The sequence below is a fragment of the Tympanuchus pallidicinctus genome, unplaced genomic scaffold, assembly GCF_026119805.1.
Source record: "Tympanuchus pallidicinctus isolate F22 unplaced genomic scaffold, pur_lepc_1.0 scaffold22, whole genome shotgun sequence".
Classification (NCBI taxonomy): Eukaryota; Metazoa; Chordata; class Aves; order Galliformes; family Phasianidae; genus Tympanuchus; species Tympanuchus pallidicinctus.
The window spans coordinates 26,755,389-27,331,761 of record NW_026294739.1 but is presented as its reverse complement, the minus strand read 5'-3'; the positions used below and the strand labels follow the sequence as shown (position 1 = coordinate 27,331,761).

The 576,373-nt window shown below is 38.1% G+C and overlaps 1 protein-coding gene and 2 long non-coding RNA genes across 5 annotated transcripts; 1 reads left to right on the top strand and 2 right to left on the bottom strand.

The window, feature by feature from the left end:
- Positions 1–21,358: 21,358 nt before the first annotated feature.
- On the bottom strand, positions 21,359–25,293 carry LOC128082069 (uncharacterized). Its single transcript, XR_008207534.1, has 3 exons — positions 25,149–25,293; positions 22,876–23,060; positions 21,359–21,456 (listed from the first exon to the last, which is right to left on the bottom strand). It is a non-coding gene; the product is annotated as an uncharacterized LOC128082069 (long non-coding RNA).
- An 88,687-nt stretch (positions 25,294–113,980) lies between these two features.
- Positions 113,981–547,066, top strand: CDH13 (cadherin 13). Of its 3 annotated transcripts, XM_052685882.1 has the most exons (14): positions 113,982–114,138; positions 202,366–202,477; positions 262,067–262,275; positions 292,606–292,722; positions 320,279–320,431; positions 363,120–363,264; positions 411,125–411,303; positions 461,584–461,724; positions 490,394–490,576; positions 491,730–491,983; positions 515,707–515,849; positions 527,095–527,328; positions 527,855–528,070; positions 541,390–547,066. In XM_052685882.1, exons 1-14 carry the CDS (start codon positions 114,094–114,096, stop codon positions 541,395–541,397), a joined length of 2,139 nt encoding a protein of 712 aa, XP_052541842.1. In that variant the 5' UTR covers positions 113,982–114,093; the 3' UTR covers positions 541,398–547,066. The 3 variants fall into 3 exon arrangements, with proteins under 3 accessions (XP_052541841.1, XP_052541842.1, XP_052541843.1); XM_052685881.1 differs by lacking the exon at positions 541,390–547,066 and having other exon boundaries at positions 113,981–114,138; positions 527,855–530,142; XM_052685883.1 differs by lacking the exons at positions 113,982–114,138; positions 202,366–202,477; positions 262,067–262,275; positions 292,606–292,722; positions 320,279–320,431 and adding an exon at positions 359,856–360,319.
- On the bottom strand, positions 515,856–536,553 carry LOC128082071 (uncharacterized). The gene is made up of 3 exons (XR_008207537.1): positions 536,483–536,553; positions 536,054–536,175; positions 515,856–515,981 (listed from the first exon to the last, which is right to left on the bottom strand). It is a non-coding gene; the product is annotated as an uncharacterized LOC128082071 (long non-coding RNA).
- Positions 547,067–576,373: the final 29,307 nt, after the last annotated feature.

Sequence of the window (576,373 nt, the reverse complement as noted above, 5' to 3'; positions counted from 1 at the left end):
GGGGTTCTCTAATTTTGGTACACTGGGAAAATAAAGCAGCGCCTTTGTCCAGAACTAATACTTCCTCTCCAAGGGCCAACTCCATCTCAGTGCTGCTGCCTCTCTGATGCAGCCCAGGTGTGAAGGCCAGCTCTTGTTATTTGGGCTGTTCAAGAAAATGCAATAGGGATATTCACCCAAGGCTTAAGTGAAGGCCTCAGCCCATTCCATCTCTGTTGCTTCATTTACCTGACTTCTGTTAATTGTCCCAGGGCTTACAATTTAGCATATATTTTACAATGTAAACAGATCTTCCAGGCTGGTGGCTTGGAGCCCAGGGACTCTTCTGAATTACAAACAACAGAGCTGGTGAAGCTTTGATGCTTGATGTTTGCTGAGAGAGCAGATGAAAAACCCTCCTGGGATGCCCGGAGCTTTGGCCCTGATTCGGGGCCAGCGTGGCTTGTAGCTATGTTTGCTTGGGAGCGGCCATCCTGCAAGGGTTTGCAGCACAGATTCATGGAGGACGAAGCCCCAGTCGCTCACCCAGGCACTCCATCGCACTGAGAGTTACAGAGCTGCCGTGTGCCTGGAGCAGCAGGTTAGGACTTCTGCTCGACAGCTTGTAGATCGCTGCCCTGCTACTACTAAAGCTGCTACTGGAGCTAGCATTGATTTGAAAGGCCGCAGCACAGCGCATTACAAGATCATCCCATTTTTATGGCTGAAATTACGCTATCTACAGCCATTAAGTACCTTTTTTTCCTCATTAAATTTTGATCATTTTCTCTGATAATATATAGCCTTGGAAGATTGCTGTTCCAAGTTCCAGCTTTTGCCTTGCTCCCAAGGTTAGGGCTTTAAAAGTGTGATCCTGCAAATTACTCCCCAAGTAAGGATCTTTATGCAAATAATCCCGTTAACTTTACATGAGAAAAGGTTTGCCAGATCGGCGCTGTTATCCCTGAGCTTACAATGGAAACACAACTGACCTTTAGCTGTAATGAGTGCTAGTAAAAAAATAAGTGTGACAAAATTGCCTGGATCTCTGCAAGCTGCCATAAGCTGAGCGGTGCTCTTGTTGGGGACAGATCACATAGCATGCTGAAAGAGTTAAGTCATTTCATGGTGTTAGATAACAGCTAATTGACAACAGATATAATGCATGTTGATAACCAAATGCAATTCGACAGCTAAGAATGAAAGAGCCCAAATATCTACTAAACCAAGCTGGAAGGGTGGTATTGTAGGAATGTTCCCTAAGCTTTTGCAGCTGAAGGAAAAAAAAAATAGAAAAGAAAAAAGAAAGAAAGAAAGAAAACGTGATGTTGTGATGTAATACAAAAGAAAGAGGAATCCAAACAGATGGTGCAGCTGGTATGTAAGACACCAGTGAGACTGCACCTACAGCATGGCACGTTGAGTGCTGTGCAGCGTAAATATGCATCAGCTGTGAGAAATGCAGCTGAGTGGAAGTGTTATGGCACTGTGCTTATGGGATTCCAAGCAGGACAAAATATCTTGGTGAGCTTGAAAGCCAGGGCAGAAAGATCTCCTGTATCACATCAAATCAAACTCAGCCATCAGGAGGAACAGGGCAATAAGGCAAATACCTTCTAGAAAAGGTTTTTTTTCAAGAAAAGGGTAAATCTGGCACTGAGGGATATGGTTTAGTGGGCGTGGTGATGATCGGTTGCTGGTAGGGCTGGATGATCTTAGTGGTCTCTTCCAACCTTAATGACTGTTCTATATATGATTCTGGCAGGTTGGCAGGTTATCAGCACTAAAAGAAACAGGGCAGGCATGTTGGCACCCTATAGGTCTTTCCTCCCACCTTGTCTCCCTCTACCTCTTGGTGCCTTCCCCTCCCTTCAGTCCAAGAAGCCACAGCACAGCCCGTTGTGCTGATTGAACGACATCCCTGGCACCTGCCAGCCCTGCTCCGCCTGCCCCCAGGCAGCCAGCCCTTAGCATTATTAACACAAGCACTTGCCATCACTCTGCAGCTAAAAGCAAACAGGTCAGCAGCGCTGCCACCTTTGCTTTGCTTCCTTTTGCTTCCCTTTGCTTCCTTTCCACTCCATTTCTCCTCCCTGCCTGTGCCTGCCCCTGACCCTGCTCCATCACTCACTGCGTGCCTCTCCTCCAGCTTTCTTCCCGCCCTGCCTTCCCTTCCTCCCCTTCTTGTCCTTCGTCACCCCATTATGCAAGTGCCTATTTTCTCTTCATTTCCTCGCTTTTACCATTTTCCTTGCCTTGTTTCCTCCCTTCCACTCTCTGGTGGTGTTTTTGATGCCTCTCTTTTTATTGCCCGGCTGCATTTTCTATTGTATTACCCGCCATTATCTCCAAATACATTTTTATATATTTTCCCCCTTTTTCCAGTCTGACGTTTTGTTCCCTGTAAGGCACCAGAAAGCACTAAAGGTTAGAGAGGGAAACTGAAAAGCATTCCAGTAGTTTTCCATCAGACTGCATAAAGCACTTCTTCCACTTGATGAGAAAGCAGCGAGCAGTTCCTCCCCGCATCAGGCTCTTTTACAAAAGAGATTTCTGCAAAAAGAAACCAAGCAGATTGCAACCCAGCCTCTCCTTATCTTGACGGACCCACTGCTTTTCTGTGCACTGTGATGCTGATGCCACATGAAGCCTTGGAGAGAGGAGCTGGCTGCCAGCATCACTCTCTGTGGGTTCCATGGCCGTACATCCCACCTGGAGAACATACCAGGAAAAGAGATCTCCAACTTTGCTCATCCTGAAGTGGCAGCAAAATGGGAGATAGAGGAAGAGATGCCTTGCTACAGCCCCTGGAAAGCAGTAATGCTTTTAGCACAAAGCACCCACATGTATGAGGAGGTGCTGCAGCGGCACCGCATCCGTGCTGTAAGCATTGCTGCACGATTAGAAGCGGATGAGACGAAATGCAATCTTGAAATGATGCCTAATAAGGCACAGGGAAAATGAGAACATACAGCCAGAAGGTGAAACCTCAGTTATGAAAAATTTGGTCTCCTGTTTTTCTTTAAAATATAATTTCAGTCAAACAGATCTTATTTGCACACTTGCATTTGTCATGCTGTCTCTTTTCTGCAACCACACAATACTTCTATCTCTGATGAGGAAATATTGTAAATGCTTTTGTCTCATTCTCCACCTTTGCTACGGTTCTCCGCTTTTTTCCCCAGCATGAAATGGGAAAAAAAAGTGCCCCTCATCTAAGGCACAGTACCGGAGGTTTAATGTTGACAGTGTGCTTTGTCACTTTGGCTCTGGAAAAGGCTTACAAAAGCTTTATTAACAGGCTCATTAGCAAGGCCTGATTTACTTCTGCAGACTTTACTCTTTTACTAGTTTCCAGGAGCATCAGCATCAGTTGCAGGGCTAATGAATTCGCTCAGATTTGCATGCTAATGAAGCTCCCATGACTCTCTGTTCTCTCTACTTCAAATCAATCTTTGCTGTTGCTTGAGGAATATTAATAGAAATAAAAGTAAAGGGGACCACCAGACATTCAGCTGGACTTGCTGTAATCCAAGGCTGCTGTGCCATTCGTATTTCATACATTACACTGTTTCACATCTTATTTCTTTCATGCCTTACTGACTGCAGCTGTGCAGGAGGCATCACCCTTAGGAGATTCCAGGAGTGGTGTTGGCCAGGAGCTTGAGGGACCGCTCACATCTGAGCTCTCAGTTGATAGGTCAGCCACCTGGAAGCAGTTCTGTGCACCCATACAGCTCTAGGTATTTTTTCCCAAACACACAGATTTCAATTCCCTGCAGCTGAAACAGAAAACCCTTCAGTTCCGGTTCTCTTCATTTTCTCTACTGCCCGGCCATGAAGCTTATCCACAAAAATGGGGTGAGGCATCTGTTCAAGGTTCTGGGGCCCAGTAGAGGGGGTCTCTGGCTTTGAGCAATTGTTGCCTTGTGGACTGGTTTGCTGAAAAATCACTTTGTGCCAGAACACCTTTTGTTTTGAACTATTGTGACAGAAGAAAAATGAATTTGGAATTGCAAGAAAGAGTTCAGAGCCCCAAATCCTCTGCTCTGGTAGGTCTGTAGGTTTCCTACCCCACAGGATCAAACCAGCAGACAGAACCAAAGCCAACTGTTAGCTGGAGATATTACTCTTTCACCCCTTTTCATTTTAGCAATGATGAATGCTGGTATAGAACCATAGAACTATCCAGGTTGGAAAAGACCTCCAAGATCACCAAGTCCAACCTCAGCTCACGCAGCCATGCCCACTGACCATGTCCCTCAGTGCCACATGTCCATGGATCTTGAACACCTCCAGGGATGGTGACTCCCTGGAGATGACTGTTGCTCTAGGAAGAAATCCCATTGCACAATCTTATTTTTACAAGAATATTTCTGGCTTCTGAAAGCGCGCTTAACACATCCAAATTAACAGAAAAGCGGATTCTTCATCGGGCAGCTTCCCATGCCTGCTCTTCATAATTTGACACAATAACAAAGCATACATGGAGATTAAAATGTGCTTTTTGGATGTCCAATTGCAAGAAATCATTCAGCAAAATACATGGTACCATTTTCATGATATCTCTTGTGAGCGAGCATAAATCAAACAGCTTCATTTTGCTCATTGCAAAAATAACACAATCCCTATGTATATTTTTTTCCTTTTTTTCTCTCCCCCAAACAGAAGTAAAGAAAATTAAATAAAATGAAAAGCAAGCTGTGGACTAATTATCCTTTCCTAAATGACTTCATATTGTAAAATAGCCTATTGAATGCGTAATGAACATCATTACCACCAACTGTTTGCAAGTGGAGAAGAGTTGAGCGGTCATCCCATCATTATCAGCACTTGTATCCCACGTGCTCAGTGCCATGGTGAGAGGGATGCCTCCTGCCCCAGCTGCTGGAGCAGCAAGCCAGGCTAACAGCCTGCAACTTTTATTTATGCTCAGTAGCACCTCACCCTGCCTCCAGCTCCAGTCTTACACTGTCCTTTTGCTGATGGATGTGTGCTGGGGACTGGCAGCTCTACCCAGCAGTGGGGAGCTGTATACGTGGGGAGGGGATGGGTCTGCTGCTGTGGGAGCTTGGGAGAAGTAATGGTTGTCAGGGCCCTCTCCTGGATGGGGTGTCCCCATAACACAGTGAACATTTTTTGGCATTTATACCAGAGAGTCCCTTTAAATCTGTTTGGTGCTCTGAAGCGAAGAGGTCATTTGTAACAGTTTGGCCTGGATCACCCTGAATGAAAACATCCAGTCAACCCCTAATTGTGACAAATTATATTAGTCTGTGTTTGTGCAACTCACATTGCAGCAACTTAATTCAGTCTGCGCTTGGGTTGAGGAACCAGGCTGGAGCACAGGACCTGCACAGCTCCCCTTGCATCTTGGGCAGCCCAACGTTGCAAAGTGCTTCTGACACAGGTTAGTCCCACTCCATGTCCAGTGCTAGGAGGCAGGGCATCTGGCTGAGATGCAGCACAATGTCAAAATGTATGCAGGAAAGCAATGCCATGGGTTCGTGTGTTGGTGCCCCATATACACCCTCCCTCTGGGAGAAGTTCCCTGCACCTTCCGCTGCTTCGCTCTTGCCTGAGATGTGACAGTGAAATTAAAAAAAAAAAATTCTAAAATTAATTTTCCTACATGACATATCTTAAAGGGCACTGTCAATTGGCTTTATAATTACATTTCTAAGTCACTGGAAGATTACACTGAAGGCTGAACTTTACAAAACCTGAATGTTTCTATTTTTTTTTTTTTTTTTTAAATAGAAAACCTTTTGGGGGATTTAAATACAATCCTTCAGTGCTGTAACCCCATGTAACAGCAACTGCAAGGAAATGGCTGGAGTATGCTACCCTTGTTCCTCCTGCTGTGCAGCTCTGATTTCCCACTGACACTCCTAAACCTTACAGGATTCAGCTGCTCCTTCTCCAGGGATGAGCAGTGTGGTTAATCACAAGTGCTCCGGTCTCCCCAAAATCGTGACAGCACCCTCACTCCTCAGGATTGGGAGAAAAGGCTTCAAGTGTTAATATTGGAGACTAGAGGTTTATTTTGCTATCTGGCTGTTGAGCCTCCCAGATATCCCCACTTCATGCCTCCAGGCTTTTTTCTGCAATGAGAAAAGCCAGAAGCATCTTAGCGGAGAGCTGAGCTTCTCACCTTATCAAATTGCTCCAGGTCTGAGTGAGAAACTGAGAGTCAGGAGAGTGAGCAGGGATATCTGCAGGTCTGCCTATGGGGAAGATTTTGTTCCGGAAACATTGAAATGAGGGGAAATGATGAGCTGTGGCATGGGTGGGCATCTCCCAGGGCCCTCAGCTTAATTTCCAGCTCTCATCCCATGCCTTGTGTTTGCTGCTGAATTAGAGAAAACACAGCAAATTTGGGCAACATTTGTCCCGTCTCCTCAGGGGCACTCAGGAAAGGTGTTAAACAGAGATGTGATTTAAAAGCCCACTAGCTAAACTACATTAAATTTTTACATTGCTGTTCTACATTGAAATCAGGCTGCTTTCCTCGCAGCTCCCTTTGCTTTGAGGTGAAACACAGCTTAACGAGTTAACTTTTCCATGTGAGATGACTCAACTTGTAGTAAGGCAGGAAAATAAAAGCAAAAAGAATCCAGACTCTATAGCGGTCGGGCTTGCCAAATGTGCATAGGAAATGATGGAGCTCCCTGTGCTCATCCACGACAGGAATCTGTATTAGGTTTTTTCAAAGTCTTACAAGCGCAATAAGCTAATGCAGTCTCTTGGCGCAGGTAAGATTTATTCCTCTCCTTCTCTAATATATTTGGACCCAGATTCTCTGCTTGTATAATCCATTGGCTTACACGGACTTACACCAGATATTGCCATTTGATCTGTGACTGGTCTTGGTTTTCTGGCTCTAGTTTGAGTGAAAGATTGGAGTTCAAAGGACAGTTAATAGAAAAAGAAATCTTACATGTCTTGAAGGCAACAAAGTTGCAGTCTGGTGTCTAAATAAATAACTCTGATAAAACCAATTAGACTCTTTAGCAGGGCCTGTTGTGATAGGACAAGGGGAAATGGTTCCAAACTAAAAGAGGGGAGGTTTAGATTGGATATAAAGAAGAAGTTCTTTACAATAAGGGCAGTGAGGCACTGGCACAGGTTGCCCATAGAGGCGATGAGTGCCCCATCCCTGGAGACAGTCAAGGTCAGGCTGGACGGGGGATGGAACTCCTGATAGAGCTATGTGTCCCTGTTCACAGCAGGGAAATTGGACCATATGGTCTTTAAGGGTCCCTCCCAACTCAAACGATTCTATGATTCTATGTTTCTATGATTCTGCTTGCCTATGGGAACGCAGTTGGCAGATGTGAGTATACTCCTCCAGCGTCATAGCAAAAAGGCAATGTTCAGGTAAAAAATGGATACCTGGTTAGCGAAGTAGCATAGCACTGCACTGAATATAGTTCAAAAAGATAGATCTCAGTACTCAAGATAGTCCTTCAGGTGATCAAAAGCTGCATCAGCAGCACGTGCTTGCGGCCTGCCATGCTGCTCCATGTAGGTGGCCAATAGGGCTCCAAGAGAGCACCTCACACAAGCTATGCAAATGCACGTGTGTGTACCACGCTTAAATTAATTGTTGGGCTTCATTGAAAATTTGGGTTTTGTGGCTCTGACTACAGACAAATTACATGGAATGATTTTGCTCCTAATGTGAGAGTGTTGGCGATTTTAACAGCATTTGGTCTACTGAAAGAAGGGATGGCCTGGAATAATAAGCAGCAATTCAAAGATTTATCTAAATAGATTTGGCAGTTCCCTCGCCCTTTGCTTGCAATGTGTACATATCACAATTGAGACCATCCCTTGTAAATTACCACCCTCCATGGGGTTCTCATGTTAAATTATTTCAAATAAGCAAGACCAAATGCTCTCAACTTAGCCAGAGATAATCAACTAATGTAAAGCAATTTCCAACAGTTATATTTTTCTGCTTCAGGCTCTTTAAAAACAAACAAACAAACAAAAAAACCCCCCACACACACAAAAACACACAGAAAATTGGAGTGGAAAGAAATAAAAAATGTAATTGATTGTTTGCTAGAGCTGGGCTAGCTATCATGCGTGAGCCTAAATATTAAAGTTAGCAGCACTGGATTCCAAGCCCAAACTATTCCTCTGTAACTCAACAGCAGCAAGACTGGGCCATACACTCTCCATTGCTATGGAGACCATGTGGATGAGATGTTTTTCATTAGTCAGGAGATCCATCTCCTCATATAAAGCTGCAGGTATTAGTTTCTCTTCCAGGGCTTTTTAATTATGTTCGAATATAAGTGCATCAGTCAGACAAAGAAGTTGCATTACCTCCTAAATTTCAGATCATGACACTCTCTCCTTCAGGCGTTATGTTTGCTGTTTGCATTGGCTTTCAATTTACAATAGCCATTTCTTGTTGTAGCATAAAAGAACAAATTTCAGTGCAAATTCAGAGACTCAATGCGATAGAGATGGAACTTCGTAATTTACATAATCAGAAATGTAGCGAGCAATAGCTGAAAGTTCTGATTTCAGACTTACCCCTGAAATAGAATGGGTTTTTCTTTTATTTTCTTGTGTTTCGTAAGATATGACCCATCATTTTTAAAATAATTGTAGGATTCTGCGTTAGCATCGCCAGTGTGCCCCATTATCACTCAAACTAATCGGCCTGGAGAATGAAACCCCCAAAAGAAATCCTACAAATTAGTGAAATAAATACAGTTAATGATGATAATTAAGTCACTAGGGATAATTGAGAGATTATCCAATTACTATCTATAATTCTTTGACTTGCAAATAAGAGTATGTAGAGATAATCCATTCTAATAATCATTAAAAAAACAAAAAAACAGGGAAGAAGCATAAAAAGCCCCCAACTCGAGAATCATTAGATTTCTCCATGACTGGAGGTACATTGCCAATTTAATTGTTTAATTTGAGTTTTTCTCATCTGCAATAATTTTTCAGGCAGCTGTTATAAGACTATGCTCTTGAGGAGGTGGAGATATTGTGGGTCTAAACTCAACCCCCTTTGTAGGTCCTGGGGAACGCTGCTTTTCCTTGGGATCCAGACCAAGACAGGTGCTTCTGTTACAATCATTTATAGGGCTCTGTTTGGCACAAGTGACTTAAGGAGATCTGAATGCAGCCCCTAGCAAGTCAATTAAGGATGTGTTTCATTTTTATCATGTGCATAGTTCCTTTGGATCTCATCCATGGAAATCAGTAGCAAGGCTGCTGATGGTTTGATTGGCTTCGGATCAGAGCCAGCAATTTTGATTGTGGAGATCAAATACTTCAAATTAAACATATGACTAATGCTTCACAGGATTAGGGAACCAATTAATGGAAGTGGGGTGCTTGTTATAAGATTTCTATTAACTTTCATGCAGATATTTTTCCTAAACACAAAGTGCATATTCATTACACTTGAATGCATCTCAGTAACTTGGAAAAAAAAAAGGAGAGAGTTAATTCAACCAGCATCTCCTAATGAGTCTATTGCAAGGAGTATGTGGTTCTGCACAGGAAATTAAATCTGTGCGTTGAAAGACCTCATGCCAAGACCTTGTACCAAAAGCCTAGAATCATTAAGGTTGGAAAAGACCAAGAAGATCATCCAGTCCAATTGTCAACTCATCACCATCACACCCACTAAACCAACTTTATAGTGGTGTATTTATTTCCTTGGCCACAGAGGGAGCCCTGGGAGGCCAGTTCAGTTTTGGGGCAGTTCTGTTCCTAATGGTGCCCAAATGCCATCCTGGAGCCAATGGAGGGCAGCGCCCTTCGGCCCCCACGTCTGGGTGCGTACAGACACTTGTAACATCAGGGCAGCATAATAAGCCACAAAATGTTCCTGTAAATACTGCTTCACACTTGGGTGAGCAAAGCATGCTTTTATCAGAGAAACAGTACGGGGTGTAAATTACATTTTAATTGAGAAATTGCAAATGCCAGCTTTTGTTGTTTTTTTTTTTATGTATTTTGCTACTGAAAAAGCTTGAGCGATGCCCCCTGCAAAGAGCTCACTCTCCTTTTCTCAAGCTTTCCTTCCCCCTTCTGGCTTCATTTGCCACGCTTCTCCTCCTCACTCCTAGCAGAGCTGCCTCTAGGCCTTGCTTGTTCACAGTTTGCCAATTTTCCCTGCAGCATTCATTGGCTGGGAGTGGGCAGCCTGGCTTTCCCTTTGCCCTGCTGAAATACAGCCACGTCACTGTGGGGTGGAAAGCAGAAAGAAAAAGTTCCTGTTGGGAGCCTGGGCATGGGATTGCTTTTGCTGTGTACTGTAAGCTTGCTTTGTCCCTTCCCAGAGCAGCCTAAGATGTAGTGGCCACTGTGAGGCTCACAGGAACATGTCTCAGGTTGACATGGCTTAAAGGGACATGGTAGTAATGGGCTGATGGTTGGAGTAGATGATCTTAGTAGTCTTTTCCAACCTTGGTGATTCTATTATTGTATGACACCTGTTCACATTCATCCATTTAGGGCACACTGTGGTGTAAATATTCTTTCTCCTCCACCTGAAAATACCATTCCTGGAAAGCAGATGTTGCAACACCAGGAGCATCTTAGGTAATCTTAGGAGGTCTCTGTATTATCTTCATTTCTGAAACCTTGCTGATGTACCCTAAAGGCCTACCATTTGTTACAAATCAGAGAATCTTAGAGTCATTAAGGCTGGAAAGGATCACTAAGGTCATGTAGTCCAACTGTCAGATCATCTAGTCCAACCCATCAGATTTTGCAGGAGCATGGGATCTGTTTTCCCCGATGATGGAAAAAGTCAAGAGTTTGTAACCCAATAAGAGAGCATTCTGGGCTCTCACATTCCTTTTTCTTGAAAAACTTTCCCAGAGCCCTGTGAGAAAGGGGAGAGGAGCAGCACCTCATTCTGTAGGGCAGCTGGTGAGCCATTGAGCAAAGGAGCTGGATATGGTCAGGCAGAGGGAGAGGACAGGCAGGGGAGGGAGGACAGAGCCAGCTGTACCAACTGGTGGGGCTGACAGGGCTCCAAGAGCCCAGGCAGGAGTCCTGGAGCTGTGTCCCTGCTGAGAGATGTGCGGGAGCATCAAGCACTCCCAGCTGGGAACGCAGAGCTGCAATTGCAAATTGCACCCTTGGTGCTCGGGGGGCTAAGCTGAGCCCATTAGCCAGCTAATCCTCACAACAGGCTTTTGTGAGGCTACTATTTTGTTCTGGGGAAATGTATGATCTACTGATTACACAGTATCCCAACATGCCAAATGTATGCTTGAAACCAGCAAACAATAAATATTTAATTAGCCGGTCATTTTGACAATAACAACAGGCAACAATTAGGCTGGCTTTTCATTTCCCGTTCATTTAGTTGTCAGTCTTGTATAGCTAGAGTTAGAAGCCAGAAGCCAGCTCCTGCCTTGACCACAATCTTTATTAGGATTATGAAGACAGAGAATATGTAGGTTTGAGCTGAGGTTTTGATCTATGCCTCTGATTTCTCGTGCTGTTGTGCATGTTGTGAATATGACTCAAAATAACCATTAATATTATATGGGTTGAATTTGAAATTTTGACATGGTTTTTCTCTTTTTAGGCTAGCAGTGCCAGTGAAGGCTTCAGAGGTAATACAGTCACGTTGCAACCTGATGCTACTGCTCTGCTCTGTTCCCATCAAGGGATACCTCATCTGCCCATTCTCAGTCTTCTCCTCATCCAAGCCTTTCTCCATCCTCATCCCTTTGAGTATTCCTCTTTATTCCTCCTCTTCTGTTTGTCCATAGCCCTTACACTGAATCCCAAAGAGCCTTGCCAGTGGGAAGCCACATTTTAAAAGAAAAAGGGATGAAGAAAAGCATTTCTCATGCATCAAGTTCAATTTCTATGCCATTATGTTGGTGCCTACAGACTCCATGTCCCAGTTCACTTCTCTTGTCTTTGTGTAGATCGCCCGATTTCATGGGTGAACAGCATTCTGAGAAGGCTCACTGGGAAAGCCAGGGCTGGAAACCAAGCACTTCTTATATGCCAACCTGACCTCCTCCCCAGTCAAACACCTTGCTGCAGAGCAGACGCTTGGTGTGGGAGCAGGATCAAGTGGGACATTCTCCCACCAGCAACAAAGCCTCTCCTACCACTGACAGCAGGGCATTCTGTCTTACAAACTGAGCAGGGCTTTTCCTATGTGACTGTCAGCCAGGTTGTACAGGTAAGATAAGGAAAGGAAAGGGGATTTTTTCTGGTTGAATTCAGAGCACCAGACTGTAAATGAGGAGACTTGGTTGTAATCACAGTTCTCTCTCTGAACGGCTGTCTGACTGCAGACAAGTCATTTCACATCTGTTTCCCTTTCCATCCTTTTCTGTGTTGTCTATGATTGCAAGATCTTTACTGCGCATTAATGTCTCCCTGATGTACCCAAATGGCATTTAACACTGAGCAGTCACGGCCCTGTTTGAGACATGTAAGCACTATTGTAATGGATAGCATGCACCCTAGCCATGCATTCACTTACAAATATTGCCTCTTTTTACATATTTCCCTTTCACTACCACAATGCCACATCCTACTCAATATCTCCATGTAATGGCAGACTTTTAATTTAACAGTTTCACTGAGTCTTGTTAGATTTTACTGAATGTCAAAGTCAATTCCAATTTAATTTTGACTTTGATTGAAAATGGAGACTTGAGTCCTCCCTATATAATAGACAAAATGTCCTGCAAAATAAATGGAATTAATTGTGAAAGTCAGCTTTGAATCAGGTCCGTTGTGTTTAGACCTACTAATCAGGAAGCATTTACAAAGTCATGAGGAGCTGATAAAATGTGTACAGTTTTAAATATCCCATTGTAATGCATTGTAAACCTTAATTTAAAACAAGACAGCTTAAAAGCTTTATGGATTTGATTGATGATAAACCCTCCATATTGATGGCTGAACCCACCGTTCTGTTATTTCTGCTTTGTTTTGCTAACAACAAAGTTTAGAATGATAACATATTTTTATAAAAAGCTTTACTATTAGGCTGCTGCAAGAGTGACATTAAATAATGATAATAGTGCTGAACCACAACTTCACATGGAATCAGTTCTGAAGGCACAAATTTACATACTGCAGGCGCAGAAGCTGCTGGCAGTGCAGGGAGAAGGCTCTGGCTCTCCAAAGCTTGAGCTGGTGAGCATCCCACAAAGCCAAGAAGGAAAGAAAGGCAAATTGTAGTTGGTGAGTGGTTTAACTTCTCCATCTCCTGCTCATCTCCAGCCTCATCGCATGGGTCACCAGTAGAAATTGTATAACTGGTGCAGAACAGTGGCAGCAAATCACATTCAATTAGAAATGATTATGGTAGGAATAAAAATCCACCCTGAGAGACAACCAGGTTAAACAAGATCTTGCAATGGAGCATAACAGCAAAAAGCTTTTTTGCATTTAAAAAACTGGATGATTTATTCAGAGTTAAATGATGAATTGCAAATTTAGAAAAAACACAGGTTGGTATAAATTAATATTATGATTCCACGAGGCAACATAGTTCAAAAGTCGTCAAAGATTCTTGAAATATAGTTCAGAGACTTAGGTTTAAATTAAACAAAAAGAAAGCACCTTGACTCAGAAAGACCTAATCCAAGGTATACATTGTCCAACAGTCTCCAGGCTGGATGTGGCCCTAGGCAACCTGATCCAGAGTTCGATCTGGTGAGTGGCAACCCTGCCCATGGCACTGGCTTGGAACTAGATGATCTTTGATGTCCCTTCCAACCCAAACTGTTCTCTGATTCTATGAACTGAATAATATATGCATCCTCCAAACAGCCAACAATGTTAAATCCTCTCTTCTGCATTGCTTTTACAGTGGATCAATTCTATGCTGATGTTATCACTGAGAAATACATTGTGTAGCAACAACTACATTTTATCAACAGCAGCTCAAGTTTTCAGGCGGTGCGACTTCCCAAATCTGCCCCTTCAGTTTGTAAGTTAGGAAAATAAATGGCTATCTTTAAAGACCATGTAATGTTTACACATCTCTCCGTTTAAAATGTAAGCAACCATTCATATTCAAATTTAGCTTACATAACCTGTAATTATAATACTTGCATGTGTAAATGGAGTAGTTAGTAGTTTCACTATCTGGCACAATTTTATGTCAGTTTTTATGATCTCATGAACTTCTGCATTGTAGCCCAGATTCCCAGGTTAAAATGAAGTTGGAAGTATTCAGCACTATGAAATTATGCAGTATTTCATACACTTTTACGGATGTATTTTGTGGAGCTAATGACAAGATTGAGAGCTGAAAGAGGATCTACATTTCATATCCATATATGCATGGATGCAAAGAAATGCAGATTTTCTTTTTCAGTATATATATATACACATGGATGTACATGCATAGACAGCTAGATGACTACGAATACATAAAATGTATTTGCATGCAATGATACAGAAATTTTCCTTTGCATGGAAACGGGGTTTACTGAGATCTCACTTTCCTGGAAAAGGGCAGATTTGGGGTTCATACAGAGAAGAGCTAAAATCTGACCATGTTCATAAAAAAGTGGTGATGCATTACAGAAAGGCAAGCAGGAATGCATTACAGAAAGGCAAGCAAGAATGCCCCAGGATGAGGCATAAGGGAAGCAACCACAGATGCTGGGATTGGTCTGGACCCCAAAATGGAGGCTCTGAGGACATAGGCTGAGTCTCAGGGCAGAAATGCTGAGTTCCTGGTTTCTGATTTGGTGTTGGGTATAAACTGAGCATTTGGCTCAGTGCTGAGGGAGATCTGCATCTGGGATGGGGGTGCCATGCATCAGTTCCCTTCAGTTCCTTTCAGATCCTTCTCTGATCTGGAGGAAATGATCTTAACAGCCTCTTCCTGTATGAAAACCTCTGGATTTGTGAGAGCAGAGAGATTATAAGAATTTATGATTCAGATGGAGGGTTTTTGGTTTTACACATGCATGCAGACTCCTGGAAAGCTGTAATGCTGCTTTTTTAGCCTTCCTCAAATGGAAACTAAATATTCAGTTGCTGGAATTCATTATTATCTCCCATCTTGTGAGAAACTATTCCTACCTTCTGCATTAGGTTGTCCAGAGAAGCTGTCCTTCCTGGAGGCATTCAAGGCCAGGCTGGATGGTGATCTGAAAGGGGACAACAAGCCCATGGCAGGGGGTTGGACTGGATCGGTTTTAAGGTCCCCTCTAACCTGATCCATTCTATGATTCTCTTATGTGTCCCTTATTTGGGCACACAAGGCCTTGCAATATGGGGAAGATTTTCCTTTTTTTTCCTTTTTTTTTTCCTTTTTTCCTTCCTCCCCTCTGTTTCTTTTATTTATGAATCCTGGCAGTCTTGGGTTTTGCTCCATTTCCCCAAGTTATCCATCAGCCCCTTCTCTCTGTTGTCCCAGGACACGCTGCATTTAGAAAACTGATCATTAGCAAGTATTTCCCAAGCCCTTCCGTGTGCAGAACAGAAAGCCATTTTTCAGGTAGCAGCTGACAGATCTGTAGGCACCTCTGGATCGCTCCATTTTGCTAGATTCAATGAACCACTTGACAAAAGTTAATTAGAGCATTGCTGCCTGCGATGGGAAGGCCCGCTGGGAGATGAAGGAAGCATCCTGTTTCTCACAGCAGTTCAGCCAGAAAGCTCCCCACCACAACTTTTATTATTAATAAACACACCATACCATAATTATACCTTTTACAGGCAGCGTGGATTTGAATCCCATGTTGTCAAGCATCCTGCATTGCTCTGAAAATAAGTTGCACGGGGCCCTGACAGCTCAGCTGGGAAGTGTTGTATACATAAAACTGCCACTGGTGTCAATAATAACGCCAGCAATAAATAGAGATGTGAGCCCGATGCCAAAACTGCTTCATGCCAGGAAAACCTGGTGTGCTCCCACATGCACAGCTTTGTCACGCATCAGTTGCTTCATTTGGGAAGCAAAGAACAACAGGATGGGTTTTCCATCTCTCATGCTTTGTGAATTTTGTGGTATTTATTCCTTTCCTTCCCACTGTTGGAGTTAGCCCATAAGCTTAAATTTTTTTTCAGAAAAGCAGAGAAATAAAAATCAAAACCAACTCACAACTGCCCCAATAAATCCAGTTTTCTGGTGGTCACTTTTCCTGGATGTGGCTCCATCCCACAGAGTGGCCGTAATCAGCACAAAGCTCCTGGCCCCAGTTCCACCAATGGTTATGTCTAAGCAGATGCATCTTTTTAAGTGTGCTTAGTAGTTCATTTTGATTACAGCTTGTCCTCGTGATGTTCCTTTCAGTGTCTAAAGGGGCTTTAAGAAAGAAAGGGACAGGCTCTTTAGCAGGGTCTGTTGTAAACAGGACAAGGAGAAATAGTGTCAAACTAAAAGGGAGGAGATTTAGACTAGAGATAAGGAAAAAGCTTTTTATGATAAGACACTGGCATGGGTTGCTCAGAGAGGTGGTGGATGCCCCATCCCTGGAGACACTCAAGGTCAGGCTGGACCGGGCTCTGAGCACCTGACTTGGCTGTACTGTCCGTGTTCATAGCAAGGGAGTTGGACTGGATGACCTTTAAAGGTCCTTTCCAACTGAACAGTTCTGTGATTCTATGTTTTAGCTTTTGTGAGTATCACTGTTCTGACCATTAAAATTCCAGGTTTCTGCCCTGTGATAGATGGCCACAAGGTGACCCAAACTTTCTGCACTGTAAAGACCATTTGCAGCTCCCGTGTGCTCCCAAAGGTTTGGTTAGGACTTGCACTTTCAGGACTTTTCCCCCACACAGAGCAAGGATGAGGCAAAGCAACTACCCAATGCATGCCAGAGAAGGTTTGGATTTATCTGGGCATTTGTGACTTGTTCATAACCGGAATGTCCTCAGTGCCAAGGAGCTTTCCCCTTGTCTCTGCCCTGGCTCCAGACCTCCGGCTCCTGTGTTTTTTGGGGATGCTGAGGAGGCCTGCCTTGTTTTCAACTTGCACAGGTAAAACCTGGCTCTTCACTGATCCCTTTGTTAAAGGAACAGAACTGAGCTCTGCAAAGCAGCAGTCTGCTTAGCTGCAGAGTTCAACACAAACAGAAAGAGGGCCCCAGTCCAGAGGAGAATATTTTGCAGATGGAGCTAAAATTAGGATCTGGCCCTGGGAGTGCTTTAGCAGACATCTGGATATGATGCACAGCAGCAATGCGTCTGTGGATCAGCAGCATAATTGCAGTAAATAATTCAAGAAACAGCAAATGATGCTAAAAGTGAACCCTGCAGCTTTGCTGAACAGTTGATCATGCCTCTGCCTGCCAGGGTGGGCAGCACAGCAGGGCTGACAGTGATCCAGTGGGCTGTGGGCAGATGGACGGCCTTCACCACCCCAGCTCTGGTCTGTAACTGTGCTGCAATTGCACTTTTCAGGTCCCAGATGGGATCTTGGTCTGCCTGAAAACCCCTCGTTTTTTTTTTCCAAGCTGAGGAACATACAGAAGTACAGAGTTGCTCCTGCATCACCTCTACTTCTGCCCCTTCTTGATCACGGAGTCATAGAATCATTAAGGTTGGAAAAGACTTCTAAATCACCAAATCCAACTCAGCCCATCCCCATTGTGCCCAGTAACCACGTCCTTCTGTGCCACATCTCCACTTTTCTTGAATACCTCCTGGGTCAGTGACTCCCCCATCTCTCTGAGCAGCTCTGCCTGCGCCTCACCACTCTTCCAGAGAAGAAATTCTTCCAAACACCCCACATGAACCTCTCCTGGTGCAACTTGAATCAATTACCTATTATCCTATCACCCTTATCTGGGAGAAGAGGGTGCTGCACTGGGACCCAGCAAATTGCAAGTTTTAGCCCTGCTGAGTTGTGCGATCTTGGCAGATCCCCCTCACCTTTCCCTTTAGATGAAGTGTGTCTCATTTTTAGAAGATATCAGTTATGTGGCTGGAGCTCCAGGTGTGAAGGTGACAAAAGTGGCAGCAGTGGTAATTATCCTGAGGAGGAGGTTGGGAGTAAGAGGGCTTCACTGCCTTATAGAACTGAATTGTCTGGGATTAAGAAGTGAATTTAAGTAGTGTATTAAGCATTGTCCTTACTTCTCTTCTACATGAAATGGGTGGATGTTTTGAATAGCCAACTTCAAGATCCTGGGGAGAAGCTGGATTTCCCATACATCCATTACTTTTTTCTCAGGCAATCAAGACCTTGGCCGTGAAAATATGCAATAACTCATAGACACAAGGTATAAATGCAAAGGGAGTGGAGAGCAGAATTTCTCTCTGTGCAGATGACACTCTGCTATACATCACAAACTGGCATGTCAGCATGAGAAGCCACTGAGCGGGTAGAGAAAAGCGGCTTTGCTGCTGGTTACAAAATAAGTCCTAACACAAGGCTTCAGGGAAGAGACTTCTTCCTAGGGGAATGCAAGACCTTCAGTCATGCAAATGGCTCCTACTTGCTTGGAATTCAAACAAGCCGAAAGTTCTTTACTAGTTTAAATGAGGTCTTGGAGACCCTCTTCCATTTCCTACAGAGCACAGCAGACCGTGAGCAGAATGCACCACCTCAGGCTCTATCCTTTTTTAACAATTATCAGATTAACATAAAATCATTTGTCCCACTTCTGCATTGCAATCTCAGTCTCATAAAAGTCTGTAACTGTGGTTGTTCCTTAGAGCATTCAAAATTCTGACTCATTTGAATTATACTTTTGCAGATTCCAGATACTTAAGAGGGGCAAAACCAAATCTTCTCCCTCTTCTCCCTACCGTCCTCACAGTGCAGAAGATTAAAAATCTGTATGCAAAATGCAATGGGTGAGGCACAATCATAGTGAAGCGTAATTATATCCAGGATAATGAAGATATGCACAGCATTGCTCCTTGATCTGGTGCCTCCTTTTTGTGAAGCTCTGAGTCCTGTTGGTCTCACTTTCTTCAGTGCTTTTTTTTTTTTTTTAATTATTATTATTATTGCTGGTGCTGTTGGCAATGATAATGTGGAAGAAAGGTTGGGTTTTACTTTGCAGCCCTTGTTATCTCCTGGCACATCATCAGCTCATCTGCTCTGGGCAATGCCCAACTTCATGAAAAAGGAAAGCAAGGTGCTCTCTTGGATCTCTGGTTGAATTTGTTATGATTTGCTCCTGTAAACATCGTATTTGTCTTGTAATAGGATGCAACTTTATCCTCAAGCCATTTACAGACAGATCAGACAACGTTTTCTTAGAAAAATACTCCACAGCACATATATGTGACACCTCTGATATTGTTACTACTGGGCATAACCTTTCTCCTCAAACAGTGCTCATTCCAGCAACTGTGATCTTCTCCTGAAACCCTACCCTTGTTATGACACTTCTTCCAAGAACACGCAGAGGAAATGCAGTGGCAATTTCAGCAAACGAATCACAGAGGAGCAGCGGACAGAAATATTACTGATCAATGGCAAAAAAGATTAAAGGTAGTACCATCTTTATGGCACTCTGCCGAGCAATGAGTGAAGAAGATCAAAGGGATTATCAAGTGCAAAGAGAGAGCTTGTGGCTATTAAGCTGCTAAAAAAAAAAAGTCCTGTGGGAAATAGGAACAAAACTCTTAGCAAAAGATAAGAATCGGATTTTCTTGTTTCACAAAAGTGAAGATGTTGGAGGGATAGGTATCAGGAACCACACAGCCTTCTAACAATGATGTGAGGGCAGGGAGCTGGCCCTTAAGGAGCGAAGAGAAAGAGATGTGAATCACAGAGGATATGTCAAGGAGAACGGGTGGAAGAACTGCAGGCACCAGGATGGGAAGGTCTCAGTGAGGAGCACAGTTCAGGCATGCAGAGGAGGAGGAGTGCAACTGAGATGCAGACAGATTTTAGTGCTTAAATTGTATTTTGCACGGTTAGATCTGACCTGACTAAGAAAGGCCACAACAGTCTCTATGTATGTTTAAGGTCTTTTTGCTGAAGAGGATTTAGCAGGTTTAAAGTTCAATGTATTTTAAATGTTTTTGTGGAAGAATAAAGGGTGAGCTGGATTAGGAATCTTCTTACACTCTTTTACAGCATTTATCATTAACTCTAAGGTTTTTTTGTTGTTGTTGTTGGTTTTTTTTGCTACTCCTACTTTAATCTCCTAATTAATTAATGGCTCAATAAATCACAAGATCTTTTGTCCACAAACCTACACTTACTGTCAGAAATACTGCACTCTAAAACTGGAACTAGACTACTGGCCACTTATATCATCCTGCTCTGACTTTTTTTTTTTTTTTTTTATTTATACTTAATTTGAAAATGTATTGGATATAATGCCATTTAAAACCTCCGTGCAAACCCTCCTTGGCACTGAAGAACTCTGGCTGGGATGGTTTGGCATTCCCAGCAGCAGCACAGCAGTACCTATGGCAGATCCCATTCCTGGGATCTGGGACTGGGAGGCCCTGGGAGGACATTCCCACAGCACATGGCTATGTGGGGACTGTTGGGCTGCATTCAGAGCAGAAATGCAAGAAAAAATCCTTGGAAAAATACAGGCATTGCCATAGAGCTTTGCTACACCCCATTGGATAGAGTTGGCCATTTGATGCACCATCATCAACAAAACATTTAGAAGGACATTCCTAGACAGTGTGTCTCAGCCATCATCTCCCTAGTGCAATGTGTTGCTGGAGGAAGAGCTTGCTCCTATGGAACATGGGCAGAGGTGCAGGAGACTGGGCTTTGCCCTTGTACCATCTCATCTGTCACCTCATTCTCCTTGGCTTTTCATCTCTTGCTCAGGTGCACAGAAAGCTCTTTCAGGCCTGGACCACCTCTTTCTCTGTGCTTGCAAACCTCAACTTACTGTAACACAAAATAAAGTAGCAATAGTATTTCCCATGGAGCAGCAGAGGCTGACAGTGACCTGGACTTTGGCATTCATTAGGTGGACTTGAAGCGGCACTTTCCTCCTGTCACCACCTCCAGTCTGTTTTCTTCCTCCCTAGCAACATTATAATAAATATTTACAATTCTGTGTTCCCTGGGCTTGACACATAAACACCTCTCACTGTTCTGTCCAGAGGGAATTGAGGATTCTTATCTTCATTTTCTGAGTGTGGATGTGAAAGCAAAGACAGGTAGGGCAAGACTTTGCTGCTAAAAGCATGCATCCTGCATTAATCTTGGCAATGTCTGTGACTTGGCAACCCAGTGGCATATCAGGACATGTAAAGCAGCCCAGCATTTAGTGGTCAACATGAGGGCCAACCTGCTTGCAACCCTTACTCCTGCATTTCTGCACAGGGAACCACAGCACAGGGCAAAGCTCAGTGGTTTGCCTCTGACAAACCAGTAACTGCTATCAGACCATGAGGATGATGGGGAAGAACAGCTTCTTGGAGATGGGCTACAGCGGTACACATCTGGAGGGCTCACAGCATCACCTGGTGCTGACTGCTGCTGGAGCAGGTAATGGATGGGATGGACCCACAGCTGTCCCCACGTGGTGGTTTCTTACATTTTACCATCTAGAAAAAGAGAAATCTTTATTATGAATGGTGTAGACTGGGTTTTCCATCACAGCTCTGAAAGCTGCAGCTGCTGCTGTTGGCTGTTCCTCCTAAGGAAGGCTGTTACAGTGCCCATGGAGATGGGAGGGTGTGCAAGGCAAGGCAGAAAACCCGTTTTTGTTGTGCAAAATAAAATGCCTCTCAGAAAAGTTGCTGTGTTGAGAAAATGTTAGCACTGCATTTAAGACAGCCCCTAAATGTCCAGAGAGCATCAATCATTCCGTTTATTTACACTAGTAAAAGACACAGCCTCCTATATAAGTGCTGATAAAAAAAAAAACCACAAGATGTGCAACTACTTTTCTGTGAATTCTTACTTATACCAGAAATATTTCAACTGAAGCTCATCAGCTGAATATAAACAGTGTTGTAGCTGCACACATAGGCGTGAAAAGGAAAGAATTCCTATTATCAAATAATCCGTAGCTCTGAAGACTACAGTTCCCTGCACCAGCACATTTCTAACCAGCACATTTCTAACCGTTCCTAGTGACTGATGTGAGCAATAGTTTTGGGAAGAGGGTGAGTTCCTAATGGAGGATGTAAGGTATTCATCAGATATCAGATAAAAGAACATTAATCTATCTTTCAAAGCATATCAGGACACAAATAAGGAAATGAAATCATTAGCATGCACACATTGCCTCTGCTGGATCAAGTCAGCTGAGCTCAGTTGTGCCTCCTAATGCTTGCACTGCAAATCACTGCTTGATAGTCCTAACATTTAATTAATAATAATAATAATGGCAATAATATTTGCTGATGGGAAAAGGCAGGATGTGATTCACTGTGAGCAGAATTCTTGGGTTTTCTATCTAGCTTGCGCACAGGATCACAGCACTTCTACAAATGAAGCCCTTAACTCCTTTTGTCAACCACAGCCAGCAGAAAAACAGGTAAACCAACAGCAAGATCTGCCTAAGAACAGCTCAGGGAGCCTTAACACATCATTACTGCACAAAGCAGGAAAGCAGTGGAATACAGAGGAATAAAGACAGGGAATAAACTCTTGCTCAGTGTATACAGGAGACGAATAAACTGTTCTACCTCAAATAAAAGCGAGGACACTTGCTATTATCTGTAAAGCTCTACCCTGGGCTCCAGCCCTTCTTTGGGAACCCTACAGGGAGAACCCTCCCTTGGCCCCTTATCCCCTGTGGACAGTGATAAATCACTGCTCCGAGTGATAAACTCTGCTCTGGGGTCTCCAAACACAGGGAAAGCTCATTCTTCAGGCATTGTCCTGATGCAGGAGTAGCGCAAGCATCGCCAGAAGATGAAACAATACCTCAGTGCTGTTTGATCTGGATATTGACATGCAGGAAGCCGTGTCCCATGTCAGAAACGCTGCCGTTGGAAGGGCTGGGTGGTAATTACCTGAAGGTGCTTTAAAGTGAAGTTTCCTGCTGAGATTAAGCAAAGGAATGCAACAATGTATGCATATTTTGATCCAGAGAAGAATAATCAGGAGACGTGAGGAAGTGAAGAAGTGCGATCCCAGTCCACCGAGCCTCAGCACGCAGAGTATGACTTTTCAAATAAGTTACTTCAAAGGTAAAATTCTGGAGAACAGAAGGCAGAGGCATCAGTGTGAATCAGACAATATCGAGGAACCAGGCTTTAACAGCTAATTAATCAAGAGCATTCCTTGCAGTATTTCCAGCACTGCACTCACAAGGACATTCAGCTTCGTGGCAGAGGATGGAAGCAGCTCTATGGCTGGATGCCCCCATGCCTCTTCCCAGTCCAGCAGCCACTCTACACCCCATTAAGAGCCCAGCTCCCTGCAGGGAACACATCAGCACCGAGCAGCCCTCCTGCTTTGCATCACTTGCAATCTTGAATATTCGAATGTGGCCGAACACTGAAACTTTTTAAGGAGGCTTTGGGATTTTCAAGATCAAAATACAACATTCAGAGAGGGTCAAATCAAGGAGATTGCTCCTGATCAGGGCAGACTGCGAGCCAGGTGAAAGCATGGTTCAATTCATTCAGTGCTGGTTTATCAAGGATTTGTCATAAATTGAGGAACACTCAGATGGAACCCAATAAATACGAGTTTTAATCAAGATTTGATTGCAGAGGATATAAACCAGCACAAATGTCAGAGCACAGTTACTCCACCAGGAGATCAGGATGAGCAAACTGAAGCCATGGCCCAGAATGACCCCTCTCCTGAGCAGAGCTCTCCAGCCTGGAAACTGCAGGGCAGGATGGACAACAGCCCAAGAGAGAGCAGCCTCCTGGGGCTGGGGATGGAGCAGCAATAAAAGTGTACTCTGATGTGATCCAAAGGCACAGCCCAAGTTATCACAACAACATTAACTTGCCATTAGGGCTTGAAGGAATCAAAGAGGAAGATTTTGATTTCTAAAAGCAGAGTCAAAGGAAAACACAAGTGGGAAAAAATATATTCAATCCTCTTAAAGCCTGACCTAAAAAACCTTGCAGTGTAAAATACGCACTGAAATATTTATGTCAGGTTTCTATGGCTGAACACGTGTGTGTGTACACGACACATGGCCTGTGTTTCCAGAGGCTAAAGCTGATTTGCTGATATTCAACTTTGAAACAATGCTGTTCTTGCACCAAAATGTATCTTTTGGGTGCTCCTGGTGTGGAGGTGACTCATCTCCCCCAGCACATCAGTGCAGAGAATCAGTCATAGAATCACAGAATCATTAAGGTTGGAAAGACCAATAAGATCATCAAGTCCAATCATAAACTCATGCCTGTGTAGGCAATGCAGAAAGGATGGAGCTAGTGGCTGGAACTTTCACAAAGGCAAGGAAGTTTCTTCCCTTTGTACCAGCAGCAAAAAGTGAGCCCCTGTGCAGAGACAGCCAACGCTGAGGGAAATAAGGGATGAATTCAGATCTCATCCATGGCATGATGATGGGGAAAAGGCAGAGCAAAGCCTCACTGGGGATGAGTTGCTTCACATTTTAAGAGCGTAACAGAGCTGAGTCTCTAAGGATGTGCCTGCTGGTTTCTAAGGAACCGGCTGCTATTTATGCAGTCTGTTTACACATTCTCTTGGCTCTTTACGCAGAGGTAACACTTTATAATGTGAGCTCCCTCTCTCTTTTCCCTCATATTCACAGACATCCACTACGAGCAGAGAAGGCAAAGATTTCTGAAAGAATCCCACATAGGTATGTCTTAAAGAAAGATATTTCAGGTTGTCAGTGTGAAACTGTCATAAAATGTACAGAATTATTATTGTCTGTGCATTTCTCTCTCCTAAGAGGATTGTGTTAATTAAACAAGAAGAGATTATCAAACTTTGTCTACAGCTGATAAAATCCAACTACAAATTAAAATGCATGTTAAAGCTAATCCATCACAAACTGAAAAATTAAGCTAGCTCATTTGTAATGTTTTTAACATCCTTTGTCCTTCAGACAGTGCCTGAATACTGGAATCTGGTTTAGTATTTTGCATTTTAGTAGATGTAGAATTGAATATCCAATTAGTTTCTAAAAGCTCGTCCTCTTTGCACATTTAAGACTATGTCAGTAATTTACATTATGTTTTACAAATGGAATTGTAAAAGAGAGGGGAAAATGTAAGCAAGCTGGGTTAAAATAAACACTTGCCTCCTTCCAGTGCCAATGAGTTTTGAAAAGTTTCCTCTCGTTACTACATACCTCTCCATGATTCACTGCAGCAGAAAGCCAAAATGCCACCAAAGAAAGGCCTTTTCCTTTGTTATTGTTGGAACAAGCAGGAACAAGGAGTTCTAGAAATTCAGAGGGAGATCCGATGGTTCCCAGCCCTGCTTGCACGTATGAGCATGAGTCATTCCAGCTGCGATTAGCCACATCAAAATGAGGAGGGAGCTGGTCCAAAGTGGCACACCCCAACCAAGGCCCTGCTAAAGAAGGACTTGAAACTCAGGAGTGCTAAACTAAAGCACTGCATCTTCAGAAATTCCTCTGATGCTAATAACTAAAGAGCGCTTTCTTCTGGCACAAGGCCAGCACAGTCAGAAATGGTGTTGGGTCTGAGGGTGACAATAGCTAAAGGGCAACGAAACTGATCTGAAAAGATAACAGAGAGGCTGTGCAATCTGGAAGAAAAATCACAGCTCTCAGCTGCAGGACGCCGGGTCTCTTCCTCGGTCTGCTGCTCGCTCACGTTGAAACCCTCAGACAATCACAGCCCCTTTTTCCTGCAGGTCCTTTTTCTATTCTCATTACTTGACATTTTGAACCTGTCTTGAATAGGGTCTTGGCTTCACTACGGCTTGGTGATGTTGAATGTTAATCTCGGTAGTGACCTTTAGGGCTTATGATGATTCAAATAATAATAAAGCGAGGGGGAAAAAAAAGTACATAGTGTCTTTCAATATAACATTCTCATACCTTTTAAAGCAACTGTTTAAAGGACTTGCTCATTGCTGAGGTATTTATTGCTTTAGTTTCTGTTTTTGAAGGAAATCACAACTCTGCTGAGTCACAATTACCAAAAGCACAGCTTTCTCCTCCCAAATTGAGAACACAGAAAGCAGACGCCTTAGAAAATCCAAGTCTGGCAGAAAGAAGGAATCATGGGTATAACATATTTGCCCATAAGTCACAATCTTCATTCACCACGTAACAATCAAGCACTGCTTTTGTTCTTTCCCCCTCCTCTCCTGACCTGAGTATGTTCTGTAGTCACATCCTCTCCCAGCAGGCTCCAACCTGCAAATGTGAGGTCTGGAGATGCCTTCACTCTGCACCTTTGCTGCTGCAGTCCCTTCACCTCTGCCTTCACCTCTGGACCTGGGACACTCCTGCTTCAGAAACACCCACTAAGTCATGCATCTAACAAACCAAGGCAGGTTTGTTCCAAAAGCTTGGGCCAGGTTTGAGCTCTGTTTACACAGGAATCTTTTTAGACCGTCTCTGTTCATCCTACATCGGGGGGAACTGTGCCATTGGCCATACACAGGGAGCCAACCTCTCCCACTACAGCCATGCGTTGACCCAGCATGACCAAAGCACAGCTGGCTGATGTCTTGTCTCAAAAACTCACAGCTTGAGTTCAGCTGATTTGTTAAGACCTGCTCTATGTCCCTCCAGGCAAAAATTAAGCTCCTGTTGAATGTGGAGAAGAATAGATGCATGCCTCTGGCTTTGCTCCAGCTTAAAGCGAGTTAATTCCTCATAGTTCTAAGAATCAGAATAGCAAATTCTACACACCACTGCAATTGCTTTGACCTTGCATTATGATTTGTGCTGGAGTAAGGTCCATTTAGAGTACAAAGCACAAGGGTAGTATTTATTTAACTGATTATGCTGCATTCTTGTCTTATGAATCACCCTCCACAGATGGTACTTATGCTATGTCCTACTTTCTCATTTGACAAACGACTGCTCTAAGACTCTCATATATTGGCTCTAGCACGAATGTAACTGCGTTGAATGCAACAGATTTATTTTTTATTTATATTGGTGTCAACAAAGTTGGACACAGAGCCTGTAAAAGTAAAAAAGTGCCCCAAATATCAGTAGAATTCAATATAGCACATTCATTATTTATAAAATGATTGTTTCTGTTAAAGAATATTATTGATATTGTTATTTTGTGAGTTTTCTACATGTACAACTGGTACATGCAACTGTACATAGTCAATACTGCTTGAGATTAATAAGACTGGTAGAATGCTTTTCAATCAATATATTCTCTCCAAAGAATATGCAACAGTGCGTATGGAGGAATTGATTCTGTTTTCACAGAGGTGTAAATAAAAAACAGTTCTTATGAGTGGAAGGAATTGTAAACGCAGGAAACAAGAAGGCCGTATGTGATGTAAAGATTAACATATATTTAAAATGCAACTTCGTGGCACTTTGGAGGCCATTTCTGGATTGTAGTAATTATATATTCAATAAAAAGCAGCTTTCAGATATAGAACCATGAATTGCTTCTAGTGAAAAAGGAAAAAAGATTTCTTTTACCCAGAGATGGGTTTGTCAGCTTACTCTTGCAAACCCTTTCTCTCTCAGGGAGAGCCAGTGAATAGCACAACCAGGAGCAGAATCCAGTGAGAACTAGCTGTTCCCATCCCATGGAAAAAAAGAGGCTTTAGAACTCATCACATGTATCATGTGAATTTAAGGATGTCATCTATTCCTCCAGCCACACAGTTTTGGGGAGCTATTGCAAGGTAATAAGTTGAGGCTTAGGCAACTTTGGAGAAGGAAACTGTTAAGTGAAATGGAAAGTATATTGCAGTCCTTCAGTGGAGGAGGTGCCATCTCTGGATGGGCTGCTGGATCCATGTCCTGGACACTGAAGGGAATCGACAGCCTGGTGGCACTTTATCCCAGGTATTAGTGGCATCCTGGCCAAGCTACAATTTGAATAATTGCATCCTTCCCACCTCGGCTGTTGTTATATTTTCAATCAGATTTAATATTCTTCATATCCTGTCCAAAACAACTCTGTGCCATAAAAATAGCTATATAGTTTTGTTTTTTTTTTTTTAACACAAGTGGCTGTTTTTCAGCTGCAGCCCAGGGCTTCTTGCAGATGCAAAAAATATACAAGTAGGGCCTCCTAGCTATATTCTCTTTTCACATCACCTGTAACACCCAATCTTCATGCATTAACTCAGGACATCATTAGTTTTTCCTATTGCGTGACCAGAACCAAAATAACTCAGGGCCTTCTTGCTTGGCACCTTGTGAATGCATGGTGACAGTCCTAGCTGGGAAGTATTTGCACCCTAACTGCCCAGCACAGTCCACATACAACCAATGCCCAACAGCAGCAGAGACTCTTGGCCAAGGCCATTCACAGCTTCCCATCATGAGGCAGCCTGCAGACCTCCCTGCTGCTCAAGTTCCTGTAACAGAGACCAAGTGGGGATCTGTTCGTGTAACTTTTCCCTTTGACTGGTTAATATCTCCATAAGATGAATTTGAATTTTGAATTAAAATTGTTTGAGTTGGAAGGGAGACCTAAATGTCATCCAGTCCAACTCCCTGCAGTGAACAGGGACACCTACAGCTCCATCAGGTGCTCAGAGTCCCTCCCAGTCTAATTTTGAATGAGATGGGGCATTTACCACTTCTCTGGGAAACCTGAGCCAGTGCCTCACTACCTTTATTGTAAAAACCTTTTTCCTTATATCCAAAGTTTAGTTCATCTTTCTTTAACAAGTCACTGAAGCCCTTTTTTTTTTTGTTAATACTTATGTATTTTTAAAGTACATTTTATTTGAAATGATGCAGAGCAACTGCTATAATAGCATGGCTGTTTAAAGCTGGATTGCTCTGCGCCTTCTCTTGGTGCTTGCCTGGAATGAGCTCCTTTGTCAGGGGTTAAGGCTGCAGTGAATTTGGCAATGAACTGAAAGCCTTGGGAGTCCCTCCAGAGACAGGATGCCATTTAGAATTTGGATTCCTGTCATTGTGAGTCTGCCTGCTGGGATGGAGTCTGAGTCCCTGCCCAGAGCGTCTTTCAGCAAAGGGAGACAAGCATCACAGCAGAGGCAAAAAGCCCTAGGACTTCCAGTGATCACACCATACATAGCTTTGCTTTGTGTCCTTTCCCTTCCCTCATTTTTTTTCCCTTCAAGGATGGGTCAGAGCAGATGAGCTTCCCAGCAGCAGCGTGAGCTGAGAAGGAATTTTGAAGGAGAGGAGGATGGCAAACTTGCAGGGAGAGCAACTCCCAGCCTGGGGTGTAGAGAGGGGCATGGGAAAACTCGGGCTGTTGCAAGGGCAGATGAAGGAGAGTAATAGAAAATCCTTATAAGCAGACCCTGCAGTCTGGAGAACGCTCTAGAAGCACTCAGAATGAGCTTTGCTTGACTTGAGACAACACAACTCATACTAAGAGTGCTACGCAATTAAGATTAAGTTTCTGACTCCACCAGAAGCATATTTACCCTATGTATCACACATCAGTATGGAATACGATACAGCAATAAAGTATAAGGCTCACTTTTAGGATGGAAAGTATTATTATTTACACCAAAATATAATAATAATCACCTGGTTGAATTCAAATACATGACAGTATCTTCTTGAGTGGTGACCTTCAAAAACAAAGGAAAAATGCGATGGGCATTCAGGATTAAGAATCTAACCAGTTCCAGTTAGCAAATAGGAGAGCATAGCTCATGTAAGCCACAGCTCCAGAAGAGGAGCAGTGATAGCTCGGGGGAAAGACATTTCCTGCTTGAGGACTTGACTCTAGAAACTGTCACAAGATCATTTCTTGATGCATTTCACAAACCTTGATGCATACAGAGAGACAAAATTCCCACTCTAAAGACTGCTGGCTGCAGTACAGCACTAACACTGCTGTAACCATGCTGCAATGACTGGTATTCAAATAAATTGTCAGCTCCTTTCTGCAGCCACTATTACCCTTTCTGTGCATGAAAAGTTAATGGATGTTTCATTTCATCTGCTGCTTGCGGAAGTGAAGTGATCTTCAATGTGCCATACTCACAGCTTGAGGAGTAATGGTAAAATACAACTTGCATGCTTAAGCTTGGTCTATATTTGAATTTTTGCTAGCCCAGCTCTGCCACTTAAGAGCATGAGAGAAAAAAATATCACACCTTCTAGCTAATGTAACAGCGATGTATGAAAGTCCTCATATATATTTTGCCAAAACCTCTTGAAAATCTGGTTTAATTTATCAGCAAAGAACTTTATTTTTGATGGAATCTATTTTTTGCTACAGAAGATTGACGTTGGAACTCTATCAACATGACTATGAAGACAACCTTAAGTAGTCAGCAGCTCTGCAGCACTGCAGAAACCTATGAGCTATGCTCCCATCTTTGCTGTCTCCTTGCCAGTCCTTTTCCCCAAATCTTAGTTTGCCTTCCACAGATGCATCTCACTTTCTTTAATTTGTTTTGCAGAGCAGCCCCACGGCTTGAAGATGGGCTTGTTGTTAGATGAAGCTATACTGGGAGATGCAAGCTTAATGTATTCAAAATGCTACTGGGTGTTGTGTCCACAGGAACAAAGCAGAGCTTACCCAATAGGACTTGCTAATGAGATGTAAGTGGAAAGCCCAGCAGAGTGCTCCCTAAGCAAACTGCAAAAAATAGAAATCATGATGACATCTCTGCCTTTCCTCCAAACAAAAGAATTTGTCAGATTAAAAATACATATAGCTTTCATCTTTAAAAGGTGAATGAAGAATAAGATTGACACAGAGCCAGTGGTGAAAAGAGCAGGGTTTGGTGTATGCCAGTGATTTGTGTATGTGTAAAAATAAATGTTGAATCTAAGTGTGTTGTGAGTGTCTGAAAGTGAGAGAAAGCAAAATAAATCAGTGTAGTTCTGAAAAGCTGAGGCTGGTTCTCACCCATTCTGGGGTAATTTCCAGCAGCTGAAGGCTCCTGAGAAGGGCACTCAGGGGCTTTTCCAGGCATTTCTGATATCTGCTTGGCAGCTGCCTCCCTTCAGAAAAAAGCATCTGTGACAGCAAAGGGGAAGGACATCTTCCAGGCAAGTAGAAGTCCACTTTGCAGCACAGCTTAGAATGACAGCTGGGAGATTTTGAACTCGGTGTACTTGGTGAGAAACCAAAACAAAGGAGATGAGGGCAGAGAGCTGCTTCTCAAGGAGATCTGCCCTTGTCTGTACAAAATGCTGCTGTCCAAGACAGCGTGATCTGCCTTGGTCATACCCAGTCACCAATGATGAATGCATGTTTGTAGGTGGATGGGTTAAAGTTATCTTCCTTTATGTCATTCATCTATTGCTGCTGTGATCATAGGAGACATCATGGCTTGTGCATCTGGTGTGTCTTTGCAGCTCTACCACTGTCAGTGTTCATGTGTTTCCACCCAGAGCAGAAGATTCACTTTTGGGCTGTTGCTGTAGTGCATCAGCTGAGGTGCACAAGAAAGGGGGACACATGCAGAAAAAAGGCTGATGAAGGCAAGAAATGATCACAGAATCAGAATGTCTTTGATTGGAGGGGACATCAAAGATCATCTAATTCCAACCGCCGGCCGCGGGCTGGTTGCCACCCACTGTTGGTACAACCCATTTTTGGTGATGCCCACCAACCAATGCCCACTTCCAGTTCACAAAACAAAAACCAGAAAGAAGTCTGTTCCTTTCCATAATTCCATTTAACTAAAGTTCAATTGTCTAGAGGGGAAATCTCCTGGTCTTTTGTTCTCTGGTCCAATTATTTTAATAAACAAATCCTCTGGAGCAAATTCATAAACATAAATAGATAAAAAATACTCTTTGGTGAGTAGATGAAATGACAGTCAAAGTGAGGAAACAACAAGAGAGCCACAGAAGAGCAACGCAAACATTATCAGGGAGAAACCGATCAAACAAGGTTCCCAAGGGATTTTAAATGCCACGCTCCACTTTGAATGCACATGTCTCACCAATAAAGCCCTATCACACTCCCTTCTCACAGCATGAGGAAGGCAAAGGTCTAGTTAAATCTCTGCTCAAATAGGAATTTTAAAGATAAAGACCTACTCCCATTAAATATCCACGTAAAAGCACGCAGATTCATGCACATACTGAATACTTCCCAGCCTTACTAGCATTCTCCTTTCTTTTTAGGATAACGGAACACTAATTGAAGGCTTGACTTATAACTAGACTTTGATGAATTTTGGTTCCCTCACCACTGACAATGTGACCTCGAGTCTGACAAATCTGTCTCTGCAAGCAGCTTCTGGAATTTTATACGTAAAAAATGTTAAGCTCATTTGAACTGCTGCCTTTCATAATGCATTTTATTTAAAGATGTTTTTAAGTTCTTGAGGAATTTTCTTTGCAGATAGGGAAAGAAACCTTTTTGAGCTGAAATGAATTTTCTTTTTTTTTTACCTTTCTGCTTGCAAAAAACCACAAAACCCACTGAAAACAAGCAAAAAACAAAAATGCACAATGCAAATCAAATTGTATATATATGTATATTCACTTGGGCTATTCAGGAATACTCAATTGCAAGAAAATCAATAATAAATGGTTGTTTTTATTTTATTAATGATGCCTGTCATTTCTAAGATCACATCTGAGCAAGACAGTAGGGACTTCTCCCTGCTGAGTTTCCTTTCTGCCCTTTCTCTCCAGCAACCGCTTGCCCTCTCCTGTATGTAAATAATGGGACCAGCTTTCCTGCTGCTCTGATGAATTAGCCCTCTGTCACACATTGGGTAGTATCACATGCAGGATGGAACCAGTTAGGACATTAATTACTGATGTCAGATCTGTAATTATCAGTGGTGCTTGCCGGTGTACTGCAATGCACAGCATACAATTATCTTTGAGAGGAAGAAAATAAAGGCAGAACTAGAATTCTAGAACAGCCAAATTTCAATTGAAATTAAAATTTATACTTTAGCCAACTGTTCTAGTCCTTCTTCTCACATGAAGTGTCCTGGGGGTGATGACAGGATCTCTTCCCAGTGCTTCCCTTCTCACTTCCTTCTGTTCATTTCTAAGCTAGGTCACTCTTTTCAGCTTGAGAAAAACCCCAAGGCCATGGCAATTTCCCTTGGCTCCTGATCTGCTGGGCTGTGGGAGCAAGCCAAGGAGGCTCATGCAGAATTTTTGGTGAGAAAATCTCCCCATTCCCTTCCCCCCTGGTACTTCCTCATGGAGAGAACTGCAGAGCTGAAGGCAGAGGGAGCCTTTGCTACAATGATTAATTCAGGTTTAGAGACTCCTTTTTTTCTCAGTGCTGTCACAGACAGTCCCGCAGGCCAGCGTGCATCACACCAAGCAGTGGGAGAGGCCAGCAGAAGGGAAACCTCTGGCACTGTGTGCACAGCTCAGCACATCTTGGCCACCCGAAAGCAATGGGATGGCACGGGATGCTTCACAGCAGTGAGCATTTAGAGCAGTGGGCAGACAGAGGAATATTATAATCCCAGAGAAACCTCCAGTCCTGAGGAAGTCGCAGTACATGTGCCAAAAAGTTTTGCACCAGTGTTGCTGAAGGTTCAGAAATGTTGGATCAATGCTAAGGATTGTGCTAAGGATAATGCACAAGGAATCACAGAATCATTTGAGTTGGAAAGGACTCTTAAATGTCATTTAGCCCAGCTCCCCTGCCATTAACAGGGACACCTATGGTCAGGTGCTCAGAGTGCCATCCAGCCTGACCTGGAGTGTGTCCAGGAAGGAGGTTTCTACCACCTCTCCTCTCTTTTTCTTTGAAACCATTTCTCCTTGTCCTATCAAAACAAACTTTGCTAAAGAGTCTGTCCCCTTCTTCCTTAAAGCCCTCCTTCCAGTACTGAAAGGTCACTCCTAATTCCACATGATTTTTAATCCATTAAGCACTCACATCATCTTTAAGTATACTTGAAAAACACGCTTTGCATGAACATTGATGGCAAGCTGCTACATCTATTTTAAAGCTAGACAAAGTGATCAGAACAATTTTTGCAAGGTACAATAAAATACTTGGTCAATTGATAATCCATGGATGTGTCAAACGTAGCATTTATAAAGAAGGCAAAATAAGAGCTTATATATAAATTAAAAAAAATATTTAAAATGATACATACGAACAATGAAACTGTGTTTTGAACAGCACCTCCCTTTGTGCTTTTTTGAAGCTCAAGAATAACAAGAGCAACCAAAGTCTAAAAAAATAGAAGAATTTGTTCTGAGTGAATAACTATTTGCTGCAGAATTATTTTTGCTTAGTCTTTCGGTGGAAAATTTTTACACCCTGCCCATGTAGCATGTCCCTCCCCTCTCTGAGCCTTATTCTCCTTCCCATTTTTCAGGTGAACCTGTGATTCAAAACATGAAAAAAAAAATAATAAAAAAATCAATTATCCATTTTTTCCCCACTTCTCTAACAAGAATCACTTGTGTGACAAAATACCTGCAAAGCGTAACTGTGAATTTTGTCGTGTACCACACACACTTGGTCGATTGAGTAACAACTACGTGCTCTTAAAAATCAATCTATATTTATCACGTTCTCTAACCATTCTGAACAAAAAATGGGACATTTTTATAATTTGTTATGATCCAGAATGTGTGTGTATGTGTGTGTGTGTGTGTGTGTGTGCCGGAAAACATTTTGACCACAAATGGAGCTGATTATCGATATAATTATGCTGCAATCACACCGGAGAAAAGTATCCAGTAAATCAAATCCGACTGTCCGCCCACTTGCAGTGAAGAGACTAAAACCTGTCAAATCAGGAAAGGAGGAACAGGTGGCCTCATTTGCAAAAAAAGGCTGTGCCTCGCACCATCGAGTGCCGTACATCAATACTCACAGTCATACACACATTTATTAAATACAGAATATCACTGCTTTGTGTGCAGCACATTAAATATGCTTCTGGTTCTCACAACAATATAAAATCTGACACGCGGGTCTCTTAATACACCAAGCAAATAACCTGGGACTTCCTAAGTGCTGCCATAAGTTTTTGGCTTTTTAATTTTTTAAATTGGGTCTGACAGGAGCGGGCGGCCTGCTGCAATGGCTCTGCCTTGGCTGCATCTGGTCTGTCAGTGCATGGGAGGCTCCTCCAGTGGTGACACAGCCTCAAGTTGTGTCAGGGGATGTTCAAGTTGGATATTAGGAAAGAATTCTTCTCAAAAAGAGAAGTGGTTGGGCAATGGGCACTGCCCAGGGAGGTGGTGGAATCACTGATTCTGGAGCTGTTCAAGAACCGTGCAGATGTGGTACTAAGGGATATGGTTTAGTGGGCAATTTTGGTGGTAGGTGGACAGTTGGACTAGATGAACTTAGAGGTCTGTTCCAACCTTAATGATTTTATTCTATTTTATTCTATTCTTTCTTCCCAACCAGGGGAACAGCTCCATTTTTAGATACTACCATCCAGTTAGACCTCATACATGCTAGGTCTCAAGAAAGCTCTGTTGTCTCTCCTTCCCTCCCAGGTGGCCTTGATCTTTTGGAAATTTTGAATATACGAGTTCCCTTCATCCTCTCTGATCTTCTGACATAGTGGGCATCAGATGGTATTGGTGAGTAGGGAGAAATATCAGATTCCTTAGAGCAGGCCATTAAGGACAGAAGTTATAGGATGTATTTTTATCCAGTTCTGTGGCTCTTTTTATGTAAGGATCCAGAGCCACTGAGTGATCTAACCACAGTTCTTTATCTCCCTGTGGTCATAGTACAGCCAATCACCCAAGAAAGACTGAAAGAGTAGCCAGCATCACAAAGCAGAGGGCACTAATTAAGCCTAAATCTCGTGAAAGCTACCATCAGTTGCAGGTTGGATATTAGGAAAAAATTATTATCTGAAAGAGTGGTGGGGTATTGGAGCAGCCTGTGTAGGAAGGGGACTGTCCCTGGATACTTTCTTGCAAAGGGTAGATGTGCCACTGAGGGACATGGGTTAGTGAGCATGGTAGGGATGGGTTGGTGGTTGGACTCGATGATCTTAGAGGCTTTTTCCAACCTTAGTGATTCTGTGACTCTATGAATTCAGGCCTTATATCGGAAGGAGAAAGCAGATAGGGCATATGTCAATCAACCTATTTTGGCGAGAAACAAATAATCAGTGGTGACAGGTGAAGGAAAACACTGTCATGAATTGAGATGCGAGGAGCTGCATTCACCTGCTCACACAAGACTGATCCCTAAGCAGTGGGTATTGTAATGACCAAACTATGAATCTTCAAACTCAAGGTTAATTCCCATTTTCAGTAATGGATGGGAAAAGCCAAAAATCCATCAAAACCACAAATAGGAATAAAATACCTCTGAAAGCAAATGTCTCAAGAAAGTACTAGGTATTACATTAAATGCAGGTGTGACAAATGCTGTGAGCTCTCAAGATTCAAGTATGCTCTTTCCAGAGGAAAAGATGAAAATAGCTGAGATGTGTTAGAAGAGAGGTTACGGCAGCTGCCCTCTGACAGAAGCTTCTGAAAGACTCCAGTCACAGAGATGTCCCTTATTGCGTGGTATCTGAAGGGGGAAAAGTTTAGGATTTAATAGTACAGAGCGTACAACACAGTCTAGGATACATAGGAAATGAAGTTCTGAACCCAAGCACTAAATAATAAGATGGAATTTTAAATGCTATTTAAAGTCACTAACTCCCTGGTGGTTGTTGATCTTGTCTTTGGATTTGTTTCACCAGAATAAAACAACTGTGTTCATGTCTTGGTACCCAGGTTGTAACCCCAGAGACCTATAGAGACATGGCAAATCTGGTATGGCTGCATATTCCTTATATCCAGGGCTGAAAGAACACTTTTCCTTCCAAGGTGGAAAACTCCAGGGGAAAATTCTCTATAAAAAGGTTTAAAAAACTATTTGAAGGGGAAAGAAAATATTTGCCTTGACAATTATTTTTAATTGATTTGTGTGTTTTCAGTGGACACAAGCTGATTTGGGAGAGAGACAACTTGCAAAATATTCTTGGTTAGTAGCAACATACACTTCACAGTTTAATCTGTAAACTGCTTCTCATAATATCCTGTAATGGCTTTCTCCTCTCACTAACATAGCAGGCAGTTGCCCGCGTAAATCCCACATGAGATAGGTGACCCCTTTATGACACAGCACATACAGAAGATGAGAGGGATCCTGCTTCACTCATAAAATGATTCTCCCCTAATAGCCTACAATTTGTAGCTCTCATAAAAACACCTTAACCATATTTTGTAGGCAGCGGCGCAATTCTGAGCTTGAAGGTTGAAGAGCTGCACGCATCCATTCCTGCAGCTGGACTGCCAACAGAAGTCGGTAACTCACAGCACACTACCACCAAATGGCACTGAGAAATAAGAAGCCCGAGCACGAAGGCAGGGGCCTCCTGGATCCCGTAGAATTATGTGCCACAGGCCTTTGCAGCACTGGGGGATGTCGATAAACTTTGCAGACAATACCCAGGAGCATCAGTAGGAGCATTTTCTTTCTGCAGTAGCCAGTGAGATCTTTAGCACAGAATAAAACATTTTCAGCCAAATCAACAACTCGCCACTTTCTTCTCCAAGGCAAGTCCTACTGATGACATCTTCCTTATCGTCAATAAAAGTGATGTACAGCAGACTGCGGAGTTATTCAACAAACAATTTCCAAAGATCACCTTTACTACAGCGTATAAAACAGATCTAGGACTCTCTTTCCAGCATGTCAGAATTTTATGAAGCATCAACTCTACACTTGCAGCTACCTGGTATGAAAAGAATGGCGCTTTGGTAGATATACAGTGTTTTGCTTGTCTCAGCACATTCCCATGACCGTGTAAAAAGGTTGCCTTGATGCACCTGGTGATTAAAAGCACCATGCAGGTGATGCAGGAGATGGAAAACCATTTGCAAAAAGCACCTTGAGCAGATATTTCTTCCTACCTTCCCATCCTGTCCAAAACTAAAGACTACTCTCTGCGTGAATGGCCCCACCAAGTAACGAGAATGCAGATAAGCTGTATTACGGATGTACTTTTTCCTAATTAATGTTGTCGAAACTGAAAAGATGGCCTCAGGAATTGATTATGCAAATCCCCCAAACGGGAAGAAGTTTTTGCCAACAAAACGGAGCATTGCAGAATGATTATTTCTTCCATCAGTCAAAGTGCTTAAGAAGGTGGCTTGCCATGATCCCAGCAGCAGTTAGGGCAAGCTTGGAGCTAAGCACATGCTTATTGCTAAGCCCAGGCTGTGAAAGGCATTTCTGAATCAAGGACCAAATCTCTTTGCAAGGACATAATGTTTACTTCTAATTGTAGAGGTTTCTCAGGAAGAGTCGAAAAAACATATCAGAAACCCATTTGTTATTCTGAAGAGGAAATATTTCTCCCATCTTCATATTTTCATCCATTTTCACCTTTTCCTATCAGCACCTACCCTCCCATAGCTATGTTTTCAAATCCAGGGACATAATCATCATGCAGGAATGGGCCCTCGAGCAAAGATGAAATGAAAGCAAAATTACCAGCGTGGCACTGACCAAGCACATTAAATCATACCCTACCTGGAACAAAAGCCTGCCTTTGGGTGATTTCTGTATCCTGCAATTTACATTTCCTTTGGAAACAGTAAATATGAGAAAGTTAATGCAAAGAAGTTAACGTTGAATTAAAAAGTAAAGTACCATAACAGTTATCTTCTGCATTTTAGAGTGTGAGTAGCAGGATATACTGCATGGAAAAAAAGGTAAATGGATTTGCATTTAAGTTTCATCACTGTTAAGGTCCCCAGTATCCAAGCCTCCCTTTAAAGGAGCCCTTGTGGACAATAAACTCTTTTAGAAAATACACGGCAAAGAAGCAGCATCTGATAAACAGACATAAAATTAGACTGCTGTAATGTTTCAGCTGCTTGTGTCTTTTGATGCAGGCAGCTGGCAGCAAGACATTTGAAAAGACAGAAGAACAAGTAACTTCTAATAGATAAATATATATTTTTTCCAACACATATGTATTTTAAACACATAACTGCAAGCACACACGCACATACTAACAGGATAAATTTACAGGGCAAACAGAAGTGAGCAGTCACCAATGTAGACACTGAGCTACCATTAAACATTTAAAATAATTACAGGTTTTTAACCATGGAAACAAGAACTGCACAAGTATATTTTTGGTATCTTTTGCTTCCGAGCGAAAATTTGTCAGCCGTTTCCGCCTGAGCAAAGCCCGAATTTCACTGCTGGAAAATCAGGAGCTCTGTGAAAAATCCATTGACATGAAGAGCCATGAGCTCCAGCTCCTTTCCTTGGCGAGAGCCAAGGGCTCCAACATCTTTCTGCTGGAGTTTTGTAGCAGCATCCCCAAATTAAGCTCCCAGAAACATCTCCAGAAAATGATTTCTCAGTACACTATTTGACTTTGTATTTCTGTGTGGATTCATGGAAGAGCAGCCCTGTTTTAATTCCTTTATCCTCCAGCTGCCCCCTCCCTCTGTACCTTCTGTTTCTTATGCAGAAGTGTGCCTCCAGGTACAAGTCACTCTGAAACTTCACTGGCTTCAAAGGGAAAAAATGGGATGCACGGCTCTGCACAATGAATTTCTCAGTAAGATACTCACACAGGAATCAAAGGATGTTCATTCTCCAGGAAAGCCAATTTCCCATTGTGTTTCACTCAGCAAACCAAACTGACCTGTCTTTATGTAATACGCTCAACCAGTGAGTCACTAAAGAATAAAGAAAACCTCCCAGAAATAAATTGGAAAAGAAATCATTAATTTATTTGATTTAAAAAACAGTATTCACCATGAGAAGCCAAAAATCCATCATGATTTTTGCTTTCCTGAGGCTCCCCACAGCCCCAGCACAGGGTTTGGGAGACTGGCCCACGTGATGGATGGCACTTTGGGCAGTATCTGTACTAAATAATTTTTTTTCCATCTGAAAATATCAGTCTGTAGGATGAGCAGACTTGTATTCAGAAGGACAGCGAGGCACAAACCAACACGTGCTGATGTCTCACTGGTGGATAGGAGGGACTGCAGGACTTTGAGGAATGAGCCCCCTCTCTGTTTCAGGAGGTGCTGTGAGCCCAGAAAGAAACTCAAAAATTTTGAGAATGGTGATTACTGAATTAGCTGATCCTGATTGCTAGTGGCATAACATGATATTGAAACTGCTTTTCAAATTTCCTGGCTCTAAGACATGATGTGCCCCCAGCTGCCTTTGGTGGTAGGACAAGTCTGGGGCATGAACCAAATACACACAGTGTGTCTGCAAGAACCATAACTATGAAAAGCATATGATAAAATTATAAAATCAGGCAGACTAAAACAAGAGATGCTCTGCATGGCTTCTTAACTTGACTTGTTTCATTTTTATTTGACAAGTGTTCCTCTCATAGTGCCTAACATTTTACTGCTGTGTGTGAACACAAGCTCTGGTTCAAAAGAGTGAAATGCTTTGAGGCCTGTGCTGCCCCAGAGGATCGTAGAATCATTAAGGTGGGAAAGAACTCTAAGACCATGGAGTCCAACCACCAACCCATGCCTGTGGCTGCTCTTGATCATGTCAGTCAGTGCCAAATCTCCCCTCTTCTTGAATAGCTCCAGGCACAGTGACTCTCCCACTTCCTTGGGCAGCCTGTTCTAATGCCAGACCATTCTTTTTGAGACGAGAATTTTCCTAATATCCAATGGCCATTATGTGCATCCCTGGATTTTGATGAGGATCTGAGACGCCAGGTAGCTCCACAACAGGAGGGAAAACACTGCCCAAGAGGGGATTTGAGGACATTTCATGTAGACCTGGAAGTTAGCCAAGACTTGAGATGCTTTTCTGCACATTCTGAAAAGGCTCAGGACAGTACTGCTGCTTCCTATGAGGACTCTGCACTTCCCTTTCGGGTGCTGTTGCAATTACATCTTCCTTAGTCACATAGAATTATCAATCTTGGAAAAAAATACCAAGCCCAAACTTACTCCACCCCACCTGCCCACTGCCCACCTTCCTCAGTGCCACATCCCCACAGCTCTTGAACATCTGTAGGGACAGTGACTCCTCCACCTCCCTGGGCAGCTGTGCCACTGCATCACATTATGCAAATACTGTGAGAGAGAAGGATGGAGAGGAAGCAGACAAACTGTGGAGGAGAGGGTAATACTTTCAGATGGTTACAAACTTTGCTCCCTGATTGAAATTCCTGGAATTCTCAGTTGTTTCTCATCAAAAGCCTTAAAAAGAAAGATTTTTCTTTTAATAAAAATAAATGAAGAAAAATTGATCTCTCATTTCCAAGAGATACAATGGAGATCACCTTGTAGTCTGGCAGCAGAATTGATATGATTTGCATTACCAAGGATGACTAAATGGAGTGTTAAATTATCTCAAGAAAAAAAAAAAAGGAAGGGGGGAGAAGTAAATTGATATTCATGACATCAACAAGGTTAGAAAAGAAAAAAAAAAAAGATAGTGAGTCTTTACATGTATTTTTGTTCTATACAAGCATTAATCTTACATTCCATGGGCACTACGCTACTCCAAAAGGCATCTTCTGCTTTTGCATGACACCACTAGGAAATTATTTGCAATTATATACACCAGTGCAATGCTGCAGCAAACAATGTTGTCTATAACAGCATTAATTATTTCTGATGAATTCATTCTCTGGATGCATTCTGAACACACAAAGAAAGTTTAACAAGCTGCGAGCTTGGTTCTGGAATACATATATTGCATTATAAAGCTTTTAGTGGGGAAAGCGTATGGGAGGAGACCTGGAGCTGCCTCTGGCAATGTGCACTGGAACCTCTCCAAAAATATCTGAGCAATATCTAAACAGTTTAATTATTGTAACATGATTCAATGTCAATTATTAGGCTCACAATAATTTAAGGCTCTTTTATTAAATCATTACTTAATGAAGTCTTTACTCTTGGAGTCATGGGAATAAGGTTAAATCCTGCCAGTTTGGGAGTTTAGAGCTGTGTAGGAACGACTGATCTGTAATAGTTCAGATGAAACTGTTCAGAATTACATTAATGTTAAAAGTTATTGTTTCTGCAGACTCGTGTGGCCCAGTGGGGTGCAGTGGGGGTTGCACCCAGAGCAAATAAACCTTCTCTTCCCAACATCACAAAGCAGTTTGCTTGGTATCTCCATGGTCCAAGCTCTGTCCCCGCTCCCTTCTCTCCTGCTCTGTGAATTGTTTCTCCTTGGTCTCAATTTCCACATTTTCCTGTCAGTCTTCCATTTTGTCAGCTTTCCAGCAGTAGTATAGCACTCACAGTGTTTGAGATTTTTCCTTATCGGTGTCAATACTGAGAAAAATAGGAAAGCACCTCAGGATTAGGAAAAATGTTAGTGCTTCCTTAGATACACAGAAAAATGATCAATGCTGTTGAATGCCACCCTGAAATCTCAGAACCCTCTAAGTAAATAACATTGTCTAATACTATTTATTTATTTCTGAAAAGAGAAATTGCGAACAAATAAACTGTAGATTTAAAATGTTTTGTTCATTTTAGAGTGGAATCAAAATCTTTGTAGTACTTGAAGGGGGAAACACTGAATCTTTGACTCAGATTCCCTCTCCTTCATTCCCAAACTTGCTGCATTTCCACCGAATTACAGCAATGCATTCAATCTACTGCTCACCTCACTGCCAAAAAATGTGTTTATAAGAGCTGATTGAAAAATGTTTTTTTTTTTTATAAATTCAGAATATCAGTGAAAAGATTTATTTCACCTCTTTATCCTCCAATATCTCTATGTAGTTGTTTATTATACTTTATGTAGATGCTACCTTCAGATTTGCAGACACACATTTATGAATAAAATATTTCACAGACAAGATCATAGATTAGGGCTAACAAATGCAGTAGTTATTTTTTCATTTGTAGTAACACAGTGACCTTCTTTGCATTGCAAATTTCCCTGTATTTGGGTTGGGGTGAGGATATGAAATATGTAACATCAAATAATGATATATAATAAACTGAAAGTTATTCGAGGAACAAGGCAACTAAAATTCCCCTTGACTTGGATTTAAGTATTTTCAATGTCTTAGTGTCATGCTATCCTCGCGTGGTTCTTAATGAAACCCAGGAAATTACTCTATGATGTCTTCAGATAACCTTTGCATGATGGGTTTGATGAAAGCAGTATCTGACACAGCTTTGCACCATTTATCATGTGTCACCAAGAGCATCAGGGCTGCAGAGCCCTTCCATATGACTTGGCATTAATGACAGCCAGTTCCAAGACGTTTTCAGCAGTGTGGCACAGTTTGCAGGCAGACGTAAAATGCCATATTTAACCATGAGCCTGTTAGCACATCCCCAAATGAAAGCTAACTTAAAACACCTACATTCAGATTTTCCTAAACAGCATTTCCAGCTGTACTGACAAATAACACCTAGTTATTTCCCACGAGGGGTGATGTCCCTTTAGAGGAAATCTGTCAGGGAGAGATCAGACCCGAATTCTCAAAACCTTGGGGGACATCTTTGCACATTCCCACCTCCAAATGTCTTCACTTCACAAAAGAAACAGCCTCTGAAGTCCTCTGTCCTTCTCACTAAAATAAAACAGCAATGATTCAGAAAGATGTGAGAAATGTGAAGTTATTCCTTTTTTTTTTGGTCTTGAGTCAACAAAAATACATTCTAATGCCTGCTCCCAAATCCATTTCCAATTAATTTCTGTAGAATAATTGAGACTAGAGTCCACTTAGGCACCATCATAATTTCCCATGCACTGTGTTCACTGAATTTTGAATCTTCTCTCTCCTTTTTGAAGAATATTCCTCTGTTGACCTTCATCCTGGGATTTCAACCTTTATTTCACCTAGTTGTCTTTTACTCTAAAGCCCTCTCCTCCCTCTTTAGACTTTCCTGAGCTGGGTTTAATGCTGCAATTGGACTTGATGATCCTTGTGGGTCCTTTCCAACAAGGGATATTCTATGTTTAAATGTTTTTGGATGTCTCAGGCTTTTCTTTCCTATATGTACCTAAGGTTTTGGTGCTACCCACAGATAACTGATGCTTAGGCAATTATCCGGCGAAACATCCATGCAGCCAACATCAAGTCAATTATTTTAATATTGTCTTTTAAATAAATTGCTCTAATCATTCTGGCTGCCTGTCTCTGAAACCAAATTAACTTGTCAATGTGTTTTGTATTTTAAGGGTCAATTTTAGAAAGGTCTCTGTGATGGCCCTAATATAATTCCATTGAACTCAATGACAAAGCTCCTTGCTGGTAGCCGGCTTTGGCAACTACAGAGTATAGATGAAAATTCCAGTCTCCCAGACAAAATGTCCTAAATATTTTAATGGTGGGCTCCTTTGTGGCACTGAAGTATCATCTACATGTGATGATTCAGACACTTGCATCTACAAAACTATTGTGGGCTGGCCTTCTGTGCTCCCACTGTGCATGGCAATATTGTACTTTCCAGGACTGCCCGAGGTCATTGGTACTTTTTAGGTCCCCTTTCCCCCCTGACCCACTGGTTATTTACCTCTCAGATTACTTTATTTGCAATTGTTTTAACTACATATTAAGAGGACCTGAATTTTACCTTGTTGCCCAGTCTTCTCCTTTCCCTCTTTTTATTTATCATTTATTCTGCTTTTCACAGTGATACACCCTTCATAATTTAGAAAAACCTTGCATTTAATCTCCTGTTTACTCTATCTTCCAGTTCATTAAATAGAATGAGGCTTAACAACAATCCCCAAAGTGGCCCTAATGAATATTTCTCTCCAAATTGATACACCACTGTTTGTCCTTCAGCCAGCACAGGCTCCATGTGATCACGCTCAGAGTCAGCTTCCTTTGCTCATCTTTTCCAAGCAGGATTTTGAAAAGCTCTGGAGTCAGCCTGTTATAAAATGTAGATGGATTATAAGCAGTGCCTTTTCTCTAATGACCAGTTTTGTAATTTTAATAAAGAGGCAATCAAGCTAACAATGGTTTGGCAAACCTTCTCTCTGAGGGATCCAGATTTCAACCTTGGGTGCACAAGCCTTGAAGAAAATATCTACATAGAGAAGCAGAGAATTCATTTCAGCCACCTATTACCTTCTTTTATACATTTTGCTTCAGCAGATTTAGGATCCCCAAACTGAAATACAGTGCTATTTGCTTGAACTAAGAAAAGAGATCTTGTCAAACGGTAATTTTAATAAATTACTTAGAAGTCTAAATTAAATACAGGGTCACACAAACCAAAGGCAAGAACTGCCTTTACCTATAAAAGAAAAAAAATTGGAATGCTTACCCCACTGTACGACTTATTATGGAAGGTTCTATTAAACTGTAGTGCTTGCAACAGAAACAGTAAATTCAGATTATGGACAGATGCGACGACAAAGTGGAAAAGCTGTTCCTGAGCAAATCCTCAGCTGTGCATGTTCCAAGTTTTGATTTCTTTTTTCCTGAATTAACTCTGACTTTCTTAGCTTACTCTAGAAACATATCAAGCTAAACAAAATGGAGAGGTGCTCAGCACAGAAGAAACATCCACAGAGAACGTGACAGCAGAACATTAAAATGCCGCCTGGTATCTCAAGTGCCCTACAATGTAGTCGAGCAGAAAGATGGCAAACATAGAAATTCAGGCTCTGCTCTGATACTTGTAAAAGCTATCCTAAATATGAGAGCTTAGGTCTTTTACCCTTTATATGGGTTTCAAGGTACTTACAGATTTTATCATCTCAGTATTTCTTACGTTACTTCCTCAGGGACTAGAGGTGCAGGATTACTGGTTTCTGTTATCTACTCATTCAGAACATTATTACCTCATTTTTCCTCATATTTCCCATTCTTCTTGAACCAAGATAATAGATAGTTGTGGGCACGTCAGCCTTTATGGGGCTTTTGCAGCAGCTGACACCTTCATTTGCACACATTGTTCTGCATGCATCTGCTCAGCAGTATTCAGCAATGTCATCACCTCGCATTGCTTCCAATAGGAGAATGTGAGGTGGAAACTGCTGCCTGGGGCAGCCCCTTGCCTTTCACCATGACCACCTCTATTGGAAGCAGCAGTAATTTCCTCTGCCCTGGCTCTGGAGCTGAGACCAGCATCCTGTGGTTCTCCACCAGCTCTGGAAGATCTGGTTCTCACCCAGCACCTGTAATATGCAACCTCAGGACCACCTCTCAGTTTTCTTGATGGAAACCTTCTTTGAGGGCCTTTCAAGGCATTTTCACCCCACAGATACCTGAACTGGGAGATTCCTTTCCTAACCTCAAGAGCACAGAATCTCCTAGTTTCCAGTTTTTCCATAGCAGCTCTATGAATGTCTCCTCCTTGCACTGCCATGAATACCAGAAGGACTGCACTTCACAATGCAGCTGACACTACTTAAATCCATGTGTTGAACAACCCTGAGGTAGTCTGCCTTCACCAAAGAACTGGAATAGCCAGGAAGCACAGAGCAGAAATGCCACACTGATTAAAAATAAACAAGATCTTCATCATTTTTCATTTTCCTTCTATTTAATCAAAATGTGGCAATCATCAGTTAATTCATGTTTTTTTCCTTACAAACACCTCCGCCCTCTCACATGGAGAAAACACAAGTGATTTCTTTTATAGCATATTTTTCCTGAACTGACCATGACCTCACCGGGTGTATATTTCTCTCCACTTGACATTATCACAGAGTGAAAGAGTAGTTTTACCTTGCACGTAAGACTTAGAAAGAGTAAGTCATTGATCTTGGTTTTCATTTCTGCCACAGAGGGAACGCACAGGCATTTTTTCTTTCACAAATGTGGATTTGGGTACAAGCCAGCTGCACTTCCCCGGTAATATACACCACCAGTTTGTGTGACTGGCAACTGATGCTCCTGCCTATGAAACAGGAAAGCAGTGACATTTGTCATGACATGCCTGTGACATTTTCCACAGCAAGGGGCAGATAATATCAAACCCTTGCTCATACATTCAACTTCCTGGGGAGAAACAGACTTCAAAAAATAAACCCAAGGAAAAATAGGCTGTTAGATACTTGTCCTAAACGTGGCAAGAAAAAGAAGTGTTTGTAAGTGCACCAAGCTGCAAGATGAGAATTTATCTTTGAATTGCCCTTGTCAGCTCCTGTCTATGCAATTACATCCCACGCTCTGCTGGGGCAAGGCTTGGCCCCCAGGGTCCCAATGGAGCAACAGGTTTGGGTCTGAGCCCTCCAGCAGACACCTCCAACAGAATCTCCATGGTGCGAATGAGATGCTACATCTGAAAGCTTTAATATGTCACCCATCTGCAGTGAAGAGAAGCACCAGCATAAGCAAGGCTAAGCTCCTCACACAGTATAAGGCACCGACGAAAAACACTTTTTGATTTTCTGTGGTTATGCTTGGATGCATGCTCCATCTATTACCAAATCCCAACAACTGGAAGAGGCAGAGGTTTCACTACAACTCAAGACATACAAGAGCACACACAGTGTTCTGTAGCAAATGCTATCAATGTTGACTTGTTTAACCAAGCACTGGCTGGGTTGCAGATTGGTCTCTGAGCTGCAGCTCCTGCCGAGGAGGGAAGCGAGCCAAAGTCTGGGGATGCCAATGGATGGCTCAGCATGCCTTGGGTTGGGTTCACCATGACAGCAGGGTCTGTCTGGTTCTCACTTGCTCATTCACATACTTGGTGTTTCTTTCCTTTCCTAAAACATGACACTTTAAAGCAATTATATAGTACCAATGAGCAACAGAAAAGTCTTTTATAGCTAGGGTTCCATTATTTTTATTAAATCCTCTACAGTCCATTTTCTAATAAAGAGCATCACACTCTGGGTTGTTTTAGTGAATTTGTATGCTGGGCAATTCTCAACAGTTGCAATCTGAAGCCATAATTTAGCCATACAAATGCATATTAAAATCTTAAATCCAGATTTTCTCAATATTTGCCCTAACCTTCTATGAGTTCAGAATATATTTTTGTTCCATCATCATGATCTCCTTCACTTAGCACATCTAGTCTTTAGGCTGCAGCCCCATATATGTTCCCATGCACGCTGTTGTTCACTGTGCACGCTGACGTCTATAGTGTACAACACTAAATATGCATAGCCTTTATGAGCTCTTTGCAGTGGAAAACAATTTTCTGTGTATTTGGACAGTCTTGTATATATGGTTCTTCATGCCTATAATGAAATAATGTAAAAATAAGTAAATAAGAGCAATATTGCCACATAATCTGCACGTTAAGGACATACTCAAATATAGAACATATGTGCCTTATTTGCAGTTTCCGAAGAGGAGAGTCCAAGATTTACACAGGAATCTAAAACTAGAGATAGCTGTTAAGAAAAGGGAGAAGCAGAAAACAGCCCAAGGCTGAACCTCAGTGACCTCCAATCTATCAATATAAGCATTAGAAAACCCAGTGCCAGACTTTCTGCAGAACAAGAACAACAAAATGCCACAATAACAGGAAAATAATACAGCGCTAAAGCATGGTAAATCAAATTAAGCCTTCACCACTTGAATGTTTTGAATGAATGTGTTTTGCAGGTAGTTACTTTACTTAGCATTCCAAATTTAAGTTGGAGCATGTTGCATATAAACACATCCATATTTCATGAACCTCTATGAAGCTCCATAGTGTTATCATATAAGTGGTATAGATTCCTTTCCTGGCTGTAATGGAGGAGTGTTTTCATTTTAATGATCCTTAACATTATGCAGAGTACAAGAATTCACAAGATTGTCAGGTCTTGTACCGGAGAGATTTCCTTCCTGTAACTTTTTTTCCTCACTAGATGTTCTGTGTTATTTTACCTTGATTTTTTTTTCCCACAGGTCATATCCCACAGCCAAACTCTGATGCAGGCCGTGCCTCTTGAGGAATGCGAAATGCAGGTAGGTGGGATGTCATGGGACAGCACTGAGATTTGGATGACCTATGCCAGCAGCCTTCAGCCACTAGGTACCCCAGTCTGGTTGTCAGACATCTAAGCTCTCATTAACAGGAACCTTGGCTGAATGTAAATGATGTTTTTGTATGGTAATATATTGCTTGGTTTGGGCTGAGCATACTGTGGCACAAGGTTTGTTTCAGACATGAAAGAAAACAAAGATCCTTGCACTGAAGAATTTATAGCTTAGCAGAATGAGACCCTGGATTCTCTCCAAGGGAAAAAAAAAAATAATCCACAGTCCTGCAAGAGAAAAGAGAAAAATATGCAAGAGAATTTTTCAGGATATTCTATCCCATAACAGTAACTTCTAGGAAACTCCCAAGCTCCCATTATGGCCAAAGTCCTCCTAGTGATAGTTCTAGATGGGGCCCTTATGGCTTTGTCAATAAGGAACAGCAGCAAATGTGCAGGGCTGACAGGCACCCACCCTGCACTTCCTCCAGCTCTTCTAGCTCCCTCTGTGTGAGCAGAATGCTCAATGAACACCTCTATTCCCCTCACACGTGAGAAGGAGGAAGGTACTGTTAGTTCACTTATATTGATGAGATCACCTGCCCTGGGTCCTTGGAGGGGCTGAGCTCCTGATGTATGAAGGGAAGATGCACTGCAGCACCCATGAGCTCTGGATTGATGCTGGGTGCAGGGTTTTTCTTTTTTCTTCCCAGTAAAGTGTGGAGCAGAGGGAGACTCCAAAACACTTTACATATTGGCTCACAGCAGTGGCTCAGTACAGATGCTGAAGCTGTTGCTAGCAGCAAAAAAATAAACAAATCCCCAAAAAACCTCTCCTTTGCTTCCAGACCCTCTAAATCAATGCAATATTTGGCCTTTGTGCTGCAGCCTCTTGAGGGCCAACCTGTCTGCATCCATGTTCCTGAAGCAATTTGCTTCATGCTGGGCGTTTGTTTTGCTCAAAAGCAAAAAGCAGTTTTGCTCAGAGCCTTCATCATGCCACTGTTTTACATGTGGCTTTGCCTGCAGTGGGGTTCACATGTCTTCTGGGAATCACCACTGCTGTGTGTCCCACTTCCACAGCCCAGATCCAGCACAGAGCATTGCTGTGTTTAATAGTAGCACCAGGGCTATTCTTTTTGGCCAAAATACCTATAGCACTGGATATAACCTGTGTTGAAAATGAATCCAGCTCAGCGGAGCATGCATTATTAGCTAATGGGATATTACATCCCATCTATTTGCTTTTACCATCTTTTAAAATAACATGATTATGCCAAATGCATAGTTAGGGTGGGATTTACAGGGACGCTCAGCCTAATGCCTCCCTGTGAGAAAAATCCCTACCTGCAACATTTCTGTGCAAAGAGCACTGAAGGATTACAAAAAAAGGCAAGCTGTTTAAGGCATGTTGAGTATGTGTTGATAGTGTTTTGTATGTGACTCCATTGGTTTAAACAAACACGAACCTGGAGTGAAGAGGTGACAGAAAGAAGGATCTAAGATGAACCATCTTTTAGCAACCACTTAAGGGCTGTTAGGAGACAAGGTCCGGGTAATTGGGTGAGAGACCCCTCCTCAAGCAGCAGAACCAGCTCAAAGCCAGGAAAGGCAGAAAAACAACAGGAAGCTTAACAGGACATGGGTGGCCCCAGCACTCAAGTTGGATCTGAGCACAACATATCAGAGACCAAGAGAAGGATTTAAGCAGCACAGATGTGTGTAGGCTATGCGTTCTTTTAAAAGCACTTTCTTTGCTTTGTTCTCACTACAAAATAGAGAGGCTGCCTCTGTGCTAGTGTTTTATGGCAGATCAGCAGTGCTCTGTTGAACTGCACTACTCAGTAATTCAGACTGGGATTTGGTTCACATCATGGAGTGGCCCCAGGTTTTTAACAGCAGGATGAAACCACCCCAGATGTGCTCCAGGGACAGACAGCATGCTCCCATCACTAACAAACATTCAGTCAACAGGGTTAAACGAGAGATAACTGGGAGCAAAATTAGTGCAGTGTGGATGGCAGATCCACAGCAGTAACTGCTTTACTCCCAATGGGCTAAACTACTCAGATGTAAGCAAGCCAGAGGGATGGTGCACGTGTCTGGTTATCATGGATGTCCCGAAAATGGGCGGCTGAAAGGAAGCAGCTCTCTTGCCCAGTGCCAGTTAGACATGGGCATCACAGAAGGGGCCGCATTAATTCGAACATCATCCTTGTTTTACCAAGTGGTAAATAATCAGAGAGCTGGTAGAAGTGTCATCTCTTTAATCCTTTTAGGAACAGCTTATCCAGATGCAGAGCTACTCCTGCTGAGCTTCCTTTGAAAGACGCACTGATCCCTGCATAATCTGGCTCGATTCCATGCAAAAGTGCTGGATGCTGCCTCCTGGGCTCAACCATATCCTTCCAGCAAGGCTACTGAGAGCCCAGAGAGTCCTTTCAGCAACCACGGTCTTCACATCAGCCTACAGTTATTTGTCTCCGCTATGACAGCTATTTAGCCTTCACAGTAGAAGTACCTTTCTGATATAAATGAGCATATTGTTTGGTCAACAGTGAAATTGTTTGGTAGAAAGCAACCAATTCCAGTAAAGGAGTGCTGCCAACGCTGCCTGCCCCATGGCACAGAAGCCAAAAAGGTTGTCTAGTGAAAGCTAAAAATTCTAAAAGTGAAAATAATGGAATGCAACTACACTTGATATGAGCTTAGTAACTGTAAAAAGGAGACGTTTCTAAGTAAATAGCTAAAAATTATTCACATGCACTTTCTAAGAAGTCTGCACTGATCACTCACTGGATGTAATCAGTAATAAAGCTGCATTAACTGACCCTACTGTCCAGCATGCAGACTCAGGGGTGTATCCCCAAAACAGACATGAAAATTCTGTTAGTTGCAAAGCAGGATATTCTTGAATTAGGCTATCTTAATTAAGCATCTGTCCTCTAACAATAAACAAGTGTCAAACATGTAGCGTTACAGATCAGAAAATAATTAAGTAGATCAGAAATTCCACTCCAATTGGAGGAGAGCTTCAGCAAAACCAAAAGTGTTCTGGTTTTCTCAAGAGAAATGAGTGCTTTCCAATAATACATATGTATATATATATATATAAACTTTTGAAAATACCTGCCAAAACTAGTTATTTTTCATCTGTTTTCATTTTCTTCTTTTCTTTATTCTCTGAAGAGCTTAGTCATGTAGCACGCAGTGTTAAATGGAGAATCACTGCTCTGCAAAAGCACTATGGGTGGACTCCATTCCTCACTGACCCAAGGGCAGGAACCCAGCACTCACTCCTGGGACACCATTCTTAGCTTATTATGGCCATTTGAGCCCAAAGCTGTGATGAACATACGGCCCTATGTTCTGTAAAACCTCCCCTGAATCATCAGATGTCATAAAGAGGAACAAATATCAAATGATAAAACCTCTGATGACACACACACATGTACCCTGCTGGATTTAACCTCTGTACCTGGAAGATGGTATTTGAAGTCTGCAGAAATGGAAATTCAAGTAAGCTCTAAGTCAATCAGAAGTGACTGAAAAATGCTTTGGTCCAAATATGTGTTCAAAAAGGTCACAGCTGGTGTAATTATCCTTGCTAGACTTAGCATGCATTCAGCTGTATGCTTCAGGCTGCCAAGAATTGAAGTACATTCAGAATGCTGAAGAGTCACCTTTTTTAAAAAAAGGTTCTTTAAATCCAGTGACGGTCATCAAAAAAAGTTAGCATGCAGGAACTAATTTATTTGGGAAAGCCATTGAAAGATTTGTCAAAAACAAACTGTTCCCCCCATGGAAGTTCCTATCCACGGAGACAAACCCGATCAGAAAGACAAACAAGAATTCTCGTTGGAAGGAATCACGTGCGAATGACAACATGATGGAAAGGTAATAGGAAACCTAAGCCTTGGAAATGTTAATTATATCTCACAGGGAAAGTAAAATCAATAAATGCTATTTCTAAAAAACTGGTTCATAGCAGCAAAAATATGTGAAATGAGCGAGCAAAAATATTGTGTTATAAGAATGGTAATTCCAGAGTAGTTTTGCTTATGTTATGGGAATGGGTTCCTTTTATTTATTGTCACCACCACGGCAGTCTTTGCCTCTTTCTTTGCAACAGTAAGTATTATGATAGTCTTCCCCAGTTACGTCCTGTGCTAGGGACGTGCAGCAGAGCAAACTGCAGTGATGTGACTGTGTGTGACACTAAAGGCAGAATCATAAAGATTTTAATGGTGACCTCCAGTACTCCTAAAGTGGACGGTAATGAACTCAGAATCTATAGGGGTACGGATTACTTTGGACAGAGTAAAAGGCAAGGGGAGAGGTTAGTCTGAAATGTCAGAAATATTAGCTGCAGAGAAATATAGTAAATGAATCAATGAGAATAGAGCTAGTGGGTAAAAAGATTAAATGGCTAATAAAAGGGATATGCTACTGACCTCCAACATAGGAAGGAGTTGATAATGAGATAAGTAAAGCTTTTGAAGATAATCAGGGTGTAATTATGGTCAAGTTCAAACTACTAAGTGTATATTAGGAAACCCCCAAGATATATATAGATATAAAATTCTGGATAGCCAGTAGTAAATGATTACCTTAGTCCAAAGTATAAGAGGCTCTAACAATACAAAAAATACATCTGGGTTTGAGCTTAACTTCTAACCCAACATTGGGACTACACAAGACATTTCACACATTTTAAGAAACACACTCACAAAGGTACAGAGGTTGTGCAGTGACTTACAATTCTTTGCAACCCTACTACAGTTTCTGTTGCCTCTTCTCCACACCAAGATGGAGACAATTCATGTACAGATATGTAACAGGAGGAAGCCTGAAGATCAGAAGCTAGAGGTGCAAGCATGCTAAGGAAAGGAGGGGAAATTGAACAGTGCATTTCTTGCCCAGTTCTTGTTGCCACGAGTTTACTCTTGTAACTGAGGTTCACCTTAGAAATTGACAACAACATACAAGGAGTCGAACATGGCATCCCTTAGCTTGCTGTTGGCAAGTTCTTTGCATCCCCACATCCTTATGCTTTGTGTTTCTAGTTTTTTAATTTTTAATTACAAGGTATACTGAAGATGCCAAATGAGACATAATCAAACTATATACAACGAGTCCCATGTTGGAAAATGCACAACAGGGTCTTGAAGGGTCGCATTTCTAGAGAGACTCCATCTCAGGCTCCCACATCAATCCTGCAATCAACTGAGAGCGTGGATAGGAGGCTTTGATTTCTTATCATCTAATTTGTGGGTGCAAACAACAGCTTTACACTGCGAAGCTTTGAGCACTTACAGTTTCCATCGACTTCATTTATACTTGCTATTTGTGCTTACAAATCAGGGAGATGCTTGATCTTTAAGTTCTATAATTTCCTCCTGCAATTGGTTGTACTCACAAAATTGCACCTGCGGTTGATTGCTGGAGCAGATTTAAGGGCTGGTTCTGGAGGTGCAGTCTGTGATTTCAGAAAAGCTAGCTTTCAAGGCATTTTGGAAGAGAGAAAAAACAGTCCATATAAAAATGAGAGTCATGTTTTAGCAAAACCGACAGGTACATGATTGAATAAAATGGAAGTGACAGACAATACAAGGTCTTAATAGATACAATATCTGGAAAATACAAACAAACGTAGCCCAAAGAAATATGTTTCTGAATAGCTGTCGATCAGAAAGTGACAAAAAAAGTTAAAAAAAAAATAAAAATGCAGACCACAAACTTTAATATCGAGACCTTATTTTTCCTAGCTAGAGCATAAACAACTGCAGTATATTTATTGCATATGTGCCACTGTGCATGGAAGTGAGAAACTTGTGTGGACAATTGACTACTTCATTGCAGAAGCCTGTAATTGTGCCATTTTTGCATACAGTCTCTATATTACTGAGCACAAGGTTCTGTATCTATACTGGTAAAAATATATCCATCTTCCCTTTGTTTGATGTTACTATAAAATGCTAGGACATGTATAACTAAAAGATTGTGATTTTTTTTCCGAAGGACTTTCTTGGATCACAAAACCTATAAAAAATAAAAGAGAGTTGGCAGTACAATGAGTTAATAAATACCTAATTTATTAATAAGGTACAGGTGCGTGCTGTAAGAGGTAGAGGTAGGAACTGACTGGGAACAGAGGGCAGTGAATTATTTAAGTGAAGTGTATTTTAGGACCATTTAAACTGTGGTTCTTAGGCCACTTTGTCCATACTTTGCCTCTAATCCAACCAAAACCATTAGTGCTGAACCAGATCATGCATTTTTAATACTTTTTCCACTGTTCTTAAATGCTCCAAACAAAACAGCTCTTCACACTTTGGGAGGCAATTCTACTTCCCAAGACAAAGAAAAAAAAAGCCAAGAAAAAGCACTTTAACAAATCAAATCTCTTCTGCCAGCAACTCATGGCTGCTCTTCGGTTCCTTTGGAAACGCCACACTATGGAGAGGCCTTCAGAAGGGCATGGCGAGGAGCTACAACAAACTGTAAGAAAACTTTGTACCGAAGAACAGCCCCCCAGCTCATCTTTCATGTAACTTATTTTTGCAGGTAGATGTAAGAAGAGAGAAGAAAGCTGGAAGGAAAAAACTTCAGGGAAGAGGAACTCCCAACTTAGCACAAAACATGAAGGTAATGCTGATCTCCTGTGTGTCACTTTTAACTTCCTCAAACCTTGATATCAGATGTGCCCCATTTCCAACTCAAAGCATCTTTGTGTGCCAGTTCTATGGACTTCACTTTGGATCCAAAGCTCACACGGATTTCTTCTCCCATTTTCTTTTCACACTTACAAATAGCAAAGGAATTTTAGGTTAAACAAGGCTCCCTGATCACTGATTGACTGTTTTTAGCAGAATCGAACAACTTTAACTCATTTGAGCTTGTGTTATTGAGAGAGACAAGGCTGAAAGCTCAGGCCTCTGCTTGTGATTGGTTTTCTTCAGTGACTGCTCAATATAAGGTGAAAATAGAGTTTGTTGCTGGCATGGACAGACAGACCCCAGAGTTCAAAGAAGCTGACCTTTTGCAAAGAGTTTGACTTTGATAGCAAGTATCTTAAATAAGAACATCAGTGAGAAAAAAATTTCACTACGCAAAGGCCTATTGGGTCAGTAAATAAGGATGGGCTGAATTTATGCAGTCTATCTTATATGAGAAGTCAGAGAAGTTGATCCAGTGGCCCATCTGGTTTTAGAAATCTGATGAATTGCTTTTGTCCTTGTGCACAAGGACTGCCTTGATTTCCACTGGAGTTGTCTCTCACAGATCTTGCTGCCTCTCTGTTCAGATGGGTATGGGACAAACTTTGCCAGGTGGGACTTAACTACATCTGGCTAGGAAACCAAATGAAAAGAGACTACAGAAATACCTAAGCTATTCGAGAACGTTTTTACATTCATGATTTCATAAATTAATAATTAAGTAGCTGAAAGAACTCAGATACAAACTGCATTATTTTTAGTTTTTCAATTGGCTTCTATGCTGAGGTAGCTCGTCAAATAACACCAGGGAGACAAGCACAGCCAAAGCTCTTCTGGGCCTTCATGCCATTTACACAGCTTTGCCTGCTTATTTCAAGAGGGAAGCAAGCCAGCAAGCAGAGCTCTTGACCCTTTAAGTGTCTAGTCCTGAGGTTGAGAGCAAGAAGGGCCCTTAAGCTCCTGGCTACAAGCACCTGGGTTCAAAATGTGTTCTTAAATAGTCAGGCTTAGAAGCTCCTTACTTTTTTACTATCAATTTACTAAAGACAAACAGAAAAACCCACGGATTTGGATTTTTCTTTAAAACTGTTCTACACATCCCTTGACGGGCATGAAAGGAGAAACAAGCTTCTTACTCTTCACTTCTCTTCACATTTCGTATTGCACTTCTGAACACTGAGCAGCAACCCCCAGGGCTGAATTTTCTTTGCTCTGTGTGATGGATCATCAGACATACAATTCCCATTATTGTTAATGGCAGTTGTGTGTCAAATTACCACATAAGGTATTTAGACACTGCTCCTTGGAGCTACCTACTTTCCTCTTGCAGTACAAGCACACAGAATAATACACTGGGATACTGCTGCTTTTGGAGATGGTTAGCTGTGCAAGTTTGTGAAATAGAAAGTTTGCCAGAAGTTGTCATTAACTTCATACCAAAACCTGCACTTTCACTTTTTCTGTGAACTGCAAAAACTGCATTTTCACTTTTACTACAAAGCCACGAGCACTTCATACTGTGGGAAGTCCAAAGGGAACAAAATTTAGAGTTAATCCATTGGCCACCATCAGTGATAATTCTGGGGAGCTCTGCTAGAGATTAACACCTGTATATGAGATGTAAAATGCTACAAAGAAGCACCTTGAAACTGCTGAATAAAAGAAACAGCAAGAGTCATAGAAAGGCCAGTTGCTGTTACAAACATGCACGCTACTGTTGCCTTTGGCATGATGGAATAAAAGCTGCATGTTGGTACATCACAACCAGTGCATGAGGACAGACCTTCTACACAACTGTGCAGCTGCAGTGCATCCCACACACTGCAGGATCAGTCCCACTGCTGCACCACATCTTACTGCCACACCAGCACGCCCAGGTGCAAGGCACTGATAGTGGATAAGGTTTGTTATCTGTTCTTTGATTGTGTGCTTTCATATATTTTGGCTGAAGTATGCAAAAATTGCTGTTAAACTCCTAAGGTCTGTTCTTTGCCCCTTTTCTTTACACTGCACACCATTTTCCCATTCTGCCCATGCAATTTTGGCAAGCTTACTGATGTACAAAGGAAAATTTAAACAAGGGTACATTAGCTTATAGCTGCACTCTGCATTTTGTTTAAAGTGTAAGTATCTGCAATGGGAATAGACAGATTGCTACTCTAAGGTATGAAATATTCATAAAAACACCAGTGCAGTGCCCCACCTTTGCCCCTTCAAGTAGATGACACTGACTACCTCCCCAGAGCCAAGTTCTAGTGTCAGAGAGACAGTAAATAGCTTACTGATGTTAATTTATGATGATGTCATCTCTCTCAGCTCTCTCCCATTAAAGAGGCCAAAGCCTACACATGTGCGAAAACCCTGAACTTGGAATGAAGTGGGGGGATTTCTTGTAAAGTAGCTCAGTTGTGAGATGAAATGAATGGAAATTCACAGGGAAAAGGTTCTGTAGCTCTTTTTCAGGAATCCTGTTTAGAAGGCATCAGAACAGGAATTTTTCATTTATCTTCCTGCAGAAGCAGGGAAGAGAACCCATTTCTGCTGGGACTCTCCTCTTGATCTACAGGAAGACAATGCTTTAGGAAATATATGGGAAGCTCAGCGCTTCCCTCAGTGAAGTTTCACTGAGGAATGTACCTGAACGAGCCCCAACACCCCTCCAGTATGGCCTATGAAACACAAAACATGGCCTCATCTGTCTTAAAAGGGAAAAGCTTGGTTTCTTCGACAGCATATCAATAACACCTCTGCTGAATCTTTCTGTTCACTCATCCAGAGTCAACTCCTGTTACTGCCATTTGAGTAGTACCTTCTGAGGCTCACTGGTCTTGCAGTATCTCCCCGCAGCAATAACTAGTCAGATATGGGGCTTCCAGAGGCTGTAGATCACATAGGCTTCTCAAGAGGATGGTTGAGCTCATTGTTTGCAGCCCAAAAGTCCTTGGGAGTTTACGGTGCTATGTTAAAACTTAAATCTTTTCATTTGAAATGATACTTCATGATGGATAGTGTAAATTAGTTTATAGTAAGATTTTGTCGGCCAGAATTTATGACGTAGATAAAGTTAAGCAATGCCTTTCTAAGTGCCTCTGTGAATTAACATTTTCATAGTTCTCCCCTGGAACCTGGGGAAAATAAAGGCCTACTGGTGATTATTTTCTCACTTTTCATTGTCCTAGGTGGACTTTTTTATTATTATTATTAAGATCTTTTCTAGAAGCCTTCTGATTTATCTAGATGACATGTTAATGGCCACTGACCTAAGACCATTTTTCTTGTTTTACAAAATAGATTTTCTGAAATCTGCCAACTCTTATTTTAGGAACAGACTGAAAGAAAAATCTTTAAATATTTTTAAAGTTAAGGAACTGTGGATGTGAGGAAGACCAGAACAGAGAGACTTCTGTCTCACAGTTCTGGCCTTGAATATTGGCTCTCGCATGAAGCCATCAAGTCCTTTTGGCTGTCTGGTGCTTCACATAGGTTTTCTTGGGTTATACTATTCTTAAGAATAGCCAACATCAAACATCAACAAAGCAGTACTCAATAAATTGTTGGCCACTGTTAATCTCCTCTATTTCAGGTGAGTCATTTTTGACTTTTATTAGGAGGTGGGAAAATTTAAACATCTTTCATTTAATTCCCGGCATCTTCATTCATGCGTGACAACTTGTCTCCACTCTCCGCCTCTGCAGTGTGTGTGAAACAAGATGTCTCAAAGTCTAATTCAAGAATTTAAGTACTGAGCTGAGAAAATTGCTGAAGTTTCTTATATTTCTGTAGCACAAGCTAGAATTATTAATAAACATAAAATACAGGCCTTTTTGCCGACAGCTGCTCTGCAGGTGGAGAAACAGTGAACCTGACAAGAAATTTGGCATCCAGCTAGTCTATTTTGAAATGCTAGAGAAGAATAAGGGGACTAATCCTTCAAGGACATACGTAACTTAAACCTTACACTGTCAACTGACTTCAATAGGCCAAGTTAGCATGATAGGTATAATTGCATGCCTGGGACATCGCAGAATCAAGGCCTGGGACTCCAGTGGTTGATTGATAATCTAAATTGCATGAGTTCACAGAACTTGATAAACAGCTCTTCCCAAATGTATCTTGACTCCTGCCTTGTGAGATTATAATGGCAGTGTCTGCTAGCATTCATGTGCCTACAAAAGAGAATTGAAAAGGAAAAGGGTTGAGCAGAAAAGAAAATTCACTGCATTGGAAGGTACTACCAAAGCTGAGGATGATTTCCCTGCCAGATCTGACTGCCTGTACACTTTGGAATGCCCAGGTCAAGCTCAGATACCTGCCTAGGCCAATCAGTCTTGGGAAGAACAAGCAGAGCTCAAAGGCATATTAGAGGTGTTCTGGAGGCTTCAGAATGTAGGTAAACTAGTTCAATTAAATGCTCATTGAAGATGACTGAGGATATTTGATGGAGCATTTTCCCTGTTCAGAAATATCAGTATGCCATTAAAAAAAAAAGAAAAATACACCTTTCAGTATATTCATCAAAATGTTTGTATGAAAACGTTTCTAACTTCCAAGATGAAGCATCCCAAAAGAAAGGGGGAAATATTTAATTGGACCCCTCAGCTAAGAACTATGAAGCAGACCCTCCCATGATCCTGGGAAGACAAAGTTGTGGTGTTAGAAAATTTGCTCAAGTTGTAGAAAACCTCCACAGTTCAGATAAGCCCACAGTTGTTCTCCTGGGGGAAGTTTCTGTTAAATGACACACCTTCATTCACCTCAGAGTTTCTAAGAATAGGATTAATTAGTTCTAGACATCCAACTATCAGAAAGGTTAAGCTCTTCTTCATTAGGAACGACCTCATCTTGTCTCCAATCTCACACTGCTATCATCTGTAACGATGCACCGGAGAGACATCAGTCGCTCCACAACTGAAAAGGCTGTTGGATGACTTGTTTATAACTAAAGCTTTAATTCACTAAATAATGGAGAAAACAACTTTTTAATGTGAGTAGTGTTATTGCTTCGTAGACTGAGTGCTTGTCTCATTGCTGCTGTCACATCTGGGGCTAATTTAATGAATAATTAAATAATTTAGCTTTTAACTAAATTAATCATTTAGTTAATTCATTAATAATAATCCATTGCACTTCTATGGTGCCTTCCAGGCTAAGATATCAAAGTGTTTTGTGAGCATTATGGGGAAGTTCACCCTTCTTCCTCCCGCATGTAGCCTGAGTTAATGGGTTTTATATGATAAACTACATTAGCCAGCTTCAAAGAGAGAAGGAATCCAGCTCTGATTATGTGGGAGAGGGGTGAAGGATGGCTCACACTGCCAGTCTGTCATTTTCAACAGTTGCAGAATTTCTTCTCCAAGACCCTCTCCCTTTGCTCAGACAGCATGCGTGGTGGGAAGCAAGATGTTATACCACTGAGATATTAACAGGAGTTCAGCTCCTTGTTCTTCTAAACACTTTTTGTCCATCAGCACACTAGGGGAGATGGAAATAGCTGCTCATCTGGGGAAAAACGCACTTAAGGTTGTGAGGTTTTTATGGGCAATGGTAAAATATGTCACATGCAGCCAGGTATGCACAAACATTTGCAATGAAGCTGCGAATGTGCGTATGGCAAATGGCATATGGATTAATCATTGTGGAGATGATCCTTAATCATCCCCATAAAACCGGGGGGCTGTGACTCATCTTCATGTCCAAAGAAAAGCCAAGACAAAGGGCTGCTGAACTCAGAGAGCAGGCTGGTGACAGAGGCTGGCACAAAACTCACCCTGCTGGTCATTTGTGAGCCCAATGGAGACCCATTCAGCTCCTGAATCAACACCTGAGCTGAATCAACACTGCCATATTTCAAGCCAAGCTCTACCTGGAGACAATTAAACTCTCAAGTCATTAGTAATAATTTCCTCATCAATACTCCATTGTTCCTCTTATTTTTCTCTTCTTGGTACCTGAATAGCCTCTGAAGGTGGTTTCCAGACATTTAATATTATCATCCATTTATAACAATTTTACTTTCTCAATTTGGTTCAATGAGGTGTATTTAAGGCAGAATGGAAATTAATTTTTCATACATATCGAAAAAGGCTGATTATGTAGAATGCTGTGGCCTGTTGTGAGCAAGCATAATCATGAATCACTTTGCACTTCTTTTTTAAAGGGGTTTAAGCAATGCTGAAATTCTTGATGATGCTCCACAGTGACTGTCTAAAGGAAAAAAGAAATCTTTCAATATTCAAGCAGAGTAAACTGACAAGAAGCTAAATGGATGTAACCATGTAATTCTGAAGGAGAAGGAAATAGAAAAGCTTAAAGGGCCATCATGCTCTTCAGGGAAGACATAGTGATGCAATGTTTAGCGAGAGGAGAGCAGAGACTGAACTGATACACAAAGGGGGAGGTAACGTGGTACCCCACGAAGCCTCGTGAGAGACAGAATGAAAAGCCTGTCCCTACCTTCCTGAGCAATGTGACGGTCAAGTACATGATTCAAGTTCTCCAAGGGAACAGTGTTGTAGAAAAAAATGTGATGGAGCACTTATGATAGCTTCGAGAAGATGATAGAGGAGGAAAAAAACTCAGAAGCAGACAGCTTCAGTGCTGTTGAACAGCCCAATTGCTTATAAAGAGAAGCATTGCACGAACACTTGTGATGATGCAAAAGCTAACTTTCAGATAGTTCAGAACGACCTGTGGACTTCCATGGCTGTCATTGCTATGCATACTGAAAATATCCATTTTGGGATGTTGGATGGGAGCAGTGGCCAAATAACTAGAGAGGAAGGCACCTCAGGAACATCCTGGATGAATCCTCACGGGATTCAGTAATGGAATAAATACTTGAAGATCTTGCAACAGGCTAAAGCGATCCTGATCCCAATTGTGATGGAAGCACAGCAAGAGTTGGGTGATCTGCAACTGGTAGCCAGAGGAAATATCGACAAAGAAATGTTGGCCTGCTTCTTTAAATGCAAGAACTTACTTCCTGCAAGACTGCTGTTAACCTGAAGTTTAAGCATTTGCTTAAGTGCTTTGCAGGACAGGAACGTTATTATCCTGAAGCTTAAGCCTAAGCATTTTAAAAGTGAACATGCTGAACAGAAGCAAGGCTTACAGGAAACCTCAACCTTAGAGAGCACCCAGCCTACCTATGTCGGAGCCTGAATACATCAACCCGTGTGTTTCCTTAAGCCCAAACTGTCAAACATAAGAGCTCTATATAAATAGCTAAATTTTACAAAAGGGTGATTATGCAGGAATGCTCTCTGCGTGCTCAGCCTACATAATCAGTGGGCACATCCATTGCTAGTATGAATTCCTGGCCAAAGAAACCAGCGGTCCAGTAATAGCTTATAAGAGATAAGGATCCATTTCCCAAACATTTGTTTAGGATTCTCAAAATATGCTTGTATTTTTCCTGGATGTTGCAAATGAAGATAATATTAATTTGACAGCTATTCAGCTAGCCACAACCAGTGGCTTGCTCCCTCCCTGATAATAATTAGGTGAATCAGAAGCAGAGTGAAAAGAAAATCAAGTTAAAAGAACCTTTTTGAAGACACATCACTGTACTGTCTTGCCCAAAAGATGAGTTTATCCTTAATTAGGCCAGAAATAAAGAAAAGGCTTCTATGGCATATTAGCATGCTTTTATCACTGAACTCAAAGTTACAAATAATTAACAAAGTGAACCTCATGGAATCTGATTGGTCCTATGAAACATCCCTTGTTAGTTTTTCTCCAAGAACTGCCACCAGGGCCTGTCAATTTTTTGCTAATGTGCATATTAATGGATTTTTAGTAGCACCATTTGCTACTTCAAAGATCATGTATGTTGTCTATTTAACCTTGAAAAGCCCAATGGCTAAAAGTATTTAGGAATATGAAGTACTTTTCTGCCTAATTTGCTCCATAAGCATCAAACGGAAGATGTGTCATTTGGCAATGTAATTTAGCATGACAGCTCGTGTGACATGGAGCACAGGGCTTTTCTAAGTATTGTTTATTTATCAGCCATCTTATTTATTGACCATCCCATACAGAAATTAAAGATAAAGAAGCACACAATTCTTGATTTTGAAACACTCTGAGGGTTGTTGTTTTTTTGCTGCAGTAACATTTGCAACTAAGAGTTGAAAAGATAAGTGCATGCAGGAGCTAGTGTAGCTGCTCAGATAATTAACCAACAGTATTAGAAAAACAAAGAAATGAAAATCCTGAGCCACAGAAGACCAATCATAATACAGGGAGGCCTGCATTTAAACTATTTGCACTTGAATATACATCATTTATTAAATTAAATCAACTAATATTTGTTTAGCTATTTGAAGATTAAAAGCATTCAGAATGTTGTGTTATTTTTCTCACCACCATGTATTCTAATTTTCAATGTTTTTGCACACAAAATGCATTTCATACGGATATGGAGGATGCTTAAAATCAGCTTGTTTATGCATTTTGAGGATACACTTAATTTACGTAGGTTAATGACTCCTGAGGCACAGTGAGGGTGGTGCACAGTGAATAAATGAGTTTGTAACTTGGATGAAACAAACGGAGACCTCAGGATTTTATAGTCAGTGACAGTAAAAGTCTCGAATGAAATCCTACTCCTTTGGAAAAACAGTGGCAAACTTCCTTTTGGTATAGCAACACCTTCTCCCCCTTTTCAGGTTGGACATCTGCACGTTTTCCAGAAAAGGAGCCATTGTTATTAAAGCAGATTCCCTATCACAGCAAGGGAGAGCACCAAAACCCAACTATCATCTCCTGCCCCCACCCAGCAGGGTTAACAGTACCCAATACTTATGTCCCAAAGGTGGCTCAGAGGACATCTCCACCCACCTCAGCCCCAGAGTTTCACTTGGCCTCTGGGATAAGAACAGGATGGACACAAAGGTCCCTGTTCTCAAACGACTGTAGAGGAGAGAGAAAAAGAACCATGATTAAAGGAAGATTGCTCTGCTTCCTCAAGATTAAGAGTGAGAAGGCAAACACCTTGAAAAAGTGGTTAGGAGATGCTTGTCAGAACAATGAATTGCTTCAATTCCCTTTGATGGGGAAGAATCAATGTTTAAGTAGATTTACCAGGATCAACACAGACATTCCCATTTGTTCATGAACAGAGGAGAAATAACATGCTCCTTTCTTATTTCCTTCCCTGTACTCAAATATTTAGATTATCCCTAGGTGGTTACACATCCTTCTCTGGACTTTCACAGACCCTCTTTCCTCACCAGGCTCACTGGGTATGTCTTCAGTGTGTTTTGAGTCCTGAAAGCATTTCAATGTCTCATTGCTTGGCTTGTATGCCAGTGTGAGAGGTTTGTTTTGGGCTCAGACAGAATATCTGACAGAATATCTGCTGGCACATCAGGAACCTCCAGGACAAACAGGCATGTCACACATGAGAAGTACCAGCAGTGCACTGTCACCACATAAGGATTTCTTGGATGGTGATTTTGGATTTAGGAGTCCCAAGTAACTGATTTTGTTGCACAAATCTTATAAATCCAATGTATTGGTTAAACTAAGTTTGTTAGTAAATTTGCAACTACATTTGTGCTAAATTATTGGATTTACTGCAGTAGTTTACTTAAAAAAGAAAGAGCGCAGAGACTGATGGATATTGGTAAAGAAAGGTTGGCGGGGAGAAATCTTTAATTAAACCAATGGATAGATTATTTTTATAGCTCAGGTTTGCTGGTAGTGGTTGATCTTTCACACATACTGTGTTTCTCCTGCCAAACATCCCCATTTCCTCACTCCTATAATATTTCCTTAAGCTTCTGCAATGCATAACACGCTGACAAACTTAATTAAAAGTACAATTCGTTTCCAGTATGCGCTTTACCCAACTTAAAATTAAATCTTTTCTCCTTCACCTTCTGTGGCAACTGACAATTCTGATTTTTCTCCACTCTTGAACTTCTTCTATGTTGGATAACTTCAAGATGAATTGTTGTTAACAGAAGTGCACCCTCATCTGTGTTTTCATACCTTTAAACAGGGACGTGCTTGGCAGCAGGGAAAACATCACCAGCTTGCACAGAGGATGGATGCAGCACTAAAGTTTTAACCAGCCTGAAAATAAAGAACGAAGAAATAACCCTTGTAAGGCCATGTTTGGAAAAGACCATGAATACAATTAACTTCTGAAGTGCTGTGCTTGTTGGCTTGCCCGCTTTAGCTCTTCCTCACAAAAGGAGAGCATAAACATCATGTAGCAATGACTTTATCAATGCTGCTTTAACTGAACAGTGTCCCCAGAGTCATTTAAGGGTTAATCCTTTACATCACATGAAAGGTAATGGATTTTGATTAAAGGGAGCACATTAGCAGCTTGCAGGCCTAAAGCAGATGCACATATCCCAGCTCTATATTTAATTTAAAACCAGCACCCTCACAGATGAGTGTAAGCCATTTATACCAATAGCAACCAATCCAAAAAATGTAGCACAACTGACCTCAGTGAAATGGAAATAATGACCGTGGCTTAGCTGTAATAATTATTTGCATAAGGTTTTAGTGGCAAGTACATTTAGAGAGTAGCACGTGGGTTCTTAATGAAAACCAGCTCAACTTCTGGAAGAAAAGCTCAGCATGCTTTTTACAGATATGTCTGGAAATGACAGATGCTGTCTAGCAGGAATTAGCCCTTGTATCTGTATGGAGAAAGGAGGCAAGGAACTTGAGTACCCATGGGTAAAGCAGGTGAGTGGAACCATAACCATTTTGCTGCTCCCCAGGCTGCCGCTTTGTCCGCTGCCTTAAACTGGCCTTGGGTCCACAGCTGCAAGCAGCAACTGAATTAGTCTTTGCTCAGTGTCTGTTTGTTGGGAATAGGATTTTTCACCTTCAGTTTTTCTTCTCAGTGACTACTGACGTCACTGGAAAGACATTCAAGTTATTACCATGTGGTAGCTTACTGCTGGGTGGTGCAGAATGGCTCAGTAGCTCAGTGAGGGGACAGATGAGCCCAGTGCACAGAGACCTCCTGCATGATGGGTGGTCAGCAAAAGTGCAGGAGATGAACCAAAGTGGGATAAGACAAACATATCAGGACCTCCTTGCTTCCACAGCGCAGGTTTAATGCAGAGCCAAGAAAAAAAAGTTTGCATGGGTTTTCATGCCAGGATAATCCTGGGGAACTCCTGCACATAAGAGATCTCACCTTTGGGACTACGCCTGATATCAATTTGCAGTGCACTGGCCTTACAAACAAGAACAAACTGTCTTCATGCAGACAGGGTGTATCTGGCCCTTTCATTGAAACCCTTCTGAAGTTCAGATAAATTACTGTAGGTCATCACTGATAACAGACTGCGAAGGAAGAAAATATCCAGCCTGAATCAGTGCCCAAAACAAAGCCAACTGAGCCAACCACAGGAGAAGGAAATAAAGCAGATGTGAAATACGTGGTCGGCAAGCAAAAGGCCATTCTTGTTTTAGATTTTTATTATGAAAATTTTTCTCTTCTGACAAGTGAAATGAATTTAGTCACTCATGCATGTTGTGAAAGTTGAATTGTCTGAAAATTAAATCAAAATAAAAAATGAAAACTACAAATGGGGCTTTCACTTCTACCAACAAGGGAGCCATCTTTTAGAGGTGACATTTCACAGCAGTCCATGAGAAATGTGATTGTTCATAGCATTAAGTAAATTATGGTCCCCAAACAGTGTGGAAATAATGAAAATGTTTGCTGTTTTTAAATAAATGCTATAAATCCCAGAAGGCTGTTTGAGCCTTGAAGAGAATAAAATATTTCATGCAGGAAAGCATATGGGTAAAACACCTGATGGTTGGGCTGGCAGTCATAAAGTTTCACCCTGGTATCAGCTGCTAATAGTTTTCCCTATTCTACTAATGGGCTCACTTTTAGAAAGTTTTCTTTTCCAGCTGACACTCGTACACCAAGTGTCCATACTTCACTAGAAAGTGGAATGTCAGCACATAAGCCCAAACGTACTGCAAATAAAGCCCACACTCCATGTAATGTCACCTGTGTCAAAATAGCAGAAAACACGAGTCTGGCAGCTGCTCATGACCCTGGTGCTTCTCCACTTCAGGTGTGAGCTCTGCATAAGGTTTGCTGATGCTTTGTTTGGAAAGAGCTTATACCTTTGACAATGGGATTCTGCTGTAATCCCGAGGCAGCTTTGTTTATACGTAACCTGCCTCTTCTCATTGCTAATCAGCATCTTCTGATATTTTTGCAATGCTTTCTCACCCCCACCATCCCGTATCTGCCACTTCTTCAAATTCCCATGTTAACGTGAAGAACAAAAATATTGCTTTTACATTTTTGTTGAAAATCTGTAGAATTGTTGCTCAGTGTACGTTCGTCATTTTGCCTCATCACAACAGTGTAAGACTCCAGCTTCAACACAGATATATTTAATGCATGCAGACTGTGACACATTCTTAGCAAGAAGTCTCTAACACATCCACCCCGCACTTCTCCCAACGCAGTGCTAACCAAGCTGGCTGCTACACTCCCGCCACACTCTACAATCGTGTATTTAACGAACCATTCTTAGAAAGCCAGGCTACCACTCCCTGGTGCTAAATGCAGGTGTGCCCCAGCAAATGTGCTTTGCTCCTTCTTATGTGCAGCCTGCTCCTGGACTCTTCCCAAGAAGCAGCAACAGAAGAAGGAGAATTTGTAGGGTTGGCTCAGCACCAGCCCTGACCCCACCTGCATGGAGCAGCTGCAAGACACGGCATTAGCTCCTGACAAGTGGATTACTCACAGCAAGGAGACAATTCTATTACTCAGAGGAAGGAACAAAATATGTCACGGAAAGGTTTAAGGGCTATGGAGCAAACATATAAACATTGTTTAGGCACCTATTTATGCACACATGAGCCTAGTGGGACTTGGAAAAGCACCTGCAGAAGTTAGTCACCTAATTTGCACCAGCCGTAAAGGTATTCAGAGCCTAATTGCTTAAGTGGTTTTGAAACTCCCGGTAGACAACAGAAGACCTTTGTAAATCTGCTCCCCTATGCAACCAGGATTTTTATGGACACAGACTATTATCACCAATGTACAAATGCCTACTCGTGCAATGTGATCGGTTGGCTCCTTGTAGACTTACGTGGTCCTTGCCCCACAGCTGTTTCAATGAGTCACGTCCAGTTTGCAAATTCATTACTAATCTGCATGTATAACTCAGCTGTGTGTGTTGTAGTTGTGCCTAGTTATGGTTTAAGCTTTGGATGAGCAGAAATATTATTGCATTCTTAACTGCAACTGTGGATGTTTTCATGACGACCATACGATTGCTCCCAACAAAATCATATTTGAGTTCTGATTTAAAAAGCTGGCTTTCCTCTTCAGTAGTTACAGTTTTTTATCCCTTACGTGAACTAAATTCCTTTACAAAGAGCATACATCTTGCACACAATTCAGTGAAGAAAGAATCTCTCCTTTTCCATTGCAAAGATTTGTGTGGATAGCCTGACTCCATTAATTTCAACTGGATTGACTCTGTGCCATCTGTTTTCCGTGCAGCTGCGATATTACGAGGAGAGAGGAAGACAAAAAGTACCCTTCTAAGCTCTACAGATGACATCTAGAAATAAGACTATAATTGGTGGAAAACCTTCTGAAGTCTGTTGTAATCATAACAGCAAAGGGATTAGAGCACGATCTAAAAGAAGAGATGCAGATTAGTTTTTTTCCGAGAGGGTTTGAAACTTGCCCACATATGGGTTTCTGACCCTCATTCTTAAGAAATAAAATAAAGCAAAACTACCAGCATGAGAAATAATTTGACTGAAATTTGAGCAAATCTGTGTTGCTTGCTGCTCTGCAGCACAGAGTAGACAGGTAATAACCCATCAAACAGTGACCACAATGCTTGTAACAGGAAGGTGAGATACGGGCATATGCTCACTGCATGCAATCATTACAAGAACAGTACATTAATCTTAAAAGAATACCATCCTGGCTTTGAGTAATCCTAATCTCCGCTCTTGTATCAGCAACCTTAATGATTTGCCTGCTCAGAAGCAAGCAGACTTAGTTCCCTGAAATCACCCACAGAAGAGAATGCAAACTCCTAATTTCAAGAGGATGAATCATTTCCAAATAGGAGCTGGGAAAACATCTCCCCTAGAGCAGCAAGCATTGCACAGCTGCAGTGCAAAAGATTCATTCAACTCATTGCATGCAATATGTCACCAGTAGGCAATGCAAAATTCGATCTGGTTTTAATTTGTTGCTTTGCATGAAGTCCATGCCATGATACAGCTGTTAAGCACTCTCAGCTACAACAGTAAGAGTGCCCATTTCAAGACTATCCTCTATCCTCTAAGCATCACTATTTCACAATCTAAAAAACACTGCATCTCCATCTTAAGCAGTTCCAGCCACTGCTGGTAGCTCAGTCACATTTGTAAATGTGTTCCTGGGCTCAGAAGCAATTTATTTGTCGTTGAACTTTTTGTGATAAGAGCATTGCCTTTGGAGGACTGAACAATGTTACCCACATATTTGTGACTTGGGTAACTTGTTTTTCCCAGCTTTAATAAGTTATGAAGTCAAGATGGCTTTGCAATTGGATTCATGCCCTTCTGGAGCACCGTCATGAGTTGGAACAGAGAACCGAGGCCAGTAGGAGGCAAGAGCTCATTCCTCCACCACAGTAATTCTCAGCAGGATGTGAACCACCACATCACAAGGACAGCTATAAGCACAGCAACCCAGTAAGGAATGGATGGGAAATGCAGGCTGTGGTTTGTCATCTCCCAGAATACCCAGAGCCTTGCTTGCAGGCTCTGGCTCCCCCAGAGTGCTAAGCACCTTCTGCTTCTGCCTATGTCAAACGTTGCCCGGAAAGCAAGCTGAGACCAGCAAGTGAAACAGAGCTAGGCGTATAGATAATACCTTAATAATCCAGACAACAGCAATTAACTAAGGACACACCCCTCCCATCTGAGGCTTTCATGCCCGCTGCATGCAGAGACATTGTGGATGGTTTTACTGCTGTCAGGAAGCAATGATTACAACCTTTATCCAACGTGAGTTGCAAGGGAACAATCCCTTTCTTAAGAGCAGGGTGGCCATTGTGACTTCCATCAACAGATCGATAGGGAGGTGGGAAACATCCTCCAAGAACCTGAGCATTCACAAAGACATTTCCAAAGGGTTTTGAGTTGCAGACATACATCTGTGCTTATTGTCTCTCCAGCCCCGTGGTCAATAAGCTGACACTGGTGCTGGTCTAACAAGCAGCCAGCTCCCCCCAGGACTGCCGGCTGTGCAGCACTGCTGGAGCTCTTTAAACAATTTTGTTTGCATTTCAGCCACCGAGACTGCTGATAAAAACCTGAAACTCTGTTCTGAAACTTCATCCCCAAGGTGCACGGAGTCCTGCGTGACCCTGTCACACTCATTCAGCGTAATGCCTCCCACCTCTCTGTGGGCTGCACTGGCAAGTGATGAGCGGAGCAGCGCACACCTCCACCAACACCACCCTGCTGCCTTCGATTTGAGGCTTTCACAGCTTTCAGCACCTTTATCTCAACTTTCCTCAGCAGTGGTGAAGTTCTTTTGGCTGAACTGAGGCACACCGGGAATTAAAGCAGATTGTAGCAGAGCAAAGAATTTGACCCCACAATCCTGAGCCTCCAGCTCGCCCCATGCCCAACAAATCCCCAGCACAGCCTCCAACCAGCACACATGGGCAGAGGTCCACCTGGTTGCATGGGGGAGAGCATGTCTAATTTTCTCTGTTCATTTGTGCAGCTTTTTTGTAGTTAGTCCTCTTCTACTGAAAGCAACACATTCGGGACTTCAGATCAGACAACTTAAAATGCTCACGGTGTAGATATTTACATGTTGTACACGGCAGAGTAATATTGTATTTACTTCAAACATTAAAAATCCAGAATGTTTCAGATGCTTAAATATATGCCTTTAAGCGAACACCGTAAACACCTTGTAAAAGCAAAATTCCCAAGTGTTGGCAAATAAACAAGCTGCAGAGAGAAAACAAAGAAAACACAAAAAAGAATCATTGCAAGATAACAGCAAATGAATAAAACACAGCCACAGGAATGCAGTTGCCTCATTTAATGGATCGTGTCTTCCTATCCCACTTAACCATAGTGAACCATGCACCGTTCTTAATTACACTGGTATAAATCCAGTGAAATTCTATCTAAAGCCCGAGTTATTCTGGGCTCACAAACCACTCTCGGATACAGCACAACTGATCTTTCCATCCACCTCCTCCTTTTTCTGCTTCCTTATAGCACAGATATCAGTAACTTAGGCTCAAGCTTTCAAAAATCCATGGGACAACTTTACTCCAGAAGGAACAGAGGAAGCTGCAGGGAAGGAGATGCTCCCAGCAAACCAGGGGCCAAGGCACAGCTGGGAACACAGCTGGGGATACGGCACAGCCCACAGCAGTCACACACCTCGGAGCCTCTTCCAAAGTACAAGACTGACTTCAGCCCAAATAGCAGCAAAACTTCGCTGAGGGAACACAGATGGGTTTACGAACCTCTTTCATGTTCTGTGCTGGCTCCTTCAGAAGCTTTTGCTCCATCCATTGAGGATGTTTTGGTGTCCACAGTGCTCTGTGAGCAGACAGATACTCTCAGAAATGGGGCCAGCTTAAGGAGCCCTCACAGTTTAGAAGGTGAATTACTACCATTGAATACCTACTAAAATATGTATGTATTTATATCTATTCATGAACTATATACCTTTGTATGATAATAATCTGCACTTTCCCTAAAGCCTTGATCCAGCAGAGCTGCTAAGCGGAGGGAAATAATCCTGGAGTTTATGCTGCAGATACACACATCTTGACTCTTTGCAAACCATTTTAAATTAGAGGAAAAATGCTTGTTGCAACACGGTTAGTAACACCACCACCAAAGTGCTCTCCCTGTGCTACAAGGCCTATCTGTGTCAGACATGGGGCAGCACTTCCATCTGATTTCCTACCTCCTGGGAGCTGCTCAGGAGAGAGGTTCCCATTTAGAGACTTCAGTCTCTGTCTGCGCAGAACTGACTTGATGCAAAATGTTTACTTAGTATGTACATCTTTGGAGTTCCTACTGTGCATGTAAAAAAGCTTGCTTGATTATTACAGTGGCAATAAAAGCAACGAAGAGACTTTACAAGCACAAAGAAATATGTAAAGACGGGGTGCATCTGGACCTTGAATAATGTATGAAATCCAAATTTTAAGGCTGGTTTGTGAGATAAATGCAGTCCCCAAAAGCAGCTGGAACTGTCTGATCACTATGGCTCATTGATCTTCAAGGGTTTTAGTGCAAATATTGTGGTCCAAGATACGCCTTTCTCTGTCAAACCTCCTCTGAAAGAGTCAATATTTAGAAGAATTTCAAGCTAGAGTGAGAATATCACAGGCTACTCAGGCAGCTCTAAACCCTTCTGCACAGCTCTCAGGGAGTGAAACATGAGCAAAGTGAGAAGCCATCTTCTGGTCATGCAGCTAAGGAGCAGATCTGTGATGCTTGCCCAGTCCTGCAGGCAGAAGGATCAAGGACAGAAGTGTTTGGCTCAGCTCCAGATGTATTCTTCAATTGGGACGTCCTGCTCTTACCCACTTTGAATTCTTAATTCTATTGGGAAAGAAGATGGATCCCTGTCAGTCCAGGGCAGAGCTGCAGCTTGGGGCTCCACAAATAACCACTGTTCTCCCTTCTTACCAGCTCTGCTCTTGTGACCACTGTGTTGAGAGATAACACAGAATCTCCTACAGCTGATAAATTCACACATCTCTACATCAGTGATGTAAGAAAAGTTAGATATAGCTACCAGAGAAGCTGTGGATACCCCATCCCTGGAGGCATTCAAGGCTAGGCTGGATGGGCCCTGGGCAGCCTGATCTGGTGGATGGCAACCAGCCCATGGTAGGGAGTTGAAACATGATGGTCTTTAAGGTCACTTCCAACCTAAGCCATTCTATGGACAAAAATTCAGTGTTCAGGGGCTTCCTTGCAGTTCCCATTGGACCTTAAACAAAGAGTACAGACTGGGCTTGACCTCAACCTTTACACAGGGCACTGGTAAAGCCTTCAACTCTGAATGCTTTCTGTGTTGCTGGATGCTCTGTGTCAGCTTTTTGGATCTGTTGACTCAACAATTTACTCATGGTGCTGCTGGGGAGTACAACAGCATTTCTCTGGCATCAGTGCTGGGTTAGGCTGCCTAACTTGCATTTGCTGATATAACTGCTTAGCTGCAAACCGCATGTTTTCTAGGATTAGTCATCCATTCATATTCATTCCTTGGGCTTTCATAAGTGATATTCTAAATGTTTAGATCCACGTTGAAAAATTTTAAAAAACAGTAATTAATGGGAAAAAAATGTGTAGAATTCTTATTCAAGATGGTGAAAGAATGAAGATTATAAATTTTCTTTAAAGTCAAGTATTTAACATGAAGAAGCTTCCCAACTGGCAAATGCCAAATGCAATCTCTTCATCCTCTAACCTGTGCTGCTTGCTGAATGCAAAGAACCATGTGATTGCTGCAGTAATGGGCAATCAAGCTGTAATCAGACACTAAAAACAAAACAGCTATGGACTTTATAAACAGTTGGTCATAAATATAAAAACCAGAACCCCATGGATCACCAAGGATGCAAGCAGAGTTGATGTGCTGAGAGGTTTTTTCTTCTAATAAGAGAGTAAGGGGTGTGTAGTAAAGCAGGGCACATGATGGACAGGACTGTTTCACTCCAGCCAGATAGGATGGATGAAAACAGTCATTAATTATCTCTACCCTCCCTGTTACCAGTGTGTTACCAGCTGGGAGCTGCATGTTTCAGACAGCACCTGATGCCTTTTGGGCAGATACACTGATTAATCCATCAGCTCTGTGAAACTGACATCTGGTGGGCAGGACAGCCCAAGGGACACCAAGATTCTGCTCAATGCAGTGTCAACATCTGGGGAAAAGGGGTGGAGAGGTACAGAATGGTAAGATTATTTTATAAATTATTGCTTGTGTTCAGCAATTTGAAGTTCAGAAGAGGCATAAGCACTACTCATGAGTTTAAACTGTAAATCCTTTAGAAAGAAAACCCACATCTTGAAAAACAAAGACAATACGAAATCTTCCCTTATTTCATTTATGGGTTAGGATAGTTCAGCTTGTCAGTAGGACATAATTTGTGGTCTCCACTCAGAATATGCTCAGAACTGCCACAAAACTGCCAAAAAACACCAACTTTTGTTTTATTCTACCCTTGCTGCTCTATAACTTTAGTATGAACCAATGATAAACTACATTTAATGTAAAGTATTAAAAGCAAAGTTATTCCTGGGCTGAAACCTGGTCTTCATGATCATGTTCTAAATCAACTATGAATTAAAACTATCAAAACCTGGGATAAAATGATTCTTTGGTTGCCACTATTGTTACAGATTGTATAATATACCATGACTGGTTTCAGAATCGAATTTCCTGCATTGCTAACAACTGTGTTTCCCATTTGAGAATGATGCCCATTAACAGAGATACAGTTATATAACATATCAAGCAAAGATCTGACTGCTTTGTTGTTTACAGTTTAATAGGTTTACAGATTTTGGGTTCATTAGATCACTGTTGCTGATTTCCTCTGTGGTACACATCTTAGAGTCACTCCAAAGAATTGGCTCTTTGTAGCTGTGCGGTTGTGAATGCTGGCTGAATTTTATGTGCCTTACATTTACTCACACACACATACACAAGGAAATAAAAGATATAATTGGGTAGGGGTTCAAAAGAAGATGGCAGGGGAACATCAAAGTTTCTCTGCGTACTTGTGTACTGCTGCCAGTACTGTGGGAATGGTCCATGTGGGACATGTTGCTGTGTGTCTGCTCTGACACATTTAAGAGACACATTTGCTACTTGGTTGCTCATACTTTTGCTGAAACTAACTGAGGCCAAGTCTCCTCAAAAATCCAAGTGAAAAAATATGAGGAAAACTGCATTTTGATATGGAAATAATGTTTTCTTTTGTAACTACTGCCATCTCCTCTTCACATCAAAGGTTACATTTTGCAAAACGGATGCGTAACATCTACCTGCAAAACATGCATATGCAGATAAGTACAAATAGATTTAATTACCCAGCTGCAAATATTCTCTATTCACAAGCCAAAATGCTGATCAAAATGCAGGTGGCCAGATTTGGCTCAGAAACCGCATATGAAAACAGCAGTCCGGAGTGTTGCTGCCTACCTGGGTTCTGCTCTTCTCCCTCTGCTGTGGCTCAACACGCTGCGATGTGCTGCAGAAGGCAGGGCATCCAGGACAGCAAAATTAAACCTGAGCTAAGGGAAAGAGCTTTTCAGTGTGTTTGCTCTCTATGAAGCTGAGTGTATAACCTCAGTTCTGATTGGTGAGGACCAGCAAGTGAGTATCCCCCAGTATCAATGGGAAATGGTATAAATTGAATTGTTGCTTTAATTTGTGTTTTGGAGCTTTTAACTCAGATGTCTTGCACATGAATAGCTACTACTTCCATATGGGTATCAAAGACCATACGCAGGCATTTGTTCATGCAGATGGAGAGGCAAATTAAGCTTCTATCTTTGACAACTGCCCCCTTGGTATAACAAAATTCTTCCAGATCACAGATACACACAGCTTACAACAAAGATGCCTGAGTCTTGGGTCTGTAATAAACACATTCCCTACTCCTTGACGTTTTGAGCTCAGAATTCACAAATGCCAATTATCTTTTCTCAGCATAGGAAAGTGAAGCAAAATAATTGTCATGGTCTGGAGATGATGATGAGCAGCCACACATTTCACCATTATGATTCTCACCTTCCTGCTTCTTCCTGCTCTAGTCATGATAAGTAAGATTTATGATGCAAATTAATCAGACTTTTTTCTTTTTCTTTTTCTTTTTTTCCATCAAAAAAGGCTCATTTGCCCAAATGAAGAAAGTTTCATATAAATGCATGTGGGTTTTGTTCCTGTCTGCCTGAGCACAGATGTGTTTCCGCAGGCTCCTGGCAGCTCCTGGCTTCTCAATACCCCTTTGGCAGTGTGGGAGCAGCTCCCCACAAGCAGAAGCCCTGGCCTGGGCTGGAGGCTTTGGATCAGCAGCATACCTGTAGCACAGGTGCTCTGGGAGCCTGATATATTGAGAGACTTGTGTCTCTTCACATTTAACCATGTCTGTCTTTTGTTTTATTGCACTCTCATTTTCTGTTTTTTTTCCTTCTTTCAATTATCATTTAATGTAAGCTCAAAAATATCCTAAACACAAAGATTTTTCTTTCCCTCTATGACTCCTCTCACTTCTCTCCAGCTCCTTTCCTTCTCTCTGCTTCTAGCTTCTCTTTTCCTTCTTTAGTTGCAAAATAGGAGCTTCAGAAATTGGTCTGCAGCTGAAGTTCACTTCTTTCAAATAAGTCTCCTCTGATCTGGGGACTCTTGGATCCCCTACTTTCCTCTTGGTCCAAACCCTTTCTGGTTCCTCCATACATTCTCTTGAGCATTTATTTCTTATGGTGAGAAAGAAAGTCAACCAAAGGAACATGTTATTGAGCAGGTCATTCTGCTAGCAGAAACTGATAGTAAGAATAAAAATAAATCACAGAGCTCTGACACTCACTCATTTTAAAAGAACTGATGGGAGACAAGCATAAAAAACAAAAGCCCCAAAGCAGATTTGAACAAGAGGGCAAACAGCATAGATCTAAAAGCCTAATAAAGCCTCAGCCAAAACAATCTCAGAGAGAAGAGAGTTCCAGGAGAAGGGAGCATGAAGAGCGTATGCTTGACTCAGTCTGATTAGAGGAAATAAATAGGGATGCAGCCAGCCTGAGAAAGGAGAAGATTCTGAGTCAGCATATGCAGACCAACCCAGGGACAAAGCTATGATGGAAGTACAAGACTTCCAGTGACCTTGTGTATGTCATGTGTTTAATTTTGGCATTCTTGTTTCAAAAAAGAAACTGCAAAAATAGACAGGATCCAGGGAAAGGCCAAAAAAAAAAAATAAATAAAGATAAAAATAGTTGAAGCTTCAATAAAAGAAGACGTTTGAGAATTCTTCATTTTTATAACAAATAAAAAAAAAGAGAGAATTTACCATATTGAATAAAGTGTACTAGCCTAGAGACCAATCAGATTATCCCATTCAATATTTCCTGTAATAAGAACAAGGTGATACTGAATATAATGAAAAAATAACACAGTATACAATGTGTAATTAGTATGTAGCATATTCTACCTGACTTAAGGTGAGATGCATATTGGCATTATCAGCAGTTATGTGTACACATCAATTTCTCTGCCTTAAAAAGTGAGCATTAATGCAAATTTTCAGGCTTTTTTTTCTTGTTTGCCAACATGACCTGGATGACCATTAAGATGTTAATGAGTTGCTGAGTAAAACAGTGGATTTATCCAGAGGGAATGTTGTTAAAACACAACCCCTTTGAGTGCATATGAAATACATGACCAAAAAGAGAGTTTAAAATGGGCAACTTTCCAAGAGCTGGAGTGACATTCATTGAATCCGGAAGAAAGATTTCCATTGACTTAATGGATATTGGATCGGGCCTTCAGGAGGAAACATAATGATCACAGTTAATGCCAATCATCAACCAGCAGGGAGGGATGAGGTGTGGGCAAGCACTCTGTTCAGGTGGGCTGCCAAGTTCGGTGTGTCCCTGCATGGCCACCTCTCTGTGATCCTGACTGCATTCAAGTCCATCAGAAGTGGTAGAGCCCCAGGACAAGCTGATGTTTCACTGTAAAAGGAAACACAAGATGGACGAGTGGTTCTGCAGGGGGCATTTTTTGTGTGTGGGATCAATGGCTTGAGGCAATCCAGCAATGGCTCTCTACAAAGCAAAACTGTTTGTTTGTGTTTTTTTAATTCTGTGAATGTTTTGAGCTTTCCAAACATACACTCAGAACCTCCCTAATTTCTGCCTTAAATTCCTGCAAGACAGAACTGATTGATGTGAACATAAATTTACATTGATGTTAAATTGATACAAGCAGAAGGGCAGATAATTCCTAACAAATTGGATGGGAGTCGCAGAGAATGATGAGTCCAACACCAGTTCTGCTTCATGTCTCATTGTCTTCCATGGTTTACACGTGTCTGCAGGCATTATAAATCATACAAATGAACAATTATAGAACATCCATATCTCTCTGTCTGTATGAAGTCTGGCACTGGGATTAGTTAACCAAATTTTTGAAGGGATTTAGTTAAAAACTGTTTTATGTGTATATGTGTATTTGATATTTAAACAAAGAACCAAAAGTTATTCAATATAAAAATCATCTTAAAGGAAGTCTATGAAGAGTATAACACATGTATACAGCTGGATAAACAAACAGTGTAATAACTGTAGGAGACTCATTTGCAGCTAAAGCACCACCTAAAGATGTAATTCTCTATTCTTTTTTAAGTCAGATTGAGCTAGCCCCTAAGTTTCTGTAAAGCACAATTCATAATTCAAGGTTTTGCTGAGATGTTAAATTATACTTTCAAAATATTTAAGATTCATTTCTCACTAAGTGCCAAACTATATTTCAGGAAAAAAAAGAAGGATGTAAATTCATAGTGAGAATTTAAGTAATGTATTCCGTGAGAGAACAGCAAAGTGCTGCATTTCTTTTATAGTGACACATTAACCTCCTCATATCAGAACGCTGAAAGGAAAGAAAGTTCCTTCTATTCAAGAAACTGAAAAATTGTACTTTTCTCCATTGCTGTTTGTTTGCATTTTTAAGATTCCTTTAAAGTAAAAAAGCTTAGTGCATCCCTGGAATGGGGACTAGATAATTTCCATCCCAGGCTTCCAAAGGGAATGGCAGAACAGACTGCAGGTCCTGCAGTGTGCTGCTTGAACTGACACAGGTGCGATTGGGAAACAGCAAAAACAGCATTACTTTGGCAAGAGTGGGCATCTTGATTTAATCCATTTTATTTAACCTAGTGGCAAACCACTGGTTGTAGAGTTGAGTTTGGCACGGAGAGAGATTTGGGATGCCACCAGCTAGAGGGCATCAATGTGTTTAAAAACATGTGGTTGCCACAGTGCACCAAAAAGATCCATCACTGCTGGTAAACCCTCTGTTCAAGGTGGAAAAAAACACATTCTGATGAGCGGAGAACAAAAACTGCAGCTAAGATTTTCTAAAAATAGCTCATGCCAAAATATCCTGATGTTTTATTTGACCAAATCCCAAAAGCAATAGATTAAGCAAACAGAGGAACTGCAGTTGAGCTTATTTATCTCAGCATCTATAAAGCAGGCAGGATAAATTGTTCTGGATGCTAGAGAAAGAGGGGAGCTTTGAAGTCCCACTCATGTGCCTGACAAAAGGCAGTTAGTTGTGAGAGATAGGTGGGAGACTGAAAATCACACATGCTAAATGTTGCCATTAATGATGCAGATAGGAGGAGGAGAAGGGTGGATTATATCCCCTACTGACACACACTGGGAAGCATTGTGGAGCACTAAGGAAAGATCAGGATGTTCATTTCTCCTTGCCACTCCTGGCCTTGTTTCCCTTTTCCCCATCTCTGGCCCCAGGAATCCCACAGCACTCGCTGTACTGTTATTCCCATAGAAGAAAGGGAAAACAGCCCCAGAGGTGAATGCACCCCATCTTGTAGAGGGAAAGATACATTTTTACCTCTGTAGAACTGAGAAGAAAATCGGATACAGGTTCCCAGCTTCCCAGAGATATGATTTAGCTGCTAAGGGTGGCTGTGGTTAGTGCCTCCACTTCCCACTCTGTCTGGATCCCAACCCTGCCATCAGCAGCAAGCAGAAGTCTTTTACTCAAAGTGACAAATTAATTCTGGAAAGGGGTTATGGGCTCTGAATCCCATTTTCGCAGCGTCTCCTATCTCACGGATGTGGGTCAATGCTAAACCTAGGATATATGGAGGATTTCAGCTATACCCTTCTCTTTAGTATTTCCTAAGGCAGGCTTAAGTGTTCCCTGCTTTACTCGCTGCCTGCTTTGAATCTCATTCTGACGCACTTAATCCTCTCCATTGGCCCCAGAGGGAATTCAGGCATCTCGCTCAGCTCTGCGCACTCCTGGAAGAAGGCCCGCCACCGCTCCGCTTGGAAATGCCAATTTCTATTTATGAGGCTGTTTTGGGTCCTAACAGCAGTAATCATCCGAGAGGGCATGTACCAACCACTTACATGACAGAACTCAACGGTTGCCTTGGAACCTCACATTCAGCTCTTGATGCAGAACGCTGGGACAAGTACTTTTCTCTGTCAGAAGCTTCTCATCAAACCATTTAACCCAAGAGAGGTTCCACAGAGGCAGGGGAGGAATAGGAGAGATTATCTACTGTACAAACTCTTTGCAGTCCTGGAAAGATGTGGGGTTTTGTTTATTTGTTTGTTCGCTTTTTTCCCCAGAGGGGAATTTTAAGCCTAACTCCTGTGTAAGCAAGGGATCTCTAGAAAATAAAGCTAAGGACAGCAGTTCTTTCTGAGACAGAATTGTCCCTAAACCAGAAAAGAAGGTTGTTTCCCTTCAGATTACTTGGATCCTGGCATGGTTTTGGAATTGAGGCAGACAGGACAACAGTTACAGCAATACTTCAACTAGTCCTTCCCCACGGGAAGGCAAGCATATATTTTTCAGTGAGCATAAAAGTTAGAGTGGAATCCCATCACCAGCCTTGGAGAGGCATCCCAGAGGAGCCCACACCATCACACTACCCTACTGAAATATTGCTCAAAATGTATGGCTTAGTCTATAGCGACTAAAGCCCAAGTTTTCTGCATCTGAGGCCTAGTAGTAGGACTACAAAGTGCCCTTGCCCGTCCCCCCATCTTCCTTGCAGTAGGTCTCAGGACAAAGTGGGCAACTCCAAATGGCAATCAAATGAAGGAGGTAGGAAATATTGCAAAATATTAATATCCACGTAATAGAAATAATAATCAACAATTCCACTTTTAGCTAAAGTCAACATAAAGTGCTCTTACACAATAAACAGTTATTTCACTCTCTCTACTTCACCTGTTGCCACGCTTTCCCCCGTATCATCTCCTAGGAGCCTGCCATCCTCTTCTACCCTTGCAATAATGACTGAAAAACAGCACGAGGCTCAGGAGTGTGTCACATTTTCAGAAGATACTTTCAAAAACTCATCAGCTGCTGAAATGTTTTAGCTTTTTATTGTAATAAAGATTAAAACCAGACTGTGTAGCACCCTGGATGGGGCCATACAAAGTCAAATCTAAGTGGCCAGGGGTTCTTGAGTTCTCAGCTTTTTCTCTCCTCATAAGGAAATATTTCTCTTCATATTGATTTGCTGTTCTTTTTCAAAGCTTTTTTTCTATTGCCATCTTATCTTCTGGTATCTTTCATCTGTCATGAAAGCTTAGCTGCTCCTATATTGCTAGAACTGCTGCTCAACAAGTACTTGCATTCATATGGTGCTGATGCCCTACACCTATGAGAAGGGGAGCATCACTCATCCCATCAGTGCCTTTGGACCACATCTGCATGCAGCTTCTTTTTTGGCAGCACACACGATTCTATCCGCTATCTAATAGCCTCAAAGAATCCTCCCCTTTCCATGGCTTCTGAATGCTTTTAAAGTTACTTTCCCACCTTTCACTGCATTTCCTTGTGCATTAGATGAGGGGGCAAAGTGTGAGCACCAAGAACAGAGCAGGACTGAGACTGAATGGAGAAAACAGTGGGAGTTATCAATCCAGGTGATCTCCCAACACATTTCAACATGCAGCTATTTAACACCACCAGGAATATGAAGTCTGACTTGAATGGCCAATGAAATGCAGCACTGAAGTTTTGAAAGAGTTTATTTAAATGTATTTTCCTCAGCATTTTCCTTATAAGATATGAAAAGCCTCTCTTCTGCTTCAGTAGTTACAACACATATATTCTCTTGGACCTACAAACTCATTCTCTCTTGTTTGGATGCCAAACACATTCAAATTTATCTCCAGCTACTTCAAAAAGGTGTGGGTTTTTTTTGTTTGCTACTGTTATGTCTGCTGTACATACCAACATTGTAAAAGCTTATCAAGTGTTAACAGTGTTTATCTCTAAATTTTGCAATTGTTTTCAGATACATTGTAATGTGTTTTTCTCATGTTCAGCTATATTTCATTAAGAGAATGTTATAGCTTTTATAATCTTTGAGTGTTAGTTTTAAGATAGATGTACGCGAGTATCTGTCACATTTAATTATCTCCTCCATCAAATTCACTAAGTGGCCTATTAAGAGCAAAATGACTGGTTCATATACTCATTAGAAAAGGGAGATTTCATGGTACAACAAAAAGGAAAGAATTTTTTAAATTTCTGATTCTACAAGAGAGAAAGAAAAAATAACAATGCTTAAATAGGAATGTTTAATCACTTGTGTGAGCTGAAACAGCCCAGTATATTTTTTTTATGCTATTGGTATAAATCCTTTGATCAGTGGTTCAAATCCAGCCTTGTAGGTGGAGAATGTAATCCATTATAATTAGATAGTTGTATGCCTACATAAATGAGTTGTTTTCAGTTTAGTCTTCAACGGATAAGACACAAAAATCCACTCAGGCTCACTCCTCACCAACAAACCAGACATAATTTTACACTAAGATTACTTTTTGGAAATGACTGAACTCTGTGACATTACCAAAGTAATTTTTCCTTCTCAGTACAGTCAAGGGCAGTGTTATATTCCCTATTTGGACTTGACCTTGAGTAGCTGAGAAAACTAGCTGGCTTTCCCTCCGCTAAGAAGTTATTCCTTGACAGATACCTTTGCACCAGAAACAAGGCTTTTCCTTATCGCAGAGGCATGCTCTCAATGGTCATTTTGCCCTTGATGCTGACATCTGAAGGGGATTTGAGGGAGACCATGGAGATGGCTTGGGAAGAGATGCTTGGTGAGATGAGAAGCTCAAGGAAGCCAACCATTGTAACTGTATTTATTGCAATGACTCTCCTCCCTTCTACCTTTGCCTTTACCTTAAGTTCTCTAAAAGTATAATTGTAAAACTTCCATTATGGTCTGCCTGGCACCAAAAATGTCGGGAATGATTTTGTAGATGCGTATCCTTCTTTTTATATCTCAATTGTCCCCTCTTCCTCCTGATCTCTACAGTCCGGTATCTCCATTTGGCCTTCTATTCAACCCCTTGGCATTGTAGCAGAGGCATTTCTTCAGACAAATACTCTCACTTTATGGTTTAGGTATCTAGGTAAAGTGGATCAAGAAGTCTGTTCTGCTGCTGAAACCAGTGAATAGTACTTTTCATCATCATCAACAGTAAAGTGTGTTTTCAAGTACCAGATTTGCTGCTGTGCTTCTGAGTATTGGATTTATAACCTTAGAAAATCAGGATCTGAGGATGTACATATATTAGCTACAAAGAGCATAGCTATATGTAGTAATAGGGAGATTTTCCTACAGATAGCTCGTAGTGTGAGACTAATAAAGGTTTCATATAACAAAGCTACCCAAGGCTTTAGAGCCAGATTTCAATACAAGTCCTAATTTATATTTCACATTTAAATAAATGGCCAGATTTTCTGAAGTGCTAACAAAAAAGTTTGGCTCTTTTGGGTTCATGAGCTGTGTTCAGAAGTGAGAATATGAAAGAGAAGCACATTGCCAAAGAGATGGAAGCTGCAACAAGTGAACATTTCTTCCTCTTCCCCTCCATTCCTCACTCCCAAATCCTCTCCTGAGCTGCCCGGTCTATAGCAGATGCTAAGTGAGGGTGAGGCAGACTCCAGTCGAGTTTAATCCAAATTTCTTCCCTTTACAGACCACTGTCATTCACCAGGGGCATGCTGACTGTTTAAGAAAAGGAGAGTTCACAGCCTTTTCCCATCTTCCCTCAGTGCTCCCATTTGTACCCAAAACCCAACTTTGTGGGTTCACAAAATAATAGGTACCAAGGTTTTAAGAAATACTTTCCACAGCCTACCTTATTATTTTTGTGAAAAACAACTGCAAGCTGTCAGATGTCTTTAGTTTGTTTTTTTTATTGTTGGTTTTTTTTTTTTTTTTTCCCCTAAATGCAATTCTAACTGTTTAAAAGGAATTAAACATAATGGTTTATATAGAAAATACACCTAATGCTCACTCTGATAAAACAATACCTACATGTTTGCAGGTGTTCCACAATCTGCTTGGAAAGTCTGTGAGAAAAAAAGCATCCTGTGCTATATTTAGCTAATAAGAGAGCGGGAGAAACTGCTACAATCTTTCATTTCTTCATTGTTTGATCATTTGATTGTTTTGCAAGCCTTACACCATATGCTGCTAATTGACATACAAAGGATGTGTGCTCTGTTGTCCTCATTAATTTGTAGAAACTAAATATTTTGTCTTCCACTTAAACTTGCTAAGATCCACTCTGAAAAAGTCTATAATTAGGCTCAAACTGTTTGTGAAGTGCAATGAGGGTGTCCTGGCTCTGACAGCTGAGGAGGAGGAGGAAGAGAAGAATGAAACAGCATGAATGAAATCTGTGGGCAAAAGAGACATCAGCTTGAGAAATTAATTTTTGCAGAGTCCATGTCCCAGTAGCGTGGGAAAAGAGAAAACCAGGCTTGCTGTTTTGGTATGCATTAATTGTGGAAATGGTCCTACTGGTGCTGAGCACAGCTTATGTGCCATAGAGCACTGCTACCCATCCCATGGTATGGATCCATCCGCGAGTCCCTCTGCAAGATTAGAGGGAAGTGGAACAGACGCAGTCACTTCCTCACTTTGGCTGTTTTTGTGTATATCTCACTGCACCTGGGAGGTGGGCACAGAGCCTTGGGAAGTCACAGAATCATTAAGGTTGGAAAGATTAAGAAGATCATCCAGTCCCACCATCAACCTGTGCCTGTGCCCGCTCTAGACCGCATCAGCCAGTGCCACATCTGCCCTTTTCCTGAACACCTCCAGGGACACGGACTCCACCACTTCCCTGGGCAGCCTGTTCCAATGCCTCACCACTCTTTCTGAGAAGAATTTTTTCCTAATACCCAACCTGAAAATCTCTCATTTTTTTCCCTCTTAAGTCATGATGTTTCAATGGTTGGCTAAAGGACCACAGTTTCTGGACTGCTAAGCCGCTCCCCAAACTCCACTTTTGCCATCAGCACTGTGACTTTATGCCACGCATCTCTGGAAAGACTGAATTTACCCTCGTTAAGAAATTCAATATCACTATTTTGTTATAAGGCCTCATTAACATGAGTAAAATCCTCTCGTGAAAGGTACCATAGAGCGACAGAATTTTATCTTTTCCCCTTCCTTATAGTGATTACTTTTCCATTCCTGTCATTCAGTGGAATGAACTTCATATTTATTTAGAGCCTGAAAATTCAGATTTACTATGCAGAAAAGTCTGTACAGTTGGCAGCCTGCTTTTCTTCTAGGTGAGCTGAAATGGATGTACAGAGGCACTCCACTGTCTTCTCCAGTACAAATTCTGGATAGTGGCCAGTGTCCTTGTACATTATCATAATCTTTTTATGCCTTAAGAGCAGGAAGTAATCCGTGCTCTAAAAAAGGGGAAAAAATTGACCACCTATCGTGCTGACTATATATCTAGAAAAAGAACCAAACACAGCAGAGCAGAAACTGAAGTTGATCAATTCTATATGCCACAGCACTTGCAGATATATCCTCCCAAAGATGAATTTTCTGTCACAAGTCCAAACCTCTAGAGCATAAGAAATAGCAGTAGTAGATACAGTGACTATAAGAAGCAGAAATCTCTGATAGTTCTCTAAATACCTAATCAAAAATCATTATTTTCTGTCTCTAGGCTTGCCTTCCAGGTAGAAATGGAATATTGCCTCTAAACTTTGTTAAGGAACAGATGGGCCTCTGCTCCAGATCAGCTTTCCTTCCAGCTGCAGCAATGCTCTTCATCGTAGAAACACTGAATATTTGCCCGAAACTCATGAATTACTAAACAGCACTGTGCTGGTTTGTCAGTAATTCTCTGAGAAATAAAACAAAAAACAAATGAGAAGCCCCACAGCCAAACTTTTGGACTGAAGCATCAATAAAGGAGAACCACAACAGCTGAAGGTTGTGAAACCTAAAACTTAAAGAGCAACAACTGCTGTGGTTGGCACTTCTCAGAGCTCCACCTGCGGCTCTGTGGTAGGACTGGCATGCCTGTGGGGATTGCCCTGGTCCCCGAGAAGGCTGATTTGGCCTTGCATTACCTACAGCTGGTTATAGTTGGGATGCTGAAACAAGACAGCAAGTACCTACATATCCTAGACCATGGCTGCTTTGCTGGAACAACATGACTTAGAACATTGTCAAGGCTACCACAAGCTGTGCTGCGTCAGCATTAATCAATACCAAAATCAGATTGTGTGATGTCTCCAGGATGTCAGGTATCCAAAAATTCTTACGGCTTCAAAAATGACTAAAGTCTCTGCAGTGAAATATGCCAAATGGTGCCCTTTGAGGTAGAAGGGTTTATACCTGCTTCAGAGAAGGCAGTGCAGAAGCACACTTACCTCCTGGCTGAAGTTTAATGGAGAAACTCCAGCTGGAATAAGAAGGTGTCACTTAGCAAGAAACACCTTTTCTCTGTATTATGAGCTTTCCATTAGCCCATTCTAAATCATAGATGCTGAATTGGGTTTTTAACAATTCACATAATGAATGGATCTCCTCTGTTATTAAATACAACAGGTCAGTTCTCAGAAACTATTCTCATTTAATGAAGAAAACAGAATTTGATCCATTGTAACAAAATGTGGCAATATTTTAATACCAATTTTTATTTCAATGACAACTTTTCCCTATTTTTTTCCACTCTCTGTGTAGCCAACAATTTACTTTCTTTGAAGCAGCATGCAGTAGAACATTAGAAAAATCATTGCCCTCTGGATGAGAAAGAATCTCACTGCTTAGTGCTATCAGGGCACCCCAGTTTGTTCAGAAGGAATCCCTGCTAGATGTGTCAAAGTCTGTTCAGCTTTTTGACCTCTCAAGTGGTTTATTTAAAAATGGTGCGTTTTAAAAATGTATTTGTATAGCTTTCCATTCCCCTTCATAAATATCAGTGAAATCAAAAGGTTACATCACTCCATATGCTTTGAAATTTCATTTTGAACTCAATGGGATAATTGATTTAAAATTTAGGTTGAGAGCAAAGTCTTGAAAGTACTCAAAAGCCTGGCAGCATTTCAGCTTAAGCCATGATGTTTTAAGGGCCTCATTCATCCCATGGACATTTTGTGCTGGACAATCCATTAAAATTTTTGCTGTTCTGTTCTTCTCATAAAGACATCAGGACTGCCTCCTTCTGCCTATCTTAAAAGAAAGCAAAAAATCCAATTCCTCCAGTTAAGTCATTCTTTGGCACTGGGAACACAAGAAGTAATTTCTCACTGCCAGCTGGGAAACCATAAAGTCTGACTAGGTCAAGCCCTTAATCCTTCTTCAGCATCACTGATCACATTATCATCATTATAGCAGTACTATATATAGGGAGAGAACAGGAAAGATGGTGCTAACACAGTCTTTCTCTCCTGACAAAGCAGCCTTAGGCAACTGTGCTTTGAGCTCTTGGAACTGAAAGCAAGAATACACCTTTTTGTGCCCACAGAGTTAGAAAAAAGATATCAGGTAAGAAGAGGTTGGGAGAGAAAAAAATCAGTTTTGAAGTCCTAAGTCCAAATATTGTTTACTGAGGTACTGTGTCACCTAAATAAATGAGGTATCCAGTCCGCAGTGTAGACAAATAAAGCTGAAAAGTTGGAAAAAAAGAGAAAATTTTGACTGGTAGGATCCATTTCAGATCGAGCAATTCCTGTTGTTCCTTCTCCAGAAACACAGATTCCAGCAGCTGAGACTGACAGCCAGTGTTTTACACTCCACAGATTTTAAATATCAAAATGACAGTTTCTCACATGTTGTTGTCCATCAGGAGGAGCCATGATTGCTGTTTGGAGAAGATGTGATTGCCAACCTGTGGCTGGTATGATTGCTCTTTGCAATTTGCTGTTCCCAAATGTGATGCTGGGGGTGGGGTGGGAGGGAGGCAAGCGGCTGAGCTGCAGTGCACTTCCCATATAAATGTGCTGTCCTGGTTTCTCACTATAGTGCTTATGCAATTATAGTCTATATGTTTCAATTTACTGGTCTCTTTTAAACATTTTTTTCATACCCATCCTATACCCACTGGCTACTTCGACAGTAATTAAAGTCCTATAGGTTTTCCACAGTTAAACAGGGACATTATAGAGACTTCTAATATTCTCACTGAGATCGGGGTTACTGCATCTGACCAGTGCCCAGGAACAATTTTCTTGGATGCTTAGCTCTTGGAAGGAGAAAAACAGGAGGAAATCCTTTTGTACCAGATGAGAAAAGTGGCATTATTAAAAAAGAATTCACAGCAGCTCTGATTTAAGACAGCTGCACACAGCATCATTGGTTCCACTGTACACAGAGCAATTCATTTCCAGACATTGTCTTGTATACTGAGTATATATGCAAACTTTGTTCCATCCTCAGCACAACTATATATCTACAGTGAAAAGCATTGCTGTAATTGCTGGAAGAACACAGGAGTTATTGGCTCTTTAGTCTGCCTAGTCCAGAGGAAAATGATCCTAGGGAAAGTTCTTCTAAACCTTATTAGTGGCAGTTGACTTATAACCTGTATCACAGTAATTTTTACTTCATGTGAATAAAATCAATTGTAGTGCTCTGTAGTGTAACTATCCACATTCACATTATTTGCATATCTAATCTGGTTTTGGATTGATCTTTCATTTTGGTTAGTACTGCAGTGGATCATGCTGTTTTCTTTTAATTTTTTATCAGCTGTTAGTTTGTTGCCTTTCGGATCAATTGATTGTGACTTCATTAAGTGAGAGGATAAATAGTAGTACAGATGTATTTTTCCTATCCCACAGAACATATCTCACTGCCTCCCTTCCATGGGGTTTCTCTTGCTTCTAGATTAAATGGTCTATTCTTTTTTTCAGTCTCCCTTTCTGGGAAGACTGGACTGCTAATCACTTTTACTGCCTCTATCTGCACATAGAGCCTTCGCCATGATAGGGTGGTCAAGTTCATAAAATTTTGCAGAGGGGAGGAAGAAAAGATGTTGAACTGACGTTAATGAAGAATCTCATAGGCCAGTGGTTCCAATTCAAGCTACAACATCACAGCTGAAACAATGTCAGGACCCATTTCACAACCTATTAGAAAAGAAAAACCACCCCACAACAGAAGCTCATAACCCTTTGGATGTCTCCCTGAGAGCCATTCACATAGACAAGTTCTGCAGGATATTGTGTGTTCTCATCTTACCAAGCAGAAAGCATACAGCATTTTGCAGGGAATGCTGGACTTCTGGTAAATTTGAGCCCCTCTCTGCTGCAGTAAAAACAATCTGAATATCCTAAGTATTGGATGAGTGCCATATAATAGAATGGAAAAAAAACAAAAGGAGATATAAAAATTACTGCATCCAAAAAGCAGATTTGAGCCCATGCCAGGACAAAGAAAGTCAATACACACGTACAGAAAGGAAACAATATTTTATAACATTTTAGAGTATCGTTTATCAGATGTTTTGTTTTACCACTGAAGAATAATAGATACACGAATAGCAAAGACCTTTCTCTTTCAAGAGAGTGAAAGAGAGTCTTAATTGCATTGAATTTATGACATCTCTCCTCCATTTGGTGGCGGATCACTCATCCAGGAAGCAGGCGCTAGCTTCACCAGTTGCTTTGCTGTGCACATTCACATATTGATTAATGTCTATCTTGATTTATTTACAGAGGGCATAGGCAACGTCCTGTAACACACACTTGCACTAAGTAACTGTTGATTCATTTTGGACATATGATCAAAACCATTCTGAGGCTTCAAAGCACTTTCGCGTATATTTTTACGCTTTTTATTCCCCTCATTTTGTCCTTGGGGGGAAAAAAAAAGCAGCAAAGGCATGCAAATGTAATCACACAAGCCTCAGATGATGAATATTAAAACTTTGAAAGGTTGCAGCTTTTTTCTGCTTTATGTTGATATATGTTTGTTGCCATGGGTATGTGTGGGCAATGTGTAGGTGGTTGTATTAATGCTTTGCAGCTCATCAAAAAGTTTATCTGTTTGAAGCCAACAATGATTATTGTGCTTGTCCATGTGATATTTACCCTTATATATTATGTTGTACACTAATTAAACTGATGTAAAAGTGAATAGGTCGACGCCGTAAAAGCTAATGGCCCACTGCTTTAGAACTCCAGGCATTTGTAGGGTCATATTTATGGTATTAATTTTGAATGTCGAGCTGTTTGAACTCTGCTGAGTGCACTATTCAGGGATATGTCAAAGCAGCATCTTAACTGTGAATTTAGCACTTGAATACATCCCCTCTAGTCTACAGAGAATATCTACCACACAAAGCAGGGTAAGTTAGGATAGAGTTAATTCCTGAGATTCTCCCTACGACTCTGATGTTCTGAACTGAAATCAGTATCTGTACAACGTTAATGCTGTAATTACTTTTCATTAGACTTAAAGCTCAACCTTTTCACGGTGCGTTAAAGAATACTCCTATATTGTTTTACTGATCATCATGGCAAATTGCTTGAGAAATGAAGGCTTGAAGGCCAAGACCAGAAACCGGCCCTGGAAGGATTGAGGTGGTTGGGTTAAAGACTGCAGGTCCCCAGTCTCCTTCCTCTCTCCTCAAGTGCACAAAGACTGAGGTGTGTGAGAAGAGGGCTCACGTCTGCATCTCCTCTCAGCATTACCACATGAGAATGGCTTAGAGTTACTCTAACTCCTTGTGTGCTGGGGTTTGTGGCATGGAGTGCTCATGCACTCACGGCTGGAGTGCAGCTCAGGACCTTCCAACCCCACTTCTAATTTGACAGGGAATATTGCTGCATTAGCACAGAGCTGCACACAGCTCCTATTACTGGCAGCCTCTAACCAGACTGTGGATTCCTGAGGGTCCCAAAAGCCAGTCTATGTGTTAATGTCACAGTGCCTATGTCCTTTTCCCTCTCCTGCACTCTGTTAACTGCTATTAGACCCTCACTGTCAGTTGACACTGATTGTCTCACCAGCTATTAGCCTGTCTCTAACCTTTGTGTTTATTGGAAAAATTATTGAGACAAAGGTAGCAAAGCAATTTGGGCATCATCTGAGAGCTTCTGATTTCCATCATCTCCTATGGGCAAAATGACAGTGGCTACTCCAGTGTAACCCAAACAGCGAGCAGAGGTTAGAATCCACACTGATCCAATTATGGCTATCTGCACTGCCCTCAAAGGCTTGAGGTAACTTGCAGATCAGAAAGAAAGATGAGCTTGTAACTAGCTCAGTCCAAAGGCTTCTGAAGTCATGAGAAATCTTTTCATCAACTTCAGTGAGTTTTGGATCAGGGCCACTAAGAGAGTTTTGACAAGTGGGCACAGAGGAACATTAGAGATTTTTTTGCCCACCAGGTATTAAAAAGAGATGGAAGCAAGGAACTAAACACAGAATCACCTCACCAGTGTAGCACATGCTGTATTTCTGACTAAAGAAAGCAGGTTATTTCTGTGTTCAAGCTGCTGGCCTTGCCAGCTGAATCCTGCAGCTTTCCCTTGCACTCTGTAGTATTCTACGGTACATTGTAAGGTGATTTCTCAGAAAGAAAATACTGTAATTGCAATTAATCAATCGTGCTGTGTTGTAATTAAATGACTATATCAAAGAGGAAGAAATTAAAACTGGAATTCTTAAAACAACCATTCAGTGATATAATTACAGCATACCATACAGAAGCAAATTAGCTTCTGCCCATGTGAGTTCTGACAAACTAATAAACACCTTGCTGTGTAAATGGAGACTAGGTATATTTTCAGACTCTTAATTGCTGCAGCTTACAAGGAAGCAAAATGGCAAATCATTTCTTTTACTGCTTTGTGATTGAAACACATTCAGTGTTAGTCTTACCTCTTCGTGTACCCGCAACTGGATTTTCCCGTATGTCTTCCTGAGATGCTCTGTTCTTTCTTTTTGTCACCAGGATGTTTTCCACCAGAAGGAATTGTCTAGTTCATTTATTCCCTGCTTTGTAGCAAGCAGGATTCATCAGTGTACAAAATTGCACTCGGCAACAAGGAAGGGTTATGAATCCGTTGGTCTTATAATCCCTTATCGTTTCTGTTTGGAAAAGAAGTACATTCAAATTTCAGTGATTGCATCAGAAATCTTAATGATTAATAATATGCACAAAGCAAAGAATGTTCAACAGGTAACCTTACGTTTTTTTTCTTAATATAATATCAAAGAACTTAATATATGTGAATCATCTTACTACAAGAAAAATATCCAATGAAATGTTGAAAAGCAATTATGTTAGGAACAGAATACAAAAAGAGAAAATCAGAGTTCATTGAATCATTTTAATTTACTGTCACAAGAGATGTAAAGCTAACAAATGAGAAGACACCATATTCATGCTGAAATGTGCCATAAATATGACAGAGCATCATAAGAAATGCTCTGATATAATTCACTTAAAGCTTGTTCAAATTAATATACTGCTTGTTGAAAATGTGTAGGAGCTGTTAAGTTTATTTTAAGGAAATATATTGGCTTTAAGGAAGGAACAGTCACTGTGACAGACATTAAAACATTTGACAGAATTAAGGAATATGATAGGAGATGTGTACCAAATGAACGCACAATATCTCTGGCAGGTTTTCCAGTTTAAGAAACTCTTAATGAGGCATTTGAACTGCATGGGAGAACGGCTCTCATGGCCTTTGGAACATGACTACAAAGGAGATATTGATCTGTAGATGTTATCCGATTGCATTCCAGATTAAAAGATGACAAAATCTTTGGGAGGTAGTTGAGAAGATTAACCTGTCAAGGAGATTCCTCGTAATGAGATTATCCTGAAGTAAGACTTTTCACAAAGGTGGAGAGATTATTAAGATGGAGAAACAGCATTAAAAGGGATTTATTTTGTGTGTGAGCTGCTTTTTGTTTGTTTGTGTACGTGGGAGCATGTGTATGTACCTCATTTTGACAGCTGGGGTTGGAATGCACAAAGGGACAACACAGATCTGTGTGACAGGATGTACAGAGATGAAGCTCTGAGAAGGTCTGCCTTTTTAAAGTTCATTACAAAGCCCACTGCTTACTTTCCCCACGACTCTAAGATCCACCACTGCTGTATTAAACCAAGTACTTGTTACAGCCCCAGAGAACATTGCTGAAAAATAATCACCTCTTCCCTTTGGTGACTAGCTGCAGGGGCTGTGGGTCAGTAGCATTCGATTGACTACCTGTACATGACTGCTTTTCCAGATGCAGTCATGGGAACAACACTGTGCATTTAATTCATTCCACATATTTATCTATGTAAGTACACATCCGGATCTCTACGTAGCCATATAGCTATATATCTGTGGATCTGTATATCTATATATCAGTACACATAATTGCTCTGATCTTGCAGACTGCTGGGCAGATGTTTACCTAGCATTAGCTTTTGGAGATTTTCAGACTGCTAGCAAATACAGCTCCTATATCTTCTGTTGTTCCAGGCAGGAAGAACTACACCTACCTAGCTGCACTTTAATGGTTCCCATTAAAAAGTTATCAGTCACTAAACACAGAGAAAAGGTTGTGCTTCGTGCTATGGTCTAGCATCATATAAGTTTATTGATACAGGGCGATGAACTGATTAGGTAACTGCATTGTCCTCATGTACTAGGACATTCTGTCATCTTGACTCATTGCTTTCTAAGGATGAGCTTATAATATAGATCACTTGGCTTTTCTGCCGTGTGCTCTCGTAGCTATTCAGATGCATATTTTTGAAGCTGTATGAAGGTGCTAGAGAAAGTCAGCATGTTTTAGCAACCAGGGCATGTCAAGGAAGTTACATCAAGGATTAATCAGATCTCCTTGCTGATTTGTTGCTCTGTAATGAAGCAATATAGTACTGAGTTAACTTTGAAGTTGGAATGATTACCACTCCATTTGCCCTCTTGTTCTCGACCATCATTTATACTCTCAAGGCTGAAGTCTATAATTCACATGCTGAACAATCTTGTGCTGTCTGGGGAATCCTGACTGCTTGTAGATGGCTGTGCTTCTAAAGATGCTGCTGCAAAGCTAGGGCTGGAGCAAATCCAGTTTATTAATTGATTCTTTCTTTTCCTAAGATTACTTCCTATCTTTGTTGCAGTTTCCTCTTGTGAAAACTTCAGCTGGAAGAAGCTCACAGGGCCAGAACTGATAGCGCTGAAGAATAAAGACTCTCCAGCTTAATTCTATAGATGCAAAGAAGGCCCGTCAATCTACGAGAGATACCTGATGAGCTTGTGAGATATCAGGTCTTTCTAGCTGAGATCTCTTGGGCAGCAAGGGAAGGTCAACCTGCTGTGGTATTTTGACAAGTGTTCAGCTCATGCGATGATGAAATTCCCTTCAAAATACCTTTCAAATCCTCCACTTGAAAGTGTTCTCAGCATTAGAGCATAGTGTCATGTCTTGCTTTATTTAATTCATCACAGCACTGTTAATCCTCCCTTCTTTTCTCCTAGGAAAAATAAGGTAAAGCAAACCCTTCTCTAAACCTCAGGAAGCCGTATTCCGGATAGGTTTTTTTTTCCTTTGCCTTCTCTTACATCTGCCATTTTCAGGAGAAATCAAAGGCCACCCCACTGGATGATGAGGGGCCATGAACTCAGCACACATGGCAGCCTTCTCCCTTGTTCCTGAGAGGGATGTGTGAAATTGCTGGGTATATTAGCAACATAGTGGACAGAGGTGAAGTAAATGATATCAATTATGCAAATTTAAAAGCCATACCCACAGAAGGTTAATTTACAGAGCCGGTTTACCTGGTAAGTGGGGAGACCACTGCTTGTTTGGCTCCAAAAAAGGCTGCTGATTGACAAGAAATAAGTCACAGGCGATGTTTTAAAAGGGTAAGTGAGGCAATAGGATTGGTCCCATTAAAGATGATTTAGGGACTACTCCTTGTATTACATATGTAAACTTGGCAGCAGGTGTATTTTCAAAAGAGAATTAATTTATTGGTATCAGGGAAGAAGGGCAACAAATGCAATGGAACAAAGCCAACAAATTAAAAATAATTTGAGGAAATTAATTAGGCTTATGTGCAAGCAAATGCATGATATACTTTCCCACTGGAAAGTATAAGGTAATGCAGCAGGGGACAGAAAATAATTCTAAGGCTGTGGTCTCAGGAAACACTGATCATGAAGGAGACTTCCAGATGATTGTAGAAGATATAGTAAAATACTCTGTTATTTATCAGAGTGGAGAAAGTCCAGCAACAATTTCAAGAGCATATTGACTGAAACATGTGAAATGTAAAAGGTGAAAAGGAAAGGAGGTTGATGCTCATTTATTATTATTGATTTGCATTACAGTAGCAACTTTATATACCAGCAGAGTGCAGGATCTCATTCTGCCAGGCTCTGCATCAACACACAGTAAGAGGCATTTTATAATCTAAACAGACAGGGGAAACAAAAAGATAGAAAAGAATTATAATCCCCAATGACAGACAGAAAACTGAGGCATGGAGATGGTAAAGCTTGAGCTGTTAGGAAAAATGTGACCTTTTAATTAAAAATAGAGCTGAAAATGAAAAATATTTAAATTTTGTCACAGTTCTCATGGGAAATTTTGAGTTGCAGCTAAAACCTCTGTGTTTTGGGTTACAACAAGAAAACAATGAAAATATTCTTGCATGTCTTTTCCTATCGTGCACTCTCAAGAAAAGCCTTTTCAAAAGAAGCACAAGCATGAATTCATTAATATGCACACTATTTCTCTGCAAACCAGGCTTCCAATTTAAGGAAACTCTAATTTGAAAGTAAATTTTCAACCAGCTTATAAGAAGTTATTTGGTGTCCACCCAACAGCAGGTGCGTGGAAGACTTGGACAAAGCCCTCTTCCACACTACTGCAAACAGAGGAAAATCCTTCTTAGAGACAGGGAAGGAGTGCCTAAAAATACAGGGCTTCTCTACCACGGGAGGTAGTGAACTGTTATGGATTTGCTCTGCCCTAATTACCACTTTCCAAAGCTCCACGCACATTTAAGTTCACGGTGGCTTACTCCACTTTGTATAGTGGAACAAGTCATCCGCTACTCAGTATGCCCTTAAAATGTCTATGTGTAAAGTGTGGAGCTATAAATTCAAAGCTTGCTTTGCTGTGCACTAGTTCTTCTGGGTAGACAAGCCCACAGAACATTACCGTTATTTTAGCATTACGGGGAAACAAGATAGACACCATTAACATTTTATGAGCAATTTTGGTCTTTGAAACATAAGACACTCTCAGCAGAGATTGAATTGGTGGAGCTGTAGCAACAACAAAAAATAAGGGTTCAGGGGTTCAGGGAACATGAGTCAAAAGGAAAGATAAGCTAGCCATGGGGGATTATCATAGGGAAGAGGTAGATAAACTCTTGGTGAAGGTGACAGATTCATGCCAATAAGTTATCTACACTGCTAAATAATTCAAAAGAAAGAGGGCAGGGACTAAAGCTAAGGGGGATACTCATGCAAAAGCAGTTTCAGAACAGTCTTGTACAAAAGTTTAGCAGCAAAGAGTCATCAGCAGGACTGAATTAGAAATAATGAAGCTACACAAAGACAAAAAAGAGACCCAATATTTTAGTTAATAGCTTTCCATGAGTAAAAAAACTATGTAAAAAGTGCATCTCAGGCAGAACCCGTCTGTCTTCTGCCTTGTTGTGACAACTTGACTGAAGAGCAATTGAACTGGGCTTGTAGCTGAAGAGCAGGTAAGATATTCCCCCAGCTCCAGTTTATTTATTTGATTTTGCCACAACCAGGAGTTTGACTCCTCTAGCTGGATTTTTCCCATTTCCAAAGGCACCCCAAATGGCCTTACCGTGGCCATTTCAATTGGCAAGAAACTGTTATTACAGAACGAGTCAAGATTAGATTCATACTTTACTGTATTCAGAGTTTGCAACCTGCTAAGTTATTTACCTTCTCTGTTCCTCCCAACAAAGAAATGTTAAAGGTCATCCTGTAAAATTTTTAAAGGCACTTGGAGATATAAGATTGAAAATGTGTCACAAAAATTCCAAGCAAACATGACAGCACCCTGTATAATTGCAAGAAGAAAGAAGAAAGGTCTGAAAGTTTCATAGAACTACAGTAATACCAGTAAATTGGATGCCACCATAGGTTTCAAGTCATCCGGTAACTGTTGCCTATTTGTAATAATTAAATCCAGATAATTGTTTTCTTGCATCCCAGAGCATAGAGCTTTTTCTTCTTACAAGCTCTTAATCAATGAAGAAATACTGCAGGAAATATTTTCCTCCTGTTTCTTGGATACACAGTACTCTATTCTGGAAAAAATCCATCAAAGGGATATTATTTTTATATGGGTATATATATGAGAGTGAAATCAGGGGAACAGTTGGCTGAATTATTCCATTGCCTTTCAAAGATGTTTTAATAACATCTACCATTGTCCACCAAATACTAATAATGCTTTATAGGAAACAACTTCAAATTGCACCTACCCTTCAATACACATTTTACTTTCAGTAAATGGCTTATAAGCCTGAGAAACTCCTTTTGTAATACATTTCTATCTCTGGCCGCAGTGAAACTTTCATTTTTAAGGGTTTAGAACATGACAAGAAAACTATACCAAGAATAAATTGATCTCTGCTCCTTCACCGTTTCCCCCAATATCTAAAATTCTGTTCTTTAAAAAACATCGGGCAGAAATGATTTACTATTTGAAGATTGCAAAAGTTGGAACATAAAGTAATTGGGGGCCCTATTTTCAAATGTAACAGACTGAATTCCTAAACAGTTCTCTTCCCATGCAAGCAGCACTTTGCCAACTTTGTCACTAGGTGTGGAAAGTGATGTATAAAGAGGAAAGTCTGACTAACAGAATGAGGAGTATAATACTGAAACACCAGTGTTAAGTGATTATAGAAATGAATGGGGGTTACATTAACACTCCCTGCGAGACACAGTGGTTGTTAACACCTCCCATGAATCACCCGAGCAAGGCACTGACATGCCTGTGTGCTTTTGAGGGCATGGCACAGCCTGTGCTGCAGAGCAGCTGCATGCCAATGCAGGAGCTTGTCAGAGCCCTGTCTGAGCAACTTGCTGGGCACAACTTTCCTGGTGTTCAAAGCAGAAATCACAGAATCAGAATCACAGAACAGAGAAATACCGATGAGGTTGCTTTTCTTTTCAATAATAAGCCTGGTCGAGATTTCTGAGGCTATCAAAATGCCACTTAAAAATGACAGAAAATACAGTGACTTTCACAAGTAGAGAGAACGAAACCCTCTCGGTACCTGGTCCTGTATCTGTTTAAATATTTAAATAACTAAAGATGCAGGCTGATTCAGGAAGGGATTTTCAAAGGAGTTCTAAGGGAAGGAATGCATCAAAATGCCAGCAGAAATAACCAGTGCAGCAGTGCCAGGACTGTCTTGCTCTCCAGATGTGAGGAGCAGCAATTTGCTGGCTGTGCACCTCTCTTCCAGCATCCCAATGCTGACATGACACAGTGAATGTGCACTGAGGGAGCTAGGCAATATGAGTGGCAGTGTTGTATTCATAAGTACTTTCTCCCCAAATCCTGCAGTTTGTTAAGGAGAACTAAATAATACTTATTCTTACACTGCATGCATTCCCTACAGTAAGATGTGGGAAATGCTGCAGATCGTCTTTGTGTCAGACCTCACTCTCAGCTCAAGAAATAAATAATACATATTTACACCTACGCACTCATTCCCCTGTGTATTTAGCAAAGGATCAGGAGGGATAGGAGCACACATGGGACCAGCAAATAAGTGGTAACCAGAATACATTCCTCTGCTTGTGCCAATTGTTTTGATGCAATATATCATCCTGAAACAGTTCTCTGTATTCAGAACAATATTTCATAGATTCCAAACAAGAAGTCAAGAGCTCACCAGAGGATGATGTTGCAGAACAAGAGCAAAGTTCTGTCTCCTTGAAGAAATCTTTGTCTGCACAAGTTTTCTTATCTGCCTTTCTCTGCAAAGGGAGGAATTTGCACAGCCCCAAAGATCTGGATGGCTCAAGCCCTCAGAAGACGTAATGATGTGCAAAGCTTCTCTCACCCACATGCACATCCATCAGTCGTACAGAGTGCACCAAGACCCAGTTAAGACCCTGTATTTCAGACAGTAAACAATGTGGAAGAGGCTCTAGAAATGGAAAAATCAGGAGGAAAGGCCAATCACAAGTGGAATGCTATAAGTTCCATAGTGTGCTACAGCCAATTTGTGAAACTGCTTGTTTATTTTTATTATCATATCATTAGCTTGGCCACAGCTGACAAGCACAACAAGGATTATTAGTTCTTTTTTCTTTTGATTTGAGGCATGACATTCAGACAATAGTTTCCTAGCCCACTCTGGACATTTCCAATTTATATACTTGTTAAAAAAATGTACATGCACATACAGTGAGAGAGTGGATTGTTCCCTCTTCATGAATAAATAAAAGTAGTGTATGATATGTGACAGAAGAAGTCTCAGCTCTGTAGGCTGCAGGTCATTTCAATATTAGGTATGCATACAACAAATCAAAAGGACAATAATTTATTCTTAACCGCATAAGACAGCTCAAAATGGTTTCTTTACAGTTTCAAGACATGCATAAATGGAAAATACTCTGCAGAAAGATTGTTCCTTCATATGCATCCTTCAACAAGACCAAATACAGAAAAACAGATATGGAGAGACAGTTTCTAGCCAAGGTAAAACAGTGCAGCGCTTTCAGTGAGGAATTCAAGGCACAGAACCAGATTCACATCCAAGCTGAACTGAATGGAGAAATGGAAACCATTTGGGATCCATGTGCAGTAGAAAAATGCATTAAAGGTATCAGCTGGACACATAAAACATATAGTGACCTTATAATTACTGGCTTACTCTCCTGTGACATCTCATAAGCTCCAGGACTGCTATTCAAGTTCCCAAGTCTTCTCCTTTGACTTCAGCTCTGCAGAAATTTTTATTGTGCTTGGCTATTCCAGATACTCGTTGGAAAAAATAAACACAGCTGCAGTCATGGGAAGTTGAAACTTTATCTTCAGCATTTCTCCTGCAAATCCATTTTTAATGATAACCAACTACACATAACTATGCAAAGAAGCACCCTGGCTTGTTCATGCTTCTCAACTTATTGCTTAGATACTGTCTCTAGTCACATGCAGCCTGAAGTCACATAGCATGTCTCTAATCAGATAGCAGAAAACTGGAATGTGGGTAGTATAGCAACTACAGAATTCAGCTCACAGACTGGGCTAGGCTAGCAAGGAAGGAAATTAAAGAATTTGGAAGATCTATTAAACCCATTAGGATATCTTTACTGGTGATGCTCAGAAGGAATTAGCTTTGTAATTATTTCACCAATATTTGTGATTGAATCACTGTCTCCCAGAGACTCCACAAAACAACACTCTTGTATCTGCCTTTTCCACCCAGATGCAGGATAGTAACCATAGGGGATAATTTTTGACCCAAATTAGTTGTAAGGAAATTATGAACATGATCCAATTCATTTGAATTGTGTAGGTGTGGACTTGGTTACTAAATATTAGTCAAGTATTTTTCTCTAGGAGCTTGGGTCAACTTTTTAATATTTTGTTAAATTTAATATCTACTAGATTAAGAATGGAAAATTACACAGTGTTTTAATAAGAACAGATTCCTTTAATCCACTAGGAAGCGTCTTCCTCACTGTTGTCTTTGCATACAATATGAGAACTGACCACATATGAAGGTGATGTGCTGGCTCCACCTTAAAACAATTTCGTATTGCATTCTGCTCCTATTTAGAAATATGTGTGCTTTATTTTTCCTTCTTTTTGTTACAGATCCATTCGCTATGAATTGGGGGCAACACTATGATTACAGGGAGTCACCAGATGGTGCTATTGTACATTGTCTGCCTTGCTCTGTTCATCTGGATATCCAAGGAGTCTCCTCTCATGAAATGCAAAGCATCAGCTGTGATGTGGTTCCTACCAAAATCACTCATAAAGCTTGCCCCTTGACTGAACCTCCCCGATAAAGAATGATAGGTATGAAATCCATGACCCTTTTCAGTTTACGTATGAAAGGAGACAAAATATTCTGTGAAACCCTCAGGTCTGCATTACTCACACATGTAATGGTCAGTGCTACACGTTGACCAATTCTGCCAAAGTTATGAATTGCCTCAGCAAACACAGATAGTAAGAAACAACTCCTTTAGGTGATTTAGCCATAGACAAACAGCACCTGCTTGAGTTCTCTGATGGGGACTAAAAATATTTTTGCTTACTTGACCAGCATGGAGATAAAGATGTGATGTTTGGGTGCTTTATAATACTTGGATAGTTCTGTCAACCAAAGCAGCTGTGTATATATTGTAAAAGGCCTGAGAAATGTATCAACCTAAATGTGTTTTCAGGCTACTCGTTTCGTTGCAAAGAGTAAGGAACGATGCAACCTGTCATCTCTGGCAGAATTGTACTTGCTGACTAAGGTTAATGCATTTCTTGGTGTGGAAGAAATGGTATGGGATAAATTCCCTACAAACTGTCAGAGCAAGGAGCTAAGCTTCACTGAACTCACTGCTGCAAAAACCCGTGAAACCACATGAACCCAGGCAAAATTTGTGTTCAGCAATAGGTATTCGAAGCGGCAGTGTCTCACCAGGCTTTTGTGGAACCTGAGGAACACAAGAGGTAGGCAACAAATGAAATCCAGCATAAATATGTGACAGCACTGATTTCTTTAATCAATGCCCTCAGGATGTATCAGCTCCTCCTGACTCCTCTATGGTTAACCAACAGAAACAATTTCCAGTTAGGGCTCTGTTGCCAGCAGGCTCAGGGCTTTTTCCTCAGGGAGTTTTGCCTATTCTTGTTATTAGTTTTACAGTATGCTTAATACAGGTTTACAATATGCAGAATTTTGCATAAAAGCAGTGGCAGGCAGTCTGAAGGCAGTTCTCTTTCTGCTGCAGCCTTGGATTACGTTGGGGAGAGAAGGAAGCAGTGGCTGTGCATGCTGGTGCAGCAGCTTACAAGCAATTGGAAGATTACTCCAACACTCTGTTGGAAAATTCACCAGTCCAAGCCCCAGTATTTTATAAATGATCAATACATCAGCAATAGTAGGTCAGAACTGAATGCTGTAGTTTGAAAGAGACCGATATTACGTTATGCATTTTCTGCTTCTGTCTTCCATCTGCTTCCAAATAATGACACTGTTCAGACGAGTTCATAGTGAGGCAGAAAGAAATTATACTCTTTTTCCACCGCTTGGAGAAACAGCTCTTAAGGAACTCAATTGGTTCATTGGGCTCAATTCTACTACAGCGCTGATCAGTGCACAGTTTTCTCTCTTCCACATCAGTTCAAAGCTACAAAACACTTGGATCACTCCCATATTACCTGGCTGCATAGTGGCAGAACCCCCCCACCCTTCTCCCCACCACCATCTGAAGTTGCTTGAAAGCTACTGATAAAGAAATGCCCCTCTATTTACATCTGTTTATTACATAGAAAATGTTATTAATATTTTCTTTTCCTGTGTTACTGACCCTATATCTTGCCATGGCAGAATAGGCCTCTTAATTTATGAGCTGACACATTTTGAGTAGAGTATAAAGCGTTGTCTGCAGCTATTCTTTGCAACTTAAAGTATTGAAGAAGCATTCTGTCTACACTGGCATGCTGTTTCATTATTTTTTTTCCTTCTCAACTTGATCTATGATTAAACCCAGATCTTCACACCTTTCCATGCTTAAAAGCTGTTTTTGAGGAAGTTCTTCAACAACTATTGTTTTTTTACTTTCAGGCTGATGGCACCCTGGCAACGTTATAACTATGTGCTTTGAAAAAGTGTTATGTAGATATATAATGATGTTTCCCAAAGAGTGTGCGATCTGATTGTTCACTTCAGAAAGCTGCTTTTATCACTTTTTAGTCAGCTGATTCACTTCTTCAGTAAATTCCATTAGATCTTGGTATAAACAGATACCCTGAAGTTTTTTTTATGCTGAGTTTGCAATCCCGCTTTTCATCTGCTTTGACTGCTTTGACTTGGATGTAATCATAGGTAAATTTTATTTCTTATTATTGGAGCTTGATTGTATATGATTATCTGTTAAAGTACTCAGCACGTTTGATAACATTTGATTGCTATTATTTTGTATCCCTAGTTTTCAGGATTCGATAAACTGAAAGGGTTAATTACCTTATTAGCTCCCATGGGACCATTGGTGCAGCCTTTAGCCACTGCCTAGAAAATCATCTGTGCCCACACATCCGTATGTGTAGCTCATTTAACTATTTCAATCTGGTCTCAGTGTGAAGGAAAGAGGGGAGGCACTGACTCTAATAGCTGAGTCAGCATTCCCACAAGCTTTCTTCCAAAAATAGTGCAATATTTCAAGTTTGTACATTCTGGCCTGGAGTTTTATTTTAATCTTTCTTTACTTAAAAGGAAGAAGTCCAAATAAGATATAAAAAGACACATAGAACTTGAAAAAATAACTTCTCCTTTGCTGTAGCACAAAATCTTAGCATCTCTCGTGAGTAGGCTGGGTTTTTAGGCGTGGAGCCAGTACCTTAAGCTATAAGTTTTATAATGAAATGTTGTTTTTGCAGCATTCCGCATCTGCTGGACTGCCAAGAATGGTGGGACACAAACATTTTATTCCCAGAGAAGTTTAGACCAAAGGAAGAGACCTGGCAACTGTTCCCACTCTGTGCCATCTATCTGAGCTGTTCCAGGATGTGCACTTACGATGGTTTCTCACCTCAGCTTTCCAGTAAGAGCTCTTACTGCCTGGATACCACTGCAACTTTCTGAGATTCTCTGAGAAGTGAAAAACTGCCATCTCTCAGTATCTCACCTTTGCGACGTCCCCAAACCGTGATGCAGAGAAGTTGCTTTCCCTAGAGCTGAAGCTAGAAAATCTGACCACACAGGATGTGGTGCATGGGTTTCGAGAGCTAATGCTGACCATTTTTTGGAGCCAGACATTGATCCCTGTGAGGAAGCACTCAGGAAGTGATTTTGGTTTCACTAAAATGCAACTGCTGTCAGAAAGATATTTATTTCCTACATGAAGGAAAAAAATGCTTCTTAGAAAATACTTCTATTCCTACAGAATACTTCTAATATTCTGCAGTAGATCCTTTTTCTTTCATCTTTTCTTGCTTCCTCTTTGTTTGTTTTGGTTATTTTTCCTTACTTGAATCTATTCAGTACCTAACATGAGAACAGCTGTCCTGGCTCCATCCATCTGCCTGTGTCATCTTTCCCTTGGTGAAAAACTGTTCTTGCCTTGCAGCTGCACAGACCCTTCACCTTATGCAGATTTAAAAAGCTTCTGGGAATGCAGTTATGCTTGTGTCTTGGAGGGGACCAAGGGAAACAGTAACCACAAACAAACTCCTAAGAAGGAGCAAGAATGTCACTCTCATACAGTTTTTCCCTTGAGTGCTTTTCCAGCTTCCAAATACTTGCAGCTCAGGGAATTTCCTGCTCTGATGGCCTTAACCACAACATGAGGACAAAAGGTATTGTGGAGCTGGCTGTGGCTTCTTAGATCTACTGACTTGCCTGTACTGGGTTCAACTTTTAAGCAGAACATGCCTAGAACTGCTGTAATTTGTGCCAGTTGATTGCAGCTCCCAGGAGGCCACTGACTTGCTGATACTGCCTGGATGGCATGCAAGAGAATGTGCAGCACAACTTTTTCTCAAGTACACCCAGGAGGTTTTCTTAGATTTACCAAAGTCTTTCTTTGACTGAAAACATAGTTTAAAATAAGGAATTAAATACCTGGATGTAGGCTGTTCATAGAATTCTAGAATCATAAAATGGCCTGGGTTGAAAAGGAGCACAATGCTCATCCAGTTCCAACCCCCTGCTGTGTGCAGGTCACCAACCAGCAGACCAGGCTGCCCAGAGCCACAGCCAGCCTGGCTTTGAATGCCTGCAGGGATGTGGCACCCACAGCCTCCTTGGGCAACCTGTTCCAGTGTGTCATCACACTCTGAGTGAAAAACTTCCTCCTGCATTCCATTCCTCTAAGCTAAGTAAGTGCTTTCTTCCTCTGCCAATGGAAGCAAAATTCCAAAATGTTCTAGTACACGAGCAGTTGACAAGAGACTTCAGTGCATGAGCTGTGTGATACCTCAGAGGTCCAGAATGACCCAGAGCAACCTGATTTTACCTCCTCCAAGGAGCCTATATAGCAAAAAGATGGAATTTTCTGGATACAACTACTAATGCAAGACAATATGATTCAGTTCTGTTCTAGCATAAAGGGCCATTAAGTCAAAGGAAACAATTTATTTAACTTGGGGGCTGGACCTAGCAAAACACTGTGAGTTGCCCCTTTTTGAAGTCACAAACTAAAAATTAAGTATTAAAAACTACGCCCAGGAGAGAGATAATATCTGCACACAAAACAAGGTAACCTTCCAGAATCCCAAGGGGAAAAGCAAAAGGAACAGTTTTTCCTCATATTTACAAAAGCTTAATGAATTTTACATAAGAAAGATACAAAATTGAAGACAAACAACAAAATACAAAGAGATCTCAAGATACATGATGAACTGAGAATTAATGCATAATATTCAAAGGCTTGTAAAAAAGCTGCTTAGGAATCAGATGTTTTTGGTGTATACAGAATAGTCTGGCTGGGAGGTATTCCTTCTTACAGAGCTGAAGCTGCATCAGGCACAGTGCACCTCCAGGATGCAAGAGGACAGAAGGGATCCTGTGATTTGAGTTCTGGATCAATGTGCATTCCTGTAGATCATTTTAGTATGCTCAGTAATAAGAAATACTTGTGTACATTGTTACAGTGGAATACCCAGGTAATGTAATGGCAGTTAGTGACTTATTAAAACCGGGCCTAGCTGATTTCAGTTGTTCTTTGAGATGCCACTAGCTTAGGTCTAAAGGAATTGCACAGTGATATAGTCCTACTTTTTATCCAACTTGATCACCAGGCCTTCTTAGAATTGAATAAAATACCAGTTTATTTTCTCAGTATCTTTCTGCATATTCAAAGACCACCAAATTTTAACAACAAATTTTAATTGCTTTTTCCTTCTCCATCAAAAGGAATTTCTTTCTTGGCACGTCTAGATCTGCAGAGACAAATTTCCTTTAAGGCTACATAATGTCAGCCAGCTTTGTCACAAAAGGATAGATGATCTAGAAATCTCCAAGAGGAAGGGAAATCCAGACAACTTCCCAGTGTAATTCCTACACTTCAAGACTAAATAAATTTATTATTGAAGGGGATATCATTATTTCAAATTGGCAAATCTACCAATAATATGGAGACACATCCTGAAATCAATTTTCAAAGTCAAACATGTAAGACTAATCACTTTACTTCCACGCTTATACCAGAAGGAAAATACTAAATAGCATGTGATACCCATGAGAAGCATGGAAGATATTTATCTGCCTAGAAGTCATGACACTTGCATAAAAAAAGAAAAGGTAGTGAATATAAATGGGAAAGGAAGAGTTTAAGGAGGGAGGGTAAAATCTTGATGCATTTGGAGTCCAGTGGGACAAGGATATCCCTTGGCATACCCTAAGCTTTCTCATGCTGCTCACTCTGTTCTTCCAGGTCAGGGTACTCAAAAATGTCCATTTAAAAACAATGTTATAAAGGAATTTTGGCTCACATCACTTTCATACCTTCTTGTCTTTCTTCTGGGGCAGATGTTAGGACACACAACCGTTCAATCTGAGCCCATTTTTGACTCAAGCCATGCCCAAGGCAGCTCAAATTGTGGTTCTGATGGAGAGGCTTTGCAGTCATGTTATTATAAGTACAGTGTGTGAAATGCAGAGCTGCACCGGACAGTGAAAGAGAACATCTGAAAAAGTCACAGAACAGAGCTGTGCCCAACACTTCTCAATGAAAGCCCAAAGTTTAACAGCTCTAGGCCTATCTATCAGCTGTAGCTCTGTGCACAGAGATATTCAAAGGCTGACACATTCTCCCTCTCACTCACAACTATTTTATTCCCCCTAAAATATACTTATGCATCTGCTGTTCCCTGTTAAAAGATGAAAGATTAAGCTGGCTTCTGGCTGAATGAGAATGGTGAAATGTGCTACCCATAAGTAAGCCATACATTCATGTTAGAATATTTGAAATGACCCTTATATCATAAGAAGGGATTTTTAAAAGAAATCTGTGACTGTAGGAATTAAGAGCATATCTCTCACATTTGAATTTCCTAGCTGCTATTTGGTTGGGCTTTAGAAACTGTCACACAATAAAGCCATTAAGATTCTGTGGTTAATTTATTCCTACAGCATCAACTTTCCCATAACTCACGATGAGTATCTTGAGTTTGGATACGTCTTAGGGGAACCTCTGACAGTGATAACTTGCTTTTTTTTTCCTGTTTTTCCTGTGGAATTTTTTTATTTTTTCATAATATTTAAAAGAAAGAATAACTTTTCTAATAAATTTGCATAGTGGATTTTTATACAGTGACTTTGACTTTGTATAGTTACTACCAAAATAGGGAATAAAATAGGGAATGATAAGCTCCTTTGTGCTTTTTTTCTTTTTTCTTTTTTTTTTTTTGGTGCTGTTAATTATTCTGATTTATATTTCTGGGCAGATTTCAGTATAACAGAGGCTTGGAAAATACAGATCCCATTGCCAAAACAAATTTTCTCACTCCTATGTCCATTCATTTCCTAAACAATAGGTGAGGTCAGAAAGGAAACAAGGAAACAAGGAGTCATTCCCTTAATGAAGGGAAAACACTGATGAGATGCTGTGCATCATATTCTGTTCCAGCAGAGCTGTAATTGCTTCCAGAACACCTGTATTTAGGCCAGAAACAAGCATGCTTATAGAGGGAGGGTAAAGGAGTGGTGGTGGTGAAATGAGGGAGGGGCACATGTGGGGAATGGAAACAGCTCAATTAATGGTTATTTTTACATTAAACTGTATTTTAGCTTTAGTTTTGTTCAATAACAAAGGAAGCTCCCAGGTCCTCCAGGGAAGGCTGACTGGCTCTTTCAATAGAGGGAAGGAGCAGTGCCAAAGGCATTTAGCATGTGGCCCAGTTTTGATCACCCTTATGATCTTAATCAGGTCCCTTTGCATTGCATGTCTCAGTTTTCCTTCAGTAGCATTGCAGGATTAAGTTGCTACATGCCTATGTTTTGGAGAGGACAAATAAAATGTGTGAGGTATCCTTGTATTAGAGAAAAGTAGGTAAATATGGGGTTGGAATTGAAATATTTGTCCATGGATAAGGCTATAGGACTGAAAGTAACAGAGTTGCTGCAGAAAACCACTAAGCAAAAGTGCTTTGGAGCTTTATGGCTGGGGCAAGGTTAGAGAGCAAGCTCAGTTGCAATTATTCATCTGCTAGGTACAGGTCTATAACTGAGTTGAGAAAATACCTGCCAACACTCCAGAAAGCTGTTAGATGCTGGAAGTCAGTGGAAGAGCAGGGCCCACAGGGGCCAACTGAGAGAAAGGGATAGAAACAAAGTCATTTCCATGAAACAGACCCTGTGAGACATCCTACCCAATGCATACATAAAGTTCTTCTCACTCCATCCCCAGTTTAGTTCAGATGAAGGGTGGATTAAAGAATGATTTGCTTCTTAAGTAAGGATTAGAAGATTACATGATTCTTTGTTTATTTAAAATAACAGTTAGTTCCAATATGTATTTATTTATTTTGCCTGGGATAGAGAAGAAGAAGGCAATCTTGAAGGATGTTAACTTGAAGGCTCTACAGTTATAAGTAAATAATAATCACGTTCACATAGTAGTTTTATAAAGTGCAAAACTGTGTCTCCATTCCTTATCTGCTCAAAACATGAGGCATTTTACTAGCAGATCATGATTAGAACCGTATTAGCTGGGTAAGTAGCAGCATAGGTAGTTCTAATACCTAATTCTAGTTCTGGAAAAAAAGATTAACACAGGAAAACATAAAGTCTGCAAGCAGATGTAGCATTACAGCACAGTATTGTAAACTGTTACTCTAGAATATTTTACAGCAACTCAATTTTAGAAGTTGAACGTGCACGTTGCTTGTATTTAAAGGACTCAGAATGAAAAACCAAAAAGTAATTGGTCTTTCTGCTTTAAGAGTTGAAGAAATAGATCTTGTGGTAATAAACATGGACTATTTTTCTGTTTTGGAAAGAAAAGTGCACTGGTCTCTTAAGGGTTTATTCTAAAGTGTAAGATTCCTGTCTGACTCACCGTTTTTATCCCTCTCCTGACAATGAAACACACCCTATTTCTTCTCACTGCAGTATCAGGCTGTTCTAGTTGCCTGTAACTTTCCTGTTTGCATGTGTGAAAACAAAACCCATTTACTATTCTGGACCGTGGGGTGGGATGTAGAGAAATAACAGTAGACAATGCATTCAGCAGTCCCACAGGTTTTATAGAAAGCTGCATTAATGCCAAGTTTTCTGTTGCTAATGAGCATAAGAAATACTTGTAGGAGAGGTACTATGGAGGTACTGGGTAAGGTACATAACAAAAAGCTGTGGACTCACCTTCCAACTGCAAAATTCCTATTTTCATGTTTTCGTGATGCCTTCTCAAAGATAATTCAGCTGCATTAAGGCTGAAAATCCCTATCCAAACATATTTTGGCAGAAAACCACAGTGATTTAAAACACATTCCTTAACTGCTCAGCTAATTTAACTCCAGTGCAGTCTTCTGAATTTCGGTCCTCCGGAACAAAACATTACTGCAGCTGGTTACTTCATTTCTTCCTGCTTGAGAACCTCAGGCACAAGATGAGATTTCACTCTTGCTATAGATTCCAGCTCTAGTCAGGTATATTTACTAGAACTCCTTGGCCTCAGGAAGTGGTGGTGGCTCTGTAGGCATAGCAGTGCCAAGTTCGATGGATACAGCAGGTCAGGCTTGTTTTCTTCTCTTCCCTGGCAGTTCTTGGAGTGAACTCAGCAGGATTTCAGAAAGCCCTAACAAGCGTGTTTTTCCTAATAATAAGGTCAATGTCAAATATGCTGCAGCTAAACTCACTCTCAAATTAGTTTGCTTAAATGCACTTCTGTTCCACTCTACACATGCCCTATCTTTCCTAAAATAAATCTGACCATACCTATTCTGAGGGCCAGCCACTGTTCAGAAAAGGATTGAGTTGTCTTGGACTCATTGTGCTTCCACATTGGAGATGTGCTCTTTTTGTTCCTTCTGTCCTTGAGACATGCTTACAAACTCCCAGTTGCTGCCCTGTGCTATAGTCTTTTTCCATACTTGAAGGAGTCAGAAACTGCAGTATGGTGTTGCAGCCAGGAGCATATAGATTGCCAGTGCTTCAGCAGAGGAAATTAGTCCCTCTCTCTTGCGTCCAGGCTTCATACGTGAGTCACTTTAACACAAAAGTGAACTTCCCTTCCCTTGTTCTTCTGATAGATTCATGGTAGTTAATCGCCAGCTTTTACAGACAGAGTCAGGGCACTCATCTTCCAAAGGTCAAAAGGCATTTCTGGCAGCACAGAGGTGTTTTGCTCCATAAAGTCCCTCCCTCATCCACTAATGGGTCTATCTCTGGCAATACCCTATGTGCTGCAGGCAATTAGAACTGTCCCTATTAGCACCAGCTCAGCATTAGCCTCTACTGCCAGAGCACACCGAGGAAAAAGGAGTGAGCTGCAGTGTCAAATTGCCTAAATTTTTGTAAGTGAAAAGGGTGGCATCTCATATCTAAAGACTACAGTGCATGTTACAGCCATCAGTTAATTTAGGCTTGGATCCAGAAAAGGTATCAGCAGGAACCTTCTTCCTTCACAAACCAAAACCCATTTCAGTCATTGCTTAAAATTGCCTCACAATTTACATCAGCAGCCAGTGGGCAAGAGAAGCACAGCTCACCATAAAAGCCTTTAAAAGCAAAGGGCTGAACCCCAGAGTTTCTCTCTCTCGACTAGACCCTAAATCCTGCACTGCAGGGGATTCACTTTCTGAATTAAACTCCACCAGCTTTTCATTAACAGTGTAATTAGCAGAGATGACCCTGCTCCTTCTGGGAGCCTACCTGTAACAAGCTGTTGCCTTGTGCTGGCTCTCGGGGCTGATTTCTGCCTGCTGGAGGTTCCTGCTGACCCAAGCTCAGCTGCAGTCAGTGCCCAGGGCTGCCATCACGCAGCACAGAGGCCTTTCCCTGGAGGCGCTCGGACCCTGCAGCCATAGCTCTGAGGCAGGCCATGCGCTCCGCCATATTGGACCTGGCAGCTTCTTGCAAAGGCCTGCAGCTGGAGGACCAGTTGAGGAGAACTGGAGGTAAGAAGTTAGCAAATTATTTTTCTAATAGCATGCTGGCTTTCCAGTGGAAGGTCAGGGGCTGGCCCCAAGTCCCCTGGGGCTGTACTGTAACGTCCTGTTACAGAGGCTGGAGGCAGCAGGTCCAGCATGGCTTCTCGCGGCTGTGGCAGCACAGGAACAGCTCAAACCTGCCTTTCCTTTCCCGCCCTCCTTCGCGGGGTGGTCCTTTCACTGTGTGGTATCTCACATTGAAGCTAACTGCTAACAGCTGCTCAAATCTTGCGTTGCCACAAGCATTACTCTGGAGTGAATCACTACAGTGCAGCTTTGTATTTTTTTATACCTGTGTATTAATTAATGACTCTTTTTCCTGCGAAACAAGATGGCGATCTTTTGTTTCTCTCAGCCGCCACCTACTTCTGGTTGGTCTGGAAACTCACTCAGCTGTTTGGCTGCAGTTGTGGGGTTCCATAAACTGTCCAAATCCCAGTGGTCCCATCGAGGCTGTGTGGTTTGTGATCCACAGCCCTGGGAAGGCTGAGCCCTGCAGGGATCCCAAGGCTGCTTGGTAAACTTCTAGGGTGCTTCTCCTAAGGCTGGGGTTTATGCTATGAGGGAAAGCTGAGACTTTAAAGGAGCAATGGGAAATGGTTGGTCACTTTTTTTAGTCATAATTTTTTTTAAATTTTGCTCTTTTTACCAAGCAAAGCCTGGTAAAGCTTTCCTTAGCCAACTACAAAAGAGGAAAAAATAAAACAAACCCCCCCCCCCCAAAAAAAAAAAAACAACCGAAAAACAAACCTGCTTTGATGTATGTGTCTGAATAGTGATCTGTCTTGAGTGTTTATTGATCCTCAGCTGTGATTAAGATACTGGAAGAGAGTGCTGCATGTGAGGACCTAGATGTGAAAGACAGTATTTACCTTCATTTTTTGTCCAGTTCGTAAGTAAAATACGTGAGCCGTGAGCAGTAGACTAACAGTAGTTTTGGAAGCTATCAACTTACATTATTCACTGCAGGGAGCTCCTGCTGATGCTGAGGAACTCAAAGTGGCTGGCAGCTTCTCTGAATGCATGTACTTTCCCATCTGGCTGCCTGTCCTCTGCTCCCTGTATCTCTGCTCATCTTCATGGGTTCAGCAATCACCCGTGGTGGGGCAGAACAGGGTGTGATGGCAGCCAAGTCTGCCAGATGAGCAAGCAAGGGAAAAGTGTAAAGTCAGAAGAAAAGAGGAGGGTTGAGATAATACTGAAGGTGGGGGAAGGGTACTGCTAAATAACCCCGGTGACTTCAAGAAGACAGAAAAGGGCAGGTGCTGTCCTTTTTTGTGTTGTGACAATGGGGAGTGGCAGGAGAGGAGGAGCTGAAAATGTTCGAGTTGGGGGAATTAAACTGCAGTCTGTGGTCGATCTGTTGGTGCTACTTGGTTGCAACGCAACCAATCCAGGCAAAGCTTGTTCTTGAGACACCAGGTTCCCTCTTTCAAACAAGAAAAGTTTTTGTAATTGAAGGATATGCACCTTAGAAACTTTGTCCTAGATTCAAGTACATTTAATCAAAAGCCAGTCCTGCCATTACCTGAGCAGTTAATAAAATCTATTGCTATATGATGGATTTTTTCTGCAGGTTAGAATTGATCTGTCTTCATTGTGATTTGTGAGATTGAGGGGAAAACATAAAATACAATCTGTATTTCTGCTCCTGAGGCTTAGAAGTAACTAAAACTGCAGTGGTCTTTTTTTTTTTTTTTTTTTTTTTTTTTTTTTTTTTTTTTTTTTTTTTTTTTTTATTTATTGAAAATAAAGCACACCTTATTAACATTTTAATAAAGAGAACATCTTGGCAGCACTGCTCAGAGTTCCTCTTATTCCTCTCTGCAATTCAATTCTCTAAAAGGGAAAATAGTGTTGAGATCTGCAAGGTGTGATTTGTTAGACTGAAACTAAACACAAATACACCAAAGCAAAATGCTTTCTAAAGGTGCTGTGTTTGTGAGAGGTGCTTGCCCAATGTGTGTGATGCAAAATGGGGATGCTTTGTGAAGAAATCATCCTTGTAAAGCCATTGGTTCTGGTCATCAGACTCTATCCAATGCTTTAGTGATGATGCTGCTGATCTATTTGGGAAGTTGGCTGGCTCTCAAGGCAGAGTCTCTTCTCAAAGGCTGTTTCACAGTGAAAATATGCTCAGTGCAGCCGAGTGCATGAATGAAAAAGCCTCTGGTACGTTCTAGTCTGGCAAAATGCAGCACAAAACTCAACTTACTCTGTCCTTTCTGCTGTCCCAGGTAAGAAATGTGGGTTTTTTTGTTCCTCTTCTTTCTCTTGTGCATTTGGATTTGAAAGTATTTGTAATTCACGTCTGATTTGTGTAATTATATATTGCTTGAATTACTGTTGAAAGATGCAGGATCTCTGCTACAAGCCAGTTGCTAGGAATGTAGTATCTCATAGTTGCCTGATTTACAATTACAAGAAATTTGCTGTATGATATACAGCATTTTTTTGTTTCCTTTCAGAGAGGGGGGGGGTGGGGGGGGGAATCTTTCAAGTGTCTCGGTAGCAGCTGCAGCAGCAATATTTTCTGTCATATCAAATGCTGCAACTTTGATTTGCCTCTTTCCTCTGTGGCTTTTGCCGGGTAGTAGGCAGATAGGCTGTTATAGGCAGCCCACTTTATTTATTGCTTTTTAAAAACGGGAGGGGAGAATGCAGAGGAAAAATAAAATCAGACCTTGCAAAAGGCTCCCTTCCCGTACTCTCTCCTGATAGATGTGTATTACTGTTAATGACTTACTATGTAGCCTTTCTCTTATTAAATGTAACAGATCCCCCTCTGCCAGAAAGCAGAGGAAAAAACACCCAGCCTTAAAAACACAGAGCTGCTAAAGCCCCGCTGCTGCTGTCTGTCAAAGCAAAGGGTCTCGCAGGGCTTTGACTTCTCAACACCTTCTGGTTGCTCTCTTTTCTTCTTGCTGCTGTTTCAGGGCTTACTTTTTGGAAGCTCTGGGGAGGTTTGCGAATCCTTTGTTGTCCAGCATAAATGCCTCTTTCTTTCTTTTGTCTTAGGAGCTTTGTAAACTCTTGCATTTAGTGATGGTGGCACTGGCACCCTGTGCTCTGAGTGGAGATAAAAGTTAATTCCTTTTTGACTGGTGACCGAGTGGTTTTGTTAACCCTTAGGGATTTGGTAGATTTTAGTGTCAAAGTAGTGCTGGGATTCCTGAGTCTGTGCACTGGTGCTTGTGCAACTGCAATCTCCAGAAAGAATTTAATTTGCTTTTCCAAAATAGAAGAAAGAGCAGAGAATGGTGAATGTTGGAAGAGCTCTGCTGCTGAGAGGAGGCACACCAAGGGTGCTTGTGTAAGTGAGCAGCAGTCATGTGAACTATAACAGACAAGCTGTGGGTCTGGGTGGGCATACTTGAGTCCTGGCTGAGCCTGATTTGGAGGACAGGCACTGGTGGGTGGTTGAAGCTGCAAGGCAGTGAGGCACTCCGTGATCGGAGCTCATGTGAGCAAGCACAGAGGCATTTGGGTGGGCTCAGGGTTACAGTCCTGCTTCAGTGAGTGCAGTAAATGAAAGCAACTGCTTTTGGGCTGTAGGCACGGTGCCTGAATGTACTGGAGAAGGATGAGTTTGAGGTCCCAGAGCAGCATGTATGCGGAGTTTCTTGCAGGGCCACCCCAGCAGCTGGGGCCGGGGCTGTGTGTGTATGTAAGGGGGATCCCCAGCATGCAAGCTACCACCCAGGGAAGGCTGAGAGCCTCTGGGATGAGCTAGGGGTGTGCAAAAGGCTTCTGCAGAGAAGTTGTTAATGTGGGCTGACACCCAGGCTGGGCAGACAGCAGGGCTGGCCATGGGAGGCAATATGTTTAGGGAGAGGGGGCACCTGGTAGTGGGGTAACCAGGGGGTACACCAAGCTGGTGCCCCTGACCTTGGGCTTGAGCCCCCCTTGATGAACTGCAGTTTGGTTGGTATTCTCCGAGACTTGTCTTTTCTTGTTCTTATTTTTCTTTTCCTTTCAGTTTTCTTCAGCTTGAGTTTGGATTTTTTTTTTTTTAAGGTCCCTTGTAGGAAAATGTTTATGATAGAGGGGGGGACAGACTTCTAAGACCTAGTAAACCACATAGCCCGTGTTTTTATTTTTTATTTTTAGTTTTAATACCAGTAATCACTTAAAATTTGACGAAGTGCAGAACCCTGGATTCTGCAAACTGTTTATCTCTGCAGTCCATTGATAACTTTCAGCAGTACTTCAGAGTTGCTGTTCTTGCTAGGCTGAGGCAAGTCTGAGTACCCGCAGGGCTCAGCTTGTGGAGCTTTAGCATTGCTCTGTATTTATGTGTTTAAACCACACCCCACTTTATTAGCATGTGCAGATTCATTTATCAATGCCTAGACATGGTAATTTAACACAGTTCCAAGTTCACTTTATGTATTGTGTCTAAGAGTAAATGAGTTGAGGAATGAATTAGTTGTAATAAGCAAATGTACATAAATGTGTCTTCAGGAGTGAGGATGCTGAGTGTTGACAGGTTACAGTACGAAGTGAAAATGATGACATTTTAGATAAAGAAAAAAGGGAATTACTGAAATGCTGCTCAGCTTTTCTCTTTGACACACCACATGCACAACTTGCATGTGACAGGAAAAGTAAACAGAAGAATGTGAGAAACAACATACTAAACAAATGCAGCCATCTGGCTGCATAGTAGTTGTAACACATTTTGGGATTTCTCATAAGTTTTCTTTTTTATTTTTTTTTCCTCAGTAGTAGCAATAATGATTGCTATAATACAGTGCTAGTGGAACAAGAAAAGCTCAATTTTGATAAAATGATTTCTGAGCAATAGCAATCTAGTAATGCAATACTTTCTGTGGAAGCAGAGGATAGGAAGAACTTCATCTCAGAGTAATGATGACAAAGTTTACAGTGTACGAAAAAGTCTCAGAGATATCTGGTGAGATTTTGAGAGCATGAACTGAAAGTAATGGAGCATGAACTGAAAATAATGGAATGTTTATGTGTTTCTGTTCTTCTGATATATATATTTTTTTAAATTGAGGATGTAAAACTTGTAACTTCTGGTCTGTGTGTTTTTAATCTGCATTTAATTCAGCTGTATTTGTTAAATCTAGAAAACTCGTCTTTCAAAGCCATGAAAGGATAAAGATATTAATGGGGCATCAGTTTTTCATGTACACATGCTCAATGGGATGCATTGTTGATTAAAAATTGTATTAAACAGGTGGTTGATAAATATTTTTATTTATCAGAGGCTTAGCCAGCACTATTACTGACAGTTTGTCTGCGTTCACCAAGAGGAAAACTGAGCGTTAACTGAAGTAGTGGTGTAAGATATGTTTCACACCCTTAATTCATGATCACCAGTAAAACTACAAAGCTTATCTACAATATGCAGCTTTATTGATCTGAAGTTGACAATCAAACAGAGTATCCTCTGGTAGTTTGTGCATATCTCTATAAAACGTGCAGTTAACAGTAAATACCTACAGATTTGTGAATCTGTTGAGTCAGGTTTGTTTTCTGTGTGTTTTCCCAAGGAATATTTCCTAAGGCCCATGTAGAATGTTTTTATTTTTCTAAAATGAAACTTGTTCCGAGCTTTGTATGCTTTGTGTTTCATGCAGGCAGATGAATTCAACACAACATTTTTGAGTGAAGCTTGGACGAGGGGAGGAAAAGCAATTTTTGATGGCCTTAACTGTAACTGTGATGTTCTGCTGGGTTGTAATTAAGTGAATTGGGTAAAATGTGTAGATTTTACAAGCTTGTCTTTATAGTGAATAGAGAAGATTAGTCCTAAAACTGTCCACAAATGCATAGACCACACTGCTGCATTCTTAAGCTTTCATTTTTTCAAATTTCTCCAGAAGAGGGCTCCATGCACAGCCTGAAAGCTGACACAAAGGTACTGAAAGCAAGAGGAATTTACCAGCTTCATGAAAAAGGAAAATTCTTGCTCACAGTGTCTCTTGGAATAACGTTAATGATTATGCTGAAATTCAGACCAAATGTTTCCCCTTTGTATCTTATTGGTACTTACTTTAAGATTACTTATGATTGCAGAATTCCAGAGGAAAAGCATCCTGTTTCTGTTGTGCTGTATCTGAGTTGTTAGAAGGATGATTTTAGAAGCATTAGTGAAATTCCATTGCCGATTGTTATGTAAAATGCTTCGGTATTGTCGAGAATTCTGTGAACAGGCCATCTCTTATTGGGTTGTGTAGTCAAAGATTTTCTTCTGCAGTATCTCATTCAAAAGATGATGTCTCCCAAGCACAGAACCATTCCAGCAGTTGTGCTCTACCATTTGTCACATGGTGCCTTGGAGGGAAGGTTGGCCCCTGCTGAGTTCGTCTCCTGATGGGCAACAGCTCTAACCATTGAAAGCTGTTCTTATCCAGATATGACCAGACTCCTTACTGCCAAACAAGGGGGATGTGCTATGATAGATGAGTGAAACTACTCATGAAATTCTGTGAGTTATGGCATTACAATTAAACCTGCATTTCTACGTACTACTTGAGATGCTATTTTTCTATTCAAGAGGGAGTTCAGACAATGTATTTTGTTACTGATAGTCAAAAATAGAAAAAATGTAATTCTGTTGTATGCGATGTGTGCCCTAATCCATTGGAGGGTGTTGACTTGATCCTTAGTCATTTGTCAACTAAGAAATGAGCATTTCTAAAAGGTATCTCAGTAGTCTAGTGCAACAGGAGATATTAAATCTATGTAGATAGCAACTGTGGTGACTATTCAAGAAGATATTAAGCTCTGTCTTTCATTTTCTTCCTGTTAGTGACTAGATAAGTAGGCTTTTAACATTTTATTAATATGTAGAGACAAGCTAGAAAACAGAGTTACTAATGTTGAACTCTTCCTGCATTACTGTGTGGAGGAACATCTCTTGCCTTTAGCTGCTGGGATGTACTTGCATGCGTGTGAAAGTTATGGACTCAGACATCTGAGTCCCTAAACCAGCATAAAACTATTGGGAAGGAGAAGAGCCCTGAGACTTGAGACTGAAATATGAGGTTAGTGAGTGGTGGTGGGGCTTCAGTCATTTCATAGAAATCCCTTCTTCCTTCCCTCTTTGACAGACACCAGCACCAAATCCACTTTCTTAGTGTATCTCTAGTATTCTAACCAATGTGAAGAAAAAAAGACAATCTACCATGCATGCTGGAGAGGAGACAGAAAGGAGGATAGGCCATGCTCAGAAGACTAAGTGGGACATGCATGGTATTTGGTAACTCTGGGTGATGCCAGATTTCTTGGTCACAGTTACACGGTCACACTGTGCCCTGCCCTGATCGCTAGATGAATGGCACTGTTCTCCTGATGGGAGGCTGCTTTTCTGTTACTTTGTGTGTCCTGCAGCTAGTAGATACAAATCAGTAGGATATTAAAAACTAAAGAGGAGTGGAAAAATAAGATTTGCTTTATTAACCACTGTTTCATTATTCAAAGGTCTTGGAAATTTGCCTCCTGCTTGTTTCAGTGTGGAGTTATGATGTGAACTGTATTCTCTATCAGGTGGAAACATCAGATTCTTTAAAATCCTTACTGTTTTCTATGTAAGGTAGTCATTCCAGTGCTAACTTATTCAATATTCTACTATGTTTTGCATCATTAATTTTCCTTGCTTGAAAAAAAAGGGGGAAGGGGGAATTTCAGATTTGGTTTGATGGAGCTGGTTGGAACAGACTAAAATAAGTATGTGCTATTAAGAGTGGGGAGGAGTGAATCTTTTCAGCACACAGCAGTCTATCAGTATCTCTAACCACTTGGAAAAGCTGATTAAAGTATTTAAATAACTACTGATATCTGTGAACATCCATGTACGGATGTCTATTTTGATATCTGTAAGGTGTTCTGCTTTTTAGGGAGCTGAACATCCACTCTCAAGCTTTTAAAGAGCTCAAATTTCAGCACTCAGATGCAGCTCTCTGGAATTCACAGGTTTCTAGAAAAGCTAATGTTTAATTTCCTGTTGGTAGTACAAGTATATATTTCCAAAAGCCAATGTCTGTGAGTAGTCAGGGCAGATGAACTTTGTGCATAATAAGGACTTAAAATGCTGAAAACCACAGGTTCTAGGCCATTAAGCTGTCACAGCACTTTTAATATGGTATGCAAAGAAATACTTAGAAAGATGGAGCAAATTACAGGTTTACATCTTCAGTTCAGGATATAAGATATGCCCACTTACAAATATTTATGTTATACCTGTGAGATGTTTTCAGCTATTATTATTTGTGTCCTGAAAACTACTGTTGAAGGTTAGCCCTTGTTTCTCCTCTTGAGTTTTGTAGTGAGTGCTCCCTATCTGCTCCAATGCAAAGTCAGCAAGCTAAGCTGGAAACACAGGTGGAGGAGTATTGATGCTGTGCATTAATGGCAGTCTGCCACATGACTGAAAGAACAAATATCCGTGCCACAGATAGAGGGACGATGAATAACTTCAGTTTCAGTTCAATCCACAAAATCGTTGTTAGCACGTTAAGATTTGTTTCAATCACTACGGAGGAAAAGGTATTTTAGAGCATACTTAACACACTGATAATTGGCTCATCTGCTTTATAGTCAATCAATTTCTTTACATTATCTTGGCGTAAGTTGGAATTGTAAGAAGGGTTTCTGCTCAAAGAGTTTTTAAGTAAGGTCTCTCTGAGCAGAGTCAAATGTAGGGGATTTTGAACCCGTTTTGAATTGAATAAATGCTGGTGGCTTTCCCTATAGCCTCCATAAAAAGGAAGAAATGAACTGCTATAAATTAATTTTCTTTATTTAAGATGGTCGTTAAAATGTAATAGGCGCACTTCAACTTTGAGCCAATTAGTGGTATAGTGAGGAACAGAGGAAGTCCTGGGAGCAGTGTTCCAAAAATCTGGAATTATTCCTAGAAAAACTCACAGGCTTTGAGTTCTACTTCCAAATAAGGTACTGGCCATTTCTCTAGAGACACTCCTATGTTTTCCCTGGGGAACCACCTTTTATCAAGCAACAAACAGCTATATCAGAATGTGAGAGCTGAACAGAATACTCCTCTACAGTTGACAAAGCAGGAAATCTAGAGCATCTGGTACTTTGCTCTCAGTGAAAGGAAACAGAATTAGCAATTAGAATTGGATGGGTATTTCCCTCCCCATTAAATCCATTGTTTCTGAGCTTTGTTGGAGGAAGCTGAGCAACTCCAACCATGCTACGTGGCAGGAATGGCACTCAGCTCCAGGTTTGTGTCATTCTGTAGCTAGATAACTGGCCAAATTAAAAGGTGTTCAGTTTGACCTTCTGCCAACATATGATAACTGGCTTTGCATGTGCCAGGAAGTCCTGGATATTATCTGTCATTCTTACCTAAGTGAAATGCAAAATGAAAAACCTGTGAGTGTATAGAAAAATGAGAATGAAATTAAAATAGAACTATATATAAAACTCAGTTTCTGGGTATTTATATTAGTCTACTATTTGAAGATGGTATTTGGTGTCAGGCTAAGTGGTTTTATTCTCTTTGAAAATGTCTTGTTGTCATAATTCATGATCTGATTGAACTAACCAGACTATGAACTCCATTAATCTTGGCTTATGAATATCGATAATCCTGTTAATTTACTAACACAGAACTCTGATCTGAATACCAAAGCAGTTAGAACACACTCAATCACCAGAATACCACTGCAGGAGATATTATGCAGTGGGTCAAAGATGTAAGATGGTCCTTAAAGCCCAGCAGTAATGGGATGTACACCTTTATACACCCATGCACTGGGTGTAACTGTTGTTCTGAAATAGATTAGGGCCTGACATTTGCTTCTATTTATGGAACCATTATTTTTTTCTGATCTTTTAAATTAAAAGATGTCATTTAGAAATGATCATGCAGAATGCAGTCTCCAGTTTTAAATGTCATTAGTAGTAGTTCCTAATTGTCGTATCTATGAAGTTTGGTTATCGCTGCAGAAATGCATCATTCTGTGCGTTGGGAATACTGATTACTGCAATCTGGCAAACAGCTTTTTAGATGATGATTTCAGACACAACACGCTACTGGAAAATAAGGTTGCTAGGAATAAAGCATGGAATACTGCATCGTGTGGGAATTACTTCTCTTGCACATCCCTTCAGCATTGAGTTTGCAATGGCAGATTACTGTTGTGCACACTAACACAGGAAAAGGTCTTTGGCAGGCATGGATTGATTGCATTGCCCTGCTTTGTGTCATCCAGGTGAAGGATGGTTAGTATTGATACCATGTGCATTTCTACTGTCTTTGTATTGGTAGCTTACATGGCTCCTATTACTGTTATATCTGAGCACCCTGCAAATAGTAATGAATTTATCCTTGCTTCCCTAAAATAAATGTTGAGTTATGACAGGAACATTATTCTGAAATGGGAGACATCCTCCAACATCTGCCTGTTCCAATGACTTTAGTTCTATTATCTTAGTTGAGTAATGATGCAGGCTGCTGTCATTTTTGCTGCTGGTGTTGATTCAGAAGTGACAGTTCATTGTGCTATCGAAAGATTAATTCTGATTGGAGGGAGCCCAGAATAAATTCAGTCTTTAGGCCAATCAGCAACTGGTGTTCATGATATTATTTTAATAACCCTGCTCAACTCTCAAGAATATAATTAGTTATGATTTGCCAAAGAACTGTCTATCTCTATACAGCTTATATTTTTGCATACAGAGGAGCTATAAAAAGAAAGTGTTTAGCTAACCATAACTGCACAGAGTTGTCCTAAGCGTAAGGAAAATATGTACTTGCTTATCAGTAGAGCTTACATGATGGCTGCTGGCAAAACCCTCCATTGGAACAGGAGGGGATGGGGCCGGCAGTGGGTTTGGGTAGATGTCAGACAATGTACATACAGCTGTGCTTCTAATGCTTGGGTACAGGAAAAGTGTCAGATATTTCCACCCCAATGTGAGACATCGTCTCAAAGGTGGAGTATTTTCCACCTCAGCCGTGTCTGTTCCAGTCTGTTATGGTATCAACATGATATCACTGTGATATCATGGGAACACTGTCTTTCCGTCCTTCCACATACCGGAGTGGCAGAGCTGCCAGAAGCCTATGTTGCTCTTGTTGGCGATGAGCTGCATTGTCATGGCTGTTCCAATTCTATGCCTACCTGCTGGAAGCATGATGTTGCTGTCCTAAAATCTCACTGGGTTTTTTTGGATCGAGGGGAGACACTCTTTCTTGCAAGCCCAAAATATGAGAAACTGTAGACTTGTTTGGACTATTAAAAGCTGTTCTCTGACTGTGGAACAACCGCCTCCTCCTGTTTGATAATGTTCCTCTGAAATAAGGATGCAATCTTTTCACATTGGCTTCGAAGAATGTAATTTTCAAAGCATTTGTTCTTTCACAAGCATAAAAGCAGAGAACCTGTTTCTTATTTACTGTGTGTGGGTACTAAACATTGATTATGGGTGGCTGAAGGAATATGGCTCAAATAGAAACCGACTGGGTTGTCTGCCAGAACTCAAACTTGAACAAAGCTGCTTTTCAAACTTGTTCTTGACTTCTGGTTTCTGTATGAGAAAGAAAAAAGTGATCACGCACAGCATGAGCAGTTCTCACTGCCTTACCTCCAGGCTGGCTGGAAGCATCAGCACACCTGTAATTTCCTTCTTTGATTACTTTTCTCTGTTCTACTTTGTCTGTTCACAAAAAAAAAAAAAAAAAATTAAAATAAAATAAAAAATCAGGTAGTCTGAGTGCTTTTAGTTTTTGTTCTTTTTTTTTTTTTCTTCTAGAACTTCTGGTGATGGAAGCATTTAAAGGATGAATAATTCACACAACATTGTTTTAACTTGTTGCCTAGATGAGCATCAGCAGGCTCTTTTTGGAAACTTACTCCCTGTTCTTTCTTTCTTCTTTTTTTAATCTTTATGCTTATAGAACTCACCTATAGATGAGATTTTTTCTTTAGTGGCAGTTCAGAAGATGATGGGTTTCTCTGCAGCATGAGGAAAAACAGATGCACCTAAGCAAAGTCACGTTCCTTTAGCATCTTAAATAGGTTCTGCTTTTTTTTTTTTTTTTTTTTCCACTGGGTAAACTTCAGATTGCCTAGAGATAGTGCAGCATTTAACTGCAATCTTTCACTGATGTAGGTAGATAGGCAACTGTACGCATTATACTATCAATAGTTGTGTACTAACCTCTCACATTTCTTGGTAAGTTCAGATGCACCAAGCAAATAAACAAAAAGTCCCATAATATTCTGCCACTGAAGCATTGCCTGGGCCACAGACCTCTTAAACCTCTCCTCCTTTCTGTAAGGCATTCTAGTTCTAGCTGCACTTGGCGGTTGGAGGGAAGTATTGAATTTACCTGGTAATGGTTTTAAGCTGCTGGTCTCTTGAAGAGCCCGAAGTGCTGGGTTGTTATGTAGTAATAAATTTGCTGATATAGCTGCTGAATTTCTTGCCCCATTCCTTGGAATATGAGAACAAGGATCAAACCTTACCAATCCAGCTGGAAGGGAAAACAAAAGAAGGATAAAGGGGGGATGGGGAGGAAAGAATGTAATGTCCTGTAATTTGTTCACAGCTGTTAGCATTTAGAAAATATGTTTGTCATGCAGTTAACAGACATACACTGGAATAGAGAGTGACTCCGTGTTTAAATGAAGATATGGAAATTCAGTAATCCTACATGTTAGTTTAGGCTGACACTTGTATCCAGTGCTTTTGCTTCTATCTGTTGTCAGCAACAAGAAACAGTGGTGCTGGTGCTTTCTTTTATGCACTTTTGTCGTACGTATTACATACTAATTTACAGGAGGCAGGAAATCTAATCTCTTGATAACTCTGTATCTTTTCCCTGGCTCTAAGCATTCATTAGCTGCCAGGCCACAGAATTCGTCTCTTCTACATTTTATGTTTTGGTGGGACTTCTTTATTTTTGTTTGCTGCATGCTTTGTCTTAATGGACAATATTTTTGTCTGCTTGTTTAGTGTTGTTGTGCTCACAGTCATTAAATCCATTCTACTGATTCTCTGAGAAACTTTTTACAAGTGTAGGTGAAATAAAACCTAGGCAATGTGTTTCCTTTAATTGACTACTTGGATGGGGAGAGAGTGGGAAAGGAGAGAACAGCAAGCTGAATGGGGATGAGATGTGAGGCTAAAGCAGCCTTCATTGCAGGACAGCACCTTGGAGTTTCTCCTTAAACTGTTTGCATATCACTTCTTTTAGAGTCTGAAAAGATTTTATGCATACTAGGTCACTTCCCAGGTGTCACATGTAACACAAGCATACTTTTTAACTGAATACCAGTAGAAATAAATGTGTTCTAGAGAGGCTTGGGAGAGTTCAGCTCTTATGGTTTCTGGCATTATAAGGAGAGCCAATTCCCAGAACAAGCTAAGAGTAGGCAGTGCCTTGCTGAAATGAGTATTACGGACCAGCAATTATAAGAGAAGTACTCTGATGTTTTGTGAGACAGGCTTGGATATTATGGCATTTTTATCCTTCTCCACCATTCCTTCACCTCTGTTAATACCATTTTGCAGATCCATGCCATTTTATGTATCTTCTGACATCTTTTGGAGGTCAGCTGCAGAGTAAAGATTAAAGAGAAAAGAGCACGACTTTTGGCATGTTTGCTAACTAGCCATAACGTTTCTGCAGGTTGTTTTGTCCTTAAAATGGAACAACTCTCCCCTGACAACTGAACGTACAATTCATGTACAATAGGTCTGTTTCTGACACTGTATTTCTGTGGTGTATGCATGACTCATGATTCATGTGAAGTGCAAGAGAACACAGTGTAAATACATTTGACATTTTAAAATACTCGAAATTATAGGGAGAAAAAAGTTACTCAAAACATGTGCAAGAAAAACTGCAAAGATTGTGAGCAAACTAACATTCTTACTCCTGCTTGGCAGCCTTGGTAGCACAGGGGCTTCTGAAACTGAGGCCTATTGTACAGGATGATGTGAGTTGACGTGGGAACCTACTGGAGTACAGGTTCAAGTCAGCTCTGATTTTCTCTGGGTCAGTGACTGTAGCTCAGGTCTGCTGCATCCGAAAAATCTTTACTGTTTGATGCCTGTGTAACCAGTATGCTGGTCTTGATTTGCTTGCCTGATGGGAAGGAGGCTGTCTTCAAGTGTAGGTATCACTGCAACTGTCACTTAATATCAGTGGTACTAATACAGAAGTAAGACCCATGGAAAGGTTCCTCCACAATCTCTAGACTGAAGTTGTGTGTGTTGCACAGGGGTGGTGCGGGGCCCTGACTTGTTGAGCTGTGGCTGGGAGCTCTGTCTTGCTCCCAAGCTAGCTGACAGTCTTGCTTAGCTTGGGTGCCGCCTCCCCTTCATACTGCTCTGTATGCAGTAATTCCGTGGGCTCTGTATGGTGTCAATGTCTCTGCCCAGCCAGTGGTGCAGAGGATCCCCAGCGGGGCGCTGCCTTGCCCTGAGCTAACCCGTCCTGGAAGGGCTGGGTTTTTTAAAATAGCATAGTGGCTGAGTCAGGGGCATGCCAGGCCTGTTATGCTGCTGCTCCTCATGCCGTGACTGCTGCTGAGGAATGTGTGGGGTTCTCAGTATGGCTCAAAATATGATGGGAACAGAAGATTCTCCCTCCTCTTCCTCGTAAAACTGTTTCTGATTTATGAGCACATTCCTTTGTTTTAGAAGCAGAGGAAGTACACACAGTACATCTTTTGCAGCCTGTAAGCAAGAGGCGTACACAGTGTGCAGAGCTTTGTGCCAGGCTCTGGGGGTGGGGACAGGTTTTAGACTGAGAAGGGTACATTTTTTTCTTAAGCCTCTTCGAGGGAGGGAGAGAAGGCCATGCAGCAACTGGGGTAGAGGATACATCTCCAGTATGGCATTTCTATGCCTACTTTTGTGACCTGTGTACTGGAATTAGGATATCTTTCTAGGGTCAGAAGCTGATAAAATGAAAACAGCGTTCCTTCTTGATTTATTTGTAGTACCCTTCTGCCTCACATATACTGGTCAAGCTCAGTGCAGCAGGGAGAAAAATTTTTTGCTTTTCATCCCACTTTCTTATTTCTTGGTTCACTGTGGGTATGGTTACATTAAATTTTTTAATAGCAGATCTTCAACAATCCACTTATATAATAACCAAGTCGCCTTTTAATTTGCACTTCTTCCATATATTGTTGTGAATCAGTGAACTACCTGATCAGCTGTGTTTGTACCTGTATACAAATCTCTGCTTTTGTTCAGTGCTATTGGCAACACTTCTTGCTGAAAGGGAGGCAAGAGAGTGTGACTGCAGTGGGTATCCTTCAAGCAAGGAGTCTCTTGGTATTTATTCATAGTAACTCTTTGTTGCAAATATTTAATTATACTCTGGATAACCAGTACAACATCAAACTTGCCATCTTTTGCAGATGAGATTTTAACTGCTGCTTTCAGAGCTGCACTTCTCTTTGCTTAGTCTCTTCCTAGCTCAAGGCAACTTATCTGTGTAACAGCCCAACTTTGACTGGACAAATGTAGGGCAGGGAGCTTTCTTAACAAACAGCTGTGGCTTAGATTGGGAGCTGCAAGCTTTGCCTTTTCCCTTGCCCAGCAATTGTCCCTGTGAACTTTGTTTTTTAGAGCTTCTCCAGTCTGTGCTGCTTCACCAGGAATCTGGACTGCAAAACAGTGCCTTTTCCCACCAGCTGTGAGCACAAGGCTGCCCCTTGGCTTGAGTAGAAGTTTGGGGCTAGCCTTGTCCCATTACCAAATATAGCATAAGTCTTGCTGACAAGGTTTCCAGGCAGCTGTGGTCGCGGTTGCGGTGTCTAAGCTGTGAATGTGGCTGTGTGACAGAAGTGATTTCTGATTGTGGTGCTTATCCCTGAAGCACAAACACAAGCAGATCCGGAGGAGGGCTCGTTCTTGCTCCGTCCCTAGCTGTGTTTCCATATGGATCAAGGTGCTGCTTGACGTGTGGTGCTGGTTGGTAACCCTGGAGGGTTAGAACACACTTCTGGAACCAAAGGTGGCTGCTGGCCATGGAAGAGGTAACTGTGCTCACAGCACTTGAAACTTTGGGTTTTTTTCCTCTTAACAGCCTCATCCTTCTTGAGCATCTTGATTTCAAGTGTCTGTTGAAGCACTGTAAACAGATTTCCTTCAGTTCTGCTGCACTACATGCTGTGTTGCAATACATTTTGTCTACTTTAAAGCTGTTAGTGATTCATTAGTTTACAGTTCCAAAAACCAATTCCAAAGGGATCACTCATCTCCCAAGAGCGGTGAAGATATTTTCAGGCTGGCTACACAGTGCTATGGCAATGTTTTTGAATTTTGCCTGGTTCAAATCATGTGGCAGTGATACCACCAAAGGCTGCCAATTCAATGGAGGATTGCACACAGATTCCATGGGTGGGAAACTGCAATATTATTAGACACGGCTAAGAATAGTTCCTCTTAACTTTTGAAATGTCAGAACAGTCTTGTAAGTGCACTTTGGAAAGTGTTAACCCTTTGCTTGCTGCCTGTAACATTCCCTAATGTGTCCAACATTAAACCGTGTCAGTAATACAAAAAGGAAGCACACTGCAAACTAAAAGTGTCCACATATATCTCTCTGCGAATGGACTTGTGTGGAGATCTCAGGGTTGCAGCATCAGCCTGGGGACCTGTGGCTGTTGTGTGTTTGTATAATGATTAAAAAGATAATGCTCCTATCCAGGGGTTTGTGAGGCCTAATTAGCATGCCTCTGCCTAGTTTTCTCTATTTGCAAAGGGCTTTGATTCCTAATAGTAAGAAGCCCCTCTAGAGTAGAATTTAAAATAAAGAGTGTGCCAAGATGGCCAGCTACCATCTGTCAGACCCTCCTGGAATGAGATCTGCAGGGCTGCCAGAGGTTGAGTAAACTTGCCAGGCTGATTGCACTGCTGCTTGGCCTGATGGCAGGGAGCAACAACTCTGCTTTGCAGGGAACTTCACAAGTTTTCACAAGTTGCTTTATAAACCATGGGAAACCAAAAGTAATCGAAGACTCTAAATGCTCTGTGAAACTAAGTTAATGCTATTTCTTACAGCGGACATTTATTTCATTTTGCTCTCTAGCACATCCAGCCAGTACCAGCAGTGTGTCTCCAGCTGCAGGATTTACTGTAAGATTTTTATGGACTGCTGGAGGCCAATCAGAAAGGGATTTTAATATCTTGGCTCCAGAGAGACAGAAGCAGATAAATGAGAAACTGCAAAAACAAGTCCTTAGTCAAAAGGTGCTAGCATTTGGAAGAGTTAGAAATTAAGCCATGAGCTTTTCTGTCCTTTCGAGGATATAACTGAGAGCACAGCTCAGAGTTGGATGAGCTGAGATTCAAAGAGTTGCTGGACACTGTTCTCCTCTGGTGGCTGGCTTAATGGTGAGGTGCTTGCATCTTGCAAAATCCAAGCTGGATAGGATTTGCATGAAGACAGGCCCTGGGGTGGATTGCAGTGCAAAAGCAGGGAAAGACAGGGACTTATTCTGGGACTGCCTCTTCTAAATTGCATTTTATAGCTATTTCTTATAGTTAAGTGTACCTAGTGGATGAATTTTCCAAGGCAGAACTGCACTGCTGGCTGTTAGGAAAACTATAAGGAAGGGACCTTCCTTTCTTTAGGCTACTGAATCACTGACTTTTGTTTTCTCAACTTCTTTGTGAAGTTAGTTATCAAAAGGGAAGGTTACTCCTTCCCTATCATGGAAGGGATAAACTTCAAGTATAAAGCAACAGAAGTAGCTCATGCAGTCCTATGGGAAGCCTTTAGCAAAAGAGGCAGTTGCAGCTTGGGAGCCCCAAATCACCTGTCAGTGCTTACTGTCCCTCATGCTGAGAGCCCTGAGCAGCATGCTTTGTTGGGGGGGAAAGCCTTGCAAAGAGTCTTGCACTGTTTCTGTGCATTAGAACAACTAAAACTTTAATTGCAGTAAATAGATTGATTTTATTTTATTTATTTTTTTTTAGAATTAAGATACATCTACTTCATTTCTGCAGCCTATCTTACTGCTGACATTTAATCCTTGCCTTAAAGATAGGTTGCAGTCATCTTGTGACAATGAAGATGTATTTTTAGCATGCTTGGGGAATTATAGTTAACAGAATGACTTCACCCGAAGGGGAAGCTTTGCTTTTATCATTTTGTTCTTGTTCAATAATCTGAAATACATTGTTGACATCCATGCTGTACTGAAAGTAAAATAACACGGAGATCAATGTGTTTTGAAGAATATTTTCCTTCTTCCTGTCTAGTTTTGTCTTGTCTTTTTCTTTTATTTCTTTGGGAATGCTCAATCATTTTCTTTGCTTGACAACTTAAATTAAGAGCTTGTAAGCTTTTAAAGTGAGTTGCATGATTACAAATCTGAGAATAAAAGCAGAAAAGATTTCTCATGTTACCAGTCCCCTTGTTTCTCCTACACTTACTCTATACCCTCTGCTCACCAAATTATGATCATCAGAAACTCAAAAATATTTTATGTGGTCATCAGTGTGAGACCTGCAGATGGGCTGCTGGCTTCTGTCTGAGCTGCTCTTTATCGTTGCTGGATAGGCCTCATCTTGCACAGGCTTACTAAAGTCATCAGGCTGTGCTCCCTTTTAAGGTCACCCTCCTTTGTTACCTTCATAGGTACTTATGAGCAAAGATATTTGGGAATCATAGAACGAAAATGTAGGCATTCTTAGCAATACATTGTGGAACCACTCAGTAGCACATGTGGCAATTGCTGGATACATGTTTCTGTCATGTTTTAAACTTCTAAAGAATGAGGTCCCCGTGTCTCCATGTGCTGCCTGCAGGAGAGATGTGATCAAAGGAAGGAGTGGAGGTGGTCTGCTAGAAATGCTTCTTTCTCTCCTTCTACAAGAAAAAACAAATTACTACAGTTTTCTCTTTCTCCAGAACATGTTCACCTACCTGCTTTTAAGCTCAGACAACAACTCAGTGAAGTGGTGGGGCAGAGACTACATTCTTTTCTCTCTTGCAGCTCAAGGTGCTTTCCAAGGCACTCTTGGCTGCAGTTTGCTGTTTCCCCTGATGTGGTCCAAAGGAGGAATGAGTGGGAAGTGTTGGCTGCCCAGACTTCCCTGCATGAACACGTTGGTGGTCGTCTGCCTGTCTATAGCGTCCTGTGCAGCCTTGAAATATACAATAATTTAGGGTTTGGAGGGAAATACGAACTAGAAATCATGCATCAAATAATTTGCTGCTGAATACTGCAAATGGATTTTGTTTATAGCAAGCTTTGAAGCAGAGCTTAAAGCTAACAGCTAAGAATTAGTTATTTGGGTTATCTATCAGGCTTCAGTATGTGAAACACTCAGTAAGAAACAGTAATAATGGCCTATATGGGGGTTAAATATTTAAGTAGGAATTTACATTTATGGCAGTCATATGCATATATTAGTTTAATACTAACATTTTTTACTTAGACTTCTTTGTATTTGGAGGAATGCAGCATTTCAATTGCAAGACTAAAAATCAAGCATTGCTTTACAAAATTGTCATCTTTTTGGCATTATACTTGAGAGTGATAATTCTGATGTTTCCAAAAATTCCAGATATGTATCTGTCATGTATCAGTAACAGATAAGGATTTTATTTTCTGCTTTTAATATTTATGGTATCAACAGAAGATAGAAATCAGATTTGCTTTCTCTGAGGAGTCTTTACAATTCAATTAAGCTGGCATTTTGTATACAAAACTGATTTGGAAGAGGGTAAGCCTCCCGGGCTTTTAGGGAATATACATGTCTAAATGTCCTTGCTATTCTCATAACTAATTGTTGAAAGCTATAAACCTATTCAAAATATCTGAGCACTAAAAACCTTCTCAGCATTAGTAAAATGCATTCAAAAGAAATAAATAAAGAGCACTTTTTGTGCAGTGTCTGCTTTCAAGGACAAACAACCTCATTAGCTGCCCTGCCTGAAATGTACACGATTGCATTTCTGCTTACTAAGGCACGGCAAATTGCAGAATTCCTGTTTGAGTTTTGGAATCTGAAAGATGAGGGTGGTGGAGCATTTTATGGTTGAGAGGTGAAATGAAATGTGAAGGTACTCCAATTATGTGAATGCTGTGTGTGGGTATGTATGTGTGTTCGTGTAGAGATGTGCATGTGAAGGTGTACCTGAATATTGCCTGTAGGATCATACCCACAGTGTAGATCAGGAAAAATGAAAGGTGAATTTCATGGCTTTTGTCACACTGCGGTGGCTTTTCTTCATCCCAACACTAATAGTTGTAGCTTTTTTTTCCCCCTCTTAACTTATGCCTTAAGATTGGGGTTTCACTTCAAGTTCCACTAAATGAAGTCTTAGATCTTTGTATAAAACCCAGTCAGATCATGGGATGACTTTGTTCTTACGTTTTGAATTTGTCTATTCTTGAACACAAACTCTCATCCCCGGTATGAAAGCAAGTGCTCAAATGAGTCCTTTTGAAGAGCAGGGATGGTGTCTTTCTGAGCCTTCAGGGCAGCATAAGCCAGCCATGTAGCAGACTTGTATGAAATTAACTAACTTAAACTCACAATGGAAGTATTTGGAAGGAAAAGGCAACAGCAAGGCAGGTATGTGTGCATAGCAGTTTGTAGATCTATGAGGGGTACAAATGAAGACTCACCATGCTGGGTAGCCTTTAAAGTGCTTCACTGTTGTCTTAACAGAGCACTGTTTTGGTCCATGCAGGTTCCTCCCTTCCTGTACAGTTCTAGCAGATTGTAGCTGATATTCCTCTGCATGAGTGTTCCCTGCTTGCACATGCAGGGTTACAGAGGGAGTTCTTGTTTGAACAAGCACAAATCATGGAAATGAGAGTCAGCAGTATTTGGGCCCACACAAACCAAAGCGAGTGACACTTCAAGATTTTTTGGAAATATTTGCACCAAGGGAGTATGGATCAGAAATGCGAAAAAGAGACCAAAATGGAAGTGTTAAAATATTTGCAGACCTTAGAGATGCATCAGAACAACTATATGCAGAGCAGCTTAGAGCAGATCACAAAGTGCTGTTTTCGTTTCCCCTGTGGTGAGATGTTATAACAGAGACTGGCATATAGAGGAGGAAACAGAACGTAGTTCCTTTTCCTCCTGTTTAAATACAGTGACATGTCCTAATTTAGACCTAATTTTCATTCCTGTAACATTACTTGTAATAACGTCTAAAGTCCTCAGAATTAATTCGGCTGGAAAAATTCCAGAAGGACTTTCAATTTTTCTCATTAAAAACATTATAGATGTCTTAATTAGGCTCTGTTATTAATGGTAATATTACTCAATTTAGAACTACACACTTAAGACGTGGTTACCTCTAGCGTGATTAGTCAGAGAAGCTCTGCTACGCAAGGATGCACACTGGAATTTTGAACAGTGAAGTATTTAGAGCCAGATGCTCAGCTGTGTAAATTGTGTGGCTATTGCGACTTCAGAGAGGCGAGGCTGGGATGCTTTAACTCGGAGTTAGATATCTGTTTATAAATAATGGTTTCTGGCTGATCTCCCTTCTCTTTTCTCCTTTTCCTTTCTAGTGTTTGTTCTTTTTTTCTCTCCAGATTATGTGCTTTGGGTACAATTTATGCAGTAGTGCATGCACACTTAAGTATAAACTGTTTAACTGCTGGAGTTAAATTTCTTTTTCCTCATGTTGTTCCATGGGTGCTCTCATAAGCGTTGAGTTGATTTGCTTTACTTGATGAGAACCTTCTGCTGCTATGTGCTAGGGTAACATTAGGTGGGCTATTTAATTTCCTAGCCAAGGTGCAGCTTGATACAAACCCCTAGAGTAATCTGTGGATCAGCTAACGTGCATATTTTCCTGTTAGAAGATTGGAAGGAGCTATTTAGATTTTCTATATTTGTGCGTGGCTTCATTGATACAGAAGAATCCACAACAATTTTTCAGTTCCATAATTACTGGCTGTCACTCCTATTTGACGTTACTTCTGTTTATTGCAGTGGTGGATGGGGAGGGATGTTGGCTGCACTGGCTGTCGTGTGCTGCCCTGTGACTTCAGCTTGGGGAGCCTGCACAAAATCAAGTGTGTGGTTTCTGTTCACCATCAGGGTACAGCACTTCATATATTAAAAACAAACAAAAAACGGAACCAAATGATGACAACAAAAATCCCGCTCCCCTGCTCCTCCCATCAGCACCAAGCAAACAAAAACCCACCCCATGGCAACAAACATTGCAGCCTTTTAAGTGATTTGGAAATCGAGGTCTAAATGCAATTGAATGCAATACTTCAAATTGTTGTATGCTCTGTTAGTTAATCATTCCAACCTTTAGATTCAGAGTGCTTTCAGTGCACAAAATGTCCTTATCTGTGTGCAAGTTCATCTGTGTGGCAGAAAAAGATGATCCTGATGTGGGTTTGGATTCGAGGCTTGTGTCCTCTTGCAGGCAGTTTAACCATGAAATGAATGCTTACCATGCATTTAGGTTAAGATGGACAGATGTGTTTGAGGCTGTTAGAGCAAAAGGCATCTGGATATATAATTATTGTATGGGATAATACTGAAATCTCAGAATGGTACAGACATTTGCATCTGTTCACTGATGTATACAGTGACGAGCTATTTGGGGTAGTGGGGTGGTGAAGCTTAAAAGGAATTTAATGGCTTTTCCTTTAATAAATCATTTGACTATAGCAGTGTCACCTTTTATTAGCTTGTAATTTTGTAAAAGTTAAAATTGAGCATAATGTTGCATATAATTCTAGAACATCTGGTAGCAATATCTAGTAGCATCTGCTTAGTACCTGAAATATAAACAAAACATGATTTTACCCATAGTTGTCAGAATTAATTTTCCTGGAAGTACTGGCTTTGTAGGTGCACCAGGAAACAGGCCTGGTCAGAAGAAAGGGTGAGTTGAAGACAAGCTACTGTTCAAAATGTACATAGATCAAAGGAGTGAGTGAAATCTTTTGGATTAGGAAAAGTGGTGTATTTATATTAAAAAACAAACAAAAAACTACACTGAAATAAAATGAGAAGTTTAAAAGAATTCCTAAAATGAATCATAGTCCTTCAATACACCAATGTTTTGGTTCGGATATGCATGTTGTTAGCACAGCCTTAACAAATCACAGAACTTCTTGTCATTCCCTACTCCTATATGGGAAATTTTCCAGCACTTTGAGTGCACTGATGTGCATATAATTACATTTCTGTTCTTTGAGCACCAGAAGAAAAACAATAAACAAAAAATTGAAAATGAGATAAAACTGAGGTGACAACAGTATTTTTCTTCTCAGCAGTACGCTTCTTTTACTGACCTGTTCTAATTTGACGATGCAGCCTACACGTTTCCTTTGAATCTCACGTGGGCTGCAGAGCAAACACTGTTGGGTTGTACGGTTTGCCTTGCAACCTGTAATACCACCCAGATGCCCTCAGTTCTCAAGTCTCACATCTCAGGCTTTCTCTTTCTGTCCCAGGGCACCAGATACATTTTTTCACTGAGGATGAGATGAGGTACCTGCTCAGGCTTCCCTTGACATGGAGAATGTCACTGTTTATGACAGGGGTATTACTCATTCTAGGGTATTGCGGACATCCCTAGCAATAGGAACAATCATGTGTGGCAGAGCTGGATGCACACAGTGAAGTATCAGTTCATTTGATATGTCTTTATAAACTGTTCCTTTTAAATTTGCTCCTGTGAGTAGAATTGTTAGTGAAAATAACCTGACTTGTAGCAGATCCTGATCATTCCAAAGTCAATGATGGAATTTATACAGCTGCAGACTCGGATCTCAGAAGCATTGCAGAGCACTGAAGAGCTACACGTGGCATTCACATCTTTTCAGTCTCTTCTTCACCTCCTCACTGATTCCTCCGGGGTGCGAATTCCATTTAAGGCACCAATATTCTAGCAATCCATTTATCCACTGGTGTTTAAGCTGTGCCTGTACTGAATGATATCACTTCAAGGATAGAATAATGTTGAAGATATCTGACACATGAATAGATTTTCTCACTCTGTATTCACAATAAGGATTCCTGACGAGGGCAAACAGTTAACTGTGATGCTGGCTGGCTGTTTTTTCATTTCACTTCCTAGTAAGGACACAAGAGGACTCTTTAAGAACACGAGCACAATGAAGTTTATTTCTGTCTGGAGCATTGGTTTTCTTTTGATGTTTGTTTATTTCCTGCAGTGATTAAAAGTCACCCTTCCGGCAACTTCATCTGTGCCTACCATGAGTCCAAATATATTTGTTGCAGCATAAGATGATCTGTGGCTGTGTAGACACATTTAGGCACGTTCAACCAGAAAAATTCCTTCTTATTTTCTCTTAAAGTGACAATTTTGATGGTTGATTCAGGAGCTTTTTACCTGTAAATTTCCATCAGAATAAGGAAGTTCAAGTGGAAATAGCTTATAATTATAGCCCCATGCTGTAGGGGGATGCTAAATATCAGCAATTTTGAATGGTATTTCATTATGGATGACATTCTAATTCCCTGTAGGATGATTGTTAAACTCCCTTGGCCTCACTATGCCAGGATTTCACCTTAAGCCTATTACCTAAAAACAAAATGATGATACTTGAATTCTTATTTAATCTAATTCATCTTAATCTAATCAATTGCTTAACAATTCTGTATGACATCTTGTTCTAAAGACTAGGAAGTTCACCACAACTATGACCTAAATCTTGTCATTTTGAATGCATGTGTAAAATACACAAGCTCTTGTATTGTTCTTGTGTTCATTTCAAGGTGTTTGCAGGGTCTCAAGCAAGAGGATTCTCTTGCTATGGGATCTTAGTGGTTTGGTATACAATGCTCTTTCAAATAGCAAATGCAACAACACCATCACCAGGACAGAGCTGCTGCAGCTTGAACAGGAGTTTTTCGTCCACACTGACAAATTAGAGTCCTCTCTTGAGAAGGAGAAAAGCATGGATTTGAGCCTCCTTTAGATGGAAGATGAAACAGATTGTGAATAAATTCTCTTGGTGTTAGACAAGGAAAATAAAGAGGACATGAAAACATTACCTTGTTATCTTCCTGTGTCACTTGAAAAGGCTGATCCTCTGTCAGAGAAGGGCTGGGTTATAATAAAAGGAGAAATTAATTTGTGGGTATTAAGTCTACTAAGACTCCCCAGATAAAAGTTACGTCTTCCAGCAACTCTTAAGCTGTCATTAGCTATTCACATACATGCTTAGGACTGTGTCACAAATCAACTACCTTGCTGTTGTGTGTGTCTACAGTATTAAATCCTCTTACTCTGCGTGAAGAATGCCTGTTGGGAATAGTTCCTGTCCAGTGCTAATTCCTAAACGTGCCAAGGAGCAGTCAGGGGTAGGAGCTGGGATAATCTGAGAGCTCTTGCAGAGCACCAGCTGTCTGCAAGCATTTGTCCACTGTGGTTTTTTATTCCCTTTTTTTTTATGTACTGGGTCTTCTGGACTGCAGTTGTCCCTGACATTCCCCATGTGGGGAACAGCACAAATGCCTTGGAGACTCCCACGTTCTGGGGTGGTGAATCTGGAACTCATAAGGCTGTAACCTTTCCAGTTCTTTGTAACCAATAACCCTGTGAAAAGGCAATGGTTGTTTCTGCATGGGCTGTTTAACCTCAAGCCTGCAAGAGAAACAGGTTAAGATGGCAAAGATTTATTTCACCTAGGGCATGCATGCCAAGTGTCATCATGTCAAATTTTTTCTTTTTTATGGCTGCTTTCCTAATCTATTTCAGCCAAAGAAAGCAAAGCTCCTCCTTGTAAGATTCTAATTCACCTAAATCAGGAGAGCTCTGCTGAAGGTAGTACAGTGGTTCTCTGTTGGAACTGGGGAGATTATGGAGATTTTTCAAATCCCAAGTGGATGAAGCCCTGAGCAATGTGGGCTGGCTTTGAAGCTGGCCCTGCTTTGAGCAGGAGGTTGCGATACCAGCCTCTTCCAACTCTGAGCAGCCTGCAACTCTGCTTATCTCACTATCTGTAGTACTCTTCTTCAAAATATTCCTTGCTCCTCATGGGTGCATTTATCTCACAAACTGATATTGGATTGTGGCTTTATTGTACCTTTTAAAAATGGGAAGGATATAAACTATATATTGCAAGGGAAGAGACTCCCTGGTATGATTGTGAACTGAAAGTAGTTTTTTGATGACCAGAAAAGAAAACCTAATTGTCAGCATTTCTGCTTATGTCTTTCATTTCCTATATTTCATTCTCGTTCTTTGATGACAAATTGCATCAACTGCAATTTCAATAATTTCCTAAGTGCTGCTGTAGCTTGTGTTGTGGTGTAATAGCATCTCACATTTAATAGGGCTTGAATTTGGCTTTCTTTTCTGAGCAAGGTAATGCAGGCTTCCAACTTTACAGCATCTGTGCTCCTGTAAGAGGGCTGCTATTGTGGAGGCCATTCTACTCTACCGATGTATGTTATGATGTTTTCATTTAGAAAGGAATCAGCAAGTTCTCCGAGTGTTTGTAGCAGTGAATAAGGCCTATTCAATCTCATTAGTAAATTTAGACTTAAAGGCTGCTCTAGCAATTGATACAAATACTTTCTCCAGTGCTGCTGTTTTGGCCTGGGAGGTGCTATTTGCAAGACTGCTTTATAATCTTTGCTTCACTATTCTTTACAATTCTCTTCTATTGTAATGCATCAAATAAATAAATCAGTGATTGCTCTGAGTTATCTGCAGGTAACACAAATCAGTGCTATCTTATTATACGCCTGGTCCAATGACCTCTTGTATCCTAGACTTGAAGCCAAGGCACATGTTTTCCTTCTGTGTCAGAGTATGGACATGCCCCAACCCAGGAACTGAACTACCACACATCCAAGTAATGGATATTAAGTCAAATCCCAGGGTGTTCCTTGAGGCAGTAGATCAATCTGAGCAAATTTAGTAGGAAATATTCATGATATTGACTCTGCAGCTGATTCTCTTGTGCATGCTCATGACACTTCCTGTATTAACTCACAGGCAGGTTTTCTAACAGGGTTTTCTGTTTTTCTTCATTCTGACACTTACCAATTAGTGAATAGAAGACAACTTGGAGAGCAAGATAGGAGAAAGGGATGTGTTCAGATTTAAGAGCCTAAGTTAGATACCTATGGCTTTCTGATGGCTGTATGAACTGTCAGAGAGGAGAGAAAGAAAGCAAAATTAACACTTTCTCCTCCTTGCTGTGATTCTTGTTAAATGTCCTATGTGGTTTGTGACTTCAGTACATAGGATTTTTCAGCTCTTTGTTGTTAGATGTTCACAGAATCACAGAATCACAGAATTGTAGGAGTTGGAAGGGACCTCCAGAGATCATCGAGTCCAACCCCCCTGCCAAAGCAGGTTCCCTACAGCAGGTCGCACAGGTCGGCATCCAGGCAGGTCTTGAACATCTCCAGAGAAGGAGACTCCACCACCTCCCTGGGCAGCCTGTTCCAGTGCTCCGTCACCTCACTGTAAAGAAGTTCTTGCGCACATTTGTGCGGAACTTCCTATGCTGCAGTTTCCAGCCGTTTCCCCTTGTCCTGTCTCCACTCACCACTGAAAACAGTCTGGCCTCGCCATTCTGCCCCCCACACCTTAGATATTTATAGACCTGGATCAGGTCCCCTCTCAGTCTTCTTTTCTCAAGGCTGAATGTTGTGTCACTTATTTCACAGCTCAGATAAAATGTTACTATCAAAGGCCTGTTTAAATCTGGTGTAAAAAAATACGTTGTTTTCCCTGTTTTTGTGTTCTGCTGTGGCACTTAAAGGCATGACCCTTTATTCTATTTTATGATGTGAGATGCATCTCCAGCTAATATACCAGAGGTCAGCCTGCCTTTTAGTGCTGTCAGCCTCCATTAGCTTGTAATCTGAATGAATACAGCTAACGTGGAGACATCATATAAAGAAAGAACACTTTTAGGAAGCAAAGCACCATTGAATTCCACAAGCTGTGGTTATTTATAAACAATTAGATCCAGATTTCTTATTCAGAATGAACAATATGCTTTGTGAACTGGAAGTGGAGAAAACTGTTTATTGTTCTTTGCTGAAGAGTTTATCTTGCAGATGAAAAGTATTTGTTTTCTTAAGGATAACTCCTGCAGAAACTCCTATACTTGAGTTCAGGTGCTGCTCACTGGGAAGGAGCTGCTGAAATACACATGTGAAGCACAAGCAGATGTTGAGCTGGTAGAGGTCTGAATTGGTGGCAGTAGATGTGTTGGTACGTTTCTCAGTTCAGTGGCCTGTAAACTGGAAGAGACTTCTTGGGCTAAAATCTTTATTGGTCTGCATTTCTCTAGTGAGGCATCTCTTACAGCAGCAGGAAGGTAACTAATGTAGCACCTGGAAAATAACGGGCTGGGTCAGAGTCACAGGACCCTTGGGATGCTGAGCATTGGCTGAGATACTTCAGGGAGCTTTGATGTCAAATACTAACCTGTATGAGAAAGTATATATTAACGAGGGGAAACACAATATTTAGGAGATACTGCAGTGTATTATGGTACCCAGTTGGTTGTGACAGGTGCTGCATTGGTCTAGGAAGAGCTTTAGGAGTGCTCTAAGTTAGTTCAATGTGATCTATTCCTGTTTCCCTCTGTAAATGGATTTCTTCCAAAAGACAATAGTTATGTCTGCATTGGGGTACAATATCTTTTGCCCATTTAATGCCACAGTTGAGCACTGTAGCTGCAATACAACATGTTGTTAGAGAAAAGTGATGCTGTGTTCAGGAACGTGAACAATGGTGATGATTCACAGCAATAAACAGCACCTGTAAATAAGCACATACAGAAATAAACAATTACATATTTGTTCCAGTTGTCCCAAAAGCTACTTGTGAAAGAAAATATGCCCCATACATGTGATTGGCAGAAACAAATTGAACTGAAGTTCAATCTTTAGCAGTATTGATTGCAGTGTCTCCTCTACTGCACAGTGTAGCTGCTAGATGAGAAAAGATCAGTGGTTATGCACTCTGCGAACTGATTTGTTTTACTGAGCCTTTGGAGCATCCTGCAGCGCTGAGAGACCTGGCCTTCATAGCCCTGTTACTCCAGGGGTACCACCTGCTTCTTCACTTGGGATCTTGTAGTCCTTGGTCCATCTTCTCTTGATTACTTGGTTAAAAGAAGTTATTGAGACAAGATGCTTAAAATTTGTCCTGCTGTAAGGCAGGTCCTCTTGCCCTTGTATCTCTTAGTGTTGAGCTAGAGGTACATTTGGACAAAAGTTGTCTGAATGTCAGCAATTAATGTGAAAGAGATTAGAATGTAGGAAAAAGGAGCAGGGGATGAGGACAAGTATGTAATAAAAATGCTATTAATTTTTGTTAAAAAAAATTAAAAACAAAGCAAACTTTGCAACAGAGGATGCTGGCAAAGCGTATAAATATTCAGAGACAGATCTCCATCATTGTCTCTCCCAGTGCTTGCTTACAGCATGGAGGTTAATGCCCTGCAGCTGGTCTCATCCATCTCTACTCAATGTGCTAGTTTGCACACTGAGATAGAGGAAAAAGCCAGTTCTGTTTGTATATCACCCACTTGTTCCAATAGAAGTGATGATTTCTGTCCCCCAGGACGAGCTCTGAGCATCTGAGGCACAGGTGAATTCCTGCACTGAGCACAGGGCATAACCTCATCACGGCATGGCTGTGAGCCTGTGCCGCAGCATATGGTGTGCCTAGCTCTGGTGCTAACAGTATGGCATCTATTAACAAATGTTGACAAACCTCATGCTTCGCAAATACTTTTACAGGCTTGCTTCTGATGCTCACACTAGGAATACTCAGCTCTGCTGTGCTCTCACCAGCAATAACTTTAATAGGCTTTTTTCCCCTTGCAACTGCTCATTTGACAATTTATCTCAATGGTTTCTTGGCATCTTCACTCAGTGTTTGTTCACATGCCAAATCGACTAATACCTGCTCAAACTTGACTTTTGGCCTTGTCTGCCACAAATTCAGCATCTATGAATGACTAATTGAGTGCTGCATACCAGGTGTGACATGTCAGTGTATGCTACAGTGAATCTATGGCAGTCAAGCTGCTATAATTTTGCTTGTCATGGATGGAAAGGTAGGGGGGCTCAGCAGCTAGGGAGGATAGGTTGCTGTTCTCAGCCAAGCAAACAAAACTAAAATGGAGCACAGTGTTGCTGATATAAGTCAAATCAGTTGGTTAAAATCCTGAAGTCTGCACTGAAACAGCAGCAAACAGTGTTTGCTGTTGTAAGGGCTTGGAGAGGTTTTCTTGAAATGCTCTGAAGGGAGAGGGTGCTCTTCTATTCGCTTTTAACATGTAGTAACATTAAACCAGCTTTAGAAAGTGATATAACCTGGTGCAGAGTGCTGCACTAGGAATTAGGAGTGATTGTCTCTGGTGTTTGATTGCTTGCCCATGTTCCACTTCTCAAAATGTGGAAAACGATGATAGCATCTTTTCTAAATCACATCAAGCTCCAGCAATGCACTATTAAAGCTTTGTATAAGAGCAAGCTATTACTGTTTTATATTCTAAACAGTAAAAATAAACATCTGGGATACTCTGCTACGGCGGAGTGGGTGACAGGAAAATAGTTACTCTCAAACTAGTTAACTATTTACACTGCTTTGCTGTAAAAGGTTTCTACAAATGGGCATACCATCCCATTTCTACCTGGGAACATCTAGTCATGGCTATTATAAATGAGAAAAGTGAAATTCTATTAGCTTCAGAGCTCCTGCGTATGATAGAGAAGTGGGAAATATTCCAGCCTTCCATGAGGCTGGAAGTTCCTCCACTTCAGTCTGGATAAATCCATGGGAAATGTATTTCTGAAGGAGTTCAGATGTTTGTTCTTTGTTCTGAGCTTACCTGTGGTGTCACCAAGGAATAGTTAATTTGGATATAGATTCTAAAGGATGTGAACTACTGGAATCAGCATAGCACAGGATCTGTCTTAATTTTGTCATTTAACGTGGTGAATTTTGTCACTGTAACAAGGTTACTGCCTGTTTCTTTGTTGTCTCTGTGCAAGAGAGAGACATCATTTGTTACCTGTTTCAGTGTTGCTTTGCCCACTGAAAAATGTTTCATTATATATAAGATTTTGTTTTAATGAGAAAAAGAGAGTCTGGAGGATAGAAAAAGATCAGTAGTCACTCTCCCAGTGACTAACATGGCTGTTGAAAGCCTTGACAGCAGCATTCTTTGATCCAGTTATCTGAGTTTTCTTTCTTCAGTGCTGAGCACATTAATGTGACTTGGCTGCTCCTGATTCATACCATTTGTACTCGTTCCATTATCTTATTCCTTTAGAACTTCTTCATGCTTTATAGAAACTGTAATTTGTTTCTTCTTAAAAACTGTACATACATATATATATATATATATATCCCCAGTATTTTTTGCAGCTTGGAAGGATATCTCTTTTCAGCTTTTGTTTAAAGCTGTTTTAAATCTGTGCACTTAGCTTTAAGTCATTAGTAGATTTTTTTTTCTTTTTTTTCTTTTTTCTTTTTTTTTCTCTAATTATCTATACTTGTCAAGTTGTAAGACTTTGTCAAGGAATCCAGAAATACAGGTGTGCCATGTTACAGCTGGGAATGTTAAACTGGAAGTCTGTTCAGAGATGGGAACAGCAATGGAAGTAGAGCTCCACTACCTACTCAGTGAGCTCTAAAAGCCATCTTCTACTGGTAACATAAGCAATGAGGAATGGGGGATCTGAAAAACTTTCCACGCTGATCTAAGAACCTTATTCCACTCTTTCCATGTAGTTTCTTACTGTGGGAGAGTCAGGGCTTTACTACTTGCTGACTTCCCTTATTCTCACGAGGAAATATTGGGCAAATTGACCCTTTCCTGTCATGGGCACACCTTGTGTCAGTAATGCAAAGCTGACTGTAAGAATAGGAGGGCTGCTTTCCATCCTCCATAATGTTTGTAGTAACTGAGTCTCTAATTGCAGCAGTTCCTTGAAGCTTATATCAATTCACCAAGAAAGCCTCGTTGTCAGATTTCATAATGTGATCTACAGATTTAGATGAGAAGGTGAAGAAATTTATTTGCACGTGGAGGACGTGGGGGCCTGGGCAGCTTGATCTAATGGATGGCAACCAGCCCACAGCATAGAGACTGCAGCTAAGGTGATCGTTAAGGTCCCCTTCAACCCAAATCATTCTATGATCCCATGTAGGAAAAGCGTGTAAAGCCACAGATGAGTGTATGTGGGCATTCCTAAATCCTAATCCTCTCACACTAACAACTTGAGGGGATTATGCTGAAAAACTGGTTAAAAAACAAAACAAACAACTGCAAAGGATGTAAAGCTATTCAGGAGCCATTTTTTTTGTGTGTGTGGTAACTATTCATGTATTCACAATAGATTCAGGCAATCCCAGAATCCAGTATTAGGTGTTGTACTAGCTGTAGGTTAATATTTTGCATGGCATATTGAAAGGAGATGGTCAGAATGTACTTGCATGAAATGAAGAAGTAATAAAAATACACGGAATGTGCTAAAGGATTGTTTGATAAATAATGTAGAAGCTAAACATAAACCAAGTACGGAAGCTCTCTAACAAGCAGAATTCTTTTCCAAACAGTTCATGAGAGATTTTACAAACAGAAAATCAAATTCCCTTGGACTGTGCAAGCAGTTGGGAGGGGCAGCTGGGGAGTTCTGAAAGAATGATTCAAAGAGAAGAATCCTGGGTTTTTGAGTCTGTTTTTAATTTGGTAAGTGAAGTGTTTAGGGAATATTGAACCTCATCCTTACTTTGCATGAGTCAGTAGCTCCACTGATACTGGTGAGAATTGAGAGCTGCTGATTTTAGATGAAATGAGGAAAGATGGATAGAATACTGTATGGAAAGGCTGCCCAACTTTATCTTCTTCAAGAATCTTCTATTTTCAGAGGGGATAAGCCTGTCCTCTGTCTTTTTTTTTATTTTATTTTCCTTTTCCTTGCTTACTCGATATCATTATTTCCATCCTGCTCTGCTATATGCAGAGCACCTGGTTGTTTGTTGGAAAAAGCTGCTCCCCTCTGTGGCATGAAAACAATTTCAATTTCTGCTACAGTGAAATGCAATATTATTCCTTCAGCTGTGTACTCAATACCAATGTAACTGAAGTGAAAAAGCACCATTGGAATGAAGGTGATGAGCTGTTCTTCACTTGAAATTTACTCAGACCATCAGATGTAATTATTAAAATGTTTCCTTTTCCTCCAAAAAGATATAAATATATTTTGTACAATCCACACAGTGCTCTTGTATTTCCTGTACAATTGAGATGTGTTGAGATATTCATATAAAAGCTTAAAGATGTTAAGATAGGAAATTTATGAAGAGTCTAGTAATAATGTGAAATGAAGTTTTTCAGGGCAATAGGGAAGTATTAAGTGTCAGAGATTGAAAGACCAGGCCAAACTGCTCTCTGGCTGAAATTAAAGCTAAATGTAATCTCATAACTCATCAACCATGGTAAATTAACATCTACTTTTGACAAGACAAAAGGAAAAACTGTAATATAACAGCTTTGAAATAATCAAAAGTACTAGAGATGATTTGTTTTGATGATTTGAGTCTTACCAACGCCATTCTGAAGCTGCAGGAAGACAAAGTAGTGTGAATAAATGAATGTGGGGTGGGCTATGGGATGAATAAAAGTCTGTAGGATTGTCAGGGCACTGCAGTGCAAATCATACAGCTGTACATCTTGCTTTATTGTAGTATGTGCATGGAAAAGTTTATTGAAAGATTTATTATGCAAATAAAATGTCATAAGTGTTGGCACTTCAAAGGCTTGTGGATTCATTTGCCATACAATTGCCTGAAGATAGAGGCTGTTTTGGATGTCTAGACTTTTCTTTTTTTTTTTTTTTTTTGGCATTTGGAGGATTAGCAAACTGTTTATTTTAGTACCCTTAGCCTTTAAGTGCACTTAGCTATTTTCCCCAACAGAGATGAATTTATTCATTGCTAACTTCCTGATTGACATAGCAAGAAGAGCATATCAATAAAATGTACAGGACCTTACAGCAGACAGCCTGTTTCATTTGTGACCTTTTTAATGGGAGCTGGTAGATTGGAATTTAAGAAAAATACAGGTTGCAGCAAGTTTCAGATTTTGCGAGGGAAAAAAATCCCATACATTGATGAAGATAAAGATCAGAGCTGACAGAATAACACTTTTTTTTTTTTCCAGTTAATTTCATAATATCTTACAAATATTCAATGCACATAATTTATTTTCGTTTTCATTATCTTTTCAACTTAAGTGGCAGGGCCTGATTCCAGAGAAGTTAATGGAAATCTCTGTATTGACTTTAGAGGATTTTAGATCAGGCTCTAAATGGAAAAGAATAAGCCCCAAATATTTATGCATATTTATGAACTGAGTGAAAATTTGTTAATGAAATGTTCACACACGATTCATTCCAGACTGGCTGTGCTTTCATCAAAAAGCCCATAAGCTTCTATCTTCTAGCGTTCTGTTGTTAAATGTTGACCAAAAAGTCAATGGGATTCTGCCTGAATGGAGCACTGGGGATTTGGTCAGTATTCACATACGTTAATCTTTAACATTTATTGCTCAGATTGGTGTTACATGGTTTCTTACATTACTTTCTGCATGGAAGGAAGATGTTTAACATGCAGCTTGATGAAAGCAATGCTCTTTGTTTCCACCATCATTAACCCTGAGTGATGCTGTCTGTGGCCCTGTACAGGATCTGAAGGATGTCCTTCGTTTCTTCATCTGCCAATATTTCCTGTGAAATTCAAATAAAAAGGAGGTATTTGATGTTGTCAGTTTAACAACACATTGGTTTACTTGTGTTAATTCAAACTAATGCGTGAGAATGAAGCGTGGTAGCTGGTAGAAAGACTAAAATCTTTGGATTTGAGGAAGCCAAGTCTTCCAAGTGAGCAACAGCTGCTGCAGTGTATCGATCTTTGTGCCAAAATGCCTTGACAGTGCCCTCTTGACTTGGATTAGATGTGATAAACGGATCTTTTCTGTGGAAAGAATAGTATGCATTAGCCCATGTAAGTGCAGTTTCTCTGTCCATTGTTTATTCTGATGACAAAGGATAATGAAATGGGTGTTTTCTTTCTTGTCCCTCTGGAGTTATTCACCGAACATGCAATCAAACTATTTATGTTTGCATCTTTGCACTTCTAAATCTGATACTCTGTTCTGAGTTGTCCTTTGCCTCGATTCCACAGTATCTCTGGGCTTTTTTATTCTACACCTACTTTGGATTTTATAGTGAACGCTGCAAAAATGAATGCATTCTTATTTCAGTAGATGAGAAAGCATCCAACACAATGGCTAATTGGGGCTGACTGGGATAGATGAGGTCACTTGCCAGCCTTGCTATTGCCTGAGGTAGAATATATCCAAATCATCGGAGAACCTGACTGTGCAACTCACTATAGCATTAGCCAATTACATTTAAAAATAGAGACAAGCAAAGTTCTCAGATTCTGTAGCTTGGTTCCCTCTGTGTGCATATTTCACCATACCTGGGCCACGTACTGATGCTGTGTTAATTTGGGCCCTGTTTAAAAGCCAGGCAACATGATCAGAGCAACTGTGCTGAGGATTAGGGCCAGCTGTGGTGAAGTTATGAGTTGGATCCATTCGGGCTTCATAGCAGGGCGCTCACCTGAGGAATGGCAACTACTCATTTTTTCCCTTTTCAATATGGATCTTTATTACATTAGTTAATTGGTTGCAGTTAATTTTTTTATCTGAGAGACTACTCTCTGCCAATCTTCAATTATATGCATTCTATCTAAAAATTAAAATGTTCCTCACTACTGACCCGAAAGAAAAAAGCCCAAAGCAGTCTTGGATTGAGCTTGTGGGACAGAAGAGTTCTGTTTGAAATGCCAGCACTGTAATATGACTGCAGCATAACCGTGTCCTGGTCATAACCTCTTCTGATGTTTAGTGTGAATGTTGGTGATACTAGCAGCTTGTGTTTGTAGTATTGTGCCTTCAGCAGAAGGATTGGTGGGGTTAGTTGACTTCTCTGATAGCTACTGAACTAATTTAATGGGTTCCAGATAGATGAAGCAGCTGCTTGTTTATGCATCAAATCTGTATTTTTTACCAGTCATTAAGCAGGCAATTAGGAGCATGAGTTTGGAAAGACTGGTGAGATATCGTTGTCTTTGCCTTGGTAGACCCTGAACACCTCACAGCAGATGTTTATTGCCTAATGGGAGAGGATGTTTTGTTTAAATACAAGCAGAAATTGTTGCAAGTGGAACAGATCTGAGGAATGGAAAAGTGTTACTAGCTCTTAGAGAAGCCTTTCATGATCCTGCAGTCCAAGAGGAAAGTGCTCTGAAGAAGGTAACAGGCTTTATGGCCTCATGTTTTCCCGCTGTGGTTCTTCTGGGCAGATAAACGACTTCTGCTTTGGGCCCATAAGAATTGCATTTTGTACATGCAGATTACTGGTCCTTTCCACATTAGCAGCTGCTGTCCTCTAGGAATTTCATGGAAATCTTGTGTAAAAATATAATGCAAAGGCAGAGGGAATGTGCCCAAAGGGGTAAACCTAAAGCTGTTCTGGTTGTGGTTACAACTGGTGTATGTTCTTTCTAGCACAGGAAGACGAAGCTTGTGTAGATTTAAAAGGCTGAGTATCTCACCTGAATTGAAATACTGCAGTCCAATAGCAATTGCAGTAGCCAATCTTCAAATTCTAAATGGGATTCACCTCTATCTGGAAGGTGATAGAGCGTCCTGATCACTGTTCCCGAGGGCTGAATGCAAAAAATTACTTTCATCTTTTCAATTCAATGAGCCAGGAGTTGCTTTTGATCTGACCATTGTTATCATCTGTACTCTGCTTTGGGCATGTTATTAAAGTGTATATTCAGCAGTTATCACACCCTGACCAAGAGTACATAGAACAAAGTGTTTGTCACTTTGGCAGCCTACTGCATCTCTTACAAACACAGAGGCACAGTCATTTGTAGAAGGTTATCCCTGCCATTACAACAGGCAAAGTAGGACACCAGGACACGTTCTGTGAGATGATTAATAGATATGTGAATACCAACATATGATTTATTATGACATCTACATTATCTTGACTGAAAATTGCCTTTCTTGATGTAGAAGGGTGATGTTTTCCCCACGTAGTTTATAGCTATTATAAACAACTTCTACTGGCATCTTTGCTATCACGTCTTCCTGTCTCTCGCCTTCTGTTCATCCCTTTTGTAATGGGTAATATGGAACTGTTTTTGTAAAGTCTCCATTTGGACTAGCTTGCAAAATCTCAGGGCCTTACAAAGAAAGCACAGATCTTCTGCTGCGTCATCAGTAATGACAGACACTGGAGTTTTACAGAGACGCAGAATCACTTCTGCTGACTTATTCTAATTTTGGTTTGGCTGATTTTTATTTGTTCTGGTCACTCTCACTCAAGGTGCTAATAGTTCTTGGGTGTGAAGGGAAACAACAGCCAGAGCAACTCTGCAGGCTTAATCTCAATAAAAGATAGCAAAGGTGAACATCAGAGAAATGCGTAACATTGACTTACCTACACATGTTTTCACTTTGGAGCAACTGTGAATTTTATGTGCTTATGGTACTCAGTGATTTTAAACGTAATGCAATTTGTGCATGCATCACTGTGGTGCTTTGAGAATCAAAATGCAAATCCAGAGATTGATTGATTTCTTCTTGGAGTTGGAATAGATGGAGTTGTTTAGACCACTTGAAAATAAGGTTATGTAGCAGTGTTGTTTTCTCCATAGCTACACTTTCATCGATTCTTTTGTTTGTAATTACCCAACCTATTTCCAAGTTTCTCAAATAGTTGTGTAGGAAAACAGTTGAGATGTTACTTACTGATATGAAATGTCTGTTTTCTAAGCCTTTGTTCTCATTAGCTGCTTTTGTTTGGCAGATGCCTTTGGAGATGAGACAGGCTTTAAGTTTTGTCTTTGCTTCAGGTTTTTTCGACTCTCCACTTCATAGAATCTACTTGTCTGCCGGAGTCAGGGGATGACTTGTACTAATGGTGATGGGAGTTGGAATGTGCAAATTCAATTAATGCTAATGGGAGTTAGTCCTGTGAATTTCCTATGCATCAGTACACTTTTCAGGCCCCTCTGTGTAGTGTGTACCCTTTAGCTAGATCTCTTAATTCTTTTTTCATGATGTTTTGCTAAATTTTATTTATCTCTTTGTACTGCTTCAGTAGTCAATCAAGCAAAAATCTCAAGTTTACTTAGACTGTAAGAGCACTTTCTGACAATGGAAAACTTGTTTCATTAAATTAATTTAATCACTTGAAGTTAGCAACATGTGCCTTGGTCACCCACAGGCACAAAATCCTTGAAGCTTTGAGGAGGATGCAATTACAGCAGGCCTGTTTTAGACTATACTAAACATTTTTAGGGCTGCAACTGACTGAAAACTAAAAATAGTTACTATCTGATAAGTAGTCTTTCTAATTCTAGAAGCCTTTGTACCACATTGATTATACTTATTCTTTTCAATCAGAAATGGAGGAACTGAATCTTTAAAGGAATTTTTGTGTAATATCCATTGTGAAGTGCATTCTTAACATAGATTCAATTTTGTATATTCCTATTTTGGCAGCACTTTCTCCAGTATATCTCAGTGACAATTCAAGGCTTAGTCTGGAGTGGTCTTTTACAGCATGGGCAACTGTGAGGATTCTGAAGTGCATTTTGTGCACTATTACTTAGAAGAATCCATGGCTAATAGAATCTGCAAGAACTGTGATGACCGTTGCTGTTTTAAGTTGAGGGATGCATTGCTGAATATTAAAAAGTTCTGAAAAGTGAGAGACACCTTCAATAAAATGGTGATCTCTCTTCCAAGCACTTTGTCTCTTTCCATTGTGAATGAGCATGGCCTTTCTACGGATCAGAATTGAAGCAAGCCTGAAGAGTAGTCCAAGTAGGCAATCCTCTGCAATGTTAGAACACTGGTAGTAACAAAATGACGGCGCAAAGGGGTGATAGTAGCTCTGCTCCTGCTTTCTCTGAGCTACAGGATATGGGAACAGGTTCCTGTGCCTGGTGTGCTCTCTGAAGATCCCCGGTCTGCTTTTTGCTGAGCTGCTGATAGATTTCTGAGCTGCTGCCTGATAAGCAAACTATACTTAAAAGCAAATCATACACTCGCCAAATGGGAGAGAAGATTGTTCGCTGTTTGAATCATAAAATGGACAAAGCACAGTCTCAATTTTGTTCTTCAGGTGCGTACTGAGATAATTAAGCCAGCCTTTTTGAGTCTAGCAGCAATGAAAACCAGTGCTGATAATGCAACAGATTTTTTAAAAACCATAAATATTGTTTATCTACGTGGGAAGGGGAACACAGTTGTTATTAAGACAACCACGAGTATTTAATTTACTAAATGGAAACAATAGCAACCTTAATTTGGAGTCCTAATCTTCATTTTGTGTGTTCATGATGCAGTTTTATCCTTAAGGTTTAATAAAACAAGTATATTTTAAGATGATTTCATAATGGACAGGAGTGGGAAGTGTAACTTCTTACAGCAAAAAGTACTTGATCATAACTTATCAAGCTCAGGTTAAGGTAGTTTTAGTAAGTGTTTGGGTGGGAAATATTCTTATCTCATGAAAATGTTTGAGATTTTAATGGTTTTCCTTTGGCACACTGTTCACTTAAACTTACTGATTTTTTTTCTTAAACAATCGATAGAAGCATTCTTGAATAGCCAGTAGGAAAAGAAGTCTGGTAGAGCTTGAACTGATTTGCTGTAATCATTGATTTGTTGGCTGTCTGGGAGAGTGTTTATCTGTGCCTGCCTGAAGATGTGCTGCTAAAGAATGTTTTTTTCTGACAAAACTTTAATCAAATCAACGTATTCCCACAGAAAGGTCAGATCCTAACAACTCTAAATCATTCAAAAGCAAATGAAAACCTAATTCTAGTCTCATGCTATAGGAACGGTTGCTAAATGAGTATGACATAAATAAAGCATCTCCCATGGTTTTGCCTATAGGTTTGCTCTGTGTATTCCAAAACATTTCTTCCTTCAATTTGATTGTCACAGGAAAATGTTAATATTGTTTGGTTCACTGAGGAGTCAGAGCCAACTTGAGCTAATGTTGGTCCATCTTTCCTTCCTGCTGTAAGCCAATCAGTATCAGTAGAAATGCTGACAGACTTTTATCACAGAACCCTAGATAATCTCCTGTGGAAAGATTTCTATACAAGAAATAGAAGCTTAATGCTTGTATCACGTTTGTTTTCCTTGTTAGAGACTCCATCAGGTTCTCCACAGGTTTCTGTGTTTTATTGTTTTACTGACTACAGGCAAATATGCTGTGAAATGACAGAATGAAGTATAAAAATGTCCCATGGGAATGGACTGGACACTCATATGAAATGTACTTCCGTACTCTGTGTTCAATTAGTCAGTGTGATGGCATTAGCACCTAATGCCTGCTAATAAGCCAGTTTTAAATTTATCCTATTTCTCTATTTTAAGAGAGGAACAAAGTGATAACTGTAGCTAAAATCAAGTGGAGGATCTGTTCAACTGGTTCAACTTCTGACTTTTCTTAATAGTGGCTTCAAGTGGAGAATATTGCTCCAGGAATCATTCAACCATTACAAAATCTGGGTCTTGATTTAAGGGACATTAAAATTAGTATTGAGTTAAAGCTTTGGCAACACCAGTTTTTATGTTAGTCAGTACGAAACAGACGGTGTGGAATTTGAGTCCACTTTATGTATGACATCTCATTTATCACCAAGTCTTAGGTTAAGATTGAGACTGCACGGCAGGAGTTCTGATGTTTCCAGACAAGGACTTTGGATTTTCGCTCTCATGCAGTTCAGTGGCTCTCTGCAGTAGCCATGACCTTAATTCTGTAGTTAGAACCTGGCTCTGCTACAGAACACACGTTAACATATTTGTGACTTATTCCATTCCTGTTGAGAACTCAACTACTACAGACTGTTCTGAAAAGTTAGAAGTTCATTAAAATGCTAACACTCACCTTTTATGCATAGTATTTTGAAGTTCCTAATTCATATATTATAAAATACTGATTACAATGACTTCAGCATCCAACAAATCTCATGGAAGAGAGATCTTCAGCTAGTCCTTTTCTATGGATCCATGCAGAGACGATAATCTTAAAGCTTCCTTTGCTCTTCTGAATGTATGCTTTGGGAATAGAGCAGCTGATCATGGTCTGTGATATAGTCTGTTCTACGTACCAGCACTCTCAAAGGCTTTTTTTGTCACATTGCTTTAATAAAATGGTTATGAACAGGTCAGAACATGATTGAGAAGTAGTAAAATGCAGGAAAGGGAATATTAGGTGGGCTCCCTACAGTTCATAATTTAAATCCTAGGAAGAAAAAGCTATGAAGTGAGTAAAGAAAAGTAAAATAAAGGCAAGCAAACGTACATGTGATCCTAGAAAGCATAAAGGCAGACTGCTTCATTTGTAAGGTTTTCCATTTCAGGTTACCTTACTGCTGAAACCGCTTTCAGTTTGAGATGACAAGCAAAAGCCCAAAGGGATTCTTTTCCATTTTGGGGGAGATGAATTCTTCAGTGCTGATGCTTGGCATGTTTGTACTCTGCCCCGCTACTGAGCAGCTCTACTTTTTATACCTCACTGCTATTTTATGATACTTTCAGGGGATTGACTTGATAGAGTGAAAAACAGCAAGATGTATATTTGAGTAGAGATTAAAAATACAACATAGGGCATTCTATTCTCCTGTCAACAATTTCAAGGTGAAAAGCCCACCAACATGGCAAGAAATGAAAACTGTTTCACAAAGGTTAGCATAATGCAACACACGTGAAGAGTGAAACATTTTGGTGTTCTTGAAGCATCAGAGCACTTAACCATAGTCTGAAGAACAATAAAGCAGATCAGCCTTTTCATTATATATTAATACTCTATGAGCAGAAAGCACAGTAACTTAGGATCACATGACTGTCACATGTACACATTTTTCCAATTCATCAAGATGCACAGAATTAGAATTTCACTTCATCGGTTTGCTTGCAGTTAGAACCTTGAGGTCTGTAATGAATAACTTCATAGCAACATAGTAGAGAACAGAGCAGCTCATTGCATCCCTTCTTGTTCAAGAAACCAGCTGACATTCTTTCTAGTATATATAAATCTATGGGAGACTGATGATGAGATGCTATAGATTCATATGTAAAAGAGTTTCAGAAAACATTTAGAAGGAGAGAAGTTTCCAAAATTAAATGACTTGGAGAGTATCATATTTTCAGCTCTGTCAGGTTGCTGTCCTTTTTTTTCTTTTTTTCCCTCCTCCTTTCCTGATTGAGCTTTCATTTGAAGTCTTCTGGAGATGTTACAGTGTACTACATCTGCCCATGCTCAAGGGTTAAAGGTGCTTGAAGGCTCACTGGGGTCTTTTTTTCTTTTTCTTTTTTCTTTTTTTTCTTTTTTTTGAAGAATTGCACTATGCTGTAAATTTGAAGTAGATTAGAGCATGCTATTAAATTTGGTTGCTTCTCTCCCTTTCAGATTTCTTTTCTGCTTATTATATGAAAGCGAAGCTTTAGACACCTATTATTCATTATCAGTGACGAAAACAATTAGGCTATAAATTCTCTGAAGAAGTAAGAATCTTGCTTTTTTGTACATAAAAAAGTTGTACATTCATGCTTTAGTGCAGATATTCAAAAGCAGCATAGCAATGAGAATAAATCAATAAGAATATTATGTGCAGGGTTATTGAAAGCTAATATTGTGAATGTTCTTTCAAAAGCAGTTAACACCTCTGTGCTGGCTAAGCAGATCCCATTTGTAACAAACTGTGCAATTTCATATCACTAACACCTTTGTTTGAATTCCACTTGAGGGCCTTAACTTCAGCTATTGGTGGCTCTGTTTGGGTTACACAATCTCCTTAAAGAAACGCTTTGTCCTTGTCAATTAAATGTCTGACATATTCCTTTACAAATGCATACTAAGATGATTCTGCATATAAGAATGTTCATGGGCTTGACAGGTCCATTACAGCCAAAATTTGTTAGCTAAGGTTATGCAGCAAAAGATACCATAATTGCCAATTGCATCAGAGCTGTGAAAGAAATTGTTCCTCACATAGAAAAATACTGAAATAACTTTAAAGATAGACTGTTACCCGAGCATTTGGAAATGGTGATAAAGCTAATGTCCTGGGAAAGAAAACTTCCATGGAGGGCTTCATGCTAAACTGGAGCAAAAGGTTTTGAGGGTGATGTTGAAGAAAACATGCATTGTTTGTCTTCCTGCCTAACTGACTACGTCTACAATACAGCTCCTAAATGTTTCAATCACAGCAGAGTTAGGTTAATACTGTGTACAAAATCTAGACTGGTGCAGAGCTCTTAAAAGGCATTGCTTAATGAGTGGTTCCTTAATTTCTTGAAGGCTGCCACAAACCCTTTCACTTGAAACTGGATAATGTAGTATTCTATTAGGTACTTATCATAACTTCTACAGCACAAACAGTTGTAACTCTTTTATCATGTTTCCCCTGTCTGTAAGACACTCAAAGCCATCGTTTGTGCTCTGAGCTGTTTAAAAACTGATTAATTCATGTTTACGTTGCACTTGGAGATTATCAAAGGGAAGGTGCCACATAAGAAAAACACATTCGGTGTTATTTTAGACTTTTGGCATAGCTTCTAACATGTCTTTGTGATGAAGCTGTGGTGCTGTTTGTTTGGAGCATAATACTTCAGGTGTCATCCCGCATGCATAACCATAAGTACCTTCCCGTTGGTTTTCATGCAGTGCTCTCCCTTATGATTGAAATATTAATCTGTGCTCCCCTGCAGGAGCAATGATGACACTGGATGCCTATCAACAACGCTGATCTATTTGTCCTCTTTTCTTTTAACAGTTAACAGGGTTTTTTTTTGGAATATAACGAACTGTTCAACTTGAGGACCTGCTCCTTCCTGGTGTGTCCATAGTTCTGAATAATTCCTGTCTGAACCTTGTGTCTGAAATATCTTTTAAGTCAAGATTCAATGCCTTCCTAAAGACTCCATTGATAGGTCAATCCATTATACAACTTGGAAAGCTAGGGAGCAACTCATTTAAGAAACTGTGATCCCATTTCCAGTCAAGTATTTCCAACTTGAAATTGTAGCCTGTAGATCTTGTTAAGATTAAAGACTAAGGGCTTGCACCCTTAGCAGAGTGGAGTTGAGGGGAGTATTTCCATTGAGCCTGACAGGCTTTAAATTAGACCTGTCCAGAACATGACAGGTCGTTCTTCTAAATCTTTGTAGATCAGTATCAATCATTTCTTATCTCTTCTGAATGTCTCCCCATGATTTCCTTTGTAAAAATGTGAAATTTTTGATCACTTCTGTTTGCTTGGTCTGTGCTTTGGTAAAAGGTGTGAATTTATTAAACCCATATCTTTCTGATTTCAGATAGAGAAGTAAATACAGAGGGAAGCATAATGTGCCACACAAAGTATGAAATGTCAGGATATAGGATTCCTGTAAACTCTTGTTTATTTTGACAGTTATACTTTTCTTTGCAAGTGTAATAAATTCTTAGCATGATAGATCTCAGCACACTGAATTTGTGGGATAAAAGATATGTTCTCTGAAGAACGATTCATCTTTTAAGAAGACCAAAAGCCTTTAGATGATCTGTAAATGTCATTCATGCATTTGATAGCCAGTGTTGTACTGATTAGATCCAAAGATATTTTTTCCTCATCTCTAGCGCTAGCTTTTGTTTATTTGAAGCTGTTGTGTAAGTATAAACGTGTCAGGCAGACTTACAATAGGTTCTGCTTATTAGGTAAAAGCGAGGGCAAGATAAACTCCTGAATTTTAATGCATTAGCAAAGACGTAAGTTTGATGGGCTAAATGCATGCATACCTTGAACTTCTTGCAATGCCTTAAGTGTTGCTCCTGTATGTTGATGACTACTTTGTGCATTTGTGCATTAAGCACATATTCTCATCTGTAATTAACAGGCGCTCCTCACTTTTAGAAGCAAAGGTTGTGGCAGATTGTGTTGCCACTGGTTCTTTAGTCCTTGATGTTATGCTTTTGGTAATGAGCAGTCAGACTCTATGGGCAAGGGTGATGTTGAATAACTCCTATTCAGTCACAAATTCCTGTCTATCATCTGACACTCCAAGGGAATCCATGTGATGTGCAAGTTGTGTGGAGACAAGTCACGGTTTTGAAAAGTGGTTGCTTTGCTGGTGTGGCACTTACACCTCTCAGGACAGTGCTGGTAACCTTTACATTGTCTGGGAGGATGCAAAGATGTACAGAGTTACATATCCATTCCACAGCCTTTTTTCAGAGAAGAAAGGAAAAGCAGTCAATTCACTCTCCTTCCAAATAATAATGATGGAGCTAGCTGAAATCTTAATTATTCTATTGTGTGTGAAATGTTTGAAATTATTTTCAGCTTGGCTAAGGACTAGAATAAATCTATGTTAAGATAGCTTTAACTTCTTGTATGAAATTTTGAGGGTTTTATGAGAAATATCTCTATTGACATGGTTAACTCTGTCACTGAATAATTCCTTTTCCATTCATTGTTGAAAAAATTAATTCATTGAGATGCTGAAATAATTGAGACTTGAGAATTAATGCAGAAGTAATAATTAAAAAAAAAAGTGAAAATAGAACATTCCCTCTTAATTCTACGTGACAATTCTATAACTTCATTTGTGTAAATTTTACTTAATCTGCTTTTCTCTACTTTAAAAAATCTTCAAACCATACTGTTGAAACTGATAACAGCACAGTCACTATTTTGCAGTGGAAGATGTTTTGAATGCAAATATTTTTAACCTATTATAGGTGCCACGTTTCTAAGTTTCTAGCTAAATGTTTATTCTAACAAAAATATCTTCAAAAATCTGAAGAGGTAATAAGCCCTGGCCATAGCAAAATGGCTGCTGCTGAATTGTGATGGATCAGAGGGATGAGCAGCTATTGTACGGAATGCGTGCAGCCTGGCAGACACCAGCATGACTTCCAGCTCAGCATAGCAGGGCTGAGAAACGTTGCCAGGGATTTCTCCGTGGCTCTTCCAATCTATCAGAGTGCCAAAGAGACGGCTTGGGCTTGGAGGGCATTGTTCTGGGCTGGGTGCTGCTGTGCGGTACCGTTACTGCTGGTGATGTTACCACTGGGTCACGCTCTGTCCTTGTAGCTGATGTTGCCTTGGGCTGGACACCTTACTCTGTGTTTAAGGTGATGATTTAGAATGTGTGGAAACTCCCAAGAGCTGTACTGTTATGGCTTTCATAGTTCACTACACCACCTAATTTCTACTGAGTTATCGCAACGAGCTGAACTAAATAGATGGATTATTTTAGAATTTTAGCTCTGGTATTATACTGTAAGTCATATCTTTAATAAGGCAAGTATAGAATTAATTGTGCTTCACTTAGCAGCTTGTTAATAACCCTGGATACCTCTGTGTCTTATGTTTAATTCTCTTATTTCAAATATGCAACCCTACTTAACCTCAAACTCTTTTCACAGTATGTGTGTCAGGTTCACAGCTGGTGTAAATTGATATAACTGTCCTACTGGTGCTGTACCCATGTTTATTTACAATAGCTTTTCATTCCATCTCACAGCGTCTGGTGTCACAGAATAGATTTGAAATAGGAAAAAATGAAACTTCAATAGGCAGCCTTATGTTTTTTAAAGCAAATTTAAGAATGAAAGCAGCTGTGAAGGAAATACGTGGAAAACTTTTGGTTTTAAGAGTATAGGGAACAAGAGGGTGGATTTTTGGGGGGGGGAAGGGAGCAAGTTTTGGGGATAAATGTAACTACTTGAACTTTCATTATTCAGAACATGAATATGTCTAGCACATAGACGCTACCTCTTCAGAAATTCAAAACTAATTACATGTTAATTTGCATATCAAGGCAAATTACAACCTAATGAAACATTTGCCTGCCAAACATTTCTTTATCTTAATGAACAGAATAAGAATACCTATTACATCGTGATTAAAATGTCTTTGTACTCGTCCAACAGGTTACCCAGTGTATGTATAAAATATTGTTTCCCTGTATTACTGTCAGCAGGAACAAAACAGATTCTGATTTACAACATAACTTTTCACTGTGCATATCCATAGGTATAATAATAACTGATGGGGTGGTGAGAGAAGGGAGAAATTCCTTTTGGCTTGATGCTGAAAGTGGGAAGGTGACCATTTAGTTCTGAACGGATCTTCATGTGAGATTTGAAGTCTCATACAACAACATGAAATTGCCTTAAGTCTGAGAAACTTATCACTAGCCATAATATAGAAATACATATTTATGTCCATGAAATTCACATTGTGAAACTCTCATTAGCAAAACCTGTGAGAATTCAGGCAAAAAGCAACCTAATACTAACAGCTGATCCTTTAGTGAAAAACATCCATAACCTATGGTAGAACTAATTCATACAGTGCACAAAGATTACTACAACTTTAAGTGCAGTGCAATACATCTGTTGTACTGTACTTCTATTGGAGGAAATATGTTTTATTTACTTAATTAAAAAAGCTATATAACGTAGCCGTTTCAGGTTATTCTCAGTACTCTTCAGTAATTAAGCAAAAGGTAAAATAAATTTGCTGGACAGGAATGTTCTTAATACAAATGTTAAATCACTTTTTCCCCAACGTAATCATACCTGAATGGACACAACTGTAACAAGAGCCATAAAAGGAGATAAAGCAGCAACATATTGTACAATTTCTTGTGCATAATGGTAACTCTGAATAACACATGCTCTGGGAAGAAAAGTAATTTAAATTATATTACAAAAAATGTCATATTTTAAAATGGAAACTATCCATCATATGCTGAAAGAAAATGTTGGTGAACTACAGAAAGTCTAAAGAATGTACTTAAGAATTCTTTCAGGAGTCCATTAAAAATAATGTGTTTGACCTAATTTCAGGACATACTGTAATAAATTGTGAGCAACAATTACATGTGTACCCCTTCCCTGCTATGTGTGGAGGCAGTAATTGAAGACTTAGTGGACAGAGATCATACAGAATAGTCACAAGTGGTTCCTATTCTAACCAGCGCACAGCTTTCCTTTTAAGAAATGATTAGCACATTTATAAATCATGTTGGTAAAAATGCCTATTTAATTTAGATTTTTATTCACATGGGTGCCAGATTTATGGCAGCACAGTAAATTTTCACAGTGAAAGTTGAAGTGTGGAAAGTGGCAGTAGGGAACTGATGTGCACTGGGCTTTGCAGTGGTTTTCTAAAATAGAAACCAGATAGTACAGCTATTTAAACCTTTTCACTCATAGATAATTCAAAAACATACATGCGTATTTTATGGTTTTAAATGATGACCTTCTAAAGGGAAGGGAAATTTTTTTTGCTTTAAAAAAATATCATAATAATAAAATTGTGTGCTATTGCAGAGGAAAGGTGGTTGGCATCCTGCTGACATTAATTTGGGCTGAGGCACAGCACCAGAGGTGGTGAATGTTTTGGAGAGCTGCGGTATGCACAGGGTCCATTTCCATTAAGTTTTCCATTTAAAATAGGTTTGAACTACAGTTTCTCAACTGAAGGGCTCTCTGGTTTCCTAATGAAGTTGCTTGGGAACTTGGAGAGCTTTTGCACTTTATGGAAGGAAGTACTGGGGTGATTAAAAAGTGGTTACCTGGGCTTCGTGGGAAGTTTAGTTTTGTAATTGATGTAAATGAAATATTTTGGGATCTGGTTTGATTTTTTTTTTTTTAATTTTTTTTTCCCTCTTCTCTTTCCATGATTGAGAAAATTTTATTTGGCAGTGCTGGATTCCTCTCTTCATTTATAAACGTTAGTTTGTTGTCTTCCTGTTCTTGATAGATAAGTTTAAATATACAAATCTGGAAAGTTCTGTGCATTAGATGCCTCACCCAAAAAGTAAGAGGTTTCAATATGGCAATGGTGTTGTCAGCAAGCTTGTTATGATTTTTTAATTTAATTTAATTCTTTAAAAATCAAGAATCATAGAAAGTCTTAGGTTGGAAATGGCATCGTTCACTTCCATCATCCAGCTGTGCGCTGGTTGCCCCCCATCAGATCAGGCTGCCCAGGACCCCATCCAGCCTGGCCTTGAATGCCTCCAAAAGTGGGAGATTCACATCCTCTCTGGGCAGCTGTGCCAGCACCTCACTGCACTCTGAATAAAAAATTTCTTCCTAGTATCTAACCTAAATCTGCCTTCTTATAGTTTAAATCTGTTCTCCTTGTCCTATTGTGTGTGCCTCTCCCTTACTGTTTTTCTACATGGATATCTAGAATGTAGCCTCTAAATCCTGGAATAAGATTGGTGTATTTTAAGAAACAATCTTGAGCCAAGCTCTCAGTTGGTCCCCATTAATATAGCTCTCCATCTTCTTGTGACTGAATTCTCATGTTTTCCTGGAATCTGTTTCTGATTCTGTTACACTGGCTGAGATTCTGTGAAGGAGAGCCTTCTTTCTGATAGAAAGGGGACAAAAGCTCTGAAAACTAATGTAGTAATGAAGCATTCATTTTCTATTTTTCGCTGTGTTCTTTTCCTCTCCTGGTCTGTTTTATGTTATTTTTATTTTTTATAAGCTTATAAAGCCTTCTAAGCAAGTAAGTTGTGAGGTTTTAGGGGTGGTGGTGGTGATCACTTTCTGCTTTTTGCTAAGTGAGGATGTTGTTTTGTCAGCACAAAATTGCCAAATAGGTACTGGCAAGGTTGCTTGAGGGCATAGCAGTACAGATGGCCTGTGATCACGACTGTATAAATGTATAAATAAGGTATGTCTGGAGTAGCTGTCAATCATGGAACAAAAAAATGGGTTTGTATGGAAGGTGGGTGGTGGGGATAAGCTGAAATAGATTGTGGAGATTCTTATTCTTGTACTCTTATTAACAGAGGACATTTTCAAAAAGTGTGAGACTTGCTACAGAATTATATGCTGTGATCTAGAGAAGAATGTAAGGAGGAATTATTTCCCCTTAAACAGTTAGCAATATTTCTTTTGAATGGAATGCAGGCTGAAATATTTCAGTGGGGTGCAAAATATTTCAGTTGTCTCTAATACCTAAAAAGAAAGGGGAAAACTGAAACCTTCAAAAAACTCCAATGGAAAAACCTTACCCAAATGCAACTTGTCATTCTTAAAAGCTGGAAGGTATTGGAAAATTTGTTTCAGGGACTGCAGATGACTTGAGAGTTCTTCTTCAAGAAGTTACAGAATGTAGCTATAATCTTCAGGGGTGTCCACCCAACTCTATCAGTAACAGAAGCTTCTTGTATCCCTGGCATGCCTTGGATTTCCCGAAAAATAAAGAGGATTATTTATTCAGATGGTTATTAGTAACACCAGTGAAATGCATCAGCATGCCATGACTCAGTAGGAAAAAACTTGCAGTTAAAACAAGACTAAACAAAGCCTGAGAACTGTAAGAAATAGAGCAGAAAAAAAAAGGCAGAGTTTGGATGAGATAATTTCAAGTGCATGGGATAGTAGTTGAATAAGGAGTAAGAAGATCACTGAGATTAAAATGGAGTATCGTGTCTTTGAGTATCCCATATTTTTAGGCAGATGACTGTTAGAGCCTGAAATTTTGTTCAACTACCTGTGTGTAATATGGAAGGAAAAAAGATAGAATTACATCCCACATGAGAATTGGACTATAAAAAGATTACTTCAAAATTCATACACTGTGTAACATCTTTATACTTGCTTATGTTTCACTTAATTTCTGATAGAGCGTAGAAAAGAAGTGGAAGCAGTAGTTTACATCCAATAGTATTGTGGAAATCAAAGTTCCATCCTTTTCTTCTTCAAGAAAGAGTGTGCTGAGGCTATTTGGCTGGTGGGTGACATGAGTTCATTTGAACTGTTGCTAGAGACAGAAAAATATCACGTCTCAGGTGGACTTGCTCTGTCAGATGGAGCAGACTGAGAAGACCTGTGTCCTGGTTGTTGTTCTTGTTGGTTGGTTGGTTTGCTTTTGAACAGTGTCAGTTACTTTCCAGCTGCACTAAAGTGTCATAATAGTAAATATAAAAACTGCAGAAGACCTGCAGATTCTGCAGTGGTTTAGTCTGGGCAGAAAAATAAAGATCTCAACAAAAACCTACAGGATGGTCCTCATTTCAGACGTTGTTAACAAGGTGTTGCTGAGGCAGATGCTGTGGCTGGACCTAACTTCAGAGAGTGACTTGTTTCCCACTGGATCTCTGTATATATTCTTCCAAATACTCAAAAGGTTCTCAAGTTTGTGCACAATTCACATTGCATATTTTAATGGAATATATAAATACTGTGTAGTACTGAAGGGGAGAAGACCAAAGATTACTATGACAAATGAATACTACCTAAAAACTGCATTTAGGTAACAGATAGGGTTTATTCCTTCCCTCACTTCCTCCATTTGATGACTAATTCTCTTTTGCAATGTGCTGAAAGCTACATTTGAACATTTTGTTCTCATGTATATAAATGTCTTAATCATGGCTAGCTCCGTACGAAATAACAAGCCTTCTGTTTATTACCTGCAGATGCTTGGGGGGAAAAAAGAACTCCAAACCAAAGCCTTTTAATCTTGTGTGACTACAAGGTGGTCCTCAATTACTGCTTTATGGTTGGTTTCCAAATATTGATTTAAGAAATAGTCACTGGAGTATATGTGCTGATTCATTTTGGAATGCTAGTAAATAATATTTCAGTTACTCTTGCATTTCCTATTCCTTTAATCACAAAGGATAATTGAGTTGTTAGAAACTGTGGATGTTTTTTGGCTGCTGAGCTCTTAGCCAACGAAATGGATTCTTTCCTACCAGTGTAAAGAATGATCTTTTTTTTTTTTTTTCCAGCCCCTTCTGGCCATTTCTGTTCATCTTCTGTGCAGGAAATCTTTTTGAATTCAATTATTTTCTTTTCCAAGGTGCAGCGTATCTTAAAGCTAATTTTGCTTGATGAGGTATATCTTGATATCTGATCTTAAGGATGCTTCAGCTCATCACACTTACATACTACTGCTGCAGACTTCAAGCTCTAAGCTTTATTTCTTGGCTATCTCCTGACCTGAAGCCTTTTCTGCTCTGTGAGAGATCACCTCTGCATGTTTGGTCTTCAGCATAATGGAGATTCTCCAACATGGATCATTTTAGCCAGGGAGAGTAACTTTGCTTTGTGGTGTTCCTGATTGCTTTTTCATTGCTTCATCTTCTAGGATTTGTTTTACTTGCAGACCAGCGGATGAAATTTCACAGAGCTGTGGAGGATTTCACAGACTGATTTTTAACACCAGTGAATCATTCAGGTTGACTGCAAGCAATACTGTAGGGGTCTACAAAGTGAAAATGAGAAGCAACTCCTTTTGAAGTTCTAGTCATGCAATGTAATTTTGTTTTCTAGTATTTCTTAACTATACTTTTTAAAGTCAGGAGACATTTCTTCAGTAGAAGTGCTCTGTACCAAATGCAGGATACTTCTACTGCTTCAAGAGTCAGCAGAAATGGCCTCAAGTACTCTGACTGATTAGGAAGGACTGAAAACCAATGCCAAGTGCTTTGTTTATCAAATGAGTCTTTTTCTGCTCGTATTTGCATACACATAACGGTAAAATGTCATAATTCAAGTGGTAATTAAGGCAGCATGTGCAAATTGGGCGATTCTGCATGCAGCTGGCCAGTTGTGCATGCACAATTACCCAAATTACAAACGCAATCACAGTTCTTCCATGCACAAATAAGGGATACAAATGCACCCTGGCCATTTAAAAGCTCTCTTTTTATTTTCTACCACAAGATAATATCTGGATAAAGCTTTAACAAACCTGAAGTTGCTTTTTGGATCTTACAGTGTCCAGGAAGTTGTTTGGTAGAGAGGCTGTCATTTAAAATTGTTGGCTACTGGTTTGTTTTGTGTGTTTTGGAACAGGATGAGTTACGGTTATAAATCAGAACTTCCTTTTATAGTGCAATGTACTTTTCTGCTCTGTCAGCACAGCCAGTAACCTCTTTTATTTAAACAGTGATGGTAAGGGTTTAAGATACATTAAAGAGGTATTTTTCAAATTAATCTTTAACCTGTTCTTTCTGGATTTTGAGTAGCTGTACACATCATTTTATCTTCTGTTCGTAGCCTAGGGAAGGACACACTGAGTATGAGCATCCCGTGTGTTACTGAACTGATTTCTCCACTGTGCTATCTGGTTAGCTGAACTCTTTGAGATGATGACTGAAGTTGAACAAGGTTCTGGAACAGGACTTTTTGCTACAGTATTACAAATATACCATGAAAAACAAACAAAACCAGTAACGTTTTATTTTTATTTTGGAGACAGGGCAGGAAATAATAATTTTGACTACCATTTTATAAGTCAACATAGCACTTACAATTTTCCTGATTGAACTGTTTCAGATATGTAAGAAAAACGTGACTAAAATAATGAAGTGATAACTTATCCCATCTAAACTGATCTGGAGCTGAAGAAACTCCTGATGTACAATGGCAGCAGGCAGGCTATTGATACCTTTGGAAAGGAGATGTAAGGTGATAATCAAAGTGTGGGCCTAAGGGTGGGCGATGAGGTGCCTTAATGCTCTGAGATCAACAGCCTTGGAGGTGTGGAGAAGAAAGCTGGTGGAGATGTTTTCTTTGGGACAAGTGTTCTCAGAATAAATGAATCTGCTGGGGAAGTACATCCCGACTCACAGATGCACAGCTTTAGAAAGTGTCAGCTCAAGCGTCTCGGCTAAAATTAATTAGCCAAAATAATCATTGCTATCTGCACTAACATTTTCCCCTCTGACAGTCTGGAGAGGATCACATTGCTAATGAAGAAAGAATGTCTTGCAGTGTGTGCAGTCAGTAGTGCAGGCTTTCGTGAGCTCTTCTGGAGTGCCAAATGTAATCTCGAAGATCTGGGGCAGAAGCAAGCTGCCTCTTAAGGATACGATACCCACTTGGCAGGGCACATTTATATATAGGTCATTCAAACAGTTTGAGAAAAGGAAATGAAGTCAGCTAAAAACTGCTATTTCTTGCAGTTGTTGTTGTAACTGATTTGCATTTAGAGAAATTTTCCTTCAGCTCCACCTCAGGTCTCACTTTTAATTCTTCTATGCCAGGACTCAGACTAACACTACTTCAAAGCATTTACAATACAAATAGTCCTGACTGACTCGAATGGTAGCTTTTTATTTAAAAACATGAAGAAAACATTTCTATATGTGGGGGACTGAGTGCTGTGAAGGTGGGAAATCATAGCCTTAAGCCGTGTAATTAAGTATTGAGAGATTGGCCATCTACTCTCTCTCCTTTCAAATTTTTCTTACTACAGCTACGCACATCATCTTTCTTTTCCAAGCATTCAATTCTTGGTTGCCTGGAGACCCCTTATATATAATCCTGGCATTCCTAAGGACTTTGCACAAAGTCAGGGTCATTCGTGTAAACATAAGCAGGACAACAAATGCGTTTGGGGAGTAAAATTCATTATGAGAAATTCAGAAAGATGATCTCTGCCCTGAAGTCCAAACTGAGTGAGTTGATACGTGTGAGAAATGTACACTGACAACAATCTGGTATCTGAAGAGATTAATTTATTCATCAGAATGTTGATCTGAACCCATCTGTCTCATACACAGAGCGACATTTCCTATCCCAGACACAGTTACTCAAGATTTTGAGGGCTCAGTAGAACTAAAATTGATTGCCTGTAAATTGTTATCTTCTCTTAATAAAAAGGAAATTGCTTTATATCCTTCTTTTGGCACCAGATTTAACCTTGTTTCGCCTAAAATATGATCCCTTAATGCATGCCATTTTTAAGTAGTTGGGCTAACTATGAAATCTAGAAGTGTATATCAGTGGTAAATGTGATTGTAAAAGGTTCTTTAATAGACTCCAAACCACACTTTGTAATGGGCAGAAATCCTCTCCAGCTCAGAGCAGTTTGGGGCTGAGATTGCAGCTTTTACTCTCCACTCTTACAGTGCTGCCACAGCCTGATTTGTAACCCGCCCAAGTAGCTGCTGTCTCTGAAGGTTACAGAACGTGCTGATGTTTATTCCATCCATCTAGCTGATCTCTTCCAGGCTGGTTGGAACGATGGTGGTGCAGGCAGTGGCCTGGATCCTGGTAAAATTGTTAACCTGTCTGTGTTCCTTCCACTAAGAAAAATAGCTGATAGAACAGAGAGGGATGTAGTGTTGCTGATAAAGCAGCCAGTCTGACTTGGACGTACCAATATTGTACACTATAGACCTTCTCAATTAATTTGTCAGGTTAAAAAGCAAGCAGGGATGTTTTTTCTTCTTAATGATTTATCACTGTAGCACAGGTGGTGTTCCAACTGACAGCGGGTTCCTCTGAGACCAGCATGCTGTTCTTTTTCTCCCTTAGTAGGCTATTCCATTTAGAGCAATTTAAACACGATCTGAAAAGTAATACGAGTTTATTTCTTAAACTAGAACTTTTTGGCAATTTCCTTTAGCTGGGCAATTCTCTCTCAGTAGTCATTTTAAAATGGCAATTTACAGCACAATGGCTTTCAGATTATCACATCTCTGGCAGTGCATTTGCCGTTGGCTAATACTAACACTGCTTCAGGTACACGGCTTTGTCGCTCCTTCCACACAAAAAGCGAATGGTTCCTGTCTCACTGTGGACTCGTCCGTGTTCTGCCACGTCTCCAGTTCTGTGCAGGGGTTGATTTCTGAGAGTTGTCTGGGTACACGGCCCTGAGAAAGCTGTTACAGTGGCAAAATGTTAGCAGTTCTTCTTTATCCATCTGTCCTTAGTATTCTTATGTTGAGAAATGATGATGGATGATTACGAAAATCTCGAAACACTTCCCCAAGCTGAATATAGTTGTAAGAAATATGAAAGGACAGCTTGGTCTCTGGAAGTGAATAGGAAAAATAAATGAATTCCTGCAGATATCCTACAGTAGTAGAAAAAGTTTGCAATTGATTTAAAAACTCATTGTGGAGTCTGCTGAGTCTGCTCTGTTCTGGAGTGAGGTTTTCCACGTGTCTGAGACAGTGGTTGCATAGAAGGAGAGTGCCTGGCTGCATCCTGCTCCACAACTCCTCCCTGAGGGAATCTGGGCAAGTGTATAGGATGGAGTCCTTGCACACTTCTAGAGACCTGATAAGGGCTCTGGGAAGAAGGGGCTGCAGGGTATGTCATGGTACGGTCCTGTTGTGTGTTGTAGCTGTGATCAGGTCAGTAAATCAGAACCATAGAATCATTAAGGTAGGAGAAGACTGTCAAGATCATCTAGTCTAACAGTCATCCCATCCCTATCATTCCCACTAAACATGTTCCTCTGTGCTACACCTACACTCTCCTTGGAAACCTCTGGGGATGGAGGCCTAATTGGCCTCTTATCTGTTACTAAATGTACACAAGTCTGCTGGGGAAAAGGGCTTTTCTTTTCAGTGTGTGAAGCAGCATGTTTAGTAAACGTGGGTGAGAACCTGGCACTCAGAATTAATCAGAGGTGGGCTTCAATATCCCTATTCAAATGCAGCAAATAAAAGTTCCCCCTGGAAGTCAAAAAATAAATTATGTTAGTGCATGTATTGCTTTTCTGTGGTTTAAAGTAAGTGTTGCGAACGCAATTTCAAAGATAATTTCAGTTGGCTTATTGGATTTGTTTCTGAAGCAAAGTGCCATTGTGAAAACAAAACAAAAATCCAACAACATTACAGCTTCTTTAATCGTCTCTTAATGCGTAGCGCTACCAAAAGTAAAAACATGATTAAACAGAACCTGTTTCATCTTTTTTCATTAGCGTTATAATGCTCCCACGAATGATTTGATTCCTGCATTCAGCCAAACATGTAACTGGCTGTTGATGTAATCTCATTAGGATTCTAGTGACCTGTCATCTCGCAACAAACACCGTTATTTCCCAATTTAGTTGGCTTCTGAAGTGACCTCACATTCGCTTATGCCTGAAATTGTCTTGCAGGCTACAGATTGGAGTGTTCCTGGAGCGTTTCTAGCTGGAAGAATCAGAAATATGTTTGTGTAAATTCCAATGCAATATTAATTGTATTAATGGGATGCAAATGAGGACATGCAAAAAGAAACAGACAGATGGTTTCTCTTTACCTCTGCCATTGAGCTAGGAGATGTGATATGAAAGAACGATATAAAATACTCTTTAGACTGTAACAGCTCTGAAAATAACTTAAGCAATATCTGAGCTGTCACAGGTGTTCGAACACTGACACTTAATGACCTATAGGGATCCATGAAAAAGTTGCAGGTGCAATATAGATGCCTCCTGTTTTTATTATGAGCTTATTGAAATTGCAGCTCTTTGTCTACCTAAGGTTTCCAAACTTTCCAAGACTTGGGGCGAGGAAAGGGCTCTCTGTAGTCCTGCCATTCTTCTGTACCTTGTCTCTTCTGTGCCTCTGGAAGTTAAACCCCTCAGGGCAAGAGCAGCTCTCCTTGGATGTTTGTTTTCCTTAAAACAAAGCAGCAGTGATGACTATCTCAGGCCCAGAGGCATTACTGTGGAGCTGGCAATTGGGCAAATGACTGCACTGTAGGAAAGACTTCTGCATGGAATTTCACCTTCGCACCCCCTGCTGTAGTTGCCCGGGGCAGGTTTAATCCTTCAGGAGCATCTGCAGGGAAAGCACAGGCTGCATGTTTGCCTGCTGCTCATGTGACCTTGACTGAAGTCTCTCCTTTGACTAAATGTAAGCATTAATTTTTTGGTGTATGTTTAACCAGCATGATACCAGAGGGCTTATGTTATTTCTCATTCCTAGTGTACTTCAAAGGTATTCCAGTAACTTCTTTATTTCTCATGTTTTGATTAAGAATTATAATTAGACTTTTATGCAGCTGAATCTCATTTTTTGCTACTGATAATTATTGAAATGCAACATCTGTATATCCCAAACAAAACATCAGGATCCTCTTGTGTTATGCATGTCTGTATTGCTTTGATTACTTTAATCATTTCTGCGGTACAACTGCTAATATGTAATTTTTCATCCAAAATTAATCTCTGAGACCATTCACATTTACATACATTATACTCTCCTCCCCGTGTTGGTTAATTTACTTTTTCCTTGCATAAAATGATTTCCTTACCAGTAAATCTGTGCCTTCACTCTTATTGAATCAATACTTAAACGGATGACTACAGCTTTAGTGTTAATTGAAGGCTTTCATTTTATTTATTTTTTTTAGCAACAGAACACACATTTTCAAAGGAAGCCTCTAAAATGGGTGGCAAAAAACCTTGGATCCCTTCCATATATTTATTTTATTTCAACAGGCCAGTCAAGTCAGGAGGAAAAAACCCATTTTGTCCTGTGAATGGAAGTTACACTGTGTGAGCAGAGCACTGCTGGTTAAAGTGCAGCCAGAAAGGAGTATGCACAGTGCAGTGACTTGAGTTATGTACCTTAGGAGCTTGGAAATGTGTGGTACAGTGTTATTTAGGAGAAAGCCATCTAGATTTCACCCTTCAAACCAGAAAGGTGAAGTGCCTGCTTCAGTTTGAGAACTGCATTGTGTCTTTCACAGGCTGTTGCCTTTGGCCTTTTCTCAGCCATATAACATTCCTGCTTGTGATTAGATAATTAACCGAATGGGAAGATAACAAAAGGAAAAAAAAAAAGAAAGCCTAATGAATGCTTAGCTTTTTGTTTTAAAGAGCAAGAATCTGGGAGAGGAATACAGTAGTGGGGCCAGACAACAATTTCCATCAGGTCCCATCCTTATGCACATGACTCACAACAAGCACCTCTTCAGCTCATAGCATTGCCTGCTCAATGGATATTGGCTCATTCAGGAGATGTTTGTGCTCTCTGCCTGTAGATCTACAAGAAAATTCCATTCTCATCTTGTTTTCTCATTAGCTGTGCAGCATCTTTGACAATCATCGTCTTCCGTTTTTGTACTGCAGCTCTATTTTGGTAGAAGATGGCCTTTTCCTGCAGTAGGAGGTATGAGGGCTCTTGAGCTTTAAAAATAATTATTTAATTACACTGTGGTTCTGTCTTAATCTTTCCCTGAGACCTCATCATGCTAAATGTGATGCTAAGCAATGAGAATGCCTCCTTGGAGTATTTTCCAAGTTAATTGCTCATAGCCAGCCATACAGGAAATTTTCTCATGAAGTCCTTGCACAGACTGTTGTGAGAAGGTTTTCCTCTGATTTTGCTGCTCTAGTATTGATATAGGCATTTTTGAGCAGGGGTCCACTGCTTATATGCTAAAAGACCCTCTTAGAATTTCTCTGGAGGGAACAAGCACATGATTCTCAGTATGGTTTTCCTAATAAAAATAATAATAAAATCTCCAAATCTCAAAAGCTGAAGCTACACTACAAGCTCCCTTTGGCAAAGACCTTCAGATATGTCTTTATGTTGGACTTAGAGTGAATGCAAAAGTATAAAGAACTGGATAATTTAGACAAAAACATAAGTAATTCTGTGAATTATGGAGCACTTAGAAAAAGTAATGAGAATGTTTTGATGACAGTATTCTCTTCTCCTGGGAAATCAGCCTGCAGAGATGAAGAATGGATTCCACTATTAATGTTGAATGTTGGCTTCATTGTCTCCTGTTGCTTCAGCATTATTTAAATTCAGTAGGGAAAGGTTTTCATTTTTTGTGCCAAGACACAAATCGAGTGGTTAGACAAGTCTGGGGAAACGTGCATTTAATTGTGGAGACAAAAATGGAGACTGTGGATGAAGAGGGCGCCATGTAGGCACTTTGTGTGGTGTCTTCTGACTTCATTTCTGTAATGTCATTTACGTGCTTTACACAGCAGCAGATAAAATTTGTTTGGTTTGTTCATAGGAAACTCATTTGGTCCAGTTCTTTGGTGATGTTAACAATTTCCATTTAGGTGGAATGCTCTTGTTCTCCCCATCTGCTTGGCTACTTTCTTCTCTCTTCAGTCAGTTCAGATGTTTACTCTGGATTTGCCAGAGCAAACTTTTCCCATTTTGAATTGAACATCCACAGATGTTCACTTCCAGTGAACATCTTCCTTCCTCACCTTCCAGTGAGGTCTGAAACTGAACGTTCACTTGTGTGCATTGTGAAGGAATTAGCATTACTGTCTTGCTTTGCTTGAAACAGCCTTTTACCAAGTCTGATCAACTCCAGTTTTAAATAACATTCAGCAATTGCAATTTTAATTGTTTTACGTGCATGTCAGCTATTTCTGTAGTTCCTGCTATTGTGTTGGATGAAGTTGTTTCTCTTATGTCAGACTTCAGCATATGGAAATCTAATCTGTTAGTCAACAAGAAAATTCTCTGTATACTTATAACACATGGATCAGGAAAGGAGTTGTTTGAAGTCACAAGTCAGCATATAACTGGGTACAGATGCCTATGAGCAGTGTTTAGTGCATGTAATAGTGGCTTTTGCCCTTTGAATAAGTTGAAAACATGCACTTCTTATTTCTAGGCAGGACTCCATCCTTTCCAGATGAGTCACAGGAATTTGTGCCCAACCCCAGGGTGTTGGCAGAATTAGTTGCATTGTTGTGAATGGTGGGGGGGATATGTTTGCAGATTTTAAAGGATGAATGTTAACGTGCAGCCATTATCAGCTGATGCAAATTATTCAAAATCAGGCTGATTAATGGTTATATCACGATGGATTCTATTTGGGCACAAAACTGGATGTTAGAGTCTTGGCTGCTGAGCAAAGACTGTGTTTTGTGACTGCTCAGTTTAGTTCAGAAATCAGATGTTCCCTTCTGATCAGCTCCTGTAAAGATCTGACTTTGATTCCTAACTGCCTGAACTAGTGCACAAAATGCAAAGCAATCTCACTGATAATTCCGCAAGGATTGGTCATTCTTGGTGTTTATGCTGTTTTACCTCAATATTGTTCTTTTGGAATGGACATCTCCAGACACCAGTCCAAAATGGATGAATGAATATGCATTTATATGCAGTGTGGGCACTGCAGGCTGCCTAACTCATTTTCAATACATATGCAATTCAAGCTGAGTCCCCCAAGGGCTGGGAAGTTGATGAAGCAAAATTGAAAAGTAAAGCAACCCTCTGAACTTCTTTATTATGAAACAAGTAAAACTTTTCTGTACTCTTAGGTCATGAGCCAGAGTAAAGTGTATTTGCAAATCCAGTAGAATGAATTGTAGGTATTTGGGATGGGCTCATTTTACCTTTTGGTGTTTCTTTTGCTTCAGAGCTGGTGTCACAAAAAAAGGTGAATTTTTATTTATTTTAGTTTATACTCTGTTCAACTACATCTTCTGCATTGCAGCTTAGAATCTTTAATTGCTAGATGTTCATCAAAATGTCATGTTGTCATTTCTCGTCTTTCCCTTTTTAATGACCTGGTGGTTGGCAGCAGTTGAGCATCCAAGTAGAAGAGCCTATTTTTGGCATAAAGGTATCAAGCCAGATTCAGTGGCAATTTGAAGTCATAAAGCCAGTGAATCTGCAGAGCCTTTCCTGATGCCCTTTCTGCGTGTCTGGCAGTCGTTAAACATGCTGGCTCTTCTGTGAATTGAGCCCAGCACCCATCAGGCACAGTGGTCTTTGGTGAACCACAGCAGTTCTCCTGTAATTGGGGAACCTCGGGCTTAGGCAGCTGGGTGGTACAAGCAAAAACATGCTTTAGAGCATTCAAGGTTTCTTCCCCTCCTTCCCATATCTGTTCAGCTGATAGCTTCGTGTGATTTCAAGGCCTTATGGAAAAGTGATGTGTGTAATTCTCATGGACTCGTTTGCACAAAAGAATAATGACTGTATATTCCACACATATGTGGAACAAACCTGTGTTATCAAGTAAAACAAATTGGAGAGTAAAGGAGACATTTCCCCTGCCTTTTTTTTTCATTCACACCTGGGATTCTTTATTTTTTTGAATGCTTGTGGGGTAGGGGTGCTGCTGGCACACTGCAGGGCGCTCAGCTGTAAAGATCCTGCAGCATTGTGTGCACATCTGGATATCTGATGCGAGGAAGAACCTTCAGTTAAAGATGCTGCACATCTGAACCTCTTTCATGTTGTTTACTGCTGAGAATAACCACTAATTTATTACATTCTAAGATTTCCAGAAAACAGTGGGCATGCTTCCATTTGAATAAAAACAACACAGAAGAAGAAAAATCAAGCAGGCTCTTGCAGCAAATGGTTCCCTGCTTTGGTGATGGAATGAACTACACTTCTGTAATTACAAGATTACTCCACAGTAATGGTATAGTCAAGATTGAGGAAGCTTTGTGCTTTTATTTGGGATAGATAAATAGCCAATTGCTATAATAGTCCCTTTTGGGCTGAGATTTTTGGGCCCAGTTATTGAAGTGTATTCTTACGCTACAGAAAAGCATGGAGCTAGAGGATAAACAATCATCTAATTACAGACTTTGCTCTGTTGCTTTCCTATGTGATTTCCTCCAGATTTCTGAACTGGCAATAATCAGATGCACAGGTTTGACAGAGCATACATACACTTGTTCAGTGCATTTTACCAATTGAGTTTTAGTTTACCCATCCTGAGTTTAGGTCTATCCGCAGTTACCAGATCCTTCAACTGGAAATATTGGGAGCTCTGGTATTCCAGAGAGCTGCAGCAAGTCTTGAAGGCAATGTTTCATGAACAGCTCTAGAATCACATTAATATGTAAAAGAAGGTAATACAAATGTCCACTGCAGACATTTGCAACACAATTGGAGACAAGGCAGGATAAATCATTCACAGTAAGTGCCTAATTAATCATACTCCAAATTCCTATAACTGATTCTAGCTTTGCGGTAAATTCCTTGTCCTTAATTTCCCATTGTGCTCTAGGCTTTGGGTAATAAGAAGCATTCCATTGACTGTAGATTAATTAAAAAAAAAACAAAAAGTTTAAATCTTGTTAGAACACTTGATTACAGACAAATTTGCTCTGCATCTCTGACTTGGATCAATTCTAAGGAATGTGGGCAACTGTAAATTACCCCTTTCTCAACCAAAATATAGACTTGTATCTCCCATATATTTGAGTACCCAGTGATTAATGAACACTTTCACTCCATCAGTGATTTTATCTTGACTATATTGTTGTTTCTTAAATGCTTTATTTCTAACCACTTGAGTTTCATTATGACTGTTTTCAGTAAATAAGGAAGAGAAATACATACCTCTTAAAAAGCAGTTGAAAATAGTTTTGTGGCTCTACTGGGAACTGAGGTATCAGTTTTCCCTGCAGTAAATGAAGGTGGCTTTTTATCAACTACAGAAGCAGCTGGATCACAGTCAGCAATATATGCATGCACGTAGACAGAAAGATAACCAGATTCTCACAAGTTACCCTTCCCTTGTACTCTATTTTACACATCTCATCTTATTTTAGACTTCACCTGTGCGCATGTCTGTACCTGGCCTGATTCTCTTTAGGTTGGATATTAGGAGGAAGTTCTTTACACAGAGGGTGGTGAGGCACTGGAACAGGTTGTCCAAGGAGGCTGTGGATGCCTCATCCCTGCCGGCATTCAGGCCAGGCTGGATGTGGCTCTGGGCAGCCTGGTCTGCTGGTTGGTGACCCTGCACATAGCAGGGGGTTGAAACTAGGTGGTCATTTTCGTCCTTTTTAACCCAGGCCATTCTATGATCCTCTTGCTATTTTCAAGTTGAATGAAAAAGATTGGGCATGTTCTTTGGAATGTAGCTCTTGTTTACCTGATACGTACTCCTGAAACAGATCAGAGTAGTCAGATGAAAGAAAGAATTCTTTGTATGGCTTGGAAGACCAACAATGGGTGAATCCCATTTTTAGATGTATCTTTTTTTCTAAAAACCTGGAAAATAATCAAATTTCAAACTTATGCTTGACATTGGTTCAAATGTTCAGAACAGATGAACATAAAGCTCTAAAAAATGACGGTACTTTTACAGGAAGTATCCATCCCACTTCAGTTCTGGATCCCCTCAGAATTTCACCACGGTGGTTTATCTGTACAACTTCAACACTTTCGCACTCTATGGGACTGACCACAGTTGCAGGAGCACAACCTGCCTGACGAAAATCCACCAAACCAAAGAATGTTCTGAGCAACTTTAGGCTGTATTTGTATTTCTATTAAATCTGCTTGCTTTTTTTTCTTTCTTTTTTTAAGAAAGCAGATGATTTCTGTGAAGAACTACCTGTTGGATGTTGCCACTTAAATATTTACTTTTGAGGAATAAAAATGGTTATAAATCAGAGATCACTTATCACGAGCAGCTTTTTCTATATCAATTTAAGTCACAATCTTTCCTTCTTTCAGCCTCTACTTAAAGAAAAAAAAAAATCAGAAGTAAAAGTCTGTTTCTTTTCTTTGAAGAAAGGTCTGCTGATTGTGCTTATCTCATTACAGTTCTTCAATATATTTTATTCCTCTTTGGACAGATTGCAGTTTAGATTAAATTCTCTAATGAACTGTTCAGCTGTGCATGAGAGCACAGCTGTTAATCTAGAAATTTTCAGTGATTAATCAGGATTATTTCTGTTACATAAACGTGACTGTAAGGTGTACCCATCTCAGTGAGTGAAAGTGGCCTGTAGGAACATTCTCTATGGTATTTGGAAGGCTGAGCGAATATATTTATGTAACTTCCAATCACCTTGTGCACAGGGGTACTCTCACCTTTAAAAAATCTGTTCTTTTTAAAACATTTTCTGAGAAAATTAGATGCTATATGTTTGAAACAATCTCTTTCCCAAAGCAAGTTACGCCTACTTACATTAGTAAATGCATTTTTTTCCTCTTTTTTTTTTTTTTTCTTGAACGTACATCATTATCTGCTACACCAGGGAGTAAAAATAAGTTAAGTGAACGGAAATCATGGTTAAAATCAGAACTTAACAATTAGCTTTCACTTTGAGGGGACGGGGAGTATTACTGAGCATGCAGCAAAATATACTTTGGCGAACGAAATAATGAGAGACTTACTTAAGGAAAATACAATCATTTTAGAAAACCTCATATACAGTGAGCAATAATCAGTTCTCCACAGTAATAACCAGAAGGAGCACTTAAATTTTTTGACATCCCTAATCTTGGAGCCTGGGGAGTGCTGTAGAACATTTGCATTAAATTACTCCTCATTTTCGCAGCCCAGTCTGCCCATTCCATGGGTTTTTCTGCCAGTATTTATGAATTTGGCAGAAACCCGCGTACTTCATAGCTAATATTGTTGTCTCCTGCCAGAAACATCAGGGTAAGGTGGATTATATGCTGCATGACAATTAAGGGCTGAAGGAAATCATGCTGATTTTTAGATGTGGCACCCAGGTGTCATAGCTTGTATCAAATTAGTGAAATGGTGTTGGAGGAGATGCTCATACGCATCGCTTTTGTTCTATGTGTTTTTGTTAAGAGTTCAGGTGAACTCTTGCAGGAAGGAGGTGAGCCTGCAATTTTCCAAACTGCAGTGGCAGGAGGGCTGGAGTAGTTCTCCTGCCTTTGTATGACACGTGTGATTGTATGTCCGTTGTGCTGCTTTTCTTCTGATTATATGGTTCCCTGTATATGGCAAGGAAGGCTGGGTGATGTGTGCCACTTGTTTCTATTGTCGTCCTACATTAAATTTTCAAGTGCTATTGTTCGGGCTCCCACTCAAAATGAGAAGTAGAGTTTAGGAAGTGTTCGTTGTTGGCTTAATTCTGCTTTCATTTAATGCTTTGCCATGCAATCAAAGTTATGCCTATGTAGCTATATCAATGCAACCTCTCTCTCTTGAGTTAGATATAACCCTATAGGATTAAACTATACCAGTGCATGCTAACATTGCCTATTAAACGCAATCTGATCTTGCATGCATCTTTTTTAATCCATGCAACCATACTGAGCAGTAGTCAGTGTTGGAAAGCCCCTAGTTAATTTTATATTAATATTTTATATTAATATTTTATATTAATATTTTATATTAATATTTTATAATTTTATAAAAAGAAAGTAGTGTTCAAATGATGGGAAGATTGGTCAGCGCCTGTAATTCACAAACAAATAGAAAAGAAACCCATCTTAATAGTATTTATTCACAATATCATCATCCAGTATATAAAGAATACACATTTCATAATCAATTTAGTATATAGTGTCTTTAGAGGGATGAGATGGCTGCTCTTGAAAATCAGAATTGTGCAGCTTAGGTGAAAACCAATTCAGGTACAAGCAGTAGCTGATATTTAAGAGGTATCTACAAGGCTTGTCATCAGCCATGATGCTTACAAGCCGAGTAACCTTCCCCAGTTTAATGAATTAGCAGAGATAATGCTATGTTTCTTTTCAGGGTTGCAATTAGTGAGGATACCCTAGGAGGCAGTCAAGTTTAGATTGTCTAAGTTGGGATTTCTGAGATCGAGTGAAACCAAATTTCAGTTAAGTAGATTAGATTAGCTCTGGCTGGGAAGCGAAGCTGATATTCTCAGGGAAAGAAAAACACTTCAAAACTGTGCATTGAATTTTTTCCAATAAAAATTACTGCAGAATATAAACGCCAAAATGACCCTCTGGAATAATCCAAATGCTGTGTTTCAGTAATGTGAAAATGCTGTATTTTGATTTTAAATATTAAATACTTTGGCCTTATATATTACTTAATATTGTGCAAATCAAAGCACTATTAATTTCTTTTGACACCACTGAAATCAGGTTTAAGCAGAAAAAAATGCTCTCCTCTGAAATGTCTCTGTCTCAGTGAAACTTGCCTTTACTGATAGATGCAATTATGTTGAAAATTAATTGATTGACTCTGCATTTCAGCAAGGGTTATTCCGTTTGTGTATTATTAGCTCTCTTTCAAGCCTATTCTTCTACCAGACCCTCAACCTCTACTTTCTGAGACCCAGCATTGGGTAAAAGGTACTTTCGGGCATGCATGCATGCATGTTGCATAATAAACAGCTGCTATGGGGTGTGTTTGTTATTTCCTTCATTGGTGTAGATGTCATCAGCCTTCTGTAGGATAAGTTAATTGCTGAGATGATAAAGTTACCATACGGACCACTGTGGAGTTAGCGTGGGCCATTAGCTGAAGTCCCACACCAGCGAAAGCCCCTGGGCTGCGGTAGATGTCTCCTCTCCAGTGGGCAAGAAGATGGTGGAAATGCTTCAGCAGTTGCCTCTGGGTTTCAGATCTCTAACATTGGCTCGGGTCTGTATCAAGGGCTTCCATTGAATGAAGACATTTACAGTAATACTTTTACATCCCTTGTTGAAATTATCTCTAAGTAGGCTATTCAGCAAGCAAAAACATCTCATCCTTGGCACATAGCTCAGGACTTCAAGCCAGATGCAGGAATTACTAAGGAAAAATATTTGGCATTTGTTATGTAGCAGGTTGGACTTAGATGATCGCTTTATTTCACTTTGACTTTAAAATCTACAAACTCTTAGGAACTGTAGATTTACAATTGATTCTTTGGAAATATTTCCTATGATAGCTTATCTGTGTTATTAAAATGATCCAGAGTCGTCTGGGAAGTCACAAGCTTTACATATTGCACAGGACTGCAACCTACTGAAAATCTCACTATGGAGCAATCCTGAGGGGAGGGAAATTAAAAATGCAACCTGAAGCTTGGCTTTTCAGCCATAGTACTCTAGTGGTTTGCCACAGAGTTCACAAAAGCAACAGCACTTCTGATTTTACCTTCTTTTGCTACGTCTATTTTATCTCCTTCAAGCAGTTTCTCTTTAGTGCTGCCCAGTTCCCACCTCGCTATTATGTCTCCTTATTGTGAGCATGAATCCCAACTACAGAAGCCCTGTCAGATGGGATTCCCTTTTGAAAGGCTGAGGAAGCTGCCTCAGCAGTGAAGTTGTCAGTCTGAGAACTTCTTTCATCCACATTTCCCAGCTTCTTTCACCAAAATAAGGTAGGGCGATGGGATTGCTGTGGTACCCAATATATGAAAATAAAACCTCTGCTAACAAAGTCAGCTCTTTCCATTCTACAGATGGGTTTTGTTTGCTGGATAGATGCACTTAATATTGAAATGGGTTTATGAATGTGAGTGAGGAAAAGGAAGCTCTCTTGCTCTATAGTAAGTGGGCAACAGGGGAGAAGTCTTGAAGCAGCCTTGGTACCTCGCCCTGTAGCACAGAAAGCAGTGAATCTATTTGAAAGTGGTAAGCATGCACAATAAGCTTTCTTCCCAATGTGACTTCTGTGTCTATCCAAGGAATGTTTTTAACTGAACAGCGGAGAAAAAGGAAGGACAAGGACTAATGGCATTTGCACAATGAAGTTCTCAAAGCCTCAGAGGAAGAACATGGTGATATAAACTTTTAGGTGTAGTTTCTGACTCACTGGGATGAAAACCTGAGCTAGCAATGAAAGTTTTCTACAGGGCATATCAAAAAGCCACATAACCATTAGATAGTCTTTTCAGTGTTAAGATACATATGTAATCCATGAGTCACTTGAAGGCATTATGCCTTTGTTTCTGTTTGTAGGAAGTGAACATAGAAAATAATACAACCTTTTATCCTTTTCTATCCATTTATTCTGCCTGTTCTTCTGAGTATAAGGTATCATGAATCCAACTGGATCAGTGTAAAACAGAATACCCTCTGTTATGTATGTACTGTTATCCCCTGGCAAACACTATGACAGATATCAGGGTACTCATTACTCTCACTTCATGATCTTATAAATCTGATCTTTTTTTTTTTATTATGAGGAAATATTTCACTGTGTGACTGATCCAAATCCCGTTACTGTTTCTGGATGTATTCCCATTGATTTTCATAAGATTTTGAAAAGTTCTTGTGAGGTTTTCAGTACAAAAGCAGCTTGTGTTGATGTAGAGGGAGGAAAATTGTGAGGACCTTGGTGGCTTTTTTTTCCCTTGTATTCTCTCAGTTTGTCTCCTTTTCTGGAGTCAAGGCACAGCTGCCTTTGCTACTCCTGCCATGCAGAAGCACTTTCCTATAGCTCCCCGCCTCATTGATTCTCCATCTGTTTTAATTTGAACATCTTTCTGGTGACCTATGTTCACATCTGGTGTAAATATGCTACTATTCAAAGTGTTTTTACTCTGTCAGTTACCATTTCAGAGAATGATTTATTGCAAGAGGAGCAATGTGCTCTGTGATGTAGAAAAGGGGAGAAAATCTAGACATGGCCTCAAGGAATTCTCTTCTCACTTGACTGAGATTTGGGAAACATGAGGTTATATACTGCCAAGAGCCATCACTCTCATAAGCTGTCCCCCCAAATTACCTGGCAAGCAAGGAGGAAGGGGATCAGGCAGGCAGAGGAGGCAGCTGCTGTCCACATTTCCTTGAGGTTGTGAAGGACATGAGCCAAACCTCACAGACATCAGTCACAAGTCTGCTAACCCGTCCGAAAAAAATTTGATAGCACAAAGGAGTCAGCTGGAGACTTGACCCATTTTCTCAGAGCAGTGCCTTAATCATAAGCCAATTCTTCTATCTTTTTGTAGGTAGGAAAACAATGTACTTCATATAGATAAAGACCCAGATTACCACCTGATAATGATTATGTTCTAAGGCTGTGCAGATTTTCTTCTATTTCAGCACAGGAAGGAATTGCAAGAGAACTGATGTTTGAAAAGGAATTTGAATGTAGACCAGGTGGTTAATTTACTCACATTAGTTATCATGTGTAACAAGGGAGGTGCAGTTTGCAGTCAAGTCTCTGAAAGAACATCTCTATTGCTGCTCAGTGCACAGGTTTGCATTTTTGCTCACTTTACTTTTGTGCAATAGACTTGGTTTCTCCAAAACACTAGGTAAGGAAAATAGAATATGGATGAGAAACAGCATATCTCAGTGTCTATCTACCTCTGCTACATGAATTTTTACAGTAAAAGGATGCATCATCATACTTTGAGAACAAGCAAATCAGAAGCAATTTTTTCTTTCAGAAAAGAGAGGATCACTTACAGTAGTTTAAAATAAGACAGTTTTTCCAATGGCCTAAAGAAAAAGAATCTTTCTCTGCGTAAGCTGACACACTGCCATTCCTTCCCTTCTTGCTGAGTGTGAGCCCTTCGTGGAATATGACTGCATCTCTGCTCTTAGGAAATAGATTTCTGCAGTTGAATTGGATAAGCAGCAATGATGCCACTTCTTAAATACCAATGACTCCTCTTGTACTTAAATCAGATTTGGGTTTTGATCTTTATAAAGCATCCTTAACTTTGTAAAGGAGAAGATGAGAAGAGCAGATTATTTTCCCTAGGGTTTTAGCAACTAGAAAACATATAATAGATGCTGCTGCGTAGTGTTTGCTCATATGCCTAAGTAATTGTATGTAGAGTGAAACTCTGGACTGCCATGCTCAGTAGCTGCACTACCCTGTAACCGCACTACTACTGCAACTACACATCCCTTCACAGTTGTTCTGGGCAAAGCCCACTGTGCTTGGCACAGGCGGTAGACTTGTTCAGGTCCAGTTCTCTCATGTGTGAACACAGGAATCTCTTAGCCGTGGAAAATTACAGGGCACCTCCAGCCTCTATGACTGTAGACAGATTTGCAAACACTCTGCAGTCCTGTGGAGTGGCTTAATAGCTGCGCTACACGTTTGAAGGAAAGCTCTTTATTTCCTTCCAGAAGCTCCTAGTTTAAAACAAACAATCAACAACAGAAAAGCAGCAAAACAAAAACACATAATGTCTAGATAAATACCACGTATACATCACAAATGATAGGTAGTGGGAAGAAAGCATGTTGCTATTGGGCAATAAACAATATATGAAAAAAAAGTTTAAATTGGTATTTAGAAGCAAGGCCAAACATAGGTCTCAATTTGTTAAAAGTGTATCTATATGAAAACTTACTCTTGTGTTCTTCTTTTACTCTTCTTTCTTTTGCACAGCTTTATTTACTTCTGCTATTTTCAAATTACATTAACATAAAAAAATATATAGCTCCAAAAGTTTAATAACAAGGCTTATTTCTTTAATATTTGCAGAGGCTGCACGGAATAAAAAAAAGCATGCTATGCTGATTAGAAAAGAGCAATACATTATTAATGAAATAAATCCAGCTTATTTGCTAGCCAATGTTAACAAATGTGACAGGAAAAGTTAATGCCTGCTTTGTTATTAGGGTTTTTTCTTGTTTATTTTCCATCAGTTCTTAGCTTTACTGCAAACCAGAGGGCATCAGAGATGTGTGTATACCTTAGGCTGCTGCCAGAGCTTATTTGAGCCTCCTCCCAACTCTTCTCAGCTGGCTGTACCACTCACACCAGCTTGGCCACTCCAGCTCCTTATCTTTCTCAGTACCCTGATGTCCTCTGCAAAGGTTTTCCTGCAGGTTTGCTGCATCTCCAATCAGTATGAGAATGGCTAATCTATGATGCTGCAATTTGTGGTTTGCATCCAGAAACACAAATAGTCTGTAATTTTCTCCAGGTCTTGATTAATAGATTCAATCTTTGTTTTTCTTTCATCTGTTAAGCAGTCTTCCAATAGTTAGAATAGTTTAGTGTATCCAAAGTTTGCTACCTTGTTCAGTACAGTTGTTCTCTTTCAGTTGCTATTATGCAACAGACCTATAGAGAGATAGCATTATCCTGGTTTGGAATATACTATACCTATCAAAATTACAGGAATCAACAGGGCAGCTGTAAATCCTGCGCTAATAGGAAGCAATGGATGGGGGAAAAATGCTCGTCTCTTTTGGTGTCAGTCCTATAGTGCTTGTCTGCAAGGCACAATGGAACATCTGGAAGCAAGAGCCTTTCTATTCAGGTAGCTGAAATTGCATTAGCTGCTCTCACATAAAGAACAGGATTAGAATGACAGCCCTCCCCACTGACATATTTGTTTTTGAATAAACTCGTCAAACGCAACAAGGAGTGTCATGGCAAATCTTTCCTGCCTCCGCTGTGAGGAGAGCTTCTGTGTACATTATGACAAGAGGGTTGTGTTTAATTGAGTTGCATTTTGGTGCTGTCTGCTGTAGGTAGATACAATGAAAGAGGACAAAGGGCAAGTTGAATTCATCACTATCAAGCTTCCTTTTTTTTTTTTTTTAAAACTGGCAGGTAACAGCAAAATAATTACTGCATGTCTAAGCCAGGTGTGTTGTGGAGAGAATTTATGTGGGAAGAAAGAAACTTATGCAGTGGCTTCACATTAATTTATGCTCAAGGTAGATTCACCGCTCTTTATGGCACAATGGGGAACCCTAAATACAATGGGGAATACAAACAAAAGAGGATAATAGAAGGAAGGCATCTTGCACTACCTTGGAGTTATGCCTTATTCCTGCCTGCCAGAATCTGCTTTGGTGGGCATTTGCTTAAGCATAATGACAGCATAGCTTACAATATCACAGAAACTAGGTCAGGTGAACTGGAGTTGCTATTGTAGCTTCACGAATCTTATCTATAGATCTGAAATTCAAATACATTTTAAAGGGTAGTTTTCATTAATAGTGGTTCCTTTAATACCAAAACTCATGTGATTCAGTACACAGAAAACATGCAGAGATGACAAGTCTGGTTTCTTACTTCTTTGTAACTTATATGTAGGTAAGCTGGTTGAAATCTGAACTACTTTGGAAAGTAGTTCTTATTTTGGGAACATCACTCTTCAGTGCTTAACCCTACAACTTCATTTTTGACTTTTTCTTGTACTATAACCTCAGCTGGAGCATTAAAGAGTGTCTCCAGCTAGGCAGAGCTTGACTTTGTGTTACTCTGAGAGGTGTCAGCTGGGCACTCAAAACACTTCAGTTGCATTGCTGTGCTTACCCTTCTGGGCTAAAGCTGTGTCAGTCTGTGTTGGGATGCCTTTCTAATACCTTATACTGTTGGTTCTGCCATCTTGATGTGCCTATAGAACATTATGCTGGCAATAAAGGTGTTAAATATCACTATAATGGCATAATGAAATCACTTCAAACAGTTCCCAAAGTAAGGGAGAGCTGGTGGTTCAGCAAGCCAGAGAAGTCCAGCCATACAAGTGGTTCAAGATGTTCTGCCCGAAAATTCTTCCTGGTATTTTCTAAGTAATTTCACCTTTCTTTTCTCTTCCATTTGAAAATCAGCAATGAAATTTCTTTAATTTAGCTTGTGTCACCTCCAGTTTCAAAGCTGCAAAGCCTCCTAAGCTGCAGCTCAGTTGCCTTGTCCTGCAAGCCTGAATGGCAGAAGCATTCAGAAGGGGCAGAATTACTACTGGCTTTTAGGCCATACAGCAGCAGTGAAGATGCATAACGAACTAACGTGAATGAAACAATGAAGCACTCTGATTTGGGAGTCTTTAAACTTCTCATTTTGTTCAAAAATGGTCACAAAATGATCCAGCATTTCAAGACCATTTGTTGTTGATTTTTTTTTTTTCCTATGCACTTCTAAACTACAAAACTATTTTGTTGGTTTTTACCAGCGTACCCCCATTAGAACAGCAATATTGCCCAAGGGAGGGAAGATCACACTTGAATTATTCTTATGGAATATTTTATCTAAGCATGCATAACAGATCACAACAAATGCCATTAATATTAACTGAATTAGATAGTTTTATTTCTGTTTTTTGAAGTCTTATACATCTTCATTTCTGGTCCTAATTTAATCTTCGCTAGTCTCAGATGGTTTTCTGCTTTCCTATCGCAGTTCTTTAATATTGACCTACCCTGAAGATACTGACTTCGTTGTTTTTTCCCAAGGCTTTTCACCAGCAGAAAGATGTATATGTATTATTCAGTAGAAATCTTCTGCCTAAACTTCCCTTGATTTAACTGGAGAGAAACCTTACAGCAGAAGTTTATACTTCTACTTAATTAGCGATGCACATCTGCTACCAGATAATAATTTCTAGCTTTTCAGCTCTTAATGTGCTATAAAATGAGTTAACATTTTGTGGAGGTAAGGATTATGACATATGTTAGTCTTCTTGTAGTCTGTCAATCGTAGTTTCCAGTGGAAACTTGACTTGCACATGCAGTTGTATATATGCGTTTGTATGAATTCCTCTCTAAAACTCTTTCCTAAAAGCACACAGGCCACCTGCATTTTCATAGCTGGCAACTGAGCGCTACTTAGTGCAAAATAGATGCTCTTGTCTTTGTCATGGCTGTGAAGGGAATTCGTGCACATGTGGCCCTTTGAACTGTCCAATAATCCTGGCAGCCTCTGGGATATGGGATAGGGAACAGAAATGAAAGCCAAAAGAGGGAAACCAAATCTAGGCCATGAAAGGCAGCTAATGACAAGTGGTAAATTGCCAACTGAAAAGGCGCAGAGTTGAAATAAAAATAAGTGGGATGGGATTCTGGCAGATGAGATGTGCACGAGGGTTAGGATTTTGCCCTTGCAGTTTGGCAGGAGAATTCTCCATCCCCGAAGCTGGCTAGAGCAACCTATTTTTAAAAAAAAGAATAATTATTCCTTCTTTGCTATCCTCTTTCAACAATTTCTGGTGAGCATGGAAACAAAATTTACTAGCCTTAGTCAAACATACTACGTGCCAAGAAACACTGATGTGTTTATATTGGATAAAAAAGTATGCAGCCTGTGATTTTGATGGTGCTATTTGGTGGTGCTCAATGTAGATCCATCATGCATACAACACTGTTGTGTAGCATCCCCTGGGAATTTTCTAACCAAGCATTTTTGTCCCCTCTCCTTTTCTGCTTCAAGTCATCTCCATAGTTGCATGCTTCCCCCTTGGTGCTAATTGGCTTTCACTAATGAGTCTAGGTCCTTAATCAATTGGTTTGGAAAAAATAAAATCTCACTACATGAGAATAACATATTGTAGCAAACTCTTGCTCTTCAGGAATGTTTCTACTTTTGCCAAATCTTCTGGGCCTACCTATATGGATTTTGGTTACTGCTGAAAGAAAGTAATAGAATGAGTGGTTTCCCTGACATGTGACCAAATACTTTCTCATTCTCCATCTGTTCTGTACAATGTTTGTTCCTGCTACTACTTTGCTTTTATTTCTGTGGCCAATAGATGCAAGGGATTTGTAGTTTTATTTTTGGCAGAAACAAACTGTCTCATTTGCGTTATGGCTTTGTTTTTCAAATTTTCTGTTGTCTTCTACAGAGTAGATCACTCCTTTGTTTGAATGTTTAGATGTTCTTTGTCACTTAGTATCACACTGAGCACAAACTTCCTGCAGGAGTTTTACTTTTCAATTTTGCATATTAATATTGATTTTAAGCAAGTTATTAATGAAGCACTTGTCAAGGTGGAAACAAGAGCAAAAAGAGAGAAGTGGCGCTACTGTATCTATAAACTATTGAAATGACTTTTCTAATTGAGTTGCACTTCATTATGGAGGCTGTGGATGTTGCCTTTAGCTGGCTTTTTGTTTCCTCAGTAACAAACAAAGAACATCTATGAGTGCTGGGGTGTTTGGAGAACTGACGTTGGTCTTGATTATAATTTTAACAGTGCTGAAAATATCATAATAGCTGATGCTTGACTTGTATATCTACATATAAATGTACCTGTTGAAAAAATAATAAAAAAAATCTGACTTCCAAATTTTTAAGTCTTGGGCTTTATAGATCTCGTCTTCCTCCTCTCTTCTGAAGAAAACCTCTCTCCTAGTGCTAGTGAATACATGCAGGAGCAATATATAAGGAAGTTAATGGTTGTATTCTAGATATAGTAAATAGATATAGCTTAAATAAATTCTCAATTTTAAATCTATTTTTAACAGCTCAGATAACAATCTGTGATTTAAAATGCTGTTAAAAAGATAATTCTTCTGGACAGCAGTGGAAAAGTCGACCAGCACAGTTTATTGCTGCTGCTTGATCTACGTAGAGTAACTCAGAAGTGGAAAGGACAGATATTTGATTAACTGATCCATATACTTTGTTGCTTATAAACCACTGTATTACAGATTCTCCCCAGAATAAATCTGTAGTCTTGCACTATATTGCTTTACACCTATATTTAATAGGGTAACTTGGAAATAATTTCGTCATAAAAATAGCCATCTGACATTAAACGCCTGATACTTTCCTTTTGGATTCTATTCTGAATCTGATGGTATTTTCACACTGCAGAGAGAAATGTACTTAAAAGAAATAGCTCTATAATTGGTCTTGGCTATTGTTTTTTTTCCTACCAATGGGCAGAGAGATGGGGTAACACAGAAAGCTAATCTGGCCTAAGGTTTTAGAGACTTTGAGGCTTTTGACATGATCCTTTATCTCTTGCTTGCACAAAATTGTTACTGATGGTGCCTCAAGCAGCAATATATGTAGGTATTTATATAGTACTTCTTACTCACCTATCTCAAGTATTACTTTTCTTACTTCAGCAAATTGCAGAGGTTCCCTGCTATGTAGGTTGTTTTCATTTGCAGATAGGGAAACTTAGGGAGGTTGAGTAGGTTTATCCACAGCGTGCTTCAGTTCCTCCACTGCATTTCAAGCCAAAGACAATGGACATTCTTACTGAACTTCCAGGAGCACTGACACTAACAGGCAGGTCTAGGACCTGAGCCCAAATCCTTCCCACACATTCTCCATTAAAATGCAGTACATAAATAAGTAAACTACAGGTGAAAACATTCATGCTAAAACAAGGCACCAAATAAGCTGATTTGATATGCCTTCTGCCTTGCTTTTGGCTTCGTTCCTAATCCTGTTTCTCGCAAGAGAAGCACCTACTGTGAATAGCTGCTTCTTAATAATAGAATATTACTTTACTGATTAATATTTGTGGGACACTCAGTCTAATTACTGTTTCTCACAGCTTCTTTAATTACAGTAATGTGAGGTTTTACCTAAGCAAAAGATTTCAAATGAGTTTAGCAACGCTTTACAACTTAATTCCGTATGTGGAGCACAGCAGCTCACTAGTGGGAGAGAGGAAAACAGCCCTTGAACCCAGGGCACGTGTTTGTGAACGATAAGATACGCTGCTGCTTTTGTTCCTGAATCAGAAGACGTAATGCTGAGGATTTACAGAAGCGAGGAACTCTGGAACTTCAGCTTAGGGAATTGCTGTAGTGAACGTGATTAACTCTGGATAAAGGGGAGCTCTGTGTAGTGCAATTGAGGATGTCTGTGTTTACTTATAATTGAAACTGGAGAGACAAAATTGAATGTCCATGATTAGTAAGGCATGCCAATGAAATATCTTCAAGGACTAGCGGCTATCCTTTCAAATGAATGTGCAGAGGAATACCAAGTTATTTTTCTTGGTCAGAAATTACCCTATTTCTTCTTCATCATTTACTCTGAAAAGCAAAAGGTGAAATATAAAGACAAGCCTTTTGAAGAAACGAGTAGCTCATTTTTCCTTCCAGAATGCCACATTCTAAAATGGACGTTAAATCACATTCATATTAACTGAATACTTCTGTGGAAAGTACAAAAATACTCGCGTTGGACTTTTGCTATGTGTTCAGTAGGAGATGTAATCATATTAAATGTACAATATTAGAGAAGGACTCAAAGTCATAATAAAATGCAGGATTCACTAATAGTGTGATGTCTATCAGCTGTATAATTCAGTGCTCCATTTGTACGTCCCCAGTGCTATTTTCAAACATCACAGCTTAATTTCATCTCACAAAGGGCAAAGCTTAAGAGCACAGTGTGTTTTTGACTATTGAAAAAGGTAACTCCATTGGTCAGACAAATGGGGAAAACATCTAAACAGGCTTCTATGTACCAATCCTGCAAAAGGAAGAATAATGTTCTTAAAGTTGCAGACTGAACTAGAACCTGTTGAGCACACTGTATCTGTAGCACAAAGGACTTGAACGCTGCTTGACCTGAGGTTGGATTAGTGAAATTCTATGGGAATACATCTTCCTCAGCTTTGTAGAACTCAAAACATTTAAGAAACTGTTCTCATCCTTGGAATCTCTTTTTATTTACTGAAATATGTCTGTAGTTTCTGACATGCTTGTAGTTCACAGTTATGTTGTAAGGCATGGGAATTTGATTATGAAAGTCTCTATTTTAAAAAGAAATGATTAATATTTTATATAATGTTGATTTATTTTGAAATGTAATGTTTCATGGTTTTAGTCTTGCAAACTGAAATTTGTATTGAGGAGATGAAAAAATGCTAAAATGCTCCTGTAATTTAACTTTCCTTATGCTCCATTATAGTCTCCCAGAATTCAGTCACAAACATAAAGCACTGATTTAAAAAAAATCACATTTAAATAATTTAAAATTGTTCAATACTGAACATGATCAGAACCCCAATCATTTTCAAATAGAAGTTCCTATAAAAAGTGAAGCAGTTGAATAATTCTAAATTGCTTTATACTGTGCAAGCACAGAACCCCAATCACTTCCAGGCTGAAGCACTTATGAAAAAAAAAAAAAAAATTGAAGTGCTCCAGTAATTTTAAATTGCTATGTACAAGAAAAAAATGCCTTTAAATTATTGGATACTTAAATTTGTTCTTTAAGATTACTTATTTTTATGCACAAGCTGAACAGCTTTACTTTGTCAAAATGGACCAAAAAATCTGATTGTATATACGTGTAAACAAATTAAATTACTTGCTGTTGCAAATAGTAATGATAGGACATTCAATTATCAACCGCATGTATGATGCTGTCGGAATCCTCAGTACTTTTGTTATTATGAATAGCTCAAATTAATGAAAAAGTCTTTAGTCTGTATCTAAGAATGAAAAATAGGCCACTTTCAGATCCCTTCAAATAGGAACTATTAGATCGCTTTACCTGTTCAATGTAGGTGGATGCTAAAGCATACCTTTGTGTGCTTTCCATCCAGAAATTTGTTAAAAAAGATGTGAATCTGACCTCTCAACATTTTTAGTGATTATATTCATATCAGTATGGACATGGCTCTTGCAGCTTAAGGCAGAGATTCACATTTTTCCACAAACTTTCACGTTTTGTGTTTGTTGCTTTTCTTTTTCGCTTGTTGAATCTCCTGTAGAACAGATGTTAGACTTGGTAAATACAGATAACACAGAACCAATGAATACTAAAAGCGCTGTCTACAGCATTAAGTAGATGGGTCGCACTAACATACCGGGTTTCCATCCTAGCAAAAGCCTAAATAATTGCTTTCAAAAGCAAGTAGTTGCCTGTTATAGAGGTTTTGTCATGGAATTTGTGGGATGCAACCCCAACTGTGTCCTAATGCCTAGGGCATCACTTTGTATGAGAAAATCATGTTCACCTGAGTACACATCATTTATCCAATATTTTTGGTAGCAATTGGTTTTACAAAATGACCAACTACATCCATGAGATTTATAAGTTAACTTGCAATATTTTCCAGTATCATTCTCTCTTGAAAATTGAGATGAAGTTTTCCAATGAAGAACTAAAAGTAAATTAGTATTCAGTAGGGTGTTACTAAAGCATTCTTCAGGACACACCAGATTTCATTCTCATAGGATTTCCTTTGACTTTTGAATACATGGAGGGGAGGGTCAATAGCTGTATCTTTTGCATAAAAGATTTCATTCTGCTTTTAAATGGCAAGCAATTATATGAGAGAGGGTTATAGAACAAGGTCTTGGTTTCATATTATTTATGTTCTAATTAATTTACCAGATTGTAAAATTCTTTTATTTTTTTCCCTTTGACTACTAAGTGTTGATCTTTAAGAGTTGTCATGTTCCTAGCACTAATGGGTTTTATTTCTTTGGAAAGGTCATTCTCAATGTAATGTCACTGGTAACACAAGGGAGACCGTAAGTTTTGGAGACTTTGCTTTATTGTGATGTGCTCAGAAATGTTCAACTATTTGCTGTCTTTCCCCCGAGGCATCCTTTCTCTAGAGTCAGAAGAGTTGCTACAAATTCTTTTAAGTTCTTTGGCTGTATTTTGTGTTTCATTAAAAACACTCTTCAAGTAGCAGCTGATGCTTGCAAAAAGACCTGGATTTTTTTTTTTTTTTTAATTTCTGGATGACAAGTGGCTTGAAAATTAATGCCTGTTTTAACTAAACACAAGAGCCCTTGATTGATCAAATGAAGAGTGATGCAACAAATTGGACCATACAAGTGAAACAAATTAAAAATTTGCATGGTAGCTAGCTACCTATAATAAGGCAGAGGTAATGCTTTTCACAAACTAAATAAAATAACTTGAAAAACGAAGTGTTGCACAAAAAAGTTCAGAAGAGTGTAAGTAATTTTAGTAATCGGTTTAGGGAATGAATTCTAGGTTGAAATAATGTGAAATTATATGATCGCTATTCTGCTTCTGCTGAAACAATTTAAAATCTATATAAAAGCTCAGTGCATTATATGTGTACACATATCATATATAGATTTCATTTATTCACTTCAAGTGCTTTCCTTCTGCCGTGGCAATTGTTTTAACGCTGATCTGGTATTTTCTTTGTCCTAAACCAGATAACTCCTTGTAGTTCTACATCAGCCATCAGGGTTATCTGGGGACAGTGGTGTTTGATTTTGACAAGCGTACATCATGTGGGGGGGAAGGAGCACAAGAGGACAGCAATGGCTTCACTGCAGCGTAATGACATAACTCAGATCAATAGGTTGATCTTCTGTAACACATAGCAGCGTGTTCCTTCAGAAGCTTGACTCGGCAGGTAACAGCTGATCTTCAGTTTTCCTTTCTAGATTTTCTGCTCTCTAGGTTGTAAGATGATGATAAAATAGATGGTGTACCTAAGTGTTGTGTCCTGTGTGCAGTAACTGATTACAATTCCAATGATTTCAGTAAGTACATCCGATAAAGGTTTAAATTGTATATATTTTTTTGAGTCTGTTCAGAATACCTATCCAGTGTACATAAGATATTGTGCAGGTGAGCAGTCTCTGGTTTCTGTTTTGTCATAGTTCATTGAATCTCAATTTCCTCTCCTAAAGGTATATGTAACAATATTTGCTAAATATTGCATCCTGAAATGATTTATGTACCTAAGCTTTACCAGCTGGAATTGACATATACAGCAGGTTTTTGGTTTTTTTTTTCTTTGACTGGACAAATAGAAGCATGTATCACTTGCAAGATTTCTAGTCTGGTTGCCCAACGTTGAATAGGCCTTATTCTCTTATTTCTTGATCATATTTGTGGTGATCTTCATCTCATAGCACTTCAAACCACTGGGCAGTTTCAATCATATTTAGTAGGCATGAGTTTTATACTAGTTTTGTTAAATGGAGATAAGTGAGAACATAGAGGTCATATTGACATCTGACAGAAAGATTGACATGATTAACACGTCCTGTTCTTACCACCTAAAATCCACCTAACAGCTTGGTTTTGTAACACAAATATGAAGCTAGTTTAGAACTATCTGCTTTACTCCCATAAGGATAATACTGCTAGATTTTAGGTGGTAAAGAAAACAACAAGCATGTGATATGCAGGGAATATGATGCTGATTGTCTATAGCTTGTTGTTCTACAGAATTTTCTCTTCCTAGAATCATAGAATATCTAGAATTGGAAGGGACTACAGAGATCATCAAGTTGAATTCCTCTTTAACTCAAAGTCAGCACACAGATTTGCACTAGGACTCTTGCACTGCAGTCATTTTTCAGTTTTCATCAGGAGTGTCTAGATTTTGGACTTTTTTTGCTGCTCTCCAATGCCCTTGCTGGAATCAAGAGATTTACCTGAAAGTTTTCATCAAAAAAATGATAATAATAATAATCTTATGTTTGTGACTGTGTGGGAAAACATCAGAAAACGTTCAGCAAATGTTTTCTTGAAACTGAAAAACGGACATTTTCACTTTTTCCTCGTACTTTTTTTAAAGATAGGAGTTCTGAGGTTTGGATCCTGCTTTTGATATCAAGCTGGTTGCAATGTGCATGTGCTTAATGCACGAAACCATGCTACTCTTTGAAAGATAGTTTTCATCCAAGTACAATCTCAATTTTAGCTTACCAGTGCAGAAGACAGATATTCAGTGTTACACAAAATTCAGTTTTGTGGTGCAGTAATAATTGCTTTATTTTATAACTTTGCGGAATATAAAGAAAATGATAGGCGGGAGATTGGACCTTTTTTGATAATGATCAAACTGTTGGGAAATTAAACATAAATCATGTTGCTTAAAGGTTCTAGACATCAAGGCTGAAAAAACACTATCTCTGAGAAATGTATTGTTTCAATTTTTTCTCTAATGGCTTTTGCCACATCAGCATTCTCCAGTGTGGAATAATGACTTTGCTCCATGCAACTTCTTGTGAAGGGTCATAAACATGTTTAAAAAATCCTTAATTTATTTCCTTTTATAAGACAGAGATTCATGTTTTCACTCATCTAAGTGTTTTGTGAAGTCATTATTGTTGGAAAATAGGATCAACGTGTTTAGTTCATTAGGTGATAAATAACTAAAATAGTCAGCATAAACAAATCTGTGAACAGGTTATTGTTGTAGTGCAGTTTAGGTTTCAGTAATTCCATATCTTGCCATATAACCAGAACAGAACTCCGACTTTCAATGTTTCTTCTTTATGCCTCTTTCACTGGTACAGAAGTGCTACTGAATGGCTAATTTGCATTATTCTGTGCCCTGTAAAATGAATTTATTATGCGGCTTCTCTAAATAGGCTAACCAGTTGTAATCTCATTCCAGTGCTGTATGGGTTTCAGCAAAATGTGATTACAGTTTTCATAACGCTTAGAAATAAACAAAAAAATAACCTTGGGGCCCAACTCATCCTTTTGCTTGAGGAGTCCAATTTATTAAATGGGGTCATTAATCACGATGGGTAGGTATTTACTTGGTAAATAATTGAGTAATTTAACATGTTACTCCCTTTGAGCACAAGTAACACATTGTGGTCTCAGTTATTAATCATTAAAATATTTAATGAACTAGGATGATAGTTGTTGCCTGGCTTAGAACAATCCAAACAATGTTCAGATGCGTCTCGCAGATGAAAGAAGAGGCTCTGAGCCATGCAGGTTTGACTTGAAAGTTGTCTTCTATCAGCAAATTTTGAGTCTGAGCTAGTAAGCTCTACTGAGACAGAAAGTGAAGCTCCGTGCTGTGCAATGCCTGCCATTTGCAAGCAGAGCTGCTTCCCAGCAGAAAGGGCACAGGTTTAGCAATGCATGAGAGTTTGCACCTGTATTTGTATTTCATACAGATTAATCCTGACTGTTTGCAAAGGCTGCTTAACATTGTTGGAGTTAAATGGAAGCAGTATCTCCCCTGATGTCAATTTTTTCAGTTCTTTTAAGTGTTAGTTAATTTTAAAATGATTGTGATCCATCTATATGACAAGACTTTTAAAAGGAAAAGGAATGCTAGGAAGCATTAGGCAACTTACTTCGGGCCTAAGGAAATATGAATATCATTTACCAGGCCATGAAGAGTCCTCGTCTAGAATTGTTTGTGTACTTTGCACACATGCAAACTTTAGCAGCCACGGTGGAAAGTTACCAATATGATAAAAGGACTGGATACTATAGGAGAAGATTTGAAGAATTTGATTTGTTTAATTTAACAAATTGAAGACTTAGAGAGAAAAAAAGTTAATTAAGTTATGAGTCAGGACTGATACAAGAATATGAACAATTCTATTCTGGAATCTGGAAACCAAGAAATATCATCAGAATGAGAGTCTAGAACTGCGGAGCACAAGAAGAATATAGTGCTCAGAATTCAGTGATATGGCCAAGAGACTGCCTGCCTGTGACGTGTGTGTTAGTCTGCTGGAGATTAGAGATGGTTCTATCCAGGCCTAAATAATGTTTCATGTGGGATTCCCAAGTCAAAGCTTGCTTTAGCTAAGCTAGAAATTCTGATGCATGGAAGATGTGGTAGGAAGGATTTTGGTGTAAGAGACTATCCAGAGCCCTATAATGATTTCTGATATCTGAGCCCATTGGCTGCATTCACAGCATGGAGGAGGTATGCTCCAATCCAGCAGCTTGAATCTCAGAAGCAATTTAATAAAATAATTTTCTGCTCCTTCAACAAGACAAGATTACTAGGTGATGCATGTTTGAGTGCTAGGCACTTCTATGTTAATTCATTCACCCCAGCACCACACTGTGGTGGTATACCATTTTTCTCCTCATTCTGGTTCTACCTCAGCAATGTTGCATTTTGCAGTGTAGGTGATGCATCTTGATTGCATTGTTCAAATGGCAAGGCTAACTCAGGTAAATCAGAGCAGACATAACCTTTGATTACATCATGGCATAACCTCAGGGCCCAGTAACAGGGAAGAGCTTCTTCATTATGCCTCATTATCTCATGAATGCTTTGTTTCACATTGGCTTAAGTCATATTGATGGCTGTGGAAGCCGTTTGATGCCCAGTACTATGGAACATGATCCCAGCTGTTTATAGTACTGCAGTGTCTTGGCAACCTGACCAGATGAAGGGTAGGCTGTGATGATTTTGCACCCAGCTTCCTTTCTCCACTGAGCTTTCCTGCTTTCTCACAGCTCTCCAGTGTCTTGATTCAGTGAGCAGATGTGACTGGAAGGAAGCAGAAAAACGACTGATTTCCAGGCAGGTCAGAGACTGGGGAGAAATCAGCACAGCTAAACTTCAAATGGGGGTGACATGGAAATGCTCTCATACCTTCTAGTACACTTGTCATATCTTTCCTGGCCCTGAGCAGAATGGACTCCAGAGTACTTTGGGCTCTGTACAAATGGATGCTAAGGCTACATCTCAGCAAACTGAGTAGTTCCTCTTCCAGGGATCTTTAATTTGGGAAAGAAAGTATCTGTCTGTTCAGACAACAGTGCTGGCAAATTACTTCTTGAATAACTTAAATTAACAAGATTTCCAGTGTCATGGAAGATGCACACTTTTTATTGGATATGTGATAAAATGCTCGTAATAAACATATATTCACAAAGAAAGTGCTCATAAAAAGAAAGTTCCTGTTCTAGATAGTCTCACAAAAGAGTTCGTCATATTTTGTTTCCAGTTAATGGACGCCTACCACAGTCACACTGCTTAGTGACAAGAGAACTGAATTCATTTCAGCCAATAAAGCCATTCTAATTTGCATTTTCATAGCCCACCCTTCAGTACTTTGACTGTGACTTTCATTTTTAGGACAGAGCTATGCATTAAATGGATATGTAGGCCCTTTAAAAAGATATTTATCATCCTTGAAGAATCTTAGTGCCAAATCTTAATAGCATTTCTTACAAAAATGACTTGAATTCACTATCAGATGGAGAGGTACAACTGTAGAGATTGGGAATACTTTTTCTGAACTCCTTTAGTGATTAAAAAGAAGAGGTTAAAGCCTGAAACAATGAAAAGTTCCTCTCCAAAATGGAAGAAAAAAAAAAAAAAAGAATTAAAATATCACCAAACCATTGTGCCCTAGATATCAAACTATTGTCAAAAAGCAATGTATTTTACTTAGTCACTTTTGGAGATAAAAAGTTAATCATACCTTCATAAAATGTTTAGCACCTTTGATAATTATACAGATAAGAGGATAAATTATTTAGGCTTTGAGTAATTTGGTTTTTTTTTTTCTATGCTAATTGAAATTAAAAAGCATACAGAAGACAAACAGAACTTCATGTTCAGTCTGTATGTGATTGGATGAAATGATTGCCTCAGGACCTGCTGACTGGCGTTTGCATAATGCGGAATGAGAACCTTAAAGCAGTGCTCTCTTTATTCTGTTTAAGTCTCCCTCTGTTAATTTCCTTTAAATGGCTCCCTCATGTAAATCTTGAGTCAAATCCTGAAATCAATGAGTAGCTCTTACTGACTTCAGTAAGCGGGGTTTCATCATCTCTCTGCAAATCACGGTGACTACGTGCGCCTTTCATTACTTGATTTTCTTTTCTGATGGCTTCCTCATCATTTATTTCTTTTTGAGTCTAGTATAGCAGCACCTGAAGATAGAAAGGTTTTGAGATTCAGAATTCTCAATTTGCATGATAAAAATATTATGTCATGTGCAATTTAATTCAGTGTTGGTGGTTCTCATTATTCCGATTACTTTTCCCTTTTTCTTCATGGCTTTAGGATGGCTGCATTTTTTATGAAAATATCAGATTTTCATATGCAAAGAACAAATTTCTAGTTCTCGTGCTTCCAAAGAAAAGCTCAGAAGCAAAAATTGAATCAATTGAGTAAATGAGTCAAAATAATTCCACCATGCTGCTCTCTGCCAAATAAACACCTCCCAAAGCCATAAATATTTCTCATTTCTCAGGAAGTGAGTCATGTTTTTTGACCTTTTGGATTACATGTATTGTTAAAACTGGGTGTCATTTCTATTTTAAATCTTCTTTTATGGGTGTTTGTTTTTATTTATTTTGCATTTAACTTTACTCTCCTGAAGTGAAATGTAGAATGTATCTTACAGAACACTGCACTATGAAATGGGGCTTGTTTGCATTTATTGTTTGAAAAACTCATGCCTGGGCAGATGGCTTTCACAGGTGTCCACACCAGCCAAATCTCTATTTAAATAAAGCCTTACACAAGGATGAATTTAACACCATAAGAATATATGTGAGATGTAATTAGTATGCTTGTTCTTGCATTTTTGTAATAGAGAGTTTTGATCTCATATGAGTAGGACTAAGGGCATTTTGAGTGTTTAAAGTAGAAGGTGAGAAAATGCATTTCAAGAGTGAGGATGTGGCCGATCAAATCTGAATGGAGTTCCTTCATACATTGGAACTAGGAAAGTCGTAAAGTATACAGAGAATTCGAAATTCTCTGTAGGGTCACTGTAGGGTTCAACATTCTGTCACTATGGAAGTAAAGGAACTCCTGGTTTTCAGATACAGCATTGCAACTTTAACACCAAGGGCTTTATTCATTTCCATGGTAGCGTGGTATAAAACTGCAGTGCTCTTCTGCTTTCCAACCAAAGCTGGGAGCAGCTTTAGAGCAAATGTTGAGGTGGGTAAGGTCAGCAGCATATGCCTGCTGTTTTATTAACAACAAAAAAAGGTGTTTCTTAGGCTCAATATCTTATCAGATGCACAGTTCTAGACCAGTGGCTTTTGCAGGAGTTATCTGAACTAGTGACATTTCCTTATAGTGGCTGGTAATAAATTCAGAAAGACAAATTGTGAGGATATTAAAAATGAGTCTTTACTCTCTGCTGTTCTGAAAAGCATTAGGTTATGAAAAACTTTGATTCTGCCTGTTGTTGAATAGAGGAGCTTCAGGGCTGAGAATCACAACTGCTTGGTTTGCTTCCCAGGCTTCTAACCCCTCAGTATTATTGTGTGAATTGTCTGCTGCTCAGCTGTAATATAATTTCAAATATGATTTTTTTTTTCTTAGCAGTGGGTTAAAGATCTTTCTGTACTAATTGCCCACTTCATATTTAACTACATGTGTGATCAGTGTTTATGTACTCTGAATTCTACGTGTTTGACACTTTGCCTATTATTTTCAGTGTGTTTAGCTGAGGTCTTTCTTCAGATTGCTGTCAGCCCATAAGCACTGCTATTGTATTCAAAATATATGAAATCTATGGGGCAATAAATCCAGAATGTGCTCTGCTTTGAACAATGTTTTCTTTGTCTTCAACACAAATTTGTTCTCGTCTCGTTTTTTTTCCAAGATATTTTTAAAGACTTTTTCTCCGTAAGTGAAGGAGCTCAAAAGAAATTATTTTAACGTGATAGGCATTCAGGTCAATGGGAGAATTTCTTCATGAGAAAAATAAATTAAACAAATGCTTGTGCTTCTAAAAGATAATTAAAAACTCTCAGTGTGGTGACAAATCTTGTCTGACATGTGGAGATGTAGAAAGTACTTGGAGTTGCACAAGTAGAATAAAATGTTCCATCTCACAGCAAGGCCAAGCCTCAGTCTTGTAATTATTTCAAAGGGAGTAAAGGTCATTTTCTATTTCCTACAACTGTATTATGTGAGGCTTCTGTACCAGGCTAATAGAAGTTAACTCATGACCTATTCAGATTGAGCAGATTTCAACTTATTTGGTCACAAATCAGATAAAATAGACATATTCCCTTCTCTAAGAGCACTGTCACAGATGATGTCCAAAGCAGCCTTTTACATTTATAGCCCTGTAAGACAAGATTTTCAACTTTGAGATGTCAGAAACTGGGAGATGGCAACATAATTTGCCTCTTTCCTGCTGTGTTAGTCCCTTAGGAGAAGAGTTATGTTTGTAGTTAAATTTCAGCCTATTCTGCTTGGGCTATTTTTCTGCTGTGGACTTGTTAAATAATTTTGCTTGAATTATTGCTAGCATCTTGAGATCGGGAGAATTTTCCTTCTGCTGTGATTGCATTTTTGTGCATATTCATCCGGTAATACCATGAGTCAGAAAGACAGGTACTTTAAAAACGCACCTCTGTGCTGTGCAAATGTGTGCAGAAAATGCAAGTCTGACTTTCACAGCTCTGTGCACGTGACCACTGAAATGCACACCAGGCTATTTTTGATGGTCAGTAATCAGGTTTTGTGCACGATTTTATTGGCAGGCTCTGAGTATATGTCTGTTGATGTTTAACAGATGCTTTGTACTGGAGGACCAAAGGGGACACTGTCCAACACTCAACCTCTGCAGAGTCTCCAATGAAATCAATATCTCACTCTCAATAATTGAATGAGGGATTAGCCACTGTACTTTTTTAGGCCTTTGTAAGAATGGAAGCAGTTACAAGGGCGTACAGAAGTGAATAACAGTCAGGTGTATTGCATTCATGTATTACTGCAGTTCTTTCTTTGTTAATCCCTTGAAGGGATAAATGTAGCTCAGGCCAGTGAGGAAGGGGAAAGGTGTCCATCTACTGCTTCTGAAAACCGCCAGTTTGATTGTCACCGTTTCTTAGTCTGCAGCACTTATAGCCAAGCTTGTACAGCAACTGCCAGTGAAGTGAAACAAATGATCCAGCACCTGAATTCAGTAAGAGCTAATGCAGATGAGGTTGGGTACCTTTGGGTGCCTCTGGTTTTTATTAATGGGGTGATATGAAATTTTGTGAGTGTGAGTTGTGTGAATGGGGACAGCAGCAAATGCATCGCTGTGATTTAGCAAGTAGATCACAAGTGGTGGAAAGTGGAAAACAGATGTTAAAGCTTGGCAGGACATCTTTCTAGGATTAGGAAAAGTTTACCAAATGTTAATGTAGCGAGAGAATCGAGGAATGTGTGAGATGCTGCTGTTGGCTCGGTATAAAGGACTGTGCAGTTTGCTACCTAAGAGCTGGCTAAGGAGAAAACCTCCAACACTCACCTCTGTGGTCTGGTAGAAAAGCTGTCCTCATTTTACAGCAGAAGAGCTTTATTAGCAAACTTTTACGCTGTCGTGCTTGGCATGTCTTAACAGACCCATTTGTGCAAGGCCACTTTGGGTTTGACACTCACATCTTCCAGGGCCACCACGTTTGCCTTGATGGTTTTCTCCTTGGTTAGTGTGGGTGCCTCTTCTCTGAGTGCTGTCTGAATGTCCAGCAGGCAGCAGATTGACCGTAACACCTTTGATGAGAGCAGAGTGCTGTGATCACCAGGTTAATGCTCCTTTCTGAAAACCGCCTTCGGAGATTCTGAAGCAGAAAGCACTTTTGAAAATGCTGCTATGTTAGTTGAAAAATAAAGATTTGGGTTTTCCCACTCTCTTGAACTTTCCTCCTTTTGCCTCTCTCTTTAACCTCTTAACTTAGCAGCTTTTTCCTGCCGCCTCTTCTTCAGACATTCTTACCTCCATGCTCTATTTAAAAGCTGCCAATAAAAATAGCGCTTCAGATTGTTGTCTGTACTCAGGGATAGAACATAAACCTTCAGCAAGTGCAGCTGGCATTGTACCTATTTCCAACAAATTTTACTTTTCTTTTAAGCTCCCTCCTTTGTGAAGGTGTTCCTGTGGTGACAAAGAACTCTGACCGCACACTAACAATGATACAAAGTGTATTTACCTTTAACCTTCAGATCTACCTCCACTATGATGACTTAATTTTGTCTTCCCTTGGTGTAAATAAGTTTTTGATTACTGAGAAAATGACTGAACTGTGGCTCAGAGGTGAAAAAGGAAAAAATCAGTAGTTCGCATTTGGTAGCAAAAAAGGTGTTTTGTTGTTGGTGGTTTTTCTTTTCTTTCCTTTTACTGGCGTTGTTTTAAAGGAAATTTCTGTGATGTGAAATATCACCCTTAAATAAATAATTTCTTCTGTAACTTGGCGAATGACTTTTAAAAACTAGGCTTATGGACCCTAATTATCAGTTATTTCAGTCTTAACTTAATCATATATTTGAACTGAATTGGATTCAACTGTTGGTAGAAGCAACCTAAAAGCATCCTATGACTTCACAAAGACCAATAATATCCTGTATCCATCATCTGGACCGACAACTTAGCCCTCACAGTTATTTCTATATTTTGTGATCTCCATGTCAACCCACACATACATAAAAGCAAAATTTAACTTAAAATATGTTCAGCAGGATTTGAAAAGCAAATTATGATGAGATAGATTTTTTTTTTTAAGAACATGAAGCTTGATGTTTTGTTTAATGAGCACTGAGCCCAAATCCAGTATCATTCCCAGAAGCTTACGTGATGAATGAGTGAGTGGATATTCAAAGTCAATTTCCTTTGTTTCCTCAGGTTCTGTTGCTTGCGTGTGCAGAAGATTTAGAATGCACCCCTGGATTCCAGCAAAAGGTTTTTTATATTGAACAGCCATTTGAATTCACAGAGGACCAGCCAATTCTGAACCGTATGTTATTTTCATATATTAGTCTTCTGCAGAAATCAGAATCGCTTATATGTTCGTAACACTCCTGCCATTTATCAGAAAGCTTTTTATTGTACAGAGGAGTTGAATATTGCCACGATTCTGCCTGCATTCCCTGCAGTAGTGCTACGTCTCTAGACGCTTCATGTATTAGAGATGGCAAAATACCATATATACATGTATTTAGAACAATATGTATATTGTCAAAACTCTAAATCATCCACTTCTGAAAAAGTAAATTTCCTCTGAAATATTTATAGTATTTCCCATAATATTGGAAATTGCTTGGGCTTGTGTATGAACACTTCACTGTTCATTCAGCTCTACAAATCAGGTTTAGAAGCTTAATTCAAAGCTAGGGTAAGTCCAAGCCTCTACAAGAGGAGACTGAATCAAGCTTGTGATCATCAGAGACAGCAAACTGTAACATGCACTGTACACATAGAAATGCAGTAATATTTCCAAAGACCAAGTGTGACTTGATAAAATCCATGCTGGTGCTGTATGCTCAGAGTATTAACTAAAGGAAAATTAATTCTCTGTACTGGTGTTAGCTTATTCATGTGTTTTAATAAGCAACTGTTTGTTCATTTATTTCTGTGGCTTTGAGACTTCAGGAATACAAACTCGAAGTTTTTAGTACCTTGTTCAGTGGTCAGTGATCTTGAAAGAATTTTTTAAAAATAATTAAAAGAAAATAACTACTAAATGATGCAATTTTCTAACTTCCAAACATGTTGGTGTTAGCACATGACATATTTTACTAATGCTTTCTTAGTTATGCTTGGTTGCTTGCTGTTAAACCATGAATACTTCTAGATATGCAGCATGGCTGCTAGCATGTAAATGCAGTATCTGGATCCCACGTGGCAGTGCATGGTCTGGTAAAACAATATGCAAAGCAGTGTCACTCAGTAAATGCATGCATTTCTCATCTCAGTTACTTCCAGATATTTTCACAACATACTGATATATGTGCACTGTTATGCTTGTTTGGAGGAAGGTATAATATATTTGCAAAGAGGCTTTAAAATAGCACTTCCAAAAATAATAATAATAAAAAAGAAAATAAAAACTAACAAACAATGCTATTCAGAGGTATGGGATTATTCAGTTTAAAACACAGATTTCAAACTTCCAGTTTCTGTTGAGAATTTTGCTTCCTTTTAAATTCTGAATTTGATTCACAGGACAGTTTCCAGTCATTTATAAAGTCACCTTGATTGGATTGAAGCATTCCTTTGCTGTAAAAGTAGAAGTTTGTGGCATGCATTTGATAAGCATGCAGCACTGAAGGCCTATGCAAAGAAGGACAATACTAATTAGTTTAAGTTGAATAAAAATAGCTTTTGTTATATTGTTTGGGTACTTCTGAACTTTGAGAGTGTAGCACGTGGCCAGATCTGCTAATTTGTGCTTGTCTTTGCCAAGCATGTAAAGGACAAGTTGGTTAAACTGGTGTTGACTGGTGAGCTCTGTGATGACCCAGTAAACTGCACTGGTGTGAAAATGGTCCATAAGACACCATCATTAATGCAAAGAGGAAGGAGGAACAGGAAGAGATCTAGAAATGCCTGGAAATTATCTTGGGAATTAAATTATTTTAATAAGCAGACACTAAATTGGCCTAATACATAATGCTGAACAAAGGCAGACTGTCAATGCATGATTCTAGTTAATGCAATCACTTGTAAATAGTACGTCCTTCATGCAGCAGCATTAAACCTCTGCACAGTTTCTTCATTTTAGCTGTCAACAGAATTGATATTTTTAATTGTCTGTTTGAATACACTTTGCATGCTCTTGCATCTTTTTATACTCATTACCCAAGAGTGGTGTAATTTAGCAGTTGCATTGGAATGTGAGGCTTACCAGGGCTATGTAAATTAATAGACCGAATATGCAAAGCAGGTCTATAGCAGGGATTGCTTTTGTAGTCCTTGATAAGGCAAGGAGCTTCTTAATTCTTTTCTGAAGTGCTATAAAAGTCTTTCTCCTTTTTATTTTTCAATTTAAACAAGGACCTATTGTACATTCCATGGCTAGCATCATCTTAGCAATTAAATATTGGTTATGAGTCTTTCTTATGTATCCACTACTTACAAATATGATGGTGTTAATTATTTTATCCTCACTGGAAGAGAAACTCCAAGGCAGGGTACACAATTTTCTTATTCTCATTTGTACTGCTTCTTATCAAAACTTACATACGAGTTGACCATAACAAGTACAGCAGCCTGCTTGTGATGCTTGCCCTCCTTCCTATTAATTTCACTGAGATCAGGTTGCAATTTGTTATCTTTTATCTCATTGTGCTAAGACTAAACTACTTTTTATTGATTAATCATTGTGTCCCATTTAACAGCAATCTCCAGCCTTATCCACTCTTCAATTTTCTTAATTTCATTTGTTGAATTTTCTATGGATTTTTTTTTTCCTACATCAGACCTCCTTCTGTTATTATCCCTTGTGTCTTCTACGGCCACACACAACATGAGGCATTGCTCACCTCTTTGTGGTCTGCCCAGTTCTTTCCCCAATGCAATTTTCTTAAAACCAGGTGTTCCCTTGATATTCTTGGAGAGGATTTGTACAGGAGAGGATTTTCACTCTCTGGAAATACCATCACATCTGTCTACATAACTGCTGCTTTAGCAGGCAGTGACATCACCAGATTTTTCTTCTTTGTAGATCTGTAGTGTACACTTATGACCACCTTCTGTAATCACGTGGAGAAGATAGCAAAGATTCTTACTTTCTTGATAAGGCAGTAATTGACAGAATTTAACTGCAGGTTTTACCTATCAAAACCATCTGTGGTCATCACATTTTCTCATCAGCAAGCTTGTCTTTGGCAACACTGACAGGTCACTGGTAGCGACGGTGCTCCATCATGCCAGGTAGATAGAAAGTTTCTAATCAGACCCATCAAATGTGGAAATGTAATTGCATTGCATTAATCATGTTTATACTTAACATACATGAGTCTTGGCTTTTGGGGGTATTTTTAATTGACAATAAATCAAATAGTACACTTGAAAAATTGAGGCAATTAACATAAAGGCGTTAGGTGGTGTGCTGTGCATACTAAGCTGGGGAATACACTGTCAGTGATCTAAATGTCAAAACAAAGGAAGCTTTGACCCTTACTTGAAAAGCTTTAATTTGGATGTTAATTAATGGCTGACCTCTTCTGTCTCTTACATGATAGATTGCATGTTTCAGAGCTTGGACTGTTTCAAGATCAGAGCTTTGTCTGTTTGCATTTGGGTGCTTTTTTCATTCTGTAGATTTTAAAGAAGACTTTCCTACTCAACCATATTGAAACTTTTAGGTTTACTCATATGATGTGAAAGTTATTAGTCTGCTTATCATTAATACTTAAAGGTAATTCTGCTGTTAAGGAAGGTTGAAGCCTTCAGGATTTTCTTTGCTTCAGTAGAATAATGCTTGTGGAAAGATCAAAGTTACAGCATCAGGTGTGTACACAAATCATAGTGCTGATCACACTCACATCACAACATTTCCTGCTGGCTCTCAGACAGGTAGGTGAGGGCTGTGTGAGATCTGTGATTTATCACATCCACTATTCCCACTGATTACCATGCCCTTTGACTTTACAGATGGCCTCTTTTTGCAACTCGTTCATGCTACTGATATGACAGTGTTATTCTCTATTTACTCTTATCCATACAATTACCACATTTTTCATCTCTTCTGATTCAGATTTTCTGCAACTTGCATAGAGCCAATGTGGCAGACTAACCCAATATGCTGTAAAATGCCAAATTCTCCTTAATATTTTGGCTCTTCATGCTGAATATAGCAGGTTTTAGGTAATCACAGATAAAGGCATCAGATGTAGCCTGTAGATTCTGAGTTTAGGAGGGTAAAAGTAGCAGATTACTTCACTTGAGATTAAATTAATATTTTTTTTTTCTGGAGACTTTCCAGGAACAATAATGGTTTGCAGATAATTCTTTTTGAAATTATGTGTAGGCTTTGGTTGACTGAAGCATGCCAGCTGTTCTTCTAATAGTCCAAATCAGTGACCAACTGCTCATTATTAGCAGGATGGGTCTGTTGCTCAGTGCAGTGCAAAACCTGTATTAACAATGTCCCCAGGTGCTCTAATGGAAGACTTTTCACTTCATTTCCAGTCAGCATTTCCAAAACAAAAATCAGATTAACTAAACTATTCCTTCCTAATTGAAAAACAATGCAGGCCAAGAGGCCAAAACAATGCATTCTTCCAACACCTATATTAACGTGTTAGAAGGCTGAAATCTTTATCTTTTAGGGTAATGTAGGCTTCTTGGTATAGGACAAACTCAACAAGCAGAGAGGCTGATGCAAAATTGCTCATAAGTGACAAAATGTAACAGGGTGATCTTCCTGAGAATGTGGGTTAGGGGCAGGGTGTTGTCTGGTATTGCAGCCCTTTCCACGTCACTCCATCATGAGGAGGCTCTTTGGACTTGACAAACATAAGTAGCACACATCTCTGCATGCTGAGACCTTCCTGCCTCTCTGTTAGTGAGTAGCTTTGTATTGTCACAGATTGCATTTCTGACAGCTTTTAATTTGAGGATCTTGGAAAAGCACCATTCAAAAGACAGCTAACCATTTCTATTGCACTTCAAAGTTCGGTGGGGACATTTAGCAAGAATTAATGGAAGTAAGTGAGGTTGAATCTTTCTTTAAACATAGAATCTTTTCTAAGTTAATGATATCTTCAAGCACGCAAGTATTCTTGAAAATAATTGCAGATGTAGTTCACAGTTAATTTTTGGCTTTTAGGATTTATCTCCGAATCAAATCAAATTAGAACTTTTTAAATGGTTACACTCATGTTTCGACTCATAGTTTTCCTTTCCTTTTGCTTATTTAAAGCACTCTTTCCTGAACAGAGCAGTCTGTCTACGCAAGTTGCCTACTGTCTGCTTTAATGGATGCATTTCCTTTTCACATAGCTTTCTTGTGGCATCTGATCTCTCTGTCTCTCTCTGAGAATAAGTAACGCTGGCAGTAAACTCATGACGTCTTTCAGAAATGTTTTAGATTGAGTCCTTTTTTTCTAGCTGGAGACTAGTGTTTCTGATTTTTGTCTTCTGTCCCAGTTCAGCTCAACCATCTGAACTTTTTTCTCTAGAATAGAGAAGGTAGCTTTTTGTGGATTGATTTTGAAAACCCTGATCATTTTGGAATGTCTTCAGCACATTCGTATGCCTTGTACTGACCGTGTCTCAGTGAGCATACGAGTGCAGATATAGATAGTGAAGCAAGCTCATCCCATGTTCTGTAATGCATATTAAATCAAATGTTTGTGTTATTTTTTAACCCCTCTTGAAATATATCAAGGATGGAAAGTGGTGGAATGTGTTAAAAGAAGAAATTGGCTTAAGAAAGTCTGACCAAAAGGGATTAACTTCAACAAACAATCTTAAGAATCCTTTTTTAAAGTGGAAATAAAATCAGGAGAACAGGGAAATGACCTAAAAAATGATGCCTGTAGCAATCCGGGACGCTGCTGTCCATACTAGCTTGGATCATTTCCTCTCTGAAAGTTCTCTCTCTCAAGGCTGCAGAGAGAACTGAAGCAGAACTGAGGAGCTTTTAAAGAAAGCAGCACAAAGGAAGCAATACTGAAACAGCTCACAGGTACTGGATAGCAAAAGAAAAATCCTGCACTAAATTTGAGGTGAGCATCCGTACATCTTTGGTACAAGCAAGTTCTGAAACTAAAGGCATGTTGGACTGAAACAATTGCTGCTGTAATTGATGCATGGGACCATTCTGTTACCATGAGTTCAGGTTTACTGAAGAGCAAATTGCAATTCATTCTTACATTTCATCAGCTGTGGCGTGGACCTTCCAGCAGCATCTGAGTTTTATGTACAGAAGTTGTCCTGTCTTGCAATTTTTGCCAAAATACTGCAGAGATTTTTAAAAACTGGATGCGTTGTTTTTGTTTTTGTTACATTCTCTAACTAGAATTTATTCATTTTCTGCTTGTAGGCAATGCTTCTCATGTTCAGGCACATGGATTTCATTTTACTTTTGTGTGGCGGTGAAGTAGAGGCAACAGAAAATGTGTGCTGGTTTGCAAGAAAAATTGCTTGGTTTACATGTAGGACTCCTGCAGGCTTTATTTAGCTGGAATTTTAATTACAGTGCCAGCTCTCAACTCCTACAATAAAACAGTAGGGAGACCACTATAATTTGACCTCGATAAAACATTAACACCAACCTAGGCAAAAATATAGCTTCAACTTTAAAGAATAAATACAGTGGGAGGCAGAAATCAAAGAACTGTAAAGAAAAAAAACCATTAGAATGCACTCATGTGGACAGCAATGCAGTGTTGGTTTGTTTGCTTCCTTGCATGCTACTTCTGATCTTCATAAGAAAATGCTGCATAGTTGGCCAAAAAGTGTATTTGTAATTTTGCCATACCTTGGGATGGCAGTCCTGCAGCCAGGCTCAGAATGAAGCATCTTTTATACATCATATAAGGGGTAACTCAGTACTGGCCTCCACAAAAAAAGTCCAAGTGTATACAGCACCATAAATAGTCATTAATATGCATGTATTTCAGGTTAATTCAGGATGAAATAGCCCATGAGTTGTGGTGTGGCAGCTCACCATATTTTATAGCTTTGGCATGCTCAGGAATGTTTTCTGTCTCCCGTTGTCTTTAATAGTATTCAAAGCGTTGTTCAATTTCTTTTGCTGAAATTGAATTGAAACTGTAAATATAAGAATACTTGAAATTAGTAGGGTTTTTTTTAGGTTTTTTTTTTCAATTATAAACAACTGAAGATGCTTCAGTGCCAAGATTAGAACTTGCTTTTATGTGACCTAAAATATTATTTGCTTTCCCTGCCTTTGACACCTTTACTTTTGCTGTCTGCTTGACAGTCTGCTTCTTCTTTATGGAGAATCAAGTTAAGTGTTTTGTAGTCAGAAGAAAAGAGGAAATAACTATTTTACAATATTTTGATAAAAAGAAAAGAAAGCAGTAGTCTGGGAGCTAGAGTGTGTTACACAACCAAAGAGCTTACTACTTCTAATTCTTGAAAATCAGTTTTGTTTCATGGGAAATTCTCTACTATTATCATTAACAATGGAGCCAGCATGTTCTCTCCTGTGATTAATGAGAAAATGCAGTGCTCCAAATGTTCTGTAAGATTTGTGTTTCTTTTGAGAAGTATCTGAAATCCTATGCAGGTAGGCAGAGGCTTTATGGTAGGATAGAATAACAGCTTCTGTCAGTTGTAAATCAAAATAAGAAACTTTATTAAAAATGAGATTATTACTTCTGACATATTTATTCCTTGAGACGTTCTGTCCTTAATAGCTTCTCCAATACAGTTAGAAGAACTGAAATATAGAAGCTTTAACGCTTGCATAATAAATCTATTAATCTTAATGCTTCTGGAAATATTAGTCATTGACTACTTACTACTGTTTTTATACGTCAGCATCATTTCCCAGAATTGTATGATACTAACTACAGTTAGCACTGATAATTAATTGAAATGAAATTACTTGTAATTGAACAAGTGCTGGACACACTTGACTTAACTCTTACTGGTGCCATAGCTATGCTTTAGATCCTCAATAGCAAGGTATTTCAGCAAACTCCCCATGTGCTCTAGAGAGATTTATTTTGGAGTAATGATATACCTAAATTCCCTTAAGTTCAGCAGAAGATTTTGCTTACAAAAAGGTTTGTCCTTCCAGAAGAACTGTAAGGTGACAGTTACCTGGGCAGCCATGCAAAAGTGAAGGCACACATGTTTCCTAGTGTGTGTTTTCTGTGCTGAAGCAAATGACTTGGAGACTTATGATGAAAACCATATCTACAACAAGAAATCCAGTTTCCACAGAAGGGTACTGTTCTTGCTGAAGCTTGGTTTTTATGCATGAAACTGGTAAGGCTTGTATTCTTTCCATCTACGAGTGGTACTGAATTTCGGTAACTGAGCAAAGTACTCATCTAGTATTTCCTGAGGAGCAGAGCTTTTATTAGGATTGATATGTGCCACAGAACCAGGAGAATGAAACCTCCTAGCATATATGCCCTGCTTTACCCTTCTGTTGAGACTGTTATACTTTAAATGGATTAATTGTGTGTGGATTAAACGAAAGATTGACTCCATGGCATGATAGCTTGCCACATGAGGGAAGGCTGCTGTTTCAGTCCTTGCTTACCTGAGTGCTTATGCTTTTTTAATGCTTTTTAGAAAGAAAATATTAAAACCATGAGAAGCGTTAGTGATTTTAAAATTAGTATTTTAATAGATATTTTAATAAGTATTTGGGGGACTGGAACCTGCTTGTGTGCAGGAGAATATTCATGTGTAATGATTTCAAACAGTGGAAATATTTAAACATCAGTTTCAGCAAGGAAAGAAAAATCACCTTTGGATTTTCTCAGATTTTCCAGCCACATACTAGAGTATCATTGCTGTGATTTTGGATTTTTTTTTTCCTACAATGATTAACTAGATAGAACTGAGATGATTTGAACAAAATGGGCTGATGTAGATTGCTAGTTCGGAGAGTCTTGTGAAAGCATGCTCCAGTATCTTTGGATAAGGGGAGCAGCTGAACTGAGCCTATCCAGATCCTGGTGAACAGTGGAGCTACTGGGTGCATGGAGAATATCAGCCACTCTTTCACCTTGTAGTTTCATAGTTCCAGAACTCTTCTTCCTTATTTTTCCTTTCTTTTCCTTTCTTGTTTCCTTTTCTCTTTCCTTTCTTCTTCCTTTTTCTTTTTGGCAAGAAAAATGATTTTTCTTTTGAGTTCAGTTCTGGTGGAACACTCCCTCAATACCTCCTGCTTGGCAGCTGAATCAAAAATAAATTATTTGCATGGCTCTAATGGTGTCAGTAAATTGATTTCCACAGACAACAAGACTGCATTTCCTCACTGGAATGCCCTACAGTGATCATTATTAGTGACAAATGACAATAGGAATTTTGTGGAGAAATTAACAACTGGTTTTGCTGTGAAATGAGAAAAGCAACAAGGATGCCCTTGAAAGATTCTGAGCATCCCTTCCATTGTGCATCATCTGCTGTTTGTTCATTAATAGATCATAGGAAAGCCACCTGGCATATTGTGTTAAAAGCAGTTTTAGTCAGAGAAGCAAAGGAGGATCTGTAGGCCTACCATCTTGCAAGACAGCAAGACAAATGAATGGTTGGTATTTCACATGGTGACTTCCACGCAAAGTGATAATGGTCAATTTCCACGATATCAGGGAGTTTTGTAAGTGTGTGCTTCCTCAGCTGCACTTCAGAGACTTCATATGAGACAAGAATGGAAATATCTTCCCTAGAAACTTACTATAAACAGTTATCCAGCGTAATGTCGTATAACTAAAGTTTGCCTGGTGATACCATGCTGTTGAGATATTGATTAGTTGATGCATATTTATCAAAGGGTTACTTTGGCTTCCAATAATGACATGCCATTCTGGTAGGTCACCAGATGTGGTTGTGAGCTCCTTTTCCCTGACTAGTGTGTTGTGTAGTGAGATAGATGTAATAAGGTAATGTGGGTGTTATTTAAAATGTCACAAAACATTTTCTTTTATCAAGTATATCACTTCACTTGGGATTTTTTTGTAGGTTCTCTCTTATATTTTTTGTACTAAACAAATCATTTTCTAATCGTAGTAGTAGGACAAAGAAGTAATCTGTAAAGAAAACTTCCTGAATCTCAGAAACACATTTGTTTCTAATTAATTAAACTGAATTTAGAGTTCCTTTTCTACCAAGCTGAAACTAGAAATGACATTTGCCAGATCTTCTACAGTCAAAATTGAACTCTGCTTAATTCTAATTTTTGGTAATGAATGCAAATACACTGTTCTGTGTTCTTCTCTTCCAAATTTGTGTTAAAAGAAATCTAAGTAGAAAAATTACAGGATCTGAAAAATATATATATATTTTCCAAAGATAGAAATATATTTGGCTGTATTTTGATCTGAAGCATTCAATGGTTTAGTAGAAAGCTCCTATGGTATACTCATGAAATCTTGCAGGAATTACAAAAAGTGCTGAGCGCTGCTTTCAGTGCCATTTGTAGCTGACTGCATGCAGTTTTGTTTTACTCTGTGGAAAGTAGAATCAATTTCAGATTAACTTTGACAGAGAAGTGTTAAGGTGTGAGTTAGCACTTAGATATTTCTGCAAACCTCATGGGAAGATCAAGAGTTGCAGTGGATATTATCAGTAACAGTGCAAGTCTGTAAGCAAAACTGTCAGACTAGGTAAAAAAATACTTCTTTGCTTTGCATTGGAAAGCATCATGAAAAATTAAATTTTAAAGGAAAATTTATCTTGAGGAGTTTTAAGACCTTCTTCCCCTGACCCCTCTGTCAAATAGTGCTGTTAGTGCTCATACTGCATTAGAGATTCCATCCTGAAATCTGGAACAGTCTTTTTTTTTAATCTGAAACAGCGTTCATGTGCTTGGTGCAAGTCAGTAGGCACGTCTGAAGCAATGAGGGGTTTCTTTCTTATTATCCAAAATCTTTGAGCGATATTAATAATGCTTTATAATAATCTTTCCACTATATTGAATTATGTATTGATTCTCCTTTTCACAGTAGCTTCACTGCAGAAATCCAGAAGGAAAATAGGCTTGTAGATGCCATCCTGAAACTCTTTACAGTTTTGAATATACCATTACATATAATTCTGTGAGGACCTAATCACACATCGTTTCATTTCAATGAAACAACTGTCACTGACTTTACTGAGAGCTGGCTGAGACTCAGATTGAGCTATTGCCTTGTTATTGAAAGTGTAATAAGCATTTTGATTCAATTTTCAGTCTCTTTTGTGGGTTTATTTTAGCCCTGCTATGCTTACAGTCCTGCAGCATTACATGAGGAACTTGCATTCTCTGACTACAGCTTTTAGGGAGACAGTAATTTGAAACTATAAAATATTTTTAATTGAAAACTATGTTGACTTTCCTTATGAAAAGATAAAATGCTTAAGAGAAAAAAAAAAAAGAAGCACAAAACCAGCAAAAAAAACAAAACAAAACAACATGCTGAGTATGTCATTCATCTTTGTCACTGTCAGACTTAATCTGAGGCACTGCTTTTGGAGGAATGTGGAGTTACTGCAGGTGCTGTGCATTGCAGAGGAGGAATCTGCAAGGTGGGTTTGTGGCCATGCTGCATGGGCTCTTTTGGCTGAAGTTCCAGAGGTTAACAGCTCTGCTGCAAGCAGAGGTCTCCGATCATTGATTTTTAGTGGCTGCTCTTACAGAAAGTAAGAGTGACATTTAAGAGAGACAAAGCACCTTATTAAAGTTAATGTCTTTGATTTGTTTCAAATCATCTGTAATCCGTGTGGACCTGTCATAATTTATACCTTGCTTGGTCATGGCAGTAAGTTTAAAACTGTCATGTAATCTGCACTGATCCTTGTGCACAAGAGAAATTACACGTGAAGTTGGTGTTGTGGTATTTATTCCTTGTTGCTTAGAAGGTTACCCTCAGCTTAATTGGTGTGTCTTGTTATTTATATTGCTAGGAAAAAATAAGGATTAAATATCAGGAGAGAGAGATAAGAGGTTTTGTTTCATAAGATAAATACAAGTCAATTTCTGTTTGTTTCACATGATAAATGTGGCCAGGTTTTCCAGTCCTTCCCCCGCTCTCAACGTCTTGAGCCTCCTGAGGATAATCTTAATAGGATAAAGTGGCTTTTGAAAGGCAATTAGTAAGGTTCCTATGAACTGGTCCATGCACATGCCGTGCTCAACAACCTTCTGATTAATGCTCATCTTAATTCCATTTCTTGGGATTTATTTACTCATTTCACATTTAATGTATTTAATTCCTTTAATGGTGTTCTGTGATTTGAAAACACATTGCTGCATTCTGCTTCACGTAGAGCTGAACTTCTGCCTGGTTCTCTCCTCTTCTGGCCTGAAGCATATGAAAAAATGTTGGTCTAGTTATATAGCACCCTGGAAACAGAGCATCTGAAGACAGTTTGGGATGCCTAGTAATCAAACTGGTCATCTCAGTAGTTAATATTCAGTGTCACAAGAGCATGATGCAGCCATGTGTCGGCTGTGTCACAAGGCGATGGTAGCTTACATGGCAGTGCAGTGTCTAATGCAATAATTACCATTGTAATGATGCTTGTGAACATTTAGTTCAGTGAGGAGGACAGTGTGGTTTTCAGGACCAAAGTTAGCACGTTTTATCAGCTTGCTTGATTTGATTCTGGATTAAATGTGTTCTCTGGGAGGCATGCTACTGCCACTGTTGCTTAAAGCTTACTGGAAAGTTCTTTATTAATGTATGCTCTATGTTTTGTATCTATGATAATGAAACATAATTCCGTTTTTCCAGAGAAAGAAATTTCAGCATTTGTTGCTCCTTAACTGGTTCCCATTTGTGGCTTCATTTTGAGATTCAGGAGCAGCCAGGATCCCGTTCAGTCTCTTCCAACAGATACTATTACGATATATTTAATTAATAGTTCTCCTTTAGTGCTGTAGTTTCTCAGCTCAGGAAGACCATACCTCCGGGAGCCTTTTGAACTCATTTCATGTGCTGAAACACCTTCAGTGAGCTGCACTTCTTTTATGTTTATTTCAGTCTTTGGAAATGAGCGCAGCAGCGAAGTGCAGGTCCCTGCCACCCATCCACCTCCCCCAGCACAGGGGCTTCAGGCAGAGCCCACCTACAGCCCAGGAACCAGCAAACAAACAGAGCTGAGCAGAAGGCTTCGGCAAATAGTGCTTCCCTCTTTTAAAATCAAATGAGCTGCAGAACCTGCCTTAAAACAGCCTCTCTGAGGGGAATGGAGAAAGGAGGTCCATTACTGAAATTGCATCCTATTTACACCACAGATAGAAGCATTCTGTAACTGGTAAATACTCCTAGCTGCTAGAAGTAATATGACCTCTGGGGCAGGGAATATTCTCCTACATCTGTTTTCAGTTACTGAGAATCTTGGTAGATCACTGCTGGAGATTAATGGAGATTAGTACATTTTCCAGCCTTTATAGCATTTTATAAAATGTTTTAAATATTAAAATAATTCAATGCATTCTTGAAGGCTGCTGCTACAGAGGCAGAGAGCTGATGCTGAAGGTACTCTTGGGCTCAGACAGTGACTGTGAGTCGCTGGTGCTAAAACTGGCCCAAACAGTCATGGGTCAGAGCTGAGCTGCCTGGAGTTGTCACCACCTGCTATCCCATTCCTTTATGGGCTCTCTCAAGATCTTTGCGATGCTTTCCACCTGGATTTGCTTGTACTTAGCTGGTTTCTCTGTGTACTGATCTTTGGCTGTCAGCTAATTCACGGGTGGCCTTCAGGCAGCACAGTGTGTGCGCTGTGCGAGTGGGAGCCAACGATTCACAGCGCCTTGTCTGTGCTGCTCCTTAATGCTCTACAGCTACATCTTACAGCGGTACATGAATGTGCCTGGGACTGCTCAGTGGCACCACGGCCAGCTGGCACTGAGCTGCCTGCTTTTGTGCCATTAAGTTCTCTTACTTTGAAGACCAGGGGGCTGCGTGTGCTGTGATCCCTGACCCACCAAGCTCCCAAATCAGGCCTGAGTATATGTTGGAAGTGCATGTGATTCTGACAATAAGACCCTGGAAAAATCACTGCTTCTCCTTGTTGTTGCTCATTGCACGCTGCGTGTAAGCCCTTCCAGTTAAGGCAATGAGACTGCCGGCAAACTTCTGCAAGTGCTTATGAAGAAAACATTATGTGGAATGCTGACGGGGAGTTTAGCTAATGATCCATTCAGCTCTGGGTGTCACACGCAGATCATGAAACATTTACTTCCAATAATTAGCTGTTTTGTACTTGTGGAGATATATTTTTTTTCTCAGTTCCTTTTTCTTTTTTGTACTTGCTTAATCCGACTTAGACATCTTGATAAACATGGCTTTCTGCTCTGCTCTTTGGAAAGTTGCAGCTGCAAAGGTTCCTTGAGTTATGCCAATCATTTGCAGATGTTTCTTCTGAAAGCAAAAGTTAAATAGACTTTCTTGATGACAATAAATCGTAGAAAAATGCTACATACACTCTTATCTCTTAAAAAATGTCTGCTGTGGTCACAATGCATCAAATAATTCTAATACAATGATGACCTTTTAGAAGAAAGCACATTATGCTGTAGCTGTCTTCCTAATATAACTGTGCAATACCGGTATACAAAAGTCAAGTTATTAAATAGTTGGGAGAAATGGACTGAAAATAATGTTTGCTTTTGTTGGGTATTGCTGTTTTGATAAGTACATTATAATTTTTTTTCCTTTCTCCATATTGAGCCGTGCTCCTCTTGAAATCGTAAAACAAAGAGATCAAACATGAGGTAACATTTTGGAAAGTCAAGTTCTACTGAGTTTTGAAAAGTTGTATCAAAGTCTCATTGACCAGAAGCTGTTCCAGAGTAAAAATGAGCAGAACTGCAAAAGAAGATAAGCAAGATCCCTGTCCCAGCTCCTCATGGCCTGAGCTGAGTGTCAGTGTCTGTGACTTTCACCTTGATATGACTAGTTCTTCATGCAGTCCCAGTAAACCTTATTGCCAGGCCGGACCATAGCTATTACAGTGAGGATGAGGTGCACGTGGTTCTCTGTGCGTGGAAGCTGACCGGTTTCCATGCCTTGATGTGAATCCTGTTGAAAGCTTTTTGCAAAGCCAGCAAGAGGATTGCCTTCCTAGCTGTGAGCAGAACTTACTGTTTTCATGCCATTTGCAACACGGCTCTGAGGCTGAGTAGGTGATGTCCGACTGTGTTGTGTTTGTGTAGGGAGTTAAATAAACATTCCACACGTTGCCATAATCCTGATTTCCCACTGCATAAACAGCTTGTTGGGAGCCTGTCAATCAGCTTCTACTTTGGTGTTACTAATTACAAAGAATCATTAAAAGCTGATTCAAAAGAGGCTGGTATCAGAGAAGTCAAAAGGCTCTAAAGCATTTCTTGTCACCTCATGAGATAAAGGTTTCTCAGAAGGCCTTTCAATCTGGAGGATCAAAGAGCACTTTGTTTGTAACATGTACCCATCCATGCTCTGGTTCCTTTTAATTGCGATTATTGTTGGCTGTCTGTTAGGAGCAAAACCCACCAGTCCTTGCAGAAAGTATAATGTTGGTTTGTGAGTAATAGATGATACCATGTGAAATGTACTGCTGAATATAACTCAGTGTTCAAAGACTTTGGTGTAAGTCATGTTAAGACATTTTTTCTTTCCCTCCCTCCCAACACCCAGACAAAGAGCAGTGCTGTGATTGCAATCAGCAGGTGATGTTGGGTTGTCCTTTTTGAACCCCATTCTTGGGCTGCTCATATATAAATAAGGGCTTTTTTGACTAATTCTAATAGAAGCCTAGTTGGTTTATGCTTGCAGATAGACTAGTGGAATGTCTGGTGTTCTTTACCTCCATGTGATTGAAGGAACGAAGTCATCTTTCAAAGTGTCCATTTGTTTTATGACTTCTGCCAGATGTTTGCCACACTGGGAATCTGCAGAAGTGGAGATACAGACTCAAGGTCAGCAGAACTGAAGATGAAGATTTTGTAAGACTTTTCTGTGTAAATTGCTTCTATTTCAAATCGCGTAAGAAGCTGTTGATGTTGCTGCAATTTGTGGAAAATTTGGAGTCCTCAAGAATGTTTTTATCCATGTTGTTGTAATTATCTGTCAGGATAAATCTGAATTATATTCTAAAGCCTGATATTGAGAGTGCTGGCCATTTCCAGTGAGAAAAATTAGACTAAGCAGAGGCTTATAGATGTTTTTATAGTCCAGAGGGTTTCTCCTAACCATGCTGTCTCTCCTGTGCACCTACTTAATTACTTAGTCATTAATCCTCATTCAAAATACTCAGTTACAGAAGTTATTACTGCATATTAGGAAATATTATTTTTATGTATACTGTAAACCTTTCAAGAATTACTTTCCTCTCTAGAAGAACATCTGTCTTCCTTGTGTGGTGGGATGTTTATCACAATTATGAGAGTCCTGAACTGTATATCTTTAAATATGAGATTACAATCTGCTCCTGCTCCCAAAGAGCTTGTCAATAGTGTTAGTTTAAAAAATGAATTTAAAGAATAATGTGTAAGGTTTTATTGGTAAACAATTTCATGAAGTATTTCTAAACTACTTATGTCTGCCAGATTATAGCCTGTATTTATTAAAATTAATGTTCCTTAATGGGCTTATTATAGCTGGAAAAATGTGTATAGGTGCAGTTAAGGTTGCCTAAGCGTTTGTGTTCAACTTATTAGTTTTCTTAACTTCTCAAGTTTGAGACATTTATTTTTTACCCAGGTATTGTCTGTGGTTTGATTAAGTTTGCATTTTATTTTACCTTAAAAAAAAGAAAACGAAAAGGAGCAAAACACTCTTCAACTCTCAAAGGAAAACAGGTTGGTTTTTAGGGTTTGTTTTTTTTTTTCAGCAAAAATAAAAGTGCCCATTTTCTTTCTGTAAAAACAAATCTTCTGCAACATACAGTTCAACGAGCGTAGGAGGACAGCTGAAATTCAGTAACATGGTATTACTCATTGTTAAGAAATGTTTTTATTTGGGTGAAAGCTGGGTTTGATTTGGCAACTGTAGGAGACTTTGTTTAAATAAAACTGTATATTTTGTGTGTGGCTTGCTTTATTGTGCAGTGTAGATAGAGCCTTCTGTATACGTCCAGGCTTAGGTGTAGGCAGCTTGGTTTCTTTGCTTGTGGCATCAGGTAATGTCTGCCCCAAAATTGTTGGTTGTTAAATTCTTTTCTTTCAACAAAACATGATACCAAAACTAGAGAGCTCTGTGTATTAAATGAAGAGTAAACTCATGCAATTAGATACTCAAAATATGATAGGTAAATTTACATGAAAACTCAGCTATTTTCCTTGTAAAAATATTCTGTAATTGCATAGTTTCAGCCTATTTTTCAGTGCAGCATTCTTAGTTATATTTTACTTTGAGAGCTCAGTGAAATTAGCATCCATGAAATTAATTTATGTCTTAGAGGCCTTTCAGAAGGTTGTAGAAAAAATGTTGCCTTCATATTGCTGTGAAATCATTCTAAATAATTGTGCTAAATTGTATTAAAAAGCTCTGGGATAGATAAGACTGTGCAGAAGGATAAAGGTCATATATAATTTCTCCTCTGTGATTCAAGTGAGGCAATTTGACACTGCACAGTCAACTGAAAGGCATCTTTTTGCAATGGAATAGTTGGAGGCTAAATAGCATCTTCTTGACTGCTTTTTCTAAGTCATACTTAGAGTAATAGTTTGTCTGGAGAGACTTCTGTCCCTCCTTCTACTGATTTATCTAGGGCATGGAATGAAGGGTAATGAAATGCATTGCAACATACTGTAATCTATACTAATTAAGAGACAGAGAATACTTCTGAAATTGTTTCTGAAACAGATGCCAATGATTTGTTCCTGACTGGACCGCTGAGTCATGCACTACTATCATGCTGTTAGCTTTCTTGACGTATCACTGATGTGTTTGTAGCTTTTCCAGCACATTTTGAAATTTGTTGTGATGAGCGCTGTAGGCTTTCACCTGGACTAGTGTGAAAAATGGCACATGAAACCAGTGGAGCAACCCGCATGGAAATGTGGAAGGGGAAGAGAAAGTACAAAAGACTTTGGTGAAATAAATGAGAAATCAAGCTGAAAAGTGGCACCACATCGACTTATTCTCTTGATAAATCATTCTTGTAAGAAGCATGAAGCTGCCTGCCCATGCAGCCTGTCAAGCATAGTGGCAGAAATCACTCAAACATGATCCAGTGCCAAGAGGGAATGGGTTGAACATGCAAATAAATCAAAATCTCAAAGCAAAACAAACAAGCTGTGTGCTGACATAATGATCTTTGAGGTCGCTGGGTTGCAAAACAACTGACAAACTACAGCAGTGGTACTGCTGTGAGATCATGCAGCCATCACATTCTGGAAGGGAAAGAAGGGGACACAAATGGCATGTCCTTTTCCTTTGTCTCTGAAGGGAAGGAGTCAAGGAAACGACTTATATTTTCTGGAATAACCTCAGATCATTGTATTGGCTACCACGTTCTTAAGGTTATTTGCTTAGTGATTTTGGGAATAGATGAAAGCAGTTATGGCTTCTGCTATAGAGGAAGTCTACAGGCCAAATTGAAGAGAAGAAAGAAATATGAGAAATGGTACAGAGGAGAAATAAAAATGCTCAGTTCAGAGTGACCTTCTCAAGGGCCATAACAATTTCACCATTATAGAAAGAAAAACAGCTGGAACATGCAGTAATTGAAGAAAGAAGTTTCTGGTGGGGAAGAAAGTGAATATGGTTCTTTAATATCCCAGAAGTTCAAATGAACGTGTATTGTGAAAGGACGCCAAACTTCCATCTCTTGTTTCTGCAACCAGACCACTGGTTCCAAAACCAGTCTGCTGCCAGCCTGGGTTGCAATTGCAAGTGCAGCCCAGCAACATGTGGAGGCAGAATTACATTCAGAATGCATGGAAGAATCATTCCAAGACCGGCGTGTAGAAAAAATATTTACTTTGAAAAAGAAGGAAAGAAAGAAAAAGTGGAAAAAGTAAAAAGCCTAAGTGGTGCTCCAGGGCAAGGAAAGTCAGAAAATATCTAAGACTTAAATGAGAAATGCCTTGTATTTCAGAGTAACTATAAGAGTAGTCAGCTTTCTGGAGTGAAGAGCATGTGCTGACATATAAGGCATCCGATGCTCCTTAGACAGCATGTGATGATGAAGTCTTTAGTAAGATTTTCTAAGGTTTTAAGGAGGAGAAGTAAACGTGGTCTGGAGAAATTGTGGAACTGAGAACCAAGCTCATCACTTCCAGACTGGTATATCTCATCTCTCTTAACAGTCATGCCTGTCCTGATTTTACCCTTAGCCATTGTTTCCAGTGCAGACTTAAGGCAATTATTCACAGATTATTTTTTTCTATCCAAAAAAGAGTTTAAATTTATATTTGCATATTGAACAGTCACCAGAGTGTGTTCTTTTGTGGTCAAAACAGATGATAATGAACACAGTTAAACATGCTATTTAGCTCACTTGTGTTGGGTTAGGATTTTCATTTATTTCCATATGCATTTTAAGTTTTATTCTTTAATCCAATTTTCTTGGATATTTTTTTTTCTTCTTTTTTTCTTCTCTTTTCAGCTTTTTCTGCCTCCTTTGCCTGACATCTGTGCAGGAAATCTGCATCACACTTTTCATAGTTCTTCTTAGACTGACTCTTATTAGTTCAAAGCAGAGCTACATGTTTTTAATTGATCAAGGATTCTGAAGCAATTATAACAACTGCTCTTGGATGGCACAGTTGCAGTTTTCATTCTGATACTATCTGAAAGCACAAGTTTCTTCAAAGCTATGAATGTAAGCCAGTAATAGGCAGCTGGTAATTATTCTCTAATAAACATAGTAGGAAGTACATGAAAACCTTAGGGGACATAGATATTGCCTGCAGAGCGATTAATACAAATCTCAGGACACTTAAAAGAAAATTCAGCCAGAAAATAACTATTTTTATTTATATATTTGAGTCAATTTCAAATTAACAGGTTTGTTGTGATTAAAATTTCTATTTGCTAACAATCTTTGGTCATTATCTTTCAACAGACAATTACACTTTAAGAGAAAATAAGCCTCAAATATCTGCTTTTCAATCACTGGTAGTTAATTTTTTTGATATCTTAATTCTCTGCTTTTTATTTTGATTTACTTTGCTTGTAAACATTCAAACATATATAAAATTTAATGAATCTCCCTTGTGCAAGAACTCACGCACTCAGAAATAATTGGCCAAAATTCTGTCCTCATGAATGGCTTGTACAGCTTTATGCCTCTTAGTTTTCCCAGTATATTAGCTTTACTGAATGCATTTTCCTAAATCAAAGTTGTTTACTGAAGGCTGTGAGCAGAACAGACAGAAGTGTCACAGCTGGAATCCTCAAGAAAAGAGCAGTGAAAGTATTTTAGGAGAGCCATATTCATTGCTGCACTCAGGCTGCAAGTGGTATGCTCCTTGTAGGTCTGAGGCCAGGTTCAAAAGAGAGCATTGAGCCAAAAAAGAACCTTTTGAGGGGAGAGGGGGGGAAATGTGGGTGAGCTCAGTGCAGGAATTGTAGGAAACCTGATAAGCATTGCAGGGCACAGTGTTGAAGAAGCATGTAAACTATGGTTAGCAGTTTTGTAAGCCAGAGACAGAGATAATTGGATTAGGAGAAATTCTTTCCAAAATGCAAGGGAGGGAAAGTAGTGAAAGAAGGAAAAATATGAACTCAGACTTGTGTAAACTTCACTCTTCTGTCCAAATGGGAAACTAACTAGTTTGCTTCAGAGTATTAATTTCTGTGCCATCAAAGAATGCATGCTGTCATCACTTTCTGAATGGAGAACTGTTACGAATCTTCAAGTCAGTAGATCCTCCTGCTCAGGTACCAAACTCTGATGTATTTGCTTAAAAGGAATTCAAGATGTAAAAAATGCAGTTATATTCAGCCTCTGGAAATGAAAACTTCGGGTTGGTGCTTTTGTCATTTATCATGCTGTCCCTAAGACTGTAATAAAAGAAGTTACAATCTTTGGAAGACTGGCAGATGTCTTCCACTTGAGATGTAAGCTTTCCAGGCTGGACACTTTGGGTTTTGCTACTGATAAAACAGCAAAAAAAGTAAGCGTACAGATGCTAGAGAAAGGTGAGATGAATCAGTGTACTTACTTTGGATGCCAAAGTGAGATGTACCAGGAGTCAGGTAAGTGATTGTGTTATAAAAGGGAGAAAACAGGTAGCATCAATTCAACCTTCATGAGATCTACAGGACGATCACCTATGGAGGTGATCCATCCATTGACTGTGGAGGGACCTTATGGTGACTCAGCCCCTACTGCAGGTCTTTTATAAGTCTAGAATCCCTAGAATTGGGAAAGATTTACATTTCCATGCATTTACTTTGGTTGTTTACTTGTTTCTCATTAGGAGAGACTGGATTGCATCAGTTTTTTACAGGTATGATCACAGTAATTCCCTGCTGACTGCACCACTGCTTTGTGGGTGCTCTTTCATTGGCAAAAGGGATAGTTAAGGTTATTAAACACAGCTGGTACAGCTAGATATAAACCAGTGTCTGCTCGTATCCTATAAATCATACTGCTCCCCAGACAGTACAAACTGCATGCTATGGCCTACACCCCGCAAGCCTCTGTTGTTTTTCCTTTTTAATGCAAACCATTCCATTATGAAAACACATTGTAGTTCATCATGTACTGATGCTCTTACACCATGCCAAGTGTGCTGGCATGAAGATCAATGTAACAGGCACACCACAACCTTTAACACTGCTTTCTGTAGTTGCTCCATGAGTGAGCTGAAAAGTGCTGCATGCTCTCCTTATTTTTTCCTGATTTTATTTTTACAAACAACTAGCATTTTAAAATAAACTGATAAAAAAAGTCTGTTCCCCGCTGATACGGCAGTCACATTTGTTATTGTATTGTGTGCTAGGTGGGAGAGAGTGTTCTGTTACTAATGGTTTAAGTTATGACTAATGCTATGTGCCAACAACAGAGATACCAATTCAAATTTAAATAAACTACCCAGGCAGTGTTTTACAGGATGTGTTGCTTGTTGGCAATTTGTTGTTCTTGACAGCCTAGGATTGTGGGGCCATTGTTTGCCAGCCACTGGGATTAGAACACACACAGCCTGGGTTTATAAATGTTTCAAAACTGCTATGATGGACCAACGCAATTCTGAAATGTTGTTTTATTTCCCTCTTCTCTGTCAGGTAATCAGATCATCTTTTGGAACTGGTTAATGTGCAAGAAGCCAGATTTGGTGGAATTTGGTTTTATTTTTCCTACTGCATCAATGTTAATACTTTGGTATATAGAATTTGAACAGTAAGTGGCAGGGCAAAGTGAGCTTTGGTGTAATGAGAAACAAGGTTGTGCTGCCAGGGCAGGGTTCTGTGTTAAATCTGAAACATTTCATTCATCTGTGTACACAAACCTCTCCATTAGCAAAGGGTATTCTCAAACCACTCGGCACTCATGACCACTTTCTCGTCAAAAAAGCTATTCAGAGCAGTTCCAAAAGGTTACAGAGAGTTGCTTTTACATAGAAGTATTCTAATACATGTACTTTCATCTGAGTACTGCTTCAGTTAAGTCCCACTGGCTACATATCTTTCAGAGGTTTTATGAAGTCAGGTTGCTCTCAGAATATTTATAGGATGAAACTTTTAGGTGGAAGCATATTATAATAATTGATATAATTGGGAGAAAGATAAGCTTTTGGCTTCTAAAGCAGAGGGAGCAGAATTCCTCATCAAGATGGTCTTGAAACTGTTGTTTTCAAGTCAGCCTAGCTGCGTTACCTCTGTGAACAGCCATATAATTGCAAAATTTATCCATCTCTTGAACCCTCTATATTTACTGAGCTCTAGTGATGCAGTTTATGATTTGAGATGGTATGTGGTAATAATACACAGTAACAGCATAGAGGCTCAGTGTGCTGGATGTGATGTGAAGGGAACTGGAAGGGCCGTTCCAGGTGCAACAGCTTACAGCCAGCAGGCAGCACTCTGCCTTCCTTATTCTGTTCCCTACATACATCAACTTCTGCCTGCTGGGACAGGAAGCCTTCTGGTTTCCAGAAGGCTCTTCTACTTCTGTTCAGTAAGTCAGTATATATTTTGGGCTGAACTCTTCAAGGCAAATATACATCAGAGATGCCTCTACAGCAGGAGAGCACTTTACAGCTCTGCTTAACTATTGAGGACTTTCTTGATGAATGCATTATGGAAACATTCATTATTTCATGTTGAACATTTCCTAGTGACAGTGAAGCATATCTTCATTTCCGTTCTGTTTTTGGTCAGTCTGACTTATTAATTTACTTTAATTACATCAACTCTTTCTAATGGATTAGCATGGAACACGCCTGTTTGAGACGCACTCCACTGGGGCTCTCCCCTTTGTCACAGCAGTCCTTCAGAAATCCTCCTGGCAGATTCTCACAACATGTCATGTTTAGTTGTTTCACTGGAAACACTTCACAAGCATTTGTCCACGGACATTCACTTCCAAACTTGCAAATGAAAAAGAGTTCTAAAGAGATCTATGATAGATCAATGCATGTTTTTTGTATCTATATCCTTTCATGAAGTGAGATTAGATGAAAAGCGTTTTATACAAAATGGGGTCACAATTTTTTTAAATCTTTGTACTATTTAAAATGTCACATATATTTATCAGATGAAGATGGTAGTGTAACAAACAGCTTATCAATTTGTTTATGATGTACTAAATCCTTTGATATGCCTGGTAATGCTACTGTAAGACTTAAGATCACTCATACAAACTTCAGACATCCTGTATGTTAGACTTGGTGACTTGGTGCCTGGGAATGATAGCATGACATATTTTGTATTTCGTTATCATAGTTTTTTATGGCATATCCCTATCTTTTATAAATTGGTGAAATATTACTGAAAGCAGTGACTGACTTTGAATTGATTTATAAAAACGGAGGTGCTTATTCTCTCATTTTAGAACTCTGATAATTCTGGGACTATCACTAGAAATTGTGTTCATAAGTCACTAATCCTGCTCCTCTTGAAGCTATAGTCAATGTTCAGTGTGGTCAGAAGGAAGGTGACTGCATAGAATTGGGAAACAAGCATCTGTTGGATGTTTGTATCACAATTCCCTTCCTGCACTGATTCACACACAGTCTTCTTGGGAAAGGTAAACTAAAAGAAGTGCAAATTATTATTTTCCAGTTATTATTTCAAACTTGATCCATCTTAACACTTGTTTGGAAGGTCATTAAGTGTGCCTGACAATGTTGAAGACTTTGGTAGAAGTTTATTACTGTAATTTGGCAGCAAGTCTAACCTTGCTGACCCAGAGTGATATCCCACACGGCTTACTATCTGAGCAGCCCCCATGAAGCCAGAGGGAACAGCTGGCCTTTTGGAGAGAGCATTTCAATATGTTCAGAATTTCAGCAGTTCAGAATTAGCTTCCAATAAGCCCAGCTTGCAAGGGCTCTATTCTTAGCTTCTGTTGAGTGTGAAAGGTTTCACTCTTCCTAAGGCAGAATTAACCACTAAATATCTCTAGTATGGGATGGAGCAGGTGTTTTGAAATGAAGGCATGAATAAAAAGAAAGAAATACCCTGGCTATGTATAATTCTGCAGCTTTAAGCCTTTGGATCATGGGAAACTTGGATGTAAATATTTATGGCACTAGAATTATGATGATCCCTTAGACCTGGAAGGAATTCATTATCTAACCATGATTTAATTCATTACTGTCATTACAACAGAGGATAATATGCTTATTAGTTCTCACAGAAGCAACAACAGTCCTCACCTTTCTTCATTCCCAACAGAGGGAGAGTTGTGAGCCTGCTTTAAGTATTATACTTTATCTTAGCATACAGTATCTAACTCCTGCTGCTGCATAAGATATCTTTCCCATGTAGCTTTCAGTGATGAATGGAGGATTATTGTACAACATGCAAACCAGTGCTCTTTCACACACAGTTTTGATAGCCTGACACTCTCATGAATTTCATTTTATCAGGAAACAGTCAGTCATTCAATTATATTGCCTAACAATAATACAAGATAAAGCCAAAGTTGAATTAGCCTGGAACTACCTGAAATACTTATTTTCTTTGCATCTCAATGCAGAGTTCTATTTTTGTGCATGCCGAGCCCTAGATAGAATATTTATATTAATTAATTCCTCATATGAGAGAGATATATTAGTCAATAAACATTTTTTGTGGATAATTAAACTGAAAAATGAAGTTGAGGTGCTTAATAACACCTGGATAGAGGAAAATCTGTGAATTTATTACAAATTCTCACGTTTCCTTTCCACTGGGTGACAAGAAAAAGGGAATATTCACTCTATTACAAGGTAAAAATAATAGGGGAAAGGCTTGTTGACTATTACTCCAAAGCACTTGCTATTTGCCCAGTTTTTTCTGTTACAAGTTAGGTTGGCATCCAAAAGCATTTCAACTTTAGAGAAGTAAGACAGACCGCCACCCTCAAAACCGTCCAGTGAAGTAACAAGGAAGTAACCTTATGTATTTGTGGGTTTGGGAGTTAAACAGAACTATTTGTTTGGGGTATTTAAACAGATGCAACAGACAGGAGTCTGAGACAAATCACTTTCACCAAAGCTGTTTTTCACGGAATTCAGGCTGTTTTTGTTAACAGCTCTGCAATAATACCTACATTTAGTGCAATATTCAGGAAGAAGGCATAATTTGTAACAATCAGAAAGTAAAAAATAGGCAACCGCAGCTTGATGTCAACCAATCTTCCTGCATGTAATGCCTTCCTGTTTAGTGGTGATTCGAAGAAAATTTATGACTTCATTTAAGAAAAAGAAAAAAAAAAGTTGTACTTTACCCCTTCATTAGGCACTTCTCTAAGGATGCCTTATTATAACTTGGGCAGCACAGCAGGATTTATAATTCTGAATACATTGTGTCAGCTCTCTTGTTTGCAGGAGGATAAAGTTCCATTATTCAGAGCTTTGCTTCAAATCCTTCCATTGTTGCACAATTAAACCCAGTCCTTTTTTAGCGCTAAAACAAATACTTCAAGAAAATAAGCTTTCAAGACGAAGCACATTGGGTTTACGTATTGCAGGTAAAGTATTGCTCTTGTATGGAACACAGCAAGCCTGTGAGAACAGCACATGGCTGAAGAATTGAGGTTGAACGCAATTTCAGTTCATTTGGGCCCTTTACTCTTTGCGCTGGCCGAAGGCCATGCTCAGGTTGCAGAAAACCCATTGACTGTGTTGGAGGGACTTTCTTTTTCTGTTTTTAATCATCACATTGAAAACGACCTGAGCCAGATTTTATGATGTTAGTAAGTGTTAGTAAGGGGAATTACTCTTTGAATCTTTCTTTATTTCTTCTCATGATTTGAAAATAGGCAAGTTCTGAAATATTTCAGTAATAAGAAAGAGTATAAATGCCCATCTGACAAGTTTGTTGCTTAATGCAAGTCCAGAATCCATGTCTACAGTCCATTTTGCAGCTTTGTAGCTAAAAACAAGCTGGAAAACAAGTAGTCATTCACAGATATATAGGGAACTGGCTGGTTTTGTGTTGTGGTTCTTGTGGAATTCATTGTAGTGTTGCTCATATTTCATTCATATGACTTTTTTCTTTCTTTGCAATAACTTCTATCGTACAATTTGTTGTATTGTAACTTCATAAACATATTATTTAACATATTAAATGTTAATGAACACTGGCAAACTGAGCATATACTATTTAATATTGACACATTTTCATAACTTAGTTATGAAATGCAAAGAAAACTGTTGGTTTTCTGGAGAACTATTTATTGGGTGAACTTCTTTCTACTGCTTGTCTCCCACTGGTGTTCTCACTGTAAAGAAATTTACATAACTGGTGTTGTGTTTAGCTTTTGTGTGTAGTTTAGTTTGTGTGTAGCTACTTAGTAGAGTAATAAAACAGATGTTCACATAGATTCCAAAGTCTCCAAATTGCACTTCTCCCAAACTGGAACACTGGTATTACAGATGTGCTGTCAAGAGTTGTGCTCTGTGCAGCCCAAGCTCTGTTGCAGTTGCACTGCAGCCAGCCTAAAGCTATCAGATAAGTCAGTTGTTAACTAGCTTCTGCATTATTTATAACCAGAACATCAGCCGAGATAAAGACTCCACTATGCTGTGCCCTGCCCAGAACAGCATTCATCCTAATTACAGTCAAGTGCTTTTTGCAGACAAAACGGCCACAGGGCAACTCTGTGCAGCCCAGTTAGTTCCGAGTTACTTCTCACCTACTTCGATGTTTTTCCTATGGTTTCTGTGCACAGACTTCTACTAATAGCAGAAGACTAAATGTATTTTGGAAAGGAGTGTGACTGAAGGTGCTACCTCCCCCACACCCTTACTGCAACTGATTCTTCTGTGAAAGACCTAAACCTTTCTGGAGAGCTGCCCTTTCCATGTGTTCGTACAGTTATCAGACTCCAGCTTCTGTTTTCTCTTAGCTAAGCTTCACATATTTGGTTCTCTCAGTCATTACCTTAGATCAATATTTCTAGCCCCTTGATTATTTGTATTTCTCCTCAGTGACTTGTCAATATCTCCATGCTGGGGCATGCAATATTCCAGATGCCATCGCATCGGAGCTGTAAAAGTGTGATTACTGCCTTCCCACATCGAGAGTGATACTGCCGTAGTATCGCCTAAACGTGTGTAATCTTTCCTTTTGCCGTATGTCATAGAATGTGTGCTTTGCCCCTCTGTTGTCTGAATTCAGGATAATGTTCTCCTGCATCCCATGTGCACAGCGAGCAGCTGTACTGTGCAAGTATTTTATTTGTATTTATTATTCATGATTACAAAAGATGCCCAAACAGAATTCTTTAGGAAACAGAGAAAAGACTTGGCCCAAATTCTACTTCAGTGGAAGAAATTCCTTTGACTTCAGAGGATTCTGAGACCTTCACTGTAACATTTCAGATATTATTGACAAGGAATTGTTTTGTAAATAGGTCTTTTTCCTGGTAGCACTTGCTCTTTTATCTTGGATTAAGATGCACATGTTGGGTCTTAAGATGTGAAACTTGAGACTTACACAAAAGTTGCATCTATTGTTGACTTTTATTTGTACTACTGTATAGAATATAGTAAAAAAAAAAAAAATGAATTTACATTTTCTCCTTGGAGAAGAAATATTTCTAAAAAAAAAAAAACACACATTTTTTCAGAGCTCTTCAAAGATCAAAGACATGGAAAACTTTGAGGAAGACTGAAGGCTTTTTTTCAATCAAAAAGCGAATTTTCTTTTGAAAGATGGGGAGAGGAGAATTTCTGAAAGGTGATCTTAGGATATACCTCTAAGAGAAGGTTCAGTAGTGACTTTCAGGCCTAAGAATCACTTCATTTTGACTTTTATGGAGGAAAAATTCACTTGCTATGGCATACATTCCTCTCCCTTTTCTCCCCCCTCTTTTTTAAAAATTACTTTGCTGAAAGTAATTTCATAGGCAACTGTAGTCATGCTAAAGAAAACAGAATTTTAATTAAAGTAGTATATAATAGTGACTTAGTTACTATTGTTTATTATTGTGAAACCCAACAGAAAATTGGAAAGAGAGTTTTTAATTGAATGAATAAAACCAAATAATATTTCCAATGTGGAATCATCACATGCCAGAAGTACTACTTTTTAAATCAGAGAAAATATTGCTTGGAAAGTCAGCTAAACTTGATAGTAAACTTCAGCAAGACAAAATAGGTGCAACTGTACCTATGTTCTGTAAAAAGACAGGGACAATAAACTGGGAAGGCCAGATACTTGGCTAGGAATGAATGCCTAATTCAGTTTCCAAACAACTGAAGCTAACAAATTGTACTTTTTCAGATTCTGAGAGCCCATGTATTTGACGTTAAATATGTGCCCAGGTGCTTTGCTTGACATTAAATATTCAGTGCCCGGGTAGATCTTTTGATTTCAGAAGGATTATTAGTGTACTTATTTAATACATTTGAGTATCTATTAAATTGGGCAAATAATGCTTGATGGCATCTTATAGGATGAGGTCAGACCCAGCACTTCACTTGCTAAATATCATTTTTGCAAGTAGCACATGATAGATACTTCATTGAGCCTAGGATCCTTTGTTGCTTGTTGGTCAGGTTTGTATTCTGATGTTTTTAGTTAATGGAACTAATTCACTTCATGCTGGAGGACAATTTATTTAAAACATGGCTGTTATTTTTTTTTTCCAGCTGGAAATTGAGTTTTCTTATATTTTGCACACAAGGAAGGAGATGGGGCTTCCAGCTACCAGCATCCTTTGCACATCTTTGTATTGGAAAGAACACTTCTTGGGATATAATTTGTTTTGGAGCTGTAATTATTGTTCTCAATAAATAAAGCCATTTTAGAGTGACTAATGGTGGCACGTCGTGCATCAGATATACCTTGAGCAGGAGATAATGAGCTCATCTTAAATTCTATTATCCTTTATCTGCTTAGCTAGAGGAATGTCAAGAGATCATGGTTTTAGTAAATTGGTTCCAGAAAAACAGTATCACTGTGTATGCATTTGTGTTTCTGGAGACTCTGCTTAAGTAATCATTTCTATTATTTATATGACAGTGGTGTTGAGATATCTGAAAAAAACCCACCCTCTGTTTGTGTTCCAAGCAAAACTTGAAGTGGATTTGATCCCTTCCCAGATTAATTTGAAGTCAGAGTCCCAATTCAGTAATTGCTGGGACTTCTTGTCAATATGCTTTATGCTACATGTGTAAATATCTAGTTAAGTAGTGTAGATGCTGGATACAGCAAACTTATGGTAATAGACTGACAACATCATAATTGCAAAGATACAAAACGTCTTAATTGCCCTTTTTCCTTTTGATTTCTCATCTCTGATTCAGAAGCTTAGAAAGTCTACAATCTCAGTACAGATCTGAATCATCTCTTTGAATCAAAATATAAAAGGAACAGGGATATGCAACTATTGAATACTTTTTATATACTCTTATATTGAGTAATTATTTTTAAATTAAAATCTATTTTTGTATCTGAGATACGAAATTATGTAGGGCTGATAACCTTGTACAAGGATGAAATTTAACATTAAAATAAAAGAGAGATTTGAAATCTCTCAATGGTGAAGCAATGATCAATCAGCAACACTGCCTAATAAGATGCCAATCAGTTCTAATCACTGCACTGTGTAATGCACTGTAAAACCATTTAGCCTGGAAAATACACCAGTATCTCATTTGAACAGTAACCTGTAGTATTGCAGAATACATTTTAAAAGTGTTTTAAAATGCTGCTGGGACTACTGTAAGGTTTTCCTGGAGAAGTAAAATATTAATTATAGTGTTTTAATTGTAATTAATTTCCTAAATTATTCTAATGAGAATTCCAAATTTATTTTTTCTTTCACATAGAATCATAGAATCTTTAGAGTTGTAAAGGACCTCTGAAGGCCATCTAACCCAACTCCCTTGCAGTGAACAGGGACACCACAGCTAGATCCATTTGCCAGGGCTTTATCCATACATTTACCATCTTTAAAAACAAAACAAAAATCCCCTGCCCATTTACTTTAGTAACCTGCCCTTTCTTTTGCATCCATGTTCTCTTCCCATGTGTCTATAAGGTGCACTGTTGGAATCAAGTTGACTGCAAAATAAAAGCTAATATTGATTAAGCAGTTCTATCTCATTTTGTGTAAAATGACCATCTCTTCAGTTGGAGATTTAAACTTCTGTGGTACAATAGCATTCTCTTTATCTAATTCACCAGTATATGAGAAAGAATCTTAGAAGTTTTCAAACAGAATGGATAGTATGTTAAATATGTCCTACTTACTCAGCTTTGCTAAGTTAAGGTATAGAATAACTTGGTAAATTCTGGTAAAATACACTTTGAGGAGAATAAGATAAACATTATCGAATGTTTAGTACATATCTCAATTCCATTTTTTATTACATACATACATCCTTTATTTTTTTCTATATCTTAGCTCTAATGTTCAGAATCTCCTGACTTCAAGGGAATTATAATACAGGCCTTTGCTAAGATTGTGGAGATGGTTTTGAAAATGCTGTTGCATTGAACTCTGAATTAGTTGGTTCTGTTTCCTCCCTCAATCTGAAGCAACGTTGAGCCCTTGGCAAGAAGCTTAACCTCTGCCCACCCTTACAACTGACTTTAAGATTCCTTTAAACTGTGAAATCATTATGCTCATTAAGGTAGTTGAGTAGCAGATATTTAATTGCAGTGAGATTTAGGTCATCACTGTAGCAAAAATTTTACAATCTGGCTTGTGTTTCACCTTCTGTCTCAACTTCTCCTAGTCACTAAAGGTGAGTATCTTTTGTGCCATCTCCTCCTGCAATAAGTACAGCTATTGCCAAAGTCATAACAGGCAAGTCTATTAGAATTGTACAAGGAATTAGGTTCTTGATCAGAGATTAAAGGTTTTCTCTGTCTTTTTCACTTCAAAGCAGAAACCACTTACTTTCCAAGGTATGCATCTGTTCAGTTTATCAAAACCTGCTATGAAATAATAGTCTTTCTTTTTGCATTGAAGTGGCAGGGACTTATGGAGAGGGTGAGTGCTGATCAGAGAATAAGTATCTGGCTATTATAACTGAGATTTCAGTGAAGACCCAGAGAAATACTGTCCTTGGAGGGGAGGAAAATACTGCAATGAACTGCAGAATATAGCCATAGAAAACATATGTGAATCTTCTTAAGGTGTCTTTTCACACAGTGTATTTCTTACTGAGTTTCTATGAAATAGGAGCATTATTTATAACTTTACTGTTACAATTCTTGATGAAGCCAATGCTGGTTGGAGAGGTACTTTCTACCTCAACACACTCCTTGGGTAAAGGCAGTAAGTTATATTACAGTGGGAATTAATCCTAAATGTCATGTTTTGTTCTTAATGGTGTTTCTAAAATAAAATGTATTGATTATAATGCTTTTGCCTTTATTTGAGCAAGTGCTAAGTTGGAGGAAATAGATTTATTTCTTCAATTCTGCTTTTCTTCATATTTTAATGAGATCTGTATTTCTAATTTGTAATTAGAAAAGAATGTCTTTGATTATGTTGTAAGGTCAACAAACCTGTTTCTATTTTCTCTGATTAATATGTTGTTTTGGAGGAAACTCAAAATGCATTTTCTGTAGAAGACCTCCAGGATCATGCCATTGTATACTTTGTATACACAGATCAAGTGATTTCCCTGAATTAGTTTTTGTTTGACCCCGAGCACTTCTGTTAGGAAAAAAAAATATCTACAACTGTCAGTACTGGCAAGCTGAGAAGAAATTCAATTTCCACCTTTGCACATATCTTACTCTACTTTGTCTTCTAAAGAAAAGCGGAGTGTCCATCTTACTCTGCGTATTGCTGCTTACAGCTTGTGATCAAGTTGACCTGTAAACATTTCTTTGGCAAGAGCTATCAGCTAAACTGATTGCTCTTCTTGAGCCTGTCACTTCAAAAGGCATGCTTTGCAATCCTTTAGTCATTCCTTTGCTCCTCTCTGACTACTTCATTTTATCAATATCCTCCTGGAAGTTTAAATGGTCAAACAAGCATAAAGCTGAAGTGGAGTCTATGTGGGGGACGACCTCTTCAGAACTGTAGACTCTAATATGATACATACATCACCACCACATCTTTGTTCATCATTCACATTAGCTGTCCTTCAAAGCACATCTTCTTTTGCACTGAGGCCAAACAAAGCACTTCAGCATCATGTACATGTTCTGATAAAGAACAATTTTTTTGCAAAGCAGAACATAAATTAAGCCTAGTTTGTTCTACTTCAGTTAAATTCTGTTAAAGGTATTTGAGTTATATTCTTTTTCATCACTAGATTACCAGCAGATAAAGTTGAAAAATAGGAAATAGAACATATGTTCATCTGCTGTTCTGGTCACAGACTTGTAATATCATGTCATAAAGGATCAATATGTAGGCAAGTAGACGTGGTGACAGCAATATTTAAAGTTAAACTTTTTGAAAAGGTAGCTTTTTATTTGTTTTTAATTTAGCTTAGAAGAAAATTCCTTTCTACATCACTTCTACAGTGATGGCTTACCTGCCAACATATGAATAATGCAATCTCAGAGTTTTTCTGTTCTATATTATACTTCTGTAGCACATGCAAATGACTACCATCAGCTTTTAAAAGCTAAGTTTCAGCCGAAGCAAATCAGGATGTCTATTATAATCAATGTTGTTTGGATTTACATCAACTGGCCCTAAATATAGCAGTCATGCTGTAGACTTTTATTTTCAAGCAGAACTCCCCTGTTGGATCAAATGGAGACTTCCACTCAGAAAAATCAATGGCACAGCAGACCTCACTGACATTATTTTAAAACACAAATTATTTTTTACTTTTAAATCTATATACCAAAATAGATTTTTTTTTAGCATTTCTCCCCTCTTGCTCATAGCATTAGCATTGCTGTATTTATTTATGATGTATCACTGTGCATCTCCAATGCCATTTGCAAGAATTAAACTTGAGGTTTTGTAGCATGTTTTTGCTGCATCATGGCTGCTGTGAGAAGGACACAGTAACAGAGTTTTGATAGAACTGTGCAAGTTTTTTTCGGCTGTACTACAGTATATCACTATATCAGAATTTATGTTTAAACTCAATTCCTTTTGTTAACATAATGCTACAAATCCACATGCAATACACTTATATTTTTGGAGAATTCGAAGGTCATGTAGGTGCAACTTTATGGGACAGAAGATGATTTATCCTTCCCAAGATTGTTTTATATACTGGGCACACCAGAACATTTGAAAAGGCTTTTCTATTTAAGATAAAAGCATTTACATTAAGAAATATTACTATTCATTGATTGGCTTTAATTATGACATGCAAAAGTCCACTGATAAAAACTAAAGTTAATCACAGTTAATCACTGTGTCCCTCACAACAAAACAAAAAAAACATTTAAGGAAATACCCATCTGATATTCTTTGCATGTGGAAGTGCTTTGGATTCATTGGATTTACAGCAGAAAACTGGATATGTGCATTGAACTCATGACCAAGATGAAATAGGACAGCTGTTGAAGCTGAGTTGCTTTGATTAAACTAATCTAAAATAGACAGGATCAGCTAATGTCACAGGACACCTTTAGGGGAAAAAACAGATAGGATTCAATTTTTTGAGGACAGTCCTAAAATCCTGTGTAAACTTCCTCATATACCAATCAGATGAATTCAGTTGAACTTACATTGATTTATTGTAGCTGCATGTTCAGGAGGATTTTCCAGACTTCTCAATGGGAGTTTCTTTTACTTACTACCATTCAGAAACATTAAGATTTCAAGAATTTAATACAAAGAAGGTCTTTCTTCCTCGTTAGAGATTTATCACAGAATCATCTAGGTTGGAAAGCACGTTCAAGATCATAAAATCCAACCATCAACCTGGCCTATTGAATCCCACCACTAAATCACGCCTGCTGGGATCTAAAAAGACGGAGGCTCCTCATGTTCAAATATTGTCTGCTTTGTGGCTTGCATTGAGTGCTTGAGGACTTGAAGAAATAGTCATGCGTATGGGGACAACTGAAAGGTCAAGTATCTCTTTGTAACTTGAAGACAGAAAGAAAGGTCATCTTTTTCTTTCACCTATAGCAAAACTTGGGTGATTTTCACTTTGATTCTTTGAGCTACTCCTGCCATCCACATTGTGACAAATAAGCACTTCCGTGCCCAAAGACAGCAGCGCAGAGCTGAACAAAAAACCTGCCAATTTGTCATTTCCAGTCAGTCAGATTCCATTTACATGAAAGATAATGTCTTACAAGTTGATGTCATCACTTCTCTGGCATTCGGATAATTCATTTCTTTTGAATTGAGAAGAAATTATATTTAAGAGGATAAAGAGCACCAGGGCTTTTTGTGAATTACAGACAAATTAGGAAACTTTTAGAGGGATGATTCAGTCTGCTAATCTGTCTTTTTCCTCATTTAAAAATGAACTCTACAACAGTTTAAAGCCCAAATGGGCATTTTTAAATGCATGATTTTTCTCCCTAGAATTATATAACTAAAGCCAAAGAAAAGAGGTGCATGTTGTACATGACATTAAGGCTAATTTAATTTGCACTCCTTCTGAAATGGTGTTTTTCCAGTGTCACTACAAGTGTCATGTTTTGCAAACTTGCTCTAATTTCTAAATGACTTTTTTCCAGTGGTGATGTTTCACTGGTGTGTGTGTGTTAACTTGAGCGTAACTCTTTTCTTTCCCTTTAGCAAGTATCCTCTTAATTGAAAGAAGAAATATTGAAACATCCATGAGCTACATTTAATGCATATTTCAATGCAAACACAAAATTCCAAACTATGTATTTGCCATTTGCTGTCTCTAATTTCAGTTCCACAGTACATTCTTTGTATCTCACAACACATTCTGGGATTAAATAGTACAAGGGAAACCCACCATGATAGAAATTATGGGTTATTGTAATTTAAAGATATTCAGCAGTGAATGAATTGAAAAAGTCTGTCATTTGGCTAGTAACAGCAACAAGGAAGGCTTTAAAAGGAACTGAGAAAAGGACATTTTTAAAAAGAGTTTGAGTGGGTGGAAAGAATGCCTAATGCAAGAGAGAAAAAATAGTAAAGGATAAGAGTAAATCCAACTGGGAGAAACAAGGCTTTGGAACAAACGTTTCTGGGAGAAGTCACAGAGATGCAACATGAAACTGTCAGGTTTTTTCAGGTAGAAAAGAGCAAAAACAACGTCCACGGGATGAGATTTTTACCCACTGTCATGTGTGGGGTGCAAGAAAAACCTCTAAGGATCCTGAATTTTATGAGGAAAAAACATCATGCTATATCCTAATGTAGTTTGAAGCTCAAATATTAGTGCTCTTTGTTCCTTTCCTTCTGGGTGCTCTGTCTTTCAGTCTCTTTGTTAGTTCCTTTTTAATCACCAAAACAGATTAGGAAATGGGATCAAGCAGAAGGGGTGTGATTTTTTTTCACTTCAAAATGTAACAGAATGCACTGTAGTAAATAATGCCAAAGTAGTGAACTCCTCTGTGCAGAGTGTTCTTGTATTGTGCTTATGTTACTAATTATGGGACATATGTGAAAAAATAAAACCAGAAGCTTAGTGACACAAAATTCTTGCTACATAAACAGTGCTTTTGAGGTTTCCAGTTCTTAAGATATACTATAACATCTGCCAAGTGAGAGAGCTATTGAAAAGAACTTGTTTGTTTGCTGATGTTTGCTTTGCTGCTTATTAATTCTCAGAATCACAAATTATCAGTTTCTAAATGAGGGAGTTCTCTTGATAAATTAATCTAGGGCAATTCTGTCAAAAAATAGACAGTGCTGGTTGAAGCTCCATTTACTAGAGGTGGATGCTAAAAGATCCTGCTTTGCTTTCAGAAAAGAGAATTTGCTGGTGTCTCAGAGTAAGGCTGTTCTTTGGTGTATTGGCAGGAAATCATTTTAACAGCCTCACTGATAAAACATGTAAGGTCCATACAGCTTCCTTCAACCCAGTATGACAGCCCAGGAAAACTCTGGGGGCTTCAGATTCTTATGTTTGTCTCACATGACTTCCCAGTATTAAAAAGCTGTCCAATAACTGGCAAAATATAGTCCTTAACAGTGCTGATACCTACAATGTATTCAGTATCCTCTTGTGTGTCTTTGACTGTATATGTATTTTCATTCTGATTTAATCATGAAGCCTTAGAGAGGAATTGCAAGTCTAATCAGCTTTCTATACTTGTACAGTCTGATTAATGCCTACCCTGGCAGGTTGTTTGTAGTATAGTAAAGATCTTCATGCTATGATCTCAGCTGTGGTGTTTTTAGAGCGTTCCCTGCCTAGTGATAAAAGGGCCAACTGCCGAACAGCTGCATTAACCATAATTTCTGATAAATGCTGCTTCAGCTTGCTGTGGCAGAGCTTCAGGAAGCTGCTGCTGCCAGATCTGGATCTCCATTCAGGGCTGGGAGGAGGTCTGGAAGCTGAGATAGGCTCTCATCTATGGTGAGGTTGTGTTAGATGTTATGGATGCTGAAGGTACAACAGTGCCATAGACAATTTTTCTATTATATTCTTGATTTAATGGCAGTAATATGTTCCTCTTAGTGAATATTTCTTGATGAAAGGTTAGCAAGGACATCCTGGTTTCCTAGACAGGTAAGCAGTTGCAAGGAACTTTTGTGGGAAGGTACAGTTTAAGGCCATGTTAACATCAAAGGGCTTTGAAGATGTGACCTGAACCCCAGCAGTGGCTTTATAGCTTTTCTATTGCTTTTGCTTTTTGTTTCCAGCCTGTGTGATTAAATGGTACAGCTGCTATGCAAAATGTATGGGAAAAGTATAATGTCAGGCATCATTAAATCCGTGCTAACAGACTGCTTTTTTAAGGAAATCACTGTCAACCATGGCACTGCATCACTGCGTAGATCAGGTTAGTCAGCCTTGCAGCAAGGGGTAAGAATTTTTCCTGAAGTATAGCATATCTTTTGTGATCCAATTCCTAACCTACCTGGGGATGTAAAAATCATTTATTCAATGAGGAAACTATTAATCTAGTCTAACACTAGGCCACTACTTAGGACCTTACATGGTGAGCAGGGCAGAGAACATGCTTAATGGACCTTTGTGAATCGTCATCTTGGAGGCTGGATCTGTACAGAATTTCTTGTAATTATATTTTGCAGTCGATTTTGAAATGTCCTCAAGCATGTGGCAAATTGATATGCAGTTATCAATATTTCAAAGATTAACTGCCCTGATCTCTTGGAGAAAAAATACCTTTGCCTCAGTGAGCGCTGTAGTTCTGGCGTATCTTAGTTAAATTTTAAATAGCTCTAAAACTTTGAGCTAGCTATATCTTGTTCAACACAAATGTGGGAGGCTTTAATGATTGGCCACTGGAGCAATCTCATTTTGATAGAATACTTTCAATTTTTCAGCTCAGCACTGTCTGTTTTAGAATTGCAGCCCCGGGAGCTGTACTGAGCAAATTATGGATCAGGGTAATAGCAGCATTGCAATACTAATCCTTTCCAGCAGGTGGGATTTTTTTGAGGCTCTCAAACATTTGAAGACATTCATTGTTAATTTCTGTGGACTAAATTGCAAAACTGAGGCCATACCTCTGTGTAACTGTGCTACGTGTGTAACCTTGTGGGATCTAGTTCTGTGCTTTAACAAATCTACAGATGCTACAATTACGCCTAATTTCAGGCACTTGTTTTAAATAACCTTTTTTCTCTAAAGACATTCCTGTTTCTAGGACTCTCAATGATGTTCTGTAGGTCATTGTCCAAATCTGGTGGGAAGCTTCCTGAGTAGCTCACATTCACCTCTGTGCTTCACATCAATTTTTCTATCTCCTGGCGATTCTAAAAGTAGCTATCTCTTAGGTTTTCTCCTGCTTCTAAGTCAGATAGCTTTCCCTTCAATAGCATAAGTCATCAACAAGTGTGTTATCTCATTTTGCTCAAAACATGATTGCTTGTGCCTTTTTCTGAAGGAAGAGGAAAGGATTTGACTGGTGCCCTCCTCCTCTGTCCTACTGAAGGGATATGAGTACTTTCGCTTGTGAATCCAATGTGGGATCTGACAATAAAGTCAGGAGAAGATTCCAGTTGATGAAATGGCCTAGAAATAGGCCATTACATGTTTAAAATTCTTTTTCAAAGGGCAGTTAGTCACCAAAGTCACTGTCTTCTAAAACTAATAAGCAGCATTTTCCTTCTAAAAAGTGAACAAAATGGTACATTATTATCTTCCCCAGTACTCCCTCCCATCATTTGGCAGCATCTCCTATTTGATGCACTTTAAAACATAAATGTGTGCACTGAAAATAATGCTATGAATAAAAGGACAGAGACCCTTTGGTTGCTTGGTTATTTATAGACATTTTGTACTTTTTTTCTGCAGAATCACATTGACATTTTATGCCTTCCTTTACCAATATATTTTTTATGGAGTAATTGCTTGGGGGCAAAATGAAATTAACTGTTCAAATATTTGGCTTTGTTTTCTTGCTCTACTTTCTAACATCCAGACTTGCACTGCGTGAATTCCTGAAAGACAGAGGTATTTTTGCTCCAAGATTGTAAAAGTCAGATGGAGGGATTTATTTTCCTACTTGTATCATTTTGTGGGCTAAAGGAAGAAAGGAGCTGAGAAAGGTAACCTTTGTATCCTTGATATGTTAAGAGAAGGATTTGCCTTACAGAGGACAGGAGAATTTGACCCCAAGGTTGTTTCTCAAGGGATAAAAGTTTATTTCTTATTCTTTCCCCTAATAGCTGCTATTACTTCAAAACTATCCTGCTATTTTGTAGTCTGTAAAAAGAGGCCAAAAAGGCCCTTTTTCTATAAATTTAAGCAAAACTCAAAGCTCGTAGGGAGTTCTCAAAACCCTCTGGCCCCATAGTATGTTAGCGACTGGCCCAAATGCATATGAATAAGAGCCAGAGAAAACCTCTAAATATGCAGGAAGCCTTGAAACAATTCCCACACTATAGAGAAGATTTCATTGTTTGTGGGTTTTTTTTTCATGTTTGGTAGGTTTAATAAAGCAGTGAGATGCTATAGGATACTGTAACAGCATTTTGTTGAATATTCCATGATAAATAAATCAATTCCACTTTTCAGCACAGCTATTCAGATACTTGGCTCTATTTTGTGTGTAGCATGCTCTTGCTAAATTCTGTTGTGATAATACAGTTCTCTGCTTCTGAGACCTAAATAATGTTTCTGGGAGCATTCTCTAAAACCATTAGCCATGACTTTTCTGCCAGTTTAACAAGGTATGAGGAGCACTTAGCATGTCTTAGCTAGTGGGGCCTAACCTATCAGAATAGTCAGCAAGGCAAGGAAGATGTTTAAGATGGCCTAGAATGTGCTGCTCACACTAATATACAAATAAGCTTTATTAAAAGCAAGTTCAATCTAAATACATTGTTTTGAAAGCAGCTGTCAAGTTTATAGCAAATGGACTCATGAAGTTTGTAATGTGACGGACAGATCAGAGGTTGGCAGTTTTTGTTTTGCTTCACTTTTGCAGAAGCTGTATTAAAAGTCCTTAAGTGTTTGCTCTTTCTTTTGTGATCCTAGATTGAAATCAATGAGTTTTATTTCTTTAGCTAATGTTAATTAGGTGGGTTTGTAGACTCCTTTAAACTTGTCCTTAAGATCCAAAGTGGCTGTTTCTTGGCTTGAGTGACACTCGATCCGTTGTTGAAGGCGTCACATGAAAGTAGGAAGCTGTTATGTTTTTAACTTTCTAAATTAATGCTTCTAAAAAATGCTTAAATTAAAATTTTCTTGGAAGATAAATGGCCTTTCAGCCATATCTAGATCCCCCAGAGAGACTGAAGAAATGAAGAATAGTTTGAAATAAAGCTAAAGAGGAGAAAAGAATTCAAATTCCAAAAGAATACATGCATCTTCGGATTTTTTGTAGTTTGTTATTTAAAAAAAAATTGGGACCCAGTTTTTGTTGTTGTTTTTTATATTACTGAGCTTTACAAGACAGGCAAGGAAGCATTTTTTTATTACTTCTACAGAATCTGAATGTCTTTTTTACCCTGCTAGGCTCAAATGCAAGATCTGAATTTATTGATGCAGTAAAAATTCATTTTGTGAGAAAAAAAAACACCAAAACAAAACAAAAAAAAGCCAAAACATTATTTTCTATTACCTTGCTAGATTCTTTATTTCTGATTAAGTTTATTTATTCCTTTATTTTTGCCAGTAAGTTTCAGGATTCATCAGTGTTTAGAATAGAAGTTATTCTAGGAGGAACGTGAACAGTGCTCTCAGATGGAGAAATGTTTGAAAGATGGAAGCAAAACCCAATCATTTGAATGCCATTCAGAGGGAGACCTCACTAATCAGTGTTTTGTTCATGGCTCCTTGCTGTTTGGAGGACAGAGTAGTACAGTTTAGTGAAATATTTGCACTACAATGCTTGCAGATTTTGGGAAATGGAATTTGGATTAAATCAGGATTATTTTTGATCTTATCCCTCTGCATTTTTTTGGTGAATGTGAGCAATGCTGATGTATATGCATAAAGAAAATGGCTTATTTTCTTTGAAGTGTCAATAACATTGTCAGGCATTTATCTAAGTAAGCACACAGCAGAATGATTAAGTCAGAGTGAAGCTGACTGTATGAGATACAAGTTAATTTTAGCATTGTTTGTAATCTGTACACCACACAAAACGTGGAATGCTTTGCATGGGGGAAAAGTACTGAGCTATGTAAAAAATGTCCAAACGAGATATGCGAAATTACTTGTTATGTAATGAGTTCTAAAAAGAAGACCTGGTTTGAATCAGTAAAATCATTAGCAAAGACATTTCCTTACTCCGAGGTGACTCTGTTTACGTTGGGAGAATGACATTTGCAGTGCTTCACAAAATGCTGACGAATAGATACAACTCTGTGGCCAAGGGGAATGTCATCTCCTATACCTGTGTCTCACACCTGGCATGGGGAAGCATTTCTTTGTCACCAGCACTGCTGACACGAGCACCATGTAAAAATGCAAATAAAGGCGAGGGGGAACATCATTTTGGGGAAGGTTGGTATGTATGGTGGTTCAGTTGCATATCAATTCTACAGAATTCTAATGAAAAGCTAATCAAAGCCTTCTGAGATCAATGCAAAAGCCCTTTAGCATTAACAGACTTGAGCTCAGATCCCTAATCAGTTCTGTCAGTGGATACAAAGGAACTTACAGCAGCCAAGCGTTTGTATCCTCTCCGCAGGAGAAATAAATATTAAGGTTAACAGCTATAGACAGATGAAGAAGCATTTATCCTCAATCTCCCCTCCGAAGCAAACAAGGCTGTTTTTATATCAGTGATGACAGCAGAGCAGAATTTTCCTAGAAAGGAGTGGAGAAGCTGAATTTCAAACTCCACTTAAAAAGCTCTTTTGTCTTCTGATTAAATGATACTATAATTTTCAGCTTTGTTGAATAACTAGTTAATGTATTAAAAGCTTCAGCACACGTTATTTGGTTAAGTTGTGTTTGTACATAGGATGATTGCAGCTATTTTGGTACTGTTCATTACTGAAAAGAAAAGCTGTATGTAAAACATAATGTGAAGATTTATTTTTAGTTCTATGTTTACATTGCTTATTTAAAAACACACAGAAGATAAACAGTTTTAAAAAACAGAGGAGAAAAGTGGAGTTACTTGGAGAAGGCAGCATCACCCTGTATTTATAGTATGGTAAACATAATATTAATCAGCTGGAAAATGTTCAGCAAAATGTAAAACCGTTATGGGCTGTAGTTCAGAGAAATGCAGGTAGCAAAATATATCTAGCTTCTGTACTTCAAAAGGCAGTGCAAAGCTGCAGAACCTGTGGGAAAATCAATTTTCTGCAGCATCAATGGCTTGCACAAAATTTTGCAGTGCACCATCTAGTTGTGGTTTGGTTGTTTGTTTTTGTTTTTGTTTTGATTTAACTGATTTACTTCTGCTCCTCTATCTGTTATATGGGCTGCAACATATTCAGGTTCATCCTTCAAATACCATTGAAACAATCCTTTAAGGAATGAATAAAAAGAGAAGCTTGGCACTGCTGAAAGAAGTTGTATGCAATGCATGTTTCTTCCTCTGTTTTGCCTTGATGTGCTGTGACTTCAAACCTACTTTCCACTGCAAATCAGGTATTCTGGGAATTTCCACCATCTCCAAGTGGTCCCAGAAAGCTGCCTGGCTTTGCAGCGCCCTGAACAGCACCCTGTGTTCCCGTGGATGTGTCTGAAGAGGATGACTAATTCCCCAGCAGATATCAGGCAGCTGCGATTTGATCATATCTTCATTGAAGGCAATAGACAGGACCTGCCTCCACACATTTGTTCTGCTGAGAGGAGTGACAAAATGTGTCCCCAGTGCAGTTTTTATGGGTCCCTGTTCACAGAATCACAGAATCATAGGGCACTGTTCTGTGCCTGTATAAGGAAGATTCCTTGAGCATCTCTAGAGAACGACCTTGCTCTCTTTCTTCTTTGATGTGCTGCCCAGGGACATCAGAGAAAGCCTTGTATACAAAATACATCCTCTTATTAAATGCCTTGTTTATAAATCACTCTTAATATAATTAATCACTCTTAATATAATTTTAGGTTGCATTTTTAGATTAAATCAATTTAATTTTCAATTCTATTACTATTTTTTACAGCATTTTATCCATATCACTTTAAAGGTGCATTTCTTACGCTTCATTCCTCAAATAAGCAGTCTGAGCACAGTGCATAATCTATCCTTATTTCACATGATGATACTTTCCTATTTGGATCTTTTCAATTGAGTGCCTTCTCTATCACCACTGGAGCTTACTGTTTTGAAGAAAGAGGAATGTATTACAGTAAGCAGTGTGGCTTTACTGGCTTGCAAACATTGTTCAACCTTGTGAAGCAAGATCAGGCTCTCTAATGTAAAATGCATTACTGCTAACACTGAGAGATTCAATTATAATTTTTCTCTTCTGTGACACCTTTTCTGAAAAAGGGATGAGAAAAAGTAAACTTCTGAAAGTCTGAAAGAATGGTGAATTACCATTTTGCAACGTGAAATGTTTTCTATTCTGTGGTACATGGGTCACCTGCCTGCTTGAGCACCAATGGATGGAAAATAATGTCTCAGTAAGAAAGGGTTTAATTTGTGATAATTTTAAGTAATGCTAATGTTGAGGAGAACAACTTCTTTCATTCAGTTTTTCACTTGAGTTTGAAGCTGGCACAACGAAGCACTTGGGAGAAAACTTAGGAGGAAATAAACTGAAACATCAAAACCCCACACAGTGTGGGAACTGAAAAGTGAGAGCCCCTGGACCTCTCATTAGGAAAATTCTGCACTGATTTTGGAGGTGAAATATCTCTATTCTTAAGCTTCACCACCTGTTTTTGGCAGAGATGTTCTGTGGCGGCAGCAGGTCAGGCTGCACTCTGAACATGTGAACTGCATCAGGTGCTAGAGAAGAGGGGCTGCTGGCTGGGGGCAGCCCCATGGGATGCCAGGGTGCTGGAGCTAATTGTGCTAAACAGCAGGGCATTCCTTGCTGGGAGGAGGCAGTCAACCTCTAAGCCCAAGGCCTGGACCTGCTGTTTAGAAGGCAATATTCCCTGTCATGCCTTTCTGTCTCTTCCGGACTCTTGAGGTGTGAGCTGTTGTATTACCCCCTGATGTGCTGTTATGTGGCTCACATACAGCTTTGTAGCAATCAGCTGGGGTTGGTAGCAAGAGCCCTCCTGTCTCAGGCACCAGCAACAACATCAGGAATAGTGAAAAACAGAGAGAGGTGGTGAGTGTTAAAGAATTCTTCTTTCTTTCTTATGTATTTTGGTAATGACTTTGGCACTGAAAATCACTAAGATAATGACACTGAAACATCCATTGAAGCAAGATTTAGCAGTGTCTACTCCAGAGCTTTTGTCAGTATGGAAATGTCAGAAAACATTATATTCAGAAGAGAAATTGCATGTATAGACCTGACAAAGTAAATTTTGAGCCGTGTACTCAAGTGTAATGCTTGAAACATATTCCAAATTGGCAAGTTGCAACCAATCATGGAACAGAACCAGTGCTCCAAAAAACGGATGGAGCCAGTGTTGAAATCTGAATAATCACAACTACATTTTCATAGTAATTTAAACGGAAGAAGCATTGGCAGAAATTCATGAATAATTTACATATAAGAACTTAGCAATCTGTGGTGAATAGAAAAATAAATGGCAAACCCAATAAATAAATGATTATTCTGAATTACTTGCTCTGCCCGAATGTTTGCTAAGAAGTGTCTTTTTTGGACCTTCTTAAAATGCTGCATTTAAATTCCTGCTTCTCAGGTAAATGGTGCCCTAAAGGAGTAGCAGAAACTTACGTATTTGCCAGAGGATTTAAAAAATAAATAAAAGCAAGAAGTAAATATGAATCTATAATGCAGGCTGTTATATGGGAGGAACATACAAAAAATCTCATTTGATATGCAGCAGCTGCAGTGAGAAATGTTAGAATTTATATATATCTATAATAGTGAGCTACGCACTGCATTAGATTTTTATTAATTATGTATAAAGTTTTAAGATTCATGGTGGAAGTAATATCTGAAAAGAGAGACCTATAATTCCCTTCTGTGCCTTTGGGAATGTGGAATTATTTTAATAAGCAAGAAATTAATTTACAGAGCACCAGTATTTGTTTCTGCATAGAAGGTATATTGGATCCATTAAAAAATATATATTGTTCATCTTTGATTTTTTTTTTAATGGAGTTTTGATGCTTTTGTACTTTTTGTAAACCTCTTCAATCTCATTGTTTTTAAATACACAAATACTCTTCCCAAGACACCTCTTAAGTACTATTATGCATTAATTTCTTGGGGGCATTCTTCATAATGCACCTTTCAGACCTGTGGCAACAACTTTTTGACCCAACTTTTCTTTGGTATTTGAAAATAGTGTTTTATCTCTTATCCTAGCTGGAGAAGAAGTGGTGTCTGCTTGTGAAGAGAATAATTCATTTAAAATAAATAATGCCTAGCTGGGAATTGGAATAAGACCCTGGCATTTGAAACTGCTTTGATGAACCCCCTAACCAGTACCATCACATCTGTGTTCTCTCTCCTTTGCTGTCATGGAGGTGAATGATTGAGTTAATAGAAAAATATGTCCAAATCCATTTTATTTTATTCCTTATGATGAAAGGCACTTGGTGCCCTGTTTCCAAATATTACTGTCTAGTTACTCTCCATATCCAACATTTGGTATGGCTCAAGTTGGTATTGCTGAATTTCAAACATCCTTATTTAATCCTAAGTACCAATTTTAGCATCCCAGTGTAACATTTCAATATTTTATACGTGTGCTTGCCCTTGAGATGAACTTTCTCAGGTAGTTACTATGGCTGTGCCTGATTTCTGTGGGTCAGAGTGTGTATTTTGAACAAATGAATTATCAATACTGGTGGCCAAAATCCATTTCAGTGTGAATAAAACACTGACTGATTCTGTACAAGGAGACAATGAAATGAATTTAACATGCCTGTGGAAAGCTTTGCTTTTTCTGAGAGCGACAGTCTTTGCAGCACTATTGTCAAACGTTCTATCAGACGGTAGTTAATTTAGAGCCTTTTCTACGAATGCTTACCAACTATCCTTGAAGCTCTGGGTTTCTCCCCAAACAAACTTGGATGGCTCTGTCGACATGTCTGCTATTCTTCTGGGGTGCATAGCTTCACCAACTGTGCTGATTCAGATCATTAAGTATGAGAGTGTCCTGCAGACCCAAGGCCAGATGGCAGATCCCTGTGGTCAAGAAGGTCACTATCAGTTCTTGCGTTGGCCTAAAATAGGCTGGTGATGTGACCTTACATATGCAGTTCTCAGTTGCAGAGCCTAGGGCTCCTCATTCAACAAATTGGGATGGACTGGGTTTATTTTCCATAAGTATAAAGGAAGGTGAAACAGATAACTTGAAAGAAAAAAAAAAAAAAAAAAGGAATGACACCAAACAAAACAACACAGAAACAAAGCAAAACAAAACAGAGAAATACAAGGAAATACAGAGTATCCTGGAACAGCAAGTGAGTGCAATAATGAAATAGATTTTAGTACTCTGGTGTTTTGGAAAGCCAGAGGACGGATCTGGACTTGGTAACAACTCTGGAAAAGTAGCTAAGTTGAGCAGTATAATGTACTGTCAGCTTCTGAATGGGAGCCTTCTATGGAAAGGTAATGTCTAAAGATGGTTGGTGGATGGAAGGCATGCAAGGTGTAAATCACTGTAAGACAAACACTGAAGAACAGAGCAAATTAATTCTCATCACTTGCTCATTCTTTTGTTCTCAAGATGTGAGCCAAGTACAGTAGCCTGGAGACTGAGAATGCTATCAAGGTGAAAGGTTGGTCTGCAGAGACAAAGACGTGTGTGAATGTAGAGGGTATGAATTTTATTTCTTGTTCAGTTGTCAGGGATGGCCAGCTAAACACATTTCTTTATGCCAGTGCTGCTGGATTCTCTCCTTCTGCAGCGAAATATTCTCTTCTGTTGGAGCTGGGATTTGCCTCTGATGACTGTTCAATGTGTAGGAAATGGGTAGCAGCTTTGTGTTTTTGCCAGTCCAGGATTCAGCTCGCTGTCTATAATTTAGCCTTCTGTGAAAGCTTCCATAGTGAAGAATGTACTCGTTCTAGACTTGTCTGGCAAAACTTCAAAACATTAATGAACTTGTAGCAGGGCTGCACTAAATCTGGATTTGTTTAGCCTTCAGCTTTGCAAGGAAAATTTTAATAATGAGGTTTGGGAAACAAAGGTCTCGGAGGTAATGATTAAGAGCTTACATTCCTAAAATAATAGAAGATGAACAACTTAAAAGCGTGATGTTAACAGTGCACCTATATCATTCTACATTGAAATACAATAGCAGGCATTGTCCATAAAATAATATCTCATTAGTTTCAAGAAAGAAGGAGTTTACAATAATAGAATATTTATGCTAAGCAGTTGGGGTCTGGGGAGGAGAGTGAAAGTTGTCTAGGAGGCTGCATACATAAAGCCTTTGGTACTTGAAAACTAATTTTATTTGTAGTTAATATTCATTGGTGCAAGTTCTAGTCTATTGTTAAATGATTCTAGTGAATAATTACATCCATTACTTTGAAATGTTTAAGACAAGCGTGGAGTTTTAAAACCACTCTTTGTTACTGGAATCATCACCAAAACAGCATTGTGGAAATCATGTTGACACTACAGTTTGATCATAGTCTGCAGGGGTCTCAGTGTGTACTCAGAACTGCTTCTCTGCATCGTATTTACATGCATTATGTAACCTCATTTTCTTGGGAACTGTAAGAAAGTGTATGGCATTTCTCTTTTCTCATTTCCCTGGGATTTGTCAGCTCTTGAATGTGACCCATCTGTTGATGAGTGAATGACAACTGTTTATTCCAGAATAAAGCATGTGCTAAAATGCAAACATGCAGCCTCCAGAAGCACTGAACTAAGTTTAATTAGCTGTAGCAGTCATTTAAACTTCAAACTATGAAGTTAACTCACTTGTTTTTTGCTGGATGCGTGCTAGTCTGGGCAGCTGATTATATTATATTTGTTGCTAGATTATGAGAAGGCATTTCTGATAACCTTTCTGTTCCTAAATCTGTAAATGTCTCATATGCACTCTCTGATATGGCATAATTCTTTATTTATGTCTCAGTTCTCAGATAGGAATACTATGAAGTTGCTAAGGATCCATGTGTAAAAATATATTACTCTGTGTGAATAGAAAACTTTTGGCAAATCACATTTACTAAATGAATTCTCAGTTTATCACAGTTTCAGCCGTGAGCAAAGTGCAACACAAATGGGATATATCAGTGTTTAGAAGGATGGCACTTTATTGTGTCACAAGAGAATAACTGTTTGGAAGAAGAGATGAGCTGGAAAAAGGCACAGACTTAGTGATTTTTAAGGAGTTTTAAACCAGAAGCAAAGCAAAGATGGACTTGCCATTTTTAACCTGCTAAGTATTGTAATCATTACAGTTTTTCTAATGTGAAAGAAAAGAGACAGTTATTCAAACAGATACGCTAACATTTCTGCATTTTAGCACTACTAAGGCAGTAGTTGAGAAAATCTATATCATTAATTCCCAGTGAAGTCATCAGAGTATTTGCAGTGTATATTGAAAATATATCAGGCCTACGAGAAAAGGTGCATTTCTCATCTATTTGTCTTGGAAAAAAAGAAAGTATGTTAAATATTAGATTTTATAGTATGAATGAAACGAGTAAGTGTAAACCTGGCTCTGAATGACTGGCAAATTTTGCTGTGTTGACAACTACACTTGCTATATGGAGCTCACATTGCTGTAGAACAACTGTATAATTTATTAAATCTAGGAGAGTACTTAACATGTAAATAACAGTTGTATGTTGATTAGCACGTCACTAGTGTAACTGCTGTGCTGTGGGCTAGCATCTTGGCTGATCTGTCTCCAGTGTGATCACTGTATGAAAATAAATGTGACACTGATAAGAAATATAAGAAATATTATTCACTAAAGGTATTCCATTCTCCTTAATCTCTCCACTAGAGATGTTCTGTTTTCATTTCTAGTGTAATACTTTTGTTCAAACTGTCCCATTGTGGGTGTTCATATCTGGAATGCTGGCTCAGATAACTATTCATTACACCTTTTTTTTGTTGACTATGGACTTTAGAATAATGAAAATTTCTATTGATTGGTTGCAGCTTTCTGCAGAAACGGTAGGTTATTGGCCTAATCCATACTTTTGAAGCTGATGAAAAGAACTGGAATCAAACACTACAGTAATTTCAACCTTAGCTTGTGGTTGCACTGATGCCAACTGTGTGCTGGCAGCACGGTGGACGCATTTACATGAAAGTGTATATTCACATTTGGAAACCTGCAGGCAGCCAAAGGAGGGAAGTGCTCAGTATATCTTTGAAGTGTAGAATTTTCTTAAGTAATTAACATGTTTTCAATGACATTTGCTTCATATACAGCACCACTTCCTTAAATGTGAGCCTCCACGTAGCAGTACCTCCCTTTGAAGAAGCAAACATAAACAGCAATATCACCTGGCCCATCACATAATTTTTATTGAGATTTACGCATTGTTTGTTTTTCTTATTATTGTTTTTTTCTTTTTACTTCATTATTAAAGACAAGTGGAAACCTCAGTAGCCTGATGATCTTTCCTTGGTTTATCTAGGTAAACAAATTTCAGGTTCCTTTAAATGATCTTGACTGACAGAATTTACTTCCCCTCAGGTCAGTTCCTTTGTGCAAGATGCCAAAGATTGTCTTTCTTTAAAGTATAAAAGCCTGTGTTTGATGTGAATACAAACTGTTCTGGGAATGACTGTGTAGAGCAAGATTACATGCTGCAATTTTAATTACATTGTTCTCAGCAGTGCTACTTGTCTGATCTTAGTGTGAGAGTCAAAATTCAAACCAAGGTTATTTGGTTCTGTAGCTGTTAGTCAAGCTCTGGTATTGTTTGAAAGAGATAATGATAAATTGAGCAAGTTTAAAATCCAGCAGAGTTTTGAGAGGTGGCTTTCCTGCTTAATCCATAGAATTTTTTCACTTTACAGACTGCAATTAGGAGGTTGATTTTCTGCGGTTTATAGAGCGGTTTTTGTGTTGGAATTGTGTTGACACATGAATAAAATAAAAGTTTATAACTTCACAAACTTACAGGTAATGCAGATTTTTGAAGGTATTCTCAGAAGTTATTCATAAACTTTGACCAAGGATTTTATTTCAAAAACAGAGTTTTTAGACTGATAACTGAAAAGGAGCATAGGTCTACTTGTGCATTTTTTGTGGAGCCATGTGGAAAATTAATATTTCTATTGGTAGCTCTGTAAAAATAAAATTAAGAGAACTCACTGGAGAGAACTCAGTTAAAGGCACTGAGAGAAATGTCTCACTCAGGATCATTGGTGGAGAAGATAAGAAGGTGTACCCCTAGAGACAGGAGGAACTGTGTTTCAGTTTATCATTGGGAATGTCGAACTATTCACTGATTTAATGAACATTTTCAGGCATGGATTACTCATTCAGCAGCTGGGTAAATAGGCCAGCAACCTACAGCATCCATTTTGAAAGGAAAATATTACACACTGGACTTATTACTCAGTCTTATTTCCTTTTATGTATTGTAAATGATGTGTCATTCCCTATTTCAGAAACAAACTCCTACCACTGAGTGCTATTTGGAAATTAGTTGCACAAGGCAATAGTTGAAAGCTTTATTTCTGAGGACGCCTTTTAAGAAAACATTATTGCACATCAAGAAAGACTTCTATTGTGATTATGGTTCCAGAAGGGCAGTTGTATAAAGATGTCCATGAATGTATGTTTCTGTAATTTTTTCCTAAAGTGTACTGACCAATAATTTTGCTTCTTAATTTTAAATTAAGACTTGAATTTAGTCTTGAAATTCAAGACTTGAGTCTTGATATTGAGAAACAGTCTGTTGAATTATAGATTAGATAGAATTTACAGAGAAGGTGAAACCAAGAGCCAAGATTGAGAAGATGGAGTCAATGCTGCCTCTAGACAGTATCTCTGGGTAACATGAAAAGCACTTTGTGTTGGTAGCTTGTTTAATGGAAAGCTCCTGCACTTTGACTTTGTCTTACTGTACTGCTAGTGTGGGAGAGGCTGTCAGATTGACTGTAGGATGAAAACCAGTAATTTCTTCTATCCTCAAATCACCAAGGTGTTCTTATTTCCTACTGACGGAGCAGATAAGCAGTCATTCTCCAGCGAGACCAGATATTTCATTTCTGACCTTCAGTAAGCTTCTTACTTATGGCCCACACTTCAGCCAAATGTAAATATCTGCATGATTTAGTGAATCTACTGTTCAATTAATTGTACTCCAGAATTTCCAGTGATTACCTTAAGGCTCATAGAAAACCAGTCTTAGTGAAAAATGAAGAAAAACATGTGCTACAAAAATAAATCAAAAAGAAAAGAAAAACAAAAAGAGAGGAGAAGAAGTTAGAACAGGTCACGTTAAGAAATGACACATCACTGTAATTGTAACAAACTGACCTTCGAGACAGTTTTATTTGTGAACTTAGAGAAAAAAACACCATGGCTCTCAGTTAATTGCCTAGTTAAATGAAAATCTTTACTAAATAAATTCGTGGCTTTGGAGACATTTTAAAAACATGCTGGCGTAAATAAGGCCCTTTTTGTGCTGCTTGGTGCTGTAGTTATTTCCTGCACTTGTTACTTTTCGTTTGCTTTTTGACATCTGCCAGCAGCAATTTATTTACATAGTTAAATCTCCTGGGACCCTGCTTCTTCTGCTGGGTATAACCTCAGCTGATTTCTTTTTAATAAATTACTTATATCAAGCAACTTGTTTTGGGTAGCATTTACGGTGACTGCTCAAAGATCAGATCTGTGTTTGTGCAGAAGCCAAGCAAATGCATGGTTGGGAATATGCTGCCTCTTGAAGTCTTATTCATCCAGGATTCAAGGGAAATAATGCATTATATCCCACTGGGAAGTCCTGTATGAACTCAGACCTTCTATCTTACTATGCTCTAGGATACAATTAATTTTGCATTGACAAAGTTCTTGCAGTAATTTGTAGAACCACAAAATATTGAATGCATTTGAATGCATTTGATTCTGTCTGCTTGTGTCTTGGAATCAGCCTGTGAAAATGTGAGAATCTAAAATTAATTTGATTATATGTTCTCCTGGGATTCTTAGCAAAATGTTATGTTAGTCTGCAGAAATGGAAAAGTATGGATCATTTGCATTGTGATGGGAAACATTTTCATTGAAACTAACAAAGTTTAAAAGTGTCTTTTCTACATATCCCTTCTGGATTCAGGCTCGTTTAGACTGTTCAGAATCAACACTGTTAACACTAAAATGTCATATTCCCCCATAGATGTGACAGCTCCTTTGAGACTGGCTACACAAATACATTATCACTGTCTGCATTTCCAAAAGGACAACAGCTCCATTTAAACTGAACTACATGTGGTGCTCAGAGCATCAATGACAGTGTTACAACATCTAAAGTTTTGATTTTTATTTTTTTCTTCAAACAAAGTCACTAATATCACATTTTTATTGAAAAAGTGATTTTTCTCCAGGGCTTAAAGCAGAAGCTATAGTATCACCATGACTTTATAATGCAGCCGCTGACCTAAGCGATCAGTCAATAACAGGCCTACATTGTAATGAATAAGTTGAGATAACATCCAATTGACAATAATTACAGCTCCTTCTGCTTGATTAGATTTTTGCCCTAAATGAGACAACAGGCAACAAAAGGATATATGAAGGTACCATGTAATGTGAACTGGCACAGAGTGCCTTCAGTCATGAATATTCTGTATTTTCTCATAACTTCAAGCAAAGACTGCTGATGGAATCCTGTTTTGGAAAGGAATTTGCTGAGAAACTTGAGACACAATTGAGGGATCCTTCTGTTTGGAAGGAAGAAAAGAGCAAGCATAAGGCAAGATAAATAGAGACATGTAGTTGCCAAAAAAAGCAGGAATGTTTGACTGTGGTGTTGATAGAGCCACTTTCTTATAGTGCTCTGTGAAAACACTCGTGGAACTCCCAACCAACCTAACTTCTGGTGATCATCAGGGTTGTTCACCTCTAGCTCAGGGTACCTGATGCCATGCCAATACCTAGCTGAGTGGTGGTGCGACGTGCTCGGTAGAGAAGAGAGCTGGGTGAGATATGCAAAGACACCAGAATGCAGCACTAGTATAACAGGAGGTAAGCACAGATGGAGCAGAGTTGCTAAGGTGGTTCTACAGTGAGATGGTAGTTGTTCGTTCTGGAATCACACATAATACCCATTACATAAAGGCAGAGGAAACCTTTAGTCTGCTATCACCTATGGCTCAATTGAAGTGCACAAGGGAATTTCAAAGCATTAATGATTTTTCCAGCTCTGCAAAGACTGTTGGTGGTGGCCAGGTAACATGGGAAAGGGACCAGTGTGCTTATTCCCATCTAAAATGTTGCATTTTTCATTGGCTGTGGCTGGCTTCTGGGTGAGATCCCTCCCTTTGGGGGGAAGCTTATCTAATATCTGTGCTGTATTCTTCTCACATATTTTTACAGTGCCAAAAAACACTGTTGCTATTGATAGCTGCAGTACATACAGTTGAAAGGATATTCTCTGAAGGGCAGATAGGTACAGTCTGGTGCCCGCTACGTGAACTACTGGCCTAATTTGCAGATTTTAACAGGAGTATGCTCAGGTCTCATCCTCATACAGAAATTGCATGGAGATATTTGTCAGTTTAGGTAATTTGTTTTTTGTAGACATTATAAATGTGTGCAAAGATCACGTCTGTTGTTTAGTTCTTGTTCTTCCAAAGAAGCTGAATATAGATGTGCATTTGTGTGTTCAGCAATCCTTAAAATATTCTGATGAACATTGTACTGTTGTTTATATCTCCACAGTTTTTGACTATCTATATGCAAAATAAGTCATTGTTATAATTTATTTCAAAGGGCACATAAAGATACATAGAACAGAATCATAAAATGCAATAGAAGATAATAGCCCACCACTGTTTGATGGATTCTTTGAGATCATTCTATAGCAATTCTGTTATATAACCGGAATTTAACATTGAACTGTTAAAAAAAATAGCAAAAAGAATTTTCATAAAACTCAGTAAGATTTTCTGTGTGTGTGAAGAAATCATCCAGTCTTGCTTGCAGCTTTTCTAATGCACAATTTTATTTCTAGAACTCTTTTAGACATGAAATATTCAAACTCACATTTGAAAGAAAAAAAGCCTCGAGTTTCTAAAATTTGATCTTTGCTCAGTTTTTTGTTTCTTTTTTGCTTCCTTCTTTATTTTCCAATTAAAAATATGTATCATTGTGGTGGTCCTTGCTAAACGTGCCAGAGATAGGAAGATGGAGACAAGGGCTGACAAAAATTGTCATATGCTCTGCTTTCCAGTGTAAGCTTGGAATTGGTCACCCAATGAATTCCTCAGGCCCAGGCACAATTCCTGCTGTCTGTTACTTTTTGGCTTAGAATTCAGTTTAGAGAAACTGCCTTCATAGAACATAAATCAGAAGAGAGATATTCTAAAGTGAACTTGCAGCTTTTCTATGATAGGTTTTTATAGCTTGGAAGGAAACTGTACTGTTGCTTGCTCCCAAAACATGGTTGTGGAGTGAAAGCAGTCACTTCCTAGCGGTGTTTCTATGCCATTCATTCCTGGTTTCCATCTTTCAGCATGTCTTCTAATTGCCTTATGCCCTAAGAAGTTATTTTTCTACAAAAGGTTGGAATTAAGTGTTGACTGTGTCGTTTCTGGGATTTAGTTTGCCATTTTTGTTTGCCATTGTTTATTGCTAACAAGAGCCATGGCAGGTCATGGCAGTTTGTGAATTTTTATATAGTCCAGCACTCAGAGGCATTTCTATTTCCTTCAACCATCACTTTTCTCTATGTAACTAATGAAGATCAATGTCTGTTTAATACTTTCTGTCTAACTTTTATATTTTGCTAATATCTTTGATCAGGGAAGACTTTTTAGCCCAGATGAGGTTTCCCTGCTGGGCTGGAAAGTTAACTTGCCTTTGTGCAGCTGTAACATACTTTTCTCACTCTCTACACCCCTCTCAGCTACAGTTTTCTGTAGTAGAAAACGACTCATCATTTCAATTACGTCTTAAAATAGATTAGAAAATAACAATGTAGGATAAAATAATGTTGATACTATAAATCCCGCTGATTTGAACAAGGCTAGACTGTATTTACAAAAAGGATCCTAGCGTTCATTGACATAATAATTAAGAATCTGTGTTTGGTATGTATTTTCAATGTGCAATTTCCTCAGTTAAAGACCTGTTTTGTTGCTAGCCATCATTAGCTAACATAAAAATTTGTGTGCACATATAGAGAGACATACAGAGTAAGTTCTGTGTGTTTATAGATAAATGTGTGTATTTAATTATTCAAAATACCTCTGTGGAGATTTTGTCAGAGAGAAAATTACGGATTCTGTATTTCTGTTGAAAACAAATTAAACTTCTGAGAATCAAATTAAACTTCAAAAAAAAATGACTTTGAAAGAAGAAAGAATATATCAGTTTAATGTGCATTTGGATATAAGAAATCTAGTTTGGCATTTTTTCTTCTCACATAGTTTACAAGAGAGATCCAACTGTTAATCTTCCAATATTTTAAAATGGTGCTCCTTAAAACGTTTGCAGTTGTACAGAAACTTATGTGGCACATCATGACAACAGTATAGGATGTACAATACTGGGAACTTGAAATTTCTTGCTGAGATCTTTTAAAGGTAGTATTTCAAATCACAGCTTTGGTTTTTCATCATTACAATATGGATTTGTGGTCTTACAGAAGAATCCTTTTTGTAGTTGCCTTGATTCTGATAAAGTCAGTGACCAAAGTAGACAAAAATATCTGAACATCTCACGTGCTTTCTTACAGAAAGCAATAGAAGTCTAGTACAGGAGGCTGAGAAATGAACAGAGAGAGATGAGTGACATGAGTGTTGTTTTTCATTGGGAGATGCTTGGCAGTATTTTCATTTTGCTTGTATGGAGTTTTGGAGCCTGTCTCTTACCATATGGCATATTAAGCACAATAAAGATGTTCATTTGGCAGCTGGAGCATGACTAGCAACATCAGAAGAGTCATATATGCATCAATAAATTAAGAATTCTGCCTTCATGTAAATAAACATTAGATCATTTCTTTTAATTGCCTATTGAGTTCTTGACAATGAGACACAGTCACTTTGTAGTCGTCTGTTACAGCATTTCCAAAATTCTAATTTATGACTATAGCTGAACAACTCCTATTATTAATTTTTTGCCCTTCTGCAGCACCTGGAGCACCAACCATAAATAATTTTTTTTCGAGTGCTCTACAGATGCAGAGGAAACAAGCAGTCTTTGCTCTGGAGAGCCTACAGTCTAGCTAAACTTCCTAAGCTCTAACACCAAGGGAGTGTGTAAAGGGATGTGGGAAGATTTAGTGCATGTGGATGCTCAACAGGTTACTGCTCATCCAATCCATTATATTGCAGATGGGTAGTATGAATAATGTCAGTCATCTGTCCCATGGCTTTCCTCATACCTAATCTCTGTGAGGAACGCACATTACAAACATAATACATCATAAATATATGTCATCATGGTTGTCAGACAGCAAAATGTTATATACTGGGAGACAACATTTTCATGTTAGACTGCCAGATGGTTTTGTTTCCTTTCTCCCCTTAGCAGACTCCTTAGAGCAAATCCATCCAGCTGACACAGGCTTTGGTAACTACTTTTATTTTTTGTTATTTGGGCACTGTTTAAATATTAATCTGAAAAGTTCTTATTAAGACAACTGTTTTTAATGGCATGTTTTATTTCTGAAAAGAGAAATACAATAGCAACTTAGATCACACTTCGTCTCAGTGGAGCTCTCTTAAGTGTTTCCTTTCTTCTTCCACGTGCTTGTTCGTGTTGGTTTCAGAGCATCTCAGTCCCATGCCCAAGTTTCCATCAGTCCTAGGAGAGATTCCAGGCTCTTTCCAGCATCAAAGCTAGCTCAGCACTCACCTAGCTGGAACAGTAGGGTACAGTGATTAGAATCTGAGCTAGCTACTGAACGTCCAAAGATCTCACTAGGGTGTCTGGCAGGGCAGGGAAGTGTGGTTGGTGTCAGGAGTAGCTCCATGGGCCACATAGCTGGTACTGGAGCTTGGTACAGACAGCTTGTGTACAATTTTGGGTATCTTCATTGGCTTTTTCCCAGAATCAGCATGAGTTTTTTGATGCAGGTGTTCCTGGTGAGGGGCACTGTGAGAATTATTTGGAATTTAATACAATCTCCTGCGATGTTCCCTGGTAATCCCAGTCCAGAAGGCATCATTGCTTTCATAAATTTCTCATTTGCCTCTCACTTCAGAATAGAGATTTTATCTAAGGCTACATTTCTTTTCAACTCTCATAATAATTTAACAGTTTGCTTCTACTTCATCACTGTTGGCCCTTGGTCCACATAATCTTCAGTGTTCTCTATCCTTATGATCGCTTCATCTCCTTCCATCCACTTCTAATTTCTCTCCTACATATCACTATTTCTTATAGCCCTTTCATTTTCTTTCCTTCTCCTTGCTACTAACCTTGTCAAATACCTTCGTTTCTGTGGTAGACTTGGGAATAGAAAGCATCAGTGCTTTTGGATGAGATATGGTAAGAAAAGTTTCTCACTTTTAAGCAAGTTTGCTTCTGCTCTTTGTTGGAAAAAGTGCAGTTTCATAAAGCAGGACCAAGATCCGAGCAAATACAGAAGGTCTGAAAGTTCCAAATTCATGACTCCACGTGAATGTAAAATATATATTCAACTACCACTTCTAATTCCATGTGTCAGCTCTGCATGTGGCCCTTGAATTTCCACAATGCATGCAAATGGCAGCAATGCAAGCACCTCAAGAAATATGATGCTGAGTAGCAAGGTGGGAGAGGCGTGCTCCCAGCAGCCTCTGTTGTAGGAAAATAACTGAGAGTGGCTGCTTTCTGAATGTGTCCTGTGCTATTTGGCCATACTATCACTCAGACTCTGACATTTGGTTTTAAATTGTTTCTCTGTCATAGTTGTTAGGCTTTCTATTCTTTTATTTAAGCTTTGCTGAGAGACATCTTATTCTAGACGTGATGAATTTGTCAAATAGAGATGCCAAATCTTCCAGTTGTGTGCTATTAATAGACCACTAGGTCACCAGCAGCTTTGGACTGTGAGAAGTACAGGCTGATGCAGTATGACAGGGTACCTGCCAAAGGCACTGTGCCATTGTTTTATAAAGGGTGGAGAAGAATAAGTTAAATGAGAATCCACTCATAATTCATCAAGACTGTAATCTATACAGTGATTAGCATAGAGAATTTCAATTTCCCACATTTGTGGTAACAGGGAAATTTCGTCTTTTAGTGGGCTGATAGCTTTAGGAGATTACAGAGAATCTGTTAAATGCCTGTCATATCACCGACATCAGCTGCAAGGGGTGGTTTAACACCAAGGGAGGCCTTGCCAACAAAGAACCTTCCATCAAAATCCTTCTGGTTTCTTTTTTTATTTATAATCTCTCTTGCTTTCAGCAAAATTCAATGAAGTGGCAAATGTATGGTCATCCACTATGGGAACGTCTTTGTTTTACCTCTTGGATTAGGCCAAGCCATGACAGAATCTAGGATTTACTTTTTTTTCCCTTTAAAAATACCAATCAGACAGAACAATATAATCCATACAATGAATTTAGAAAATTACTACAAGTGCTTTGTTTTCAGTAAAACTATTGTGTTTGATCATCTCTAGTCTGTATCCCTGTCTGTAGGGCAGCTTTTAAAGGTGCAATGGAATTGAAATGTAAAATCAAAATAGCAGGAGCATACAGATAAGCAAAATTCTACAGCACAGTAACTTGAGGAACAGGTATGATTATAGAGCAAGTTGTCTAGGGGGAAAAAAAAATAATAAAGCAGCACACATGTAAATATGTCATTCAGATGTCAAAACAGAAAAAGTTTGCTTAGAAATCAGAAGTTTCTGAAGACCTCTTAATCATATGGCTGTAATTACACCAGTAATGTTTATGGCAGTGTTTTGAGCAAAGTGAATCTACTGGGCTCAGAGAAGGAACATGAAGCAGTGTCACATCTTTATCTTTTGGGATGTTTTTTCTCTTTCTGTTGGCTTTCATAAATATTTTAAGTATTTCATATGAAGTGAAACAGTGAAAGTGAAAGCTGTTTTTTAAATAAGAGTTCTTCTTGTGTATATTGGTAGTGCAGCTCATGCATCACTCTACAGGTGGTTAATAAGAATAGTAAGAAATACTATAATTGTTTTTTTTCTTTAATTATGTAACCCTTTTGCAGTAGAATGTGAAATTGCATATTTTGCAAACCGCCAACAGCAAAACTAAAGAAAAATACATCGGATTTCTGAAACCACTTGGGCAGTGGAAGAGCCTTTACATCTCACTTGTTACAGTGAAGGGGGAGAACAGCAAGGCCACTATTGCTGTTGCCCAGTTTGTGAAATTAGTGTGCATTCTGTGCTTTTGAGTGATCAGAAAATGTTCATGTCTAATGTGGGTTTATTTCCTCCTTCCCCAGTTAGTATGGCCATAATCTCCTCATCCTTCTGAAACTGCACATTCATAAGTTTGTCTATGAAATATTATAGCCATACAAATATAATGTTTGAAAGTATTCCCTTAGATTGGAGCCATTTCTCCACGAGATCTGTACATAAGCCAGCAACGTGAAAACTTCTGAAGTCTGTATTCCAAAGTGGATACTTAAACTTAAGTTTTCTCACTTTTCTTTTTATTTCTTTTCTTCCCCAGTGGTGTTTGATGACTGCAAGGGGAATAACAAATTGAACTTCGAAGTTTCTAACCCAGACTTTAAGGTGGAACACGACGGGTCTTTAGTTGCACTGAAGAATGTATCAGAAGCTGGCAGAGCTTTGTTTGTCCACGCACGATCTGAGCATGCTGAGGATATGGCAGAAATTTTGATTGTTGGAGCTAATGAGAAGCACGGTGCATTAAAGGTAAGATAAATACAAAATACTAAGCTGCTAGGTATTTACATGTGCCATCCAGGACTATAAGCAGATTGAATCTGTTAGCAAAGAGATCAAAATTCCATCCAGGTATTGCTGTAACAATTTAGCACTTAGCTCAACATAATAGATTATAAATTTTGCAGATTTTGAAAGATGTATTACATCTTCAGGTGTAAATACTAAATATTCATACAGAATTGACTTAAATGAGAGAGTGTAAGTATCAAAATTGGCAACTTCTTCTGATGTACTTAGGCCAGATAACCAGTTTGGCAATAACTACAAATGGAAAAGTCATACTCAAAATATTTAATTTAGAATTTACTGCTTCATATTTGTTGTAAGTCTTAAGGACATGGAAATTAGTTCTATGCTGTGGAAGTTAAATTTTCATACAGGTCTGCTTATCTGATGCCATTATATATTATACTACATCAACTTCTGCATGCAAATCCCAATCCATATTTACTCTCTGTCACTATGTCTATCTGCACTGTTGAGTTTGTTCCACTGTAGCAGAAATGCGAAGTCACAGCTTGAAGCAGTGATTGAACACCTGGTGGGAAGGCAGGGCCAACCTGGGGGAGCTCAGGTGTATGCAATGAACCTGAGTGGTGGAAAGGCTGGAGCCAGGATCCACCCCTTCCCAGCCCTCATTTAAGAATTGGCAGTGGAGGTTAGGGGTTTTTGCTGGAGATCCTTGCCTACCTGAGGCCTTCTAAGCGTAAGCAGATTCTATTCCTTTGTTTCTGTGCTCAGGATTGTTGCATTTGAGCATATCCTCACTTACTGCAGCCTGGGACTTCACAGACTCAGTGTCATTGCTGTACTTTCCATTGCATTATGGCAAATTACATCGGCTCTGCCCACTTATTTCTGTATCCATTTTTTTCCCAGTTTGGAATTTCAGTGTAATACCAACCATATATTTTGGGGAAAAGTGCTTCACAAATTGAGTGAAATGTTTTCTCCGTGCCCATGAGAGTAACAGAAAGGATGTAAGGTTGCCTTCATTTCTGTATCCTGGCATTTAGTAAAAAGGCAAGCAAGACAGTGATTTCCTGTACAATTAAATCTAGTACTGGAATCAAGAAGCCATGATGAGAATCACTTACCTGTTGTTTTATTTTGGTATTTCAACTTTCAGCTGTTGAAGTTTTCATTGTGTTTCTAACAATAGCTTAGCATAACTTCAGTTTTTCATTTAAAAAAACTTAGCTTTAAGGGTGAACAAACTTCTGAAAGTCTGTGGCTGAGGAAAGGTTTTGATCTGTGCTTTAAGCAGCACGAGATGTGAATGCAGATTGCTAGCAGGGGAAAAGTATCAGAATGTGTAACTGTGCAGAGAGCTGATCGGAACACTGAGAGGGAATTTAATTTTATTTAAATATGCCATATCTTCAGAAAGTTCAATTTTAACAAAGTCATACTTGAGAGATTCTTATGTGTCAGAGCTGTGGATTCAGGACCACGCACCATCAAACTCAGAGTACAAAAAGTAGCTCAGATGACCCAGGCGTTTAGCTGTCCTTGGTCTCAAACTAGCAAGACGTGTTCCTTTTGGTGCATTCACAAGAATGTGATCATGATTTTGATTTAACTCTAGGTTTTGAAAGCTTAGGAGCTGTTTTAATATGGTGATTATCGTTCTCCAGTTGGAATTTACTGAATCCACAGAGAAGTTTGAAACATCCCAACTGGAAGGCTAGAGTTAAACTTAATGGGATTGGTTTCTTTATGAAGATCCGATTCTCTAAGAATCATATTCTGATGCTGTTATACTGATTTACTTAGAGAAGCAACTCTTCCCTGCCTTTTTAATGGACATATTCTGTGGAAGTTACGATCTTGGGGTAGTTTTGCTACCTGAGCAGAAATTAACAAATGTGCATTTGTGCTGACTACAACAGAGCTTTATTAGTGGTCTTTTCTCTTTATATTCTATTCTGGTTCTGGACTGTATTTTTTCAAAATGTTCAATTAATATTAACACATTGTTGGAACTTATCATCAGACTGTCCGTGTTCAGAAGCCAATTCCTAGATTCTGTTACAACCACTTTGTATTGCTTCAGAGAGAGAAGGCCAGTCTGGACCTGACATATTCTGCTCCTTGCCAGTCTTCCCTTATGTGTGGCTATGCAGAGCAACCTTATAACATTATCTCTACCTGTATTCACCAGCTCTTTATGAGTTTTGAAATTCAGCTCAAAACTAAAACACTGTTCTTTTGGCATGTAGATCCTTGGTGTGTACAGTGCCTTTGGGATTTAGGTGATGCATTACTGTGAGCTGAAAAATCCATGTAATGAGGATCAACGCTTCTTCGAGATGATACAAATGTCTTGGGGCTGGTTGTCCTACTTGACCTCAGCTAGTATTCTGTAGCTCTTAAATATTTTTATCAACTATTTTGTCTATTATTTGCCTATTTTAAACATAGGAGACAGTCTTTCTGTTCGTCATTCCTCAGAAAGATATAAAGATTACAGCATCCTATCTGATGTGATTTTTCCGGTAAATTGGAACAGAATCTTCTACTTTTATGGGCTGAATGTGTAAGCATGGAAACAGCAGAACAGCTCCATCTGTTAAGGCAAGAAGCCTTGGCTAAGAAGTGCTCAGATGGAGCCCTAATATTTCAGCATGATCTTGTAGGGTTATGATGATCACATGTCAGAGCGTTGCTCAGCATTCAGTACTTAAAGTACCTTGTTTAATTAAGGGATAATCATAGAATCATAGAATGGCTTGGGTTGGAAGGGACCTCAAGGGTCATCAAGCTCCAACCCTCCCCTGCCATATGCACATGTCTAATACTAGACCAAGCTACCCCGGGCCCCGTCCAACCTGGCCTTGAACACCTCCAGTGATGGAGCATCCACGACCTCTCTGGGCAAATTTTTAAGGAGTTAGTATATATTTCCCCATTGTTGGCAACTGCCAGTTCTTTACTGAAAGCATGTGCCTGCATCTGTGAAATCCCATTGTTAATCTTGCTAATATTAGTTTCCCAACATGTATGGAAATGACTGATGACAATGATCTCTAATGTGCTGACATGCAGATTAAGCCTGGAAGAAGATAGTGTAATTCCTGGAACTTTGGAGGGTAATTACTACCAAACATACTTGAGAGGAATATCAGAAGTATTTAAAGTTTAAGAAGAGCAGAAAGCTATTGGTATTCTAGTGGTAGAGGTATATGATTATTTCCTGCTGAAGATGTGGGAAGATTCTAGATGGCCTCACTGATCAGTCGTAAGTGATTAAGTACCTCCAAGGCTCTAATACAGTCAGTGGCTGTTCGAGTACCACTTGCGGTACAATTCTGCTTTTTGAGTCTAAAGGTCATGTTTCCTTACCCTTCTGCCAGAGACATATGAGCTCTGCAGAGTCTGCAGCTTTCCATCACAGGATGGCTGAGACTGCAATGCGAGGAGATGGATGGTTCCTCAGCATCATCAGCCTACTTGGCTGTTGCTTTCTGACCACAGAATGCTGTACAGCTAGTGACAGAAGAGCTGGAGTCCTGTATGTTAGATTTCTGTCAGATGTGGGGTGTGAGTGCACAGAAGAGTTGCCATGGGCACATGGAGGGTGCAGCATTATAGGGTGGTGGTGTCTTTTTAGGTAAGTGTTTGTACATACTTGTACCCGTGGGCAGCCAGAGTGCTGTGTGACAGTGGAAGGAATGAAGTCCACTTACTTTCAGCTTGGGGCAGCGCTGATGAGGCGTATGTCTGTGCTTATGCTCTACTTATGTTTGCTTAATTATCTTTCACATGGTCAGGACTTGACTGCTTGTGACATTAAATAAATATACGTGGAAATGTTTTAATTCACCCAGGAGTCCTAAAAATGAACTTTAGGCTCGTTCTAAATAATTCATGGAACTGCAAGGGATCTCTAATGGAAAAATAAATCACTCATGGAACCCTACTAAGGAACAAACTGACAGAATTGATAAGTGGCAATAATTCAAAATTATGCCTCATTGAGTGCCTGCTTTGTTTTAAAGGACTAGTAGAGGGAAATTTCATCACATCTGAGCATTTGACCGGACATTAGCGAAAGCATTTATTTGTTTACTTTAAAAGTCTGCTTTTGTGAAGGACAAGGTATAGCTAAACTGTTTTTAGAGGCCCATTAAAAAGGGTGCATTGAAGAATGCAGCTGGCTGGGAAATGAATTGTGTCCTCCAAGGCTAAATAAAATGGGTATTTCTTAGTACTGCTTCTACTTTATAATCTAATGCTGGTTTTAATAACTAAACTCCTAGTAGACTTTTTGCTAAAAGAAATCCTTAGGAAACAATTTTTCTCTACAGATGGGCTTTTTTTGTGTGTGTGGTGGCAAATGCAGCCTTTATTTTCCACAGCAAAGAGAATTATTTGGAACTTCTATTTGTTACAGCATCACAGACGCTGTGTGAGGGGAGTTAGATATCAAGAGTCTGGCACCAAAGCAGATAAGAGGACAGGCAGATATTCAGAAATTCCAGGCTGGTAGTAACTTCACAGCAGTCTTCCATACAGAAGGATGAAATGATTAAATTAGAAACTGTCAAACCCTCAGGACACTTTTCAGGCACTAGATGAAAAAGGAAAAGAAGAGATAAGAGGGAGGAGCGCTCCCTGAGACAGCATGTTGTAGATGAGGAAAGTTTAAAATTGTCTCCAGCAGCAGCTCACATCGAAGGGAATGAGGTTGCAGGAGTCCTGCTACTCTGTCCAGTCCACTTCGTAACAGCGAGGGGCTGGTCAGACAGACTGCTCGTGCATTTCCTTCTCTCAAAGTATTGTTTTCCCAATGTCAGCTCAGTTTATTAAAGAGAGGATGGGAGATGCAGCCTGGTGTGGAGCTTGCCCTGCTGCTTTGCAGGCCTGAATTCCTTCTTCTATTAAATCACTGCCTTAATGCCTGTGCCTCTATTTCCTAAAGTATCAAATAATGAAATAATTATATTAAAAAAAAAAAAAAAAAAATATATATATATATATATAAAAATAACCCTAATAATGAAACTAAACTCCTTGGATTTAAATGCTAGTGTTTCTTATTTATGCCTTACTTCTGTTTTATCCTTGAAGTATGAAGATTGCAAATTTTATTGATATGAAATAAAAAGCACCCAGAGCCTTAAATCCTACATGCATAGCTTTTTGCCTTAGAACAGATGAGAAAGGATCAATAATCTTATTATGATTCTCTTGCAGAAAAAAATACTTGCACAAGGAAGTGAGTGGTTGAGTTTTGTAATCTGGCAGTTCAATAATTCATTTGGAAAGTAAGATCAAGAATCAACCTCTCTGATATAGCAAGCAATTGTTCCAATTAATGTATGCTAACATTTTTCCAGTTTAGAATAGAGTTCTAAATAGGCTGAAAATAACTGTGCAAAAGCATAAAGATGGAATCTCATATGAGATATTGACAAGCAGTCTGGAAGAGTTTCGTATTATTAGATTTGCATATAGCAGTTACTACAATAAGTAATGCATTGGATAAATAAAACACCATGTTCTGCTTTTCATTTTAAGGCACAAAATAAAGTAAGTCACAGAGGTATATCAATATGACATACCTATGAATTATTACACTGATCGAAACAGCATGTAGAATAGAATTACTTCCAGAGAATCTGTGGAGATGCTTCCCCTTTGGACATGTTGGTTTCCCTTAGGCATATAAACATGAGTTTTTGTAAAGAGCAAACAAAGAAAAATGTCTAAATGTCTCTTCTTGTTTTTATGCTCAGTTGCCAGAAAACTTAACATAGTAATCTTCCCCTATTAGTTGTGAAATGAACAACTTTCTATTGCTTCTGCTCTTTATAACACTGCAAACACTGATTGACTTGGACTTCATGCATTAAAATCTGAGCTGTAAGTGACTTCAGGATATAACACCTGTGGGTTGATGAAATTGTGGTAAATGTCTCTTCCCCATCTTAATCATCAGTGGAAGGATGCAATGCTACAGTGCATGTTTCACAGAATACATCTTAATTAATGTTAATGAAAGCAAGATCTTGTTCTCATCAATGGGTCATTCTTTAGTATCTCTTAGCTGCCTTTTTTTTTTTTTTCTCTATATTTTTATAAAAAGCCTCCACTTGCTGTTTGGAAACAGTTCCTTTATTATAGTAAATCTCCTCAGCCACTGAAATAAGCTATCTTCTACAAAAATTCCAGTCACTTAATTTCCCTTTTTATCCTTCGGTCTGATCCAGAGCCTCCTGGAGTAATCAGATTGCAGCAGGCTTTAGGTCAAACCCACAAAGCAGGATTTCTGCCTGGCAGTGCCATAAAGAAGTGATTCCTGTACCTCTTCCCCAGGACACTGCCAGCTGACCCTCCACGTGCCATGGTGTAGTGCACAGGGTTATGACTTTTCACATGCAGCCACGCTTCCCCTTTGCTCACCTCTACAGCAGAGCCTTGCTTTTATTGCTGGGCTGGTGCTTCCCCTCAGGCCTGCACTAAATTTATCCTTCCAACTTAACTCTGCAAATTCCCACCACCAAAGAAATGCAGTTTTCATATAGACTGTCTTTGGAGTTCGCTCTGACAAAGATCCATTTATCTGAGAATTATCTTAGTGCCAAGAGTTGTGGCAGTTGCCATGGCAGCAATTACATATTGTGTTGAATACTAGAGTAAAAACTGTAAGAACCATGAGCCACTGGTGGTTTTCATTAATGTAACATTCCCTATTTGGTCAAAGCGTGTCTTCTTAGTTTATTCATCGTGTGCATAAATGCTTGGGTCAAGTGTGTAGGCTAGCTTTCCTTCCCTTTCCTTCAGTGCACAGCTTCAGCATGTAAATGAGGTGTGCTTGGTTATTTAAGGAGAGAAAAATGGTCTTATAGACTGGAACCATGAATAATTGACTGTGAAACAAGAAGGTGTTAGCTTCTGTGAATGTTCAGTGCTTTCCTCTGAGTAATTTTCATTCAGATTCCACACAAACTGGGGAAGTGTTTATCCTGGAAAAAGAACTTTGTGCTTTCCAGTAGCAAACACAGCTAAGACAAGTATAGAATAGGTCTAACAGGGAATCCAGGGTGAAATGAGATGGTGTTTTGAACCAACTGCAATCTTTGGTAATGAGTCCAAATTACTCATGAAAAACATCAAGCAAAAATATTTTAAATTAGCATTTTTCAATTAAAAAAACCTCACCATTTAAAATCATTTGTTCTGTCAGCGTTGAATTGCGTTTAGGCTTTCTGTTCTCTCTGCAGTAACAGGTATCATCCACGGGTTTGTTTTACTATTGCTTGCTGTGCATCTGGCATAAATATAAGGTTTCTGTGGAAACTCGGGACCAAATGCAGTTCTGGAAAGCAACCAATTTTTATTCTATTTTCTTTTAAAACACACTTGGGTCTTATCCTTCATCCATAAGGCTTAATGGCAAAACATCCATAAATCTCATAGTGAGATTGTTTGAAAGTTACTTAAGTCTTCTAGCTGAATTAAAATTCACCCCTGCACAGAATACTGAGAAAAACCTATCTACTTCTTAACACTAAAACATTTTTCTGAAAGCTTGAATGGAAGATGAGTTGTGTGAAGACCTTTTGAATTGAATTATCATTTTTTTATGATCTAGGATGCTAACTGTCCTTTATCCATTTAAAAAAAAATTCCACTGAATTTTGTGGAAGAGTGATAAATCACCCTGCACTGACATAGTTGTTTTGTTTTTTTTTTTTTTCCCAAGCTTGACTCAGAACTGTAGCTTGAAAGTATTTTGATGATATGGAGAAACTGCACTTACACTGTGTGATAATTTCTCAAAACTATTGATGAAATTGTGGGAGAATTGTACTATGGATGTGGGAACATTTAAAGGAAGCATTTAGAAAAGGTTTAAATTTAAAATTCATTGTAGTAAATGAGCATATAAGAAGGAAGGCAACAGGCTAAACATGATTTAGTAAAACATTAAGTAAGATCATAAAGGATAAGTAAATGTCTCATAGGATACGTAATATCTTACACTTACAAGATGGCTTTCTTTTTGTAGAATCCTTAAAGTGTAACCACTGAGTACCCAGAGAATGTGTGCATGTGTGTATGAATACACAAATCAGTAAAAATAGCAAATAATAAAAAAGTAGTTGCATACATGTATAGAGATACTTGCATAGGTGATTGTACTATTAATGCGTATTTCCTAAAGCTTTTTTCTCATCAGGATAAGAATGGAGCCATTTTTAAAATAAGTTTCTGAAAAGGGCATGGTGATTTCCATGTCATACTGAAATTGACATTATCCCTAATATCCTCAATCCATGATGAATAAAAGTGTTACAGAAGCCAGAAGAACCAGTGACCCTTCTGGTACACAACAGAACATCTCAGTTTCTTCCATGTTCTTTCACTCATCATGCAGGAATTAAGTCAATATATGATAGCTATCCCAGTTTCACCAATGATGCCTCAGATTTATTAAGGGATGGAGACAATTCTGAGTGAAAATCAAACAAAGCTGTGTTCAAACGTGAATTCAAGGCACATTTATATGTCAGAGGTGCAAAATATAGCTGTTGGTTCTCCCACTATAATCTTTTCTAGCAGCCTGCAGAAACAGGGTGGATTTGAAAGGGAGCCATAGTATGAGAAATTGTTCACATGTACAAATGATCTTAGAAATTTCTCTCCATCATAGACATCCATGATCATTCCTAATGATCGCCCCAACAGTTCCATGCTGATTCTCACAAATGTGTAGGAACATTTATTATGTTTATTATAGTAGCACCTATCTCAGCACACATCTTAAGCATTTAATGGAGCATTATGGGATAAAAATTTACACTTGTCCCTCTGTCATTAATTTATCTTGCCACTGCAAGGACAGATGTCTCCTTCTGGACCTGAAATTCCTTGTTTGTTGATCATTGTAATTCTGTTGGTTTGAAGAACAATTCTTTGTCTTATTTTACGGTTTGTTGTCTCAGATCCCTAGAATAACTTGGAGGTTAAAGAATTCAGCATAAGAATGACAGAGTTAAAGCTTAATGTTATGTCTATGTAATAAACATCTCTGTTAATGTGTGGAGTCATCTTGGAGTTATTAATCATTCAGCTTCTCACTTATTTCACCACCAAATCAAGCTGAATAATGTTTGAATTAAGCAGTTGATCCATCTTAGGAAAAAATAGTTTTGCTTGCTACATATATATATCTCCTCTTACTGAGGGAGTATGTAGGGAGAGTAATCAAAGAAGAAGGTGGAAGGGCAAGCAGTTCCATTTCCTCAGAGGATTTGTGGATGCCAATCCCTGGAGGCATTTGAGGCCAGGCTGGAGGGGCATCCTGGTCTACCAGGTGGCAACCGGCACGCAGCAGATGGGTTGGAGTTGGGTGATCTTCAAGGTCCCTTCCAACTGAAGTCATTCCGTGATCCTGTGAAGTGGCCAATTGTCCTGCTATGGCCAGAAATTGCTTGCTGCAAATACTTCTGCTGCTGCTGAAGTTGCTCTGAGAATTTTATTTTATTGAAAATAACTGATAGGCAACTATGCTGATTGGAAAGGGTAGGTGAAATTTTACCTCCAGCTTTCTAGCAGAACCTGGCTATGAATGTTTGCTGCATAAAGTAAGCAAGAAATTTGCTGGGGAGTGATGAGAATAAATTTGTTAAAGTATTTCTAGTAACTGTTCTGATAAAATGGTTTGATCTAAGTTTTAGCAATGAAAAATCATTTAGACACCAGCTGTTCAAACTACTACAAGGAACAGATATGCTTTAGTTTATCTGCAAGTCAGCAAACACCCTTGTGGTTGATGGTGCTCAATATTTACTGAATCACTTAGCATATGTTTGAACTGAAGAGAAATTATCTCAATCTTTTTGTCTTTTGTTTCTTTTCTATCTTTAGAATTAAAGAGTGATTTTGGGAAAAATGAGTCACGGCTGTAGAATATGCAACTTTTTAAGATACTGTATATCTTTTAAAAGAAGAAATGGATCTAGCTCTAAGAGTATTAGCTTTATAGTTACATAAATATGTATCTTCTAATCACCCAGAAGAAAGATGAATGAATATGTTTGTTAACCTTTGTATGAAACTGCCATTCTCAAATGTTGGCATATTGTTTTTTTGATATAAAAAAATTTAAGGGGTGTGATCCTGTGTGGTACAGGACTGTCCTAGGTGATGTTCAAAACTTTCTATGTGCACTGACTGTAGGGTGCATTAGTACCACCTTGACATAGTCTTGATCTTACTAAGAAAGAAATGTTAGAAAGAAATTTGATACCTATTGTGCTCTGAATGCTTTAAATAAAAGGCTGTATCAAAGTGCGAAGGACTTCCTTCAGACACAACAGTGTAGTGATAAAATAGCATGTCAGCTCTCTTGAAATAAGGCACTGGAGTGCTCTCTTGAGGTATAATAATTTGGTTCAGATCTTTGAACTCACTGACAAAGCTTCCAGTAAATTCAAAATTCCTGATTAGCTGAAATATATCACGCATTATAGTTTGTTCTCTGCACAGGATGAATATTCTCATATCCTTGACTTTCTTCTCCTAAGTTTAAATAAGTCAGCCACTCCTATTTGAAAGGAAATTCATGACTGCTGAAATATTTTGTTGGTAGATAAAACCCCTGTTGGGACCAGTTGTACCCTGTGATTGTGCTCCAGCATGGCAGCATCTGGCCACAAGAATATTCAGACTGTATTTTGCTCTTGTTGTGGTCTCTATAGAAAGCTATAAGCTCTTGCCATAGATTAAGGTGATTATTTCACTGGTGTCCCACGTTTGATTTTATATGTGATTCCTACCAGCCATTTGCAGCAGAATTTCTTGCTAGGATTAAAAACAACTAAGTTGAATGCCTGGTTTAGGAAATGGGAGGTTTGTTAATAGCTTTGGTACTGGGTCAAAGAGATGTCATTAATAATTGACTTCTGATTTATTGCCATCAATCATATCCAAAACCCAACCTTAATACTGAGAGGTTTATTGAGAATGTTTGCATGTATTTGATTTCTAGTTACATGCGTAGAAACAGCAGAAAAATATCGCTTTAGGAGTATATGCATAGTATAGGTGGTTTTGTGTTTACAAAAAGAGGAATGATATAACAAATTTTCAATGAAGTAATGTACCTACTTCTTGAAATCATCATCTTAACATCAATGCAGTTATTTCTATCCATTCCGTTTCAATATTACCTGTAATCTGTTACTTTTGAGCAATTTTTACTTACTCTCCCTTGTATTCTGGTTAACAGCAAAGGCAAGTGGTTGCAGTGGAAGAAGGTCAAGGCGGAAAGTGTCAGCTCTTCTATGTGATCAATTTAATATCATGCAAGCCCTGCCTATTTCCTGTCCTTTTTCATTACCCCATCACCATGTGTATTACTGAAGATGGGTGAGGCACAGGATCCTTAAGACCCTGCTTACTCCTGTCTGAGTAGATCAAAATGTGTCCTTGTATATTTAGGAAGCTGTGCAGGATGGGTTAAGTAACTCGCTTCATCTGCAGACAGTGGAATTTTCTCTGCTACTGTACTGTGATATCTTTGGGTGGATTGCTCTATTCCCCCTATTCCCAACATTCATCCTTCTAGAGCTGATAAAATCAGACTTGTCTGACGTGCTTCATATTGACCCTCAAATGAGGAATTAAGGTGACAGTAAGAAAAGAGGATGTTAAAACTTCAAAGACTGAACATCAGAGCTGAGGAAGGTTTGATTCTGTGGTTTTGGCTCATATGTGATGCATAAACTCATTGCTGACCAAGTTATATGCATATGCGAGGTAAGGATTGAAGCTTTATGTTACAGGGTTGATTTTAGGCATGACTATTCACAAATCCGTGTAATTAATCAGGAAAGCATAGAAAGCAGTACACTAAATGCAAACTCCATTAAGTCAATAGGAATCATTTCACCAACTTTAATGAGCTTTGAATTTACTCATAAATCTGCCATGAGAAGTGTCCAAATCAAAATTTATTTGAGGGTGACCTTCCTGTTAATTATTAATGCTTCCATGTTCAGTTGCAGGAGAACTGCTTGTAATAGTGGGATGATCATTTGGTGTATGGTCCTCTCTATTGGATGCTATTAACATAATGTTGATATATTCTATAAAATATTAATTGTGCAGATGGTTATTGGGTAGTCACACTAAGCCAATCATCTTACATATCTACAAAACAGAAAAAATAACTTATTCTGCCATTTTAAGTGATATTCATGCCTTCATCTGAATCTTTGCAAAATTAATCTTTTTTGATCAAGCAGTTCTTTAAAGGATCTCAGAAGTTTCAAACATCTTGGTTTGGTACAGACTTCATGTATTGATTGTAATTTCTCCCAGCTTTTATCTGAAATCTGTAAATACTATAAGGCAGGTTCTTATCAAGACTATGATGCTTAATAAATTTAACATCTGTTCAATCATCTGTATCCCAAATGGCAGTTCTTCTTTCTATAATATGAGTAATATGCAGCATTTAATATGAGAATTGATTACAGGAAAAATAATGGGAAATAAAAATATTATAAAAGGGAAATAACTGCTTTAGTATTTGTCTGCTTAACAGAAAAGTAGCTGGCTTACTTGAAGGATGTATTTACTGTATCTCATAGTGTCACAAAACTATGCGGTAGTTAACGATTTTGTGTGGATTTTGATAGTGTGGATTTCTTTTGTTTTTTTTTTTTTCTTGAATTTAGTGTCTTGATTCCTTGTCACCACTGGTAATTATTGTGTCTTTTCCTCAATTAGCACTTAATGCATTAGGCTGTGTTTAGTATCATTTTATTAATAGAAAGTGTGCTTCAGAACAATTGTGAATTAGATAAGTGACATGATTAAGCCTCATTCTTTAAAATTATAAAATGAAAAAATAAGGTGAAGAAAATCTTGGCTCTACACAATAGCAAGGCTCTGGATTCCAGTGTAAGCGTATGTATTTAGGAAGGTGAAACGAGAGGGCAAAAACATTTTGGATTTGCATTTATTTTCCTTGGTTTTCTCATAGCAATGTTGAAATACCATCAAAGATTGTGGCTTGTAGGATCTTGTTTATACATGTAGTAAAGAAATCTTGCACAAAGGCTTTTCAAGCAAATTACAGGCTGGACAAAGGGAAAAATTGTTAGGTAATTGAAAATTTCCACCTTTAAATTGTTCTGCCTCCAATTTCTATATATGAAATGGAGGTGCACTTTAAATATATTAGAAGTAAGAAGTTCAGAGAGATAAAATAATGGGAGTAGTTTGCAGGCACAGTCCACACAATCTTGAAATAAAGGCCATCTCTTGGTTATTGATTTATGTCCAGTCTAAACCACCTGTTGGGTTGCATGAACTCAGTTTCAGGGCAGACAGGCATCCTGGAGATCTTGTTGCAGCCTGCTGTGTAGAACTCACTGACTTTTCTGTTCTCTAGAAAGATTGAATTATTTGGCACAGAGAAATCATAGAATCATTTGGGTTGGAAGGGACCTTTGAAGGTCACTTAGTCCAACTCCCCTGCAATGAACAAGGGACACCTACAGATAGATCAGGTTGTACAGAGTGGATATTCAAACAAATATGACCTTATGCTCATCTCCAAAAAATTCTTCTTGCCTTAAGTTAATTGTTCCATGTTAAAATTTATGTAATTCACTGTAGAAATTCTTGTATTAAATATTAAGAATGTTTTTTTTCTGCAAGAAAGTTGTTTCTTAACTCTTTTTTTCCTATCTGTCATTGTGCTAAACAAGAGCTCTACTTAACAGTTGATATTGATTTGCACACTTTTTTTTGTCTCACTTTCCTATTCAAAAGGAATCAGTGCTGATAAGTTAATGAATTCCAGCTACAAATACATAGATAAGACAAGGGATAGGTTTGCTACGTGCTTTGTTCTAATTATGAAAGGTTTAACTGAAGGAATGTCTCATGTTCACTTCAGAGAAATAGGAACAATCTGTTCTTATAGCAACCATCAACAAAGCAGAGAATATCTGGACTGATGACATATCTGTTTATAGAAACTTTTAAACAAGTGTAGATTCATTTATCCCAGTATATTTATGTCTTTGGTACTTATATGTGGAATACAAAGTATACAGCTCAGTGGTTCTCCATTTATTGGGGATTCATAAAAGTATGCTGTATTATTTTTAAATCTGATGTAGATGAGTGGCTTTGAACAGTAGAAAAGTAGCTTGGGACTGTGGAACTGCTTTTTAGTAGAAATTTTTCTACGTGTGCTTCCCAGACTGGAAGAACTATAAAATGGAGTTAAAAGTGCTCTACATAACCATTGCCAATCTACAGGGTGTGCAAATGTGTTGTACTTGCAGTGGTCATAGAGGATGAAGACACTGTGAGATATGGACTTACTGGAAGGTGATCCTCTCCTGGCTAGGAGTTTACTGGTAGGCACTTCCTACATGATCTGCAGTAGTGCAAAGAGAACTTCATCTTATCAGGAAATTCAGCAGCCTAAGTCACTAAGTGGACTTTTGGAATTGAAGATTTGCTTTCTAAACTTTTGCACGGGTTACAAAACTAAAGGAATGAAGTGATGGAGGGTGTTTGACAGGGAAGCTAGATTAATACTAGCTATCTTGTGAAATATATTTCTTTGGTGACCTTAAAAGGCAGGGAACACTGTGTTTCATGCTTTCCATCATAATTTCTCTTTTCATAAGAACAGGGTGGGATGGTCATGGCATGAAGCCCTGAATTTCAGATGCATGCCTTGCTAGGTGTTGCTCTGGCAATAGAAATAAACTGTTGTCTCTGAGGAGCACACTAATAATAGTTGGCCAACTAGCGAAGTGGCATAAGCAAAAGTTTAAAACTATGTTTCCCAAGTCATGTCTGCACTGTATTAGAAGCCTTTTGTGCTCCCCAGTTGTGCTGATGATCCTGACAGGCAAAGTCAAGGCGCAGTGTCATCTTGACTTTAGAGGGAGCTATTATGTTTCAGGAGGAGAGAGCTAGACAAGGAGCAAATGAAAATACTTTTTTCTTCCTTCTCCTCCAAACCAAAAAGAACATGAAGTTCATGGCTAAGTATCATCAGCAGCAATATTATTATTTGACTACATCAACACGAGAGGGTTTTAAAAGGTATTTGTAAAATTAGAATCCCAAACTATTATCTTATTTGAGCACATGGATGGGATATGTCTGCAAAATTCAGTTCCTTGTCTTTTTAGTACTGTTTGTATATTTCTAACATGAGAAAAAGGTGAAATAACAAAGATTCATCTGTTGTTTCAAGATTCAAGTCTTTAGCTTTTGAAAAATTAAATTTACTCAAAACTTCTGAGGTTTGAAAAGCTATAGTAGTAAACAATGCTACCAACATACCATCAAAGTACTGTTTCTATTGTGATTCTGTTTGTATTGTATGAGTAAATGTCTCTCAGGAATTTCGTACTAAACTTTCAGGCTCAAAAAGTTTGTGAATATCCCAGCTAAGCCTCAGACAAACCTATAAGAATTGCAAGTGTTTTGTGCAAATGTTGACTTGTGTTTTTGAACTGTAGTTGTTCCAACGTGGGCAATGGGGTCTCTTAGAAAGCTTTTGCTGTTATTAAAGGTAATGCTGGCGACTGGATACACTGTATTTCTAGAACTGTGAAGTTTAAATGTATTTGCAGTGTGAGTACAGAGATTTAATAGCATGAAAATGATATATATTCCTTCATTGCTTAAAACAAAATTGAAGTGCTTGTGATTCAAAGGAAAACAAAACCAAACCTTTCTGGGAATGATCTTGTTGTGATCCTTGCATCTAGGAAGTAAACAAAGTAGTCTGAAATGGCAGAATATTCAACTGCCTGAGGAGATCTTCAGCGAGATGTCAGTGAGATGCTGATTCTGCTCCACTGCTATTTCAGTTGAAGTTCTGTGGGCCACCTGAGTGGCTCTTCACTCTGCATCTGCTTTTGCACTTAAGGGAGGATAAATAGAAACTGCCATTGAGTAACAGGATGGAATCCCATCTGGACAACCTTCTTTAGGAGAGAAACTGGGAAGAAAGTTAAGGGATGGAGAAGAGGAGGAGTGGAGAATAATAAGCTAAATGTGGCAGGCAGATGTCATAGAGAGAAAGTAGATTGTAAGTGGGAAACCAACTCATAAATAAAGAACTCTGTCCTCACAGGTTCCCTCAAATTGTTCATGCACCCTCTCTTGGTATAGTTTCTCTTTGCTGCCTGTAGCATGAGTCTCATAAAACTTTGCAAAGATTATAATGCAATACCTTGGCACCAATCTCTCTTGTTTATGTGGCCATTAGTTCAAAGCCACAGACAAGCAATTTATTGGGTATGAAAAATGTCACCTATGGCACCCTCATTTGCATCTGAAAATTGATTTTTGTCACACTGGGAATTTAGGACAACCTCTTTTGGCAGCCAACATTGCCACAAAGCATAATAAAAATAATTATGTGACCACAAAAGCAGGTAAGGTTCACTGTAAATTGTGAGTCTTTACAGGACTGTAGTTGGCAAGGCATTGCTGATGAGACTATGAGAGAATTACCTGTGGTAATCTTTCTTGATGATTTAATATTGACGCCTAAATTTAAAGCACAACATGTGATTGCTAGCGAAGTGTTTAACGACATAATGGTGCTTGATTATGTTTAGTCAAACCCTCCAGTGTGACAGCAGAATATTAGAAATGCCAGCTGAACAATTGATGAACTATTAATTAAGATTTCTAAAGTGATAATTACTGAACCACAGAATGTTTGTGAAGTACTGTAAAACACCTTTTGATGATCAGTTAAAACATATAATCTACTTAGCATTTTTGCAAGTGCTGAGTTAATTCGCTTTTTGCTTTCTGATCTGCCAAGTTTGTCTCTTCACTGGTGAGACAGTGAATTTACGTGGGAGGATGTCACTGTCCGTTGTGATACTGAAAAATCCTATTAATTATCAGTGTTAAATTGCTCAAATCTTTTCATGAGTTATTTTGGCAAATCAGTTCCCCAGGGTGAGATACTTATATAGCAAATTCTTCTAAAGTCGAACCAACCATTAATGGATTATGCAAACTTGTTTCCTTTCTTGTAGATAAATTGTTTTACAGCAGTGTTCACTATGAGAAAGTCCTCTGCCCACTGTAGTGCTTTATCAGCTTAGAATAATCTACAGCTTCAATTTCAATAATAAAAAGACACCATTCTTTAATATGAATGCAGCTTTTAATCTTAGCTCAGGATGTTGGTTCTTTTTTCTTTTTTTTTATCTGCCTTACTTAAAGGCAGGCAAAGGATGGCGATTTATAAGCTCATGCTCCTTAAACCAGGTTACTGTATGCAGCTATGAAAGGAGATATATAGTACTGAGGATGGATGAGCATGATCTGACTGAAATGTGCATCAGAGAAAGGCAAGGAAAAAGGTGAAAGCTAACTGTTATTTAAAGGATGCAAAAGTTTTTATGCAATTTAAAGTACCTGGTGGGGAAATTTGAGATTGAGGAGAAGGTTGTATTTGCTGCAATCAAAATTTATACCTTTGTTTTCTAGTCAGATTCATATTTGGTGTTTTAATACTTCATTAATAACACTTTGGCATTCAACTGAGTATTGAGAGAAATGCTCACCAAGTGACAGCACTCCTGGCTGTTTCCTGGAATGCCTTTACCAGGATTTATGAGATAGGCTGTTAAACAGTAAGCCAGGGCTGCGCATACATCTTTCACATTCACTCAGTGCTGTTTCTGCTAGCAGAAGGACTTGAACCTAATCAAGTTAGTCACAGTCCACCCAAAACTAAGTCTGATTTAAATCATGTGTGGCACAAATATTTTGTATTGATGTCAGACTGCAGCTGTTGGGCATGCTTGCTGTCTCTGGGCCTCACTGGCATTAGTGAAAGCACAGCTGCTGGCTCAATGGAGCCCACCAGAATGTTTGCCTGACTTTGCCCATTGGCACTGAGGTGAGATGCTGGCTCTCACAAGTGTCACTGAGTATCAGGCCACCTTTATATTCTGATGTGACATTATGAAGTCTGGCAAAAACTCAGGTGTATTTTCTTTGCAAATGTATTTATTATCCCCCGATTCTTTCAGACTGGCTTGAAGCGTTTACAGAAATAATAATGAAAGAATTACTGTTGTTTTCTAAATTTCTCTCCGTTGTTTCAGCAAACTTTTCACTTTCAGGTTTTGTCATGTTAGGTCATCACCACTTTGGCTGCATGTACAATGTATGCTTTATAGTTTGTAGGAGTAGCCTGGATCAGTTTGACTGCATTCAGTAACATAGTTTTGCCATATTTGGTTCTCTCCAATGGAGAGAAGCAGCCTCTGCTTGCAAAACTCTATATTTAATTTTGAACAAGTTATTTTGCTTTTATAAATCACTTGTTCCAATAGAAAAGAATCACTGCTATCAGTGCAGAAACACCTAGGCAAATACAAGTGCTTTACAAAGTTAAAAACGTGTGGATTTCAAGGTTTCTCATACATCAGCAGGGGGAAAAAAAGATTCCATTACATACTTACATAATCCACAGCTAAATACTAGTTATTTTTTTCAGTATTATTGCACAAGAACATGAATGATGTGAACAAGAGTGCTTGTTTTTTTTTCTTTATTTGCTTTTTCCATAGTCTTGAAAAATTTTCTTCAATCTCCATCATTCTTCCTGACTAAACTAGGTAGGCTTTAGTGTAGGAGAGAAAATGCTAATCAGTGGAATGTACTAATCAATGGAGGATAAAATAAAAATGTCTATCTAGATAATGAGTAAAGGAAATATTGCAGGTATTATGGTTCATTCTGTAGCAAGACTCTTGCAAAATTCCAACCCAATCTTTATTATCTTTGTGTTTCTGTGAAAGATCTCTTCAGCCAACAAGATCTTAAGTCATGCTCCCCACTGATTCTTGCACTTCTTTTATTTTTAGTGCTTTTATTTTTTCTTTTATACAACAATGTCACTAGTTTTCCAAGTGGCATGGACATTATTTGTCCTGTCAAGTCTTTTTGATCACTGAGGTAACCTTTTTGTTTTCATCTTGTGCTGTGAATGTAATAAATCAAATCCTTGCCAAAAGCAACTTTTGAATTTTATATCATGAAATTTGCATTTCATGCTCTGTTGCTTCTTCACAGAATCCATCCAATCTGAAAAGAAAAATAATACCATGTGACTTGTGTATCTGATACAAATAAATGTTTCTAAGCAACTGCCTGAACAGTCCGAGGATCAAAAATTACTCATCTGAGAAACTTGCGTATCATGGTAGATAATGTATTTATTCACAGATTTCAAGGTCTGTTAGTGCATGGTTTGTAAACTGAAACAGGGCCAAAAATGTATCAAATTATGAATGCTGTGATTTATTAACCTCTATTAGGTAAATTTGGCTAAATAAAGCTGTTTTAACTTAAGAGAGTAATATTGTTCTTCACTTTCAAATGTTCAGGTGGCAGCAATCAGAGCCTTAAGCACCGAGCTGTTAGTTTGATTTTGCTATAGTGCTGCATTCACATACCAAAGGGAATGATGCAAAGGAATCTGAATGACAGAGTAGAATTTCTAATTCCTTGGAAACTCCGCACTTTATAAATACAGCATGCTATGCATAATCTGATGTACGCAGTGGGGTTTTGGTCACTTTTTGAAGGAGAACTTTGGGTGGCAAGAACAGAACTATCTCGTGAATTCATAATGCTATTTAAACACTGTCCATTCAAAATTATGCTGGGACTAGTTGCATGATGGATAATGATGCAGAGTGGATAAAGGAGTAGAGTGTTTTTGATGATTTTGCTCAAGCTTTGGGTACTCAGGTTTTTAATTCCAGAAATCTGCTTAAATACCACTGTGTCAGTAAAGGCAGAGACATAGTTGGTCTCACATTAATGACTTGCTTGGCCTTGGAAGAACATTTTATTAGATTAAAATAGAACATTTTGATTGGACTAAGCACAGCATTTGCAAGCAAAGTGGAGACTAGGGGGTGTATAATCTGTTTTGGTTAGAGCTCAGTTTTTTGAAGGCATTACTTCTTAGAAGGGCACTGGATTAGAAGTTGAGATCTGAATAGAGTTTTTAGATATGTAAGGTGCAAGTTCCAAAATTACATGATCTTGAAATCCCTGGAAGCACTTATTAGAACAATATAGAATCTACATCTTCTCTATTCCTTATGAGTATTTTAACTGCTGTACTATTTGTCCCTGTTCAGTTACTCCAGAGTAGTCAGGTCATAAGAGCAGGAGTGCTCTTACGCTGCCAACACCCAAAGTGTTAGCACTTCAGGAGTATTTATTCTTTTCCAAGTTCTTGCATGCTGTGTCCCACCAACCAGAAACCCATGGCCAATGCTATAAAGGTGAGGCAGTGGAGATACTGAGCAGATGGCATGCAGGCTGGAAGGGAGGCTGGATCTGTCTTCTCTTGGCCGGCAAACTTTAAGACCTGTTTACTTGGTGTTTGTATATGTGGTGACTGTTCTTATCCCATGGAAACGTATAAGAGTCGACAGATATGAAGGAGGGGGTATAAATATTTCTGTGCTATTGTGGCTGCAGGTTGTTAGTGCAGAATGCCTAGATCCAAACATATGAATTGGAACATATTACGTGAGAGATGGCATTGATAGTGTAATGTATTGTAAAGCTGTACTTGACTTCAGTTCCAGTAGTTATAAGTAAGGAAAAGTTCCAAACTCTAGTAAACTGAGCTCCTGCTATTTTAGGATCTTTTTTCTGAAGCATGTAGCAATGAATATTGTTAACAACTTTATGTTAGAGCTCATGAATTATTGGTGTGTTCCAGTATACCAATTAACATACAGTGAGAGTGGCACCCCCTGTGAATCTCCTGAATTAGACTTAATTGCCTGCATGTGATAAAGGAGAAAAGTGAGAATCCACTGAGATCTCCAAGACTGTCAGAGCCTTCTTCTTGCATCTTTTGCTTTTACTGTGGAAGTGTTCTGTAGAAAAGCTGATCTTTGATTTCCCCATACCTCAAACAGATACGGCAATTACAAGGCAACCTTGTCATTTCTAGGTAGCGTGTATTAGAAGTTCTGTGGAATGTAAGTCTGGAAAGAAAACTTTATTGAATGACTCTGAAGTGTCATAGTAGCCATACTTTTTTAAAACCAAGTCTATTTTCTGAATGTCAATTTTAAATAACTCTCATCAAACTCAGAACTACGTGCTGTCTTCTTCAGTAATATTGTGTAGGTCTTTGAGATTGTCCAGACTTATCACTGATTTAGAACTAATGGCATTGTCATATCACTTTAATTAGGCCACTGTGGTAGAATCAAATAATACAGGGGATGCTTGGGTCTTGTATTTTTATTCTTAACAACTGCAGTCAACATTCCATGCTGTTCCAATGCCAATATCACTGAGGTATTAAGATGTAGTGTCTAAAAGATGCTACACCAGAGGCCCTTGCTTGTATCACAGAACAGAATTAAGCTTCTGGTATCAGACACTTACTGTCTGTTAATTCATTTGTATTGAAGAGTGAAAATACAACCCAAATTGTGAAGTGGATTAATACACTACCATTTTGGCTCTTTGCACTTGGTTAATGCCTGCTAATTAATTTGTTCTGAGTAGCTAGACCAAGCTGTGAAGTGGATTAATGTACTAACATTTCGTCCAAATTTCAAATTTAGTTTGGTGAATGAGGAGTTTTCCCTTAGCCCAGATCTAAGTGGGCATTTTGTCTTCATCAAAGACTACCACTCCATTTGTCAGTCTGGCAGCTCCTGTATGGGAAAAGCATAAAAAGACTGCCAGCTCTGTAGAGCACCATGCATGCATAGTAAAGACTGATAGAATATATCTAGCTTTTTTTTGAGAACTGTTGTGCAGATCTGTGATCTCAACATAATGCATTCCTGCATTGCAATGTCATATAAAGTATTATTTTTGCTGGTATTCAATACAACTCTGATCTAATGGAGTGGAGGAAGAAATTGTTGTGGGCATTTCAGCTTAAATTCAGTATTAATGGAAAGTATTCAAACTCCCTCCCCAATAAATAACCCTTGATTATTGCAAGAAGAAACAGACTTCTTCGATTCTTAATTAAAACATGTCTCATTTTTCAGCATAAGGTAACTGGCACATTTTTTTTGTAGTACACTGGACCAAATCTCCTGTAGGTAATCCATGCTGTGCAAGGACTATAATTAATCTGGGTGTGCTCAACTGACTGCACATGCATAGCTCAGCTTGCCAAAATGTACGGAGTAGAACTGTAGAACATAAATTCAGTGGTTACCTTCTGGACATTTTTTACGTTTTTTCTAGATTTTGTGAAATTGCATGTGGGATTTCTTCAGGTCTAATCTATTTCATATACGTCTATTCTTCTCTGTAGTACTTCATGCACATCATATCTGCTTTTTTTAAAGAGAAAGTCAGGGGCAAAATAAAGGGACATGATAAGGAATTGCTGTTACTTTTCTTGCGTTGAATGAGTTGAAGGACCTGCACCAGAAACGTTCCTAAAATCTACTAGGATTTCTGAAGTTCTGATGCTGACTGTGCTTTCTGTGAGGGACTGGTTATCTGGTGAAGATGGGTGAAATAGGAAGGTTTTGGAGGTGTAATGCCAAGAAGGATGCTGCTGAAGGAAGAGATTTAAGAATATATATAAAATTAAAAGACATTCTGGTAAACAAAAATACAAATTTTAGATTGCTACATTTGGGTAGGATTGTATGATCAAGGTTCAAGAGAAACAAATTCAAAATGAATGTGAAATGATGAACATTTTCCAATGGGAATACAGGGTTGGCAGAATTACACTGCCACCTGGAGTGCAGTAAAGTGGGGGAGATAGGATTTGGGATTGCAGGAAGTGTTCTGGGAGAATAGAGAGATCACACAGTTTAGAGAATAAGAGAGTAAATAATCAATGAATTTTGATTTATATTACAGGCTGTTTTGTTGAGGGAATGGAGATAATGGGGAAACAGAGATAACAAATATGTAGCAATAGAGCTTGAAAAAATTGCTGAGGAAGCAAGGCTAAGAAGGTTTGAACTGTAGTCACAGCTTGGAGTCTTGGAGAGGATAGGGAGAAATGTGCTTTATGGACCCATTCAGGTATGGGACTGGGATTGCAGCTAGTACATCTATTAAACAGTATACATGATTTTAACATACAATATTATTGCTTTAGGGTATGATGAAATTGCTTTTGTGCATCACTGTTATAATGCAATGGATTTCAGAGCTTTTGTGCAATCCAGAACATGGGTATAAAATGTTAGTTTTCTTCCACATACTTATAGCTCGCTGCCCTGCAGCAAGAGATAGAAACCTGCTTTTCCAAGATAGAACTATTTCTGCTGTGAATAGCACTTATTTCTTGTAAGAAATAAAATTTCTTTATTAGGAATTGTTCTTATACTCTGATACTGAAACATGAAGCAACTTGCTCATAGCTGCTCATGCTGTTCCAAATTTTTGTTTACATTAGTCTGATCTGCAGCTTTTGTGACCTTATCTAGGCTTCTGTTCATCGCTGATTCACTTATTGTGCCTTAGAATCAAAATGTGTTTTCTATATCGTTTTTCTCTTTCTCACTCTGGAAATTAGGGTATCTTCAACATTCTGGAAGCTTGTTGAACTAAGAAGATTTTGCATCATGAGTTCTTATAATACAGATGGAAAAAAACTGCTTAGTGGATAGGAATATTAAAAGAAGCTAAGGCTTTGTGTCCGTGCTGTGCAATTAATTTTCCACGTGGTTTTAGTTGAGTTTCAGGAGGATCAGATTCATTAAAGGTTTTAATTACTACAGAATGCCAGTATGTTTAATACTGTCTTCAGCTGCAGTATTATGATTTCTTAGTTCAATGGGTGACACTTCCATGAAAAAGAAAACAAAATGAAGAACAGCAATAATTAAAAGAAACCCACCTGTTTTCAAGGTAAAATTTCATTACAGGGCAGTTCTACTTCAGGTTGTATAGCTTGGCAATTGTTTTCCTTACGTATGTTACATTTACTTAAGCTGCTGAAGGTTGAGACGTCTTATTATTTTTCTGCTATAAGAGCCGTCTGATTTGTTTGCTTTGCAACTGGTGTAAGTGCAGTATAAATGGGGAGAAGAGTATTTTTAGTGGTAATAAGTGGTGGTGTTAGTGTGCTGTGGTGAAGACTGAGGTGTAGGTCAGACATTGTCTCTTTACTTAAGCCCATATCTGCAATGTTTTTGACAGATGCAGTTAGTCAGAGCTTGTTTGATTGCTTATGTATAAGGGGTATCTCGTTATATTTAATGAGCAGTGTGGAACCAGTATGAAATTTCCTGAAGAAGAGGGGTTATATATGGCTCAAAATGCAAGTAACGCCCACTAAATGATGACAAGAAAAGTTTGGATTGTTAATTTAAAATAGATATATAACACTTGATCATCAGTTTTGTATTCTTGGAACAGGTAACTCCTGTGGTTAATGTGTACAGAAGGGAAAGTTAATGGCATTCATTCCATTATCATCTTAGAAAATGTTTTTCCTGACACAGAATGAGGCAGGCAGTAAAACTTATACTTGAATGGAAACAGGACTCTTCCACCACAAAAGATACTGCTGAGGTTCAAGGTGATAACGGAATGTATCATTTCACAAAGCTGAAGTTCAGATTTGTCTCCACAATAGTTTACATTATTTGTCACATGCATTGCAAAAATACTTTAGAACAAATTAGCATTAAAATAGTTGTGATTTATGCATTGCCAAATGTTTCCAACAATAGTTCAACTTTTTCTTAGTGTTCTCGACTCCTGTAGATCAAGTAACCTCCATCCTATAGAAATAGCTGTAGCACAGCTTGCTGAATGCAATAGCAAAGATCTAGTCTGAGATAATCAAGTCTCTACGAAGTTAATGGGTGTATTGACTAGGCCTTATAAGGATCTGCCTCCCTATTTATCTAACAATTATGCCAGTCACTCCAAAAGTAATGCCTCCTATTTACTTCCATCAAAACTACATCAGCTACAAAGAGCATAATAACACTGTTGGATAAAGAAACTTCTCAGTGACAAAACACTATTTTCCAGTATAGTTTGCCACCATTAGTTATGCATGTTTGCCAGCAACGAACAAGAGTCTCAATGTAGTGCTTGTAAAAATTGGCACCAGCAAAGGTAATCACCATTTCACAGCTCCTATGACAGCATTGCTAGGAAGATGTTGCCCATGCAATCCATCTTTCATCTGTCTGAATAGATGGAAGCTGGAAGGTGCCATTGCATCTGGACTATGCAATGCATGGAGTAGAACAGTATAGCCAAAATTGCTGATTGTTCCATGGTCTTCAAACTGGTATGGAGCTTGTTGTTACAGCGTTGCGAGAAAGGTTGTCTACTACTCTGGCCTGACTCTGGAAGTTTGAGCTTTCAGCTTAGTGCTGCAATGCAGTGGTCAGAGTTAATGGTTTGTCCAGGCCTAGGATATCTAGAAGGGTCACACCTTTCCTGTCCTGAAAGGCAGTACACATCGTTGTATCTGATAAGGTCTGCATATTAAATTTTTTCTTTGGGGAATTAAAGTCCCTGGACTCCCTGGACTGCCATTATGTCTCTGGCTCTTAACAGGGACACCATGTCTCATCACCAGTAAAGATGTGATTCAGGAAACTGCAACCTCATGTTGGCTCAATGGGTCCTGAAAAACTTGCATATGATGTTCCTTCTGTTCTTGTACGATCATTCATTGGACTCAACTGGTGCAAACTTTGCTTTATCCTGATGTTGTCACCATCGCTTAGAATGCACTGAAGCAATATTTGCCTCCATACACAGTTCCCTGGTCATAATCCACTGATCTTTGTGGATGAGCTGATCAAGGTGCTCTTCAGTTCGTGGTGTGACAGCTATGTGTGCCCATCTGGAATGTGTTTTGTCTTTCATGTTGTTGCTGCCACTGCTAAAAGGCACCGCTCACTGTGCTCACATCCGCTGTTTGATCTCTATAAACATTCAGCAAATAGGAATGAATGTCAGCGATTACAGTTTTTTCTGCATGGAGGAATTCAGTGTCCCACCTTTGCTTCATCCACACTTCTATGTTGGATGCCATTCTGTCAGACTGCCTCTCTGCTGCCCTCTATTGCAGGATAACAGACTGGAATGAAATAGTGATGGGAAGATTCAGCCTGTACTGCTATACCACCACCATCTGCCTCCAGTGTTGTGGGCCAGCATAGGGAGTATTGCTTTCAGAGCAGTCCTTATAAAATGGTAAAAATACCCTCACAAATCAAGTTTCCTGGACAGTTTCCCTTACTCATATATCATATCTGACCATAATTCATCAGCCTGGAAGCTTACATGCTCTGAAGTAACTGAGTATTCTTAGCAGATTTTGGCTGGATTTGTTCTTTTGAAGTTTGTTTGTTTGTTTGTTTTCGGGCTGGCATTTGCAGTCATTGAGGACAAAATATTTCTGAGCAGATGTTTCTGTATTTGCTGTGGACCTTTACAGATCTCAGTTTTATTTATGAGGTTAACTATTCACTTCAGCAGTGGTTCTTTAACTTGTGAGGAATTATTAGTGCACTTTTTTTTTTTTTTTTGTATTATTGAAAACACAAGGAAATATTTTTGAATATTTAGAAATTATTAACCATTGTACTGCTAATACAGACCTGATGATGGAAAATAAGATATAAAGCAATCATCACTGAATGAAGATTAGAGCACAACTCTGAAATTTCAGCCAAGAATGACATAAAAATGATTTCTTTTAAGTTGATCTGCACACAGTTTTAGTTCAATCTTATGCAATATTATTTAGGAGAAAAATTAATATACCACTGAATACCACAAAAAATTTTCTTACAGTGAGCACCCATTCATACTTGTTTATTTTTTGTAGTGGAACTTTGGATTGTCCCCATTTTAGGCCATGAAGCTTAGTATCCATAAGTAATAAATGGTAGAAATTCAACACTTTTTTTCTGGTCAGCATAGTTAGTGTGTTACAGATTGCCACTCCAATGATGCTTCCAACCCTTATTGTGACAAATCAATAAGTATTCAGCCACCTTATTCTCATGAAGTTTTAATGAAATTTGCTTCACTGAAAGTAATGGTACCTGCTGCCAAGTAGCAACTGTGCCATTCATTCAAATATTCAAGAATAGCAATGATCTCGAGAGCCCCTAGCAAAAACATTAAAGAAAAAACAAAAACAAAATCCCAGACTGGTGAATTTTCGAAGGAAATGAGGAAATTTGAAGTGATATTTTCACCAGGCCAACTCATTTTTCTAAAATTTAGCTGTGTTTGTTGCTTGCTTAACACAAACAGGAAAATCAAGGTTTGTTGCCAGTGAAATCAGCTCTTTGGTTCTGAACTATTGCTGTTTTAAGTACTGAAATCATGACTGGAAAAGAAATACAATGAAATGAAAAATAGAGTCTAAAAAGCTAGGTATGAAATAGTGTGTTGGATAAGGAAATGACAGTTGGATTCTAATCAGGAAAAAAGGAGCTGGAACATAGTGATCATGGGTCTGACAAAGAAATTAAATAGTACAGATAGAGAAATCTTACCCCTTTATTTTTGTTTTAAAAAATTTACAAGCAGAGAAACAGAATTTTTACTTTCAATGCATTCTTTTTAGAAATGCATGTGTTTATTATTATGAAGTGTATGTATTTTCTTAATTTTAGTATAATTTATTCAAAAAACTTAAGCAAATTCAGTAAAAATGCTTATGTAAGCAAGATGGCTATCCTCCAATGGGAACCTCTTCAGAGTTTTGATTTTTGAATCAGGTGCTACGTGCATGTATCATTTCAATTTCTTGCTTTCTGCTTTATATACTGATTGAGGTTCAAGCCATCAGTTGCCAGCTGCTTGGCATTAAGCAAAATTTTTTTTTTTCCGAGCAAATTCTTATGATAACCACAAACAGTTATTAAGGTATTGAGTTATTAAATTCATTGGTAAAATACTTTTGTTTCTTTCTTCCTGTTTGCCCATGTTCTATAGTGATGCTTTTTGGTACTCGTTTAATCAGCCATGTTGCTGTGTTAGGTACCAGGGAATGATGAATTAGAGAAAATTCATCAAGAAGTATTTAAAAAAAAATCAGTGTTTTCTGAAGAATAAATAATATGAAATGTACTCTGCAGAAGTGCTCACATTTCTTTGTTCAATCTCCAAAAGCTTTCTTTTTATTGCAAAAAACTAATTGCATTTAAAAATATAATTTTGTTCCGAAGTCCTACTTCATTGTTCTATGACTACCAAATTTTGAGAGGTCTAGGTATTAAGCAGCCTGAAAATTCCTTTTACTCCACAGATAACCATAAGCAGAAACATGATACAAAGAGATGTGAATCTAAGTGTGCCTCCTTTCCAGTGATGATGCATCTGAGAGGTCATCCTTACACATTCTCGAGCAGACAGGTAGCCTTGAATATAGGAATTACCACAAGTCAGATCTGTGATCAGTTCTGCACTGCTGCTGGTAATCGAAGGAGCTGATATTTCTTCCTAGACATACTGCTAGTCATTTATTCTTGCTCCTCTTAGCAACGTCACAGATACGTGCCAGCCAAACTGTCTGCTGTGTTTACAGTGTGAGTGATTTTGAAAGCTTACTGCTCTGCGTGTTTGCCTCTGGACAGAATTCAGCTCCTTTTATTTGACATGTCATGTGTTTTTATCTTGAACTTTCTCATGAATTTTTATTAGGGGAAGTTCTTTTGGGAGAGGGATTGAAAGACAAAAATAGGGACCCAAGTGGCCTTAAGCTGAAAGATTAAAGAGAAGTGGCAAAGCCTTTGGGACAGATGGGAACTCCAAATCAGGGTGAGCCCCTACAGGTTATGAAAACTGGCAGAGTTGTTCTTGCTTCTCTTTGACTTTATCATAGCTAAAGATGACAGATGAAGACTTGCTTTCCTTGTTACTATTTGTCACCAAATTTACGAAGTCATGTTGAAGCTCATAGATGTAAAGCAGTGCTTGATGGTGATACGCTGTGTGGGAGTGTAGGTGGGAGGCTCTTATGCAGATGGCAGCAGCAGCAGCCTGAGGAGTTCCTAACTGACGTTCAGATTGTGTCATTGAGAAAACCCAGTCGTTTTTGCCTTTTTATAACAATACAGCATCAAGATGAAGCTGTCCTTAGATGGTAAAGTGGTGTTATTAAAACAACAACTTGAATTCCAGAACTGATTAGAAAATTCACTGCATTGAGAAAACAAGGAAAATTGCATGGTATGATGTAATTATCTTCCCAAAATCAGACGATTCATTCAACCTGTGATTTGGTTCACAAAACTCACAACTGTCTGAACAAACAGTGGTGATCTGAACCTTTTCCAGTTTCAAAATTCACTCTCCAAACAGTGCTAATTGTGATGTTTCTTTTAGAAAGGGGCCTGTATCAAAGTGAGAGCTTTGGGAAATGGGGAAAGTTTGGTTCTGACCTTGATAGCTGAAGGTAGAGAAGAGATCTGCAGAAAGTATAGGATAAGAAACAGGAGAGGTCCACTTCTGGGAAACTGCATTTAGGGCATAGAGAAAGCACTGAGAAGATCAGAGAGAAGGTTGGGAGGGAAGGCAGAGATGTACTGGATAGGGCTTCAAGGAGCTGGAGGACATTGGAAAGTACACATGAAGTGCTGAATTGCTGGAAGCTCCTCTAGATCTGAACAGCCCAGAAAATGTAGTGGGGGAAAAAGGCAGCTTGTGTATGAACCATTTCCATTTCTTTTCTTTCAGATATGGTAATGTGAAGTTTTCCCCATGTAAAAGAAACCTATTAGATGATATTCTGAGTTATGCCTGGGCTTTGTTGTACGTTGTTTACTTTTAGCTTACAAGTGTTTGGTCTGAGACATCAGCAGCTGGGAACTGTCTTGGAAAATCACCTCTGAGTTCTGTTTGCTGGAAAGTGTGGACTGAGGAGTGACCAAGTGTAGATGCAACTTCACATGTGATAATAGAAAAAATATGTAAAACATTTAAAGTAGGGTTTCTTAAATGTCCCATGCTAGTATTTAAGGTCAGCTAAACCTTGTTTAAAATTTATGATTTAAGCAGTCCTCTGAGTTTTAGTCTATAGGAATACAAAATGAATATGGATTGTCTACACTTTCATAAATAAAATAAACCTACAGTTTTAAGTAGTTTGCTATGTTATCACTCATCATTGGAAAATGTAATATAAAGCCTGTTAGTTCATCTTAATTTTACCTAAAGATACAGGGAGTGGAAATAACAACTGAGTGTTATGTTGAAAGTCATTGTAATTTGTCTTTTTTTTTTTTTTTTTTTTTTTTTTAGGAAATGTTTAAGATAGAAGGCAACCTTGGAATTCCAAGACAAAAAAGGGCTATTCTGGCAACTCCAATATTAATTCCAGAAAATCAAAGACCACCATTTCCCAGATTAGTTGGCAAGGTAAGTTCAAAAATACAAATATATAGAGGATCCAATTTTGATATTCAATAATGTTTATTCTGCTTTAAGGAATGTGTTCGAGGAATGCCTTTGGTAGTGTACATTATGGTAAAATGTATTCATCAGAACCACGTGGCTTGATGAAGCTGCTGTCTGTAATAGAGGTTACTGCCTACCTGTCTGTCTGTGTGTGAGGCTGAGGCTGAAATCTAGTTTGGGAATGTTGTGGAGCATAACTTACTGAGTAGTGTGGATTAGCTTGTTTTCAGTCTTAACCCGTAGGAGGTCCTAAGGTAAAATGTCCTAAGTTCACATACTTAAATTCATTTATAATGTCTTAAGACTAAGACAGACTTTGCACTCATTTGTGGTTTATTTTTGATGAAAAGTGGAAAGTTCTTGTGGCTACAGGAATCCGTGTAAATTAGAATTCAAACAACTCTTTTCTGAAACTTTAACTATATGGCTAAAATACAAAATGAATCAAAGTGAAATGCAAGTAATGGTTTAAATGGCTATGTGGGCATCAGAAGTTGTAATTACGTGAATATACTTTGTACACAGACAGTTATGAAGCAGGAACTCCATGTCCCTCTTTCAGTAGGTGTGACAATGACAGACAGCCTATGGAGCTGGGGAGTACATTCGTAATTCCCACCAATGGGATTGCTAGGGCTAAATGCACAGCTCAAGGGCAGAATCTTACTCTACAATCAGTGTGTAATTTAGCCAGCCTGGACCTCATCAGTTACTTTAATAGTTAGGAAAGGTTGTTTTCCATTCAGTAAAATGAAAGAATAATCTGTTTTGTTTTTTTCCTCTGTTCTCAGTTATTTATAGTAATTTCTGAACTCCATGTCATGTTTCGTAGTTGGACAGTTAGAGAGCAGTACCTTAGTAAATATTGTTGGCTAACATATTAGTGAAAAATAGTTAATTTTAAAACTTCTCTTGCTCAATTTTAAAGGAGAGAGATTTGGAAAGACTTCATATACATAGGTATGGTGTCTTGTTTTTCGTGTTTGTTTTTGCCCCTCATTCTCGTTCTTCCTCAGCTAATCTGAGTTGCTTTCTTGAAGTGCCTCTGTTAAGTATTTTTATTGCTAGCTTAGGTTGATAGCACTGGTAATTGAGGTTTCTTAAGCAGAATAAGATGAATCTGGTCCTACTTGTATTTAAATGTTTTTTTTCTAGCATCTTGTCATCAAGATTTGTTATAATTCTTCAAGTAGTAGTTAGGGATCACATGTTAAGTGTGGTAGATGATGTACAAACACAGAACTGTTTGAGCATCTGGCAGTCTGTTTTTCAAAAGCCCTGAGATACCTCTTTGCAACTGATGATTAAATTATAGGAACTACAAATGATCAGCACCTTGAAATACTTGAGCTGGTATCAGTTTATTAAGTCTTTAAATACAATTTTTTTTAGTATATTTCCAACATAGGTATCTAGACCACTATTTTGGCTATAGTCTATTATAGGTAATAATGTGACGGAGACAAAACTTGTGGAGATATTTATAATAAGGGAATTAAATTTTCCATGTCAACTGCAGTAATTTGTAACTGAATGCTTAATAACGCATAAATAAAGAGGTTTAGAGCCTCGAAGATGTTGAATGTGGGGAAGAAAGTCTATTGTTCTTCAGATACATAATTCAATAGGAGTGAAAGCTGAAAATAACAGCAATCATTTGAGGTCTTTGTTGACATCTCACAGAGCTTTATAAACTATGTGAGGAAGTTTGAAGTATAGAGATGTTCAGAGCACCTTAAACACCCAATTTATGTACTTGTTTTAGACCCTGCACAGACTGTTGAAAAGTTTGGTCATCTTTTTCATTTAACTTCAGAAGCTTATTCTGAATTGTTTGTGAATTTACCAGAGTTCTGTACACTTCTGTGAGAGCTGAGAAATACAGTTATTCTTGAACTTAAACTTTACCATCTCTCTGGTCAATTGTAAGCACTGTGAAGGTGACATTGCAGGCATGTTTTATTGTCATTTCTATGCCCTATAGAGAAAAAAAGAATGCGTAAAGAATGCTGATCACAAGCTTTGAAGATTGATAACGTGCATGTTACTTGAGAATTTGAAAAATGAAAGAGAAAACAGATTCTGGGTTATAGTTTCATCATGTAATTGCCAGTATTCATGGCTGAGCACTTTTGTAGTTTTGCTGTGAAGCAAATGGCAGAGATTCTCATAACACAGGCTCGCTAGAGCTCACTCCATCTGCCCAACACTCTGAGCAGTGCCCTGGTTTCCACTACGGTCTGTGCTCAGCATCAGCTTGAGCTGAACTCTGATGGCTTTTCTATGAGAACACAGTTCTTTCCTATTCCAGAGCTGTGTTATAAATATGAAATAGCAAGACTTCTGGAAGGGACTGTAGCTAAGAAACAATTGTAGCATTTAAATAGATGCTTCCAAGTTTGGGCAGTGTTTTGTTTCAGTGTGCACTATGGAGTATTTCCTATGTTATTCAGACATGGGCAGGCATACTGTTTGTATGAACTGCAGGCTACAGAGGAACCCACAAGTTTACTTTTGTAGTTATTATGTGTATGTATTGCATTTTGGTCACAACTGCCGCGTCTCCACCTCTACTGGCAAAATCTCAAAGGAAAACTAAAGAGTGACTCTTAGAGAGAATATACTGCTTGGGTGTAGTAAAAACATAATACTGAACATTATTGAGCTTGCTTCCTATTAGGATGAACACGGCTGATTCAGTCTGTCAAGCATTATAGTGAGGAAAACGAATTAGTTCCAGCCCTGTGCAGTCATTTTCAGAATAATTTTACTTCAGGAAGTTGCTTTCTGCCATGACTTGTATCTGAGAGGGTACAGAAAATAAATCATCAAAGTCAGGGAAAAATGTATAACATCTGTTGGCTCACTTTTTCTTACTGCGGCTGTAACAGGTATCCAAACATGTCTGAGGACTGTACCAACTGATAAAGGGTCAGAAGTTGTCCCTTGTGCTATTTCAGGGCTGGAATAGCTCTGTGGCATTCCATGAATGTTGGATCTTCATAGTACTTGATAATTTCTGAAGTGGAATTCCATGAGCTTGTTTAAGATGTCGAGCTCATTTCTGACTCCAACATGCAACATAATTTTCCAGAAAAGTCAAGTTCTTCAGGTGATAAAAAGCAATAAAAACATTTAAGGCAATAAAAACATTTAAGAGTGTGTGTGTGTGTGTGTGTGTGGGTGGGTCTGGGAGAGGTGGATGGTGAGAGGGGTGGATCAAAAATAACCACACATGTTCTGCATGGAGAATAATTACTATTTTTGTTTACCTCTCATCTTCGTTATGCTCCCGAAGTTCCTCTTGCTGCTCATCAGAACTGTAAAGCTTTCCTGAATGAATAATGAATGGAATATGGGATAGGGATGGTCAAATACAACTTGTTCTGTTTAATGCTATTGTGTGGTGCAGGTAGTGTCTGCATGAAAGCTTCCAGGTTCACCCTGAGTATTGCTTTCCTTTTCTTCCACCTACTTCAGAAGAATTTCCAGTGTAGTTCGTTCCTCTATCCTGACTGCCTCCTGTTTTCCAACTCCCACTAACACAGCGCTGCCTGGAAATACGCAAGGTTGTTTGGAAGTGATTGCAGAAGCTGCCAGCAGTTGAACTACTTATTAGTGCTTGGTTGGAAGCAAGGCAGATGTACAAAACCAGGAGAGCAGAGGGAGAAAATTTTTTTCCATAATTAGGAATCAATAGCATAAAAAGAAAATCATGGTAATTTTAGAGGACTTCACTGATCAAGATTTGATGTTGTGACTTGGGAAGGAGATGGTGCACTGGATAAGTGGAAATATTGGATTGTTTTAATTAAGAGGAAATTTAAAGTCAGTATTTAATATAACAAGGAAATACATGTGTAGAGGCTATTTTCTTTTCTGTTGTGACTTTCTGTCACACCCACTTAGGGATAAGTGTTTTGCCTAGCCATTGCACACCCTTGGTTAAGGGATCCCTTAATTAAATAACTATCATAGACATGCTGTGCTTGTAGGTAAAGGAATCTCGCCTTTCAGCAAAACCTGAGCTGCTACATCTAATCCTTCATTCCTGAGGGAGAATAGGGAGATGAAAATATTTTAACACATCCTGGCTACTATGGGCCTATGTGTCCAGATGGTCCAGACTACAACTGTTGACTGTTATTGATGTGTTTTGTTTAGCTCGTGCTGATATAGCACAGGGATATGGTATGCAATTTTAGTCTCTCTCCATATGCTGCTCTTCCATTTTTTTTTTTTGTCCACATCAAGTCTAGTGAAGTGCAAAACAGTGGGATCTGGGATTATCCTGTAAATACTTGCTGTGGATTGATTTTTTTTATATATGATAAATCCATTATTCTATTATTTAATAAAGGTATACCATTCGTTAGAAGGAGGATTTATAGTTGTTTTAACATAAGATATGGAAGCTCTAAATGTCCCTGCAAAAACTGGCTGAACTTAAAATGGTTGGTGTAGACCAGAAGACATAGAAGAACATTAGAGATTATGAAATAAACAATGACTGAATGAAGAAGATGCAAAACTTTGGTTTTTGCCAGTAAGATAATTTGTTGTGGGTTTTTTGACTGTTTAGTTTGTCTTTTGGAAATGAAAGGAGTGGTGGGTGCTCTCCTCATGCTTTATGTTAGATACATCCCTGCCTTTCATCTGTGCTGATGGACAGTTAAGCTGCCAAATGACAATTAGATGGCAGAACTGATCTAAGCTCAAGGAAAAAAAGTAATGAAGGCTATCAAACACAATAGAAATCTCTATGATCAGGGTGTTTTTTCCCTCTTCAAAACTGTGAATTTAATGAGGTTTTTTTTCCTCCTTCAAGTTGTGAATTTAAGGCTAAGTGAAAACACAGGTTGTCTGTTAATGCTATGATAGAAAAACCTAAAAGGAGAAGAAACTGAAGATAACTGTATGGAAAAGCTGCTGGAAGCTTATTATTTTTGAGTGGATATCAGATTGAGGCTTTTTGTATATGATAAATTACATGCTTCACAGAAGAGGAGTGTGAAGCACTAAAGACGAAGCTGGAAAAAATGCTAAACTAGAGGCAAAATTTGAAAAGAAGGTGATAGAAAAGACAAGAGAGACGTGGTGATGATCTGCAGATCTTTGAAGAGAACCTAGAGGGAAGTATTGTAGATTATAAGGAGGACGCGAAAGACAGCAAAGAACAAGATCAGCCAGTGAAATAAAAACTGAAATGTATTTCTTCTACTGGACGATTGGGAAGAAAATGGCAGTTGAAGCAAGAGGGAGTGAAGGAAAGGAGCTAGCTAGGATTGCTGTCCAAATCTGCAAGTCTAAATGTCTTTCCAGAACCAAGAAATGTGTGATTCTTTACCAACTTTCTGGATTCCAGCTGAATCTCAGTTCTTGCTCTGAATGTTTGTTTTTTACCAAAAAAAAAAAAAAAAGTGCAGAAACAGGAGAACAAACTCCTTGCTAAGAAACTAGAGCTGTGTCTGAGCTGCATAGGAAAAATCCGCTGGATTTTTGAAATTATTTTTAAATTATTTTTAATCTGTTTTGTTGTGTTCATATAATCATGACCACAGATCTAAATGATCAGGCTACACCAAAGCGGATGCTTAGAGGAGGGGAGGTGTCTATCAGCAAGAATTCTGGCTTCTCCAGAGGGAAGAGTATTTAGGCTATGACAGCTGTAAAAGTGGTTCCATCAGAAAAATAGTGGAGAGATCGACTCCTGGGAAGCATTGCAGGGTGGGGATGTTTTTCAGAGATTGGAATTGCTCGAGCACAAATTGTTCTGGCTTCTTACATCGAGGCTTGATGGCACATAAGGAGAACGCTCTTCTAAAGTGTGCAGAAGAAATGTATCTATCAATCTACACAGGAAAAGACACATCCAGAGGTGAGAATCTACAGCAAAGGGTGGAAGAAAACTGAGCAGAAATTGGGAAAAAGTCTGAAACTGATGCATTTTATTTCATGTAAGCAATAAGGACAGTCTCAACAAATAAGTCTCTTTCTATTTCAGTTAAGAAAGAGATTGGGATTATACAAAATGCAGTTACAGTGCTAGTACATAACTAGTACTAGTTGTGTGCACTAATATGTCAGGCAGAAACATGGATATCAGAGTTCAGTTTGTTTGGTCTAGTAGGGTGGTTTTATTAGGTCTATAGTGAGTGTAGTCATTTAAGCCAAGGGAAAATACTGGCATAATAACAAATGGATACAGATTTTTGTCTCAAGATTAGGGAAAAGCTTTTTGATCTTCAGAGAAGATGGATTAATTTCTACGTCTTCCAGGGTGAGGAATTCAAAGTGTGATAAATATACAATCACAATTGCATAATACATCTTCTTCTGTTCGTGAGATAACAGACACCAAGACATTTTCTCCAATTCTAGGGATCTTGACAATGTGTAATACTCTGACTTGGACCTATGTGGACTACTGAAGATAATGTGGAATCTTATGTGATGAAATTTGTGGCTTTCCAGAAAGGATGCCACAACAGAAAGGATGTTTATGGAAAAATACCAACCTACATCAGCAATAAATGCAATGCAATGAATAACACTGCATTAAATTAAAGCTTTCAATACAAGTACATGAACTATTAAGCTGCAGCTTGTTAATTTGCATTAGAGGGTATGCATTTGATATCCCAACAAACCATTAGACGAAGACAGCATTTCAAATTTAACTAGTTTTCTGAAAGATCTCTCTTTAAACTTGTCCTCTTTTAAAATATTGATAGTCACACAAACAATTCCATCAGAATACATTTGTACTCTTTAAGTTGAGGAATTTTAATGGAAATCTTTTTAAAATGCCCTTGTTTACTTAAGGCATTCTTGGAGGAGTCAAACTTACACACCAGATGCTTTCACAAGCAGGAAAATTAGAATTTACTTTTGTTTTTTCATTCTTTTAAGTCATTAGTATGGATAAAAGAACTTTTAACTTTTTGTGGAATACTTTCTAATCTAGTTACCATGGTTACAAGTTTTGTTGGAGATATAGGTGTTCTACAGGAATGATGGAATTAAACTTTCTGCCCAATATTGAAATATCCAGTTCCTAATTTCCTTCTGTGTAATAAATCATGCTAATGACCCAAAGTGAAGCACCGAGGAGATGATATTTTATGCTCTGAAGTTTTCCAGCATACCACAGTTTAACAATTACATTGTTTGTGTTAACTTTGATCTTAGAATTTAATATCTTAAACTGTGCTGCAGATGAATGTAGAGGGGAAAAAGTCAGCCTTTGCCAATGAATTACATATGTAAAATAACTGAGATAAAATAAAACCCTGATAACTAATTTTTCATTCATGCATTAATAGAATTTTAGATTCATGTTTAAGGGAAAATGTGTTTGAATTATTTTTAAATGCAACAGTTATATCATCTAATGATGCCCAGTTACATCTTGTTCCACAGTGATTGTTTTACTTAAATGGTGTTTTATAGTCAAATTTCTAAACAGATTAGAAGCTCTCCTCAATTCCATCTCCTTTCTAGCTTTCTTGACTCAAATAAACTCCCAGACTCCTGTTTTGAATGCTATTCTTTACCTGATCTTACTGGTCATATCTTGAACAGAGAATGCCACTGACAAAAGCAGACACAAATCCCCCTTCCAGGCTGCAGAATAAATTAAGCTGCCAATTCCTAACCTGTTTCTCCATGATTTTTGTGACTCCACTGATTCATTTCATTTTGGTCAGTTTTCATCTTTGCAGTCTTCCATTCTGAGTCTAAGTCCAGACCTAATGGGAAGTTGTTGATATCCACCTTGAATTTTCACTGTCTTGATTTAATTCAGTTATTTGAAATAAGCACTGATTCTGCCAGGTTGAAAAAGCTGTTTTCTTATTGAACATCTTCTTTTGATCAATATCTTGATCTCTGCATTTTCAGCCAGGTCACATTTAACCTTAAGACATGGGGCCTAATTGTGTAATCTTAGATTGATAAAACAGGATATTTGGATCCAGGATTTCTGTTTGCTTGTTAACTTCAATTTGTAGAATTGCTTTTACAAATCTGCTTACCGTAATGCTTCCTTTTAAGCAGTATAACAAATGCAGCAGACTATCCAGCATTACAGAGCAGTGTGCTGTGCTAATATATTGTTAGAAAGGAGATGAAATCTCCAGAATACGGAAGTCAGTGGAGAGAACAGTACCACTGACCATCCTTTAAAGCAATTAAGGTATTTAATAACTGTGAATTCTGACTGATCTGAGTTTGATCTGTTTGTTACCTGAATACTGTCCCTTCTCTATCCACTTATTTTCCCTTCTCATTCCTTTTGTTTCCTATTATGAAAAATCTGTCAATAGCAAGGTGGTAGTGTAATATAAAGTAATATCCAAATGAATGACATTTTAGAAAGAAAAATAACTTATCCCTGCCAATTTACAAGCTAAATACTGTGGTACTGTCAACCTCAATACTTACATTAAGGAAAGACTTTAATAAAGACATTTTGTGGACTGGACTGGTGATAAATCTGATATTACTACCTGTGGCTTGTTAAATTGACACCAAGAGAAGATGGCTGGCAGAGTATTTCCAAAAGGAAAAATGATATGTATTATGTATGGCTCGTCTGCAAGGTGGAGTAAACAGCTGTCACACACAGAACAGCAGACATTCTCTTCCTTCTAACTGCTGGATCTCTCTGATGGTGTCTGACTAATTACAACCCTTTTGTGTTTTGCTCTTGGCTTTATTATGCATGGATAATTTTTCTTTTGCGTTTTTTCTCTCACATTTATTCTAGTGTATAGTAACAGATAGTAGTGTAGGTGAAAGAGCGTGGTGCTAACGTGTATCATGACAGCTATGTTTCAGTTCAATAAACATTTTCCTTCTCCTCCACAAGACTTTTGTTACTCTTTTTTCCAACTGCCTTATAAGGGCAAATTTCTTTTTTAACCTTTCTGGTTAATCATCTTTTCCACTTAGTTTGTAGCCTGTTTATGAAGTTGAGAAGTGAACTAAGTCATTTGTACGTATAAGGATTAAATGACTTTTATACCTTTATACCTTTAAGTGTATAATGAGCACACATTCTTTTTCCCTTACCTTATTTAAAACCAGCTGATGTCTTTTATCATCATTAATAATATGTCATTTTGAAGTAAATGTTACTCTGCTCTATTGACCTATTTTTCTTTCAGGGTCAAATACTTAAGATGTAGGAATTATTTCATTGTAATCACCATCCCACTGTTGAATTAAAATCTTCAATTTCCTTTTGCCTGTCTTTGGAGGCCCGCATTCTAGCCTGACCACTCTGCTTTCTTTAAAATATGTCAGAAAAAGAGAAAAATTGCTTCCTGTCATTGAAACGTTGCTTAAACAAAGGCAAATGAAAATTCAGTCATCTGTACCTGTAGATTAATCTGCTCGCCAGTGTTCTGTAATGAGATTAGCAAGAGCTTTGGTTTTTGGTTTTTTATAACATTCTGTAAGTTTTCCTTGAGAAATTATGCATTGCTGAAATGTATATATTTTGAATTTAAATACAGGAATCATGCACATATATATACATTTATATGTACATATTCATAAATGTGTGCATACAAATGAATGTGTACAAACAAATGAGTACATATATGCACATCAAGGCTTTCTTGGGCTCCCTTGGTCAATGTTATTGGTTTGCAGGTCCTTTTTATCCCTTTTTAATCCATAAAATGCCTTTATGAGCACGTTGATTCTATTGGAGCTCTACTGATTTCATCTGTTCATATGTCAGTGAGTGTCAGTAGCATCTTTGTTCCTCCAAATCTTGTCATATTCCTACTACAGCTCCTCTCACTTCTGAGGAGGTAAATAAAATGGATTAAGAAATGACTTAAATAATTGTACCTTTTTGCAAATGCAGCATTTCATTATTTTGTTTAAAGCAAGTTACAATTTGAGCTGAGATGTGGAGGTCTTCATGAGCTTGTCCTTGTCACTCAGTGCCTCCATGGAATATCAGTGTGTGAAGTACATACCAAAAATTTCTGTACCACTGTGCAATGATGTCTAACCTTAAGCATATTGAAACTAATAAATTCTCCCAACTATGTAGAAAAGACTTTTTATCAGGCCAGCTGTCCTGGGAAATTTAATTATATTTGCAAGAAAAATTGTGAAAGTAGCTGTGGAAAATATGGGTTTGATCAAGATTTCAGTTTGTCTATCTTTCCTATATCATCATAAGTATTTTCACACTGCTTTTGAAGTTCTGCTTCTCATTTCTACAGCATATTGAAGAAACTATTAAGCTTACATTTTCAATTGAGCATGTGGGACATGAAGATGGATTTCGATAATAAAAATCTGTACAACAACGACATTCAGAAATTGAAAGTAGTGGTGACCCTCTGATCCAGTAACATGTGTCTTAATATTTTTTTACTTATTAGAATTGCTTAAAAACAAACAAACAAAAAAAAAAACAGGAAATGTGTATGTAGCTTAGTGTGGACAGAAGTTGAATTGAGGGGCTATATTAATTTAAAAAATCATGTCCAGACCTGATCTGCAATATATTACAAGTTTTTTCATGATCGATTGAAGCAATGAAGTCTGGCTTCCTGCGCATATTCATTTCCTGCAATAAACGCAAATCTTCTTACCTGTGATAACACCTCAAGCACAATGACCTTAAATCACCCCACAGTACTCACAGCTTAGCCAGTGTTATTTTCTACACTGTCATTTCAAGCTGAGTGAGACAAAGCACATTGTGGAGCTGCAGCCAATCTGATTGGGAATGAATATGTGAAATCAAAATGAATGCTCTTCCTTTCTGTTTCTCTTTGCCGTGGAAGTGGCTACAATTCTAATAGAATTTCTAGGAACTTTGGATCTTTTGGGGGGCTAAATTTAGTTGAAACTAAAAAGGTGGGTGAGAGAGATTGATTGGTGTGGGTTTTGTTTTTTAAGGGCATCAGGACAGCAGGAACAAAAATAGGAATGTTCAGGCTTTCCTCAACAAATGCTTTTCTATTTGACGCACAAATCCTTAAATGTTACTGAGAGCTGTTGCTCCTCTTGGGCTGGTGATCAAATCAGGTATATTAAATGAGCAGTGTCTGAAATAAGTCTGATAAATAAGATTTACTTGGATGTTGCTCCAAAGAGGGTATGTCTCCTTTTGGTGAAAAAAATAATAAAAATTGCTGTTGGTGCAAGATGTTACTGGTTATAGGGGCAGATAGATTCTGGGAGCTGACCCACCACCGTTGCCATTTAGTTTTCTGTGCATTAGTTGGCACTGAATTGCATTTTTATTTTACTGCTCTTTATGTAGATGGCAAACTGCAGAAAGATCTCAGTGTAGCTGCACAAGTGCTTCCTTTGCTCTTCTGTATTTTCACAAGCCATCACAAGTTAATTTTTTTTTTCTAAATACAATTTCTATCATGTGAGCTTATCAGGAGAGCAGAGAGAAAGGGTGAGGAATGTTTGGCTTTATTTGTATTCAAATATAGCTTTATTATTTATAGAGTCATTCCATATTTCAAAAGCATGTAGGCAATGTTGGAAATAAAAAGCTATTTCTGAAAGCAGTGAGATTTAGGTTAATGAGACCCACGTTTTCAGTGAAATTTAGGTGCCTCCATTCCTTCACCATGAAGATGGGTAATCTGCAGCTGCAGAATGGAGTCAAACAATTATTTCTTCTGACATTTATGAGCATTTTGTCAACTTCAGCTCTACTACAGGAGGAAAGATTGTATTGAAATAAGTAAAAAATACAGTGGTCAATGAGAGCCATTCCATGTTGTACTGAGTAAAATTCTCTGAGTGGGCCCCAAAAAGCCTGTGGGGAAGTTCTGGATGCTGCTAAATGTTCTGTGACTCCTAGAGTCATTCCAGAAGAAAAAATGTGCAATCCTATTGAAGGCTACTGTAATTTAATTTGGTTCCTAAAACGTTATTCATACCTCTGATGTCACGCTGACACATACAGTGTTTTCAGGTGAAATTGTCCTAACGTCTGAGCCATAAAACAGGCAGAAGTTGGCCCTGAGTTTAGGGCCGTTTGAAGCTGCGATTTTCATTTCAATGATTTAAGGCTTCAGTTCCATTTTTTTCCTTTGCAGTGCACTGGAGAGGGGCTAAATGTAACAACTTCATTTTCTAATATTTGTTCTGTAGATATATGTGAGACCTATTATTCAAGGATGAGTGGGGCAAACAAACGCTGCATATAATGAGTGAGAAGACAGTAATATGTCTATGTTTCTGTGAAATGCAGGGCTGCCATAGGAATGGAGAATTCAGGTATACAGAATGCAATGTCTGACATCAGTTAAGTACCATAAATAGCTTTTTTGTTAGCATATAGTAGGCTGATATGCCAAAGCTTTAAAATGCTTATGGTTCCTTAGTTTTGGAGAAGAAGCTCAAGAACTGTGATAAGACAACAGTGCAACTGAATGACTGATCACTCTTTAGATTTGTGGTTGTAATGGGAGTTTGCCACTGTCCTAACTGGATACAGGTGCACGTTTAAATTTCTGACATGTTTAAATTGTTGTGCTGGTCTGTAAATATAGTTAAAGGGCTGATACACTGTGTTGCAGTTGAAGGTTGCTAAGAAATGCCAGTGGTAAGTCTACTAATTGACAGGAGGCATATCCTTGCCTATTGATTTCTTTGGCTGACATTGAAATGAATCATTTACAGTTGAAAAGACTTGACTGCTCTTTCTAAATACCACTTTCAAAACATTCTGTGTTTTCCTTAATAGCTGATAAATTTGGGACTGTCTTAAGCTATTCTGTATCTTTGGCACAATAACTGTAGCTATAGAAATATACGTACTGAGGTGATCCTCTTTATTGATGAAATTAGTAGACCTTTTTAAATTATTTTTTCTAACTCCACGATGTGTTGGTGACTAATTCATGAAAAGTAGTTACTGATACCATTAAAAATTTCTTCAGTTTTATTTGAGAATTCTGATTGTATGCCTGCAGCCTTACTTTTCAGTAAAAAATTAAACAAGGAAGTCTGATCCTAGGGAAACTATCTTGCTTTGTTAATCTAAAGGTTTGTTTTACCTCGTTACTTATTCATACAGCTTGTTTACTAGACTTGTGTTTCTCTTAAATTAGAACAGAAATTCACATATATTCTATTTCTGAATTCCCTGTGAATTTAGATGTGCTCTTGTGCCTTCATCACTATGCATATCAAAAATTATTCAGAGGATCTCTGAGTGTTTTGATTCTATTTTTGTTAGGTTCACAAATATTCAAGATATGGGGTTTTTTTTGCATGAAAATGAAGAATGAAATTTAATATATTGAGAGTACAGGGAAAATAAATTCAGGTGCACTCCCAGAAATAACATGCATTGTATTTGTTATATTGGATTTTTTGTCATTTTATAACTGCACTTAAATAGAGGGAGACCTAAATTGTATAAATAATCTAATCCTATAGATACTGGTAAGACGTGGGTTGTGTTATTTGCTAGCACTGAGTTGAAGAAATGTCTGTGAAAATTTGGTGTATTCTGAATGTACAGATATGTATCAGAAATCAAATATGGGCACAGATGATTACCAATTATCACCTAATAATGTCAGTATGAGAAGGAGGTGATTAGTATGAAGTGGAAATAGCCTTAGAATGAAATTGTTTTCTTTTTAGACGTGGGTTCTCCTTTCTGTCAAGCAGCAGTGAGCCAGTGCCGTATGGCTGCAAACCCAAGGCTTCATTTTTGCTTATGTTTAAATAAGCTATAAAACTGAGGGCCAGAGTAGTCATGGCTACTTAGATCACAGTACAATTGAATGCCCTCTCTGCGCAGTAGAGGTAGGAAAGCTCCTGCTTTAAAATGCTGCTGGAGACTTGCAGTTCTCTCTGATTTCTATTTGGCTTCTATGACTTCAAGATGGATTACATGTTTGTTACTCATCCTACACTAGAACACTGATTTCAGTGAATTAAGGAACCCATCAAAAAAACGCTCATTGCAGATCATCTTTCAGCTTTGTGTTTCTGACTGGTGGCAGAAAGCCCTGCATGCAGGCTGGAGCCACTGAAAGGCTGCACCAACATCCATAGAGCTGATGAATGCACCTCCAAGTAGTGCCAGGTGTAACCAGAGCAGCTCTTTGCAGCTTTTGGGCTGGGTCCAAATGTGCCTCTAAAAGTAGCAGGGTCACCATGTACCAGATTGGTTTCTGGCTGGGCAGATTTGAGCTGCCAGTTTTACCTTCTCCTGATGATTGCAACAGAGCTTCCTAAGGACTTTTTAGGAATCAAGAAGCAAGACCAATATCTACCAAAGCTGTGTCCTTAACATTAGCTATAAACTGGTGGTTGTGGTTTTTTTTTTTAAAACTGAGCTCCGTTACTGTAGTCAGTTGTATGTGATTGGAAACCATCTCATTTTTTACAGTTAGAAAAGGTAGTACTATTACAGATAAGGAAATAATGTTCATCATGGATTTGGTCACAAGTGGATTAAAAAGCCTAAGTGTATTTTCATGTTTTCTTCTTCGGAAAAAAATAAGAATTCTGTAAGCTCTAATGTAGTTTTTTGTGTTGATAACTGATAAATTCTTCAGATAATACTGACTAGCAAGTTTATCCAAAGTACTGATGCTTTTATTACAAAAAGAACCAAACCATTTCTTCTGCCTAGATTTCTTTATTCTGGGCTTCAAGTGAACACTGGGCAAACTCAAACCTTTTATTATACAACCTTGGTTTTTTTCTCCCTCTAGTTTTTTCCTCTCAAAAGTAATTTTCATTCAACCTCATGAGCAGAGCTGTTTTCTTTGTATTACATGGGTTCTTTGGATGCTAATATTCAGTTAATAGCCAGTGACGGGAGTCTGGAAATACTGCTGTACATGATGACAGTAACATTTGTTTGGAATTAGGCTGCTTAGAACATTGCTTTCTAAACAGGATATAGTAAAAATAATATATTATTTGTTTCATTATGGAGCTCCCTGTTAAAAATCATCTTAAACTTTGGCAATGTTTATCTATAAGTAGAGAAAGAAAGTTTCAATAGATTTCTAATAATTATATGTTATAACATTCAAATTTGTTCATGTATATTCTTAAAGAAAAGAAGATATTACCTGAGCTTTCACTAAATTCCAAGTTGGTAAATTTATTTTCTCTTGTTGGCTTTTTTCAGGAGTAGCCAACATTGACCATGAGAATATAGCTCCATGTTATTGTGCAGTAGTTTTTAGTAAGGACTAAAGAAACCAGGAAGGCCTTGATTGATCACATTACTCCAGAAATAGGAAAATGTTTTCGAGAATCTGTGTTATCAGACTTCAAGGCACTTTTTGCTTGTGGAGGTCAGCAAAGTATTGATTGGGACAAATACTTGTCTAAGGTTTCTTAATCAAGGAGGTTACCTAACACTCCAAATGCAATATAATTAATCACACAAAGTCAACGCAATGTTTGCTTGTGTGGATTTTTATTTATTCTCAAAGAGTTATCAATAAATCTTCTTTATAATCTCATAGTCTGTTAGAGCCAAAAGTAAGCAGCTGTGCAGTTCTTTCTGATATCCTTGGAAGCACTAAGAGGTTTCTAGATGATTTCTGTAAGAGATCTTTAAAAATATATGGAGTTTTCTTTCTAAATGAGACTCCAGATTAATGCAGGTTAATATTTGTTTGCCTTTAGGGAAAAGTCAGTTGCAATTGGGATAATTAAGATAAGATCTGTGTGCGTTAAAAGGATAATTAATAGTACGTGCATTTCTTGTTACAAATTAGGGTCCTTTACCACATACCAAAAGCTGCCTGAGATGTGTATTATTACTACTTTGTGCTTTAATTTCCTGTTAAGGCATTTGATCAGTAGTATTGCCAGCTCTGGTACATAGTTTGCTTTATTGCAGTGAGTTGAAGCAATGGTTCATTGCAAGTGAAGAGTAATTATTTAACATGTACCTGCAAGCCTGTAGGTGACTGCAATTTCTCTTGCTAGCTAATGAGTGAAACTGCTGAAAGCACATTAATGTCTGCAAATAATTAGAAAATATATAGAATGCATAGATCTTTGTACACAAATGCATGTGTTTATGCATACATTTTTATATAAATATCTGTTGCAATAGGAGAAAAAAAGCCTCAGTTGGAATGATGACAACTCTTGGCTTGCTGAGTCAGAAAATATAGATGTTTTGCATAATTAAATTTTATAGCTTGGCTTCTAGTATTTCTAGGAAGGAAATTATCAAATTTGATGAATGAATTATCATGCTAAATGCTTGTGATTATATTCTATGGAAATGAAGTTTGAATAATTGGTGTTGTTGCAAAATGGAATGGAATAATTTTATAAGTGCCCGATCAGGTATGCTGAGGCATCTTGATGCAAATGAACATCAGTAATATTTTAGTGTCTGTGATATTTTCTTGAAGTGGTCTCATATAAAAATTAGTAACAAGTGAAGACCTTTTTACTGCACATACATGGATATAAAGTTGCTATTGGACACAAATAAAAGAAGTTATTTTGATTCCATGATACCTGCTCGTAATTTGTGATATCTTTAGTCTGTCTGTGGCTTTTTACAAGTTCCAAAGACCTTATGTACTTCCATCAAGCACCCAGGAAATAACAGGTGGTGCTCTACAAACAAATGACCACCTGAAATTATTGTATGTTAAGCATGCTGTATCTCAAGGTACATCAATTTCTAATCAAAACTTAGGCAGAAATAAAACTTCCAAGGAACGAATGGCAAAATCTGCAGTGAAAGTATTGGGATCAGAGATTCACCCTTTGACATTCATGCAACCATTCTACTTCATGACCTGATTGCTGGCTTTGCATAAAGAAGTCAATCTGGTACGTGTTTCATTTGTGGATTTTATATAAGTACAGCCCTCTGAAATGTTACCACAAATAGCTTTTGTACTATTATGATAGCTTAATTTAATATGCTTTAAAATCTTTTTTAAGGTTTTTAAATGGTCACTGGCTCTGTCCTTTACTCGTGATATATTGGTTTTGTTCATATTAGGAGCAGTCAGACTTACCAAGGTGGTTCCAGCTCTCTTTTAGGTCTCTAATGTTATCGTTGGCTACCTGCCACTTCTGTGTTAGATCTTCCAGACACAGCTGAGCAATAAGGGCCTGGATAGACAGAAATAAGCAGAGGTTAACTATTAACTCTAGTAAGCTTGCATTGTGAAGAAAGCTACACTGTCATGCAGTGTTGACTTGAAGTTACTGAAACCAAACTTTATCATGTAAAGCAGTAATGCAAAGTGGATGAAGGAAAAGAGAGGTGGGAACACCATCTTAAAGGGCATTCCTGGCTATTATTTTGAATTTTTATATTCTTTTTCACAGCTTTAGGAATTATTTATTGCTTTCTTGTATGTCTGTAAGTGCAACAAAAAATAGCTTTGCTTCTGTCCGTTAAAACATTACATTTTCAAACCATTCAGAAGATTACTTAAAGAAGAAACATGATGGGCTGAGTGGTGTGTAATAACGTTTCATTTCTTATGATAGCTCAAAACCTAGCCTGGGAAAACAAAGTTCACTGTTGAAGAATTTGAATGGGATATGGGTCTTACCTGTACAAGAGTGCAAGGTTATGAATGCCTATTTTTCACCATTATTTCAGAAGTATAATTTCTTGTACGCTGAAAATATTATTAAAATTATTGCTTAAGTCTTAAAATATTTGGGAAAGTCATTTGTGCAGACAGATGATGACAGTGTAGGTTACTCTGATACAGTTGGTTTCTCTGTCTATCTGACTAGCAGGCTAGATTTTCTTTTCTTGCTTCCTTTTGGACTCTTTTTCACTTAGCAGGTTTTTTTATTATTGTTCAGTTGTCAAATAAAGGTTTCATTTCAGAAGGTTTTTCAGTTGTTGCTGTTAACTGAAAATATGTACTTAGAAGACAATAACTGAGATAGTGGACAAAAGTGCATCAAATGTATTATTGAAGCTTAATTGATCCGTAACTCTAGAGATCTTCCAGCTTTTAGAAGTGGAAACCCAAGTTTTAAGTTCTGTGTGGTTTAGAAATTGCATGTTCTTTTTTTGCTAATTTCATCTTGATTTATTCCACAGTTTCGCACCATGATTTCATGAAGAATGACGTACATTAATGACCGTATTGCAATTATTGAGCAGACATCTGAAAGCTTCTTAAGAGACTCTGTCACTAATTACAACTCCATTAAGATGTTTTCACATCAGAACCCATAGATTAATGCATTATATTTCTAATTCTAATGTGAGTTAAGCACTGTAAAGTTTAAGAGTGACCTCTTTACAGTTGGAAGGAGAATCTAAGGTAGTGGTAGCTTTTTAACTGCAAAGGTTTTAATTATCTGAATGTAGATTTTGAACCTTTATCTTTGGTGTGTTTTTTGGGGGGGGATGTAGGAGAAAGGAAGGAAGAGGAGAAAAAGTGTAAAAATTATTTAAAAGATTTCATGAGACTTAAGATATGTCTTTCCATACCTTGGTGACACTGGCACTGGCAAGAGAAAACAAAAAATATTTCAGAACATCTAATCTGGTTAAACCTGGAAGTGTGAATGCAAACTCACCTATATAATTGCTAACAAACCCACTCTCAGTTAATGTTTTAACCTTTAGAACTAGGCAAATCAAAGAATGCTGTAGTTAAAATGCTCATTAGCCCCATTTAGAAGTTAGGAACTGAGGAAAGCTGAAGTGTCCTTTAGAAATATAAGGGAGAGATAAGGAGACAGAAGACTTCAACAAAGCAAAGCAAACACTGCTTAGGGCTTCCTCAGTCACCGTTAATGAGGCGCCTGCTACACTGCTGTGAAAACTTATGCTTTCTGAAGCCGCTAGCTTGTTTTTGAATGTGTGATGTGTTGTTTAGAGACCCTGGATTGGTATAAGTGCTCCCTGTCCTGACAGTCATGTCTTCAATGCTCTGTGCAATAAAATGGGTAACCCTCACTCAGCACTGAAATGCCAATCTAAGGCTAGTAGTCATTAGAAGATTTGAAATGCTCTCTAATGGTAGCAGTTTCACCAGTCACATGAATTTCTTTTTTTCCACCTCTAGCTATTGAGAATTCAATCTATTACAGCAAGAGAAGCAAAGGTAACACAGCACAATTGGATTTCTGAAATAGAAAAACAAATATTAAAGTACATATTTTTTTTACATCACGTGGAAAAAGAACATGAATTAAAAAAAAAAAAAAAAAAAAAAAAAAAAAAAAGTAGGGATCCAAAAACAGTTAACAGAATCAAATATTTTTCCATCCATGTATTTAACCATCCATTGGTATTGGCTGTGGGCTTGGGTCCTGATGGAACCCTATCCACAGATAGAAGGAGAACAAGACCTCTCTAAGGCTTTGGGGGCAACCTGCAGGAGTTGCTGTGTGTAACTCAGATGTGCTGACAACGTAGGCTTCCTTCTGGCTTCCTAGAGATTGAAGACTCTCAGATTTAGCTTAATTCCTTTATTTGACCCTAAGTCACACTGAATATTATACTCGTGGGAGTAGGATTGTGGAGTAATTATATAACTTTTAAGCTGTCATTGTAAATGGCTCAGGATTGAGTAGAATGATATTTTTTTTGTTACGGATGAGGAGGACTAATCTGACAAAGCTTCTCTCTGCCACCCTCACATTCATTCTATTTTGCTCCTGTTCCAGTTGTGCATTCATACATATCTGAGTTTCCAGTGAATCCTATTTTGTCTGCATTGTTTTTCAGCAATGCATTAGAATCAAATCAAAATATGGGTAGCAGTATTTATACTTTTTTTCACCCTCAGACTACTGCAGGTAAAAATGTTTCAGTTTGCAATGACATCTGTTAACTTTGAGAGCAAATATCAGAAAACATAAATTATGCTTGGCATTCATGACTGGGAATTAATTTTTTGTCTTTCTTTACTAATCAATTATAACAACTTAGCAGCTGTCTTGCATCAACCTCTGACTGCTAAACATTTAAGATGGAAGTGAGGTGGACCTGCTGATAAAAACAAAAATAGGTTTGGAAAATGATAATTGAAATCCTTTGTTGACAGCATAAAGAGGCATAGAGCATTGCAAATAATGGAAGTATTGAGCACTTCATCAGATTAAAGTGTTCAGAATTTTAAATATTCAAGATATCTGTCAAATATTGCTGCCGTCTGTCTTTAACAGGAACTCCAACATCTGCTCAGATGTGGACCTGTGACCTCTAGATAAGTTTCTATATGCAGAAAAATACTTTACTTCCTACTCTGACCTTCCATGCACAAGACATGAGCCATGGATTTGTTTCCTAGGGAACTAGTGGCTGAGAAAAATCTATAATTAGATCTGTGAGTTGTTTGTTACAAATGGGAATTGGGTGCTAAGCATGTTCCGAAAGCATCTAGAAGTTTTACACTGACTTCCTATAAGGGAGCCAAACAGGGAGGAAAAAAAAAACAAAAAGCTTACTCATAATATCGCTTTGTTGGTACCTTCAGTCAAGGAATTTAATGTTTCTGATACAATACTTACTCCTCTGTGTTCATCTTAACTGCAGCATTCTTAGAAGCCTAGACTTGACAGCTTACAAGTTAAAGCCAAACAAAATTAGACACAATCTTACAACAAATTTCTTCAAATTAAAGTGAATCTTAATGTTGAAGACTATTTTTGAGTGAATCATTCTCACAACCTCCTTTTTTTTTTTTTTTTTTTTTCTTAGTATTACTTTTAGTCCTTTCTTTTAAATATTCCCCCGTGGAGCTCAGGGCAAGTCTCCAGACCTTTTCTGCTTGTTTTAGGCTGGGCACAGTACAGCTGAGATGCTGCTGTGCTGCTTTCAGCCCAGAGCTAGACCAGAGTGCCTTCTAGTTTTCTGGGTGCTGCAAAAGTAGCATTGAGTAACAAATCAAGTCTTTGATCTCATTGGGAACAGATAACAATGAAATACCTGCAAGAAGATGCTGTAAGTTGTTTCTATTCTTCTATTTTTCTCTTACTCCTCAGAGACTTTGCTCCATGTGTGTTGATTAAGTGTTACATATTCTGTTCCTTGTCCTTAATTTCTGCAATTAGAAAACATCAAATACTATCTCTGATGATAGGTTTGCTATCCAGCACCTCTGCAATCCAAATAATTCTTTTGCATTTTTAAAGACCACCTTTTGAGATTTTTCTCATACATTTTCATCAATCACAGTCAGATCTTTCCTAACAACTAACTATAACCTTATATCTACTTCAGCAGGTTGTCATTCAAAAGCTGATGCACCTCGAATTCCTTCAAATAAGAGGATTTGTTGCAAGTTAGTGACCTAAGTAGCAATTAAAATATGATGATTAAATTGCTACTGATAGGTCAAATCAGCCAGCTGAAAATCCAGGGCTTCTGTGACACGCAGTACTTTCAGATGATTCTGTTCTGAGATTATGAAAACCCATGTTTATAAATTACATGCTGTCAGTAGAAGGAGACTGTTGTGTGCTGATTCCTCAGTCTGCAGATACCTATCTGAAATTATCTACTTCTGAGGAAAAGTGAAAAATGTTTGTAATGCATCTCTTTCTCTTTATAAATCAGCAAAGAAAAGCTGAAGAATTGCCTCTCACAAACAACACTCATCTATATGTGTTCATGGAAATTCTACCTAAAAGCAAATGCTTGGTGGCAGCTGTTTGCATTGGTCAGATTCTCAGGTTTGGTAGATGAGGCCTGCAGACCTCATTGCAGGGTTCTTTGAGGGGAGTGTTACATCTGTACATCAATGAACCTCAAACAGGAGGGGCCCACGGGTGCTCAGGCTTCCACATACATACTGTAATTATGTTCCATTTGGGCACCTGTGCATCTTATGCAAAACTGAGCTGAACTTTGAGAAGTCTGCGCATAATTACAATCAAAAGCCATTCTGTTGAGATGGTATATTTTGGATGAATGTGAAATGTCCTGTTTGTGTTGATTATTCCAAAAAGAGCTCTAAAAATGAGCGCTGCTGGTGAAAGCGCTTCACCAGTTGCTGATATACCATGGCATTTTCATACATTAAACCATTATGTTGACAAATCTGTCTATGGAATTTGTTAAGCTTGGCAAACTTCAGATTCAGAATTGTTTTCGTTATAGTGACTAAAACCTTGCATTTGTGCTGCTGTAATGAAATGATAGAAGGATTGCAAGTTCTTCCAAAGCACAGCCAGAAATGGTTAAACATCTGCATCATAAGTGCTACAAGTTCTATTTTCTTCACATACCTGAAGTTCTAAATATGCTACTTGACGTAATCTTTGGATTGCTTCAAGCAAGCAACAGTTGTGCAGTCTGCAGCCCACCATCAGTCCTGCAAACATGCATCAGAAATATGTCAATGTTGTGTACTTTAATTTTAACAACATTGTTCCTTAATTTGGCACTTCCTATAATATTTCATAATATTATAAATATTAGGTGGATGGTTGGGCTGGAAGATCTTGAAGGTTTTTTCCAACCTTGGTGATTCTGTAATTTCTCCACCATAAAGTTTACAAAAAATCCCATCTTCCGAACTTGATAATAATAGTGTGTGATTTTTCATTTTCATAATTTGTTTTAATTTGTTTTAATTTCAGCTCCTGGTTCTTTTATTCCCATATTATATCTGTGTCACTTGGTGTAAAATCTTCCCTGTTCAAGGTACTTCTTCGCCTAGCAATCAATACCTCAACAATTCTACATTGCTGTTAAAAAGGCTTCAGTTTGCAAACATCTCGGTACAATGATCATATGAGTGGTCTTGTGTGAGGAATGTTTTTCTGTAGTTTCTAAGAGCTGTAAAAAAACCAATACAAAAGAATGCAAATAAGTACCAGCTGATCTTGGTTAAGTGGGTTTGCCCAGTAGACATTTGTGCACAAAAATCCAAATGTGTTTTGGTTATGTATTTCTTACAGCTTAAACTGTGTCTTGGAGATCTGACATAGGATTTTAAGGTTAAAATAACTGATTTATGGCTTTCTTTGCTGAGTTAAATCAAGTCTTTTATCTTCCATGCATATACCTTTTGTGTTCTTTGGGCAATGTATACATTCTTACTAGGACTGTCAACGAGCAATGAGTAATTGACTGATATGCATTTAAACATTGGGGTTACTTCATGTGGTCTAGGAGATCTATACAGCTTTGAAAATCTGTCCTTGTACATAAAGTAAGGTTTGATAACTGATCTGGAACTATTTTCAAATTCTGAACTGTGATACTACCTCTGTTACTTAATTACATGAGTGTCTTTCATTGCTGATGACTTTTCTGTTGTACATTTGAGTTTGCAAATATTATTTCAACAATATCAATTTAGCCTGTGTTATGGAGAACGTATTGAAGGAGCCTCTGTGCAGATGTATTTAAGTTAATAATTATTTTTTAAGGTTGGTGATTATGAAAGGAAGTTTTAATGGACCTGCCAGCAAGGCTTGCTTTTTGAATAGAAAGAAAATGTTGCATAAAACACATAATGTTGCATATAGTTCATTTGTTTTATTCCTGGTTACCATGAACAAAGGACACAGTCATGTGGAAGAACTCCTGTTACCTTTATTTTTTTTCAGCAAATCACCTGGAAGTTCCTGATCATCACCCATATATTGAACCCAGCAAATTTAAATGGATTACTTTATAACCACAAGTACTGTATGTTTGTCTGATGGTAATGAAGAACTGGGTGTTGGTTTGGGCTTTTGAATAGGGACAAGAGTATTTTGCATTTGTCTTGATTTGGATAGTGCCAAGCACAAAGAAATCACAGAAGTGACTGAAGCAAACAGTGAGACTGTTGACCATGGATGGTGCTGTTAGGCACAAATTTGTTATGGCTGCGAACGGCAAAGTCTCTCTCTGGGGGCATTGTGCTTTTTCTGCTTCTATTTCTCTTCTCTTGAGAACACAGGTTTACTTTTGTGGTAAACCTGTAACAAAAGAGAGATCACAATGTTGGAATGAGTTTAGCTGGAGGGGAGACATAATGTCAGCAGAAAAACAGCACTTGGTAAATATGTTACAGCTATGGTTCAGCAAAAGGCAGATTCTGTGAGCTGAGCACCCTTCTGTTTTCTTGAAAGAGTCTCTTAGATGGGCAGAAGCCCACACTCTTTGCCTTTATGGAAATAGTATTAATAATAATAGTAACTGAATGCCGTTTTGTCTTGGGTGCTATATATGTGGTTCTGACATCGATCCCTTCCATTTCCACTGTGTTTGTTCTCTTGGGAGTGGGATTGCTATTGAGTTGGAAGATGTTGGTAATTCCTATTGAGCTGAGGGAGTGAACCATGTTTGAATCTACACTGTCCTATGAGTCCTGGGGGAGGAAATAGCCTTTATAAGTCTACATTGCTGTGGGATGCTCAAGCAGCATCTGTTGTGCTTGTTCCATCTGTCCATGTTGGGTTGGATTGGAAGGGAACTTTGAAGACCAGCTTGTCCCTAACCCTGGCCACTAGAGTGTGCTGCTCAAAGCCCCAGCTAGGCTGACTCTGAGTGTTTCTAACAGTGGGGCAGCTCACCAACCTCAAATGAAGCAGCTTTGTAGACAACAGATAGTCACTGTTATACGGTGCAGGCGTTTCCAGTGTTAGAACCTGCTCTGGAGTTCCTAAAACTGTGAACAAATTTGGGAAATAAGTGTTTCTGTCTGGACTGTAGGAGCAGCAACTGGAGAAATTGAAAACCAGTGTCCCAAAGGAAACATTCCAGCTGAAATAATCTGGCCTGGTTTGTTTGTTCTTCAGCTTGTAAATTGGGAGAGCATTGCTGTGTATAATAGACTGTAACCAAGGAAATTCTCATATGAAACAGTGTTGTGTTTTAGACAATATTCATAATAGCAGTCTTACCAGAGATGTCAGACAACTCTCCTTTTCTTTCTTCTTTGCTCTTGTGGAGGCAGCAAACCATATGGCAAATTAAACCAGATTTTTATTAAACTCCTCATTGTACTGCACTGTTGTGAACTGGGAAATGCACTTTCTTTGAACTATGCAGCCATTATAGAAGCTTCTTAATTAGGAGATGTTAAGGTTCTTCTTTACGTTCCTGGGAGTATGTAGCTCCCTCTTGTGGCTAATTATGCATTTGTAAAAAATCGTACTTCATCGAGAGTACTTTCTGTATTGCCATCGTTGCTCTTGAGCAAATGATGCAGTGGTATATGGAGCATCTCTAACCTGAATTTCTTATTACTACATCAAGCATGAGTTGCTGTGCCATAGTAGCCTAAATGGCTAAATAGGTAGAAGTGTCTGCACGTACCTGCTCCATGAACGTGCCTGCTTTCCAAGGCTTTGAGAAGGCTCAGCAGGCACATACAGTTATTTAGGAGAAGAAGATTAAAACACCTGTACCTTTCTTACCTTCTGATAACTCAACTGTTCTTGTATATTATATATTGAGGAATGGTTACAATTGAAGTTGTGATTCGTTGCATCTTCGAGGTTTACAAACAGTTCAGGTACCAAACAGGGATGCCGTGCCATCAAATTCAAGGTTAAATCTTTATCAGACTTGGAGTCAAAGCAATATTTTTTCCTGCAGTCATGTTTGCAGGGTATCTTCTTACTACCATTATTATCACTTTCTACTATGAAGAAGGATCTGTATGTGATTATCAGGGATTTGTTTAATAAATTCCCTTGCAGCATATAAATAAGGCCTATGGTTTGTTCTGCTTCCTTTCGGAGGTTTGTTGTGACTGAGCCCTTCTGCCTACGCTATGTCTTCAGCGTGTTATAAACAGTTAGGAAATGTTTGACAGCTGTGCTGGATAGGACTGTTGTGCAGACAACTCCAAATTAGATTTGTGTGCTGGCCTGTGGCTGTGCTGGTGCCTTTCAAATCGCTCTGATATTGCATGGGAAGGAGCACTTGTCTTCTTGCAATAAGGCTCAAAAATCAGGACAGGGGATGAGCAATTCTTTTCCCTTCAAAGGTGAGCAATGGCCATGGCACTGATTTGTTAAAGAAAAAAGAAAATGTCTTTTTAAGCTTGATGGAACAAACAAACAACAGAGACTGGTCAAAGCAGGAACTGAACAGCAGCCATTAAGTTTAAGTTTCATCACAAAACCTGAAGCACAACATTAGTTTGCCCTTCTGTCACCTGCCTCTGTGTTTTGTCTTGGCACACTGAGAAGTACATGGGAAGAAAACTTCATCATTAGTGTTTCTGACTGGGAGGAGGAAGGAGAAAAGAAGGTGAAACAGGTTTTTGCTTTGAAATGTCTTCCTATCCCAAAGGATTTAAGAATTAAAACTTTCTCTCTGAAAATGCTGATTTCTCATTTCATAACTTGTGGCTATTTTTTCTCAATTAAAGTGAAGGAATAATGATTATAGAGTTTAGTCAAAATCTCGCTGCCCAATAATATACCAACCAGCACTGCTGAACCCATAGCAATAGGGCAACAAACATGTATTTCCTCAGGGATGTTATTAAACACTCTGCATATTTGTTATCTCAGAATGGGAACGGGTCCAGATTCCTAATGCTGTTTGCTCCTTTCTGTTCCTGAGCCGCGATTTGGAATAGCATATAAATATTTGACTTAAGATTTCTGCAGAAACATTAAGGATATAAAATTACTAGAAACAAAAGAACGTGAAACAGCAGTGGAAAAGAATGGCTTGGCAAGATTGTCAGCCTTAAAGGGCAAGATTAGTTTATAATCCTCCTAGATTCTCGTGTGCAAGTACAAATTTGCAAAGCACGTAGTTTATAAGATACATCATGTAGCTCTGCATGTTTACATATGCTACTGTCAGTAATGTAAGACATCCTTGAAACTGGATTTTCAGGGATTTTTTTCTCTTTGGGAAACAAGGTAGTGATAGTAGCCAGCAGCTTACGTGCACTCACGTGTGTATATGGGTATCCAGAAGTTTGGAAGGTGGAGGAACTCCATCTGTGTGACTGAGCAGAGTTCTGGGCAGGATGACCAGAAGTTTTTGTGAGGTTTTTCCTTGGTTTAAAATTCTGAGAAAGGAAGTGTGTAGAAGGGAATCATTGAAAGAACAGCATCCCCAAAGTCAGCTGCTGTGATGATGAGGATTGCTAATAAAAAGGGATGATTGATTGGAAAATAACATAAAGGTTGTTGTGAAATATGTCTTCCTTATGTCACTTGAGGGAATATCTAATTTTTATTTTTATTTTTATTTTTCTCATAGGATTTCTTTTCAGCTCTTTTATTAATGTAACTGAAAATAGAAAAAGAAATAAAATGTCACATGTTTGTCATGGAGTGAATACAGTAGCATGAAATAACAGAAAGTTTAAGTTGTGAAATGAAAGACAGTAAAGATAGGACAGCAACAGGCTAAGGGCTTTTCTGTGATTAGCTTTTCCATGGCTTAACAAAAGAGTTACAGAGTGTTTTCCAAATGATTGTAACCATATTTTGTGTTTTCATATTATTGACAGGGAACGTATCTCAGTGTTGCGATAATTGAAATCCCTTACGTGGCTTTAAAAGCATTTGTAACATGGGCTCTAACTTCTTGTTTTCTGCCATGCAGGTCATCAGCAGAGAAGGGACAGAGGGAGCAAAGTTCCAACTCTCTGGTAAGGGAGTAGATCAAGACCCGAAAGGAATTTTTAGAATCAATGAGATCAGTGGGGATGTCTCTGTGACCCGACCCCTGGATAGAGAAGAAATAGCCAATTATGAGGTGAGTGCTCATCTCAATTGAATCTCCCCTTCTGTGTTGGTAATATATACTTTAGAACGCGTGTGTATTAGCTTTTGAAAGGACTGCAGTTGCTGAAGGCTAAATTACAAGCCACTGTCCTGTAAAATTTCTAGTAGAACCAGTTATCCTTTGGAAATTGTAAATGTGTGTATTTTTACACGCAATTGAAACTGCTCTACTTTCTGCATGTCATTTCTGTCATTTATTGTTAGTAGAAGTACTGTCTGAAAATCGTGTATGCATTTGATTTGTGAACACAAAATTTTGCTCAGACAAAAGGAGGTATTTGGGGTGAGTTGCCTCTAAGACACTGCGTGGTTATTCCTCCTTTTTTAAATTGCCAAGTTGTCAATAGCATATACTGTTCATCTCCATTTTGCTGTAATGGATATCTTTTAATTCATCTACAGAGAGTTCTGTTGATATGAGAATGTTAGCAGATCCATCACTGCCAAATATATGTCTTGAACAAAGACTGTACAAAGGGTCCCTGTCCTTGTCAATAACTGCTACGTTTCTCCCCATTGAACAAATGATCATAAAATCATAGAATCATAGAATTGTTCTTGGATATTTATGAAATAACTTCATGATGCCTTGAAATCCACAGAGGATCTGTAAATTCACATTTTATCCCTAGCTCTGGAAATGTGCCCTCAGCTAAATTGCCTCTTGACACTTGGATATAGATGAGCAGCTGGAATCAAAATGGCTGAGATTTGTGAGGGTTGTGCTAGGAGCTTTCTGCCCCAGCATGGTGGGTCTGACCTGTGTGTCCTCATGCAGAGTGCAGTGTATGGTGTTCCAGCCATGCAGGGCATGGGGTCAGTAACAGTTCTGAGTGCTGTCCTGGCTGCCTCATTGCATCTTCTGCTGTGTAGTAATCAATACTTCCACTTTCAGTGCTGTTTTCTTTCCTCTTCTGGAAGAACATTCTTGTTAGATGACCAGTTGTGCTTGTTTAAGAAGCATTGCGAAAATTTACTGTATGTTGGTTTTTGACATTTTAACATCTACTTCACATCTGGGCTTGCAGTGGAATGTATGTTAACCACTTGCATAGGATTTATGGCAGTTGCTGCTGTCCTTCTTAAAAGAGAAACATTGCAGTTTCTCTTTATAATGCTGTTTCTTGTCTTCATTTTCCAGCTGTTTCTTATTTTATCCATACTGGCTTTCTACCTTAATGTATTCAGTATAAACCTCAAATAGTATATTTTTTTTTACTAGAAAATCATAGTAGTCCTTTCAACCTAATGCATCAAACCACAAATGGCCTTCCTATCTGATGGCAAAGCGCACTCTTAAATTAAGACAAAAACATTTCCCTAGAGGAGCCTTTTTGAAGCAATGCAAATTATATACAAATAGTGCAGTGTAATAGATTATCCAGAGCAATGCAAATGTCTGTTCTAATAGGCTGCAGTGCTTCCTAACCTGTTATATCACACTCTGCTCAGCATGCTCCCCGGCATCCTGTTGTGCAAAAGATAGTTGAGAAGTTCTTTAGAAGGGGAATCCTCAACTTCATTTAGACTGCCTTTGAATCCAGCCCATTTTTTTTTCCAGTGAAGATGTGTCATGTTGTCAGGAAGGCAGTGGGATTTTTCCTTGATTTCCCTGATACACTGAGAGATGAATTACCTTAAAGATTCTTAGATTTTGGTTTAAATTTTTTGGAGCCTTATTTATTTATTTATTTTTCTCTCCCAACTTCTCCCCCCTCCACAGTGTTGATGTCCTTACAGATTAAGTTCAAAGTGAAGGGCAAACAAGGAAAGATCTGCAGGAAAAAAATTATATGTTTTTGCAAGCCATCTTACCATCACATATACAATTATTGGTAGGGCAGGAATAACAAAATGAAATTCATTTGAATCATTCCAGCTACACAGTAGGCTGCAGTGCATTAGCACTGACTTATTTCTTATTCTTAGTGTATATGTACTCAAGGGATGAGAATTAAAGTGTATGCTAATAGGACACAAAATAGAGCTTTGTGTTCATAGTATTTCATAGAATTTTGCAGCTTTTACCATCCATGTGCCTTGCAACATTTTACATTAGCTAAGGCTATTTAATCTATTATAAGAATGTGTTGTTCTTTGTATCTCTGAATGTTCACAAATGCTTTTTCCTGCCCTGTTTATCCTGGAGGAATATTGAAAAGCATGTAGAACTTCTCCCTATGATGTTCATTACAAGAGAAAAAATATTAAATTAGGGGACAGCTGAATCCCACTCAGAAAACCATTGACTGTCTGAGTTAATTGCCACTTTCCACTGTTTGTTTTAATTATTCTATTTTTAGTAAGGAATTGAAAACATTTCCAAATGGGAGCGAGAAAATTAGAGATTCAGGGCCTACCAAAAGTGCACATGCAGCCCAGGTGCATGGCAGTTATGCTTCCATGTTAGTTAACTTTTTGTTTGACAGCAAGAGAAACTCAAGCAGGAATGAGGAACGTAAGGCAGCTGTGCTAATAAAATGGCCTTCACAACCAGGCCCCTGTCACAGCTGACTTATTGGATTGAATTATCGGTTGTTTTTAATGAAATGAGTTAAACTGTTCAAAAATGAACCAGCATGTGAAAATACAACAAAAAACATCAAGGGAGATTAATTGTTACAGTGAATATGATGTAACCACTTGCACAGTTCAAAATGTGCTGGTTCCTGTTAAGGAAATGAAGGTATGTCAGAGGAAGTTACGTGAGTCCAAAAGCCACTGCATTCAAAATGAGCCAGTAATGACTTTTTGAGTCGTTTGTGTGAAATTATGTTAAGTGAAAGCAGGCAGAGTTGAATATGTAGATTACCATGATTGAGATGACCGAAATCGTTAAGTTAAAAAGAACTACATTTTGTTCTTTATTCATTTGTACTCATCTTCTGAGCATCGGTGGCAAAGTGCCAGCCAGCCAATGGCTGCCTTTCAGTCAGGTGCAAAGATGTCATCACAGAAGGGCTTCTTCATAGCTGCAATCTATGAAGAACTGAGAGAGAAAGATGAGAGAGAAATAATCAGAAATGAATTTTGATAAAGCCATTCAGCAGCAGTATGAAAAGGAGAGCTGTGACTAAATGTACCTGGCAATTTGAACTGTTAATGAAGAGTTAGTTTTACTTATTTTTGTTCTAAATTGAGAAGCTTTATTTGCTTGAGAAAATACTTAACAATCAGAGGTGTGAAATCAGCTTTCAACTTTTTTCCTTTTTTTTCTTTTTTTTTTTAAAGTGCCATCACACTTCTGTGAGAGGTTGCCTTGTGACTGATAGACTGAGATAATCAGAAGAGTTACACTAACAATACTGAAAAGGACATAAAGACTATTCTCTATGTGTTACTGTTTCTCTGTGTTAGAAAAGTAGACTGAGAGCAGGCTAAAGAATTCAGACCACTGAACAGCAACCAAAACTTTAATGTGAGCTGCATGAGTTCAGTTCTCCTATTCCGTAACTGAGCAAACACTTACATGCTTGCAGTCCTGGGCTCTGTTTCTGAGCTTAATTGAGAACAAAACATGGAGGCTCAACACAGACACAAAGAAAATTGACCTGGTCATTTGCCTAGGAGCATTCTGTGACAAAGATGTTCAAGTATTTTTGCAGACAAAAAAGGCAGTACAGTAGTGTAAATGCCTAGACATAAACAGCTGTAAATCATCTGGTATAGAAAAATGAATTTGTCTTCTGTATAAATCCAGTTTACTGCAGCCACATCTTCTTCCCAGTAACTTAATGTACTTTGATACCAAAGCTCTGCAATATGCAGCATGGAGAAAGTAAGCATGCCTCCCTCATTTTTGAGAAGTAAAGGATTTGCTTCTAATTTTGAGACTGGTCTAAACGGTATTTTTACCTTAGTTATCTGCACTGGTAGAATTCTATGAAATATAAGTGATTTGTTTATCAGTACAAAGAGAAAGGAAGTTTAATGGGGGGGAAAAAAAGAGTAGTTCTTATGTAGCTAATGGATATGATTAGTGAGAAACACCTTTAAGTAAATGAGCAGTATTTAGATCAACTGACATACAATTGAAAATTCTGGAAATGAGAAAGTTCTCGTACATTGTATGTATGTAGAGAGAGAATGAAATGTCAATATAAAGAAAAAAATATATATTTAGAATATGATTACGTATAGCCAGGAAAACACATATTGCAGGCACTGGGTAAATCTAGAGGTGATTGTTTTGAATTAATTTCATATTTTGGCTACAGAGAGAGAAATTAACATTGACCAAGAAAGTGCCATTAGGTTCTTCCCAGGCAGTACTACTTGAAGCTTAGCTGTCCCTGCATGGGATTCTCAGCAAGCAAGCTTTTTTCCCTTCTGCTTACCTCCCTTCACCTATGAGAGGTGTTGAGGGTTTGCTCTGAGCAAAGCATTACCCAACTGCTGTGCTCCTTTCTGAAATGTTCACTGCAGCCCCAAGTTTCACAGCAGCAAAGTTTCACCATTGGTAGCAGTGTTAGGATGGTGCTGTGTTGGTGACCATGCAGCTGGCAAAGCTCCATGGATTAGTGGTGCTTGATTTGAATCTTTGAAGCTGCTGTTGGTCTCTATAATCTCTGATGAAGTACTCAGTCTACAGAATGGTACTATAATAGGGAGCATGCTGTGAATCTTAGGGAAACTTGTTCTTCATTCTGACAGCACTGTCTTAGTACTGATCTCTGTTTCTGACGTGATTGTCTGAACTAAGTGCTGCTTTTGCTTGTATGGGAAAAGGGTGAAATAAATGGATCTGTCAACATAAAAAGTTATTTTCACCTAAAAAATTAGTGATGGATTAATTTTAAAAAATTGGTGTTTCCTGTTCATGTGTAACAAGTGGATTTAGAGACAGAAGACATGTAACAATGATGCCCTAAATTGGAGAAAAACAGGTACTTTATTTAATCTTTTTTTTCCATTGAGATTGTAAAGAGGCAAGATTAAGCTTTAGCAGATGTCACAAGGAAGCTGAAAGCAGAAGTACAAGCAAACTCAACAGAAGCAAAGGTCCAGATAGTTCAGTGAAATCTGTGTGGGCAGACTCATGAACTCATGGGAGACTTTTAGCATTTGCTCTTAACAGAGGTGAAAAACAATGTAGTCACTGTAGCTGTGTACATAAATATTTGAGCACATAAATTTTTCATAGAATCACACTTCTTAAAATGAAGATTTAAATAGTTGTTTGCACAGCTGGGATTTAGGTAGGATGTCACTCTCCTGGGAATCTCTCTTCATTTTTTCCAGGACTTTTATATGGAATAAAATGAAAATCTGACAGAAAATCAAGTTAAAATTCATGTGGTTTTTAAAGTGTATTTTCCCATTTTGTCTTAAGGGACCAAGATATTTATTTTGTATAAACTCTCTAATTTACCATATTTTCTTCTTTTTTTTAAATGTAAATTGTCTATTCGATTTATACTGTTATACTGCCTTAATGCTACAAGATATCAGCAGGGCACTATGATTCATTTTAGAGACTACTGGCATCATCATCTCACTTATGTGGAGAGCATACAAAAGTCAACAGTTGGTTTTGTTAGAGGGCATATGCTTTGTTTTAGACCTAACTCGCTTGGCTTGGGCATTCCTGCTGTTCAACTGTTACGTCACGTGTGGAAAGAACCAAAAGTTGTTTTGTTAAAGGGAAGATCAGCAAAGGCTTGTTCATAACCCGTACATGCAAAGAGGTTGTTGGGTTTCCATGCTAAAAATAACTCAAATTCCAAACACTGAGCAAAATCAGCATTTTTTACTGGGGAGCGTGAAGTGGGAAGATACAGAAGTGGGAAATAAATAACAAATTGAGTTTACCAAGGCTGTAATAAGTGAGAAATTTGGTTTTGAGTTTGGTTTTTATTCTTTTTTAATTTTTTTTAATTAGTATTGCAATAAGAATGCTACTCCTGAAAAGAATAATGATGTGTTCAGTAAAACAGGAAAAGACTAATAGCACTTTTGTCACTTAATATTTATAGTCTGTGGAACAATTTTTACTTCTTTAATTAATGGCATTTTAAAGCATTGAAATGTTGTCATGAGGCTGCTTCTCACTTTAGGATGTGCTGTTTATTTCTTTTCTTCACCTGTTTGTATTATAGCAACCTTCAGTATTTCTTGCTGAAGATTAAACGTTCTAGGTGTAACATGAACACCTGGAAAGACAATGCTGCCCTTTCCCCAGACATTATGCTTTCCCACAGTGAAGGGAAGCAGTGTATCTTGCTTTGCAAGCACAGATTATTTTTCCCAGCCTTACACAGTGATGAACAGGACTGCAATTTTTCAGAGATTAGTGGTGTGCATCTGGGCATGGCACATCAGCACTGAACACAGGGATGAAAGCAGTAGGTGAGCTTCTTGCAGTTCTCCATCTTTTGCTATGCATGCACACACGCTGCATGAAGCCGAGCACGTTCTCACTGATCTGCCTTTTCCCACCTTCTGATCAAACCTATCCTGGTCTTAGGACTTGGTTTTGATAAAATGTCCTTCAGTGTTGTACTTTGTGTCAATAAGTAATGTTGCTATGAAAGCTAGAAAAAATGTTTTCTTAAGGTGCAGAATCTGAATATTTCCCAAATGAGATTTTTTTGGTCAAAAATCAGAATTTGAATGTTCTAGTTGCTAAAGAGACCCTGATTTCTGTTTCATCAACTTGGAAATGTAGGTCTGTAACCCTCTCTGGCTTTTTAAAAAAATTATGATCGTCATTATTAATAAAACTGAAGCATGATCTGTAACAACTTACTCCTTGTTTACCTCCTTTATTTCCCTCATTTCCCTCATTTACTTCTTTCCCTTACTTCTTTTTTTAACTAAGGCAACAAATTCATTATATTTTTATGTCAGTAATTTTTCTCTGCAGCTAGAGGACCTTCTGTCTCCTTTCTGACCTCTTGTTCTTAATGTACCTGAAGAAAATCATATTACTTCTCTCAAGCCTTTTTTGCAATCTTCTTTCAATTTTCCACCTCTTTAGATCTTTTTTTCTCCTTGCACTTTTGACTTCATTCCATAACCTTTCTACTCACCATCTGTCCTGGCTTTTCATTACACCCACTTACACTTTTTGTACACCCTCTGCATTTCCTTATTCAGACATGCTGACCCATCTATAAGCTGTGTTACCAGGGGCATGCATAACCATCATCCAGGCATCAGTTTGTTTTGTTATTGTGCAGAACAATCCCATGTCTTTGCAAAAGCAGTTCCACGTTACTCATTCTAATCTGATGTATTCAGAAGGAAATTCCTTTTGAATCCCATGTTTTGGAAACTCTGAACTTTAGATTACTTGCTGCACCAGCCTGCCTTTTATTCAATCTGATGAAATGGCCTACTTAGTTGATATGTGATAAGAAAGTTGAAAGAAAAGGGAATTTTATTTACTCTCTGATGCTTTTTAGATTGTATATCTCTTCAGTCAAAATAAACATACTAAAAAGTACATGACTGCCTGGAAAAGCCTAGCATTTAGTTTTATGAAATATTAAAATATGTATAGGTAAGCTAGCTTCAATCTTTCAGCTCCTACTTTTTCTTGAGTCAATATATAGGAGCCCTAATATTTTATTGTAGTTATATCATAGGGCCTCTACTATGGCATAGTCATCATTATATATTTTTCTTATGTCTGCAAGAGACTTTAAGGAAGAGTATGGGCCATGAGGGCTCCATTATTGAAATCATGGAAAAATATCTGTGGGTTGTAAAAAATAAATTTAATAAGAGAAGGTGGTTGTAATCCAGAATCCACGTACCAAATATATTTTTAATTATTTTTTATTTTATTTTATAATTCTTGGGCAAATATGTCAGCTGTGTCTCCGTTACTGCATTGATGGCAATTACCCAGCCTACAATTTCTTAATTATAGCATTTCTCAGTTATCGGTGGAGAGTTATTAACTCAGAGCCTTAGGCGATCTACTTTCACCTTCTGAGCCATTGCTTGTCCCAAGAATTTAAATTATGCAAGTCAGATCTCCAAAGCTTGCCTGAAAATCTTATACTGATGCACCGAAATCTTTTTACTGTGGCTTTGGGGCTTATTTTTTGGTCCACAGCATCTGAACGTTCCAAGTTCTCTTTGGCAGTTACACATTCGTCTCTTTGAAATGGAAATACGGTAGGACTTGATAGGTGGAGCTTTGAGAAAGCCACCAAGTGTAATGAAACTCAAAATTTAAGAGATGGAAACTCTACCTGTTGCAAGCCATGCTTTATGAATCTCCATTTCAATCTTCCATTGTGAAAGCACTAATGGGAAAAAAAAAAGAAAAAAGTCGTTCTTCTACATTCACATTTTTCCTCCTTTAGATCTTTTTCAATGCATAACAACAAATGAACAGAAGAGTTGTTGTGAACTGCAGCTATAAATAGAGAGCGCCGTATGATTGTGTGGTTGTGGAAATCTTAGTTGGCAGCATTTTCTTAACATGTAGATGATAAAAGTCTTGCTGTATTTGTCCTCATTTACTCAGGTCATTACTAATTATTTCTTAATAATACATACTTCTAAAATCCAAGCTATTTTTAGGTAAATGTTTTATTTTCTTATTTTCTTCCAGCTCATTAATGAGAAGTGACTTTGCTTTAAAACTTTTTAACCGCTAATTAGTTGTTTATATCAGTGCACATAAAATACTACATTTAGTGATGGATCTTTCTGCTTTGAGGGGATTTCCTTCTAATTTTCTTTAGAAGATTCTTTTCTGTGGAAATATGCAAAAGAGTTGATGGTTTGTGAAGAGTTGAAAGACTTGACATTCTTGGATATTTCTATACTATTTCCATGGCAGTTTCCTGTTTGCACTAACGCATCCAAGAGAACTGTGCTTGTTGAGAGCTTTCCTATCATATTGAACATATTTAATCTAGACTTGTTAGACTGCTTGCATCGGGAATAGGGACTGGTGGACGTCCTGCTTGAACAGCCCACAAATGCTTGAAGCTCAGCAGTGCAATAGAAATGGTCACAATCATTGTTCGGTTGGGACTGAAGACTTCTGAGTGGGAAAACACATGGATGAAATATTGCAAAGGTGTTATGTAGCCAAAAGAGCTCTGTTTGAAAGTGCTATGTGGTTGAGGTTGTTGGAGTAATATTAATTGCAATTTTTTTTCTTTTTTTGTTCTTTTATTGTACTACCTTGCAAAATAGAGGGTTCATCTTTGCAGAATTCTTCCCCGCTTCAGCTCTAACATTATACTTAGTATTTACTTTTCATAATAGTAATTCAGACATCTGAATGCAATTCATTGAAAATGCCTATTATTTATTTATGTCTCTGACATTATGTATTTATTTCTTAAACGTATTATATATACACAGGTGATATGAATACAGGTCACAGATTTATTTGTAGATGTGAATAAAAAAAAAAAAAAGCAACGTACTGCTGTTATATTTCTGTTAGTTTTACCAGATTTAATGGATGTAAATAACAGGATTATGATACTCCACTTTCAGATTGTTAAGAGGGAGTAAAATCCTGACATTTTTAAACTATTAATTTTTCTTGTTTTCTAAAACAGTTTTAAAAGATTTTTTTTTTCCCTTTGCTGCTAAGGAACTGGAGGAGGAGACAAAAAGAAGTAAAAGAAATTGTTCTAAACATTTTAGATTCCAAAGATGCTATGGAATCTTTACTGTATTTTACATTTTCCCCTCCTGAAAAAGACAGAAAATATTTCATATGAAAAAACGCCCTCCTGAGAAGTCGTTGTATATGAGCTTTGTTATTCCCAATGATCAATGGGAAGCTGTGCCTGCTGTATACAGAGGGATTGAATTTTATTCAACAATCATAGAACTAGCAGGTCCAAAGGCTTGATTCCCAGCAACTGCAGCTTTTCCTCAGTAAGGGAAGCAATCAGACATCTAGAGCATCCGATGGAGACTTAGAGAAAACGTAGAAGTGTTGGTACTTGTCAGGCCTAAAGTTCAGATCTTGGCATATGAAAATTTGTACTGAGTGTTTGCTGTGCTCTGCAGAGTAATGACAATGACCTTATTAGTAATGGATCTACTGTACATGCAGCCAGTAAATTAAAGAACAATCTGCTGTGTTTTGGGGCTGCAAGAACCAGCAGGCTGATTCTCCAAACATGTAATTTTCCTGTCATTCAGCTTTGCTGAACACAGTTGTGACTGTGGAGTAGCAGGAGAGCATAACTGCTTTTGTAACCTTTGATATATGAACAGTACATCAACTTGAAAAATATACTGCATTTTGTCAGGTTTAAAATTGCAAAATTAATATTCAGTATTACTTTTAATGCAACAAGGCACCTAGTGATATTTGTATTCTGTTCCTACTAAGACTATTTAGAATTGATATTGGCAATGTATTTATTAAAGAAAATACTTTAAAAGAATTGACATGCTTCAGAATGTGCATTTAATTTCACTGCATTTCTTTATTGGTAGCTTTGATCAATACTTTACTTACTAACTCTATCACTTTGAACTTGTAGATGCAAGTGTATAAATCATTTCCCTAGTAAATTCTGACCAACACAACCAGACTGAAATGTAAAAGCAAGCTGTCTCCTAAATCTTGTGAGTGGAATTAGTGAATTGATTAGTTGAATTCCAAATGAAAATTACAATTAAAGGCAAAATTGCATCCCTTATTTTCCAAATAATTTCTCTGAAGTATAGCCGTCAAACTGTAGGCTTTTGACATGGGTTTCTTTTGTTAAGAAAGACTTTTTAAAAAGTCTTTTTCCTATTTGTAAATTGAATTGTTACAATAATAGCAATTAGTAAGCAAAAAAGATATATTTTTTTGTGGTTTTTCAGCTCGTAAGGGAAATTCCATTGATTTTTGAAAATACTGAAGATTATTTCTATGAAAACAACTAAAAATCAGGAGCATATAAGGATTTTTTTTTCCAATAGACTCAGCTAAAAGTATTTAAGATGACTGTGTAACCATCATATATTCAATTGCAATTAGTATTTACAGGGCACTGATGTATGCTTTGCTGTAGCAATCTCAGGGCAATGCCAAGAATTTCATAAGCATGTTCATTCCTAATGCTGACAGTGTTTTGCTACTGTTATGAGGTTTTCCTTCGTTATGTTTTATTCTGAGCTTTATTTGAATATCCGTTCGTGTCCTTTTGAATACATTTTCATCACTTATTCCATTTCCATCATTACCGTTTGTCCTTTTTAGTCCAGATATATGATTGTTCAATGTTATTGGAAGTGACAACAGAACATCAACTTTTCATCTCAGTGGTTCTTGCAAAACACACAGTTTAATCACCTCAGCCTGCAAATATGCAGTGCACATTTTAACCCCAGTTTTAGTGATTTGGTAGGTGCTACTCTTGATATAGCAACACTAGTAACAGTAGTAAAGCTGCACCTACCTTGAAGGATCCTTTGTGCTTGCTGATACTGCTCACAGTAACAGCCTAATATTGAGCTAAGACAAATTATTGGCTAACTGCTTCCAGTTAAGACTGCAATATATTAAGACAAAACCCAATAATCTCAGTAGGACTGTTCTTGAGATAGGGTTGAGATTCTAACATATACAATGGCAGAAAAAATGATGGTTCAAAATAAGCTCTATTAACAAACAATGATTTACTGTGCTAAATGTGGTCCTTAATAATAGATATGTTTTTTTATTCTTTATTTTATTCATTAGGGTATTTTTTTTCCGTCCTGCAAGCTGTAAAATATTTTTTGTTGTTGCTAGATGAGTAGAAAAGTGAGTGTAAAATGGAGGGATATTAAAATTTTTAGAGTTTTTCTATGTGAGAGATTACAGAATGCATAACACAGGAAAGCATTTGGCTAGTTGCATTTGGAATCCGTGTAGATCTGACAACCACAGTTGTGCAGGATACTAAGTTCTGATGTTATGTCTGAAATACATACAACACATGAGGTGCCAGGTCCAATTAACAGTTTGATGGTGGTAAATCCATTATACTTGGAAGGAGAATCCACCATCAGGAGACATTAATTCAATGTGACACCAACTGGGGTGTTTACATACAGCTAATTGCAGTGTCAGACATTCTGCTCTAATTGAGTTTAATTGTGGCAAAATTGGAGTTAATTAAAAGTTAATGGTATAGAGCACATCATGTTGTTATGAAGTAGGGATACATGTTTCATATCCATATTATTGTTATTTAAATGGTGCTTTCAATTTCTGAGCCTCGTATTGGCACTTTGGCATTGTAAATGTCTTCACATCACTGAAAGTGTTTTGAGTAGACACCTGGAACTGTGTTTGTTCTAAAAATCTTAACAAAGTTTAGACTTGTTCATTATATCTCAAAGTAAACGTCACATGTGACATTTCCAACCACCTTGCTGAGGAAAGGCTTGACTTCACCAGACTGCTAGTAGAATAGTAGAGGGGAATTTTAGTTTAGCTTACAAGAAGGATGTTATTTGTGACGTTGTCAATCAGACTTTGATCGGGAAATCTCAGTCTTCCCATTTTTTTTTCAGGAATCTGTCTTTTTCTGATTTGTCTTATCTTTGGCTTTTCTGTCAACATCTCTTCTGATGAATCTCCTTTCTGGGGGATTTTTCCTAAGTTGACTTCACTTCTCTCTCTGCACTTCTTGACTGCTTGTGTGCCTTCCAATTATATACTGACTGACAGTTCCATCTCTATGCTAACCTCTCTTCAGATGCAATCCTATATCATAACCTTTTTCTGACATGCCTTTCTGGGTGTATTACTGATGATTCAGAAATAATCATTGCATCTTCCCTCTTCTATGTCAACACAAACAACGCAACACTACCACCCTCCTGCCAGTCAAGCTGGTAGACTCTCATCTTTTCTGCTTGCTCCATTCCATATCAGAACAATATAAGCACTTTATCCTACTGAATGGGAAAGATTACTTCAAGATATTTTCAAGGACTTGTGCTGTGATTTTGTTATTCTAGTGCTATAAACGAGATGTTACAGGTAGCTTCAAATAAATTAGAGGATAAATACTTGCTCATGATTTGTCCATAATGCAGAAAGGATGGGGTCAGTCTTGTACCAGATGGTCACATGGACTCCGTTTTTTTCTGTATTGCTTAGTTCATTATTATGAAATACGAAATCCTCAAGAACCTCTATGGCTCAGTAGCTAAGTCAGTGAATCATCCTGTGTTTTTCTATCTGTTGCACACCTTCGTTTTTCATTGATACTACATTCTAAGACCTTTAAACCTGATTGACTACAGCAGGTAGAATGCCATGATACCTGAACCGAGGTCGCTCTTAAATCCAGTTTTGTGGTTACCTACTCACAGCCATCATGTTTTCTTCTCCTGAACTATGCTCAAACTCTCTCTGGCATTAACAAGAATGATGTGTATCTATGAAGAGATGAATGATGTTGACCTCAGGCTGAGCTGCTGATGTTAGTTAACAGATCAGAAGGCATATACACAAGTGGTCTGGTACCCTTTAAAAATGAAACGCTTCTGTTCTTCTTATTGAGCGTTAGTTTGAGGAATCAGTTTAAAATTCCATTTATCTACAAGGCATGTTAACATTACCAAAGTTCCTGGCAAATATTCACTTGACCGATGTAAAATGTAACCACTCCCTTAATTTACCCTTTTTTAACCCTTTTTTAATCCTTTGGCAGAGGACAAGTCTGAGCTTTAGCATCGACACCTTAATAATTATGGGCCCAAGAACTTCTGTTCATGGTAAATGCATTGTAACTGAGTAGTCAGTGGGAAAGCAATAAGATCATTTCTCAAGGAATAAAGGGGCAAGTTGTCTTTCTTACTTTGCAGTGAAAGATTTCATGTTGTTAGAAGAAAGGTCTGACATAATTTCTCACACTAAATATAAATTATTTCACCTTAAAATGTATAAGAAAGTTTACATGGATGATAATAGGAATTGTACTCTTGTTCCCTATCCCAAAAGTTTTCCAAATATTTCATTTCTACAGCATAGGTTGCATAGAAACACTGGAGTGAAAGAGGGCTGTGTAGGGTTTTCTTTGCTCATTTCTTGTTTTCCTTCATATGACTTGTTTAGAACTGTGCCAATTCACTGAATGCAATGATACAAAAGATTAGTTCTCAAGAACTCTGTTTCCGTGTGCTAACCAAATCTTTTTATATGGACAGATAAATGCAGGACAGATAAATGTTATTCTAATTATATAGATGCACAAATAATGCTTTATTTAGAAAAGCTCCTTACACTCAGGAAGCAAGGTAGTAGAATTACTGACTGCTTTTCATCACTTTTAGGTAGGTTAACACTTCTTTTTCCCCCCTTTCCTTTATCTATTGCAGTCCAGCAGTTTCCTGAATCCTGTTTGTGTTTTGTTTTTGTTTTTTTTCAAAGCTAAACAGCCTGAAAAAAAAAAGCAGAATGTTTCATTAACAGATAGAATAGTGATTTAAAACAATTCCAATGAGAGGAAATGTGGCATAGCAGCTGCCTAGCATAATTTTGTGTTCTGCAGTATTTTTCATTAATCTCTTTTTGCTGAAGTAAACTGTTTTCCCCATGGAAATTAATTACTGTGGTATCAGAAATTTTCATTTTCAGAAAACAGGAGTGAGTTTTCTTTAGGTTCTGTCACACAGCAGGGCAATAATGGAGTACAAAAAATGTGATAACAAACATACTTGCAGATTTCCCTAAAGCTCAGAAGGGCTTTCATGATATGATTTTGCTTAACACTAAAAACTGACCAAAGGATATGAGGGAAGAAACAACGTGAGAAAAAGCTGTCATAACTTAAAAAGTCAATGAGTATTAACACTGGGCACGGTATGCAGAGAGTAGATTTGTACTCAAATATTTTTAAATGATCTCAAGCAGCAGATATAGTTTTCATTTTTTAATTTAAAGTGATGAACTTTACTGGGCCATAGATGCATTCTAATAAAGGATAGCTTTTGTCTTTGTCAGATACTTAAGAGTATCTTCTGTGAGCTCAATTTAATGAAAAAGTAGGGCAGTTTTATTTCAACTCTGGCTGATTCAGTAACTAGTATGTGGGACAATGAAACAACTGACCTCTTCTGTAGGCTGAGCTGATGTCTATGTTAATACATTTTTAAATCTTCATTTGGAGGTCAGGTGTTCAGTTTCATTACATCTGCACTAGGCTTTCATTACAGCCCCTTCTAATTATGCTCTCTGATTCTTCATGTATTTAAGATTGTGTTTTGTGTGTATGTGAGATGACTAATTTCTAGAGGTCCCAGCACATAAGCCATCTCTACAGGATTCAGGCTTTCTTCTGGATTATAGTGTAATCTAAAGGGACAGCCAGTGAATGAAATGGTCTTTAAAAAAAGAAAAAAAAAGAAAATCTTTCTAAATTAGTAAAGTATATATATGAGTGGATTAGGACCAGTATGAGTATAGAAGCAGTGGCAGTAATGTTGAAAATAACTTTTGTTAGGAGCAGCAGTGGTGGAACCCAGTAGAGATCACTAAAATTAAAATACTGTGATCGCACTGGGAAGCTTGTGGGAGATTTAAGGAAAATGATCTTGATAACTGAAGAATTCTACCTGTTGATGTAGTTTGCGTTCCAGTAGACCATAGCACTGATGTTGGCATGGCGCAGTCAGGAGTGTAATCCTCTCAGGCTCTTGCAGTGAGATAGATATGACCATCCTTCTAAATTCTGGATTCTCCAGAATATTCATTTATGTCATTTCCAAGCTTCAGCTTCTGCCAAGTGTGATTGTTACCAGAATAGTTTCTTGTGAAGAGGAAAAAAGAATGAAAGCAGATGGGATGTGAAATATACTTAGCTGCTATGGACTCAGAAGAACTTCTGAAAGTTTCACAAATTAAACTCTTTGAATTTAAGATTAGACCAGGTGGTTTATAAAAATGTTGAAGTAATATCCAAGCTGTCAATAAATCCCTTATGGAAGGCTCTTCAGTGAACTTCAAGAGAACGAGCCAATTGCTTGGCTCACATTTGATGAAGCTATGAAGTATAAGAAACAGTTCCGAAGAAGTTACTTCTTATTTTATTTATTTATTTTTCTTACCATCTGCTTCCACCCTTTCACCATACTTTGGGACTCCTGATGCTTTCCAGCTCCCCCAGCTCACCCTTCCTTTCTCAGAAACTTCAATGGAAAAAGTTTCAGACATCTTCAATTTAGATTTTGGTTTAGTTTTATTCCTTTGTTGTAATAATATGGGTTTGTTTGCATGTTTGTTTGTTAATTGGATGAAAATGCAATGAATTCTCTCATGGATCATTTATGTTTCTCAGATCGTGAGAGACTAATAGTCTGTTTTAGTAACGCAAAGTGATTCCTGCTGTGACAGCCAACCATTGGGATCCCATGGCTTGGAAAATTGTCTTTTTGCTCCTATTTCTCTGCTTTTTGTATTCTCATTTAATTGTAGCCCCAGCTATAGCAAGCCTCTCCTTGTAGTCTTGTGCATTATTTCTCACTCAGAAGAAATATTACAGCAACATGAAAGTGAAATTGTCTTTTGGAAATTACGATGTGGGAGAATCTTATTTTTATATTTTTGTTCTACTCATTCCAAGTCCCTTATAAACATCTTTAATATTACAAATGCTAATAGTTTTAAAACTTGAGCTGAATTTTAATGCTTTGTTTGTCCACAGTCTCTCTCATCAAGTCCCATATGAAAAGCAATGAAGGAGAGATTAAAGCATATTTTTTAAGACTATACGTTACATGGTTTTTGAATTCATGTCAAATGTGGTGATTATTGCCCTTGGTTTTCCTCTGAATTCTACTGGAATGATATAATGTGTAGATTTGATGAGGTGCACTTCAGTGTATAGTTCTTTTTAATATGGGAAAACCTTCTGTAAATTAAAAGGGCATAGTTGCATTATTTTTAAATGTCACTGGAAGACTGAAATGCATTTATCTCTTGTAAGCTTCTATCAATATTTTCTGATTGTCATGGTCTACAACTTTACCACCGAGTTAAAGCTATAGCAGTAATAGATGGCATCAATGGAAAATGAATTGGGATGTTTGTTGAAGAATACACCTCAACACTGCTGAACAAAAATATTGCTGTAAATCCATGTCGATTTTGCAATATTGCTTTGAAGAGATTAGTAACTCTTTGAAAGTGTAATTTTGGTCAGAGAAAGTGTGTTTAGCTCATCCTTAATGCCCAATTTAAGGAAAAATTCGAACTTTTAAAATTTTCTGCAAATCACTCTCTGAAATATGAACTTATTTTGAAAATTCATGTGGGTTGATAATTTCAGAATAAGACTTCATCCTTATTTGATGTGTTGCAGGTAAGGATTAAGTTTCCCAAAGATACAAAATTCCTCCTTCCAAAATTCCAAAATTCTATTACTGACAACCTGTAGCAATCTTTGTAATTTTAAACATTTTAAAGGATGGTTTGGGTTGGAGGAAGCCTTAAAGATCATATTGTTCCATTACCCCATCACAGATAAGCATACCTCAATAATTTCTTTTTTGGAATTGAAATTTGGCTTTATTTTTCATTTCCCGTCAAGGGAAAAAAGAAACAACCATACATTGAAATATCCCAGTTCTTCTGCAGAAGAGAGCTATCTTTGCACTGTTTGGTTTCTATCACCTATATCTATTGCACCTGCATATTTCTCCCTTATCTTTGTAAGAGAATATTACAATAACAGGTTTCATATTAAGGTCTCACGTGTTTTGCTTGCTGCCTCAAAAGCAGTTGGGAATTGAAACGTTGCATATGCTGTTGAAATCCCAAGTTATTACTTTGTAACTTGTAAGAGCATAGACTTTGACAGTAATCACTTGATTATTTCAGCTTGGGAGTATGTATTTTTTATTCTGTTCTTGGTTTGAAGTCCTGGTGAACTCTCTTTCTGTCGAAATGTATATATATATTTGATATTGAAAAAATAACTAACATACTGCAGTATGAAATCATTTTTGTTTGTTATACATGCGCTGTGTGAAAAATATGGTGTTTGTCTTTTGTTTGATTCTGTCATTATATTCATGCCCTAATTAAGATCCTTCCAATTCCACTACCATTGCATCAATGACATATCATCATTTTCCTTGAGGTTTGTACCTGTTGTGTTAAATCAGATTCGTCATTAATTTGAAGGAAGACATCCATGTATGAGGGGCAACAACGTGACTTAATTCTAATATGCCCAAAGACAGATGAAATTTAAGCTTTGTGATGTCTGTCTTATTTAAAGACAAAATGTGCCATCATTTAACTTATATTTATTTACCTATTCACTTAATGACATTTTAGATTAATTGAAAAAACTCCGCAGGTTTAAATCTGGGGAGTTTTTATTTCTTCTTAATCAACATCATCAGTGCAAAACAAGCTAGTTTGTCCCTCTTCTATTTATTATGTTATGAATACCCATGAGAGTTTTTAATCTGAGTCCTTCAAAATCTTGCAAACCTGACTGATTTAGAAGATTTCATGCATTATTCTTTTTCATGCATTATTTCTTACTTTATGGAGGAGAAAATGGCTATAATTATATATATATGTTTCTGGTGACGTGAGGTAGTATGAACAAGTGAAATGGGAGATATGATGAACAAGCATATCCTACAGTGTGTGGTGGTGTGCCAAGAAGACGGGCATTAAAGTCAGCCCAAAAGACAGAAAAAGATTCTTTTTTCCAGCTGAACATAACTATTTCTGCAGCAATGTTTGATTACGTGAAAAACTTAGAATAGAGGTTTAACCTTGAACCAAGTATTGCTTTTCTAACAGGGCAAACTTATTTGGAATCTGTTTCAGTGATTCGTACTGTTTGAGTGACTGTGGTTCATTGTGGAATCATTTGGAGCTGATTATTCTTTCCTGACTCGATTCAACCAACTTTGCTTCAGTTATAAACAGCTATCGTGATTTATGTCATTTGCAAGATTGTTGGCAATAACATTTAGTTTAACATACCAATAATTTCCCCAGAAGCAACAGTTTATTTCATGGATGAGGGAAAGCTCAGCCAGGATCAGGGGATTAATTTGATACTTTAAGACTGGCATCCAAAATAGACATCGTCTGCGGGAAACAATATTTTTACTTTTTTCAAAAGTGCAATTTTGAGATTCAAGTACTATTTTCCAAAGTTGATATTTCTAGTGAAGTATTTCTTTGAAATGCATTTGAAAGCTCAAAATTGTATTTTACTTTTCGAGCAATGTTTTCATTTCAAATTTTATCTACCTGAAAAGTATGGAAACTACATATTTACAGAACATAGGGTCAGTTCTGCTAACATACATGTGCTAATATTGTCCAAAGGTTTGAGAAGAATGCAAACCAAAAGAACATACATCCCATGCGCCTGAATAGAGATCTGAATTCCAAGAATTGGTAACACTGAAATGAAATTTGCCTTTAAAATTGTAAAAGTTAATCTTTTCTGCTTTCCATAAGTTTGTTACTGGAGCATGAAGTGCTGAAATATTTGATAGAAAACAATTTTTAAGTCACAAGGAGAAGAAAGAGTAGGATTTCAAGATTCTTTTGTGCATCTAATGTGAGGGTATGCTTAGCAGAATACTTCTGGTATTCAGCAAACTTTGGTGCATTCACTGGCACTGTAATATTTTTCCCTCCAAATGATGGTATCCTCCTGACATGACTTGAAATGAACAGACCATCATTTTGTGCCAGAGCATTCTTCATCTAAGAATAGTTTAAGTGACTTCAAAATTGATTATGGCTTCTGGTGCAGTACATTTTCTTTTTTTATGCAATTCTTTTTCTCTGTACTTACAGATGCATATATTTTTATAAGAATATATACATATTTTAGAATGGAAGCGTGCAATGAAAACTGTTTTTGGCCTTATATCAGCATGGAATTTGATATGATTTGATACATCATAGTTTAAAAGGAAGCCACTTCATATTACAGGATAGCATTAAGTATTCTTAACTTATATCTAAATTATTTTCATGGCCGATCTTATGTTCTTTTACAGTGTGAAACTACTTTAAAGGGTCACTGATGTATCACAGAAGCAAAACCACAGTTTCAGTAGAAGACCGAGGAAGTTAGAATGACTCTGCATCAACTGAAAATTTATCTCAGTTATGTTAAAATTTGCTTACAACACCAAATTCTTACTCCATTTACTGGTACTATTATTCTTCAGAACATTCACTTTGTTCAAATTCCCATTATTTGAAGAGTGTCGCAGAAAGTGTTATATCATACAATGCTAGTGAATGTTACTGACTTAAATACCTAAATGCATGCACCTCTTTGACAGACCTTATTGCTCTGTCATTACATAATATGAAGCGGACATCCACGAAAAGAAAATTGAATCTACCACACTTGAGGTATACAGGTACCATAGTGACATTCAGCTTATTAGTGTCTTGCAGTTTATCGTATCTTCTGAATTACCAAAGACATTGCCAGACATGAGGGTGGCAATTCTGCCCTAATTATTATTTAAAGACATAATGTACTGAATAACTTTCCACTGGAAAATGCTTCTTATAAATGCTAATACCTTACAATCTGCTACAATGTGCTGAATTATAGTTGTTGACCTAACTTTTGTTGCAATTGAAAGGCAAGAAATTTGATAATCCACAAGAAAGAGGAGAAAAATACATTGCAAAAGGAAGAAATTTAGAAGGACGGTGAAGATGAAAAGGGGGTAGTCTTGTTTTTTCATCTGTATTTCGCTGAGTAGTATTCTAATGCACTGTTAAAAAGTTTCACTTTGTGTTTATCTTTCCTAACAATAATTAACCTTTTCTAATTAGCATGTTTTATGAATATTATTAAAGTACTGGCAAAAAGTTGTCTCATATCAGGAAATACAATGATGTCTTGCAATCTTAGAGTCAGGACAAAATTTTATGAGACTATGAATTTATGTATTCATTTACTCATTTACATATGGGAGAAACAATGTCTTTCAACAAACCACGCTTTTAGTTTAATATTCATCTGGAGTTATGCGTTCCTTACTTGTGGATAAAGGTTACAGAGGCTTACTTGAAGGGAGAGGAAGGTGTGACTGCAGCATTTTAATTCTTTGTCTTTGGGAGCAATGGCATAGTCCTGCTGAAATAATTTTCTTCATTGAGGATAGTGTCACAAGTATATGTCTGCTCCAGAACACCAGTAGCATATCTTACTACTATCACATTTGAATACTTCAGTTTTGTATTTTCTTAGATATCAAGGATTCTGAGTTTCTGTTTCTAGATTAATGTGAATAACTGCCTTTATAGTACAGGACGAATCTCATTAATTGGTGCAGTACATTTTTTATGAGGGCTGTTGTCTTCTATTTTATCATGATGGCCCACAATGTCAGAGGCAAGCATTGGTGGTATGGCAGTAGAGGCTGAACCTTCCCACCAATGTTCCATTTCATGTTGCCACATGTCAGATGACAGAGGGGCAGCCTGACAGAATGGAAAAAAATTACCCCCATTGACTTTGTTGAACATTCATGGAGACCAAACAGCGGATGAGAGCACAGTGAGGCAGTGGTGGTGCACGTCTGCTTGGCAACAGTGATGTGAATGACAAGCCACATTCTGATGGCCATGCACAGCTGTCGTATCACAAAATGAAGAGTGTCTGGGTCAGCTCATCTGCATGAATCAGCTAATGATGGTGACTGTGCAGAAAAAAAAAAAATCTTTAGTAGCTGAGAATTTGCTCTGTTATGTTCTTGTGCTCTTTCTAGCTGTTGTGGTTTCCATGGAAATAAATAGGAGGCATTACTTTCAGTGCAACCTACGTAGATATCTTAGCATATTGACAACAGCTGAACAGGCATTTCACGTTTTTAAACACATTAATCGGGTAGTGTGGTTGGCTGCATTGTGAAATACGGAAAGAAACAATTCATACTGCTCAGTCTGTTTCCATGACTGTCAATCTGGCAACATACTCATTTCACAAAAAAAAGCAGCACCTTTTCATAATATATATTTCAAATATAACTGAGTACTGTTTCTTAGCAACAAGAACTCAGTATCTGGTGATCCTGAGATGCACCATTGAATAGGGGAGTGAAATGTGCTCATGTGCTCATGAACCATGGTGCTTCAATTAGCAGGTAGCTCACAGAGGAAACAAAGGTATTCTGATACTAAATTTCTCCCCATAATTTTGGTTACTTTGTGCTAGGAGAGTAAAAGAGCATTCATCTGATCAGAAACGTGCTGGTCTTTACTAGGAAAAGAATCATCTTTTCCCTCTTTGTGAATAGAATAAATCATCTTGAATTTCACACAAAAAACATATGTGGAATAAATGTGACCTGACTATAAAACAGATGTTTTTTATGAATAGGACCTCAAGAAGAAATTACTCACAGCTTGTTTTAGAAAGACCTACTTTCTTGCAGTTTGAAAAGAAAATGTGTGCATGTGTCATACTCTAACAATGGCTTTGAGTGCTACTGATGCTGAAGAACTTCAAAGACAGTTGAGCACTTTCTGGTAAGAGGCATTTTCATGCACTACTATTTTTACTCTGCGGTTAGTAATGTAGAAACGAGGGGGAGAGCAACACTGAACATGTTAGATTCCCCAGTGTTGTAGCTTTCTCTATCTAAAAATGTCCATCCTGGATCCAGAGTTTATTTCTCTTGCTCCTTCTGAAGTATTTCTTAGGGGTTAATTAGAAACTTTTTTAAAAGCAGTGACATTCATCACAGGTCAGAGTGTACCAAGGCTATGTGAAGAGGAAATGAAACAAAAGTCCTGCGAAGAGTCTTCCACATGACTTCTCTGTAGAACAGAAATGTATCAGGTGATGAAGAATGCCTATTTAGATTAACTGACTTTTGCACATCCAAATGGCAATGATAGTAAAAAATCTCCAATTTGTACCTCAGGAACCTTGTCTGATTCCTGTGGCTACTTGTTTTGATGCAGCAGGGCTATACAAAAAATTTGTTGTGGCATTAGAGAGATTTCAATGTTTTCAATGGGATTTGGCTTAGTAAATATTGTAGCAAACTAATACAAAAGAGGCAAGAGAGACTTCCTTTGGGCTTTATGGTCTTTGAATTATATTCTAAACATGTAATTCATAGCTGAGAGAGAAATGTGGTTCTTCATCTTGATTTTTGCTTCTTCAATCCGCATCAGAATCTTAAATATAAAGGAAATTGGCTTTTTATTGGAAAATTGTTAAATTTCTTCCAAGTCAACTGAAAGGAAAAAGTTATCGGAATAAGTACAGGATTTGCTATTACACTGTCCAATTATCTGTTCCTATTTGGTTAGACTTTTGTCTTTGCTGAAGTTTAGTTTGCAGAACATACATATATGCCTTAAATATTTATCTTGTCCATTGAAATAATATCTAATAATTTTTTGTAAATACTTGCTCTTCACTAATCAGATAATGATACTTGATGTGCTCATTAATGCTAAATAATAGATTCCATTTGTAATTAAATAACCTTTGTGAAGTTAGAGCATTATACAATCAAAGAGGTCAATTACCAAATGTTAACAAACAGTGCATTAGACATTACAGTTATTACTGCAGTAATTATCATTCACCAGTACATTCACGATGTCAAAATCACATTCTCCAAAGGCTTTATAAGTATGGAAATGTCACTGAATTTATGCAGGCTGCAAAGGTATTTTGTGTATTAAAATATATAATAAAAAAACCTTCTTCTCCTTCTCTATCTACTAAACATTTGTTTGCTTACTTATTTTATTTCAAAATTGAAAGTGCTGTGTTAGGTGTGATTTGCTTATTTGAGCAAAAGCCATAATTATGAAAGGCAGTGCTGTGAAATATTAAGAAACTTGCCATCTGTTTGTGCAAAGCTGTTAGGTGTGCTTGTAGTCAAGGCTGATTGCTCTGCAGTGGGAGTGAAGTTTTTACATTAATATTTCATATGGTACAAGCAAGGTATAGTAAACAGTATTTTCAGATCCTGAATTACTACATTCCTGATTTACTACATTCTAAGCCAGCTTTGTTACTGTTTTCAGTGATTACAGTGGTCTGTTTGTGCCCTTAACTGTTCTTTTCCCTTAATTTTGGAAAGGCTTACTGTATTTGTGTCTTGAGAACCGTTATTACTTTTACAGATTTTATGCCTCTGTAAAACACAGCAGTTCACAGCAGTAGAGCTGGAATTCAAAGACTGACAGTTGAAAAATTGGTGCCTAGAGCAAAGTCTTTGGTCATAGATGCTGACCATGATGGTTGCCAGAATGTCTTGAATGGTGGTTTTCTTTTTTAAATATAACAGCAATAAAAACATCACGTTTTTAGTAATAAGAAGGAGCATGGTGTCCTGTTGCATTGTCCCCATGTTTTTAAATGTCTCTGCCAGAGGGAAGGTAAAGTACAGGGACAGTGAGATGAACACCAGGAGGATCCAAACCTTAGAAAATGAACTAAAGGGGATCTCAGATATAGAGATTAATCCAGCTCCATCCTCACTTTTAGTACATTCAAGTTCTTGCTGAAAAGCTGATTCAGACTCTCATTGCTCTGACTGAAAAATCCCTCGTATATCCAGTGTCCATGTATTTGTGTTCACTTTATTTTTGTTTGTTTCTGTGATTCCACAATCCTATGCCTCAGGCTGTCTCCTTCCTGTTGTCTAGTCACTGCTGGCTTTGTAGCTGATCTCATAGAAATTTTTTTACATGAAGTAAAGTAATCCTTAGATTTTAAGGGTAGCACTAGTTTTGGGTTTCTGAAGCCATGGTAGAGTGATGCTAATTCCAAGTTCTCTTAGCTCTTTCAATCATTAATTGACTCATGCTTTGTAATTAGTTCACTTTTCGCTAACTTGCCTTTAGTGTTTTCCATGCTGATGATGAAATATTTATGTAAAGATTGATCAAAATCTAAGAAAAGCCATCATAGGACTTAGTATTAAAATTTTTAACATTCATTCTTCTCAGCTTAAGTCACAGTACAACATCCAGGCAGTACAGCATAGCCTTGCTCTGACGCATCACTGCAAAATGTGGCAGAGATATTGTATTTTAATTTTAAAAATATCTCTGTGGTGTCTTCCTCATAGTCACAAAGGTATCTTAAATTCACATTTTGAGCTTACTGAAGTGGGGCCTGTCTCTAACCGTGTAGTTTAGTTTATGTGCTGCTCATCCCAGTAAGTATCCCGGTTTATTCTTGTTATTCCCTTAATAGAAATAATATGCAGTAATAAGGTGAAATAATGTGAAAATAGCATTGAATTTTAATCAGCAGACTTTAGGAATGTTGTCTTTTACATCTTTAAATTCTGTGCTGACAGTTTACTGAAGGAGTAAGTGCAACTTACATTTTAAAAGTTAGCTCACAAAGCTGGCTTCACTTCTTACACAGTCATGATTGCTTTCGTGTGTGTGTTTGTTTTAATTCATTTTGTTTTACACATCTCTGCCTTTTCCCTGCTTCGTCCCATTTTCTGCCCTATTCATTTTAACCTTGGCACATATGCATGAACTTCCATATTTCAGTGAAAAATAAAACTGCTATTGAACTTTTCATTAGGGTCATAGTATTGAAAATAATGATTTACCTTAATAAGGACATGTATGAGTTTGCAGATAAGGATTGCTTTCCTATTAGTAAAGGTTTCCATAAAGCTCAATACAGCCCCCTTATGCCTGCAAAACTGAATGTAAAGTTTTCCCACACTTATGTAAGAACCACCATGGCACCCCTGCAGTACGTCAGTTTTGGGGTTCAGGAAGCAAATAGCACGTTCTTGCTTTCTGAGTCACAGACACAGCTTTTCTTCACGAGATTTTTCTTCAAAAGTTCATACTTTATCCAAACCAGAAATTAAACATTAAGTAGTACTAAACTCTGTTTAATTAAATTAACCATTTGTTTGGATTTGTTCGGATATGTTTGCTGTTTCTCTTTCTGCAATCTCTGCATTACTCTCCTGAATACAAAGTGAAGAAAGTAGTTTGGGCATATAGGTTTCTTGTCAAAATATTCATTCAAAAATAACAATAACCACAAAAGAATATATTAAAAAAAAAAAAGAAAGAAAAGATCAGACAGCAAAGTATGCTTTTTGTTACTCATAAAAATCTTTCTATGTATGATTGTGATTTCGTTGGAGGTCCAAGAATCCTTTTCTTCAGTTTGTCAGTTTTTCATTTCTTTGTTGCAGACATTGATCAGGAGTAACTTAGTTGAGGACACAGGATGGATGTGAGGGCTTTGGAAGTTATGTAGTGATAAGAATGGTTTTGGTTTGATGACTTGGTTAGTTTATCCACTTACTTTTGAAAATATGAGAAACAGGCAGGGTTCTTTAGCTGTCAATAACTCTTTCAGCTACAGAAGTGTTGTTGATTATAGCGTACTTTGCTGGTTTTTTAACAGGGGTGAAGTGTAATACATGGATGAGGTCACCTCCAATCTTTACCGATGTTTATGAGCACCTACCAGCACACACGGCTATGGAGTTGAAAGCTCACTCACTGAGCCAGTTCTGTGACACTAACTAAAGTCTTCAGAAGCATTTTAAGCTCAGTTCTTCAAATGAGATGCAAATGTTCAGCTGGCAAAAATCGGTGTGGGTCAGCTGATGTCACTGAATTCTAGGAACTGCTGGCAGTAAGGAAAATGCTTTTATTACCAGTTTGACAGTCTGGTGTTGTTTTCCTGACTTCTGTATCTGTGCACACAGTCCTCCCTTTCTCGAAGGAGCATTGCTTATGTACACTAAAATCTGTGGACTTCCTAAAAAATCGTAGCTTACCAACTTGAAAAGCAAAAAATGAAGACACTGAGTTGCTTCTGTTAATTGTAAGTGAATAAATGGGCATTGTTTCTGCAGTAAGCTCTTACTGTATTGTTAAAAATACAGATGCTACGTTAGTAGCTCAGTGGCTGATGCTGTATATGCTTATGGTTGTATTAAGATTGAAGTGGTTCCATATGATGATCCCTTGTTTAAGTAGCATGCATTTCAATAGCACTTAAAACTTGTACTCAGATGATTGACACTAATGATTCTGAAGGAGACACTGTAGTCTGTCAGCTGTGTAATTTGTTTTTCCTAAAAATTGCTTGAATACCTGTTTATGCAGTAGACTGTAACAGCGGGGGAGACATTGTGACGATATAGCCAATAAAAAATGGTTAGCATTTTTTTAAGTGCCTGAAACACATGCCATCCAAATCCAGCGTGATGTCTGTGAGGAAATAGATATTCATATAGCTGTAAAATTCTACAAAGACTGAGCCATGCTTTTGTAGAGCTGCCTCTAGATTGTTATCATCAAAATTATTGATGGTTTATATTCCAGTGGGATAAGCTTAAGCAAACTGAGTATTACAGTATTATTGTTTATATCTTCTATAATGCATTTATATATTTGCTTCATTTTCTTAACATACAAATGATCGTTGTTCTGATCTCAGTTCATGTGGAACCAATGGGAGTTTAAGTACGGTAGCATTTGTCAATATGTTTGGTAAAAGTTTAGTCTTATATCTGTTACTCCACTTTGAAGCTGAATTAATCCTAATAACAAATAGTCTTTAGTGGGGAATAAGTCGCACGTACAGTCATAGAGGGAATTAGTACAGTGTCAGCTGCATCTGCTTCCCACTCCTGCTCTAGAAAAAAGCACAGGGAAAGTGGGTTTCCATAGTGCTGGATTCTCCACCTCCACCCAGAGCTCCTTTGTGCAGCTACCCAGGGCAAGTGCCCACTTCCAGCAATCTTCAGTTTTCTTTCTTTCTGAAGACCCTCTGCGAGTGTGTTGTGGACCACACTGGCTGTTATAGCCTGTCCTACATGATGAATTTTGCCAGGTGTCAATATAGTAAATTCTCTGATGCTAGTAAGAGCTTTATAGCCCATAGAGCTGATGGAATCTTTCATTGCTGCTGTTCATATGTGTGCTGTTCATATGAAGTAAAACATAGCTGCAAGGGTCTGCTCTTTGTGAAGTTTCCCTTCAAAAAGCCTCTTCATTCTTTGGACACAAAAGGAGAAGTAGAAGGGGATGGGAGTGTACCTCACCTTTCACCTCGTACGTTCTTGACTTCTCTGCTTTTAAATGAAAAGCATAGGATTTCTGTTCCTCCTCAAACCTGTGATAACCCTACTGAGAATTATGTCCATTCATCAATACATTCTTTTGTCCTTTTGGAGTGGTTATGCAAAGAGCTGCATTTCATCCACATGAAACAAAGTGCAGATGATCACACACTGATGGCACAACTGCCTTCCTTCCTTCCTTCCCTTCCCCTTGCTGTTAACTGCTCCCATTATTTACTTAATGAAGGAAATAAAGCAGAACTTACCCATGGCCCTGGTACCTATTTTATATAACCCTTTCTTAGAACTAAACCAAAAGCTCTGCTCAACATATGATGCACTTGAAAATGAAATTTAAAACGATTACAACTCCTAGCATCTGATACCAATTGAAGTTTTTCAGTTTCTGAATAACAATCTTTTTTTAATATTCTTAGTGAATTAAATCTCCTTGAACGCAAGAAGCCTTTAATCAGCATATGAAATAATAAATAACACTGCTGTTATGGAGTGCTTTGTTCATGTATTTTTAAGTTTCAGGGATCTGGTTTAAGAATAACAGAGTGTCCTTTGTCAAAGATTATCTAGATCATAAGTTTTATTGACTGGTGAAATACTGCTTTTCTTCATAAGAAAATGAAGGAGCTTTAAAGTAGAATAAAGAAAACTACTGAAAAGATGTGTCCTTTTGCTCCAAAAGCCATTTGTTGAAAGAAAATGCATATTAATTAAAAATTTAGACACTTCATTTCTGTTGCAAGACTCCTTGCAAAGAAAAAAGACAAATTATTTTATATATCTAGTATGTGTTAGAACTGACAGATGAGATTAATATGCTTCTTAAATTACCATTACCAAGGGTCAATTAATAAGTGAGCTAACCTTGTGAAAGTCATTCTGAAAGACTAGTTACGGATCTGCAACGGTCTCTGTCAAATTGCATAGAACTGAGAAAATGAGAAAGCTGTCAAATAAATACGATACCTACTAATTATATTCTGCATAACGTAAATGAGCTTCTGTGGCTGTTGGTGGAAGGAATAAGAAATAAGTCTACAAAATTAATACATATAACTGTATACAGATCTGGAGTAAAATTTACTTGAGGGAACGGGAGTGTAAAGGAATGTAAAATTTCTTGGAAATCACAGACTGAGTGATGTGAATGTGGAGTGAAACTTAGAGAAATATTTCTTTGGTTATTGTATTTTTTACCACCTTGGCTAATGGAAAATTCCCATATCACTGTCACGCTTTAATTATGATATGGCTTTTAGTTGGCCTCTTGATCTCTTATAGACACAGAAGTTTCATTATGACAAGGAACAAATAGCCACGTCTACTTGGTGACAAAAATAACCCTGAACACGGATATTAGGTTTCTCTCTGTGGGAAGGATTTAAAAAATACTGTTCCTTCCTAGCTGCATACCTGCAGGCTGACCAAGTGTCATATTATTCACTAATCTTACTTGTGATCAGGCTACAAAGCTACAGCAGATAGATAGATACACAGGCAAGATCACAGGAGCATAGTTTGCATTCTTCCAAAAAATAACAAATTGTGACAGAATGGGTTTATGTTGAATAAACGTCAGAAAAACAATAAGAGACTAAATATAAGGAATATTGAATTAGTAATTAAGTTAAGAAGGACTCAAGATAATAGCAATATGGATGAAAATAATAAGGGCTGCAAGCTCTTAACTATTATAATTCCACTTTTTTGTGTTTTTTTTTTTTTTTTTTCCAATTTAAAGCAGCTAGCAGATTTAAGACATTTCCAGCAGCAAAATCATCTTTAATCCCTTTTTTTTTTTTTTTTTTAAATGAACTGTTCACAGCTGTTGGCAAGAGCAAATAGCAATGTGAGCCCTCTTCTATCTTACTACATTGTTAAACTGTCTTACTATGTCTCACTACATCTATTACTTACTAAATATTACATGAATATTGAGTACTCCAACTTGCTGTATGATGTGTATCTTGAAAAGTAGCACATCAAACACGTATTTGTACAGCAAACACAGGGTTTACAGTGATGACAGTACTGGCTGTTCCTGCAGTTGTTTTCTAGTAATATGAGTTTAAGAAACTTGGTATTAATAAGAATGTCTATGAATGAAAATGTTAGTCATGCTTTTGGACAGACAGTCATACTACCATGTACTTTCAGGAAGATTTGATCTGGAAATGACTTGTTTCAGTCCTTTAAATATTTAGTAGGAAGGTCAAGTCGGAGTGTACCACTAATGCCACATGACTGCAGTGATCAGTCAGCATGGTTATTCAAAGCTGTATTCAAACCTAAGGGCTGAAAGGTATTCAATTACAGTTCTTGATGGATAATTTTAAATGATAAATGTAGTTCTGAATGAAGCTGTTCAGGGAGAAAAAAAACATAGAAACTGATTTATTTTTTATTTTTTATGGTTTTATTTGATTCTGCTATGAATGACCTTCTGCTAGTGAAACCAGAAAATAAAGCAAAAGAATAAACTTAATGTCAGGTGTTGTTTTTTTTTTTTTTTTTTTTTTTTACTCCATTAATAACAGTATATTTTTCTAAGATTGAAAATCCTATTTAGATCAAGAAAGTTTTGTTGAGCAACTTCATTTTAGTTCAACTCTTGCATAGTGTAATTTACCTGCTGTCAAACTCAGCTGACATGATACAGTTTGGCACTAGCATATTCCAGAACATGTCAGGGTTTGATGAGCTATGAATATTGTGGTTAGTAGTATGCATTTTTATCAGATTTTTTTTTCACAGTCTTCTACTAAACAGGCAGTGCATCCTTCTCTGAATGTCCATTTTTTCTGCAGAAGAATGTTGTTGCTGTACTTGCTGGAGAGGCAACCTACAGACACATTTATTTGACCTTCTATGAGAGAAATGAAGGTCTGATTACTTAAAATGCATTTCTTTTTGGCATGTTTTCTGTGGTTAATGTTCCCACTTTCTTTGAATTACTTAGTGTGAAGCCCATTTATCTTCTGTTAAGGAGTAATTCTTTTTAAGAAGTATCTATAGTAAAATTAGGCAGGTGACTGAACAGTCCACTCATCTCTCTCTCAACTGCCTCCATTTAATGGCATGTAAGCAATTTGTAGAAAAGCATACAGTGCCAGCTAATTGTTGTGATTCAGCCTCGGTTCTGAATTTGAAAGAGGGTGAAACACAAAGGTGATTAAAAAATATTTTACATAAAAAAATTAACAGCCTTCTGGAGATTTTATGAGTATAGTTCAACGAGATGAGACCTACAGAGATCAAAGAGCCTAAGTGCTTGACCACCTCGGAGCAAACCAGACATTAAAATATTTTATTAAGGGCATTATCGAAATGCCTCTTGAGCACTGGCAGGCTTGGAGCACCAACTACCTTGTGAAGATGCTTTCTGTGGTCTTCCTTTCCTTCTTTGACATAAAGTGGTACAAATACAGAGCCTCTAATATTTTTTCTTGGCCTACTTTGTATTTGAGAGAATCTGTAGGGATCTCACTACTTTTGTAGATGGACCAAATACTTTTAAGTTGTTCTTGTGCAGTTGAGTCTGCATTTCTTATGAGTGGGGTTCTTCCAAAACATAAACTCATCTCTTTGACATAAGTTCTTTCCACATTCTTTTTATTAGTCTTCATTATCTGTGTTTACCAGACAACTCTTTATATGGCAAGTGATCATGTTACAGTGATCTGTTGATCTGTTTTTTGTTCTCTGTTTAAGATATTGTACTCCTTATAAATATGCTTGCTATACAGTTTGAGACATATTGTTTATCCTGACGCTATAGAATTTATTTTGTGTCATAATGACAAACCTTTGGTTCTGCAAGACACTTCAGTTGCAAATAGAATACTTCTACTCTCTTTGATAGGTTCTGTAAGGCTGATGGATTGCTACTGATTGGAGCTCAAAATTCAGGCTCTTGGTATTGATTGGACTGACTTTCTGTATCTGTATTTTGCATTGAACTACCATCTTGCTTAATAGTGATGGATTTATAAATAGGTTACTCTAAATAAAAGAAGTTATCTTACATTTCAACCAGTAATATATTGATGAAAAGTGACCTTGCCAAGCCAAAGGAGAACACTTTATGGTATAGCAAAAACAAGTGAAGATGTAATTTGTATGTATGTATGTATATAATTCTTAATTAATTATTATATTTTTGTAAGGATTTCCTGTTCTTGGACAGTTCAAGTTTTGGGAAAAAAAAAAAAAAAAAAATGCAAGGTTTAACAGGTCAAAATGATGCAAGGTTTCTATTGTCTGGAAGTTTTGTTTTCTATATTATGCCCAATTTTCGAATCTTGTTCAGGTAACCTTGTTACCTAGAATTAAGGTTCTCAATGTGGTAATTTAGAATCGATTGAAATATCAAAAACAAAACCAAGTTCAGGGAGGTTCATTGAACTCAAACTAGGAATTATGCCTTAAAAGTATATATGTATGTGTGTGTATTTATATATTTTAACAGCTGATGTTATTAACTATATAGCAGACTTTTGTTGATCATTTGGGAGCTAGACTACAACTGTTTGACTACTGGATGAGACCGTTACTATGTAAATTTAGCTAATTCGCGGCCCATTGACTAAATCTTTCTTTATTGATATTTAATGTAGAGGGATGGTCCAAGATGTTAAGTTGCATTAGGTTTAGAGAGAGAAAACAGGTAATTAGGAACAACACTTATTTCAGTTCAGGCTGCCCTTGGCGTATCTTTCATTATGTACATACACACAACTGTCTTCACTAAAATGACATGAGAAAAGTGTTCAGATATTTCCTTTCTTCTTTACATGAAGTACATAGCTTGCCATTTTTGGCAAAGTGGAAGCAACAACTACTCTGTTTTACTGAAACAGAGAAACTGCTAAGCATTTGTCATATGGGATGTGCTAATCCATTTAGATGTTACCAGGAAGATCAGCTGTCTGAATTATAAAAGTATCTGCCATAGACATTGTCTTGGAAAAAAAAATAAAAATAAAAATAAATAAAACAAACCAACCCGGCACGCTGTGAAATTCAGTAAGGCTGACTTTAGACAAAATCAACAAAAACTCATTTAATTCAGAATAACAGGAAAAGATAAACAGTGTATTGTTAACTTCAGTGCTTGTAACAGCTAAGTCCAAGCAGAGAATACAAGAGGGAAATGAAAGCAGTGCTGTGACTACTGCTCTGATATATTTAGCCCATCAGATGACAGTACCCAACCTTTGTAATGTAAGAGAGTTTGCAACCTCGTGGTTTGGAAGAATTTCAATAAACTCGCTTTTCCATGATTTATGTAACCAAACATACAGTGGAGAATGAAAGCATGTAGTTGGCATTTCCAACACCTAAAACTTTTATCATTGGCATTGAAATATACTATCTTCAACACAGCACAAAGAGCATGCAGCACTTGTTAGTGAAGAGTACAGTGAGGAAGGAAGTTTGTCCTCTGTGGAAGTAGTTGAGCTTTGTGGTCAAACAGGCAGGCTCTGGTTGGTAATGCAGGTCATTGGGCATCTGAGCACTTTCCAAAGATTGAGAAAGAACTTGGAATAAGAATTAGCAGATTTATGATACCAACAAATAAAAGCTGCATATTTTCAGACATGAAACACCTCAGAGTTCATTATCATTGCATTCGGTGTGATGAAAAAAGGAATGGCAAATGTCTTGCACCATAGCACAGTGTTTCAGAGCAACTCTCACTGATGGGGATTTTGTAGATAAGCAGTTTGAAAGGATTTCTTAACACTTGACCCTTATGCTTTGCAGTACAGTCATGTAAATCTTACCACTTAGACAAAGAAATTTCATCTGTTTCTCTTTATGTAATTTTTATGGACTAACCTTTAAAAAGACAAAATTAAAAAAAAAAAAAAAAGGAATGTATCTTACAAGAGTAATGCATATACAGTACATAAAATATACTGATACTGTTTCAGATTTGAAGAGAGGAAACACTTTTTTTTTCAGAGAAAGAAAATTTCTCGAAAGGAAAACATCTGCTAGGAAGATCTTGTTTCCAAATTACCAACTTTTTTTCTCTTTACTGACACTCAGAGGCCAAGCACACTTACTCCATCTTAACCAGGGCTTTGAAGGACTCCTGGCTGCATCTCTTCACTTCAAATCTGATGGTGTGAAGAGATGAGATGTCTGGCAGAGCCAGCAAGTTAGGCAGCAGCTTGCTGCATGCCCTCCTGTTTAACCTGCACAAGTGCTCTTGTAACTCCCTGCTTGTTGCTTTCAACTAGAGAATCTTAGTTCTGTATATATGAGATGGGTGTAAGTTGAGTGATCCTTGACTTCTAAGACCTTTTCCTACTTATTTGTAGGAATAGATATGTTTAGCAGTAATAACAAAGCAAAATATATGTTTGATCTATAGCTGACATTTATACTGGCCTTTATTTGGTGTGCCTAAATAAGTCAGTTTTCTAGACACTGCTGCATTTTAGGTGTTGGATTTTTGTTGGTCTGATTAGTTATGATCTCTCTCTGACCCTGTTGCTTCTTAAGTCTTTCTGAGAGATGAAATTTGCTTCACGTTTGCTGCTTCATACATGCTGTTTGGAGTGATTTTCAAGCATTAAGGACAGTGAGCAGAGCTTGAATACTGCTATGAGCTATTTGAAAGTACAAAGCCATTTTTCATCTTTTCTTACATACTCTGTTGTTTTTGTGGTGCTGCATGGAGCCTAAAAAAATCTGGCAGAGTTTATGCTTTAATCCTTTATTTCAGTCCTACTTCCTCTCTTTTTGATATTTTTTTTTTAATTCAATATTTTTGTGGTGATTAGACTCAATTGCTTTGGTGAATCCTGATATCTTTTTCTCTCTCACTCTCTCTTCCCACTCCCCTCTTTTTGAGGGGCTCAACATGTGTTCTCTTGTGATACAGGAAGATTTTAATTAGTTTTATATGATCATCCATAATACTTTTACTCTGTGTGAAGTACACAGGCTTTCATTTGAATTGCTGTATTGCTCCACAGATTTGAGGGATGTCCTTGTCATTTATTCACTGAGGTTATTTTTGGAGTGGACTTTCTAGTTTCATAACTTGTACAATATATAACAAAAAATATGTTTCAGAAGTCATTCTAATTCTGTGTTTGTAGCTATATGAGGAATTCTTATAAATTTGCAGCATTGTTATGCAAGGACATAGAAAATTATTTTCAGTTGTTGTTTTGTGTCTGTGCAGCTGCAGAAAAGTGCTTAATGGGGGAAAAATGAGACCTTAACAAGACAATCAGGTTTTCAAAGCTCTTTTAAAGGTGTTTTGATGTTAATACGATATATTACCCAGTCTTGTAAGGCACTTTGAAAGCTTTATTAAGATACCTGTTGGTAGCTTAATAACCTTTGTAAATCTAATTTTACATCACTTGCTCAGCAAGAGATAGAATCCAGCTATCAGTCTTGTGTTTGGAGATCAAAAAGCCTGGACTCAAGCTTGATTCAAATTTCATCTGGTGTGTGGCTTTCGTGAAGTCATTTCATCTTTCCTCTCCCATCTTTTCCTATCTTATTTCTTTGATTTTCTTTTGAAATGTCCTGCTGTATAGCATCAGTTGGTCCCATCAGTTTTATCATAATGAATCAGGATACTTACGATCAGTTTAAATGCTTCATACCTCATTTATATCCACCAGTGAAATGGCAATGGCAATTCTGAGACTTTTTGGAAGTCCTTATAGTGACTGTATTTTGCTGGTCCCCAATTGCAGCAGGGTTTACCGGAGTTGTGGGCAAGCTCTGCTGGCATGGTCATCTCAGACTGCTGCATTGCGTGGTGTGCTCAGGGCTTCCTGAAAAAAAAAAAAAAAAGAGGAGAGACTTGTGATAATATCACTGTCTTCTCTACTCCCAGTTCCTTTGTTTGCTGTTATTTTTGCAAAACTAACCAGTTAAAGCCAGCCTTCTCCAGTGCAATCTGACTGTTGGAAGTGCAGTGTCCCTAGACAGTGACATGCACCACTGCGACTGGATTTTATGAGAGGTAGGCTTATTATTGCTTGATCTTATGCTTAAAACTAAATGTGCCATGAACATAAGTTACTGGCATGCATAAAGAAATACTTCTTCCAAATATTTAAATATTAAAAATATGAAATTTTTAAGTTGATGCTTACAAGAACTCACATGAATAAATCTTATTTACTCCAAACTAGTACAAGTAGTGGAAAACACCATTTACTCCTCAATGACCAGATTTGCCTTTAGTCCTTAAAAATTCTCAGCAATGTGTTGTTAAATCATCAGGTGAATTTATCAATTCCAGTTTTCCTTTTTTTTTAATTTTTTTTTTTTAACATGCAACAAAGTTTCTAGAAAATATAAAATTATTTGTTGTCTTTTTCAATGAGCTGAAACATTAAAAACAAACAAACAAACAACAAATGTGCTACTGGATTTAATGCTGCCCTGTAGTAAAGGCAGTGTTCATTTTGGTATAAGCTTTCTATGACTTCATACACAGAGTACTATTATCTTATTTTCTCTGCGGTTTATGCCATCGTTCTCTTTTAGTGGATTGTTTGTTTTGTTTTTTTTTTCTTTTTTTCTGCTTTATTTTTCCTTCTCATTCTGTGATCTTGTTCACAGAAAAGAGACCTTTCCATGCTGACAGTAGAGAAAAAAATCAGGACTAAAAGTCTACAAGAAAATAACACCTTTCTAGCAATACTATGATGCAGAGAGACACAGCTATGGAAAAAAAAATACTGTGACACAGAGAGCATTACAGTACATACATTCAGTGAGATGGTGAATTCTTAAGTGCTTAGTTAACTGCCATGAAGCAATTTAACATATACGTATAAAATCTAAAATGTATAGTGTTTTATCTTCGTTTTTGCATCAATGGGCATATTTCAGTGATGGCATTTTCTAGGCACATTCTGTGAAGCGAACTGCAAATCAAGAGGGGTTGCTGGTGCTAGAAGGCAGGTGGTGGTACTGCAGGTGTGGAACAAAGAGTCTGGAAAATTCAAAGAGCTCTGGTAACTAGCTTAATGACTCCAGATTTGTCTTCACGCTGACACTGAGGAAGATCTGCCTGCCAAGATGTAATGGCTTTTCACGATGGCTAATGGCAGTTTTTTTCAAAGAGATGGAGGATTTCTGATGTTGTTGATAGGCAAAAGAAGTTCACATAGAATGGGCTTTTGGAGGTCATGTTAGATAAGGCTTTCTAGGAAAGGTTAGTGGTATTTTTCATCAATTCTTCTTTCCTCATGTTATCTCTCTTACAACTTTCCTCTTTGGGCTTAATTCTCCATTCCTGGATGCACCTCCCCTTCCTACAAAAAGCAGTTTTGCTGTCAAATGACATTAAACGTTCTACACACATCACATGAATAATTACACTAAACATGCATCTTTCTCCTCTACTGATGTATGGTCTCATTATAAACAATTAGACCAGTCATTTCAGTTTGTTTTGCTCTTATTTCTGCAAAGAATAGCTCTGACGGGCAAGAGGAAGTAAATTAACGTGCCCTTTTTTCCCCACCTAGCAGTGTAAATATATACATCTACCTACTGTTTCTGCAATTTTGTTTTGTTTTTCTTAATGAAATTTAAGTTCTGGGAAACTCAGACAAGTTAAATATGATAAAGAATGCAAGGTCAATACTTGTTTTGTTACTTGGAATTACTTGCTATATTTCACTTCACAAACCAGAATAGTATGGCATTGAACTTTCAATCTATTTTGAGGATTCAAAATATTAAGACCACTACCTTTAAAACAAGGGTGAGAAATCAATATCTGGCTGTTTATAATATTAAATTCCTCGTCCTTTTCGCAAATCTTGTATTAATGTATCTGCAAAGCCTTGTATCTGACATGGTCAAAGAAGGTGAAGTGACTCTTATCTCATGAATCGTTTGTCATTCTTTTCAGAGACAAAAGTTGTTCTGTAGTAATATTTGTTTATTAATACACATAATTAAATGGTATTTCCAAGGGAATAGAAAATGTGAAATAACTGTCAGCTGATCTCAGGTAAGACAGGTCAGTTCAAACTGTTACCAAGGGCTTTGTAAAGGTTGTTAAATCCTTCACATCATTTGGAGGCTTCAGAACTGAATGCAGTTACAGTTTGTTATGTCATTGGAAAGGTTATGGTGTGATCTAGGGGAATGCTACTTAGAGGTAGTTTGAGGGATGTCCTACTTCATATAACCAGCTTATTTGCAGAATTTGTTTTGCATTCTTCAGTTAGACTTTGGTTTTTCAGATTGGCCGAGTAGAATTGAATAATGATGCTACCATAAAATAATCTGATTTGGAAAATCTCATATACTCAGAAACATTTCCATAGTTGTTCTGAAAGAAAAAGCTTTTTTGGTCTTTAATCTTCTTTTGTTAACTGAGAAAAAAAAGTAGAAAGACAGAAAGTGTATGAATTATTGCTCTGGAATCTTTTCCCATTGTAAAATCCTACAAAGTTGCTTTCTTCAATGTGCAGACTGTATGTGGTTGCAGTCTATACATTGCTCAGCTTACTGCTGTTTACATAGAAAGATGTGAGCAATCACAGAAGGCTCAGCTGCTGTTTTAATTAGATTTCCTAGTGAAATCTCCAGTTCTGGAATTCTTCAAAGACGTTATATAGAGAGTCATGTTGAGATAAGCATGAAACTCATGAGCTGAAGTCTGTATTTTCAGCGTGAGGAACTTCAGCATTTTTGTGTAATAAGGCGGGCTGTTTATGCTGGGACTGGCTAATTAATCCCTTTGCACCTAGGATCTAATTCTGAATATGAGACCAAATTCTATACTGTGCTTTTTGGTAACACTTGTACAACCTTTTGGAGGAAATCAATGCCCTGTTCTTGAGCAGCTTGAGATACAATTATTTGTACCTATCAGAAGCATTGTTTTGCTTTTAAATCTTTTCTCTCTCCTTTGTGCCATGTAATAATCAGCTAATATTTTATCCATATTCTTAAAAGCAGGAAATTTAATTGCAATTTATTTCCGTGTCTAAATTGTTGCCTCTCTGAGTTGTATAAGATAACCGCAGCCAATCTTTAAAACAACTTTTCAGCATGGAAAACAAACAAACAAACAAACAAACAAACAAACAAACAAACAAACAAAACCACCAAAACTCCTTTCCTACCTCTTCTGCCTCTCACCCAGCTGCACTCAGTTCACCTCTCCAACAGCACTGGGGTGAGGGCACAAAAACTGATTGGCTGAGGTAAATCCAAAACACCTGAGAACACTTCGTGCCCCTTGGCTTTAATGCACCCACACCTGTGTCCCTGGGGGTTCAGCTGCTCTTGATTGCAGAGCTGTTGCAGAGCTTTCTGGAACCGTCTGGAAGCTCATTGGGAAGCAGCCTGGCTTCTCCTCGCAGAGCAGCTCGGCTGTCCTGTGGATGCTGCCATTCTGGGAAGCTGCTGTTTGTACTGGTGAAAATAACTGAATTTTGGGATGTTTTTTGCTGTTTTTGTGTGAAGATGGGTGTGAGGAATGTGCAGGAAAGCCTGGTAATCAAACTGGAAGATATCCTGGAGAAGCTCTCACCAGCAGCAAAATTTCCAATTAGAAAGCAGTTAGTGACTAAAGAACCCGTATTAGGCTTTGAAGATAATCAAGCACCAGCAGGTGTTCTAGATTTAGTTATGAAAAGCTTTAGATTCGTGGTGTAATTAGGTGTGGGTCATTGGCTGGCTGGCTGCAGAGAAAAAGGCATTTATATGCAGAGGAGGAATGGGACCATCCAGAATCACTTCACCAAAAGCAATAAATGAAGGGAAGCAGCAATGTGTGAAGAGAAACCTGGAACTGCTTGAAGTAATGGTAAGGATGGTGCTGGCTGTCTTTCCTTTTAATGTTGTTGCTGAGTGCAGGAGTGGGAAGGAGGCAAGCCTCTACGATATAGAGAGTGCTTCAAACAGGTCTGTGCTGCTTAGAGTAATTGAACTAAGCTTCAGGTGAAACTCTCATGTCTAAGGCGATGAGAAACCACCTCACTGCAGATATGAGGAAGAAAATAGTGCAGAATGTCAGGAAGTCCCTTTTGAGAAGGGAAGAGAACTGAGGAGGGGATGGGGAGAAATAGGTTGGGATCTGTTACTGCCTGCAGTTATCGGTGTTAACGCTGCTTCGCCTTGTTTTATTGGTGTGCTTAATTTTGTCTGTGCTTCTCAGCTCTGTGAACTTCAGTGGTCGAAGTCCGCTTTGTATCCTGGTGTGCTGATGTGTGTTGTGAGAAATATGGTGTCCTTGTAAACCCCTGACCAGCTTTTGTAGTTTGTAGGTATTCTTTTGTCAGAAATGAAATTGAGGTTTGGTCTTCAGTGTTTTGGAAAGTATGGCTGCTAGATTCACATAGGTGTAACTTTATGAAAGTAATTCCGTAACTTTAAAGTTGAAACACGAGGAGTGTAGTCAATCTGACTGAATAAGTATATCTGCTGATTTTAATTTATTGTTTTGTCAGTTTGCCCAAATCTTTGCTTACCATTTCTCTTTAGTTATGCTGTTGGAATCAGGTAGGAGCTTAGATGCTTTCTGTATGTTCAGTTACAGTCTGTTGCTATTAAAAGAGTGCAGTAGCTCTGGTATATCAGTCAAGTTCTACATTAAAACTAGATGGGCTTTTCTTCTTTACTAAAAGACTGATGTATTGTTCTTCTAATAGTTAGATGCAGTCTAATTATTCATGTGGTTTTATTTACAGCCTGTTTAAAGTCACCTGTTTTCTCTGCCAATAGTATCTTTTTCTTAAATACTTCTTTCCTTTGCATGTCTTTGGATTTTATGATAAGATGTACTTTCTGCTGTTCTTTGGTGTTGTTCTGATGTTGGATTTGGAGAGAAGGCGGGAGAGGGGGAGGCAAGATCTTGACATGCCTCTTCTGTATAGCAGTCAGATGAAGACAGATGGTCCTAATTAGGTGCTGTGGCCTTTTGGCTCTTTTATACATAATGCTTAGGGTTCTACAGGTTATTGTTCAGGGACTAATAAAATCTTCTGTCATATTAACAAAAGGAAGCAGATTGTGTAACAGTTTCCGTGGACTGTTTATCGGAATCTTTTTGGCCAGGGGGACTCAGACTTAATAGAGTTTGCCATGGTCGAGTAGATCTATTTTGGTTATTGGTAAAGGTCTCCTATTCTCTTCTTTAACTTGTGGAAGACAAATCAACAAATGGTAGATCAGCCTTTGCTTTAGATCGCTAGCAGTTTCTATGAAAGCAAATAGTTACTTTAAACTTTGTTCTTTCCAGTGAGCAGTATAGCTACTTAATTTTGAGAGAGATTAAGAGTGTGTTATCTTCAGAAAGTTGAATTTACTCAAATTTCACAGAAAAATCTTGCTATTCTTTCATTCCCCAAAGCAATTAACATTGTTCTGATGAGTCAACATTTACCAAGATAAATCTTTTTGTCAGCAATTCCTAACTGTATCTGAAACTGTATCTAGATTTAATGTAGGTCAATAACAACACTGCATTTTTCTTCCTGATCCCCATCACGCTGTATGCAATCTTGAGATTATTACATTGACTTCACTGTCCAGTGTTAAACAAACCCAGGAAAGTGAAGGGGCACATGCCCTTTGAAGCTTGAGCTGTGCCAGTGCCATGTGAATCAGTTGTCTTCATTTCAGAGGACATCTTAGCTTTAAAACTGTTAATCTCTATATACAGCCAAAAAAAAATCAACCCAAACAAACAAAAAAAAACCTTGAGAAAATCCTCCAAGAATAATTTCTAGATAAGTGAGAATGAGCAGAGTGAGTAGATGCTAAAATGGCCTGTGGCACTATTTACAAATAATGTCTATAATATCTTATTCATAATATGAATACTCCTACACACGCCCCACAAATTTAACTATGAATGTGGGGTGTAATTATAACATATATGGGTATGTGATATAATAACCAGTTATTTTAATAAGGAATTAGAATTCTGACCTAATTCTTTCCTAACACAATTTATCACTAACTTATAAATAACTTACAGGTATAAGACATGGCAGTGAAGAATAAATTAGCAGAATAAAAAATGCTCAGAGACTTCCAGCCCCTGCTGCTACCACTGTCTCATGGAAAGACTGGAAAAGGGTGGTTTTAACATCCATGTCGAAGTTCACTTTCAGGCTGGCTTAACTACATTAAAGAGTTGAATCTAGGGATGGGTAGAATAGGTGAGGATGATAGCTGTCTCTCTGATATGTTTATTACTGTTTTTACTGATGTCATGGTGAGGAGAGAATTGCAGATATGCAATGCTGCTGCAAACGAAACTGACCTTTTCTGCTATCGTGTGTGAAAAGTTTTAGTATGGTTTGCCATGATGACTAAGGTTTAGTAACTTGTTTTTTTCCATTGTGTGTGGATTGATATATATCTTCAGACAATAAGCTATTTTCAAGCTACTGGAGGGTGTCTTGACATGAATATACATTTATCTTTCACTTTTGCTTAGATTTAAAATCTGCTCTGAGCCCAGTCCAAAATAGTGGGCTGCGAGTGCTGTACCTGGTGGGATCTGGTAACCACACCACTGATGGAAACTATTTTTCTCTTATCCTTTGGTGTGATAAGGAACCTAATAACTTCTCCCCCTCTCTTTTTTGTTTATACAGCTGGAAGTTGAAGTAACGGATTTAAGTGGGAAAATCATCGATGGCCCAGTTCGCCTAGATATTTCTGTTATTGATCAAAATGATAACAGGCCGATGTTCAAAGAAGGACCCTATATTGGTCATGTCATGGAGGGATCCCCTACAGGTAAGTTTGTGATGATTTCTATAAATAAGCCTTGAGAAATTGTGTTGATAAATGCATTATTTCCATGTTGTGTGATCTTCTTTGCTGATATAATGACTCATTAAATTCTTCTCCTGATTAAGAAGGTAAGAGCAATCTGTTCTGGACAATAGATAATTTTTTTTTTTTTAAAAGTATCTCTGACAAAAAAAAATGCAAACTTAACATGTTGTAGTTTGGGAATGACAGCTGTGGCTTAGATTTGTGATCAATATCTGGAATCAGTGAAGACAACCTCTTGAATGTGATTATGATTCAAATCAAATTGCATGTAGAACTTATTGTTCGGAGTGGGAATTCTACCTTTTTCTGTTCAGTTTTAAGCAGGACCACTTTTACTTGACAAGGCAAGGTAAATAACAGGAGTAAATAGGGTATTGTGAAATGTTAGTATTGTTGTAAGGATTCCACAGTGACATACTTCAGTATTTGATAGAACACTTGCAACGAAGTAAAAGCACACTGACAATTAAAGTCGGTAATGAAAATGTTCTCATTAAACTCACTTGTACTGAATTTCATCATCAAATAAGATATTGTTCCAGATGTTAATTTGAGCACAAATGACCATCCTAGCTAAAGTTTTCCTGCAGATGCAGGCTGAATTAGTTCTCTTCTGCTTTGTCCTCAGCTGTTGTGCAGTTTTGTCAGTTGTTAAGCAGCTGTTGTGTTCCACTCCAGAGGTATCTCTGTTGTGTTTGTAAGCGCTAATTTTATAACCGCACTATAAAATAGTCTTGATCTTGGTGCAAGAAATTCATGTCACTCCACAGACCTTAATGGGAAATTCTATTTCTCTACATTCTGCAGAGAGTAGAACTGTGCACTGCGTATCTGTCTCCCTATCTGTGATTGAATGCAAGGTCTTATCTGATAAGCTGCAAAGTTGGTGGCTATATATTTAAAAACAAAAGCATTGGAGAAATACAGTTTTTTTTAATCCTGCTTTTTTTCCCCTTGAGTACTGAAGTCTCTCATCTCTTGTAAGAGATTGAATTCAACATACATTATTATATCAGGGAAGTAATAGTTGAGCCTGATTCAGTGACACTTATGGCTTTTTTATTGTCTGTAATGGGTTTTGTATTAACTGTACCTGTAATTTCTCACCTTTTTGTTTTCTGAGTTGTGACCCAGTTTATTTCCTACTGATCTCTGATCTATCAATCTGCCATTTCTTGGCTGTAGGGTCTGTGCCCTACTGCAGACTTACCTCAGTAAGTTCATGTATGACTCATCTTATTGATTACATAAGCAGGTGAAAACTTTTGGATATGTTTCAGTAAAGATAGGAAAGTGAAGGCTGGTTGAATGAATGTGGCACTCAATTTAATTGCAGTAAGCATTTAGCAGAAATTATTTTAAACCTACTTGATGTTATGTTCCTTATAACAGTATGCTGCAAGCCTAGTAGAGCAAAAGCTTAACTGCAGGAAAAAAATTGCTCAAGAATTGCATGAAAGAAAAACAAACAAATGAGACCTACTTGCTTTCCATGACAGACAATAGTGTGAGCACACTGCTTTGCAGACCAGGATTGCCAGATGTCTATAAATAATTGCTGGAAATGTATGGACACTTAAAGACCTTAGAAGCAAATGGAATTAAGAATAGTAGCCTAGAGGAAAGTTCAGTATCATAAATTGTTTAGATTGTTAAAGTATGGGGTAAGGACTGATGCACTGAGTAAATATTATTGATAGCTGTGAATTTTGTAAGTGTGCGTGGCTGTGATTCAGCTAAATGAAACCTGGTTCTGAAGTTGGCAGCTTCTTATTGGGAGTAACATGACAGGATTTTATTTTATTTTTTAAACTTAATCTAATAGCAAGAAGTAGTATGTAAATGAATATAAATGAGGTTGGGTATGATAGATTATAATCAAAAGATATCTGGAAAGTTAAGCTACAAAAAAGGAATGCTGGACTGGTAATATGGCAAAGATAGGTAAGACATCCTGATTTCATATGCACTAGTGCCATTCTTGATGCATTTCAAATATTATGCTAGAGTTTTCTGGACTGTGGTTTTTCATTCCTTGAAATGCTTTCTGATCTGTGAGTTAAGGTCACTAAAGTTTTAAAATGACTAATATTGTATTGAATCTGGTGAACTCCCCAGACCTACTTCTTTCTTCAGACCTGTAATTCCAATAATATGGGAGAAACTACAGGGGTGCTTTTAAGAGCTTTCACAAAGAGCCATCAGAAGAGAATAATAAAGCATAAGTACCTTTTTATCCAAGGTAAAAGTAACATCTGAAGCTTCCCGGTGCCTTCTGATTCTGTCTGCATCAGTGTTAAGATGGTACTTCTCCATACTTCAATCTTTCTTTTGTCACAAAAGTTACCATATGTCTGTCCTTGTGCAGTTTTTTCATATGGTGCACACATTTTGAAAATGAAGATGCTCTCCCTAGGAGGTTACATGGGAGAGGCAGTACAGGGTATCAAAACCCAAATAGCACTTAAAAAATAAATGCTGTCAACATCCCCACCTTTTTAGCACATGAACTTAGCATCGTTTTGTGGTGCAAGTCTGAAGAGGAATGCAGGTTATATATACATATTATGCTTATTATTTGTGCTTTGCTGAATTTTAAGTTATGACCACATGATTTCCAGAGTTCCCCACGGAAAATCTGAGTTGCTGAGTTGGAGGAATGAAAACATAGCGCAAAATTATTTCACCAAATAAAATTGTTTGTACAGCACAGTGTGCAGGGAGAAATACTTTTAAAAGCCATTTTAATGAAGATTAAATTCATGGCCATAATCAGAATAAAATACAGATGTACATTTTGATAAATCCTATCATACTTCTAAGTAAAGCATGTACTTGAAGTACAGCTGGCATCAGTGATGATCTTAAAACAGTGGAAAAAATAAACTGAAGACAATCACAAAAAAACGGCTTTGTGCTTACAATGTATTAAAAAAAAAATCAAATACTACTTTTTATATTTCTTTTAATATCAGGAATTACAATCAACTCTTTGGAGTATGCTGCTTAACAAAAAAAAGCAGCACAGCAGCTTCCCTGCTGTGCGTTGTGGAATTGATTTTTATGACGCAGAAGTATTGACATATTTGAGTACTAGAAAGTAATTTAAGTGTTTGGTGTGAATTTTAGCTAGAGGAGGCTCATCATACCAGAAACTAAATACTTGATGGCTTGCTTGCGAAGCCCTGTCTTGTTTCCAACTGGGTGGGAATGGTCTGCTAACTATGGGGGGAAGTATGTATCTTATTCTGTGCTTATTATTTATTATACTATCTTGATCCAGATTACTATTTACTTCCAAGCAGGAAGAATTTTCAACCTGTTTTGTTTTTTTTTCTTTAATTCATTTAATTTTATTTGTTAAAAGGGAGGGCAGGAAGAAAGGAGGAAAGCTTGTACAGATACAGTTTAGTTTTAGATCCCACATATAATGCAGAGCTCAAAAATAATTCAATGATGCATATTCTGGAAAAGATTTTTTAGCCTTGAACCACACTGGCCTTACCTTTGACTAACAGATTTTCTGAAATTGTGAGCAATCTCTCTTCTAGGTGGTGCTCCAGCTGTTTTTTGGACATCTATTAATTAATTTTCAGTTTCTACCATTTAGCTGCTAAAGGGATATAAAGACGAGTTTGTATTTCATACTAAAATATTCATAGTTTTTCTAAAATCAGCAGTAAAGAACTTAAAATTATATAGAGGTCTGAGCTGTGAAGCTGCAATGTCTCAGCAAATCCACCTCTAAACTTCCTCCAAGTTAATAGTTGAATTGTGCTTTCTTACTGCAGAACAATATCTCTTGCAGCAGTAATGAAATTTTTATCAGAGATTTGAAAGCTGAAATGTCAATTTAATTATGAAACGTTACTGTGAGCTGTTGTGGAAAACAGAAGTATAAACCTTTTCAAAGAATTTGATAAATCTATGGAGAAAAACTTCACAGATGGCTTAGTTATTCAGATGGTGGTATTTAATGAGACCCCGGCCTAGGAAGTCTCCAAGTTAAAGGAAATACAAGGATACCGAGGTCTGACTTTGTCGATTCAAATGTATTTTCCCTCATCATCTACTGAGGGAGATGGAATGCTTTGGTGTAACCCAGCATGGCCTCTTGTATGTTTTATGTACAAACGTAGGCAGTTTCATGCATATTTTTAAAACTTGTTTAATGCAGCCTTCTAGCAATCTTACTTAGGACCAACCATCTGCATTTCAACAAAATTGTTCTTCAAAGCTTTTCCATAATCTAGCCAGTACATATAGTGGACATGAACTGGTTAGACACATCTGTAATGCTAACCTTTGAATTTCTAAACGGAAGCCACATGGCTAATTATGCATAGCTGTTTTGTATATAAGATTAGGAATTTGTTCTCGTGTTTGCTTGGTGTAAAATGTCTTTAAATTACTATGGATACTTTGTGCTTATATTTGTATACATACCACATATCTTTATACATATGGAATATGTATATCTTACAGAGACAACACATACAAGCTCTCAAAACTCTCAAACACTTACTTGATCTTTTAGTAGACCCTTGGGGTTTTGGTATTTTCTAATTATTGTTTATATCCATAGTGAAAAGGTATGTTATGAATCTATAAATGTACTACTTTATTGTAGTAGCCAAGGTTATACATCAAATATAATCCTCCTATGTGTTTTAGAAGAATTTGAGATAAACAAGCAATTGAAGTATTACCTAGTCACACACAGGTTGTCGTGCCCATGCCAATGTGGCTCAACATGTACATTGAGCAAATTTAAATAATCTCAAGTGTAGTAATTAACAGCTCACTGAAACTGAGTATGTGGTATTAGCATCTGTACGCGGGAGTCTGCACTTCACCCCAGGGTTCAATTATTCTTGATTTCCTGCAGAAATACTGAGAAAAGGCTCCAGATCACCTCAGGTGCGCAGGCTGCCATGGCTGGCCTGTTTGCAAGGACTAGAAATAGGGAGCCACCCCCCTTCTTCACCACTGGGCACAAAGTTCACTTAGATTTCTTCTAACTCCTTAGTGAACAACTGTTTAGTTTGCTCGCTGTCCTTCCTGCTAAAAGGAGCTTTCCCCTTCCATCTTCTACTCACAATGGTATATCGATAATTAGTCTTGTGGCCAGATCAGCATTCATACCTGATGCTGAAGGCTATGAATACATTAGGGTCTCTTTATCCTGGACATTTCACACAGAATATTCACTGTAGTGTACTGCAAGGAACAGAAAAATGAGAACGAAGATAGCTCTTTGGGCTCTTTTTACATTATAGCCTAGGTTAATTAAACAAAAATAAGAATGTTTTTTAATTAAAGAATAAGTGTGGGTTGCTTTTTGTTTATTTTCTAAGGGCTGGGATCGTTTCTGGTTACCTGACAAACTAGGTCTCAGCAGTGTGACTGTGTAATACAATCTGTAATTCTTTGCAGATGAATATGCATGCGTTCATAAAGTTCCCAGTGTGATTTTCATCTACTGATGTACCCCTTACGTAAGCAGAGAAGGATGAACTTGAAAGATTTGAGTAGCTTAGACACATGAGATGATCTTACCTGTAAAATCAATTCATTGAAAGATTGGAGAGCAGGTTGCCACAGCCCTCTTGATAGACTTGATTAGTGGTGTAGAAACTTGGTTTGTGTTGATTCAGAATTGCTGCTTCTGGATGCTGTCTTCCCATTGCCTATCCGTAGGCCAGCAGCCCTGCGGGCTCTATGGCAAGTTTTGCTTTTAGGCAGCGCTTGTCAGCATCCACACAGCTGTGTTTCATTCAAACCCTTTGGAGTGTGTGAAAAAGGTGTTAAATCTTTGCAGCTTGCAATCCTGCGCCATATATTTATTATATGATTTGGAGTCTGATGGCAGTAGGTGCAGCAGCTGAAGCACTATCCCTGCTTCCTTGTCTTCGCTCTCAGCTGGGTGTAAATCTTGGAATTGTGTTACTGGGTTTTTATGACAATGGGGCATCATTTCCTTTGACAGTAATGCTATGGTGTGGCCACTATTCCAAGTGCTGAACAGAAAAAGCCCTGTAAATTGTCAGTGCAGGGTTTGACTGCCTTAGCACACAGGGCCAGCCAATAGACAAACCTACACTACTTTTATTGTGAAAGAGATGCATAGCTGAATGGAAAACACGCCATTGTGGGATGGCAGGATTATTTATTGCCTTGCAGGTTAAATTGATTATTTTTCCTAGTATTATTTGAAAGATACCGTCGGATCATGTCTTTAAATGAGAGAGAGAGAGAAGGAGAAATTCTGTTTTTAAACTTTAAGTTCATCTTTTCCTTTTTTCCTTTTCATTTTTCTCCCTGTATTTCACACCTCTTTAAATTTAAATTGCACTGCGTAGTCCCAAGATGTCAAAGGGCAATTGTACATTGGTACAGCTGGCTGTGAGATATGAAAATTATCCTTAGAATGACTGGGCAGTAAGAAAACACAGAAGTCATGAGTTGACTGCATAGTACAAGTTATTCAAATAAATATTCATAGTATAATTATGCTATTATATGTGAAGCAAATTCCCCTTATTCCTCCCATCCAAGACAAAATAAACTCAACCTCACATTTGTTACTTTTATTTTTGGCAACTCCAGAACATCACGTGTGTATGTAATCAAAACAGTTGCCAGAAATGACATGTTTGAAGCTAATGTATATATTTTTTGTCTATTTTCTACTTACGAATGACTGAGACAACAGATGATGGTCTGTTTGAAAAAATCTTTGAGGAGTTTGAAATTTGTCTCTGTATTTCGATTACACAAAAAGCAAAAGTATTCAAGTTCTCCTTGAAGAGAATTGCACCAATGAATCTAAATTAATTCAACTTTGAAGTCATCTCAAAGCAATTGATAAGAAAATGTCATAGTGGAACAATTTCACATAGTTGCTTTTAATACTGAACTGTTTTTCTGATTCTCTCCATATAAAAATTGACCTAATCTTTCAAAATGTTTCAGTTGCAACAGAATTGCAACAAAGCTGCGTATTTCATTATCGTAACAGTTCCAATAAATTTTCTTCACGTTTTTCTGCAAAGAACATTTGCTTTGATTCTTATTATTATTATGTCTCTGTAACACTTCAAATCAAATCACTGTGTATGAAAAATAAGAACCATAGAATAGTTTGTGTAGGTTTCAACTGCGCTAACTTTATCTGACAGCATTATGATACACCTGCTCCTTCTTGAAGTATTCCAGCTCTGTTTTTGGTTGATAGCCTCTGTTAGAATCTTTTTCTGAAACTGTTGATTGATCCCCTAATGCTGGTCAAAAATACGTGTTATTTGTTAGCTGAGTGTGTGCACCATCCTAGTAAATTACTTGGATGTGGTACGTAATTACTGCTACAGTAATCTGACTTCACTTTCTGTCGGATGGCTTTGCCACCAGGGCTTTGCAGGAATAGGTGTTTGATCCCTTTTATCACATCACAGCAAGTCAACTTCCAAATTCTTTTTGTCTGTAGTTTGTGATAAGTAGTAAGTCTAAAAAAAAAAAAAAAAGCATAACTCATAGTCTCACCTTCCAGTGTAACTGTGATCTCATGTGAATTGTAGATGCTCCCCTATCACTAACCTTCTTAACTGCTTATCAAATACAATTTTTGTTTTTATTATCTCAACCTGGGAACAGTACAGAAGAATGGCCAAATGAATGGCTTTCCTTTATAGGCAAATATTTGACAGTGCAAAATGAGGAGCCTGGATCTTAAGTTTTCTGACAGGAACAAGAATGTTCTTTTCTTTTGCTTGCAGTGTATCCATGCTCCATCGTGGAAATACCTGTAGTACCACAAAGAAACAAAATGGGCATTGCTGGGTTAAATGTTTTAGTTTCCTGTGTGGAAGCTCTGAAAGAGAATCAAAATATGTTGATTGTATTAAGAGTAAAGAACAAATTCTAGTTTTAATATCTGTTAAATCATGAAAGAATTTCTAGGAACCCTGGCAGAGTAATCTGTTTTTAACATGATTTTGAGACTTAGAGACCCTGTAGAAGTCAAAGCTATTTTAGTTAATGAAATCATTTATATAATGCAGGCTTTGTCCATGGGGTCGTATGATTACTTCTTCAATTAATGTTAATTATGTATTTTCTTCCAGCCTATTTGAGGGTTTTCATCTTATTAAATACATGGGCAAGTAGTATTTCTTGGCCTCCTTGTTTTATGTCTTGATAGAGTAGATTATACTTGATATCGCAGTATTTTTCCCAGATGGGTTAGGTGTTTGTAAGAGGTGTGCTGACAAACAAAAACCCAGCCCTGCAAATTCAGTTTGTCAAACCTACTTTCCTCACAAAGCTATCTTGATTTGTTGTGTGAAGCTGTAATTTATCACCTATAGTGGCAAACAGCTCCTGTGGGCTTTGAAACCATTACAAGTGAGTGAATTCCATGATACTGAGAATGTTTGTTCAAATTAATTTATTTTCTTCACCCCAGCAATTATAGAAACATTCTCTTTAAAGTTCGTTTTGTTTCTGAAGATGTCATTTGAATGCTCTCCATATGTCATTTCTTGCCATGACTGCTGTGCTGCTGTGGCTTATCTGAGGAGCTTGGGATGCAAACGAGAGACTCAGGTTAAAGGAAGTGTTAATAAAAGATCTTTGTTTTTTCTGTCAGTAAGATCTGGTGTTTTGGGGACAATGTAAGCCTGCATCTGTTAATACAATATTAAGAAAAAAAAACAGGGCAACAGCTTCTGAGTTGGATTCTGCCCAGGACTTTTGTTCTGAAATTCAATTCACTGCATTCTTTTTATTTCATATTACATTGCATGAATCATTAATTAATGTCATTGATCTTGTTTCAATTGTTTAGCATCTGCAGAACCTTTGCTGGGGAACTTCATAACTAAGTATTTCTACCAAAAGCTCTTGCAGTAAATTCTCTGATTCAGCACCTAGGTAGCACTTTTACTCTTCAAAAAGTTGTCCTTTGGGGTAGAGCACCAATTATAAAAGTGCAATCACAGCGGTTGCATGATATTAAAATAAAACTTATGCAGTAGCATATAACAGCAAATAAAACTATTAAACAATATACAGTTCTCTTCTCTATGCAAGATTAGGTTCTTACTCCCACAGGCTGTATAAGTGCTATGCTTTAGAGGAATTGTAAACATTCGCAGGATTGGACTGTTTCTGAGAGCCCTGGAATAAAGCCAGGCTGAGCCTGAAGCAGGCAAACAACGTGCTGCTCAGTTTGAATTAAACTTGCTTAAGATTCTTCCAGGAAGAGACGGGGGTTTGTGTCTTTAAACACAGGAATAAAATGGTGTCAAGGTTCTTGGTAGCCAGGATCTCTGTTGCACTCAGTAGCAGTAGTAACAGCAACAAAATAAAAGCAATTCAAGATTTTCATCTGGCAAATCTTAAAGTTCTCAGATGACTAATTTTGTGAGGACTATTCATACTATTGGAGAGCGAATACCTCCAAATTGCTATAACTTCTGGCCAGACTTTAGTACTCATATAACAAAAATGAAGAATAACTGTAAAAGACAGAATTTATTTACATCAAAGGCAAGAAATACTGAGGTATGAAGTGTCTGTGCTGCAACAGTGAATAAATGACTTTTGTGTTACAAATCGTTGCATTGGAGCAACTTATTACAATGTTAGTTCAACAAATTTTAGTTGTGCAAATGAAGTTTGATGGGGTTAACAAAGTTATAATGGTTGGAACCTTTATTCTTGTTGCGTCAGTGTATTTTTACAGATGAAATAAGTGATCCCCAAATCTGGGAACAGGATTTGGTATAGGAGCTCAGTGTCCAACTGCAACAGAGAAAGACCATGGCTATGGAAAACAAAAGTAATAGAGACACATCAGCATTTTTAAACAGATGGTGTAATGGAACATGAAATTGCATACATTACTGTTTGGACACAGTTGCAAACATTACTTTGGGAACTCTTAGTTTTTAATTTAAACAGCCTTTCCTTCTTGATTTTTTTTTTTTTTTTTTTTTTTAAGCTGAACTCTATCATAGTTTCCGTTAACAAAAATCTACAGCACTCAAAATCATTATAAGACAAAGAGATAGAAGTGCCTGTTGGGCTCCTTGTGATCTTGCTTATTTGGCAGTTTAATTTTAGGAGGTTACACTTTCAGCAGGTTTGGAATATGCTGCAGGCTTACTAAATAAGTAAAGAGTTGAAAAACTGAGCTCTTTTTTCTTAGCAAGGGAAAAAAATGTTAATAGTATTGCTTTCCCTTTCCAATTTCATTTTTCGAAGGTTTGCCTTTGCTAGTTAAGATAATGTAGTTTATCCATCCTTTGGGCTCTTATTTTCTCATTACTACAGCTGTATTCAGGAACTGAAGGTAGAAATTATCAGCTTCAGGCTTCATTGCTATTGAATCAAGTTTTAACGTTTTTGGCTTTTTTTTTTCCACTCAAACGGAAGAATCATTCTGGAAGCAAACAAAGCTTTTAGTTTTCCTTCCTTCCTAGTTCCTAGCTTACAATTTAACTGTCACTTCCATTACAAAGGAACTGGTAAGTGTAGTGGAAGGACAGAAAAATTTAGAATGTCTTCCTCAGTTGCTATCTAGATTCAAATGTCAGTTACAGTATTAGCAGCGGGTGCTTCTTCTCTTGGAGAAGTCCCTGCACAGAGGCATTCAGTGCTGCTGACTGTGCCACCCCCAGCCATGCACTATAGTTTGGGAAACTGTCAAGAAAACTTTGTTCTGTGTGGTTTGCTGAATATTGATAATTTTTTTTTCCTAAATGAATAGGAATAAAATTTTCTGTTAAAAGCAGTGATCGTTTTCTCAAACGTTCTCCAGTGAGAGAGAGAGGCTGCACTAAACGCAGGCTGTAACAGGGAAAGGGTTCAGTCATTCCTATCATGGCTCAATTAAATACATTTTTACATGAAAGATGTTGTTATACTTTGTCATGGCCGTTATACTTCTGTATTCCTTCAGGTTGCTTTGATGGTTTTAAATTGCACGTGCTAGAGTGGAAGAAAAATATCTTTTCTGACTTCTGTACTTTGCCATTTCCCTACATGTGGCTGTAATAGGTTTACTTGGACTGCAGTGGCCAAAGAACTGGAAAACAGATTAAAAATATAAATAAATAAAAAGAACCAGAATGAGGTAGGTTTTTGTTTGTAGCTGCTTTTAGTGATTAAACTGTTTTCTCTTGTAAATCTGGTATATTTTAGCTGTGGGCTAATCCCCAACATGAACTGGGAGTTAAGACCTGTTGAATGCTAAGTAGATGGTGTGGACCAATATTAATGTAGGGCTGTACAGCAGTCTCCTTATTACTGCTAGCCAATGGGAAAAAGAAGGGTATTTCATGGTTTGCTACAATGCCTAGGGATATCAAATTTACATATGGCCTAAAACTGCTGATCAGAGCTAATCTCCGTGATCATTATAGCTTGAAGAAAGGTTTAATATTCAGGATTTTCAGAAGTTTTTCTTAGCAAAAATAGGCTGCTAGAAAGTGGGCCATTGGCAAGCCAGGAATGTGTGTTGCTGTCAAGAATTTTAATGGCTTGATGCTGTGAAGTGAGGATCTGCGATCCAGCTTTTGTGCTTGGTGAACTTGTGGCTTTTTTTCACATTTTCTTGTTTTATGAAGTCTGTTCTGAAGCACACTTCACCCCTATACCCGATAGGTCTGTGGAGCACAAGAAATAGTGAAAGTAGCTGCTTTGGACAGTCTTGGCGTAGTCAGATGTAGCTGTCATGAAATCCATTGCATGTCCCTAAAATCTCCTCTCCTGGACAGTTTTCCTGATGGGAATGTTAATCTGCAGTGTAGAGTGTCATCTTTTTTTATTAGTACATGGAAAAAAGTGGGCACAAAACTGTTCAGGAAAGAAAAAAAATCCCAATTTCTCACCACTTCTGTTTCGAATATGTCCAAATTCATTACCTGTTTATGTTGTTTATGATCTCAGACTGAAGACAACGATAATCCAAAGGTAAAGTACCAGGTGAGACCTGTGCTCGTTTCCCAACTCCACACAGCATGTTCCCAAATTCTAATTTTGTCAACTTTCTGAGAAAATCAGCAGCGGTCATTTCTGAGCACATAGCAAGATTTGGTCTGTGGATACACATTTAGGATTAATGTATAGATGCATTTGCAGATCCCCTGCAGACTTCGTACAACTTTTGTTCTTGTCGTTCACATTTACTGTAATACAATAGTTGAGAATTCTAATGCCTTTCTGAAGGATTTGCTTGCTGCTTAATGCAAAGGTGAAAGAATTTTTAAGAAATGAGTCCTGGTTAAAGACTGCATCTGGAAAGTTCTGCTAGTTGAGAATAGCTGCTTAAGAAAAGAAGGTGGGAAAGAAAGTCTCATTTCTGCAGATGTCTTGTTTTCCTGGGGCCCAAAAAAAGTGAAAACTGGAAAAACAATAACAACAACAACAACAAAAAACAAACCATAACCCCACACTCCTCTATTTGCTCCAGCTGCAGTGAGGCTATTACTTATATTCTAGTTATGGCTGATAGCTGTGAGAAGGGACTGATGGGCCTCTCACTGATGCTGTTTTTTCACTACTCTGAGCAGACTTCATTTTGTCATTTGTCTCTGATCTGTGTAGTATCCTTTTTTTTTTCCCTTTGGCTGTAGGAAACATGAAATATTTTACACCTACTGGAGCAGCATGTTTCCTCAGTCTCTCTGACCTTTCTTGGCTACTGCCATGGTTCTTCTTGAGGCAAATGCCTTTGAGTTCTAAGGGTGCAGGCTTGAGTCTTTATAAATAAGGAATTGAAACCTTTTTTTCCTTGTAGCTCTATTGATCTCTTTTTGCATCTCATTCTCTGTGCATTTTCTTGCAAAACCCTATATTTTAACTCTAGTTTTGCTTTATTTGTGAGAGGTTAAAAACTTGAGCTAAGTTTTTAAATATGTAAAGCATTTTGTCAAGTGAGCATCTTGAGTGTTTAAGGTGGCCTTAGAAGTCTCAGCTTTGATATGAATGGTAACCTTGTTGGGGATATGTGATGGTAAGAATTCATTGCTCGTAAGCTGCCAAGTAATACATATTTCTGTGAGTTGATAGGAGGCATTATTTGAATTCATGTATAGACTTGTGCAATTTTCCTTTCTTGTAAATCACTCTTGGATACAGGTCCCAAGAAAACCAGTTGGAGATAGGGTTATCAATCTGGGAGAGCATTGGTATGAGATGGAAAGTTAAGAGTGGCAACTTTGCAAGTTATTTTCCTAGAATGTAAATCTTCTTTGATTTTACTTTTGGTGTGGGGTTGGAAATTGTGACAGTTAGCAACTTCAAGTTGCTATGGAGATATTATCTGTAGGCTTTGGAAGGTGAATTATAAAGTGTGAATTATAAGGTGTGTACGTGAATTATACATACATACTACAGGTACACACATGGTAGTTCATTGTGGTTGGGATTAAATGTTTTTATAGCAAAAAGAAATGTCTTATATTCCAAATTCTGGAGATCCCTTTGGAGTGGACAAATAACTCTACATTATCTCAATGGGTTTTTAACTTCCATGCTTCATACTCATTTTAAATCTTTGTAGGTCACAGGGATTTGTTTGCCATTGGGATGTCAACAGAGATGGTTGAAAAAGTGTCAGCTGTAAATTTAATAGGTAGCAGGTAGGGAAATGTGATCCCATCAGACTCTGGAGTATGTTTTCTGTTAATGAGAGAGTATCAACTCCTTTAGTTATAAATTTATTATTTAAATGAATAGCTATAAATTTCAAATTCTTATAATGTTCTTATCATTGCTCTGCTATTCAAGTTAACTCCTTTTTTAAATAGCAAAATCAGAACAATGCCTGGAGAAAGCCTCGTGTGTATCACAGCTGGTGTGGTGGAGTGCTTTATATTTGCTAACCACTTTTTTCTTAGATTGGAAGAGCTCTTAGGGAGGAGTCTGTGAGGTCAAGCTCTGATTTGCCACTTGGGATGAATTACTGTAAAGGATGGCTTATTCCATCCAGTCACAGAATAACAAAGGAGGAAGGACCTCTGGAGGCTATGTGGTCCATGCTTTCTTTCGAAACAGGGCCAACTATATTTTTGTAAAGACTGGCATGTAATACTGAAGATCTTAGGAGGCCTTCAGAAACTGAAATAATTTGAACTACGTTCTCTGAGTAGTTTCTAAAAGACAGATTGTTTTTGAATGGAATATAGCTTATTTAGGTGGAGTAAATGGCTGCACAGATGCCAGAAGGATCTGTTCTGTTCCTGTTCAATCTGTTCCAGTTTGCTTCTGTTAATGGAATAGGGAAGCAGATGTTTTCCATAGACAAAATCTGTTCTTTTGCCACAGGTAAGCAAAGAGCCCATGCTCTAAGCTCCTGGAGAACCCTAGAGCTTATTTAACTTCTTACTTTGACATGACATGAAACAACCGTTATATCCTTACCATGCTTGTTAGGAAACTGTTTTCCAGAATGTTGTTCATCTTTTGTTATTTCATGCTTACTCGTCTTGGATCTTCAGTACACTATTGGAAATGATAAATGTAGCCTAAATTTATGATATCATGCAGAGCTGCAAGTTACTGCATGTTTTTATTCAAAGTTATAGTTTTGTAAGCTAAGTTTTATAAGTTTTTGTAAGAGTATACATCAGAATATAAACTTTCCCAACTTGTTACCTGAAGCAGAAGTCTTCAAAATATACCCATAATTTGTCCAAGAGACTAAAGAATTAAATTGAGTTTAATACTTCTGTTTATTAATTCACTTTAATGTCTTGGTTTTGAGGTTGAACTCTGGATATTCAGAGCTAAATGTGACAAGTAGCACTGTCTTATGATTTTATGTGCTAAGAAAATAGTAGGTAAAGTTAAAAGTGTGTAAGGCTCACTCATATTTTTAAGAGCTTTCTTTCATTAGGGAAATGCAAGAAAATCTGAGTGAAACTTCTTAGATACTGCAGTATGTCTCTTGGTGCACACAGTGTGCAGCTGAGTGGCAGGATGGTCAGCTGTGTGAAGCAAAGGTTCCTCTAGCCTCAGAAAAGCTGCCTCAGGGCCATACTAGGAACAAAAAAATGTCAGTAGGATGGAGCTAATGAGATTGGCACTGCAACCTCATTTTCCTTTTTGACCCCTATGCACATCTACAGACTCTTTGCAAAATAGTGTATTTCAAGGCTAAAAGCAGTCAGTGTGTCATACTGGCTGCAAATACAGTTTTCTGCTATGAGTAACTTTATGATCTTGACAAAAAGGAGTGCTTGGTGGAGTGAGAGAGAGAGAGGAAGAAAAAGGTTTCATTGGTTGTCTGCTAGCAATCATGTTAGTCTGTGGATGGAATGGATTCTAGGGATTCATAAACCAGAATATATTGAGAGAACTCTAATGAAGAATTGTTCCAAATTGTTTAATAATGAAAGTAAAAGTCAACAGAAAAGAGATAATTGAGGGATGCTTAAGTAGTTGTAGAAAAACATTTTCAGATTTAAAAAGGAAGCTTGTTGTATTTTATTTTGTTAATGTATAATATCAAGCCCTCCAGGAACTTCCGTACTGTCACAACATAAATAACTAGCTTGAATATTAGAAGTAATGAAATGTTTAGTGTTCAGAACTGATAGTTCAGTATAGCTAAAGGCTGCATGAATATTTACAGTGTGTTTGTTAAATGATAAATAATGTTGAACCTCATATTACCTTAGTAACTTTTAATATATAGAATATGCCAGATTTTGCATAGATATACCAGGCATTTATAATTACCTGTAATTATTGGGGAAATAATTATTCATATGCAATTGTAAAAGTGACAAATGTTTATTGCTTTTATAATACAGTCACGAAAGACCATAGGGTGATGTTGGCACATATTTTTGTAGTAGTAGCTGTGTTGAGACATAAGGGGTTCAGAGAAGCAGGGGATTTGTTTTTGTTTAAAAATTTCTCTATATTTTCAAGATGAAATACTACCTCTGGTGAATGCATTGGGGTCTTTGTGATCACAACTCAAGACATCTCAGTTCAATTGTAAAAACATTGAAAAGACTCCAAACATAATGAATAACCACCAGAAATGAAAAACAAAATTTTGGAAGATCCAGGGTCACACATCAATATGCTTCTGCACCTATCGTTAAAATAAAGCAGAAAAATAGACAGGTTAAAGTAGGAGGATTAATCTAATAATGAATTATGTATTGTAGCTTGGTCCTCTACTTCCCTCTAGAGTCAGTGGGAAGAAATAGATGCCTGTAAAGGGTGATTAATCCTCTAATGAGCTAGTGATCCTTGAAAGCTCGTATATTAAATGTCTTGTCATCAATATACTAAATGTTACCCTAGGTAACCAAATGCTTGTGAGATGGATGTCATCAGACTAAAATCAGGAAGCTCCTGAAGCCAAATCAACGTTTATCATGAAATTCATCTTCATTGCATAGATGTCTGTCATATAAGTTTAGCAAGGGTAAACACTAGCTGCATATACAGACTATAGAATGTCATGTATCCAATTCTGAAAGTGCTCATGTTCTGCTACAGAAAAGGTAGGGAAATAAAGAAATGGACAGTTAACATTCAAATGCTCTCTTGATGAATCTCTGCTTAACTCATTTGTATATTTCGCTGTTATTACTGGAAGCCTCTGTCAATCATGGCTGCTACCTGTGTAGCACACAGACAGGCGAGGTCTCACATTTGCAGTCATGGTTCACTGAAGCTTTGTATACTTCTTTAAAATAATAATATATAAAAAAAAAAAAAGAATAACTTAAAAGCTTGGTGGAGAGAGATCAGTACATGTATTTTTCTTCATGTTATGAATGACAAGTTTGTTCTTAAAAATGTAGCATGAAATTGGAAAAAAAAAAAAAAGGAAAGTTGGAAAAAGTGTTGGTTCAACTTCAGTAAATATTTCTATTTATGTATTTAAAACAAAGTTTTGCTCATGAACAGGATTGATCTTACTGTTTTGAATAGTACTTTGTTTTGGCAATGAAAACCATATTCTAATCATGTGGACTTAGCAGTGATATCAGTCAGTTTTAATTTAAGCAGATCAGAGTTGATTTTGACTTGAACTTGTGCTTTTTAGTCTTAGTGTAAGCTTTTCTTGTCAGTTTAATTTTGTTTTTAATGCATATTCTTTTATTTTAAATAACTTTTTAAAAAGGCTTGGAGATTCATACTGAAACAATTATTCAGTTCTGCACTGAAAAATAAATAGGCTTTTTTCTGCAAAATATCTTTGTCCCAGTGTGTAGAATGCAACACAGCTGAAGTGATGAGTTTTACTCCCTCCTTTTGATACAGTTTTTGGCATTATATCATCCTGTTACATGGAGAAGAATCATAGAATAAGGCAGCTAAGAAAGTTTTAAGGAAATAGAATAGAAATAGAAGCAGAATTATATTGAAATACACCTTTCAGATGAACATGTAGTTCCTGTTTTTCTGATCTTGGTGTTGTAATCTTCAAGAATGTCTCTCTGGCAGAAATATTGTGGAATTACTAATGCTTCTGGAGAACAGGTCTTGAGTTTCTTCTTGTGAGATAATCATCTGCATTACTTCTGTTTTATACACCGTGAAATTAGGAAGGTTAGGATCTGTTCAGTTCCTTTTGCATACATTAATTAATCTTACAAACTCATTCTGAATTAGCTACTGAAAGTTTTTATTTTCACAGTTCAGAAGAGAAGCTGGGAAGTGCCACGATGAAGGTTAGTTATTGGGTGTTTAGCTGTATTCAATCCATGAGCATGTTTATTTCTTTTTTGGTTTACGCCACTGCAAACTGTTCCCCATAGGATTCCCTTTGCAAAAGGCCGTGGTGAGAAAGGAAAGAGGCTGTACAGTCAATAAGGGCAGGGCTGGAAACAGATCGTTTTGTTGTTTGTTTTTTTAATTTTTTTTTTCCTGCCTAGCATTAGTCTTCTGCTTAACTTTGCCCATTAAACACCAAAAATAGCAGCACACGTTATTTCCTTGCTTTAAGTTAATTAGGTAGGTCTTTATTTTCACAAACTTTTCTATGTTATTCACCACAGGTGAGATAATAGCAGACTGGAAATGTAATTTGGGTACTGACTCAAAGAAGTCTTCTCTATCTATGATACCTATTCATAAATAACAATTCTCTAGAGGTGACATTATAAAAACACTCAGAACCAAGTGGATAATGTAATTAATGTATATTAAGGAACAAGCTTCTCCTTGTATACTTGGTCATTTGGGAATTCTATGGAAAAGGCAAACTATTCTATAAAATTATCTGGCCCCATTTCTGAAACTAGAAAGCTCAAATAACTTAGTATCTCTTCGTTCATTCATTTTCACCTAGAACTGTAACCTGGCAGAATATAGAAAGTTTATTGTAGTGTAATAGCTGCCTGGTTTCAGGTGTCATTTGTAGGTCCAAGACTCTGAATAGATTCCTTTATGTATAGAGAGAGAAGCAAGAAAGAAGTGGGGGAAGAAAGAAGAGGGACGCAAAGTATGGGTTTGATAGATACTGGGTATCTGGGGTTGGTTCAGACGTGTAGGAGTAACTGGGAAGTGGAAAAGAGATAAAGTGACGCTGGGCTGTATATTCTGTATGTGCAAACTGTATGCTGGCACACTATGTTAGAATAAAGACAATGTTGTTTTGAGTGTTGGAAGCTTGCTGGCTTAAATTCAATTTTTTGATAACTTGGCACTACTACTGCCAGTGAGATAACACTTTGTAACTATATTGGCAATCTAAGAGCTGTTTTGTACTGTTTTGGAACTGGCCTTGTCTTCAAAACTGTGATTAACAGTTGTGAATTAATCAGCCCAGTATGTCCACCCAAATTTACTTTCCAAAGGCTCTCATCTTTTAGATGCTAGAGAAGCCCAGGTCTGACAGTGATTGCCCTGACCAAGTCTTGTTCTCTCCTTATGCAGAGTACAGGAGTCCTCCTGTGGCCCTTGGCCAGGAAAGTTCAGTTTCAGGGAGAAGGAAGGGCTCTCCAGCAGGGTGCTTGCATTGGAATGTGCTTCCAGATGGAAGGCTGTATTGAGCATGAGAGAAGTAGAATAAAGAGAACTTGTAACTTTTTAGCTCTGGCTTCAGAGGCAATATTGGTAGTCTTTACACAGAAAAGTACTACTACTCTAGCAATGAGTAATGGGATACAAGTAAACTTAAATGATGTTTCTTCTCTGAAGAGCCCTCACTGTAAGTTGTTCTGTGGAAGGTTATACTCTCCATTGGAAAATGGTATTGTAAACATAGCTTTGCAATGATTGTAGGATTTGATAATCTGATTCTGATTGCTATTCTAAATTTATTTATTATTATACCAGCAACAAAAAGAAATTGTGAAAACTGCAGATTAAGTAGCATAGATAGTAGTTTTTCTCCCCACTGTTGAAGAGAAAGTGCACTTTTAGGAGTCCTCCTTGTGCAGTGTGTTGCACCAGATGTTGTCCTGGGTCAGCCATGTGGGTACTGTTCCCAACTTTTCACACTCACACTGGGCTGTGACAGTTTGCACTCACGGGAAAGTTAGATCTTTATACAGTCATCTTCCATGAGATTGCTTAACTTTGAGTTAGATATTGTTTTGATCTAAGTTATTATCTATCTGTCACAATCTAGCCATGGAGTAAAAGTTAGTCAAAACACAAATTTCTTTCTTTAATTCATATGTCAGCCTTGATAGCAAAGATGACTGCTAAATAGGCATGAGGCATCAAACTTGCATTTCTTCTCATGAGAGGGGGAGAAAAAATTATGGCTTGTCAGCTTTTTGGTTGTTTTCTTGTTTTGTTTTGCTTTTTTTTTTTTTTTGCTTTGTTTTTCCATCAAAAGAATGAGTAAGAAAGATGTCATTTATCAGCCCTGCTAATCTCAATTTGTTCAGACAATATTATCAGAGAAAATTTTTACCATGGACTAATCTGAGTGTTAAGTTAAAGAAAAAATGCTACTAGATATCTTCATACAACATTATGACATATTAATCATTTTTTTTGCATACTTAGTTTTCTCTGAAATGTAATTGCACAGAGTGTGTATATGTTTTGCATAAAATCAAGTGGCCAATATAATCTTAAAATCTCCAAGTCCAAGAATGAATTTTTTCACAGCCTTCCTTGTTAATCTTCTTCCCTGCTGAGAGTTAACTTGGCAAAACAGGTCAGCAAATGCATCTCGGCAGTTGATTCAACCTGAAGTTTAAATGCATAGTGATTTAATCTTTTAGCTTAATTTAATTATACTTCATCACTCAGAAATAAAATTGCAGGTATGCATTTAAAAATAAACTTGATCCTTCATTTAGCCCATAAACTGTCTACTATGAATAAGAGAACATAAGCATAAGCTAATATATTTCCTCAGCTGCCTCCCTAAACATTAAAGTGACATAAAATGCCCAATGATCTGGAACTCCTTTTCCTTGAGATGTGTTAACAAGACTTTCAGCTATGGCGTTGGGTAAGGGGAGTTATTGGGAGCTCTATTTTATGGAGTGGAATTATAAAGTGGTTGATTATAATTGACTATCTCTCATTTCTTGATTTGAATGTGTTAGCTCATCCTGGAACTCTTTCTAAAATCAAAATACTGGGGTTCCAAGCTCTTTCACTGTAGCATAGGCAGGTCACTTGTTAGAGACTGAATTAAACGATGATGCCATTAAATATCTGTTAATTTTTGGGTTATTAATGTCGGTAAGAGATTGACACTGAGAAATACCAATTTGGGCTTTCTGGGTTTCAATCCTTGTTGAGATTATTTTTGGTTTAACTACTGAAGAGAAGCTAGATGAAGCTAACAAGCCAGTTTGATGTTGGTTTTGAGCAAGTATGTACTTTGAAACATGAGATTGTGACAGTCTATTTAAAAAAAAAAAAATCTGAAGAAATCTTTAACAGAATTGTTAGGAGCTAGGAAAAATTTAACTTCATTACTTCACGTCCTGTTTATATAATACTTCTACAGAAATTAGCCATAATAAGAAGTACCTTCTTATATTCACAAAAGCACAAAACATGAACCTGAGGACTTCTACAAGAATTACTTCTCATTGGTTTTTCATTGCTTTGATGTGCTAATTTCTATTAGGAGTAGGAATGATTAAAACATCTTGTGAAACAGACCTCTAGAGAGTCCGAGAGACACCTACTAATGATTTTCAAGAGCCACTGAAGGTGACACCATTCCAGTTTACTAAATATATACTGAAAGCCCCAGTGTTGAGTTTCTGTGCTGTTTTATGTCTTGTTTACACTTTAGATGAGAAATCAAATACAGAACAGCAAAGTAGAGGGAGACCTATACATTTATGGTTATAGGCTTCCCTTACACAAACATATTCTTAATTTGTAAGTCTCATTAACACACTTTTTCTTAACAGCAACTAAAAAATTCCATTCAAATGAAGTTTACCATAAACTGTATAGCTGAACTTTTTTTTTACATGTATAAATCTAGTACATTCCTTTAATTTCCATAAAGAATCCTGAGTCCTTTGTTTCTAAATCTAATAATGTCTCTGTTCTTAAGATGCTCCATAAAATAGCAGAAATGTTTTACTCTTGGACAGCTAACATAGCACTATATGCTGCCACTGGAATTTGGCAGATTGCTGTAGTGATAGCACATCATTCCTACACTGATCATAATTGGCATAATCTTGATATAGTTTGTGCTTTTTTTTTTTTTAGCTCTCCTTGGAGAGTATGTGTTCAAAGGGAAATGTTAGTCTTTTTTTTCTATTACTCTTGCAAGATTTTTGCCTTTGTCAAAGTGCTTAAAATACTCTTTTTTTCTTCCCTTCATTTCTTAACTTTTTAGAGTTAGAATCCAACTGTACAAATTACAAAGGAGATTTCTCTGGCTAAGTGTATACAGCAGGTCCCCTACTTCACTTGCAAATGACCATCCTATTTGTAAAAAGTGTCTCGCAGCTTGTAGTTAATAGAAGCCCAAAAAGCTAACATGCTCTTTATTGCAGAACAAAGGTATACTGTTTCTTTTATCATAAGGAATAGATTTACAGGAGAAAAAAAAAAGCAGTATGCCTTGAAAATTCACAGCTTTTCTGTCATTACTTGCTGGCTGCTATTACATTAAAAAGGGAAGTCAAAAGCGATTAAATACAAGATGAAAAGATATGAAGTTAAACGTGTAACAAAGACAACTATTTGTAGAGAAGTATGAAAAAAATTGAGGACTAAGAGAAGTGCTGATAAATCCCATCCAGGACACAACAGTCTCATATTATGTTCAAGCCAGCAGTGTCCTCAGAGTCCATGGAATGAGTCCACATAATCTGCAACAGCACATCAGACCCAGTAGTTCTCTAGTTGTGATAGCACTGACAGAACTGAGGTCCATCTGTCTGGACAGATATCCCAGTTCAGCTCAGGAGAGCAGATATTCTAAGTATTCTAAGCACTCTTTGTCCTTCTAAGCACTCTTACCATCATCAGACCCCAAAAAAAGATTTCTTAACACAAAAAAAAAAACACAAAAGAACTACAGCTCAAGTCATACTGTGAGTGCCAAGATGCAGTATGGGACACCGTTTGTAGCAGAAATTATGCATAGAGGCTGTTTGAAAGGAACATAACTCCTAAAAGATTTTGCTGTTGTGTCAGATCCTATTGAAATATTCTTTGTTCAGTGTTAGGAGCAGGTACACACGGTAAATCATCATGCAGTTCTCTCTCACAGCATCAACCATACTATCCCTTCCAAGACTTTGTAAATCAAGATACAACCACAGCGACTAGATCCAGCATTCTAATGTGCCATTTCTGTGCTAAATTAACAGTTATCTGAAGGACAGAGAAATTCAGGAGCAGCAGGGTGTAATTGTTTCGTAATTACTTAATGTTTGGCATGAAATTGTAGGTTGAACTGGAACTCCAGTAGGGAAATAAAGGCAAATCACAAAATCATGTAGACTCATGAGAAACACCTTTAATAACAAGATAATGTCAAAGCTTTTCATAGCCTGTCAGATTTAAGGATACCTCTTCAGGATGTGTGCTTATCTTAAAAGCTGCATTTCATCCATAGTGCTCAAATTACTTTAGGATGTGTTTTATTTTTAATAGTACAGTGATAATTTTCCACGGTCTGCTTAGAATGCATGATTTGAAATGCTGAAATTTCTGCTAAACTATTTCAGTTTTACTATAACAGCATTCTACCTGATCCATGCCTTTAATGTACCTTAAATTAGCATGGTCAAATAATAAACATTATTTTAATAGATCATTTTCTGTCTCCATTCTGTATTAGTTTAGTCGGATAAAAACACTTCTGCTGTAACAGTGGTATTTCAGCTCCCATCTGAAGTCAATTGGTTAAATTCTTCACCTGGGAATTTTGGTGGATCCTTTGAGTGGCCTAAGCTATGTTTATCCCAAATATTAACCTGTTGATCAAGTATATCTCTGTGATTGACTCAGTACATCTTCAGATAATCTTAGCTTCTGTTGAAGCAGAAATCTTGGCTGAACAACTTCTCAGTTCTTTGGGGAATTAGTTGCATGGTATAATAATTGAAAAGGTATCTCAAAGAGATGGCAGGCTTCCTCTTCACTTACATTTTAATGAAGCATGCGATAATTATCTACATGCAAGCTGGTTAAAGCTTTGCTGATACCTTTTCAGCAGCTATAGTATTGAAAGTTCTGGGCTTCACACATATGCTTACAGACAGTGGTTTCCTGATTATGAGTTGCACTTAGGGAGAGCTGTGCTCTGAACCAGAGTTTAGTTGGGCATCTTTAGTATCAATGTATCTGTTAAGCAAAACAATAAAAATTGAGCACAGTGATAAAAATATTGCCAATACAAAATGTCTGTATGAGATGCATCTCTCACTGATTTTAGGGAATGTTTTGCCTTTTGATTCTTTGGATGAGAATATTTGGCAGGGCTCTGAATCCCTCATGTAAAATAGGAGCTATTTTACTATGTGAACTTTGTCCAGACTTTTCATGCACTGCGCTTCCAGTGAAGGTAGAACTTGTGGGGGGGTCTTCTGGAGTTAAACTTTCAAGAACAAATCCACATTTAACTGTTATTAAAAGAGAAAGTTGAGAGCACTAAATTATGGCAGTGCTGTCCTCCAATTATTAAGAATTGGGGATTAGAGCTTCCATCAGTCATAGTGGATAAAGTGGGTATATAATATGTAGCATATGCAAACATTCATTTTAAATGCATTTTATTTTAAAATGTCTTGCATCTTGCAAGACTGATTTTATTGTTAAGTGAGAAATAGAGGTGATGGAGGGAGGGATTAAATGGTATCAGAATGGTTGGTCTAGGCACAAGGGTGGAATTAAGTGAGAGTGATTGGAGTGAAGGTCATTGCCAAGGTTTGTGAATGCTGGAAACCTGATTCAGAACAGAGTTATTCTAAGAGTTTTGAGGGCTGCTCATTTCATCCTCAAAGAGGTTTTGGAGCAGCAGATGTACTCATCTTGACTTTAACTAAAATATGAATTAAGTTAAACATCGTGTCTAACTCTTCTGTGGCTACAGTTTGATTAGATTAATTCTGTTGTTTCTGAGATGGAATATAGCCACTGTACAAAACTGGAGGCATGGGACTAAAAGGGTTTACAACCAGATTTTCCTCTGGCATTTCAAGACTACTCTGTTAGGATTATGTTGAGAGAGGGCTAGTTGCTTTGCCAAGGAACATTCCTTCTTGACGTTTTCCTGGGATCTTTAATAATTCATTTTTACAGTATTTAGCAAATGAGCTAAGAGCTTGACTTCTATAGGACTGCAACAGCAAAATTTGGTGGATATTTCTTTGGGGAATAACACTGTGTCCTTAAGGTACCTCTTTGATTCAGCAGCTGTTACACAGTGTGATATGGTATCAGTACTGAAACATAGAGTACGTTGAACAAAATAATTATCTTGACACTGATGTTACACTTCATGCTCTCCTGAGGTTTTCTTGTCACTCCAAAAATATTTTGAGACTTAAATTAACGGGGGGAAGGGAGTGTAATTCTCTCATATTGGATACGTATATTTATACTTAACAGTAAATATTTAATATGATATTTTGACAGCTGAAACACAGAAAGAATAAATAAATTATAGCCACACACACCTGCCATGTAGTATATTTCTTCAGCGACAAAGTTTGTGTGCCTCTAACGTAAATGATTGCATGCATGTAATGCACTCAAGAATAAATTCAGTCATGTTCACAAGCTGACAGTCAGATGGATTATACAGAGTGTGATTGGAAAGTGTCACTGTAGAGAATAATATGCTAATTCCTGCTGAGGCCATGGAGGATAGAGGCACACTTGGAGATATTGACTATGTGTTGACCACTTTTTATAACTGTTTTAAAGAAGAAGCAGAAGAGCTGCTTACAGCAGAGTAAAGACTGCAGAAAGACAGTAGGAATTGTTACTGATTTGCGCTAGCTCTTCCATCCTCAGCCAACAGCCTTGAATGCTAGAACAGGTTACGCTAAAAACATTTGCAGTATTTGAGAGGAGAATGCAGATATTTCATACCAGAAAGAAAAAGGCTTTTTCCCTTTTTCTCATTATACCATAGTTAATGAAATATCACTGCCTGCTGTCACAATATTCTGCAAGAAAAGGTAAATCTCAAGAATTACATCAGTTTTGTTCGCAAATGTAACTTGTCTAGCAGTGTAAGTTCTGGAACCAAATAAAAATTCAATAGTACCCCGAATATACCTGTAGTCACTTGAAATACTGAGGAAACCGCCGCAAAATTTTTGCTTCCAATAAAGATAAAAGAGACATGGCACGATACTTTCTAATGCTAGCCAGTATGTGAGAGCATGGGAACAAGTAAGAACAAAGCACAAAGTCAGTGCTTTCATTGTGCTTTCTGTTCTATCTAAATTTCTAACTGGGATCTTGTAGCAGCAGCAAGATTGCCTACACCTCTTTCAGTGCATCTACGTATAGTTTTATCAGCTAGGAAGTTTTAATAGTTCTTTTTTTATTATTATGAAATAATAACTTGTTTGTCAATGATTTTATTATGAGAAAATGGTTTTTCTCATTATTTGATATTTTAAAAGCTTTTTCAGCATCCGTATAGTTCTTTCATAAATATATAAGGCAGGAGGTTACTCATCTCAATTCTAAATAATTGGGATTTTATATTGTAATCCGTTTGTTTGTTTCTGCAAGTGTTTTAAACTTATGATTCACCAGGGATGAATTTCTACCAACCTGTTTTTTATTATCTCATTTTATACTACACTTTTTTTTTTTTTTTTTTTTAATATGACTCCTACTGTGCTATTAGTCATTTCAATAACTCTTTCTCATTTTTTTCCCATTTGCTTCTTGAGCTACTTTAATACAAAGCTATTTTCCTTCCTGTGGGCTCCTTTTCTGATAGCTGGGAACAATCTTGGGATATTTGTGCCCAGGAGCATAGCACTGAGTGCAACGCATTCATCGTGGGGGATTAAAGATAATAGATTGAAGAGAATGACAATTTTCCATTAGGGGCTCCAATTAAAGCTCAGAAAGTGTGTGGGCTTCCCATCAGCATAGTGCTCATGTTAGCTATTCTTTGGTCTGGTAAGAGGCACAAAAAGCAAGAGGTGAAGACCCAAACTTTTAGAAGAGAGACCTTGAGACTTTATATGTTTATTACGCTTATGTTATTTCAAGATTTTTCTGATTATCCTGTAGATATTCTTTGGGAAATGAGTTAAAATCACTTGTGAAAGTCTTGTTTCATCCTACCTACTGTTTTATATTCAGAGTACCAGCAGTTTGTTATTTTTTGTATAAAAAAAGAGATAAATGCACTGAGAGAATTTCTTATTGGTATTTTAAATACTTAAACTTGAGGAGTTCATTTGTCTTGAAATACACTAACACAAAAAAAAAAAAAAAATAAAAATCAGACCAACCTCGAAATGAAATGTGACATTGAAGGAAAATATATTCCATATTGTTTTAATCCTTAACAGCTTTTGTAAGCATAGACTCATTCGTTAGTCTCATTTATAATAGCACACCACCCTAGGAACTTCATTTGATGGTAATAAAAACCTTTCCGTGAGAGCCTTTAAAGAACTAATCTCGTGGGTCACCTGTAGAACAGGGCATGTCTTCAAAAGCAGCTAAGCTGGAGAGACCCAATGCAAGGTGCTGTAGAGCCTGCCTTTCTAAGGGAAAATTTCAGAATGGTGCAAAAATCCAGAGCTCTGTAGGTTTTTGAGTGTGTATCTCAAGTAATGAGTCAATTTGAAAATCAAAGTATAATTTCCTTTTCCTTCTCTTTCAGATTTCTTACTATTTCATTATAGAAATAAATGAAATAATTCAACTATTATGTGTAATGCGAACATCTTTGTCAGTATTATTGAGAGCATTGCTCTTTTGTTAGAGCTATTTTTTTCGTTTTTTCATTTATTTTCATTTATTTACCTTTTGAATTGACTGTTATGTATTAAAAATATGCATAATTAGGTGTTCACACTGGTTTACAGCCCACCATCTGTGGTAACCTTTAAAGATATTCATATTTTACAAATCTATAATAAATGAAAAGAATTTATTGTTGGACTTGCTGGGATTGTACCACATCTTTAATGGAGTTGTCGTGACCCCTTGTTCCCATTTCAGTGGTATACTTAGCTGAAGACAATCCTTTTTACTCTTATTATGCCTTCCTTCATTTGTCAGGTAAGATCTATTCCAGGTGCTGTAAAGAGAATTTCACAGACAAGTACTTTTGTGGAGAAAAATATTTGGATAAATATATTCAAATCGTATATTTTCTTTTTTTTTTTTTTTTTTTTTTAAGGATGAAATCCTTATTTCTCTCAGCATCTTCCTTAGATAGCCAATATGCTGGTGTGATAAATATATTGCTTTTAATGCTAATCATTGTTTGTGGTAGATTCATGGTAGGTATGAACAAGTTGTAAAAGTATATCTCTGATGATAATAAAAGCTAGTATTAAAAAGCATCATAAACAAATACATAAGCAGCTGTGTTTCAGTGATGCACCAAAGCTGTTATAAATTAAGACTGTTTTTCCAAGTTGGTGCTGTATTCAAATAAGCTGGCTTTTGTGAATTCTCAAGAGAAATAGAATATTGCATGGATGAACACGAATCCATCCCTCACTGTATCTTTCTGTCTTCTGTGATAGATCAAAAGTAGAACTTTGTATAGTTCAGTAAATTGATAAAATACTTGGCATTTCTGTTTTATGATGAGACTTCTATTGTTTTCACTTAGTTTTAGCTAACGCATTTTAAAGCTATGCTTTATTTCATTAAGGTCCTGCTCAAAGAATTTGTAATAAAGAATATTCTGCACTGACTTCCAGCACCAATGCTGTCATAGACTGTTGAGTATATCACCTGGATGTTGGGTTCTAATTTTGTGCCAGTCAAAAGTTACATAGACAGCATAGACTGTTGTGGGTATAAGACTACTGCAAGAAAGAATCACTCAAGTTTTTTTGTTTTTCATTGGAATGCTTCAGGAAAAACAGTAGAGGCTATGAGCGTGTTCTAAATGTCAAAAAGCTGATGAAGAGGAATGTTTCCTATGCAGAATAGTGCGTGGAGGGCTTGCAATGATCATATTTTTAAACTTTACAACTAGTTCTTTGGAGCTTGGTACTTTCTCTTCACTCTTCTTGTAATTCCTTAGAAAACACAGGAGCTGGTCAAGTACAAAACTTTGAGAATGCGACTGAATTTTGTCCTCTGATGTCAGTGTTAAGTGTTCTCTAAGGCCTTTCTTTTCTGATTTCCAAGGAATTTCAAAGATGCTATTGTGATATTCTTAATCACAGACAGTCCTCCCGGTGGGCATTTTTTTGCTATGCTTATTATAGTTTGTTTTCAGAGACGTGCTGTAGGCTGACAGTCTGTACTCTTTTTGACAGAATGATTTCACTTTCTTTCAAGCACATTATGTGGCATTGGAATGATAACGTTTATTTTTTAGAGATTAACTTCTTGCTGTATGTTTTCATGTTTGTATAGTTTCTTTATCCCAAAGAATAGTGAGGATAAAATACTAATTTCTTACGTTAGGGGCAAACTGAAATGCCCTCTAACTATGCTAGAGAGATCCCTGGACAAAGTATATGATAAGACAAAATGCTTGTGTTAAACTGGCTCCCCTGAGTCACCTTTGAGTGATTAATTGCTGGACTGCCTACCTCAGCACTGCCTATAGCATGTGTATGTATCATATCTTGAATTTACTTCTCTTACAAAAAAAATCATAAATATTAATAACAGGTAGATGTCAGTGAACTGACAGACAAAATTTTCTATGTGGTATCACTGCCCCCTATGAGCCAACTACTTGTAGTCTCATGGGTTTTGTGGAGGGGTTGATCAAAGCATTAAGGAAATGGCCTACCATCAGGATAGGGCTGAAGTCCTTGCAGTAAAGAGATGGGGAGCCTTTGCTCAAATGCTGCTCTTTAAATCAGTGTTGCATCATGTAAAGTAGTATTCTTGCAAGAGAAAGGCATATTTTCTGATCCATTTTACTTTGTTGCCCCTTAATAAGCTGCTGAGAGAATATGAGTGTGTGCCCATGGAAATGTGCTTAGACCTAAAAAGAGAGAAATCAGTACCTGGCACTTAGATGCGAAGATAACAAGTTGCATGAGTAATAAAAATGTGCTCTACACTGGTTTAGTGGGAAGTAAAGAGTGAGACTGCCTACTTGGGAGATTAGTTCTTGTTTGCAAGGGGATGTATGCAGTGCCTGTTAAAAAATGTCTTCCTATTTCTCTTGGTTTCCTGTCTTCTTTTGCTTTTTCTTCCTTGCTTTATTGATCTGATGTGCTTTTGCCCAAATTGATCCCTCAGGTTATAGATCAATCCTTTAAAAAAATCTTCTTGATTAATGTGGAAACTGGGAATACTCTTTACAGCGAGTATTTGGTGAATTTGTCTACTTACAATATGTGCAAAGCTGTAGAGGGAGAGTTAGAATGTGATCTTCAAGATGCCTTAATGCATCACAGAAGTGAACTGGTTTAAGCAAGTCAATATGAGACCTGGTGCGAGGCAGCAAGGCAGAACTGTTCCTTTTCTACCTGGAACGGAACATTTTAAAACTTCAGGTATTAAATATTGATTATAGAGCAGGGTAGAGTAATATCCGTAGTAATTAGAGTAATAATATGCAATATATTATCTATTAATTTTAATATAATATAACAATAAAGTAATAACTAGAGTAAGTAATATCTGTTTCTATGTTGTTTTCTCAGTGCTGGAAGTTCCTCAAAATCCTTCTTTTTCTCAAAGATGGAATTAAATTGGACATTTGGAAAAAAAAAAATGACAAAAAGTTCATTTAAAAAAAAAAAAGTTATTTTGCCCAAGCACTGTTAGCACATTAATATACAGTTTCTCTGCTGTTTTCAATTATGGCTATTGCATGCATGGTTTAGATCAAACTAATCCTGCCTGCCAGATGCACTCCAAGCTGCTTGGACAGGTAGCTTCACACTGCAGCTGAAACAACTTTGTCTTCAACCAGTCTTTGCATAAATGTATTGATTCATGTGCAAGTGAGGATTGATGTAATTTATCAGCTTATCTGACTAGGAAATATTTAGTTGCACTTGACTTCTTGGTGCTGCAATTGCAAGTGGTTTTTTGTCCCAGACTTTAATATTGGTGCTCCATCCTCGTCCAAATGATGAGTATTTTGCCAGAGAGATGTGCTTAGGTTTTTGCTACAGGCAATTTCTTCATTCAAAACACTACATAAATAAAATATTTATTCATGCTTCCCTCTCAGAGCAAAGCATACAGAGGAAAATGTTTACTCTGTTATGTGGAAAGTGATATCTGTTGCAAAGAGTTAATCCTAGTTTTCATATTTAATGAAGCTGTAATGAATGGTAATAGATGAAGATTGCATTAAGGAAATCTTAATGTTCTTCTCAAGGGAAAGTTATTTTACTGGAAACAAACTAGCTAGTCAGCCTTAGAAAACATATATATAGCTTTATTATTCAGGCAGGTTTTCTAAGGACGAAGAGGAAAATGTAACAAAACATCAGTTAATTTTCATCTTAGAAACTTATCACACATGGTATTATGTAGATTCCTTCTCTGAAACCCACAGTATTGGTTGTCTTGTGTAAGTTTATAAACGAAAGAGACATTAGTAAAATATTTATTCCTGCCTTAGACTGCAGATGCAGTTATACAAGTCTTGATTAAAGAGCTGACAGGAGGATTGCAAAGTGCAGCAGTTGATCAAATACATCCTCCAGTTCATGTCATATATTTAAACCAACATTTTTTTCAGTGGTTTCAGTCACAGAACTTCTATAGAACTCTATGCTGTCTAATGCTCCTTTGCATGCGAGAAATCTGCTCTGCATTAGGAAACCAAAGGTCAGCACTTTGTCGAGGGCTGTTGGTAGGCTGTGTGAGCAGCTCCCTTCATGTGCTGAAAATTCCCAGGATTGCAAGCTGGATTTGGAGGATCTTGCCAACAAATACGCCTGCCTGGGTTTGGGCTGCTGTCTTCACTGTGACACAAGCTTGCAGTTATTTAATATGAACTGGAAACATTTGGAAATTATTTTACCACTAAATTCCACCATAGAACTGAATGCTCACAGAGGATATATTGTGCTTGGCTTACAGTTGAAGGACAAGACGTATTTGGCTGAAGATTTTAGTATACGCTTCTTTGTGCTGTGAAGTCTGTATCTGTAGTGGCGTAAGGGTGTGAGTAGGATGTATTTGTAAGGGGGAGCTATTTTTAATTTGTCCAACAGAACTGGAAATAGAAGAATGCTTCTGGGACACCAGGGAACCAAGCATTTTTGAAAGTTCCTTGGAGGATGAGTTTTGGGCCTGAAAGCTTTTCTGTTTCTTCCAGTTGTAGTAATCATACAAACAACAATCATAGAATGGTTTGCATTTGGTCAGATAAAAACAGTACTGTTTTTTAAGAAGAAAACTGTTTTATATTTTGAATTCAATAGAAATTTCATTTCCTATGCATTCCATAGAGGACCTCGGGTAGACGAGGTATCTGGTCTAGGATTCAGAGCTGGTCATCGAATTTAACTGCTGAAAATTCCTCTCTGTCACCATCACTATTGGTGCAAGGAATGTTTGAATGGTGTAAGCAGGTACCACAGAAGTAGTATACCACAAGAGGAACCAATGGGACACCTACTTGCTTGGAGACAACTTCCTGTTCTTTTTACTGGGAGGATTCAAGAACACGTGTTGCATCTTCTCTGTGCTCATTTCCTCAAAGGCTGTTAGTATTAGCTAGGTACAGCTGAGAATCTTTCTGTTTCTTCTGTGCTGTTTGGAAAAAAAGTTGAATCAGCCTTTTTAGATGATATGTTCGATTAAGGCTCAGAATGAGTCTCATTTCTCATACATATTTCTTACATAGCAGTTTGTATTACATTTACAGAAGAATGCATCGTTTTACAGTTTTGTAATTAAAATACAACAGAACATCATTGATCTGAACAAGAAAAGCATAGAGAAAAAGAAGTATTGCTTATGGTTTGAAGCAGAAGCTGAGAATAAAGCACAATCTATACTGTGGGGCTGCCACATTTCTGGTGAGTCTCAGGCTTCATAAGTACACTGCCTATTGATCACTGCAGCCTGCTCTAGAAGAGAGGAAATAAGGAAAGAAACATCTGGGTGGCAAAAGTAGTATATTCAAAATACCTTTAAAGGAAATGTACGATTTGTTTTTTCTCTCGTTTCTGCAAGTTATTTTAAGAAGTCTTTTCAAGCTTGTGCAATTGTGAGATAAACACTGGAACATATTGGAAAGTATTCTGCTCATTGCCCCATTTATTTTCAAGGAGCTGGATCTGAAGTCATATCCTCACTGCTGAAAAAAAGTTATATACATAGCAGGAGAAGCATCACTATCTTGGAAGTATTTATGTGGATGGTACTTGAAAACCAACTTGCTTTCTAACTCAGATTTAAATGTAGGAACTTAAAATTTCTCGGTTATTTAATATTTGAAAGCAGTTGAAACCTGTCAGTAGAGGTTTCAGTATATCCAGGGGCAGGAAAGGTGCTGACAGTTTTATTACCTGTTAGTCCTGTGCTGATGTATTTTAAGAGGTCTAGTTTTCGTTCTTATAACTCTGGCCTGCACAGTCTGCATAAGTTGTACATAACAAAATGAACGTTCTTCATATTCTGCAACTCTCCAGCAGTGCATTAAGAGACCATTGAGCAGTGACTGCACGTTCTTTGGACTGATCGCCATCAATAGCTTTTCATTCCTTTGCACTCTTTTTTTTTACATGATGAAATAGCCTCTAAAAATTATGCAATAATAATAATTAAAAAATTCTGGTTTCAGAATCAACAGCATTATTGCTTTGTAGGTTGTCTGTTTTAGTTTCCCTGCTAATAATCTTTCATCTGAACACGTTCACGTAGTACCCTTCATCTCCTTCTAATGAAGGAGATCTTGGGCATAGGTCAAAGAGCACTTGCTGCTAGATTAGCACTGAATTGTGTTATTGTATTTGCTTCCCTTGCAGTCTTTCTGTAAAAGCAGGTAACGGCTGCAACATTGCCAAATCAAAGTTTTTTCCCATCTCCTCACCATCCTTTCTTCTGTTGTTGCCATCTTAAGAATTCTTGATGGGCTTAGAGATCACTTGCTTCTACCGTAACTCTAGGAGAATGATGATTGCTCCATTAAGCATAAGCTCCCTAGAAAGTGGATGGACTTATAAATGTAGACTTTGAAAGATACACAAAAACTGTCTGAGTATGCAAAAGGAACATTCTTTGCATCTGCTGTTACAACATCCACAGTTTTTCCCTGATCTCCTGTAAAACATATCAGCTGTTTCATCTGTTTTGACTTCTTTTTCATGAAAGTGAACACCATTTCACCCTTTGAACAGTCCCACTGTTGGGAAGTAGATTGTATCTAATGTGGGTGAGGGAGGGATGAGCAAGCAAGTTCTAAATTCCAGGTCCAGGTGTGATGCTCCCCTGTGAATTGTCTAAGCAAAACACCACAACACTGGAAACATCTACTGCTGCAGTGAGAGGGGTAATAGTTTTTGTTAGCAGCACAAGTTAGAGAAGTAGTTGCATGGATTGCGTTTCAGATATACTGCTGCTCAGGATGAAGTTGATTGATCACTGTTGTCTTCTATTTCATTCAAAGAGCTTTTGTTTGTTCCATTAAGGACAAGAAAAATAGAGGTTGCAAGTGACTTAATTTTTTCTTTTGTTTTAAAAAAAGTTCTTAATCTCTGAGTATAGAATAATTTTTTTTGTGGCTGTAGGGAATTTGCTTATCAGGAAAACATTCCGAAGTATCAAAAAAGAAAGTTAGATATGCAGGAGATCGTGCAGATGAAGCTGTTTTGCTATGAAAGGAGATGGAATCTGCTATCTTCTGTTCAGGGATTGTCTGTGTGCCTCCATGAAGCAAACTGGGGAAATCATGTGTTTTTTTTCTCACTTTTTAAATTCCATTGTCTTCTGCAATTGCTTTTCTATTACTATGGTTAGGAACTGAAACGTTAAATGGAAATTTTAGTTACGACATTTTCTAAGGTGCCTTTGAACAGAGAAGTCAATATCTTATTGTATATAACTGTGTGTGCGTATATATATATCAATATCTCATAGCTATATGTGTCTGATTGCCTTACTTGTAAGTTTTTGTATATGTATTTTTGTGGATGTATTTTACTTTTTTGTATATTATTTTTAAACATTCTAATTGAACGAACCCTATAAAAAGAGAATGTGACCATTTTCGTGAAGTAGAATTGCTAAGTGTTGCTTTTTGGAATAATGGATATATTTATTTGCTGCAACGTCACACTTCAATTTCCAGTGATTTCAGTGTAAGTATTTTCAGAGCAGTAGAAATGATGATCCATTCCTTCTGTGTAATAATTGCTGTGCATTCCCTTAGCGTGTTGCTTTTCATTAATTCTGATTACTTTTGGTGCACTCAGCAAATCAGGAACAACATGAATGCTGTATTTTCACTCATTACTTTCAAAGATCACGTTTTCTTTAATCAGCATAGCTGGCTGATTAGGTAAGAGTCCAGGTTTTAAATAAACTTGCAGTAGCCTAATGTTAAGGTAATATTGTGATATATCTACATATAGATATGAGTTTTTAAAAAATCAAAATATGAAAGTCCTGAATTTTGCAGATATTTGATGGATTCAGTAGTTTTCTATCTTCAGGCTCAGTGGTGCAAAATTGTATCAATAGGTGAACATGTCAATAGAGGAGAACCATGCCGTACTGGTAGCCTACGTGAAATTAATTTGAAATTCCAGTCTTATTCCTAAAACTTGTATCAGAAAGAAAAAGCAATTTCTAATTGATACTGAGCACAGTAGTTAAGGATTTGTGTATGCTACAGGTGACGTCTTTACTCCAACCTGCCCAAGGAGTTTGGGCATGGAGCAAAAGAAGCATGAAAGGAAAGCTTGCAGTGTTACCTTCAAACCCCAAAATTTCTTTCACTTTTACTAGACGAGTTATATTTTCTATAATTGTCAATAGAGTACTAAATAAGTGCCTGAAAACTCATGTATAGAAGCATGGCAAAACAGAAAAAAAAAAAAAAAAAAAAAAAGGATACTGCAATTTGTAGGAAGAATGAGCACTGGGGTAAATGGGTATGTTTTCCTGTAGGACAGTGGGAGATTATTGGATCAAATGTCTTAGAGACACATGAGAAGCAAGACACTGAGGGAGGACATTGGTGATAGCAGAGTTAAGAAATGGTGCTAAGCTTCTTATTTTGAGAGTAATCTTTTTTGTATTATTTGAATCAAGCCAAATCCGTGTGGATAACTCAGCAGGTGAAACTGCCAATGAAAAGAACGTGAGTTTGAAAATCATTTGCACTGCGACAAACTAAAAGTAATTTCATTTTACTCTTATTTGTTCATGACTTCCCCAGATCTATAAATCTATTATGTGTTTTATACAAAGTATATGTCTCTGTGTAAAACAGAAAATTATCTACATTACATATTTAAATAGCATTTTTCAAAATGAAATCATGTCAATGAAACACACAGCCAGTAGTAATTGTACATATAATACAATTTATCTATTTGCTTCAGAGGAGTACATCTAAATTCCAGTTTTAAGAATGTATGTACTGTCAGTTCTTAAAGCATTCATTTGCCTTTATGAGACTGTAATGTTCCTGTGCTATTATTCACAGCGTTGTTGCTGATATCAGTAAGTCAGAACTGACAAGAAATTACCACATATCCCATATCCCAGTGTCACCACATGCAGCATTAAGGAGAGAAGATGAAATGAAAGTACTTTGTAAAGTTTGCCTGTAAAATTGAAAGACATCATTTATCTGTTCTCACATAAACACCTTATAAATGACTAACAAGTTATGAAGAAATGTTTCGTAAATGTTTAATTGAGGGTCACTAGGTTGATTTTTAATTAAGGCTTATAAACATCTGTGGTGTGCTTAATTTATGATGTAATAATCTAATTTGGAAATAGCTACTTAGATCTCACTGCTTTAGAAGCATGCATGTGATCAGAGAACGAAAAGTGTTCGTACCATACTTTCCTTTCAAACCCTGATGAAGGAAAGCCTTCATGATATTCAATATAGAACTGCTGGAGGTGTTTTGATTTCATGCCCTGATCTTGGTGTGTTAGTGAACAAAGCACTACTTTAAAAAGATCTTAGAAACAAACCATACCAGTACATTCAGTTACATGAAGTCATCCACGATGTAACTTCCTGCGTGCACACAGGAGTGTTATTGTTTGAAGAAGTATCTATATCAGGCACTATATGCACTCGCACTGCAGATTTCATAACTGATATAAAACAGAACATTTATCAACTCTGTCTTCTGCAAGCAAATGTGATAAAGTCCCTCTGAAAGTAATCAGGTTGTTTTGCAAGTGAGATGCAACAGTGAGGTACTGTGAATCACTACTAGAGAAAACTTTCAGTGATACTTTTCTGCACACTCTGCTTGTTGTTAACTTTATGAATGACCTGATTTATGGACAGAGTAAGAGCAGGCAATGGCCTGCTATTAGCCAGGAAAATCTGAAGAATTCATATAATGTATAAAGGAAACAAATGTGTCTGATATCTTTAGAGCTTGGAATATTAGAGAGCATTACGTTCTTAACACTCCACTAACAGTGGGATACTGACACCTGCATTTCTGTGCTTTTTACATATAGTACAACCATATTGTCACCAGAATTTTTGGTTTAAAAGTCTGTGGTTGCCATGAGTAGACATGATTTTTTTATTATTTTTTTTACAAAACTTAATTAGCATTCCATATCTAACAGTGCAACTGGGTAACTTTTATATAAGATGATGGCTCCTAATTCCTTTAGCAAAACATGCAGTTTAACTGTGTTACACTGTCGACACAGTGCAAAGAAGGTAACTGTCAGATCTGGTTGTTATAGAAAGTACACTAAGCATAACAAGGCTGCTGGGATTAGTATCAATGGATTATTTCATAAACAGCAAGCAAGTGAATGAAATTGCAAACTACTCTCTCTCTAATTCAGTACATTGAAATAAAATGCTAGCATGGAATTCCCTGAACAGAAAAGTTTGCATCTAATGCATGCTACTGATAATGTTTGTGAGGGTTGGTATCTTCTGAAACCATTAGCATTCCACAGACTGTGCAGTAGGACTCCATTCTAAAGCATAAAAGAAAATGTTGGGGAAAAAATAAATTTTTGTATTTGTACAAATGGTATTTACAGATGAATTGTAAATGCGATTGTATACTGCTATTAACTGTTCTAGCAATGGGAAGTGGGGGTTAAATCCACGGGGATCCTGGGAGAGGATGAATTCTGTTTATTTCCATCTCTCAGTTGCTTGTCCAGTTAATTGTAATAGGGAAAGAAGAGGAGTGAAGTGTAGGCACTTATCTGCGATGTTTCCTACCAGTATTTGCTGCCTTTTGTCTGCGTAAATCATTTCAACAGAAATCAGGTGCTTGTTTTGGGACAAAACAATCTGTCATTTGGTCATAGAACATTGTGGCCATTGCTGACTGCCTTAAGATCGGAAAGCGGTGTATAAGTCTGCCTTCTGGTTGTTTAGGATTCAAGCAGGTCTCTATAGGAAAAAAAACTGTCAGTGTGGGCACCCACATACAATTACAGCTTCATCCAATTGCATTCCAAACTTCTTTCCTTGGAGTTTAAGAGAATACATTTGTGCATTCATGCAACTAAATTTGAACAAGCCTTAATGGTGGTGTACTGTGTTTTCCCAGAGCTGCACCAACTCTGTCGTCTCTATCTGTCATATTGCTGGCAGTGATACATAGTGAGTTTTTCAGTGCTTAATTATTAATTTTACATTAAGGAGTTCCACAGTCAATATTTAGATGTTTTATGACATACAGAGCCTTTTCCATACCCATATTTTCTCTGTAGAGACATAATGTAGCCCTTCCAATACTAAATCAATTACATGCAAAGTTAAAATAACTTGATTTGTTACTTGAGGTCCTTTCCTCAACACAGTACATCAATTTTAAGGGAGTAAGAACAGTGACATCATGGCCTGCTGTTAATTCTTGCAGACCTCTGCATTTTGAGGGCCAAATATCAGTGCAGACTGCAATGTCATCCAGCATAATGCTGGAGCATGGTTTCTAATATACTTCATACAAGTGTGTTTTCCTTTCTTACATATGTAGTCACAAAGTGGGATAGAAAAGGTTTTATTGGGTATGTGATGCTAGGAGAAAAGAACAGAAGAATCGTTCAACTCTGTCTATTTCTGTATCTGTATCGATAGTCAATATCAATAGGACTGGTATCTTTTTAAGGACAGGGCAGCTTGATACCTTTACTGAGGTTAGATTTCCTCTACAATTAGTGATTACTTATAAAAATTCTTCATCTCATCTTTCTTAAATATTCTGCTTAGAATGGAATGAATTCCATCCCAGTTTATAAATCCCTCTCCATTGACTATTAGAAAGCATAAACTAAGTACCTACCCCTAAAATGTCTGTAAATAAGTGAAATGAATTGCACTAAGCCCAATTTTGGTGTGCTTAGGGACTTCTTTGCTTAATTAAAGAAAGAGTACCAAGGCTGAAAACATATGTCTCACATCAAATCCTATTCTTGTTACAAATATACTTAGATTTGTGAAATGTTCCTGCATTTCATAGCCTCACTTAATATGAATTGTTAGTGATACTGGCCTGATACTGGCCAGTTAGTCAATTGTTAGTGATACTGGCTGAAATCAACAGATATTCTGGCCCACTCAAAAATCACTTCCAATCAAGGAAAACTGATCTTCCCCAAGAGATTTTATTAAAATGTAATATTGTTACCTTTTAATCAGGAAGAATACCAGAATATCTTACTTAGCCATAGAAGAGTAGTCTAAATTTGTTTCTGAAAGTAATGATATGTTTTTGATTAAAGGCAGGGGAGTATAATTGCTGTCTTTCTCATAAGACAGTTTGAAGGAGCTAGTAAATTCCTTTACAAATGAACCAAAGTGAAAGAATGAGATCCATCTACGAATTGTTGCCCTGATTAAAGGACTATTGATATCTGAAATTATTCAATTCTTAGAAAAATCTCCTTTGTTGTTTTTCTTGAACAAGGCTTAATGCAAAATGTGTACAGCAAGTAGCTTGGGTTTCTTATTCCATGTGCCACACAAACTGTATTTTTACAGCATTTTAAAAAACTGATGCTGTCAGTGTATCATGTTATTTTCTTTCACTTTGAAATAATGTGTTGATAGAATGAAAAAAAAAATCATTGCCTGTTTAAAGTATTATTAGATTTTAATTTACTAGTGTCTTAAAACCTACATTTGCCCTGTTTGTTATGAGGGAGTTGCACTAGATGGCCTTTCTGACTCCAAGGATTCTGTGATTCCATGCTTCTTTGTCCATGATTTACAGCCCATATTGGTGGATCTCTTTGCACACATTGCTGCTTTCTTCTCTCCACAAGTGCAGCCAAATTTCCCTTCCAAAGGACTCTGCTTTGGAGAAAGATTGATGGGCAGCTTGGGCTGCAATATGTGAGGATGTTTACCAGGGTTGAAGAACTAGGGAGTGCTGCTAGTTCTTCAAATTCAAAGGCTTTCTTAGCATGGAAGATAGCTGAATGTGGACAAGGTTCTCAGCAGTTAAGTTTTGTTTAGTAAGGGCTAAGAGAAGAATTTATAGTGGTGGACATCACTGTGAAAATTCAAAATGCTAATTATACAGGACTGAATAGAGAAGTGTAAAAATGGCCTTGAACTGAATGATGGCTTCTTCTTTTCCAGAAGTTCAGAACATAAATAATTGTCAGTTATTTTTTTTACTAAACTAACCCTCTGAAATATCTGTTTTCTTTTCTTCATTCATTTTGATTAAGAATTCTGCCCTGCTTATAGATTAGGAGAAACTGGATATTAGCTTCTCTTCTGGAAGGAAAGTTCAGTGATTAGTTTAATATTGCCTGTTTTATTTTGTCTTGAAGTTTGCTGGAAGAAGCACTCTAGTACATTCAAAAGATAATTTCTCACGGATATTTCTGGATATGAAATTTTCATCAAGCTTTGTGTTATTAGTATCACAATTGTTGTCCATTAGCAATTTGAGCTGCTTTGTCCAGAACTGTGCCACCCAGATAAACATGGAGGAGTAGAAGGATAGGAAACTAATAAAGAAAAGTCAGAGAAAAGCTAGAAGAAAACACTGAATTATAAAGCAGAAATAAGCTAAAGCCTTTTAGAATATACACATATTTTAGTAAGCTCTCTGTATAGCTATTCTCGACTATAAAGTTTGCATCTGCATTTAAACAGCTGAAATCAAATTTGAATGATTGCAAGCAATTCCAATTTCACATGGAAGAGGGAAACCAGCATAGTGAATCATGAGTTATGAGCAACTCTGACAAAGTATTTCAGCTGTCAAACAGTTCAAATCAAAGGCCTGAGTAAATTCAAAGGTCACTCTAGGCAGGAGCTGTCAGGTTTTGGACATTTTACCTATGAAAGTTTTATAAGAGTCGGGGGAAAGAGCTAAGCATCCTCCATCTCCACTCCTGTAGTGACAGGCTACAGTGTAGCTGGCTATTTTAGGCTATTTTAGGATTTGAGCTTGCTTTCTGGCAGCTGTTTGCCAAATGCATTCATCATGATGATAAGTCACGTAGGGACTGTGGAAATTTCTTCAATTGAGGTTTTCAGGCTAAAGAAACCAGTATTCTTTATCTTTTCAAGAATGGTCCTGCATTGTTTTTAGGGAACTGAATTCCATGGTATTTTAATGTCTCATATGGTCTTTATTTCTGATTTTCTGACGCATCTTATGCTAGCTGAGCTCCAGAGTGAATGCAGCTCCTCTGTGTTTTCTCTGAATGTGTCTAGGGCTGAAATCCTCTCTGAGTGCTGGATAACTATTCTTTTGCACATAAGTCATTGTTCTGTCATATTCACCTGCTGTGTGATGTACAGTGCTCATCATCTTTTACATTAAACCTTTCACTTCAAGAGAATGTGTTATATTGCTTTATGAGTTATGTTATCTGACTTGTAAGATTACGTTATGAATTGGCAGTTAGAATATTAGATCAGTGGGACTTTTTATAGCTTATGGTCATGATCCAGAAGGTAATTCATGCCTTTTCTTAATAGACTGTACTGGTCAAAAGAGAAACAAACATGGAAGTGCTGCGTTTTTGCTGCTGTTATGAATTTAGGCAGAATCCTATTTGGAAAAATTTATCTGGCTTAGCAAATGGTATCATCCATGTCACATCACTTGAACTAATGCAAATTCACTTACTGGCATTTCAAATATATCATTGTCTTGCCTGGAGTTGCAGATACCTGAAGGCTCTTAACATCGTTGTCAATCACATGACTCTGTACCCTGTGGGCTATCTAGAGACAACACTAGATATTACTCATTCTTAAAAAGTCCCCACCAGCACTGAGTAATTTCTTCTACCTAAACAGCTATATTATTCATGAGAAAAATTTTGCTAGTATTGCTAATGATCATACTGCCCGTACATCTTCACTATTTTGTTACATTCAACAGAGAATCTCCAGTTATTTCTTCCTCAATTTACATGCTTTCTGGCCACATTAGCTCTCTATGGATAGCAGCCATTCTTCGCAATTCTTCATCTCTATTTAGCATCTGTGAAGTTTCTTTTCTGTATCAACAGCAATTTGTTACTTGTTCCACATCTGACATTTAACAAGTCCATCTCTCCACTACTGCTGACTGTGCAACATGTTGGCATGCATGGTGTGCTGATCAGTGATGCCATCTAAACTCCAGCTTAGATAGTACACTTATCCAGCATTTGCCAGGCATCTATGTAGATGCTGTGAAAAAGTCCCGTGGAGCAGGAAATTATTGCCCCATGCAAATTTAAGATATGCTAAAAGACCAAAGTCATTAATTCTTACTAAATGTCTTCTCTATTGAGAAAAGCCTTCCATTTTTTAATAACATGTGTAAGCTAATAACTGTGGTTGCAATTCAAATGCACTTGATTGGAGACATAATGGGCCTTTCGTCTTATATTTGTTTTGCTTCCCTGGGGCTTGTTGTCTTTAAAGTACAAAATGACAGTCAAACATAATTACTTATAATAGGTGTAGGAGTCAGGAGGCTTTTTTTTCCTTTGTTTCACATTTGGAAAGTTGTTGGGTTTATTTCTGCAGCAATAGGTGTAAAGTGTTTTAGAGATGCTAAGAACCCTCTTGTTTTCTTCCTTTTTCTTTTCATTTCTTATTTTCTGATCTCCTTCTTGGGTTAAAATAGCTTTATTTCTTAAGAGTATACTGTTGTGCAACTGATTGTTTTTGATTTACAGAGGCACATCTGAACTTTTAAAGAAGTTGTATTTAGCACTCAGCAAACTGATCGTGTTAATTATGAAATCAGACATTTTTTGTAGTATGCATAAGACACAAAACCAATGTAACTCAAATAGTCTGAAGATTTTTAGCACAGTAATTCTGATAAAACCTTTCAGTCCTTAAATTGGATAATATTTTAAGGTTAGTATTGACAGTCATCTTCAAAGATAGTTGTCCACATTCCAGGCCTTTTTGTAAATTCTTCATTTTTAGTCACAGTAAATTACACTTAAATACAGTGAGAGAAATAACCAGAAGACGTTCATCCGAACAGTGTGAAAAAGTTACAAATCCCTGCGTTTTGCCAGATAAGACCTTTGAAAGTAACTCCTCAGTAAGTGTTCAATAAGTCATGTTGAAAAGCAGAAGTAAAAATGACTGTATTGCTGTGTAACACCCCACAAAAACCATAGCTCTGAGTATGACGTGCACTGGTGTAGCATTCAATTATGAATGACAAAACCTGCTCTTCATCAGCTGAGTGGGAGTAGATGTAGTTGCCCACTGTGTAAAAGCCACTAAAGGAATTGGGCACAAAGTCCTCAGACAGCCTGGCAGCTGAACGCAAAAACAAATTATTACAATAAATTAAACAAAAATGGTTGGGCCTTTTTAGAAGCAGTTTCATCAATTTACTGAACTGCTCCCAGTGTTCTCTTGGCATCTTAACAGTCAAAAAAGAAAATAAAAGAGTGGGGTGGTGGAGGGACAGGAAAGGAAAAAGAAAGGTTAAGCAGTAAAACAACTTTTCCAAGAAACCATCTGCTCCAATCACCACAGAATTGTGCAAGCATTTTGCTTTACGTCTTAATGCCTAAGGGTAGGTTTTTGCCAATACTTCCAAGCCAACTTACAGGCCGAACGTGCAATCAACAGATTGATAGCTGCAGTATTTGAAACAGTGAGTTGTCTTTTGGAATATGTGCTGGATCGATGAGGAACACAGAGGTGCAAACAGAGGGCTTGAGAGATTATGGTAACAGTTAAACTGCCCAGAGGGTGTGACAAATAAAGCGTGAATATTGAAACGCCATGGAATAACTGTACCTTTTCTGGGAGAGACTGCCTCAGTGAATATCTGCACATCATCAGCAGAACTCAAAAGTTGCTGATTTTGCAGACATTTGTTCCTCAGCTTGATAAGTTAATATATATTGTTTAACATGATAATGTAGCAAGCTGTTGTTTTGTGGTTTGAAAGCCAGCTGCGTTTGATTGATGCCAGGAATGGAAGTATTTATAAAATGACACTGAATTAGAAGTAGTCAGTTTATGGGTCTGGGGAAATGAATCTTTTATGAAGAATAAAACTTTATGATGAAGAAGTAATACTGAGGAAGCATGCATCTTGATTTAAACACTTTTGGACCGGATATATGTTGCAGAGCCTTTTAAAATAAAAGTTAGTGCAGCTGCATTTTAAGGGATCAGATCTCTTAATGTAGTCTTTGTGGTGGCCCATCCTAAAACGTATGGTCAAGTGCATTCTCCATGAATGCCCTAACAGAGATAGTCAAGTTCCTACTTGGAAATACTGTTGTCAGACTTCTCCACAAGGTCCTTGAAATATGCTTTAATTCCTAGTTTAAAGCTGCTGTGATTTTATTTTTTTTTTAGCTGCCAAACCATTCTAATTTTTGCATACAAGCGAGATTTGTTCTAATGTAATAAAGTACATAGTGCTGTGCTTTGAAATAAATGGACAGCAATGAATTCCAGTTATTTTGCAACATGCTTATGAGAACAAGGCTGCAAGAGAGCTGTGTCCGAGTACAGGCCATTCTCAGCATGGCTGTAGAAGCAGAGTACCATTTGTCAGCTCAGTGCAAGGTTTCCTTTCTGTTCTTAGCAGCGCTATTTGACTTTGGTTATTGGAGTGATGAAGGCATGTAAGGGATGTTTAAAGAGTAGTAATTTTTTTGTGCTGATGTTCATGAACCAAAAACAGATACAATCTTATACAGACTGTAATAATATATAATGACATCTAACAAGGAGTTTTATATGCATTTTTACATCTGTTATGTGAATTTGTGAGAATAGAATAACTTTTACTTAAGCACATCTGCCACCTTGATGGTTAGCTAGATACTAACCGTAGAGGCAAGATAGACACAAATGGAACTAATTATCTACTTCCCTACTGGGACTAGCATGCCTATGCAAAGTGATGTAAAAGCCGGATTTTTTTAGTTTCTGAATTTGTTTTTTATCTCTCTGCAGCGAAGGAATGGCTACACAGAATAAAAGAATGTCCAGTGAATAGAAAGGTTAAAGAAATTAAGTTGGCAAATCAGAATTGTATTCAGCCACTGTATCAAGCCAGTTTCATGCCAGAGTAACTAGAGATTTGTGGATTTACATCAGATTTTAAAATCTGTATCTGCAGTCTTATCATTAGAAATATTTATGTACAACTGACTAGAACGACTGTGTAAATAAGATTTCCATCTGAATGTGTGGTTTTGATCACATTCTAAATCTCTGCTGAATATCTCATACAATAGATTAATAATAGTACGAATTTACATTTATTTAAACTATCATCCAATGTACTTGAAGAGCGTAGCATCCCATTAAATTGTGCTTCTTGAGAAGCCATACCAAATATCATTGAATTTCACTTATATTTGAGAGCTCTTTTATATCCCTTGAAGATCTGCCTGTCTTATTTATTTCAGTGAGGCCTTGTGACCCAGGAGACTTTTGTGAAAAAGGCTATCTAACATGAAAATAAACAATTGTCTTCAAATGCAATAAACACATTTGAAAAAAAAAACAAAAAAAACATCCATGTGTCAGAAGTTCCCAATGCTTGTAAAAAGAGATGAATGTTCTTCCCTTCAAAATAGAAAGATGTTATTTTTTTTTTTATTTTGAAGAAGTCTCAAACAAAGTAGTTGAAAATATCAGGGCGAGAATCATTTTGTAATATTGGAAAACATGGCATGGCATCCAGTGGCAAGCTTGTTTTTGAGCTGTCTGACCTTTAATCACTGGTGAATAAAACCAACATGCTGTCAGATCTGTTCTATTTCTCTAGGGGGTAGCTCTGCCTGACGTAGCAATGAAGCAAAACCTTTGAGAGTTTATACTCAAGGTCATTACAAGACCTCAAAGATGTACACACCAAAAAAAGCAAAGAAGAAACGTATCTGAGCATGACAGTTGTGTTTAACACTGAGTGAGGAAATTGTTTTAGTTTACGTATTATTTGGGGATGGTTTTTTTTTTTCCATCTTTACCACTGTATTTCATTACATTTTATTTTAAGTAAGCTCTGCTGGAAGACCTTCACAAAGAATAGAAACTCACTGCTTATCAACATAAAAGAATAGTATTTCTGTTCTGCAGGCAATGTAATGACTTAGGCCTTGTCTGTACTAGAAAGTTTTAATCCAGTGTTGTTATTTTGGCACAAAAGACTGTGGATACTGTGGATAGCTCAAATAGCATTATATATTCAATATGAAATGAAAATGTTGTATTTCAAATTGTTTTCATTGTGATATTTTTAAGATATAATTCTCTACTGAAAGTCAGCGGGGAAAAGCAAGTTGGCTAATACAGAATACTTGAACTCTAACAATGAATTATAATTTGACATTGTGGTTCACGTGTTAAATGATATGTTTTCAGTGCTAAGCTACTTAAATGGAAATTGAATAGTTGGTGGAATTTGATTAAATTTTTTTAGTTGAGATTTTTAGGCAAAAGAGTGAATGCTTCCTTACCTTTCCTATCTGTATATGGTTTACTAGTGTCTTTTGCATTAATTTGTTGCTTTTCTTCATTCACTGCTGAAACTAGTTCGCTGATTTCATTGTGACTTTTTTGTTCATTAGGATTTTATCCTTTGTTCAGGCCAAAGAAACACTTCAGTTTTGGTGTGATTATATGTTCCTTCTAGTTAGATATAAAAATTAACATAAAACCTGTTGTGTTTATACCTATAGATTGACTGATTAAAAAATTATAATGGTCTAGGGGTGAATATTGCAGGGTTCAGCCCTGCTGTCTAATTACTTCCTTTCTTTGCTTCCCATAACACAAAGCAAATAAAAGAAGCTTGAATAAAACTCTGTCACCTCTGGTGTGCCTGTGCAAGAGAGAGGATAAGATTTGATCTTGCGATGTGGGAGTATGTACTCCATTAGTTAACAACAATATTGACAGCTTCTCAGTTGTCTCTGTATTAACCATGTTGTAGGAGAATGGTGGGGTTTTTTTCCTCTTTAAATCATTTAAGATTCTGTGCAATCAGTGGCATTAACCCTGTTGCTCTCTATGGCAGAACTGCACGCTATAGGATTTTCGTAATAAAAACAACTTCAGCACTCTAAAGATGGATGAGCAAGAGAGTGTTCAGAGTGATCAGAAAGCCCGGGAGTTATGTTCTAGATAGAATTCTCTGAGCTTTAGTCATGATAAAATTTGTCATATTGGCAGAAGCCTTAAAAAACGTCCAACCAATTTTGAGACAGTGCAAAACTGCACAAACTGCAAATAGAAACCTTTCTGTTATTTCAGCATTGCACCTTCACCAGGAGATCCTATAGACTTTTTACCCGAAGAATTTAAAGCATGGAGGATCCTTTAGTGATGTTCCTTATGTGGGCAGCAACAAAGTACTCAAATATGGGGTATTTAAGTGAGTCATTTGTTTGCTGCAAACCAGGAAGATTACTTTTTGTTGTTAGCTCAGCAGCAAGTAAAAATAGGATGAATGGAATTACAAAGTATCACATGAAACTACTTCCTGGCCCTGATGAGATAGTTGTTATGTCCTCGTCTGGTTTTCGTGTTTGAAAGTAGCATAATAAATGTGCTTCCTAACTGCATTCTGTTGTCTGTCCACCTTTCCCTTAGGAACAACTGTGATGCGGATGACAGCATTTGATGCTGATGATCCTAGCACAGACAACGCTCTTCTGCGGTACAACATCCTCAAACAGACGCCTACCAAACCCTCCCCAAATATGTTCTACATTGACCCAGAAAAGGGAGATATTGTCACAGTGGTGTCACCTGTACTGCTGGATCGTGAGGTAAGTTTCCTATCACAAGATGACATCTTATTGTTTGTGCTCATAACCTTTTGTGAACTGACAAAAAATTAAGAGTGCTGTGAGGAAGGGTGGAGGTTTGGATGCTCAACTGTGAGGAGTCTTTCACAGTGTTCTTTTTATTTCTTATATTGGTGAAAGAAGTTACGTGCTGTGATCACTATTTATAAATCTAATGGTTCTTCAGTGCTGGACATTTAGTGTTGGCTGATGAAAACAAAGATCTGAAAAATAAAAGAAGGTCAACCTGGAGACAGCAATTATTTGACAACAGAAGAAATAAAAGGCTTAATTGTATGTATGGCTTGCTATGAGGTTGTTACAGTTTGTTGCTTTAAAGACTTTTCTATAAGTTTGTTTGTATTGAGAGGACTTAGTGGAATAATTAATGTAGTACTCCATACTTAGTATACCATGGATGTACAAGAAAGGAATAATAAAGAGGCAGACAATATGCATGTAGTTTTAAGATGAAACGGTGTACTGCCACAGTGCATGTTGATTACCTGTCATTAACGTTACAAGAGTGTGAACTGGTGGCAAAAAAATATAGGTGTAATCATTTCAGGTTAAGAGAATGAACTAGTAGTTATCAGAATGTATGAGAACAACAACGCAATTATGACCTGAATAGTTACTCTGTAAATCAGCAGTTCTCTTAATTATATAGGCCTGTGGGCTCTTAAGGTTCTGAAGGCGACCAGGAGTCTTGCAGTCTCCACCAAGGAAATTCAAAGACCTGAACTCTCTGCTCACCAACCTTGCTGCATTTTGGGTGTATGTGCTGATTTACAGCACTTGTCTTTTAAGTTGGTTAGGTACAGAACTATTGAATGCTCTCTGTATTCAGCATGCTATTTCTTATTTTAACTATATGAAAGTGATGCTCATATGTTTTAGGTGAGTAATTTTTGTGCAAGTTTTTCCAGAATTAGACCGTTCTTGGGTAAAATAGACGTATATTATAGACACAAGTTGCAGTAAAACTGAGCTCAAGGCCTGTAGATCTCTCTTCTAAGTTCAGAGGGATTTAATTTCTTTCATATTTGTGTGGCTGGCCACAGACCCACGCCAAAATTTAGTATGTAATCATCACCTCTTTGCCTCAAGTTTCCCTTCTTCATTTTTTTTTTCTGTTCAAAAGCTTCATTCTGTTTTCTAAAGTCACTTTAGGTATTTTTATTCCTAATAGATAACCATTCTCCAGATTAAACCAATTTACTCAAAATTAGAAAATCAATGGAAGGGAATGAATGTACCTGCTTTTTGTGGTATCTTCCAAAGGTTACTGGTGATTCATGAAATAATGATGCTGTCTCCATACAAGAAACCTGGCCTCAGTCGGACTGGTATTACGACTGAGTAGTAGATCCAGAAATCAAGATCTGAATTCTTTATGATTTTTAATAGTAGTCAATTCAGTACTTTTACTTTGAAGGTGGCATGGCAAACTGCAATCTTGTTGAAAGTGGAAAGTAATTTAAATTGTTGCTGCAAATGCTGAATGTTTTTTTTTTGAGCCAAAACATAGGGCTGTGTAACATTTTAACAGTAAAAACAAGTATTATCTGCTGTTGAAGCCCATTCCAATACTGTCTTGTCAAGTGAAAGCCTTCATAAGGAGTTTTTTGTTTCTCTCAAGATGTTGTGTTTTGTCCTGTCATCTTTCTGGGTTTGGCTTCTTCTCCCACTTCCTGCTTATGTATTTCATGTGTATGGACTGTTTGTCATGCATCCTTTATTGTAACCATCTGTGTACAAAAATGTTCAACACTTTCAATCATAAAAAATAGTTCTGGGGACAAGTGGTCTAATGATCCCATTCCGAACACTTCTGGGTACCAATATAAATACATATATAAATGATTTAGGTGTTTCACATGTACATAGCTCATGAAATTGAATTAGTGTGAAAGCACTGTCTGCCTTGGATACAGAGACGGGAGTTGCATCTGAAAGAGAATATCTCTGTCTAGCTTCTGCTTAGAGATGAAGTATGTGCATGTCACCACCATTGGAAAAAAACAATGATTTGCAGGGTGCTAGAAAGCTGATTTGCCACTCCTCTGTAGAATATCAGCTGATATTACTGCCTTGTTATATTTCCTCTGCTGAACCTTTGTAGTACGTGAAGGCTGTATATCAGAACCTTCTGTGAAGTGCATCGTAGAAAGATGGGAAAAAGAAATGGTCACTTCTCTGTAAACCTTGTCAGTAGATATAAGAACAGGGGACAAAAATTGTAGATAGTGGAATTAAATGATAGATCAGCAAAGCTCCCATGAAACAGAATTAGTGAACCGTGGGGTTGAACAGTTTTTGCCTATTCTCTTCAGCTCCTAATCTTCTTTTGTCAGCATGCCAGCAAATAATGTGTTATAGTATATGTGGATAGAAAGCAGCAAGTTGTTCATTGAAGTTTTCCATTAACTCCTTGGAAAATGAATGAATGTGGACAACGCAGCTGGTCCTTTTTGATGATTGTGATTGTGGTCAGCTGTGCAGTCAGGTAACTCGGTGTAGCTCCTGAAGCTGCACATGGATTTTATGCAGTGAGATTTCTGCTGGAGAATTCCACTCCTCCAGAAACTAGGGTGGGGGAGGGGAAGTTCTGTTACTCTAATGAATTATATTATATTAGCAGTTCAAACAGCAACTTCTAGATTTTACTTAAACTCCAATTTGGGTCAGTTGCTTGTGATTTTTCCATCTTTTGTTAGCTGTATTTATTTTGTTTGAATCATAAAACTAGTACCAGTCAAAAGGGGATTATCTTCAGTTATTCCTACTAAGTATACTGTTTACAGTCATATTAGCCTTCAACTGAGATGAATTACAGTAGAAGTTTCTCAAGGATAAACATAGAGAAGAGAGAATGCTGTTGTGCACTAATTATGTGTATATGCACCAGCCGTTGGTATGAACTGTTAATAGTATGTTGAGATACTGATTGAAGTTACTCCTTTTTTCCATCCCCATAGGTTTTTATGCTTTTGGCAACTTTCAATGCTGTATAAGACAACTCGACAGCATTTAAATTGTTTTGGCTTTTTTGTAGGTTTTGTAATAATATGATTTTTTTAAAATACAGTTTCTTTCATGTTTGTGTATCCAAGAAAGCAGGAAATGGAGTTTTGTTTCCCAATAGGAGATACTGAGATTTGGAGATGCCAGGCATCTGGCAAGTTTTGAACATGCTGTACAGTTCATATTATTATTGTTTTTTTTAACACTACAGCATTTTCAGAGCATTTGCCATGAAATAGCTTCAGAGATTTTCATTTCAGTGCAAAGAATACAAAGGCTTTTGCCCTGAAGTAAAACAAAGTTTGGGCATCCAGAGAGCTTAGTTTTTATCTCTGATTAAATATATGTGGGAGGATCACAGCATGCATAAGTAAACATCTATGCTAATAATGAAAATAAGGAGACAAAATCAAATGAAACATTTCTTTTTCTGGTAATATTTTAGGATTAAAAATGAATTCTAAGTAGATGCTTTTTAAAACAATAGAAAGGGGAAAAAAAATGAACTGGATTCTGATGAGCCTCAGGCCGCATCTGTTTGTTCTTCTAGCTGCACAGGACTAGTTTAAAGTGAAGTCAATTTTATTAAGTTCCTACAAGCCTTCAAAATTTGTTGTTCTGTGAGTTGCTGAACTGAGTATATGTGTATATAGACAACCCACCTTATATGCACCAAGCTGCGGGGTGCTTTTGATTCCTAATGGCAACTGCTCAGGGAAGCTGGAAGTGTTTCATGTCTCCTAAGAAAGCCTCAGTGCCATGCACATTTTGTACGGTCTGAATTTTCTAGTTTATTTTCATGTATATATTTTTCAGATTCAAAATTGTTTTTTCGAAAAAACAATTCAAAATGATTTTTCAGGGTTTTGCAATTCTGATAGGTTATCAAAACCATCCATTTTAATTTTCAGAAGGTGTGTAAGGGCACATTTTTGAAGATTAACATGTGCATTTTTTCTTGAGGGATTTAAGCATCCTTGAATGTGTCAGAGATAAAGAGTGCTAGAGAGCAAATTATACCTCCAAATATCCATTGGAGAATACATTTGATACATAGATTGAAGAGAAGGATGCCCTTTATTAAAGTGTGTGGTCTAAATGACCCTAAATAGGACACAACACAGTAAAAATAAATAAGAATGAAAGGAATCTTGAGGAAATGTCCTGAGTTTTGTACTTTAGGGGTGGGTTAGTCCATTTCACACTGACACTTCTCTGCAGTTAGAAAGAAGTAAAGATTATACACAGGAGGAGAAAACACTTGTATTCTTTTAGCATCAACTCTTAAATTTCCTCTATGGAACAGTAATCAGTTTTTCTGCTCACCCACAATGTTGTTTTGCCAGTGTTACAGGGGCCTGCTCAGTAGGAGAATATCTGTATGATTTATATACGTTTTGCATGACTCTAATACTACAAGAAAGCTGCCACCACAGTTAAGGGAAATATTTACTCTTCTGTCTGAGAAGTAACATGATTTTGCTTTTGATAGGAACTGCTGCACTTAATTCTGTTTTTGTTGTTGTTTTTTTTTTTAAATATTTCAAAATATCTGCAACATGCTGGACTATATTCTGACATGTTGTTAAATAACTCAAGAAAACCAATTCAAGTATTCTCTGATCCTTAGAAACATTGTGCTGTATTCAGTTAAATAAAAGCACATATTCTTCATGAGACTAGCAATCAGCATGTCTGTGTGAAGCCAAGCCACCATTTCAGTAAGCTTCTCCTATATATTTTATTTCTGAACCGATCTTGGTGCATTGAGATATTGGTTTTTTAATCATATGTACCTTTCCCTTTCTTTATTGCTTGAAAACATAGAGCTCTGATGACCTTATGCCATAAACAACAAGAAACCTGGAGGGACTCCAGTCCTTCCTGCTGATGCTTAAGCAGATTACTTGCAGTCATGTATTAGTTGTCTGAGACTTCCAATTAACTGAATGGCTCTAAGCTTTAAACAATTGGGACAAAAAAAGTGTGTAGCAGCTAATAAATACCCATTCCTGTCCATACATTGATAAGTTAATGTATATTGGCAAGCCATTTTTCAAGTCAATGTCAGTCCACCGATACGTATTCACCAACATGCTATGCATGAAGGAATGAATGCTTGCATAGTTGCTCTTATACAGTATTCCCCCAGTTCTGCTGTGAGACGTGAATTACAGTGTTCTTGTTGATAGAGTCTAAGTTCTCTGAAGGGAGAGCAGCAGATAAGAGAAAAACCTTGTCCTCTTCTGCCGGTGGACACTGCTCCCTTCATCCGTATTTTCCATTTTGGAGATGTGTGTTAAGCAGTCAATATACTTATTACTTACTCGATTTAAATGCAAATGCTGAACCAACAGTGCACTCATTTTTAATGAAAAGATATTAATCTTTTCCGCAAATGCATTCTACATTTGATCTTCGTATTAACCTCTAAAATATTCATTTTTATTGTGATTTGTTGGAAAACGTATACCTTGGAGCATATCAGCTCTGAGTTGGAATAATTGTATCTTTTTCTCTTCTCTGATAGAATTCCCACTTGCACACTTTTACCTTGTTTTACAATATAGTAAATTCCATAGCTGGAATTCAGTTTCTACAGAGGTTTGATATTTTAGTGACAGACATGGCAATATCTCATTTCTTTTCCATTTAGAATACAAGATAAACAAAGTATTCATCCTTTGCTCTTGATTAATGCATTTCTTATACTATATACTGTATTTTCAGATGCCTGTAAATTTGGGAAGCAGTGGATCTTTGGACAGTTTTTCAGAGATTATTCCATATTTTACTCTATCTTAAATATTAGAAAATTAGAAAAATGGGGAAAATAATGCTTCCATAATAATTCTAGCTTGTGAATGAGCAGGCAGAGGTGGAAAGTGCTTGCGGGTGAGATATAAACTCATTTAAAGTTAAACTTATGATGAACTTTCCAGCATTTGGCCTTAAATGCATGAAGTAGGATGGAAATTTCTTCGGTGTCGGAGTAATTCTGTTTGCTTCCTGCTATAATTTTGATGGTAAAATTTAATCTGTTATTCTATTTCGAAAGAGGTTGTGCAAAAGGGATGTATGAAAGGAAAAATTATATGTCATAAGTAATATCACTCAGGTTGAGAATAATAAAGTTTCCTACTGCCAGAACTTCAGAAAAAAATCTTCATTAAAAATTGTCATTTGCAGAATTGCTATAAATCTTTCATTACATTGTTATTATCTGATTTTACTGTAATTCAATGCGTACTCTGACAACAGAGTCTGCAGATTTTGCTCAAAAAAAAAAAAAAAAAAAAAAAAAAAAAAAAAAAAAAAAAAAAACACCAAAAACCATGTCAGTAATAAAGACCTCACAGGCAGCCATTTTACTGCAAGTTTATTGGTTTTGCCCAGGATGTAAAGAGGTATGAATGGGATTTTTCAAATGCACAGATTAGGATTTTTGGTTTTTACTGATTTTTGTACGTGTGAAATATCATGAGTTCTCTAGTGATGTGTTGCAGAAAGATCTAAAAAACATCTTCAAGGCACTTACTAAAAGTGACACCGAATTATACTAACTGCCCATGGACTTCGAATGGAGGTTGAAAGCTGATGAATGTTTTTGTTTTTGGCTGAAGTTTCATTTAAAAATAAGAATAAAAAAAATCAGCTCCATAGATTAGATGTTTGGATATTAAAATTGCAGTGTGTCAAATGACTAAATGAGGAGAAGTGATGAGAATTAAGAGACTTGGCAGAGATGTGAATTACTGCTAAGGACTGTTAAATAATGGTACATATTCTGTAAGTACAAAGGGCCCAATAGTGTCTGAAGTTCAACTACAACAGCAGTTATTAAAATCATTCCATGTATTTTGTAGATGTCAGGATCAGTGTCAGTTCAGAACAAAGAGAACTGGAAAGGCCAAAGGATGAGGAAAATCTGAAAGATGCATGCTTCCCATGTCTTCCATCTTCTTAAGGCTAAGGAATACAACTACAAAGTTAGAAGTGTCTATCAGTTAATCCCAATACTCTCCTCTGCAAATATTTTTAGTTTCTATGCTGGTTTTGCTATTCTTCAGTTAATCCATTTAAAGAAAGTTTTCTGTCCTAAATTCAGATTTTTCACCAAGCATCAGTACTTTTGGACTGCTTGGTTCTTAAGAGAGGAAGATCTGAAATTAGTGAATTTGCAACCTCCATGGCTCAAGTAGAGTTCATACTAAAAACAAAATGGAGTTACTTCATAGTCAATGTGGGGGTAATTGCTTAGCTATACAGAGCAGCAGCTTAGACTACTTTGTGCTCCATGAGAGATACCCTGGGGACAGTTCAGAAGAGAAGGTTTTTTGCTTTAAAATACAAAACCAATCAGTACACTCTTTTCTCAAAATACAGTAAAGCTTAGCAGATGAGTGATTAAAAGCTCCATCTGTAGTCAAGAGCAGTGTCAAATAAATGCCTGCATACTTTGTGCTATCTTGAGCACCCAAACCTTATATTGTAAATTCACTAAAATATATTTGTATGTAAGCTGTGTAGATATCTTTGCACAGGAAGGAATTACCCAATGCCAGAAATTAAGATTACACAATGGTCATGTTCCCAAGAAAAAAATAAGAAAATACTCAAATTAAAATTCAGTACCAAAAAAATAAAAAATAAAAAAATCTAGTTATTAACTGTGGTTTTTCTCTAGATTGTTTTCCTTCATTCCTTTTTTTTTTTTTTTTTTAACTTAAAAGTGGACTATCACATAAACATGTTTATTTTTAGTGTTCCATTAGCAAATTCAGGTTTCCCAGTGATGTGACTGTGAAATAATTCTTGTGGTATCAGTGGGTCATTACCTCTGATTTCTTCAAATGCTACTCAAACAGTAGTTCACCATTCTCACTGTGTTCTTTCTGTTTCTGTGAAATATTAGGAAGCGTTTCTCTACATAGTTGTATCAGCATCCCATAGTCCTCAGTTTGTAGTATTGAAACACGTAAGGTATTCAAAAATAAAAACAAAAACCAACAAACAACAATAATATCAAACCACAAGCACTACTATCTCTTATAATGAGTACAGAAACATTTCAGAAGCTCAAAACCTAAAGCATAAATGAACCCAATCTTATGGTTGACTGCTATGGAATTAAGAAAGGGTCAAGTTACCACAGAAAAGCTAGACTTTACATGCATTGTGTACTTTTTTTGATATGGGTATGAAAGCTCTCCAGATGATTTTTTTCACATGCTTGAGGATCACTGAATTCTGTCAGTGATCAAAATGCTGTCTTCTATGCATATAATTTAATTTTGCTGATTACTTTTTACATTTTGCTCTTGACATCTTCAATGTGTTTCTGTCTCATAAAATGGAATTTTATTTATTTTTTCATGGCGAACTAAATTTCCTTGAGTGGAAATTCATAAAGCATCCTTCTCCCTGCAGAAGAAGTATTAGCTGATGACTTCGGGACCAAATATAAATCACTCCTAAGAGAGGATATTGCTCACACAAAAGTGATTTGTAAACACTTAAATTAGTGCCATAGTACACCTCCATTTTTAAATAGATGCCTCTGTCTAAAATATGAATTCTGCCATGTATGTTGATGGTACTGTGGAACAGTATTTTATGAATGTTGAATTTTCTTTTAAGTCATATGATAAATGATGAACAGTTATGTTTCCTGAAAACATACACTTCATAGTTTTTATAATAGTGAACTAGAGCCCACCCTGGACATGATGATGTTCTTAGCATAGTATGGAAAATGCTTGTCCCCTTAATTTCTCTCTAGAGCATTTCTACTGGGATGTTGCATTGCATGCCATTTAGAAATATGCTTAGACAGACCAGGTGACATGCACACTACAGGTGAAGTTGGATTGTATTCCAATGGTGGTTGAGGAGAAGAATTAGAATCTCTAAAATGGGGGAAAATTCTACTGATAGTCATGAATATTTTTCAGTTTTAAGAAGCAACAATGGAAAGAGGCCATAGAATCTGGCCTTTGTTTCTGCAGTGAAGAGGGGGAAAGTAAATTTTGTTCCAAATGTATTTCAATTTAATAAACATCTGTCATGTATATTTAAAACTGCCATTTCAGGATTGTAATTATATCATCTGAAAATAAGTCCTTCTCAAAAGAGAATTGAAGTGACAAGCTGAAGAAAATGAAACATGACATTGCTTGTTCTCCTTTCGTCCTACAACTAAAATTTAAATTGAGTTTCTTCTTGTCAGAAAGTATTTTAATTGGAAATTATTTTTGATTGCAGTTTTCAGAGAGGGATGGGATTCTCCTAGTAGATATACAGGAGTTGTTCAATGTCTCCTTAATATTTTACTAAATTAATCATTTGCAGATATTTTAAATAACTGGCAGATGTGCTGGTGTTTCTAAAGGAAGTTCAACAATTAAAAATGGATCTAAAGATTTTTGTTGCTCCTCAACACCTTTGCAAATAGCTGTGTTATGTCTGATGTTTAGCTATAGTTTCTTGTTGGGAGAAATGAATATTAGGTATTAGCAGTAACTAGATAGTAAAATTAGGCTGTTTCAGTTCAATTTATGTTTATTGCTAATTTCTCTTTTAAAAATCCTGAATAAAAGTTATGGAGTCATATTCTTATGGGAGGGACATATTTTAATATCCTTCTAAGTTCATTTACACTCATTCCACAGTCCTTTAATGAACTAAAAGAGCCTAATTAAATTTCTTCCTATATACATTCATTTTCAGCTTTCAAATGTTCTTCTTTGAGATTCTCTGTAATAACAATCTAAATTTCACAGAGGACAATGACATTTATGCCATGACCATCATACATGTTGGCTTTCAATATGAGTCAGTCTGTAGGGACAGAATTCTAGATGTTTGCCCTAATATCACTATTTCTAATATCACTAATATCATTATTTCTGAATTGACATAAATGCTTTTTTAACACCTGAATTCAGCTGATATCAGCTGATTCAGCAGATGGTGAAGCAGGAGCAGGGTGTAGGAATGCATCTCTAAGGGGCTATCCAGCTGATAGTTTCATGGAAGTTGCACTCCAGAGAGTAGGTAGGTCTGCATAATAATAGGAGCACCTTGGGATTATTAGAAAAATTACAGAGCTGAAGCATTTGTTATATAAGCATTTATTTTGGCTCCATGCATGAAACTCTCGGACAAGGAAGAGAGACTTGAGAAGGAAAACTCGATCTGAGATAGTTTTGTGTTATTCTGTTTCAACAGTGAGATGTAACAAATTCTGTTGCCCATTTTATCTTTCCATTAATTTGCTGTCCTAGAAATATTTGAATTGTCTCTGTGTTTCTTTGTTAATGTATCCTTGATAAACAATAAAACTTAAAGAAAAGTCAAACTGATGGGATATGACAGTTTCCACACATAATTTCTGCCTTTTAAATGAGCTGTGAGTGACAGTTGTTAAATGTGCAGCAGGAGACATTTCTCAAGGGAATTTGTCAGATGTTGTGCATTCTAGTACCTGGAAGTCCAGAGAGTTCCATTAACATCACTAGATGTTTGAGGACACAAGAGGAAGACAGTAGAATCTGTGCTGAAGCTGATATACATCTGGTGTGGACTTCTTGAGTGACTGGGAAGTTGTTGCCTTTGATTCTTGTGGCACACCTTGCAGCAGATCGAAGGCAGCTGTGTAGCTGAACAGGGGAATTAGAGGTAGCATGGCTTTTTGCTAGACTTCTGATTTCTTGCCATAGCTGAATTAGAGCATTAAGGTATCATCTTCTTGCCTCAAAGGAAAAATAATCACCAGGCTCTGTACCTCTCCACGTTTAGAGGTAGCAGTTTCAGTTAACAATAGGTGAAAGCATTTCTTTTAGCAATCTGGCCAAAGAGACAGTTGTAAGAGATTCAGAGAAGCAAGTGGTGTGTGATTCAGGTAGAAGATTTCAGCAATTTGAAGTAGATTATTTTTTTAAGCCTGTCCAATTAGAAGATTTTAGAAATTGTTGTAAGCTCGGTTTTGGCTGTGCTTGCAGTGGGTCCCTTACATTAAAGAATAATGTGCCTTCCTGCCTAACTTCCCCTCTGTGTGTCTGAAGCTTTCCCAGAAGTATGCTTTCCTGCCCCTCATCTTTTATGTCCCATAGATCTCTCCATACTTCTATCTAGCTTACCAACTGAACAAGAACCTAACCCACGCTGCCGCTTCTCCTGCTGGGTTAGATTCTTGCTCAGTCAGTAAACTAGCTCCTCTTGAGTTCCTGAGTGAATCAGCTCACAGAAATATCTAATGTCTTCCAAACGTGTCACGTGAGAAAAGAGATGAAACTTGTGTGTCTTCTCAGAGGGACAGTAAGCAAATCATCAGTGCAAGGAACTAGTGAGGCATTCCCTTAGCTCGGCTGTTTGGGGAAACTTTCTCCAGGATCATGACTTACTGCCACCTTATATATGTAGCTTACTGATGTGAAATTGTTCTTTCTTTCCAGCGTATGTAGTGCCTGAAGGCTTATTTAGAAATCCAATATGGAGCTTACATGTGAAAATTTTGGTGCAGTAGTTTTCAAAAACAGAAAGTCCTCAAAAGTTATACTCCCTTTCATCCTGCAACAGAATATCGGATAAGGCTTGCAAAAATCTTTTACCTTACAGAATAGCAGTTGTATTGTATCTGATTGCACAGCCCCTCTGGATTCACTGTGCAGCTCTCTGTAAAGGGCATTGATTTCCTCCCAGGAACAGAATGACACAGTTTAAGGTACGTTCTACCTTGAAAAAAAAAAAAAGCTCTCAGTGCTGTATCATCACCACCAATATGGCTCTTTTTTCCCAGAGAGTAAGAAGAAAGATTTGTTTCTTACATAGTAAAAAATTCCACTAGCAATAGCCTCAAGCCTGGAGTGACTTTTTCATCTTGCCTAATTCATTAAGGACTGGGTGAGTCTTACATGAGAACTGCTTTCAGAGAATAGAAAATCTTTCAAATTAAGTTCTCTTTGGCTTCACTGGAAGCAGAGAAAAGGATTTGATGAAAGACATATTCTTGGCTAGCAGCTCCTTTAACAATTGTAATCTTTCTGTGTACATAAAAATGTGTATATATGCAAATCTATACAAGTGCATATATACAGACTTCTGTATTGTACTTTTTTTTTTTTTTTTTTTTTTTTTTTTTGCATTGAGGGTTCTTTAAGAGTTGATTTTGTAACTGGTTTGCCTTCAATTGGAAAATGCAGTGCAATTTCATATGATTTGCTGTGGCTGTTGTGTATCACAATGAAAGGACAATTACCTCACGTTGAAAGGTGTAGATAAAATTAGATCGAGCTTTTACTAAAGCAGCTACAAAAATGGAGTCTTACACCTTTAGAGAGGATGTAATCTAAAAACAAAATCAAGACTTTAAGCTGTGTAAAATGGCTTACATTTGGTGCTTGCTTGGTTTTTTAAGCCTTCAAATAGATCTTGACTCCTTCAAGGTATGAGATGAAGAATACCTGGGTTCAAAAGTTTTTATTAGAACTTCTGTCCTGTAAGATACTTTCTACTAGCATCGGTGTATCAGTTTGTTTTTCCCCGCAGTTCACACATCATAGTTTATCAGAATACACATGAGGTTAGGAGAAATTGTTCACATGATCTGCCATATAGCATTATTTCTGGAAGGCAAAATGATTTGTGATTTGATCTTAGTGACTTAGTAATTTACTCCTACTTGAACAGATGAGATTTAAATTAATGGGGAGATACTAGTTTCTAATATATAAAGCAAAATGTTTTTCTTTTCCAAAATTATGGAAAGATGTGTATGATTTCCATTTCGCAAAGAAGGAAGACAGAAAAATGACAGAAAAATGAAAAATGATTTTAGAATATAAATTAAGAATTTATATGACATTTTGAGGAAATGGATAGAAGATGCTGTGCTTCAGCTGGACCAAACACTGTCTTTTCCAATCCTATCCAGAGAAAATAAATTACATGGTATAATTCAGACTATTACTGATAAGTATAATGGATCAAACAGGATATTCTAAGTTTCAATAAGTAGTTGTAAGAAAGGTAACTTTCTAAGCCCTTTCCTATTTTGTTTCCCTGTTTTTCTGCAAGTCTATCTCAGAAAATAGACAGTATCTTTAAAACAAATCATACAGTGCTGTGGAAAACATACTAGAATATTTTATATCATTTTAAATATGTTTTTTTGTATTGAGTTATAAATATTGAAAAAAAAACCAGGAAAGCATGTTATAGCTTTTTCCTTATAAATGTATTTCCTATTTATATATTGGCATAGCAGTAATCACTCAAAGATATGACGACTGATTTGAGACTTACAGATTTAAAAAACTATTCATATTTTAAATAGAAGGCTAAGAAATGAATAATCACGTGTGTAATAAGTCTAGCAAAAAGTCCTTAACAGAAGGAAAAAAGAGCAGCAAGTAGTAGTTCAAGGATTTGTGGAAGGATTCAGTTGTATCTAATGTAGGCATTTAAGGAAGATCTAGTACTCTAGTACAGGTTATGAGGAAGAAGCACTTTTGTTTTCAGGTGTGTTGGACAGTCCATCAAAAATGCCTATTTCTTTTCACTGATGAAGATACAGTGATTCAGAATGACGTGTCTAAGGGCATAAATTAGGTAGTACAAGCTCTCCTAGACAAGTAGGTGACTACTCATCTACTATCATGAGAAGATTTCACAATAAATAGTGTGAGTTAGAATTTTGAATGATTTTTTTTTTTTTTTTTTTTTTTTTTGCATGTATGTATATGAGTAAAGAAAGGAATCTAGATGAAGAAAAATATGCAGGAAAACTTCCTATTGAAGAGTAAACTATGAAATAAATACCCTAAATGAATGCTTATAATTTGATGTAGAATAAAAAAAAAAAAAAAGAACCCAACAGCACTTGTTTGTATGCTTTACAACAGCAACATAAACAGCATCAAAAATAAGCCCTCTATGGGCCAAGTTCCTATCAGAAAATATAATTTTTGGAGTTAAAAATTGTTCCTTTCCTACTTTTAGAGGTGTAACTTAGAGATTGATTTTTATGTAAATTGAGAGTTTTCCCTTGCGTGGAATTAGAAATAATTATCAATTTTCATGCATACCTTTCTTATTTTGAAGGTTTCAAAAAAGTAAAACAAGTAATCGAAAGAGAACGTACACTTTAAAAGGCCTACAAAAATAAGTCATTTAAGGAATGTAGAATATGGAGCAATCAGTAGATATCCCACACATCTGATGAGCACTGATTTATCAATGAATGTGATGAAAAAGTAAACAGGTGAAAAGCATCCATGCTATTTCTGAAAAACTGGCTTTTATGAAGAACAGTCATTTCTGTGTATCCAGATGTTCACATAATAAGGTGCTATTTAAGGTTAGCACAAACTTCCCTCTATCTCGCTAGTCTTTAAAAGATATAATTTGAGTACTTCAGAAAAAAAAAATGCAAATCAACACATGTAGGCATGGCAGAAGAATGGAAACAAGAAAGGATTTGAAATGTTATTATATCCACATTGTTTTTAGATATTGTGAGTCATCCAGGCCTCTCTTCCATAGAAAATTGCTTCAAAAATTGCTCCAGGCAGTTAGCTCAAAAATCATGTTTCCAGATTTGTTCATAGACTTACAACACTTGTTCACATCTGCTCACTCGAAATGGACACAAACAAATACTTTGGTTTTATTCCCTGTCTTTGAACTTAAGCAAGGTGCAAGCTTATCTGAAATCTAAGTATCTGTGACTCTGAAATATTTAAGAATTCTTTCCCTGCCTCCTTTTTTTTAAGCAGCAAAGCAGTTGGTTAGAAGAAAAAAAGTGATGGATGAAATTAGAAGGCTTCTTACATACTTAATCATTTAAATAAACCAGATTAGAGCTTCAAAGGTAATGATTTTACCAAGAGGTGGGTCTGAAGTTAGGCCTTTTTCCTTTTACGTGGCTGGAGATTTTGTAGCCTCGTTTTAGACAATGAGGATGTTGTATTTAGTTGTATTGTCTTAATTCTAGCTACCTCATGAAAAGTGGCAATGGAGTGATCATGTCAGTGTCACATCAGTATTCCAGGTTCAGTAATGTGGAAGTAATATTTTTAAAACATATTTTACAGGAAAAAAACATTCTTCAAATACAGGTGCATGTCAAATACAAAGGCTATGAAGGATATGAAATGAGCTAATGGAAAGAGGAAGACAGGGATGCATTTTATTTCTTCCTCTTTAATCACTGGAAAATCCATTTTCAGCTAATCAGATTTTGATGTGCTGAATGATAGGTTCTTGCAAGTTCAAAAATACGTGTTTCATCTGAAGGCTTTCCACACTGTAGCCTGTAGTTCACTTGACCTGTTCCTTTAACGCACATGTTAGCAGATAAGGAAATAATGGAAAAGCTTTAAAAATCATTTACCTAGAAAAAAATTATATTTAACACTTGCCACAGATGATAAGCTTAAAGATGCTTTTCATGTGTTCATGCATATAGAGTGTTTATTTTCCCAGGTTTAAGTTTTTCAAATCTCAGATTCTTGAACAAAATGACAATATGTTAAACTCTAGATGGATTTAAATCAAATGACTGCAGACCCTGGCAGATCAGCACTTTTTTTTTGTTGCTATTCTTTGTGTTCATTTTCCTTGTGAACAACATGTATAGAAGCCATGACTACATTGCTATAACCTCAAACATAGGTAATGCTACTCTTAGCTTGAGATTCCTTAGATCGTGCCTCTGTGGGAACTCCCTGAGGCTTCCTTGTTATACGTTAATGAGAAATTCTGCATCTTCATTTATTGTGAAGATCTATTTGAGCGTCTGAAGAATTGTGTAAAAGGTAATATTGACATTTTCTGTGAAACAGATTTACGTGGGCTGTTCTGAACAATGAATGCATTATCCTCAACTGAGGTCTTGACCTGTGAGTATCAGACTGAGATCTGATTGAGTTGTCAGAATGTGTTCATTTTCATTCTAGGCTTCAAGTTCATTTTCTTGTAGGTATCAGTGATTGTTGTTGTGTGGTCTTAAAGTACGGTACACATAATGACAACTGAAGTGATATTTGACCATATACATAGATTTTAGGTCTTTGTTTATTGTGTTTTTGCTGTTCTGTGACTAACGCTCATTTATATTAAATTACCATACCTGCTCAAATCCTAGTTAGTTACAAAAATGGTTTTGATCATTAGAGATGTTGACTTAAATTTTGCAAGTGCTGGAAATCAGATGTGCTCTGCAGCTAGTATAATATTGATATATTTTCTAAAATTTACTAAATCAGTAAGATTAAATTACTGAATAGAACATGTCAGATTGGTTGAAGGTAAACAAGAATATGTATTCAACATAACTTGCACTGTAGCCAATGGTACTGAAATCCCAAATCTAGGAAATTTCTGTAGAGATGTATTTACCTGGCTTGAAAGTACCATTCTGACCCAAGGTAGCAGTAATGAGCCAAAGAAATGCACCATGAGATTGGTGTTATTGCAGCATAAATAGCACATACATGTACCTCAAATTTTGGTCACAAATCCAGATTTGTGAAACAGAACTGAAACAAGGAAGTGAATTATACCCATATTGGATAAGGTAGTCTGAATAATTCTTAAACTGAACAAAGAACTTGTTGCATTAAACATGCACACAGTTTTCCAAGACATTAGTGGAGGAAAGGCTGCTGTGTTGCCCCATTTAAGTAATACAAAGAAGAAAAAAGCTTCACATTTTGCAGAAGTTTTGAAAATGCATATTTAAAAATGGTGGCAGAGTCTGTTCTCACTCTGCTGACCAACGTGAAAAGTGCAGAGCTTTTTATTAATAAAACGTTGACCCAATTGTACTAAAAAATTAAAGCAACTCACTAATTCTTTTTATCTCCAGTAAAGACAAGGCTTATGTTACAGGTTTTCAGAACAATAAGGATATTGGCATTCAGCAGAGGCTGTGTTACATTTGTAGTAGACTTGAAACCACTTGGTTCATTTGCTATCTAAACCTTAAGCGTGGGCTGTGATACTACAGGATTGTTCAGGTGATAGGATTTCCATAGGGATGATTGCTGAAACTAATGCCTCTTGGGGAGAGGAAGGCAGGAACAGATTTTAAGGGCTGGTCTGTGGCTTTCAGCATTCACAACCAGAGCAGGTGGAAGTGGATTCTTATATGTAGTGGTTTTAATGTAACTGGTGCTCCACTGATTCATGTTTGTTACTGTAGTTCTTTAGAAGTTAGGACACGTCTTTCATGTTAGAAATAAATATTCTGCCCCATGGAAACCAATGCTTTTATTAATTCATTCTGTTAATTAATTAGCATATTGCAATGCTCATTCCCTGAACTGAAAAGCTGGGAAACAGTATTCATCTCATGAAAATACTCAGCTACTATTTTAATCCTTCACTTTTGCTGTCTGAGATGCTATGATGTATTTATAGTGGGTTTTTTTTGGTTTTTTTTTTTTTTAAATTAAAAAAAGAACAAACAACCACAGGCAAGTTGAGCAGAAATGCTTTACAAGCTTGTAAATTCTCATGAGGCTTTTCAGATAAACATTCTCCTTCTTAAAGTGTCTGATGGGTATGCTTATGAAATACAAGGTTTTTATTTGACTGCATTAAAAGAAAGAATTCTTGATTTGTCCCAGATACTTCTTACCTTCCAAAAACTTTTCTGAGTGTCCTGATTTTAACTGGGCCATTTAATTTCTGTTAACTTCAGTCTGTACAACAAACAAAACACGAGAGACAAAATAACTTTTTAGAAGTAATTTTAAGCATGGAAGTTTAGTGGAAGAGTGAAGCATCATTAATTTTATCAGGCCATATAATCAGAAGGAAAAATAAGTTTAAATAAGAGGTCAAAATCATGAGTATTTATAGTTATTAGTAGTTTTATGGGGCGTTCAGAATTGATATTCCCTGTTGACTCATAAACTTATTTTTACAACTGACAAATCTAATTGCTATGCCACGGTCATTATTTATTTATTTAGTGTGCTAAAGATGTTGAAAATTATATTCTGTCCTCGGAACTTTTAATTGCTAGAACCAAAAGTGATACCTCAGCCTGCGCTTTGCTCCGACGTCAGAACCTTGGATGATAATAAATGAGCTTTTGGAAAAGCTAACATCACAGTAACTGTATGAGGCTCTGTAGTGGGAAGGAGAAAAAACACATTGGAGAACAATTTATTTTAGGGAAAGTTTGTAGAACTGTTGAGGAAGCTGTATCCCATTTTCAGCACAGCAATGTACTGAGGATTTTTCTAGGTGACCGGCACTGAATATGAGCAGGCATATGCTTAAGAACTGCACAACGATTGTCCTTCATTAAAATTTGGTTATGAAGTAATCGTTTATGAAGCCAAGTGTGGCAGCACAGTTGAATGCCCATGCCTGCATATGCATGGCCCTTGCTAACTTGCTCCATCTAGGGGATTCTTTGCATAATTTGTTTTCTCTTTACGCATTTTAAGCCTTTTAAGTAAAAAGAAAAATAATAAAAAAAAAATTAAAATGTAGCTACAGTAGTGTAATCAAAGCAAGAACCAGCCTGCAAGCACAAGGAGTGTACTTTATGGATGCAATGATATGATCACAGCAATCGTCTTACCCACTGTTGTTTAGTAAACATATAAAACCAGTTTGCGTGTTCAGCCCACATAGAGGGTTTTTTTGACCTCGTATTTAATCTGTTGTTAAACAGTTTTGGTTTGAAAAAGAATTAATATTGGAATGAAATTTGGAATGTCTTGCAGAGCTTGAAAATAAGTAAATGTAGGCTTGATGCTGAATGTGGTATTTTGTGTAGGGCATTTTGGCTCTCTCATACAGTAGCCTAGAAATACTTCTGATTTCCTCACCCAGAACCACAGATGCTGCTAATAAGCTGTTGCTTGTCTTTCTTGCTTGACCATTCCCTGTGTTGACCATCCATTATAGAGGTACTGAAGTCAAAGACTGAATCAGTTGTTAACTGTAAGAAGTGAGTGTTTCACCACATTAGACTCTGCTAATTAGCTCTAAATGATACCTAGGCCTGAATCAGAACATTTGACTTCCTTCCAGATATGTTATTTCGTATTCATTAACACTGATTTTTAGCATGTTAACAATGTAAAAATAGTTTCATTGAGCTAAAGATGTGCATAATATTTTCATCACTAATACCAGCATCATTAGCAGTATATTTTAAAGGCATTTGGTTGTATGTGGGAACGTTGTGTGCAAAATTAAAATAACTATCACCTCATTAGTTACAACCACATCAAAATATTTAATTTGTGAATTAACTCATTCCTAGACATAAGCAGAATGAAAAGCAGTGCTTCAGCCTGCTGAGGTTTTTAAAAACAAGAATGGAGTTTAATGATCAGGAGAGCAGAGTGAGTTAACACCAGGAATGGATACATGAGCTGAAAACTGAGAAATAAGAAAGCTGCATTTGGTCACTAAAGGGGGAAAAAAAAAAAAAATACAAGGAAAAAAAAGAGAAAAAGGTGAAGGAAGGAAAGAAATCTCAATAGAAAAAACTGTCTAAGTGAGAATCTCAGAGCAGTGTGAACTTTGGATGGCTGAGGATTGTAGTGTTGAAAAATATTTGCATTGAGGCACTTTTTAGTGTGACATTTCATTGATGTTCCCAATCCAGGCAACTCTCTTCAGAAGCCTAGGAGTGCTTTAGCTGGTGCAAGCTCTAGCTGTATTGGTATTAAAGGACGTGGAAGCGTGTATCCCATGCGTGAGTCCTGCTGAGTTATATGCTTTTTAGTGTCCCTGGATCACCAAGGGGTACCAGCCTGGAATTTTGTCCTTCAGTCATAACTAAACCAACTGATAGAGATGCAGCATCTGAAAACTCATCCAAATTGAATGCCAAAACCAGATCTAATTAAGAAATCTGACTCTTTTAAGTACTGTAAAGGATGTGGGTTAGTGGTGCTCCCATCAACTCTGCAACACCTCTTATTTCAGAATAGTCCTTGATGGTTGGACTCTCTCTGGGTACTTGCCCAAACCTTTACATACGGACATTCTCACCTCTGCCTCGGCCATGACCTCCTTAGTGCCCTTGCCCTGCCTTCACAAAGCCTGCAGTCCTGATTTCTCTCGCCCTCACCTGCACAAGGTTTTGAACTTTACTTCCTGTCTCTTTTTGAATGACTGAGCCACTTACAGCTTTGGCATTTTCTTTTAACCTTTCTAGAGATTTAGCTTATGGCCAGATCTGTGTGTTCTCACTGTGATGCTCTCTGTTAGATACTGAAAATATAACTTGTATTGTCTTGCAATATACACAGCAAATTACTCTTATTACTCATCTCCAGTCTTTTGCTGCAGCAATCCATTACAAAAGAAATAACCACCAAATCTTACAGAAAAGGGCAAAAAGAGCAGCTAAGCTGAAATCACAGCTGCTTTTCTCTGTTATCTATTGATGACTGCTTCCAAATAATTCTGCTGTTTGTGTATCCTCTGATTCAAGATTCTCAGGCTCTTGTCTCAAAGTGAAAATGCCTTTCAATGCCTTTGAGAGCAAAAGTAATCATTTATACACCAGTTCCACTGATGGGGAATATTAAACATGGAAATACCAAAAGTCTAGGCCAAAATCAGCTAGAAAACTTGAATTCATAAAATGTACTTAAATCACTATTAAAAATTAAAAACATACAGGAAGAACTAGAATTATTCAGTTTTCTAAATGAGACCCTGTGTGTGCTCATTTTCTCTTTTTAAATGCCTTGCAGATGCTTAATGGCATGATTAATATGGAAAGAAATCAGTGAGTTCTTGCATTATCTTTTGCTTTAACAGTTCACGTTTGTACTTGGCAATGCAAGAAATCAGCAGCAATGAAGAGCTCAATACCTTGGAGTGCGTTTCCTGTTTAACAGTAAAAATTGCACCTGCACGAGTTAGGACACCATTTTGAAAATAAGTTTCTGTAACTAGAAAATTGGGCTTGAAAGCCCACAAGAGAAAGCTTTTTGTGCAATGTTAGACAGCTTCTGCTCTCACTGCAGTAGAAATCTCACACAAGTAGCTCTTTGCGCAGTGGGCATCAACAGTTGTGGTTGTTTTAGATGTGGTTTGGGAAGGGCAATAAATATTAAACCTAATCTTCTGTGTCACTGATACAGGCAGATAAAGCTGTCTGCTTAAATAGGTGAGGGTATTGTTGTTAAAGGCAGGTAATAAGTTTCAGTATGTGTGGTACATTTGATTCTAGGTGTAGTTATATGTTTTATAGACTTCATTTGAAAATCAAAAGTGAAAAGTCTGAGTACGTGTCTGTATGTCTCAAATATTTATTTGTCATCCCAACTACTGCTCAGTTGAAACATTTGGAGCTTCTCTATCTGATCCCACGAGATGTCCCATAAAAGAGTTTTGCCTGTGGGTATCAATATCTATATGCAACACAGCTGTTAGACTCAGCAGTGTGATAGATTCAGCTTTTATGAACATAATGAAATGGAATTTTTAAATGCAGTAAAAACAGACATAAGATGGCATATCAAACGGAATAGAGTCCGTCTGTGTTCTCCTTTTCAGGAGCACTGTACACTTCTGTTGCCTTTCAAAAGTAAGAACTGCTCAGGAGATTCTGCATCCTACTTTCCACATGCTGAAACAAGGGCTGCTCTGCTCTGCACAAATCAAATCAGGCTGAATTGCATATTAATCAGAGCCCCTTTAGCAATGCTTGCCACTCAGCAGCAAGACTGTAACACTTTCATCCTTGCACAGAATGTGCTGTCATAATTGGTTTGTGTTAGGTGTTAGAAACATCTTGTGACTGAATGACCTGTAACTAATAAGAAGCAATGCTCAAATGAAATGAAGGTCCTTGTCTTTCAAGCACTATACAAATGGGTTCCATCTGGCAGCGTAGTGACTAAATGCGTGATTTATGTTGGACTCTTATGTGTTATAGGGTGTGAGATTTAAAGATCCTCATCAGAATGCATTGCTTCCTGCTACAGCTTTGAAGCTGCTGAACCTTACAGGAAGCTTGAAAGACAAGGAAAGGTTAATTAGGATAAAAAAAAATAAGAAATTTTAGTTTAGAAATGTTAAGGTTAAATTAGGTTAAACAGCACACCTTTGCTATCCTGTTTAGTTTTCAGATGATATCTGACTGAGCAAAAGGGTCAAATGGAGACTGTTGAAAATGAAAGCCAACAGTGACGTGGTTAAAACGTTCACCTGGAAAACATTCTCTGGAACTTTCATATAAGGGTTTAAACCACAGTCTGCCTTTAATGGGTCCATACTGGAGTTGATTTACTTGTTTCTTGATACATAAGTCATTGAAACCAGTGCTTTCCAATTAAAAGTGATGGTCCTGAAGCATTTCCTGATGAGAATTGTTTAATAACAAAATACTAATTGGTTGTAATGAAGGTAGTGTCTCATAGTTTGGAGGTCCTGGTATTTTCCTACAGGAATAACATTTCTTGAAATGAAGGGAATATTTCTCGCTGTCACGTGTTCAAGCTAAACCTGACCAGCACATTAAATTGTACTTGAAAAAATATTGCAGAGATCACTGGTGGCTTTGTGTGGATGCGGATCAGCTTTAGCACTGCTTTCCACACCAGCACTGATATTTTTTCCTCTTTTCTTTCATTCTTTGTTCCTCGTTACAGCAGCCTTGAGCTCCTTAATAGCAACACCTTGGGACAGAAGGTATTTCTGCTGTATTTGCTTATTCTTGCCTGGGAACAGTATGATTTAATGCAGTAGGTTGATAGCTGACAGGGATGCTGTGTGATTGCTTCCTGCATACTGTGATCCAGGGAGAGAAGTTTGGAGGAATGTGGCAGAGCAAGGAGAGCAGTGACAGGCAGTTCTTCTTTCTCTGGCGAGAGCAGCAAAGTATGTTCATTTGGGAACAGGTATCAGGAGTGCAGGTGTAAGAGGAAAAGCTACAAGCTGGGAGCTTCTCACATAGGAAACAAAAAGAAACACCCAAAAGGAGCAGGGAGCACATATCCAGCCAAGCCTCAGTGATTATGGAGAAAAAGAGAATTCCTAGGAGGTCTGTTTGAGTTTGTCACAGTTTGAGAAGGCAGTGCAAATTGCTGGAGGAAGAGCAAAATTGATCCCATCCAATAGCACACAGTGCTCAGGGGGATCTTTTTCATTTGTTTTTTTCCAGTTTTTTTAATCTATCTTACATAGTGAAGTTGTTTTTGTTTTGTTTTGTTTTTTAGTTTTTTCTTTAGAAAATAAGAAGACTCATATTACTCACTATATGTCTTGAAATTTTTTCTGGCTGCTGCAGTTAGTATCCTAATATGACACCAGACAGAGAATAATAGTCTTTTCTATTTCGATGCCTGGCTGACTCATCCTTGAGAAAAGATAGTATATAAAAAGCACCTGCTCCTCTCAACTCTGTCCAACCTCCATCCAAATATATTGCTACAGATTCAGTTTTCTTTCAAGGTATCCATCTTTCCTGGATAAGTTTTGGTGATTTTTTCCCCTTCAGACTCCAACAGAAGCTCTCTCTGAAGCTGCATGATTTTAAGATATGACCTATAATTTTAAGATACTATTGATTTGTAGTATTGCTGTTATCGTATCTACAACTAAGGCAGTTCTTTATATGTCTTCACACATCTATACTGAGAAATGCTCTTGTTCTATTTGGGGCCAGGGAGAAGTAACTTTAGTCCCTTCAGCCTTTTTTGAAATTCAGTATTATAACATTTTGGGCAAAAATACGTTCTAGAATTCAAGTGATGAGGCATTATACAAAAATAAATACATCAGGTACGGGAAATGTAAGATTCAGTCCATCTCTGTTCCGTGCACTATTCACCATTATTGAATTAGGAAGCTTTACTAGAGATACTACAGTGGAGAGATGAGCTGCTCCACCTCAGACAACTGTGCTGCATTCAAATGCATGTTTCTGCAAGGCTCAAAAGTACAGCAGAGCTTCGTTAGTCAACCAGTAGAGCAATAGGCAATACCTTCAGGAGGCACTCTTTAAAATGATGGCTAGCAAAGACAAATTACATTGTCTGGTCTAAACCTCCATTAGGGCTAAGAGGCAAATCTAAATGGCACATGTATTGCAGTTCTTATTGCTGTGTCTTACCTTCAAAACCTTGTCATAGGTCACTCTTTCTCATTCAGGGCTATTTTATTCCTGCTTTTACTGGTGTATAACTCAGTCTTGGACCAGGATGTGTCACATAGTAGTATGAACACAATATAAAAACTCCTTAACCCTTTATTAAAGAGAAATTGTGATAAATATATAAGTAAAGCAAAGCCAGTGGGTAAAACAGGCACAAGTGAAACCCCAGGTTTTCTCAGTGATTGACAATAGATCGAGCTGAGAAGGACGTTGAGAGAGGGTACTGCAGCACCTCTGGGGGCCTCATGCATTGCAGGAGGAAACTTGAGAGCCTGCTGGAGATAAGAAATGGGGTGATAATGGTAACAGAATAACTGCTGCTTGTTTCTTATCTAGATTATCTTTGTCAAACATGTTAGTTAAGCTTAAACAAAACAGTGAATTTGGTCTGTCTTTTAGATACTGAGATCCATGTTTCAGACCCAGAAGGTGCTACATGAACTGTTCTGCTTTTTTGGGGAGATTACTTTATAGATGTCCTGGAGGCATTTTATCATGTATGTCATTCTGTTGTAATTGGAACACCACTACTTTGCAATACGTACATCTTTCTGTGGTGTAACAGCCACTTCTCACTGCTACATCGTTAGTCATGTCAGTAAAATGCCCCTGAAGCTTTAAGTCATTCTAGAAGAGGAGCTGCAACTAACAGCACTACTTCTTGAAAACCAAGTAAAATAACACAGTGTAATTCTCATCCCACAGAGACATGCTCTTGTAATAGATTTCCACTCACCCACCTGCCTTCTGTGCGTAGCAAGGGATATACATTGTATGATCTGAAGTGATAATTAGAAATGATGATTGGTGGCCACAGGAGGGACTGCGGATCCAAAGCAATAAATGTATTTCAACAGAATGAGATGTTACCTTCTCTGAAGATGGTTCAATACCACAACTCCTTAGAGTTAAGTGTGTGAGTTCCAAATCTAGAGGACTTAAAGTAGAGTAGTATTTACAATTTACTTTTCACAAGAGGTATCATCATAAGTGCAATAGGAGTAGTTTCTTATTGTGTTAAAGATTCATAGGAATTGTAGCAGTTTAAGCAGGGGTTTGAAGGATGTCTGGCTTTTTATTTGGTGACAGCTATTCCTTTATGTCCCATGGAGAGAATACCTTTTACTGTGTAATGGACAAAGCCCACTGAGATGTGATGCAGGCAGACTAAATTGCACATCCATGCTTTTACAGCAATGATCTTGTGCAGAGCATACTTAAGTCTATTTGGACCAACCCGTGATACATTTCTACCTTTAATATTGGAGACTGTTATTCCAAGATGTAACAAATGTAATTGGGATGGCAACTGTTTGAATACTGTATTGACTAGAATTTAATTTTGCTTCCCAAATTAGCATGTTTCATTACTGTCCTTTTCCCAGTGATAAGCAAGATAATTCATTTTGGGTATTTCTGCACCACAAAAAACATAAAATTATTTCAACTGCAAATTGCTGTAGGTGTCATTAAAATTCTCCCTAAACAAGCTGAATACATTCCACATACTTTTTTGGAGACACTTGCAGCTATTTTTAGACCACCTGCTGTGTCTATACATATTCAGATCGTAATGGGGAGACACTGCTGAGCAATTCAATAGAAAATCATTTAAATAGAAAGGGACATAAGAGCAAGTGATAGAAAGTTCAATATGTTAATGCACTAGTTTTAAGTATTTGTCCCCCCTGTGATCTCCCCCAAGTGCTCTTTTTCTGCATGTCAAGTTTCAGATATGGCTGCTTCATTAAAATAATTTTGGTGTAATTGCATTCAGCCTCACAATTTTCTGTTAGGAAGCCACAGCCTTGTAGCACCAAGGTAGAGCTTATGGAGTGTCTCCAGAGAGAGTCAGCAATGACAAGCAAATGACTGCTTGGAAGTGTGAAACTGTAGCAACTGAATGCATGGAAGGTTGCACAGTGTTTGTCCTGTGCTTTGGGTAGCAGTGAGAGCACCTGTGTATATTTGCACTAGAGTTCAAGACCCTACGTAGTGTCTGCATTAAGTATTTTTCATCTTTTTTCTCATTTTTTAAGTGGTCCATGTGACTCTTTTCAGTTTGTTCTAAGTCTTATTCCTGTAGAAAAAAATGAAAGGTTAGCTTTTTTCTTGCTCATTTGCAAATGAGAGGAGGATAAACCAGAGAAGGAGAAGAGGTACTTCTGCTTTGACCACGCTTCTTTTCATGGCAGGTTTATAGTTTCTCCCAAGTTCTGCATGCCCTGTGTATGTATGGACATTCACATCACTCTTCTAATCCTTATAGCCACTAGGCTTTCCAGACATACATGGTATTAAAACAATCTCATTTTTTCCTCTATTTAAGTAGCCTGGTGAGAATAACAGTCAAGATGACAATGGGTATCTGCTAGGAGGGTGGAAAAATTTCCACATTTTTCCTACTTTTCCACCTCTTTTTCCTGCTTATTAGAGTATATTTTTTATTTCCTTCAAGTATATTGCAGCAGGTGACTTTTACTGACAAGAAATTCCAAATCCACAAAGCAATGAGGTGGTGTCTAACAGTCACTGGCATTAGGCGTCGCCCAGCTTTGGGGTCACTGGTACACCAGCATGGTAAGCTGTATTCCCTAATTGAGTCATGGATTCAGCAGGAGCGGTGGCAGGGTGGGAATTCTGTTCGATAAATGATCTAAAGCAGCAACCTGAAGCTGACTTCTGCTAGGAAGTTTAGTAAGGCAGGACAGCCTGAGATAAGATTGCATTATACACTAGCCTCAGGAGACAAGCTCCTAGCCTCTGGTTGTCTGCAGGATTTTGAGAAGCTGTTAGCAGTGCTGCTTTTAGTTTTCTCAAGTACATTTTTGTCCACTTAAATCAGCTTGTTCAGAGTTGGCCTCGTTGCTTTACAGAAGGCAAAGTGTTTAAAGCACTAGAGAGAAAAAAGAAAAAAAGCTGAATTTCTGTGTGTTGACAATTACAGTCAAACTGAATAGCCAACTTAGTAGTAGTAGAGATTCAGCTGAAGCTTCATGCAGCTTTGAGCTAGTAATGAGCAAGTTAATGCTGGAACTGGAAATGGTGTAGCTACATCAGCACACTGGTGAACTAATTAGCTCTTCTGGCAGACAGAGCTGATTAGCTCCAGTGGAGGGCTCTATTAACAGCCCTGGTCCTTACAGGATACCAATCAGGCATCTCTTGCTGCCCTTTGCCACGTAGCACGCTCTGGGATCACTTTTTGTGCTGGGCTCTGTTGTCAAGTTAGATGTGTCCCAGGATGATTTGGTGAATTAGACTCTTTGCTTGGTCACAAGGCAGAAAAACAGTTCTTTCTAAAAACAGCAACAGTGCCCCCAGGGACAGGAAGAGCATTCAGACCAGGATCGATAACCAGTGTCAGATTCTGCCTTGAAGGCTGCATAGCCAGTGCAGTTCAGGGTTTGTTTGATGTCTGGTTTCTGCTGGAAAGTGTTTATAACTGAGGTTCTATATGACAAGATCATCATTTTGTAGTGGTTCAAAAGGCTGTATGGAAGCCACTAGCTACATTGTGCAACTGCTGGCCACAGTTTGGATGCCACTGAAACCTAATTTATCCCTGTTTCCCTTAAATTTAATGGTAAACATGGAATAATCTGGGCACTGGATTCAGAGCAGTGTTTGCAGAGTAAGCTGTGCATTATTTTGCTTAATGCCAGGGAATTTACAATAGCTTAGGCCATGAAATGTTTAATTTATTTCTCATGTAATTTAAAATAAATTATAGACTAAATGACCTAAATGAGGTAGGCATTGTTTTTATTTAATCTTCACTTCAAGTCCTAACAAGAGGCTTATCATGTTTAAACAGCATTTCATCATTGGTCAGTGATGGACTGCAGTCTGCCTTGCTAGTGACTGAAATTTCATTAGCCTTAGATTTGGTCTTTAGATGGCCATTATTGTTTATTGTGCCCTTTTAAAAAGTGAATAAATTAGAGAGAGAATAAAACAAAAGAATTTGTTGTCAGAGGAGAGTGACGGCTGCTTCTGAGTTCAGGTAGAAGGCAAGAAAATAAAGGGAAGAGACTGATGGAATGAGGTGGCGATGTTTTGAAATTCAAAGATAAGGATATGAGAAGGAACACTTGTTTTGAAGGATGAAGGGCTTAAGTTTGGTATTTTCATGTACAATTCAATCTATTTTGTGAATCCCTTTAATTCTCAATGCTTGGCTTTTATACAAACGTGTTTTTCGTTCCAAGAGGAAAACAGAGTGCCTGTTACCCATTGCCTAGTAGTAGTTGGTGGTGCCAAAGTTTAGGATCTTTAAAACCAGATGAACTCCAAAGCAGTCAGCAAACTTTGCATGAGCTGGGGAAGATCATCCAGCCTGTGCCAGAAAGCAGGAGTGGCAGATTCTTCAGTCAGCTCTAGCCTCTGAAACTGTCTTGTGTATCTGGAACTGCCTGCTTACTTATTGCTAGTGCCAAAATATGAGACTCACTTGTCAAAAAGTTTGTTAGTAGTCTAAACCTATTAACCCATCATTACACAAGTGTGTCTGAAGGTGGAATAAAAAGGAAATCCCCAGAAGTTTCTATTGCACTTTGGTGATGGGCAGATATCCTAGGTTAGCTGCACAGTCAGTCCCTGAGAGGGGCAATCCTGTTTGATTTATTTACTTTTCTGTGTTAAAGTTGTGATGTTACAGATGTGTTTCAAACGATTTTCAACTTTAACATCAATGTACCATGTCAGCCTGCCCTGCTGATCCTGCCTGTTACCTGTATTGCAATTCTGTGTCTTTGAGCTCAGTAACAGTTGGAAAGATACCCACTGCTGAAAGAGAAACTTCCTTCTTCTCTTTAGCTGTAGTTTCAAGTTAATACCAAACTGTGTGTTCACCAAATCAAATGCATCGCGATCCCATTAAAGCTCTTTTCCTCCTCGTTCTCCTATTTGAAAATATAGACCTAAGCTGCCAGTATTCGTGCCTTGGTTTAGTCTTCATATAGGGCAGCGTAAAGGACTGAATGTCACTGTAAATTAACAATTGTTTTGTGTTAGGAATGAGAAGCTATTCCAAGGTGGGTAGATTTGCAATTATGTCTTTGTCCTGGAAATTAGGTTACTGGAATCATCTGCTGACATCCCAGCAAATTTGCTGTGACCTGAGGAAACATGTAAATACTTTGTACTGCTTTCTTTCTCTTGCTGCTACATAAATTTTTCAGAGTTGCATCTTACACCAATTGATTTGTGTTTTCTGTTTAATCTGGCAATATCAAATTCCATCCCTTCGGCTGTGGAACTCAATTGAATGACTTTGGAATTGATGCGTAAGTTAGTGGCCTGATATTTCTTGAAACTTTTTATTAATTTCTATCTTGTCGTGACGTGCCTTTTGCTATAGAATAAATTGAAACAGTTGAAATATGATGTTCTACTGCTAATTTATATTCTTAGTGTTACTTAATGACAAAAATTAGTGCACACAGTTGTTGTGATGCAGGTGAATCAAAGTTTGCAATGTCAAGTTCAATTCTGCTTTTCCTCAAGATGATAATAAATCACCCACTGAGTTCTGCTGATCACATCTTGGCCTGTACTTTGCATTGCTACAGCTTGTTTAAATCTCCAATGAAGACACAGAATAATATATTCTCCTATTATAGCTTCATTATACAATGTAAAATGTCTGCAGGAAAAGACATCCCTAGTCAAGCAATTTGATGAGAAATTTTCTCTTTTACTGTCTTATGCTCCATCACTTTGGTACTTCTCAGCCAGCTGTTTCATTCACCTCATGTCCTCAGTGTCTACAAAACAGCACAGACAAATAATCCGGTGTCCAGTGCCATTATAGTGTATGCTGTTAGAGCACATGTGGTGTTAGTTGCTCACAAAGTAAATCACACTGAGAACCGTTGGTTACAGGAGCCTTTCCCAGTCTCTCTCGGATGAAATGTTGTACAAAGATATTTTTAAAGCGTACGTTTATATAAAACAAATGAACCTTGGGATGAGTTAATATTTACAACAATATTTTAAAAGATGAAATTTTAATTACTGTTTAGTAAATCACATGTTATAATTTAGCAATTAATATAAAATCAAAATTACAGTACTTAAGGCATATCTGTAGAGCAAGGAAGTGTATATTCTGCATAGCAATCATACTTGTGCTAATGCTTTAATATAAGTACTGGGCAATTCTGACTGTTCTCTTTAATTATTCTTTTAAGTGCACTCTATAGACCAGTTGCTTATAGACAAGTTTTCCATATTTTTTTCATGAAGCAGAAGCCTTACCCTCAGCTCTAGGGAAACGAGTGGAGGTTCAATACCTTAATGTGATTGTGTTCTCTCTCATCAGTGCTTAAAACTTCCCCTAGACACACAAGGGTCGTGCAGGCCGTTGGAAGGCCAAAAGGCTTTTAGTCACTCATAAAAGGAAAACAAGATATTCTTTTCTATGACAAATAATGCACTTTTCAAAATATGAAAGCTATTATCTAGGCAGCATTTTCAGACTTCTGTGGGCTGATGCATAAGGGTGCTTGTTTTCTTTGGAGTGATGTGCCAACATGAATGCCCTAACGTGATCCATATGAATGGTTCATCTACAGAGAGTCTCAACATCCCGACTGTGCCACGTTCAGCTGATTTCAGGTTTACTTATATCTCAGTGTTTGTTGTTCTGGAATAGTAGAATATTCAGGTATAAAATCCAAACAGGAGAAATTGATAAATGAATGGATTTAGGGGGAACCTTTGAAATTAAGTGAAAAATATTTTCACTATTTGAAATTTCAGAAGGTTTTTCAAAAGAATCCTAAGCTGTTAAATTTCTTGCTAGAGCAGATTAAGAGAAATTGCCTCAGAGGAAGAAAAAAAGAGCAAAAATCCAGCTTTCTCAAGATATTAGAGGATGATGTTCCTGACTAAATGTCTAGCTGGGATAGCTTTATTTCCTGATCCTGTGTTTTTACAGGGTTATTTAAAAGGTCACTGGTTTGTTGTAAGCCACTAGAACAAAAGAAGGCTAAACTAAAACAAAGGGAATATTCCATATGGTACAAAAACTATCTGTGTTTCAGGAGCTGTCAAAGTGAAAAATGAAACCACAGGGTTGGCCTTTAAAAATATTAATTTATTTTAAAAACGAAATATAAAAGTGTTGGGAAAGAAATAACCTTATCTTCCTGAAGAAGCGAGCAAGGCTAAATCCATATCGTTCTTCCTAGATCTCTGATGGCACTTTCCTGCCATCTTTAGATCTAAAAAAGGACACAGTCATCAATTCTATCCGCTATAACATCCCTGAAGCGTTTTTGCTGTGTTATTAATGAGACAGTCATCAAATGTACTAACCGGGGTTTAAGGTACTGTATTTTCAATGGCATTCTTTATCAGTTTTACTGAGTGATGCACATTCAGTTCAGTGTTGACCTACAGCAGTATTTTTGAATTGCTGCCATGCCTCATTGACAGAAGGAAAGCATGAGGCATGGGAACATAATTTAAAAATAAAGTATGCTGGTGAATATTTGGCTAAAAACTGTTAATATCTAGCTGTATCTAATGTAGTTCTCAGATGCAGTGACTGAAAGCCTAAGTTAAAGTGTTAAGCATTAATATAAAATGTGCAGAATGTTCCCTATTGATTCTGTGTAGCAAACCATGATCATCTATCTAAACCATGAACAATCTATTATCTGTGTTTGCAGTAAAATAATGTATTATTAAATTAATATTTCTGAACTGTTTCAGATGATGCTTTGATATTGCTTTTGTCAAAACATGTTGCAAGTGCTTCCTGCAAATTATGTATTTTAATTTTCTCTATTTAGGGTTTAGGCTTGGCTTTGTTGCTTACTCTGCATAGTACAAGCGAAAAAAAGAAAGCCTCCACTAATGTAGAAAGATTCAAGGAAGTAATTAAACAGATGTAGAATTTGCTGTCACAGTGAACTAGTTTTTAAAGAGTTCATTTTCTACGGTTGTCATAAATAAACCCCAGTGCCTGAAATGGAGATAAGCAGCTTGCCACTAAGTGTCTGCTCGTGTCCTTGCAGTCTGAATGCTGGGTCTGCTGGCCCTGCAGGCTGGTCGTGCATCCTGGAGGAATGGCTGCTTCTGAAGATGGGGACAGGGGAGCTGTATCCTGCCCTGATATGAACTAGTGTGCTTTCCTTACTTCCTATCAGGCTGTATGAGATACTGCCCAAGGTTCTGCTTTTAAATTCTTGCTGGTTAATGGCTATTGTATAAGCTGCGTTTGCAGAGCAAGGCTGTTCAAAAAGCAGTAGCAAGACAACTGTTTCAGAGTGTGGACTTCTGATATGGTTGTACTCTTTGTCAGCTCAGCATCGTGTCTGATTACTGCTCAGAATCTGCTGTAGCTTCATTTATCTTAGTGACAGTTAGTTGATTTCTCCTTTCTGTATGAAAACCTGCCCCATTTTTAAGTCTACAAGTGGCCGATTAATTCTGAGTAAAGGTCTTGCAGGCCATGAGAAAGGCTTGAGCGCTACTCTTGAGAAATTCCTCTTTTCTCCTTTCCAGGAGCTTCAAACGTAACTGACTTTGTTTAACATGCTTCATTTTGACTTGCAGGGCAGTTTATTCTCTCACCTTCTTCATTTTGAAAGGGAAGCTATAGAGTCTAAGGTGGTGAGATGGCTGGGTTGTGATTCTTTTATGGGCAGATGACATACAGCTTTACGCTGATTTTTACTGGAACAATATAAAGGTCTCCCTAGACAAATTGCAGATATGAATAAAAATGACCATACGCATCACTTTGAAGCCTGGATAGGTGGCAGGAGTATTTTTAGCAATGTAGCAGTGCCAGTGACAATTTTCCAGAGTACGTACAATAGTTTTGTCTTTAAAATTTGCTTCCTGTTTCAAAGGGTCAGAGCCTCATTTCTACTGCTCTCAGGGAATAAGACAAACCAGCACTGTCCTGAGTTTTGCCTGTGACTTGAAGAAAGCAAAACTTATAATGCTGGTAAGATGACTCTAATGAGTCAGGGAAATTACTCCATTTCAAATATCTGTCTGTATTAAACTGAGGAATATGTATCGAGATAGAATCCCTCCATGCAGAAACTGACAATAAAATGGTGTTGGGATTCACTTCACTGTTTTCAACTTGAACTCATGTTCAACTCAAGTGTGAATTTAAGCAGTAAGGACTCACCCATGTTTTTATTTTTTCCCCTAAATCTTGTCCATGCATCTAGCAAACACCAGATGATAGTATTTTATCTTCTCTTTGGGACAGATGCATGTGGTAGAGATGTGTCTGCCTTGCTTAATTACTTGGCATTGATACCAGTCAGAGTGCAGTACTTTCCACAATTTGCTACTCAGATAAACCAGTGGGAAATTATATTTCCACCACATGTACCTGAAAGGAGGGTGATGCACCTACTCCCACGTGGCCTAGTCTATCTGCTTTCATAATATACTGAGTGTAATAGAAGAAATCCACTTGGGACATTGTTTCAAGTGTTTCCAAATCAAGGGTTACCAATTAATTTTTGCCTGTATGTGGTCACACACGATCTATGCTATCTGCCAAACATTAAAGCTAAATTTTCAGCATAGTAGACCTACACAGCTTTTGTTCCCTTATTTTTTTTCTGAGATTATCCTTTAGTAAGCATGTATTGAATTTTTAAATTATTCTTGCCTTCAAAGTCGCCAACACAAACTGCTGCATGGATGGACAGAAGTTAACCTAATCATAAAATGGTAATTTTAGTAATAAAGCATATATTGTAATTACACATCAGGAAATACAGTGCGGAACACAACAACATTCTTACTGGAACACAGTCTCTGATAATGAGTTGTATTTCCAACTGTCTGGATCTTTCCTCTTTTGCTCATGTGCCCCCACTTTCTGTTATTAGAGTGCCACCTAGTAATGTGAAGGGAATGAAAAGCTGCTGGATGGAGAGATGGGTAAGCCCAAAGCAAACAGCCCTTGCAGAATAACCATTGCAAACCATGAGAAGTCATTAGTTTGTCTTTTGCATTCATAAATATACCTGCCATTTTATTCAGAGGTTTAATTTTCCTTGCAGCTTGTTTTAATACTTCAACTGACTGCAGGTTCAATATAGGAAAGTATTACAATGAATATTTCCCATTGTTTTATTTCCTAGCACCATAACCAATGAGGCAAATAATCCATGGCCATTAAGCTTTCCATATAAAGAATTGAAAGGAATGCAGAGCTTGCAGTAGCATGAATAACAGAGATCCTTCTTTAGGCCTTCCAAGGTTGAAATGTACCATATTTTTCAAGTATATTTTATAATTCTTCAGTCCTGATTTATTTAATGTTAGAAAGTTTTTATGACTTCTTCAGGAAAAAGAAAGTCATATATCATTTGGCTGTTGAGAAATTCAAGGCCAGCTTTACAAGGAGCTAAAGAGTTTTAATTTCCTTTTTTTTTTTTTTTTTTTTTCATGGTGAAACTCAGCTGTTATCCCTCAGGTAAAAACAAGATAAAAGTGTCTCTTGTCCTTCTGAACATTTACGTAGCAGACTTCATGTGATCATCACAAAGCCCTATCGCATCAAGTAAAAGGTAGCAATTAAATTGTAGAAACCAAGTACTTCCTACAGTTTTAGAGGGTTTAAAGCTTGTTTCAAGAAAATCAGGATATGCATGTTGATTCCTTTAAAAAAAAATCTAATAAACAAGGATATACATAAACCAAACTGTCTGTGCAAATATTCCGGAAGCTTACTGCCTTTAAAATTCTCAGGCAAATATACCAATTAGTGTCACTCAGAAAAAAGTAGTCAGCAGCTGACCTGACCCAAAGCCCTGCCATTCCCCCGCCTCCTAAATCAATTAAACTTTTGTTTTAATTGGAAAACCCTGTAAAGAAGACAATATTGAAAAGAAAATAACATCCAAGAAAAATAAAAATAAAAAACAGCAAACCGTTGAATTGAACAGAAATGTTTTCCAGCAGTGATTAGGATGTGCACTGCTTTCTCTTACCATACTGCTATAGTGCTGGGGAGCACAGTCTTCCAGAGTGCAGTTTTTCTGCTAGACAGCCAAATTAGTCTATTAGTAAGCGTAAGGGATAACAGAAAGGATATGTACTTTTTCCATTTAACATAGGGAAATTGTGTGAGTAATTGTAAAAATAGGTAGGAGTCTTAATCTTTTTTGTTTATAATTAACGGAGAGGAAGTGGTTGGATTTGAAGTCTTGGAAGTTCCAATGTATTTCTAAGTCCATCTTCAGCCTGATCTCAACCATGTCTGTGGTGTGCTGTTGTATCCACTTAATGGATGTGGCCATCAGGATTGTCACGTAAAAATGCATTTTTGTATCATTATTCCTAGTTATTATATGCGGCTAAATAGCTGCCAGTGCACTAGAACAGGAGCAAATTGCTCCACATGGATTTAAATAGTATATTGCTTAACAGCTGAATCCTTTTGTTGTGAGGATGAACTCCATTGACTTCTGGTAAACAGAGCACTGCAGATGAACTAAGGACAGAATTTGACACCTAAGTACTTTTGGAGGAGTTGTATTCTGTCTAAAAGATATGGCTACTTTGAATGTTGGAAGAGGGATTTTCCAGCTTTTGGTTAAAATGCTTCAATTCTATGGAACTATATCTCAAAAATATCAACAAAACTGGACGTAACATTTCATTCTTCAAAGATTGAACGTGATCAAATCAATGCTTTGTATTTTGCACTTGAAAGGCATTTCAGTGTGTGTGTGTGTGTGTGTGTGTGTATGTCTGTGGAGGAGCCACAGAATTTGTTATCCTCCAACATCTTCTCATAGGCTCTGGTTCACAAAAGTAATTCTCATGCCAATAACGCATGTTGGCCAAAGCCTCATTTATACTGTGTATGTTTCAGCGTGGCTCTGCACTATGCTCAACTCCAGGCAAGTGTGAATGAGTTCCTCTAACACTGCTTTCATGGTCTTCATCCCGATGCACTGAGACTGTGCAAACTCAAGACTCAGCTGTTTCTTAAAGAAACATTTTATTTTTCCTCTGTATTTCTCAGTCCCAATAAAGTGTAATACATCTATCCTGAAACACACTGTAGGCTGGGGCACATTCAGACCTTCCAGACAGTTCTTACGTGGCAAAAATTATTATTAGCCAAGAATAGTGAATTTCATTCAGCATTTTCTCATCAAGCCCAGAGAGCTGCAGACAGTTTCTCTCCCACGGAGAGAGAACCTTTCTTGATTTGATCTCTCATTGTGATCCCCTCCTACAGGAAGCACAGCTGAATGTGCAAGTTTCTCATTCAGTGCCTTTGAAATATTTTTGAAACCGGGATAGATGCAGGGAAGGCAAAGCTATGTAGAGGGAGGATAATGAAAGGTAACTGAATTCTGCATTGATAATCCACTGCTGCCTTTAAATTCTCTGGGAGAAAAGTAGAGATATTGACTGTTTTTTCTATTTTACTTTCATCTGAATGCAATCTGCTTTAGTAAGTTAATATGTAACTAATATGAATTTTACTTTAGATTTTCACAAATAGTTCTATTCCTGCTTCAACAGACTGGATCTTACCAGACACTGAACATTTGAAAAGGCAGTCATCCTAGAGTGTTGTCTCCATCTGTTTATTAAGCTAATTATCTCACCACATACCTTCTAGCCTGCTTTCCAGTCAGCTCTGTTTCTTGAGGAGTTAACTCAGCCTTTTTTACCTCTAGAAAATTGTTTAACTCAGTGACCTAGATAGGCTCTTAAGGCAATAGAAAATTAAACACTATCTTGCATTTGTTTCTTATGAATTTGAAAATTCTCTTTTCCTTTTCTTCTTCTCTCAATAAAGTTTATGCAAATAGCATTAAAATTTATAATGAGACTAATATTTGTTAATCTCAGTTCAAATAATGAATTTGTATTAAATCATAGTTTGAAACCCTTCCATTGAGAGAGGTGGGGGGAGAGAGAAATAGGGGGAAGTTCCTTGTAAGACTTTTATTACTGTTTTACTCTTGTTAAGCTTGAATTGTCATTACAATTATACACTCTATTTTTAGTATTCAATAAAAATTATATTTAAATCCTATTAGATTTACAGTTGCCATGCCAACTTTGAATTTCTCTTTAGAAAAATATTTTGAAGTAGTTCCAGGACATAAACCTGATCCCATAACTCTGACTTGTTTGTTGGTTCGAGTAAGAGATTTAATCTTGTAAGTTAATTATATAAGAGTTTCTTAGTTTTGGTGAAAGTTCCAGTCTGACTGTTTCATATAATCTCTGACCTGCAGAAATGTCAGGAATTAGATCTTGATGTGATTGGCCTCATCAAATCTTTCACTGGTTCCAAAAGCTGTTGAAGGACATCCATAAATATGGATTGAGGATTTCATGCATTCCCCTGGTATTCATTCTAGACGCAGAAAATGCTAATCTGGAGAGAACTGAAAAGGTGCCTCAGTCATTTATTTGGCATTATCACAAATCTTTATGAGATGTCTGACAGTAATACGAAATTACATTTATCTACATGTGTCTAAGATGCAGCGTACTGAAAGGCTTTTGACCCAGTTTGTTTCACGCTATTAAAAGCTCTTGCTTTGCTTGAGGGCAAACCTGCTTATCAAAACATTTGGAGTATGGCCAGAATTCATCTGCACTATAGCTCTGTGTTTGTCTTCTACCATATGAGATATGCTAAAATACCCTGCTGGGGAACACAAGGTTGTATGGATCCTTTCAGCAGCCCATGCTACTTGGATCAGGCCTCCAGGCACGTGGAAGTAAGTAGGCACTGCACATGTAGCTCTTCAGAGCAAATAGATGGGGATTTGGCAGAGCTGAGATGGCTAAAAGGAACAGGTTAAGAGCTTGCTTGTAGACACACGAAGTGTAACATGCTGCTGGAAGAGTAGCAGACCAGTAATCCTTCACCTTCATAGCAAGTAATAAGGGGAGCAGCACAGGGCTGTGATTTTGAAAACTGTCCCTGTGGCACAGTACTTCCCATCCAAGTATGGCAGTGCTTCTCATATCCACAGATGCAGTTTAGCAATTTCTAGCCTTGAGGAGTTCTTTTAATGATGGTACACTTGTCTCCTCCCTGTTCTTCAGGGGAGACAAGTATTTTTTTTTTTTCTTGCTAACAGTGCTACCCATCCCATTCTCTCTCTTGTTGATTATTGCTCTTAGTGTACAAGAGCTGCCTGGAAATGGCACTTCTGGTTTAAAAAACCCTTTACAAACTCACTCCATCTTTGTTCCCTGACCTCTGGTTACTTCCATATCCCTCATAACCTACTTCTGATGTTGACCTCTGTCTCTCCATTCTTGTATTGTAGAAATGGTTCACTTAATTGCTGTTTGTTCTTTCTTGATTTAAAAAACAACAATACAGTGGATTTCTCTTAGTCTTTAACTCTTATCTTTATTTCTTTCTTAATTCAGCAGTTCTCCTATTTTTAGTTTGCACTGCATTTTGGGGACTTCTCATGAAGAAATGCTGACTATGAAGCCAGCCTCCTGATTATTTGTAGCACTGTATAGCACAAATGTAGGATATTTTCATATACTATTTAGTACACCTGCTTTATAATCTTAATTTGCTGTAATCTTATAACAAATCTGTACATTTTGCCAAATAACTTTGTATGCGCTCTAGAAAGTTACAATAAGATATTGTTAAAAATATTAACTGAATGTCTCATAAAAATGGAGAGCATAAGATTTCTTTTGACCTTTGCTTGCACAATATCCTGACTTAAATGGTCAAATGCATAACGATTTGGATCACTGAGTGTTTCTACCTGAGAAGACAGTTGTGCAGTTTGCTTCCCATGGGAATATGTCACCTGGACCTGTTGAAACCAAAGGGAACTTTTGCATTAACTTTGCTGATCTCCCAAGTCTGCCACATCTTGGACCTCCTGGTAGAATATCTCCTTGAATGGGAAGTCCAGGACCGCAGATCCTCAGGAACATGCCAGTTTTATTGTGATGCTGTGTGGGGCAAAGCAGCAAAATTAGACAAATATTTACTTGTTGAGAATGCCATTAGTTCAGGCAAAATAAAAAATAAGTCCATGGCATTACAGCAAACAAAAATATAATGTATTTCCTGTGCAGAAAAATTTATTACACTGACGCAGTCTTGAGCAAGATTTAAGATTTTGTGCCAGAAAATTATGCTGCTAAGAACATACATAAAGGAACATACAGCTGTAGGAATGTGCAGAAAGGAAGTCAAGTTTATGTCCTATATTATTTCTTATTGTTTGAGCAACGTTTCCTATAGTTTATGTCAAGTGTCAGCTAGGGTTCTGATTAAAATGCCTTTTTGTGAGATTTTCTGCTTAACTGCAAAGCTGCACGTTTATTCAGTCTTCCAAAATCCTTGAGAAGATAATTCTTCTGCATGCACCATCTTCCCACACTTTATTTTCTACTGGTTTTCCCCTGGGTCACCACATTAAATTCATGCCATAAGTAGATTTTTATCATGGTATGCTATGCTAATAAAATATACGAATTAGAAATCCATTATTTCTTTTGCAGTGAATGGGAAAAACTGTTGATTGATTTGCAGAAAGAAGTTGCTTACAGTTCTGGTGCATGGACATAAAAGAGGCACAAACGTTAGCAACTAGAATCATTATTTATCAAAAACCACAGTGCTGCAGTGCAAAATCTGCACAAAGCAGTGGAAGAGTACCAGAGATGTAGTCTGAAAGTGCTAATTACATAGGAATCTTGGTGTGATTACAAGGAAACAATGTCTGATGGGAGGGAGGTGAGGGATGGCTGTTTGGATTTTGTGTGCTCTTGGAAGGTATAAGTAGCACCATGACAGGTTAACAAAAACAAAACTTACTAATCAAAGTGGAAAGTGTACAAATTCTAAATAAGAAACGTATTTATTTTTATCAAGGAGGCCGATAAAAAAAAATGCTGAGGACTAAGTAAGAGAAAAATGGAATTGGAGAAATTTTAAATGGAAAATTCTGTTGTTACTCCTTTCATCAGGAAGTAAATCCTCTGGAGGGGCTGATTTTTCACCCGATAGTGTGGTAAGCCATTTTGCAAAGCAGCAATAGTGTAATTGAAATCCATTTTACACCATTTTCCCTCGGATGATTTAAAATTAGATCAATTTAGATTCTGTGGGTATAACCCAATGAGAGTATAAATGCTGTCACTAGAATTGTTTTGTCCATGGGCAAAACTGGTATATTTACTGATTCATTACACTCTCAACAGGATCTTTTATTTCAAAAGGTACCTGGAATTATTACTGGCAATAATACAGAATACACTAAAGTAAAATAAGATTTGCATAAAAAATTAAAGGGGAAAATGATAATAGTGATTAAAATTAGCATTTGGTGACTATTCTGATTGGAATATTGCATTTAAATGTCATGTAGACATGGAGGGTTTGTTTTTTTTTTTTATACCTCCAACTTAGAATGTATCTATTTAACTAGAATATTATGTTCCTGATAATATGCCTGAAATAATAGGCAGTGCTTCCATTAATATTTAACAATATAAACATCAGGCAAAGGTTGTACAACTGGAATCATAGAATATGCTTTTTGCATTAGAGTAGTAATTTTAGAAATAACCTCTGTCCATCTAGACCTGCTGATGTATGGTTGTCATAGCAAGTCAGTAATTGAGTTTTCTGGGCATTTTGACCACCAGTACAAATCTGCAAAGCAGATTACACAGCAGGAACACAATTTCCATCCTGACCTTTATAGCATTGCTTGCTGTTGTGGAAATTGGAATGTTTATGGAGGGAAATATAGCCTAAGTGTTCCTAATTTGTAAGAATGTGGTTTCTGATGTTAACCCAGTAAGCTTCATTTTGATTCATTTGATAACAGATTATGTAAAGACTTGGCATTAGGGAGGTATCATAAAACTTATTATCTTTTATTACCTAGATGGAGAATATTGGTTTAGATGATTATAAATTGAAACTGAAAGAAAACTGCTGTGCAAAGCTCATCAAGAAAGCTGTTTCCCAGAGATCAGCACAGACCTTAACATACATTCTAGTTCACATTCTTTTGTATAAATTGAGTTCAGGAAACATGTTAAGCACTTGTAGATCTGTTTGGGGGTAAGGATGAAGCACCTACTTGAAAAACCCTGCAGCAGGTACTGTCGGGTACTTTGTCAGATGGTTCAGATTTGTCTGGTGACTGCCATAACCCATTTGTGTCACAACCTTCAGAACTTCATGGTATCTATATGTTCTAGTTACTTCTTCTGTCTCATTTGGCCTCTGGCTTATAAGGTTGCTGTCACTGGCTGGTAAAGGCTAACAGTCTTGTTTACTGTGGACTGGAAGGTTCTTCCTGCGTTAGCAAACAGAGTAGACCAAAAGAAACAGATCTGTAGAGCAAAACAGTCAATGCTGAGGGACTGAGCTCCATACTGTATGCTGCAGCCTCAAACTCTAGTCTTGTACTCAGAACTGAGTCACATCATGGCTGCAGTGTGTTAGGTGAACCCTAGGGCACTTTGTCTAGTTGGATTCTGGCTGAAAGAAATCTAGATGCCAGATTCCAAGACCTCACCGTGGTGCAAATTGTAGTAACTGTAAACTATAGAGTAATTCACCGCAAAAGCTGTTTCCTAATCCTCACAGGCGTACACAAACCGTACACAACAGTGTACACAAACCCTGCACACACAGCCAGACAGCTTTCCTGGGATTGTTATTGTCAGCTGGGTGCTGTTAAATGGACTTGATTTGCCTGAATTATCCACGTAGGACTTGATGTTTGATGAACAAGTGAAGAAGGGCACTATGTGGATCTGTGATGTCTTGGAACAGTGAGGTAAATTAACACAAGTGTTGCATTGGCATCCAGGCAGATCTCAGTGGGCTAAACTTTGTTAATCTAATTTCATCTCTGGCGAGATGATAGACTGTTTGATGGTGATGAATCATAAGATAATCAGCATTATGTTTCATTTAGTTTCCGGCAGAAATGTGTGCTAATAAGTACAGTTCAGGAGTACAAAGGCATATAGCGTTCAGGACTCGCGCTGCGTTATTGGTGGGTTGCTTGGTTCTGAGTTGACTTCGTGAGGAAAGACGTGCTGGGTTTTGGCTGAACTGCTTCAAGTGTTCCCTCTGCCTTATTCAGATACTCTTCTTGACACCTTATGAATATAAAGGTCATACTCAAAGAAAACTCCAGCTTTTTTTCCCTTTTCCTTCGGAGATGCCTTTTATGGGACATACTTCTGTGAAAGGTAGCATTTATCTCCTGGATCTGCTGCGTATTCTCCTAAGCCTGCAGAAAGTACTTCAGGGCTTCTTAAACTTGATTCACATTCAAGGAGGACTAAATTCAAGCACTGATAAGCGTGCTTCACAGATCCTTTTGTTTCTTGGCTCAGTGAAGAATTCCTCTGTTTCAGAGGTGCAGGAGCACGTTGTGTGTTTATCAACAAGATCAGTGATAACTGACATTGGCCACTGTCCACACGGTTTAGGAAAGCAGTTTGTTTCCAGGGAACAGAGAGGAGTGCTGACCAGCCATATGTCATTGCTGTTCATGAAATATTTCTGTCATGAATTGGTTTACCCTCCATGGGTTAAATGCTTAGAACTTCATTAGTTCCTAGTCTGTTTTGCACAAACACAATCACAGGCACTCTGTTGCTTTTCACTGATAACAAGATTTCCCAAATTCTAACACAATTATACTTGCAACAGGGAAGAAGATATTACCTTCATCACTGTGCTTGGAGGAATTGAGAGATGTTGCTTGTTTATTTCATTTAAAATGTATGTTTTGGGAGCCCCTATGCTCTTGATGCCATGGTGATACGAAGGCAGACTCTTGCATTCAAAACAATAGAGAACTAAGTACAAATCTGTGGCAACCTACCAGTTTTACCATAAATGCAGCACCTTATATTGTGGCACGAAAGCATGTGTGCATGGTTGTTCGTGAACCATAGCTTAAACTTGTGGGCAGCCAATGCAAAAGTCAGTGGAGCAGGGCTGATTCTTATAACAGGTTGAGGGCCTTGTCAGGGTTAACAATTTGAGGACTGGTCATGATTTTTCCTCTTAAAGTTACAGCAGAACGTTTTAAATAGTCTATGTGTACTGACTTTTATCGTGTGACCTCTGCACCCTTCAGATGCATTAGGGAATCCTCCTAGCAGAGGTATTTTTAATATAGAAATCTCTGAAAAGCTGTCTGTACTGATAACCATGGTGAGTTACCGTGTTGAAGAAACTGACCTCTTCATTTATGCTTTGGATTTAAATAGACTCATTTCTACCTATGGCAAGGACTTAGAATGATTGAATAATTTGCAACTAATAATTTATTAGAACGACTTTGCCCTTCTTTCTCTTCACAAATTGTCTGCAAACAGATTGTACATCTCTAATATGTTAATGGATTAAAATTATTTGAACTTTTTTATTTTAGCAAATATCTTTTAGTCTGCAGATTATTTGAATTGCAAATCGTGACTGTTAAAATGAAATATATAACACTGGAAATAGAGCTGGTTGGGTATTATGGGAGAACAATTTTTATAGGAATATGCTGATCTGTCAAAATTGAGCGCGTTACTGAAACACAACTGTTTGTAGGGGGAGAGAAAAAATCCATTTTGTTGAAAGAAATATATGTAATTACAAAGGGAGTTGTTGTTTTGAGTGCTCCTGAAAGCCAGCTTGAGGTTTAGTTCTTCAGCATTTGGGACAACTAGGTTAAAGTCCTTGTTTGTACAGGAGAACGGGGTCTTACCTTCCTTCCCTCATCTGCTGGGGTCTTTAAATGCAAGCATTTTATTCTCTAGCCTTGGATCTAGGAAGCCATCTCTATCACACACTTGGAAACAATTTCTTTTTTAATAACAACTGCTGAAGGAGAGAATTTAGTCTTCCTTTTTCTTCAAGATATACCTATGAACTCTCTCTCCTATGGGCAGTAAACAGATATTGATTTTCTTCGTAACATGAGTACCTTATTACAATGATTAAACTGTGGAACTTCCTTTTTGATACAAAAAAAAATCTCAAATTGGTGAGCTGAAGAGGATTTGCATTACAAACTTCATTTTTTTTATTCATCAAGCTGTAATTCAAGTTCTAAATGCAAAGTCTCAGACTATGCTGTGCTTTTTACACAGTAGCAGTTGGCATTTAATATAAAAGCTAATATTATAATTATAAAAGCATTACATCTGTTAGAGCTATTAATAGTCACATTATTCCATTTTTTTAATTCTACATTTGTCAAAATCCTGGAATAATGTTAGATTGAATGTTGATATTGTTACTTAACAAGGAGATTGATTATGTCTTAATAGGATGTATTCAGTGCACACTACATGCAATTATCATCTTAAATGAACACAAGCATTTATTTAGCATGAACTTAAATTATTTAAATTCACAGCATTTTTCTTTCTGGCTATATTATAAAGGCATTAGTGAAAACTAAGATACGGTAGCACACTGCTAATATGCTAATATGCCTGAGTATGTTGTTTGTAAACATAATTACAGTGGAAGTGTTGTGATATTGTTGCATTGCTATAGAAAATATCAATAGCCACAAAATAGTACAGAACTCTCATTGGCAACAGGTATTAAGAATATTAAGATAACCTGAAAATACATTTGAAGCCCTTATGAGTGTCTTGAACATTCTGTATCATGTTTGTTTCCCAGATTTTGATTTTAGCAACAGGGTACTTGATGTGAATTTGGGAATTCTTTTCCAATTCTCTTTTTAGGAGAGGCACTGCAATGCCGAATGGAGGCTTAGGTGTTTTGACCATGTGTGCCCTTTTCTGAGCATGCATGAAGCTAAAGGCACTATATGAGGGACACCCAGGGAGAAGGAAACACTAAAGAGACATTTCCTGGAGTCCAGTTGTTTCCTGAGCTTTGTGTCCATCTGCAGTTTATAATAGGTGTTAAGGTGATGCAGGGATTCATTCACAACCTGAAATATTTTCCTGGATCTTAAAATTCGCTAGAAGAAAAACTGCAAAGTATACTGAGTTTGGAGGCAGGCTGATGGTATAAAGAAATACAAAAGGGAGAAATGACATTTTTTGCTGAGATGATTCTTTTTCAACTACTGTATATACAGTTTAAATATGAGTAGAAAAAACAATGTTGTGAACATCTACAGGAAAATAGGTTGAGTGACTGTTGAAACCTCTTTGAATTACAGATGAAACAAAAGACCAGTGTAGCCTAAAATTCTGAACCCAGTCCATCTTCATGACATAGAAGATTAAGCCTTGATCCACATTCTTCTTAGGTTCAGCTTCACAAATAGATTTCCAAATGTGCGGTACTGTGTCCTTCCAGAAAATACATTATCTCCTGAAAATAGGTAGTTGTATTGGAAAAACAGAAAGTATTATTTTAGTAAATACGATGCCCAATGCATGCTGTGCTTGGAAGTACTCTAACAGGGACCAGGCTTTCAGTTTTCAGGCAGAAAGAAGTGTCTTTCATACACATGTAATCCATGTGCCGATTTCATAGATTAGTTTTAGTCATAAGTAGTCCAAAGGCAAAAAGAGGTCTTTGTTAGAATAGTTTTTCTGTGCTCTTCATTCTTGTGAAACTATTATCTACTCCATTTTTCTTAATATTCAAATAAAATGTCTGACCAAAACTTTTGAATTCAGAAGTTAAGAATTTAATTCTATGTTAAGCATCTAAATAAGCACCTTGATTTTTCCTTCTGATTTCATAACCCCAATGAAGTTGATGCAAAGTTGCAATTGTTTTAATTCATTGACAAGTGTTTCTGTTTTCCTTAGGAGCCTAAATTCAAATAGGTAAGATTGATGTATCTGTTCTTGATGGTGTAGGCAAACAACATTTTCTCTGATTCCTCCCACACCTACACAAAAAGGTTATCGTGGCCATTGAATTCAGATAAACAAATTATGCACTGCATGGATGTGTTCCCTTATGAAAGTACCAGAGCTTGATTTCTGCTTCTCACTTGGGTGCTACACTTTGTGATCTTTGTCAGCTCATTAAGATGTTAAACAAAACTTAATTGTGCTCCACAACACCTGCAGTAGGGAGCATTATGTTCCTGAGGTCATCGGCGAAGACAAATACAGAAATGACTTATCTCTCTGGACTCTTGCAGTGATGCTCAAAAAAGTTAATACTTCATTTGAATATTGAAAGACAGGCGAAAAGAAGCCAGGCCTCAGTGAAGACATCCACTTCCTCAGATATTGCACTTCCTCACCTGTAGAAGCCTTTCTTGGTTGTCTTTGCCCCTCTTTCCAAGCTACAGAGACTGACTTTGCTGTTCTAGCGGTACCAGGGCTCTGGGAGTCCACATACAAAACTGGAAATTCAGGATTTGTACATGTTTGAAAACACTTGTGGTCCTGAACGTTTCTTTAATCATGCATTACAGTTCCAGTTGTTCCAGTTACATTTTGAGTCCTACTATTCTGAGAAAGCTTTCAATTCCCGCTGAATTTAAATGGCAGATGAATACTTTACAGCCTGCAAGTGATAGCACATACCAAGATTTGGACTGTTACTTCTGGTGATGTGAAGCACTACCAATAGCTTGCATTTCTTAAGTCACTAATAGTTTTCCTACTGTATCTGTAGGAAACGCACATTAAAAGCTTAAAATTGACATTGTTAACTGGATCCATTCTACGCTTTCTACAAGTCATCATCTGGTTTATTCTAACAACCTATATGTACTGAAATGTTTATTTTCTACTGTTGTGATCAGATCCTGCTGACTTTGTCAGGAATCAGAAGATAAAATGCCAGAAAGACCCTTCATCATGTTATGTACCAGGGCTGAACCAGAGATGTTGAGGTGGCAGGGAGTGAGTCGTGATAGAAGCGTTAGCACTGGCGATGTTGGCAGTGGGTGGGCCTTCGAAGAAGAGTTCTCCTGACAAGGCTCACCTCCTTGGCAATCCAAACAATTTGCCAGTGTCACCCCTGCCGTGGCTAAATGACTTCAGTGAAAATTTATGGGGATAGGAATGCGTCCCCTGCTGTAATTATACAAACTCTGTCAACAGCGCAACCCTCCACAAAGTCACAGCTATAAATAATACGCCACAGAAACAGCAACTCAATGTTCATTTATTAAAATCATCTATTTATCTGTTTTAAACTGTAGATCCGCTTCCTTGAGAATTGTTGCATATTTATGTCACTAATGCCAAGGTATCCAAGTGAACTGGTTTTTTTTGTTTTGTTCTGTTTTGTTTTTTTCCTCAGAAGTGCATTTTACGGATCAGGTCACTGCTTTGAGGAACAGAAGGACCATGGTCTGGTGGCAGGAGATGTTCTGGTGGGATAGTCTGAGTGACTGGGTACTCCTCAAATAGTGCTGGATGCTGCACTGGTCCCCAGACTCACAGTGCAGCAGGGATCAAGGAGGGAAGGAATGATGATGAGGAAGCAAATGGGGGCTGCTGTTCTCTCACACCCCTCCCTCCAAGCTGTCATTCCTCACAGGATTGACCATAGGGGAATATCACACTGAGGTGCAAGACCTGAGCCTTGTAAGTGGGCAGTGGCCAGGTCAGCTCGTGCTGGACACAGAGCCCTCAGATCCGTGCTGCCATCCCCTCAGGATCCACCACTCCATTACATAAATCCAAATAGATGCTGGGGACTGAGCTGAAGTAACTGAGCTGGAATGTGAGAAATGCTTAAAATCCTCTACTGCAATCTCCTCATGTAAAGAGAGCATCTGATGGGAACAAGACTCCTGGGTTTGGATGTGTTGGGAGTTGCTTTCCCTAATAAAGCAAATATTTGGTGACAGAACTAGATGTAGAAAGTGCTGCATAGCAGGAAAAGTGTGAAGTATTCATAATGATATGTGATACTACTCAAAATTCAATGTTTTCCACATTCCACTGCACGCTTAAGCATTGGACTCCTGTCACAGAAATTTCTGCTGCAATAGACACAATTTCTACCATAAATAGGCTTGCTTTCAACAGAAAATGGGACAGTTCTCAAAGAAAAAAAGGCCAATTTATGAGAAAAAGAGAGCTTCTTTTGAACAAGGACGTTTATAAACATGGAATGATAAATGGCTTTGCAAATTTTCCATACTATAATAATAACTTCCTAATGAAAATAATGAAAAAGTTACATTTAGAGAAGGGGAGAGAAGTTTCATACAGTTTTTAATACATTGAAAACACTTTAGAAAAGAAACATATGAAAACTGTAAATCTCGTTCCGGTTTGTAACCTGAATTTATGTTGGAGACATCACTAATATTTCTTCATGTATATTTATACTATGGTATAAATCAAGATCTTGTTCTGAGTTTGCCTTCTGTGATGAATTTCAAGAAATAATGTAAGACTTAAGGAAATACTTTTCTTAGGATTCTTAAAGTGAGAGTGACAACTGATTAGTAGTCTGTATGTTTTTAGGACTTCTGGTTTGACTCATTGATTTTACATGCAAATATATTGCTTCATGACAGGTTGATTTGATGTGCAATTGATTGGGTTGCTTTTGTCTTGGCCTAAAATGCTTCAGGAATTGGAGCCTCCTTTTTCATGCGTGCTCCTAGAGGGATGTTGTGTGTACCCAGGAGAACACACAGCATACTATTTAGTGAATGCTTTCGAATCCATTAGCTGTAAAGTAGACCACGTGGCCTAGGAGGTTGCTTCACTAAGCTAGGGATGAAAATTGAGCCTGTTTTAAACTGTAGATGGTGAGATGTTCTCTGCTACTGGATAAGCCCTGTTCTAGCCTCTTTGGTTCTGCTTCATCGGGCAGCGTGTGGATGGCAGACAGAGATCAGCGCTGCTATATGGGATTTCACACGAGTTTCCTCCCTGCATGTTAATTCTCTGGAGTAGTGTTGCCTGAAGGACATGGGATGAGTGATGTCAAAGATGTGCAGCCTTGGTTCTTGCATGCACAGATGGCTGATAGAGCTGCTCTGAGGATAAAAAAAAAGCACTTGAGTGAACCACCCTTGCTGGTGCTGTTATGTGGCTTTTCTCCTGAGTTCCAGATTTGTTTTTCAGAAAAATTTGTTTTAAAAATCCACTACACATGATATTCTAACATATAGCTTCAAAGGTTGTTGCAGCACCTTTCCATCTGTGTTCTCCATCAGTTATACAGCACATACAGTCTTTAGGCAGGTAGTTCCATGTGAGGCAGCCATATAAATGGGGAAAATAATTGTTTTAATTAGGTACCCAGTCTCATCTCCACTGAAATCTATATCAAAACTCTGTGTTTCATGGGAGAAGATTCTGATGTTGGTAGTAAGTTTTGATGGGATGTATTAATATTCAGCCATCCAAACAGATGTACTTAATGTCTGATGTGAGAGAAGTGAATTACAAATGCTTTGACATTCCCACTCCAGAACTTTGGCTGCAATTTCTTGTTTTTCCCCAAGTCATGGCAGTTTTTCAGAGTAGGTAAAATAAAGATGGCTTTTCCTGTAGACCTGTGTTGTTAGTGCTGTCTTTTTCTACTAGAGGTGAACAGTCAGATAAGTAACCATGGCACAGAAATTGGATACACAGATATAAACCACATGACTTCATATAATATATAATAGTTGTTGCCTGTTTTAGAAACTACTTTCTTGTTTTTTGCTTTTTTTTTTTTTCCATGAAGCAAACTTAGATCACCATTTTAAATGCTAATATTCAGAGTGAATTAGATTTAATAAAATAAAATGAATGTGTATGTAGATTATGGCATTAGTATTTAATTATGTACCCATCATAACACTGATGAGACAAGCTCCTAAATACCAGTGCATTGAAATGAAAGCTTTCTCTTAAAGAGCAATTATATTTTAATTTCTTCTCTCTTTTCTAACCTTCTTAAATAAAGGGTTATATACTGTTTACCAGTATTCACCTGTATTCCTTCATACTGTATTCCACACAAAGTTTCCATTGTCATGGCTGAAGCTCAGAGAAAGATTTGTTTATGTTTTTGTAAAGCATTAACCAGATCCATTTCTATACCACGCTTTGACAGATTGAATTAAAATCTTCACGTGAAATAAAAGTAATGTTTTTTACATTTTTTTCTGTAATCTTTCCAGACCATGGAAACACCGAAGTACGAGCTGGTTATTGAAGCCAAAGATATGGGTGGCCATGATGTGGGACTTACTGGAACTGCAACTGCTACTATTCTTATTGATGACAAAAATGACCACCCACCAGAATTTACCAAGAAGGAGGTAAGAACTGGCCATTTGTGTTCCACGAAATGTTGCATGTAATTCTAATTTAGCTTGCTTTTGAATCGAAAGAAGTTCCTTATTGGAAGAGGAAAGTACTTAGACATCTTTGTATCTCAACGTGATAGACTTTCCCAGGGCTGTTCTTTTATCTTAAGTGAATATTCATCATTTCCAAAACACAGTGTAACCACAAGGTAAAAAAAATTACATCAAGGTTTATCATTCTGAGATTGACTAGTGCGGTGAAAACTTGTAAAGTAAGTTCACTAATGGCAACCTTCTCCTTTTGTTCTTATGGGGGGAGAGCAGAGAGTCCTGTCTACTTCTAGCTTAGGTCTTTTGCCAGCAGGGAGTGTGGATGAGAGCAATATGTTTTGTCCTGGCTTCTGTACTTCAGCTGGAAAAAAAGCTAATGTTGTCAGTTCTGTATTGAAAACTATGGTTGTAAAAGCTTTAAGTTCAACTTACAGATGAAATTTTTCAATGAAAGTCTTTTTCCTTGCATGTTGAATCCCATTGAACAACACTGAAAATCTTGGGGGAAAAAATTCCTTGTTTCAGGCAAAGCATGCACCTAGTTTCCTGCCCTTCCTACAATACTCCTTTCTCTCACCTACCTTATTAGCCTTCTTGCACCTTATTAGTGTGTGGTTCTTACATCTGGCATCTGGAGAAAATTAAAGACCATAATTTCTACCTAAAATTCAAACTAGCTGTTATTATTATAAATGTTTCCTGAAGCTCTGCAGTTTTTAAGGAATATTCCCACAAGCTGAGAAGTAAGCCCTAGGAATGCTGATTTCCAGGTAATTTGAGAAGAAAAGGGAACTCTATTGTTGTAAAGATATTCTTTTTCTTTAAATGTTTTTTTTTTTTTTTCCTTTGCATGTATTTTTTATATATTCCTTGCCTAATTTTAGCAGTTTGACAACAGATTATTTTGAAATAAATTACTGCAATTTTACTTGATTAATTACTTCTTTCATAAATGCATATTGAATAACGTTAAAAAAGAAAGGAGGAAGATTACAAAAGCAAGGGAAAAGGAATAAATAAGAAACAACGACAATTTATCCAATAGGAATATTAATTTTCACTAATCAATTGCAATAGCCATAATTGCTCACTTTAGCAGTATCATTACACTCTCCTGAAAAATACAGTGAAGAGCCTGATCCAAACCTTTTAAAGATGTACATGCTAACTAACCTTAGAACTGCCCTTTAGATCAGCCTTTCAGTTCTGTGAAAAGTGTTTCCTGTCAACCTGCGGTTGAAATATATTTAAAATATTGCATTATTTTAACCTTCTTGAAAATAATTAACAAATGTGTTAGGGCAATACAGTGTATTTACAACTAGGAACTACTTGCGCTCATCAGTAGTGAAAACAATTTGTGCCTTCATAGTACTACTTACTTGAATTTCCAAACTTTCTTGTTAAAAGAAGAAATGTGTATTGATTATATCCTGTTTGCCCAAAGAGTTTCCTCTGGCTACTTTGTAAAAAACTTGGGTGCCTACTTAGCCCCTAAATCTATTGTTAGATAATGTCTGCTTCTATGGAAATTTGGAAATGTTTATAAATTCATTTCAGGTAATGATAGTACAAGACATTTTTACTCTTAGAAATGTCTGCGTCAGTATAGAAATGAAGAAGTTGTGAAGAAACAGCATTGTCGCATTATGTGACACACCAATTTTCCTATAGATATATCTTTTTATATATACCTATACATTGAATGTGTAACTACCATTTTGAGATGTCAGTGACCTCAGAAATCTTCCTTCTGCGCTGCTGAGTTGTAGTCTTATCCCATGTATAAAGGAAAAAAAATCAGTCTTTAGATGTACAGTATCAGGTCCCTTTACAAACACATCCTCTAATTATGTAGTATGAGGGAAGGGAGAGAGTCATTTAATAAAAATAACGCCACTTGCTTTGGCTTACTAATTTAAACACTTAGCTCTTGATGTAAATACAAGATGCATCCTACAGTACTGTTGATTTGAAGAAGACTTGAAAGAAAAAGGCACATTCTACGTGACAACTTTAGAAAGCATAAATATAGTAAATGTATAGGTTTGATTTTTGTATGGTTAGAGATGGCTGCTTTAGTATTAGGCTTGTATAGTACTGCTGTATGTTCACAGCTGTCTTCCTTCTCTTTGAAGATATTTTCTCTCACTGTCTTTTTCCATGTTATAAAACAAAGGAATATTTACTGGCCTGTATTTTCTCTGGTAGTATCATTTCTGCCCAAAATATCTATGGCTTTTGTTTGCCTTATGCTGTTGATAGCTCAGTTAAGCCATATTTTCAATGCATTCTCTACATCTGTAACCACAAGGGCCAAATTACTTCCTGATATGACAAAGTGAAAGGGAATACATTTGTAAGATCTGGATTTCATATTAAATATTTTTTCACCATTGTTTAAACAGAAGTCTGGATATTGTGTTAGTCCAATACCAGGCACTTAGGCTGTGGACAAAATGACATTTTATGGAATGCATTGTTATATATATCTTTAAAAAGATATCTATGCTTTCAGTAACATTGATGCCAAGAAAAAGTTAATAATTTTTCAAACTTCCCTTAGAATTGAAGAGTTCTCTATATATTTCTATTCCCAAGAAGCCTTATGTGTGTTGGAAGATGTTTCTTTGAGTCTTCATTTCAAAGCAGTCTCAGCCATGCTTGAACAAGTCTCTCTCCATTGGAGATGAATTTTATCTTTTGACGCTTGACTGATCTTCATCTTCTTTTCTCCAGAACTTCTGACCATACTGAAACTCTTGTGAACCAAGTCTATGGATCTAAACCTAAGCAATACTTTTCTGTGTATTAATACTTTCAATATTTATTCCTTGGAAGCCAATTCCTTATACACCTATTCAAAATACACTTTAATAGGTTTATTTGATGTTTTCAGAAAGATCTAAATGTTCTTTTGCTGCTGTATGCAGCTTCTCAGTAACTTCTGTAATGTTTACTCAGGTATTGATGGATAAGAATGTCTTCATCTAGGGGATGTGTTTCTCCATCTGCTATTATTTTTCATGAGCATACCACAGCCATGCCAGTCCAATGCAATTATGGCCCTTGTTCTTTCATTGGCGGTACATCGAGGTAAAACCACAGAGCTTGAGCAACTTGGTTGTAATCCAGCAAAGCACTTCCATTAACTTCAGAAGAGTTGTGTAAGCTGGTTGTGTGTCAGGTACTTTGACAGGTTAGTATATTGAATATTGCTTTGTAAGATTAAGCCCAGTTAATTGTTTTGTTACTACCCCACTTCTCTATATGTCTCAAAAAATACCTGCTTTGTTCTATTTCATGTATGTGCTTACTTGTCTTACCTTACCCACTGCTTTCAGACACTAGGGAGAAGAATGCAGTGATGTGGGTTAATAGGATGATGATTCTTTAGTCCACCTAGTTCTCACATTGTCCTTCACCACAGATCTGGGACAGCCGCACATCCATAGTCATACACTTGGAATTAGTCAGACGTATCAGAGAGTTCTCACTTGTTAATTAGAAATTGAGACTTAATTTTGGCCAGGAGACAGTCTTGCTCTTGAGACAATTTCTTTTTTCTGCTACTTCCATCTTCGCCATCACCCTTTTCTAGGAGAAAGCACTGTAAAATAGAAAGAGTTCTTTAATATCAGGAGAATAAGGTTTGGAGAAATATTTTTCCTATTTTAGGGATAGCTGATTCTCTTCTAACATCGTGTGAAATGATCTTTCCACCTAGATGAATTTTCCAGTTAAATAAAGAAGTTGCCTCCTGTGAACAAGATAAAATTTTGTATGATTTGACAAAACATTACCTCAGTGAAATTTGAGATATACACAGGTTCTGTGAGTCTTAAGTGAAAAATAAGATCATTTTGAATACCTACTGACACATGGTTTATAAAAGAGTAATACATGATTAATATGTGCTTTAATAAATGATTAATCAGTTCCTATAGAGACCTGAACGTGAATAGGTTGCTTGTCACCAAGATTTATGATGACTTCCAGCTCTGTCTTCTGATTCAGTTGTGCTACCCACTGGGGTAAAACAGCCCTTAGAGTACAATATGCATCTCCGTCTGCTCGTGGTTCAAAGAGGATATGAGACTTTCAGAGCACCATCTGGAGAGATTTATTTTTCAATTCAGGCTGTTGAGAAACACACTTATAGCTTGGAGAGTCGCTGTCTTATTCTTGATACTGGCTAGATCATGTTGAAGACCAGTTACTGACCTAAAAGCACTTCTAAGGTCCCTCCTGGCTTTCTTCTCCATATTTCTTTTACAAAAATTACTTAGACATAATATTATTTTCCATTCTAGACATTCCTTCCCAGCACAAACGAGATCTGTCCATTCAGACTGTGAATTAAAAACAACAACAAATCTCACTTTCTCTCTTCAGTGATCTGAAAGTCAACACTGATCCTACCTTGCCTTTCAGGCAAAATGTTGCCCTTTGACACTCCCAACTAATCTCATTCCTTTATCTATGTGTCCTTTATTTGTGTGTCTTGGAGATAAGCAAGACCCTACATTTGGACCTGTTAATGGCAAGCCTACTGAAGTGTATCTTCCCTTTCAGAATCACCCCTACACTAAGCAGATGCTTGCTCTGACCTTTTTGTTCAGCTTTACGTCCCCATCTCTTCTTCCTGTGCAGATCTTAACACTGAAATAAACCTCTGTAGTCTGATGTTATTTTTTCCTTTTCCTAGAACTTGAGGTAAGTTACATCTTCTGTTGTCATCATTGACGTGGAGGACAAAGTATGACCATAGCTTTTTTTTTGTTCTTGTGTAATCAGGATATGCATGGTGAAGACTCACAGTTCAAGTTATATTCTCCATTTCTTAAAGAAATAACCCTTGTGTTAATTCTGTGACATTTATTTGTTTTTTTCCCAGAAATATTAATATAGGATATTTGGTGAAAACAAAAGTGATGTAGTCTCATAACTGACTTGCATTCTGTCATGTCTGAGGCAAAGCAAAGATCTAGGTGTGAATGTGTTTATACTGGAGTTCATTTGCAAAGAATATACTAGTTTAGAAAGTATCAGTCAAATGGAAAGCTATTTATCAAATCCATATGAAAGGAAACAAGCATTTGATTGGTGATAAACATATATTTGTAACTGAAGACTGTGAGTATTCTGTTCTCACTGCTAAAATAGCACAGCATTTGAAATTTACATTAAATTTCTATAAATTGCATCACTTCCACATGGTTAATAATTGGTCATTACTCTCATTCAAGTGGTAACACCTGTGGCATTCGCAGTTTTCTGAATTGTTCTGAGCAGCACAACTCATTGCAAAATCATATAAACAGTTTAGGAATCTCAGTTTATAAGTATCATAGGCATTTAGATTTCATTTTTAGAATAGTTTTAGATGCTAAAAATAAATGAGAAGAGCTCACTAGATTTTAAAAAATAAAAAATAATTTTAAAAAAATTTAAAAAGAGGATGTAAAGGCACCTCACTCCTACTAGAATTCTGAAAGCTGATGTTTGGAGCAGAGCTTGCTTTGATCAAGAGAAATCTTAATATTTCCAAGTTGTGTTATGCTGATAGCAATTTAAGGGCTTGTTGAAGACTTATGTAAGCATTCTGGCTATCTGAGTAATTAAATTACCTTTTCGTTATTTTTCTTCTTCCTCAATATTGTGTATTTCTCCTTGTCAAAATTAGCTGGCTGGAGGTTTCTCGTGTGACGAGAAATGCTCAGCATCTGAGGATCAAATTACCAACAACCTTAGAAACAAACAAAGAAGCTGCTGCAGTGTTGTAAGTAAGAGTGAAATTATTTTAGAGAACAAATGCTCTGTGCATTGACAGGAGTAGAGGACTGTTGAGCAAAGCAAACATAAAACCCCCACAACTACTTAGAAGACCAGTATTTCCTCTACTCATCGAGATTCATACTGTGTGCATAACAATTGGTATTCATGTGGCTTTCAGTGAGCTATCTGCATAACCAGTGTAAGCACTTCAAGAACTTCTGCAAAATATGTTTAACACTGGGTCCACTTATCACATAATTAGAGCTGGATGCGCGTAGTGGTAGCTTGCAGACTTCTGCGATTTATCTTTGCTTGTGAGGGGTGAGTTCATTGCTTTGTTTCTCTCCACCAAGGTCATGAAATACATGAAGTTGTCTATTTAAACTCCAGATAAACACATTTCAGTGGTACATAAAACAACAGAGTGCCTGCTTTATAACCTGAAAGCAACTGAGAAACACTTGTATAAGTACAGGAAAGGTTCTATGAATAGAAATGATCATTCAAACAGTGTGAAATTAGGGAGGAATAGAAAGCCTCTTCGTTGCTTCTCCAGATCTGACTTTTTCCCAGTGTTGTTGATCTCCATTGAGCTCACAAGTAAACTTGTGTTTTTGCCAGTCCTTTTTTTTTTTTTTTTTTTTTTCCCTTTCCTGCCCTTTACTTAGTTTCTTTGATTTGTTATGATCAGCTGATCTGAGCATGCTTGATGTGAACCACTGTGTGAGTCCTCAACTTTCGTAACCCTTTGGTTATTCTCAGAAGGTCAGCAGCAGCTGAGTGGTAATAACAGCAGTTCTCACTACAGCTGGTAAATCCTCACTGCAAAACCATTCCAGGGCTGACTATCCTCTGCAGACCTCCTCCATCTGCTTCTGCTAACAGCAAATATCCAAACACTGTGAGCAACAAAAAAAGCCATAAAAACACAATTTATTGCATTTCTAGAAGAAGCCAAGGTTAATACGCTTTCTCAGTATGGTCCACAAAGTGAGAACTTTACCGTAGATATTAAGTTCTGAATTACAAAGCAAACAATAGCTGTAAGGGTTTTGACTACATATAGCACCAATACATTTGGGTATGTAACTGAGGAGTAGAAATTAAAGATGAAGGAAGCTTCTGACAGAGGCTCTTGAAAGGCATACAAACTAAACAAAGATAATGTATTGTTTCCAGGCCTGGGCTTGGACCACTTATTCAAGAAAGCTGAATAAACATAATTATTAGCAGTCATTGCTAGGAAGTCCTATGTGATTTTCCAATTAAACATTTTCTGTCCAGCTGGAATTTTGTAGTTGCCTTCAAATCAAATTAGGATTGCTTTCTGGAGATTTCAGTTTAAACATAAATTTTAAAATTGGATATTTAGCCTGAGAAAGCATACACAATGTTTTTGGTGTGGGTATGTTTGTTTTATAATGTGCTGCTGGAACATTCTATGGAGATTTAAATTCATTTCTCTTCAAGGGTGTCTTACAGTATATTTTTTCTCCATCACCTCTCCAGGGAGTTCCACCTTCAGCACTGAATGCAGGCAGGTGATGTACAGAGTTCAAAGCAACTTCACACAGTTTTCTTTCAGATTAGGATATGAAAAGGTTTATCAATGAAATCTTTCTCAAAATAACTTTTGATTTCTCTGTGGGGAGACCTCACTTGCCTGTGTAACGTCCAGTGTACTGAAATGCCAAATTCTGTAGACAAGCCGTGGTTTTCATATATGGTAATCATTGCAGGGTGGCTCCTAAGTCAACGTCACCTTGTTATTATTTAGCCTATAGAGTACGTACATCGGTGGGTAGCTAGTGGGGAACAGATGACCTGGTGTTATCTGTGCTGTATAGCCAGCAAAAATGTTCTAGGACTTGAAGGGACTTTTCTTTTACATATGTAAAGAGTTGCAGTTCCTCACATGCAAAATGTGAAATGAGAAGTCTACATTTCCTTTACCTGACACAGCACAGCTGATGTGAGGAGCAGTCCAAAGAGGGGTTGTTAGATGTGTGGCAAAATATTGCTCTAATCCCATGAGTTAAGGAACCCACACTGTTAATATGCCTCTAGCATCTGTAGGAGTTCTATTTTAAAAGTAGGATTAAACAAGATAACACACTATAGATCTAAACATATTCAATTTACACCAGACAAAACCCTGTTTAATAGCAATTACAAATATGTGTGAGTTGTAGCTTACATGAACAGAAGGGATTTATAAAACTGAATTAATTCAAAAATAACAGCGATGTGCATAGGTCATTCCACTAGAGAGGATTTTGTGATTGGTTTATCAATTTCTTCACTGACAAGTGAGATTTTAAGATTTTTTTTTGTCAGCAGCACTAAAACTGATTTGGCTACTACAAATTTTGCTAACCATCTGTGCATACGAATCAAAATGTCAGCATTATTTAGACAAAATATCTTTTTTCCTTCTGCTCTGAAACATTACAATAGTGAACCGATAAAAATCAACATGCTAAAAGGAGTTGTACATTTATTCAAGTGAAATTGTTAGTAAGTGCCTAAGAAAGAGACTCATTTGGAAAGCAATAAAGTTCTGTAGGGCTGATCGTCTCTTGAAGTTACTGGAATGAAAATGGTGTTGATACGTTTAAGAAAAAAACAGATTAAGGGGATTCATACAGAGCTCTTTGTAGCTATAGTCTCTGTTGAGGAAAATGACACAGGATTGTAATTTATTCATATCCTTGTACTTTCTGCTTTGGCTTTTTTCCAAGGCTTGTTTGCCTTAGAGTCCCAGATGCTTATTTGCTTAAAGGGTAGCCCTTTCTCTAGCCGGCTGTCTAACAATCACTTAATATTTATTTGTTTTTACAAATGCTTTCCCCTGTGTTCCCACTCCATATGTCACAAGAAAAAGTATAATCTCAGCACTACACGCAGTACTAACTTCACCCTCTTTTTACTGCTCTGGAATTTGACCTCATTCTGAAAAATCCCTGAGTCCAAGCCAGTGACCTGACTGTTTCCATCCAATGCTGTTGCTCTGTGGCCAGTCTCAGTCTCAATTTGTCTCAGTTTGTATTATTTTCTTCCCCTTAGGTTGATGCAAATTTTTTTAGAGGGTTTTTTTGTTTGCTTGTTTGTTTGTTTTTGTGTCCCGTTCTCTGCATATTGAGGAACTAGTTGCACAGTGATCTAGTGTTTCCGATATTTAATTTGCCCAGTGCTGAAATGTATCATCTTCTTGTTCATCCTTCAAAATCTCTTCTGCCTACTTTGTAATACTCTAGTACAAAAACAAACAAACAGCTTTTGGTCTTTCTCCCTTTCAGGCTTGCTAGTTAGTTAGCTATCTGTAATTAACCTTACCTGAATTTTAATAGTTTCTTTTTGTTTTATTTGGTTGTAGTTTTTCCTTTCTCTTTGTCATTGGCTCTCAGACCTGAATATCTACTATCCCTTAAATACATTTCCAGTTTCTGCTTCAGCTCTACTGGGACTGATTTCTGTGGTGTATCCATTGACTGCTCTTTGACATGAACATCATCTCATTTTTTCCTCTCCTTATTTCTGTCACTTTTCCCACTGCCCTCTTATACAGAAAGCTCTTTGTGTAATATTTCTTGAAAAGCTGTGTTTCTCTGTTGTCTCATGGTCCTCTTTCTGTCTCCAGGATTTTTCTCCTTTAATTTCTGGAAGATCTTCCTTTCTGCCATTCCCTGATGCTGTGAACTCTTCTTTGTCCTCTCACTCTCTTCCTCCTCTTGTGAATCACCTTTGTGTTTTCTTGACTTAAACTGTTTGCTTATGACTTGCAGCAGTCATACATATGCTTTTTTTTTTTTTTCCTACCTTCTATAAATTGAGTCCCATCACTGCTTCCACATATCATCATCTCACTTTTTTTCTTATATGGTTTATTTCCTCCTCTTCAGCTCATTTGTTTTGACCGCTTTCAGTCACTGAGGCCAACAGTGCCCATACGTTATGTTGTACTGTCAGATGTTCTTAGATCAATGATTTTTCTTCATTTAGAAGACTGATGGTAAGGAGAGTGCTGCTGTCCTCAACAAGTTTAAAGGGTTGGAAGCAATCTTTTGGCTCAGAAGAAGTTTGAAAAAAGTAGGCAGTTATTTGAGAAACTTTGAAAACATATACAAGAAAAATGAATCCTGCTAAATAAGCCCATATCTAAAACAAACAGTTGTCTGTTGCTGAAATAATACCGAGGAAAAAGATTTATCTGTTGAATTGATATTCTTAGCTGCCTGTATCCGAGGCTCCCATCCAACAGTGCTCCATAGAGATGTGAATGCAGGATTAGACTATAATTTAAATCTGGATTTTTTATGTATGCAAATGTGTATACACAGAAATACGGGTCCACAGATGTTTGCCTACCTAAACAAAAAAACAGATGTTTTCACATCCAAAAACTGCATTTTCTAATACAGATGAAATTAAAAATGAAATGTGGTTAGGTTTTACATGTCTGCTTGAAGATAACCCAACTCACATTTGAAAACAGAGAACGCTGTAGTTGATTAATAGATTCAGTCTTGAACTAAGCGTAGAAAAAAGTGTATGTTTGAAGACGGATGAAGGGCATGTTTTCTAAGTTAGCAGCTCTGACCTTTTCAAGTTTTCAATCTTAAATAATAATTGAAGGCATGAGTAAATAAATCCAACTTTGCCTGCAGTTGTTGAACTCTTTAATGTCCTTTTACTCTAACATAGCTGCTGCCCGATATTAATGGCAGAAACAGTTTTATCATGTCCCATGCTGTGGCTGACTGGTAGTCTCTAGGAACTGTTTTCTTTCCTCCAGCCATATGATTAAAATGCAGTTTCAATCAATAAATCTGTATAGCTTCTGTCAATGGTAAGTGTTTGCCTAGGGGTCTTCTGTGTCCCAGAGGCTTATTTTTTTTTTTCTTTAGTTCTTCTATATTCACCAGAGAACCAAATTACAATAAGTCTTGTTTACCTAGGCTGCCTGTTGAGGTTGTTTTTGGACTGCCTGCTGGAAATTGAGCGAGCAATACAGAGCACACGAAAACATTCACAGGCTGGTAGATACAGATATAGATGTTAGCAGTAAGGAACCTCTCTTAACAACATTGAGCTCTGCCATAGCCTCTGTGAAGAGTTTGCTTTAGGAAGAGCAAATATTTGAGCACATGCTCTTCACTCATTCGCCGTGTTAGTAGGTAACAGTCGGGGGAGAGCTGCGCAGATTCTGACATGCCATTTCAGCTGAACTTTACCACTTTTCAGGGATGTCAGATAACTCCTGTTCTCCCTTTTCAAGAATGAGGATCATCTCAGCTGATCACTGAGGCGATATGTGAGCAACTAATCGATTTTGGATTCTCTTTCCTCTAGTAGCAATTGCTTTAACGCAATCGATTAAAAGGAGATTTTAACAATGTCACTAATTGTGCTTTTAAAGGAAACATGACAGCTATTACTCAACTATTAATTTATTATTTGGCATGATGATCAATTTGGAAAATCAAAACACTAGCTTTTTAAAAGTTACATCCCCTGCAGTCTCACTTGTTTATTTCATAAATTTGTATGTCATCTTTGGAAATAATGGTAGCATAGAAGCAATGAGGTAATTGTATTCAACTCATAATTTTTTCCAGTTCCTTTTTTTTTTTTTTTTTATTACAAAGAGAAAAGTATGCAAGAGAAAAGTAATTTTCCTGAATTTGGCAGAATGCAATGCATGTTTCCATATGAACATGCAGGCAAGAAAACAGTAAAACAGCCCAGTTTGTTTCTATCAAAGTCTTTCTTTAGCTGCAAGTACTAGGCTATAGCTGTCTACATGAATAGGCACTAGTCAGCAGAAATGAGTGTTGCTCATTTCTGAATTATTTATTCAGAAATAATAAGCATGGATTGTCAACACTTACACAGGATTATCTGTGTTACGCAGTAAAGCTATTAGGATGTCTTTGCCGTGCTAATTTGTACATGTTCAGGGAGCATCTCACTTTTAAGTGCCCAGAGTCCAGCATATAGGTTGAAGCTCACTTACTCTATAAATTTATTTTTTTAAATTCATAAAGTATGGGCAACGTTACAAATGTTAATGCTACTATTATAGGATCATAATTTAAAAATACCAGTGTTCTCAAAGGGCTCCAGCAGTGTGTCATTTCCCTGCTTTATTAAAATGAATGAACAGATGTACAATTTATTTCTGCTGAACTATCATCTAAATTCATAAGCTATTTCTCATGTGCCTGAAATCCGTGTTGGTTTCCCATTTTCTTTGCCTTAGAAAAAAAAAATTACACTCTCACATTTATCACTCTGGGGATATAAACGAGAAGTATACTCTCCACTTCATTCACTTTAGACTAATATTCTCAATACAATTTAAATCCCATCTCTTCAAGGCTATTCAGCAAAACCTGGGCACTGGAACACCCAGGAGCCGATTGGAAAATGGCATTGCTGTCTATGTTGAAGATTGGCAGGTGGGCTCTGGGGACACTATCTGTTCTCTCTGACAGAATGAGGTGGCACAAGACTGCATTTAATCTTTTTGGTTGGCATTTACGATGCCAGTGGAGGCTATGAAATTTCTTAGCAACTTGTTGGGAAGGAGCAAATGATGACAAGTAAGTAGGAGAGGTGAGGAGGTTGGGCATAATTGTAGTGAAATTTGCAGCTAAGGAGCACATATCAGCTGGCCCCAGCCACTGATAAAGTTGTGTTTATTTGTCTTGCTGCAGCCACCAAGCATGGCAGGTGCTCCGTGGAAGTGATAAACAAAACAAGACAATGCAGAGATTAGATGGAGTAAAATTATGGAGGCTTAAAAGTACATGAAACAGACACGTTGCCATGGGAGAAAAATGAATATAAATATCCCAGACAGCATACTCTCAGCCTATCACTGTTCTCATTTGTTGGCAATGTTTGTGGGCAATGTGAGGGTGATATTTTGCACTAATTCCATGTGAGGAATGAGTGGATAATATGCCCTGGGGTTTCTGGCAGCATTTCCTCTTCAAGCTGCTTCTAAGGGTTTATATTGTAAGCAAGCTGTAAAATTTTTCCGATGGATTTTTAGTTGACAACAGAATTCTCAGGCTCAGATCATGTTGGGTTTTTAAATTCATTTATTTTTTTCCTGATAGAAGTCACTTTGGCAAGATTAGTAGTGAAACAGAATGTGAATCAATCTGCTTTCTTCATTCCATAGCTGCTCTGGAATTTAAATGTAGGCCTTTAAGTACTTCTTTGCCAGGCAATTCAGGAATATTATGAAGTAATTCTTGAGATCTGTAAGGAAGAGTTTTGTTCAGAAGACTTTTATGCAATGGTAGGAACGGCTTGTCAGGAAAGATGGCATTTTCAGTCATGAGAAAGGAAGAGTTATAGCTGGAACAGGTACTTCTTTATGATAACCATGTTGCAGATATTCTCAAAACAACTAAATTTGGATATCTAGTTCTGCCATTCCAGTTCCCTTTCAATCCTTCCCTAAGCTGACATAATAATTATTTTCCTTTCCCTTTTCTTTATATTCTCTTGCCAAAAGAGAACATTACTAGCTAGGAAAGCAAATGTCAGAAGCATAATTCTCATGTTTTGTCTGCACTACTGAAGACAAGTGTGACTTTGCAGTTAGACCCAATACCTCCTGCAGCCAGCCCCACATCCAGTGCAGAAAAGTCTTGCATGATGAGGAGTTGGAGTTTCTTCCTATCAGTTGGCTTTTGAGCAAAGAAAATTTTATCTTTTTTTGTAATCCAGTAAGATTCATGGAAGTCAGTGAGAAACACTGCATTAAAAGTGTTAGAAAGCTATGATAAAATGCTTTGTTCCCCCTTCCGTTTTGGGCCTTGGATTTGGGCTTATCATGTATCTGCAAGGGAAATGATCTCGAGATATAATGACATCCTATCCTCCTATTTGTACAATATCCGATATTTGTTTATCTCATTTTTTCTTCAAGAACTTTGAAGATTTGTTCTCCATGTCCTCCCAGCAATATAACCCAATACTTCAGCTACCCTTGAGATTTGTCGCATTTTTTAAGGAAATTTTCCTTGCTTCCACTGAAGCCCATTGCTTCTTGGCCTTGTCTGCTATAAAGGTGGTAGACAGATAATTCCCTTCTCTGCAGCAGCCCTATATGCATTCTTGCTATGCAGGTTTCTTCAAGGCTGGGAGCGATGGATGTTTGCCTGCTCTCTGGTTGCTGTGTCTCCTGCACTGTGGGCAGGAAGTGGGTGCAGAAAACGGCTGAATCCCAGCGCTGAGCAGATGGGAGATTTCCTGCTTATGTCTTGCAGACTATCCTTCTTACACATCTCTGCACAGTTTTGCTGTTGTTGCAACATTAAATTGCCTTTATTGTCCATGATTCTTTTCCAGTAGCAGAATAAGTGACAAAACTAGCATCTGCTATATGTGGTTTCTTCTTCTTTCATCTTCACCACAGGAGACGAAACATGGATATATTTTGGGCATTTTGATGTGATGCAATTTTGCTGCTGTTTATATTCTTTTATACATGTGGGTTTGTGTTTAATACAGAGGATTTGATTATATCTGGATGTTTTCTTTTTGTTTTTCTTTTTTCTTTTTTTCTTTTTTTCTTTTTTTTTCTGCAACCAACCAGCTGAGGATGTTTCATAGAATTTGGAAAAGACCTCTAAGATTCTGTTGTCCAATTGTCCACCTACCACCACTGTTGCCCACTAAACAATGTCCCTTGGTACTACATCATTTCTTACACAAAAGAGAATGTGTAATCACAGGCTAGGGAGCTTTATGTCATAGCTAGGCACTCTGTGATCCTTCTCCACATCTTTCTGCTAATACACCTGACTTCTGACCTGCAATTATCCTGCAGATCCTGTTCTGAATTTCTTTTAAGCTAAGGGAGTCTGACAGCTGAGTCAGACTTTCTGTCACAGGCAAATGTGCAGAGGGGCTTGGAAGGAGATTCATCAGTTGCAGAGTTAGTTTGGAGCAGGTTTCATTAGGAGACTGTTTATAAGCATATAGCATTTTTCGTTCCAAAGAACCCCAAAGGAACATACAGAAAATGGATCCTCTCTATGGGCAGACAGAAGATTAAACTGCAACTTTTTGCTGCTTGCAGGGAAAATGGAGGTTTAAGACTTTGTTTCCTTTATAACAAGATTCTACTCAGTAAATTTGCTTACATTTGTAAAGAAATATGGCCGACTATAGTATTGTATTGTTACACTCAAGATCTTGTTGATGAGCAAAGGGAAATCCCATTTTATCTATAAAGCCAACAATTCATTGAAAACCAATCCAAGCCAGTGCTGTTCCAGGAATCATTATCAATCTAGATCGTATAACTACAGGAAAATGCACAAAAAAGGTCCATAATTATAGTAATACAGTTATAAAATTGTTGCACACTTGTTTCTTAGTTTCTACCACTATTCCTGCCCATCCTTTCCTGGTTCCTCTAGATGTTAAAGCTGCTGGTTTCTGTTCAATATTTGTGGTATCGGTGCGAGGATAGGTTGCCTACTTCTTGAATCGGAAGAAATGCAATGCTCGTGTTAATGATTTCTTCTTCCTCCATTCTTTCTCATATTGGCTAACATGTTTTTAACTAACATGTTGCTCTTTCTTTGTTGATCTGAAGCTCCATATTACTTGTGCAGTCATGGGTATATTATGCCTTTATGTTTGTTACATTTTCTTTGTTTCCCCTACAACCCATTTTGTCCAGCTTCAGGTTTGCACTTCTTTAGCTGAAATTGATGAGTAGTTTATACCCTGTGGGTCTCCATGCTTCATGCCTTGTTATCCCATGGTTTCACTTCCTGTGACACATCCTGTGTCACCACTTCTCACGGACTCTTTTATTGTACAAAGCCTGTGTTTCTCTAAACTACATTATTATATGATAGTCTTGAAACTGGTGGTGCCATGCAAAGATGAACAAGAGGGAAAAATAACTCGTTACCCTTACAGGAAAACCAGATGAAACAGTTTCAGGAGTTCAAGGACAGAGCAGGCTTAACAAACTTCTATCCCGAAGCCTTGCAAACTCAAGACTTGTAGCCTATTGCTAGTAATGGCAATAGCATATTAGCAAGCCACGTGGTTACTGTATTGCTTTGTTATCTAGGCTGCAGTTAGCATTTACCTCATATGACCCCACTGGAATTCTTCAAACCCTATTCACAGCAAAAAAGAAGTTTGAGTATCATGGCAGACTTTGTGTAACTACAGCCCTTTGTCTTCATTGAAAGGGTGATGGAGAAAATGATGCGCTCCGATACATCTGGAAGTGTGCTGGAAGCTCTCCATCTTCATTAGCCCACTGAGATTGTGGTAACCAACCCATCTCTGGGTGAGAAGGCAGAGACGGTGACTATGGCAGCAGCCTCAGGACTCAGAATAAATATCAGTGATCAGCAGACTCAGAGTTGTTGTATGGGATGTAAAACTAATAGGAATCAAATCAAACTGCTGGGCATTTGTATTCGTGTTAGAAGTACCTTGAGACTTTCAGGGAGTAGGAAGGGGATCTCTTTGGTAGTTATCCCAGACACACTATTTGCGGCTTCAGGCAATAGAAGTACAGCCCTGGTATCTTTAATGAGCTCCCCCAGATGCTATCAAAGCACACATGAAGGGGCTGCATTGCCTAAACACAGGACTGTGTCATACCACATGTAATCAAAGCCTCTTTGCCTGAAAGACAAACAAAGTGGGATTTGGCTAAACAGTATTGAAAATCTACTACAGGCAAAAAAAGAATAAAATCTGGCAGTGAATGTAGGGACAATTGGAGAGAACCAAGAGAAGTTCTGTGCCACCTCTAGCATTTGTACCTAGGAAAAATGCAACTGAGCTGTGAAAGTGTGTGTGTGTGTGTATGTGAGAATGTTTATTATACCAGTTAATACAGGCAGCTCTTTCTCCCCAGGTTTTTCTTCCCCTCTCAAAGCTCAACATCCTTGACTTTATGAGTAAAAATATCACAAGTAATTGAAGTTGCAAATCCAGAAGAATATTAAATTAGAAATTAAGCAAAAAAGCTCATCAGTTGAAGAACAGGAATCCTGGGCAAATTTTCTAATGCAGTGGTACAGCAATTGGAATGATTTTTATTTTCTAACTGCTTCACTAACTAAATTGATTGAATTAAATGTGTTCTGTGGTGCTAGCTAACCTCTGACCCCAGTTACTCAGGATAATCAGGGGGGTAATCAGCCTGCCGTGATCTGAGCTCCAAAGTAACGAGAATACTGCAAGGTTCAGGAAGCCTGTGCTGGTATTAATCAGATGTCATCAGTGCTTGATTATAAATCCTAAAGACCATCAAATTGATACAACATGGTTTAATTCACTAAAAATTAGGTATCTACATATTAATCACAAAGATGAATATCTGAAAGTGATTGCTTTTCTAAGTGAAGTCAGGTGTCAACGCTTTGGAATGCTGCACAGTTTAGTAATAAATATAATGATCAGCATCAGCACAAAAGTAGCATTAGCCAGATTAAAAAAGATTTTGTTCTAACCTCAAATAGATTTTTCCTCCTATTGGAGTTTACAGCTCCATTGAAATCATTCCTCATGTTTCAGCTCCAATTATGAGCTTACTCAGAAGCAAGAAATAGTATATATTTCAAGCTACCTGCTAACGCAGCATTTCCTCACTTCCAAGGAGAGAAAGAGTGGCTGCTTACAGTATATCATACAGCTGTGGATAGAAATTAAGTGATATTTATTGTCCCTTAAAATCATTTTCTCCGGAATTGGCAAGCTCATTTGAAAAATCTGTATCTATAAATTTGCGTTAGGATCCAGTTAATTGCTGGCATACTTGCTTGCTCTCTTTGAGAAGAGTGGAAATTTTGATACGGATGCATTAGCATATTATGTAGATATTTGGCACAGAAGAAGGGGAAGCAGTCATGAGAGTGTTAGCAGAGATACTAATAAACTAATTTTCTTTATACATGTTCACCCATGTCACCCGGAGGGTGGTGAGGCACTGGAACAGGCTGCCCAAGGAGGCTGTGGATGCCCCATCCCTGCAGGCATTCAAGGCCAGGCTGGATGTGGCTCTGGGCAGCCTGGTCTGCTGGTTGGCAACCCTGCACATAGCAGGGGTTTGGAACTGGGAGAGCATTGTGCTCCTTTTCAACCCAGGCCATTCTATGATTCTATGTCCTTATTTAGCGAGTGTTCAGCCCTGTGGAAAAGTTTTTTGATGTAAACTAATAATAAGACTAAATGTTTATTTCTCTTAACTGGTGTCTCCTGTATTTCCTGGGGATAAATTCATTTCCATTAGAAAAGTTGTCTGCCTGGAATTGGAGATCTTATGCTGTTTCTCAGGGATTTTTGATAATCCCTCAGTGTTAGTGGTGTCTGGGATGAAGAAATCGTGTAATTTCTAGATATCCCAGCAAGAGCCAGGTTTAGTGATTACCTGCTGTTTGAATACATGGCGTTCTCCTATGGTCATGCTAACTGTGGAGTATCTGTGCTAGGCACAGATCCTTACCTTCCGCTAACATTTTGCAGTGATGCTCTTCACAGGCACAATAATCATGATGTACCGTCCTACTAGAACAGGCTGCACTTGCTGTTATGTTCAGGTAACCTCTGCAGCTCATACAAGGTAGTTCTAATAGGTTTGATTCATTGTGTATGGGCTTCACTGTGCACAGCTTTCTATTTAAAGCATATAGAGTGCCTTGGCCCATCTTGACCTTCCTTTTAATTCTTGGTGCCCAGACGTATAAAGCAAGGAGCACTGTCATCAAGCTTGCAGTCATTTGCATTGCTCAAGCAGATTAGAGAGAATTCATATCAAGTTATATAAAAATTCTTCCTTTTTCTTATTAATTAAAAAAAAAAAAAGACAGGTGGTTATTTATTTACAGCAAAACATATCCAGCTGAAGCTGAAAAGATGTTTGCCTTAAAGAAGGTTATGTGTACAGAGAATTCGTGGTTAGAAATACATAAATAGCAGGTGAGGAAATGAAAGAACTCAGAATGTTCCCTCTGTGACATTGTAGACAGGAAATAAGTACACAATGGGAGCTTACAAAAGTAACATTTCACTTTCCTTTACAAATACTTTTCTTTCAAGAAAAGATGAAATGAATATTGGCAAAAAGAGCTGGGCAGTGGGAGATGCAGACCATGGGTAACCTTAAAGCAATGAATTCATTTAGCATGTCTTTGCTTTCTTCCTGACCTTTTCCTCATCTGCACAATGCCAAACTGCTCTATGCTTCAATCACTCTTCAGCACTGTGGGTCTCAATATACACTTAAATCTCATGCGTTTTCAAAGCAGGCCACCCCAGCTGCAAGTGAACTCCTCTCAGGCTGCCTTTTGAAAGCTCACATCACAGTGCTGTATGGGGAGGCTCAGATCACTCCACAGTCATTAGTCCAATAGGTTACGTTTATTACTGTTATTCTCTCTTCTTGACCTTGGGAAAGGAATTTTTCTGTTCTAATGGGGCTGGAGACCCCAGTACCTTGTCAGGTTAACAAGAGCACTGTGGTTTACTGGATGTTCAAGATACAATTAAGATTTTTCTGCTATGGCAGGAAAAAATAGAATAGGAGAGAGACCATTAATTATCATAGTTCACCTATGTCTCAGATCTCTAAATTATTCTCCTTGCAACAAACCTTTTTGATCTAGCAGTAATACTGATATTCAGTGAATACTGTGTGAACGGGATTGTAGGGTAGATAATTTGTAAGAAAGTCACATAGAACTAGTAGGTAAAGCTACATGTGGTAGGTTTCATTCATCACTTTGTTGGCAAGCATAGAACACTTGTGCTCAGATGGATTGAAAAATGGAACGTAGGACTAAATTCTCCCTTCCCCACCTACTTTTCCACAGAAAACGCTGGCTAGAGATTTCATTTTTAAAATTCAGACAAATTTTGTATCACTACAGATAAAACTGCCTGTAAACTTCCATCTGTACCTCCTGCCTCCTCTGGCACAGTGGGAAACCTTGCAGTTCTTATCTGTTTCCAAAAAAGAATTTTCAGACTGGGCTAACTTCAGTTGGCTCGCAGTTGGAGGGGCTTGTAAATGTAGGGCATCTCATCCCCATCGGTTGGCACAACCTAAAATGCCAGAAGTTTGGGGAATTGATGAAATTCACTGCTAAAATATTCTAGAGATACCAGTTGCTTTCGATGCCTCAAACGGTGCATTTAGCCACTGCTCACCGAAGACCACATGAAGAAGCATAATCGCTGTTAAAGCATTTGCTGTTGGCAGCTTGGGCTGTGATCAGCTGTAAGCTGACGCAATGAATATCTTCTCTAGAAAAAAGCTACAGTGTCCTCCCAGGACTAAAAACAAAGGTATCTGATTAGATGCATGTGCCTTTTTTTATCTAACAGCCCAAAGAGTCTGCCATTGGGAGAATCTCATTTACATTGTAATTTCCTCTCTCTGCAAAGACATGGTGGCTTCCTAACCTGTTCAGAACAGGGTTAAGATTTGCAGTATAGAGGTACCAAAGCAGATTTTTTTCCCCACAGCATTCTGAAAGGTGTACAAAGGATTTAAAAAGCCCTGTGTTAAGCTGTGACTTGAACAGTGCAATCTAATTTGGAAATAGTTTTAAATTGGGACTTACTATTCAATAATCAAGTCTCATTTAACCTCAGTGTTAAACATGTTGTTGAAATAACCAAACCATGGTGACATTCAGCATGAAGTTGTTATCTCTATGTGAACTTCATAGACTAACTTATTATTTCCTTTCTTATAATAATTGAGAGGCAATCTTTACCATAATTTTAAACAAAGAACAAATAGCCATTGGTGCTGATTGCTAAATTATGTAATAGTATGTGTACCACTTAGGTTCTTTAAATCTGGAGTTGGTGCTTTTTCAGAAAATTGTCACCAACTTCAAGTTATCAAAATTGATGCTGAGTCACGGCTACTCATAATGTATGTGACCAAGTTAGAGCAGCTAACAGCATTACAGACTTCACTTAAAACAGGCTACGTGTCTCACAAGAACTGAACAGGTTGTCTGCCCATAAGTATATAGGCTGCATTGTAGTCTAGGAGGAGACCAAAGCCACTGCAGTAGTTTCTCCTTCGATCTCTTCTTCCCAATTGCCTACAGCTTTGATGTTCAGAGTGAATTCTTTTGTCCTGCTCTTAATGAGGATATATTTTCTGAACTCATTCCACATCTCAACAAACTCCCAAAACCATGACTTAGTCTGGGAAACAGTAGGAGAGTTTTGTTGCTTACTGACCCATGAAACAAATGCTCCCCACCTGTGCCACATGAAGCAGTCTTAGTGGCAAGGAGAGTTTGCATAACTTCCTTCTAGCAGGAGGAAGCAGTTTTCATGCTTTTTCCATTAGTAAGATACCATAACAAAGCTCATCCATGTATGTCAATCTTCAGCATCAGAAAATTTGTTTGGGGTAGGAAAAATTCTGCTAGAAATGAAAGAGGAGCATTCAATAGGCCTCCTTCTCTTCCCTCATAACTGCCATTGGCCTAAGTGAGAACTGTGTGGATTGTTGTAGAATGCTTGTAGAACTCCTCTGCTTCTGAAATGTGGTGGAAGAAAGTGAAAGAAAAATGCAGCTGTGTTTGTTCTGTTCTAAAAAAGATGTCTAGGATTTTAAGAAGACGACAGACTTTATACTGCTGTTGATGGGAAAAGAGCAATGAGGAGGAAATAATACTTAGCTGGGTTGGCTGAATACATCACAAGTGCTCTCAAATGTGAGAAGCAGATACCTCCTTGGTCCCCAGGGAGGACCAGGGATGCTGGTGCTGTAACAGGTGTAGTCTGCTCTTTCATGTTCAATCAGATCATCATTTTCTCCAATGCTGTTGTTTGAAACATAAGGCTTGTTCTACTTGGCAGGGGGTATGGGAAGCTTTTTGATGAGAAAAGAACATTGCTATTTCTTTGAGTTTTTTTCAAAAGGATGTGAAGTGTAGTAAACATACTGGCCTTTCACTGTCTCTCCTCTGTCCACCAGAATAGAGAAAGTTTTACTATAATGGTGACCATCATTCCAGAACTGTTCATTGCATATATGGATATTTTAATTATTCTATAAATAATTGAATGCATGTTGCATTTATAGGTGGAAAAAAATGAAAAAACAAATGCTTTATACATGCTGAAAAAAAAATCAACAGTGTGTTAGACTTCCTTCCGAATCTGGTACAGACAACTGTGATGAATATCCTGTAGGTAACAGGCTTAGAGGCAGGCATTCAACACATGATTAATACATGTTAGAATTTTCTTCTTGCCTTCACTCCATCTTCATGTACAGGGCTGAGAAGTAATCAAAGTCTTCTGTAAGCAAAGGTCTTCAAAACTATTCCAAATAAGCGGCTATTTCCAAGTAGACTTCACTATCACTTATGAACAGTTCCTGAATTGCCTTTTTGTCTCCTTTGAGCAAATTAATGAGGGGACAGGAATACAACATCAACTTTGAAAAGCGTTTGAGCACTGCAGTGGGGAAAGAAGCAGAAAGAAAAATTCTTTAAATTCAATTGTGAATATTTCCAGGATCTTATTCTGTCTATCTTTCAAAGTTTTCTAAGATTTATGCTAAGAGGGATAAAAGGACTCTTTTCATTACCTCTTCAGCAAATTAACAGACAACTCATGCTGCACCCAGCATGTTATTCATCCATCCTTTTTACTCCATTTCTGCATTCTGTCCCTGCCCTTTTCAGTCATGAATGCTGATACCTAAGGAATTCTTGAAGAGATCCAGACATGTCCTAGAGATATGCTGGTTCATTACAGTGGAAAACTTGAAGGACCCAGAGCATGAAGAAACAGCCTGATTAATAATGTCTGTTTCTTTGTTTGTTTGCTGCATTACTTGGACTTCTTAGCAGCACTTTTCCAAGCAGACTGACAAGTAACAAAACAAGTTAAAGTCATGCTGAAACCCCTTTGCCTTTCTTTCATCATTGATGTGTATAATATCAGCAGTGCTTTTTCAGTAAAAGGGCACAAATTTATATAGCCTGCAGAAACTGTAGCCACATTACAGAGAGACGAATTTAATCTTTGGCCTTCCGTTTAGCTAATTAATCTTCTGGATTTGTTGCTGTTTTTACAAGCTGCAGCTTATCATGGACAAAAATGCTCATTTGGTCTTTCATTATTGAGCAGTACTTTTATTTTGTAACATAACTGGTGTGTGCCTTGAACGATCACATGGTGTTTACATTGCATACCCTGTGAAATTCATTGAAAAGTAAAAAGGGAAAATGTATCCAAAATGATTATGGTCAATTTTATATATTCAGAAAGATATATATTTTTTTCTAAGCTACAATTGAATTCTTTCTGTAATTTCACAAGGGAGTTTGAAGAATATTATGTGCCTCAAAAAAAAAAAAAAAAAAAAAAAAAAAAGATTAAGCTGAAACACTTTAAAAAATAATATAGTGCCCAAATGCCAGTGTTACCACTAATTACTAAAGACTGTTCAGGTGACTCATACCTTTAATTTGTGTTTTTCATCTAGTTTACAACACCAGTTCTTGTCATACTATGGCAGTGCTTTATATTTACATGGTGTCTTTCTCCTAAATGGCTTCCAAAGTGTTTCATACATTGCTGTGCGTACAGATTACATCAATTTAATCCATTACATTAATGCTGTTATCCCTGCAGTGAGGTACAGCAACTATTTGAGCCCATGTAGTAGAGGCAGTGCAGAGCCTAAAAAGAAAGAAAATACCTTCAAAATGTGTAGATCAGGGAGAATGTAACACCTCGTTTCAATTTGCCCTGATGACAGAATTAAAAATACACTTGTTCATACAGAGAGTTCAGCATAAGGTGAGTTGGTTGGGTCTTCCTTATGGCCTGCCTCAGACCCCGGTGCTAGAGCAGCACATTTGGGCATTGTGTTGAAATGAAAAGGTGACTGAAGAAACACCAGTATCACTTTGTTGTGTGCTCAAATGTTAGGGAATGGCAGAGGGTGCAATTTGTTCTACATGGGAGAATTCAGTTAGCTTTGCTTGATCTACACTTTCATGTCAGATGCCGTTCCATCATACTGCCCCTCTGCTGCCATCTGTCATGCAGCAACAAAATGGAAAGGAATACTGGTGGAATACTAAATACTGAGTTCAGCCTCTACTGCCACACCACCACTGTCTGCTTCTGGGCTAATATAATAAAAATAGGAGGCATTAATTTTGAACAGCCCTCGTATGTAGTTTTTCTTAAGAAATGTATATCTTCCATTCAGGTGATAGTGTGCTGAAGTGATAGTGTGCAAAATAAAAGGCACATGTCTTAAGTAGAGACAGATTGCAAAAGATTGTATACTTTATACTTTTTTTTTTTTTTTTTTTTTTTTGTATGTTCAAGGAAGTAGATAGAAAAATGTTTGCAAAAGATGTGGACTTTAGTGGAGAAGGACAAATACAATAATATAACTTCCTTGGGGAGTTTCTAATAAAGCTGTGTGAATTAACATATCCCATTATTTCTCATCTTTTGTAATTTATAGATGGGGAAACAAGCACATGATAATAACTCAGAATACCTTCAACTAGAACGTTGCCCTGATTAATGCAATCTGACGTGCAGTTTTAATTTGGTTGTTCTTGACTGGGAATCACAGCATGTAAAATCCTAATGAGCCATGGGGTAGTGATCACCAATCCCAGACACGTTTATCTCACGTTGTGTTTCTGCTTGTGGCAGCTCTTTAATTTAGGTTATATCAGACCCCACTTTGAGGCAGAAGTTTTTCAGTAACTTCATAAAGGCATTAAGGTTATACCCACATCTCATCTCATTGCTTGACAGCAGACATTCAGGTGGTACTGATGCTATTAAGTGCATTTCTTGTTCTGTGCTCTGAGAAAGTAGTGAAGAAAACCTTACTTATTATCTAAAAACTTTAAATAAGGCTATTGGATAAAAATCCAATTTTCATACAGGCATTTCCACTTTTATTTGAGTCTGAAATAGGGTTAGTATCTAGTTTCTCAGGCAATGACACTTTACAAAATGATCTTTCCATGTATCTCCTCCATGATGGAACTCTGCTCAGTATGGAGATGGATTTGACTCAGTGTTAGGTCATATCCTGGCTCTACCAGGAAACACTGATATTAAGCCATCAGGCTAACTGCTGAACTGAGGTTTCCTGGGGACTCTCTCCTGGGTACAGTTAAATGAGCTACATCCTAACACAGGTGTTGTAAACCTTGTCATCCCTTTACTGACTCTCCTGTTGTAAGAAATGTATGCTGCTTGTTTTCACTCTCAGGACCCTCCATGAAACTGTCTTTGTGCTCCCTCACAAGAATGTCCAATAGTTAGCGTCCACTTCCCTGACAGCAAGCATAGCTAATTCTCAAAAGAATCTCTGCTTCCTCACAAGCACTCTCACACTCTTCATCCACATCAACCCCTTGATTTTTTTGTATGTATCTCAGCAACCTGTTAAGTCTTGTTTGTTTACCCAAATCTAATGACTCGGGGTAGACCACAGGCCATTTCTGCCTACCCTTAATCGCTCATTGTTTCTAAATTGCTATTGGTCTGTTGTCTGTCTTATTTTTTGTTTTGACTGCAGAAAAGCAATTGTTTATAAACCTCCAAGTATAATACAATGACCAGAATTTCCCAGCTGTATTTTCAACAAATACAATAAATGACAATATGGCATATCATCTACAGAGCAAGTAAACCTTGCATATTCAAATAGTTGTAGTAAGTGAACATAGCTCCTTCCAGCCAAGTGCATCTCTGTCTCAAGGCCTTCTAAATTATTAATGGGGGTCCATATTATAGCAGTTTAAATAAAGTTCTGAACTCATCTACTTTATTCTTAATTTATAGTGGTGCTTAGGGGATGTGCGGATATTTAAAAAGAGTAAAATCAATTAATTCTGGATCCAGTTATTTGTATTAGCCCCTATGGGGTTTTATTTTAGAGCACTGGATCAGCCTTTCCAAGTTAAGCACCAGGAATACAAAGCTTTTATTCTGAAATATGATGAACCTGTAGTTATCTTTTCCCTATCTGCAAATCTGATTCCTATTTTTGTCTTTTCATTAAGTTTTCCTTCTTGGCTTTTGTTTTTGAAAGGGAGCTCATATAAATAGAGCAGATTTTTCTGAGGTATCAGGAACCAGATTTTTTTCTTATAAAAAGGTGTCTGAACAGGCAAAGGAGTTCACCTTGAAGATAATATACCCTTTATTTTTCTGTGTCTTTCTGTTTCACAGCAGATATTTAGCTTTTGGAATCACAATCTGTGATTTATTACAGTTTTTGCCTTCTACAGACCCATGTGATAACTTCTGTGATTTGATCATTCTCCTTTTTCATCCATCTTGAACAGATTTTAGTCTAAATTCCAGACAGCTTCAAATACCCCTTGTGTTTGTATATGGTCATTTCAAAAATGCAGAGGACGCTAGGGCTGATCATACCACTATAGTTGGAATTGCCCATCTTGGCACAGCCTCTGCCTATAGATATTGTCAGTTCCTTGATATGCAGTTGTCAGAATCTCTGCAGTTTTATGCCCCCAGCAACTCTGTGTGTCCTTTCTGAATTGCTAATGCACCACAACTGAAGCTACTGAGAGCTCTTCCTGGAAAAAAAGAAGTGAGTGCAGAAGAGAGCCAATATCAGCTGAGATATCTTTGAGTTAGACACCCTTAAAATGACATTAGGTATTTTTTGAGTTAGGTGGCACATTGTGGAAACATTTTCCATCATAGTCTTGCGCTGGTAGGGTAAACATATAAAATATCTCTCTCTGCCTTCTCAATTATGCATCTAAATAAAACAGGCAGATTTAAAATTATTTAACCCTAGCATTTCTAACTATTCCCATTGTGATCCAGAGAGTACTGAACACTGCACCGTATCAGACTAGTGTACTAAGGACAGGACTAGAGGGTCAGAAAGACTTAGGAGTGGCTGCCCTGTCGGATCTAAGATTCTTGAGGATTAACACCCTTGAAATCTAATCACCATTTTACATAATGAAGTAGGAATTGCTTGGTAATGGACAGGCATTTGGAAAAATTCTGACTGGTGTCTTGTTTAACACGTGCTCAAGCTGAGACAAAAGGAAATAATACAGAAAGATCAGACCAATCATTTATTTTCAATTGGAGTTAAATATATCCAAATGTGCTTTCCAGTGACAGCGTTTTTGCTGAGCTTACCAATCTTTACCAATCTTGGTAATCATTCTGCTGTTATTTCCAAGGTTCTTAATAGAGATTTCTTTTGATTCACTTCAAAGCAAGTGAAAATATTGTTTTGTTATATTATCATTTAAAGTTAATTAAACTGCAAATGAACTTAATGATCTCTCCAAAACAAACCTCAATCACAACCTATTACATATTAACTATCAAAATCAAAAGAGTCTTTCAATTCTTTGTTAAATGCACCAAAGAAGATAGAAATGGCCAGTCATTAATGTCATCCTTTTGTAACATCAAATTTGAGGCTGGAAAGCTTGAATTGAATACATGCACTCAAATTACATCATTATGATGAAAAAAGGGTTGGCAATATAAGTCAAATTTGTTGGAAGAAACCAAAAATAGATAACCAAACACAGTGAAATACATTGTTGTCCCCTCTGTTTCACTATGAGGAAATACATTTTACCTACTATTTTCCAGATTTTGAAGCCTACATATTAATAAAATGCCATCTTTTAGGTCCTGCATTCTCACAGAATCTGTAGTGTTCTGACTTGATGTGGTCTATAAGACAGATGTAATGATGTCATTTTGGTGATTTTTGCTCTTGAGTGACATATCGAACATCGTCACTGACAATGAGCAGGGATGGCAAAACCTGTTCCTGTCATTAAAGTTTGTAATTTTGGACTTTTGAAGGTTTAATCCACAGAAATGCTACGATTTCCTTACGATCTATAATGGTATTGCTGATGTTCAGCACTTCTGAGGATTAGGTATGTTATCAGTCCAGTTTATCCAGCTGTATAGCAGGTATTATCTTATCTCTGTTGCATACAGCCCTTTTAGCATGTCAGCTGAAAGTAGTTGAAAGGTGAGGAGTGTTATTAACTCTGACCCTTGCAAGCTTTTCAGATGGTTCACTTAATGTTTTTGCTGCTTAAATAACAATGATGTTACACGCTGTTTGACTGGAAAGCAAATGAGAGAGAATTGCATAGGGCTTGGTTGTTGGTAGTGCAACAAACTACACAAGGTCATAAAAAACTCTTCTACTGAAAGGAGAAACATCGCCTTAGAGTTATTCAGACAGAGTAATACAGGAGATCCAACTATAAATTTTAGAGCAACACTCCCCAGCTCCAAAGTGGTATTGGAACACTTTTGGTGACAAATGTTTCATGTATTGATAATAGTACAGTGAAAAAAATAATGATGAGGAACTTTATAAAAATAATCATTTGAAATGCAAGACAAGATTATATTGGGGGCAAGAATGAGTTATTTAGACAGCTACCTCTTTCACTTAGTTCCCCTTCTGGTAGTACCTGCACCTATGCAACACTGCATCTGTTTTCAGGATTCTCTTTTCCAGCAATATGAGTGGAAGTCTTTTTATGGCCAGAATCTCCCTACATCTGATTCCTGTCGCAATGCTGTTTATCTGTGATCCATTGAATGCAGAGCAGTAATGTGCTACTTTACATTTCATGGCTGATAGTGTATTATATAGAGCCTATAATACTCAGTTTCAGTCAACATTTTTCTCATGTTGTGGTAAATAATTAATGCTGGCTTGTGCACTATGTGTAGGTGTGGTCAATAATTGAAAATATTAACAATTTCCTCTGTTTTTTTATCTTTGTAGTTTCAGGCCACAGTAAAGGAAGGAGTCACAGGTGTAATAGTAAACTTAACTGTTGGTGACCGAGATGACCCAGCAACTGGAGCATGGAGAGCTGTCTACACTATTATTAACGGAAATCCAGGGCAGAGTTTTGAAATCCATACCAATCCCCAGACTAATGAGGGAATGCTCTCTGTTGTCAAAGTAAGGATAATTTGCTGCTGTACTGCATTATTACTGTTAAGTTTCATCCCCTGGATTTACTGCATGGGAGAAGGTGCGGCAAGGATGAGTTTCTCAAAAACACAGTTAGCCATCAGCCCTTATTTCCTTCAGCCAATATGTATAACTGCCTTTTTGTTACAGTTATCTTGCTTCTTTAGTGAAAACAACCTGCCTGTTGCTATACTGTCCTAACTATACTGTCCATGTGCTTAAATAACAGCTACTTTTATGGTAACTATCACAATTCATTAATAGTAAGAGTTTACAATGCAGTTTTTTTGGGACTGAGGGTACAATTAGAATTCAAGTGTCACATTTTGTTCTGGTAAAGCACGTGTGCTGCAGATGCCAAGGAAGTAAAGGACATGGCTTCAGGCTGAACTGGAGGGTTCCCTCTGGTCCCAGATTTCTGAAGTATTATGAAAAAAAAAAAAAAGATCAGCTTTGTATGAAGACAATCCTATTTTAAACGCTTTAAAAAATAATTGAAAAGAAGAAGTTCTGGTTGCTGCCTGTACCAGAGTTTTCTTTGTGTGACTTCAGAAGAGACATTTTCAATACTTGAAAGTAATTGAACTTTTTTCCATGGCGGTGCTTTTGGCTTCAAGGTAGGAGTTGAGAAAATGGTCTGATGGTGTTTATCATACATAGCTATTAAGATGTTCTGTTCAATTAATGTGTGCTGCATCATAAATAAGCATGTATATATGGGAATTATATGTTTGAGGTACAGAAAAAAACGTATACAGTTTTAAATAGAGAAACATCTAAATCATTCACCAAGCGTGACTGGTCAGCTCCCCAGTAGTAAAACTCAAATGGAGCTGTTTAAAAATAACAGCCAAACTCCTATGAACTCACACTATGAACTCTACTCTGTGAATGTGAAGAAAGGAATTAGGAAAATTTTAGGAGCAACCTGTGTGTGTTACCCTGTAGGCATGATGAATTTTTTGCTTTTCACTGTTAATATATAAAGAGGCACTTTATAATTATTGGCATGTCTGATGCTAAACTCTTGACCAAATATCAGATGCAGTACATGCTTTTGTCCTTTTCTGGTTAATTTTGTCTCCTGAAAGCTTCCAGGAGTGGGTATGAGTGGAAGTTAAGTATTCTCTTTGTTTTACAGCCTTTAGACTATGAGATTTCAGCATTTCACACGTTGCTGATAAAAGTAGAAAATGAAGACCCACTGATTCCAGACATAGCCTACGGCCCCAGCTCCACAGCAACAGTTCAGATCACTGTTGAGGATGTGAATGAAGGCCCTGTTTTCCACCCAAACCCAATGACAGTGACAAAACAAGAGAACATCCCTATTGGCAGCATTGTGTTAACAGTAAACGCCACTGATCCAGACACTTTGCAGCATCAGACTATCAGGTGAGTGCACTACTCTTTAATTGCCATCCATCCAAACTTACCTTTTTCTAATGACCAAAAATTTGTTTGCTAATAGAAAATTAAAGTTGTTTGGGCTGTAGATAATAAATTGAGGAAGAGGTTTTTTTTCTTGCATTGAAGAAATACAGTATGATAGAGACAAAGTACTGCATTAGATAGGGAACAACAGTCAGATACAGCAATCTGACTCTCAGCAGTGTTATTCAGAGGACGGGGAAGATACTGATTGCCCTTTGGGATTTGGGCTAAGTTTAAGAAACAGTTATTGAAGTTCTCCATATGTTTACAAATTGCCATGAAAAACCAATGGAATCATATTGGTTATTGTTAACAATTGATTTTGGAATCCTATAAGAGAAAAGTAAAGGAAATAGGTAGGTTTGGTTATTAAAATCAGTAATGAGACACTATTATCTAAATTTCCCCCCTTCACCTTGTTGAATTTCTTCTAACTGCATTGGCTCTGAAATTGTAGGAAACGTCATCATATCACTGAAAACTTAGCTTGATGTATTGCGTATGACCAGCTGTGTAACATCAGTGCTTTTTGCAATCCATCATGCTTCACAAAGGCACTCTCAAATCTTGACTATTACTACTTCATAAACTAAAAAGAAGTTGCACAGAAGTTTTTTATATCTTCATAACTAGAACCTTAACCAAAAGCAAGATTTTCTTTCTCATTCTTCACGTGCAGAAAAGAACAGAAACAAGAAATTTTGAGTTAGGATTGAAGCATGATCATATATGGAAGCTATTTTAAAGGAAGTGTCTGTCTTAGAGGTGTTTTCCAACTATGATTCTATAAGTTAGTAGAAAATAATGCAAATATAATGGAAATCTGGAAAATAATGGAATTACTCAGAAAAGTTAGTTTGACTTACTTGTACACCCTTCTTTTTGCTAAAATAACAGAAAAGTTTAAAACAGCATTCTTTATGCTAATATTACTGAATCACAAAGGATACCAGCAGTGACAAAGTAAGACTGCAGTGTACAGGAACGGCATCTGCAGTTAGAGCAGTGTGAAATTGCATGTATGAAGGCCAAATGTGCTCACTAGTTTGGATCTGGCAGAAAGGTTTTGTCTTCTAGTTCCCACGAGTAGATGTCGTGTTTAGAGTGCGGGCCTTGGTTCGAGTTTATGGAGGTTGCATATGAAACCACACAGTTCTCAGAATCTGCTGTTATATCATCAGTGTCCTTACTGTGATTACACTGGTAAAATAAAGGCCAAGCAGACAAAATGCAGAGTTTTAACAAGATATTACACTAAATATCAATGACCATGAGCAAGCAATGTTGTGTGTCTACAAGATGCAATGAATATCAGATTTTGATTGTGTGTGCTGTGTAGGCAATGTCTATCACTGCCAACAAAGTATGTATCTGTTCAAAATGTGCAGATGGATACAAACAAAAGAACCATAGACAACTGATAATTTTACTTTTCATTATTTTCAGCCTAATAAACTGAGGTCTGTCTAATTGCAACATCATTTCTTACTAGTTCTCTATGTAAGATTTGTAGAAGGGGATGATGTCTATTAGTAATCAGTAGATTTGGTTACTCTAGTAATACAATATTGTAAATGCATTTCAAGAACCATCAATAGTGTATTGAAACCTTTGGTGCCAATGTCCACTTGTAGGTTGAATTTATGTCTTGAACTTCCCAGGTCTGAATCAATTCAAATTATTTATCTCTTTGAGAAATTCCTGAAGACAGCTGTACTTCGAAGCAATTTTCTTTCTCACTCTTTAGCTTGATGTGTTTTTGCAGTCTGAGAAAGAATTTCATTTAGAAGCTCAGACAAGCTGGCAAAAATATATTCTAGTGAAGAAAATGTGACTCCAAGGCTCAAAAGCACACAATGTGCTACCTGTTTTGTACACAATTAGCAGTGAATTTTCATAGTGTCAAGTCTTCTTTAATGTACTGATGTTAGCATTTCAAAGATACTCAAGTTAGAAACAATCATCCTGGAAACAAGAACCACATGCTCATATTGACCAGCGATGTAATGTAGGCATCAAGTTTAATATCACTCTAAATTATACCTGTTTAAAACTGAGCTAACGCTGACTATAGTCAGAACTGTGATTTCCTCTGAAAAGGCTGCAGTGACTCTAGTGAGTTTTAGATATGGATATTGAGGAAAGGAAGAATCGGATAGAAGCAGGGGATTTACGTTTGGGTGGGAAATAACATTTGTTCCTCTGTGAGCACTGCCAGAAAGAAAAGGAACTTGCTCAACTTGGATCACGTTTCTTAGATTCATTAACCTATTTTTTAAAGTGTTTAATTCCCTCTTGTTTCCAACTTTTCTAGAATTAAGAAAAAAAAAAGAAAAAAAAGAAGGAAATCCAGCAGGCCCCATTTTAATTATAACCCAACAATTTATTAATAGAACAGTAATGAAGTTTCTGAAATTTGATTTCTTAATCAGAGATCATTGTTATTTTTGTGCCAGATTTAATAGTTTAATTTTGGGTGCCTCTTCCCAACCTCTGAAATTTTAATCAGAAGTTTCAAGTGTACATGTCAATGAGAAGTTAAAGGCCAAATTTAATAACATTTTCCACCTTGGGAAATTAAAAGAAGAGCCTTATTCTCTGAAATCCAGTATTAACAGTAGATCTTAATTAAACACAGTTATGGTCCTCAATATTTTGTCTGTGAGGAGAGGTTGATTTAAGTATTTTTTCCTTTTTTGGATTCAAGAAGCCCATGGTATTCAGTAGTTAGGCTTTTAACTATGTGTAAATAAGTTGTTTACTGGGGCTTATTTATAATTTTTAATTAAATCAACATTCTTCTCTGGTTTCATAGCTTATCATGGCAATGTATTTTTATTACCTACTGTGCTCTTGGATTTTAAATTATTTATGTAAATATATTATTGCAGTATTCATTCTCAGTAAGCAATGTGACTGAATGCTTCAGAGGTATCTTCACAGGAGAAGTTTATTATAGCTCTAAAGCATATCTAATTCATTAAGTAGAATTTAAATATAGCATTTGAAGCTGGAGAACTCAGAACCCAAACTGCAGTGAGTTTCATGGGAATAAGAAAGACAGCCATAAATGAAGTGGTTTATGCAAGATATGTATTTATGTGTATCTGTAATTGTTTTTATCTGCACCTGATTCCAGCTGGCTCCACATAATGTAAGAGGTTTCTGGAAGCACTGAGTAATCTATTCAGTCAATATCTGAGGGATCAATTTTGCATACTTTGTTTCACGTCACGCCTTTTAAAGTGCTTTTGTTGCAGACAGAGGTCAACAGACTTGCATTTTGGCGTACACTACCATCACATACAGAAGTACTATATAATGAGAGATAGAAAGTTGTAAGCAGTGAACCTTATGAAGTAGCATGCTTAGTCATTGTTAAATATATCTCCTAGAGTCTGAAGGACTTGACTTTGATTCCTAACAACAGGAGATTTGTTTTTACCTGGTGCAGGCAGAAGAATAGTTCTATTGTTATAAATGAATGGCTGAGCCATGCTTTCTGCATGCAGCACCAGAGTTTTTCACTGTAAGTTATACCCAAGAGCATCTTGAGTTGGCTCTGCAGTTTTATTTATGACCTGCCCGAACCCAGCCACTGGGAATTTGTAGCACATCTCTAGTTCTGAAGTTGCTGTATATTGAGCAGTGGAAATTGTTTTTCTTTTCCTTTCTCGTTTAAGCTAGAAGGAAAGCCAGGTAGAGAGGGAAGCTACTTGAAGCGAAACTTTTTCCTCTTCTGTCTTGCGGCACCAAAATTTGAAACACAGAAACACTGACTCTAGAGAGTTATATGTACTGGGGCAGGCAGGCAAAGATGGAAAAGGAGAGGTGCCAATTCCATCATGACACACAGTTTCCAGGTGCTCACTGATCAATAATTAGCTTGACAGCTCACTGCAGAACTGTTTATTTTATTTTTACTGAAATTTACTGAATGTGTTAGTACCAGCAGTCTTGTTAATCATTGTGATAAATAGGTCCAATTATTGTATTATTGATATCTGAAGGGAAACAAATTGTTTTTTGTTTTTTTTTTTCATTTTTTTTTCTCGACCAAAGAGATTTCCACCTTTTGCTTACTAAACAAAGTAAGCATGCCCCATTCAGCAAACTCTTTAGGCCTACAGCAAGACAGGGTGGGAGCAAAATTGCTTTTGCACCTCTTTTGCTTTCATTTCACACACATGACCAGACTGGTATAACTCTGGAAGAGTGATAGTGGTTCAAGATAGTGACTCAAACCAGGCTCTTTTTCTCCTGTTTACATGGTTTGCAGTTGGCCAGCACTGTTCAGACAGTTCAGTCTGAATTAATGTGGTGGAAGCAGCTGATAAAAATCAGAATCTCTGGTGGGAATTCTTGAAATCAGACGGAAGAGAGTAAAAGGTAGTAAAATCCTGGTGCTGAGAGGATAAAAACATCAGCAAAATCTGGAAAGCTGATCCTAAAGAAGCTGTGGGCAGGATCTTACACTGACTGCTCAGGAAAGCCACTTTCACCTGTTATCTTCAGGATCAGAGCTACACTATAGGCAGGTCCTTCTCTTCCTCAGACTAGTGAACAAATGTTGATAATCTGCTTCCCAAAGTCTGTTATTCAGTCCTTTTATTATATCATGGGGATTCCCTGGTTTAATTTACAGCCAACCTGTCAACATCTCCCATTTAACTCCTTTGGAAGTTCCTAGGATCCTAAACTGCTTCATGCATTTATCTTGGTAAACAGCTCCCCAGTTGTTGTATTTTTGTTTGTTTGTTTGTTTTCCCCTTCTTTATTGATATTCCCTGTCTCTGCATTAGGGCAGATGTTAACCCTATTTTCTTTTTTTTGACTTTGCATGTCTTCATTTTTAGTGTTTAAGGACAATTTTCCATGTAACCAGTTGATGTTTTGATATCCTGGCCTTTGCCTTGCAGGGAGGTGAGGCAATCTTCCCATGCTCTCTTTTGCTTATCCATACTAACATCATAAAACTTTTGTTCTTCCCAGCTGCTGCCAAGATCTGGGGGAAAGATTAACATATGTGAACAGACAGCTTTTACAGTTGTTTTTTTTTCATCCACTAGCATATGAAAGGAAGTCCAGCAATGAGAAAACTTTCAATCTTAAATCTGCCTAAAGCAAGGGTCCTAAGAATTCTCAATCCAACGATTGAGGGTTGCTGTGAACCAAAACAGTAATTCAGAGTTTTGAAGGGAACCTATCTGCCAGCAGCCAGCCTCTAACAAAAGGCTGTCAGAGGATTGTATGCCTGAAATTTTCTGTTCTGCTTTACTGTGTTGGCATAAATCATACTTAATATGTTGATATTAAAGCTGTATGTGATAGAATTGAGAACTTCTGTATCCATGTAATCAAATAAGCCATAAAAACCAATTTTAACTTCCCTTGATATTACCTTAAGAATCTAAAATTCTTGATTAATAAGGATGAATGTAGCATTTAAGAGGAGTTTAATTACACCCTCTGTCTTTATCTCACATAACAATATTATGCCACATTATGATTTCAACTATGTCAGCACTCAGAATGAATGACTGTGAACTGTGAAATTATAGGCCACATTTTTCATGTCACTGACTAAACAATATTGCAGATCTTCTTGAGGAAATACAACAATAGGATATATCAGTCACAAGTTATGCTTGCAGTGGAAGCCAGATCTTGACAATAACTCACTTTGTCATTACTGTTCTCTTCTGGTTTCAAAGAAGGCAGGATTTTGCCTCTGGAAGAAGTAAAGACTATCTTGATTATAATAAGTTGGCTATCAAATAGGGGATGCTGTGTGAGGAGGCAAGTTGACAGGGAGGGGGTGGTAGGAATTCAGTTACTATTTTATGGCTGTTGCATTCTTGAGTCAGCCAAGTTAGATCGTGTGTGCATGTCTGCATGCAGTTTCAACAGTTTTCAGTGATGCTTTGACAGAGATTTATTTGTATTGGTGATATGGAAAGACTATATATAACTCCAGCAACCAGTTATTTTTATAAGACATCGAAAGATGGAAAACTGAGCATTCAAAAAAAGCTTGCCAGGGAGACCAATAACATGTCTAGGTTAGAATCCTGTCACCAAGCAGAAGCACCAATTAAACCATTCCTCTTCCTCTGAGGAGTTCAGCACTTCTGTCTTTAAAGTAGGTGCAGTTCTTAACAGATTAGATGTTGTCTGGCATTCAGTTTCTGATTGGAAAAGAGAAACGAGAGTTCTTCCAAAGCTTTTTTGCCTTGCTGTGAAGATATGAAACGCCAGTTTTATGGCTCCATTTCATTAATTTGCAATCTCCAGATTAGAGAGTGAGCATGCTGAATTCAGTAGCAAAATTCCTACTGAATCTGGATGTAGGATTTCACCTCAGAACTTCTGGTACGTGTTTATAGCAGCATCAAAACATCCCTCATCTGTGTGTGTGAGAAGAACTCCATTTTATTTCAGACTCACAAATGGCTACTCTTAGAGTGGAATTTGAGTCCTGTAAGGAAACTGTCAGAAGGCCTAAGCACTCATTTTTACTAAATGGAGCTCTGCAATGCTACTGTAATAGGAAAATACACTTGCAGAGTTCAGTTGGAATTTTTCTATTAACTTAGTAATAAGGATGCCAATTCTGTAAAATGGTTTCTGAATAAGAGTGAAATTATACACGTTGTTAAGCAGCAGTAAGCCTGGAGATCCATTCTTTGGTCGAACATGAATTGCTGGGGACTGGCTTCTTCCTAATTTCATGACCGCTATGCACTATGCAGATATGCTTACAGAGACCTACATGCTTACTCTACTTATAGGTAGGTACTTTTATTTGTATGATCATTTGGGGTAGCTCCATTGGGCAGTACTTAGCATACCATTGCCTTGGAGATACTAACCTGCCCAGGTTTCATGGAGTATTCCAAAACCCCAAAGAACTTGTACACATTTACCTATTTTAGAGGGTCCGTCAGAATAACGTTTCCTTCTTTTACTTTCAAAAGGGAATTTCCAATAGAGCTCTACCCGCCTGAGGCTTGCCCTCTCTGGAGATGGCATTTTCTATATTTAAAAAAAAAAAAAAAGCAGCCAGATGTATGGTAATGCTTCAGAGCTAATACAAGAAAATGTTGTATCACTAAGGCTCGAGGCTTGCAGCGTCAAAACTGAGTACTTAAAAGTCTCTTCTGGCCCTGGAAGCTAAGTTAGCTAGCGTTCAAAACCTGTGTAAATCAAAAAGGAAAACAATACTGTTTTAACTTTCCATAGCTTCATGTCAGTTTTGTTAAGTGAGGTCAACTCATGAAAACTGTTACACCGTTGAGATTTTTACTTAGAAGGAAAAAGGAAGACAGGCCCTTAACAACTTTAATCACTGCATAACCACATAAGCCCTTGAATGAGCTATTAGTTTAACATATAGGTGAGTGCTTTCTTTTCAGCTTCTGTCATTTCAGGAAACAAAACAGAAACATTTTTTGTTAAGGACTTGATGCCTCTATTTTTTTCTGTCAATTGAAACACTAAAGTTTATCCCCTAATGACAGTGTGGTTATGCTCTCAAGGAGGCTGGCAGACTATTCAGATCCCTAGTTACATGGGAAGTGTCTATGAGAAGTTTAACTGTTGGGCATCCAAGGCAAGGCTAAATAGTATAGAGTAACTACGATATAATAATCCTTAAGAGATAAATCTCTTTGACTAAGCAAGCATCACCATCTAACTGAGGTTAAACAACTGTAATTCTTCAATTTCTTGTCTTTTTAGTACTCAGTCTCATCACCTTTACTGAAAGTGTCATAAACAAATACTTATCTGGAGTTCTTTCCTCTGCCTTCTTCAGAATTTCCGTTATTGGCCAGCAGACTCCTTAAATGACATGCAGTGTTGCTTTATGTACATCTGGAAGGGACTGGGTGATTACAGTGATGAACATAATAGAATAATTGGACTGTATAGACTTGTGGTAAGCAGTACATCAGAGCAGGCATCCAGATGGGCACACTGTACTTAACAGTCACAAAAAAAGATGCTTTGTAACCTCCATTACAGAGAAGTGTTCAGTACCAACTCATCGTTTTGCAAAAATGGATTTTTTTTATATATAATACTCTTTCATTTATTATATAGTTGAAAAACTGCTTTTTTTCTCAGATTGTACTTTATATGCTGAAATATATCTAAGGGCCATTTTCTCAGTCATGCTATACCTTGTTGATATGCTTTGCAGACTAACTAGCAGAACTTAATTTCTCTAAGTATTCTTCTCTGTTAATATTTACATATTAAATGTATTTTGCAGAGACATCAGTAAGATAAGGGGTGTTATAGTGCATATCTCCTGAGTAAATACAACTGAGCATGGAATCTGACTTTTAATGTTTTTGTTCAACAAGTGAAAAGTAGTATTTCATTTCTCTAGCATCCCTTGGAGGCACAGGCAGAAAGAGAAAACAAATCAGCACAGCAACCTGTAACAAATGTAACAACCCAGACTTGATGACATTATAAATAAAACAACTAAGACATGGTTATACACAATCTTGAAAAGTGATGAGGGCCAGACAGGTGGGAGGGTGCTCCATGGATTTTAAAGTGCATTTGGACAGCTTGTGTGCTTGAGAACCTGATTCATAGAGATCAGAAAAGGTAAATCACGCTTCCCTTTTCATTTGTCATGGCCACTAAAGGCAGTGAGTTAGGCAAACCAAAGCGAGTGGCCTGAAGTAAAGGAAAAGATACGACATGATATCCCAATGTACTTCAACATCTGTGACAGAAAGTAATTACATGGGGTTTTTTTTGTATAGTTCAGTGTACTCAGTCAAATAAACCTTGGCTAGGAGTTTATTAAGTTTATTATTACATAGGAGTTCATTATTACAGTGGGAATCTAATATAACAAAGAATGAAAGAGAATTAATTTTCTTCTGTAAGAACTGCACCCATGACGTGCACAGTGTTTTCAAAATCAACTGGAAAAGAGAAAATATTTTTTGTTACCATTATTAGCCAGGATTATATATGCCTTTCTCTTAATGCTAATGGATTGGGCAGTCGTGTATTTTTTCTTGACTAACATATTTTCACTCTATCACATGTGCTACTGAATTTCTCACCTACCACTTCCTTCTTCGTTATTTTATGCCACAAGGCTAGAAAGTATTTTAAGTCAATGGATATTAATTCCTCAGGGCTACATAACTATACAAATGCATCAAGACAGTCTGTTTTCCTATACAGATACAGTCATTTTTAAACAAAGCTAAACTAAAGGACCAAAAGGAAAAACATCTTAATTGCTACAATAACACCAGTGTTACATATTTTATGGAATTAGTTAAGTTCTGTTTCTGTGAAACAAAGATATTAATTTGTTGGCTCTCCAATGATTTATAAAGCCCTTAAAGAATTTCCAGCTCTTTCACATAAAGTCAGACCATTAATCAAACATTAGATGGCTTTGTGTATATTTATAATGTAGATGTTGTCATAAAATTAACATTATTGTGTTCATGTATTGTAGTATACAAAACATAATCTCATGCTGAGCAATGGTAAGGATGCTGTTTTCATTAGGACTTCAGTATAGCTCCAGTTGTTTCATATGTACCTCTATATAATTTTCCAAAAGTAATGCTTATGTAAAGTGATTCTCATATCTATATGAAGAACACAGAATATTTGGCTGGGCTAGGAGTTCCACACAGCTTTACCCTAGAGGTCAGTCACATAAGAGTCTGAGAAAGCAGAAGCCTTGCATTCCCCACCTCCTACTCCCAGCACTGTGTACCAGCAGGAACTCGAATCTCCAGCACGCTGCTGTAGCTTCTGCTGAGCTCCCTGCTGCAGGGATCTGGTGGCAGCAGGGGAGAGATGTGTTGATGTTTTGGTCTTTAGAGCTGGCAGCGATGTGGCAAGGGCAAGAGATGGGTTAATGAAACTGTCTGACCTCCCAGATAAAGCTGTTCCCCCAGACTCCCAGCCCACAGCTACAGAAACACAAGCCAAATGGGAGATGTGTAAACTAAAGCATGTGTAATGGGGTGCGTGCGGGCTGACAGGAGCCTGCAGCTGCAATGGCACATGGGGCTCTGGAGGACATTGGGAGAGGCTGAGGGTACCAGTGGTTTGCACAGCTCTCCCTGTTGGACAAGTACTCTCTAAGAGAAGGCAGTTATTAATTCAGTTATTATTGTGAACTGGAAACATGAAATACACTTCTGGGAGTCAGCTCCACATACAGCAAAGGCTATAAATAATGACTCAGGCTGTGCTCTGTTGTGAGAGAAAACAAGTTTCAAGCCAGCTCTCTTGCCTGGATCGGGTTCAGCCCAGCTCCCAGGATCCCTGTTTTCCTTTGACTTGAGGGAACTCTGGATTCTGGTGTGGATCTCTGCCACTCCAGACTGTGCCTGTCAAATACTTCAAAACACACTCATAGGATTAGGAACCGAACCGCGTCTCACCAAAATGAGTTTCTGCAGAGGGAACCCACGCCAGACGCATGTCTTATATTAGCTGGTACATGCACACAGCTTGAACGGAGCTGTGCAGCGGATGGGGACAGGGGGCAAAGAAGCAGGATGGGGCTGTGTTCTTTCCAGGCCCCCAGCCACAGCCTGCCAAGAAGCTCAGAGCTACGTGGAAGCTTTTCTAAGTCAGCAGAACATTATTGCTCTCCAATCATCTCCTGCATTACGGAGCTTGCCTTAGAAACAGCTGAATCTTAGAAATGAGTCCTGTGCAAGCTCAGCCAACTACAGGAGATGCCCAGCTCTGTCAGCACAGGAGATGATTTCGATTATTTTTCTCGCAGTATCAGCTTCTTCACAGATTTTCTTTCCGAGTTGTTACTTATTTTATGGTCAATTTATTGTATGCTAAATTTTGTTCTTTCTCATACCAGTGTCTTTTTTCTTCATCCTTTGTTGTTATGCTAAGAAAATCTGGTGAAAATGCTTGTGCTCGGCCATCGCAGTTAATGCTTTTTGTAGGTATTTTAGATTCAACACTTGATGCAGCGAAGGGATCCCTAATTATATTTTCCTTGAAGAAGAAATCTCATGATATTAGGACTCCGCTTCAACTTACTCTGTTGGAAGAATTTGGCCTTTATAATGAAATTCTTCCTTCATGGAGTTACTTAGACATACCAAATTGCCACATGATTGATGTGATCGCTCTTCTGTAAATGTTAATTGCTGGGTCTGTTCTTTTCTGCAGTTATGTGCTCTTCATAGCAGCACTTCATACCTCTGAGAGATCAGCTCCAGATAGACTCCATTTTTCCTTCTTCCTTGCTCAGAAGCTTTCACTTTACCTCTGCTGACCTTGCCTGGACAGACTAGGCAGGCATTTCCCTTTGAGGCATCTCTTTCACAACTTTAATGTTTTGTGCTGGTTCCAAGGTTGCAGTTCTTTAGTCTGCACTTATTTTCTTAGAAAAGGTCTCTCTTCTTAAGTTTTTTGTTTGTTTGTTTGTTTGTTTCTGGCTAGAATCCAGATTTTTGTAGTGGAATATATTCCATAGAGCTACTGCATTTTCAAGGTCTCTTTGACTTTTAAGCAACTGTTCATTCAGCAGTGTTAGCAGTCTTTTTCAACTCAGAAACAACTCAGAAGATTCAGTGATTTTCCTTTATTTGGAATTGCATTATTTTGGCTAAAAGCTACTCCCTCACTTTCCTGACTTCATTTTTTTTTTTTTTCCTTTTATTTTTTTCATAATTCATAAATACTGGGCAAATTCTTTCCTAGAAAAAGTTCCAAGCATCATCCTAGCACTCTGATGATCATAATTTGGTCTTCTGCTAGAGGTGGTTATTTTCCTTATTAGCCAGCACGATAAAAATTGATAAAAATGTCTCATATTTTTCTCTTACAAATTCCTATGTAGGATCCCTCAGAAAATCAAGGGAGTGTTTCACTGTTAATTCATATGAAATTCATAGTTCTGGCATTCTTTCCTAGCATTTCCTCCAGCAGTGAAGAGGTAAAAATGACCAGATAGTAAAGGATGAGAGGAAAGTCACACAGATAACAGTTCTGAGTGCCTTGAGGACTGCTAGAAGCCACAGCATCAGTGATCCCATGTGCCTGTGTCCTGAAAGTGTTCAGATTTAGGCACTGTTCATTGTACTTGTGTCATTTGTGAACATTCTCTGATTCTTCACTTCCCAATGAGCAGCTGTAATTAACAGAAAGCTCATGCTTAGTATCAAAGGAAGCCATCCTAGGTATAGCTTGCTTCTCTGGCAAAAGGGAAAATGACCTGTGACAATCTGAATTTTCTGCTATTTTCAAAGTGGCAAGGAGTTATTCCTCATCTCTGGTATAGCCTAGTACCAGTCTCTTGTCAGTTCATACTAGAGAGTAATTCTTTGCAATGTTCTGATGAGAAAAAGGGAACAAGAGGGCAACAAAAGAGGCAAGTGAACATGAAAGGAAAATGACACAGTGCTCAGAGAACCCTGATACACCAATATCTGCTGTGAATGGCATCGATACTGTGAAGGCCTAAGATTGGCACAGGACATTAACTGTGCTAAAATGATTATTCAGCATATTCATTAATTCGTTACGCTTTCCTTTTGGAAATTAATTTGCAGAAACATTAATTCCCTTCCTTCCTTACGAGACAGTCCCAAAGTTAATAGATGTTAATGGGGCAGGAGTGGATCTTGCAAACAGTTTTTTGCATCCCATGATTGTAACCCTTCGCTGCAACCCAGGCTCATTGCTCCCCTGCCTCCATAGGGAGTGCTTCACAACTCTGGGAAGATTTTGCTGGGGCAGAAGTGAGGTTTTGTGGCAGCTGGTCAAAGTAATCCACTGCTGGAAGCAGCCTGATTCCTGGCTGTAGGATCCGCAGTGCAACAGCAGTTGCATTGATCCAGAGAGACTAATGCTTCACAGTGGTGAGCCAATTCTCACCTCTTCTGTTTGTCCCTTAGAAAAATATCTCCTGCTGAAACTGCAGAAATGTGCTGCTTTGTGGCTGTGTTCAACAGTGGTATTTCTGTAGTGAATCTGCTGGGCTGTTACAATTTTTTTCTGTGTTTGAGAGCTAACCAGACCCAGCTTGAAAGAGAAAGCAGCAAAAGGATTTGCAGAGGGAGAAGCTGCTTACGCTGGAAGCGCAGTTGCAAAGAATTGGCACACAGAGAAACTTGATGGAGTTTTACTGCCAAAACCTCCTCCAGATACTTGATAACAGAACCTCCAGCTCATCTCACTTTGATTAGCTTCTGAGGCACAATTGCTACAATGAACAAACTGACTGATTTGCATGTGTCGACAATTATTCTAACAGTAACAACCTGATTATACTAGGTGTGTTAGTCCCAGATACGGTGTGTTATTCCCTAGCTTTAGGAATAATTCAGATAGTTATAGCCTCTGGGTTCATTTAACCAGAGCCCTAATCACTTCTGATTAAAAAATACATAAATGTGTTTGGTCTTTTTGTTGTTGTTACACCTCAGCTTCTAGGATTTTTTTATTTTTTATTTTTTTTTGCCCTGCAGGAAAGAAAAGCTGAAAATTACTTCTTGGTACAGAGAAACATTTGGAGGACTGTACAATGAAAACAACAAAAATGTTTTTCCTTTTCATAACGGTTTATTTAACTATCTCATTATTACAATTTTAGTATTCTCAACTGATTAATTGCTGTAGATTCTGCTGGTTATTATTATTATTATTCTATTTGCAATAGCACTCCAGTTGCTTTCTTGACGTTTACTGAGGTTTCTGTGCCTATTCCTTCTGTGCACAAATAATTAGTCAACCATTTTCTGATCTGATATTTTCAGTGGCAGGGGACTAGAAATTGAATTTCATCTAATTTTTCATTCTGTTTTGATCGTATCATTGTAGATGGATAATTGCGATGAAAGCCAACCTGCTGTACCACTATGTGGCGTGCAAAATAAAGTTGAGACGATGAATATTTTTGCTCTGATGCTGAGGTGGGATGCATAATTTTTAAAGAGCCCTGCAGATGAAAGTAGAAGGCATTATTGTCTGTAGTGTGGCTGCAGCCTCACAGACTCTTCCCTTTGGGAACAAGAACTGCTCCCATTGCTAACACTGATGAGATTAGAGCCCAGCCTGAAGAGTGCTGATCGCTGCCTGAGCAAAGCAGCTCATTGCCTTTTAAGCGAGGTGCAGAATGGACCCGATTTCCACTGTGCCCCCTCTGATTCAGTAAGTAGCAGGAGGCCACACTGGGTATATACTGATCTGTCTTCAGCAGTAGGGATGAGCAGCTGAAGCTGTCTCATTTTGACCTTCGATGCTAAATCCCACATGCTGCAATTTGTCAGTATTGGCAATACTTCATTTTTATTTCGGTGAGACAAAAACCATTTCTGTGTGAGGCACTCTCCTTAATTCTCTCCGCGGGGTCTGCACGTGGCTCTGGGGGAAGCCAGGAGAAAATTGCACAAACAGAGATATCTCAGCAAATAATCCCCTCCCACCCATAGAAAGCAATATTTATGTTGCAGCCCAATTAACCTCAGGATTGAAGTAAGCAATTTCTTGTGGTTTTGTTTTGCTTCCTTGGGCTTAGTTTGGTGTTGTTTTTAAGGGAAATCGTTTCCACCAAGATTTTGTTGTAAGCAGAAAATACACCGCTGTGTGTTGTGTTTTGTTATTTCTAATGGGAATATGCATATACGTAAAATTTTAAAGTGGAATTCTACTTTTTAAAGCTGAAAATAGAAGAGTACAGGCATGTTCCTGCAAACCAAGTGATGTCTCAGGTTTCTACTTTCTGTCGGCCTTTTTAGATACTTTGTAACAAAAAAGGTACGGTTTTTAATCCTAAAGATCTGGGGAAGGAAAAAAACGCCAAACAGTTTAAATATTTCTGAGAAATTATTTTAACTCCAGCAGAATTGTCCATCACTTATTGATGTGGTTCAGGCAGACACCCATGTGGACCACAGAGAAGTCATCCTTCTGAGCACTGGGCAGACTGATTTTTCCCATGAATTTCTGTATATTCTGAAAGGGAGGCTGACAGAAGCTCAGACAGGAGCTTGTTCTGGAGAATATTCTGTGTCTGTAATGCAGGGAGCTGTAGGACAAATTGCTGAGCTTCTCCAAGGCTGTGCTCAGCCCTGTGGTACCAAAGTCTCCTTTAGGACAAGATGAAATGGTTTTTTCTTGAAACTGAATCAACAGAAAGCTGATTTTAACAAGTTTCTGGGCAAAACCATGAATTTGTATAAACCTTAAGCCTTAGAAGCAATGTATATCAGTCCTGTACAGCACTGCTGCATTTTGTAGTGTCTGTATCCTGTCCACTCTACATCCTAGCAGATACACTTGTATTTGGGAGGGGATTGTTGCTTTATTTCATGTGCCAGGTTGGCATTTGAGCCAGAGAAGTATGTGCCTATTCAGATAAAGACAGAATAAAGTATGTGCATGTGTATGTTTGGACAGAACCTCCTAGAAATTCAAGAGTCACTGTGGCACCACTTGGGAAAGGGCTGCAGCAGTGAATTACTACTGCACTGCCCAGCCCGAGAGCTGAGCTATGCACCAGTGCACAGCTAATGAATTCACCCTGGGATACGTCCAGTTTATCACAGAGAAACATGAATTTTGGGACCAAAAATGCACAGAGTGACTTGTGGCACAACATTGATGGGGACTTTATTTTTTAAAATTGTACTCTTAAGTTGACATTTCCAGCCTGTAAAAATACAGACAGTCTGCAAGCGCATAAATCTGTTCCATGGAGCTGAAAAATGGCTATTGCATAAATCCTCTATCAGCAGTAAGTTTAAAAATGCATTTGACCTAATGCCTTTCTTAACAATGTTGCCAGAAAATTTGATTTACTGCAGGTTTTTAGGGTTTTTTTTGGGTTTTTTTTGTTTTTTTTTTTTTTTTTTTTTTTTTTGTTAATGATGTATTTATTCTTATTAATAATAGAATATTTCAGTTAAATTTGCTTCTTGTATTTTAACATTTTGAATTTAAAAGTCTACCTGAAGTAATTTGAGTATGCCTGAGTTTCTGCAGGAGAGACTGCAGGAGGTATTTCACAGCCCTACTGTTCATTTAGCATAAAGCCATACTTCTAGTAACAGCATTTTAAACTAAATTTGAAGCCGCACATTTTGTATGACCATATATTTAATGGGAAAAGGTGGTTAACTATGCTTAGTTCAACATTTGCAGTGTACAAATGCAGCGAATGGAAAGTACAAACATAACAGTTCAGATTTTTTTATTTGTTTTCATTGGCATCGTCTTATGGAGATTATTGGGCATTTCTGAGCTCTGTCTTAATGGAGAATGCCTACAAGGGATATACATATGTTAAGGTTTTGCCCAAAGTTACGTAGGGTTAGGAGTCAAAATGGGCCTTAAAAAGTGTAGGTGATGGTTTTGTGAAATGACAAAGTTTGACACACAGAAGAGATTTTCAGAAGGCTCTGAGGTCCAGCAATCAACATGAATGGCTCTGAAGGATCTGAAAGAGATCTTTAATGGGATACCAGCACTTGTTTCTCTTATAGCACGTATGTCTTGGCCTGTAGGTTTTGAGGTGATTAAATGCTTAGATTTTGCCTCAGTAACATTCTGTGATGAAATACTTATGCTTCTGTTTTCCCCACTGTATTAAATCCCAGAGCTGCTTTTTAGTCATTTAAGGTCATGTCCCCAGTACAGCGGACAGACATCTGTGCTAGCTTTAAGCTAGTGCTAGTCATGATCTGTCATGGAGAGTACTGTGCTTAATGCAGGATTTTTTTTCCAGTTCATTCATATTACACAGATGAAAAGGAAAATGCTACAGTTAAAGAACTAATTCATCTTGCTGACTCTATAAGGCTGCAGGTGTTGCTGTATCAACTTATGGGTGTCTTATTCATTGGGTGACAAATGAATGGCTGTAATCAAACAGGGATCTCCATCAGCTGACACGTGTATTTACCATTACCAGTTCCCATGCACCACCTGGCCATTATTCTGGTCCCTCATACGTATACCTGAAATGTCTAGCATAGACCTATTGCAAATGGCACATGGAGTATTTAATATGTTATATATGCATATTGGTATGTAATATAATGTATCACATATTGATATTATATGTCATTATAAGTAGATTGATATGCCCATCGCATCCCCTTGGGAAGCACAAGACCCACAACTCAGATACAGGATGGTTGTGATGAAAGCAACAAGGAATATGGGAATTAGAAAGTGCCAGAGTAGCACTGTGTATTGGTTTGCTGACAGCAGTGCAGCTTGTCTATGTACAGAAAACAGTACTGATTAATTTTTGCCCCTCTCTCTCCTACCACATAGCCATTTACCTGCTGACATGCTTTTGTTATTTCAAGCAGTTTTATTTGAATTGCTAATAAATTAGAAAAAAAACTTAGCTTTGAATTATCACTCAATACGCCTGCATGTCAGAACACCCGAAGCAACAGCAGAGTTACACTGAAATTCTTGTGATCCTGTGCCCATAGCAGTAACGATATAGTTCTGACAATACTGCCATGCCAACAGCATGCACTCTTTTAAAAGGAGCTGGAAACCAAGGCACAGAATTGATGGGACAGACCAGTGCCAGCTGCACTGGGGCTGTATGGTTGGCATTGGCTCTTCGTTGAACTGCAGAGCATTGCTGACTGTTGCAAGAGATGCTAACCTGTGTGATGCACACAGGCTCAGACCCAGGCATTTACAAACTGAACATCATACTGCTCACCTCTGGCTTTAGCTCACACAGAAGGATGTGTCATATGGATCTCAGCAGAAAATGTAGAACTTCTCAAGAGTTACAAAGGAAGAAATATGTTCTCATCCAAATAGGTATATCCAGATGATATCCAAATAGGAAGGCATGTGTGGAAGTGATATTGAAAGGAGGCATGAAAAGCCTGCTGAATAATTGAGTTCCTTCATAAATGCTTACTAGTAGTCTTCTTCAAGCGTGATAAGGTAAATAAGTCCTACTGGTGACTGATTTAATTGCCAGAGTTTTTGTTAATGTGATGATTTCAGTTATGCCCAGTAATGCCTTCTTACTCGTGTTAGGGCATGCTGTGTTTTTCACTGCCATAATCAGTGCAGGCCGGTGGCACACTGGAAAAGATGTTACATGGTGGGAAGGTAGTCTTGATTTTTCAGGTGGAGTTGATAAGAGATTCGTGTTGGCTTGATTTAAAGATTAAATAATGTCTGTGTTTGGAGGATTTTTCATTCAGAGACAAAAGGGAAGGTCTCATTCTGAGCTCTAAGCACAGAAAACACGAAGTTACCTGCCCCACTAATCTTGTGGAGATCATGAAGAGCTCGTGGAAAAAGTTCAGAGACTGCCATGATAAGCTGTAGTCCCAGCAAGAGCAAAACAGATACGGTAACTTCAACATGCCATCTAATTGTAGGTGAAATGCTACAGATTGAGAAACGTGAATAATGTGAATGGCTTCCATTTAAAACAGAAGTGTGTGCTTAGGGGAAATGTTGGGTATATTCAACCCTGATATATTTTCCTTATGTCAGCAGGGCCAGAATCCATAAAAGCTGTGACTATGAATGTATGAATCAGCTTTGTTACATTTCTGATACTGATTCCTTCCAGTCAGATTGAACAGATTGAAATGCTATGAAAATGGCTGCTATCAATATTTTGACACTTTCAGTTTCACCCAGGACCAGTAAGCAATCACACACTCACACTGACACATGCACATAGAAGAGAGAATGAATTTTGAATCATCTGGCTTTATCTCTATTTTAAATGTGGTTAAAAAAAGGAGTTATGCAACTGTACAATTTGAAAATGACAGTAATGATTTTTCTGCATGTTAAGAAAGCTATTTAAATTATTCTTTTCTATTCTGCCTATCTCAGTACCTTTGATGTCCATCGTTGCCTTATGTTCTCAATCCTTTAGCAATCATTTTAGTAATTTTATACTTTAAAGGCTTCTCAAGGCAGAAATACAACCTTACCATTTTAAAACTTGGTGTTGTGGTTTAACCTGGCAGGTGGCTGAATGCCACACAGTCGTCCGCTCACTCGCTCCCTTCCCACTGGGATAGAAGAAGAGAATTAGGAAAAAAAAACAACAAAGTAGGACTCGTAGGTTGAGATAAAAATATTTACTGAGATAGAAAAAAAGGGTTAGAGTCATATATTCATATATACTAGTGTATATAACAAGTGATGTGGAAGCAGTTGCTCACCACCCACTGACCAATGTCCAGCCAGTCCCTGAGCAGTGGAAGAGGGTGAGATGAACTCCTTTCAAAACTCTTTCTACATGACGTCTTATGCCCTGCTCACTAGTTAGCCATTGTGTCATCTTGCTGCCTGCAGCCTGCAGTTCAGATTCTAGCTGCAAAGTCAGATACTTCATTGGATCAATACCACTGAACCACTTCTGCTGCATCCTGTTGCTCAAACAATCTCTGTACAAGGTGAGCTGAGCAGTGCCCAGATGTATAAAGCTGCCACCCCTCCCAGCCTGTCCAGCTTGCTCACCTTAACTCCTGTCAGCGCCACAAAGCAAGCTGGCACAGATGAGTCATTCGGTACAGATTTGGCACCACTCTTTCCTATTTTGGTGATACTCAATATGTTCAAAATGCCTCATTTTGCCTTGCTTCTCTTTCTATTATAGCATAACAGCCAAGACACTTTGACTCCACATGGGAAAATTCTGGCAAATACCAAGCTCTGGCAGTCCTTGCCAAGAGCAGCATCTAGATGCCTGGCTGCTCTCCTTTCACCCCCTGGGCTATTTGATTGTTGGCTGTGAAACTGTTGTTGTGGCTAGTGCAAGGCTGTGGTTCTGATAAGATTTCCACGTCTGTATTATTACCTCTATTTTGTGTAATAGTCTTCTGTGCTAATCAAGCTGCCAGCCACAGCCACCAAGCACGTCTGCTAGCCACCCCAGGAGGCATCCTCTGAATTATTTACCTGCACTACAAGAAGGAAAAGATGACATTTATGCATTTAAAATTATTTCCATATATTTGCTATTTTATTGTAGTTCTGCATCAAATAGTCAAAAGGCATAGATTGATTTGTATTCCCTTCTGCATATATAGCCTCTCTGCATCTGTTCATAATTCTACAGCTAAGGTATATACTTTCCAGCAGATGATTTCCAGGGAATTGTTTCTTCGGCTTCTTTTGCAATACCTGCCTTACAGATAGTGCCAGAGCATGAACCTTGTGCAGGCAGATAACAGCCATACAGGCTACACCCACTCGCCCATGCTCACGTGTTCATATAAACCTCAGAGTCTATAACCTGCTGACATTGTTTAAATTAAACACAAGAAAACAAAAAAACTCCGTGAGGCAGTACTAAATTTCACTTGTGCAACACAGAATAATTCTAAAATAAGCAGTAATTGGCATTCCAGAGAACACAGGTTTGTATACATCCATACAGACATATCAACATGCTTAAGATTTTCAAAACAGAGTGGGTGCAAATAGGCACATAAGTTCATGTTTAACCACCGAAACATGGTCTGATTTTCAAGACTGCCACGTATCAGCAGATCCCATTGGAGTCAAACATAAAAAGTGAAGTTCTGTATTCTATATTTGTATTTTTATAGTGCTTTTCTTAATGAGTTTATTCTAAATCTTTTGCTAGCAGAGTCCTAAAAAGAAAAAAAAAAAAAAAGGAAGAGAAACAAATAAACAAACAAACAAAAAACCCAGAACAATTATCTTAGCTGTACTGCAGTATACTCACAATAAGTAAAAATGTGGGAAAGACAGAGTACTACTTTTACATTATCCTGTGCCAAATCACAGGTTATACAATTCAGTTTTTTATTTGCACAGCCATCAGTGCTTTGTAGAGCAATCAGGGAAGATAATACAATCCATTTTAAATTCTCATTACTTTAAAAGTGTTGAATCTTCTTAAATTGTTTCAGGGTTAATTGAGAATTTGCAGTTTTACAATGGAGTGTGAATTGTTTAGGTTGCCCTGGTTTCATATGTTTGTGCGTATCTTTGTTGCAAAGTTATAAAAACAACAATAAAAAAAAAGTGAAACGAATGGATCTGTGTTGCTATCATTCTAGCAACTTGTTTTTACAGGAGATAAAGTTCAGCTATTGATTAGTGTTCAAATGGTTAGGTGAAGGGACATGCTGTGTTGATGGAATGTCTCATTTTGTGTTAGCAGTTGCCTTTGCTTCTTCTCCATGTATTACCTAACGGATAGTTTCTGCTCCTGGGGAAGGAAGCCAATGGTTTAGAAACTCTCAGTGACTTCTGTTGGAGCATAAGCAAGCCATGTGTTATGAGTCTTAGCGAAGAACAGCATTCACACAGCCACTGTCTATTAGCACCTCATTCTTTAGAAATGAGAGTATCCTACTGATCTTTGGAGTATGAAGTCAACCTATAGATCGGTTTATTTAAATGGTCCTGTGAGCCACATGGCAAATCCATAAGGATTCCGGAGCTCTGTGTGTTCTAGAGCGAAATTCAGGTATTTCTCTGCGTTCATCTAACCCAGTTTTAATGGATACCTGATATGTGGCCTGGGAAAAGATGCTTCTGTCCTGTTTCTCAGGCATAAGTAACTGCACCTGTGCTGCCTAGCTCATGAATGAGGAATCTGGTATGCCCAAAACTTGAACCTTTTTAAGCAATCAATTTTATTCCTGCTGAAGATTATGGTGACCGTGCCCCCAAATTACTGTCTTTGCTTAATGATGTCTTCCTGGGGGATTATTTCACATTTTGACTTGTTGCTGGGATGAGGGATGGGAGGGGACCCATTCTTCATTTCATTAAAACAGCTTCTGGATGATGACAAAGCAGAAATTTTATACGCCTGAGACAAGAACTGGGGCTTCAGAAGCAGCTGGGCAGGACAGCTAACATTGCCCCTTCATTGTCAGGGATGGTAACAGACATGCCTTAGTTTGTTAGAGGGATCTAGCAACTGACTGTGGTTTATATTTCCTCTTCCCAGAGGAAAAAGATACCAAAGCAAGCCTCTGAAGTAGGAATCCAATGAGACCATATCTCTGGTTGGCCTGCAACTTTTCTTTCCTCTTCTAGCAAATACCATTTTCTTTCTTTTTACATGCTTTATTTTTTCCTAACAATCTGTTACATTTGTTTCCTTGCTCAGGAAGTAGTTGCACTGATAAATTATGATTGTTTTTCACACCATTATCACACAGAACACGTTTCACACAAGCACCCTCACAAGGCACTGGTTTCACACAAGCTCTTTAAACAACAACAGGTTTCATGTCAGTTGTTTATCATTTAAAATGTCTACAGAAGTTTTTATGGCTGTTCAGGCCCTACAGCATTCACTACAAAAAAAAAAGGATAAACATGTTGTTATACTCAGATTATTTATCTGAGTTTTTGTCTAAAATATTTAAAATTTCATTGGAAAGGGAATTGCTGCCAGTTAATTTAGTTCTGTATTATTATGTTGCTTAATATATTTAACTGAGTTAAAATCAGGCCCTAATAATGAACATTCTTATGATTATCACTTCAGTTAAAGCAGGTAGTTCTTAGTGCAGAAAGTCCACAAACTCTCTAAATATTTCCAGTATCTGGGTTTAAACATTTGTGCTGATTAATACAAAGAAAGCATCATAGCAAATTTTGTACTACTGAATTTTGGCAGACAGCATTTTCAAATTCAAATTTCCTCAACATGGGTGTGGTGGAATTGTTCTAAGATTCTGAACATTTGTATGGGAATTGCTGAGTCCCAGCCTGAACCACTGTTTGAGCACCTGGGGAAAGAACCTGGTCAGCCCTGGGAGCACAGGTGAAGGCAATTCACCTCTGGCTGCACCTCTCTTAGGTCTCATTTAAGGGCTGAGTGACCATGAGGAAGGATCTCTTTCTGGAGATCCCTCCTTGGTGAAGCTTTTCCCTGTGAACCTGGAATCTTCTGATATGGGTGAGCAAACTTCTTAGATTCCTTTATAGCATCTTTTGTGCTGGTCCTTTTATCATCACACCTTTGTTGTAATGCCTTTCCTATCATACTGGTCTGTCCAATTGCAACAACAACAACTATATCAAATTATTAGAAGCAAAAAGCAATGGATCAAAAACTGCAGGACAAATGCATGCAAACTGAACGTCTGCATGCATCCAGATCCCAAGTCAGGCCTAATGAATCAAAACTCTTTTTTGATATCATACCTTGCAGTTTATTGCATCTCCAGACCCATCTTAAGTAATTAATTGCAAGGGAAAAAAATGAAAAATACTTGGAAAAGCAAAAAAAGTAAATAAATCTGAGTTCAAGCAGAACTTTGAGTCTAGAAGAAGAATGTGAGAGGATTTATTTAGTTCGTAAATACCAATGCTACTGCAGAGGCCTGCTGAAAGCATTTGGATTCTTTAGCTGTGTAACAATCCAAAGGCTGTAAATAGGAAGGAGATCCTATATAATGTTTCAGATATTGATTTCTCTGTCAAGCTCTGGGGCTTCAAGTATTGGCTCAAATCTGTGTTTCTTTGTCAAATGAACCTAACAATAACACTCCATCTCAAAAGGCACCAAGTTGTTGGGTTTTTTTAAGCTGTACGTGATCCACTCCATAAAAGCCTATGATTGAAAAGGCATATTCTTCTATAGCAATGTAATGGTTTTATTTCTAAATATACGAATTGGTAATGGTTATTTTCTTTTTACTTAGGTATTCGGTTTACAAGGATCCAGCAAGCTGGCTGGAGATTAATCCCACCAATGGTACCGTTGCCACCACTGCAATCCTGGATCGGGAATCTCCTCATGTTCAGAATAACATATACACTGCTCTCTTTTTGGCAATAGACAGTGGTGAGTAACTGCTATGGATTATATTCACTAAATATATAACTGTATTTCTGTTTGAAAGCTCCTCTTGGGAAAGGTACACATGCATATGATTAAGCACTTTGTTAGCTGGCCATCTGAAGATACAAGAGATCACTGCAATAACAAAGAAAAAACATCAAATTCAGAATAACTTTGATTTAAGGTTACATCTCAAATGTTTACTCCTTTGCTGAGATCTCAATAAGAGATGCAAATAGTATGTGAATATTCTTGGAAAGTAATAAATTGTCTTTATCAGAGTTAATTTCTTCATAATATTTGAGCAGTTAGTAAGCCTAAGGCATCTTAGTTCCAATAACAACTTGTCCCTGATATGCTGAATTCTATTCTATTCAATGCAGTGACAATGGCAATAAAAACGTAAGTAAAAACCCTTGTTAAAGTGCAATATTTTTAAAATATTATGAGGATTAAAGTTCCTTCTGTCAAATATAATCAGAATTAAACTACCTAGTGAAAATTCAGTAAGCGACTTTTGTAGCATAAAGAAAAGAGAAAATCGTGAACATTTTTGCAAATCTCCAGAGCTAACGGCACCAAATAAATAACAGATTTGTCCGTAATAGAACAGCTAATATGGTAACGTTTCCTCACAGCTGCAGCTGGTTGAGTCCTGGTGATGAATTGCAAAATGTTCTTTTTAGGACAGTAATTCTATATTTTTGTAACCACATGACTCAGGGAACATTTACAGGGACTGATGGGTTGGGGGGGAGGAAAAAAATAAGTATCTCCTTAAATATAAAAGATAAAAACTCTGCTGACACGATGATTTCCTTATCATTCATACACATACTTTTGCTATGGAAATTTCCCTAGAAAAATGTAGCACTAAACTTATTCTGTTTTTAACTTGCTATCAAATAAAGAAGTTTAAAACGCATCTTAAAATATGGCACACCAGGAAATATCACCTTAGGATGAAAGTAACATTCCAGGATAATATTACTGAGGGATTATGAAAAGAACAAAGTTTCACATGTTTTAAAGGTGAAGTCAAATGCCCTCAACAAGAAGAGGTGGAACACTCAACTATAAAATGTTGATTACTACTTACTGTGAGAATCAGTCTGTATGAAGATGGATTTTCCTTACTTTTGGGTAGATGTTTATCTTACTCTCAGCACAGTAATGCTCATTACTCAGCCATTCTAAAGCAGGAGCCTTATTGCTCAGTGAACCCTCTTCATTCCCAGAACTTTTTCCATGCTAGAAAAACAAGAAGAGGAAGAGGTGTGTAAAAGGTACTCTACACAGCAGAGCAAGAGACGATGTGGTAACATGGGTTGGACATAAAGGAATTGTGTTCAGCTGACATACTGAGTCAGCATCTAATTCTAGCAGCTGTTGTGTTTATTTCTAATTTGGTAGTCCTGTTAGCACAGGAGCTAATCTACTCCACATTATTGACTTATTTAATGAAGTAATTAGAAACCACATGTGTGCATTTAGTACCGGCATGCTAAGGTGCCAATACTGGTCATTCAAACATGATGTTTACTGTGCTGTGTGTCTGTGAGCTGTGTGCTGATTATTTTTTTTTTAATGGTATTTATAATGTGGCAAGATTCTAAAATGAAATAAAAATTTGGACATTGGTCCTTGCAAAAGGACCTTAGTCCAACATTAAAAGAAGAAATTATTTTCTGCTAGTATTCATGGCATATAGAATGTATTAACTGCAGAAGGGATTCTGTTATCCATCATACTCCATCGCTGCCTGTTTTTCAAATCACCACACACTGCAATCTTATTTCAGCTGTAGAGGCAGCTGAAGGCAAAACTCATGGTGATACTTTTTCTTCACCTTCCACTGATACCAGTGGAGAAGCTGTTACTGGATGCATCAGGCACTGACTGCTGATATTGCCCCTCAGGGCAGGGGGCAAGTGGTGGGGTGTTTTTCTGTTGAGTAAAATGTTTGAGATTTCAGCCAGAAGTAAAAACAGGAGCTTCATAGTTGTGGTTCTTTATATAAATCCATCACATCTCTATCTCTTTCAGTAAATCACATAAGCTTGCTTTATGTGTAGGACAGTAAACATGAGAGAATTATTAGAAAATGGAGTCATTCAAGTGCAGAAAATAATACAGTTATTTATTGTATTCTTTTTGAACTTGATACTGTCATGCAATGAACTGAAGAGAAATTTAGCTAAGTATGAACTATATTAGATCTGCTCTACACAGTTCCTATACGTTCCCAAACATAATTTAAACAATGAGTATGAGCACATTTGATGGACACAGTATTAATTTCATAGATAATAAAGTTTGACCTTTTATTGAGGGAAATTTCACGGTAAAAACTTTTTGGAATGAATATCCTAATTTGCTCTGTACTTCTGATTTCAGTAAAGGTCAAGGTAGTGTCGTTAGAATTTGAAAACTCTTTATTAAAGACTTGTGTGGACACAGAGTCTCTGGTCTATTAAAGAAGAAATTAAATAATGGTAGGAAATATCATGAAGCAGAGTTAACACACTGATGTGTCATGAACTGTGTTTAATCTGAGAATGAGCTCATAAGAGGACAAAGTCAGGTTTATGCAAACTTGGTTTCATTCAATCTAATCGGTGGTTATCAGGATTAAGAAAAGTGCCAACAGTGATGAATAAAGGAAACAAAATGGTCACCGTTCTAACCACTAAAAACAATGCAATATCATAAAGTACAATTATTGGGAGTATATGTATAAACAACGCATATATGGGCAATAAATCACTTGAGTTTGAGATACCTGCTTGGATCAGACCTTCCAGGTGATTTGCTGTGTAATTATGTTGTACAAATCTCGTTACATTCTGGAGCATTTGAGGTGACTCTCATAAAGCATAATACCCATATGTTTTTCTCATAAAGGCTGTCATGCTAAAAACTCTCTTGGAATTGTCCTTTTTCAACTGTATTCTGAGAGTCTGGCTCACAATTTGGGGGGTGGGAGGGGAGGAAAAAAGGAAAAGTTTAAAATTTAGAATTGTCTGGAAAATATGTAACAGGTTAAAAAAGCTGAGTAATGTTTTACACCTTTTTTTTTGAGAGAGAGAAAAAGGAATAGTAATATAGATCCAAACAGTTTTCTCTGAAGTCAATGAGCAGTATTACTGCAGAGGAATTGTATGCCCCAGTTAATGTTCCAATTATATAAATTCTCCAGGTCTATAGAAGAACTTTGATTACTTTTGTTTGCTTGATATATGGAAAGCCACCTGTGCTGGTCAGGTAGGACAGCTGCTGGTGAGAAATGTGGAAATGCCAATATGCAATCTTACTGGCTCATTTAAATACTGATAGCAACTGCAGTTTCCCATGACACTGTGGCAGGGTACAGCCTGCACAAAGCCAGGCAGCAGTGCTTTCCCACTGAGACACAAACTCTGGTGTCCTGCTGGTGAGCCAGCTTCTCCCCTGCTATTCTCATCACCAGGGGTCTACTGAGGAAAAAAATTGGGAATAGAAGTATTTGTGCTATGTTAAACATAGAAGAGGGCAAATGTCATTAAAAATTGTGTTACCTGTTCCGTATGTTAAAGATACTCAGTTCAGAGTTTACAATTTAAACTGATACAACTTTAATCACAGCAGTAATCCATGAGTGAAAGCCACCTTTTTCTTTTCCAAAAGTGTCTTGCTCTCCTTGTGACATCACCATCCCCAAGTTGCACTGGCCAGTGCAAGGATTTTGCTTCATGCTGAGGCCAGTTGTTCATGTATAAACTAGGTAGCTGAGTTGCACTGCTTCAATTTCTCTGTTCCTCATTGAAAGGAAAATGAGAAGGAGGTGAGTCAGGATCTAATTTTCACCTCTTTCCTTGTTTCCAAGGACCATCTGAAATACTTTCAAGCATTCATTGTGCAGTTCTTGATACTCTTAATCATTAGAAGGAAAAATTGTCATTCTGTAGCATGTGTAATGAACAGAAACAGACAACAGCTAGAAAATAATTGAGTGACAAAGAGATGTGTCACCATTTGCAAATAGAATTTTTCTTTACATGTACCTAACCTGTCTTCTTGCTTCATGATGTACATAATTAAATTACCACAGATTGATTCCGCCTAAAACATGCTATTTTTGAAGAAATCAGGCAATTAGTTGCCATAGCAACCCAATTAAGCCGGTTTTATACTCCTTATCTTAATTGCTGTATTAATTGAGAAGAGAAAATAAACGGGGTACTTATCCTTTTCTTGCCATTTTAAATTTCAGCAAAATATGAATTGCACGCAAAATATTGTTTTAATTTGTCATCATGGACTCATGATTAGGAAAAGAAATTAGAATGCTGAAAACAGTATTTAAGACGGATGGCATATGTCAGTAGCAATTTGATATGCTGAAAGAGCTGTGCTCTTGTGAAATGTAATTACTCAAAAATAGGATCTGCATATTTTGTCTGAGTGAATGAACGAAGCACTGCAACTTTCAAAAACTATTTTATGTTCTGGAAAAAAGAAATCGATATGTCAATGCGTATTTTTAAAACAGGAAATTTCAACTTCATGGGAAATTCGGGACCTCTTCCATAGAAAATGTCAGTATGTGGCATTCATAAGGCCAGATTTCAAGTATGTCAGACTCTGAGCAGCACACCCAAATCTTGGTATTTTCCCACTCTATTGGTTCCATTTACTTTTCTTGAACCGTTAATGGAGTTCAGCTGGAACACAAAACATAATGGAACAGGGCTGTCTGAATGGGATTTATGCCTGCAGTGCGAGTGCCTGCTGCCAGATCACCTCATATGCACACACTGTCTGATGCGAAGCACGGTGTATGGAGGAAGAAAAGAAACAGGAGAGAGCAGACTCCAAAACTTCAGTTTAGATTTTCATGGCAGTATCATTAGAGAGCACGAAGCATTGTTTCTCACAATCTGTATTTGAAGTGAACTTAGAGAGAGCCTAAAACACAGCCTGTGTCCACATAGCCTGGCTTTGTGAATTTCTGAAATGCTCCTTTTGTTCCTTGTTCTCCTCCATCTTGCTCTATTAAGTAGAAGGGAACAGCTTCTCCTTTAGGCAAATGTGAAGCTGAAAGTAGAGAAACTGGTAAAAAATAAATCCACGTCCAAGTGAAGATCTTAGGCAGTCCGACATTTTACAGTTAGTTACATAGGAGTAAAATGAAGGGAGTTCTGTAGGTGCCATTGCGAATGTTGAAATTGACCTTCGTATGATTATGATTCAGATGTGGTTTACAAAAGTTTGAAGTGCTTTATTCATGAGGGGGCAGAGGAAATGTAATTGTGCCAGAGATTAGAGAACTCGCATTCTCAAAGGCTTTTTTTTAGGCTCAAACATGAAGAAAAATTGTTCTTGCTGTAACTGATCAAACAGTTCATTCCACCTTCTCATTTTGTATCTCTGCAACTGTTAGCCCACAGAAAAGTCTCAGCAGGTAAAAGAAGTTGGAATGGAGCTTTGTGGGTTATGTAAATGGTAATGCAAGTGGATTAAAAACCACTGCTAAATGCTAGACCATAAATATTCTAGTAAAACTGAGAGCAAATGAGTTTCCATTCTGTCAGTCTGAGAAAGAAGGCTATATGGCAGTGATACCCTACATGCCTGGCAGAGGACAAACTGCTTGCCTGAGGAATTAAATGGCCTTGTAATTTTTGCATCATGACATAGAAGGACATAGATAACATGTATTAATTTGATGGTGCTGGGAGCTTAATTTAATAAGAAGAATTGAGTGCACAACTCTTTTTACCATTCATAACGACCATGTGAGAAGTGACAGTTCATTCCTCCTACATTATTCCTAAAAGCTGTTCTAGCTTCTAGCAGTACTGTGCCTTAAATCTGTGTAGCTGATGGATTCTTTAAACTGGTTGAATTTTCTGTGGAAATGTAATATTTTTTTTAAAGTGTAATAATTGAAATTAAATTCATTTCATTTCCTGAATGTTTTTAATTGTCAACTGTACTGCAAAGGCATTTACACATCAATATTCCTTTGTGGTAATGACCAAGATACAAAACATCAGTGTTCTAAGTACAGAATATTTCACATCTTTAACTTTTCATGCCATTGGGTGAACTTTAGCCTAAAGTTAAGTGAATACATGCAGTTGCATACCTTAATGTTTTCAGGTTTGTGTCTGGGGTTTTTCTTGTTAGTCAATTACCAGTCCTTTGTTCCTTAGCTGCGCCACTGAACAAATCATACTATTTACAAGTAAATTGATTTTCATCTAATTTAGTCAAAGCTAATTTTCCACATTGCACGTGGAAAAGTTTTTTGTGTGTGTGTTTGATAATACTTCCTTCTTCCTTGTGCCACTTGTTCTAGTTTAGATCAAATTTGGTGTCAAAAAAGAAAAAGAAAAGAAAAAGAGTTAAACGAGAAAGGTTTTCCTAAATTAAATGAATTCCAATTAGCTGAAAAATATTATTCTCCTTTTTTTTTTTTTTTTTTTTTTTTAAGCTTATAAAATCCTTTTAATCTACAAATAACCAAACCAAAACTGTATATATGCATATGTCAGATTTGCCAAAGAGGGATAAAAACAAACAAACAAAAAAAACCCCAGAGAATTCAGAAAGCTCAGAGAAAGGCAGGATGGGAAATACTGGTTTAAATATTTTAGAGGCTTAGTGACTACAGATTATCATTTTAAGCAGCCGTGTTCAAGTAGTTGTTTTACCTGGGTATATTCTCAGAATGTTTAAGGAATATCCATTTCTCACTTTTAAGGATAATCTAAACTTACTGCAATCTCAAATGTCAAAAAATGTTCATTTTCTGAATCCTGAATATGTTTTGAATGTTTGTAAAAGGCAGTTAGGGTAATATAGTCTGTATTTCTTGGTATTTGAAAATTGGAAAAGGAAAGCTGCAAAAAAAAAAAAAAAAAAAAAAAAAAAAAAAAAAGACTAAGTCTTCATGACTTTATTCTTCTTTCTGGTGCACATAAACAGCACTTTCCATCTTAAAAATAATCAGCCAATTTAGAGCAATATTTCTCACTTGTTTCTGGGAGTACAGGCTGGCAAGTTAGTGCAGATGCATGACCACGTTTATCTACTGCATGTCCAGCACTAGCAGACTGATGTGGCCGGGATGCTGAGGCAGCAAGTGGTAAATTCCCCAAACCTTACTTAGCATCAAGTGAAACAACTGTATGAAGTCACAGCAGTCCAAGGAAAGTCACCATTTTGAGTTGCCATCGCATAAAGCCAACTTTCACATCAGTGATTTGATGCTTTGTAGTTATTAGCATCTTCACTGACTGAATGCTTCCACTGATCTGTCTCCACAAAGTGTGGTGAGACAATTAAACATGACTGTGGATTTTATTAATACAGTGTGCTATCTTTTGTGATACTAACTGTAGGAAGACCTGTAGAAACGCAGGCGTTTACACAGTGCCACAAAATAGGATGCTCTGCAGGCAACCTGCAGTCGCTTCCTGACTTTTCCTTCGGATAGCCCCAAAATGAAGTCCTTGACTTTCACTTTTAGTGGGTTTTGGTTTCAGGTATGTCTAGCACAGTAGGAAAGTCTCACCTTTGTGTGGTGTTAGTCAACTCTGTGTTTCTGCTCCCACTTCAAATACATTGAAGTAGCTGGTATTGAAAGGTACACTGATAAAGAACTTCTTAATTCAGTTTCCAATCGGTATGAATATTGGCTTTAATTTCATAAAACACAACTCGGCAGTATTAGAAATCTGTACACAGCATCACATTTCTGTTTAGAAACTAAAGAGGAACATGAAATGGCTCTGTACGTCCATAAAATGTTATGCTTGGATTAAATGAATCATCAGCCATTCAACCACAATTACTTGTTAGACGTGCCATTTTATGCAAGTCTTGACACTTAAGAGAAATGTCATCTTAATCCATGGTCATCGTTGTTCATAATTGGTATCTTTTAAGAATCTGACTGCCTGATTTGCAGTCTTATTTGAATAGTTAGATGTCTAAATGCCATCATTGTTCCTGTGGGAACTTTCTGGAGCAATACTGAGTTTCAGTTTTCAAGTTTCTTGGCCAGGTTTTTCTTCAGAGTGCTTATAATTTAAGACATCACTAATAATTCTAATGTGATTCTGGGCAGCTCTTCATTATGATACAAGTACGTAGAATTACAGAACTGTGCTATTTCTTTTGATACTGTTTTTTAAAAACGAAGCCAGCAATATGGCCATTTATACTGATAGTACTGAAATCCACTTAAACATCGACATCTTCTGGTAACAGCCTTTTGCATTACAGATTCTAGGTCACAGACAATAGATCCCAGCATATCTTACACTTGTCTCTAACTCTTGAAATAGAACTATTTTTGTGTTGGTCTATTTTTTTCCTTGTTGCATCTTACAGCATTACTAGCTATTGCCTAACCAAGGACTGCTATCAGATTTTTGTGTGGCCTAATGCTAGGAGATGAAGAAATTAACAATCCCAGTGCAAATCAAGTAAGTGTAACATAGATTTCCAACTGCATCACAATCTAAGATGAATCTGTACATTTTTAGTGTTGGCCATCAAATTTTTAGCCCCACAGACCTTAATAAGCTTGATAGCTCTTACATCACCATCTCAAGATTACTCAATAAAGATCTCATTTATGACCCAGATTATTAAAATCAGGATTCAATAGCAAGTGCTGATTTTCTTCCATTGTGAAATTAGCTATCCTTCAGTCTGTTTTAGCAGCTTTTATATGTGAGTGATGAGTAATGTGATGACATTTCATTCATATGTATGCCAGAGTATATCCACAGCTATTCCACTTGTGGAATGCATAGCAGGAGTTTGAAATTTTTCTCTGTTCCAAATGACTCTTAAGTACCTAAAAGTTCCAAGTATTCATTTTCACCAGGAATGATCAATTCAGTGACAAAATGGGAACCAAGCTCTTCTGAAAGGATATTCCTGAGGGTTACTGGACTGAGCCCTTTGTGTCTTGGTTTACCCATTAATTCTCATTTCAGCTGCAAAGTTTTACTGTGAGAATTAGTTCTATTTCAGGATTGAAATATGCTGAAGAAATCTTTCATTTCAAAACTAGAGCTGTCTAGAGATCATGGGATTTTTTGAGTGTTTCTTATTTCAAAAGAATAATACTGTCACATTTATAAAAGTCATATATTCCCAGTGGATATATTGCGACCGTATTTCCTTGATTCTTTTTTGTTGTTGTTGTTGCATTTTTTATGACGTGTGTTAACAAGCATCAGCTTATGACCTTGACATTTGCTTATTTTTCTTTTGGAAGTCTTCATAAATCAGCAAAAGATTTTGTTTAAATCATTAGAAATAAAACAGCCACAGAATAAGTCATTGAAATGGACAGAAGCAATTTCCTTCCTCCCTATTTGTGCAGAATAGTTGACTGGCCCATGAGCCATATGAAGATAGGGAAACATTAACGTGGCAGAGAAAATGCAGTCGTATCTGCATTTGACAAAATAACAGTACATTCATAATGCTGTTGGCTTCTTAATTTCAAAAGGCGGATTTTAATATTACTGACTTCAGAGAAAGATAAGAAGGACAGTGCATACGACATTATCAGTCCAGTGTGGAAATAATGCATTCAAAATTAAAGACAGCAGTTTAATTAAGCGCATGAAAGGCTGGCTTTTATGATCATATTTCAAATACTCGAATGTCTTTTCATCCATTCTGCTGTGTGACTTTACTTAATAATATATCAAGAACAAAAAATGTATTGGAGCCTTTCTGCAAATTCAATTAGTCCAATAAAAAGCGAAAAATAATTTCTTTTTCATTAAAAAGAACTCAATCCTAACCCTTCCGATGACAAAGTGAGAGATGAGTGAGAGGGAAAGCTGAAGAACTATGAAAATTCTGCCTTTGTTATGCATTTATGTGCGCATGAAACAGATGAAGTGTCACCATCAGTATCATTTGTTACTGAAAGGACTAATTGCACACTGTTACAGTTAGTAGTTTATCAGATCCAGACCACAAGGTATTTACTGCTCTCTTAGGATGCACTCTTGGTGCAGGAGCAATTCTGTAGTTCATTGGGCTGCATGTGGAAGTGCTAAACGTCAAACTACCATGACATGCTGCACTGGTGCTTTACAGGTTAAGTACAACCTGTTCAATTCTTTCTACCTGCTGAGGGTTTACAGCTGTGGCAAGTGCAGAGATCATAGATGGTGTGTTGTAAGCCAGTAAAATGAGCATCACAAAATGACCCTTCAGTAAGTGCAGCATTTCAAATGGGAAATTATTAGACATGGTAAACTATACAGGAGGAAATGTGCATTTAGAAAAAACTGAGATCTGTCAAAATGATCTGTAAGGGGATCTATAACAAATAAGATACTGCGTTTTAGAGTGGAAGCAGTAGGTTACTGGCTCAGCTATGGCACACACCTGTAGTGACTGAAAGCTATTAGTACTTGCCAGATCCTCTCTGACCTCCCTGGAATGAGGTGCTAGCATCAGTTTGGCTCCCAGTGGGCAGCTGTCCCTTTTGCAAACACTGCCAGTGCTGCAGCTGGTTTGCCAGTCACAGCCTCAGCACAAATGTTTGTAGTGTATCATGGTGGGTAAAGAGCAGCCTCACCTCTGATGATGGCTCCTACAGGTTGTGGCTGAGACAGGCTGGCAGATAATTTGAGAAACTGAAACTCCACCACTGACACAGGGTGGCTCAGGGTAAACAAAAAAATCACATTTTTCTGGAGTTGCTTGCTGATACAACCACAACAAGTTGCAGCTTGTTCCACGCTGACGTAACTAAATGGGGGCCTAGATAAGGGTTACTGAGGAACAATCTGCTCCTGTTCTACTTATGCGTCCCACTATACAAATTGTCTCACCTCTTCTGTCATTTTTCCTCCTATTTTTCTCATCCTTAGTTCTTTTAATACCGCACTGTCTATGCAGGAGATATTTCCCACTATGATTCTCTCAGTATGCATTTATGAACAGATTGTCCCAGATATCTATTCATGTCCTAATCTCATTTTGACTTCAAAATACTCTTCTTAGAATAATTGTCCATACTGTGGAGAAACAGACAGACTGCCTTTTGAAAATATAGTAACAATTTACAACATTAACTCTTCAATTTTAAAAGCAATAATTCTCATGTGACAGAAGAAAGATGTATAAAAATTATTTTCCACAGCATCCATGCAGGCACAAATATGATAAATGTTTATGGAAGGATGATTTAATAAACTCTTGTTTGCTCTTCATATAGGTAACCCTCCTGCTACAGGTACAGGAACTTTGCACATCACCTTGGAGGACGTCAATGACAATGTCCCATCCCTGTACCCAACACTGGCAAAAGTCTGTGATGACGCTAAAGATCTCAGAGTAGTGGTACTAGGAGCATCAGACAAAGACCTCCATCCCAATACAGATCCATTTAAATTTGAACTGAGTAAGCAATCTGGCCCAGAAAAGTTGTGGAGAATCACAAAGCTTAACAGTAAGTCCTTTACTTTTATTTTTCATGATTTATTCCTTCTGCCTCTGCACGCTCACCTGGGCAGCAGATCTGTGGATCTGAAGATGCATTATTTGCCTTCCCTGCCTTTTCAGTCAAACTGGGGAAGTAATTAAACAGCTTCACCTGTGTTTCCTTCCAAGAAGGGATTTTTCCTTTGGCAAATAGATAAATTCTTCTCTCTTATATTGGTTTGGGCATGACATGCCTTAGCATTTGATTGGTATATTTGTTTCTACAGTAATTTCTGCCAATAATCTGCAGACCAAATAATGTATTTAAACAAAAGGGACTCTTGAAAGTCGTTGAGTTCTGAACACCTGAAAGAATTTCTGTAACTGCCTGTTCTTACTTCACATGCAATTCAATTCTCTAAACTTTCCTTAGAGTACTCATTTTCCTTTTAATTTCCATGTGTAACTATGGCATGTCTGATACTGTTTACAAATGCTTCTTCTTAGCCAAATGACCAATATTTGACTATTTCTCTCCTCCTTATCCTTTGCAGATACTCATGCCCAGGTTGTCCTGCTTCAAAACCTGAAAAAGGCCAATTACAACATCCCAATCTCAGTGACAGATTCTGGAAAACCACCTCTGACCAACAACACAGAACTGAAATTACAAGTGTGTTCCTGCAAGAAATCCAGAATGGACTGCAGTGCAAGTGATGCCCTTCATATCAGCATGACTCTTATCCTTCTTTCACTCTTCAGTTTGTTCTGTAAGTCTTTTTCTTAAGTGTAAGCAATGAACGTTATTTATCTGCTTGTTTTTGCGCTATAAGAAACCTTACCAAGAGAGAAGTTAACTTTATTTTTTCCCTGAGGAAGATGCTGTACAGAAGTAGGAGGGGAGGGATTTTTCACAGTCAAAAAATAGCAACAAATGCCGGGTTGTCAAATTAAGAAATAGAAGCAATAATTCTAGGAAGAATCAAAGAGAACTAAAGCTAGCATATGATAAACTAAGAAGTACCAGCTGTAGTAACAGATTTCTGAGATGCTTTCTTTCATCTCTCCCCACTTGAATTCAATTCAAAAACAGAAACTGGAGATTAAAAGGTGTTCTTGTAACAATAGCTGTTCTGGGTCACCATGAAAATGAGTACCGTCTGCTTCAATCTATTTGTCCGTAAAGTGTGCAAGCAATTGGAACATAAGGAACTTATTCAAGGTTCTGGGCTTAGAGACACTTAAACTGATAACCAGAATAGCAAGTCTGTGTTGAGGGAGAGAGAACTGATGCAGAAAGGAAGCTTCTGCTGCTTTAGAGAAAGCTTTCTAAAAGTCTTATGAAATTCCTAATCTGAATTAGGAGTTAAAAAAAGAAATGCCCAAATGACTGAAAGAGTAGGAATTGAAACTACAGAATTCTAACATCTAACCTAGATGTGTCCCTGGCTTGCTTTGTAACAGTTTTCAGCAAGTTTTTAACACGCTTTTATTTCAAGTTCCTTATCTGCTGAAAAGGAATTGCTCTATCCTATAGCTACGGTAGAAAATCTATTATTCAAGGACTATTACCATCAGATAATGTTAGTAAAATGCATTGTATGGTGAATTAACTCCCAAGCCCTGGTGAAAGGCCTTATATTCTTGACGAAGTACAGTCTACCATTAGGCAGAGACAGAGGCCAAGACAGTTTACAGACCTGAGGCTTTGTGCATGCTTGATTACGTATCTTCTCAGGTGGATTTTTCCTATAGTATATTACTTTTATCTCAGAAGGTTAGCATGAAGGTTATTGTGAGAGAACTAGCTAATGTTTGTGATGCTCTCTGAAGATGAAAAGGACTATGTAAATGCTAAGTGAAAATTCCCATTCTTCTAATCAGCAGCATCTGGCTTTGGTTCAGTTATTCTGGGTTTAGTCAACTAGAAACAAATGCAGACTTCAGCTGTTAGAAGTAATATGTTAGAAATATGTGACAGTACATGACAGCGTTGCATCAGTGATATAAAGATGCAGCCCATTGCTTCAAATGCATTCTCATTACCTCGTCGTAAATGTTGCTGTTGCAGTACTAAACATGACTTTCATCACTGGGCTAACGTTCCTGGACATGATTTGTACTTGAACTTTATTTACATTATTGCATCAGCTCACACTATAAGGTAGAGAAAAGCATTTTGCTTTTGAAAGCATTCATGTTGCTGTTTTCTAGTCCCCGTTTATATTAAGCGATTAAAAAGCAGTTTGAGGTTTTGTAAGCTGCTCTTTTTGACTACAGATCTTCTCCAGCTGAACTGTAGGCAGAATGTTGGCCCCTATGATCAGAATGGTGCACAGTGCTCAGACTGCTAAAGGGATTCCCCCTCCTACTGTAAAAGAATAAGTAGCGCTGAATTGTATTGACGTGTCCGCACAGTTTCCTAGTGCAATGAGCCTCTTCACAACCTTCGAGTTGTAATTTTAATCCAAGAGTGGAGTAAGGTTCTGTACATAATCTTCCAGCAGTTTGTTCAGTGCTGTGCACGGTCTGTTTCCTGAGAAAAACCAAAACAGGGATGGGACGTGGCAGGTGAGTTGAAGGGACAAGGAGGGAAGGATCTCCTTGAGACAGAAGATGGTTGGTACGTTGTTTTCGATGATGCATATGAGAGCATTAATTCTCTAGTTAGGCTTCAGCATAGAGAGACCTAACTCTTGTTGCAGGACTGCATTATTTTTTTGCTAAAATTTACACCACATAGTTGTCTGTTTTGGGTTCATCCAGTTATACAGGGAGGCCAGTACTCCATGTCTGCTTCAGTCATCTTGTCATGCTTGTGCAAAGCCAGCAAGCATAGCAATTATTTTTCTTAGGTATAGATGACTAGATGGAGACATGAAAGAATGGTGCCAGGAGCCAGTTTAAATAATGTGGTTCTGTATTTGAACTTGTATAAAATGTGCTGATATCACTGCATTTCAAAATCATTTTCTGACACAGTTCTTTTATAACTGTGATTAGTTCCATCACAATGTTTTGTCTAGTCCAAATATTTATCAGAGTAATCAAAGATTACGATGCCATAAAAACAAAAAGAACTTTAGTGCTTATTGAACAGATGAAATATCCCATTTCTAGTGGTAACTTATGGGTTTAATTTTTGGAAAAGCCCTTATGAGGCTCAGTTTGCTCCCACTGTTTATCTTTTATGAGGCTCTTGTTCCTAGGAGGTAAATCCTTCAGTCAAACGAACTTTGTTATTTGTGCCAAAGTATGTCTTTTTGTATTTGACATCTGGTGTGAGGATAGATAGCCCCATGAAAGAGCTGTTCATGGTGGAAGTGCCCTGCATGAATCTCCTCCCTATACAAAACATATTGGTATTATCATTTAAATGGTACGGTTATTATCTATGCTTGGAATATGTGCTTCTTTTGTAAGACACGGAAGAAGACATATGTAGCAGATTTCTGAAGTAACTGAGCATAGAACTGAAGAGTCTGATTAAAACTGTAATGCATGCAAAAAGTACCACCTATTCTGTAGCCACCCACAAAAAGTACCACCTATTCTGTAGCCACCCACAGTGCTCAGTATCCTGAGGGATAATGAGATACAGACTACAGAGGTGCCCAGAAGCCCTTGGAAAGGTAAATGTACTTCAAACGAGAAAAGCTTAGGAGCTCTTCTCAGCCTAGATAGGAAATGCAGGATACTGAAGTATATGGGCAGTGTATGTTGTTATTCCAGAACAAAACAATAGGACATTTGATGGTATTAAAAGATGGCAGATACAGAGTAGATTGGGGGGTGGGAGGGAAGGCATCTTTGTATACTGTGCACTTACACTAACATAATATTTCTGAGAGTTGCTGAACTGAAGCTGGCAAGACATATTGTTGGCAGATACAGGACTGTCCAAAGTTATAATAGTTAATGCTAATAAATATTGGAAAGAATATTAAATCTCCTGTCATTACTGCAGGCACCATGTTTCAAACAAGACTTAGTGTAACAGCATCTTGTCCTTTGTCAGCTTTTCCTAGCTGCAGCTGCAGATAAGATAGGACCAATTTGTTTCAGATACAATTTAGAATTTTAGTAATTCTAGAGTAATAGATATAGAAATAGTAATATTCTTTAGTAATAATAGAGTGAGGAAAAAGAACAGATAGGGTTCAAATGTGTTTCCTAGTGAAAGAAAAGGACTACATAAATCAGTTGCTTGAGCAGGAGAAAAAGAAGGTAGGATATGGAGCAGGTCTGGTGCTGGATCTGAGGCTGTCCATGTTGTTCCTTACTGCTGTACTGTCTCAGTTGTTGGTCTGGTTGTTTGGGTGTTTGTTTTTAATGTGTAGTGTTCTTTTTGGTTTTGGTAATATGACTGGTGGACTACAAAGGTACAAGTTAACTTGAACATAACAAGCAAAATATTCCATTACTATGAAGAGAAAATAAGGTTAGAGGCTGGGGGGGAAGTACTGCTATGAAGAAATCACATGAGCTGCAAGTCTCTGCACTGGAATTAATTTGCTAAACTGAGGGTGAAAGGCCTCAGGTGTGCTGAAAAAGAGGAGACTTACACAGATGTCAGTGCTGTGATTGCAGACATGCCTTAAAGGCACTCCTGAATCTAACTAACTTACTATTAATTGCCCTAACTTGTCCTCTTTTAATGCCTACCCTCTCTTACCATAGTATTTTTCTGATTTGAAGAATACAGTGATAATGTCAACAGACAAAATGTTTGGTTTTTCTTCTTTGGAAGTCAGTTTTGGTATTAAGTCAGTCATTACAAACTTTAAATGGTATTAGCAGAGCTGAATTTATCTGAACATAGAGCTAGAACTGCAGCGTTCTCTTTGTTAGTTCGTTTCTCAAAGCAATAGAAGCACCATCTGTATCTCTTGTACAACCTATGTTATTTCATGCAGGAACATCAAGTGATTCAAGACTGAAGCAATGCATTCTTGAATGGCATGAGACTAAAACAAACCACAAGAAGTTTCAAATGGAAAAGACTTTTAAGATCACAGATCTTTCAATTTGCAAGCCTATTCTGAAACCTGCAGATTCACTTTTCAGCCTATACTGTGTGTTAGTTGGCTGAGTTTTAGACAATCACACAGTACAGTTAATTCTTTTACAGTGGAACCTTCTGCCCACTCCTCCCCCTGCCTCAAAAAAAAAATTCCCATTCCACATAGTGCATCCATCACATGGGTACCTAAAGTAGTAGCTAATTAATCCTACCCAAATAATTAAAAAAATACACTGATTGAGTTCCAGGGCTATGGAGCAAGAGAAGGATGGTTTGAGGGTAAAGGGAGGGTAGTCTGTCTTGATAAGAGTCTCACTTGTAACACAGACATTTGTGCCCAGTCTTCTAATTTCCCTGCAGGTGTACTCTGTATTGTTGTGCATTGGGCTTTGGGAGCCCACCTAAAGTTAATGGAGCTTGAAATGGCACAGAAGTCCATATGTACATATATAATTGGAGAGAGGATGTTTATATACCTACTCATGTAGATATGACAAATAGGAATACCTTCAAATTATACATAAACATATTTAAAATGTACTTAATGAGATTAAATTTTACTGAGTCAATTAGGTGGGAAATGGTGTTTTATGCATATTTTAAACCATCCAAACATGTTCTAGAAGTATAGCTTTGGAAAAAAAAAAAAAAAAAACAAACTACTACACTTTAGAAGCTGTGTGTATAGAATGTAGAACAGAAAAATATTACCAGCAAATACAGCTACTTCACTAAAAGCTGTAATACTGTTCGTGATGGTCATTCTGTAGACATGAAATGAACATTTAAAGAGATTAGTCTGATTGACCATTCAGTGGCATGAATTCAAATGAATGTTCTATGTTTTCATTTGCTCAGTAGGAACCATTGATATATAATAGTTTGTTTCTTTTCAGAAGAGCTTCTTAACATCAGCTAAATGTGTTCTGGAGTGGACTATGACTGAAAACTAGAACTGAACAGATGCCCACTTCTTTTTTTTTCCTGTCTGCAATAGCAGCTACACTTTTTGTTGTTGTTTTTTAATTTCTTTTAACTATCATCTGTTTCCTCTGAAAGTTCCCTACCTCATCACATCCCAACACCTCACATCCTCTGCATGCTTATGGCTTGCTATTTACCTGTATGTGACATTGACTGTGCCTAAGGGTTAGATGGTGTTGCTCTTCCTCCTCCTGCTCTGGAGTATTTCAGACCTACATCTTAAAACCCTGTGTTATCCATACACACAATATCTATGTGTCATTGGTTAGTATTCACAATTGTCCCGCTTACAAATTCCTCTTCAAATTTTTTGATACAAAGCCTGGTAAATTTCAGTGTAGCCAAACTTGACAGTTTTCTTTTTATTTCTTCTCTTTCATGGCTTCAAAGCATACTATTTTCCACTCATTATTATTCTTGCTTAATAAGAGTTTCTTTTAGATGTTTCTTTTAGTATTTCAAGCTGGGGTTAGGATACACCTGCAGAACGTGTCTGGACTATCTAAGTTCATGTTCAACTTATAGTAAACTAACCTGTGGTGCTGTGGAAGTTGAGATCTGACTGCCTAAACAGTTACACGTTGCCTACAAGGTTGCATAGGTGGTTTTCTTTAATGCAATTTATTTTCAGTATACATACAAAAAATTAGACTTGTTCAACATTACTATTTCAAAACTGTACTTACTTCACTTGCTGCATATTTTCAACTGTTCAGCTAAATTGATCAGATTAGAGCATCACAAAATGTATTTCCAGACTGCAGGTAATCACCTCTCTACTTCTTTTGCTTTTAGTGAACTGGCAAAGAAAGGAAGTTTGTTTGCTCTTATTTAAGCAAAGGTGACATAGTTCAAGAAAAGCATCCAGCTAAAATCATACTTTAAAAAAAAACAAACAAACATTGACAACATCTTAGTTGCTGTATCACAGAATTTACTGCACCGTCACCCCCAATAAGATGCATGAAATCCAAGCCAAATAGGAATTGTGCAAGATAAACATAATTCTGCACTAAATAACAGAATAAGACATGCTTCTAGAACTTCAAAGCAAATGTAACTAGCCTCTTAGTTAATGAACCTTTCTCTCAGATAAATGCTTGTTAGTACTACACATGCACATACATTTTGTGTGTCACAAGGGCAACCCAGTGCAAAGTTAGTGAATGTGAATACATGACAAGGAGAAGCAGAAAGAGGGATTCAGTAGTGAGCAAGGCTCTGAGCAAGGCTCATGTGAGAAGTTACAAGAGTTAAGACTGCTTTGGTGTAAAATCAGTGCTGTTCCACATCTGCCTGTATAGTATTATTACAAGTTAGTGTGTGAGACTCCAGGAAGTATCAGCTGCTGGTGTCAAACAGATACCCTTTGAAAATGACTTCTGCCTAAGCAACCTTTTCCCCTGTGCAAGCTGATTAGTTTGGACTGGCATGTTTCTCCCCAGCCTTGCCCATTTTGGCTAATTGCATGGCACATGCAAGGATTTTAGCACTGAAGTTCAATACTGACATTGATATATGAGCGCCTGCTGGAGCTTTGAACAGAATTACAAGGTACTCATTCCACAAACACAGCACTAATACATACAGTGTTTTTCCAATCATTAAGAATTTTGGAATCAGAGGAGATAATTGGATTCCCACTTATGTTTGACATTACAAGTGCAAGTTTTCAGGATGAACTCATCTACTTTGTAAAAATGTCTATAGTTCTATTACTGTTCAGTGAGATTATAAATTTGCTCTAGCCACAAGCATATTAAAAATGGATTTCTTAATTGCTCAAGTAAGATTGTACGTTATCTGTCTAAGGACAGCACTTACGGCCTTCCTAATTCAATGAGATTTGGCATGAAGATCCCTGTCATTCTCTCAGAAGACAATTTCCAGGAAGTCACAAGTAGCGACCACTGGAATTTGTCATTTCCATCAACATACAGTCATATCTTGGAAGAGGCCACAGGGGAATGTATCTACTTAATAATTATTGTATAGAAATGTACAGTATAATATACTTTAACAGCATGTGATGCAAACACTGATGCTACTGGTGTTGAAATTCACCTGTGTCAAATCAACCAGTGATGTACATGAAAACTACTTCTGTTTTTCTAAGTTCTACATGAAAGCTATATTAATAACTGTGTATCTAATTAATGCCCTTTTATAGATGCTAAAGTCAGGAAAGAAGTACCTGAATGTTGATTAACTGCCTAATCAGAAACATAGTTCTGATCTCTTCTACCATTTTTCCATTACCCCTTTAACATTACTGAGGTTTCGATAAAGTCCATGATGTAATGCAGACTTCTAATTAAGCAAAGATTAATGTAATATTTCTGATGAGAAGGTAATTAAAGGAAATCTGAAGAAATGGAGCATGCCTGACTTGAACTTCAGACTCCAGCTGTGTTAACTTTCTTCATTATGTTAAATGAAAATTAAAGGATGAATACATCGTGGGTGAAGTTCACTCCTTCACAGAGGGTCACCATGAAACTTAAATGCTTTTAACTTTTATAAGGTTTAAACTGCAATTTAAGAAGCACAGTCTGTGTAATGGGATAGGTGGAAGGGAGTGATAACTCTGGACTCATGAGGTACACATCTTTCAAAGCCTTCAGATTAATCAACTGTCTTTTTTTTTTTCATACAAATCAGCATAAGGGATAAATCTTAAATTAGTCCACTGTGGAGTAGACAGGTGGCCACAGTAATTGAAGAAATCAATATTATAGACACTTACCTTGTATTAGTTGACTTCCTCCTCTTTCAACTTTCAAAGCAATTCGGTATCCAAAACCCTGTGACTAGATGATTCAAGATTTCAGTCCTGTGAAGCCTGCCACCAACTTCAACTCTTTTAACCTTTCAAACACAATCTACATCAGTTGATTTTAGTAGGAATAAAAAGGGTATTTTTTTTTTCCATCTTACCATCATGAATCTCCCTACTCCAAACTGCATACTTATTTCTATAGCATTATAATTCTGTATTCCAATAGCATTATAATACTCCAACAAAGCAAGCACAGTCTTCCAGTGCTGAAGTGTTAATGCCAACAAACACCATTCATTCATGATAATGAGCAATGCTTTTATTTTATCTGAGACATGTTAACCATAACAGTAGTAATTGAGACAGCATGCACATAACTGAAGATTCCATCATTACCTCACTATTTGGCTGTTTTATCTTAAAAGGAACATAGCTGAATGCCTCTCTCAGGTGTAGAATAGGTAAAGTAGAGACCTGTGTGATTAAAAATGGGGACAATCACATTAGAGGCTTCAGTGAGAGTGATTTCTGGGGAAAATGAGTTCTATATAGTTATGTTAGCTTTATGCTGCCTGTGCATTCCCCAAGTACTCTTAAGGCAGAGCAGGTTGGCTGTTGGCAATGTAAGAACATGATGCATGTGCCATCTTTCTGGCTTTCCTATCTGCAGCTATACACAGCAAATCATTTCTTGTTTTTAAGGTGATTTCTGTCTACCTACAACACATGACATGTACTTATTCTTAAGAACAACTACAGATACACTGGTGGTATTTACTTATGATACTAATAAAATAATTACTAAGCGTTGGTATGCAGATCCAACCTGCCAGGTATGGGCTTACCAAGCACTGAGTCCATAAAGGAGCTAGTTAGCATAGATTAACAAACATGCTCCTTGTACGCAATGTTGCACATTTTATGCTCATAGTGTTCCTTAAATATCAGCATCTTTTATGTGCTGTTGCCAGCTACAAACTGTAAATCATGTGTGGCATAAAATAGACAAGGAAAAAAAAGAAAATAATTTTGAAGTCTGTGAGTAAACAGCTGAAGCCTATAGCCTTTAGATTGGCTGTTTAGGTATGAGAATCAAGAACTAACATTAATAATTTGGCAGCCTTTATGTATTTCTAGAACTTTCATTTGGTTTCTCATCATTGGCAAAATAAAGAAAACAGCAAGCAAAAAAACCTACCATTCCTATACAGAAAACAATGATGAATGCTGGCAATCCAGCTGATTTGAAATATGGATCAGATTCTTGATCGTATTTGCAGAGAATCTGTAGTAGAGCAGTTATGTTATTTCAGTAAATCTGCTTATATTTGTCAGTGAGTTTTCTGCACAACACTTTGGTCAATCTTGATTTCTGTAGATTTTGTATTAAGGGAGATACTGGCCAGAACGCTTGTCCAATATCACCTGATATGACTATATGTGAACATCTTTAGGTAATAAGTTTGTGACTGATAAGCTCTGATATTAACCACAGAAACTAAAAGTCAGTCTAACTTCAGTATTGGCTGCAAGCAATTCTGTATCACCGTTGTGTGCAGTAGAAAGAACAGAGATGGATCTGGTCTTGAATATTCTTATTGGACCTATCAAAGTTGAGTATCTACAGAAATTTTAAAGCCCATATTTCTGAATATTGAAGCTACTTTAAAAATACAAAAGCAAAATGTATGTACTAACCTTCCAAAACCACGTTTAGAATAAACTGTTTCAATAAACTTCTGTTAAGGCTGGTGAAAGCGCTGAGCTGAGTTCACAGCAGGCTTGGCACCCTTTGCAAACGTCACAGTTTTTGTTGATGTGTCAGTCAAAGGAGGTGTTAAGGAGAAAAGCATTGATGCTTGCAGGGAGCTCCTCCTACTACACAGGAAAGCCTGGAAACAAAAGCATGAAAATGTTTCCTTTGAAACAACGGCAACAAAAGTTGGTATCACTGACGATGAATAAGAAAAACCATTCACACAGGAATGATCAATGAACATGCCAACAGGAAGAAACCATGAAGGAGTTACAGTAACAGAGGCATCAGTGACAGAGTAGGAAAATGCTCTGTACAGCAACAGACTGGCAGGATATGAAGCACAGTACCTTGAATTTGTCAAGGGCTGTGAAAAGATGTTGCAAACCTGCTAACCAAGCAGAGCCTGGATAGATTTTAGCTGTTTGGATGGCTAGAGACAGCCCTTTGGGATGATGTGTGAGAAGGAATTCTCTAGATTAAGACATAACCTAAATACACAGACCTAAGAAGGAGATCCTGTGACAAAAATGCTCTCTGGTCTGTCTCAGTTTTTAAGCTTGAATAAGAGGCAGGGTGATGGTGTTGTCCAGAGCAAGCAAAGAGAGAAAAAGAAGGGGAGTGCTTTAGGGTAAAGATTTAAGAGCTCAGTTTTAGCTGTGCAGAGCTGTCAGCTAAGCATCAGAAGGGTATTCTGAGCCAGAGGTCAACGTTTTAGTCTAAACAAAGAAAAAAAATGCAGAAAATGCAAGATGTCTGAACTTCCAGCACTGAAGTAACCACTGAACACGTATGGATGGTGTCACAGAAAAGTGAAGACAAAATGTGGAAAGAAAAGGTTTCCCCAGAAACCAGGGATGGAAGGATTATAACAGAAGGACATGCAGAAGTGATTTAAGATGCCATGGGAAGATGAGAAAAAGGTGTCATCACGGGAGCCAAAGGAAGCATCAGATTTCCAGGCATGTAATTCAATGTATCAAGAGAGCTGGCAGGTCAAAAAGGACAAGAAAAGTTGAGGCAGGGATTAGAGTGCTTCAAGATGTGAGGAAGAAAAGAGTGAGGATGGTGTTTGGAGAAGCAAGCAGAGAGAACCAAAAGTATATTGTGTGTATGTGTATGTATATGTGGGAGAGAAGGAAGGTAGCCTTCAACTAGTACAAGAAAAGAAAACCACATAGCTAAAGCTGAATGAGCTAGTTTTAATATATAGTTTATTCAGGAAAGACAAGATGTGTGATAAGGTACTAACATTCATTATATCTAACAACACGATGTAAAATATACATGCTTTTCTTGAGGTCTGCTCATAAGTCAACATATATTGCCCTTTATTTACAAGCTGTTGGTGAAGCAGTCACTGGCTGCTTGAATGTGTGTGATACTTATAAATTCCTTGCTGACAAATTTCTCAGAAGTTTTAGCCTATGGACTATACAGAAATTCAGTGCTACAGCTGCTATTCATTCATCACATACAAGTGCATGTCCTTAGCAGAGAGACCTCCAGGGATTCAGAGTAGCTTTGCTGATTCAAAAGTTAGTGTTATTTCTTTTGAGTCAGGCTCGAACAAAAGCCCTTTAATGATGATAAACTTCACTGCAGCATAGAAATACTACTTTTCAGCAATCGAAGTCCTGAACTTAGGCTTTCCGCTATCCCAAGAGAAAAAGCCATTTATGAGAATCTAGCAGCAGCCAATCCCCAGTCCAAATGCATTCAAACTTTGGCACTCGTGCTTACAAAGTTCCAATACAGAAGTCTGGGTTCTAATTCTGCGGCCAGACATTTTCTTTGTGCAACAAAACCCCATGTCAAGCAGTTTCAGATTTTATCCTGCTTGGAAATCTCAGTGGCACTTCTCGCTTCAGTGATTCCCACCCATCAGTCCCTCTGTGGATTATTATGTTTGTTTAATTTGCTCTACTGACCTTTGTTTAAGAGAACTGAGGAAGGACGGGCTGCTGTGTGCTCTCCAGGTGTTTGTCTTGCTGCACAGCCAATCTGGACAGGCTCCGCCCTAGGTGGAAGAATTTAATGTTTAAGTCAGTTCAAATAATGCTAAAACAATTAGAAGAAACAAAAGGTAAAAGAGCCTTATCAATAATTATATTAAGCTTTATTTGCCCCAAAAGGAGAAGCAAATGTGTGAAGATTACAAGCTGACATATCATAATGACCACTGTGGTACTGTTTTTCCTGCATCTGTGACAGAATTACAGGTATCTCTTCATTTAAGAGTAAAATGCAACATGTACTAGACAAACATTTCGCATTTCCTGAGTATGTGTCAGTTTTGATGTGCATATCTGACTTGTCAAAGTCATCCACCCATCAGCAGACAGCTGTTCAGCCATTTCCAGGAAGGCAGGGCTCATCACACACAACTAACTTGGGAATGCAAATGGCATCCCTCTATGTCCTTCCCCCAGCTCTTACTGAGAAATGTGATGTCAAAGAGTAAGGGATACCCTGGGCTCAGCTGTCCTGGCTGTGGTCCTCCTAGCACCTTGTGCGCTGCAGACGCTCACTGGCAGGGCAGCCTGAGAAACCGGAAAAGCCTTCACGCTGTGTAAGCACTGTTCTGTAACAATTATAACACAATTGATTTTGTTTTCAGTGCTGTTTTGATCACAGATCCAAAACATACCATTGTACTAGCTGCTGTAATGCCACCCCAGCCAAAGCCAGAACAACCAATAAACCAACAGTGTGCCATCAGAAATTGTACTTGTTTGAGAGGAGCCACACCAGCATCAATACCAGGCAAGCTCTAAGCTGAGCTCCTGAGAACTTTAGCTATGTGTTCTGCTAGTATCAGCCGTATGTGTTTTCAATGCAAAACTGAATATTTGCAGTTCAGTAGTGTCCTCGTGCTGCCAAATGACATTGGAGGAGAGAAACCCATTAGCTCCAACTGTTAGATTAGTTCCTAATCTTTGGTTTTCTATGCTTATTTACTGCCTTTGTATTATCGAGGTGCCCATTTAAAATGGGAACGATCGTTCAAGTTGTGCTACCTTCACTTAAAATAATAAATAATTTAAAAGGTTAGACAATAAAGGTAAGATTTACAATTCTGTAGCAACGTCAATGAAATACGCCAGCTCTTTTAGTCCTGCTATAGTCATATAACACATAAACAGATTGTTATGTTTAAGAAGACGTCTGTCTGCTCTTTGCTACTCAGTGTGCATATGCAAAGGAAGCCCAGTGAGAGTTTACTCGCACTCTTGCACCAACATAAGCGAACAAGCTGCCAAGTGGGGAGAATTAGGTTCTAACTCAAGATTTATACCCAGACTTCTGCACTACAACTTCCTGAATGCACCACAAAGGTCTCAGAATGCTCCAGGCGACATGCTGGGGTTTCCTCCTGGAGATCCCTTTCTTCACAATTAATTGTTCCTAAACCTGGATAATTCATACTGAATTGCTGATAAATGCACACGTTCTCCATCAGTAATCTGGGGGAGGTAATAAGACAGAAAGTTAAAAGATTCTGTGATCTGCATGGCAATAATCGCACTCATTTCCCATCGTTTAGGTCTGTAAGAACTCCTGACATTTGAAGCTGTCCTACCGAGTTGCCATGGCAACGAGAAAAAAGAAAACGTCAGATCTGAAGACTGCAGTTTACAGTTACTGTTCTTCACTACTAGGCCTCAGTTGCTCCAGATTCAGTTTAATTTGCAACCTCACTTTATCTGTCCGACTATACATTGGTGTTTGACAGCCTCTGCCCTAACTTCCATTTATTAATGGATTCCTCTTGCAAGACGCAAGGTTTATGCGAATTTCCACTGAATGTTAAAAGACCATGACATCTAAACTTGACCTTTGGGGAGAAGAAAACAGATTGACTCCATTTTTTTCTAACTGTTGACTTGTTGCTATTCAACTGTTCAGAAAATATTTTGTCTGTGGGTTAGTATTTGTATATGTATGAGTGTATGTATATATATATATATTTATATGGAGAGAAGAGTTATAGGACTGGTTTAGCTTTTATAAAATATTCATCTGGAATGTGCAACTGACAAAGCAGAGTAATACAGCCACAGATGAATCATAACTATTCGACACGGCTAAACCTACTGTACTTGCTGTTTATAGTGTGGCCAGAAGGAGAGCCTATTGCAGTCATACCACTGAAAAAAGCCACTTTGTTGACACCAAATAAGGCAGGCCCAGGGCTCTGCAGCATCACTTCTTGTACCTCAGGTTCAGCAAACAGGAAATGCAAGTCCCCCTGGCTTGCTTCTGATCCAGACTTCTCACCCTATGCCCCAAAACTGAATTTAAGACTCAGCAGGAGCACAGCTCTTCATCTCAGTGCTGGAAGGGAACATGAGCTCAGATTTGTGAGGCAAGGGGAAGCACTCAGCGCAGCCAGCACCGTATGGTCACCACCTACAGCAATGGGACATGCTGGGCTGATTTTAAAGGGGCTAAAGTCAGCTTCCTCTATGCTCTTGCAGATAATTATTTGCTGGGGCAGTTTACAAAATTTAAGTCCTTTGCCAGTTCTGCAGACAAAGTAGGTATTGTCTGCATATGAGAAGCTGATTGTAACAGCAAAATCAAGGTGCTTCTCAGAAGCACTGGCCTCTCTCTCAGCCTCTGCACAGCTCTCATTACACGTATCAGTGCAAGGAGGAAAACAGATGCCCTATTATCTAAGTGTATTCACACATATCTATAGTTTTGAATATATATATACATACATACACGTGTACACACAATTTCCAGTTAAGAGTAACAAGAGCATTTCTTTGTGTGTGTAAACTTACCACACTTGTTTGCAGACATGGGGAAAAAAAGGGTGTTCATTACATATGACTGAATCCTTTTTTATTCTGTGAGCATGTAAGGTTTAAAAAAAAAAAAAAAAGAAAAAACTTAACTGTATCAAGATGATCATCTTGTTAATAAATTGTAAATGATCCATCAAAGCTCACACCAAATTTTTATAAAATTAACACAAAAAAAGTATACTAGTGACAGACTGTGGCTTTTATTAGAGCTTGCCAGTAACTAGGGTAAGGTAAGTGTCTTAGAATATTTTAATAAACTTGCTTATTTAAAGTTTAAACAAGAAAGCTTCCTTATGCAATAGTACTTTGCAGCTGCATTCTTTAGTTAGCATTTTTACAGTACCTATGAGTCATACTGTATGTTGTCCTTACTACAGTGAAATTATGAGCATATCTTCCACACCACATATATGTTTCAATAGTAAAGTTTTTGGAAGCATTAAAAAGTCCAAACATACACTGAGTTTTCCATAACGCTACATTAGATATTAAATGTGTGTTGGTGGTTAAAAATTGCTGTACAATAGCTTTTCTCTGACTTCCTGTATTGTACCAAATATGACAACCAGTTTTTGTTTGTTTTTGTTTTTTAATCAAAAGTAATAACAACAGCAACAGAGGGAAAAACCAGTTTGTGTTGTGAACTTCCCTAGCGCTGTAAATTTCCTGGTAAGATACAAGCTGCCTTCACACAGGAACCAATTCTCTCTTCCAGTGACTCCTGCAGTCCTGCCCAACTGGAATCTCCCACTGACCTGGCTTCTCTAGCAGCAGCTCTGCATGTTTCACTCAGCAAAGCAGTGCTGTAAGGTGAGTGGGAGCTTCTATGGAGCACGGGCTCCAGGAGCAGGCAGCCAGGCAGCCACAGGCATTCCAACGAGAAGTGCCTGATCTCAGACATGAACATGGGCATGCTTCTAGCTTGCTTTCGTTGCCCATACCTCATAGCAACCATGGGCTGCTGCTCTGTCATCAGCAATCACAGCTTTTTAAAAATAAAATTTTTATGCAAAGTTTTCAAAAGGAAAAACCAACGAATGCATAACACCACTGGATTTTCAGAATACATGTTTAATGAACGAATCCAAATAAACCCAAAGATGAACTGCACCCTCTGCTTTAATCTACAAAACCTCTATCTTGAATAAAAGAGATTATAATATTCTCCCCCCGCAAATGCTCTTTTTCTACTTGCTTTCTTCCTCTCCCTTTCCAGCAAAACCCACCTCTGGAAAGACGCCCACTGACATTAGTATCATCCCTATCAAGTACCAGATAAAGATACCCTTTTCTAATTTAAACCAAGGTTCACACAGCATTTGGTGAATCATTCCAAGGGCATCCAAAACCAAGAACAAAGAAAAATTTCTTCTGCCTGGAACTGCACTAACGATGGGAAGACTTTTACTACCAATCTGTCCCCGAGGACAAGAGATCTTTCTTCTCGGATAATGCTGCAACCTTTTGACATGTAGAAAAGTCAGTACGATGGCTGAAGCTCTGAATCGAGATGCATCAAAGCCTTCACTCACCAATACCACTATTTCTCCAGACAAACTAAAGCCTCCCAGCCTTTACAGTGCATCTCTTGGCTTCTGACTGAACTAATCACTGGACTACCTAAGTCACAAAGAGAAGATGAAGCTGCCGTGTTAATGTTTCCTCTGAGAAACCTGAAACCTGTACCTGAGAACCAACCCTTTTAACAAGCAATTGTGTCACTTTCTGTGGCAATATACAAATGAGGAACCACATTAGAATTTGAGTTTTCTTACCCGAAAAAGATCGTGGGATCAGGCTTAAAAAATGATTCTCATTTCCTGTAACAAAAGAGAAAAAATAATGTATTACTTTCTCACAGCACTATGAAAGAAACGCAGAGGTTGCAAAATTTGTTTGTTTTTTTTTTTTGTTTAGCACTTGTTCAGCCAAGCTTGCTGGGTTTGTAATACAGCACTTATTTCCTACCTTACCTGCTTGGTCACTACAACATTTATGGCAGTATTTGTATGGTTGCAGACTTATGGTGCTGTCTGGAGCCAGAAAGGCAGGGAACTTGATTTTCCTTTTGAAACACGCATAAAACGTCTTGTGCAGAAGCCATTTCACTTACAAAAATATCTGCTGTTAAAACACAAATTGGGCATAACGTTAATCAGTAAGAGTATATTAGCAAGGTAAAGGTCTCCTCTGTGGTGCACTTGCTAACTGAATGTGTACACTTCATGTGTGTGCTTGCAATATGCCTACGTGCATTTATGAATGTACATTTTGTTCAGTAACTGCAGGACTGAAGATTAAATCAAAGGAAAACCAGCTGAATTTCCCACTGGTTAGCAAGGAAAATTAGCTGTGAGTGGAAGCCTGACTATTACACTTTCTGAGCCCTGTTCTCATCCCACTTAACACTGGTGTAAATCAAAGAGCAACTCCATTACTAGAATTGTTTGCACATCAGTTAGTGGCGCTTAAACAAAAACGTTCACTTAGACCTCCCCACACAGTGGTTTTACTGATGTGCTGCAAACAGTAAAGCAGCAATATTTGTCACAGTATCGTTGACTGCTTATATATAATTGAATGTTTGTCTTTTGTGACATACAAAGAAGCCTCCAGCCCAGATGCTTCCCACAGAGCACTCACTTCCTTCACTGATGACTTTAATGGGTCCCCAGGGAACCCAACCCAATTTGATTTAACCTCTATTTGAAACGGCTGTGGCCTGTAGTCAAATAATTTGTCCCAGTCTCTCGTGTAGTCATTTAAGTTAGGGATCCCTGCAATACAAACCTCATTTATTAAATCACGGGCTTCAAATTACATCACAGGGACCTCGCTTAAGTGCTCACTATAACAGAGTGAGCATTTGGAGTTACAGTAACAACTCTTACATCGTTGGTCTTTCCTTTGTGAGGCTTCTTGCTGAGACACTGGAAGAACTGCCAGTCTTTGTCTCAGCTGCTTCCAGTACACAGAATTTTGTCCACAAGTAATTTTTTGTCATTAGTTATCTAAAGGCCAAGTTTCTTTTTGAATGGATTTAATAATGACTCATTTAATTAAAATAAAAACCACAACATAAATGATATTAAACAGTCACATCATCTTGAGAACAGCAAGTCTAGGACAAAACTCTGATCCTATCTTTCCTTTCCTACATCTTCAGAGACTCAACTGTCTGAGAAATACACTGTCCAATGGTGCCAAAAAGATAAATAACTAAAATAATATAATTTTTTTTTATCAATTCTGTGACCTACAATATTTAGGGTTAACACACAAAGTATTTCAGCAGTAGTTGCAACAGCTACTCTATTTAAAGCAGGTATAGCTGACTGTCTTACTTTGTCAAGCATACAACCATTGACTACACTGTTTTCACATCAGGATATGCTAGTTGGTTTGTATTTGTCCGAATGGAATGGATATACTCATCCACTCTTGGTGGAAAGTTATTAGTTGCACAATTGCTATGTGTGTGTATATATGTAGATAAATAGAGATATACACATACATATATAAATATATATATATAATATATGCAGGTGGAGACTAATACAACATGGGGACTTGAAATAAGCTCTTTAATCCCATGAATCATGGATGAACACAAGTTAAGGAACAGCTTGGGTGATGTATGCTGAACCAGTTTGATTTTTAAAAGGAAAAGAAAGAAGGAAAAAAATAACCCACAACCAAAAAACCCCCACACTGAAATCCAGGCTTATTCCAACTCTCATGTTGTACTTATGCCAACCTTTAGTTGTCCTCGCTTAATAAAATTTGTATCATTTGAAGATATTTATAATTGTTTACTGATTCGTTTTTAGTTGTCTGTGTATAAGCTGGTCATCAGTAGTGAAAATGGGAGGGTTTATAGCCAGAATAACCGCATCACTGTTTTCAATGGGACAGCTATTCAGGAAAGTTTCATTCAACATTTGAACATTGTACTCCTTCTCTGCACCAAGAAGTGACCATATTTGATGATTTGGGGCTAAAATGAATGTGAAGACAGTTGTGTATGTACATGCATGCACATCCTGTTCAGGACTGTAGAACGAGAGCATGTCTGGTGAACTCTGATGGTGAATTCAGTACAAACAAGCTGTGTTGTTACTGCCATTTCATAACAATCTGCCCCACAACAATCTCTGACTTACCACCAAGAAATTTTTTATGTTTTTTGTTTGTTTTTTTTTTAACCTCGAGCAAGGAGAAAAATATTTTTGTTTGATTTTCAAAGATACTTATTTCAGCTACTTTTCCAGTTGTTTCTTTGGGCCCTAGTTGCTGAATTGCTTGCTGTTTCTGAGGTGTAAATAAACGTTTTGATTTATGACGTGGTTGCAAAGAAACTTGTAATTTATTTGTGAAATGCTCAAATAAAGGATGTATGGGCTTTTACTTTTTGTCTGGGCATAGACCTTCCTGATGTAATACAGCAAGACCAGAGGACTGCAAAATGACCCTGAGACTGTCAAAGGCTGGAGTAGCCAGAGCTAAGTACAAAAAAACTCCCACTCTGCTCTACACAACAGAGATGAATTGTAGCCTTCATCGTCATGCCACGTTTGTAGAGTGACAATCTGGAGGTCAGAGAGGTAAATAATATTTGACCACACAGGAAAGTAGCAGTACATTATTCAGCATCTATTGTAATGCTATGCTTTGCCACACTTTGTAATAGGAGTTGCACGGAGCTGACCTGGGTCAGACATCCCTAGGCTGGACTGTGCACAGAAGCTTTAATGGATTTTTCTTGCACTTCCTTTCTGCTTCACCTGGTCACCTTCCCCACCTACCACCATCATTTCAGCTTACGTAGAAGAGACATCCACAAAAAAATGCACACTGTAACCGAAACAGGCTGAACAAACGTCAATCAGAGTGACCCACCTTGGGAAGCTACAGGACTGCACTGCTGTCATCGTGCAGCACTCACTGCAGGCACGGCTGATTACAGGATGGCTTTTAACAGTGAGTACTGCCATAGTCTGTGGCCATGTCTGATGTGCTCAACCACTGTGCTTAAGTGCTGTGGAAGTACAGCTACACAGATACGTCGTCTGCTTGTTGCCTTGACTCATAAAATCTCAGTCCACAATTTAGTGCCCTCATGTCCTTCAAACACACTCCGCTCCAGACCAAGCTGCCCAACAGTTTGCACTGTTCTTCTGCAAGGTTTGTATCTGCATTCCTAGTAGCAGGACTTAAGGTTTGTAAGAAACTATCTTCATTTTTGTCTGAGCTCTCATAATCCATAAGGAAGGAAGTGGGGTGCCCTGTGTGCTTTCCTGTGCTGTCAATTGATCCTCGACATTGGCAAAGGGCCCAGCAGGTGAAATAATAAATAGCAGCCAGAACCCAGACCAGAATAACTAATAGAAAGCTGGGTAGAATTAAAATCTTGCAGAGAACAGTCACCATAGCACTACGGCATTATTCTGTCTTTGTCTGGAAATTCTTTTTCTAGCACAAAACCAGCATCAAATTTCTGACATTCCTTGAGTTGGTGGTTTGGTTTTTTTTCCTTAGATCTCCTAGGAAGTTATTTAAAGTGACAGAGACATAAAGATAGAATATCCTGAGAAGGCTTTTTACTGCATCTGAGACCAGAGGAAGCTGTAGGAGTGAGGGCAGCACGAGAAGGAAATATTTGAGTACAAACCACTGCAGTTTGCTTTTCCTGAGCCCCTCCTCCATGGATTCCTGCTTTGTATCTTTTGCCGACGGCCTATGGTTTATCAGACACTGAATCCAGAGGTGGTCTTTTATGTGGTTCGTAACAAGTAAAGGATGAAAAAACATACTTGACACTTGTGGTTTAACTGAGCAAAAGGTCACTACCTGAAAGCCACCTCAGAAGAGCATCACCTCCTTTGGTGTCAGTTGAGATCATTGTCCTAAACTAATGCTGTGCCTTGTACCTTAAAGGTGGCATTTGAAATAGAACAAAGTTAAATCATAAGCAAGGAATTGTTAAGAGAGAGAAAACGCTGAAGGTTTTTGAGTCGAGTAGAAGTTTTCCACTGCCCTTTCAACCTTATGCCTCATCTAACACCACACATTCTGGATTGCAGTCTTACTGTTACTCAGTAACTTTGCACAGTTCAATACAGTTCCATTTTTCTCCTACAATAGTAAATCAGAACAGTCCCTTCTGGTTTCAGTACAACCTTCTTACCTGCAGAAACAAAGCACGGGTCATTGCTCCTGCTGCAAAACTACCGGGATGCTCGTCCTCTGCTGCCACGCCTCTGGCCGGACTCCACTCATCCACCTCCCAGTGCATGGTGACCTTCACTGCCCCTGCAGTTACAGCAGCATGTAAGTTACTGCAGTCCTGTACACTTCAGCACTGTGTTACTACTTATTTTGTCTAACTTAACGTTTTCATACGCAATTGCGGGATACTCACCAGCACTGCTGTGGCTGGATGTACTTTTTATGACTAACTGTCCAAAACCAAGAAAAGCAAAAGTATTTACAGTGCTTGTTTACTGCAGGCGTGATGAAAATTCAGAATGAAATACCATACCCTGGAGTCTTACACTTAAAGAGCTGTTTTCAAAGTGTTCTGCAATAAGTTACAATGCTGAAGTAATTGGCTTGGGATAAGGGATGTTCATAACAGCTTTTCTTGGGGTGTATATTTATTTATTTCTAAAATTTGTCATCGTCTTTCCAAACTGAAGATGGATTTTTCAATAGAAGGACATTGAACCACAGTAGACAATGCTTATGGAATGGACTAAATCTTCACGTCACTAACAGGTTTTTAAAAGTTCTCCTTTATAAATTTGGCCATTGTCCTTTACATTACTTATCTTGCTTCATGCCAGCAAACACCTGGGAACAAATTTTATATGGGGGTAATTTTTCCACTCTAGTTATCTCGTCAGCTCCACTCCTGCTGTAACTGATCTGCTAGGGACAGTGGCAAGATAATGAGGCACTTCGAAATGGCAACAAATCATAGTGCTTCTTTGTATACAAATAAATAAATGAAACATAACATCAGCTGTGTCTCTTTTTTTTTTTTTTTTTTGTGCTATTTCATCAGTTGCAGTAAAACAACAGTGCTTTAAGATACCTTCCAAGTAGCCATAAAACAAGGATTATAACCTGCCTTGGGGTTATAGGATGTGTAATTGGCTGGTACAGAGGGAGGCAGCTTTTGGTGGGATTTGAACCACCTCCTCCATTGCCATCCCTAGCATCTAGAAGACTAAGAGCTGATTTTTTTCTCCCCATTAACAGTTAAAATAATTATATAACAATAACAATAGGCTTTTCCTTCTTTAAACGTCATTGTGCTCTAATATACACTGAAATGCTTCCTGCATCACCAAGTTAATTGTCATCATTTTTCATATTGAGCAAAACCAGTAACAACTCGAGAGAACAGGTGCCTCAATTAACAGATATTCAGTCTTTTGAATATTGGATTGCCAAAAAGAAAAAAAAAAACAAGATCAGAGATACTTATTTCATAAAAGGATGATAGCAAACATGACAGAGTTCAACAGTAAAGCACAGCAGAAACAATATATCACGGTAATTAGGATAACCCTCGTTACTAGACTGTACGTCTAAAGGAAAGATTTAAACTTCCTGATCTGATAAAACCCATGTGTTCAAGCTTTAGATATTAGCTGAAGTGTAAGAACTAGTGCTGGAAAGCCTAGCCGCAGTGCCTAACAAGTTTTGCCATTGCTACTAATGGTAAAAAAACATTAATTTGAAGATGGCTTGCTTTTGGATCCTGCATAAAGAAGCTGAAACAAAAACAGCTCTAGAGAGTAATCTTTTCTTTGAGCTGAACAAAAGTCCTACATGCTCAGTGCTGCCAAAGGCTCAGTGCAGCTGCTCACCACCGCACTGGCAGAGCTGACTGCAGGATTTGGACCTGTGTGTATCCATCGTGCTGCGTTCTCCTGCATTTTTACCTCTATCGGACCACAAAGCACCCTCTTCTCACTTTGTTTTGGTGGTAGAGACAGCAAATGTAAGGGTAGAAATACAGAATTAGTGAGAGGGCTTTGCTGAAAACCATGCTGGGAGCAGAGCCGCTTGGACGCTCAGCCTCCTGGCCAGCACAGAGCCCTGAGAGCCAGGCTGCAGTGGCACCTTGTGCCAGAACCTCACACAGGCACAGGATGGAAGCTGAAGCCTCCAAAGCAGGGCCCAAAGCCTCAGCCAGCCAGCACAGGGCCATGACAAACTTACCTCTAACTGTAGTTGCTGTCCTCATTTACACAACCTGGGGGCTGCAAAAGAGAGCTGCTTTCTTGCTCTTTCATTTTCTGTTCCTAGGGACTGTGTACCATTTTGTTCAGCAAATGAGCACTGAGTACATGAAGCTAATGAAAATGCGTGCTGTTTTTAGCTCTGTCTTCTGAGGTTGACTGGGCACAATGCAAGACTTACTTTTCTACACACAACGGATTTAAAAAGAAGTCCTCTTGTTGCTGCATCTCTTCATTGTCTTTGCCCTGCTTAGATGGAATAAGGGAGAGAAAGGCAGTATGTACATTAAATGTCATATAAGTCACTTATAACAAAGAGAAATACATAAAAACACTAGTTAGTGTCCAAATCTAACTATTAAAAATGTCCATGTATATATTTATAAACACTCACTTATATATTATGTATTCTCATATACAAATATAGATGCTAAGGGGAGGAGCTTCATTGCCCTTTCCCACAAAAGAATAGTCTATTTTTTAAGTCTGTTATTAAGAAGTGAATACTCATTAAAAAGTTCAGATCGTTGGGAAAGAATGTACTAGAATGCAATTAAACCTACTACAGACTAATTAATATGGGAATTGGGGTGGTTCAAAAATCAATTAAAGAGATGGAAGTGGGGACAGTAGGTAGAACAAACCTATACGTGTCACCTTCATTAGCCCAACGGATGGATGTCCCTGCTACACTGAGGTTTTGCTGAGGGCACTATTTTGTTTATTTGTTTGTTTTGGAAGGAAATTTGGAAAAAACATTTTCTAATATGGGTATGCACAAAATCTGGAAAAATACTCTCTAAAAGGAAATAACAGCAGTACTAGATTTAGACATTATTTGTTCCCTTAACAAATTTAGTTGTCATTTGGTTTCTGGAGACCCCATCCTCGGCTCTTTGCATCTTTCATTTAAGCAAACAAGTTTGAAACACCCAAAAGACCAGAAAGTTTAACAGAAATTCTCAGGATGTTTAGTTCCCCAGTCATGCAGTAATTTTCCTATGTGAGATCCCCACTTAGCTGGCTCTTACCAAAGGTTGTTGATTCAAGAACTGTTTTTACAAGCTGTCCAATTTCTTGCAAGTCAGAAGACATTTAGCAGTTATACTCCAGACTTTTATGAAATGTATCTTGCTACCCTTCTCATAACAGAGAAGAAAAGATGCCAAATCTCTAAGGAAACACTGTTCAAGAAGCATGACAACACTTCTGTTTTTAAATTTTACTTCTTTTTAACTTGACCTTTTTAGAAGAAAGAAATTACCTGAGTCAAGACTTAACACTCACTTTTGATAAAACAGCATCACAAGAGATTAAGAAGCAGAGGGTCCTGTTCAAGAGATGCACTAAAAATGCTTATTCATATCAAAATCGAGGATGATCTTTAGATTGAAAGCCAAAATAAAGTTTGATGATGCCGTCTGTCAACCACGACCCATATGCCCAGAGATCTGGGTCTTGTCAATGGAAACTTTATAGGCCAGCCTACTCTGATTTCTGCCCTTTGGAGGTCAGTCATTCATTACATAACACAACTTTACTGCTCCAAGCTGAAGTAAAACATATGTCTAATGCATTCTTGTTATCTGACTGACCTAAGATCTTGGTAACCCACCTGGCTGAGTACTAGTTTACACATTACGTGTCACTGATACAACTCTTGCATTTACACCACAGCCTCAGACTATTAATCAGATCAGTTTTCATTTGCTTGTATTTTCCTCCCAGTCTGCAGAATTGTAAATTACCCTGCAGGATGACAAACACAGCTCTGACTGCGGGATCACTGCGTTGCAGAGCTGTGTTATGAAACAAGGCTCGTTCACAGATCCTCATTCATTTGAGAGAGATGTCACTGGCCTAACACAATGGGCTCCTTTCAAGCCCTCCCTTCTATTTCATTCTGTTATTTCTCTGTTAATAAATAAATAAAATCCCTCTTGGTTTATGGCTGCAGGAGATGAAAGAATTCTTTTTTTCTTGTCAACATTGTGTAGTGCTGATGGAGTCTGGCAACAGTCGAGAGCTGGCTCTGACTTCTCTTCTGTTTTCCTTATTAGCATTTTGCTTGGCTGTCCCTGCCAAAGTCTCCTGGACATTTCAGAACGTTGTGAACTGTTGCAAATACTGCAATGTCCAAGTGTGAAATTAACTGCATGGAAACTCCTGGGATCCTGTTAACGGTGTATTAAAAATAACCTCAAGTTCACAGGAAACTACAGGCACCTGTTCAACAGGGAACATGTTCTTAAATTGACACTCAATTATCACTGCATATTTTAGCATTGTTTTTGCACCTTATCTAAGACCTACCATGAGCACTGAAAGCCTGCTTACTAATTTAAAATCAGTTTTTACAAAGCGGAACAAAACGAGAATAATAATAGAAATACATGTTAAAAAAATGCTGTTTAAAAAAGGATTCTAAAAGAGAAAAGATATTTGCTGCAACTATGGCTTACTTGACTGAATTCAGATGACATACTTCACATTAGCCAGGTGCTTAATTTTAATAATTACCTCTAAGGTATTTTCACAGAATCACAGAATGTAGGGGTTGGAAGGGACCTCCAGAGATCACTGAGTCCAATCCCCCTCTGCCAAATTTTTATCATGTAGGAAATTTTAATTTTAATCATGTAGGAAAGATTTTATGTATTTTTTTAAATTTAAAAAAAAAAAAAAAAAGAAAGACAAAATTCATCTCAGCAAAGGTAATGGTAAATAGCACTCAAAATACATTTCTGTTAACAGTGGAGCACCTTAAACATTCAATAATTATAGTCAATATTTTCAGACCGGAAAGCTAAAACTTCACATCTGGAAGTCATTCAGAAACCAAATCAACCCCCACGTTATAAAGAGATGTGCATTACCAATAGCCTACTATAAAATTAAACCACATCTATATTCAGTCAGCAGCGCAGGAATGATGTGCGCTTTCTTCAAAAAAGAAAGGTGCTCCTGAGCAGAAGGAAACCCTGCGCCTCGCCATCCTGCTGCCTGTCAATGAGAGACTCTCAGGAGACCAGCAGTGCTCTGAGATGGTGGACCTGTCTGCATAGCAAACTGTTTATCAACATCTGAGTAAATCAATCAGCAGGACTTGTTCATTCATTATAGCCCATAGGTCTGTCACTAGTGCAAGCCTTATCTAGCTACAGCTCAGTTTTTTCCTCCTGCCCACTTGACAGCTTTGTCACCCAAACTTATCCGGCGCTTTCAGAGCTCATTTATACTTTGAATTCCTCCAAACTGATCTAAATAGTCTCTGATTAACGGTGAACGATTGATATGTATTAACCATGGACTTGCTCCTGAATGTTTAACCACTTTGATGAGTAGGCTGGAGCACTTTCATTTTATGATTACACTAGACAAATTTAGCTGTGGAACTGAATCCAGAAGCTTTAAGATGTGCTCTTTTGATCACAGACAGCTCCACTGGGTCTTGAATCCCATCCTTCACATCCCTCAGGACTGGGACACAAAATTATCTCATGTAATGAGCACTGCTAAAGATGGGGAGGAGAGGGAGAATTTGTCAGCACGTGACTGACTGAATAATATTAAATACCTGATAACTGCACTATTGTCTCTTGTATGCTGCACAGAATAATCTGGTTCTGAAAATATTTTTACATTTATACAAGTTGCTCAGATAACAGCTAGGAAGAAAATACACACACCATACATACACACACACACACACACACTGATATATAAGTGATGCTCAGCTAATTCTTTCCTGCTCTTTTGTTACCACTTTAAAGACATATTCTCCCCTGAATGTGCATTCAGACAAGCCATACTGACACCAACACCCAATTTATGAAGGGAAAATGTGTTTTCATTACTGCTAATTACCATTCATTGTCATTTTTTTCTGCCTTAAATAACCATTATCATCCCTGCCCTGCTGCACGCTTGATCTCTTTCTTCTATTATTCATCTTTTAACTTTTGTCTCCATCCCATTTCCAGGTTATAACTTTGAAGGACCGAGTTATTATTTTTCAGCCAACGATCTAATTTAAGCATAAAGTAAAACATCCCCAAATTCATTTACTATTGTTTTCATTTCAAATAGTTTAATCTCTCACTTCTAGGTGGAATTTTCTACCAGTTCATCTCATTTTCTCTTTTCCCATCATTTCCTTGCAGTCACTCCACTTTTAATCTAACAACAAAAGAGTCTGATTAAATGGTTGACTTGTGCATGAAACAGTCCCAAATGGAAAAATGCCTAATGGTGGTTAAATATTACATGCCATCACATTTTACCTGAAGAAGGAGCATGACTGACAGCAGTCAGAGCCCTTTGAAAACCCCTTTCTGAACAGAATTGTGCAGATTTACTGACATATTTTCTCATGCCTCAGTTTGTCCAACCACTGCTCAAAGGTTTCAGTCTGTGCATATGAATTCTCCAGGAAGTATCTGCTGTAGGTACACACGTGTCCTGCAGAACAGAAGATAGGGAAGGTCTGTAGGGAAAAATAATACTTTTTATTTGTCTGTAATGATGTAACTGGAAAACAGAGAAGCTTTTGGAAACTAAGATCTCTTCTGGAGATCAGTGAAAAATGATTTTATTGCATGTTCCAAGGTATATCTTTAATTCCTCAACTGTCTCAGCTGGTCAGGTAGAAACCTTATGAACCTTCCATGTCTCCTACCCTTCCATCTTCACAGCAGCTGCTATTTCTGATGTGTATCAGTGTACAAAGGTAGCTATCCGACAAACACGCTTCTATTTGAGTCTGCTTGTGGCAAACTAGAAAGGAACTAAAGGAAATCAAACATCTCCTACTCCTGCATCACTTCTCCCTATGAAATCTTCAACTCTTTCCTGAAGAAATGAACAACTCTGGCAAGTTACATCCCTCCCAGAATTCCCAGAAATGGCTGATGAGGACACAGTGCTGTGAGGTGACAAACAAGAGGCGTTAGGGGCAATAGTCTCCCAGGAAAAAAAATAAAGAATTTAATTTCTTACTTTGAAAGGACCCTTTCCTTCAGCTACTGGGTATCTTGTATGCTGCTTAATCCATGGGTAAGGTCTGAGGAAACTGCAGCTGAAGGATGAAGGCCTTCCACGCAGGTCTAAGGAAAACCATCTATGCTGGAAGAATTTAAACCTAGAAAGAGGTGGCAACTCCAGGCTGCAGCCACTGAGAAGCATCTCAGTCTTCAATATAAGTTTGAACTCAGGCACTTAATTGCTGAGAAAATGTGATTGGTTTCTGTGGATCTGCACAAAACTATGTAGAATTATCCCCTATGGAGCTCCACTTTTAAGTGCAAGTGATACTCAGTTTGAGGTAATAACTACCAGGAACAGGCTTATCATCTTCTCCTTGCTGTTTGTTATCACAGTGCAGCCACCACAAGTTCCTGTGTATCTCACCAAGTCTGGAGTTTTGATTTGCAGTTATTTGATCAGTCGAAGTTGTCAAACAAGGGTTGAGAACAGCACTTACAGTGAGAAATACTGGGGGGAGGAACCAGGATCCAGCATAATTCTACTCTGCAAATTGACAAACTAATTTAAATTGGGAAAAAGGCCATAACCTGATTCTTGGGGGTTCCATAGGGAATGAATTTGGGCTGCAGGTAGAATTTAATTACCACACAACTTTAAATGGTTGTCGTTCGAAAGGCGGGTGCCAGAATTGAAGTTCCAAGCTTATATTAAATGAACCCCCTCCCCCTCAAAAAAAAAAAACAACAAAGGACTATAGTAATGGCTGTAAAGTACATACAGTAAGCAGCAACAAGGCTTTGTTGGATGTAGTTACTATAATTCAGCTTGTGTCATTACTTGAATGTAGACACTGTAGCTGTTTTGCTGCAGCCTTGGCTTTTCTAATTTAAATACTTTTGTTGGAACTTTAATTTGTTGGGGAAAATTAGAATATTCACAAAATACACAGTACTCTGATTAAATTGATAACAAAGCTTTCCAAGTTCTAATCATATTCAGCATTTGTGTTCTTTTGCTTTAAGTGCAGAAACATAATGAAATAATCCCATAACAAAGCTTGATGAAAGTGGCAATTAAAAAGGAATCGATCTGATACATCCTGTTCTTCAAATTGCTACACTCTGTAAAATGTAAAACTCCATCTCCTTTGTGAAAGCTTTCGTTTCCCATCTTGATTAGACAAATATTGAAAACAATAAACATTTTTCTCAAAAGTGAGCCTTTAATATGGACTAGAAGGAGTGCACTATGGATATTACATTTTCCACAGAAGACTGGCTTTCACATTAGTGTTTGCTATTAGCACATTTCATGGCACTCCATCATACTGTCTTTCACTCAAATCCTACATTTGTTGGAGCAGATGGAAAGTTAGTTTAAATTAATTGAAAGCATGCTGTGCACAGCTTGTGATACCAAGAACACGCAAAGAAGAAAGGAAGATACATCAATTTCTTTTCTAAGATACCTATCACTGTGAGAAGAGATCTCTCAAGAAAGAGAAAAGTATAATATCTTAATGGTTTGGATTTTTTCCCCTTTTTTTTTTTTTTTAAGATAGAGTTATTCTTTGATTTTGACAACATAAGGAGGTAGTGAAATTGGCTGGATACACACCATTGGAAGAATAAATTCTGCCTGGGATGTATCGTAATAACGGGGCATACAAAGTTAGTTATTTCTCACTGTTCTGCTTCTGTAACCTGTCTGCAGTTCTCAGTGACACTGACAAGTTTGAAGACTGATTGCCTCATCATCTATTTTAGTAAATATTTATCCCGACATCTAGAACCTCAGCTTTTCTTCTGTCATCACTGGAAATCCAGTTCTCTGTTTTATAAACCAACAGCCAATTGCAATTAAAGCCTGCATTAAAACCTGCTTTAAAAAGCAAAAGCAGGAGGAAAAAGGTATTGGGAAATGTTTATAAGATGGCTGGCCTCTGTTGTGTACACTTGCTTTTTCCTGCTAAGAATGTTGCATTGGGGAGGATGGGAGGAAAGCTTCATGCTTACATTTGCCTCGCTCCAGACAAGGTGAGACCCTCAGGCAAGAATGGGAGTTGTTATTTCTTGTAAAATGACCGAAAAGTGCAGAAATCAATGAGGAAAAGTTGTCTGGAATACAAGGTAGGAAAAACAGGCAGAAAACATGACCTGCAATGCCAACTTCTTGGTCTTGGTAGGGAACAGATGCAGAGTCAGGTACAGGGGTGATGGCAAGAAGTGACCACTGGGTCCCACAGGCACTTAAAGCAGAACATGCTGTAAACAAGGAATGCACTGAAACTTGTTGGACTGAGAGACCCCAAGGGTCCTGCACACAGCCAGTGGAAAGGTGAGATATCTCTCATTTTAAAATGCATTTTAATATAAAGTTTTCTGTTTCAAACATTGCTGGTACAGTCTGCATTTCCTCCCTCTAAATTTGGACTCCAAACATTCTACATGAGTTATTGCGGGCCTAATTTCTGCGAGTCACTGAACACTTTTGACCACCTCCAATCCCTGTAGATCAAATGCAACTCAATAATGGCAAATGAAAGAATGCAAAACTTTCCCAGTCCTACCTTTTTGGCTTCATCTTGCCCCTTTCCTTCAGATATTGCTGATATTACAGCTTAACCCATCTTCTTTTTTGTGGATCATTCAGGAACATTTGCTTCTTGTACTGGATATCCCTGAAATACAATTGTGCTCCTGTAAGAGATTACACTTTCTTTCTTTTTTTGTAAATCTCATTGCCTATTTCTTTCACAACTATCTCCATATTCCCTCACTCTTCTTCAGCACTGTATTAAAATTCTTTCTGTATTATCTTTACCTGTGTTCAATTTGTCTTCCAGACCACAATAACTGCAGAATTTTTCTTTCTTTTTTTTTTTCCTACATTGCACAGATTCTTTATGACCATCCAAACCAGCAGCTCTGAGTTCTTAAAAGGCCTTCTCCCAAAATAGAAATCAAGTTTTTCCTTATACTACTTACTGCACAGCAAAATCATGCTTCTGTGTGCCAAGTTCCTTGATTCATACCCAAGGATGCATAAGCACAGTGCACGGGAAGATTTGGCTCAAAGATTGTGTCCTTCTCTTGAGCACATGGCAGATGTCTTAGTTCCTATTAACAAGGCTCTTTGGAAATTAAGAGGATTGTATAGGTAATCATTGTTTGATTAATAATTTACAGTACCAACAGGACAGAAATGAAAATTGGAGGATGACAATCTCAAAGCAGCTGCAGGCCTGTCAAATATGTAAATTTTTTACCCTTTTTCCTCTGCTAGGGCACTGCTTAACCCCACGCTGAGTTGTCTTTCCAGAGCACAGACCCTACTAAATTCATGAATAATTAGTCAGTCATAAAGAAACAAGGAATGAGTGAGAATTAACTTCTCACCTCCTAGCGTCACTTGAAGATTAATTTGCCTAAAAACTAATTAGCTGACTTTCTACAAGCAGAGAACCCAAAATGATATTAGGAAAAAAAAAAGAAAAAAAAAAAAAGAACCAAGAACCCACCTAAAACTGCATGGATTTGTATACAAACAAGCCTAATGCTTCTGGGAAAAAATAGATTAAATCCTCATGAACTATTGTTTTTTATAAGAAGTAAATGAAACCACGATGCAGCCGAGATGAAATCTTTTAGCCCTTTCACTGACATCTGCAAGTAAAGTAAACAGTGTTACACAAAACTTCTCTTTCTGCAGATAAAAGTATAATCTGGTTTTAAGATTACAGGGGTTTAGATAGCTAGAGGCATGTAGAGCTACTGCACTGAGTTTGCAACTTAATGTCAGCCACAGCTTAATTGCAGCCAAGCCATTAGTTAGCGCTAGTTATTAAGTGGAGTAAGCCAAGTAAGTCAGCAGTTGTGTCACTGAGGCAATGATGTAATTAGCACCTTGGTTTGCAGGCAATTCTTTGTCCATTAGGGGAAGAAAATTAGGCAATAGGGAAGTTTCCTGCATAAAAGGATTCATTCCTAAGGCTATGAACTAGTGCTGGGCACAAATGCCAAGTTTGCTGGAAGTTGAGAGAAAAAGAGGGTGAGCAGAATCCAGAACGTTAATTAGGAGAGTAAGAGTTTTATGGTTCTCTGAGCTTTTAATAGTTATTGGAGCATAAACAGAAGCTAACATACTGACACAGATTCTAGTTAGGGGCTGTAGAATGGTTCTGACATTTCTCAAATCTCACTCAGGATATTCCAAGGTTAGCTAAAGCTTAAGCTGTTCCCCAAACAGGAACCACTTCGAGGAAGCCAAAAGAACTCAGGAGGCTCTTTTTTAAGCAAAAAGTTCAGCATTTCAGTATTTCTCATTTTTATAGAGAACTCTTCAAAATCATCCTCGTGAAATTATACAAAACACTACAAAGTAGTTTATATAGAAATATGACAGAATCACAGAATGGCCTGGGTTGAAAAGGACCACAATGCTCATCCAGTTCCAACCTCCTGCTGTGTGCAGGGTCACCAACCAGCAGCCCAGGCTGCCCAGAGCCACATCCAGCCTGGCCTTGAATGCCTGCAGGGATGGGGCATCCACAGCCTCCTTGGGCAACCTGTTCCAGTGCCTCACCACCCTGTGTATGAAAAACTTCTTCCTAATACCCAACCTAAACCTCCCCCGTCTCAATTTAAAACCATTCCCCCTTGTCCTGTCACCATCCACCCTCACAAACAGCCGTTCCCCCTCCTGTTTATACGCTCCCTTCAAGTACTGGAAGGCCACAATGAGGTCTCCCCAAAGCCTTCTATTCTCCAAGTAAACAAGTCCAGATCCCTCAACCTCTCGTCAGAGAAGAGGTGCTCCAGTCCTCTGATCATCTCAGTGCTCACCTCTGGACCTGTTCCAATCAAACATCAATCCAAATCAAACATCATGGTGATGCTGAGCATTAACTGAGAATATTAGTAAAATAAAAAATACATCATATTAGTGCTAAGGTTTTGAATATATTTGCCAGATCTTTCTGTATACAAAGTCCTTACTGTATCACTTCTACACTGAATCTGTCCCCTCCCAGCTCCTTATGCAGAAAAATCCTTGTCTCAAGGTATGCACTGCTCAGCAACAACTCCAACACTGGTGTGCTAGCAACACTATTCTCACCCTAAATCCATCATACAGCACCAAACCATTAACTCTATGCCAGCCCAAACCAGGACAAACCTAAAGAAATGGACACCAAAGTCCTCTGGTATTAATCTTACTACTAACGTATTCCAGAGGGGATCTTCCTCCATACAAAGCAAAATTCCCCACTTTCAACATTAGAGCAAACCTACAAAGCTATACTAATATGGATTTATGGCAATCAAGCACAGCCAGGCATTCAAATTGAATAAAATTGAGAGCATCTGACTACAGCAAAAGAGAAGATGGGAAAGAAAGAACCCACGAGAGAACAAGTTTGGTATTAGCAGCTTGGATGTCTGATTTGATTTCATTGTTCTCTGGAGTTATTAGGAGTACACTTAATGTTTTAGCTGCCTTTTGGTGAAATATTAACAGCAGGAAATAAAGGGGGTGAACCACCATCTTGCTGTCAGCTGGCACTCAACAGCTCAGGAATGGCCCATAGAGTGAAATTTTGGAAGCATAGCTCTATACAATTGCTGTTATTTATTAGTTCTAAAGTCATCTGAGGTCTTTTCAGCAGAGAAGAAGATATCTGATGCAATTCAATAGCACAACTATAGGAAGGTGAATGAGAAAAAATTTTATACGCTACTGCCTTATCCAAAGAGATCCAGTTTTGCAGTTGCCAAGGTAACTGGTTTGTATTTCTAATTGCCCCACAGAGCCTGGGAGGTTGTACAATAGACAGTCACCTACCACCATCCCCCAAACCCAGCCTGCTTTGGATTTACGTGCAACTGGTTTAACCCATGAAATCAGTAGGACTGCCTGCCTGCCAAATGCAGTACCAAATTTCATGTCATGTACTCCTGAGTACAGCTGGCAAAAAACATTCAGTAAAATTATGCACTAGGTCCTGCTCAAATGATTTGCCTTTCTGTTCATGAAAAAAAGAGCCAGAAGTTGTTGCATCCCCTTTTATGTACTGGGCTCGAACTTTATGAGCTCTGTCTACATATGAAGTTAATTGAACTGCTTGTCTTTATGAAATACACCTCACACATCCCAGGATAGGTGCAATTAGCAATTTTAAATCTAACAAAAAAAAAAAAAAAAAAATATGGGGAGGAAACAACACAAAGATGGAAAGACTGTTGTGAAATTACCAGCAATGAAACAAAGGCAAGGCTACTAGAATAGGAAGTTACCATGGTGTATTTCCTTCTCTGAAGGCAGTTACCTGAAGTGTTTTTCCTTAAGAAAATGACAGCAACTTGTTATCAGGAAAGTCATTACATGTGAACAAGCTTTACAAAACTACCAGCAGAGATAAGCTGCTTCTCCCTTTCTACAGATGAACAACTTCTCTCTCGTTCTCTCTCATCATTTTCTTCCCTCCCTCCCTCCTCAAATTTTATTTTATACATCTTAAAACAGTGCAGAGAACTGAACTCTGGAAAGGGAATGTTACCCTGTGTGTTCAGTGCCATCTACATCAACGTGCTCCTGAACAGGAGAGATGTCTGGCTGAATCCAGACCACAGGTGTCCAAGGACACCCAACACTCAGACAACCATATTGTCATTGATGGCGAAAGAGCTTTATAAAAACCTGAAGAAGAATAGGAATGATGGAGACTTTTCCTACATACCACCATTCTGCACATGCAGTGTATTCATAAGGATTTTAACAAGCGTTGGAGCCTCTCATATTTATCTTCCTGTAAACATCAACAAAGAAACATCAACAAAGAAACGAAGGTTCACCTTCTGAAAAAAGTCATCCTCTTGCTCCTTGTGTTTTGTTTCTGACAGATTAAAAATAAATATTAGAAGGAAAAAGTTATCAGATCAATCAGTGCTTTGGGTCATGGGTGTAAAACAAATTTCATCTACAAAGTAAAAATGGAAGGGTAAAAAATATGACATTCTCTATGAATCGCCTTTTAGCCATCTGGGGAGGAAAAATAACTACAGGAGATTGAGCATCCAATCACAAAAGTTTGAAACTGGATTGCCAAGATGCCTAGCACAGATCACTTATCATGGCCTACAAGTCAGACCCTATTAATGGTAGCTAATAATTCGAGTATTTAAGGCATTCAACCAAACTGAAGCCTGTCTCTGGATATGCTATCTGTAATCAACTTCTATATTCAATATTTTTCTAATTTCACTACTAAATTGTCCTTTTTATTTTCTTTTAAAAATATCTAGAAATCCATGCACAGAGGAAGGGAGAAAGTGAAAGTGTTTAATACAGCATTCAGTAGAAATTATTCTAACAGCCTCATAGTCAGCCCATTAGAATCTTTGCTTGGGGCAGAGATAACCTTCACCAAGCCTTTCCAAATTAGGTGTGATATAATACCTTCTCTGACATTGCCAATGCAGTACTGTATGGTACATGCATATGAAAATGGTGCAGTGCTACAAAAGGTACTATATAAAAATCCAACACAAGGAAACAAGGCAAGAGCACTTATCTTCCAGGAACAGAGACTAATCTTTGGGGGAATTAGCTCAAGCCATTGCTGTCAGGGTACTCTGCTGCTGAGTTACATCGGTAACAATAATTCATTTCTTAATGGCTAGAGACCTGCACTGTAATTCCATACTGAAATCTACCCTAAAATTTATTAAGGAAGTTTCGGTGTGTTCGAGCTATATATCTAGATGAGATCCAATCTTCATTAACTCGCAGGACGTAGTGCTGCTGGAGGGCATCAGCACTGAGTCCTGAAAGCACAGGGTGTGCTCATTCACTTGGCTCAAGGTCTGATCCTCCACGTGTTGGTGTCTAACTTCAGACAGTTGTGGACAGGCATCCGATGGCCCTTTCGGGGACAAGTTCTATCCCCATCCTATCAGAAAGCAGCTCATGGCTACAAACGAACAGTTAAAAAAATAAAACCAAACCTCTCTTTATTGAGGTGTTCAGAAAAGCCTCATAAACCCTAACTACTATTAAGTGGGAATGTGAAAGTTTATTAAAAAGAGATTATGTGTTCACGGTGGTAGGAGATATTAACAAAGGACTCAGGAAGGCCTTTTGAGTCATTACATTCGAAAGCTTGCCATGGCCAAAAGGGAGAAACACTTCAGACATGGCTGCAAGAATTTATTGCTTCTTCAATTAGAATCAAGTTAAAGACACAACTAGGCCAGTTAAAGTGTCACTGCACAACAATCCGAGTCGTCTGACTAAAGAAGAAATTAATAATGTAATTAAAACTAACATGCTATTGAATCCCTTTCCCTGTTACCTGAGGTCCCCATCCCTCGAGGGGACCCCGTGGTTTCCTGGTGCTGCTGGGCATGCTACTGCCAGGAGATCAGTGCTGATGGTGCTCTGAGGTTAGCATGTGGTTATTTTATCAATGCTGTTCTTTTCCAGCGATCAGCAATTTCATTTTATACTACTTTTCTTCTTCTCTGGGGGCTCTTTGCTGGAGTTTTGCCATGCCCTCAGCGCTACCAGATGAGCCGTAGATAGGCATTAGGTCACACAATCCAGAGACTACTCCCTGGTAGTCTTGTACTGGATTTGCCCTCAACCAGAGCCCTGCAAAAGCCTGGAAATCAGGGGTGCCTGTCACTGCAGTATCTAACAAACAAAACCAAGCTGCATATTGTAAACAGCCTAACCCATCTAATTTTCCATCCAGTCCCTGTGATTCCAGAGATGCTAATGACAAAGCAGTCTTTCCAATTTTAATAATGCTATTTTGACATTCTTACCTGACTCAGATATAGGAAGCCTGAGGATAACTTTATCACAAAGCAGCAGATGGCAGTTAATGATGGGGATCAGACTCAGGGCTCAGGGTGAATAAAATATGATATTTCCTAGCAGTGATTAATGAGGTAAAAATGCATCTAATTTGGAGATGCTGCAAATAAGAGTGCCTAAAATTCTACTTTTACAGAGGGTAAAAACTACCACAAGCAATCTGGTCTCTACCCCTACAGTCTTTTAAAGCCTTGAAAAGGGACCAAAACCATTCTGCCTAGAAGGGTGAAGAGGAATATTTACTTAGTTTTACATTTAGTTATGTAACTCACTATCTATGCATGCTATTATCCCCTGCAGTAACATTGTTTACACAGGATGATGTGCGCATTAGTCTGCTCTGATTTACTGAAGGATGTGTTATTGCAGGCAGAAATGGTATTTCCAGCATTTACCTGCCAGCACTTAAACACTTAAGCCACAGAATGTCACAACTTGCTCGATGTGTTAGCACTGGTTTGCAGTGAATGTGGATAATCAAGGGACAGCTGTTGTTAGAAGCTCTTCTGTGCCTCTGCTCCCTTTCAGAAAAGTATCTGAGAGAGATTCAGCTCAGCTTAACTTCGAACAACTGAAAACCAAGAACTAAATCTAAGCTAATTATCCAGCCTTCCTCTGCACTCAGTGTGAGTTGCTCCGTCTAATTTATTTTTTGGATAGGACACACTGCCCTTCGGAAGGGCCAGTTCCTTATTGCTGTGCATATTACACTAGCTTCCCAGGTTATGCAGGTAGCTATAGCCAACTTGTTTCCAGAAGAAATACATCCCACCATTGCAAAATGGTACGTCATCCCTCTCTGCAGTTCTCTGCCATTTGTTGCAACACAGAAACTCTCTTTTGCATTGTTGATACACTTTGTGGACTAACTTCAACGTTCCAGCTGATCCTCTGCACTAACGTTGGCTGCCAACCACTGTTCCCTTAATGGCACTAATAAGAAAGTTATCTGCCCACACATTTCCACTTGGGAATCACAAGTGAACCAGACCTCACTTCTGCTACTGTAAATAACAGCTTTCCTGCCACTCAGCTGGGGGGAAGACAGAAGGGCAAGAAAATCTGCTATCACAGCCAAACTAGACACAATTATATACAAGGTACCAATATAACCACAGCTAAGCTGAAATGCAAGGGATGCAGCAAATCAATATCAGTGCTATGAAATCAGGTCAAAAAAGTGTCTGGATTACTTGTAGCTCTTGAATCCCATGAGATGCCTCACGTAAGCTGTCACACCTCATCTCGTCTGTCCAATATCAAGTGCTTCATTATTCTTCCTGCTTCATGATCATAAGAATGAATAAAAGCACTACACCACTAAAAATTACTGCCTTTCGTCAAAGCGTAGTCCAATGCATTCTGCTTGGGGCCTGTAGCTGGTGCTGGGATGTAGCTGACACTCTCCCTGTTCTCAGAACCAGCAATTATTTTGCTATTAGGAGGCTGTAAAGCTGAAGAACTGATGCCTGTGTTTTGTTTATCTGCTGCTGTGATACGGATGCTGCTTTTGCTGCTCTCATCATAGTACGATGCAACAGTTAAGTATGCTTGTATGTTTCTTTGAGTCCTCTTGCAGAAGCAGTATTATGCTATGTTTATTCCAGTTTCTTTATAGGATACTTGTTATGCATGACTGATTAATAGGCCTCAAGCTATACTCAACCTGCCACCCATTGTAAATTATTCTTTCTGTCATCTGTGTCATTTCCTTTAAAATATCAAGCTGTTTTATAATTAAAGAGTTCCCTTGAAGGTCTTGTTTCAATAAACAATCATTTCTTCCACTGTGCAAAGTTCTTGTGCTAATAAACAATTTAACAGTATATATTATTTTTCTGCTCTCCACAACTTTAAACTGAAGACGGACTAAAGCAAAACTTAAAATGCAACGGTGACTGCACGGATGGATTCAAAACCCATTCACGTGTTGTTTATCTCAGTATTAGATGTGTTCTAATCTGCATATTGGGTGAGTTATAGCACACTAATTGCTCACAGTACTGTTTAGACATTTTCATGTGTCACCCAGAAGATGGCTGAAGAGTTACTTATCAGAGAAGGAGGTAATTAAGGATAAGGCTGCTGGAGATAATTCCAAATTTGGGATTCAATGCACAGTGAAAATCTCCTGTATTAACTGGAGACTGCAGCTTTGTTATACAATGTTTTTTTCTATGAGAAAGGGCTTTTTCTTGAATACTGAATATTTTGAGGATAATGACAATGTCTCTGATAGTTCTGAAATGCTTCCAAAAACTTCTTCCCAATTTTCAAAATTGCAGAAAGTATTACAGTGACATTTGGGTTGATCCATAAACCTTATGCGTGCTTTTCTGCTCAATGGTAACATTGATTATAGTTTTATTTTACTAGAAATATATTATTTGGGTAATTAAGGAGGAGTGATATTTTTACTGGGATTTAATAAAAGATTTTGCTCAAAGCAAACCTGATAAACGATAATGATAAATGATTATGAAAATTTGTGCCCATGTCCTAGAGCCGTGTCTGTGAAACAGCTTTATAACCAACGTTTCAATGTTACGTAGTTTGGCAGCAAGGCTAAATTTCTAAATATTTGATCATAACAATTCTTTGAGTGGGGACTGTTTGAATTCCAGGATGCCTTACTTGTCCTTCTGGATGGTTTTGATTTTAGACAGGATCTTTTTGGCTGATAGAGTATGTCATAGCTCTTCTGAAACACTGGAGGTATAGCAACTTACACTGGATATGAATCTGCCCCAAGGACACAATTTGTTTCACAGTTAAGCTTTCTCTAAGAGAAATATATTAGATATTACAACCCTCACAGCAGTATTTTTTTTTCAAATTACTTTGGATGCTTACCTATCTTCAGCTACGAATGCCACAATTCTTATTTTCTACCACCAACTATATTCTTTGTTGATGTAATTCCCTGTTATAAAATCCAGCAGTTGCTACATTTTCACTTTCTTCTATTAAATTAAGTGACCTACAAATCTCTTACCTACTTCAGTGTAAATACACATGACAAATAGTTGAGTTCCACATGTCTTTTCCAGCTGCATAAGATGCAGAAGTGCGTTTATCACTCAGTGCTGAGAAATATTCCTTGAAGACCGCACATGAAAGCTCCCTCACACCCCAAATAATTTTGTCCATTTAATCATGATAAAAGTATTGCTTCAAGTAAGCCAGAAGCTTCACACATGTATGAGCAGAGTTCAGGCTATATGGATCTCCCATGTTGCTCAGCTGTCCCTTGTTGGAAGATGTGTGATGTGCATCTCAAAACCAAATATGGAACGGTGCTCTCAGATGGTTTTCTACACTGCTCAGAGCAAAACCTCACATGATGTCATAAAACAGAACAGAATTGCTTGGCATAACCAGGTTAACCTCTTCTTCATTCAAACAAAAATCAATAGGATACTGTAGAAGAGAAAGTGGGTAATTTATATATATTACTCAAAATCGTTTTGAAGGTTATCCATTTTTATAGGAATTTTTTATGATATATACGGCATATTCACTCTAAGCCATAGCAAAAAATAGCATCCATCTGATAAGTGCAGCATACTGTAAGTCAAAACAAGGGAGGATAATAGCAGAAGTCTTAGAAATCTTCACAACTATTAAAGAAACAATCGTGTTTCAGAAAAATGACTCTGTATACTGGATATCCATAAAACAGGTTGGAAAACAGAAAGCAGTTATTTAGTATAGTTGTTGAGAAAAATAGGCTATTAAATTAAAAAAAAAAGAAAGAAAGATCAAAACAAAACCCATTCAAATCAGCAGCTTGATGGTAGTAATTCAGCAGTGAACTCAGTGCAACACATTTGGGTAACAAATGCACCATTTAGAGAATAACACTCATCCTCTGTAGCACAGACAACCAAATCACTTACTACAGTGCATTACATAAGAGATGAGGCCTTAAAAACCAACATTTTTCTGGTCTTTGGTCTGCTGCCGAGTACATTGGCTGCTATGTTCCAACCACAGTATTAGAGGAGATTTCTAACAACATACTGCCAAGGAGAGGTTCTACCAAATGTCCAGTACTGAGCTGTAATGAATTTTCCTTTCAGCAACCAAACCACAATTCAGGAACACTGGGATCTCATCTGAAGTTACCGCCATGAGCTACAGCCATCATCCCAAGTAAAATCTACTCCAACATAAACTGGAAGCCCAGTGCTATCCTAAGGATATCCTAAGGATATCCTAAGGACCCTGATGGTCCTAGAAGAAGAAAAACATAATGCTTGTATTTTGTAGGAGTTTGTGGTAAAACTTCCTTCTCCTGCTTAAGATAAAAATGATGGAAATGAATGAGACCTGTAGATAAAAAATGACCTAAAATCATGAGGATGATTTAAACTGAGAGATCCACTTCTTTTTTACTCCTTGACACTCTAGGTCTTCTTTCTCACCCCTTCCTTTTATTTTTCACCTTTGTTCTCAATTTCTTTGCTCTCTTGTAATTATAATCCTGCTAAGCCTGGACACCTCTGTCTTTTTTGCTCCAGTCACAACTTGAATGCTAACTAGGAAAAGAGGAAGCATTTCTTCTGCATGCTCTCAAATGCTAATATCAGAGAAGTGCTGAATCAAACAAATGTCAGTTGTGCAACAGCAGTGACTGCAGGCCAAAAATGAGATGATTGACTTGGTTCCCACAGGCAAGCTTGTTTTCAAAGAAGAGAGGAAGCCCCAGAAGTCTAAGGAGGGCAAATGCCATACCTAGCTTCACAAAACAGTGAGAAGGATGGTACAGGCAACTGGAGATAGCTGCTTTAGCTTCACTGCCCAGAAAAACACTATCAAGGAGAATTAATTTGTAGGTGCCTGGGGGATAAATAATTGACAAGAAAGGTCTGACAGATTTTTGAAGGATCTATCATGTGTAACACTCCAATTTCCATCTCTGGCAAGGCAACTAGCCTAATGGATAGGGCAGCAGGTGCCATACGTCTTAAGTTTAGTGCAGCTTCTCATCAACAGTACCTACACAGCAGCATAGATTATTGGAGCTGTTTTGAAGAGTTTATGCTCCAGATGATCCTTGTGAGCCTCAACATTCCACTGCTTGGCATCCAAGTGCCTTCTTTACCAGGCTGACCCAGCTAGGTAGAGCACATTAAGCTGCTCATCCAATGCGAGCAGTAAACTATGATGATTTGTCTAACAAAATGTTCTTGGCTATTAGAGAAAAGCTGATAGAGCAACACTGATGGGACTGAGCCACTTTTGTCAACTTGTTTCTATAAATCTTACAGATTAAGCTCGATGTTGCCATATTTAATTCCCAACTCTGAAGGGAAAAACTAAAATCCCAAATATTGCTGTCATTGCAACAACACAAATCACTCCATCAATCCTATTAAAATTCTCCAAACTGTTCCTGAAGTGAAACTGAATGGGGCTGCTGTGCTGAGAGAGGAATCTGACCCACAGCATGGTACGATGCCAGCATTTTTATTCACTCATTGCCAAAGCGTAGCAGGTTTTGTGATTTGTAAGCTTTTTATTCCCTACAAAGATGCAACTTAATGTGCCTCTGTAATGCTTTTCACTTAACTTACACTGAGACAGCTTGGAGTGTATCTAAAATGTTACATCATCATTTTCAAGTTCTTACTCTGTTCCCTATTTACGGCACTTAGCAAATGGTCCTTTTGTTCATGTAAGTCACATTCTTTCCAGCTCTGGAGTCTTTTCACAAAAATCAAATTAATCTTAAAGAAAAAATAGGAAAAAAAAAAAAAAAAAAAAAAAGCAGATTCTTAGCATGAATATGCTTGATTTCATTGGATGTTTTTATCACTTTTATGCACACAGGGCAAGCCAGTGAAATATAACTGAAATGTCAAATTAAATGTATGGCAAAGTGATTACGAAGAAACTTTTAGTATTTGTTACAGATTAATATGTTAATTATAGCACGCATTGTGAAAAAAAAATGATTAAGTATCACTAAAGTAAATTTAGTTTTAACCAGCTTTATTCCTTACACTTCATAAATTAACCAGTGGAATGCATAATGGAGAAGAATTCAGACACTGAGATTGCTAGAAATTATGCAAAACTCCAAAGCGTACAAGGCTGCAATACTGATAATGTCTTTGCTTTAAAATAAGCACTTCATGAAAGAGAATTATGTTTCCTCTGTAACATCTGTTTTCATGGACTACTTGCAGGTATCTCTAAAATATTTTCTGCAGTGACAACACTGAAGCTGAATAATATTTTGAACTCTATTTTTGTCACGTAACTTGCTAAGGAAGGCTAAATATCAATTCTAAGCATAACAATGCAAACCTCCACCAAGTGATGTTAAACAATTGCTGATATAAGTAGTTACGCTTGTAAAAATATCAAAGATCTACAGAGTAATGCACTTAAAAAGAACAGCACATGCCACAAAATGTTGATGGCTGTAGGAACTTCTCATTCATTCCTGAATTTGCATCTACATGGAAGATGAAAAGAAGTCAAAACCAAAGACTAAAAGCTGTAGCAATGAGGACAACACTGGGAGTTGTGCCACTGAAGGTTTTAGAGCTATTTTGAGAAAAATATTAATCATTATTCAATGGCCACTAAAGTTATCTGAAGCTTTTCAATTCATATTGGTGGGTTTGGAGATGGGTTTGTGCAGAACAAGGAATGGGAATCATTTCCAGCCTGAAGTCCAATTCTTTTCAAAAGCTTTACTTTTGAAAATCTGCAGAGCTTGTCTGTTGTGTTACCAAAACACAGTCTTCAGGCTGACATGCTCATTGAGATAAACCAGTAGAGATATGGGAAACACAACCACTGTGTAATTTACGGAGCAGCTAATGACACATTACACCTAAAGTTGCATGCTGTTTGGTTAACCCACTTTCTGGGCAACTCTCCAAATATTTGGACACACTGAGTATGACAAATAATTTTCTCTTGTTATAAAACATTTTTAATAACAAGAAAATGAATGTGATATGATTACAGGTTCACCTGGCAAGAATAATTCTGTACATGTAACAAGCATTCAGGTTAAAATAATAGCAAATTCTAAGCTCACGAATCCCGTAACTGGTCAGTTTAGTACTGTAGTAGAGAACTATGAAGATCAATGGTTTGGAGACCATTTGTAAACTTTCCTGGAAAATTCCCTCATAGTAAGTCCTTTAAAGGTGATCTAATACTGTTTTTCAGGGAGAAATACCAAGACAGCATCAGACTGAAACATCATTTTACTATTATTTGGGAATCCATTCTCCAGTAAAAAAAAAAAAGAGAAATCAGAACTTGTAATCTGAGTTCTACAACATTACTGTTATGCTATTACTTTCTGTATTTGAAGAAGGTTAATAATTTTGTTCACTGTTTACTGTTTGTCAGATGTCTGTGATGACAGCAAAGGGATCTTTGCTCTCTGTTTTGTTCTAGCATAAGTTTTAACAAAACAGTTTTGATCTCCATTTAACAAGATAAGGGGAACAAGAAGCACAAGAGAAATTTTGCCTCACCTTGGCTGTTCCTATGAGAAATGCAAAGAGAGTTATCTCCACTGGTGATAAATTAGCATTACTATCTATTGATATAACAATTCAGAAAATGCAATTACAATTTATTAAAGCATTACTATACTATCATAAAAGAGAGATGACACCTGGTTTAATATTCACTAGATTCATATGAAAGTGGCTCTGGAACTTCAAAAAACTTTAGTTCAGGCTTATGGAAGTCCTGCCAATGACACTCCCTTTGGTACATCTACTTCCTCCTGCTTTGCTTCTCTTCAAACAGCTCATTTGTAACACTGCTCTGCTGAATGATCTATATATCCTCATCAGATGATTGCAAGGCTGACAATCAAATCTGCTCTTAGCTGCTTCTGCTGTAGCCTCTGGAGTTCTGAACAGCTGAAAAACTCACAAGATATCTACCACTGGAGATCAGTACACTTAGCTTATTGCAAGCATATCAGGAGTTACTCATTCTTAAAGTCTATAAACCTAATGGCTTTCTTCAGACACAGCTAACCTCTACTGGGCCTGTAGGAATTGAGATGTATGTTGGTCATTCCATACAGTTGGCCCTTTCATAAAGCGTTATGAGGAAATTCAAGTTACTTTATGTGGAATGCAAGCGAGGGCAAGCAGGTTGTTGAAGTAGGAGTGCCAAATGCAGTTGGAAGAGAAACTGTTATTTCTTCATTAAAAAATATTTTCAGCTTTCATTTCAGACTCAGTCATGTGTTTTAGGAGCTTTTAACTGGTTCTTCCTTCCATTGAGAGAAGGCAAAACTAACAAACAACTTTCATAAGGTGTTTCTGTCTTCATAGATTTTTAATTGAAATGCAACCTTCATAGCACCTCATTAGTTCACTGAATGTTGTATTAGTTCAATTTACTGAAGGACCTCTTTGCACCTGCCTTACGCATTTACCCCATTAAGCATGTGCACATTATCAGATAACTGCTCTATTATATTAAACAGTTGTTCAAATGGAATATTTCATTTTATTAAGAAGATAAAAAGCTATTTAGCGTGTATTAGAAAACATGGATTGTTTCATAGGAACATATTTTCAGATTAAGCTGAAACTCAGATATTTCAGTCTGCTAAAAATCAATGGAAAAACTCTGATCAACTCCAATAATCTCTGGATAAACTTTTAAATTAGATGACGTCTTCTTAAGATCACTTCACTAAGGGAAGCTAATTAAAAAGAATGGATTCACATTAATCTAATAACCTTTGTCTTTGATTGGTCTCCTATATTCAAAGCCCTACAGATGCACACAAAATTCAAAGTAGAACTTATCAAAAGAGAAGAGTTTTGCTGCCTCATCCCTTGGATTTTATCTGAAACACAGCACTGTTTTGTAGGCTTTAATGAACCTTTTGGTTGAAAGGCTAACTCAGGCTGTCTCAGACATTGCATGCTTCATCTGGAATATCTGATGGCACGCTACTCTTGGCAAAAAGGGAAGCTCATTTTCCTGCAGAGAAGTGGGGAACTGTTAGCATTAGATTTTTATTCCCTGATGGTTGCATTCTGTCATCCTCATTCACACTGAACAGTGATTTAATTTGAACACAAAGAAATTCAATTAGGCAATATTTGTAAATGAACTGCTTTTCTATACAATTACTGCATTGCAGCAGGTCAAGAAGCATTATTATAAATAGCCCCCCATCATGTTAACTCTAGTCCTAGACAGTTAAAAGAAGAGATAATAGATTAATGGCATGTAAGATATGTATCACTGCACAGCACAACCTCACACTGCTGCTCTTTGGTGCCAACCTAAGCTTGTCCACCTGATGACAACTCAGTCAGACATCTGATAGTTATCCTACAGCTCAGTCAGGGTGGGAGCAGACAGTGCTGTTCAGCACGATGTGGAGCAGAGTCAGCACATCGATGCCCAACTGTTGTGCATGGAAATCTGTGCCTGCAAGCACTGCTACCTCAGTGCTTCTGGTTGGGCTATAAGACAGGATTAAATTTAATCACCACCTAACAGCACATCCTACAAGATAGACCCTCATTTTGTACCCTCACTTAAGATCAGCTGTTTTACTTTAAAAGGTACTTCAGTAAATGAGGCAAAAATCCTAGGTAGCCTGTTAGTTTCACAAAGTGCCATACACCAATTATGAGATAGGTAAATCTTCATAGATCATATAACTTATCACTTCCAGGAGATGTAAGAGACAGTAACAGTAACCCACCTCCATGTAGCTTCATTTTGTTTCTCAACAAAGCCAACCTGTACCCCAGACTTTTCCTTTCTAGATACTTTTACGCAACTCAGCACAAGCCATAAAAGCTGAGATAAAATGGCTAATGGGGAGAAAATAACAAATCACTACTTCAATTGAACATTTTGCCAAATCTGAAAGAACAAAATATACAAGCTCTTCATCCAGCACCACACACTGAGTCTGCCTGGTTCTTAAGAAACCAAAGAAGAATATAAGTCTACACAGAGAACTACCACTGGAGCAGTGCTTCTTCTGACACTATTTGTTTCCTGTTGCCCAGTGACCAGCATCACCACTTAACTTGAAAGTCTAAGTCTACAAGCTTTCTTAGATTGCTGGAAGTTAGTTACTATACTTACCATGTCATTTAAACCTAAAGAATCAGAAACTTGCTAAGGAAAATGAGAAAGAAACTGTAAGCAAATGTTAGGGTATGAGTGACTGTTGCTATCGTTCTCTTGGTGAAAGACAAAATCTTCCAAATCATTATCAGTAGAAATTATCCCATTGAACACAACGGAGGCTATCAGCATGGACAAAATCAGCGGGCTTCATCTCGCAAATTATGACCTGATTAAAAAAACCCCTCCTTGCAGGACAAGAAGCTTCAGATCAATGAATGGGTATAACTGGTTGAACACGGCGATGCAACATGTTAGCAAGAAGTCCCTCCTGAACAAATAGAACAAAACCTACAAAGCATTTTTTCATTCAGGCATCATGAGCAGTCTCCCGTTGATTACATTCTTATGCAGACAGGTATCTGTCCTTGTCCATAGGAGATCTGTAACAACTCAAGTGCCTTTGAGGTTACAGATGTATGTGGCAGCCTGGAGAGCAGTCCCCAAGGTAACTGCTTCAGTAAACCTGTGTGGCTGAATACATTTGTTTAATGTACTGCCAGTCCAAAATTATTAGACAATCATTACAGATTTTCCTTAGCCTTTGATGATCCATGAGCCTACCTGAAGGCAGGTAATTAAGAATCTAAATTGGAATTTTTATTTCTGGCAGTTAATTTCTGTCCGAGTTGATAGAGGATTTGTTGCAGAGCTTAAAAAAAAAATTCCTTGTGAGAATGCAAGCAGATTTTTTTTTTTTTTTTTGGAGGATGATATTAATAATCCTACAGAAACCTCTGTTAGAATTACTTATGTATAAATTTAAAAAGTCAGATTTAGCATCAGTACTGCTCACAATGCTCACAAGCATGTCTGCTCATGTTTACCATTCTTCACTTTTGTCTTCCTACTCACTGATTTACCCACTTCTTACTCCTTCCACACAGCAGTCTTTAAGTCACTTATAATGCATTTGTCTAGAATGTTACGAAGGGAAGACTGCATCTGTTTGCCATCGCCATGTAATACTGAGCAGACAAAAGAAGTAATAAAGAATAAAATTCCATCAAGAGTGACTGCAGTGCACAATTAGAGGTATAGGCAAGATATCTCTGTACTTAAAGCAACATAAATAAAATGGAAACCGTTAATGAATGTTATCACTGGAGATATTTTCTGTAAATAAAGAGAAAAACGTGGAGATTTTCCCTTGCCATGTGAGTGAAGGTGCTTTAACCCTGATAATTTTAAGAATTCAGCCAAAGAGCTGAAGCAAGAAAGTCTAATTTTCCATAAAATCTTATTTTAAAAAATACAACAGATTATTTCAGATCACTAGAGAGAAGAGATCTTGATATTCATGTACCCAAAATACATTCAGATACTGATAGAAAAATATAAACATAGAAAACTCCTACTTAACTCATTCATTATCTACCAGCCAGTTTGTCTCTGAATCCCAACTACTCCCACTGATTTGATCACAGTCTTGTGGGAA

Coding starts and splice junctions, on each gene's coding strand:
- CDH13 (XM_052685881.1), top strand. CDS start 114,094: ATGCAGCACAAAACTCAACTTACTCTGTCCTTTCTGCTGTCCCAG. Junction 292,723..320,278: donor TTCCCAGATTAGTTGGCAAG/GTAAGTTCAAAA, acceptor TCTGCCATGCAG/GTCATCAGCAGAGAAGGGAC. Junction 527,329..527,854: donor GAGAATCACAAAGCTTAACA/GTAAGTCCTTTA, acceptor TATCCTTTGCAG/ATACTCATGCCCAGGTTGTC.